At 42.2% G+C, this 512,146-nt stretch overlaps 66 protein-coding genes, 2 long non-coding RNA genes and 14 other non-coding genes across 152 annotated transcripts; 50 read left to right on the top strand and 32 right to left on the bottom strand.

The window, feature by feature from the left end:
• Window positions 1–10,661: 10,661 nt before the first annotated feature.
• Window positions 10,662–20,086, bottom strand: LOC120450007 (protein spaetzle 5). 3 transcript variants are annotated; one of them, XM_039632724.1, is made up of 6 exons: window positions 20,058–20,086; window positions 16,196–16,340; window positions 15,985–16,139; window positions 13,724–13,987; window positions 12,849–13,367; window positions 10,662–11,162 (listed from the first exon to the last, which is right to left on the bottom strand). In XM_039632724.1, the coding sequence occupies exons 2-6, from the start codon at window positions 16,256–16,258 to the stop codon at window positions 10,994–10,996; spliced, it is 1,170 nt and encodes a 389-aa protein (XP_039488658.1). In that variant the 5' UTR covers window positions 16,259–16,340; window positions 20,058–20,086; the 3' UTR covers window positions 10,662–10,993. The 3 variants fall into 3 exon arrangements, with proteins under 3 accessions (XP_039488658.1, XP_039488656.1, XP_039488655.1); XM_039632722.1 differs by having other exon boundaries at window positions 19,941–20,059; XM_039632721.1 differs by lacking the exon at window positions 20,058–20,086 and adding an exon at window positions 18,866–19,158.
• Window positions 20,087–23,263: 3,177 nt separating this feature from the next.
• On the top strand, window positions 23,264–82,099 carry LOC120449557 (potassium voltage-gated channel protein Shab). 18 transcript variants are annotated; one of them, XR_006356484.1, is made up of 14 exons: window positions 23,537–23,555; window positions 25,659–25,844; window positions 52,664–53,045; window positions 53,208–54,654; window positions 61,847–62,690; window positions 69,093–69,304; window positions 69,768–70,196; window positions 70,697–70,720; window positions 74,106–74,219; window positions 76,950–78,111; window positions 78,173–78,366; window positions 78,426–78,696; window positions 78,972–79,122; window positions 79,536–79,648. XR_006356484.1 is itself a non-coding variant. In XM_039632088.1 (13 exons), exons 4-13 carry the CDS (start codon window positions 53,215–53,217, stop codon window positions 79,736–79,738), a joined length of 4,893 nt encoding a protein of 1,630 aa, XP_039488022.1. In that variant the 5' UTR covers window positions 23,264–23,314; window positions 25,659–25,844; window positions 52,664–53,045; window positions 53,208–53,214; the 3' UTR covers window positions 79,739–82,099. The 18 variants fall into 18 exon arrangements, 15 of the variants coding, with proteins under 15 accessions (XP_039488022.1, XP_043862032.1, XP_043862033.1 ...); XM_039632088.1 differs by lacking the exons at window positions 23,537–23,555; window positions 78,972–79,122 and adding an exon at window positions 23,264–23,314 and having other exon boundaries at window positions 79,536–82,099; XM_039632090.2 differs by lacking the exon at window positions 78,972–79,122 and having other exon boundaries at window positions 23,538–23,555; window positions 79,536–82,099.
• On the bottom strand, window positions 43,871–45,436 carry LOC120449558. Its single transcript, XM_039632105.2, has one exon. The coding sequence runs from the start codon at window positions 45,387–45,389 to the stop codon at window positions 43,956–43,958; it is 1,434 nt and encodes a 477-aa protein (XP_039488039.1). The 5' UTR covers window positions 45,390–45,436; the 3' UTR covers window positions 43,871–43,955.
• Window positions 72,274–73,724, bottom strand: LOC120449560. Of its 2 annotated transcripts, none has more exons than XM_039632108.1 (3): window positions 73,554–73,724; window positions 73,316–73,501; window positions 72,274–73,251 (listed from the first exon to the last, which is right to left on the bottom strand). In XM_039632108.1, the coding sequence occupies exons 1-3, from the start codon at window positions 73,579–73,581 to the stop codon at window positions 72,371–72,373; spliced, it is 1,095 nt and encodes a 364-aa protein (XP_039488042.1). In that variant the 5' UTR covers window positions 73,582–73,724; the 3' UTR covers window positions 72,274–72,370. The 2 variants fall into 2 exon arrangements, with proteins under 2 accessions (XP_039488042.1, XP_039488043.1); XM_039632109.2 differs by having other exon boundaries at window positions 73,316–73,498; window positions 73,554–73,722.
• Window positions 81,108–83,318, bottom strand: LOC120449561. The gene is made up of 3 exons (XM_039632110.1): window positions 82,893–83,318; window positions 82,306–82,832; window positions 81,108–82,243 (listed from the first exon to the last, which is right to left on the bottom strand). Exons 1-3 carry the CDS (start codon window positions 83,293–83,295, stop codon window positions 82,196–82,198), a joined length of 978 nt encoding a protein of 325 aa, XP_039488044.1. The 5' UTR covers window positions 83,296–83,318; the 3' UTR covers window positions 81,108–82,195.
• On the top strand, window positions 82,657–86,133 carry LOC120449559 (odorant receptor 63a). Of its 2 annotated transcripts, XM_039632106.1 has the most exons (11): window positions 82,657–82,738; window positions 83,776–84,276; window positions 84,336–84,432; window positions 84,497–84,641; window positions 84,692–84,886; window positions 84,948–85,052; window positions 85,112–85,277; window positions 85,327–85,432; window positions 85,491–85,595; window positions 85,667–85,822; window positions 85,917–86,133. In XM_039632106.1, exons 2-11 carry the CDS (start codon window positions 84,146–84,148, stop codon window positions 85,971–85,973), a joined length of 1,263 nt encoding a protein of 420 aa, XP_039488040.1. In that variant the 5' UTR covers window positions 82,657–82,738; window positions 83,776–84,145; the 3' UTR covers window positions 85,974–86,133. The 2 variants fall into 2 exon arrangements, with proteins under 2 accessions (XP_039488040.1, XP_039488041.1); XM_039632107.1 differs by lacking the exons at window positions 82,657–82,738; window positions 83,776–84,276; window positions 84,336–84,432 and having other exon boundaries at window positions 84,537–84,636.
• Window positions 86,134–97,344: 11,211 nt separating this feature from the next.
• On the top strand, window positions 97,345–100,100 carry LOC120448977 (carnitine O-palmitoyltransferase 2, mitochondrial). Its single transcript, XM_039631237.2, has 3 exons — window positions 97,345–98,520; window positions 98,582–99,376; window positions 99,495–100,100. The coding sequence occupies exons 1-3, from the start codon at window positions 97,457–97,459 to the stop codon at window positions 99,637–99,639; spliced, it is 2,004 nt and encodes a 667-aa protein (XP_039487171.1). The 5' UTR covers window positions 97,345–97,456; the 3' UTR covers window positions 99,640–100,100.
• Window positions 100,101–111,605: 11,505 nt separating this feature from the next.
• LOC120448464 (actin-binding Rho-activating protein) lies at window positions 111,606–112,615 on the top strand. Of its 3 annotated transcripts, none has more exons than XM_039630483.1 (2): window positions 111,606–111,738; window positions 111,792–112,615. In XM_039630483.1, exons 1-2 carry the CDS (start codon window positions 111,724–111,726, stop codon window positions 112,326–112,328), a joined length of 552 nt encoding a protein of 183 aa, XP_039486417.1. In that variant the 5' UTR covers window positions 111,606–111,723; the 3' UTR covers window positions 112,329–112,615. The 3 variants fall into 3 exon arrangements, with proteins under 3 accessions (XP_039486417.1, XP_039486418.1, XP_043861948.1); XM_039630484.1 differs by having other exon boundaries at window positions 111,609–111,738; window positions 111,804–112,615; XM_044006013.1 differs by having other exon boundaries at window positions 111,731–111,745; window positions 111,804–112,615.
• A 6,336-nt stretch (window positions 112,616–118,951) lies between these two features.
• On the top strand, window positions 118,952–127,831 carry LOC120449676 (FMRFamide receptor). Of its 2 annotated transcripts, XM_039632279.2 has the most exons (3): window positions 118,952–119,531; window positions 125,734–126,830; window positions 126,887–127,038. In XM_039632279.2, exons 2-3 carry the CDS (start codon window positions 125,937–125,939, stop codon window positions 126,902–126,904), a joined length of 912 nt encoding a protein of 303 aa, XP_039488213.1. In that variant the 5' UTR covers window positions 118,952–119,531; window positions 125,734–125,936; the 3' UTR covers window positions 126,905–127,038. The 2 variants fall into 2 exon arrangements, with proteins under 2 accessions (XP_039488213.1, XP_039488212.1); XM_039632278.1 differs by having other exon boundaries at window positions 125,734–127,831.
• A 2,433-nt stretch (window positions 127,832–130,264) lies between these two features.
• LOC120449953 lies at window positions 130,265–131,373 on the top strand. Its single transcript, XR_005616231.1, has 3 exons — window positions 130,265–130,930; window positions 130,979–131,048; window positions 131,108–131,373. It is a non-coding gene; the product is annotated as an uncharacterized LOC120449953 (long non-coding RNA).
• Window positions 131,374–132,356: 983 nt separating this feature from the next.
• LOC120449952 (chronophin) lies at window positions 132,357–133,524 on the bottom strand. Its single transcript, XM_039632654.2, has 2 exons — window positions 132,701–133,524; window positions 132,357–132,639 (listed from the first exon to the last, which is right to left on the bottom strand). The coding sequence occupies exons 1-2, from the start codon at window positions 133,441–133,443 to the stop codon at window positions 132,459–132,461; spliced, it is 924 nt and encodes a 307-aa protein (XP_039488588.1). The 5' UTR covers window positions 133,444–133,524; the 3' UTR covers window positions 132,357–132,458.
• On the bottom strand, window positions 133,505–134,664 carry LOC120449951 (glycerol-3-phosphate phosphatase). The gene is made up of 2 exons (XM_039632653.1): window positions 133,823–134,664; window positions 133,505–133,766 (listed from the first exon to the last, which is right to left on the bottom strand). The coding sequence occupies exons 1-2, from the start codon at window positions 134,590–134,592 to the stop codon at window positions 133,574–133,576; spliced, it is 963 nt and encodes a 320-aa protein (XP_039488587.1). The 5' UTR covers window positions 134,593–134,664; the 3' UTR covers window positions 133,505–133,573.
• A 7,311-nt stretch (window positions 134,665–141,975) lies between these two features.
• LOC120448467 (protein lin-9) lies at window positions 141,976–143,925 on the bottom strand. Its single transcript, XM_039630486.2, has 3 exons — window positions 143,763–143,925; window positions 143,434–143,703; window positions 141,976–143,371 (listed from the first exon to the last, which is right to left on the bottom strand). Exons 1-3 carry the CDS (start codon window positions 143,861–143,863, stop codon window positions 142,039–142,041), a joined length of 1,704 nt encoding a protein of 567 aa, XP_039486420.1. The 5' UTR covers window positions 143,864–143,925; the 3' UTR covers window positions 141,976–142,038.
• A 9,539-nt stretch (window positions 143,926–153,464) lies between these two features.
• Window positions 153,465–158,738, top strand: LOC120450161 (coiled-coil domain-containing protein R3HCC1L). The gene is made up of 10 exons (XM_039633005.2): window positions 153,465–153,622; window positions 154,759–154,929; window positions 154,988–155,160; window positions 156,107–156,287; window positions 156,441–156,867; window positions 157,042–157,218; window positions 157,277–157,567; window positions 157,634–157,823; window positions 157,888–158,127; window positions 158,240–158,738. The coding sequence occupies exons 3-10, from the start codon at window positions 155,127–155,129 to the stop codon at window positions 158,287–158,289; spliced, it is 1,590 nt and encodes a 529-aa protein (XP_039488939.1). The 5' UTR covers window positions 153,465–153,622; window positions 154,759–154,929; window positions 154,988–155,126; the 3' UTR covers window positions 158,290–158,738.
• A 192-nt stretch (window positions 158,739–158,930) lies between these two features.
• On the top strand, window positions 158,931–160,776 carry LOC120450163 (peroxiredoxin-2). 3 transcript variants are annotated; one of them, XM_039633009.1, is made up of 5 exons: window positions 158,931–159,019; window positions 159,625–159,785; window positions 159,856–159,973; window positions 160,038–160,443; window positions 160,507–160,776. In XM_039633009.1, the coding sequence occupies exons 2-5, from the start codon at window positions 159,632–159,634 to the stop codon at window positions 160,555–160,557; spliced, it is 729 nt and encodes a 242-aa protein (XP_039488943.1). In that variant the 5' UTR covers window positions 158,931–159,019; window positions 159,625–159,631; the 3' UTR covers window positions 160,558–160,776. The 3 variants fall into 3 exon arrangements, with proteins under 3 accessions (XP_039488943.1, XP_039488944.1, XP_039488942.1); XM_039633010.1 differs by lacking the exon at window positions 158,931–159,019 and adding an exon at window positions 159,175–159,199; XM_039633008.1 differs by lacking the exon at window positions 158,931–159,019 and adding an exon at window positions 159,483–159,551.
• On the bottom strand, window positions 160,710–163,522 carry LOC120450162 (phospholipid scramblase 1). Its single transcript, XM_039633006.1, has 4 exons — window positions 163,338–163,522; window positions 162,363–162,856; window positions 161,614–161,772; window positions 160,710–161,464 (listed from the first exon to the last, which is right to left on the bottom strand). The coding sequence occupies exons 1-4, from the start codon at window positions 163,450–163,452 to the stop codon at window positions 161,441–161,443; spliced, it is 792 nt and encodes a 263-aa protein (XP_039488940.1). The 5' UTR covers window positions 163,453–163,522; the 3' UTR covers window positions 160,710–161,440.
• A 258-nt stretch (window positions 163,523–163,780) lies between these two features.
• LOC120450159 (sphingosine kinase 2) lies at window positions 163,781–166,861 on the top strand. Its single transcript, XM_039633003.2, has 2 exons — window positions 163,781–164,872; window positions 165,439–166,861. The coding sequence occupies exons 1-2, from the start codon at window positions 163,896–163,898 to the stop codon at window positions 166,445–166,447; spliced, it is 1,986 nt and encodes a 661-aa protein (XP_039488937.1). The 5' UTR covers window positions 163,781–163,895; the 3' UTR covers window positions 166,448–166,861.
• A 312-nt stretch (window positions 166,862–167,173) lies between these two features.
• Window positions 167,174–168,539, top strand: LOC120450165 (CRAL-TRIO domain-containing protein C3H8.02). 2 transcript variants are annotated; one of them, XM_039633011.1, is made up of 2 exons: window positions 167,174–167,524; window positions 167,829–168,539. In XM_039633011.1, exons 1-2 carry the CDS (start codon window positions 167,366–167,368, stop codon window positions 168,354–168,356), a joined length of 687 nt encoding a protein of 228 aa, XP_039488945.1. In that variant the 5' UTR covers window positions 167,174–167,365; the 3' UTR covers window positions 168,357–168,539. The 2 variants fall into 2 exon arrangements, with proteins under 2 accessions (XP_039488945.1, XP_039488946.1); XM_039633012.2 differs by having other exon boundaries at window positions 167,175–167,524; window positions 167,847–168,539.
• Window positions 168,540–169,190: 651 nt separating this feature from the next.
• On the top strand, window positions 169,191–171,603 carry LOC120450160 (putative glycerol kinase 5). Its single transcript, XM_039633004.2, has 6 exons — window positions 169,191–169,547; window positions 169,631–169,724; window positions 169,931–170,430; window positions 170,488–170,940; window positions 171,004–171,167; window positions 171,232–171,603. Exons 1-6 carry the CDS (start codon window positions 169,368–169,370, stop codon window positions 171,506–171,508), a joined length of 1,668 nt encoding a protein of 555 aa, XP_039488938.1. The 5' UTR covers window positions 169,191–169,367; the 3' UTR covers window positions 171,509–171,603.
• A 124-nt stretch (window positions 171,604–171,727) lies between these two features.
• LOC120447804 (protein FAM207A) lies at window positions 171,728–172,485 on the top strand. The gene has a single exon (XM_039629375.2). It carries the CDS (start codon window positions 171,798–171,800, stop codon window positions 172,335–172,337), a length of 540 nt encoding a protein of 179 aa, XP_039485309.1. The 5' UTR covers window positions 171,728–171,797; the 3' UTR covers window positions 172,338–172,485.
• A 130-nt stretch (window positions 172,486–172,615) lies between these two features.
• Window positions 172,616–178,820, bottom strand: LOC120447803 (cysteine and histidine-rich protein 1 homolog). Its single transcript, XM_039629374.2, has 8 exons — window positions 178,157–178,820; window positions 174,655–174,713; window positions 174,449–174,563; window positions 174,264–174,387; window positions 174,053–174,205; window positions 173,714–173,991; window positions 173,539–173,642; window positions 172,616–173,479 (listed from the first exon to the last, which is right to left on the bottom strand). The coding sequence occupies exons 1-8, from the start codon at window positions 178,520–178,522 to the stop codon at window positions 173,452–173,454; spliced, it is 1,227 nt and encodes a 408-aa protein (XP_039485308.1). The 5' UTR covers window positions 178,523–178,820; the 3' UTR covers window positions 172,616–173,451.
• A 553-nt stretch (window positions 178,821–179,373) lies between these two features.
• LOC120447724 (PAN2-PAN3 deadenylation complex subunit PAN3) lies at window positions 179,374–197,788 on the top strand. 6 transcript variants are annotated; one of them, XM_039629261.1, is made up of 14 exons: window positions 179,374–179,447; window positions 181,403–181,805; window positions 192,090–192,166; window positions 193,116–193,208; window positions 193,562–194,134; window positions 194,201–194,672; window positions 194,734–194,850; window positions 195,262–195,382; window positions 195,446–195,568; window positions 195,624–195,753; window positions 195,824–195,960; window positions 196,023–196,214; window positions 196,283–196,445; window positions 196,519–197,788. In XM_039629261.1, the coding sequence occupies exons 2-14, from the start codon at window positions 181,772–181,774 to the stop codon at window positions 196,627–196,629; spliced, it is 2,343 nt and encodes a 780-aa protein (XP_039485195.1). In that variant the 5' UTR covers window positions 179,374–179,447; window positions 181,403–181,771; the 3' UTR covers window positions 196,630–197,788. The 6 variants fall into 6 exon arrangements, with proteins under 6 accessions (XP_039485195.1, XP_039485199.1, XP_039485197.1 ...); XM_039629263.1 differs by lacking the exon at window positions 179,374–179,447 and adding an exon at window positions 179,492–179,510; XM_039629262.1 differs by lacking the exon at window positions 179,374–179,447 and adding an exon at window positions 180,870–180,932.
• A 1,262-nt stretch (window positions 197,789–199,050) lies between these two features.
• LOC120450675 lies at window positions 199,051–199,173 on the top strand. Its single transcript, XR_005616322.1, has one exon. It is a non-coding gene; the product is annotated as a U5 spliceosomal RNA (small nuclear RNA).
• A 96-nt stretch (window positions 199,174–199,269) lies between these two features.
• LOC120449063 lies at window positions 199,270–216,567 on the bottom strand. The gene is made up of 8 exons (XM_039631360.2): window positions 216,293–216,567; window positions 206,218–206,299; window positions 202,651–203,159; window positions 201,631–202,587; window positions 201,466–201,577; window positions 200,424–201,394; window positions 200,161–200,362; window positions 199,270–200,100 (listed from the first exon to the last, which is right to left on the bottom strand). The coding sequence occupies exons 1-8, from the start codon at window positions 216,293–216,295 to the stop codon at window positions 199,895–199,897; spliced, it is 3,042 nt and encodes a 1,013-aa protein (XP_039487294.1). The 5' UTR covers window positions 216,296–216,567; the 3' UTR covers window positions 199,270–199,894.
• Window positions 204,037–204,108, top strand: Trnac-gca. Its single transcript has one exon. It is a non-coding gene; the product is annotated as a tRNA-Cys (tRNA).
• On the top strand, window positions 204,297–204,368 carry Trnac-gca. Its single transcript has one exon. It is a non-coding gene; the product is annotated as a tRNA-Cys (tRNA).
• Trnac-gca lies at window positions 204,843–204,914 on the top strand. The gene has a single exon. It is a non-coding gene; the product is annotated as a tRNA-Cys (tRNA).
• On the top strand, window positions 205,077–205,149 carry Trnak-cuu. The gene has a single exon. It is a non-coding gene; the product is annotated as a tRNA-Lys (tRNA).
• Window positions 205,384–205,456, bottom strand: Trnak-cuu. Its single transcript has one exon. It is a non-coding gene; the product is annotated as a tRNA-Lys (tRNA).
• Trnac-gca lies at window positions 206,071–206,142 on the top strand. Its single transcript has one exon. It is a non-coding gene; the product is annotated as a tRNA-Cys (tRNA).
• A 3,269-nt stretch (window positions 216,568–219,836) lies between the features above and the next one.
• Window positions 219,837–220,951, bottom strand: LOC120448019. 2 transcript variants are annotated; one of them, XM_039629756.1, is made up of 2 exons: window positions 220,578–220,934; window positions 219,837–220,526 (listed from the first exon to the last, which is right to left on the bottom strand). In XM_039629756.1, exons 1-2 carry the CDS (start codon window positions 220,826–220,828, stop codon window positions 219,977–219,979), a joined length of 801 nt encoding a protein of 266 aa, XP_039485690.1. In that variant the 5' UTR covers window positions 220,829–220,934; the 3' UTR covers window positions 219,837–219,976. The 2 variants fall into 2 exon arrangements, with proteins under 2 accessions (XP_039485690.1, XP_039485691.1); XM_039629757.1 differs by having other exon boundaries at window positions 220,385–220,526; window positions 220,583–220,951.
• Window positions 220,911–225,000, bottom strand: LOC120448015 (prominin-like protein). 3 transcript variants are annotated; one of them, XM_039629741.2, is made up of 8 exons: window positions 223,743–225,000; window positions 223,580–223,687; window positions 223,163–223,527; window positions 222,981–223,108; window positions 222,756–222,921; window positions 222,331–222,697; window positions 221,452–222,277; window positions 220,911–221,266 (listed from the first exon to the last, which is right to left on the bottom strand). In XM_039629741.2, exons 1-8 carry the CDS (start codon window positions 224,132–224,134, stop codon window positions 220,991–220,993), a joined length of 2,628 nt encoding a protein of 875 aa, XP_039485675.1. In that variant the 5' UTR covers window positions 224,135–225,000; the 3' UTR covers window positions 220,911–220,990. The 3 variants fall into 3 exon arrangements, with proteins under 3 accessions (XP_039485675.1, XP_039485676.1, XP_039485677.1); XM_039629742.2 differs by lacking the exon at window positions 223,743–225,000 and having other exon boundaries at window positions 223,163–223,490; window positions 223,580–223,666; XM_039629743.1 differs by lacking the exons at window positions 222,981–223,108; window positions 223,163–223,527; window positions 223,580–223,687; window positions 223,743–225,000 and having other exon boundaries at window positions 222,331–222,714; window positions 222,756–222,828.
• A 488-nt stretch (window positions 225,001–225,488) lies between these two features.
• LOC120448014 (prominin-like protein) lies at window positions 225,489–237,670 on the bottom strand. 4 transcript variants are annotated; one of them, XM_039629736.2, is made up of 15 exons: window positions 237,578–237,670; window positions 236,753–236,936; window positions 230,456–230,987; window positions 230,247–230,394; window positions 230,058–230,186; window positions 229,813–230,000; window positions 229,586–229,750; window positions 229,390–229,520; window positions 228,999–229,334; window positions 228,831–228,940; window positions 227,821–228,766; window positions 227,621–227,760; window positions 227,113–227,172; window positions 226,846–227,019; window positions 225,489–225,789 (listed from the first exon to the last, which is right to left on the bottom strand). In XM_039629736.2, the coding sequence occupies exons 3-15, from the start codon at window positions 230,856–230,858 to the stop codon at window positions 225,678–225,680; spliced, it is 3,042 nt and encodes a 1,013-aa protein (XP_039485670.1). In that variant the 5' UTR covers window positions 230,859–230,987; window positions 236,753–236,936; window positions 237,578–237,670; the 3' UTR covers window positions 225,489–225,677. The 4 variants fall into 4 exon arrangements, with proteins under 4 accessions (XP_039485670.1, XP_039485669.1, XP_039485673.1 ...); XM_039629735.2 differs by lacking the exon at window positions 237,578–237,670 and having other exon boundaries at window positions 236,753–237,147; XM_039629739.1 differs by lacking the exons at window positions 227,113–227,172; window positions 237,578–237,670 and having other exon boundaries at window positions 236,753–237,147.
• Window positions 231,796–231,868, bottom strand: Trnam-cau. The gene has a single exon. It is a non-coding gene; the product is annotated as a tRNA-Met (tRNA).
• A 351-nt stretch (window positions 237,671–238,021) lies between the features above and the next one.
• On the bottom strand, window positions 238,022–253,722 carry LOC120448017 (hippocampus abundant transcript 1 protein). Of its 8 annotated transcripts, XM_039629752.2 has the most exons (10): window positions 243,979–244,373; window positions 242,660–243,371; window positions 242,324–242,572; window positions 241,135–241,230; window positions 240,544–241,068; window positions 240,273–240,481; window positions 240,126–240,212; window positions 239,962–240,059; window positions 239,623–239,895; window positions 238,022–239,458 (listed from the first exon to the last, which is right to left on the bottom strand). In XM_039629752.2, exons 2-10 carry the CDS (start codon window positions 243,062–243,064, stop codon window positions 239,361–239,363), a joined length of 2,040 nt encoding a protein of 679 aa, XP_039485686.1. In that variant the 5' UTR covers window positions 243,065–243,371; window positions 243,979–244,373; the 3' UTR covers window positions 238,022–239,360. The 8 variants fall into 8 exon arrangements, with proteins under 8 accessions (XP_039485686.1, XP_039485684.1, XP_039485688.1 ...); XM_039629750.2 differs by having other exon boundaries at window positions 242,324–243,371; window positions 243,979–244,383; XM_039629751.2 differs by lacking the exon at window positions 238,022–239,458 and having other exon boundaries at window positions 239,489–239,895; window positions 243,979–244,392.
• A 531-nt stretch (window positions 253,723–254,253) lies between these two features.
• On the top strand, window positions 254,254–255,716 carry LOC120448018 (alpha-1,3/1,6-mannosyltransferase ALG2). Its single transcript, XM_039629755.2, has one exon. The coding sequence runs from the start codon at window positions 254,423–254,425 to the stop codon at window positions 255,695–255,697; it is 1,275 nt and encodes a 424-aa protein (XP_039485689.1). The 5' UTR covers window positions 254,254–254,422; the 3' UTR covers window positions 255,698–255,716.
• A 169-nt stretch (window positions 255,717–255,885) lies between these two features.
• LOC120448016 (ubiquitin carboxyl-terminal hydrolase 5) lies at window positions 255,886–258,857 on the bottom strand. Of its 2 annotated transcripts, none has more exons than XM_039629744.1 (3): window positions 258,741–258,857; window positions 258,021–258,626; window positions 255,886–257,959 (listed from the first exon to the last, which is right to left on the bottom strand). In XM_039629744.1, the coding sequence occupies exons 2-3, from the start codon at window positions 258,535–258,537 to the stop codon at window positions 255,990–255,992; spliced, it is 2,487 nt and encodes an 828-aa protein (XP_039485678.1). In that variant the 5' UTR covers window positions 258,538–258,626; window positions 258,741–258,857; the 3' UTR covers window positions 255,886–255,989. The 2 variants fall into 2 exon arrangements, with proteins under 2 accessions (XP_039485678.1, XP_039485679.1); XM_039629745.1 differs by having other exon boundaries at window positions 258,021–258,553; window positions 258,741–258,856.
• A 236-nt stretch (window positions 258,858–259,093) lies between these two features.
• Window positions 259,094–268,914, top strand: LOC120450260 (G-box-binding factor). 3 transcript variants are annotated; one of them, XM_039633150.1, is made up of 7 exons: window positions 259,094–259,177; window positions 260,099–260,629; window positions 260,697–261,324; window positions 261,410–261,654; window positions 261,746–261,854; window positions 266,401–267,584; window positions 267,646–268,914. In XM_039633150.1, the coding sequence occupies exons 2-7, from the start codon at window positions 260,459–260,461 to the stop codon at window positions 268,030–268,032; spliced, it is 2,724 nt and encodes a 907-aa protein (XP_039489084.1). In that variant the 5' UTR covers window positions 259,094–259,177; window positions 260,099–260,458; the 3' UTR covers window positions 268,033–268,914. The 3 variants fall into 3 exon arrangements, with proteins under 3 accessions (XP_039489084.1, XP_039489085.1, XP_043862165.1); XM_039633151.1 differs by having other exon boundaries at window positions 259,120–259,237; XM_044006230.1 differs by lacking the exons at window positions 266,401–267,584; window positions 267,646–268,914 and adding an exon at window positions 262,940–265,255 and having other exon boundaries at window positions 259,125–259,237.
• A 68-nt stretch (window positions 268,915–268,982) lies between these two features.
• LOC120450263 (NADH dehydrogenase [ubiquinone] iron-sulfur protein 3, mitochondrial) lies at window positions 268,983–270,069 on the bottom strand. Its single transcript, XM_039633154.2, has 3 exons — window positions 269,911–270,069; window positions 269,776–269,850; window positions 268,983–269,717 (listed from the first exon to the last, which is right to left on the bottom strand). Exons 1-3 carry the CDS (start codon window positions 269,972–269,974, stop codon window positions 269,059–269,061), a joined length of 798 nt encoding a protein of 265 aa, XP_039489088.1. The 5' UTR covers window positions 269,975–270,069; the 3' UTR covers window positions 268,983–269,058.
• A 226-nt stretch (window positions 270,070–270,295) lies between these two features.
• Window positions 270,296–272,365, top strand: LOC120450262 (modifier of mdg4). Its single transcript, XM_039633153.2, has 2 exons — window positions 270,296–270,446; window positions 270,518–272,365. Exons 1-2 carry the CDS (start codon window positions 270,444–270,446, stop codon window positions 272,069–272,071), a joined length of 1,557 nt encoding a protein of 518 aa, XP_039489087.1. The 5' UTR covers window positions 270,296–270,443; the 3' UTR covers window positions 272,072–272,365.
• A 117-nt stretch (window positions 272,366–272,482) lies between these two features.
• Window positions 272,483–274,226, top strand: LOC120450075 (protein-cysteine N-palmitoyltransferase Rasp). The gene has a single exon (XM_039632861.1). It carries the CDS (start codon window positions 272,536–272,538, stop codon window positions 274,036–274,038), a length of 1,503 nt encoding a protein of 500 aa, XP_039488795.1. The 5' UTR covers window positions 272,483–272,535; the 3' UTR covers window positions 274,039–274,226.
• LOC120450080 lies at window positions 274,207–275,453 on the bottom strand. Its single transcript, XM_039632872.2, has one exon. It carries the CDS (start codon window positions 275,411–275,413, stop codon window positions 274,223–274,225), a length of 1,191 nt encoding a protein of 396 aa, XP_039488806.1. The 5' UTR covers window positions 275,414–275,453; the 3' UTR covers window positions 274,207–274,222.
• Window positions 275,454–275,483: 30 nt separating this feature from the next.
• On the top strand, window positions 275,484–279,530 carry LOC120450081 (LITAF domain-containing protein). Of its 2 annotated transcripts, XR_005616247.1 has the most exons (4): window positions 275,517–275,611; window positions 278,389–278,712; window positions 278,780–278,943; window positions 279,000–279,530. XR_005616247.1 is itself a non-coding variant. In XM_039632874.1 (3 exons), exons 2-3 carry the CDS (start codon window positions 278,426–278,428, stop codon window positions 278,883–278,885), a joined length of 393 nt encoding a protein of 130 aa, XP_039488808.1. In that variant the 5' UTR covers window positions 275,484–275,578; window positions 278,389–278,425; the 3' UTR covers window positions 278,886–279,530. The 2 variants fall into 2 exon arrangements, 1 of the variants encoding a protein (XP_039488808.1); XM_039632874.1 differs by having other exon boundaries at window positions 275,484–275,578; window positions 278,780–279,530.
• Window positions 279,531–280,244: 714 nt separating this feature from the next.
• Window positions 280,245–283,944, bottom strand: LOC120450077 (WD repeat domain phosphoinositide-interacting protein 2). Of its 7 annotated transcripts, none has more exons than XM_039632866.2 (6): window positions 283,689–283,944; window positions 283,330–283,427; window positions 282,299–283,066; window positions 281,497–281,655; window positions 280,989–281,116; window positions 280,245–280,907 (listed from the first exon to the last, which is right to left on the bottom strand). In XM_039632866.2, the coding sequence occupies exons 2-6, from the start codon at window positions 283,398–283,400 to the stop codon at window positions 280,690–280,692; spliced, it is 1,344 nt and encodes a 447-aa protein (XP_039488800.1). In that variant the 5' UTR covers window positions 283,401–283,427; window positions 283,689–283,944; the 3' UTR covers window positions 280,245–280,689. The 7 variants fall into 7 exon arrangements, with proteins under 7 accessions (XP_039488800.1, XP_043862119.1, XP_039488801.1 ...); XM_044006184.1 differs by having other exon boundaries at window positions 283,330–283,429; window positions 283,715–283,944; XM_039632867.2 differs by having other exon boundaries at window positions 281,497–281,640; window positions 283,714–283,942.
• A 289-nt stretch (window positions 283,945–284,233) lies between these two features.
• LOC120450076 (steroid hormone receptor ERR2) lies at window positions 284,234–287,502 on the top strand. 2 transcript variants are annotated; one of them, XM_039632863.2, is made up of 3 exons: window positions 284,234–284,716; window positions 285,798–286,356; window positions 286,413–287,502. In XM_039632863.2, exons 2-3 carry the CDS (start codon window positions 285,811–285,813, stop codon window positions 287,322–287,324), a joined length of 1,458 nt encoding a protein of 485 aa, XP_039488797.1. In that variant the 5' UTR covers window positions 284,234–284,716; window positions 285,798–285,810; the 3' UTR covers window positions 287,325–287,502. The 2 variants fall into 2 exon arrangements, with proteins under 2 accessions (XP_039488797.1, XP_039488796.1); XM_039632862.2 differs by lacking the exon at window positions 284,234–284,716 and adding an exon at window positions 285,233–285,334.
• Window positions 287,467–289,963, bottom strand: LOC120450079 (UDP-glucuronic acid decarboxylase 1). Its single transcript, XM_039632871.2, has 3 exons — window positions 289,188–289,963; window positions 288,950–289,131; window positions 287,467–288,668 (listed from the first exon to the last, which is right to left on the bottom strand). The coding sequence occupies exons 1-3, from the start codon at window positions 289,828–289,830 to the stop codon at window positions 288,168–288,170; spliced, it is 1,326 nt and encodes a 441-aa protein (XP_039488805.1). The 5' UTR covers window positions 289,831–289,963; the 3' UTR covers window positions 287,467–288,167.
• A 205-nt stretch (window positions 289,964–290,168) lies between these two features.
• LOC120448704 (probable G-protein coupled receptor Mth-like 7) lies at window positions 290,169–292,135 on the top strand. Its single transcript, XM_039630864.2, is given in 4 exon segments — window positions 290,169–291,061; window positions 291,162–291,338; window positions 291,400–291,874; window positions 291,940–292,135. Coding segments are annotated over 4 exon segments (1,527 nt in total). The 5' UTR covers window positions 290,169–290,382.
• On the bottom strand, window positions 290,906–292,232 carry LOC120448705. Its single transcript, XR_005616128.1, has 3 exons — window positions 292,151–292,232; window positions 291,111–292,023; window positions 290,906–291,046 (listed from the first exon to the last, which is right to left on the bottom strand). It is a non-coding gene; the product is annotated as an uncharacterized LOC120448705 (long non-coding RNA).
• A 116-nt stretch (window positions 292,233–292,348) lies between these two features.
• On the top strand, window positions 292,349–294,662 carry LOC120449347 (glycylpeptide N-tetradecanoyltransferase). Its single transcript, XM_039631758.2, has 2 exons — window positions 292,349–292,663; window positions 293,156–294,662. Exons 1-2 carry the CDS (start codon window positions 292,459–292,461, stop codon window positions 294,367–294,369), a joined length of 1,419 nt encoding a protein of 472 aa, XP_039487692.1. The 5' UTR covers window positions 292,349–292,458; the 3' UTR covers window positions 294,370–294,662.
• A 219-nt stretch (window positions 294,663–294,881) lies between these two features.
• LOC120448720 (ATP-dependent DNA helicase Q4) lies at window positions 294,882–300,370 on the top strand. Its single transcript, XM_039630890.1, has 7 exons — window positions 294,882–295,086; window positions 295,140–297,687; window positions 297,752–298,403; window positions 298,451–299,191; window positions 299,288–299,463; window positions 299,524–299,840; window positions 299,902–300,370. Exons 1-7 carry the CDS (start codon window positions 294,985–294,987, stop codon window positions 300,133–300,135), a joined length of 4,770 nt encoding a protein of 1,589 aa, XP_039486824.1. The 5' UTR covers window positions 294,882–294,984; the 3' UTR covers window positions 300,136–300,370.
• Window positions 300,371–306,595: 6,225 nt separating this feature from the next.
• On the top strand, window positions 306,596–310,540 carry LOC120448727 (probable serine/threonine-protein kinase dyrk1). Its single transcript, XM_039630899.1, is given in 3 exon segments — window positions 306,596–306,738; window positions 309,421–309,543; window positions 309,599–310,540. Coding segments are annotated over 3 exon segments (1,068 nt in total). The 5' UTR covers window positions 306,596–306,600; the 3' UTR covers window positions 310,406–310,540.
• Window positions 310,541–311,097: 557 nt separating this feature from the next.
• Window positions 311,098–311,590, top strand: LOC120449215. The gene is made up of 2 exons (XM_039631581.1): window positions 311,098–311,231; window positions 311,291–311,590. The coding sequence occupies exon 2, from the start codon at window positions 311,310–311,312 to the stop codon at window positions 311,529–311,531; it is 222 nt and encodes a 73-aa protein (XP_039487515.1). The 5' UTR covers window positions 311,098–311,231; window positions 311,291–311,309; the 3' UTR covers window positions 311,532–311,590.
• A 429-nt stretch (window positions 311,591–312,019) lies between these two features.
• LOC120449771 lies at window positions 312,020–316,325 on the top strand. The gene is made up of 2 exons (XM_039632410.1): window positions 312,020–312,173; window positions 315,386–316,325. Exon 2 carries the CDS (start codon window positions 315,800–315,802, stop codon window positions 316,061–316,063), a length of 264 nt encoding a protein of 87 aa, XP_039488344.1. The 5' UTR covers window positions 312,020–312,173; window positions 315,386–315,799; the 3' UTR covers window positions 316,064–316,325.
• Window positions 316,326–319,944: 3,619 nt separating this feature from the next.
• On the top strand, window positions 319,945–329,527 carry LOC120448366 (serine/arginine repetitive matrix protein 1). 3 transcript variants are annotated; one of them, XR_005616096.1, is made up of 10 exons: window positions 319,946–320,036; window positions 320,493–320,626; window positions 325,270–325,342; window positions 325,517–325,701; window positions 325,763–325,857; window positions 326,214–326,328; window positions 326,621–326,754; window positions 327,021–328,326; window positions 328,913–329,119; window positions 329,188–329,527. XR_005616096.1 is itself a non-coding variant. In XM_039630334.1 (9 exons), exons 3-8 carry the CDS (start codon window positions 325,303–325,305, stop codon window positions 329,098–329,100), a joined length of 2,649 nt encoding a protein of 882 aa, XP_039486268.1. In that variant the 5' UTR covers window positions 319,945–320,036; window positions 320,493–320,626; window positions 325,270–325,302; the 3' UTR covers window positions 329,101–329,119; window positions 329,188–329,527. The 3 variants fall into 3 exon arrangements, 2 of the variants coding, with proteins under 2 accessions (XP_039486268.1, XP_039486269.1); XM_039630334.1 differs by having other exon boundaries at window positions 319,945–320,036; window positions 327,021–329,119; XM_039630335.2 differs by lacking the exons at window positions 319,946–320,036; window positions 320,493–320,626 and adding an exon at window positions 325,182–325,208 and having other exon boundaries at window positions 327,021–329,119.
• Window positions 329,528–329,689: 162 nt separating this feature from the next.
• Window positions 329,690–333,817, bottom strand: LOC120448365 (helicase POLQ-like). The gene is made up of 7 exons (XM_039630333.1): window positions 332,998–333,817; window positions 332,484–332,936; window positions 332,221–332,426; window positions 331,544–332,146; window positions 330,227–331,105; window positions 330,037–330,171; window positions 329,690–329,977 (listed from the first exon to the last, which is right to left on the bottom strand). The coding sequence occupies exons 1-7, from the start codon at window positions 333,794–333,796 to the stop codon at window positions 329,894–329,896; spliced, it is 3,159 nt and encodes a 1,052-aa protein (XP_039486267.1). The 5' UTR covers window positions 333,797–333,817; the 3' UTR covers window positions 329,690–329,893.
• Window positions 333,818–334,142: 325 nt separating this feature from the next.
• On the top strand, window positions 334,143–340,273 carry LOC120448364. Of its 2 annotated transcripts, none has more exons than XM_039630332.2 (8): window positions 334,143–334,348; window positions 334,435–334,651; window positions 334,710–335,808; window positions 335,883–337,638; window positions 337,698–337,834; window positions 337,891–337,992; window positions 338,066–339,687; window positions 339,751–340,273. In XM_039630332.2, the coding sequence occupies exons 2-8, from the start codon at window positions 334,469–334,471 to the stop codon at window positions 339,886–339,888; spliced, it is 5,037 nt and encodes a 1,678-aa protein (XP_039486266.1). In that variant the 5' UTR covers window positions 334,143–334,348; window positions 334,435–334,468; the 3' UTR covers window positions 339,889–340,273. The 2 variants fall into 2 exon arrangements, with proteins under 2 accessions (XP_039486266.1, XP_039486265.1); XM_039630331.2 differs by having other exon boundaries at window positions 334,143–334,352.
• On the bottom strand, window positions 340,002–343,703 carry LOC120448369 (phosphatidate cytidylyltransferase, photoreceptor-specific). Its single transcript, XM_039630338.2, has 7 exons — window positions 343,334–343,703; window positions 342,487–342,611; window positions 342,133–342,229; window positions 341,891–342,067; window positions 341,333–341,821; window positions 341,131–341,262; window positions 340,002–341,073 (listed from the first exon to the last, which is right to left on the bottom strand). The coding sequence occupies exons 1-7, from the start codon at window positions 343,442–343,444 to the stop codon at window positions 340,861–340,863; spliced, it is 1,344 nt and encodes a 447-aa protein (XP_039486272.1). The 5' UTR covers window positions 343,445–343,703; the 3' UTR covers window positions 340,002–340,860.
• Window positions 343,704–343,913: 210 nt separating this feature from the next.
• Window positions 343,914–346,439, top strand: LOC120448367 (SUMO-activating enzyme subunit 2). The gene is made up of 4 exons (XM_039630336.2): window positions 343,914–344,167; window positions 344,228–344,382; window positions 344,446–344,733; window positions 344,805–346,439. Exons 1-4 carry the CDS (start codon window positions 344,024–344,026, stop codon window positions 346,333–346,335), a joined length of 2,118 nt encoding a protein of 705 aa, XP_039486270.1. The 5' UTR covers window positions 343,914–344,023; the 3' UTR covers window positions 346,336–346,439.
• A 157-nt stretch (window positions 346,440–346,596) lies between these two features.
• Window positions 346,597–347,205, top strand: LOC120448371 (39S ribosomal protein L36, mitochondrial). Its single transcript, XM_039630340.1, has 2 exons — window positions 346,597–346,670; window positions 346,728–347,205. Exon 2 carries the CDS (start codon window positions 346,728–346,730, stop codon window positions 347,112–347,114), a length of 387 nt encoding a protein of 128 aa, XP_039486274.1. The 5' UTR covers window positions 346,597–346,670; the 3' UTR covers window positions 347,115–347,205.
• LOC120448370 (2-aminoethanethiol dioxygenase) lies at window positions 347,205–348,095 on the top strand. Its single transcript, XM_039630339.1, has one exon. It carries the CDS (start codon window positions 347,324–347,326, stop codon window positions 348,044–348,046), a length of 723 nt encoding a protein of 240 aa, XP_039486273.1. The 5' UTR covers window positions 347,205–347,323; the 3' UTR covers window positions 348,047–348,095.
• Window positions 348,096–348,106: 11 nt separating this feature from the next.
• Window positions 348,107–349,909, bottom strand: LOC120448368 (lariat debranching enzyme). The gene is made up of 2 exons (XM_039630337.1): window positions 349,654–349,909; window positions 348,107–349,597 (listed from the first exon to the last, which is right to left on the bottom strand). The coding sequence occupies exons 1-2, from the start codon at window positions 349,848–349,850 to the stop codon at window positions 348,202–348,204; spliced, it is 1,593 nt and encodes a 530-aa protein (XP_039486271.1). The 5' UTR covers window positions 349,851–349,909; the 3' UTR covers window positions 348,107–348,201.
• Window positions 349,910–350,157: 248 nt separating this feature from the next.
• LOC120450245 (importin-7) lies at window positions 350,158–355,543 on the bottom strand. Its single transcript, XM_039633132.2, has 10 exons — window positions 355,189–355,543; window positions 354,175–354,410; window positions 353,622–354,119; window positions 353,383–353,559; window positions 353,042–353,187; window positions 352,186–352,983; window positions 351,897–352,120; window positions 351,515–351,825; window positions 350,982–351,454; window positions 350,158–350,919 (listed from the first exon to the last, which is right to left on the bottom strand). Exons 1-10 carry the CDS (start codon window positions 355,276–355,278, stop codon window positions 350,723–350,725), a joined length of 3,150 nt encoding a protein of 1,049 aa, XP_039489066.1. The 5' UTR covers window positions 355,279–355,543; the 3' UTR covers window positions 350,158–350,722.
• A 636-nt stretch (window positions 355,544–356,179) lies between these two features.
• Window positions 356,180–358,639, top strand: LOC120450247 (actin-related protein 3). Its single transcript, XM_039633135.2, has 6 exons — window positions 356,180–356,409; window positions 356,500–356,680; window positions 356,743–357,057; window positions 357,250–357,786; window positions 357,852–357,935; window positions 357,999–358,639. Exons 1-6 carry the CDS (start codon window positions 356,366–356,368, stop codon window positions 358,092–358,094), a joined length of 1,257 nt encoding a protein of 418 aa, XP_039489069.1. The 5' UTR covers window positions 356,180–356,365; the 3' UTR covers window positions 358,095–358,639.
• Window positions 358,640–358,652: 13 nt separating this feature from the next.
• LOC120450246 (transcription factor 25) lies at window positions 358,653–361,781 on the bottom strand. Of its 2 annotated transcripts, none has more exons than XM_039633133.2 (6): window positions 361,369–361,780; window positions 360,908–361,284; window positions 359,975–360,841; window positions 359,586–359,912; window positions 359,300–359,532; window positions 358,653–359,026 (listed from the first exon to the last, which is right to left on the bottom strand). In XM_039633133.2, exons 1-6 carry the CDS (start codon window positions 361,522–361,524, stop codon window positions 358,866–358,868), a joined length of 2,121 nt encoding a protein of 706 aa, XP_039489067.1. In that variant the 5' UTR covers window positions 361,525–361,780; the 3' UTR covers window positions 358,653–358,865. The 2 variants fall into 2 exon arrangements, with proteins under 2 accessions (XP_039489067.1, XP_039489068.1); XM_039633134.2 differs by having other exon boundaries at window positions 358,884–359,228; window positions 361,369–361,781.
• Window positions 361,782–361,920: 139 nt separating this feature from the next.
• On the bottom strand, window positions 361,921–362,878 carry LOC120450249 (vesicle-associated membrane protein-associated protein A). The gene has a single exon (XM_039633137.2). It carries the CDS (start codon window positions 362,753–362,755, stop codon window positions 362,066–362,068), a length of 690 nt encoding a protein of 229 aa, XP_039489071.1. The 5' UTR covers window positions 362,756–362,878; the 3' UTR covers window positions 361,921–362,065.
• Window positions 362,879–363,199: 321 nt separating this feature from the next.
• LOC120450242 (NAD(+) hydrolase sarm1) lies at window positions 363,200–401,240 on the bottom strand. Of its 7 annotated transcripts, none has more exons than XM_039633123.2 (11): window positions 400,618–401,201; window positions 400,428–400,552; window positions 379,049–379,327; window positions 373,407–373,786; window positions 372,661–373,051; window positions 367,310–369,235; window positions 367,068–367,247; window positions 366,829–366,998; window positions 366,467–366,684; window positions 365,168–366,101; window positions 363,200–363,404 (listed from the first exon to the last, which is right to left on the bottom strand). In XM_039633123.2, exons 1-11 carry the CDS (start codon window positions 401,129–401,131, stop codon window positions 363,320–363,322), a joined length of 5,202 nt encoding a protein of 1,733 aa, XP_039489057.1. In that variant the 5' UTR covers window positions 401,132–401,201; the 3' UTR covers window positions 363,200–363,319. The 7 variants fall into 7 exon arrangements, with proteins under 7 accessions (XP_039489057.1, XP_039489058.1, XP_039489061.1 ...); XM_039633124.2 differs by having other exon boundaries at window positions 363,200–363,775; window positions 400,618–401,200; XM_039633127.2 differs by lacking the exon at window positions 365,168–366,101 and having other exon boundaries at window positions 363,200–363,775; window positions 400,618–401,240.
• LOC120450244 (dyslexia-associated protein KIAA0319) lies at window positions 380,579–384,741 on the top strand. Its single transcript, XM_039633130.2, has 8 exons — window positions 380,579–381,352; window positions 381,417–382,700; window positions 382,757–382,888; window positions 382,949–383,057; window positions 383,120–383,310; window positions 383,370–383,886; window positions 383,945–384,112; window positions 384,177–384,741. Exons 1-8 carry the CDS (start codon window positions 380,741–380,743, stop codon window positions 384,377–384,379), a joined length of 3,216 nt encoding a protein of 1,071 aa, XP_039489064.1. The 5' UTR covers window positions 380,579–380,740; the 3' UTR covers window positions 384,380–384,741.
• A 1,802-nt stretch (window positions 401,241–403,042) lies between the features above and the next one.
• Window positions 403,043–403,561, top strand: LOC120450250. Its single transcript, XM_039633138.2, is given in 2 exon segments — window positions 403,043–403,397; window positions 403,399–403,561. Coding segments are annotated over 2 exon segments (333 nt in total). The 5' UTR covers window positions 403,043–403,091; the 3' UTR covers window positions 403,426–403,561.
• A 26-nt stretch (window positions 403,562–403,587) lies between these two features.
• LOC120450248 lies at window positions 403,588–404,572 on the top strand. The gene has a single exon (XM_039633136.1). The coding sequence runs from the start codon at window positions 403,633–403,635 to the stop codon at window positions 404,491–404,493; it is 861 nt and encodes a 286-aa protein (XP_039489070.1). The 5' UTR covers window positions 403,588–403,632; the 3' UTR covers window positions 404,494–404,572.
• A 73-nt stretch (window positions 404,573–404,645) lies between these two features.
• On the top strand, window positions 404,646–404,728 carry Trnal-cag. Its single transcript has one exon. It is a non-coding gene; the product is annotated as a tRNA-Leu (tRNA).
• A 2,211-nt stretch (window positions 404,729–406,939) lies between these two features.
• Window positions 406,940–407,022, top strand: Trnal-cag. Its single transcript has one exon. It is a non-coding gene; the product is annotated as a tRNA-Leu (tRNA).
• A 245-nt stretch (window positions 407,023–407,267) lies between these two features.
• On the top strand, window positions 407,268–407,350 carry Trnal-cag. The gene has a single exon. It is a non-coding gene; the product is annotated as a tRNA-Leu (tRNA).
• Window positions 407,351–412,176: 4,826 nt separating this feature from the next.
• Window positions 412,177–412,259, top strand: Trnal-cag. Its single transcript has one exon. It is a non-coding gene; the product is annotated as a tRNA-Leu (tRNA).
• A 139-nt stretch (window positions 412,260–412,398) lies between these two features.
• Trnal-cag lies at window positions 412,399–412,481 on the top strand. The gene has a single exon. It is a non-coding gene; the product is annotated as a tRNA-Leu (tRNA).
• A 1,703-nt stretch (window positions 412,482–414,184) lies between these two features.
• Window positions 414,185–418,649, top strand: LOC120449536 (DNA topoisomerase 3-alpha). 2 transcript variants are annotated; one of them, XM_039632057.2, is made up of 4 exons: window positions 414,185–414,426; window positions 414,764–414,930; window positions 416,777–417,119; window positions 417,527–418,649. In XM_039632057.2, the coding sequence occupies exons 2-4, from the start codon at window positions 414,773–414,775 to the stop codon at window positions 418,319–418,321; spliced, it is 1,296 nt and encodes a 431-aa protein (XP_039487991.1). In that variant the 5' UTR covers window positions 414,185–414,426; window positions 414,764–414,772; the 3' UTR covers window positions 418,322–418,649. The 2 variants fall into 2 exon arrangements, with proteins under 2 accessions (XP_039487991.1, XP_039487992.1); XM_039632058.2 differs by lacking the exons at window positions 414,185–414,426; window positions 414,764–414,930 and adding an exon at window positions 416,478–416,621.
• Window positions 418,650–421,411: 2,762 nt separating this feature from the next.
• On the bottom strand, window positions 421,412–488,858 carry LOC120450484 (serine/threonine-protein kinase NLK). Of its 2 annotated transcripts, XR_005616282.2 has the most exons (8): window positions 488,692–488,858; window positions 433,498–433,627; window positions 427,263–427,318; window positions 426,025–426,616; window positions 425,751–425,952; window positions 425,589–425,682; window positions 424,654–425,093; window positions 421,412–423,250 (listed from the first exon to the last, which is right to left on the bottom strand). XR_005616282.2 is itself a non-coding variant. In XM_039633531.2 (7 exons), the coding sequence occupies exons 1-7, from the start codon at window positions 488,853–488,855 to the stop codon at window positions 423,196–423,198; spliced, it is 1,293 nt and encodes a 430-aa protein (XP_039489465.1). In that variant the 5' UTR covers window positions 488,856–488,858; the 3' UTR covers window positions 421,412–423,195. The 2 variants fall into 2 exon arrangements, 1 of the variants encoding a protein (XP_039489465.1); XM_039633531.2 differs by lacking the exon at window positions 424,654–425,093.
• Window positions 445,376–445,448, top strand: Trnaa-agc. Its single transcript has one exon. It is a non-coding gene; the product is annotated as a tRNA-Ala (tRNA).
• Window positions 488,859–489,678: 820 nt separating the features above from the next.
• Window positions 489,679–492,085, top strand: LOC120450487 (ribonuclease P protein subunit p29). Its single transcript, XM_039633533.1, has 2 exons — window positions 489,679–489,828; window positions 491,165–492,085. The coding sequence occupies exon 2, from the start codon at window positions 491,227–491,229 to the stop codon at window positions 491,845–491,847; it is 621 nt and encodes a 206-aa protein (XP_039489467.1). The 5' UTR covers window positions 489,679–489,828; window positions 491,165–491,226; the 3' UTR covers window positions 491,848–492,085.
• LOC120450486 (UBX domain-containing protein 1) lies at window positions 492,044–493,469 on the bottom strand. The gene is made up of 3 exons (XM_039633532.2): window positions 493,312–493,469; window positions 492,616–493,218; window positions 492,044–492,559 (listed from the first exon to the last, which is right to left on the bottom strand). Exons 1-3 carry the CDS (start codon window positions 493,359–493,361, stop codon window positions 492,217–492,219), a joined length of 996 nt encoding a protein of 331 aa, XP_039489466.1. The 5' UTR covers window positions 493,362–493,469; the 3' UTR covers window positions 492,044–492,216.
• Window positions 493,470–493,717: 248 nt separating this feature from the next.
• LOC120450488 lies at window positions 493,718–494,441 on the top strand. Its single transcript, XM_039633535.1, has 2 exons — window positions 493,718–494,102; window positions 494,190–494,441. Exons 1-2 carry the CDS (start codon window positions 493,820–493,822, stop codon window positions 494,225–494,227), a joined length of 321 nt encoding a protein of 106 aa, XP_039489469.1. The 5' UTR covers window positions 493,718–493,819; the 3' UTR covers window positions 494,228–494,441.
• A 461-nt stretch (window positions 494,442–494,902) lies between these two features.
• Window positions 494,903–497,435, top strand: LOC120448425 (UBX domain-containing protein 4). Of its 3 annotated transcripts, none has more exons than XM_039630425.2 (6): window positions 494,905–495,089; window positions 495,161–495,295; window positions 495,360–495,626; window positions 495,701–496,233; window positions 496,300–496,937; window positions 496,997–497,435. In XM_039630425.2, the coding sequence occupies exons 1-6, from the start codon at window positions 495,008–495,010 to the stop codon at window positions 497,319–497,321; spliced, it is 1,980 nt and encodes a 659-aa protein (XP_039486359.1). In that variant the 5' UTR covers window positions 494,905–495,007; the 3' UTR covers window positions 497,322–497,435. The 3 variants fall into 3 exon arrangements, with proteins under 3 accessions (XP_039486361.1, XP_039486359.1, XP_039486360.1); XM_039630426.1 differs by having other exon boundaries at window positions 494,930–495,089; window positions 495,161–495,299; XM_039630427.2 differs by lacking the exon at window positions 495,161–495,295 and having other exon boundaries at window positions 494,903–495,089.
• On the bottom strand, window positions 497,432–499,309 carry LOC120448426 (ribonuclease Oy). Its single transcript, XM_039630428.1, has 2 exons — window positions 499,173–499,309; window positions 497,432–498,964 (listed from the first exon to the last, which is right to left on the bottom strand). The coding sequence occupies exons 1-2, from the start codon at window positions 499,244–499,246 to the stop codon at window positions 498,061–498,063; spliced, it is 978 nt and encodes a 325-aa protein (XP_039486362.1). The 5' UTR covers window positions 499,247–499,309; the 3' UTR covers window positions 497,432–498,060.
• Window positions 499,310–512,146: the final 12,837 nt, after the last annotated feature.

Genomic DNA, 512,146 nt, shown 5'->3' with positions numbered 1-512,146 from the left:
TAATGCATGACTTTTGAGGTGTTAAAGTGAGTGAAGATGGAATACTAATAAAACTAACCTACCATTCAGTTCTGGGTAATGAAAAGGATTGGCTTGGATTAATTTGGTCAGTTAGTTATAGCAACTAACTGAAATCCAAAGCCAACGATTTGGCAACTGTTATACATAGTTATATTATAACATATTATATGACATATCTTCTTGTATCTATAGTGTTACACCAAAAGTATCTGGCATTGTTCGCTGCTACCTAAGATACTTTTCTCAAGATTTCCCACACTGCAAATTAACCATCTTTGCAGCCGTGTGCACATTTCACCCCCAAAGTTTCGAAATGGGTAAACTTTTCGCCTGATTTCGGTTGACAACTGAGTCATCTGCCCCATTGTTCGCGTTCTCCTTAATTTCTTTCGGGTTCCTTCTCGGTTCTCGCTGCCTTGAGTGTGCTGCACATTGTTGCAGAACGACAATTAAAGTCTGATTATTTTGTCGACTGCAATTTGCGTGCTGCAATTGCCCCTGCCCCTGCCCCAGCCCTTTCGCCCCCTCTCGCTTCCTCCCCGCGCGCCGTCTCGCTCACATTATCTTTGTGGCAGTGCCTTCAATAAAAACGGTAAAAGGCCAACGGCCAAGCGCAGCAAACCAACAAAAAAAAGGGAAGGAGGAGGAAAAAGCGAAGAAGAGAACCTGCAGCGAGGAAGAAAAAAAAAAACACAAAATGTTGCAGCTGCCACAATTTGCTGCACTTTCCGTTTTATGCGATTCCGTTTCGCGTTTCCACTTCTGGCCTTTCATCCTGTCCTGTTCTGCAGCTGTAACTTTGGACTCGTCCTCCTCCCTCCCCTCCCCTCCTCCCCTCTCCTTGTCCTTCGTTTCCTGGGAGAATTACGAGCTACGGGTTACGAGTCTTACCGCTCGACATGGCGCGATAAAGATCCCGATGCCAATCCACCGATCGCACCATTGACCACTCGCGATTTGGCCCGAAATTGGGCCAAAGAGTTGGGAAATTGGCAACATGTGCATGTGCTGCCTGCAATTAGCTCTTCTTTTAGCCTTGGCCCAAACCAAAACCCAACTTTGAGGGGAAAGTTATGATCTATTGCTGCCCATATCTTAAGATTCCTAGGATCTTTAGCTTTTAATCCATGTTTAGATAGCTGGTGGCGAACTTATGTGTTTGCATTTCTTGGGGCGAAGCACACTTCCTTTCGCGTTTCCGTTGCCACCGAGTGATATAACACCGAAAGTTATATAAATTGCTTGTAAAAGCCTTATCTGATTCGAGTTTCCAAGCTGCTATCTTATCGCATCGTGTTAAGCTCCCTGGCGAAGTTTCAATGTTATGCATATATGGGATGGTCTATATTAACAGGGATTTCTATTTAGAACTGTGCCAGTATTGGTATATGAAAAAAACTGAACTGAGCAAATAAACCGAAAGCAGAAACAATGACCGCAATTCACTTAAATTTCTTGTTTGCCGCTCACACTTAATGCAGCACATTTTTGCAACATGTATGTACAATGTACGTACAACATTCTTTATTTTCTCGCATTTTGAATTTGCAAATTAAACACGCAGACCAGACGCACACAGAAGCACTATATCTCATATATACATATATATGGTATACATATGTATATGTGACTGAACAATGCGTCATTTGGAAAACAAAGTCGCTGCGGAGTCGTGGAATGAAAATGGCAGAAGGCGGTATAGAATCTAGGTGACTGCGAGGGCTGTTTTTTGGCAGTATATACATATGTGTGTTTTATATAGAGGGGCAGGGAGCCTCGCAGGACGAGGAACTAGGCTACACACACACACACACACATGCACAGGAGCGTTGCATGTGCAGAAGAGAAGAGCACGTGAAGCCACAGGACGAAAACAGGAACGGAAACAGCAACAGAAACAGGAGCAGGAGCAGAATCTGGGGTTTCTGGTGTATCCAGAGGGAAACCATCTACCGGTGCTACCTGTCGTTGTTTGACTTCGCATTTGTTTGAACTCAGCCGAGCCACCAGAAATGGCAGAGAAAGGTGGAAAATATGATGGAAATTCGAGAAGGGCTTGTGGACTTTGCGATGCCCTTAAAGCGTGTATATATATGCACACAAATGCTTAATATTTCAAAACTATTTTATTTGAATTACCTTACATATTTAACAATCTTCACAAGGACTTTGTATGGCCAGGCTGCATTAATTACTAATTCGAGCATTTAGTTTGATTACGAACTGCGCAGATACTATTACAGATACTATCACGATACTATTACAGATACTATCCCGATACTATTACAGATACTCTTACCCACAGCAACCTCGTCTGATAACAAGTGCAACAAACGACAGTTGGGCACTAGCTTGTTCCGCACATCCCATTTTCCAGGATCCTGCAGGACTCGCCCGTCGCCTCCGCAGATCTCCTCAGCACTTTGCCTGTCAAGCTGACGCTCCATTTGTGCAAATGAAGTGCTCCCCTTTCCTTTCCCCCACTAAACCCCACTGAGCCCCACACGTCCTCCAACTCCATAACCAGTTTCCCAGCTCATCCTCTTCAATGTAATATTTTAATATGTTATCCGAACATTGTGCGCTTGTTTACAACTTTTGCTCATATGAGGATTGTTCGCAAGCAGTTGGGCTAAATATTTATTAACATTTTTCCCCAGCACTCAACTATTGCGAAACTATTTTTCGGGCATAATAAGTTTGCATATTTATGCATGTTATACAATTGCCAAATGTGCAGCGCAGCGAGTTAATGAATAAAATTCCATTCCATGTTCGTTGGGGGTGCATCATTTTAGCATTTTGGGTAGCATTTCAAGAAGCCCCACAAACTGGCAAGTGGGTGGGGAAATAATTTCACTTTATGTTAATGATACGAATACGAACTAGACGGCTGAAATTGCATTTCTTGTGAAGGTGGATGTAGTTGATCGAGTTTATATTGCGCGGAAGGAAGTGTTTCAGGGCACACATTGGGCTTGAAATGAAAGTTAAATACTAGGGAAAGTAGGTAAATAAGTAAACGTTGTTAGTCAAAGCATCAAATGCATTGAAGTTGTACTTAGTTGTGAGATTGGTGTGGGTTCCTTTTTTGAATGTCACTAGAATAATACTCCAACTCCCAACTCAATTGAAGTCTGCCATATCACATACATTTCTATTCATGCTCGAATGTTGGAAAATATTTAAAGTTAATGAAACCCCAACTGAAAGATATTTTCTTCGAGTTTCTGCCGCGAGTTAATTCGCCTGCTCCACATCTCGTTCTTCGGTGTGTCACGTGCAAATTGAGTTGTGCCGAAGGTTGGGTGTTTGGGTGTGCGAATGGGTGGTGCGCGGAGTGGTGCGGTGGAGCGGTGGAGAGGTGGTGCAGGTGTGGATGAAATGAAACGTGCTGTGGGGCCCAATGAAGCCATGCAAGGAGTCCATGGACAGGCATACGCGGCTGAGTATTAAGCGCACATGAAGGGAGTAGGGGCACTTATGCCTCGCATTTTCACCCGCATCCCAAAAACAAAAAAAAAAAAACAACACCACCCACTTCCCGTGAGTGTGTTGAGATTTACGAGTTTGTCATTTGCCTTGCATGCTTTCAAAGTCACGCACGTTACCGTTAACGAGTGGGGGCGGTGGGGGAGTGGCAGGTTGAGGGGCAGGGGTTTTATCCTGGGTGTTGTTTATTTTTCTCTAGGTCAAAGCCTTAATTTGCCTGCGTGTCCTTTTGCCAACTTTTATTTTGGGCTGGTGTGTGTTTTATGAATGAATCGTGGGCGGCAAGGAAATTGTAAACAAAATATGGCAGCTATATATAGATTCATTGGGGGTAAGGCAGTAATAAACTTGCAGGCGGCCGACAAATTGCATCCAACAGATACAGATACAGATACTTATACTGATACTGATTCTGACACAGAGATACATGCGCTGAACTTGAACTTCTTTCGCGGCCTGCGCCTCAATTTGTTTGGTTTTATTATTTATCTTTCTTTAAATTCTCTTTATTGCCATGTATCTGTAGCTGTAGCTGTATCTTGTAGGAGCACAAGTATCTCCTTCTGTTTTTTTTAGCTTTTCGCTTTCTGTTGTGCTTCTCTTGTACCCTTGTGCTCTTCTTGTTTTATTTTCTGTTTTTGGCGCTTCTGTTCTGAGCGCGCCAAAAAGTATCTGCAAGATGTACGCACGTTACTGTTAGTTACGAGTATCTGTATCTTTGTATCTCTGTATCTCTGTGTGTCGCTTTCTGGCACGTTTTCACGGCCCAACTCAACTCAGCTCAACTCTTCACAATCAGAAGAACTTCAGAGCCCGCTGCTTTTTAATTTAAGTTGGCACTAAGACAAACGCCAAATGTATCTATCAGAAACAGTTCTTCTTCCAAAAGTCATTACTCATTTCCGAACATGTTAGCGGTGCAAAAGAAAAAGCTTCTGCCTCTACTTTATTATTATTTTATTTTGTTTATTTGACTTGCACAAATAAAGCGCCCAAGCTCACCGAAATTGCCTGCTGAGGTTTAGGTGACTGTGATTTCATTCTATATGGCTCCTTTGAGCTTGCACTTATTGTAATTCGATCCTCGGATGACCAATAACAATTGTTATCTCTTTGTTTACATGTTTACGCTTGGAAAGTATTTCCTGTGCCCCAAAATGCAAATTTCAATTGGAAATTTGTTTTTCTTTGGCTTTCGGTCGAGAGGTGAGTTTAATTGGGGGATTAGGGACAAAAGCGTAGAGTTTTATATTTGATTGGAGCTCAACATTTTTATACATTTGCTCAATTGGCTTCATTAATTGGAGTCGGTTTTTTGAAAGGGATATGGGCATTCTTCTCTGTTTCTTGGAAACACTTTATAAGCTTGTTTTTCAAAGAGTTAATTATGTTCTGTATGCGGCTATTTGTGCTTTTGTTTGATGCTGTGCTTAATTAATAGATCAAAACTAATTTATTTCGTTTTTTGTGCAAATTGTAAGTAAATCTCAAAGAGCAATTATACAAAGATGATATACTAAAGTCAAAAACTCCTGATTGAGGTGAAAATAGCTCTGTAGCTTTAAATTCCTATTACAAACCTTGGTTGTTAATCCATTTCCTTTCTCGAACTTTGCCTTTTCCCTCGGAAAGTGCTGAGTACTTAGAAGCTATTGGAAATCCAAGCCAGTTTCACTATCCATGTGCCGCCCGTCGTTGGACCGTTAGGAAAGCCGCGAAAAACCGCACGAAAACGAAAGTTGATAATAACAAACCGCGACGCGAAAACGGAACGAAGGAAAATAAGGAAGGAAATCGCGGAAATTGCAGGGAAACCCAGAGAACCGAGCGCGAAACTGGAGCTGCAAATGAAACCGGGACTTGGAAGAAAAGCGGAAAAACTTGGAGTTCTTGGAGATTTTGTTATGCTTTTGTATACTCTATTTCACTGGTCACATGGGCAATTTTGTTTTGGGGGCTGCCTGTTTTCAAAACTGGAACAAGTTAGTCGCGAGTCCTTGAACTCGATCACACCGAAGGGATAGTATAATATTCCGAAATTCAAAATCAGTTTGTTAGCTAGTAAGTCTCACACGCACTCGCACTCGTTTCTAGCGCTCGAACGGCGACGGCGGCGGTGCAAAAGTCCGTGTTTAGTAGGAAACTTTTCACCCGAAGGATACACAACAACTGATTGCGCCGTGCAGACGAATGAAAATGAAAATGAAGGAGGCAACATAAAATGTGTCGAACACGTTCGCGTTCGAAGCGAGCTGGTTCATGTTCGCATCGAACCAGCACTGCGTCCCATCGAACTGAAATGAAAAAGAACCAAACGAGCATGACGACCAAATTCTCTTAACTGCCGGTTTTTAAATTGTGTTTTTAATTTCACACTTAGTCATTTAAAAAAATTATTTTTGTGTCTATTACTGTATTGTATTACTGTCCATTAACAGTACGTAAAACTATTTTTATTTAATTTTAAGCAACTTTGAAGGACAAGCTAGTTATTTCCGTTTTCGGCTATGCATTTCTTTCCATGTTCCCTAAAAAGTTGATAAATTCTTAAATATTTAACTTCGAACTGCTGCTTGTTGCTGCTGTTGCGCTTGCAACTTTTGGCTCGAGAGTCCTGGCACACACACACACACACACGCTGCATGTCCTCTCTCTTTCATTAACACACCAGCACACACACACACACACACAACAAGACACGGACACGAACATGCGGCGTTTGAAGTGCGCTTTTGTTGCTGCTGCTGCTGCTGTTGTTGTTGCTGCTGCTGCGCCGCTGTACAGTTGTTGTTCCAATTAAAAATTTTTTCCCTAGTTTCGCGCTCACAATGCGAACTTGCAATCTATGTGCACTACGAGATATTTTCTGCTGCCTTTGTTGTGATACCCTAACAAAAGGTTATATTGCTTGCAAACAATATCTCAAATGCTTAAGTAATGCTTTAAAAGCAATAAACAGAATAAGCAGTTAAATAACACAGACATCAATGATGTTTATAGTATATTTACATATATTACATTTATTCAAAACTATATATTTAAATTGAATATTTTGCAACATATATGTATTTCCATTGCTAAGGACATCTTCAGTATGCAACTAAATTACAAATCTGTATTTTCCAGGGAATCTGCAGTTCGACCAGCCGGGGAAAACTTTCTTTCCCGCTGCGGTGCCGTGAACGTTGCTGCGGTGCTGTTGCTGCTGCTGCTGCTGCGCTGGACGCAGGACACGGAGGCAGGACCTTGTGGGCATGTGCCATATATCCTGGCATTGCACTGGCTGCCGTTGCGGGATTTTGGTACAATTTGCCTGCCATATTTTGCCCCTTTTTTTTTGAGTTTTGCGCAAAAGGCGGGGGCGGTTCTATATGTCAGTTGATTTCATTTCACTTTTTTTTTTTCGTGGCGGTCCTGTTGCAACCTCGTTTCATGCCAACTATTAGTGGAGCTGCCATTTTTTCGCCTTTTCTTACAGAGCAATCCACGGCGGAAAATGGAAACCTTGACAGTTGCATTGTTGCCTGGCGCTGACAGAGAAAATAACAAAACAAAGCGAGTGCGCGCAACGCGGCTGTCTATTTGCATTGCGTAATGGAAAATCATTCAACCCAGGGGCACAACCCCTAACCCTTAACATCGAATCCTTCGAATCCTCCGAATCCGAATCTGAATCTGAAGCCTCCGAACACTGACCTGTCCCATACGCATAGCGCATACCCATAAGATCCATAAAAACCGACGAGGAACCTCGAAGAAACATCTGCACAAACAGCAAATTGCAGCCGGCCTTTTCTCTTCTTAGATGGTTCTTAAGTTCACGATCCGCAGACAAGTTCTTCATAGTTCCTCAGGGTTTTCTGCACTCTAACTCACAAGCTGCTGCAAGTCTCTCTCTTCGCATTTCTGCATTCTGCTCCTTGCCAGTTTGAATATTTTTTTTTTGCGCTCTTATTTGGCTTTTGCGTGTCCTTTGTGAGGACAGCAAAGGACATTCACACTGCAAGCAGCTACAATAAAAAGACGTGCGGCAAAGGAAACCAGAAATGTATCTGACAGTTGGCGCTGCAGAAGTATTTGAAAAATGAATGAAATGTGCGCACAAAACATGAACAGAAAAATAAATAAACATTTTTGGAAAAAATGAAAAATGTAATACACTGGAAAGAGGGTTAAGATTTATTAGCCAACTTGAAGCATGTATGTATATGTTTTAATCAGATATTATGTTTGCAAATATGTTGGAAACCAAATTAAAGGAATACATGTTGAAATATCTTCTGCCAATAAGGTTAAATATAAAAATATTTAAATTATAAATTTAAAACTGCAAGTGCAGCCAACTCTTAGATCGATTCAATGTACCTAGCGAGCATTCAGACTAACTTCTCCAAGGGCAAACACTGAAGTGGAGTGAAAATCACTGGCTGAAGTTGAATGCACCATAAGATGCATGGCACATCCAGCAGGAGCAAAGCATCCTGTGGCTGCATATCCTCGCCACGATTTAATTTATTTCATTCCGTTTAAAATCCGCCAGTTGGCCGCCGCTTCTTATTTTTTCATCAACTCAACTCACAGCTCCAAAGGAGCATTTCCAGCATCCGAGTATCTGGGTATCTCAATGTTTTCTTCTCCTTATTTTTTTTTCTTTGTAGCTCAGAGTGGCAAATGCACACGTAATACGAGTAAAGCAAGCCAAATGCATTAACAGCAACAACAAGCGGCTAGAGAAAGAGACGGGCATACGCGGAGCGAAAGAGAGGGATGCAAACTCGCACAGATGCATACATATATATTTTTATTTGTGCCATTACAGCCCTCGTTGTTGTGCGAGTTTTGAGTTTTCCGAAACTGAAATCATGAAAGGAGCAGATGTTAAATTTTTATACACAACGCACAGCTACAACAACAACAAAGTCGAAGCTGGCAGCGCTGCCGCTGCATTGTTGCTGTTGTTGCTGTTGTTGCTGCTGACTTGTTGTTGCTGTTGCCTTTGATGCCTCATTCTGCACTGCTCGTCATCAGCAGGACATCTCTTTCGCTCCCGTTTCGGTTGCCAGGCAGCCGCCAGTGATGCTCTCTCTTTCTGACTGCTGTTGCTCGACTGCCAGAAACTTCAGCTGCTCACTGCTGTTGCTGTTGTTGTTGGGTTTTCAAGGGATTTGAGGGGGGAAGGGGGAGGGGAAGGATATTGACCGTCCTTAGAGGAGCCTGCAAGCTAAAAAGTTTCACTGGCAAAATCAAATTTGGAGCTGGCACAGCTTATAGAAAATAATAGTTCCATGTGCTCAAAGTTTAAAATAAGATTTTTGTTTTTTCATATATAAATAATATAAATGCAACAATTAGCAAACATACTTCCACATTTATTCTCTGTTTATTTATAGGTGTGCTTATCAAATTGGAACTACAGACCTACAGTTTTACATAATATAGGATTTATTTCAATGAAGATCTGTAGGATTATTTTATCAAAACATTATGTATTCCTGTATTGCAAACTTATTTTTATAATTTTTCCCGTAAACCCTAATTGCAACAGTTTCACCTTTGCATTCCATGTGAGTTGGATATGCTTTGTTTTGTGGCCTTATGCTTACCTGATTTGTCAATGCCTTTTTACCTGGTTTTTCGACTGCGTATTGGAACAATAGTTTTCCATTCCGTGATGCTAATCATTGCTAAAACTCCGCACAATACAAGCAGGCAGGACTCGTTTTCTCTCGCTCGCATACACATCCTTATACAGGACAAATTAACCCTCGGCAGAGTCACGGGGTGTGGAATGGGCCGCAATATGCCGCTCTGTGGGTGGGTTCCGTCCCACTGTGCCAGTTCGAATCGCGCTGCCAGTTCATTTTCAACTGTGTGCAGTAGGTTGGCGAGCAGAGTTTTCCACAACAGGTACAAAACATAAGTGCAACAGTACGAGGCTGTTGCACCTTGGCTTAATTGAGATTTTCGACCAGGCACCGCACTCGAACGCTGACTTATCAGTGGTGCAACTCGAAATATTGCACAACTGGCTGCAAGTAGTCATACTCATAATTGTTCACGGCTATTTATTAAGACACCTGGGATGCTCTATGATACGAGCAAATGGGGTGAAGGACACTCTTGAACTTACCCATAAGAACGTAGATATTAATAGCAAAGGAATTGTTTAAGGGGAAACATGCAGTTAAATATTGAAAACATGCTTCCGCTTTGTCCTAATAAAAAATGAATGTATAGTATGTTTACAGGGAGCCAGGATGCAGGATCCTCAAACTTCAGCTGCTCCCCGTGTAGTCTCCATTCTGTCACCAACTGTGCGCATCTGGAGCACTTTTAGTGCCACAGATGTACGGATACGTGGGCATACATCATCGGGTAATAATGCCGGCCATCAATACAGCCATTGCATATCCTTCGACAAGCCACGTCGCCGTATCCTCGAAGGCCTCCAGTCCTCCAATCCTCAGCCGTAGCCTCATCCCTCGATCCCCAACAAGCCATGCATGACTGACCCCCTTTTTTGAACCGCGTTTCGTGCGCGTGACACCTGATGTTATTTTACGATTATTGTTTCTGGATTTATGGAACGCAATTGCATTGGCAGCACGGCAGGTGTTGTTGCTGGATTGCTGCTGGTTTTGCTGCTGGTTTTGCTGATGGTTTTGCTGCTCTGTCCACTGCGGAAATTCCCATTTCGCATTTCACAATTAAAAGTTGCGAATCCTTTGGGGCTGCGTTGGCTGGCGAAGTTGGCCAAAGGAATAACTATATTAATTAAAAACCACAAAATCCGATTTGCACTATGCCCAGGGCTTAATAAAATTGTTTGTTCAAAATCTACCTGTGTCATTATGTGTTTTGCCCGGAAATGAAATGTGTGCAATGTGCAGTACTTGCTGCTCTCACTCGAAAGTATGAAGCTTACTCGGATTTATGGACTTTTGTTGCACTGACCGGAGTTGAATGAACCTTTTTAATTTCATCTAGCTTTAATGCGTACTTTTTAATTATTGCAGATGAATGGAAATACAGTTAATCCATTTGATTAAATTATATGATGAGTCTAACTTGGTGCATGCTGCATTTATACTTACCCATGAAACTAATTCATGCGAAAATAAAAAGAGTATTTTGCTTAACTTGAAAAAGCATCGCCTTGAATATTTGTTTATTTGATATCCATTAGGTCGCTCACAGGGTACGACTAATGCTACTATGCAAAACTCAAAGGGATTGTGTGGGCATAAATCCAATTTTGCACGCCTCACTCGATGTTTTCGATTTTAAATTACTTTTTTAAGAACTACATTGTGTGTTTGTGTAACTACATGAGACAGATAATTGAGTGTTTTGTGTTTCGTGTGTGGGTGTTGTGTGTGTGTGTGTTTTAGTATCATTTAGTTATCAGATATGAATTTGCCAAAATCGCCGCTGAGAGTATAGTGTCCTTCATCCTTCGTCCTTTGTCCGCTGGACACACTTAATTGGCGGCTATCGTGCAGACACAGCAACTGGGAAACCAGAACGTGTCCGTGTACAGATTCTGCCCGTTGCCCTGGAGCGCAATTAGGCGTTTTTGCACAAACTTCTGCTCGCATCTCGAGTTGTAGCCGTTGGGCAATTCGCACAGGTTCGAGCAGGTGTTCGAGCTGGAAAATAAACGGATTCGGTATAAGTGCCGATGCGAATGCGAAATACCAAATGCTAAAAATCAACAATTGCCCAGAATTTAGTTGTGGGCCGCTGGCCGTAAATAAGGAGCGCCGGCTGCGACTCCTTCGAAGGAGGAAATGCGCGGATCTCCAGTTGCAGGCGGACTAAGGCGGACCAAGGCGGACCAGAGTTGAAAGTTTAACGAACTCGTTAAAACGGGAATCGTACGTAATTGATAAGGAGTCGCAGACTTAGTCGCCGCCTGAGCGGAAGCAGCAACGGTACAATCCCTGCACTGCAAATAAATATTAGCAAGCACGGGAATACCTAACAAAAGATAACCAGTTTTCAAAATATAAGTAACACAACTACAAGAAATGTGCTCTGGTACTCGCACTTACTCCTACTGTTGCTATGAAAACATTTAATATCAAATATACTCGTATTTCTCTGTGTGTAGCTCTGCTCCCAGCTGTTCGTCGGCAAAGATTTATGCGCGCCTGCGTAGGTACTCCATTTCGTTAAACAAATTGCGCCAAGTACCGGGTTCAGTACCAACAACAAGTGGCATTGGCAACGCGGAAGGGGAAGGGGAGCGGGACGAACGGGCAACAATTAGGGCAACGTTGACCCAACCCAAAGAACTAGAACCCAGAACCCAGAGCCCAGAAACCACCTCACCCCAATTGTTGGTCCTGCCATTTGTTTGCGCTTTTTCCGAATGAGTGTGGAAAGGTTTTTCAAGTAGCGCACGCATCAAAAAAAAAAAAAATAATAAAAATAAAAAGGGGAAGAACCAAGCAGAGGGGAATGAAACAAACGGCGGACAAGGACATGGCCTAATGGCAGACGGTGCCCTGCTTTGGTATTTCTCACTCATTTTTCGGGGTGTGATAATTCGTTTAACCGCAATTATGACACCGTATAAACGGTCTTAGTTCGACCTGCACTAACCACGTGCCCGATGCGAAAGGGAGAGCTATAGATGCCAGAAAGAGATGACCGACGAGGGACTTCCCCTAGTCTCAAAAACACACACAAATATGAGAGGGGGAAACCTCGGACGCCCGCTGCGAATTAATAACTTTGAAATGGGGTTGGCATGACACCTAGCCACTGATTACAAGTGCCGAATTCGTTAAGGGGTTACCATAGGATCAGGAGGAATAAATCCGCGTAATGAGCGCAAAAGGCTACTTTAAGTTCGGCTGGCTGGACAAGTCACTCACATTATTTCATAATGCTTTCGAATATTTCAAAAATAACAATTCATAGAGGCCCCTTACCAGTTCTATCGTTTCAATATAGAATTTTTGACTGATTGCAGTGAAGCGAGAAACGATCTTTCAAAGGGTAACAATGTAAATTAATAGTATTATACAAATTTGAATTGAATTGAAATGTATTATATTATGCAAATGAAAATTCAAAATAAGGCATATCATGCCTTCAAACCGTTAACGTTCAAGCAGTGCTCAGGTGCACAGCGCGCTTAGCCGAGACACCACCCATGTGTCAAATGTATGTAGAATATATTCAGATAGATTGAATTATGAATAAGGCTGTTGATATGGAGAGGGCTTAAGTTATATAAAAAAGAAAAACGTACAAGAATAAACTGATTTTTCATCCCATTAAATACGCTTTCATCGATTTCCCAAAAACCCCAAAGTAGTACTTACGCGCAAAGCTCCGCCTTGACCATTTGGCGCGCGGTGTTCTGCTCATTGACCACGAACATCCAGTTGCCGCGACTATTCAGTGCCGCCTGCGGGGTGATGAACTGCGAGGTCGTCTGGCAGAGGGTGGAGCGTCCCGGACTTTGGCGCTTTGTCCTCGAACGCTTTTTCAGCGGATTGGGCGCCTCCACGCCCACAATATCCAAGAGATCCATGTTGAGCGAGACATCGCGCTTGCTTTGTGAGTGATCCTCTGCCGGGTCGTCTTGCTCCTTGGCCGCCTCCGTCTGCTCATCCTCCGGCTGCACCACCTCCTCCTCCTTAACCTCGTCGGCTTGCTTCTGTTTCCTACTGAGATCCCTGACCAAGCGCTTCAGCCAGAGCGTGGCATTGTAGGGAGTCGATTTGCCGCCGTGATTGAAGTACACGTGACCGCCGGAAGATGATGAGGTGCCTCCGCCCTGGGAGTTGTAACGATGGCCCGAGCGATGACCTCCACCGGAGGAGGTGTACAGAAGGTACCTTAAAATTTAAAATGGATATAGAATTATACAAAAATACCATAACAATTATATATTTGATCTAATAAAAGCTTCAAAGCCTCACGCCACCAATTTTAATTTGAAAATCATTGCATTTGTGAGTTGTGTTAAAAGTAATACAATTTTAATTAGGTTCTTAAAAGCCACTGATGAACTCATTGTAGTAATACAACTTTCGAGGTCAAGATCTGCATTGTTGGGCCAAAGTTTTCTCTTTCCTGTGGTGCAAACAAATCGAATCTTAATAAAGACCTCGAACAACATTAAAACCCAGTTAGCGGAACAGGTGAGCTTAAATTGCTGGTCATATTCTTCATATCCCCATCGAGTACTCACGTGGGCGCTTCCGTGGAGGGAGTGCTGGCGAAGAGCGAGTTGCCACCGCCAGTCGGCCTCTGGGCATTACCAGCGAACGGTGTCTGGTAACTATATCCATTAAAGTCCTGGGCATTGGGATCCCGGGGCGGGAAGATGGACTTGGGATCGTAGAAGACGGGAGTATCGTGCCACGCCACAGCCGCAAAATCCTCCCACGTTTCGTCCACCAACAGAGTGGCGGCCTCATAGCCCCACTTTCGAACGAGGCTCTTGATGAGATACCTATAAAATATAGAATAAAATTGCTCATTGTTATTACCATTAAAAAGATGCTCAGTATAAAAATATTACAATATAACATATGTAAGTGCAACGGGTTGCAAAGATTTGTTTTCTGTGTGCTCATAACAAGAGGAAAATGACCTTATTTTTCAGATTTTTTTTTTCCTGCGTGCAGTGGGAAACAATGAGTGATGCAAGCTGCGATGGTTAACAGGCTGGGAAAGCATCGCCACTTGTCGGAGCCAGCACATTATGCAAGTCACAGAGCGGCTGACTGACAAGTGCCAGAAATTGGTATGGAAATGGTAATTGCGGCGTTGCCCAAGCCAAATCAAATATGAGTATCATAATTAATATGCGGCCGCCGGGCAAGCAAAAAAAAAAAACAGAAAAAAATTGGGAGGCGCAGACATCGTAAATAATAAATTGGCAGTGTCTCGGTTTTATGTTTATTTAACTTTTCTTATCAACAGGCATCGCACGCACGTCACGTGCCACAAAAACAGGCAGAGAAAGGTAAGGGTTAAGGGGCGGAAAAGACCCCAGCTATATTTATTTAGTAAAAAACCCGCTTGGGGCTTCCCCATAACTTTAATTTTTTGGAAATTGTGCAACACACAGAAATTCCAATGCAAGCATTGTAATAAAAATGCCTATTTAATTGCCGCGTCGGCGCCGAGGCTTATCAAGCCATTCGCATTACCATTACCAACTAACGCACATTTTATTTAAATGCGAACCAAAGAAATGCTCTAAAAATAGACAAACAAACATGGCCAACCAGTCGCGTGAAGGCGGATGATAAACAAACAGCTAAAACTACAACATTGGAGAGCCAACTTTGAACACGTAAGACACAAGATGCACTTTAAGGGCAATGTGGTGAATAACAGATGCTCTTTCATTGGAATCTGTTTTGCAGCGACTTAAAACTATGACAAGAACTTAAGAATTCGTTTTAAGTAAGTTATTTTGTTCATAATTACAACCAAAATGTAATAAATATTCCTTTTGGTTTTATTTTGCTGAGTATGTGTTTTGGATTCCGAACTTGAATGTTAATATCTTAAAATCCCAAGTCTTATCAGATATATAACACAAATAGTTTTAAAACATCAATATAAGCAGCATGTTTTATTCATTGAAAAAACACGTTGTTCTGCGAGGAAATCTGAAGCACACCCAAAATACCCTGGCTCACGCGCCAAAACGCCGGTCCAAGCAACTTATGATGCCCCGAAGACACTATTATTCATTGGAGGCATTCATAAATATTCGAGAAGCACGCGGCTAGTCGTCGCATAGTCGCCAGATACTACATATGTGCTAGTGCTAGAGTAGGAGCCAAACAAAAAGTGTCTTGAACTGTCAATTCAAGTTTATTGGGTCAAGGCATTCGCCCTGCAGGCTGAGAGCAGAAGCACCCAAACCGCATCACTTCGAGTATCTCACCATCTGAGTATCTCACTATCTTAGTATCTGAGCAGCTGAGAGCTTGTCGCGGAAGCAGCCACAAAAGATACTCACTCGATGCTCCTATGCTAATGCGATGCCAGCGAACAAGTTTCGATTTCTATAGCGAATTAAATTGGAACCGAATTTGTCTCGTGGCCAAACATTTGTTTGAAATGCATTTTAATGACATGAATATTGATGGGAGCCAAGCCTTTTGTTTTATGCATTTTGTGATATTTTTGCTCATATGCTTACGGTAATGACACTGATTGGTTGTGCGGTATTTGATTTAGAAATCAGTACGCTAATTTCAACTTTAATTAGTAGTTTATGGAATGCAGTTTTGGGTGACTCTGAAGATTCTGTCTTAGTTTTCAAGAATACATAATTGTGATTAGTTAACATGTGGTTTGTGTAAGCCTAGTAACTTAGCTATATTCCCTATTTCCTTTTGGAACCCTTAGGGTTTAAGTTGATTCTCCAATGAAGATGAAATAAAATCTCACTTAAACAGTGTTAGTCCCTTGAGATCCTGTACTCACGTGGGATAGTTATCCGCGTGCTCGCAGTACGTCTTTCCTGGACGGGCACAGGTGGGCGTTTGTCCAGGTGGCGCCGGGAGGAACTGGCAAGGCGGGGCTCCATAGAGGCCACATGGCGGGGGCGAGCTGTGGGCGGCTACTGTATAAGCTAGTATCTGTAGAACAAAGACTTTGAGGTATATTAAGATGTTCTGCGATAGGGGATACTCACCACATAGGTAAGGAGAACTTGGTTACAACTAAAGGGGGGCGGACGTCTAATACTTTTTGTCATTGTCAATTCATTCGCCGTCGATGTGCATTTGCATTTGACTCGATTGCGATTCAACAACTGTCTTCAACGCGAATTCGGAAATCTGAAGCGAAAGAGAAACTGCCATAAGTTATTTGGCCAAATATTAGTCGCATAAAATGGCAAATACACGACCATTTTTCACACCATTTCCATTGGGACACACAAAACAGACAGAAACTGATGGTTTTTCCGCAGCGGAAATGCCTCAAAGTGCTTATTTGTTGCCCAGAGTTCACTTGGACTTATTGTTAACTCAAACAATCAACAACTAAAACAATAACCTAAACACGAACTACATCACCGACAGTCTCTTGAGCAAACAAAACCCAAACAACTCGAACAACTGCCGTAAATAGCGAATATAAATTGCCAAAAGTGAAAGTGACGAACAAGCTCAAGACAAAAAGATTAAGTATACGTAGATTAAGTATACGCCGCGGAGATAATGGACTGGTCACGCCCCCATGCATTGTGAGGCGTTCTCAATTGGCAACCCGAGCTGTCAGCTAATGACAATGTTTATAAACTTTAATGATTTATTAGCGCTTCTAAGCGGTATTTTAAAGTGGCGGTAATTCAATTGGAAGAGTTAGAGACAATTTAAGATAAGATCAATGCCAGAAATGTCGCGTTTTTAAAGTGATATATTACCAACTATTAGAGAAAATATATATTTAATATTAAAAGAAGTTTTTGTTGCCGAAACTGAAAGATAACTGAATGGTTTTCAGTACTTAACCACGCTTTTATACGAGTTAGCTTAGTGAAAATCCCAAAGCTATTCACGTATAAAAATCTACTCTTAAAATCTGGAAAAATTCAAAATTCCCTAATTGAACGTAAATTAACAGCTGACATAATTCGAGCTTAAAATAAACTAAAAATGTTATACAAATATTTTAATTACTATTATAGCATGGTAACAAGTGATCAAATCAAGTGCTGTCACAGTCAATGGTAAAAACCGGATTTCGTGTCAAGTTCTGCTATAGTTTCAATAAAATGTGTACCACAATTATTTATAGAACAAATGGCAATTGCCTTTAACACTCAGGCATTGGTTGCCTGTAAAAACAGTGAACATTCTAGTATCAATAGGAATTTCTAACGATACAAAAACACCTGCCACAAGTTGTGATAGGATTTCCGGGATCACAGGCTCTTTTGCACGAGCCAAGCAAAACAAATCAGTCAGCAATCAAGCGCCAATGACAAAGTGTCCGATCAGGTACACAAAAAATAAATATTTGAATAATAATAATAATATATAATGTATGAAAAAAAAAAAGGAAATTATTATATTGGAATAAGTTTAATTCGTGTTTAATTATAAGTTTATAAGTTTCAATATTATTAAGCTAGGCTTATTTACAGTTTTTATTCAAACCTATGTTTCTTGAAGTCCGCTTTGCAGCTTAAAACAGCTTAGATATTTTGAAACTACGTTTCCAACCATGTTTTCTTCTGTGCACCGAAGCCAGATTCAGTGTCTGCGATCTGCTAATGGAGTCTTGCACATGGCTACACCCACGTACGAGTGTTGCTGGTATTTCCCCGATGCCAAAGTTGCGCCAGGCGATCGGCTCATAAATCACAGAGCAGCCAAAAGAAGTTGTTTGGCATTGTTTCCCTTGGCAACTTTAGTGGCTGTGTGTTTTATGGTGTGTTTTGGGCCATTTGCACATCATTAGGCCGACGGGCCAAAAGTTAATGAAATTGTTAAAGATCTCTGACCAAGCTTTAGCGGCTAATCCATTGGTTGCGGCTCCATTTCCGAAATTAAGTGCTCAAAATCGCTGGGCTCTATTCAATTTATTTGAATGATTTGTGCCGCAAAATCATCTATCTATATTTAATTGATTATACCCCGCCTGAGTAATGATCGATTGTCGGATCTTTATCTTTGTCTCGCCCAGACATTCCCACTTATTCACCAGATTGGCACTTTTGCAAGGGATAAGCTATTTTGTTGGCAACTAATTGAAGCATTAGCGGGCTACAAAAAGAGCGGAATGAAATGCTAATTAATAAAAAAGCTATTTAATTATAATAAGTGCTTATTGTCTTCACTTATTCAGTTTTTGGCATAGGAAACTTACTTACTGTCTAGCTTTTTTTTATACCTTAAAATAATAAATCTATGAAATTATTTTCTCTGCATTATTTTCCACCACAAAGAGGCTCGGTTATTTGAAGCTAATTTAGGGACTAAGGCAATGGTTTCGATTGGAGGCAGACAAATAGCTGGGCTTCATTATAATTTTTTAAACATATATTTTATGCCTGCATTTAGCTAAGAAATTAAGCACGACTTTTCAAGGCTGCGGCCAGGTTTTTTCTCCCCACTTGATTATATTTTGTTTGTATTTACCCAAAGTGTTGTCTGCATTTTTTGTGGATTTTGCTTTGTGATCGCTTTGATTTAATTTGTGTTTGCTGGTTTCCTAACATTTTGGTTACAAGTGAATACAAATACAAAAAAAAACAAAAAGCAAAAACAATCTAGCGCTATAATAAATCAGACGAACCAATGAAATTTATTAACTTACGGTGGGAATAAAATTATTTGCTTTATTAATTACTAACCTAGTGAGCAGGTTACTGGTTTGTTTTTTGCAGTTTTAATTGCAGCAGTATTTCGATATTGTTTTTGATCACTTTATGCACTTCTGCTGAGCTTAGCTATGCTCTTTGTATTTCAGTGAATTATTTTCTCTTTTTGCCACCGAACTCACTTGAAAATTCTACTAATTAAAAAACTTAACACGTACCGAAGTGCGCGGATATTTCGGTTTTTGATGTTTTGATGTTTGGATTTTGGGCTTTCGATTTCGTTATCGTTTTTTCCGTTTCACGCGTTTGCCAATGCTCACGGCGGCAGCTCGTAGCCAACTGAGCGGTCTTAGCCAAGTTAACAGCGGCCCAGAGCTGCGAACTCGGAAAAAAGGCAGAGAAAAGCAGAGCTTGGGTCAGAGCAGAGCCATATGCCAAAAGATATGGCCAGCTCTGATCTCCCAGTCTAATCGCTCAATTTAGCCTTTGAACTTTTTGGCCCGTGATTCATGTCGTTGGCCACATAGTATAATATGATATGTGCGGTTTTCTTTTTCTTCATTTTTTTTTTTGGCCCGGTTCAAGACCGGAAGTCCAGTGGTTCGAGCCATTCAATATGACGTGGGCCTTATTTATTGATCACATTTATTGTTTATTTTACATTGTCGCCAATATGCGAGCTGCAATAAAGTGAATTTATTTAAATTGTTAATTTTTCTGCTCGCCAATTGTTGTTCGTCGTTGCCGCCGGTTTTGGCCCATAGATACGGCTCATTGTTCGGCCGATGAATTTGGATTTTTATGGCCAATGAAGGTCATTTAACAGCTTTTATCTGTCGCAGATTTGTGACGGCTGCCGTTGATTTGATTTGGCGCTGCCTCCGGCCCAGACATTGAATGTTGGCAAGAAAAGGCTTTTAATGGCCAAGACCACGCACAATTGTAGGAGTTACCTACGATTTTGTCTCACGGCAAAGGCATTTAAATCAATTTTGTCCATTTCCAAAGCTGAATTTATGGAGAATACCCCAGAATTGGTATATTGGGATATCTGCTTTTGCTAATTTACTTATTTGGTTATTTTTTTTCATTACTAATAATAATTTACTTAGCCTAGTGAAAATAAGAAAGCGCTGAGCAGTAATTTCTCTGTCACTTTATAAAAAAGTATTGAATATTTATAATATGTGTGTACATATATTTTTAGAAAAAAGCACCACTAAACTTTTTATTGGAAAAAGGTTTAAAGATACGAATACTGTATATAACTTAGAATATTCTAGAAATGAATGATTTCAATGATTGATAAAAGTCAATATTTAGTAACAAAAATGAGTAAGCTCACATGACCTACTCACAGGGTATTCCTTAGTCCACTCCCCACAATCTCGAACATTATTTATGTTAACAGCTGATTGCCAATAGGCAATGTCCCATAAAGCACAAGCTTTGCACTCTCAAATCTTCCGAGGCGTTTTTGGAATTTTATCCGTCGCCTTATGGGTTTCATCGTTTAATTTTGGTTTTTTTTTTGGCTCTAATTTTGCACAACTTTCACAAAGACGCGACCTAGACCGAGGGGCAGAAAAGTACGGGAAAACCCTCGCCGAAATCACGATATGGGGAGCTCCGAGCTCTTATCGAAAATGGTATTTAATGCGTTTTTAAGTCAAATTAGTGACTTCATCAGTCTGCCGGCCGAGCAGGCTCAGATTCGATTTGAGATTCACTTAAGCCGCCCATTAATCAAACTCCGAGCCCAAGGTATCGGGACCAAAGATATCATTTGATACCTGAAACTAACGCGGTTACATATGTACGTGTATGTAACGCATGGGGGGACCACACCCCCAACTTCCCACCGCCTTCGCCGTTTTGGGGCTTAGCTGCAATTGCGAAAGGGTTAATTAGGGGCTGGGTCTACCAAGTCAATGCCACCGATTGGCCAACGAAACCATTAAATCCGTCGATTGCTTCGGGCTATTCGAACCTCTGTCGCATTATTTTCGGCCCACTAACTCGCCGAACATTAAATGCTGCCCGTGACGTAATGGTTATTGCATAAAGATCGGCTTATTTTATGAGGTTTCTCCTCCAAAACACGAAACGCATCGAAGCCGCCTCGAAAACGCTAGTAAATCGCGCGCTAATCGCTTCCCTGGTTGTGATCTTCGATTGTTGCCTGTCAAAAGCTGAGTAATATGAAACAAGTTTGTTTGTATTCAATTGAATTTTATTTATTAGCAAGCATAGTTATTAGTTTTGTATGTTCAAAACAAAAACAGCCATTCTTAAGCATATTATAACTATTTATTATGATTTCAGTTCTTATATAATTTGTAGCACCTTTTACAATCCTGTCCATCTGTAAGGCACTTGAAAATCGCATTACTTACGTATCAACGATCTGTTGATTAAACATTTATCTGACATTTAAGGTCTCTTTTATTCTATGACTAAAATATTTCAACAGTTTATAAAATAATGTGCAAATATGTTTTCGCATACATTATCAAACGCCATTCGCTGCGTTGCGCAAAGCAAGACTATTAAAACCTAAAAGCGATTCGCCGGGTGTCTTTTATGATTGTTTTGCCATAACAGCCTCCTCCTGTCACTTAGGGCATAATTTATATTCATGACTGGTCAAGGCAGCAAAAGAAAACCCAAGGTGCGGGGAGAAGCGAAGGGAAGCAGGAACTTTTCACCACATGTCCTTCAGATAAACAGGATAGCACAAAAGAAAACCATATGCATGTGATTTCAGCACGATAAACCGTCTTTATTTCTCCTTCGTCGACGCCTGTCATTTAAACTAAATGGCGAAAACGTCTATTGAAAATATCCAATTTTTTACAACAATTTTTTTTTTTTGATTTTTTGATAAAAAATAATCCGTTTTTTTTCAATAGCAGTAAAAATAGTTGTCCAAATGTGGAATGCCATACCTCATTGAATTCGTAACAAAATTCCCTATCGATCCATGTACATACATAAAATTGCTAATTTTTGTCCAATTTTCGCAAATTTTGATAATGGTACCCCTTATCAAAAATGCGAAAATTTGTCAAATTTTTTTTTTCGAAAATCAAAAAAATTGGCATAGACATAGTTAGATATGTTTATTAGCAGCACAAAACAGTCTTTATTTTAGCTGTGCGTCCATTTTTGGCCAAGTTATAGCGAAAACGCCGATTGAAAATATCCGATTTTAACTAAAATTTTTTTTTTCGATTTTTTAATAAAAAATAATACGTTTTTTTTCGATAGCAGTAAAAATAGTTGTCCAAATGTGGAATGCCATACCTCATTGAATTCGTAACAAAATTCCCTATCGATCCATGTACATACATTGAAATGCTAATTTTTGGACATTTTTCGCAAATTTTGATGATGGTACCCCTTATCGAAAATGCTAAAAATTTGTCAAATTTTTTTTTTCGATAATCAAAAAAGTAGGGATAGACACATTTAGATATGTTAATTAGCAGCACAAAACAGTCTTTATTTTAGCTGTGCTGCCATTTTAAGCCAAGTTATGGCGAAAACGCCGATTAAAAATAATCAATTTTTTACAACAAAATTTTTTTTTGGCTTTTTGATCAAAAATTTTCCGTTTTTTTTTCGATAGCAGTAAAAATAGTTGTCCAAGTGTGGAATGCCATAGGTCGTTGGATTCGTAACAAAATTTCCCATACACATGTGTAAAATAATGAAAAAGTAATTTTGTCAAATTTTTTATTTTTGAAAATCGAAAAAGTAGGGATGTCTTTTATGATTGTTTTGCCTCCTCCTGTCACTTAGGGCATAATTTATATTCATGACTGGTCAAGGCGGCCAAAGAAAACCCAAGGTGCGGGGAAAAGTGAAGGGAAGCAGGAACTTTTCACCACATGTCCTTCAGATAAACAGGATAGCACAAAAGAAAACCATATGCCTCTGATTTCAGCACGATAAACCGTCATATGTTTCTCCTTCGTCGACGCCTGTCATTTAAACTAAACGCCCATAAATAATGCGAACTTAATAAGTTTGAATGGGCTACATGATATTTTATTGCAAAAAAACTCCACACGAATATGACGCAATCATTTGAGAAGATAAATTACGTTGTGAATAGTTTCTGCTTACTTAACATTAGATACTAAGTATACCAGCTTAATCACTAATTTGTTATTCATGTGTTCTTATCAATATAATCTGTATAATAGCGCTGTATTTTGGAGTAAGCTATTTCTCTTTAAAAGTTTAGACCAAACACCTGGCATTCCCCTTTTTAACCCCCGTTTGCTCTAGTGCTTCTCCCAGACCCACCGCCTCTGGTGGCTTTTCGAAACGCCGTGTGCTCATCGGCCATCAGCTGGTCGAGAAACTCACCACGGCGTCGGCGAGGTGTCGGCAGCGCCGGATCCGGCTGCAGTGGCAGTGGCTCCGGCGGAACGCTCTCAAAAGCGCTGGGCCACAGCTGAGAACGGACGTGTGGTGGGTGGCTTTCTGGCGGCTTTCTGGTGCCTGAGGACTCGGTTCGGTCGTGTGTCACACGGCGTATACTTAACATTGGACGCCTCGTTCGGTGGACGTCGTGTGCCTCGTGTTTGGCTGGCTGTTTGGTCGGTTGGTCACTTGGTCAGTTGGGCAGTCAGTCGGCGGCTGGCCAGCAACTGTTACCAATCCGAATGCAACTACTGGCCTGGCGAAAAGGCAAAAAATAAGAAGAAAAAAAGTGTGTGTTTGTGTGTGCGCGGAAAGTCGTGAAAAAATGCCAAGAAGTCAATGAGGAAAAATTAAAAATTTCGAAAATAAATCAAGTGTGACAAGAGAGAGATTTGCGAGGAGAAAGCAAAAGAAAGCACAAATGCCGAAACGTCTAATCCGAAATCTAAAATTTCTAGTGACGCGTTCAAAAGTGCAGAAAATGTGGCCATCGGAGTCAATCAATTGATTTTTCTTTCGAACAGAAGCTGGTGCGGGAAACTCCAAGAATTTGTAGCTATTTTTTTTTTCTTTTGGGGTCACAGGACATTAATAATGCTAAGCCAGCATTTTGGGGGCAGTTGTGTCGCAAAAACTACAAAGACTCATTTGTCGGGGTAACAAAACAAATTGCCAAACGGGAGTCAAAACACCAGATCATCGAAGCACCGAAAAACAGGGTCATATGATTGACAATGGTTAAACGGGGGTTGCTAGTTGGCGTCAGGCGGGAAAAGTCTGCAATGTCTGAATAGACCGAATAGTCTGAATAGTCGAATAGTCTGAATAGGAAAAGCCAGACAACAGACGCGGCGTCGCAATAATCATAAAGGCAATAACAACACGGCCAGCGAAATCATAAATTCATGTGCCAGCGATTGGGGCTTCCTGGGGGGTTAGGGTTTCAGTTTCGGTTTTCCGGGGGGTTCTACTCTGCTCAGCTCTGCACTGTTGTTGTTTTTTGAATTGGGGGCCAAAGTCTCCCCTTGATTATTCATTCATGGCTCGTAATTAGCCGAGTAGTTGCAGTTGCCTGAATTATTTGGCAGCCACAACGCAACTTGGCCAATTAGTCGCTTAAAAGATTACGAACAAACACACACACAAGCAAAGACAGGTGGGCACAGCACACTTTTCGCTTGACTAAGGTCAAAAGTTGTCTTTCTCTCTCCATGAAGACACACCACCACCACCCCCTCCCAAAAAAAAATATAAAAAAGAAAATAGAACCCATCTGAACTTGATGCTGTCGCTGAGGCTGCCGACGCATCGCGAGGCTATGGCGGCTATTTTTAACAAAAAAGCACGCCCGCACGGCCAATAAATTTAGCCAGAAAATGAAAAGCCAGCGAAAAGGAGGAAAATCAAAAAGGAAAACAGAGAGCGAGATCGGAAAACATATAAGTAGGAGGTGGGCCTGCGAGACATTCATATTAATTAAAGTTTGCAAGTGAAAATCTACTTTGAAAACTTCAAAACTTATTTCTTTTGGGGCGGAATGTAGTTGTCAAATCGCACGCACAACAGGGAAAACAAACCAGCGGGAGAGAGGAAAGTCCCAAATAAGAGAGAGCGAATTTTCCGAGCCAGCGGCAGCAGAGAAAGTGAGAGAGAGAGAGCGAGAGAGTGAGAGAGTGAGTGAGAGAGAGGACGCGAGAGCGAGGCTTTTCCAGGAGGTTTGGGCCTTCCAAAATAACACATTCCTCGTACAAAGGATTGGCTTCGCATTGACATTGGAAGCTTCTCGGTTTTCCGCTTTTCCTGCTGCTCGAGTTTGGAGTTTCCCCGACGCTTTCAGTTCGTGGCTAGACTTTGGAGCGTGCTGTGCTTGGAAAAAACTGTGTGCGTGAGCAGCGGAAAATCGGAAAACGCCCCCCATCCTGTCCCCTCTGCCACGCCGAACACACTACACACCGAACACACACCGTACACACACACACATTTACACCGCATTTTCCACAGGCACGCCAAATGTGTAATAAAATCGAAACAATGGAACAGCAAACAAAACAACAGAAAATATAATACCGAATTGAAGTTCATTTGAATTGTGAGTGTCGGGGCCGCAAGAAAAGTGTTTTCCCCTCGGTGAAGTAAGGCGTGTACCACCCAAATACACCAAATACGTACGCATACAAATACAGACGGGGAAAAGGAAAAAAGCTAAAACAAAAAAAAAGCAAAAAAGCAAAAAAGGCCCCAAAGGCAGACAGATAGGCTGGCGGAAAAGAAAAGTCCGCACTAGGACTGGCATTACCATAATGCTAATGCGCCGAGTAAAACAAGTGTACCATTCAAAATTGCAAAACAAAAAAAAAAGTGTAAAATAATGTGAGTTTTCTTTGTTTTCCAGCGCGTGTGTGTCTGTGACAAATATTTTCCCTAAAATACAAATTCTCCTAATACAATTGGAAAATGTAAAGTAAATATATTCCTATGCTATAACAAATAAACACAAATCAAAAACTTAATCAAAGCTTAAGCAAAACCCCTAACAAAACCTTGACAAGACGCGAGTGAAGTTAATACTCTTTAGTTGGTGAGTAAATGTTATGAACTATTTTTAAGTAAAATGCAGTAATTAGAAGGGCTAGGGAATTGTGCAGCAAATTCTCTGGTAAATTCAGTAAATGTTCTATTTCTTTGGGGCATTTATTGCATACTTTCCTTTATGAATTTATGCTAATATAATCAATAACTTGGCTCGTGCCGCACTTTTCGCAACTTTACGAGTCAATTAGCGTTTGTAATTTGACATGCTACTGGCTCAGGTTTTGCACAGTTCCACAGTTGGAGCCCTTTTGCGTTGGGCTTTTAATCGGCCACAATTATTCGAGCTGCGCAAACACATTTCCCAGCTTGTCAAACGGCCTTAATGGCACCTATGCGGTATCCCCCCGCCCCCTTCCACCTAGATAAGGAATAAAAATAATATAATACTCATGCTAGTTGACTGACAAGCCAATAATCAAGCGATGTGGATGTGTCGCAAATATTGTGATAAGGCGGAGCGTGTTCGCCCCTTTTTTTGGGGCCTTTTCACCTGCAGCAGGGAGAAGCGGGGAAAAGTGGGGAGAGGCGGCAATGTTTCGGTACTTTATGGGGAAAATTCTTCTGGGCGAGGCTGGGCCATAAAGTATACTTAGTCCAAACATTGTTCGCAGGTGATAAAATTGCTTTAGATGTGTAAACAACAGCAGTGCACGCTTCTTAATGGTTTGCCAATTTTGTTTCCGTGCTCAGAAGGCGTGGCCCACATCCAGACCAATTTTGGCCAAGTGAAAGCTTTCCAAAGGGATTGACAGGATTGCTGGGATTGTCTGGAGCTAGTGAAGCGGAAAAGCCTGTTAGCTGTGTGGAAAAAGCAGCAGGTGCACTCAAACACTCTCGCATAATCTGCAAATCAGCGTATGCTAAATTCGAAGTAGACAAACATGTTGTTCACTCGTAAGAAATTTAAATCAGTGGCTTGCATATACTAATAAAACGACTTATAAATAAACTGATTTTGATTTGTTCTTAATGCTTACTATGTGATTTCATTGAAAAGTACCAACTCTGAGTTGAAGACAAATTGCAACGCTTTGCGAACCAAAATAGATACAGCACACTTGTACTTATTTGGCTTTGTTATGATCCAGTCAATATCTTTGACTGCCACTCGGCGGAAAGTTGGTCCTGAAGGTTGTCCATAAATTTGGACTTCGGTCTGCGCGCTTGTACTTATTTATCTTTGCACAGTTGCCAGTTAAAAGCTATGAATTGTTCGGACTGTCGAAATAAATACGCGACCGTTGCAGTCTGACATTTTTATGGCAGCAATAGGAGCAGCACGATGCTGAATGAAAAATTCTACGGTGCATTTCTGGCGCATTTACCAGCAGTTTTTCCCAATGTAAATTGCGGCTTTAAATGTATAAATTGTTGTGGCTTTAAATGATTTGTCCAGCCATTGAGCTCTTGGTATTTCACCAAACAATGAAATAGTTGAAGAATGAGTGAAAGTTTGCCTGTAGTTGTTAATGTTCATGGCCCATTAGGTCGACAAGTTGGGCTTTTATCAGCGTTTGCCAAGTGCGGCATCGCTTATTTGGCCCATTAAAGTTGTTAACTGGATTGGAGGCCACCCTACTAATCCGCCATCCATCCGTTCGTTTATAGTTTTGTGCTTGCACATTAGTTATCCCGGATGTGCTTTTTTTTTCGTCCTGATGACGTGCATACGCCAAAGTTCTGGCTTATCTCGCCCCTTTTCCGTACTCCAGACCTCCGGATTGTGTCCCTGTCCCCCGGAATCCACCTCCTTCTCCATCTCCACCTCCACTTGAGCGGAGTCAGCGAAGCGCGCTTCCATTCATGTTTGGGGGCACATAATCAATATTTGGCAAGCAGCCGAATCGCATATGACAAACAGCGACAGGCCCTAGAAATACGCGATATACGAGTATGTACGCTATATCCTGGCTGGTATTAGGGTGTAAGTGGTGGCCCATGGAGGCCCATTGCCAGCCCATCAGCAAAGTGCATCAGCCCATTGAATCCTGCCTGAGTGGGCTTCTGATGATTTACAAAAACGGATTTTGTTTTTGCCAGCGATACCCTTTTGCATAAATAAAGTAGGCAGTGGAGTTGATTTGCTGGTAAGTGCTGCATTGAGTTATGAAATTGTTTGCTGCGGAACTAGGTTAGGAGTAGGATTTTATGTCGCTTTTAAAAGACTTGAAAATGGCTGTATGAGTTAGGGTATCTACGATACCACATACTTTCCAACTTCACTGTTTAAATCCGCTGTGGGCATGGCAAATCAACTTCTTGTCGTAGTCGCGAGTTGAGCTTGTGCTTTGTGCAGCTCCCCGAGGCGATAAAAATCAATGGCAGTGGCAGTCAGCGAGTCGCAGGCTACGGATATTATTGCCCCGTAGTTTTTGGCACACATGCAATGCCACTCCCCCTCCTCCTCCGTCCACTTTCTTCTGCTTTCTCCGTGGAACGGAGTGGCGTGGGAGTTCAAAAGTCGCCGCTCTGCTGACATGGGCCGCAAAGTGCATTCTGCATTCTATATTCCGTATTCCGTATTCCGTATTCTGCATTCTGCAGGTGCAAGATTCTGGCGTGGGCGTTACCCGGCGCTCAGACGACAACACAATTGGATTTAAGGCAAGATGTCAGAGAAAATCGCCGAAAATCGTGGAGCAGTCAAAACTTTGGGGCTTGTTGTCCTCCTTCCTTTTTTTTTTTTTTGGTCTTCCACCGAGCCCTGTTTGTCAAGGCAGAGCTGCCAAGAAAACGGCAGCGAGCCACAAATTTTCCCTTTCAATTGGAGAACTGGAGCGGCAAAGCGGGTCAAGACGGGTAAACACTTGTGCAGTGAGAAAAATTTGTGTTAGAAACAAATATATTTAAAAAATCTGCGCTTGAAAGGCAGGAACTTCGATATCTGGTGGAATATATTATCATTTATAATATATTTGAGATGGGTAACCCTAGATGTCTTATCACTCCTCATATACAACGCCCAGGACTCCAACGTTTAGGGTCACAATTTTTCTCGGTGTATTCAGTTTCCTGCCAGGCTGTCACAGACTTCTGGAGCCTGTTCCGGTTTCCAAGCCGAAGCCTGCTGGCTTATTTATTCATGTGCCTCCAATGGATTGCATTTGCCGCCGAGATGGAGTGCCAATTGCTCACGCCTAAGGAATTACGCATCGATTTCCTGAGCAACGCGACGTATACGCAATGCGATTAATCTTGGCCTCCCAAAACGGAGCTCATTAGCATGGAATCGCTGAGCGGGAAAAGAACGAACTGTGCAAGATTAATTGCGGGTCGTGTTCATCTTGGCTCCACTTTTTTTTTGGCCACTTTGAAGGCGGCCGCCACTCGTTTTGGCCGAAGTGCCAGCGCATTTATGCTAAATGGCCAGCCAAGAAATGTTTGCGGCAACAACTTGAAACTAATTGCCTCTTGACTGTTCCTCTATGTGGGTGGCTCGATTTTACCGCCCACTCAGCCATACCATTTTGTCCTGTCTGCTGGGTAATTGTTCACGGAGAACTGCACTTAAACACACAACATTACCGGGAATGTGTGGCAAAATGCTCAAATGCAATTGCTTTTGCGGCTGTGCCACGATGTGCGATGTGGTACACCTCTAATGACACGGCAATGGACAGAGAAGACTGCAAATGCCACGGGCAAAATAAATATAATGCAGAAAATAGAATGCAAACCGAGAGTAAACTTGGTCAGGGGACGGAAAGTAAAAGGGTAAAACAAAACTTTAATTAGGCTGAGAGCTATACTGAAATTGATTGTTCACGAGTTGAAGCTTTCAGCTTGGAAAAATAGCACAGAAAAACGTACGCAGTTAAATGAGTTTCAACAAGGAAGTCAATTACTAATTACTTGAAAACTAATGATGTTTTTATATTTTATGCGCAGTGGACTTTCATAATGGAACGGTTAATTTATTATTTGCTAATTACTGTTTGTCTTAGCTTATAAAATATCCTGATAATTGCATATAATTGATTTGATGACCCCAATACAAACTCAAAACAATCCTTAAGTAACTTGCCTAAAAATAGGTAATTAAAGGCCAGGCAAGTAATTATCCTGATAATCAATCACTGCCGACTTCAAGCAACTTTCATTACGAAATTAAACTCAGTTTCATGGAGTGTAGTTTCTGGAAATCTTTTGGCTGCATCCGAGCTGCCACCACGACTTTTCCAGTAAAACCACGCTTTTCCGCTTTTCTTGGCGGTTGCTGCTGACTGAGGGGGGGTGGTAATAGGAGGGGCAAATGCCAAGGCTGCTGCAGCCACCATTAGCGTCATCATTATCAACGAAATGGTAATGAAACTTCATGATTGTCTCGGTTTTTTCCCCACCACCCAAGTGATAAGTACCTAAACATGAGTTTTCTGCACTCCACTCACACTGGGGCATATTTCTTTTTTAATGGCGTCGAGATTCAATTAAGTGAACCCCTTTCTCTTGTCATTTCTAGAAATTAAAAAAAAATTCTGCTGGGAAAGTGGGCGTGGCATGGCTGCCTTGCGTATGTTTGTGATATCTTAATAAAGTTAAAAGCGCTGGCGCTTTTTGTTCCAACTTGTTACTGTCATCTGCACACGATTGTGCGAAGACATGGGAAAAAGGCGAGGAAAACGACGGGGAAAACGGCGGGGAAAATGGCGGGCTCTATGGTCGAGAAAACCGGGGCAGAGGCTTCGAGGACTTGGCGCAAAGTTTTCGCTTTTTGCAGGCGACATCCTGGCCTGTGCGCCAGATCAAAGCCGCTCAAGGAAATTGAAAAATACAATTTTGCACTCCTTGGCGAAGCGAAGGCAGGCAAAAAGCACCCAGAAAGAAATTTGGGTGCACAAAAAAGCACAAATCTGTGAGGCTGAAACAAGGCTTAAATTTCGTGTTAAAAATCCACCTTACTCCGTCCCTTCTCGTCCTTCTGGGATAATGGTCACGCTTTGTGTCGCTGCCACTTTTATCTGCACCGCCGTTGTTCACTATTGTTTTACGTCTCACGTCTCCTGCGGCGCAAAAACGGAGGAGTTTCGGAGGAGCTGGTGGAGCTGGTGGAGCTGGAGGGGCTGGTGTAGCTGATGGAGCTGGTAGAGCTGTTAGAGCTGGGAATGGAAATGTCTACGGCAATGGCTTTTACTCCACGGGTTTTTGGTCCTACTGTCTTGGTTTATTTATGGCACATCTGCTGCTGCTTTTCCCTCGACTTCTCCTTCCACAGCAGCGGATGTGCAGCGTCATGTGCTCGATGGGGGGCACAGGTTGGCCCCACTAAGTGGAAAGCTGAAACTTAAAGTTGCCATGTTACAAGCTATTGATATCTAGAGCACCTCCTCACTGGCTTTAATTGAACTTATTAAAAATTAAAGCAATGAAAAACTTCTGGCATTGTATGAACAATTATGTGAAACTATCAGCTATGCATAATGAAAGCATTTCATGTTAAACTTTTCACTAACTTTATTAAATTACCAACTTGGTGGTGAAATCTCTGGTGTGTCTTTCAATTCATGATTATTTGATGAGCTTGGCGGCAAGCAACTATTATTGTAATTACTAATTTAATGTTAAATGAAAGCTACAGAATGGAATGTAGTTCCACCAACTGTTTCATTTGATTAAATATGTTCATTAAAAGTTATTTCCAAGCTCCACTGTACCGGTAGTTACTTTGCATGCATACGAGCATGTTGCAAGTCAGTTCTGCGACAATATATGGTTGCACTTTAACTGAAAGGACGCCGGCGAAAACTAAAAGCGAAATGCGCCATGGGCAGCTCTAGAACACACACACACACACACACAAACACACACAGTAGCACACGGCCGCAGGTGACTGCGAGTATCTGTGTGAGTTGCATGGTGAAGTGACATGAGTATCTTGTATCTGGCCATATTTGCACTCAAGGTGCGGCACCACGGATGCAGATACAGGAGGATACAGGATGCTTCCTGTTGCTGCATGGCCAGGGGTAAAAAGAAGTGAGGCGGTCAGGCTGGCCACGAATAATTAATAGTGTCTGAGCCCGGTCAATGTGTGCTAACGATTCCAGTTGGCTGCCTGCAACGGTAACTCGAGCTTTTCCACCGCACGCTTTCCACCGCTCTGTGTGTCTGTGTGTGTGCGCCTGTGTGTGTGGCAGTATGTCTCTGTATTTGTGTGGGCATGTCCTTTACTATTTAATGAGCACTCAGCCGCAGGTTTCTGTGGGCGTGTAGATACGAATATATTCCCATCCAGCGGAGGATTCTGCCAGTCACCGTTAAAATGGAAAATGCGGGGTTTGTGGAAGAGCGGGAAAATCCTCGCCTATTTTCAGGCACCTTGAGTGGAAAACTTGGCTGCTCTGCGATGCTCCTTCTTCTGTAATTTTCTAAATTTACCTTTTGGGTGCATTTACGGCCGTGTGCTATAAATAACTCGCACAGACGTATCCTTTTTGTTTTCCAAGCTTTCGAATTCATTTCGCTAAGAGCCTCGTCATTTTTTTGGCGTATGCCTCCCGCTGATAGTCCAATTGAATCATATGGATTTCCTGCCAATAAAATTCCAACTAGAATCAACATAAGCACTCGCGGCGATTGCAAACAAATCAATAAAATTTAAATGTTTATTTGAATTATAAATATACAAATCAGTTTTTACGAGCGCTTCCATTGCAGTCAGTACTTATCGTAAAAATTATGAAATTATGTTTACAGGAATGCCAGAAAAGATCGCATTCCCCAGTCGAGTGATTTTTCATGATGAAAAACTTCCGCCCAGAAATTCCCAATTTGTTTGTTTGATCAGTGCGATGAGATACAGCGGCCGAAAGCTACAAACATAAATATTAATATTGCGATTCATAAAACACGGCCAATTGCTCATAAATTGCTTTGATTTTTGTTCGTATTTGTTACGGCTTCATCATCATTAATCGATGTACACATTGCCAATTCCCCAATATGCAAATATATATGTGCTCGAGGGCAAATGGCAAATTACCGCCACTAGACATAAGTTGGCTTAGCCGCAAAACGAGCGGCTTAAAGCCAAATCCCAAAAGGCATTAGGTCTAATAGGCCCACTACTGAAAAACCCAATTGAAATGGCTCAGCGCAGCACTTAAGGCTATTATGTGGAATGTTTATGCGTGGTGCTAGATTATGATCAGTTATTCTAGGCAAAGTACTTAAAGTTAATCGGTCGATATAAACTATTCAATTTACTTTATTTTAAGTTTATTGGTTCAACTTTATTTTCATAATGTTATTAAGAACATTATCGTAAGAACATAGTGTGCTGCGCATAAACGTGCTTTCATTAAGGCATTACCCCTGTATTTGCACATCTACAGACTTGTTTGAGTGTGCAAGTGCCTAAGTGCGCGAGTGTGTGTGTGTGTGTGTGTGTGCTGGCTGTATCTGTGTGCACCGCTCGAGAACACTTGAGGCTTTAAGCTGCTGCCATATACTCACACTCGACGCAGTCATCAACAACATTGACGTACTTATCATTGCCGTCATTCGTGACGCTTGAAAATGTTCTTCAAATTTTTGGTTGATTTTTCCCATATTTTCAGTTTTCCTTCTTTTTCTTTCACTTTTCTCCGAGTGTTTGGCACTCGAGTGAGAGATTATCAAAAACTGTTTACTCGAGTCTCGAGTGCGGAGCTGCCAGTTGGCAGTGGCGAGGTTTTTTCCCCCCGTTTTTTCATCTTTTTCTATTTGCCTGTGGATTTCAGCCACATGTCCTGACACTTTTTTCAGCTCACTTGCCACTGACAGGCGCCGTTCAACGCCCTGCCTCCTCTCTGCCCCCTTTGCACATAATTTCCATGAAATTGATTGACAATTGCCGCATTTTGTGGCACATTTGCAAAACAGGCGACCGCCCGTGGCGCGCTGTATCGATTAGGCCACGGCAGGATGCACGATGTACCACCGGACACGGCGCTGAGTTGAGTCCTGTCAACTGCCCACCCCACGACAGGAGCCTCCGATTTCAAGCCCCCGGGGTCTGGAGTGCCAGCCCCTTCTCTAAACTTTAATTAAATTGCCACGAGCGTTGCGGTGGAGTTTCATTGTTCCTAGAAAACTTCTTTTGAACTGGGTCGTTCTATGATGAAATTCAGCAATACAAAGCGATATTAATAATATGGTTCTTAGACTACTTGGCTTCTTTTAAATATAATTTTAGGAATAAGTCATGGTGAATTCTATTTAGTTATTCTAGCAATTACACAGCATTTGGAACTTCGTGCCCGTCTAGTGACCTACAATTCTTGAAAAGCACAAATTTTGCATTCCCAACAGTTTCATATTGCATTTTATGTGTTTTTTGCACCCCAAGGAATGTCACAAATTTGTGTAATTTGCGCCTGCAAGTAGGCAGCACTTTTTGCGCTGCAGCTGGCTGAAACGCAAGCCAAGGGATGTGCGCCTAGGACCCTCCAGATCCTTCAGTCTCCCGTTTCCAGATTGCTGCAGATTATCTCGTTGTAACCGGGCTGTCAAAGGACTCAGCCAGGCAGAGGCTGAAAAAAAATAGGAGAAACAATTACGTGCAGAGCGCGTGTGTGTTGCTGAGCCTTTTGCCTGGCTGCACTCGCAGCTTGACTTTGGCCATTGTTGTCCTTTGGGGCGCTGGGAATCCAGCGACAAGTTGCATCCTGGGGATCCGGGAGACATCTTGATGCTCGCATGCAAAGCCAACTCCATTGTATTCCGTTTCAGCGCTCTCGACGGCAACAACGGGCATTTAATTGTGCAGTCGCCAGATGACAGATGCACTCCAAAGCAAACTCACAATCAGGCACTCACACACACGCACTCACACAGACGCACTCACACACACTAACACACACACTTTCAAAGGAAATAATCGGAAAATGAAGAGGAGCTGTGGGCAAATGGGTTGCATAAAACTGAAAATTCCTTGGGCATTGTAAACAAACTGCAATTGTTTGCTCTTCCCTCTTTTGGCTGGAAAATTTGTTTCTGGTCCATTGAAGTTGGTTTCATCTGCTTCATTTGGTGTTCCAAACAGGGAGTTCAGTTTTGGAAAGAGCTAGATACAGGGTGTAATACTAGAGGTAACAAAAAAATATTGTATTGTATTTTATTCACAGAACTGTTGCATTTATAAGAGATATTTTCATTTGATAATTTTAATACACATTGCAAATAAGTTGGAAACTCAAACTAAATAACCAATAAATCCCCAGATTATCATCAATGCTCTTCTTATAATTTATACAAAACTACGACCAGGGAAATGTAAATAATGGGAAAGCGAGCTAAGCGCTAAGCACTGGGAATCTAAAACAAACATTTTCGTATCAAGTCGTACTACACAATGCGTTTGTCTTTCGGGGCGTCTGGCGGAGAATTTCCATTTATCAGGTGGTTTCCCAAAGGCCTATAAATAGCGATTGTTTTCAATGAGATTCCGCTGGCGCTCTCCGGCTCTCGGTCGGGGCTATGTGGGCCACATCGGCTATATATATAGATATATAGCCGGCTATTCTGCGTTTACCGAGATGCAGTCACCGCGCTCTTTCTACTTCTCCTTCGCCTTCGTCGCGTGGGTTTTATTTTTGATTTAGCGAAATTGAACAAAACGCTGGCCACCAGAAATAAACTGTTACTCATGTCGCCTTCGGTGCTCGGTGTGTTTTTAATTATTTACAAGACAGATGTATAAATAATTTCGCATATTTAATTCCATGGCTGTCAACGCTGCGTATGCGCAATGCCCAAAGTGCACTTGCTATTCCCATTCCGACTTCGATTTTCTCGCTTTTCCTCGTTTTCCTCTTTGTTGTTATTATTGTTATTGTTCTGGCCATTTACGCTCTACGACTTGAGTGTAAACAATTCGATGAGTTTGTTTATGTACAAACACATCGAAGAAGCCGGGACGTGAGTGTAGATAATTTTCCATAACGCAACGAAAGCTGTTTATAGTTAACATATGCTCCTTCGTTCAATCTTCAATCTCTTCCGATATTTATCCGCACTTGTGTACCTATATTTTTTTGTATAATTGTTTATGGCGATATTTCGCGTCGTTCTTTTTGGCAAACGTTTTTCTAAAACGAAAAAAAAGGAAAAACGTTTATTTTCACAACGAGGAAAAGCTCATTTTCGAACACAGCAACTATGTTAGATGGCGAATGCAATGGTTTGGCCTGCTTCTATTTGATTTTCCTCGCATTTTCATCGGTGGCGTCATCAATTTCGAAATGTGCAGCTGATAAGAGGAAAATGTGTGCCTCGCCAGCGAGTTTTCCTCTCGCGCATTTTCCATTAATTCCCCGGCAGGCGGAGGGAAGGTCATTGTGTCCGCTGGCTGCAACTTATTTTGGTCGACACACCTACTCGTGAGTTTCCACCGCCAGCACACAAAATTTGCACTTTGCCGCATGCGGCGCCGAATTTATTTCCGTTTAGATTGTGTCATTTTGGTAATTTTGGCCCGCGCTGCGTATACGCAATGTGTGCAATTGCGGAGGCGGAAACTAGCACCTCGCTAAGTGTGCACTGTATGCAAGTGTGCACAGAAAGAAATAGGATTGAAATATAACTAATAATAGTTCATGTCGTATATTCATATGTGACTTACAATGCGTTATTATCTAGCAAACCCAATTAGACCCTGACATCGTATAATTTTCATTTTGTGAGCCACCTCCATTTTGCAATACTTATGGGCAGCAATTCCTCTTATTGCGAATGTCGAGAATGATGGAAATGTCGCTGGCTCGGGTGAAAAGCTCATGGAATTCCCCCGTTAATGGCACCTGCCAACAGTCATCTGGCCAAATGACACCTGCTCAATGTTGAGTGTTCTATGCATTGTTGGGGCTTTATTGATTTATGTTGTTCAACCACTAATGACGTCATCGCAGGTGGCAATAAATGACAAATAAATTGAGTGGCAGCAAGGTATTCTTTCACTTCTGCAAGAATTTCAGACTGCAAGTGTAATGAAATGCGAAAGCCATTCAATGTGTATTAAAAACGATCTAAGCTTATAAATGTTGCACAATTAAAAGGTAAAAATGGGTAGAGAAAATATTTTGCTTGCTAGGATAATAAAGATAATATTTTAAATGAAAGCAAAGGATGCTGAGTGCCAAATAAACGAAAAAGTCCAATTACCATTCTTTTGTTTCGCCAAACAGCTTTTCATTTCGGCACCAAGTACCCCAAATGAAAATCTTTTGTTTATTCAAGAGACAAACCTCTTTTTATGCCCCCGAAAATCTCCGAACCCTACTGAAACCATTTACGCTGAATGGAAGCGGACACTGGCCAAAAACGCGTTTAAACATAAAAACTTAATTATGTGTCAAAAATTGTTGCCGCCTCGTTAACGCAGTGTTCAACATCGCGGCCACGGGCGTTTCATGTTTGTGCATACATCAACACCCCCCTCTTTTGCCATTTTCCGCCCAGAATTTCCCGCATGTGAGTGTGAGTGGAAAGCCCTGGCTTGGCAAGCAAAATCGGCAAACGACCGCAAACACAAACAAAATAAAGCGAAAAATACAAAACTTAGCGAGGACAAAAATGAATGGGTGATCGCATGGGTGGCGGGGTAAAAGGGCAAAGGGGAAAAGGGGGGAAAAGTGGGTGGGGCTTAAGGGAGGTGGCGGCCAATAAAAAGTAGCTGTAAAATGGCCTTTACGGCATCCAACTACACGAATTTATGGCCCTGCTTTCGCCGGGTAATGCGCAATTAAAACTGCCAAGTGCATTACATTAAATTAAAATTAAAAATGAAAATGCAATGACAACGCAATCCCGTGTCCATGATACATTACCCGACCATGGCATTTTCAAGTGCCCAGAAAAAAAGGAATATTAAATCGTGTACGAGTATGTGGAAAATCTAAAAAGAAATTTCCCAGTCGCCAATCTGACCAATTTGCGCCACAATTTACAGTAGATTTCGAAATAGCATCAGTAAGTCGCTAGAAGCGCAACTCATAATTAAAACAATGCATTTATAATACAAATTAGCCCGCATTTGTGCAATGCTCAGTAATATTTTAACAGCTCATGAATAGAAAAGTTTACTAAATTGCACGTTTACAAGTTTAATTAACTCTGCAATTATTCCAGGGCTGAAATTTTTAATTGTAAAAAAACTCGTTATGTGAAAAGTTATTAGTTCATTCCAGTTGATGTGAATGCAAGATAATAAAGTAGCAATTATAAGTATTATACTGATAAACGTTTTAATATAAAACCAATTCTAAACAGAATCATTTTCTCCAATGCATTGTAAGTCATGTTCATGGCCACTCTCCATTTCTCGGCGAAAACATTCCTATGGGGCCAACGCTGCGTATGCGTTATTCATGCAATTCATTCATTGCTGGCATCAGCTGTTCCCCCCATCGATTCGCCATAAACAATCGAATCGAGAGGAAAACCAATTAAAATCATGCGTCGAAATGTGCGACCACTTCTTGAGTGGGAGTGGCCAGAGGGGGGGGCGGTGTACGTTGGGTGGAAGGGGCGGTGTAAAAGGGGAGGCAGTGCGACAACACCACAAATAGCTGGCATCGAGCATCGTCAGCTGGTCCATAAAGTATTTTGGCCTGCCTACGCGACCATTAATGCTGTAAAAGCATTGCGACGACGTCTAGATATGCAAAAAAAAAAACAAAAAAAGAAAGAAAACCGAAACGAAAATAAACTGAAATTGGTTCATTACTAAGCGGCTGGTGAGGGGGTGTGGTGAATGGTCGGTGAATGGGTGGTGAATGGGTGGTGAATGGGTGGTGAGGGGCTGGCCACCTTGACGTTGCTGCTTGAACTCGAGCCAAAGAACTATTGAAGGGTGTTGCGAAGGCCTGCGGAACCGGCGGTGATTTGCACTTATTACTAATGGCAATTTTTCCATTTCCATGGAAAACATTTCCTCACGCTGCGGATTACAACAAATTGAGATGCCCTCGAACATGTTTTCTCTATCTGTCTAAGCACACAATCAAGATAAAATGTTTCTATTTTAATATCGTCTTTAATTAGATTTAAATATGTTACTTAGTTTGATTTTGTAAATTTAATTACGAGGTTTGGATGAGTTCATATATAAATTTTCCATATGAATTTCATTTGCGCATAATTTTAGACCGTCAATTTCCCCCTAAACGATGAATAATTTTCCCAAGCGAACTTTATCCATTTGAATTGTTCCATGAACAGTCACTACAAAGTACAGCGAATTATAGTTTTTCTCTGGAATTTTTGTTCTTGCCGCTGTTCGCACGTTTGCGATATGTTATTCCCGTTGTATTTGCCACTCGAGTGTGCCACAAAATGTGATTGATTAGCAACGAATTTGGCCCGAACGGCGTACAGCACACATGAAACATTTTCGAAAGTATTGCTGAGTATTTGCATCTGGCCGAATGGCGAAAAGTTGCGGAAAATGTTTTTCCCCACCCGGGCATGTGACCGCTACGTCATGGGTGGCGGAAAATAAAGATATGCTTACACCCCGGAAAAATATCCCCACTTCTGACGGGACATCAAAAGCCAAAAAGGCAGTTGGCAATGTCGAGGCAACTGGGGGACTTAAACGTTTGGCGCATTCATGTTGTCGGCGCGGACATGTCACATTCAAACAACAATGTGTACATTAGGAACGATTTTCGAATTCGGCATATCTCCTTGGCAATTGGCCCAGTTTCTGTGGGAAACACGGCGACAAGCCAAGGGCCTGGATTTGCGGCACGTGGAGGACGCAGTGGAACATCTTGTCCACAATTAGGTGTGTCATTTGCAATTAGAAGTGATGCCTCAAATAGAAGATTTCTATACGCAGGGCTTTCTCATAGAAAGGAATCTATTTACATATGTATCTATCGTAATATTCTACGAATTCTAGCAGTTGCTTTGTTACTTATATTCTCTTTAATCCAACGAATTTCCATATAAATCTCAATGTATCTCAAACAAAATCTGTTCGCGAATTGCCAGCAAATTGCCATTCAATGCTCTATTTCATTTGGCTGAAAGCCCAAGCCAAAAACTGAAACCCGTCATCTGTCCAAAGATTCAAATACTAAAAGGAAAGTGGGAAAGCGTGCATATAAGCGAAATAGATAAGATTCAGTTTAAAATGGAACTAAATTAAACAACAAAACACGATATTAATAATAAGTTAAGGAATAAATTCTTATTTCAAACATATTAATTTGTTTACCTTAACATTATTTTTCCAACATGAAGACGTATTCTTGTATTGCGCTCACTGAAAATTATTTCTTTTTTCTGCGAGCATTCTTTCTAGACCCCATTTGTTTTCACGTCTTATTAAAATTGATTTAAACCACTCTATGGATTACCAATTTCGACATAAATGTTTGTTAGGCTAATAAAAGAGTGTAATGTTCAGCCACAAAGCTTTTAGATAATTTCTTCACCTATAAATTCGCACGTTGTGTCAGTGATTATTTAGAGCTAAAAATGTGTTTACGGAATTGTTAAATGGGCGTACATTAAGCAAATTTCTATTAGTTTTCCTGAACTGCTTACTTTTATATGGACACTAATGGCCAATGGCTTAATAAATGCTCGTACTGTGGAAAATAAAATTGTATAATAAATTATTTCATTGCTCAAAAAAGAGAAAGACTGCTATTGCCAACTATTATTATATATTTCGTAGAATCACATTTAAATATTTTGCCGCCAGGCATTTAAGTAGATACTTTGGCCATCAAATTGATTGGTTTTCTTCTTGATTAAAAAGCCAAAAGTGCTCTTTACTCCTGTCAACAGCCAGTGACGAAGTTATAGCCCCTCACGAGCGACCTCTGACCCCTGATAATAAATAAGTGTGCCGCAGTTTTTGCCGATCCATCGCCGGCTCCAGTCAGTCCAGTTTTCTGTGCCAAAAATAGCAAAACCATATTAATTTTTGTTTGCTTTGTTTTGGTTTCTGTTTCTGTGTGGCTTTGGCCACCGAAGCCGCCAGCAGGCAGGAAATGAGAATTGAATACAATAAAAATCATTCAATAGTATCACTCGGCCCCATTGTTGTGCCGAATTAATAATGGATAACAATGGATAGCAGTGGAAAGCGGAAGCCCAAAAGAAGAAAAGCCGAAACACACACTCTACACTACACACACAATGGTCGCAATAAAAAGGCAGGAATGTGGAGGAGACAAGTGGATTATGAGGACAGGATGAGGTTGATCCTGCTACCCGAAACCGATCCATCCCTGGTTTAATTAACTCCCGACGTGATTTGCCCTGTTCTCACAGCGCTGAAAAATGGCCAGAAGTAGTAGTGCTGGAATGGGCCATTCAATTCCGGTGGTCAGGGGCTCGTAATTTGAAGTTATGTGCGGTCTGATGTAACCAACAACCCAACAACCCAACAAGCAAACAAGCTTCCTCGAGGTCCTGCGAGAAATTTCCATTTAAGCCAGCAGCAGAACGGCAAGCAGAACGAACTGAGTTTTCCCTTTCCAGCCATAAATCATAAACAAAAGGCAGCATTTCGGATAACAAAAGGCTGGAGGAAAAGTTTAGAAATTTTGGCTTTAAAAATGTTTGCAGTTCGAAAAGAACTTAGTAGAAGGCTGGGGAGAGCTCTGAAAACATTCTACTGCTGCTCAGATGCAAAACAAACTGCCTCGAGAAAATTCATAAACAAGAGGCATTAATTCCCGAGCAAAAAGCTGAAAGAAAAAGTTGGCAGCCAGCTTAAAAAAAGTTGTAGTTTAACAAGACATTTTTATGCAAGAGCTGCGCTTTTTAAACTTCTAAGTTAAACCAATTAACTTAAGACTTAAATAAATAGCAATAGTTTCTTCAAAAATGTGTTATTACAATACAATCCTTTAAGGATAAGTAAGGGATACCCTTAGATAAAAGAAGACAAGGAATAAATGAAGGCGAATTACCTTCTGTCACTGAACAACTCGCTGTCCGTGGCATCAGCAGCACAGAGTATAAATGACAGGTCATAGGTGATAGGTGGGATGCGGAACGAGATTTAAGCCTGGCAATGTGGTGAAATGGGCTTCCTTGCCAGTGTCCTTGAATCAGACACTCGAACTCGACCGCAGGCAACGAGCAACGGGCAACGGGAACGGCAATAACTTCCAGCTGCGAGGTGACCCCAAACGGGTGAGAGGTGGTGGTGGAGATGGTGACCTCGTGGAGTGACTGCACCTTCACCTGTCACACGGGTGGAGAAAGCGCGAACGAGCCTGGGTGCACGCGTACCCAGCTGGGAAAGTGGAAAAGGGGCTCTCAGATTGCCAGCTAGCCAACTTTCGCGGCATTGGTCACAGCAGCAGCGATGGCAGCCGCAGAAGTACAAGTAACATGGCACTAGGGCTACAAAAACTCACTGAGAAAAAACTATTTAGGAAAAGTGTGAAGAAAGGCTTTCAGAACTTAAAAAAATATTCTTGTTTTCTATTGATATATATTTGCAATAATTCTAGCTTATAATTGGGCTTAATTTTAATATTTATGGTTCCAAAATTCCCCAATTCGTGGTCTGAATTACAATTTCCCTGAAGTGTAGCGACTGTGAAAACAGCGAAAACAGCGCTCGTTTAGCAGAGTTGTATCCTGTTTCCAATTTTCATTCAGTATCCCAATTCCACGCGCACTTCGTGTGCCCCCACCACCCACCACCCACTACACACCACCACCCGCTACACACCACACACCACCCACCGAACACCGCCCACCACCCACCAACTTACAACCCAAAGTAGGTCGTGGCGTCTGTCCTTGCCGCGGAGCGAAGGCAGGCACAAAGGCGAGCACGACGAACAAGGAGCTGCAAAAGGACGAAAAACTTCACCTAACCTCATTACGAGTTTCCCTACGCACACACACACACACAGCAGTGATGACGTCATTGGTTGAGCTGTGTGCCTTCGCCTGCTCATTCGTTCATTCGTTTGTAAAGGCTGCGCACGAGGTGGGTGTCCTTTGGTGGGTGGTGCAAATGTCAGAGGTTACCCAGAAGTGGAACTACCTGTAAGCTAATTATGCATTTCATAAATATGCATAATAAATAAATAAGTATATATATATTTTATAATATTGCCAATGAAATGCTCATAAAACAATTCACGGGCGGATCAAAGGATCTAAGCAAATGAATGGAGCAATTTCCCTTTTGGGCTGGAAAGGACCTGCGCACTGAGCAGAATAAGAGAGCGGAGAGAGAGAGAGAGTTATTGGAGTTGTCGGCTTTAGATGTCCTGGAATAACCAAAAGGACAACAACAAATTGCAGTAAACAGTAGAAAAAGTAGCCAAACGTTGGGAGGTGGGCGGGATTACTGGGCGGTATAAAAGGGGTGGCTAAAAGGGGGGGCGGGGTAAAAGGGTATCATGCGTAGCGGCTACTGAGACATTGGAATTATTACTATACCTTACGTGCTTTTATTGCTCTTCAGCTACGCGTACCATTTTCGCCCCAACTTCGAGATAAATGTGTGTATATATGTATAATTTCTGAATTTTATAAATTTTTTTGCAACGAGTGCGTCAGGTGAGATGGAAATTGCGCCAGGATACTGGCCAAAGTGGATGACAAAATCTTCACTAATCCCATTTAAATTTCATTCGTCTGCCAAATGGATTTCATTTTAATTTCGCATTAAGCAAAGACAAATCCCTGCAGCGACTTTCTGCTATCCAATTTAAATGCGTTCGCAGCTGATTTGCATGCAAATAAGCCAGATTTTCCAATCCCGCCACAACCGAAGGACGAATATCCTTCACATGCGAGGTGGCACTGCCAGATTTGGCAAACAAATATGCGGGAGTGTCACGGTGTCACGGTTCATCGCTTCGTCGCTCACATTGTAAAATAGATAATTACCATATCCATGGGTTATGCGGGCATATTTGAGTTTGTCGATTGCGGTTTCTATCTGACTGATCCATGGGCCAATTGAGTCTCCGCTCAACTAGAACCAATTTTAGTTGGTGTTTACTATTGGCAATGTTTTTAACCAAAAGGAGACTAAATCAATTGATTAGGCAACTTCAATTTAAATGGGCTTGGTATCGAAAACAATGGTAGCAAACAGTAAACAAGTATGAAATATACATTGGGGTCATTGGGACCTCGCCCTACCCCTGCTTAGCATTGGATCCAGCTCCAATTCGATGACCAGCGACCTTCCGTGGTCCGCCGGCCCCCCGCCATCCCATTCCTTCTGGATGCTGGCGATGTAGCTTCTAAATTCCGAGGCTGTGAAGCGGTGCTGGTATGGGAAATCAATGCTACGCAGGTGGTACGGGCACTTGATGTGATAGACCCAGCGACGCGGGTAGACCACGTCCATGTGGTGCCTCCCGCAGTCGGCCAGGAACTCCTCGATGTCCTCGTACTGGCTGCGCACACCGATGAAGGATATGGCGCGCTCCAGCGTGACCATTGTCTCCGAGTCCGAATTGAAGGCCAGCAGCACGGGATCTCCACGAAAAAGATCCTTCTTGTCCGGCCGATTGCAGGACTCGCGCAGACTAAACAAAAAAGTCATGGGCATGTGGTGAAAGCGGACGCACTTCATCAGGCGGCCCATGTGCGTCAGTCGATTCAAGTCGTCAGAGTGTCCCAGCCAGCGCAGCACGGCAAAGAAGACCTCCATCTCCGAGTTAACGCCGATTGTGTCCTGGCGCAGTATCATTTCCAGAATCTCCACTTGCAGTTGCAGAAAATGTGGGCTGCCCACCAGGGCCAGAAAGTATCTTCTCAGCCGGCGCACCATCATCTCACAGAGCTCTCCGAGCGCAGGCTGTGGCTTGGCCTCCAGATAGATCAGGAAGGCACTCTTTTCGCGCACCGAGTTACCAGACAACATCCTCCAGATTTCCTTCTCCAGCAGACTTACGCCCAGGTGGCGGGCCACTTGAAGTGCGGGCACCAACAACTCGAAGGCGGGCAGCTTCTCGGTGCGCATCCACTCGTAGGCGACCTCAAAGCCGCGGGCAGGCACCTCCAGCTCCAGGAACGTGAAGCGGGTTACGCGCCAGTCGTGACCACCAAACCACCCCGAGAAGCACTTCAGCAGGCTGGGTATGCACCTGAACCTGTGCTCTCCGATCCGAATGCGGACCAAGGCGCCATGGTTGCCCTTCATCATCTCGGCCACCACTTGTGGTCCCGGTTTCTTGGGCGGCACATTGAGAAGTAAGCCGGGAGAGGGTTTCAACTGCACGTAGGAGAACACCGAGCGCAGCGGCACCTGGTAGTCGTTGTCCCTGAACGTTTCCCAGTCGGAGTACTCCTCATCCGTGAACGTTCTCCACAGGAGCTCCGCCCGCTGCTGCCGTAGTATTTTGGCCCTGCACTGTTCGAAGTCGGTGGTAGTTCCCTTGCCGGTAGATGTGCTCTTTGCCTTACTCTGCCTCGACTTCTTTTGCTGTGCCGGATCCACTTTGATCTTGGAGCTTATATCATTGACTCGGGGCATTGCTTTTCCTTCAGAGACAAGCGTTGTGGTGGAGATCAAGCTGGAGGTGGAAGCGCTAAGTCTGGATTCCATAGTAATACTACAAATGCACCCTAAACTGAGAGATGGATGTTATAGGAATCAAGGCCTACTGATGCTGAACCTAGTGGATGCCTTCCTCTGATTGTTATTTATAAAGAACACGTATTCTTCCCTGACCTCTAATCAAGTTGTGGATATTTTCATTTTTCGAATGAACCAAACAGTGGGCGAATAAATTTGTATTTTTAAATTCTCTTATTGGCTGCGGTTGGGTACAAGTCTGTGAATTGACTTCCGTTTGTGCGATTCAATTTGGCAGCTCCTCGTATTAAGTAGCCGCCACTTTGGCCGCTTGGTTTGGAAAACGTTTCGGCTTCTGCTTTCCAGTCGTTTGGTATTATTTTTATTGTTTTGAATTTCAATTTCGTTGCGCCAAGGACGTTGCACGAAAATTAAAGACCACAAATATGCGCAACACTTTCGCGCCACTTGCGCACGTATACCCGCCATATTAAAGTGTGAGTGGTACGCGGCGTATACGTGATGTGTGTTCCAAGCATTCCCTGCTTTCTGCTTCCCATTTCCCGGACTCTTCCGATTTCAGGGTTTTTCAATTTCCTGTTGCTTTCGTGCATTAAGCCCCTTGGAAGGGCATGTGCCCGAAAACTAATCTGCAAAAGGTACATTTCATATTTGTGAATTAATACTCTTGGTTTTCTCTGAATGGAAACTGCTTTAAAGATGAATCTGTGAAGTGAGCTTGCGCTGCTTTGAGGTCTTCAGTGTCCTTGGCATTATATACAATTCGTACTTGGCTTTATGTATTCGCTGTTGGTTTCTCCTCTTTTTATTTTTATTTTTTGCTTTTATTTTCTTTGGCTTGCTGTTTCCCCGGCGGCGGCGAGATTTTCCCTCTTCACCACGTTGCGTGTTCTGGTTTTTCCAGATCAGTGCCGCGCAGCTTGAGCCATATTTTCCCCTGGCATAATTGCAAGAAGCGAAATCCTCTAAGTGGCAGGATATGGCTGGAGGAGCAAAGGATGTCGCCGTCTGAAAGCAATTTCTTTGGCTTTCAGCTGGCCAAATGCCAGGCTCCATATTTCAAACTGAAACGGTTTGCATTCTGAATTATCCAATGACCTGGTCACACATTGTCAATGGAAAGTGTGACTATTTATTTAAGTTATCAACATAAATTTTACAGCCTAATACTAAAATATAGAGTTCATTATTTATTTCAACCGGCACACAAACATTTATCTTTAATTTAAGAATATGCCAGACAGCTAGAAAGCTTAGATATCAATTCAACTTTCAGCTGGCCATTTCAATTGGGCAGGGCTTAAATTTGCAATTGAGTGGCAAGTCAAAACTGCCAATAACTCAAAGAAAACTAGCCTGCCTTTCCATCAATTTGCTCAGTATTTTGTAAACAAACGATCTGTGTTTCACGACGTCACCTGAATGAGAAAACAAGAAAACCGAACGAAGACGTACAGACTGTTTCGTATCTGTGCATCTGATGGATAAACAAATTGGCTGCGTGCGCTCATCGATTTTTATGAGTTCAAAGATTTACTTTCTGCCGCATTCCAGCACAGAAATCCCTGCACCGAAAATCCAATGTGCATTCGGATGCCAGAAGCCAGAAGTCAGAAGCCGGGGAAACAAAGGCATATACCCATGCGAAAAACAAAGAGCAAAACAAAAATATTAATGGCGTCATTTGTCGAACACAGAAAAAGGCCCCGCCGAACGAAGTGCAGAAGAAAATTTGTTGCTTGCCGGGCAAACGAAATTTGCGGAAAAAATAACAAAAATATTTGCTACAACGAATGGGAAGTGCTTTATCGCCTATGTGTATTTGGGGAATAAAAACAAATTAAACTATAAGGCAAGGTAACATTTTATAGTGTAAAAACATTTTTTGGCAAAATCGAATTACAAACTTTGAATGCCTACACATTGCATACATATAGGAATAAATCAATAGTGGGATTAAAAACTATTCATTACGTATTTCAGAAATTGTGGCATTAAGTAGCAATTATTTCGCTATTAAAAAGCTTTCAGCGAGGAAATCTGCTTTGGTTTCGGCGAATTTTAATTTTCCTCTCAAATGAGCCTTTAAAAACTAGCGCTTTTGGGGTCAAAAGCCAAACACGTGCTTCGCCAAAGCATTTGGCTTTGGATTTAATTGCAAAAAGGCACGCGAATTCGCCAACGATTCCGAAACGCCCCCAGGAACTCAATCTCAGTCCCAGCGGGTTCCGGCCAACTATTTTCGGATGGCCAATTAATCTTTGGGCAGAGAACTCACTGCGTGCGGTGGTGTGGAATTTTAAGCGATTTGCTAGTCATTATTTATTTTCCTTCGAGATCGCCGGGTGAAATAAATCGAGCCAAAAATAGCATCAAAACAAGAACTTGGCCAGCATTGAACTTACATCGCCGACGGAGGTGAGACGCATCGCAATCATTTATCATTATTAGGGGACAGCGGACATTTGAAACATTCATGAGTCGGTTAATGCCACAGACTTGATAAATGCTCCGAGCCTTGGAGTCATCCGAAGTTTCGAATACTCTTACACAAGGTAGAGATCAGAGTACTATAAAAACAAGATTTACACACTTATGTGTATGTTTGTATATTCTCTATTTACACTATGTCATTGGAACTGCATATATTAATCAATATCGATTTTGATAGCTGCGAGTTTAGCAGAATTTCCGAAATCACTAATGTGCCCCTCTGTGGGTGGTAATAGTCTGAAGAAATAATAAACCCCTTTGCAATAGGCCAATCGAAGAGACTATCAATACTCGATTCGAATTGGTATAGCCTGCATTATTTAGCTTCCCACTCCTGCTAACATCTATGACTTACTAGGCCAAACACGCACGACTAACAGGTTGGCAAATGCACAGCGAGAAATAACTGATACTCGCCAGGAAAATTATAAAAAAAAAAACAGAAATAATAAAAATAACAAACCCCTTTAAGGTACAATTGCATGCACTGTCATTGCAAAAAAAATTGTGTATTAAGCTACCTTTATGAGTTGCAATTAAATCATAGAAATTTTCGCTTTGTGCGCCCATTGAAAGGGTGTGTGCTAGGGCCATAATCGAAAATCAATAAGGCGACTGGCACATATGAGGAATATGAGTGGCCGCTGGTAGACCGTTAACGCTAACGGGCAATGGCCCAAAGTTGATTATGAATATTTGATGCGGTCCGTCCAACTGCGCAGTTGACATGGCCAACAGATGAGGGCCGTAAAGGTAACGAACGCAGTGCAGCCATTAACCATGGTGTGCAGCAGACAGCAATTTGGTGCCGGGTTAATGACACCTACTACTGCTACTCGAACAATACGGTGCCTGGCACACCCGGTTGCCATCGATTTTGGCCGAGGGATCCAGATCCGTGGGATCCAGATGACGCCATGTCGGAATGCAGGTCCTCGGGGCCATAAAGCCGCGTAATACCCAATAAAAACAATTAAGTTAATACACGAATGCCCCGGCAAAAGTGTGCTCTCCCAGTTTTGGCCCCTCTAGCAAACAGCCAAGTGCAGCGACGGAGTGAAAGTGAGAACCAGCACCCACCGACACACAGAGACCCCAAATGTTAGCCAAGGCCAAGTCAAGTTGGTCAAGAAGCAGAGTAAGAAGCAGCAGTAGTAGCAGAATCAGCTTGCATGCCAGTGGCCAATAAGTTGCCGTGGCACGCAAAAGAAAGCCCCGAAAAGTGCGGGGCAAAGTCAGAGGAAAGCGGCAAACACAATTAGAGTAACTTGCTTAAATTTACAGAAAATGGAAAGTACGCTACGGAGACGTGAGCGCTGCTTTCACACTAACTTTCTTTGAGCGCCCCTCGCACATTTTTGTTAGCTAAATAAAATTAGAACAAGACACTGAGAGAAATAATACAAAAAACTACCAAGCAGTTTCCTAATTGCAAAGCGTTGGACATAAATAACTTTTAGTGTGACCAACCTTCATAGTTTGCATTCATAAGTCACTGTGTGACCTTGCCTTACTCAGAGCAGCAACTTTTACGTAATTTTCTTAAACTTAGCTAATGCTGCTCTGTGCTCATTTGGGCTATTAAATAAACTGGACATTTTCGCGCCATGCAGGCTGCGGTCAGCTACTGGCGGATGTGGTTGTGGCCGGAAGTCGATGGCGTCGAATTGGGGAAGACCCGCCAGCAAAAGGAAGTCGGCCACACCGACACAGATAGAAAACCAAAACCCAAGTGTTGAGGTTGCCGCTGACGCACTCTGAAGAGACGCCCTTCGCGGCCCTTGTAGAGCATTTAAAAATAAATGCACTTGACTTGCAAAATGCTTGCACCAAACAAAACAAAATGGCACCCATAAATTTAGACAATGGCAATGGCGACGCTGGAGAGTCGGCAATAAATGTTTGCCACTCGCAAGCGGAACAACAATTGGCATTAGAAGAGCTACGGCCTGAGCCACATTGACACGCTTTCTGTACATATTTGCATTGCCTTGTTGTTGCCGCGAGCCTTAAATTTAGTTTTGTTTCAGTTTCAGTTTGAGTTTTGTCTTAGCAATTTTTCACCCTTTTCCCTTGCCGGCGAAAACAGGAAGCATTCCGCCATGCAATATGCAAATGGAAAAGCCTGGACTTCGGCTTGCTTTTAGCACTTAAGTGGATTTTTGGCATTTGAAGCAATGTATCTTGTCAAGTTCGCTAGAAAGGGAAATCCTTAGTGCCTACAGTTCTACATATTCATTCTTGATTAGGTGCATTGAAGTCTGCCGAAGAAGAAACTAATGGACAAGCCCCAATTCGTATTGGGCAGGCTTTTATTAGTATAAAGTTCTTAAAGTACCATTTTTTTTTACATTGTTTTTTAAATTGTTCGAATCTTACTTCATAATTCAGACATTTCACTTAACTTTCTTCCTTCTTGATTACCTCTCCTTTGAATTTTTAATTTTCAATCAGTCAGCCTGCAAAAGGAAAATTTCCCTTAGTAACCAAAGGCTCTAATTATTTTCGCTGATGTTTGCCCAACATTTTTCAATTAGCGTCAACAAAGCAAAGAAATCATTAATCACACATGAGGCTGCTCAGACGTTCAGCCCTGTCATGAAATTCAGCCAGCAAGTTTATAATGTCCCCACGGCTATATGGCTGTTGTTTTAGCCCAGTTTAGTAACCCGAGTAGCCCTCTTCCGTTCCCAAAACGAAAATGTCTGGGAAGAGTCAAGGCTGCTCGGCGATGGACAATGTCAAACCATTTGAGGGCAATTAAGGCCATTTTGTAATGTTCTGCATACGTGTTTAGCAAATTATGTTTGCAGATTTATGGGCTGCACTCAAGTGGGCGAGTGGGCATGTGGGCGTGTGTGTGTGTGTCGCTTAGATGAGTGGGTGCTGCCATAAATTTCAGCAGCCATTATCTGGCCGAGTTTTTATGACAAGGCCAGAAGCAGTCAAAAGAAATGGCTTTCGCCCTCCCGCACACGCTTTTGACCAACTTTCGCTGGAACAACGAAAAGGTCTCACCTCATTAAAATGGGAAATTAATTGCATTCTGCCACGGCCTCAAGGCAATTCAACAGGTTCCAAGGTGAAGTTGCCCACTTCGCACTCACACACACACTTGAGCCCACATTCACAGATACCCACTCACACAATCAAGGAATTAATTGTCGAGCTGCGGGGCTAACATGTTGCATGCATCCTTAGCAAAAAAAAAAAAAACGAAAAAAAAAGCAGCAGAAATATAAAAGCCAGCTGAAACAAGAGCTGAGAGTTTGCATGCAGTTTAGTTTCATTTTGCGCCAGAAATAATTGCAATAAAAATGGAGAAAAACTTTTGCTTTTCGTCTGCACGCGATTAAAATGAATGGAAAATTCAAGCAGTGCCAGCAAAAGCTTTCAATTTAATCAAAAAGTGTGGCTATAAACGCAATTAGTACCCGGTGGATAAAGTAGACTACACTAAACTATGATATTACATTATTGAAATGAGCGAGTTAAAGCATACAGAGATACACATTTATTAAACCAAATAAATTGTTTTCTTATGTACGGCTTTTAGGAATAGCTCTAAAATGTTGTATGTATGCATTCCTGCCGCCAATTCCATCATATCCGGCTGGAAAGCAATACCCTTAAACTGAAACTCGGCAGAAATGTTGTCAAATATGTGACTGCTCAAGCTTTGGCGTTGCCATTCGCAATTACGTAACTCCCAGCACAAGTGGGCACTTGGAGAAGTAGCTAATAAACAACAATTTAGTCGGACTAAAATGCAACAAAACTATATAATTTGCGTCGCAGTCATAACTCGCGAACTCTGACCCCTGGCACGCGAGGTGAAAGGGCAGTGAGAGTGACAGGTGGCGCACAAATCAGCAATCTGCATGCGAATGGGTATTCACGTGGGCCAGAATGTGAATATGTGAATACGAATGCGGGAATGAATACGAAATGAAGACGTTTGCAACGACCGTCGGAGGTCAGTTAACATTTTCCAGGGCACTACGCATGGCAATCCATTTGAAAAAATTCGCGGACCGTTAGGCATATTACTTGCCATTTCCGGCGGGGCGTAAAAATTCAAATTTGATTGCAATGCGGCAGAAACTGAATCATAGGGCTGGAAATCTGGGCAAAGGCCAAATATGCAAAAGGAAACCAAAAATAGGCATTTAAATGCAAAGGCCCAGCCTTTTGGCCATTGTTGCAAATTAAAGCTAATAAATAAGACAGAGCGGCCTCGATTTTTGTGGCGCACTATTTACAAACAATTGCATTCATTTGCATACGCAATTATTCGATAATTGCCACAATGTTTTCCAGCCCCCAAATGTATGCTACAAAAAATGCAGAGTCGGCGTGGAAATGGAAGGAAAAAGGAGGCAAGGGGAAATCTCAATCCAACGATTGGTTTGCTATCTTATCAGTTGTCCGCAACTATTGATTCATTACCCGAAGGCACAGTGGGCGTGGCATTTAAGTTGCCCGATTGAATATGTGCGTTGAACGACAGTGATTCATCATGGGTTAAGCGAATGAGGTGACCTCAGAATGAAAATTTTTAAACAATGAAGTTTTCATAGTTAAAAATAAATATTAAATAGTTTTTATTTAAGTTTTGATAAACATACTGCCCACTGTACTTGATGGTGTTTGAGTACACGGCACGCATAATTAAGGTGCTCGGAATTTACGCGGCTTATCAGCCATCGATATGCGGTTAGATATAATTGCTTTGCAATAAGCCAACTTTACTGATTGCTTTCCCCCTTATCTCTGGTCATAAATTGCAGCTATTGCCCCACAAAATGCTGCCAAACCACGCCTGAGCCTCAATCTCAATCTCAACCTGAACTAGGGCCAGAACCAGAACACAACTGTGATCATAGACATAACAACGATAGTGGCATAGTGGTGCCGTAGGAAAGCCATTGGAGAAACCAGGAGAACCAGCGTCACAGCCAAAGATGAGGGAATCCGGGGACACAGCCAGCAGCCTGCCAGACCGCAATTGAGCGATTTATAGATCCGCAGATAATACACGGGACCGGAAAATCCAAATCAATTACCCCGGCGATAGCAATCGGCAGAGGAAAAGGTGCAGGACATCGGCCAACAGAGCAGCACATTCGCCAAAAAGGAGGCTGTAATGACGACAATTGACGCGATGTAGCGGTGAGTCCCAAAACACTTTACTTTAACAACGACAATAAGCATGGAACTCAAGTATGGCAAAGACATACCTGAAGTACCAAACATTTCATTTAAAGCTCAATGACTTTGCAGATAAATCACCTTCGTATTCGAGAATAATAAATCTCCGTTCTCCCATTGCAGCAGACTTATGGTCGGCGAACGCGACAGGGACCGTGAGGCGGTACGCTGGGCAACGGGTGAATCGACACCGCTTCAAACCAATAATGGAGTATTACAAATGGTCGGGCAATTGCAATGTGGACAGGCTGCTGGCCAGCAACAGCAACAGCAACAAGCGACTCAGCAACAGCAACTCTCGAAGCAGCAGCAGCAGCAGCAGCAACATCAGCAGCAGCAGCAACAGCAGCAACTGCAACTCAAGCAGCAACAGCAACAGCAACAGCAGCAGCAACAGGACATCCTGTATCAGCAACATAACGAGGCAATTGCAATTGCACGCGGACTGCAGGCTGCAACACCTGCCGACATCGGCGATAATCAGCCGTACTACGATACAAGCGGTAATGTCGATTGGGAGCGGGCGATGGGAACCGGTGGAGCTGGTGCATATGGTGGCATCGGCATCGGATCTCTACCAGCAGCTGGCGGTGCTGCTTATCACCTTGGGCCAGCTAATACCGCCGGCCTCGTTTCTCGTCACCTGGATTACGCTGATGGCGGCCACCTTGCTGGCCCATCCGCCGGTCTTCCTGCTGGTGCTGTGGGATCAGGAGCAGGAGCGGGTACGGGTGCGTCAGCGGGAGCATCAGTCACGGGATCAGGAGCAGGAGCAGGATTGGGAGCAGCAGGGACAGGGACAGGAACTGGAGCCGGATCTGGATCAGGCGGTGGAGCAGCAGGCAAGGAAGTTCGCTACGCCCCATTCCCAGTCGCATCACCAACGCACTCGATTCCCACAACTTCCCAGCAGATCGTTGGCAGCGTCGGTGGCGGGGGCGTCGGTGGTGCCAGCAGCCAGTCGATTTCAGGCGGTGTACCAACTCATAGCCAAAGCAACACCACCGGCGCCCTGCAGCGGACACATTCCAGATCCATGTCCTCCATACCGCCGCCCGAGCCGTTCATGATAGCCCAGTCGAAGGCGGTCAACAGCCGCGTGTCCATCAACGTGGGCGGGGTGAGGCACGAGGTACTGTGGAGGACGCTGGAGCGGCTGCCCCACACGCGACTCGGGCGGCTGAGGGAGTGCACCACCCACGAGGCCATCGTGGAGCTGTGCGACGACTACTCGCTGGCGGACAACGAGTACTTCTTCGACCGACATCCGAAGAGCTTCAGCTCCATCCTGAACTTCTATCGCACCGGCAAGCTGCACATCGTCGACGAGATGTGCGTGCTCGCGTTTAGTGATGACCTGGAGTACTGGGGCGTCGACGAACTGTACCTGGAGTCCTGCTGCCAGCACAAGTACCACCAGCGCAAGGAGAACGTCCACGAGGAGATGCGCAAGGAGGCCGAGTCCCTGCGGCAGCGCGACGAGGAGGAGTTCGGCGAAGGTAAATGCGCCGAGTACCAGAAGTATCTGTGGGAGCTCCTGGAGAAGCCCAACACCAGTTTCGCCGCCCGGGTAAGTCCAGTCGGTTGCCCCGACCTTAAGGTAGTCTATAGTGTCCTAACTCCAGAACCCTAATAAAGCACTGAGAACAAAGATATATATGCGCTTGTATTCAAGATTGAAAAGATCTTTTCTGTCAAAGATTGTATCCATAGGTATAACATATCTAATAACATTTTTATAAAAAGATCATCTTTATTCTCAGTGCCCTCCCAAATTCCCCTTAATACCCAAAGATTCTCATAGATGTGTTCGTATTGTGTTTCTAACCGTTGAACTGTGAACCGTGTCAATGTCAAGCGTAAGAAACCTTATTAAGTTCGATAACCAAATCCCAGAAATCCCCACCTCCAACTTCTCTTCAAAACTTTTGAGTTCTTGATTACCTCTTGAGTTACTCTTATGTAGTTGAACTTTGGTTCTGTGCAAAAGTCACTATTATTTTTACACTATCGCCAGCTCTTGCACATTGTAATATATAACTCAGCCGTCGAGCAGATCTGAGTACTATATAGTGTAAGGATAACAGCAACATATCTATCTCTACTCTCTCTCTATCGAATACCCACTCTCAATGCTGTAAAAATCTGCCAATTCATCACTTGCTTTTGCGATTCAAACCGATATGCTTGCACTCCGAAAGGATATATACTCGATACTTTAATCGTTACTCGTTACTGGTTACTCGCTACTCGCTACTCGATCGAATGTCCGCCAGTTATCTGTACCATAAGATATGATATCGCCTAACTACTATATATCCCGCTGCTTGGCGCGCAGATCCTCTGGGATCCACATCGGTGTTGTAAATACGGCTGATCTCATGTGTAAATCCCATACCGAAGTGCTTCAAGCTTTTGTGTCATGCATCGTACAGATCGGACAGGACAGTAGTCTTCCTCCATCGAACGGAACTCGGAAGTCGCCAGAGATCTGCGAGGAGTAACCCCTTGAGAAAAAGGATATAATATATCGGAGGATGAAGAGTTTACGGCACCATTTAAATTGAGTTTCCTTTAGTTAACTCCTTAATTTCTGCTTTCGCCTAATCAATCCCACACCCTCTCTTAGATTAAGATGCATACTATGTTTTAGTTTGAGTTTAAGTTCTAGTTCGTGTCTTAGTAATCGAAACACGCGACGACACCAAGCCAGAGAGTTCAAATTAGCAAAAAGATCAAGCCAGTACTGATCGAGCAATCGAAACTGTCCAAAATTGTTTACTAATCGTTTCTCTAATCCAGTCTTTTTTACATCACACACAGTTTAATTGCGAAATTGACAAGCCCTGTATACATACAACAATATATATAAACTATTTATATTTACTCTGAATATTTTAATAATACGTATATCTCTTAATTGTTGATGATGATGGTGAAGTAATCTCTCTCTGTTTATCTCTAATGTTCTCCCCAAATCCCCCAAACACCCCACTGTAACCATGTTTGGGAATGGGCAATAAGCGATATGACCAGGCGGCAGGTGTGCTGTAGAAATCCTCGAAAATATTGTAACGAGAAAGGACTCTGGGGAGAAGTGGCCAAAAAAGTGTTGTAATGCATTTCCATTTTCCATGTGCTAGGGGGTGAATTCGATTAGGATTCGGATCAGATCAGAATTTTCGTGTGGACCCAGGGTCCCTCATTCTGGCTGGCCTTGTACCATATATATATACGTATACGCCTATATATACCCCTTGATCAGCTTTAAAGACCCGGGCACACAACCACACACATCTATAAATATCACCATTGAAACACTCACTCAAAACGATCTCAGTTTGGCTTCAGCTTGTATTATACAGCCGATTATTGGCCTCGATCTGCTACGTTAGCTTTTGGCTTTAACCAATAATATTGGTGGGAGAATGGAAATAATTACAACATATTTGGGTGCATCTCCTATAATTTTTCATTCGATTATGAGTTCCATTTTTATTTGAATTATGTACTTTTTATTTTAAAACTCATTTAGGTTTAGCATTTTTAATTTGTTTTGATTTGATTTATTATATGGAATGTATTCTCAATGTCTGAAACCTTATTTGGACTTTTGCAAGAATATAAGCATTCCATATAAATTATTATTTAAATTTTAAACTTTTTAGTTTCATTTAAAAGGTAATGAAAAATTTCCAGAGTCCTTTGCAGTTGTACTTTTATCGTATTTTTATTTATGTTTTTTCTTCAATAACTAACTCGATTTTCTGTCAGAGAGAAAATAGAAGAAACTAACAATGTTTTTAGTTCTGTACTTTTTTGGTTTATTTTTAATACCACGCCTAAACACATCCTTTTTTCAACGAAATGATAAATATGAGAACCAACAAATCTAGCTCTTATCTAATAATAGCAGTTAGAAATCTCAGTTGATATCTTCGCCTCGTTGAAAGCGACAAACAACTCAGCAAGAAACCAAAGCGCGCTCACAAGACAAACAAAAAACAGAAAATACCCAAAAAATACTCCAAAAATATTCAAAAACGTTTATTTTATTTCTTATATACACCGAAAAAAAACAACAATAACGAAACTGGAAAAATATGTTATCCAAATTGTTGTTAAGTTGTTTGCCTTTTGTGTTGGTATTTTCCTTTCCATTGGCGATGATACTCGTATATATACGTATCTGTATGTCGTATTTAAACCCTCGTATTCTTTTCCTATATATTTGATGTCATGTTGTAATCTCGTGTGTATTGCATAAGGAAGAAATTTATTTAACTCTCGTTGTTATTGTATTTTAACCTAATTCCTTCGTAAACATTGGACCTTGATTACCTACAATTTCCGACACTCGAACATACACACAAAACACTTACACACACACAAATGTCTACACTTTGAGAAACGTCTACGGTGCCTTCGAAGTTTTAGTCCCCTCTTTAAATTAGCATTAAATCGAATAACTCTATTCCAATATCCCTAAAGGGTAGTACATGTAAAATTCATCGTCTCTATTCGGTTTTGAGTTTTAGTTTAGCCTTTTGATTTCGGTATACGAGACCCGTAACCAAACTATATATCGATCGAACGAAATCTCCTACTTGAAATATTAACCCACCAAATTTGCTGCATTTGAATGCCACTAGTATAGAATTTCGTAGTCGATTCGTACTGAATTCTATAGCCGTTTGTATCGAATTTTGTTTGTTTTTTAGTGAGTCGAACAAAGTATGCGAACCAACTCATGCACCCACCGAAAACCACCCACGCCCACTTCCCACACCCCTGATGAACCCAACAAACCACCGAAAAACCGAAAACCAAAACCACAAAACGTACAACCCGTTCAAAAAAAAAAAAAAAACACTCCACGTGAACCAAATGCTAACCTGATCAAATATTTTAGCCGGAACTGAGTTCCTATCGACACACACAGATACACACACTCACACTACTACACTCGAACACTGAGCAAAAACACCCAAAGTTTTGCACAACCCTATTTTGTATTAAAATTGAATGTGATTTTTAGTTCTGGTATTCAACTGACGTGAAGTTTACCCTTTTTGATCTAGATTTAGTTTTGGATTGTACAGCGATTGCGATGAGTGCCCTATGTAAACCTTTGTATATTTGTATATTATCCTTATATTTCTATATTTAAGTCGAAACTCTTTTGTCCCGATTTTCTTGTCGCATGAATTGTTTTTTGACTGTATATTGTCCTTATTTTCCACAACACCTCAGCTCATCACTTCTCTGTCACTGTTCACCTTTACCTATCTCCTCACTTTGCTTCGACCCTAAGATCTTGCTCTGTAATCCATCGACCTTCCATTACTTGTAATTCAAGTGGATTTCAGCCTGGTTCAGGGAAGTTAATTCAAATTTGTTATCCTTTTTCATGCAGTTGCAAAGGTTTTGTTTTCCTGTAAAGAACAGAGCAATTAAAATATAGCAATATAATTATTTATATCAAATTATTATTAGATATGAATCGACGATAGAAATTCGCCTAAAATTTCTTATTTTTTATAATAACTTACTCGAACTTTGAAACAAATTTTTGGAAAAGTCAGCAGTTTGTCAAGAACATGTACATATGTATATATTACTTAAAGTTTAAACTTTGCAAAGTATCCATAATGCTCGGAACACCGACTTTCAGCTTAATATATTGCTATATATACATCTATTTTCCGTTTTTTTTTTACATATTATGGCTCTGTTGTCAGCGGCTTTATAGACAGAATTTTGATTTTTGTAGGCCTCAAGCAGCAGAAACCGCTTTAGACGACTTGCTACGCTTTGAACTTTGTAGTTGTTGTGAGTTTAGTGCATATTCAGTTACGTTTTCAACCATTTTTTTTTTTCGGAGACTGTGATCAAGTAAGCCAGCTAGGAGTATTGCGACATCATGTTAAGTTTTCAACCCAGCGAAACCTATCCATACCCCAAAAACCCCCCCAAACCACCTTCATGACTGAGCAGCAATGGTAGCAGTTCCAAAATCCAAAACTACAGTATGCCAAAGTGATAATTCGCACACAAACTTTTTTGTTTACGAAACTCAACTCCAATGCATTCTGTTCAATCGAAAGCGAAATAATAATCGAAAGTAAATTAGTTTGTATAGCCTCACCGCCATCTCAAGTAGATTGTTGAAACCCTCGCCCGCCCCGCCCCCGCCCACGCCCTGCCCCAGCCGCTCAATCCCCAAATCCCCCGAAACTATGGAAATTTAATTAACTTTCCCGAAGTTTGACGGTCGAAGAACAAGACCAAGACCAAGACCACTTCAATGCAAGAACATCCCCCTCTAACTCTATGAACCCATCTGTATGTCTAAGCCCTCTTTATTCTCTATTTCTAAGCCCCCTCGCGTGCCCTCTCGCACTTGTATCTATCTATAACTATAGTATCTAGTATCTGTACTTTGACTTTATTCCACTCCTCCTTCTATTACTCATCGTTGCTAACTAGCACCATCCAAATGTTTTCTCTCCTTTTGGTTTTATTTTCGGTTTAGTTGGTTTGTGTATCTATCCTTTAGTGCGTTTTGTTTATCCCTACGTAATGATTCCTTCTTGACTATGTATCTTTTGTCTAATAACTGCATAATCTGTATCTTTAACTTTTGTATCTATACGTAGCAAGCCATAAGCCATTACTAGAGAAGTCAGCTCATCCAACGAAGCAGAACTATGAAATTCAGCTTGCCCCGACCCAGAACCTCAAGTCCAAAGTCCATGATCCATGATCCATGATCCATGATCCATGATCCAAGCTCCATGATCCAAGCTCCTATTCCGAACCCAATCCATTTCCGAAACCAGAACTGCGTGGTTGCGTACAGTGGCCTACTATGGTAGATCTGGACACTCACAGAAGAGTTATCTATGCATTCCACTTTGGGGGCGTGGCATGTCCAAGATGTTCAACCTATCTCTCTCTCTCTTACTCTCTCTCTCTCTCTCTCTCTCTCTGTCTCTTTCTCTCTCTGTATCTCTATCTCTGACCCCCTCTCGACTGTCAGTCACACGCACAGCCAACATTCCACCCAACACTTAGTCCTCCCGTCCTCCCATTCCACATGAACCCCGATTCAGTTTCGGAATAAGCCATGTTCGAAGCCATGTGGCCTAATGCGGCAATGGCAGTCCATCTGGCATTGAAATCGCAATTGAAATTCTGCATTTCTGACAGGCCTCCTGTGCCCCGAAAATCCATTTTCTCCCCCCTTTTCCGAACACTTCAATCTCGGCAATTGGCAGTTTTTGGTAAATTAAATGTATTATTTAGAGACAAGCAATTAAAATGGTTTAAGTGTGTTTGTTTACAAAGAGAAAGCCGTCCAACAGGCCGAAAAATAAATGCATAATTTCACGGCATATTTGTGTGTGTTTTTACCGTGACAGATGCAATTATTTGATGGCCGACGATGGCGGTTTCTAGTTTCTAATTTAATTTCGTTTTGATTTGATTTGGAATCCCTATCTCGTAATTGTAATTCCTAGCTCGTTTGGTACGAAAGTTATGCATTTGAATTTGAATTAGATTTGGATTTCTTCCTTTGTCATTTGCTAGAACAATCATGAATTTGAACTACTTTAGTTTACCAAACATTATTTTCCAAGAGAAAACAAGTCAAAACCAAAACAAATACACAAACAGCAAAGAGCGTAAAAATCGGTGATTTCTGAGGATTATACCATGTAGAATATATTAAAAATAAGGTTATTATATAACAATTGTGTCGACTGCAGACCCCAAGGGTAGCGTCTCTTATTTAACGACGGAGTGCCCCCCCTGGTTCACCCTCATACCATAATAGAACCGATTAGACACACACACGTATAGCTGATAAGTATGTAGGTGTGTTATGTCCTTGTGTTGCGTCATGTGATCTGTCCCCACAACAAGAACTCACACTTACAGTTACCCATACCACAACTATTACCCGAACCACAACCACAACCACACGCACACCACAAACCACAAACCACCAACCACTAGCCACCGAACCTAACTAACCACAGAGCCACCTCAACCACTTACACCCACACCTTCCAGAGAAAGAGTTGATCTAGACTAGAGACCCCGAAAGTTCGAGACCTAGGATCAAAATAAAATACCCAACCCATGTTTTGCGTTTTTCTGTTTTCGTTTGTTGCCAACCTCTTGATTTTGAGTTATCGTTTGAGTTACGAAGAAGGATTCACGACGAATAAATATATACTTCACATATAGTACAGCAGCCTTTGAAAAGTACAAAGAACTGTTTAGGAAAGCCAACCAAAACCCCAAAATGAAGCGTAACCCCTGCCCAATGAAACGATATTAGTTACCAACAAAATTAACAGACCCCGTTTCGACTAACAATCCCGAGAAGAAGCTGAATTCGAGACCAGAACTCTAACAGAATGTCTACTTAACCCAATTAAAATGAAGATAGTCATACAGAATCAAAGTGAACTCTCGTGGAGAGAACTCGCTAAACTTTGCTGATTGTTGTGACCGTGTTTTACAAATTAATTAAAACCCCAAAAACCAAAACTAGATGTGTATAAATGACAGACTTGATATGGAATGAACGTATCGTGTTATGTGCCTACTCAAATATAAAAAACCAAAAACCAAATATCAAATACCTTACAAAATACCTACTATTATCGTTGTGATTTGATTGCATTGAAATTGAATCGTTGCTGAATCATGGTCTCGACAAAGTCTCGATTGTTCTTTACCGTTCGCAGGTTATCGCAGTGATATCCATACTATTCATAGTCCTGTCTACCATAGCCCTGACGTTGAACACCCTACCACAACTACAACACATTGACAACGGTACACCACAGGATAATCCGCAATTGGCAATGGTTGAGGCCGTGTGTATCACGTGGTTCACTCTAGAGTACATACTTAGGTTTAGCGCCTCGCCGGACAAGTGGAAGTTCTTTAAGGGCGGCCTTAACATAATCGATCTATTGGCAATACTCCCATACTTTGTTTCGTTATTTCTATTGGAAACGAATAAGAATGCAACGGACCAGTTCCAGGATGTGCGTCGGGTGGTGCAGGTCTTTCGCATCATGCGCATCCTGCGAATCCTTAAGCTGGCCCGTCACTCAACGGGCCTGCAGTCGTTAGGCTTTACGCTGCGTAACTCGTATAAGGAACTCGGTCTACTAATGCTGTTCCTGGCCATGGGCGTTCTCATATTTTCTTCGCTGGCATATTTTGCCGAAAAGGATGAAAAGGATACAAAATTCGTTTCAATACCGGAAACATTTTGGTGGGCGGGTATTACAATGACAACTGTTGGCTACGGGGACATCTATCCCACAACTGCACTGGGAAAGGTTATTGGTACTGTGTGTTGCATATGCGGTGTTCTGGTAATCGCTTTGCCTATTCCCATCATCGTTAACAATTTTGCTGAATTTTATAAGAATCAGATGCGCCGCGAAAAGGCCCTCAAGCGTCGCGAGGCACTCGATCGTGCCAAGCGCGAGGGCAGCATTGTCTCCTTTCATCATATCAATCTGAAAGATGCCTTCGCCAAGTCCATGGATCTCATCGATGTGATTGTCGACACAGGTAAGATCTACCCCCATACCCACTAGCTATAAGGAATGTGCCTTGCTTACGTATCTACTAACACTCAACTAACTAGCCGACTGAAAGGATCTGCTAACTCGATCCTTACGCCTCATGCTATGCTTATTATCCTACAACTAACTATAGTATCTACACAAAAATATATGATATGCCACAGTTGGTTGTACTTCATCTTGAAAATCCATGCTTACTACCAAAACTATAATGCCATTGTAATGAAAGCTACAAAGGATTTTTAATCGTATCATATATTTAATGTGTACAACCCAAAGTCCCTACAAAATTCCTATCCCTTAAACTTTTGCTTACTCTTGTGTAGTCTTGTGCGTTAGCTGTCTAAGTAATCATTTTAATATTTTTATACTTTTGGCATGGATTTCCGTTCCTGGCTTTTTCACACTATCAGTTCAGATTGGTTTAACTTTCGTTCCGTTACCAAGCTGTATCTAATATCCAGCCTAGAGGCGTGTAAATAGCAATCACAGAAGTCGGACGCAAGTCCTGCGACTGCTGAGCCGTAAGATGATAGAAATTGTTGAACCATTGATTATTCCGAGCTCAGACCTACGTTCGAGTGATCAATTGTAAACTAGTTAAGCGATTTGAGTTACATTTAAGTTCCCTTAAGTAGACCTTTAGACCCACAAAACCCCCTACAATACAGAAACACCCCCAGCGTCACAGAATAATGGTCAATTAGGCAAATGCTTTTGTACTTATCGCATTAAGCGCGAAATTAGTGGGGTTTTCACTTGTACAAAGCACACACACACACCCCGAACCCCCGATACCCTTCCAAAATCGACACCTCTGCTGTATAAAAGCCGCGCGCCTAGAAGTAGGCAATGGAATCTAACGGCCCTTTAAAGCCGTCTAAAGCCCAGCTGAACAAAAAGAAAAAACCCCGCAGCCCTAACCCTCTCAAACCCTCCGAACTGTGTTTTATTTTAGGAAAGCAAACAAATGTCGTGCATCCGAAGGGTAAAAGACAAAGCACCCCCAATATAGGCAGGCAGACCCTCGATGTGCAAAGCGCCCCAGGTGACTACATTGCGTATACGTAGCCTAGCCCACCTTTGCCACCCTACAAATCGTATTATTCAACTCTATTAAATGCCGTAGCCTTTGACAATCGCTTCCAATAATAATAGCCCCTAGACACACGGATACGATACACAGATACACACACTCACACACGCGCCGACTACAGCTACACACTATTGTACCATAAATATTCGCACACACTCTCTCTCTCTCCCTCCCTCTGGAGTTCTCCCTTTTTTCTCTTAGTGTATTCAATAAGTTACAGCAAAGTCATACATATTTAGCTTAGTGCAGGAAGAGACTCCAAACGGCTTCAGCTTTTCTTTTTAGCTTTTGCTAAGTGGAATTCAGGTAGTTGCAGCTGTACTGGGAAAAAAATCAGAAAACATTTTGTATAAATTATTCTACTAGTAACAACTTATCACAAGTTCAAAGCATTGTAGGTGGTTGTATTTCAATTAAAGTTCAAATAATAGCTTAAACATTATACTCATATAGTCACATTTATTTCATCTAAGTAGCATTGCAGTTATCTAGTAGTTTCAAACCATATTTTTACATATTTTCAAGTAATGTAAAGTAGCGAATAAATATAAGATTTGATTTTAACAACGGGTAATCAATCATTAATAGTATATAATAATAATTGCCCCGCACAGCTGCAATCCAAAGTATACTAAAATAATATATAAAGCCCCGAGTCGTCCTGTATATACATATAGCCAAGGATCTAGTGATTAGCTAGGCAATTGCTGTTGCAATTTGTTGCGTTGTTCGGTTTAAGTTTGCCTTCAGTTAAATTGAGTTTGCCTAATTGCTGACTTCAGTTGGACGTTTGCCCAGAATTGCGAATTATGATGATGACATTTTGCTACTCATTGCTTGATTCTTGTTTTGATTCCGCCACAACCATAGCAAATTTGAATGCTCAACATAGAGTTTACCATTTCGAACTTAATTGATAATGTCAAATAGAAAAAAAAGAAATAAAAATTATAAATTATTATAAATACAACAAACATTTTTAGAAAATTTTCAAGTGCTGATTACATACAATTATATATATATAAAGCGAACACAAACACACATGAAACCATATGATGTATATGCTCATTCTCTTAGCCAAACGTAGTTGTAATTTAGCGAATCGAAGTCGTTATGGGGCCTATGCCTAGAACTACTAGCCTCTAAATATCCTACCTACAACGTGTTCTTTTCTCTGCTCTTCTTTTTCTACTTTCTGCTCACGACATTCTTTGAATTTTCCAACCATTTCGAAACCCAAACATTTTACACACACACACACATACGATTATTGAAAAATTGCAAAAAAAAAAAAACACACATACACACGCAAACACCAAATGAATTAAAAACGTTAATTAAATTAAATGCGGCTGATTTTGACCTAGGCGAGAAAAACACGCTGATAGAGGCGCCACCGCCGCCCTCCTTTGGCACGCCCCGTCGCCGCGCCCTCTCCGCCCGAATCCAGGAGCTGAATCGCAGTTTGCTGGAGGAGCGGGACGCCCAGCAGCAGAACAGCTCCAGTGACAACGAAGACAGCCGCTGAAACCGCCCTGAAATCCTGAAATCCTGAAATCACCACAAAATCGCTGGCAAACCGCGGCAACCACAGCAACAACAACCAGACCCCCAAAGAAAAAAAAAATAAAGAAAACAACCTACAACCATCTACACTAAGCGAAATTAGCTAAGAGAATGACAGGCGATTGTTATTGTATATGTAAATTAGTCGAGAGCAAATGCAATTTGTTACAAACACACACCCACAACAAACACACACACGTACACGAATCAATCACACATACACACACAAGAGTCCTAGACTTAAGCGAAAGTACTTCCAAAAACGAACAAAAAATTAAATGAATAACATTTGGTTAGCAGTTAGCCCAAATGCGTAGGCTTGCTTTAAAGCTTCGAATCAATCAGAAATCAAATGAATTGTGTACCTTCATTTTTGATTTATTTTCCAATTGAATGTTGTGATTAAATGTAACTGCTTTTAGGCGCCCCATACCCATACCCACACACACACACACACACGCACACAAGACACCCACACTCATACAGACATGCTGTCACACAGTCGCTGCTGCTAAATAACCGTAATTATGCATTGCGCATACGCCACGTTGTCATAGTTAGTTTTCCTCTTATGTTCAAAACTCTGCATTCGAGTTAGATGCAATGAGGGCCAATTGAATTAATTTCCATTTTTGATGCATTATTTTCTGATTTATGTTAACTAACTCTTACAGCATTCATATGTTTGTATTGTGTGTAAGAGCTAGATGCAAAAACAAAAGGCGTATGCTTCATCGTACTATCGTATATTGAAAGTTTTGCTAATGTCCATCAGCACTTGAAAATGAATCTAAAACAAATTTAAACGAAATGAAGACCCGCTCAAATTTGCTGATGTTCTTGGTTTTGATTTACTTACTTTGATAATCTTGATTGCCTGGCCAGTTTATGCTATATCCATTTGGTTTCAACGCGAATTCGTCTGCAAGCAAAACTTTCAAGTACCCAAATGTGATTTGCAGCAGTAGTGGGTGTGGCAGCATGTGTGTGCCAAATATCTTCCAGGAATTATCATATTCCCCCATGCAACCCAATCCAAAATGATAAATGCTAACACAACACGCCATTCGAGAGCTTCGAGAACTCTGAAAATACAATCCGCGTAAGCACAATTTTGATTTAGTCTAAATCTTAGCGAATAACTAGGCCTAACCTCTTTGTAAACTCCAAGAAGGCATTTATCGAGCGCACTAGTCAAAAATAATTCCCTCCATGGACATAAAACACTACAAGTGGTCACCATGGGGTAAACCAAATCGAAATCGTAATCGATGTCGAAAATGAAATCACCCAAGAGATGTGAATATCCAAAACGAACAACAACAACAGAGCAAGCCTTATTTATGAACTTAGTTGTTGTAGCTGTGAGAGGGTAAGCTTAGTTTTTAATTTAGAGAGCGCATCAGCGATATACTCGTATATACATCAGCGATATATAGCGTGCATTAGGTATACCAAATGAAATATACTCGTTCCAAATGTAGAGACAGAAAACTTAGCAAACGATGGCGATACGTTCCTAAAAACGCATAAGCACAACGGAAAAACAAAAGAACTTGCCTTATTTAAAGCAAATTGCTCCTAGTTTGCAGCCATATATAAATACTTTAAGATACAACATACAGGCCACACAACCGAAAGCTGAAGTTTTGTTAAATTGTGAGCCCAACCATATATAATATATATATCGATATTAATAAGCGAGCTGAGCAGTTCGAACCAAGTTATATACATGTTATATACAGATTTTGAAGCCCTTTTTTGTGTGTGATATTTGAACGATTACCTATGATTTGCCTTAAGTTCCACATAGTTCAAACATTTCTATCATTGCGCTCAAAGAAGCTAGAGTCCTGAAAAAAAAAACAAATTATAAAAACGCAACCGGATTGACTTTGCAAAAGACCTTTACGTGCCTTTTACTTAATATTTTTCCATTTCCTCTTGTTTTCCTACTAATAACCTTATTATATATGTGTGTGTGTCCTCGAACTTTCGTTTTCACATTATTAAATGCCTTTGTTCCAAAATTAAATCCAATCTAACGCGCTGCATGCTCTTATCCTATGAACTAATCTATAGAAACTGTGTACGCTCTATTTATGCTCAAGCCATGTATGATCGATCAAGAACATATAGTGAATATGTGAATATGAATACTCACTTGTACTCGTATTCCTACTCGTACTCGTACTAACCCCAAATGAATAACTGTGTACTGTACTCGTACTTTTGTGTACTACTGTTAAAGCCGTAAACAACTTTGTGTGTCTGTGAAATTAGCAATAAAACCAAAACCCAACTGCGCTGTATTATTTCATTGTACCAGCTAATCCAAATCCAAACATAAAGCCAATCCATGAGTGTCTATATATATTCGGTGTTTGAAGCTTGGCCAAATTTTGAGTTCAAGCCTTGAATGCAGGAAAGGCCACAGTAAGGAGCCAATTTCACACGCTGACTCATCAGGAGATGTTTTTCTTTCCATTTTACTCATTAACATTTCCTTCGTATTTCGGTCTAATTATACAAGATCACACACCTGAACGTGAATGGCGTAAATGACCATGAATCGGAATTTTGTCTATTTGAGAATTGAAACCAAGAGAACAGTGTTTCGCACATTTGTTTTGCCGCGTCCATTCAAAGCACTTGACATTTTAGACACTCACAAAAATCACAAATAGTCACAAGTTTTATAGTAATATACTGATAAATATTTTTCATATAAATATTCAACAGATTTTTAGCAACTTTCTTATGTCCTCTCATACTTCTTGTACAAAACTCAACTTTTAGTAAATAAAATCTCAATGTTTCCACTGGACTTTCTCTCCCATTTTTACTAAATACTGTAAATAGCCAATCAAACTGAAATTTCAATGAAAATATATTGGTTATTTGGACAAAAATAAAGTGAAGTCAAATTTAAATTAAATCAATTTTCCGCAGGATATTCAGTTTTGTTTCTCTTTTGTATCTACTATATTCAATAGAAATGTTACTATTAGCTTAGACTGACTACTAACTTTATAAACTATAATCTAGTGTTATAGTAGTACTTATCAGCCAATAGCATCACCAGTTAAATAAATGTTGTTCTAACCAATTTAATCACACTCAAGAGTAAGCCCCAAATTAAACCTGAACTATAGACGTCGTTCTTCAATGTTGTCCTCACTGTATCCCACTTAACCAAACTTAACTAAATCTAACTTAGCCCCCAAACGTTTTTGTGGTCGCCGTCGTCATCGTCGTCGTAACAAATATCTACCAAAATATAGCGAAAAATAAGAACATTCATGGAACTCATTTTTCTTTCTTTTTCCCCTCTTTTGATTTGAAACGAAAAACCAAACCGAAACCAAACCAAACCGAACCAATACAAATAAAACACCTTCATTTGCGCTCCGAACCGAATTAAAAACCCACTCTAACTCATTTTAAACTATATACGATATATATATATAACCCTGTGTATATACCACCACTGGCGTCTGTCGGCTAAACAAATGCGAAACGAAATGGCGACAAAATGCATTCATGGCTTCTTTGCGTGAACTCCGAACCAAACAAACTGATCGTGAATCTGAAAAATATAACCTGTTAACACCTGATAACCCGACTACACGTTAACACGTTAACATCCACCCACACCGATACACCCACCCAACAACACCAACACCACCACCACCACAACCACACACACACACGAATGCCAAGCAGAAAAGCGCGAGAGTCACACACGTTCACTCAAAAATTGGCACCGTTTAACCCACGCGCTCCGCCGATCGCCCACAGGCCACAATCTCTCGCAAACGGACGGCAACAGCACCGAAGGCGAGTCCACCAGCGGACGCAATCCGGCCACCACCGGAACCGGATGCTATAAGAATTACGACCACGTAGCCAACCTGCGCAACTCCAACCTGCACAACGTAAGTCAGCCCTCAAGGGAACTCGGGGAAGGCATACCTTATAAGGTCTCCTTAATACGGAACTTTAGTTACCAGTTATGTTCGTTTATAAAGTTATAAAATAATATATACTTTTAAGTTATTATGTATGCGTACTTTTGGTTCAACTAACTCTATTCAGTTGCAATTTGAAATAGGTCCTTATAAAGAATTTTATGTATTCTTGCCTTGATAAACCCAACATTAGATTAGATTTAGAAATTTCTCAACTTAAACTTTGGGACTAGTTTTAAGTCCCACCTAATAAGCATTTCGTATAATCATTTTAAGTATAAGTTTCTCATGATTCCCCATTTCAAAGAATTGGAATCATGCCTTGTATAGTAAGTACGAAGTGCCCTAAAATTTTTAATGAAATGCTTCATTCTAAGCGCCTATCACGTCTTTGCCGGAAATAAGACTAACTCCTCATACTCTCGTTTAGCGACGCGGCTCCAGCTCTGAGCAGGATGCAGTGCCGCCGTACAGCTTCGACAATCCCAATGCCCGCCAGACCTCGATGATGGCCATGGAGAGCTATCGCCGCGAGCAGCAGGCATTGCTGCTGCAACAGCAACAGCAGCAACAGCAGCAGCAGCAACAGATGTTGCAGATGCAACAGATTCAGCAAAAAGCGCCAAACGGAAATGGAGGTGCGACCGGAGGAGGAGGAGTGGCCAACAACCTGGCCATGGTGGCCGCATCCAGTGCGGCAACAGCCGTGGCCACAGCCACCAATGCCAGTAATGCCAGTAACACCGCTCCCGGATCAGAGGGCGCCGAGGGAGGCGGCGAAGGGGATGGGGGCGTGGTTGATGACGACAACCTGTCCCAGGCGAAGGGACTGCCCATCCAGATGATGATCACGCCCGGGGTAAGTCTGCGAATTAAGGGGAGATATCCAGTCATTGCCATACTCGCAATCGTATTTCTTGAATATCTTAATGTTTTCAAAGTTCCTAAATCGTAATCCTATGTATTAGTAAATGTGAAGCCGTTGAACTGGATCGAAATATATTCAAATAATAATTCTAATTATATATCCCAATTATTACTCACGTTTGGTTCCTTCTCAGTTGCCAACTGTTAGTGCGGGTAAATTCGTTTTGAGTTTCAGTTCTTGAATACCACAAACTTTGGTGTCCTTTGGTTAAGTATTCCTGAGTTTCCCCCATTGGCGGCCTCTTTATGTAGTCTTAGTATCCCTAGTCTGTTTAGCTTCACGTTCTCTCCTGAGTTTATTCAAACAAATTCCAACCACCACAAATATGTAACCAGAAAAATAACAAAAGATTTAAAAACAAAAAAAAATACTTAAGACTCTTGAGGCGAAAATCAAGTACTTTAACAACATTCACACATTTCAACTTTTAGATTTTACGGGGACGCAGTAAGGAGGTACATTCAAAGTATACACAAAGAACTCAACCTACTCTAATACTCTACTCTACTCAACTCGAATGCATTTGTGCAACAGCTATATATTCTAATATGTATTCGATTTTTTACGAAACGATTATTTTGAATGGATTTGCGGATTGATTGTCTTCTTTTCAGTGGCTGAATCAATGCTACAAAAACTTATTTTTTTGGGCGAACGTGCAATTGCATTTATAGATTTTCCAAATCTAAGTGAATGCCTATCTGATCGAATAAATAATTAAAACTGCATAGAACCGATGATTTTCAACCATATCATTTTATTATCATTAAAAAATTCTTCGCTATTTAGCTTAAATCTGAATTAAAACTATTTGTTTCGGTATTAGTTCATATGTTATAGGTGCTGGTTAATTTACAAATGACCAGGAATGAATTTTGGTTCTATATCCCAGCTTGGAAATATTTATCAGATATAAATGTCCTTCAAACCCATATATTTTTATTGGAAAAAGAGTGTTTTATGTGTATATTGTAGATACTATTTTTATACCCGTTACTCGTAGAGTAAAAGGGTATACTAGATTCGTTGAAAAGTATGTAACAGGCAGAAGGAAGCGTTTCCGACCATATAAAGTATATATATTCTTGATCAGGATCAGTAGCCGAGTCGATCTGGCCATGTCCGTCTGTCCGTCCGTCTGTCTGTCCGTCTGTCCGTCTGTCCGTCTGTCCGTCTGTCCGTCTGTCCGTATGAACGTCGAGATCTCAGGAACTACAAAAGCTAGAAAGTTGAGATTAAGTATACAGACTCCAGGGACATAGACGCAGCGCAAGTTTGTCGATTCATGTTGCCACGCCCACTCTAACGCCCACAAACCGCCCAAAACTGCCACGCCCACACTTTTGAAAAAGGTTTTGATATTTTTTCATTTTTGTATTAGTCTTGTAAATTTCTATCGGTGTGCCAAAAATGTTTTTGCCACGCCCACTCTAACGCCCACAAACCGCCCAAAGCTGCCACGCCCACAGTTTTGAAAAATGTTTTGATATTTTTTCATTTTTGTATCAGTTTTGTAAATTTCTATCGACTTGCAAGAAAACTTTTTGCCACGCCCATTCTAACGCCCACAAACCGCCAAAAACTGTCAGTGTTGAAGACTCTCCTTCGCACTTTCACTAGCTGAGTAACGGGTATCAGATAGTCGGGGAACTCGACTATAGCGTTCTTTCTTGTTTTTAATAAGAGATATTGCTTTTAAGAATATATATAGTCTTAGAACTAATAATTATGGTTCTGCCTTTAACATTTTTCCAGTCTGTAAGCCAATATTTTGCTCTGCTAACTTCATAATCTCGAAAATAAACATTCATCTGAAGAAATGCGAATTGATTTTGTACAATTTATACATTTTTGCTAAAGAAGATTTGTTCTCTAAACCATACACACACATTTCCTAAATATCACACACACAATGCAATATCAAACAATATTTGTTCAAAAATATATACTTTTATCAGACAAAAACCACACAACAATGGGAATAGTTAGCAACGAAAATCACATAGTAATTTAAATAAAATATATGATTTTATGGAACGAAGTAATGCTAAAACAAGCTTATAAAAAATATAGAAAAAATAATTCTTTTGAATAATTAACTGCAGCTAAGTGTAATCCAAGTTGGCATAGTGCTGAACCCTGGGCAAGCTGATGAAATCGTTGGAAGTAGCTCCGTTTGAGGGAATCGCAGGCACCTGGCCCTGGGTTGGACTCTGTCCTTGGCCCTGTTCCTGACCTTGCACCTGCCCCATCTGCTGCTGCTGCTGCAAGAGCAGCTGTTGCTGATGACTTGCCGTTCCCGGCGGGCTAGGTGCAATCATGGGAACGGCTGTGGGCCGATCATAGTGCTGCAGTGGCTGCTTCAGCTTGTCCAGAAGCGCATGCAGATCCACGGTGAGTTTTGGCTGGACGATGCCCTCCGCCGCCTGCAGACCCACCATTTGCGAGGACAGCGCGTCCACATCCTGGCGAGCGGCGAACAACAGCTGATCATGGGCCGCCAGCTGCAGTTGGGCAATCTGAGCCCGAATCGCCGAGGCAGCCACTTCCTGCTGGGCCGTGTGCAAGGAGGCGGTGATGCTGCGCACATGGTTGGCGGACTCCTCTAGCTGCCCCTGCGCCGCTGAGGCCACCGACTGTGCCTTCCTGATCTCGGTGGCCTCCAGTTGGACCCTCGCCTGGGCCACGTACAGATGCTGGACGAGATTGCGCAGCTCCTGGCGTCTCTGCTCCGTTTCATCCTGCTCGAAGTAGGCATTCGGTGTTCCCTGCTGGCTGAACTTGCTTACACCACAACCAAGTGGCTGGTGCTGCTGCTGGTTCTGCAACTCCATCTGTTGCGGTTGCTGCTGCCAGATTGATTGGTACAAGTCGGAAATGGGCGATACAGGCACAGCTGGGGATAGGCTCTGGCCAGCGAGATTGGGGCTCACTTGGCAGGTGTTCATCACACTTTGATCCGCTGGCTGAAAGCCCATGCCAGAAGCTAAAGAGATCAGTGGAGCGAAGGCTTAGAAGGATCTTTTTGCACTTAGAATTAGTCTACCCACCAATTGGACCAGGATCCAGCAGACCTTCAGGATTTGACCGCTGCATTCTTCGCTTTTCAAAAGAATTTACACAGGCATTTGCCTCGAAGTCTCCGTTCTGAAAGGAATGCATCTTTTCGCGACTCTTCATGCCGCTTGGTTGAGCTTCTATGCCGATTGCGCAGATAATTACAGACACTTGAACTGCTGGTACAGCGTATTAAATGCCTAATAATGTGCTAGAAGGATTTGAACTCACCGATCCAATGGAGATTGCTTAGGCGCATTTAGAGCACATTTAGACCAGTTTGAGTCTGCTTTAGCAACCATTGAGTTGCAGTAACTTTCACATAGGTTATTATTTAGTTTTCAGCAGGAATAAATCAAGGGGAATGTGGAAATCAAAAGTTCACCTACTGTGTTCGCATAAGTTTCGGGTGATGTTTAGCTGTAGAAATAGGTTTAAAACATGTAACATACTATTATATTTGTAGTTTTTAAAGTGTGCAAGGATCAGCTCCGTAGAAAAAAAAACACCACCACTAGCAGGCAACAGCAACACCCTCACACAGCTTGAGCCGCATGCAAACCGGGCTGTTATACCCTTTCCTTTTCTTTCTAACCACTTTTCCGAAATACCTAACTATATTCTAACCCCCAAGAGTTACTGCGCATGCGGCATGCCCTGCATTCGGTGATCCTTCTGTACATTTAGATTTATATATATATATATTCCAAATGTTTACGAACGAAGCGAAACGTAACGAAACACTCACGTGATGCCAACATCCCCACACCCAACTATTTATAGGAAGTGGCCGAGCTGCGTCGCCAGGTGGCCCTGGAGAACCTGCAGAACCAGCGGATGGACAACCTGGAGCAGGACGTGCCCGTGGAATTCGAGTGCTGTTTCTGCACGACCAAGGTAACGGGCGGTTTGGCTCCACCACAGCATCCAAAACCCCACCCCAAACCCCAAAAACCCCAAAAAACGTAGCTGTGACCACCACCACCACCACCCAATGTTCCCGTTTGCAATTTTCGAGCCGCTTTTCCGTGTACTGTGCTCTGTGTTTAGTCGCATGTCTGCACCCGATTATCCTTATCATTGCTCCTTGTTTACGATTGCATTTACGTTTACGTTTACGTTTAAGTTTAAGTTACCGACTAATCTCCACTAAACTCCGAACTAACATCATGCTCAGCTTGTACATAGCCATTGGCAGACTGTGAAATTGTTAACCCCAGCGCATTGAACTCCGATCCAGACCAGACTTTCAATTCAGCAGGAGTGTCACAGAAATCACATTTTAGTTGCCTATTTATTCATGTGTTATTTTAGAATTTTAAAAGTATTGATACATTTCTGTGGCACTGCCGTTTACAAAATCAGTAGAGTCCTGAGCTTCTCGCATAGGTCCTGCTAAACAATAGGCCGTACAAATACCCCGTACTCGACCCGAAGTAGTTGGATTGGTAGAGCAGCGATTACGATACCGATACCGAAACCGAAACCGATACGTTGTTGCAGGATCGCATTTGTGTGTTCCACGATAAGGAGTATAGCATCAAGCGGCTGGCCCGACCGCCGCCCTCGCCCAAAAACTATATGGCCCTCAAGCGGATGCTCGAGGAGGGCACTATCGACATATACTATCTATGAGGCATATACTATCTATGAGGCATACTACCATATACTATGGTAGCAACCCAGATGGTAAAACCACAAGGAAACACCATGAATATACAAAGTGTTGTCCCATCCTAATCGATCGTTTTGTTTCACCTATTTGTTTCACTTTTGATTTGATTTTGGTTTTGTTTTGGCTTCCTGTGCGATTGGAATTGGATTGGAAATGGAAATTTTATGTTGACCTTGTTTCTTTTTCGTTTCTTTTCTTAAAGGGTTTGCCGGGATGCCATGGCGAGTGTATTCCATTGCGCGCGAATAGCGTTTAGCCAGACTCTCAAGAAACCCCGACGAGATTCGATATAGAAATCGAGAAATCGAGAAATCGTGAAATCGAGAAATCGAGAAATACTTAGAATGCCGAGCGCATCGAATGCGTGACCGGCACTGCGAATTGCGATTAGACGTTAACTAGCTTTAAACTACCAACAAAACAAATTACAACTAAATGTTATTATTATTGCTACGATTATACAAGTACTGTTATACTGTTATTATTATTATCAACGGGCCTGGCGTGACGTGACGTGAAAGCTAAACAAAGACATAGCGAATTCTAAGAATTTAATTAAATTAACTAAAGCCTAATCTACCATCTAGAAACGCAACCAGGAGTGGAGAGCAAAACAAAGCAAAACAAAGCAGCATGTGTTATTATTTAATTTAATTTAATTAATTTAATTTTAACTCTGTACCAACCAAGTGACCGAAGCTTGAGGGCTTGACGAAAGTTTAAATCGATTCTTTTCATTTACACACTAAGCACGTAATTACAACTAGCCTAATACCTAAATATTTATATCCTAGCAAAATGGCCTAAGCCTTAATTATAGTAGCTGCAATTTGCAAAATGCCAAATACCAGAAACCAGCAAAACAACGAATATACATAACTATGAAAACCAAATCTACAATTGTTTAGTTACTGAAACTACCAATGTTATAGCTCTCTTGATTATTAGTCTTTTATTTCCTGTTATCACTCATCCCAAAACAAATTCAAAGAAAACCACAAACCGAATGAACAAATTATGCAAATAAAAAGAATACATAAACAAACGAATCCATTTCTGTTGAACAACTTTATCTATTCGCACTCGACTTTCTGGCACTCCACTTTCTCTTCTGATTGTTTCCGTATTGCTAGCCTAGAATTTTACTTTTTGGTTTCGGTAACTAACTCGATTAGAGTACTTAACTATATTTAACGTTCGAGTATGGAACCACTTCGAAGGCAACTCCAGCGGTTTGGTAAGTAAGACGATCTCACGTCTGCGTCTGCGTACTGAAAGATTGAACTTCGTGCGTTTGCTCAACTTGGGGATCCTTCAGATCCGAAAGCATGTATTGCATAAATTTTACAAACTATTTATATTAAAGCAATTTAATTCTACTTTATTAAGCACTTTTAATAAGTTTTTTGATTAGCGATATTAGCTATAGCTATAAAATAAAGTAATCATTTCTAACAAGTTGAGAACTCGCACTGCCTTCGTTTTCATTTATTAAATATTACTAAATGTTAACAATAAATAGCGCTGCACGTTTGAGTTTTACTTGGCGCCTCCTAGTTGCATGTTAATTTTTGTTATTCAAGCGAAATAATATAAAATTAAATCGCACACAATAATGAGCTAACTCCAGACAACAGGTACACCAAAATAAATCAGACACTAACAAGCAGCCAGAAAACATCCCAAAACACGCAAATAATGTATGAAATGATGATCCTCCCAAGGATACTTCATGGAAAGATGAAACAGATATGCTAGAGTTTCAGTTAAATATATATTAATATTTTTAAATATACATATGTTAAATGGTCTTATTAACCATAATTTGTTGTTAGAAATATTTGGTGGATATAAGTACCATTCTATCATATCTGTTATATCTTGGGCCTCTGATTTGCTTAGACGACTTCATCTGACACTGTATCCCCTTCCCGAACCCCCACTCGTTGCAGGACTTCAAGGAATTCACCGACGCGGAGGGCGTGATCTCGCTGCCCACCTCCGACTTCCACAAGCCGATCTGTCTGGAGATGCGACTGGCGGCAGCGGGTCGTCAAGCAGGCGCCTATGGACTCCTCTCCCCGCTGCCAGCCCCTCTGCCACCGCTTCATGGTCCGCTCCTGGCCCTGCCCCCGCCACCGCCACTGCCACCAACGTCCTGCGCCGCCGTCCTTTTGCCCGCCATTTCGCAATCCTCGTCCACATCGTCGTCATATGGCACCACCACGTCCACCACCATTGCCCTGCCGCTGGACATGTCCCTGAGATACGGGGCCACCATCTGCAGTTCGTCCAACTTCAACCACAACTACAACAACAACTTCAACACCACCACAGTGGGCGGTGGAGCCAATGGAACGCTCCTCTTCGGTGGCAACTACAATGGCAGCAATAACAACAATGCCGACCTGGCCAGCGTGGATAGCTCGGACACCTATGCCAGCTGCCAGACGCATCCCTTCCTGTCCCAAGGAGATCTCACGGCGGACTTCAATGACGAGGCCTGCGCATTGGACATCGATATGGATAACCTGTACATAAATCCCCTGGAACGGGAGCAGCACCAGGGAATCAGCAGCTCCACGGGCTTCATTGTGGGCCTGCCCAGCACCAATTCATCGGGTGGACTGCGTGCCCAGGTGAAGAAGAGCGCATCGGGGGATACGGCTCTCAGGAACTTGGCCGCCGGAGGCGGAGGAGCCGGCGGCTTGAGTCCCCTGGACGACGTCTACCAGAGCTTCGATGTCCAGGAGCGAGGAAGTCGGGTCAGCTTGAACGAGAACTCAGTGCCAAAGCATCGGAAGACGCGGTTCCAGCAGAGCTTCACCGCCATGCGACCCAGTGGAGCAGCCGGCGTCCTTGGAAGCAGTGTCCTGGGCGGCATGCGTCCTCGTGCCCGCTTCGAGGACACCAAGCTGGACGACGAGACGGGCGGCCGGAGGGAGGGAGAACTGGCCGGAGGTTCCGGCAGTCCGGCGGCCAGCGGATCCGGCGGATTCGGCGGTCAAGGACCCAAGAAGAAGCGCTCGGTATTCATGCCGGGCAAGAGCTTAGCCACTGCCACCAAACTGATCAACCAGCATTTGTTTGGCATACAGAATGTGGGCGCCAAAGGTGCGTAGTTTCTCTAAAGTTAAGAAAAAAGGATATTAGCTAATGATCTATTGACCCACAGCCAAGTTCGAGAGCAAGCATTCCTCATCGATAGACTCGATTGACGCCTCGCCCAATCTGGAGCACCATCGGCGCTCCAAGTCGATCCTGAAAAACAAGTCTGATATCTCGCGCGTCCTGTCCGATCCGGAGAGCGAGCGTCTCCTGGCGGACAACATGTCCGGCTCCGGCGTCTCCGACAACGGCACCGTTATGGTTCGCTATCCCTTATAATAATATATTTAATTTAAATATTAATTGTCTTGTTTTTACAGGGCGAATCCGGCAGCGATTACTCACCGAATAAATTACCTCATTCAGTTTTAGCTAAGTCTATATCCCCACCACCCCTCAGGCACCGCACCCTAATGCACCAGCGCTCAGGACCAGCGACCTTGCAATCGAAGCCCACTAAGTTCCAGACCCCTCGCTATCCCGAGGAGCAGGCACTGCGCCAGGTGAAGCCGCTGCTCTCGCGAGGAACTCCTTCCACATCCGCATCCGCAGGATCGGCGGATGGCCAGCAGACCAGGGACAGCAGTCTGGGTAGGTGCTGGTGCAACTAGGTGGCCAGCTGCCAGTGATGAAGGATATATCATTATATACCTTTAGAATGATTCTATATATCATATGGGTTATACTTTCCATCACTGTCGGCTGGCATACCTCCTCCTTTGTCTCTTTCCCCCTTCTTTTTCTCTCTGTCTCATCCTGTAAGTGCGTCCTGTGGTTTCTTTTGTGCAGAACGAAACCAGTATATCATCTACAACCGTCTTTTTATCTCTCCCGTTTCCCCCCTCCGCTTGCTGGCTGGCTGTCAGTCACCATCTTCGATGACGCCTTCTGAACTCCCGAACTCCACCCATCGCCACCCACATCCGCATGACCACCGCATGATCCCATGAACCCACAGAAACAGACACTGACACACTACAGCTCCACGGAGAATGGAGGCCTTTGGGCGGGCGACCTGTTAGTATTACCGATCCGATCTATAGTGCTTACCATTGGCGATCCGTGCTGCACCAAACTCACCAACCGTTCGATTGTCCAGATTCGTTTAGCACCCAGCTGGGATTATCCACATCCGAGCGCGCGATCGATGTGAACAGCTTTAGAACTTGAGCTCACTCACTTTACACTTTACACTCACACTCTTCACACAAAATCACCCACATGCCGCTTCCTGTTTGGCACTTCGTTAAGAACTAACCCATTTTATGATCGAAAAATGTTTAATTTAATTATATAATATTTAATATTTATTAAACGTATGTTATGCCTCATAAAATGGGTTAGCACTCTTACTCACTCATCCTGTGTAATCGGTTGTGTTGATATATCTGTATAACCAACTGACTAATCCAACCCATCTTGCCACACAGACTCGGAGACGACCTTCACATCGCCAGTGAGCCAACGAGCTGGCGAGGATCCCCCGACTGCTGCTCCGAGCCAAGCTGCAGTGCCTCCTGCCCAGGAGGATCGTGAGGAGGAGGGCGAAGCCGAAGCCAACGACGAGCAGAGGGCTCTTCTCCAAAGAGGCGACGCCGAGGAGGCGAAGAGGGCGAAGAACGAGGGCACGTAGCAATTAGGGACCCACACACAAAACGACACCCAGAAAATGTAAAAAAAAAAGAGTACCTTTTCCAAAGGGAAACCCTCACAACACACAACTCACACGCACACACACAGACACACAACTCACACACACAAAGCATACAAAGGGAAAACTCAAAGTGATAGCAAAGTTAGCAAACATGGAATGTGAATTATATAAAAGCAATGAACAGTATCCTAGTCTAGAGATGGTGGGACGATCCCTAGCAGATCCCCGGAATTCGATCTGCGTATTTTTACAACTAGAAAAGAAAATGAAGCAACCCGAGCAACCCGAACTGCAACATAAGTGTTTCGGAGCCGCGCAAGTCGTACAAAACAGCAAAAAACCGCAAAAAAATAATATTATTAATACCAATACGATAGGTGGAGTAACTATAAACGTGAAGATACCGTGTATATAGCAGAGCCCAATCCACTCGTGTACAGAGCAACCTTTATTTACCGCCTTCAAGACACAGCTAACCGAAAGTATATAGACGAAGTCACCAAAAAGCCTAAATAGCAAACAAATGAAACCGAAATATTCATATTTTGAATGCCACTTATAAGTATATACATATATAGAATATACACGCATCGCAATTGCAGCTCGCATATTTACACATTATATATACATACAAACTAAGCGATATACATATATAAAAATATAGCTCCAACTATTTTTCAAACCGCGCTCTAAAACCCCGCAGATCGGAGGCTTGAGGGGAGTTACAGAAGTGGAGGGGGGATGCTACACCCCAGCCCATCCCATTAGATCCGAATTAGATCAGCATGGCCATGCATATACGAGTATCTGTATGTAAATCGTTCGTTCAAATTCAAATTCATAATGTCAAAAGTAGTTGAAAATCGTTGGTTCGTTTCTATATCTATAAGTACTTGTGCGTGTGTGTAGGGCTTAGGGCTTATCGATAGAGCTTGGCTTGGCTTAGTCCCCTGATATAATCTGAGTTGCCACCTATGAAGTAGAGAGATTGAGGTTGGTTGGGAAAATGCAATATTGCTTGAATGTAGATGTTGTTATTTGTTATGTGGGCAACCGAATGCTTTTCTAGGGTATGTGAATATATCTATCGCAACCCACGGAATCGCATTCTAACCACCCACATACTGTTAGTTAGTTATGAAGCGTGTGTGTGTGTTATGTATGTTAGTTAGTTGAGTTAGTTAGATAGTTGACTTGATGTTTAGTTCCCTAGTCCGTTCTCCGAATACGTAAGCAATAAAATTGGAAATCCTCGCCAAAGGGGGACTTTCCCCGTTCGAGGAGCGTGTTAGTCAATTATTGCAACCCAAGTTGTTTTTTTCCACATTCCATTCAGTGTATGCGTGCGAGAGTGTTTCGGCTTTGGTGTTCTAGTATACCGATTTGGCAGGTTTCCATATCCTCCATGGGTTATCCCGACCGATCTGTCCAACTGGCTTGCGTTTGTCCTGTTTAGTTGCCTCTGCTCGGCCAGCGATGAGCCAGGATGCGAGTTAGCCTCTTAGAAACATATCAGTAAAGGGAATACGAACTCACACACTCACTCACTCACTCACTCACACATCCAAACGTAACACCTCACACAGATACACACGCCCACACCCAAAAGCCACAAACGAACAAACACCAAACACCACACTGTAAGAAAACTACACAAATTTTATTACGAGACGATAATAAAATGTCTCAACGTCCGCTTTTCGAATTGATAAGAACACAAGCATTGACACAACAGAACTAAGCAAAACAAAAAAAAGAGAAAACCAATGCAAGAAAAACCTTATTCGATAACTAATATTAAAGCCAAGAACTCGAGGTAATATAGTTAAACATTTTTAGAAATATGTGTACGTATTAACAAATGCTTGAGGCATCCAAAAATTTTGTAAGCAATTCATTTAGGATTATCTACACGGTTTTTTGGTGAGCACCGGCCACATTCCGCCACTGCATAATATTAATTGTAACTTTTGTAAATATTTATTTCATATACAAGACCCTAAAATCGAATTTTCTGTTATACTTTTGTTTTGTTAATATTTTGTAAAACCATTTACGCCAGCAGCAAACGAATTGAACTTGAATTCAAACTAACGAGATATACTAAGTAAATGACGATGCAGAGACAGAGCAAATACACGTGCAAAAGCAACATGTTATTAATATTTAAATTATTTACCTAACGATACATACATTTTAATGTGTAGTCTGATGGCGACGACGATTGTAAATCAGCTAAATTGAATAACGGAAATCGTTGACAAGCATACAAATTTATTAAAGCGTATTTAAATCTATATGAGCGAAAAGTCATGAAAATATATAAATCATTGAGTAACATTTCAAAGTGGTCCTAATTTCTATAATAATAAAGGAATGGTGAGTATTTGCAATCACAGTTCTTTTGGAACTGAAAACTGAGTATAATATTAAGTATCAAGGCTGCCGGCGGTATTCGAAGTAGGCTTCATCGATTAGTTGTTTCTAAATAAAAATAACAAATAAAATGTAATTTTGAAATCATTAAGGATATTGAGAAAACTTACATTCTCTTCAGACAAAGGTGGATCCAAATACGTGTGCAATTTGAGAGGATTTTGTTGGCTAGGATCTCGAATCGATCTGATGCTCCTGAAGAGATTTGCAATGGAATCGTGTGGCTGTTGTCCATGATTTATGTAGTAGCAGAATAGGAACTCCAACTTCTTACAATGTCTTATGATTTCTATGATTTCCATTGGAGATATGTAGCTGAAGATACTTTCCACATAAAGAGATCGCAGTTCAGTTAAATTTGTCAAAGGCTCTAGACAATTGGGTGCACCAACGTTTATCGACAGTTTCGTCAAAGATTTCATCTGCGATATCAGCTCATAATCAGATTGAAGTCTGAGGCAGGTTCCCCGAATCCAAAGGTCTTCCAACTTGGGAAAGCATTTCAAGATTGTCTTAACACAATCGGAACACTTGGCGAATCCCGTAAGTCGAAGTTCCCGCAAATCGGGAATAAGTTGAAAAAAGTCCTCAAGGTAACAAATGCAAGATGGCACATTTACACTCAAGTAGTCACGAGCTAAAAACAAAATGTAATATAATTATGATATCCGTGGATTTATAAGTTATTAGTTCTTACAGCAAGATGAAAATCGAAACATGTCCTCAAGTCTGGAAACTTCTCCTAGGCAATACCTCAAATCAATTGTATTCCTTCGTTGTGTGAGAATTCTAAAGTCCTTGACTGAGTTGCCAAGATCCTCTTTATCATAACTATGTCCTTGAATAACTCCCAGAGTTTTTACGTTATTTTTTACGATTCTCAACAGCTTGATGGCAACTGTGGAGTAATACAATACTGGTTTCTCGCCATCGGGATCGTTTCCGTGGTGTACTGGGTAAAAGGTTGCCGGTCTATCCAACAGAATCTCTCGAAATCTTGGGAGCGTTTTCGCTAAGTTCACCAGTTCCTTGATGCTTAGATACTTAAAAATGTGGTGAAGACAGTCGTCATTTAAATTTAAAATACTTGTGTCAACCATTTCTTCTCAAAGATGTGTTCAACTACAAGGCCTAAATGCAACTGAATCATTTAAACAATGAAGGGGGATATAAATAAGGAAACTGGTTTGCAATTGACAGAACCAATCGATGTTGAAACTATCTAGGAGAAGAGCTGGGAATGGTTATCAGACACTATTACCTTTGGGGCTTATCTTGGGTATTTAATAAGATATTTAAGTGTTCTGAACAAAGTGCTCTTATCTGTAACTATTGAAAACAATGAATTGAGATACTTGCTAATCTGGAGCGACTTTCTTATCACATTCAAAGACTAGGGATGCGATAGCTGATAGTACCTGTAAGGTACCACTCAAGGGATTACAGAAAATTACAGATTATTACAGAAATCATTTACATATTCCACACATACATACATAAATATTTTACATTATATTTTACAAGCAAATTCAGTTTGTTTCACCACCCTGGCATTTAAAAAGAACACAAAATTTTTGCAGTGTTTCAGCTTAAAGCTTGCAGTCGCGCAGCTTTTGGTGGAAAACCTCTCTCATCAAAAGAATAGAAGAGCTTAATAGACGAGAGTCCTTAAAGCTTTCACAGGATACAAAAACGACCGAACTTGGTGTGGATCTAATAATTGGTCGGACTAATTAACCACAGCACAAGTCGGGAATCACATCACTTACCCTTCTTCGCTTGCCAGCGCAAAGTATTTCAATTATTTAGTGAAACTTTGCCCACGTAATGGGGCGTGGTTTCCTGCCTCGGGCGCTAAACTACCTAATTAAAGCCAACCGTCGAGCCACGCCCCCCTGATTGCCCCTATAAATGGGCGATTAACACAGTTGGGCCGCCAGTTTAGGCGACATGTACTCACCGGAAGAGGAGGCCGAGCTGAAGAGGCGCAACTATCGCAGCATCAGGGAGATGATCCGACTTTCCTACACGGTGGGCTTCAACCTGATGGATCCTTCCCGCTGCGGACAGGTGCTTAGAATGTGGGTAATTCGAGTCTGTGGTAATGTGGATTTATAGATCGACTTTCTTACCCTTTCAGCTGGGCAATTGTGCTTAGCCTGAGCAGCTTGGCCTCGCTCTACGGTCACTGGCAAATGTTAGTCAGGTATATTCATGATATTCCACGCATTGGTGAGGTGGGTCTTAAATATTCTTGAAATCGTACTATAATTATATTAATATGGTTTATTAATCTTGAAGTCCGCTGGCACTGCCCTGCAGTTCCTGACATCGATTGCAAAGATGTGGTACTTTCTGTTTGCCCACAAACAGATATACGATCTGTTACGAAAGGCGCGGTGCCACGAACTACTCCAAAAGTGTGAGCTCTTTGAAAGGATGTCAGGTGAGCTTCGTTTAGGCGCATTAACCTACTAAATATTGCATTCTTTTTAGATCTACCTGTAACCAAAATGATTCGCCAGCAGGTTGAGTCCACGATAAATAGGTACTGGGCCAGCACTCGTCGGCAACTTCTTATCTATTTGTATAGCTGCATTTGCATTACCACAAACTACTTCATCAACTCCTTTGCAATCAATCTCTATCGCTATTTCACTCGTCCCAAAGGATCCTACGACATTATGTTACGTAAGTACATCGCTCATTCAGCTAATAACAAATTAAAAATGTTATAAACTTCAATACTAAGCGCTGCCATCTCTTTATCCTGCCTGGGAGCGCAAGGGATTAGAGTTTCCCTACTATCACATACAGATGTATCTGGAAACCTGTTCGCTGTATATCTGCGGCATGTGTGAGTCAATCCAGCTGAGGTTACTTTTCCGAATATAAGTGATTTATATTATTGCTCAGCCGCCGTTAGCTTTGATGGAATCTTTATTGTTCTCTGCCTTCATAGCGTGGGGCTAATGAAGTCCCTCAACCAGATGGTAGAGCACGCCACATCGGAGCTAGTTCCTCCAGATCGCAGGGTTGAGTACCTGCGATGCTGTATCTATCAGTACCAGCGAGTGGAGAAGTAAGTGACCAAACTAAAAACGGGTTAATCCATTGTAATCTGCTTACAGCTTTGCAGCTGAGGTTAACGACTGCTTTCGGCACATCACTTTCTCGCAGTTCCTGCTCAGCCTTTTCAACTGGGGCCTGGGTTTGTTCCAGATGAGCGTGGGATTGGTGAGTCCTTTATAGCAGGGAGTTCCCAAAATGGAGAACTTAAGGTCTGCATTCGCAGGGCGACAACAGCAGCATCACCATGATCCGGATGACCATGTACCTGGTGGCAGCCGGCTATCAGATAGTTGTCTACTGCTACAATGGCCAGCGATTTGCGACGGCTGTGGGTGACATAACGGGGCAATCCGCGTCCTGATTGATGTGTCTAATTGCGTGACTTATTCCCCATTGCAGAGCGAGGAGATTGGCAACGCCTTCTACCAGGTGCGCTGGTACGGAGAGTCCCGGGAGTTTCGCCATCTCATCCGCATGATGCTGATGCGCACGAACCGGGGATTCCGGCTGGACGTGTCCTGGTTCATGCAAATGTCCTTGCCCACACTGATGGCGGTGAGTAGCGGAGCAGTGCAGAGGTCCTGAAGGTCCTGCAGGTCCACCCGCAAGGACCCCAACCTACAGCTCGTTCCACTTGATTGATTCGCAGATGGTCCGCACAAGTGGACAGTACTTCCTGCTGCTGCAGAACGTCAACCAGAAATAGGGCACAAAGTTGAACAAAATCGCCGTGTGTGCAGTGATGAAAACGCGTATTGGTTTGAGATAGATTCATTTTCACGGCAACATATCAGAGCAGTTGAATAAAATGTATGTGTACACTAAAATGAAAAAATAGAAATATATGTATAATTTATTTCCGCAAAGATTTCTTTGAAATATTAAATATTTAGTGCTGTCCGGTTTTCTGGGAAACAGCAACATGGGAATGCTTTATTTTTCGCTCTGGTTTGTTTGACTGAAACTGTTGACAGGATGCGGAGTCCGGTCAATCAATACTGGAATGTCCGATGTCCTGCGTCCTGCGTCCTGGGCTGTCAGTCAGATTGCTCCGCCCATAAGTTTTGATGGTCGTGCGGCGCATTAAAATAATGAAATTGCCAGCAGATAAGGAGCATGGTGGCTGCCGCTGCCATTGCCGCTTCTAATCAATTTTATTTATTTGGCCTGGCAGCCAACGGATCGGAACAGCGAACTGCCGCGATTGTCTTTATGTGGGCATTGTATATCAGAATCGAAATAAATGCCGCTTTAAATGCCTTCTTAGCAGCAAATCGCTTCTCTAATTGTTAGTTTCAGTGTATTGCCCAGATTCCCAGACTCTCAATACTTTTAATGCACGTTTGCTGTTTGCACATCCTTTGTTTGGTTTTCTTTATTTTCTTCGCCCAGTTTTATCATTTCTCCCCGCTTTAGTGCCTGGCGCAAAAAGGACAGCTTTTCTTTTCGGTTTATTGAGGCACATGAATATTCTTTAGCTGCTTATATCCCGTTTCCTCGCATTTTCAGGCATTTATTTTTCGCATTATGTTTTGTATTTGTCCAAGGACAACGATGCTTTATGCATTGCGGGAAGGCTGTTATCCACTTTGTGTTTCCCTTTCTTTTCGAAAAGCATTAAGAGGGAGTGAAATATTGGAACTCGGTACTGGCCAAATAAAATAACTGAAGTTTTCATATTAAAGGCTTTGCCATGTGCAATTTACAAATTTCTTTAAATAGCCACAAATATTTTATTCATGCAATATCAAACTCTTTTTCCCAGCAGTTAAAGCTTGTATTGTATTTCACAGTGTAAGTGCTTTGAAGTGTCACTTGCAGACTTAAATTAAATTGCGAGCAAGCTGTTTGCTTATTATTATTTTGTTCACACTTCCCGCTCCACTGCAAATTGTCCAATTAGACCGACAAAGAAATAAAAAGTTGTTGACTCACCGACCACTGCTCATTAGGGAGAACTGTACCTTTAATGTTTGCTCTTTTCCTTTGCGCTTTCCCTGGAAAATGTATTCCTACGCGTGGGAAATGGCTAAAAGTCAACACCGAAAGGAGGCGAGTCAAAGACTGGCATGATAAATGAGCTGCACTCGAATGCACATGTGGGAACGCCGGGGCTCCCAAAGACATGGAAGCCCACTTCAACTACCTTCGACTTAAATACCCTTCCTGTAATGCACTACATTTGTTTGTCTAGCACACAATCGAGCGAGTTTCGTATGCTTGTGCCCCACTTGTCAGTCTGTCGAAAGGAGCCACGGGGCGTATGCGCAATGCTAAATGTATTTAATACTGGAATACGGGAACTGCAGAATTTGCTGTAAACGAGACTCTTGTTGAATGATGGTGAAGTATTTTCATTAACATGAAGTGCACAAATATGCAATGTGCTGCGTAATTATATCATACAAAATAAAATAAAGTTAACAAATAGACCAGAAACCTTGAGTAAATGAGTAATTTTTCCATTACATTTGCCATCTTGAGTGTCAAGGGAAAATTCCATTGTTCAGGCGGCAGGAGTATCCCAAAATAAATCAGATATATTTACTTCCGCCAACTGCTGTCGACCCATACCGCATATGGATGTATTTTAGCTGAAAGTTTGCTAGTGTTTGCCCACGTAGCTCGGAGTATCCTGTCTACATATTGACCAATGCCAGGAATGGCAAACAATATTCATGTTTACTGTTTGTCCCACAGGAATTCAGAGTGCCCTGCTCGACATTTTTTTTTACCATTTGTCCACAATTTGCTTATGCCCAGTGTGCTGCTCCCTTTTCCCCATGGCACTTGATGCGTAATCAGTGGGACAAACAGAATTCATCTACGACCATCTGCCCGGACATTGCTGACAAATCCGATTGGGTGTCGCATTAGAAAAACCGGGGGGAAATGTGGGGGAGTAGCCAACCCAGCCCAGTCCCAAGAAGGACCCTTATACCCTCGCTCCGTTTTCGGCTCTATTAGCTGGATTGTCTTGGCCATAATGGAGTTAATACTCGTACATATATATATGTATGCAGGAGCTGCCTTTCATCCCGCCACTCGAAAAGGACCCAAACCGATGAATGTGAGTGCGGGTGAGCACGTGCTTGGGAAATATATGTCGACTTTAGGTCTTCATTCGCCAGTTCCAGGAATATTAGTCAATTGTATGCTACGCCAAAAGTGCACCATAAAAGTTAACAGAACTCTACGAAAAACAAACTGAATAAGATAAGCCTTTAAATGACTTCCACGATGCAATCTGCAATAGCCTTAAAGGCAATCAATATATTTACTCTGGAATGGAATTTGGCCAACGGAGTTGTAATTTTTCTCATCGAATTCGTTTAAGTTATGCGATAAAAAAGAATATTCCGTTTATCAAAAGAGAAGTATTGGCTGTGGAATTTTCGAATTTTGCTCTTCTAGTTGCACTTTTTACATCTGCCTTTTCCAGTTGTGAAAGTTTTTCAGCTCCATTTATGGTCCGGAATTCATTGAGTTATTGTAGCATTTACGTATCTTTTCTAAACGAGTCTCCCACAAAACGAAAAGTGCATATTGGAATTTCCCCAGGCGCAGCACAACCATTTTGGCTAAATGAAATTGAGCAAACGCCGGTGCACAGACAAAAGAAATGCCAAACCGTTCAAGATCTGGGCGCACAAAAGCCAAGATTGGATGGTTGACGTGGCAGGAATTCCCAGAAAATTGCATTGGCTTTTATTTGCAACGTGGAAGGTGTGAAACCGGCCACTTTCGAAGGCCTACAAGCGGAAGTGTCCCTCCGTTGTAAAACAATGTCCTTTGCACCAAGGCTTCGTAGACCTTGTTGACCTATGAAGACAAAAAACACACAGGAAAAATTTTAAATAATCTTAAAAAATTAAATTTAAATTTTACGGAATATACAGGAGTACCTATTTCGAATAGCTATTTATTTAGGTGTCAGTTGTTTTTCATTATAATGAATATTTTTATTATAAATATTTTCAAGATAATTTTTAAATTACAAGATGTTGTGCATTATTTTCTCAATTCAGCATCCTTTCTTTCCACGTTTTCCTTCGAGGTCTGCGGCTGTAGGCACTTTGTGTATGCGGCCGTGGAAAGTGTGGCTTAAGTTTTTCCGGGGAGAAATTTAATTTGCTGCACTTTAAGCTGCAGGCGCCACTTTGGCGCTTCTCTTTTTCCTTTGCAGTTTTCAACATTTTGCCTTCTTCTTTTTTATTTTTTGACTCCTTCGCGGGCAGCATTTCATTTTATTCAGTCGCTGGTGCGGTGCGCGAGTTTTCTTGCAATTTCTTTTTTAATTTCGCTCAAGTTAGTCATGCGAAATGGCACTTGATGCTCCTTGCTTATGCGTGTATATGGGCATCCTTTAGTAAGTGTGTGTGTGTGTGTGTGTGTGTATGCGTGTGCGTGTAGTGTAGCTGTGTGTGCGTGCCACTCCGCACATCCGTTCGAGTTTCAAGGGAATTAACGCTAAGCTGCAGGATCCTCGTTTCCATCTCCTTCGCCATTTTTTCTTCGGCCACCGCAGCTCCCACTTCTGCAGCTCCCGTTTTTCCGCCTCCTTCGACTTTTCCGCTTTTCCTTCTCGCGCATTTGCAGTGCAAATGAAGAGCAAAATGGCAACTACAATAAGGACAAGGACGACGGCAGCAACAGTCAATTGTTGTTCTTAACTCGGTGGCAACAAGAAGGTAATGCAAATACTTTGGCCATCTCCATGCCAGACGCACACAAAAACACTTGCCACTTTATGCGATATGCCACGCCCCCTTGTATAACTTGTGTTTACACGCAGGAAGGGCGCCCTGAATTTAGAGAATATAATTTAAAGTTGTTTGAATACGGCAGCTTTTAAGGGATAATCAAATGTTCGCTGTTGACAAATTGAATCGTCCCTTTTTATAAGCAAGTTGTAAGTCACAATCTCTCGCTAAAATAAACTATTTGGTAATCTTAAATATGCAAAGCCTTTCATATACAGTGTTTTAGTTGAAGCACTTGAATACTAGCAAAAAAATGACCTCCGCAGCCACTTTGATGCCAAAAAGCATTTTCATGTTGCCTCAAAGTGAAGGCTGCAATGGCCAAAAAGTTCCTTTTAAGTTGCGGTTGTTATTTTTTGCCACACATCAGTCACCATTTCTGCCGACCATCAGAATAAGCTACGCGCAAGTACCTCAAACCCCCAAACTTCGCTTTAAAGCCTTCATTCTGAAAGTGTTTTTGAAAGGAAATCAGCTCAAAGCAAAGCAAATTTATTATGTTTCGCAGCTATGGAGCATAATACCATCTGGAATTCAAATCAATGCCTTTGCACACGTTTGACTACACTAAACACTGTTTAACATATTGCACAGCATTCTGTTTAACTAGATTGACTGATGTCTTGCAGGTAAACCTGTATCTATATATACATGTATATAGACCGGACCCAGTTGAGTTGACAACTGCCGGGGCGAAGCAATTTGCATTCTGAGCCCGGCCAAAAGATCCGGCATTCCGACGTGTGTAAGTGGAGGCTGCTGGCCTGCAATCTCGGAGTCAATGGAAATGCAGTGAGTAAATGCAGCAGCGTCTGTCCCAGCGGTAAATATGCAAATAAATGCATGGGACCGGCCAAGTGCAATCACGTGCCCTCGCAAAAATGCAACTGCAGGACAGGGTCCAGAGTCCTGCCATCCTGCCATCCTTGGAATATATAATTCAGTGGCACAGCCACTCGGTTGTCTTCCCTTTTTTGTTTTGTTTGATTGCATTTCAATTTGCTGGGTCTTTCTTTTCGATTTTCCACCCACGCGGAAATTAAGCTGCAATCGAATGCATCCAGAATAAAACAAGTGTTTTTTTTTTATATAAATACCAATTTGCCTCAGTTCGTGCCCAGATCTGATTTACATATATGTATGTATTTTCAATCGGTATTTTCGACATAACTTGGCTAAAAAAGGTGGACGAGCTAAAAAGAAGACCGTTTTGTACTGCCAATAAACATAGCTAACTATCCAAAACACTATTTTTAAAATTTTCAAAAAAAATTTTTTTTTTTAATTTTCATCATCAAAATTTGCGAAAAATGGCCAAAAACTAGAATTTCAAAGTATGTACACGGATCGTTAGGGAATTTTGTTATGAACTCAACGAGGTATAGCATTCTACATTTGGACAACTATTTTTACTGCTATCGAAAAAAAACGGTTTATTTTTTATCAAAAAATGTAAAAAAAAAAAATGTTGTAAAAAATCGATATTTTCAATTGGCGTTTTCGCAATAACTTTGCCAAAAATGGACGCACAGCTAAAACAAAGACTGTTTTGTGTTGATAACAAACATAGCTAACTACGTCTATCCCAACTTTTTCGGTTTTCGAAAAAAAAAAATTTGAAAAATTTTTGCATTTTTAATAAGGGGTACCATCATCAAAATTTGCGAAAAATGTCCAAAAATTAGCATTTCAATGTATGTACACGGATCGATAGGGAATTTGGTTACAAATCCAACGAGGTATGGCATTCCACATTTGGATAATTACTTTTATTGCTATTGAAAAAAAATTGATTTTTTTTTATCAAAAAAATATAAAAACATTTTTTTGCAAAGGTAGTTTAAATACTGAATAATGAAATAGTTGTAATCAAAATATCACAGCCAATGAATATTTTAATGTTACTAAAGGAATATACGGATTATTAAAAATTAACAAAGACGATGGTGTCGTATAAATATTTAAACTAAAGTGTTCTATTGCGCGTTTGACTTCATTTCAATTGAATGGTAAATGCTCTTTTTGCAGCCGTATAAATTCCATTACAACTCGCATTTAAACAAATCGTTCGGCCATTCAAAAACCAGCCACAATAACAATTTTCGAAAATGGCCCGCACAAAAAGAAACAAACTTTGTTGGAACACCCGTAAATCCGTCCTTCTGCCTTTTGGGCTTCCACTCAATTGAATATTTTCGGCACTGGCAAATGAAAATCGCTTCAAAAATGTTCGCATTTGCAATGCCCAATGCCATTGGGATTCGTTTACAAACGGATTCCCCATTCACATGTCCGCTGATATTGCGAAATCCTTACTGCAGGACAAGGTTGACGTCACGTCCATATTTTGCATGAAATTAAGTGCAGATATGGGGAAAAAAATATTGCAAAAATAATTCCAAATATTTTGAGTGATCAACGAAGAACCGCGAATAAATAACAACAGCATGACGCAGGCTTATGGCTATATTTTTTCTTTGTTGGGTGACGCAAATAGTGGTACGTTTTCTGCTATTTTTAGCGAAGGGTCCGGCGCCTGTTTTCATAATTTATGTGAACTTGATTTATTTGTGCGCATTTCCGCTCATTTTGATTCCATTACGATTGGCGGAACGCGCTGCCCCCCGACTATTCCCGCTCCCCTCATAAACTTCCGCCTGATTAATGGCCGTCAGCACGACATGTGAAAAGTGTTGCCTACTTCTAGGGACCTGTTAATTGCCGGCCATAAAATTGGCCAAAACGCGCGGCGACACGCGAACTGCTGCTCCTGCGTCCTTCATCATGCGTCCTGCGGGGGGAAATCAAACAATTCAATCTGCTCGCAATTGTTGAAAGCAGGATGAAGGCCAAGTGTTTTGGACTCTGGACGTGGCCTAACAAGGATCACAAGGAGCATATACAGCCGTTTTCCCAGTCCTTCCACTTTTCGGCTCACTCAGCCAGGGAAAATTAAATTTACAACGAACAACATCAGTTACATGTCGTCATGGCGGGACTGTAGCCCAGGGGCCAGAAGCAGGAATCTGCAGGAATTAGGGGTCACGGGCCAGGGGTCAGGGAATCGGTGACTGAGACTTACACTTTAAAAAACAAATAGCCCCAGCATTTAATGGCATTCAATTATGATGTATGATGCTTTCGAGTAGCATGTAACAATATACATGCATGCTATTTTATAGCTGTCTGAAAATGCGTTGAGTTTTATGTTCTGCATATTTTTAAGGCATATGCATGTATATTTTCCAAGTGCTGAAAATGAGGGTGATAGGCAGGAGTTCACATGTCGGCGCCGTTTCCTTTTGGGAGGTCCTGGGACCTGGCGTTGGCTTTATAGCAATTTAATGTGTTCTTGTAGCCGTTGTTCCACTCTTGTGAAAAATGATTTCGCTTTGCACCACGCCAAAGCCCAAAAAAAAAGCATATCAAGTAGAGAAAAAAGAAAACGAAGCTAGCAATTTGTCTGCCCTTCTAGGAAAATCATCACAATGGCGGTTGTTTAGTGGGCGGAATCGCAGACTTGGCTTTCCCAAAAGTTAAGGAATTTCGCGTGCATTTCCATACAAGCGTGCTATTACACACATTTAGTAATTGGGATAGCCATTATATATATATATACATTTTTTTTTTTGCGGCTTGATTTTGAGAAGGCGTTTCGCCACATGGTGGCAATCATTACTTTATTTTCGTGGCTCCTTAAGCGGCTTGGGTTTATCTTGGCATTGCTTTGCTGAGTGTGTTAAGGTTCTCTTTAAATGGCGGTATAACTATAGTAAGATTTTATACAAGCTGAAAAATAACATACAATATCACACTTTAATAAAGCAACTAAGATTTATAGATGCCCACGTTAACCAACATTTCCCCAGCATTCCAGAGTGCCACCACATACATATATGCATGCCATACGTCGCACCACACCCAAAGATATCAATAAACCTTGTGGCCAGCGGCTATTGATTGCTGGTGACATTGAACCTTGACATTGCTGCCTGGGAAAAGGATTCCCCGGCGATTGTTCCTGTGGCATATTAATTATGCTGCTGGCCATCGCCCGTGGCTGGTCATAAATTAATGGCTCGAGTTCAGTGTCCCCAAAATTGCAGCAATTATCTGCATTATTTTCTTGAGGCATGCCGGGCAATTATGAAAATTAACATGTTTGTGCATAATGGCACACAAGAGCCGCAAACTGTGGCAGCACAATGCTTTTACATATTCATCAGCCTACAAAATGTTCAAGAACTCATAAAGTGGGCGGATTCTTGTGTATTTCCCTGTTATTTGCGTGTGGGCCTTGACTTAATCTGCTTGCCTTATTTGTCATGCACGTCCACGTTGGTAAATTAAATTTGAATTTCCGTCGACTGCCGGCGGGGAAACAACTCGGGAAAAACAAGAGCGAATTTCCCAGACTTTCCACAGCGTGTTGTCCTTGTTTCCCAAGTTCTTTTTTTTGGCTACATTTGATTTAGCTTTTTAATCTGCCTGCATTGTGCACTAGACTACCATCATGTTTATTTAAATCTTTTTAAGGCAACAACCTTGACCAACTCATTCCCTGCCTACTGTGCAGCCTCCTACAGTGAGGCCTGAGTTATTGCCTCCATTTCCTGGGGCTGTCAACGCGGCCATTTGAGAGCCATCTCCGTTTTTCATGACCATGCCAATGATTTGCTCGACTGGAATGCGGCATTTATGCTGAGCCATCTATGCAAATCACTGTCCGCCCGAAGGTCGACCAAACCAAAACCCACTCAAATACTAACCCATTTGCCATTGTCATCATGAGGCAAATGGAATTTGCCAGTTAACTCTTCCATCTGGTAACCTCTTGCTGCTGCCTGATTTTTACGCAGTTGCCAACCCGTCGAAAGCGACTTATTCGCCACACCTTTCAGGTGCAGAGAGTCAGGCAAGAAGGATTCGAATCTGGATTCCCAGTCACGCTGTGCGTGCTGGAATGGTCAACAGTTTTGTTGTACGGCAAAGGACTCTAGAAACAAATGTTGATTTTCAGCGCACAGAAAAAAAAGGATTTTTTAGAGGTTTTTTATGTGCTTTCGCATCTGGTGGCGACAGTTGAAATTTTATGCCACCGTTCGTTGTTAATGAGTGTCGAGATTGTATGCTTTTTAAACTCATTCAATGACTCTTGAATAGATTTCGTTATTAACGGCAAAAACTGTGAAAAATATGTCAACAGTTTGATAAAAGAGTGCTTGTAACGGGTGTTTTTTTTAGAGGTATAGAACTTTAAGTTGGCATTACTGTTCAAGATGGCGACCGATTTAACAGCTGTCAAGTGATTTATTCTCAGTTTGGTTTGGCAATTCGTCATGCGTGCTTACAAAATCCAACTCGTGCAAGAATTGAAACCAAACGATCATCAAGCAAGGCGTAGATTCGTCGAATGGGCCCAAAACGAGATTGCTGTTGTTCCCGATTTTTCATAAGCCTCCAAGATCTTGTGATTTAACACCGCTAGACTACTTTTTGTGGGGCTATGTAAAGTCATTGGTCTATGCGGATAAGCCACAAACGCTAAACCATTTGGAAGACAACATTCGCCGTGTTATTGCCGATATACGGCCAAATGTTGGAAAAAGTCATTGCAAATTGGACGTCCAGATTGGACTACATCCGAGCCAGCCGTGGCGGTCATATGCCAGAAATCATATTTAAAATGTAATGCCACAAGATTATCTTTCATGTCAATAAAATTCATGTCAATCGAATAATCCATCGTTGTTTTATTGCAATTTAAAGTTCTATACCTCTAAAAAAAACACCCTATATATGCAATTGGCGCTAAATCATTCACATCTTATTTATTTATATTTGTGTTATGCTTATATAAAAAGCTTTCACAAATTAATAACTAGTCATAGTGCTTCCCAACAATAGTCTCTTTGAAAAATAATGCGAGACATTAATCACTAGCATAACATGTAACATATTAATTTGAATTAATAATTTAATTAATTTATTTTACTTTCCCATTCTCAGCCATGCTTTTACTTTTTCCAGCAAGTTATTTAAAGTCGCAGTGGGTCTTTAAAATACGGGGAGCAATGGCAAAGCAATTACCCATCGATTTGTTAGATTTGGAGGCGCTCAAGTGCTTAAGCGTCCTTTCACCTTTTTGGCCATGGCATCCTGGCGATTTTGGTCCGTGGATAAACAGCGTTTTTGTTTGCATTTGCGTGGCGTTTATTTGTTTGCCCGCTGTTGATGTCTGCTGGTCGAGGAGTTTTGGGCGAGAATTTTCCGGGGCAGCAAGGGGATCATCGGAGGGGTCAGGACATTCTGCAGACGTGGTGGGTCAAAGGCTCCTGCGGGTATACCAAACGGTCACTGTTCCCAGGTGAGTCGGAGTATGCAAACGGCTTACTTAAATTACGAGGCTAAGAAAGAAATGAAAATGCGCATAAAATTTTTATACTTTGTCGAATTTCACGAGCGTTTCCCACCCCATCGATTCATCTTTGCATTTTGCACTCGACGATTGCGGAGTGAAATTCTCTGGCCCTCAATTCCTCAAATTAAGTAAAGTGGATAGGGGAATCCCCTTTTCCATTTAAATTTGCATAAGAGGCATCGACGGATGCGGATGAGGATGCGGATGGGTTGCAGTGTAATTGGGCGAAGTGAAATTGCGTTAATATTTAACAAGCCAGCGAAAGTGCAAAAGCGAAGCGCATTAAATGGGCAAAAGGGATACGGAAACGTCGTCCTTCGGGGCAAAGTGCGAATTTATGCGGAATTCAGGGCGATCTGCAAAACCCTTTCCTTTGCGAACACTATACCCTCAAATGTTAAATGTTAGCCATAAGGTCAGCCAAATGTGATATTTGAGCCGTGAATGTGAAATGTTTGACCCCAAAGGGCGGCGGTCATTTTAAGTGGTAATTTAATTTCCCATTATTGTCGTTATGGTAATTCCATGAAATCATGACAATTCGACATTTTGTGTTCGACATGTGATTGCAATATAACTATCGAAAATTTAATTAAATGTGTTACATGTGCTGAAAAGTCAAATTTAATATAATCAAATAAAGAAACTGCTTTTAAAATATACTTTAAATAAAAGCAAAATGTATAAATTTAATACATTACATTTTGGCTCATAACATAAAGTTTATAAAAACAAAAATAAGAAAATATCTTTTTATCGTAAATTTCAAACACATACGATATGTGTATATTTTGGCGCTATTACAGATACCGTAAAATACCGAAAAAGTACCGCACTGCAACTATCGATAACGGCGATCAGCTGTGATCATCGATGGCAAACAGCTGATGTGGCTCGCGAATTTTCAACTTGTTGTTGCACTTTCTGTTTTGGACTTTGAAACGTCGCCTCTCGAGTTTAAACAACAATAGTTACCCAACTTGGAAAGCCATCGAGTGGAGAGCCATGTTCCGGACCCGGGTGCACCGCAATCTGTCGTGGATCTCGACAAATTCGTCGAGGACAACGACCACTCATGGCCAGCACTACCAGTACCTGCAGTGTTCCAAGCTGCCCACGCTCTACTTCCAGCGCTCCTTGCCGCGCTTGCCCATACCGCTGCTGGAGAACAGCTGTCGGCGTTTCCTGGAGGCCACCAAACCACTACTTTCGCCGGCGGAGCAGGCGGAGACCCAGCAAACGGTGGAGCAGTTCCGCCAGGGAATCGGCATGGAACTACACGCCAAACTCAAGAGCCAGGATGCGGAGAACAAGCACACCAGCTACATTTCGGAGCCCTGGTTCGACATGTATCTGGCCGATCGCGCACCGCTGCCCCTTAACTATAATCCGCTGCTGGTGATGAAGAGCGACACGCGGCCGGAGTACCAGCAACAGGTGGTGAGGGCCACCAACCTGATTATCAGCTCGCTGCGCTTCTGGCGATCTCTGCAGGCGGATCTGCTGGAGCCGGAGGTGTACCACATGAACGCCAAGAAGAGCGATACGGCCAGCTATCGCCGGTGGATGAAGGTGGCGCCCAAGGCCTTTGCCACCTACGCCTCGTACGCCTTCAAGGCCTTCCCGCTGGACATGAGCCAGTACAACCGGCTGTTTGGCACCTCCAGAATTCCGCGGATTGGCAAGGACGAGCTGGTCCACTCGCCGGACGCCAAGCACATTCTGGTAATGCGTCGCGGCCACATGTACGCCGTGAATGTTCTGGACTCGAGTGGCTACATCGAGAGTCCCAGTGTGATTCTGGGCAGACTAAGGGCTGTGCTCAAGCTGGATGCAGATCGGGAGGCAGCCAGCGTGCCTCTTGGTGTTCTCACCTCCGGACAGCGTGATGAGTGGGCCAAAACCAGACAGCAGTTTGTCAGCAACTCCAAGAATGCTGATCTTCTGGAGAGGGAGGTGGATGCGGCTCTGTTCTGCGTTTGTCTGGATGGCGATGAGGATGGAGTCTTTGACGAAAATCGCCAGGAGCCGCTCCTCAAGCATCTGCTGGCGGGAAAAGCACAGAATCGGTAAGCAGTCGAGGTTAAGTGAAGCCTTCCTGATTCACCAAAGGATTTTGTTTCGTTACAGTTGGTTCGACAAATCCATTTCCCTGCTAATAAGTGCGGATGGCACCACGGCTATAAACTTCGAGCACTCGTGGGGCGACGGAGTGGCTGTGCTTCGCTACTTTAACGAGCTATACAAGGACACTTTGAAGCAGCCGTTTGTATCCACGGAGACAGTGCACACTCCCGCCGAAGGCGATTTCAGCAACGTGCGACCCATCAACTTCGAGATCGACGATGCGACCAAGTCGGCCGTTTCAGAGGCTTATAATAAAAACGCCAGCATTGTGGATAATCTGGACATGAATGTGCTGAAGTATCCACATATCAACAAGCCCACATGCAAACAGTATGGCCTGAGTCCTGACTCCATCATTCAGCTGTCCTTCCAGCTGGCTTATCGCCAAGCGTATCAAGGCTATGTGGGCAGCTACGAGTCCTGCAGCACTTCCGCCTTCCGACACGGACGCACCGAAACGATGCGACCGTGCACAAATGCCACGCGGGACTTTTGCGAGGCTATCCTGCAGCCGGAGAGGAGCAAGCCCAGCGCCGGAGAGCTGCGAACGATGATCGATAACTGCAGCAAGGTGCATGGCCAGTTAACCAAGGAGGCAGCCATGGGCCAGGGCTTCGATCGGCATCTCTTTGCCCTTCGGCACACGGCCCAAAATGAGGGAATACCTGTTCATGATCTCTATGAGACTGAGGCTTACAAGCGCATTAACAACAACATCATTAGTACCTCAACACTGGGATCAGATGCCCTGCTAGCGGGTTCCTTTGGTCCGGTGGTCAAGAATGGCTTCGGAATCGGGTAAGTCGACTGCCTGTCGAGATTGGGTGTTTGGTTATACAAATGCAGCGTCCATTTTTCAAGTCGCCCTCGACAAATTGTTCAATAGCTGACAATTGATAACCCATTATTCTTTCAGTTATTCGATTCAAAACGATTTTGCCGGCGCCATTGTCACCACGTACAAAAACCAGGCCGATGGGAAGGTGTTCATAGACAGTCTGGAATCGGCATTTGATAAAATTTGCGCTGTCATCCAGCAGAGCAGCAGTAGCAAGAAGTAGGAGAAAACCATGAGGAGTCTGCGCCCCGACCCCAATGAATTTGGCTTTAACGTAACAGGGAGATTTATTTTGATGCTTTTACACTGGATCCCATGTGTCTGAATTGCAATATCTTATTCCTAGCTCTACAATTTATAGATTATACACTGAAAACATTCTACCCCATTTAAAGCATCTGTGTCTGTGCTTTTATCCCCGCTGCTTTAATGGTTTTTGCGGCTGATAGGATAATAAATTGGCTAACATATTGTAAGGATGCTGCTCGCTTGACATTTGGAATTGAATAAGAGAAATAATTTACGTTTTAAAACGAAGCTGGAAAAAGTTTTAAAGTAAAGAGATGCTAAATGAGCTATGTAGTTTAAAAAGTTTATATTGAAATAGGATTTCCTTACAAACCCATAAAAATCGAGTAATGATAAACGACCTTAAATAAATTCGAATGAGTGTAGTTCAAAGCATTTAAGATTCTTTAAGCATAAGAAAATATTTTTTTTTCGATCCCTTGTTTTCCTAAGCAAAATCAACACACAGAACCAAATATGGTTCCCTTTTGGTAAACCCTTTTGAGTTGGTTTAACTATTGAGTCTCCTTTTAAGCATGCGTAAACTTTGACCTTTCATTGTCACTTAACTTGAACAAGATGTGTGCCCACGCACACCCTGTTCCCAACTTGTTTATCCCGGAGTAAATAGGAGAAAACCCTTGCATTAAGCAGTTTCTGATTAAAGGTTTCACGCACGCTGACCCAGAAAACTTGGCCAAGTGGTTGCCTTTCGATTTGTATCAGCCGCACACGTCAATCGCGAACTTCGCCTAAACATGGCCAAAACTTTATCAAAACGTTGCCGTTGGGCTGGTTTTGCGGAATGGGTATGTCGCTAAATGTGCTGACATTATCAGTTGATTTATCGTCAAATTTTGTGCCCACCGGCGTGGCGTTGTAAAAATTAATTAACTTGCTCGCAGAGTCTTCCTGATACGCACCCGATTCCGCCTTAATGGGCGGCATTAAAAATTAAAAAGGAGACATTCCCGCAGCGGAGAGGTCATTAAAGCCAAGTAGACTCTTCTGCCACTGGCGGACAATTAAAAACATATTAAACTGACGTGCTGGAAAGGCTGTGCATGTGGATGTGAAAGTGGAAGTGGAAGTGGATGCGCAGTCTGTGTGTGCGAGGATGTGGGTCGATGATAAATGTGCGGTCACCAGGATTTAATATTGCGCATACGCCGCCGACGCCACCGACGCCCGGCAGCTCATTAAATTATTCAAAAATGGGACTCCACTCCGAGCTACGTCCGTCCAGATGGCTACGTAGTTGTGGCATTATATGCATCCTAGTACATCATCCTGTAGGTCCATTGTGCTGCGGCATGCGACATGTGGCTGCGACAAAATGTCCTGACGTGAAACGCCTGCTGATGAGTTCCACGCCCAGAACGCCGTTTAAATTTCCACAAATTTTTTTCTTTTAATCAAAATTGCGTTGAAAGTCTGAGGTCCGAGAAAGGCCACGATGGTAATCAATAATTGTGCTTCTAATTGAATATTAATATTTAATTTTCGCTTTCTCTCTGTGTTAAAGTACGCATCATTAGGCCGGGCATCTGTTGCCAAACTTTCCCTGGGCAAGGGCTATCCGCAAATTGATTTATGGCCGGGTGGTGGAAACCCCGCTGAATTTTAGCACTTGTCTTTTGTTCGTGGCTGGCAGCTTCAATTTGCGGCAGCAACAATATTTGTTCGACCACAGCAACCGCACGACCGCAGGGCTGTTAGCAACTTCTTACTGACCCAAAGCATCGGCCACAGTGCGTATGCGTAATCTTGGTCAACCAATTGCCGCATGTTAATGCACTTGGGCCAAAGACAAGCCGCACTTCCGCACCACGGACTAATGAGCAATTAATATGGAAATCAGTTTTGGCCATTACAAGGTGCCCAACCAATTATGTTGCGAATTGGTCCGAATTAATGGCCAGGACATGTGGGAACGTGTCGGGAAATTACAACCGCCCGCTGGTCATAAAGTCGTCCGGGGTTATCGGGATTTTATGCTCCCATATGTGATGAGTTACTAGAGTGCTTTGACTAATTATGACTAAAATTAAACTAGAAGTCAATTGGTAAAGGTTAACAGGCTAGAATACTTTAATGTACTGTAGGAGACAGTAGTAGTTAATATAAATATTAAAATAATTACCAGCTATTCTTCTCCTTCTTTTCAATAAAGGATTACACGCTGTCGAATATTAAAGTGTCAGCTACTGAAAACGACAGCTTAAGCCCAACCACAATTTTTCAAGGCAAGCGTCCTAGTGTAATTAACACCAAATTTATGAGCAATTCATGGAAAATGTCTGCACAGGTGGCTGGCAAAGTACTTGAAACTCAATTCGAGCAGCTTGTGCTTGTGCTTAGCATTCCATTTAATTGGTTTTGCCGCAGGACTTTTGGTGAGACATGAGCACAAACAATGAGCTGGCCCTATATAAATGCCAAGAGCAAAGCGGAATCATCATTTATAATTGCCGGTATTATTTATAAAATTAACAAATAGTCAATGAGCCAGCAGCGGAAACGAAAGCCAAAGAATAATTAGCACAACAAAATGGGGGAAAATAAATTTCTTTTGAGAAAAACTAAAACAAAAAATGCGCCAACATGAGATAAAAACTATTTGAGTTCGTTTTCTGGCGATTGATTCACTTTCCGATGGTTGGATGCCAGCCAGTTTTTCCGAGAGAGGAAAACAAAAAATACAACTTGAGGTGGTCGGAAATTGGGAACATTTGTTTATAAACATTTTGGTAAACAAAGGCAATTTGAAAAAAGTCGAAAAAAAGATAAAACTAAATAAACGTGGAAAGAAAAACAAGTTTGTAACTATAATTATTATTTTGACCTAGGCAAAGAATAAAATAAAAGCACAACGTATAAACATTCAACCTTTGGCAGCTACTTAGAATATTCATATGTATGTGTGGCAAAAATCAAAAGGAAATTTTAATGTTTATCAAATTAGCAGGTATTTAATAGCATTGAAAAGCAAACACAATTGAAATGGAAATTTGCATAGTAATTAAAAGGAAATTGAATGCATGGGCATTAGGTGAACATGATTATAATTATAATGGGATGTTTGGAATTTATTTAAGAACAATAAAGAACATAACAAATTCACAAAATCGGAAACATTTGTGTATAAACAAGCCGTTTGGCGACATGTGGCCAAGACACTTGTTGTGTGCGCTGTTGCGGGATAAATGCAAATGTTTAGGGACACGGCCAACGGCGCGTATGAGTCATTTTTAATTAAGATGTCAGTCACACAATGGTCCTTAGGCTCGTGCCCTATCTGCCTGGCAACTGGAGCATGTATCTACCGCATCCTGGACGATTAACTCTATGCAGCCACGTGGCAGCCAAAGGGCCAAGTCAATTAACTTGGGCCACAAAGCCGGCCATTGTTGCGCAACTCGAGTCAAGACGTCAGACTCGAGTCAATTGTGCCTCGTCACACATGTGGCATACTTGTTTACATTTCCACATGCCCGATGCCGCAGTTTTATTATCATCGTGGGCTCATCACTCAGTGAAACTTGAATACTCCTCGCTGGAACCAAGGAAGCGGAAGCCACGCACTCAACGATGTGCCCCACCTTCTCTCTCTCTCTCTCCCTCTCTGGCGGAGGTTAATTCAATTTACTGCCTCGTATGCCTCAAATTTTTGTGATTGTCTCGGCACACACACGTCCAATTGGGGCAGCCATTCGGAAATGCAATTTACCACCAAACGCGAAAAAGTTTTGAATACTTCGGCCCACCCCGAAACACTCGCGCATTGGCGCCAAAAAGTTTCACAACTCACTGAGGCGAAAATGCTCAGAGCTCAACGCTCCAGCCGGAAGGATCTGCCTCATAGAGTATTCATGACATTTAAGTTGCCATTTGCGTATGGCCACACCCTGTAATTTAAAGCTTCGCGTGGCATTTCAGACACTTTGGCAATGCCAAAAAAATATTTTATACGAGTTAATTATATATGCTGTTCAATGAAGTGGTTCAAGCTTCATAAATTAAATATATTTAAAAGCTTAATTCATATTTATGAAGTAAAAAGATTAAGCTCTTTAAAAGGTCTGCTTCAATGTGGACAACAAAATAGTTTACGCAATACTACTAACTTGACAACACATCTCGGTTCATCCCAAATTTCCGCTCAAGCTATATATAGTTTCATGTATCTGGGACCACAGCAAACAAGCGCCAACTTCAAAGCAACATTTGATTTATGGACAATGGAAATGTCTGAGCCCGAGAACAGACGACAGCCAAATGGGAGTTGGCTTCGAGCAGAAGTTATGATGGCCCGAAGCGACTCCACCATTTCCCCCTCAAGTGCGTAACTTTCCATTTGGAGACCGGATATGTAGAGAAAAAATGTTGTAATTACATCTAGTAAATTATTAACATTCCAATCATGTCCCTTAATACTGTGCTGAGGAAAGTCAAAATTAGTTTTGTGCAGCTTCATTTTAAAATATAAGGTAAGGTAATGAGATTTCTAGGCTCATCATGGCGATATTTTTCCGCAGTGTATCCTTCTGAGTTGCACGTAGAACGCTCACATTCTCGTTGGCTTGCCAACTTTATGGCCGATGAATGGAAGGGGGCGTGGCCGGGGGGCAGTGGGCACTAGGCCGGCGAATAAACAAAAAACACATTGACCTCGCCCAAGAATATTGCAAGCCATGCAATAATTCTGCTCCTGGCCTTTATGAGGCAGTTGTGTTTCGTCTGGCCGGGATTTCATTACTCCAGCGTATCCTTTACAGAAGGGAAAGCCTGCGAACGGCACCCTCAAAAAACTAACCAAACGTACGGAAGTCACATTTTCTCGAAGGTAGGAGGAGAATGGGTGGGTGGGTGGTTATCTGGGTCAAGTGTCTCGTATTTCATTGTAGTAATTACATTTCGCTTTGCCTCTGGCTGCGTTTTAACCCAGAGTTATGGAATTTCAAACGTTTTGGCCTTGTCAAGCTGGGAAAATGTGATTTTGCCATCGCTCAGCGCAATGGAAATGCAGCTGACGGGGAAAATATCGGTGGCGGTGGCGGTGGCGTGGTTGGGTGCCAATGGGAATTGATTTTACAACCGCGGCGACCGAAATCCGCAAACATTTTCGCATCGAAGTCACAATTGCCACACGCTCGTGCCGCGAGTATATTGACCTTCGGTCCGAAGGACTCTCCTCCTATGGCCACGTCACCATCGACTGGCTTTGCTGGCCAAGAAAATAGGGACTAGCATGTTTTCGCCATAAAGCAGCAAAGCGGTTATTCCTGTTCGCCATCAACAACCCGACCCCCCCGCTTTGCCATCAAGAGTTCTGCCATTGTTGTCGTCTCAACTCGCTGGCAAGTGATGTGTGCAAAGTGGAGATGACGCATACGCCCCGTTCGCCGCTCGCCAAACAAGGCCAGCTGCAGCTAAATGTTGCAGGCAATTAACCGTTTAATTTGAAGGCAGTGTGTAACCCGTTTTGGAAAATGGAAAATTCAATTTAAGGAAAGCTAATCAAGGACTTCAACTTAAATTTGTACACAGTAGGAAAACAGGATCATAAGTTAGGTATTCTTTCGTCAACTTAAAATTAAATTGGTTCATGATGTACAACTACAGTGATACTATGATTATGTTTGTAGTGATTATCGAAATAATAAAATGCCTTTTTTTAAATATTTATGCCTTTATTAACTAATAGATATAAACCTTGTAACTCACATTGCTAAATTCTCTATTTTTCCTTTGTGTAGACTATTTTTAGAAGGCAGTCGGTGTGGAAGAGCCTTATCCTGGCAGCCGGAATACTAGGCAATTTGCATAAATTTAACATGAATCAATGCTGCACGGGGTGGGGGGAAAAGCGGAACGGAGCCGAAGGAAAAGCGGCGGGGAAAGCCAGGCGGGGGAGCCATAAAACAGCGAAAGTAGGGAAATGCGTGAGCGAACAATGAATGAATGATTCAAACACACACAGTGCACAAACATACTCGTCCTATACACTGCCACATAGGCAGTTATGAGAGGGCGTGAATGGCCTACGCCTAAATAAATCAATAGGGAAACCAGCCACAGCGCGTAAATTAAGCCGAGGAAAATTGAAGGAAAATTGCAGTGCGCCACATAAAAGCAGCCAGCCATTTCCAGAGCCATCGAAAATTTATGCAGATGCGATGAGGTATCCCTAATCTCCGTGTAATGCCAGCTAATTTCGAATATGTCTCACTGAATGTGAATTTGTATTACGAAAAAAGCATATTAAATCTAGCAATTGCTGAATTAAGGCTCTATAAATGATGGTTAAATGTTTTATGTTACTGCTGTCAATAAAACAAATTTTAATTAAATGTCAGTAAATTCCAGTATATTAAGCTTATTTAAACGCAAACTTTTATACCTGATTAATTTGAAAGCAGGAATCCAATATTTAATTGAAACAATTTAATATGCACCCACTTATAAATATTAATTACACATCAACATATCAATAATGAGCATATGTAATTGCGACAGCAAAAACTATCATAATGAATTTGAAAAACCAAATCAAAAAAGCTTGCAGCATTAAATATTTAGCAAGGCTTTTTTCTGTTATTTTAATTGCCTAACAGTAATTACATTCTATTTATGATTTATTTGCATTCAATTCAATTACAGCTTTTGCATTTAGCTAGTAAAAAAAACAGAAACTTTGTGAGTGAGAATTCCAGTAACAAACTAGTGCGTCTTTAAAACGTTTTTATGGATAAGTGCTTTATAACTATATGTGATTTTATGTATGTGATATGTTCGTTTTATTCGTTTCTCTAAAAGCAGTTCCAAGTTTATTTCCCGCTAAAAATCTTATGTCATCTTGTTCTAGAATATTACAATGCTGCTTGAAATTCATTTGTGGTTCAGTTACATAACAATAAATTATGATTTTTTTTTATTATTTTGAATGAGACCAGTTGATAGCCACTTAAGAGTTACAGTTGGCATGACCTTGAGCATGATTTTACCCTAACTGAAAGGGTAACATTGAATTTAGTAAAATTTTATAACCAATTGTAGGAGTTTAGCTAATGGAAAAACCAACTTGAAATTATTGATTTCGATTGATAATTGATAACTGAGTTTAAAGACTATTACTATATATTTTTATCATTGTACTTTTTGCACCACCTGTATATTTCTCAGAAATCAGGTCTTAAAGATTTTTATTATACATATATATTTATGAAAATATTAGCATTAAGACAATATTTTTGAAGTTTTCAAGGCTTAAACTTCAAAGGACTCCGTCTGCCAGCTTATTTTGACGTCATGTTGTTTATGGTATCTCATAACTACGGCCTGCAAGTCGGGACCCAGAATATCCATAATATTTTCTGGGCTGTTATTTTTGCTGCTATTTCTTGGCCATTGAGAGGCGGCGCAGTTGGAATTTAAATATGTAATTAAGTCCGCGGAACAAGGGGCTAGGAAAATGGCCAAGGAAAATCGTTGGTTGCTGGGCAACGCATATTAAAATGAGTTTTTATTCCCATTTCCCTTCGCCAAGCCGGGGGGCCAAAAATAATTTGTGGCTCGTCGATGACCGCATGGCACTAGGCTAATGAAAATTAAATTGAATATGCGGCTGCCTGTTATAATGGAATCCAATGGCCACATGATTGGGTCGCAGTTGCGTGCAAATCATGGCCGCGATTAAGTGCAAATGAAGCCTGATTAATTGCCAGCCGATTGCAGCCCCCGCCCTTCAGCCCTGGAATTATAGCCACAAAGATCCGCTGGCCCAGTGCAAACAAAAGGCCAGCAAATGTCATATTTTACGGCCACTTTTGCTGGCCTTGTTAAGCCATTGTTCCGGTGGCACGCATAAAAAGCCAAAGTTGCGACCATGAAAATTCATGGCTAGACCGACATTTTACTTGCTGCTGGTCGGAATATTAGTGCTGTATTGCAGGAATTCAATTTAGCCTGGGGTGGGAGGTTTTTAATAAGCTGAAACAACAATTTCGTGTATACTAAACCATTTAAACTTATCATAAAACAGAGAAATAAAAGGTATCAATAACCCACGATTTCCCGTTGAAACATGATAAAGCTGGCGTTTAAGTTTTAAAACAAATATACGTTATTTTGAAAGGATTTCAACATTATTTATATTTACTGCACATGACCAGCTTTTATCTAAATACAAAACAGTCAAAAAATGTTTAACTAGATTAGTGTTAAGCTAGATGGCCCACTTTACTTACTATATCATAGATTTCCGCTGGTAAAAAAAATATGAAGTACTAAACGGATGAATTACCCTATTTTTGCTTTGGCCATAATATTTTCGTGCAGGTTTTTATTGCCTTTTCCTAATTCGAATTGATGTAAAGTATTAAAAAATCAAGTTGTGATGGCCCATAAAAATATGAAAACGCATATACAAATTTCTGTATGAATGGGTTTACAGCTGAAATGTTTCAAAAGCTGCAAACTACCCGTATATAAGCTCGTTGGATGCTGCCGATTGGCTTAAAGGCTTTCGCGTTCATTGGCAGGTCATAAAACCCTTGGCAACAACAAGGCCAACACTGTGTCAATAAAAGTGTCAATCAAATCAATGAAACAGACTTGCAATTTTTCATGCTCCCTAGCACATACACTATGCAGAGAGAGAAATTTCGACAGTAATTTCGCTTAGTCCTTAAAAGATATCGTACTATCTAGAAAACAGAGTAGAGAAATACGAAATATGTTAGAATAACGAGCTCCCCAATAAGTCAAAGGAAACTATTTGGCATACGTACCCATTAATGTGTTTTTTTTTGCAGTGCATTACCCACACACTCACATTATTCTGGCACCGGCTGTTGCATATTTTCGGCGGAAAAAAAACTAGAGCTATCACAACAAAAGGACATAAAAACATTGTGGCAATGCTTTCCCCTTTTTGCCCCACTTCATGTTGACTTGACTAATTTTTTGTGATCGAAGTTTGGTTTATTTCGATTGGGTTTTTGTTTTTTTTTTTCGAGGTCATCAGCTGTCTGTTGTCGTGGCAAAAGTTGATTTGATTTTCGGCGACCGTTCAGTGCACATCGGTGATATTAAACGCTCTGATTATGACAGACTAGGCCAAGAAGGCCATAAACGAGACCCTGGCAGCTGCCAAATGAAGCTGAAAAAATGCAACTACCAGATGTCCCCTTTGGGTTTTTCGTATGCAAAAGGAAAATTCAAAGCGGAATGCGTTCATTTATCAAACTTTGACTGGAGCCAGACCGAAGGAAAACACAAAATAAATCGCTTTGTCGTTTCGCCCAAAAGTTATAAATGACACAAATTTCGAGGGCCAAGTCGAAAAGCTTTGTCTTCGTTTTGGCGACCAATGAAATGGGTTAGAGAAAGGATACATATATCCTTTCGGAGTTGAGACTTCGAGCGATGATCGAAGGATATTAAACACATTGGGGGTCCCCTGGAATGAAAACAAAAAACAGGTGTTAACCGCAGACCATATAATATTGCCTCTCGCTCAATGAAAACAGCGAATTAGGCAGCAATTTGTAAATCCAATGCTCAACCCCGAAAATTTATTGCCAAACGTGCCACACATAAAATTCACCCAGCCAAGACAGTTTTCATTCATTTCTTTCTTCTCTTCTCTTCTCTTCTTATTTCTTTTTTTTTTATTTTATGTTGCATTTGCGGAAAATTGTTTTACATTACAGGCAGCTCCAAATTGAATAATGCGTCGGGGATTTTCTGGGGGCCAATACAAACAACACATAAATTCTTAGGGGCCATATGCAGACATGGTAGCATCTTAAGTGCCTCTCGACAAAGGGGCGTGGCTTGCCAAACTGCCACTGTCACTCCTTCGGTCGGAAAATGCAACTGAAAATCGGTAGGGAATAGCAAAACATATGGCGAAATGGCAAGTGGCGGAAGTACCAGCATCTTGTCTCTCTGACAGATGGCGAGGCTTAGTAACAACTAGTGATGAGAAAGGGTTTACTTTTAGGGGACAAATATTTTCAGCTTAAGGAAAAATGAAGAAAATCTGAAGAAAAGCCTGTTTTCACTACCGTAGATTTATCCCATCCTAACAAAGTAAAAAATTCATAAAAGGCTAAAAATAAATTTTTCTTAAAATAGTTTAGCTTTATAGGCATGTCTATTACTATAAAAACAATACTAGATATTATCCTTATTTATATTTGTGAATGGTATTGATATTGTGTGTATATAGGTACACACCTCAGCACTAATGAAAAGCTGTCGCCCCTCGAACCTTTGAAAAATACGCAATCATTGGGTGGTAAGCTGCTCTACAAATATTTCCTTTGGTTGCTCCATCATTAAGGAAGTGGTTTGGGATGGGCAAACACAGACTTCAAAGCCGTGGAAAGTTGCTGTTCTGGACTGCCAGAAATAAGCTGCTTTTGCATTAAGTTTGCCCTGTGCCCACTTGATTTCATTTGTCATGCCGAGCCATAAATAACTAAAGGCTAAGAAGAGGCGCCAAACGTTAATCACAGCAAGTGGAGGAAATCAAAAACAGACAACGGACCTGTGTCCAAAGTCAGGGGGGAAATCAAGGGAAAAGCGGGTGGAAAGTCGGGGAAACACCCAGCCAACACCACTAAGCAAAGTCAACGTCTGACACCAGCATTAATTGCGCATTAATGTTTATTGCTTAACGGATGTGGAAGTGGCGCCATTTTGCCATTTGTCTGTTTTGTTTCGTGTCCTCCACGCTTTTCCTCCATCGGAAAGGAAACTGAAACAGAAAAACCGCCGGAAAACTGTTTTGATACCCTTCGAGAAAAGTACACGCTTAAAGCGTGATTTAACTTAATGCTCATTCGACGGAACTATTGGTTCATGCCCTCGGAAAGAAAATAATTGGATTGGCAGATTGTGTGACAGAATTTAATTGGAGGCTCCCGAGGCGAAGGATATTATAGATTTTATTGGTTTTGCTTGGGGCCACAATTTTGCTGGCTTTAACTAATGGTAATCCAAGGCGCTGCTCTTGAACAGCTCCTTAAGTTACCATTTGTATTTTGTATTTCAATTCGAATTTTCTTTAACTTATTTATACGTAAATGACTAAATTTCCTTTATTGAAAGTGAATATAGTGAAATTCGAGTGTAGATGGCATATAGCATTTCGAATTCTGATGGAATTAAAAGCATATTAAGCTCTCGACTTGAGCTATTCCTCGATTAGCTTTTATTATCTCGTAGCTTTCAATTCCTCGTTTTGTTTCATTAATTCCTGCCGTTCCTGTTTTTTCGCTACCACTCGGTCTTTCTGTCTTTCTCTGCGAAATTTGTTTTGTATTTCCGGCTGCACTGAGCTCCAAATACTTCCGGCGACTTGCGCGCCATTCGAGGCTTAAATTTATGGAGCTAGTTTGCGAGCTGTTTCCGCCGCATTTGCCACATGGCTGCCACAGCCTGTGGAGTTGGCTTAAGGCTGCACTAAAATCCACCAAGTGGGTGGACCTGAATGTGGACTCCGATGTGGCTGTGGGTGTGGATCTCCAGGGGGGTAAGTATTTAAGGCGACACTTTGATTGATTATCCCTGGGCAAACTTGCGCCTGAATCTGAATCCTTTGATGCGGCCTGGGATACAAGCGCTCCCTAATGAGATGCATGTGTTTGCATCCATGTGGCACGAACAATCAGTGGTGGAATGATTGAACGCAATAAGTATCCACCAACTGTTTTTACTCCAGTTGCCAATTATCACATTAGGTTAAAGGTTAACAGCAAAAGGAACTACTGTTAAATATAAGAACAGATAAACCACATTAAAAATTATATAGGTAAGTTACCAAAAACAAAAAATAGTTAACTTAAAGTAATATTGTGCAGGGTAATAACATTTTCATAATAACACACTTTTCAAACCTGGCTGACGTGTTTGCTTACCAGCTGAAATCACAGTAGGCTTCACTGTGGTTTGATAGCGACAAACATTTTCGGCAAACAACCGTTCAAATTTCCAGCATAATTATAAAATGGCTGAAAACCAGGTGAGTGGTCGGTCAGCCGAATTGATTGCCAATTACCTTTGAGCCTCAAAAAGGAATCGCTGCAGGACTCGTCGGTCTCGTCACGCATCACGCTCTTTAACCAGCAAGCTGAACAGCATAAAAACTGGATGATGATAAACCCCTTCGCCCACTACAACGTCAGTGAGATGCCGAAAAGGACTTTTACAGAGGAGGAATACGGCAGAGCGCCGACGGGCAGTCTCTCCGAGCAGAGATCCTTGCAGGCCAGTGTTCGTGCTCTGGAGGAGATCCTCCAACTCTGCGATATGATACAGAAATCCGGTCGAGATGATCCTATAGATGGCAGAAAAGTACTTGCTTTCGGTCAGCTATTTGAAACTTACAACGATATATCCGACAAGTTGCTGGCCACGCTGTTGGGTGCTCGAAAGTATGGATTCATAGACTTTAGCGGGGAAACCCTTTTCCAAGGTCGCGATGACACAGAACCCGTCCGCCTGCTGCGCCCCTTCGAGGAGCTCCAAACCGAAATCATTGCCAAGGTCGCTGGTCTGCGGTGCGATTTCACTGAAAAACCGGAGGAATCCACTTTGCTTCGCGAGGATTAGCAAATGTTTTCTGCTTAAAAGTGGGCCAGAAACTGTCACCTACTTTTGACCCGTGTCAAAACCACGGGCACGTCTTCGCCTCTGAGCCCTTTTGCTAATTGAATTAAAGTCTGGTTACCAGGCCAAAAGGCTTTTAACCAACAGCGAAAAACCGGTGCGAAAAACCGCCAATCCCATCACGTATACGACATGAGGGCCCTCTCGCAAACACCTGTCGCTGTGGCTTTTTAATAGCACTTCACCCCTGCGATTGTATTGCCTTCAGGAAATAAACAAATTATAGCCGACTTAGTTGAGTTCCTTCGTTTAGCTGACAAATTATGTTGAATTGTTTGAGTAAATGGGAGACTGTAAGTCATTTGCTTTCTAGGTTGCTCACTTGAAGGTCGAAAAGCGCATTAACACATTGTGAAAAAGTATGAAGGTATGTTTTGCTATATTAGAGAGTATTTCAATTCAATATTTAATATACCTAACGATTCTTTTAATGGTATTCACTGTTGGAAATTCGGCTGAAGCGTGGGCTGTCGTGTAATGTACCACTGATTTAATTTACCGATGAATTGAGCCACCCCCATTGATTCCTCACCTCGATCCCGGCCAGAAAACATCAATTTTCGTGCTCTAAAGCCTCAATAAATTCGCACACAGGCATCAAATGATTGAATAATGAAGAGGGAATGGATGAGTTCCCGCTATTTGTGACACATAATTATGATGGAGCGAATGAATGCGGGCGGAATGGAAGGAAATTATCTAAAATAAACATGTTTCCATGTTTTTGGAGCCTGGCGCAAAAGAAGGAAAATCATGGCGTGGGTTAAATGGAATTTGTTATGCAAATGTCATGACTCGGCTCGTTGCGCACAACATCCGTTTGCCATTTTTCCCACTGCCAGCTCGTGGCGGAAGGCCAAAATGTGGAGCCACAAAAGGGCCAAAAGCCAGAAGCCTCCCACTGGGTGACTCACAGAATTGTGCGATGTAGGTGCTGATTGTTCGGCTCGAAAATTGTTTGGCTTCGGTCCTGCGGGTGAACGTGAACTATGTATATATGTATATGGTTCCGGTTGAGTCCTGCCCGCACACATGCCAAGTTTTTCAAGCCAAAAGGTAAATAAAACTAGACCAAAGAAAAACGTACAACAAAATATTGTGGTCACAGGGTTTAAGATTTTGCTTGAACTCGATATGCAACGGCACTTGTGCCTTATTTATTTATTTATGTGCAAATGTTTTTCGATTGCACAGGGCTTATAAATTATTGATCTGATATTCGCGCTGGGTACACTTTAAATATGATTTTAGAAATCGTTTATGCTGTCTAAGTCTGTCTGTCTTATAAATATTACATATATAGGGTGTTTTTTTTAGAGGTATAGAACTTTAAATTGCAATAAAACAACGATGGATTATTCGATTGACATGAATTTTATTGACATGAAAGATAATCTTGTGGCATTACATTTTAAATATGATTTCTGGCATATGACCGCCACGGCTGGCTCGGATGTAGTCCAATCTGGACGTCCAATTTGCAATGACTTTTTCCAATATTTGGCCGTATATCGGCAATAACACGGCGAATGTTGTCTTCCAAATGGTTTAGCGTTTGTGGCTTATCCGCATAGACCAATGACTTTACATAGCCCCACAAAAAGTAGTCTAGCGGTGTTAAATCACAAGATCTTGGAGGCTTATGAAAAATCGGGAACAACAGCAATCTCGTTTTGGGCCCATTCGACGAATCTACGCCTTGCTTGATGATCGTTTGGTTTCAATTCTTGCACGAGTTGGATTTTGTAAGCACGCATGACGAATTGCCAAACCAAACTGAGAATAAATCACTTGACAGCTGTTAAATCGGTCGCCATCTTGAACAGTAATGCCAACTTAAAGTTCTATACCTCTAAAAAAAACACCCGTTACATATATACTTATTAACTTTAAGTATAATTGTGGCAAAAACTGAACAACTAAATTGAGTAATCCCCACTTAAATTTAACACCACCTCAGAAACTCTTCGCCTTCTTGACGGCGCTCCCTAGACTTAACATTCTTGTAATTGTTATGGGCCACTTCTGGTAATTGCAGTTTTATAAAAATAAATTCCGGATAATTTTTCCCGCCCAACACAGGGATACAGCTTAAGTTTCCCAGCTCATTTGAGGCTTTACTCCCATCAGAAACCCTTTTGAGCTAGTGGCTTACCCGCTGCGCGGCTCCTGACGTCTTGGATTTCCGTCAAAACTTGTGGCTGATTTATGGCCAACTTGGTGGCCGTCAAAGGACACGCCGTTAGCTCGAGTAAGTCGAGCCACATCCGCTTCCGTCGTCGCCACAGGCTCAGTCCCACAGGATTTGCACAGGATTCGCCCACAACCGCAAGGTAGTGAGCCATCCTTGATTAGTCACCAAGGGTCGCAGCGCAGTAATGCAGCGGCTGATAAGAGGTCGCATCATAAAACTGTCATTTGCCGGCTGATAAGAGCGGCGCGTGCGGCACCAGCTGCCCATCAGATGGGAGGTCAATCCGGGTTATTTGTGGGTCAAGTGCCATTTCGACATGCGAATGGCCACGAGCCACTCTCTACTGATTTACCTGTAAAAATGGGGGATACAGCTGGAATAGCAGCTTCCTTTAAAGAAGAAAATTCTATTGCATCTTAATTTAGTATGGAAGTAAGCCACAAGGTGAATGAACTACAAATGTTATCCACTGTTTAGAAAAATTCCACTTTTGAAGTAAAGTAAAATACACTATTACTAAAAATCTGAAAACTACCCAAGCCCCAAGCCAATTGATTTAAATGTAAACGATTTAATTCAATTTTAAAGGTTAACTAAAGCTAAGCTCGTATACTGCATCACCTACTAACTTAATTGGCTAACAAGAATTTAAAGTGCTGAAAGCCAACAGGGTAACTCAAAACCCAGAGCCCGCCCGCATCCTTGTCGTCGCTTGTGTTACATTCAAAATGTCCTGGGGGATGTTATAAACATAAAAATTATACCTACATACCTTGCGCAGACATATTTATGCATATTAGTGCTAATGTCGGGAGTTTGGGCGATGGCGTCGCCGAGATAAAACTAAAATGGGAACCTTCTGTTACATACTTATGTACTCGTGGAGATGGCGAAAACTTTTCAGACGCACTGCAAACAATGACGTAGCTGCTCCTTGCTCCCTCATTTATGCAAATGGCCGCCATTTGCAGCAGCACAAAGGACATGGAGTCGCATGGAGGATTTATAACAGCAAATGCGTTATTTATTTGCTGTGTTATTGTTTATGATAGTCGGCACTTTATGGCAGACCCCATGTATCTGCATTTATAGTTAGACATTTAATTTGGGACTAGTAGTCAGCCAGATGGTTTTTTCATTTTTTAGTCATTATTTTTGCGGCGACAAGTTCGGTTGATGTGCCAAGTTTTTATTGTATTTGATTTCGATTTGAATTTATTACCCCCAGCTTTCAAGTGGTGCCGCCAGACCAGAGGCAGCCATGTGGAAAGGTCACTGCGGATTGGATGAGTCATCCTCGGGCTTGGAGTCCTGCCTCCTGAGCACCGACTATGATGGAGCACTTGGCAAGGCTCAGGTCCTGCGGAAGGATATTTTGGAAAAAACCCCACTGATAACCACGTTGAAACGGGTGCTCAATCAAAAGTGAGTGGACTGACTGCCTTTACCCAGGAGGTCAAAGGTAAACCGCTTAGCAGAGACTACTCTACAGTGTATGTAAATGTCAAGCACCAGAATATTTAAGTGCATTGCAGTTTACTAAGCTTCACTTTGTTAAAAGTCCTTCTTGCCACGTTCATTTAGAAATAATAGACCAAGTCAAACGGTTTTTAAAAGAAAATAGTTTGAATAAGAGCTTTTCTTTTTATATTTAATATAACTTTTCAAGTTAATTAATACCCTGCTTCAGAGAAGAATAGTTTAGAAATTTCAATAAAAGTATTTAGTTGACAAACATTTAGCAACCTTCAACAAAAGCAAACTTTGTTATGCGTGTAACATTTTGTATTCAAATTAAATTGGTAGATGGCCAGCTTGTACAGAATAAATTACGCACAAGTTTCAATTCAATTCCATGTGTATGCACAGCATACATATTCAGCAGGCATATTCATGCCCATCGTCAGTTTTAAAAACAAATTCACTCTTTGTTTTTCAATTTCAGTTGCAAAATATATTAGCTCGCGACTGATTGTCAATTTGAAATCTATTTCCACCTGTCACGAGCCGCAGATGCGGAATCGGAATCCCTACAGTTATCCATCTACATGCCACATGGCTGTGGCAGTTATGGAACTTCTACTCCGTGCTTTATTCTACGGCTCCCAAAACTGCATTGCAAGTGGAATGTGGAAAGTGGAAAGTGCGTTAAGCCAATTTGAATCTGGCACGAGCTGTTGCAAGTGCAGGCATTTCCAAGAACTTCAGTCTTCTTGGTCTACAAAAAATAAAGCAAATAAGCTAAATTCAGATACTCAACAGCTGCCTCTTGTTATGCAATTGCGCCAAAGCAAAGCCGTATGCGAAAATATGTGAATTTTGCCGAAAAGTCAATTTTCCAATTTTCCTTGTCTTGTGGTAAAAACAACTTCGAGCGGAAGTGCAAGCTAAGCAGGAAGTTCAATTTATACACAGAAAAGTTCAAAGCACAATATGAATAAACAACTTTTTCACATATTTAAAAGTGATTGTCTGATAAATATGCAATCACCTTTAACTTATAGTTTACTAAAACATATACATATAATTATAATAGGTATAGTAATTATTACAACTTCTATTATTATGATTTTGTTTTTTGTGTAATTTGCGCAGAGTTATACTATAGAGTCCCCTTTTTTGAGTGCGTGTTACGTGCTTAAATCTGTTACTGAATCCATATAAAGTTTCCTTTTTTTCTGGCCACTGGGCAGCTGCCAATAAATTGGTTGACAGTGGGCGGTCCTTTGGCGTTGGGATTTCTTGTGTAATTGTGCGAATCAAGTGCGACCGCAGTGGGACGGGTCATGAAGGTTAAGCGGAGTGGAAATGTCGTGGTGATTAATCTAAAAGTGCCCCAAAAGGTTACGTTCCGCTGGTCAGCGGCGTTTCCATTAGAAAACTTTTATATCGCCGGGCGGTTAAAGTGTCAAATGGGAGCCAAATAAATGAAAACTCTATGGCGCGTCATCCGCGTCATGATTGGCAAGGCCACCCACGAGAACGCCACCTTCCCTTTGAAATTGTTGTGTTCGTGGGACGGAAAGGAAGGAAACATCATCTGTCAGACGGCCAGGAAGCCAGGAAGCCGTCTTATTGGGAAATGAAAATATTAAAAATATATTTCGACTGTCTTGCCAGTAGAAAGCCTACGTACTGACAGCTGCAGGCGGGGAAAGTGTAGAGAAAAAACCCAAAGGGAAAATAAATCAGCGAGCCGTAATCCGCCGCGTTGTCTCTGAACTGAGCTTTGCAAGTTTCGGCGCCTTTTTCCTGCCCTCCCAACCCAAAAACTCTGGCACATGCCAAGAACGGATCAAGTTTGAGGTCTTCCTCGGAAAGCCAACGAATTATTGTATGGCAAATATTCAAAAGAATAGCTGAAATTTAATTTAGTGCGATCCCGAAGTGCGTAGACATTGACTGAAACCTTACAAAATAAATACATTGAGTGTAGGATGATTATTTATTGTCGAGTCTGACAAACGCATTTCTGACAGCAGATGTTGTCCATCATTCAAGGCAAAAGTTCAAAGTGTCATCCAAGAAACTGGTATAGTTCAATAGGTTTTTGAAGGGCAAATAGTCGATGGTACACAAAGAAATAAATCAGGCACTTGAATAAATATAATATTAAAGAATAATAAAAACATATACAGCAAACAAGTTAAGTTAATACTATTGTCAAGTATGTGCATATATTGTCAACTTGTTATATGACATGTCTCTTGATTGCACAAAGATAAGTTGTTAAATGGAGAAAAGTATCGCACAATAATGCCTTAATGACTAGCAACTGCTGACAGGAAAAACTTAAGTTGTATCTGAAGATAGCGCGTTTCGAAAACCACTTATCCTTCGCCCACTTCCGCGGAAAACAATGCTCCACTCTGCTCATCGGCTGCCCAAACAATAAACATTAAATTAATTTCCTCGAGCGATTTCCACCCACGCAGCGAGTAAATTTTACTTACCACCACCCCCACCACCACTCATCCGAGTTTAGTGCTGCATTTCCGGTGGACATGGGCAGTGTATATGCGGGTGTCTGTGCGTTCCCCAATTGCACAAACACAAACTGGGTCGTTGTGGTCATTATAGAGGGTATAAAACTTGATTGTTCGCCTTACGACATTTGGCTGCCTTATAAATAGACGGACAGACACTTTCACTGGGTGCAGTTGTTACGGCGGTGTTGCAGCAACATGCAACTTGCAGTAATGACGGCGCCAGTTTTTCGTTATGAATGAAAATGCCCGGAAAATCAGCAACATTTCCGCGGCGCATGCCCAGAAACAATATGTTGATGTGCCGGCAACATGCAACATTGTTGCCAGGCGGCAAGCCGGAAAACTTAAGTGGAAAATTCGGCGGCACAGTTGGCAGTCAGCATTCAACGCGTTCGCGGCAGAAAAAGCGTTCGGAAAACGAATTTCGAGATATATTTTAAAAATATCACTCATACGCACACGGGAGAGCGAGTGTCTGAAACGAGAGTGAGAGTGCTGTTCAGAGTGATATTCAGCAAATAAATAACAAGCAAGTATTGCTTATTCGAAATCAAACGGAGAAAGTGTTTTAATAATGTCTTCCGAAGTATATAATCAAGTGAAATCGGCTGCCAGCAGCTCATTAATTTATAAATAAATATATTAAATATATAGTGGCGTGTGTGAGTGAGCAGCATCGATAAAAAGCTCCCCATAGAAATTTCTTTTCGGCGGCGAAACGTGAAAACCCATTGCTAAATTATCTTCACCGCAAGAAAAACCGCCGAGAAAGCCAAGAACTCTCAGCCCAAAATACCAAAAAAAAAAGAGTTGAATCGCAGATCATTCCATTCCGCTTTGATTAACCCCATCGCGCCGACTGTCCCTTGGCATCGATTGTTGACATTCTCGCCGCCAAGATATGCAAATGGGAATATGCGAATATCTTGCACACACACTCGAGTTGTAAATTAAATTCCCAAGGTAAGCAAATTAGTCTTAATAAGCCCATTAAGACAACAGCTAAAGGAAACGAAAACAAAAACAAAACGGAAAACGTGTGTCATAAAACATGCGTTTTCCTTATGAAAGCAAAATGTCAAGTGGCTTTTTTTATTAGCATCCTTGGGTGTGTGGAAAATCCTCATGATTTCCATGTCGATAAGCCGCAGCATGTTGAATATTAAAAAGATTAATTTATTGCGCCGGGAACCTCCCATGTGGTTTGTCAACTGAAAATATTCCACAAAGGCATTTTTATTGTCTGGGGACGACGAGTCACTGAGTGACGACGAGTCATCCGTGAGATGCAATCGCTCCAGCATACTCGATATCCAAAAAAGTTTCATTGAAAGTGGCTTCATCAGTTTCTCGGTTTTATTGTGACACACAAATTCTAAAGAAAAACATCTTGAAAAGAGTTCTTTATTGTATACAAAAAATTACACCGCCACTCATCGAATTCTTTATAATTTTACAACAATACAGAACAAGTAAAATACATTTTACGCACTGCACAACTTGTGTACATGGAGAATATATTTTAATTCAAGTGGGAATAGCGAAATAATGGTAACCAAGAAGCTGAATTTTTGCAACTATATTTCTTATTATAGTTGCAATGCAAATTTAATATTGCTTCATTTGCATTTTAGTTACGAGGAGGCCATATTTGCTTGGAGAATATTTTATTTCTTTTATTCAAATAGTAGTAAAAACACAAATAAAACTGAACCAGCATTCAATCTTATATGTATGCCTTTGGCTTTAATTGCCTTACCAACTACTTAATTATCATTTTGACTTGCTACTTTGTTGCCAAACTTTGTTTGCAGACTCTTTTGAGCAGGTATGCCAGGCACTAAGTTCTAGAGATTTTAATTTTGATTAAATGCAGAAACCTAATAAGAGATGATGGAATGATTGCAGTGAAATGTATTAACAAAGTTTCGGCAGAAGTTTTGGCCTTAAATAAATAGCAGAATGCTCGTACATTTGCATGCATCTTAAGTTTTGCCTAATATATTTGTACAGGTGCTGGCACTCTAATTTATTCACGTGCACTTTCTTTGCACACATAGTGCATATTAATTTACTAAATGTTGCAAAATTGTATCCACACCAGCTGGAAAGTAAAAGCAAAGAGAAAGGTGCAAGAACTCTTGGAGGGCAAATGAATAGCAGCCGCACTGTATTTCATTGGCCTTGGGTTAAATGCTGCAGGCAAATAGATCTTGAGACTTTTTCCTCCTCGCAGCTACTTAATGTCGCAATGATTAAGTATACGCCGCGTGGCACTGTGCAAGTAACAATGCAGCGATTATTTACCTTAAACGCAGCCATTCAGGAAAACAACCGCGTCGGCTATTAAAGAGAAAAATGGGAGATTACACGGGAAGATATTTATGCACCAGTTGCTTAGCACATTACTTTTTCATTACAATAACAGCTAAATATTTTATGTTGGATTTTTTATTGGAAAACATAGACTTTGGAACTATTAATCTTCTCAAGAAAATCACAACATTCATTTTCCAGGTATATTTCTGTTAATTTAAAGTGAAATCTAAATTTTTTTTCCTGTTGTGGAGAGTAACAAAGAAGAAGGCGTTGGGGCATAAATCAGTTGGTCTATGGCGAGCATTCGGCACCTGGCCATTGAGCAATCAAATGGTGCGAGTTCCGGCAATTAGAAGAGCTGGCTGAATGCTTTTTGGAATCCCCAAGAGCCCGAGTAGATGCTCATTAAAACCAAAATTGCAACAAAAATATGCAAACCAAACAAAACCAGGCTGGACATTCGCGGCATCCCTGGTTGCGAGAAAAGTCGCATTTTTGTATTTCTTAGCGCTTTCCTTTTGGTTCCGTCTGCCAGATTGTCGAGAGCAAAAGCCTTGAAACTGTCAACTAAAAATAAATCGCAGAGCTCGCTTTTCTCTCTTTCGCTGCGAAATATAATAATTATAATTTTGTGTGTTTTCATTTCATGCCGCCAGAGAACCAGATTCTTTGACTTTTATATGTTATATTTTTATTTGGCTTTATATGCTCAACATGCGGCTAAGCACTCGCGGTTCTATAAGTTTTGCGTTCAGAAAACACTAAATCCAATGCTAGATGTTTATAAGTATTTCGAACGAATTCCACTGGCACACGGAATCACAATGGAGAAGTGGAAGGCAACCATAAGTTAATATACTTAAGCTGCTTAATTAAATAAATTCGGCAAAAATGCCTGCCGTCGAATGAAATATGGCAAGACTTATGGTGTCGATTTATAGGGGTTTTTTATGAGAGGTTCTTCTCTTATTTCTTATTTTATTGTTAGAATGCTTAGTACACGTTGAAGTAATAAATCTTGTGTATTTTTAGTGAGCATCCCACCACGTGTGTCTTATTTAAAATAACTTAATTAATTGTTATTATTGTAAGCAGTAAGTTATTGGCAAAGAAATTATAATAAATAAAACAGTAAAGCAGCCAAATTAACGTTAATGCTTACAATTTGCTTGATTAATTGCACAGTCAAGATATTTATGCCCGTAATTCGTAACGAGCTTAATTAATAGTTACCACCTGTTAAACTATCAATATCATGTTCGCATCCGTTTCAATCAACCCACTTAAATAGTAAATACAAATCTGCCCAGCACATGCCAAAAATCCCAGCCAAATGAAAATGACACAATCCAGACAATCCGGCGCCCAAACTAAACATGGATTTTCCACACCAAGCCAACTGCACTCATGAAAATCCAACAAAGGAAAACTGGAGAATGGGGAGAACAAAAAGGAAAACGGATGGCCAAGAAGCATTCCACATGCAAATTGCTTTTAGAATAATTAAGCTTAATGTCGTTCACAGAATTCAACATTAATTGAAACTATTTGTCGCTCAACGTGAAAAGTGAAAGGATGCGACGTGTCTGTTCTATTTATCCTGGCATTGATTTGGCCATAACACACGGCTGTAAATAAAATCCCACTCAATTATGCACATTTGATTTAATTGCTTTAGCACTTAAAAATGCAATTAGCATTACGAGCCACACTGCCAGCACTTGAAAGTGAAAATGGAAAAACTGAAAAAACCGATAATACCTTAACTGCAAAAATCGCAAGGCTCAGTCAAAGTTCACACAACTGGGCTTAGTTCTTTTTGTTTTTTTTTTGTTTGAGGCAGCTTAAGGGTTTAAAGTTTTTCGGATGGCTGGCATGTAGATTTCAGTCAGCTTTCAGTGGTTAAGCCGCGTAATCCGAGCTGTATTTATGGTTCTTTCAGCCATTCAGAAGGCTGTAAAAACCGCTTTACCCAAACTGCCGATTGTTCTTTTCAGTGGAATCGAAATTTATTTGCTCTTTTCCATTTAATGTGTGCTGTATTGGAATACATTCGAACCTAATGAAAAACACCACAGAGTAGTACAATTTAATTAACTTAAATAAGTAATAAAGCAGATTTTTCCCGTCTTAAATTATATTGTCAGCGTTTTTAGTTGGCAATTTATGCCTAATTAAGGTATTCCAAAAATATCGACAGGACATTGGATCATCCTCCTAAAAACGCTCTTTGATGTTGTTTGTTTTTCCGGAGAACATGTGAAACAACAAAAGCCGATAAAAAAAACGTCTACCACAGTAACAAAGACCAAATGACAGTGAAACTGAAAAGCATCTGTTTTCCTTTCTCCGTGTGACAAAAAGCAAATGGCCAGGCATTCCGAATACCAAAAATGCCGCCATACAGCCAGCTGTGAGGAAAAATTGCTGGCTAGGATCGACATTTTTTTTCTTTTGGTGAAACTGGGAAAAAGCCATTTCGGTGCTGGTCGTGTGGGCGATTTACCAATGTCGGTGCCGTAAAAAGTAAATGTGTGAGTTACACGGAGGCAGGGCAACTAAAACAGGACACGTGCTGGTCGTCAGAAGCGGCAAAAAGGGTCAGAGGCATTAAAGATAATTGGCCTTATAATTGCCAGGACAGTTGCTGCTACTGCGGCTGCTGGCGGAGGAGAAAGTCAACCGAAAGCACTTCAATTCTCGCCTCTAATTGAGATAATCGCATTAGGAACCAAGGGTCGAAACAATGAAAACCAATGGAGATAGTTGGAGGTGGATGGGTCAGTGCTCAGCGACACCTGCATTCCAGTGACCACAAAACGCTGACCACTTAACATGCAAACAACTGCAGCGGACATTTCAGTTAATCAAAATGCTGCTGCTGCACAGAGATAACAAATGCAAATTCACCAAATATCACGCATACGCAACGTGTGCGCCCTTTGCCCTCTATTCATCCCCAGCACCACAGTCATTATGGTTTTCTGCACTCTGCGGTTAACTGAGCACGACCACAAACATCACAAACACCCAAACACCCAGGGCCACAATTATATGTATCATATAATCACTAACAGCAATTGTTTCACTAACCTGGTCGTAAATTACGTCAGCAGTGATTCACAATCGCTTTCGGCATGTGAATCTATACTGATTTCATTATGCACAGAAGTCCTGCTTATGACCACTAAGGGAAAAAGGAATTTAATATAATAAAAAGAACTTTTTAAAAATGTATTCCATTTAAATTCCTAGGTTGCTCTTTTATTGGCGTAGCATCTATATTTAATCGATATACGTATGTCTTATAATGAATCTACAATATACATCAATGCTGTTTTATAGGATCTACTATACTTTTTATGTCAGTTTCCAGTTAAAGATACAATATTATATGGGCGTGTGGTTTGACTGATTTTCTTGGCCACTGTATGGGCTATCAGTCTTCGCTGGCATTTTGGCCCCATTCTTGGTGTATCTGTGCCTTTGTTTGTTGGCCAAATGGTTACGCGGGTGTGTGGGTGATTTCCGATTTCGGTTTTTGGCCACTTAAGCTTGATTGATGTGTCAAAAATGTGACATTCAATGGGCGCGGCGGTGTGGGAATTCGTGATATTTACACGTGGCAAAGACGTATTTAGTGCGGCCCGAAACCCATAAATGATTTAGTGGACACACTTGTTGCCAGCCAGTTCAATAGGGGCCGAAAACAAATAAAGTGAATTAAATCATTAGAGTGTTACAAACACAGGACCTTCATTAAAGGATAATGGCCAATAGAAAACGACACACTGTATTCAGCAAAAACCAATTTTAGTGGCAATTAGGGGCAATCCTTTTCGGGACACGAAAATAATTCAGACTAATGTGCTGCTGGTTTTTTTTGGCCCTTATAATGAAGATTACGGCCTGTGTTTGTTACATTTAGATATATGTATATGTGGTATCAAAACTGACACACTGATATGATAGCAACAACTTTGTTATATTCATAAGCAGATAATTTTTATATGATCGATAAATGATATAGATGCGTGAATAAACGTATTGTGTTCTTGCAGTATCCAAGAGCTGATAATACTTAGTCCAAACTAAAAATGATAGCATTGAAAGTGGCTGTGTATTTGAATTTCCCTTTAAATGTTCATATTCCTCTCTTAGGAATCTTACCGCGCCCATCCTCTTGCAACTTTGTTTAGTTAATTTTCAGAAAATTAAACTCCAGACGAAGCCAAGAGCACAACCAATGGGCAAATCATCAAATGAAACGTAATAACCTTGTTCTAATTATAGAACTAATTGTTACAAATTTACCTGTAAAAGCAGGCATCAATTAGGCTTCCTTTCAAACAGCAGCAGCAAGAGGCTAGCAATTGACACCAAAGGCATTTATAATGAGCACAGAAAATGTTTTGGGTCTCCGGAAAGAATACATATATCTTACTTAGTTCCTCTCCGACAGCCAAGCAAATAAGTTTGTTTGGGGGGCACAGAGGAAAGGCTTCTTGTTGTTAATCGATATAACCTAAGTTACCTTTCTCAAACACACTGGAAACAAATGTTACTAAAAATATGGCTACTATAATTTCAAATAATTTGAATAACTATAATTTTAAATAATTTTGTTACTGTTAAAAAGTATTATTAGTAATGGAAAAATTACTTTTAGATAATAATATTCTTTATTTATACTTTAATGATACAACTCAAGTGCAAATTACATAGATACAAATGGTGTGCATTTAAGTTTTCATTTCGTAAAATAATAATCATAAGTATTTATTTCAGTGCTCAGCTAGCAACCTTGTTTAAAATGACCTTCCATTTTTCATTTCCTATTTTGCAGCTTAAAGTGCCGACGGCGCCGGGTGGAAGCCAGGACAAAGGACATCGTCATCAGGTGCTCGTGTCCCCTGAACCGTGCCACAATAAGTACCCGACCTGTGGCCGCAGAATTGATGTTCGTGCGAAAGTTGCACGTTGGCTGCCCCAATGCTATGCCCAGGATTCGAGTAGGACACTAAAGTGGGTCACTTGACTCCGGCAGCGATGAGTGGTGCAGCGGTTGCGCGGCTCCTGCTCCGCTTGGAGCTACCATCGCCGGGTGTGATGCCACCACCGCCCACGGACTACGACTACGGTGGGCCCATCAGCGACGATGAGTTCCTGGCCAGTGCGATGGCCACCGAGGGACCAACGGTGCGCTACGATCTGTTCCCGCAAAACCACAGTCAATCCACTCTGCAGATCGTACTCAATCACACGGAGGTGCAAACGGATCTGCAATATCCGCACTACGACGACTTGGGCCTGGATACCGAACCGAATTGGACGCGAATCTGCGAGGATGTGTACAATCCGCTGCTGGAGAACAATCGCATTGAGTTCTGGGTGTGCGGGGTGCTGATAAATATCGTTGGTGTCCTCGGCATCCTGGGCAACATAATCTCCATGATAATCCTCTCCCGGCCGCAGATGAGATCCAGCATTAACTACTTACTCACTGGCTTGGCACGCTGCGATACGGTGCTAATTATCACGTCGATACTGCTGTTTGGCATACCCAGCATATATCCTTACACGGGTCACTTCTTCGGCTACTATAACTACGTATATCCGTTTATATCGCCGGCGGTATTCCCCATAGGCATGATAGCCCAGACAGCTAGTATATATATGACATTTACGGTGACCTTAGAGAGATATGTGGCCGTTTGTCATCCGTTGAAGGCGAGGGCACTCTGCACTTATGGCAGAGCTAAAATATACTTTATAGTGTGTGTGTGCTTCTCGTTGACCTACAATATGCCCAGATTTTGGGAGGTCCTGACTGTCACGTATCCCGAGCCGGGCAAGGATGTAATACTCCACTGCGTGAAACCTTCGAGACTGAGAAGATCGGAGGCGTACATCAACATCTACATACACTGGTGCTACCTGATCGTAAACTATATTATACCCTTTCTCACCCTGGCCATACTAAATTGCCTGATATACAGGCAGGTGAAGCGGGCTAACAGGGAGCGCCAAAGGTTATCCAGATCAGAGAAACGGGAGATCGGCTTGGCCACAATGCTGCTGTGCGTGGTGATAGTGTTCTTTATGCTCAACTTTCTACCGCTGGTGCTCAATATATCCGAGGCCTTCTACAGCACCATCGATCATAAGATAACGAAGATCTCAAATCTACTGATCACCATCAATAGCAGCGTCAACTTTCTCATATACATCATCTTTGGCGAAAAGTTCAAGCGCATTTTTTTACTCATTTTTTTCAAGCGCCGCCTGAGTCGTGACCAACCGGATCTCATCCACTACGAGAGTTCCATATCGAACAACGGCGATGGAACTCTGAACCACCGATCCTCCGGCCGCTTCTCACGGCACGGCACCCAGCGGAGCACCACCACTTACCTGGTGGCCACCGGCGGACCAGGAGTCGGGGGATGCGTTGGTGGCGGTGGCAATAATTCCCTCAACAATGTGCGACTGACTCAGGTCTCTGGCTCACCCGGTCTGGTCAAGATCAAGCGGAATAGAGCTCCCTCGCCTGGTCCAGTGGTCTATTTTCCCGCCCGCGAAATGCAGAGATCCGCATCCACCACCAACTCGACCACCAATAACAATACTTCTATTGGTTACGACTGGACCCTGCCGGACAGCAAAAAACTGGGACACGTCTCCTCCGGATTCTGAGACTGTGTCCGAGTGAATACGATTCGAATGGGTCACTGGGAAGGGGTGGACTTAGTGCACTAGTCATGTAAATATAAATAGACACGGAAATAGGGTGTAACAAACAGCTGTGGTCAAAATACTAGTAAGGATTTCGTTGAATTTAGCTAAGTGTAATATTTGGATTTTAATGGAGATATGATTTCCAATCCTTCTAATTTATGATATAAAAATAACTACGTTTATTTAAATTGTTTAAAATTTAATCTTCTTTACACTTAAAAAGGAATTATAATTGCACTTTTACAAAATAATTATTTTTTCTAAATTTATTGCCAAAGAAATATAAATATTTTGTTGGCTAATTAATTATTCTATTATAAAAGGTGAACATAACTTTCTAAATTTAAAGTAAACAATTTCAAAGAGGCAGAATGCTTATATTTTGACCGTAGTTGTATCTACTAAGTACAAGTTTGTACTACTTAGTACTAGTTTGTTCTACAAAGTACTAGTTTGTACTACTAAGTACTAGTTTGTACAGAACGCATCAACTAAGCGCTTCAAGCGTTGCGTTACTTTGTGATAAGCGTTGAATGTTTCCTTTCCCAATTTCTCTACTGCTCCTCCAGAACTTAACTCGTTGATATAGCTGTTAAGAAAGTTAGTTTCAGTTGCGACCAGGCTGAAGAAAATAGTTTCTTAGACTGAGAGTTTAATATGGTTTTCCTGGCGTTTTACCATCATTTCTCTGGCTCAATTGAATTGAATTTGTATCAATTTCGCACTAAATTAGTCATCGAAACTTTGCCGAACCCAATATCGTTTCACTTTCTACTGGCCTTTGTCCGAAGTTTTATTTATTAGCGTAAACTTTAGCTGCCTTTAATTAAATATCCTTTACGACGCATTTCTCGGCCGAACTTGATGAATGGTTTTCCTTTTCTTTGGCTGATTTGGGTTTTCCGAACTTTTCGATTTGCCTCACACTTTCCCGGAAACTGGTGTTCTTTGGGTCTAAATATACAAAAAAGGCCGGACAATCTGTCAACTTGTCAGAAAGTTTTAAAAATGCCGCTCAAAGTTCAGTCAGCTCAAAAGTTCGCCAGCATTATTTAGTCGCCCGAAAAAAACTCAAGTAGCTCAATTTAACAGCAAATGCAACAATAATAAACAACAAAAGAAAAAGACATTTTCAGGTGTTCACAAAAAATTATTTTTATTGCTCCTTGGCCCCTAAAATATGTAATACCCAATATACTGTGTAAATACTTTTAAGAGTTCTGTATATACTTACGATCTAGTATGCCAAGCATAAACGAATACCAAAGAGATTTCGATTTCAATTGAAGTCCAGGAAAGGGGATACTAAATTATTATCTACGAACAAACAAATAAAATTTAATTTCTTTTAATAATTATAATGTATTATAACAAACTATAAAGCTTCTCGCAGTTTTTAAATCTACTTTACGCTCATTAAAATCAGCAGTTAATATTCACAAAAAGAAATCTGATATAAACCAATGATTTAGTATCTCCCTTGCCTAATAATAATAAAATTCATGTAGACCTAGACTAGCTTTAATATTGTATAGTCTTAGCAAATACGTAATCGAAACTAATTTAAACAAATTCAACGATTGTGCAAATAAATGATGATGAGAAATCCGAAATGCTTTTAGTGTGCGAATATATATATATATATAAGCCCATTTTGCGAGCCTGATTTGCATTGATTTTCAGATTTTGCACCGCAATTACCACGGCCGCCATAATAGCCAAAGTTTACTAGCCAGACGCAGTTTGGAAAATGATAACGAGCACTTAAGACGGCCACTTGCAATTCAATTTGGCCGGGTCCTGTCGGATAATTGCCAACGCAGTGTCAGGCCGATGGGAAAATCTCGGTTCTTGGAAAATCTAAGCCAAGGGGGGAGGGAGATTAGAAACGAGTGGGCGGGCAGTGAAGGAGGTCCTGGCGCATTTGCGTATCTTATGCTAAGCACGTTGGCAGGATGTCGACTTTAGTCAAGACAGTCGGGAAGCCGGTAATAATGCTCGACAGGCTCACAAAGGAATTTAAATAATAATAACCATAACAATAAGATACAAACACACACGCACAGAGGGGGTGGTATAGGGATGGCAAGGTCGACTTGCCCAGGTGCCAACCCGCCGTAGTGAATTACAGTCCGCACGTGAGCCCCAACCTAATAATGGGGATATAAACCGATCCGAGATAGCGGCAAATAATTGGAACACGGGGTGCCAACAAAAGCACAACCCATTTAAAGTGAATATTATTGCATGTTTCCCGGAACTGGCATACACATATTCGTGCTCTGCTGCTAATATATGGTTTTAATATCCCCAAATGATATACAAAGCACTGCACTGGGAGCCAACTAATTGAGAAAAATAATCAGTTGAATTGGCAAATGACTTTAATTGCTCATATCAGTCAGGCACTGTGATTTCATCAACCCAAAGTACTCTTTTTACGAAATATTTACAGAACGCTATGTATTTAAAGCAGAAATTTGAATCAGAGTGGTTAATATTTCAAATCGTTTTTATCTGAGAACTTCCAAGGTAAGCACATAATTAGAGGTATGAGTTTCTGCAGGAGTTGGCAAAACTCATGAAATACTTTAATGCCGCGGGCTTACAGATTTGGATCCTTTTGTGGGTGCCAAAAACAAAGGCGGCGAGGCAACTCTATTGTTTCTGCCAGCACTGAAGTGTCAGCACGCTGGGCGATAATAAATCAGCTGCGGATAATGTCAACACCATGGCCCCGGCGACCCCGAGTAAATATTTCTGCTGATGACTTTGTCGTGTGTCGGTGGCGGTGTCACCCTAACAGTTTGATGCGTTTTTGATGCTGCTTGGGATTATCATTATTCGGGCTTCAAGTGGCAATGGTCCTTGGATTGAGGCTTTGACAAACGACAAACAGTTTTCTGGCGTTTCTGGCTTTTTGCGAGACGAGTGGCATCGATGACAAAGTGTTGACCCTGTCGCGCTGTTTGCTAATTAATTAGCCGTCTTTTGTCCGAAACATCGAAGCTGTGCAGCGTCAAAATTTTAATTAATGTTTGCCATGTGATTCGCCGGAATTCCAAGCTCACAAACTTCGCACTACTTTCTCGCCTGGCGAAAGGACGACATAGACGGCAGGACGAAAGTCGGAGACAATGGCAAACAATGCCAAACATCGAGCATCGTGATGCCGCGTAACAAGGGGCACTTGTTCGCCATCTAATACACAACTAAATTCCCCAGGCCCCACTTTATCCGCCGGAATGACAATGACGTGGGGAGCCGGAGGCGTCCTGACAGCTATCCACACCCGGGATCTGAACGTAAGTGCCAAGTGGAAATTTCGCTTCACTTCTAACTTTTTCACCCAGTCCACGCACACTACACACTACTGAAGAAAACATCCGCCCATACTGTTAACCTAACTTTGGACCTTCTTTAGTAAGCTCCTTAAATGTTTCCAATTTTGCTTTAAATATAAAATATTTCCTTATTCTAAGGCTGTGTTTCTAGCAGTGCATCTGTATGCCTCCATTTCCTGAAACACTCGCATAATTAGCTTTGAACGGCCCTCAATTACTGGGCAACGCAGTGCCATTGCTTCAATGGTTAGTTGACAATTGGATGGGCAGATGTCACAGGCAGAAAGCAAACAGTTCTCTGTAAACAAGGCTCAACCTTTGGAATTGACCATGGCAGCTAGGACAAGGAAAAATCGAATATAAAGTAGTCCCCTATTAAGACTGAATGTTAGAATATATAGGCATCCCCAGGGGAAAATAATGACTTATTTTATATGACAAATATATACTCACTTTAAGTACAATGTTGACTTATTGCTTAATTGTCTTCATTTATAACTAACAATTAAAATAGATTCTCTTCATTTGTGTCCAGCAATAACATTTTGGCAAAACCCCCAGATCGTCCAAATCGTGTTTTTAGTTTCCCTCAGATGCTTAGAAAAATTATTTTAATCTAAATATAGTTTTAATCCAAATAACGAAGCAGTTTCAAGAAAGCCAGCTTAATAATATTATAAAAAACCTAAGCACAGTCGACATGAGCTACACATTATTTCCCCATTGAATCACAAAGAACAGCTGAAAACACACAAATAAAAATAGACAATATTTACCAATTGTGACATTCAATAACTTGGAAACATGCTGAACTGACACCTAACGCTGCCCCGCGCCAAAAGGACGAAGAAAAAAAAGGACAATAGGACACTTTGCGACGCCGCTAAGTATGCCACACGTTTTGTGGCCCATATATTTTATATGTGGCTCCAGCAAATGTCTGGCGACGAAAAGCGTTTTAAACACACCAGAGGGGTCGTGTCCATGGCAGCCATTCAGACTGCCAGCTTCAAAAAGGTGCACTCAAAAAAATAATTAGTCAAATGTAATGCTAAGTAATCTGGTTATTTCTTACTATCGAAGTGTAAAATATTTTAATCGTTATATATTTTAAAACACTTTAGGTGTATAGAACTTGTTTGTAAATTACTTTTTTCCATATAACATAGCGACAAGTGTTTTTTCAAGTGATGAGGAGCAGCAGCACAGACCGCATCTGTCGACCACGTCGACGATGGCTTTGGCGATGGCGATGAAGTGTCGAACACACCGTGGATATATTCAGTTTAGCATTTGTGTTGTTGCTTTTTGGGGACTGCAAGTGTTCGACTTTTGACAAGGGACCGAAATACCCGAAATACCCGAAATACCCGGCCAAAGGAAAGAAAAGGGCCCAGATTTGTGGGTGACATTGAAGACAGGCCGCTTTTGTGGTATTGATTTTATGCAGAATTTGCTAGGCAATGATAATTTACAATTTGTATGCGGTCTAGCAGAGGAACTCCAGCAAGTGGCCCAGGCTGGGAAGGTAGGTATCCGGCACCAGGACCTTCTTTTTGGGGTCACCCTCCTCGATGATCTGCTGCACTTCCTTCGGGGTATTCACACCGCTGCCGACCATCAGGGATTGGAAGCCACAGTTGGCAGAGAAGTGGATATCCGTCTGCAGTCTGAAAAAGAATAAGAATTAAAGAAAGGAAAAAGGAAATTAGTAATTAAATTTACACTTACGTATCGCCCACCATTAGTGTGGTTTCCGGCTTTATGGCACCGGACTGCATGAGCGTAGTGGCCATCCAGGGATTGGGTTTTCCCAGCACCAGCGGCGACCTTCCGGTGAAGGCTTTCATGGCCGCCAAGGTGGCACCGGCGCCCACCATCACCCGGTTGTTGCCGATGGGATAGGCGGCATCCAAACAGGTGCCCAGAAAGATAATATCTGGATTTAGCAGATAACTGCCGGTTCGCACCAGCTTGGCCATGTTGAAGCCCTCATCGCGACCCACAATCACAGCTCCCACATCGGGATCCAGTTCCAACTCGGTGACGAACTCGTGCATGGGCTTCTCCAGTTTTTCGGACACTTTCAGGGAGCAAATGCCAAGTTTCTCCAGCTCAGCATGCACTCCTTTCTCGCCCATGACAAAAGCCTTCTTCTGGAACTTTTTGACGGCCAGGAAATTGGCACACGAGAAGGACGATGTCAGGACACTAGCTTCCTCGATTTCAATGCCAAAACCTTTTGCCTTATCGGCCATCTCTTGCCTTGAAATCTCCGAATTGTTGGAGATGATAAAAGTCTTTCGACCGGAGGTACTCAGGTAATTGAAAGTTTCCACAGCTCCGTCAATTGCCTTCGCGAAGTGCCAAAGGACTCCATCAGCATCGCAGATCACAGTCTCGAACGAGGATAGCCATTGGCGAACCCGTTGCTTCGGCAACTTGGTCAAATCGGTAAAAGTTTGCTTGAACATAGCTTCCCGATCGAATCGAGTATTTCTATATTCTGTGTGTTGAGTAAAAACTAGAAGAAGCTTTGATTGAGTCCTAGTAATGTGTTTAGAAAACCCAACTATTGATTTTATTGCCACTATAACTCACAACTTATCTATTTCGAGAAGATAGAAAGGGCAACAGATTGGATAGTTTTGGCAAATATAGATCAGGAACTTGCTGATAGAGTAATGGAGCCTTAGATGCCTGCGCCTCCATGGCATCCTGATAACTATTAACCCCAGTGCCCACCAACAGAGTTTGAAAACCACACTGGTAGCCCAAAAGGATATCCGTACTCATGCTGTGAAGGAGAAGGCACATCCAATAAATGTATTTCAAAATGTAATAAACACTCACGTGTCCCCTATAATCAAAGTCCTCTCCGGCTGTATAACTCCCTTTCGTATCAGGTCAATGCACATATACGGATTGGGTTTTCCGCAGATGAAGGGCATCCGTTGACTGGCCGCCTGAATGGCAGCCACCATCACTCCGGCAGAGGGAACCATTCGTCCTGGAGCCGCCGGAAGTGCCGCATCGCGATTTGTGGCCACAAACATTACGTCACGATCTTTCAGATAGCAACACGCCTTTGTCAGCTTGATCGTATTGAAATCCTTGTCAGCACCCACCACCACAGCACCCACATTGGGATCCAAGAAGATACTGTGGATGTGATCTGGCATGGAAAATCCCTGCAAGGAGGAATGATCCAGTGGCATCGACTCGATACCCACCAACTTCAGTTCATCGACGATTCCTTGGCCACCCACTACGTAGCACTTTTTGTTGAACTTCTTCTGCTGCATAAATTTTGCTAAAGCCTGGCTCGAAGAAAGGATCTCATCCTTGGCCACCAGAAAACCCATTTCCTGGGCAAATTTACAGATTCCGTCGACCGAAGTCACTGAATTATTGGTGCAGATAAATGCCTTCTTTCCCATGGCACGCAGTGCGTTGAAGGTCTCTGCTGCCTTATCAAGGACCTTGTCGTGGCTCCACAGGACACCATCTTCATCGAATACGATCGTGTCGATTGTCTTCAACCACTGCTGTAAGCCATACCTGTTGAGGCCAAGAACTTGGCATCCACCCTTCTGGATACTCTTATTTAATGCCAAATTCATGTTTAGTTCAGGTGGGATTATGTTTTTGAGTGGAGAAAATGGAAGGAAATTGATTATGTAGACAAAGCATTCACTTTCACTCAGTTACTATGAAGTATATATATGCCACACTAGAGGAACTACAATTACACTTGCTGTTTAGGATCTTTGGTAAGTAGACTTTGACCTTTTGGCCCTAAACTGATGCCCTGTAAGTTGCAGCGAAACCACAGGAGAAACGCTTTCGGGCCCAAAACTAGATTAGTTTTAAGCAGTTTTTGGCTACGAGGCTGTCGCAATCAATTGAAAGTTTCCTTCGGTTGTCTGGGTATCTGGGTGTCTTGGTGTGCCGGCTTTTTAACTTTTCAGCTGTCGGCAACGACTGCCTGGGAAAATGTCATCGGCGACGCATTTAATTCACTAAACTTTTGCACATTTGTTATTTGGAATGTAGGGGAGTGGATGAGTGGATCAGTAGAGGACCAAAGTTGTGGTTCCGTGGCGTGGCCAAAGTCGCGGATAACTTTTAATTGTGCGCAATGAGCGAAGGCCAAGTCAAGCCGTGAATACGAGAAGGGAGTTTCTTGGGGCAGCCACCCAGTGGCGCCACCCACTTTGCCTCCCAGGGGAGCCACTTCCGTTGGTGTCGACGAGTTTTCGCCTTTTCACACGGACACGATATAAAATAATTTATTATCTAGGGAACAAAAGTTTTCTTAAACAGCTATTCTTATACCATATTAAAGTGAAAAGTTCTCAAATTAATAAATTTCACATTATTGTCTAGTGCAGACACAAATTATTAGAAATAAATTGGAATATAATTAAAGATAGATATTTCTTTCAGTGCTTGCCACCGGCTGTCATTTGGCTTGTCCCTCTTCGCCAATTAAAATGGCATTCAGCTTCATTGTTGATAACGCTGTCGCCTTGGAGAAGCGTCTTACAAGCGGCCCCCAAATCCGACACTTGTCGAGCTCCAAAGCCAAGCCAAAGCCAGAATCCCGGATAGCGCCACACCTTGGCATAAATTCATTAAATCTCTTATCCCTGCGGCACTTTCGCCCCGGGACAGCGAGCATTTAACGGATTTCGCTGGCTCTTTGGACGGGTCCGTGTTGAATGGCCGCCGGTCAAAAGTGTGCAGTACCCGCTGCCTTTCTCTTTGCGAACTTTAAAAAAGCAACGCAAATTGGCAAACGAGCTGAATTTGTGGCTGAATTTATGGCTCAGCTGCCTGAGGGGCAAATCAAAAGCTAACGAGCGAGTTTTCTGCTTTACACCAGACCACAAAACGCGATTTTTTCAAATTTCCGCATGTAAATAAGGAAGAGTTTACACGATACTTGTGCCAGCATATTTGCTGGAATTAATTAACATGTCTACGGAAATGAGTGGCTTTTTTGTATTTTTAAAAATTCTGTGCTTAAGCTTGAGTATAATGCTGGTTTTAGGCTTGAGTATAATGCTGGTTTTAAGCTTGTTTATATTACTGGTTTTAAGCTTGAGTATAAATTTAATAAAGAACCAAATAAACAATGGCATTAGGCATAAAATGTAGAAAAGGGTTCTGAAGAATATTTGGAACAGCCTAATAAATCTTAAGTTTAGTTGGCATGTTAAATCCTATTTACAATTCCCCTGAAAACACTTGTCGCCTGTCCGTCTGTCCAAACTGAGTTTACAAAATGTTTATGTTTTTCTGTTTTACCTGGGCAAGAGTTTTTGGTAAGTGGGCAAGTGCACACGAAGCCTTCGCAAATTGTTCAAGTGGAAAGTGCTCTGGATTTTCCATTTGCCTAGATCTCAATTTGTTCAAGTATTGGGCTTAAATGTACATTGATAGATGTGGGTGGATACGAAAAGAATGCATTTTCCGAGTCGAAGGGAAAAGAAAAACAAATGAATTCCAATCGCCAGACCTCGAGAGCAACAGTAACAAATGAAATTTTAAGCACAAAGTTTGCTGAACTCGATGCTGGTATTTTTTCGCCCCTGACCCCAAGCCCTCAAACCAAAGACGAAGAAAAAGAAAACGAGCCAAGTCCGAAACTTTTTTATTAAGTTTACAAGGCCAAGTTAATTCCCCGATCCCTGGGGCCTGCGCCGGTTTTTCCTAATTAATACCTCGAGACGTGGGGCTGGCCAGAAGTGAAGAATGAAACAAATTCACTTGATTTATATGCTAATCAAGCCTGACCTGTGGACACAACTAACACTTCGGGCCATCGACAGTTGCTTAAGCAATATTAAAGCGAAAACCAAGCACCAACTGGCCGCAGACAATGGGGAAACTTTAAATTATCCCCTATCACCGAATAAATCATCCACAGATAGCATCATCATCTGGGTCACAAGGCGCAATTATTTGTCCAGAATGGATGGCTCTCTTCAGGAATTTCTGCCACTTTCCGAATGCCTCTGGTGCTGGAAAATATCCGTGGAAAACTCGATAAGGTTTTACCCTGCTGAACAGGAAGACCTCTTTAAAAGTGATTTGTGTGTAGGAATTAAATATAACAAGTAACCAACCATTTAGTTTACCCATTTTAAATTGCTTTGCCATGATTTGAATATAACAAGTAACCAACCATTTAGCTTACCCATTTTAAAATGCTTTGCCTATTATGTGCTGCTTTTGGCCATTTAGTTTTTAGGTAAATAACCATAAAGTCGATTTTTAAATCGTTTGTAACCGTATTGGGACCGTATTTCAACACATATACCCTTGATGACCCTTGAAGTCGATCCCAGTCTAATCTCCTTTGAGTGGTGAGTGATGGACATGCTGGGAAAAACAACAAGCTTCGTACTGAAAGCTCTCTGTTGCATTTCACCAGCTTATGAATGCTAAGCAGAATTGAAACGTTTTGATGTTTTACAAATAAGACAGTATAACCGGAAGGAAGTAGAAAATCGTAAATACCAGGCAAATTTCTATTGCCATGGCGACATTCACAAGTGGGTCGGACAATTATACGCTCGTGCTACGAGTTGAACGGCTCAGACAAGATTGAAAAACGAGAATGGATGCCAGGATGGTGCAGTGCAATCTAAGAAGTGGAAACACGTGTCGGATGCAGGACAAAAATGTGATCCACATATCTATGTGGATGCTTCAGCGTGTGCTTCATAGTTCTATATACGTTGAATGCGACAAGAGATTTGAACGAGCTAGTTAAAAATACCCAAGTGCTAATCCTAAGAAACTTAATTGAATGGATTCAATTGTATACAGTTTTCATTGACTTAGTCTTACTTATGCATGCGGTATGCATGCACTTAATTTAATTTAAATTCATGTTAACTCGATAATATTTATAGATTCAGTTATCATCAGAATTACATTCGCATAAAGTTAACTGATTTATTAAATGTTTTTAAATTGAGTTAACGTCAAAATTACACTTGAATGCACATAATTGCCCTGTTAATTAGATATTTTAAACTCCATTAGCTTACTGATTTTTGATTCTGGTCCTCAATTGAACCAATCTGTATGCAACTTTAATTGCATTAACTGCAATTGGCTGCTCGAATGCAAAAGTTAACTAAATGCCAATCAGAGCACCTTGTTCGACTGTATAAAATGCAAATACCAAGCTAGTGGCTTAAAGTGTCGTCCGTCCTCTGTCGCCTGTCGAAAATGTCCCTGGCCCACGCTGCGTATGAGCAATGCCAAAGTTTAAGCCTTGAGGGTGGCCATAAAGGACTCTCGTGCTGGGCGGGCACAGTTTCGGTCTCACTGCGCGTGGATTAAACCAAATTGCAACACATTATAATTTGTGACAAAAGTGGCCTCGAAAATTCATTTGTAAGATCTAAGATTTGAGAGCTGGCAAACATGAAAATGTACGAACATATATTTTTATGCACTGCTGATAGCAATGTGCCCAAGGCCAAAACACATTTGGCAGATGAATAAACAAGCTGAGCGAGATTGTGAATCTGTGCGGAACGCTGTTGAAATTGCAGAAGTTGATAGGTGTCCACTTCTTAAATTAATTGAGGTCAGCAAAAGTGTATGGCATTTGATATGTCCCAGGATAGTCAACATGATTTCTATAAATGTTGTTTTAATTATTCTATAAAATACAAATAATAATTTAATAGCACCTTTGAAATACCACTGCTTAGACTGAGAAACTTTAAAAAACTTAAAGTTTAGGAACTTAAAGCTGTTTTCTGCCCTGCTGGTTTCCAATTACGGCCAGCAATATGTGCCACAACCCATTGGCTTTCCACAAAAAAGAAAGGGACCACTCGAGACTGTGGATTTGCAGTGGGCTTGCCATGATGCCTTCTAATTGCTCTCGGTTTTTGTACATCTGTGAAAGGCTGGCTCTGTCAATATGCAATGCACATCATGTGGGCGGCAAGGCTCAGGTCACAGTTTGTCCATAGAAAATCGAAAAATGATCTAGATATGGAATGGTATGCCTCGCTATGCTCGTATTTCGATATCCAATCGAATGGCATTCAAATTTATTTTTTGACCATTTTTGAATAAATTTATAAAATTGAAAAAAAATTTGTTTTCCCAAAGTTTGAAAATTTTCCAATGGGGATAGTTGGTTTAGCTAATTGGCTGTAAAAAAAATTATTTGTCTAAGCGTATGATACATTTTGGCCAAGTTATGACGATGAACGGTTCCATGGCGGATTGAAGCAAAGTGATGATGATGATAATTATTTTGCCGTATCGATTCACGGCTCAACGCTCAAAATAAATAGTATCGCATATTTCAGGCATAATTAAAGCCGTGGAGCCCGCCACACGCGACGTCAATCATTGTAATTTATAACGTAAGCAGAAGCGTAAGCAAACTTAAGCCATTATTTCCGCTTTACGGAATACAAGCCGCAGGCTGTGCTATTGTTTTTGCCATCGCTTTTCCCTTAGTTTTTCCGCTGTTTACTGTTACTTGGACTGTTGTGTTTATTCCCGCTCTCATTTCGTTTTTGCTGCACATTTGCATTTTGTTTCCCGCTGACCTCAGTTTTCCGACTGCCGCCGCAAACTGCCGTCCATTTCATAAATCATTTGTCGCACACACATCTGCACATCTACACTCAGATAAAAATAGAAAATTGAAATAAAATATTCTTCTGTTGGTTTCCCTTCAAAATTTAATTTAATTTTTTTATTTCAGCAAACAAAATATTATTCATTTTGGCTAAATTGCGTTTAGTGTTGTATTATTATTTGGTATTCAATTTCAATTTCAAGTGGAGTTTCAGATTGCCGAGCACTGATTTACGGCACTCGACCGAAACTTACACATGCGCTTACATCTCCCAAGAGAAAGGAATATTAATTTTATATTTATTATGTAACCGACAGCAATTGCCAACCATCAATATCAAATTAACCAATTGCGCAACCAAGCCATTAAGCTGATTAAAATCAGCGCGCCCAAAAAAGTATGCTACACAAATGGTTTTCTTTAAGTTAAACATTAAATATGCACTTGGTTCATACTCACGTAAAGCAGATGTGTATATTGAGCATTTGGGATGCCATTTAAAAGGTCTTTGCGTAATATCTAATGAAAAGCTATAAACTGTAACATGATAAATATTAAATTATATATATCATTACGTTCATGTACTGATACAAAAACATTTTACTTTGAAATACCATTTTACTTTTAAAATGTAGCTGTATTAGTTAACGTGTAGCCCCGCCGAGCGATTCTCATTGCGATAAATGATAAGCGCATGGCAACAAATAACAGTCGGGCCAAGAAGTGTGAGTCCTGCCAACGTGCCACGCCCACTTCCACTTCCGCCCAAGGGCTTTCTATTGCAATTGCTGACCCAAATTTTAGGCTTGGTATGACTTAAGCAATGCCAAAGGCCAGCCACGGATAACAATTTAATAAAGCAAATTGAGCGGCTTGTGGCGAAAGTTTTCTTCGTATTTGGATTAATCCAACCCACATCCGCGTCCACATCCGCACCAGGCCTGCAGAGTCGTTAATCAATTAGGTTGCCGGTCTCAAGCGATTGCTTTGCTGGCATGTGAATGTGCGATTATATATGTGTTGCCACTTAAGCTGTTATGTATTGATTCAATTCCATATAAACGATGCCCCGCCACGCGCAAATATAATTAATGATCAAGTGTCAACGGAACAAAAAACTTTACTCATCTCGAATGCATTATGTAAGGCGGTGTATTGAATTACATTTAGCACTCGTGGCCAACTTTCGCTACTCGAGTTGGTCCACGCGGCCACTTGACCGTATAAACTTGGACTGCCCACATTTATTTGCTGCCATTTGTTACGTTTGTTTATCCTGGCGGCTCTTGGCGGATCCTTGATGTCAAACTACCACGTCTGCTGATTTTTTCAGCGGTCTTCTTTAAGTTTGCCTGGATATTGAAACGTTCAAAATGGAGACATCGAGTTCATTAATCAAGTTAATGTCTAAATACATATTTCATTACGCACATATGTACTGCAGGGCACTGATAAAAATATTACAAACTTGTTGAACAAAAAACTATGTGTTAAGTGATGTTTCTGATTAAAAATACACATACACATATAAAAAGTGCCCCCATTTAATTGTAATAGCACCCACAACTAAAGCATTTACCACATTTGTATCACATAGTGCAAAAAAGGCTGCACCTTTTAAATTTATAGCCCCTGCAGCTTCAACGCATTATAAATATTTACGAGCCGTCCGCTCGGGTGGATTCCATGGAGGATACGCACATCTTGCTCGATGACGACACATCCGGGGGCCAAATGGCCGGAGTCCATTCCCGCAGGACACACGCCATCAGCTCCTCTGCCGATTGTTTCTCTTTCCCGGGGGACAGAGCGACGCAGTGCAGCCAGAGGCATATTAATGATGTCTTTATGGCGGCCACATGGGCGTTGGAAAATGCCTTGGCGGTACTGGCTTACCCACACAATTTACGAGCGTAGTGCATCCATCTGGTAATTAAAAAATAGAAAACACTTTACTCGTAAATGCTGATCTATGTGGTTGCAACATTGCTGCACGAAATTTGGGCTCAAATGGGGTTTCTTAGAACTTTCAGTACTCTTAAATCATCAAACGAAACAGCTAACAAGCCCATTTTAACACATTTGAAGCGCCTTTAGAAAAAGCATTCCCCAGATTATCCTTTTTTTTAGTGCCCTCTCAAAGTTTTCGTTCCCATACGCATTACTTATTTGGTTGCCAATCTGTCAACTATTTTACGGCTGATTTCCTGTGGAACGTGCTTCTGAAAACTAGAAATAAATCCCAGAGCCACGTGCCCTCCCCTCGAATACCCATCCACGTAGATACCAAAGAAGCTCTAGAAGGTTGCAGCTTCTGGGAACTTTGTTAAGCTCCGCTGGTGGAGCTAACTCCTAGTGCACATGACACTCCTCCTAATTGAGCCATAAATAAGAGGGAGGCTTTATTTCCGCATTCCAAAGGTACAGAAGTAAACGCTGTTTAGCAGGAAGAATCCGCTTGGGCCTCGACCACAAAGTTGTAGATGCCATCCTCCGTTTGCATTGGAGACTGTTGGGTGATGTTGAAGCGGTCCGTTTTTTGCACGTCATTGAATATTTTAGCCACCTGCTGACGCAGTGGCATCAGGTCATCCAGGGCCTCCTTGAATTGGCGGCCCAGCGATGGCTGGATATTGTCCACCATATGGGCAATAAGATCCTCGATAATCGTCTCCATATCGGAGCTATTCTCGCGGCCCAGCTTGCCATTGAGATACAGTATGGTGTGCAGGTTGCAGACGAACTCCCGCGTCTGATCCGATTCAATCTTCAGGAATTTCTCATCTCCGGCCGCCTTGAGATCCTGTTCCGCCTGCTTGCGGCACTTCTGATATACTTCGCTGGCGGGACGACCGCGCTTGGCCTCCTGCTCCTCCTCCAGCTTTCGGTACTCGGTCAGGTGGTCATGCAGGATGCGCAGTGGCTCCAGGATATCGGTGTTCAACCGGTGCAGCGTTATCATGCTGGCAGCATAGCGACGCTGCAGATTCTCGCGCTGCGGAGTGATCTTGGCATCGCGACGACAACTTGAAAGACCCGTCTCCTTGCCAGTCTCGAAATCCTCATTCATTTGGGCCAGGTCCATGACGATTTTCTGCTTAACACCCTTTAAATTACTGACTTTCAGCACGGACTCCAGAAGTTCCTTGTTGTACCTCTTGTTTCCGAACTTCTCCCTTTTGGCGGCAGTCTCCGATATAATCGCCGTCGATTTGTGGTCGCGCATTAAAATGGACAGGGGAACAGTCGCGGTTTCCTGATTGGAATAGAGCCGTGAATCGGGCAGACTGAGCACCACGGCATTACCATTTCTAGCGAATCGAACCACGTAGGTGAAGTACTGCGGATCGTAGCCCATGACACTGCCATTGACGATGCCCTTGAGCGAATGTCCGTGCAGAAAGCCACTGACCTTGGCATCCGCCACCAGCGGCAGTGGAATTTGCTTGGGTATCTGGTCAATGTAGGGCATGTTCTCCTTGGAATGGAACTGATTCTGCTGCAACTGGCGGACAAGGCGCCGCTTGCACTCCAGTTCCTTGCGTTCCAGTTCGATGAAGGCGGGCGAAAATCGACGCGACTTTCCCATACTCCGGCGTATCAATTGCCATCCTCGGCGGGGCAAGCAGCGGGACTCCAGGAGCGGACAGTACTCCGCTATAAACCGCTTCATATCGTAGCCCATGCCCAGGGTGGGTTTGTCCAGGAAGGAGTCCATAAACTCACACCAAATCCAACGGTGCGAGCTGAGGTACTTCAGGAAGTTGTACAATCTAAAAGAGAATGAAAAGAGTACACTGTAAGGGATCTGAGGAATATTCTCAACTTTACGAACCTCTTGCCAAGTATAGAATCAGTTGGGTAAGGATCGCCCTGCTCCTTTTCCTTCTCTTCATCGTCCTCCGAGAAGTCTGCAGATATTTTGGAACCTTTTGAAAAGGCCGCTCTCCTTTTGGACGAAACCTTTGGTTTAATCTTCTCCTGGATCGCTGGCTTCTCAGAAATTCTGCTTCGCGCCCCAAAAGCAGGCAGTTTAATAAATAACTCATCATTTTCGCCTTCCGCCACCAGCTTTTTTGCTTTCTTCAACTGACGACGCGTCATTCTATGAAAGGTAGCACAGTTGTAGTTATAAATGTTCAAAGCTAATAAAGAAAGTATTACATTGTCGTAGATAGTAATCCAATATTTGCCAGGAACTCGTTTTCTTCGTAGTTTTCAGATGGGATTGTTAAATTATCGATAGATAGTGGTTCAACTGACATGCTGGTGGAATAGTCTACTAAGTTTTTCTTTAGTAATTTAAGCGAAGTATTGCTGATCCAATTTTTTTTTTTTTTTTGGAAGTCGATTATGTAGTTGACATTTGACATATGCATGGTCTACAAAACTGGGTTCCCGATACATACAAATTTTTTAAGGGTTGCCTGAATTATTATTAGGAAATTTATTAAATTTATTCTGATACATAACATTCAATCACTTTAGGTTTTACAAGCATTTCAATAAATGGTATCATAATGTCATAATACATTCGTATTATGTACATTGTTTTTCTCCCTTCTATAAAAATAGTTATTTAAATGATTTTTTTTTATTTGACTTGTTCAATTCATCGATTCGTTTTTTGTTACTGCCACTTGCCGTGGGTGTTGATTTTCCGAGTGAAATCTGTTGTATTGCATAACAGAACAAAAGCAGGGCGAAACTCAGTTTAGCCCAATATTAAACAAAGTTTCGCTGGACTGCAAGAATAGCCCCAGGGTCAATGGTAGATGGTATAAAGTTAATGGTAGACGGTCGATGGTGGTAATGGTCATCGGGGCGCGTAATTAATAAAGTTTTGCATACGATTGCTGCCGTGGCTAAAACGGCCGCCAGCGAACTTCGAATTACGCCAGTGGATTCCAACATTATTGGCTATGTACTTTTGGCCTAATTTCCATGTCTGTGATGTGGTAAGTACGCCTAAATTCGAGTGTGCACTTGAAGAAATTGTCATAGCAATTCGGATGGTATTTATTTGGAAACAACCTGAACACTGCAACACAAAGGGAAGCGCTTTTTTAAAAGCAAAATGTCACATTTCATTATTTGTAAATACTGGAAATTGACTGTAATCTCCATTCTAAATAACTATTAGTGCCATTTACTTAGGGATCTCAGTGTATGCCAATGGTTTTAGCCCGCAAACTTTCGACACGTGTTGCGGTCGTTTTCTGGGAAAAAGGAAATTGGATATCCAGATATACAGATATCCAGACTTAAAGGAACTTTAAGATTACTTCTGCCATCATGATATCGATTGCTTTCTGCACCTCACTCAATTTGCTGAGCACACAGAACTTCCGGAGAATCGCAAACCGAAGGAAGAGATAGCAATTTTAATTTGCATTCCTTTCGCCTCGAAGGAGCAGCGGGATGTCCTAATGCAGGACACCTGCAGCTTCAACTCACTTAATCAGCAGACAGACATGGATGATGCAGGTGGCTGGAGGGCAGCGGCGACATGCGCTTAAAATTAAAAATCCAGCTCTACAGTACAAGCTCTCCAGGATCAAACAACAAAACATTGACATTGAACTAATGAAAGCTGGAGGCGACACGTGCCACGCCCACCTACCAACCCCAGCGCCCACCCAGGAGACCTTAGCCAGCGAAATGGGCGTTGATACGTCGTGCCAACGGGTTACTCATGTGCACTACTCTATACGAGTATGTACATACATATACATATATGTATGCGTATTCTCATGCGGCTATATTGTTCCCTGTGTGGCGAATGTTGGCTTTTGGTCTGGCGACTTTCAGCCTGCGGGGCGTTTTTGCACTTACCCAAAAAATTGGCTTTTGTTCTGGCCAAATATGGAGAGCGTTTTAATAAAAAGCTTAACTCAGTGAACCTTAAAAAAAAGAGTTCAAAGAGCCAGCGGCAAATTGAATCAGAAGTCAGCTATAAAGGTGAAAACAAGTAAGCAACGATATTGTTAAATCCTAGCAGGGAGATTAATTTCCCACTTTAATTTTAAATAAACAAAATGCATATACCTATTATAATCGAGTGAAAATCGTCTTCAGTGTACGATAGTTTCGCAAGCTTGTCGAACTTAAATTCTTGAGCTGACAGCTTTAGCTTCTTGCCCATCTACACAACAGAATCTGTCGCAGCGTGCCCGCCTTATACTTATGGCACTTACTGTGCATTTACAGTTTATGACAGTTTGAGGACATTAAAATTGAAGCAGTTTGTATCAGCCAGGCCAGCTGCCAGTGGCCACATGGGGTGTAGCTGGCTTATCGCCACTCGCCACTTTCATGGCCATGGAGCGCATTAATTGATTCGAGAGTTTGGTCTTTAAAGCGGGATTTTAGAGCGGACATAACAAAGCCACTTGGGAGTCTGTGAAAGTCATTGACATTCTGGGCCAAGTCACGTATTGGCCGAAAAGAAAAACGCAGACTTTGCAAAAAGTAACAAAGCTTCTTTATATTTTTACCGTATCGTCACATATTTGTCGCATTAATTGAAAGCGCGAAAGCGAGAGTTGAACAAATTTTCCGTTTTTACTCGGTTTTTCATTTATGAAAAGTCAATTGACAAGGGGGCTGCTTTCGACCGTTATCATAAGGCCACAAAAAAGGGTAGAATTGGGCCCTTGAAAATGCCAATAATAATTATAAATATATGCGACTGCTACCCACATCAAAGTAAAACAGCATTTGAGCCCGGGGGGAAATGTAGAACAGCCCGCAATAAAAAGCCGAAAAACTGTGTAAATAAGAAAGTGAATACTATTGAAATATTACCTTGTTTTTGATGATGGAAATAAAAAAACAAACATTTATACATATATATGCCAAAGTGGGCTTAAGTTAAACGCTTTCTTAAAGAAACTTAAATTTCAGCTTAAAGCTTAGCTACTGGGATGACACATTCGGAAATCTCGTACGATTTTCCCCTCAAATGACAATGATGATTTCGTGCAGCGAATTTCCTCTGGTTTTCAATTTCAATTACTATCGCTTTTATTTCAATTCATGTTCAATTTTTCCAGTTATTTTACAACCATTGTCTGCGGCCAGGCGCCTTTGACTTGGACTCCAGCTCCTTCTGCTCCTTTTACTCCTCCTGCTGCTGCTGACATTGGCTTTTTATCGCAGATTTCTTTTGGTTCGCCGGCCCGTAAAATGCTCATGTGATTGCATTGTCTTCGTGATGCACAGGAAACAATGGTGATCCTTTTTAAAAGGCCAAATGATACTTTAAGTTAATTAGATCTCTTGAAAAATATGCAAACATATTACTGATGTGTAGCTTAAAAGTATGCTTACATTGTGGAAATGCTTTTTCTTTTTCTGATAAATATTGACAGTTTTATGATTTTTCTGCCGTGTACCATCGAAATGGCTGATTCAATTGGTGGATCTATTTGGTAGATTCCACGGAGACAACGCGACAGGCGGATGGACAATGCAGCAAATCCTCTTATCAAATTGTCATCGTCATTAAATCGCAATTAGCCAACACCACAGCGATGGCAGTAACAACAATCTGTCGAGGATTTGGGGCGCCTCGATTGCTGACGACAGCAACTGGAAAAACAGAACAGAACAGAAAACTTTTAAGCGGAAACACGCGCCTGGCCAGCTGAACTTTGCTGCTCGGCGCTGTCCTCTTCGGTGATTCTGAGACATCCTGCGATGTCCTGGCTGCCTTCGCTCTCCGAGTCAAACTCAAATTGACTTAAGCGCTTTTCGTCCACTTTCATTAGTGCAATAGGGGGAGGAGCTGATGGTTCAGGACTCAGAACTCAGAACTTAGAACTCAGGACTCAAGACTCTGGATATCAGGACCCAGTCATTGACACCGCCGTTGTTTCTCTTTCCATTTCAGTTTTTGCGTCCGCTCAACTTGGAGTAAATCAGCTTAGTGATTCCACCCGATTTTCGCCTGTCAACCGGATATCCAGATGACGGATGATGGCATCATGTTCCAACCGACTTTATTTTTGGACCAGCAAATGCGGTCAGAAAATTGGAGGTAAACCTAAAGTGGCTGCAACTTACATCACCAAATACTTCTAGAAATCGATCATAATTATTATGATATAATTTGTATGAACTAAATTATAATTTTACTTCTTAAAAGCTACTGGTTATGTCAACTTCCAAATAAGTTTAGTTTAAGGAATTCTTCAATTTTTAAGCTATTTTTGTGACCGCAACTGTAGTTGGGCACAGGCTACCGGATTTATGTCACGGAAGTTAAAAAAGACTCAGGCGCCCACCAAAATGGATTCCACTTCCCATTTGCATGCCCAAGAGGCTCTCATATCGTCGAGCTCCTGATTTTTAAGTGATGTGGGGTCTATTCCTGGCATTCCGCTGCCCTCGGCAGCTTGAAAACTTAAAGCCAATTCTACTTAAGTTTGCTGGGAAAGTGCACAACGGCCATAAGGCATTTGCCATGTTTTTCCAACCGACAAGAAAGCGCAACAATCGCCACCAAACCACACAGGGTGTATATAGCATATATACTCTTACTTACTTGGTGGGTGGTAAGAGGCAACGATTGTTGGTGAATTTTTGTGAGGCTTTCTCGCCGAGCATTTCCGTTGAATTATAAACATTTCTATTGCATCGCAATGCACAAGTGCTGAGCCAGTTGGCCAAAACGCTCGGCTTCTGCGATTTTGATTGCGGAATGTGCTCACATAGAGGCGGGAACGTGACGAACGGAATATTGGCCAATCTCTGGGATACCCGTTTTATTTCTGGGTGTCCAACTTCGCTGCAGAGCCAATTAAACAGAGTGCTTATATGGCTAAAACAGAGGAAACTCCCAAGCGAAATCCTTCCGCATGACTGGTTGTGTTTTTAATTAAAGATTTTAGTTTTTAAAAAGTTAAGCTTCCTAACTTCTTTTATGAACGTAATTTAATAATTAAGCCAAAATAAAAAACTGAGCATGTGATTAAATTAAACGCAAAATACAAAACATTGATTATACTCGTAGTTCTAATATATTTCTCCCAAAATAAAGCAATCAAGATAATTATCCACGTTCTTAGCCCAATTTGCATTATGTTCACCAACTTTTGCGCACTTTTCCCACTTATAATCGGCTTGCCATTTTCCACGACTTTTCAACTACTTGCGGATATAAAGTGTTTACTGCACACAACAGCGTTCGCAAAAGGATAAGTGGAAATTTTCACGCAAAGAACGTGACCATTTTCGTGTCTACAGTTTCTTTAGTTTCGTTTTTCCTGACGGTGGCTTAACATTCAAGTTGGTATTATTCCAAGTTCAGAACAACAACAAATTGTTTCAGAACTTTGCTAAAAAAAAACAGACTATTGTCGTGGAGCAGGAGCAAAACAAGTCAAACAGTGCGAAATACTAGGAAAAAGGCTACTCACTTTAAAATATATTTAAAGTTGTATACTTAAATCGATTATTTCCAGTCTAGTCATCATTTTTTAAAGTGCCTATGCCTTTGGTTCAACCTTTGGTTCATTGCAATAATGCCTGCTAAAGTCACACTGGTTTTTCTCAGTGCACTCGACACAGATGCGGCCAGCATCATCGTGTGCATTTGCCTTTGGTTTTTTGTTGCCTTGTTTTGGAGTTCGCCCAGCTGCACTTTGCAAATGTCAGGCAAAAGGACTTCGGCGTGGGCGGAAGGACGAAGCTCATGCGGCGCCACATGACATTTGGCAATGCATGCGAACGCGTCCTGCGGCTTCCCAAAGATTTGCCCCACTGGAGCAGCCATAAATTATGAGCGGCAGACGAGCTGATAAAAACGAGAGAGTTATTTGCGGAGGCGTCTTTGCGATCAGCTTATTGATTACTTTGCATAAAGTTCAAATTAATGAATCATAGGCCATGTTTACAAATGCTAGTAGTCGTAGGCCCGTGGCAAATCACATTTATCACTGCTAACGAGTTCCCATCGGAAACGATACGCATTTTAATTGCGTTGGACCCTTTAAAGTTTAAGTATTTCTTTCTAATGTGTTTGTACAGAGTTATGTCATTATTATTCATTGTCATTGATGGGCTGCTTTTATAACTACAGTAGAATCCGGTTATAGCGACTTTCCGGCCATTTTACGTCGTTATACCCCGAAGACGCACTGACAGAAAGGAGCAAAAAAAATTTTTTTTATTTTATGATTGCCATCTTCGTAATATGTTTTAACATAAAACAAATTAATTTTTTAATAAAACAAAAAATTTTAATAATTTAATTTAATAACATGGGTTTTTCATAAGAAAAAAGCAGGAGAAACTGGAAATATGGCGAAAACGACGATTGAAAATATCCGATTTTTTACAAAATAAATTTTTTTTCGATTTTTTGATAAAAAATAATCCGTTTTTTTTCGATAGCAGTAAAAATAGCTGTCCAAACGTGAAATGCCATACCTCGTTGAATTCGTAACAAAATTCCCTATCGATCCATGTACATACATTGTAATGCTAATTTTTGGCCATTTTTCGCAAATTTTGATGAGGGTACCCTTATCGAAAATGCGAAAATTTGTTAAATTTTTTTTTTTCGATAATCAAAAAAGTTGGGATAGACTTAGTTAGATATGTTAATTAGCAGCACAAAACAGTCTTTATTTTAGCTGTGTTGCCATTTTTGGCAAATTTATGGCAAAAACGCCGATTGAAAATACATATTTCCATTACATGGTCGTATAAACATTTTATTTCCAGAAATCCTTGAACTGGCCAAAATTGCCACATATGAATGTACGACTATTCTACAGGCCTCTTTAAGATTTAACACCTCTCGCAAGCAAGCGAAACAAATTCAACACATAACTCCACGTTTATTGTCGCACCCACATTTCCGTTTCATGCCCCTTAAATGTCGACCCTAGGCTTTAGCGTCGATTCCATGTTGCTCTTTATGTGGCACAATTTATCAGGCAGGACACAAAAAGGAGAAAGAAACACATTCCTCGGAACTGTAAAAACACAAATCGTTTGTGTGGAATGCAAAAATAATTTGCAAATCAAAGATTGATGCAGAAAATCGGAAAAACACAAAAGGAAAAACAAGTTCCAAGTGACGATGGTCGACCTACGAAAAAAACCCACCAAACATTGCGTATCCGCAACGTTGTCGTCGGCGTAGTCGAGAGTTGATGACATGACCAACAAATCGTAAATTCGATAAAAGGAAATTAGAAGGAAAGGCATCCGTGGCCAGAAAGGGAAAATGAAGAAGTGGATGGGATGGAAAAGGAGTAGCGCGGGATTTTCCAATCGATTGTCTTCGAGTGGAAATTTAATTCAGCTATGAATACGAAATTTTCCACAGCCATATGGAAATTGAAAACCAAATCTGTCGCATCGATATTGGCAAATTACGAGGCGTGTAAAGCCATAAGTTGATTATCTCAAGTGTGCTTATCCTGGCCTTCGATTAAGCTGAATCACGTAGCCCGAATTACTCAAGTTTATCAGTGAATTATGAAAGGAGTCTAGACTCTGCCCTCTGACTTGCATTTTAATTATGGTAATTTACTCTTGATTCTTCCGAATATAATTGGCCCAATCCCTTGACCATTAATTGAAATTGTTGAAATGTGCGAGTTATCTGAAATTATAATCTCCGCTGCCAACATTCCTGTCGATGGGCAATTAAAACTTTATTTATTGCAAAGCCATAAGAAAAATGCAGCCAACAATTTCGCAGTGGTCTTAAAAGACTTGGGCGGCAGCTTTTCAGCTGGCGGAAAATTCTCCGAGCCACAAGGGAGCCTCAAGATAATGGAAGTGGGAAAACAAACAGTGCGAAGGTAAAAGACTGATTTATTTTTCGCCCACCTTCTTTGATGTTTTTAATTCTTACTCAAAATATTTTGCGGCATAATCTTTAGAAACTGCGACCCAATTAATGAAGAATGAGGAAAAAAGCATAGATAAATACACAAAGTTGCCATGAAAAAAGTTTAAATGAAAAGGAAGCGTTTAATGTGGGTTAATTAGTCGTTACATTAACTATGCAGCGAATCTTTAGTTCGGAAATGGATAATTTTTCAAAGAACACTTTTATTGCTAACCCTAACACTCGAGGGCACTCAGCGGGACTCGAATGTAATTAAAAGCAGATGATGTTGTAATCATAAACGAGTGGAAAACTATTTTATTAAACCAGCCAAACAGATTGCGTCCCCAAAAGATAAAAATCAAATTCACAACGACCTTCTATTCGCTTTAAGATCGTAAAAATTTACAGCTTTGGTAATTGCAAAATAGTTTGGCATAACATGGGCAATGTTGTATAGGCACAGGATAGAAATATGTGCAAATATTGCCGATGGCAAACACCTACACCAGATACCCAGTCGAAAAACACCTATCCATAAAAGATGCCGGCCAGATTTTATTGAGGCATTATCAGGCGAAATAAACGGGGACAATTTGCCGAAAATTGGGGACTGGGCCCAAGAGTTGGTTTTATGAATGCCATTTTGACAGGAGACGACAGCAGAAGGCGTTACAAATTGCCGGGCGGGGCGTGGCTGTGGGCAATGGGCATAGTTTTTGGCCAACCTTCAGACCAGTAATGAATGGCAGTGTATGAGCGATAACCAAGCACTCGGAGAAAAGTGACCTGTAGGTTTACTAAAATCCTGAAATTATATTTCCTACAGAATCAGCAGTTAGAATTCCAATCACTTAAATGAATAATGGTTTAAGCTTAAGCCAAGTACTAACATTAATACTTTTCACCATTTCTCATATCTAAAATCAATTTATAATTATACTTATAAGGTCAAATTTCGTTTTTCTAGTTATTTTCTAAGTGTTTCCCCGGTGGCTTTCGAATCGACTTTTATGGCTCATAACCCACTGCACTGAAATCGGTGAATGGCGGCGAATTTGTGCTTCCCGATTTATCATCTGCAAGGACGCAACTTTATTTGCCTCCGTTGACGTTGGCCGCCCAATTAATTGGGCAATAAAATGCAAAAACCAAAACAAATTAAATGATGGTAAAAAGTTGGCACTGCCAAAATATTTGCCGTGGTTAAACCCACTGTCTGGTGACACTTCCATTCGCAGAGAGCATCGCCGAAATGGAAAGAAATTCATAAATAAACATTTGCCCGGTGCAAATAGCGACTTTTTTGAACGGAGCCATTAGAAAGTGGCGCTTGGCGTTTGGTGGAGGGGGTGGGGAGTGTTGCAAGTGGGTGGTTTTTGGGCACCTGGGTGGCGTGGGAGGTGGCGTGGCGATAGCTTTTGACAGCCGGGAAAGCGGATATGGAGTGAACGACAGGTTTTCCCCCAACTCTTCCGCTTGGACGTTCGTGTTTATGCAAAATTTAATTTGAAGCTCTTACTCATATATTAGCAGCGAAAAATGCTGCAGTGTTTTGTAGAAAAAAACGGAGCCACAAAGTCCGTGAAATTAAATACTTTACCTACTGTTAGCAGTCACTTGATGGACTAAGTAAGAACTTATTCTCACGCATTAGCAATGTTTTAAAAAATAAAATGCCCAACTAAAATAATAAACAAAAGCATTGTTAGAAAATCTTTTTTTTTATTAAAAGCTAATATTTTAAAGTCAATGATGGAAAAAAAATTGCCCCTAAGTTGTTATATTATTTCAGCTTAAAAAGTATTTTTACATATAAAGACGTTAACGTTTTTACATCTTTACTTATTTTACATTGTTAACTAAATGTAAAATGACAGATGTTATCGATTACTTAGGAAATTCAAATGTTTAAGCTTAGCGCGGTAAATCGGTATTTTTTAGGCAGTTCGTGTTCCGCCAAAAACATATGGGCTTCACATCGGTTCACCGTCTGGTTACACTGAAAGTTCTAACTGTGCTTGTGTGCGTGCGACGTCGGTTTTTTCGTCGTCGCGACTTTTTTAAATAAACTGGAGGCATTCGCAAATAATTTAAGCCTAATTGATCAGGAATTTGTGCATAATGTCGGTTGTGATATCGAGCTCTTTGTGAAAAAGCGCTTGAATAGTGGGTAAGAATACAATTGCATCAAAAAGAATGAACGTATTAGAACTTTTTGCCACGAGAATATCAAGTGCGTAGGTGTGTTTGTGTGTGCGTTAGCTTGTGCATGTGTGTGTGTGTGTGTCTGTTGTGGCTTTGAATATGCGAGTGAGGGAGTAGGAAGTAGTCCCCCTTCATTGCTCCAAAAACAACAAATACGGGGAATAAGAAGGAGAGAGAGAGATAGAGAATAACTTGTAACAAAGTACCGTTACAACAATGTTAATACGGAAATGTGCAACTGAAAAACAAAAACAACAACAGCAACGAGAAGTAGTACGAGTTTTGTGGGCCTTTCGTGCAGATACTACCAGTTTTTCCCCTCCTCCCCCCTGTTTTCTGCACAATTTCGAGTTTTCCCAGCTGCGCCACAGCAACAACAACCACAACAACGAGAGCAAATGCGATTTTTCCGCATTGCAGTTGCGCCAACTAACACCGATATTTTTTTGGGGCTTCGTGCATTTGCGCTCTTCTTGCATTCAGCCCGCGTTTAATAAACAATTAAGCGTCGAGCAATAAACAACACCGCAAGCCGCGCATAGAAACTTTAGCTTTTTCAAAATATTACACCATCCGCTTATATAATATAGTTTACAAGTCGTGCTTTGCCTTTCCGTTTTGTTTTGCTTGTTCGTCTTCTTCTTGAGGTCGTTTCTTCTGCTTCCTCTTCTACGTGAGAATTCCCAACAACCTGTTAGAAGATTCGGTCCCATTGGGCGCTTTTCTAGTTGCGTTTATGCGGGGCTGTAATCCAGATCAATGTTACTTTAATTAAGCATACGAAATAATAAATTAAGATTTAAGTGTAAAAGGTGAAAAGGGATTTGAAATCAATCAGGATAATAAATGTTTTTTGTATACATTCTGGTAGTAAACAAGTTTACCTTTAAGAAGGTGCTAAGCAATTCGTAAGAGAATATGATTCATTTTTATCGTAACTGCCTACTATCTACACGCAACTGTGTTTGAAGTTCTGTTTTGCTTGGTCTTATCTTGAATTCGCCCAATTAACGTTAATGGAATTCCCGCATAAACGCACACAGTCAGAGAATTAATGTTGATCGATGGTTTATTCACCTTCTTGGTCGCTTTCTTTCGCAGCGTTCTGCTCTTTCCACCTGTGGGCAACTACCGCCGTTATCTCATCCACCAAACATGTGAGACATACCGCCAGCAGTACGATCTGTTCACCTTCTCAGTGGGCCAAGGGGCGCAGCGCCGCACCGTCCTCTGCTTTCGCAACCAGCTTCTGGATCCCAGCGGCTTTGAGAAGTGAGCAACACATATGGTAGATTATCAATAGTTTTAGTAACTAATGCACAATTAACAGTCGCAAGCAGCAGCAGCAGAGGGAGAAGGATAGAGAGCGGGAGGCAGCGAGGAGCTGGCGGAGCAACAACAATTCGCACTATCACACGAACGGCAGAAGCAGCAGCGCCAGCAGAAGAAACGCCACGGAGCTCTGTAAGATGGGCGTTAAGAAGCATATCAGCGAAACTCCATGTGAGTAGGTGGGCCATAGTGAGATGGCCATATAAACAAAGGCAATACTCTGTTGTTTAATGATTTATATTTTGGCGTGAAGCGTTGCGGCTCTTCATTTAGCAAGCAGCCATAAATTTAAGTGTTTGCAAATACGCAAAAAGACGCCAAAGAAAGAAATCAAAAATGTTAATTAAAACCAGGGATCGCGACGAATATGAAAATACCCAGTAATACTTAAAATTAAGTCACATATGTATGTAATTTGCCCAAGATGTTAAATGTTTCTGGTCTATTAATTTAAGATCTACATACTTGATTGAACATTGAAAAGTTTTAATAGATACCCTGCAAATTGGCGCATTAATGAGCTTTCCAATCAGAAGTAATGGCTGATTTCCAGCCAAGTGTATAGATAACACGTATATTAACCAAAAATAACCAGATGTGCCAGCTGAGCGACGCCGACAGCGACGTCGGCAGCGCCGTGGCCGTTCATTCAAGGTCGCCCTCTTTCTCGAGCGGATTTTTTGGTGATGTTGCATCACAGCTCACCTCACTTGGCTTCACGCAGGTAGACGCTCAGCTGGTCGACCGCTGCGCACGCTCACTAGCTCTGGACCGCCCCCACAGCCCCCCTTGCGCCCGGGGATCCACCTGCCAAGTTCGTGTTGACATTCACGAAAATCGAGCATAGAGCGGATCGTGAAAAATTGGGTCGACATAAGTGAATTTTGTTTTTAATTTATTTTATGCCGAATCCGTTGCTTCACCTTAGTCTCTATTTTATTGTTTTGGTTTGTTTTTTGTGCATTTGCCAATTATTGTAGCTAATCGTCTGCCTGCCTCTCTCATTTGGCGATCTATCTGCTTTTCTATACATGAGAAGTATCTTAAACAGATGGTATCTCACGTCTCTTTCTTAAAGTATCTAATGAATGGCATTTTCTGTATCTGTATCTTGCAGTAAGCAAATCGAACTCGGTGGATTTATACAGGCCGCCAGCACTGAGGAACAACAATAGCAATAACAACAACAGCAGCAGCGAGGAAGGAGCTGCAGCAAACGAATCTATAACAACTCCATTAGCTGCAGGAACAGCAACCCCTGCATCTACGAGTCCTACCTCCAAAGAATCCCCGAACAGGTAGGAATAGATCAGGAATCAGGAATAGATCATAAACTGTATATATACCTCTGACGAAGGTGATTCGTTAATATTCTGTCGTGAGCTAATCGGTTACCTCTTTTCTTTCGCCGCCATTTATTGTTACCTCTGTTTTGATCCGCTCCTTCGCAGAGAGCAGCACGCGGACGCCTCAGCAGCAGCAGCGACCCGACGTGAACGTCGTCCCGATCGAGCGGTTTATGTGCCAAGGGCACGTCGCAGTCAAACTACACCACCGACTACAACAACAACGGCGGCAGCGACAGCGGTTGCAACAACACCACCAGCAGCAACAGCAGCCATTACAACAGCGCCGGAATCGCCGCCAGTTGCAGATACACAACCGAGCAAAGCGGACGACGCCAACGGTCAGCCGCCGTCCAAATCGAAGAAAACCAAATCGCATCGGGAGCGCAGAGAACGCGGAAAGAAATCAACAGCTCTATCTGCTCCAACAACGGCCGATAACGCCACTGTGCTCGTTATATCAACATCTGAGAACGATACTCAATCCAACGAAGAAGGCCGACCGGCAAAGCCAGCGGACTGTGATAAGGAGGTGGGTGTACGCAAACGGGACGAGAATTAATCTAAGTGTCACTAACACCTTACGAGTTAGTTCTTGAGCGTGGTGAAAGTGTAGAGCAGTTAGCAATTTGTGAATGGAAAGCCTTCGAAGTGATACTCTATTTTCAACTTATATTAACGCTGACCTTGCCTTTCTAATGCACAGATCATGAGCGGCGCCCAGCGTACAAAGCCAGGCAATGGCAACAAATCAGCCAGCAATGGCAAAAACCAGCCATCGCCTCCACTGCGCATCGAGGATGTGGTGGCGGCCACAAGCACCAATGGCGAGGAGCCAGCCAAATGTGATAACGATGTGCGCGAGTTGCAGCGAGCCTCTAAGGTAAGTGATGCCACAATAAATGCCGGAAAGGATTTAACTTACTTTCAAACGATTGCAGGAAATCAATCGTAGCAATCGCCGCATCATGAAACAAACCTTTAACTCAGATGTGCTGGAGATTCCGGAGAAAATAGAGACATCGGCCACTAAGGCCATCCCATCCCCGCAAGCATCAGCCACAGTGAAACCACCTGCAGATAGCACCACCGAAGACGACGACGAGGAGGACGAGGACGACTGGGAGAAAATGTTTGACGAGAGCGGCGACTGTCTGGATCCCAAGGTACTCCAGGAACTGAGTGAATCTGTGGGAAAGTGCAAAATAGAGCTGCCCAAAATGGACTATACGGTGAGTAGATAATAACTTTTAAACTAGCATCATAACAGCAAACACTGTATTCTGCAATCCACACAGGTCTTTCACATTAAACAGCAACTGCTCAACGAAGAGGAGTTTCCTCACGTTCTGGAGGTGTCCAATTTCCCCGTTGAGTTCAAAACTCCCGACCTGCTCATGCTTTTCGCCCAGTACAGGGGCAGTGGCTTCGACATCAAGTGGGTGGACGATACCCATGCCCTGGCTGTGTTTAGCAGTTCCCGTATTGGTGAGTGGCTATTCAATTCAACCGGAGATTGGTTTTGTAATGAAAATGAACGTCTCTTGCACAGCTGCTGAAGTGCTGACGATGGGGCATCCGTTTGTCAAGTTGAAGCCACTTGCAGAGGCCACTCTGGAGTCACGACTGAAGGCAAAGAAGGCCGGTGCGGTATCGCTGCAGCCGTATCGCCAGCGTCCGGAAACCTGCACGGCCTTGGCCCGGCGACTGGTATCGGGTGCACTGGGAGTCAAACTGCCCACGGCGCCGCAAGAACGGGAGAACGAGAGACGGGTGCTACGTGAAGCCAAAGGTGAGTGCGAGATCTGTTATTAAACTGGGTCAAGGACATTCTTGATTTGTAACCAGTGTGCGGTGGCTTCCCTTGGTCTTATATTAATCTGATGCCTTATCTTCATATTCAGAACGCAAACTGTTAGCTGCCAAACAGCGGGACGAAATCTGGGAGAGCTAGGCCCGGAAGAAGGCCAGGTGCATTTTTCTCACCCCATCTGCAATAAGTGCTGTAGCAATCACAACATGAAGATCAAACAAAAACAACAACTACAAACACTACCATTAACTCCCACAAAAAAAATTCTCAATCAAAGCTAACAAAGTAGATGAGTAATTCGCATGCTAAGCAATGTAATTTTAATGTTCGCTTTTTGTGAAATTAACACAGACTTTTTGCTCAATTTGTTGTAGTTTTTAGAGGATGCATAATACGGATGCAATGCATATTATATCATCTAGACCGTAAGAGAGAAATATCTATATTTATTGGTCGTAGCAATTAAACATGCAGAGAGACATATGTACGTGTTGTTTTAACTCCAGCCGTAAACCTTAATTTTTAAGCGCGAGCAATTTATATATTGATATATATATTTTAATAAAGTTTATAGCGTAAGTAAAAGTTAATCGACAAAGTGGTGTTTTTATTGAAAATGGGATGGAACATATTTTTAGGTACAACTTTTTACTTTGCCAATACAACGCATATAAAAATAATTTTTTTAATTACGATTATAATTCAAATGAAAATTCAAATATTGTTTGAAAAATAAATTCATGTTGGCAATGCTGAACTTTAGCATTGGTGTCAGATCGGCATCGTGGTATTTTTGCGTGCTACGGCCACACTAATGCCGGCAGAACAATTTGTTATTAAAACAAAAAGAGTTAATTATAGCGCTTAAAAGGTATCAGCTGTGCGTGTGTGTGGGTGCTCAGTGCAAGTTTACATGCCCTGCAACTGAAACTGAATATTAAAACCAAAGCTAGACAATCGCATAGGCACTGGAATTCTAGTAGTTCTAAAAACTATTTATTTAAGTCAGTTAAGTTACACGCTGACAACTATAAAATATATTAGCAGTGAAGTAAATGAAATTGATAAGCTTATCTTTTCGGAAGCGCAGCAACAATAAGCGCGTTCTACGCAAATCAATTGAAGTTCTGGCCGTTGAAATAGTTGCTTTTTTGACTGCGTGGCTACAAGTTGTGGGCGTGTTCGAATTTCGGGTTGGTGTGTACAGTGGACACCGGCTTGCACGGACTGAATAGGGATTTAGTGCCTAAAAGAAATACGTTTTTCTAGTAAGCTAGCTAAATTATATATCTCTACTCTTTAAAAATGGTATCGATTGATTGCTGAAATAAAAGATTAGGATTACATAGATTGGTGACCACTGTACTCGGGTTTATTATTAATATAAAGAGGCGGCAATAATTGTAAGGGTTGCGTGTCATAAACACCGTATTAACCGAATCCAATTGCAATATACATACGTGGATTTCGTTTCAGCCCAGTCATGTCCAAGTACTTATCTCTCCTACTGCTCTCCGTGGCACTTGCTGGAGCTGCTAAACCGGAAGATAATGAATCGTGCTATTCCTTCGCCGGCGGCTCCGTTTATCCCGACCAGCCGAAGGGCGACCATCAGCTGCAGTACACCAAGGCACTCAGTAAGTTCCATGGATACGCATACAAACCGGGACTAGCATTACTAAGTCGCTGTTACCTTCATTTACCCAGTCTCCAAGCCAGCTCCCCAGTTCGAGGGCACCGCCGTAGTTAATAAGGAGATTGTGAAGCTATCGCTATCCCAGTATCTGGGAAAGTATGTGGTGCTACTCTTCTACCCGCTAGACTTGTAAGTACATCCATTTAGTATGCAGTTTAATAAGTAAGTTGTACTTATCATTGTATCATTTCAGCACCTTTGTCTGCCCAACGGAGATCATAGCCTTCTCCGATCGCATCGCCGAGTTCAAGAAGATCAAGACCGAAGTGATTGGCGTCAGCGTGGACTCACACTTCACCCACTTGGCATGGATCAACACGCCGCGCAAGGAGGGCGGTCTGGGCAACGTGAAGATCCCATTGCTCTCCGATCTGACGCACAAGATCAGCAAGGACTACGGGGTCTACCTGGAGTCCAGCGGTCATGCCCTGCGTGGCCTCTTCATCATCGATCAAACCGGAGTGCTGCGACAGATCACCATGAATGATCTGCCCGTAGGACGCTCTGTAGATGAGACTATTCGCCTGGTGCAAGCCTTCCAGTACACGGATACCCACGGGGAGGTGTGCCCAGCAGGTTGGCGGCCAGGTGCCGATACGGTTAGTTAGTGAAAGTTGTGCCCAAAGTTAGCGTTACTGAAATTACTCTTCTTACTACTACAGATCGTTCCCAATCCGGAGGAGAAAACGAAGTACTTTGCCAAGAACAACTAGGGAGAGATAGATGCACATTCCTTTAGCAGCCCAGCCCAGTTACATTCCTAATGTTCACGACTGAGTCCACGACCCAAACGAACAATCGCTAGAGTCCTCTGTACAGAAAGTCCATATACGCAATGCCACCGATTGCAAATGGTTCGCATTTGTTTTGTACAAAATATAGTTCGTTTATTTTACAGCATAACTGAGAGATAAATAAATTGATGAAGTACATGTGAAAGTGATGCCAATTGCGCGGCGCCACAGCAGCGGCACCAAAAAGGACAATATTGAATCGATTTCAAAATGCCTTGAAGGCTGGCTCACGAGGCCACAATAATGGGTAACAATTCGATTGCAATTAGTTTCATACAAAAATATATGTTATATGTAATTGGTAATAGGTAATAGTAAATTAGTTAGGTACGCCATGGTTGCAGTTAAGTAATCCTGTGCTCCGACCTCTGGGTACAACAAAGCTAGGTATGTCGAGGTATATAAATCTGGGAAACGGGGCGGGGCGACGACAATAACAACTAGGACGTCATAAGGCACTCGTTCTCGTCTGATTCTTAGTGTGTAGTCTGTTTTCTGGTTTCTGTTTTGTGCGTTGTCAGTATGTGCTACATTGTGGTGTGCTTTAAATGCCAAAAACCGAGGTCCATTAAAAAACGAAGGTGCAACTGCGGTTCACATCGAAATAATGCGTGAGATTCCTTTTGCTTTGGAGATTCCATATCGATCAAAGCGTTGCACTGTTCAGATTCCCGGAAACGTTAATCAAATAAGGGGATACAAAATTCTTATAGCTATGACGATGCAACACGTCGAACCAAAAAGCAGTCGGCGATAATAATGTCTGGGCGTTTGTTCCTTTATAATTCGATCCATCGACGGCTTACTGCTCGTAGTAAACCACGTCCTGGAACAAACAGAGCATAAATCAGCACAGATCAAAGTAGGGCAATGAGTATATTTCAGTGGCAAATGTTATATTTCACTTTATGACGTATGAGCTATCTGCCTTGTGTTGAGTTTGACTGTTGATATACGCAAAATTGATATACTCACAATCAAAAATAGAGCTGCGAATATAAGCGCTTTCATGCGAACATCCAGATTCAGCGGGAAGGTGATGCTGAAATAATCCGCATCGGTGAACAGCTCCCTTCCCAGTCCGGACCATTGTTTGCTGATTTTTCCGATCTCCTCGTTGTTCGCGCTCAATACCTGTACGAGTAAAGGGGTGAGAGATGTTTGCGTTTCGCATTAATCGGTACGCAGTTCGCGGTATCGCAGTTAATTGACTCGCTCTCTGGACAGTCAGGTATGTCGACCCATGACGTCACTGGCTCGGACTACAGTTTCTGTACTTTTATCCGCGCACAGCAGCGGTCAGCAAAAGGGCTGTTGTGTCTACAAATACGCTTGCTTACTCGAGCAATAAAAAGTATAAATGGATTGAGGTTTCAACTATTGTACAAAGCATATCTCTTATATCTATAATTGAAAATGTAAACTGGTGTGGGTGCTATTCATCGCTTTTGTGATTAATAATCTTGAATGAGGCCAGAGCCAAAGATACAGCCACTTATAATTGTTCAATAATTAAGAGCGCAATTAAATGGGTTCCTGTTGCTGTTCATTTAAGAACCGCATAAAACTTCGAGCGAGCTAACAAGTTTACTGATAAAGCCCATCTGCGCTGCAACGACTTTATATGCTAATCCGCTGACCGCTGCTGTGTGTGTATACACTTGTTTGGGCACGGGAATCGAGATCGAGAGCCATGAATAACCACTTGTTGGCTGCGCACTGACCTTGAAGTTGGTATCACTGAAGCACTTGCAGGGACAGAGGGGTCCCTCGATCTGCAGGACGGTGTCGCCGAATGTGTTCTTGATGTTGAACTTGGGCCGCATGAAGGTGCAGACCTGCTCCACGCTTCCGATCACCTGGCCGGGTGGCGCCGACACCTCCACGGCGTTCATGCAGCTGGGAAAGCAGCAGAGGAGGTCGCACTTAAAGGGCCGGTACAGGTGGAGTACCTCGTTCTGGAAATTGTCCAGGATCTTCATCTCGAAGGGACGCGAACGGCCGAGCATGTTGCGGGTACAGCAGTCGCTCTGCTCGAAGGCGAAGTACACATTCTGGCCCAGTGAGTTCTTCACCTTGAAGCGGTTCTCCGTCTCGAAGCCGGTGAGCAGCTCCAGTTTCTCGATCTTCTGCGACACGAGCAGCTGGTCCAGGGCGGTCAGGTATTCCAGTCCCTGCGGGCAGTTGGGCATGCCCACGGGTATCGACATCCAGTTCTCTGCAATGGGGCGTTGTTCCGGATTAGCGCTCTGTGTATTTATATATTTATATATATGCTCGTATGTATATGTAAAATGTGTTTCCTATATCTATGCATCGGAAAGGGAAATTAGCATAGCTACCATGGCGGTCAGTTGATTAGAGGCACTGATAGTAGTTTTCACCTTAGGCATTTATTTATTTTGCTGATTTTAATTTAAAATACTTTTATTTCACAAAACTTTTGTTCCTTCCATTTATTGGTATTATTTGCTTTAAACCACTTGTAAGCCACTTTATGAATGAGTTAACTATTGATGCACAATATCTGCTTGCTATTGCCGTGTCCGCTGCTGTATTCAACGCCAAGAAAGTGGCGACGGCAATTCCGCCTTTTGCACACGCCCACTTGCCCACACAGACGCGCGCATCCCACTACGTCCATTGGAGCGTTGGAATTCAACAGTGGGACTAATCCATATATGTCCATCACTACGCACCAGGTCCGTTGGCATTGATTCCGGCATTCGCCGCCTGCGGCTGAAGGACCACTGCGCCATTCTCGTCCTGCGGTGCATTCTGCGGAAGCACCTTGTACTCGCTCATCTGCATCATTGTTATTCCTAGCAATTATATTCGAATCGGATTCTTGAACAGTTCACAAAACACTGAATGCAGGGTGACCGCGTCGGGAACGCCGAAAAATGCTGTCCAATGCATCTGCGAAAAATACTGCCATCTAACACATGTCGGTATTTATTCGAATACAAAAAGCTTTCCACACTGTGTAAATTTAAATTCTTCTGAATGTTTTTCTGAATTAATTCGTATTTTCTGTAGAATATAATTTATTCCGAATAAATATTCTTTTAACTAACGGTTTACTTTAGATAGCCTCTTTATGTCCACAGAAATTAGAGTTTCTTTGTGCCAGTTGGTATATTTGTGCCTGCCACCTACGGTAACACTGCGGCTATGATTGGATGATAAGGGAGTCATAAAAGCCTGGACACAAAAGCCCCAAAAAATGCTGCTTGGCAGCCGAATCTCCAGTCGAAATGAGCGAATCTCTTGATAAGACCACCAGCCCGAGCTCGGCCAGTTCCAGGGCCACGCCCCCGGGGGCGGAGGATCCGGATGAGGGCCACGACGTGAGCGACACCTTCTACACCAGCCAACGCAAGAAGGGCAGCCACGTATTTCGGGTGCGCCTGGACGCCACGGGATTCACCCTGCAGCGGGAGTCACCGGGCGGCAGCATTGTCAAGGAGCAACATGTCCGGATCTCGGATATTGTGGGTGCTCGCTGTATGCGGCCCAAGAAGAGCCGGCGCCTGGCGATGTCGGGAGCCTGTGCGTGCAGCTCCGGTAACCCCAATTCGCCGGCCATCTCGGCGTCCGGGGATCATCATCGCACTGCCAACACCCCAAGCAAATGCAGCACCAATAGCCGCGAGAATCTACCATCGGATGGCGGCGATGCCAGCGCTTTCCTCTACGTGTTTGCCTACGTTTTGAAGAAAAGGAGCCTGCGGTCGGAGTTGCACAGGGAGCGAACGGTGCTCACGCTCCGATTCAGGTCGTTCGACACCTTCGAGGACAATATGAGGGAGGCGGACCGATGGTACAGGTCCCTCCGTTGGCAGCTGCATCGCACGCTGGAGGAGATCTTTGTGGCACCGACGGCGGATGAGCGACGTCGCCGAGTGCTGGTGCTGCTGAATCCCAAGTCCGGTTCCGGTGATGCGCGTGAAGTCTTCAACATGCACGTTACACCGGTGCTCAACGAGGCCGAGGTGCCCTACGACCTGTATGTAACCAAACATTCCAACTTCGCCATCGAGTTCTTGAGCACCAGATGCCTGGACGCCTGGTGTTGTGTGGTGGCTGTCGGCGGAGACGGTCTCTTTCACGAGATTGTCAATGGATTGCTGCAGCGCCAAGACTGGGCCCACGTCCTGCCTCATCTCGCACTGGGAATCATTCCTTGCGGCTCCGGAAACGGATTGGCCCGGTCCATTGCCCACTGTTACAAGTATGTTACTTTTGTTTGATGTTTCATTTGATATAACCCTATACTTCGTTACTTTCTCAAGTTTATAGACAACTTTTTCAAGTGGCTCATCACATTTCGTGTAAAACAATCCTTTCGTAGTCTAGACTTGCACTTTTCCAGAAAATAGATTTCCTTTATGGTTTTCCCATCATTAAATTACAGTCTGAGCATAGGAAAGAGTAGTAGTCTTATCGTGTCAAATGATTTTATGGTTCTTTAAGTGGGGATATCGCCGAAAAAAAACTTTCCATATCAATTCAGCACAATCTTTAGGTAATTGCCCCAATTTTGTTCAAAATTCACTGGCATATCATTGTAATTAGAAATCTTAATTGTATGGCCATATTTCCGATTTATAGCTTAACATCCATTTATAGCTTAACATCCCGTTGAAAGGGTATTTTTAACCGGTGATTGATAGAAAAGAATGTTTATAAACTTTTAAACAATATTCAGTTGTCTCGTCTATTCTATCCGATCTATTGCTCGTAATCAGATAATCCGGCTTGACTTGAAACCTATTCACTTGAAACCTCTCTCCTCAGCGAACCATACTTCAGCAAGCCAGTGCTAGGAGCTGCTCTGACCGTAATTAGCGGACGCAGCTCACCCATGGACGTGGTCCGCGTGCAGCTGCAGAGTCGCTCCCTCTACTCCTTCCTGTCCATCGGCTGGGGTCTGATCTCGGACGTGGACATCGAGAGCGAGCGCATCCGGCTGCTGGGCTACCAGCGCTTCACCGTGTGGACCCTGTACCGTCTGGTGAATCTGCGCACCTACAATGGCCGGATCAGCTATCTTCTCACGGACCATCAGGTTTCCTCAACCCAGAGCGCTACCGGCTATGCTGCCCAGCGGAGAATGCAGAACAGCCGGAGCTGCAACACGCACATCGACAGGCTAAATGGGCCGGCGCCCAACTATCATTCCAGTGCCGAGTACCTGCCACAGGAGTTTGCGGACGTGATCTCCCTGGAGACGTCCATCAATCAGTCGTTCCGCTCGAGGTGCGACAGCTGGTTGTCCGGGGGATCGCGGCGCAGCTTTTACTATTCCATATCGGAGAGCATCTACCACAGTCTGGCGGATGAGAGCGAGTTCGCTGGCCTGTCGGCCGCCGCGCTAGAGAACAGGCAGCAGAACTACGGACCTGCGAGCGAGCTGCCGGATCTGGACGAGCCCCTGCCCGAGGATCAGGGTTGGCTAGTGGAAGAGGGCGAGTTCGTCATGATGCACGCCGTGTATCAGACCCATTTGGGCATTGACTGTCACTTTGCGCCGAAGGCCCAGCTAAACGACGGCACCATCTACCTGATCCTCATACGCGCCGGCATCAGCCGCCCGCAACTGCTGAGCTTCCTCTACAACATGAGCTCCGGCACCCACCTGCCGGAGACACACAACGACCACGTGAAGGTGCTGCCAGTGCGAGCCTTCCGCCTGGAGCCACACGACAATCACGGCATCATCACGGTCGACGGAGAGCGCGTCGAGTTTGGGCCACTCCAAGCTGAGGTCCTGCCGGGCATAGCTCGCGTCATGGTGCCCAAGTAGGAGTGCAGGCCGCTCTCCCAGAGGCTGGAGCTTACTGAAAAACCATCAAGCAATCAAAATCTCAATTTAGGAATCTCTGCATTTGTAGCTAATACTTAGGGTCCCAGGTGGCCGATATGAGAGAGTTGTGCATTCTTCGTATTTTGTGTTATATGTGGCTTGCTTCTGCCAACCAATCATGTATTGTTAACATTTTGAACACAATTACAGCTATTTACGAAATATTTAACATGTTTGTATATAAAACGTGTGCCATATTAAGTGCACGTGAATCTTTGAATATATTTTTAGCTCGGCTGCTTAAAATAGTGATGCCGTCATATTTATTCTTTTTTTTTTTTAAAATGTAAGGAAATGAAAAATATATTCAAACTGTTTAAAGATGATTACAAATAAATCTATATGAGTTCAGAATTCTTAGAAAGTAAATGTTCAGAGGACTAAATCACTTTTATAGAAGAAAAGTTAAGAAAATAACTTGTTTATAGAATGTCTAAATCAAATCTTTGAGCTTGAAATAAAAAATTTAAGAATCAACCTTAAATGCCTAATGTTTTCTTCTAATGATGAACTAATCTAACGATTTAGTTTAATTTTTCGAAATATAACGTATTATTTAAGTTTTTTTTTAAATGTAACAGTTCTCACCAATAACGGTACCTTTTCGATATTTCATATATGCCACTAGTATTTTTGTGAAACGTGAATAACAGCTTTTAACGAAGTTCAGCCGGTCACACTGGTGAGAAAAAAAGAAAAAACAAATCCGTTCCGTTTGTGGAAAAACATTTCCGAGGAAAAGTAAACAGCACGGCTTGCATTTCGCCCAGTGTCAGCACATTCCGATTGCAGTTCGCGACTCTCCAGCACGGAAACCCACTGTACATTCCGCTCAGGAAACAATTCGAGCTCTGCAATATGTCGTCCGAGGAGCTGGCGCCAATTAACGAGCAGGACTTCAAGGATCTCAAGGAGCGCATGAAATTGATTGTGGACGCGGATCCAAAGCAGTATCATAATGACTTTTCACTGCGCCGCTATCTGCGCGCCTTCAAAACCACAGATGACGCATTTCAGGTGAGCCATTCGCAAATAAAGCCCTATATATCAGTACCATTAGAAAACCTCCCAGGAACCGCAGCTTTGAATACCCTTTTTCACAAGGACTCGAACTAATTTCCACCTTCATTAGCCCTTTGAGCTCTGATTTAATGTGCAATAACAAGCCTAATGCCTTTTATGGTTATAAATCCATGGACAGCTTATGATATCATCATCCATATTCATTTATTCAAAGATTATTTTTAATATTATATGAATAAAACCTGTCAGAGCTCCGGCTTAATGATAGTAACTACGGATCCTTGACTCTTATATGAAGAGCATTTTTCCACTTCAGGCCATTCTGAAGACCAACAAATGGCGCGAAACGTATGGCGTGGACAAGCTGGCCGAGATGGACCGCAGCCAGCTGGAGAAGAAGGCCCGCTTGCTGCGCCACCGCGACTGCGTCGGTCGTCCGGTGATCTACATTCCGGCCAAGAACCACAGCTCGGAGCGGGACATCGACGAGCTGACGCGCTTCATCGTCTACAACCTGGAGGAGGCGTGCAAGAAGTGCTTCGAGGAGGTCACCGACCGCCTGTGCATTGTCTTCGATCTGGCCGAGTTCAGCACCAGTTGCATGGATTACCAGCTGGTGCAGAATCTCATCTGGCTGCTGGGCAAGCACTTTCCGGAGCGCTTGGGCGTTTGTCTGATCATCAACTCGCCCGGACTGTTCTCCACCATTTGGCCGGCAATTCGCGTGCTGTTGGACGACAATACCGCCAAGAAGGTGAAGTTTGTGGCTGACGAGGTCGAGCTGTGCCAGTACCTCATCCCGGACATCCTGCCAACGGACATGTAAGGCTTCCGCCTCGAATTCAGCATGCGACGAAGCTTCTGCTTGGCGTAGACATATCTCCAAAGAGAACCGAAACCAGTACCTAAGTTTGCAAGGAGGCTTCTGAGAGCTTTTATCCAGTACAGTACTCTATCTGTAAATCGATGTGTTTAACAAGTTGATTGTAAAATGTATTCTATTGGACACAACTATTAGTACAATGCTAACTATTTTAGATAAAGGTTTATCTTGTATGTGTAGTATCTATATACCTGAATTCGTACCTATATATATACATAATGTATATGCAAGTGTCTATGTGTACAGCAAATAAAGTTGTTAAAAAAAAAAAGCGTCGCCAAGATAAGATCAGTGTTGGCGGCACACGTGAGTAATCGTGTCGATAGTGCTCTAATTTTAGAGGACTTATCTCCACCAATGATACGAATCATAATCCTGAACGATTCGTGGTGTTTGGCCTTATCAACTGATTGTTTTGGTTTTGATGATTTGAAATTTGCGCCGTCTAGAGTTGCCACTGCGATGGGAGTCAGTAAAGGGATATTTGCGTGTTAATCAACACTCTTACAGGCCACTCTAGCTATTACAGGAAGCTCCAATTAAATCAGCAATAAGCTTACCTATTTAACAGCACTTGTTTACTACATTCTGGTATTTTAATCTTCTTACATGCTTATTTAATATTTGAAATGTGTACCCTGCAATCTGCTTGCTTATTCAGACAAAATTAGCTTGTCCTTTAGCTAGTTTCTAGCTATTTTCGAGCCAGCTTACTTGCAGCTGGCGGGAGCAGGTGGCAACCCTGGATAACCAGTTGTGTTATCATCTGGAGGCGAAACAAAAACAAAAGTCGAGCACTTGATAAGGAAATCTGAATCGCGCACTATGAGACCCCGCCGGAATAACAATAACAATAGCACTAACCAGAGCATTAGCGAAATGGATAAGTCGCCCCGTCAGTTCGGCGCAACAGCGTCCCAAAGCCAGTGATCGAAGAAGCGTGCGCTGGGAAACATGTCAGCGCCTCCAAACGTAGCAGCAAATCCAGCAGAAGCACCCAAGGATCGCCAATCTGCGGAGGACTCGGGACCGGGACAACGTGCCTTCATACTCGCCCTGGACGTGGGCACCACCTGTGTGCGGAGCTTCGTACTGGACGAAGAATGTGTGGTCCGGGGATCGGCGGTGGATGCTGTAAGTGATTCGATCTTCAAGTGATCTTCAACCTCGGTGCAAAGTTAATTAAGCAAAACCTTTACGACCTTTGGCGCAATTAGGTGGAGCTACTGAACCCGCAGCCGGGCTACTTTGAAATCGAGCCCGAGAGCTTGTGGCGCAAAATCGTTAGCGTTATAACGCAGGCGGTGAAAAGTGAGTATCGGGTGTATTAAAAACCACCAACAGGTTTACTGCATGGTTCAATATATTAATAAAAAGCTTACGTGAGAGCCATTTAAAAACTATATAAGGTAAACCTGAATTTGGATACCTTTGGTATTATTTATTTATAATTATTGAATTTCCTAGTGCAGCTCGATTCTGAATATAAAGATGTTTACACTTGATACCAATTGCAGATGCCAAGCTGACACCCACGGACATCACCTGCCTGACCATCTCCACGCAGCGGTGCACCTTCCTCACGTGGGATCATCGCACTGGCGAGTACTACCACAATTTCATCACCTGGAAGGACCTGCGCGCCGACGAGCTGGTCGACCAGTGGAACACCAGCTGGACAAAGAGCTCCATGAACTGGATGTCGTATGCCCTGTTCCTGCTCACCCGCCAGTCACGATTCCTCGCCGGCAGCGTCCTTAAGCTGATGAATGGCCAGGTCACGCCAAGGCTGCTCTTCGAGATAATGCACAACAAGAAGTTAAAGCAGGCGCTGATGCAGAAGAAGGCACGTGTGGAGCTGCTTGACTCGTGGATCCTGCACAAGCTCAGAACTGGCAGTAGTCGCGATAAGGATGTGGAGCACATAACCGATGTAACCTCGAGCACCGCTACGGGATTGTACGATCCCTTTACGCTCAGCTGGTCGCCGCTTATAAGTTGGCTATTCGGCATCAATGTGAGTGGGTTATATCTGCCTAAAAGCTTGGTTTTTACACATTACACTCCATTACAGTCCAAGATCCTGCCGCGTGTGGTGGACAACGGCTACAAGGGCTTTGGGCATGTGCATCCCACTGCCTTTGGTCCGGAGTGGGCCAACACACAGATACCGATTGCTGCCTCCCTGAGTGACCAAACGGCTGCCATTTGGGGCTCCCAGTGTTTCCAGAAGAACGACGTCAAGGTCACTATGGGTACTGGTGCATTTCTTAATTTGGTCACGGGCGATCGCTGTCAAGCTGCCATCTGCGGCATGTATCCACTGGTGGCATGGCAGTTCAAGAATCCAACCAGACAACAGGGAGCCGTCTACTGCATTGAGGGAGCATCGCATGACTTTGGCACCGTGGTCACTTGGGCGCAATCGTGTGAGCTCTTCGACAGTCCAGCGAATACCTCAGATATTGCTCAGTCTGTCCCAGACACGAACGATGTGTTCTTTATGCCCGCCTTTAGTGGCCTGGGGGTATGTTTGTCAAGCACTTGCAACTGTTTCGAGATTAGCTAATCCCCATCTTATCTTTGACAGCCGCCGGTGAACGATTATCGGTCAGCAAGTGGCTTTATTGGCCTCAGTCCGTCCACCACCAAGGCCCACATGGTGCGGGCTCTGCTCGAGAGCATAGTCTTTCGTCTGGTGCAGCTGATAGAGGCCGCTGAAGATGAAACCTCTCAGAAGCTTCATATGATTAGGTATTTCTAAACATCTTTGATATCTTAAGCAATTTTATATTGAGCCTGCATTCACATATTTCAGGGTTGACGGCGGCGTCTCCCGCAACGACTTCGTCTGCCAATTCCTGGCGGATCTCAGTCGACTGAGAGTGGAGCGGGCGGAGAATGCGGAGAGCAGCATCATGGGCGCCACCTTCATGGCGGGCATCAACCACGGAATCTGGCGCGATGTGGAGGATCTCAAACGTTTCCGGCAAGTGGAGCGAGTCTTTGAACCGCGTCCCAAGGAGTACGAAACCATTGCCAGCCGGATGGACAAATGGAGCCGGACAATTGCTCGGTTCAGTGACTGGTATTAGGCTAAACTCTTCTTGTTTGTCTTTGTTTTTGTTATTTATTAGTCACTTAAAAAAATAGGTAGCGGTAAAATAAAATGCTGAATTTTTCATATTTATGCGCTGGAGAATGTAATCTAATTTCAGGAATAATTAATTTCAAACATATATTTACCAATAATCATCTTCCCGCCGATAGCCGATAAGCGTTGTGACGGCTATCGCTAACGATAACAAGTGTGGTGACACTGGTTTTTTGGTTTAGCACGCTGCACGTTTGTTTTGATTTTGTTGCCGCAGAAATTGCAGTAAAATGGCAAAGACCAAGAAAAATGTGAGGGCCAAGGCGAAAAGCGTGGTGGGAGCGGCCAAGCAGAAGGCTCAGGACATGCAGGGAAAGCTGCGCCAGGAACGCCTCCTTCACAAGACACTCACGCCCAAGAAGACGATCACCAAGAAGGAGAAATCTGAGGCGAAGCACAAGAAGCTGCTCAAACGATTCGCCGAAACGCGCAAGGATCGCAAGGAGGAGCAGGCGCGCAAGAATCGCGAGAAGACCAAGGTCATTGGCGATCTAAAACCACTCCGGGATGCCCTGCCCTCGCTGCAGGACATCTATAAACTGGTGAAAAGCAAGCAAAAGGATGGTTCAGAACAGGCAGCGCTCACAGAACCAGAGATTCCACTGAGTGCCAACGAGAAGATTCGGAAAAAGCGCACAGACATGGTCAACAGCGTGAAGTCCTTCGAGAAGCTCATCAAGGACAAGAACTTCAAGAAGAATCCCCGCGAAGTCATTGCCTCCCATGTGCGCAACAAGTACCAGGCGATGGAGGAGGACGACGACGAATAGAAGCCTTCAATCACTTTATTTTAAGTCATAACTTTTAAGTACACAAACAAAACAAAGATTGTAAAGAACTATAGACGAAGAAAATATAATACAAGAAAGTCACCCGTTGAGTGCCTCAAAAAATAAAAACCAAATTTATGCTTCGAAACTATAAGAATTATCATTAATTTCGATACTGAACTTAAAAAACTGTAAATAAACTTTCACAGAATATAAGCCATGTGTATGGTAAATGTATCCAGCTTAAATAGCTTGCCCCCAAAAGAAAACCCGCTCGATTTTGTTTATTAAGAAGTATCTTTATTATATATGCATTAGGTATAGTTATCATTTAACGATGCATATAAATATTACATGTACGAATGTAAGTTTGTAAGCATTAAATCGTAAGATGGTCAACAGAACGAGGATTAGACAAGATTTGAACGTGAGGACTCGACTTTTTTTTTTTTGGCGGGGGGGATTTATGTTTTCTTCGGCACGGGCTATGTGATCGTAGTAATCTATAGCAACGTTATAATCATAGAGCGCTTTATATGCGCCTGCTTAGAGTTCGAATTTCAACTTGGTGTTGTTCTTCTTACAGTGAAAACGGAGCCGTGGACTCTCGGTCCTTGCGTCCAAAAAGTTAATCTACAGCTATTTTATGGTTATTATCGGTATTATCGGGTTAGCGTGGGCTGGCTCCTTCCTGTGAGATCATTAAACGCTAGTCAAACACACATCTGCCGTCTTGTCCATCGATCGTATCCATTTCGCCACCAGCACTAACAGTTAAGTTAACATTGCTATTGAAAAGTGTCTCCATAAAATGGCGCTATCTCATGTACAAAATGTAGGCGAATCTACACTAAACTTAGGTTACAACCTACCGCGTTACGTCTGTGTGATCTTGAACTTGATTGAAATATGTTACGACGTTTCTGTGAACGGGTTGTGGGTTATCGGGAAGCGGTTCTCTGTTAGGCTAGGCTCGTGGTTTCCGTTTCGAAGTTTTACATATACATTGATAGAAAATATAAGTCAACTATGTCTAGGTTTTGCACATTCAAGAGTTTGAAACAACAAACTTAAGCTAATTTGAAAATCTTTATCCGCTGCACAGCGAATGTGTTTACTTGTTCAGCAGAAACATGAGCAGGCTGCAAGAGTATATTATTATTATATTTCAGCTTTCAGAAGACTGTCGATGATTACTCACCGGAAGTTAATGCCTTTGTTGGCCAGCATACGGTTGCATTCACTTGAGCCGCTACCCCCGATTCCATCTGGCAATGGCAAGACATAGTACTCGCTTTCGGTACTCTGAAATTGCAGAAAAAGTATAAACACATGACTAGTCAACAGCTCTTATTATAAATATTTGTTATTCTCACCGTCTCGGTGAATTCGTGTTTGTATATTTGTGTTGAAACTTTCATGTCCGAGAAAGGACCCTTCAGCGCAAAGAAATGTATGCTCATGGGCGTGCTGGTCTTGGTCTTGAGGATCAGCTGATAGGTGATGGTCCGTTCGTTGGACTGATGCGGATCGCGCTGGCTGTTATTAATGCGGGCTTTGACCACCCACTGCTGATTGAAGGCCGAGAAGCGGGCCGTCTCGTAAAAAAGCTTGTGCACGTACTCGTCTGTGCGGTACGGTTTCATTTGCAGATCTAAAAGATAGAATGTGAATACATACAACCAGAAAGTATGAGATTTTTATGCCACACCCACCATTGAATATGATCTTTTCGTAGCTAAGCAAGTCAATAAGGGTGTTGAACATCTTCTTCTCTTCCTTGATCCTTTCATCGTGGGCCTCCAGGGCCGCCATTACTTCGTATCCAGACTTCTGGGGATGCAAGCAGTTGCGCTCGTGCTCGTTGGCTATGAATTAATTGGATTATTAGTATAAAATTTGATGCGGGCTAGTCGATGCACTTACTCTCGTGGAAGGGTCCACGCCACTGGCAGCCAATGCGATGATATTTGCATTTGGTCGGGCGCTCCTGGCACTCGTGTTGTTCATGGCGTTCGAGAGATTTGTATGGGAACTCCTTGTTGCAGAACTATATACGAAAGTAGGCAAATTAAGTAATCAGATACAATAAGTAATATAAAACGGCTCACCTGGCACTCGCTGGGCAATTCTGAGGCAGCCTTCTCCACGGCCAAGTTGCGCGAGGCAGTGCTCTTGGAAATCTCCACACGGCAATTGGGGCAAGTGGCAATCTGATCGCGCAAGCTAGAAAAGGGACAACAACCAGGACTAGTTAGTTGGAGTTAGTTGCAACATTGGCAAGGATTTTAGTTTGGTTTCTAGAGTGGGTTCATACCGTCCATCCGCCAGCAGATGCGTGAAACAGGCGGCGCACATCAGATGGCCCATCTGGCACTGCAAATGAAAAGAGCAGAGGGAAAGAAAAAGGCAGTTTTAGTAAATTCACGACTAAGCAATTGAGTGGTAGATGGATAGAGATTGAGAACTAAAACAAAAGTGGAATGAAAATTAACCTGCAATTAAAGAAAAAAGAAGAAAAGTTTTCTATTAGTCAAAATACGGCCTTGTTGCAGAGAGCTTGTATTGAGTTTTTATGGATGAGTGGGGTGGGTAATGTGGTGTTTCTGGGTGGGTTCTTCGAATGAATGAATCTATTTTGGAGTTCTCTTTGGGGTGGGGAAGATGGCGAGGCGTGGAGTTCTTAGCGGGAGGTGATCTGAGGTGAGGTCTGAAAATGTTTAGCTTTGGGGGCTCCGGGTTGTGTGTGGTTTCATTTTTTTGGTTGAAATAAAAACGCTATTTTGTAGTTTGGTTTTATTTTGCATTCTCAAGTTTGCACTCTCCTTTGCAAATTTATTGAATTCAGTTTCACGTTTCATTTTTTGGGGTTTCTTTTTTGTTTGTTTAGTTTAAGATACATTTCAGGGTTTAACTTTAATGCTATTATGAAATCTGTTCTATGTACTTAGCATTTACGGTTACAATCTTGTTTCTTTTTTTTTTTTTTATGTTTTGTTGCGTGTGCTTACAAAGGTTACGAAATTGGGATTATTCACTTAACTAATATTAATCATTAAGAGAGGTACTTTATCTAAAAAAGGCTGCAGCAAAATCGAAATCATAAATAGTTGATAGTTCTGGGTTAAATTTAGCGTAATCATATAGGTGTGGTTACTTTTCTTTTTTCCGTTCAAAGCCAATTACAACGTAGTGGTGTGTGTTTTCAATTGATTTTCGGACATGAGTTGGTCAAGCAATTGATGAAGGGTCGGGAATAGTGGACCGATAACGGCCAGATAAAGTCGAATACCCCGCAGTGAAGTGAAAACTCAACCCCGCCGCTGTAAGAAGCAGTCATAAAAGTCGCCGCATGCGTTTATTTACAATTCGGTTGTGTGGAATGCGGGCCTGTTTCTCTCATTTTGGAATTTCTATATCTATTTTGGGAAATATTCAGCTCCGAAGGAGGCAAGCGATAGTCCCTGGGCACTATTTTGTGGACGGAGTCGCGAGTTCTGAGAGATAAGCAATGCTTTTCTTGTGTATCTTGTGCACATAACAAAATTTTCATCGTCTCGAGGATCGTCCCGAAAGTTTCGAACAAACAACAATAAATATATACGGGTTTCACTGATATCGTTGTTCTTTTGTCTACCCTGCAGATATGAAACCCTAAACGGAATGCATAAAATGACTCCCCCTTAAAAATATGTGTATTACGTACAAATTTGACCGTCAAAACATTAATGTCATGGGATAGGCATGTTATCACATGTTCGTGCTTGGAAAATTCCAAATGTAGTTTTATGTTAGGTCATTTGGAATCTTTTGACTATCGAATCCAATTTTTCTCTGTGCTCTGTGTGTATCTTGTGAAGCATCTGAGTGTTCAAGTGTTTTACTGTATCTTGGCAGTTGAATGAACCCATGAATTCATGTTCTTTGACTGACAATTTATGACCTAGTCTAACTGCAGGCAGCAGCTGCTGGCAGTTCGATTGTTTAATGGAAAATCCTCGGGATTGACAAAGGAATTTAACTCGTTTAAGCGTTTTCTCCACCGATAACAATAACACAGAAAGCAGAAAGACGCAGACACAACAAAACCCAGCTGATGGTGTTTTTGTAGATAGAGAGTGGAAACAGAAGGAGAACGTCAACAGTGTGTACGAAAGGAAATCGCCCGAAAGATCAACGGCAACGGAAAAAAGAACTCAGGTGTGTTTTCAGGTATACCTTTCCTTCACAAACACACATGCACTTGGAACCCGAACTGGAAAAACGAGTTATGTCCAGATTACAGGTCTTAGAACCTGCAGCACGCTGATTCCACAAATTCATCAGCAATTTCCGAGGCATCACTGCATTTCCAATAACAAATATGCGTAGCACACACTCATTTCTTTTCTTTCCTTTTTTTGCTACGTATTTAAAATCGGCAAAAACGTCGTTTCAATTTTCCCCAGGCCTCGAACAGCTGATTTGGCCACGACATTGGCGAGAGCGAGACAACAGCAGCAACGCAGTGGCAAAAGCAAAACAATAACAGAGAGCAAAAATCCGAAGGTGCGTGTGTGTGAGTGTGCAGGGTGCACATACATACATGCATACGGAGAGGCAGACAGACAGACAAACATGCCAATAAAGAGGAGTGGAAATGAAAAAAAAGAGGAAAACAATCGGAAATTATTTTAGCTAATTAATAGTTTCTACGGGTTTCAGCGAATTCCTTCTGGCCATTTAGTATGAATCAATCCACGGTGGTTAGGTCGCGTTATTTGTGTATAGAATGAAACGTTCATTTGATAGTTCTGTGTGGGTCAGCAGTTCTTTTTCATTGTACCGTAATACAAAACCGATTTCAATGACGCAGTTACGGCTGCCTTGGCACATGTGTGTTAGAGAAAGAGAGCAATGTCAACCTACACATACGCCTTACGTAAAAGATCTTGCACATAGGCGCAGCAGGAGGGGGCTGTAGGTTAGAAGGCCCCGGCTTAGTTTTGTTACTATATTTGTGGCTAGGCAAGGCAGTAAGCAGTTGGTTATCATTATAAGTTTCACCCCTCTTCGTTGCACTTCGGCCTACGCCCCTGCAGCATTTGAGACATTTCTGTATTTGTGCATTAAATTCAATCAACGTCAGTTACGGCAACAATGACGACGCCTGCAAAAGCATAAAATGAAAAGGAATGCGGGAACTGGGCCCAAGAAGCGAATAAATGAATAAACGAACGAGGAAGCACAATTAAGAGAATGAAATGCTGGAATTGCTCCGCTGAATTCTTCCCACTTAAAATAGGCCAATGGGGGAAGACATAATACGGACTTCTATGACGCAATACAGAAAATCTGCAGTAAGTGTTACTGCGCAAAAGAGAGTGAGAAGAAAGGGGGGGATAGAGAGATGGGGGGGTCATAATTCATAGTGTGAAATGCAACGGTTCAATTTGGGGGGTTGTTTTCTAAAACGCAATAAAACTGCATTAGTTGGCCGAGAGTGCGACAGGGTCGGACTGCTTATGCTGCGGTTGCGCCCCCCCTCTCTCCCCCTCGCACTCTTTCAATGTTTTCAAGGCGAATAATGCAAGAGTGCCCCAGCTAGACATCTCGCTCTCGCACAGCTGTGTCTTGCTAGGGTGGAGAGAGGGAGAGAGGTGTTTTACTCTTACAGCTGAGCTGCCACGATTTGTTTGTATACAGAATGAGGCGCACACACACACGCGCACTTGCTGTTTTTCTTTTTTTCGCCTTTTAAGCTCTCACTTCCTTCTTTTTTTTTTTCTAGTTTACAAGGGCTCATAGTTCAAGCCGCTGTAAATACCCCAAAAACTCACCTGGTACATGGCTGTCTTGGGCAAGTCCAGGCAGACGGCGCAGCACAAGGCATTGGAGATGCGGTGGGCCAATTTTTCATGCATTCCCGAAGCGGCTGCGGCACTGGAAAGCAAACTGCTGCCGCTGCTGCTGGTGGCACCCCCGTCCAACAACTGTTTCTTGGCCGGAGGCTCTCCGCTGCTCTGCGTGTCCAGCGGCAAGCCCACCACATTGCCGCCGCCTCCCGAAGAGGAGGACGACGAAGAGGACGAAGAGGCCGAGGAGGCGGAACTGGTAGTGGCCACCACCTGGTTGCCGCCCAGGAGCGGTAAGTTCACGGACAACGGCGGCTGTTGGACCGCCGAGCTGGAGGATTCCACCGACATGACTGGAAATTTCCTTGGAATAATTTTTGTTGTGTTTTTCCTTGACACTCGCTTCGTACACAAACTCCCACACAACACGCACACTAGACCACTACACACACACAGGCAATACCCAGGTTGCTTTCCCTCTCGCTCGCACACTCTGTATGGCACTTTCCTTCAATTGCCACCTTTCCCCGCTGTCCGTAACGTTTCGTTCTCTTCTCTGTTCTTTCGCTCAGTTCTGTTCACAAGCTTTTTGTCCGCTGACACGTCCGCTCGCCAGAAGATTTGTTGTCTTTTTAGAAAGTACTATGCGGTGTGACCGAAGGTTTTGTGAAGCTTAATACCAACAAGACGTATCGATGTTAGTGAAATGCCTATCGATGTTTTTCGATTTTCTGTTTTCTTTCAGCCCTACCTGATCGTTAGCAGAGACACCGTGCCATACAAAAAATCCATTATACATGTTCATAAAATAATAATCATTATTTTACACCTAGAGTTACGGTATCCCTTTCCTAGTACCAAGACCAGCGACACAGTTTCATCACAATGATCACACAATCAATGGTTTTGCTTGGAATTGCATCAAATCATTTCAAATTTAGAATCCCGCGCAGATTGCAAAACAAAGTCAATGCTTAAATTTTTTTGCACGATTCGATTATGCTAAATTCAGTATTTTGCAGATCTTTGTGAGGATTTATATTCTGTTTCATCTATATAACATATAACACCATGATTAATGACCGATTTTTTCGTAATTACTGGCGTGGGGAATTCCGCACCCGCCTGAAATTCGGGTGGGTAACATCACAATGAAACATAGATTATCTAAATTTAAAGAAGTAATCCGTGTTTAGTGTGCTGCCCTGGTCGCCGGCTGTACAGAATTCGTCACTCGCGAGATGCGGTCACACTGCTTGCGGCAAACGAAAAACATGTAAGAAATAAGATAATTTGATTTTGTCATTAAATTGTGCAAGAACTTTACAAAATACAACCGGTAGGTTCTTTATAAAATCCCCTCCCGCTAGCTGAACTGTGACTGGGCGGTGAAAATACGCAAGTCGTGCATTTCCCAGCGAAAAATCGCTGTTTTCTTAGCAGACATTTTTGTATCACCTCTCTGTGTGTGTGTGTTTGGCATTTTTTGTGTTTGTGTGTGTGTGTGCAACAGCGGCAGCAATTCGAAAAATAACAAAAGCAAAATGTTGGCTTGTTGAACAAAAAACTATACGTATTTAATATCTGTTTTGCGTTAATAACGGTCATTTTGACAAATTGCGTCTTAAAAATATGGTGATAAAGATGGCTTAAGCTGGGTGTCGGTGGTGGGTTAAAAACAAAATAAAACAAAAAAATAACGAAAAACGGCGTATTAAACTTAATAAATTGACTTTGAATTCAATGTGCCATTATAATCACAGTTTTCGAAAAATAAAATAAAAGCATTTCGAAACATGGCTTAGAAAAAGTTACAATTATAAATAAGTTGACTTGCCGAGTGAATTTTGTTAATTATTTCCATCTGTTCCCACTTAAAAACAATTTGTATACATATGTGTTCTTATTTCCTTTGCTCCTGCTTTTCCTCTTCCCCTTACCATTTCATTCCCTTCCCCGCTGCGCCCTCTTCCCCTTTTCCTAGCCAGCTGTTTGTCGCGTTCCACAAATATGGCTGGAGTGTGGATCGCGTTTGGAGCCCAGGCTCCCACATTTCTCTATGTGGAACGCAACCTGTGGCCAGCTGTTGGGTCCTGTTGAACTCCCCCAGATATATTTACATATACATATATACATTTATTTTTTGTATATATGCATGTGTGTATAACAACGCCAATTGCTAGGGCTTCTGCAAAATATCCTGGCCACTTAAAGTGTTACAGTGCGTCACAGGGACTTTGCCATTTCTAAAAGTTATTGTAATTATTTAATTATATTATATTTTAATACTCCCTAAAATCAGAATTTATGTAAACTGTGAAAGGATATTCCTTAGGAAGAATGCGCATTTTATATATTTACATATCATTTAAAATAGATGACAACTTTTCTACATTCTTGCCAATTTCATGCTATCTAAAATTATAAACAATATTATACTTTATTGCTTTATGCAAAATGGAGTGGCAAGCATTGAAGTCCATGTAACCCCTTGAGCGCGAATGTTTTCCCAACACTCCTCGAATGGGATCCACATCCACTGTGTTGCACACACAGCTGGCAGTTGTTGTTTTTATCCGAGCTCCTGTTCACATACACACATGCACATACGTACGTGCATGTATACAACACTCGGGGGTCGTTTGTGGACTCCATTTGGCTTGGCTGTTGGATCTTCTTTGCGTTTTCTTCATTCGTGCAGCGCCAATCGCGCGGTGTGTGTGTGTTGCGTTTTTCTTATTTGCGAAATCGCAGGGGAATGGTAATGAAAAAATATACAATATAGCAACAACAAATCCTTTCAAGGAACTATTCAAATTCAAGTAATTGCACGACAAATAACAATCGAAAGAATAGAAACAATGAAACAGGCAATTAAGTTCACAATATGTTGGCTTAGGTTCAGTGTGTATGTATTTAGGATTGTGTTAAATATAAAACTCTAAAAATATGAGTAACCAAGTGCAAAATGTAATGAAAAAAGTGTGGAAATGTTAGCAAATATGCGCGCAATTGTGTCTGTATATGTGCAGGAAAAAGCGTCCCCGTACACCCACACACAATCACTTTGGAAAATTTAATGAAATCCGCGCTATACCGCCCTCTCACTCCCACTCACTGTTGCTTTTCGGGATTTCATTTTGTCGCCCCGTTGTGCAAAAACAAACAACTGTTTTTCGCTTACCGTTACTTATTTTAATCCAATGTTCTTCTCTTTCTCGCATTTTACAGTCGACGCGCCTCAATTGTTAATCATTTGCCCGAAAATGCATTTCAACTGCAAAAAACTTACGTGAAAAACTGAAAAAGAAAAAAATATTTTCCAAACGTACGATGTGAAAATGTGTTATGTGAAACTTAGCAGTTAAGCGCGGATTGTATGTATTATTTAAATTTTTGTTTTAATATTTTCTACAAAATAATTTAAAAGAACTGAAAAAAAATCGAAAAAATAACGAAAAAAAAAACAAGAAAAAGTTTTTAAGTCAGTGCATATTAAAACGAATACGAAAACAAAAACAAAGCGTAACGAAACGAGAAGGACCACAAAAAGAAAGAGAGCGAAAGAGGAATTGGCGAAGGCGGGAGCGAGAGAGAAAAATGTCAACGTTCTTGAACAATTTCTTCCCGGCAGGTAAGCAAAAACAAAGCCAGCCAAAGAAAATCAAACACAATCAAACACAGGGAACGTAAGAGCAGAAACACAGCTGGTGGCATGGGCGTAATGGAGGGGGTTTTGGCAGACCCCCTACCAAACAAGTTGCTTATACAAGTTGGGTTTATTGCGTACCAGTGAATTTAGATTGTGATGATATAAATGGTATGTTTTCATAGCAACTCTGCGATTAGTCTTATTAAAGTATGGATAAGTTTACTTATTCAAATCCTTTGCACGCCTCTGGCCGAGTGGCATTTAATTGAAAGTCACCTTTGGCATATTTCATAAGCGTTCTCACCGGGGTCATCCTGTAATTCAATTCTGCGCCTCTCTCTGGTTTTTTTTTCGCTCCACTGGCGGCATGTAAATTGAATTTTCCAACCGAAGCGCATATTGTGATTATTGGCAATTACATGGACGTGACCGAGGAACAAAGGAGGTACACAGTGGGTAGAAAGGGAGATAAGGACGGAAAGGAGTGGCGACTGGGAAGCGAAAATCTGGGCATAATCAATCTGGACCAGAACAATCTATCCACTTCCCTTTAATTACGTGCATTCCTCGCAGCAATACCATCGATTATCGTTTTCCTTGGCTGCTTGTTATTCCTGGAAACGCTCAGATTCCCACTTTTCTGCTCCTTGCAACCCCTCGGGGATCAGGAACAAGTTCCACACACTCTGCATTCACATTCTCCTGCATTTTCTTTGTCCTGCGAAAGAGATGGGAACACAGAGGCCGAGACAGGGAAACTCATACAGGTACGGCAGGAAAAACCACTTCCTCTGCTCCCTGCCCCCTGCCCTTTGCCAAAACCAAAACAATGAGACCAGCACAATGGCTGCTTTCCCTACGGCCACTGAAGCTTGGGATACTCGTTGGGGTAACTTTTGTATAATGTAACATTACCATATTATCCTATTATACCATAAATATTTGATCGTCAACCGAAGATGGTGCAGGATTCTCCAGTTCATTCAGGGTGTTTTTCATTTTATTCGATTTTGATTCACATATCTAGTCATAAAGGATTTGCAATACTTTCAGTAAGACAATAAATAATCAATTATCCTTGATAGCCTTTAAGCCATCCAAGAGAAAATCCCTGAACTACCTGAAAGGGTATAACAACAGCCAAGCAGCCCAAGTAAATTGGCAATAGGGGACAGAGAGGGTTGGCTGTGCTGAATGAATGCACTCGAAAACCCGTTTGCAGAGCCGAAAATTCAGCCCGATCAAAACAACAGCGAATCAGAACTTCAACGCTATCAACAATAGCAGCTCCTTTCTGGCTTTATGTCTTTTTACCTTTCTGGCTTTCTGAGCTGGAGCCAACGGCAGCTGACGGAAACACATTGACTTTGGTGATACGATGATGGTGATACCATGGACAATGCTACAATATGATGGCGCTGCTAACTTCTGGATGGTGCTGCGTGGTCTGTAGGTGCACTGGGTTACCTGTTGATGGCCCTGCCACTCACTCCTCTTCCTTTTCCGATGGTGTCCGTTCTGGTCGAGTGCAGTGGAAAACTGGTTTACCAACTTGCTCCTTCCCCGCGCCCTTGTCCCTCCGCTCTTTTGGGTCGAATTTAGCGTAAACAAGAGAGGTTCCGACGAAATTGGAGATCTTGAGTCTCTCTGTTTATGTGTATTAATTTTTGGCCAAAAGCGGATGAATACACCTTGCTAGAAACCGGAAAACTCCACACGGCATATGGGAAACATATTAAGTTACCTTTAAATATGATATCAGAATCATGGCGTTGGGGACAGTATTTGCCCTTCTTCTGCACAGTTTAAATGCGGAAATGTGACGTAAAAACAAAATTATTGTGCATTCTCGAAGACGTCCTCATTTCGCGTTTAAGCACCCAAAATCATTTTTTTTGCACATAATACCTCGCAGTTATGGGTATTATGAGTCGTATTACTTCATGATTTGTGACCATCATTTCAGCCAATATTCTGTGCCTTTTCGTGTCGTTAGAACGTTTCGTCGCGACGTGAAAAACTGGCGAGCAACTGGTTCTGTGTATATGGCCATCTTTAATGGGGTCTCCAGAGCAGCTGTTGGCCAGTTCTTGCAGGTCTTCCAGCTCCTTCAGCTCTTCCAGCTCTCTGGTTTTCAATCGCCAAACATTCAATTTGGGCCTTTGTTTATAGCCCATAAAACAGCGAAACAACAAAAGGAAAGCGCCTCATTCGTTCGTCGGCTGAACGCTGTGCAAATATTTTCGCTCAACTTTATTGACGCACCAACTAAAAGCACTAAACTAAAGTCCGTCGATTCATCTGCACAAAAAAAATTAACAGAGAGCCGGGCTTCATTTTATTTCTATCAACTTTTTTACTGCCTAACGATTCGTAAAAGGTTTTTGCTTTTGTTCTTTCGCTTTTTATTGTGCGACAAGTGCTCGCAACATGAAAACTGTGTATCGAAAATATAGGGAAAAATGTGCAGGAGCCTGGCAAACTAAAGAGACTATAGAGGCTGAAAACAAAACATAACTATCGATTGATTACTCTTGAGTTGGCTGTCTGCCGCGACAGGAAGCCCGCTCTTCCCTTATTTGTTTACAACATTTCGCGGAAATTGCCTGCAAATAAGTTTTCCATCAGCGTTCCATTTCGTTCCTTCGGTGTTTTTCTCACAGTCTTTGTTTACGCCGCTAAATTTAGTTGTATCAATTATGGAGGGGCTCCACAGAATGGGGCTTGCCATCTTTTATTATTAACCCATCGGGTTTATTTTTAGTTAGTCAGCTTTTTCTTTCGACATGACTCATTTATCGTGTCATTGTTTTTAAGAACGCTATCAAGTCACGATGGGAAATTCATTGATTCCTAGCTAAAATTTAATTTGCATTGAATGTTTGTGAGAAGTGGGGAAAAGAACAGACTAGTGTGACACTTTTCTGACCTTTCTGACGAAAAGTCCAGACAAAAACTCCTACATTGTTCTGATTTTAGTATCCTTATCAAAAATGTGAAAATTGCCATTTAGTACACATTTAATTAAGAATTATCGCGTTTTAAGCGGGGAAATCGCCTTCCATCTCTTTTGTTTTGTGACCCATAATTTAATTATCGCGCTGCGAGCGACATTGCAGACAAGTTGACGTCGCTAATGTGCCACACTTGCCACTTTTGTTTGAGCAGCAGCTTTGACACTAGTTTTTCGCGTTTATTTTTTGCGAAATTCCAAGGCGTCGCGCTGGAAAGTATGCAACACATTCTTTTGTTGGCACGCACCCGACTTTTGCAAATACATATCTTCGCCTTCCTCCTTTCATTTTGGCACAAACGGCTAATAATGACACCAGCATGGTGTTTCCCACGTCTTTCTACGCCTTTTCCCCATTTTTGTCTATTCGCGCCTTCCTGTGTCTTCTTGGCTATTTAATTTCGCATTCGCTTCTCGGCTTGCACAAAAATCACATTGCGCCCTTGGGCCAAAATGCTGTGCACACACGCATTACTCATACGCCCGGGGTGTTCCGCCCATTTCTCATTGCCCACTTCGCATTTGCCGCCCATTATAATGGGATATATCCCCCAAATATCTCGTAAATACGCCGCTGGGCCTGTGCGCCCGCTGTCCTAGTGGCCATAAAGCAATTTGGCCAAGTGCGTGGCCCAAACACGTGCCAGGCCGCACAATATGGCAATCTCGGAGTGGAGGAGCGAGTGTCCGCCGGTTTTATTGCCTCTGGTCGGTGCCATTATCTCCAGTTTCGTGCTGGCGGGCAACGCGGATATCCGGTGCGTTTTCATGCAAATGTAGAGTTATTAAAAGGACCGGATTCTGCGTAAATTGTTCTTGCACTCTGGTGTTTTACGATCCTTGACGAGAGTTAATGGGGAAAGGTACTCGAAACAATAAAATCCTATTATTTTGTTTAAAGGGATATGCATACAAGTATGATAATAAAAGGAGGCGAATAAGAATTGGTGAACCCGATCAATTAGACTTTGTGCACTTTTCAAGTGATAGACTCCAACTGATAATTATCAACATTAATTATTCCTAACTATAAATAATTTGTTATCTGTCCAGGGTGCTTCACCAATTTCCATTATCAGTTCTCGCCCCATTCTTAAAATATTCGAAATTATCGGTTCGGTTCAGTGACTCTCAAACTGTGTTATCACGCGCTCGTAGCTTTTGCATTTTGTTTTGTTTTCTTCGCTGTTCGCTTTGTTGGGGGATTTCGTTTTGTTATTTCTTCTGGTTTTTTATTGTATAAAAGTGTTTGTTTTTGTTGTTCTCGCATTGTTGCGCTTGGCTGTTTGCTTTTGCACTTCGCTTCGTGTTTTTGTGCTGAGAGGTGTTTGTTTTTTATTTCGATTTCTCGCGTCTCTCTTCAAATCCCCGTTTCTCTCTCTCGCGCTGTCTTTTCCTTTGCGCCGCTTGCTTTTTCTGTGTTTTTTTGTTAGTCACTCTTTGGCAGCGGTCGCGAACGTAAGCAAACGGCGGGCTTTTTTCGAATACGCCTGTTTAACCCACGACCGCCCCCTTCGACACCTACGCCCCTGTCTGTGGAATTATCAAATGCGAGTGTGTGAGGTCTGCTTCTGTCTGCGTGTGCCTGTGCTTTTGCGTCTGTGTGTGGGTCTTAACGGTTAACGCGCTGGAAAAGTGGAGCGATAAAAAAAAACAGTTGTGCTTCGGAATATAATGCGTGACATGTGTTAACCCCCCGAGGTAAAGTGTTGTTGCTTCTGCTGTCAATCAGACAAGGGCATCAATCAAATGGTGACTCCGAAACTGAGACACACAGAGAAGAAGAATCCCGCTGAAGGGCAAGGAAGAGGGGAGGTAGGGAGGATAGAGGGAGTCGCGGAGAACTTTCACAATGTGCTCCATTTCTACAGTCGTTCTTCCTTATATCCGACCTCGGCATATTTCTGTGAATAATATTCTTTAGAATTTATTTAGAATTCAAACTTATTTTGTGATAACAGCATGCTGAGATTAAAATTTATGAATAACAAAGTCTTGAACATTCCACATGGCTATTTTCGTCAAACGTGCCATTTAGTCGTATTATATTAATACTTCAAATATCATTCTTTTTTCTAATAATTCGCATGATACCTGTTCGATTTACCGAAGTTTGACTGTATCGCTCTGCCAGTCTGCATATCATTTTGCGGCCCGCTTCACATTTACAACTTCCGCTACTGTTGTCACCCCCACCCACTCCAGACTCCCCGGCCCCTTTGCCACCCCCCTTGTCAGCCCCCAGACTTTTTCTTTGTCAACTCGATGGCCGCATTTCGAAAATTTAAAACTTCGCGCTGTCGAAATCGCATGCATACGAAAATGAATACGAATGGCGAATAAATAAAAAGCGAGTAGGCTTAATTTCGTGTGTACATATTTACACACAATTTACATTTCGTACGTTTTCGTTTGCGTAGTGCCTGTTGTTGCCATTGCTCGTCAAGTTGGGCTTAAAGTTGTGTGATATATGAATGTATTTCCAGCTAGATATTAACTAGCGTCTAAAAAACCCCCCGACTTGACCTTATCCCCCGCCCGAAGCGATTGCAAACAGCTGTTTGGCTCAAGCGTCGATGATTGAAAGCAGCTGTTGTTGCTCAGCGAAAAATTGGGTCAAACTGTTGCTGTTTCTGTTGCTGTTGCTGTTGCCGTGTCTCTGCCTTTTGCCGCTGGCAGTAAACCAACCAAACTTGTCTGTTGGCCAACAAAAAAAACAGAGCTCAGCTTGGCTCAGTTGGTAGCTCGCTGAGGTTAGCTCTGCTTGATATTAGGCTGGAGATTGAGATCGGCTGTAAAGACGATTGTCAAGCGGTCCACGGTGCTGTTGGCCAAGTTTGGAGAAGCGGCCACTAGAACAAAAGTCGCGCAGAAAAGGCATCTCGATCATGGGTTCCCACCAACAGAACTAATTTATTCCTAAACCGCAGCAAAGGAGATTGGTGGGAAAATATTAAGCTACTTTGTAATTCCTAACTATGAGAGCATGATAACAAATTACTCCGATCTCTATCTAAGTATAGAAGTGAAGGAATCTATGAGCACATTAAATCATAACTAAGTATTTGTAGTAAAACACATTTAGCCTTTACAAACTTCGAGTGCTACATAGACACTTAAAATATTCAGCTGGATCAACATGGAAATACTGTCTTAAAAGCAAAGCAAAGCTCAAAGTTCAAGCGTTTTTAGCACTTTTTACCCGTTTTGTCACATGTCTGTAATGTTTCAAGTTGCTTTATTATTATGAGCAATTAGCTTTAATTTTAAAAGCAATTTGTTTGTCAGTAAGCTTTAATTCACTAATACTGGTTTCCAATTATGTTATCATTGCTTACACGCGCACTGGTTTGCCTTAATTAGTTATTTAATCTAATGTATAGTTTGTGTAATGAATTAGCCAATGTAAAGAACTTTAGTCCATACCTTTTATTTATCTTTCAAAACTAGGCTATCAACACTAGGCTATTATTATTTCAATTACAGAAAATGTGCTTGACTTATGGGTCTCTTATCTTTTGACTTTTCAGGTAAAGTGTCTCCTTATCATTTAACCTCAAATGACACTTTACAGGTTTTGTAGTTCTAACTAGAGTTCTCTTGGTTCTGGGTTTCTATCAGTTTCCTTTGATCTCACTACCATTATGTACACCTTGCAGGTAATGCTCTCTATATACTTATGTATGTATGTTCATATATATAATACTGATCCGATTGTGCCAACCGTTTGACTGCGGTTGGGCTGATAATGAAGGCAAAGCCTTGGCTATAAATATTTCATTTATAATGTACTTACAAATGTGTGCGAGTGAATTATTATTACACCGACAGTTTTGCTAGCCATAAAGCGATGGCCACGTGTGTGCGTGAACCCCGTTCTTCTCCCCGTTCCGCCCCTTCACCCCCAATGCGCCCCATTGGATGGGAACTTATAAGATGATCGCTTACAGCCCCTAGCACGCCCCACGCTCATAATTAGAAACCGCAAAATACTAGTTTTGGCGATGGTGATTGCACCGAAAGAAATCATCATGCTTTGGTTTTTACTTTAGAATATATCCCTGACTTTAATATATCAAGATGATGCAAGTGAGTCGCTTATTAAATATTCATCTGTTCAATATCATATACGAAATGATCCCAATATCTGGCAGCGAGTAATCAGAACGCGATGCCCCGCGATCGAGGTGTGTAGGGGTCATTGCAACCGAGACTGGGGGCCTCTCAAACTGTAAGCACTTTTGTGCTGTAAGAGCAATAAATAAGCAAACAAACAAACAAACAAACAACGCCAATGGATTTTCATTGTTCTTACTGCTGCGCGTGTGCCTGCAGAGCTTGAACTTTCCCAGTACAGTGGTGTTTGGGTAGCCCAAACTACAATCATGGGAATATTTAACTATAAGTTCGATGGAGGGAATTATTAGAAGAATTAAACCATTGGGTAACATTATGGTTAGTTCTCGTGTGGAAGCACATGCTGAATATTAAATACTTTAATGTGATGTGTGTTTGGTAAGAGTTTTGGAGATTTTTCTTTAAGTTCTGCCATCTTTACCCAGTGCAAATTGAAGATAGCGCTGCTTGACTGTATTTGCAGCAATATGCAAGCAACAACAGCACCATCTGCAGCTATGACCACATATTTACAGTTAATCGGACGGACGGGCGAGCGAGCGGCCCCACACCACACGCCCACTTTGTCTTCGCCGCTCGTCTGTCATCGTCACACAGTGAGAGCTCCCGCTCTCTGTTGTCTTGGCTCTCACTCTCTTCTGCCAGCCAATGCACAGTGGGATGAAACTGTAACTTTATAACTGCATACATAAATGGGATATATTCCGTTTGAAATTGGATTAAATAATATTAAATTTAAATAGAGTGAGTTGGAGCACCGAAATTCAAACATATATTTTGGAATGTGGCGAAAAAATCATCTTAACAAAGCACATTTGGTACCCCTGCGACCACTGTGCGCAATCGCTGGCTGCCGCGTTTCTCCAAAGCAAAACAGCGGTTGGGGGTTTCAGTTTAGAGAACGCTGCACTGCCGCTCGGTTCGTGGCGCGATCGATGGTCTTGGTTGGTCTGGTTACCCGATTTGAACCGATCCGATGTGTTATTTTCACCGCTTGCATATTCATTACACTTACACAAAAAACAATTACGCGCCTCTGCTCTTTGAATAATAGCAACAAAGTGAGTTGAGCTGGGCGGTAAATGGTAGACCATCCGTACCGCTCTGCCACATCTACATATTCACTTAACGTGACGTAACAGCGCGGTTTTTTGTTATTGTTTTGCCTGCTCCCCAAACGTGTGACTATCTGACTATCTATCTATATACGAATTCGAAATATATACACATGTATGTATGTATGTATCTGAGTGTGGCGTTTTCATGAACGCGTTCGTGATCTTTGAAGCAAAACAAAGCTAAAGCTGTCCATTTCACCGCGAAACGCAGCATAAGGCAACGGCCCAATAATCATCGGTTTTCTATGTGTGAATATATACTGAATACTTATATACATATATGTATAACTTATAACTGAAGACCAAAATTGCTCACGTAAACCCTAAAGTATAGACGTGCCTACATATACATTATTTTTGTGCCGACGTCATGCCAACAAACAAGCAGTGGCCAGCGTTTTATGTAAACTGAGAAACAACTTTGATTCTGGCCATGTTCAAGTAAGTTTCGACCAGCAACACCTGGTTGGTTGGAGGCTCTCAAACTGTGGCCCAGTCCTAACAGGTTATCGCCCACCTTCTCCTTCTCCGCCCCCTAATTAGCCTGCCCAGTGCACAAAATATAAATAAATTAAGACACACATAATAATTATCATTAACATATGTGGGCATTCAATTAAATCGTGTGTGCTTGTTTCGCTCGTGTGTTTGTTTTTCAATTCGAAGTCAAATAAATAAAATCAGGCTACAAATTATTGCTTATATGGCCACAGCATCATCAACAGCAACAATAATCTCACAATTCATAAACAATAAATGGCCTACGAAGTCTAACTACCCTTTAAAAAGAAATATATGCTTCAGCCTACTGATTGCTGCGCAATTATTTTGAACTAACATTCTAAAATGATTTCAGTGTTGTTTTAGAATTTAAATACTTATTAACAATACTGGTAAACCCATGTATATGCACCATGCTTTTTGATAATAGACTAAATCCCCGCAAAACCTATATCAAAAGTATTATAATCCTGTGTCATATGTATTATATTATATTATATATGAACAGTTCTTTAATGGGGCAAAACCAGCAGTACTTGATAAAATAAAGTCAGTAAATGTATTTTCCGCCGTCGCCTCCCTGTTAAAATTGCACAAATAGTGAATACAACCTGCTCCAAATAAATATAAATATTTTTACGTATTCGTCTATATGCTATATAGCGATTTCAAGGCCAATATCACTTGTTTTCTCTTCATACATTGGCAAGAGGCATTGGCCCCGTACCCCGAATCAAATGCTTTGCTTTTGAAATTGAATTTTTCACTTTCGGTTTGTCGAAGGCAAATTCACTTGCATTCGAATTGAATCTCGAAACGAAACGAAGCGAAACAAGTCTGCTTAGCATTGATTCAGCACTCGAATATCTGATCCGGTGGAGAGGGGGTTCCAAAATCAGAGAACTTTGAAAGCAGACCAAGAATTCAGCATAGCACTCATACGTGGATTAGTCATGACGGCGCTGCTTCCGAGTTGTCTACATAGGAGGAAGGTATAGTGATTAACACCTGAGCAACCTGACCGTAACACGCACATACAGACTACATACTACATGCTACTATAATATATGCTGTTGTATTATTATATTTTCTTTAAAATGTGCAAATTGCCAAGTTCTAAGTTTGGCGGCTCAGTTGTTTACCGCAGAAATTGCGTCTTGGCTTTATTTACTGCGACCTGGAGTCGCAAGAGGAAGCGGGAGCAGCCGAACAACAACCGTATATATTGCGCATACTCCAAAAATGTTGGGGCCTACGCGCGTTATCGTCGTATCGATAACTGTGGAAAATAACAAGAATTTTGGTTTGCTTCGAAAGGGAATAACTGTAGGGGAAGGGTGTATAAAGAAGGGGGAATAGTTTGGTGGAGCAGCCTTATCGCGCCAACAGCACACACAAAGTATTCATGTTGATGTTTGTTTAATTGATTTCAAATCAATTATCGGCTGTAACGCAACTCTCTCTATAGTAATTCCCATTTTTCTGCTCTATTTGTAGATACGGCTGCTATGGATCCAATTTTCTTCTCGCCAACGAATGGTATACCGTCAGAGAGTAAACTCGCCACTTATATGGTAAGCTAACTTCCCCTCCCACCCAATTAGCTCTTATCACATTCCCCCAAAACAAAAATAAACCGATTGAAAACAGGGCGATAAGAGTTAAGAGGAAGATTATGATAACACCACCGCCCACCGAACAACCACCCATTGAAAGCAGCTGTTGGCCCCCAAGTTAACAGCTGGCCACGTTTGCTCGAGTATTTTTAATTATGCTTTATTTGTTTTCACTCAATTTACTCGAACCATTTCAGTTTCAACGCTCTGTCGCACATAATATACACTTGACCGACTTTTTCGGCTTTTTTTCAATTTTATTTTCGGGTCCACTGACACACAAAGTGCCATATAAGTCGTATATGCAAGTTAAATATCAATTTGAGTTTTTGCATGGATTTCGTATTCTTTGTGGGGTGTGTTTTGCGAATCTTGAACAGCTCGGCAATTATTAACTATAAAATATTAATGTGCCAGCCGCATAATTGCCATGGAATCGTGCTAATGGAAAAGTATACGGTATTTAATGGCATTAAGTGCTATATTTGCCGCTCAATTCATTTTTACAATGCGAAGATCAGCAAATCTAATAGAGCAATTCAATGCGAATGTCGTGCAACCATGACAAACTTTAAAAAATTCAATTTACACAATTCGAAGCATTAGTTACTCAAAACGTACTGTCTGATATACGAAATTGTGTTATTCAGATAAGATAATGAATGCATAGACAATACAAACACTGGTCGAATCAGTGGTATTTTGGCAAACGGCACTCAAACAAAAGACCCACTGATTCGATTGCAGCATACCACTCATAACTGTAATTTGTAAGGTCCAATAATTATGCTATCTCTGCTATCTTTAATTTTGAACTTTCACTACAACTGAATTTCTCACTTTTTTCTTTGTATCTCTTCGAATCTCAATCTATCCGTGTACTCCGATTTTTTGTGTCTCATCCCAGAATCGACAGAATGTCGCCACACCGAGCGGTTATGGGCTGAATAACGGGTTCTCACTACTTAATTTGGATTCGCCCCTAAATAAAAAGTCCCAGGTAAAGCCGTATATATCTGGTTCCCCTTCCCAACTCTCCCCAATCGTTCTCTGTGACATCCACGAAACGTGTTAGACTAGTGAATGTTTCCGTAGCGGTTTATACTAGCCCCTTAGCGTAGTAGTTAGTTTAGTTACGATCCTATCCATCAAAGTGTACATTATTGTCCTACTGTGTGTTCTTTACAGGAGTGTTTTCATTTTCGATTCGGCAAGAGAGCATATTGAATTCCATGAAGCTCTGCACTTGAGCAAAGGGTTAAGCCCCTTAAATTGACTCTTGCCGAATAAGAAAATCGAAACAATCGTTTGGGAATCATGGTTAATAACTGTCTTTTAATGGATTTCCCATAGGTCACGCCGCAGTCGCCCGAGTTCATTCCAACGCGCATTAGCTCGACACCCAACTTCTACGCACCATATCATAACGCGCCCATGCAATTGAGTAATGGGCTCAACGGCGTCAATGGGTTAACAGCCGCCGCCGCAGCAGCAGCAGCAGCAGTTCCCTCCTCCGCGTCATCGGCGTCCTCCGCCTCGGTGACCATCAGCAAAACGGCCAACGGCGGCGCCTCCATGCTCGCCCTGCAAAAGACCGCATCCATCGCCACTGTTACCATCGCACAACAGCAGCCACAGCATCCACAGAAACAGCAACAGCATCCGCCGTCGGTGGGCGGAGGAGCTGTGTCCGCCGCCTCCGCCCCCATTGCCATTAGTGGCGCACCACCAAATCCCGCCGCAGCTCCGTTCGTCAGCAGCATGTCTCAAACGCCCCTCAAGGGCAGGGGCGCCATGATGCGCCAGGAATCACCCACGGCAGCCATGATATCGGGCGCAGGACCGGGTGAGAAGTCGCCACCGCACGGAATGACGCCACACGGAGCATCGCCAATACCATCAGCGCTGCCCACCAGTGTTCACCAGGTGCGTTAAAATAAACTGCAAGCCTTAACTACTCCCTATTTATCAAGTAAATTCTTAATTCTGTAGGAGAACGTTGGCGGCACCATATACTTTTATCCGACTGCCAGCGCACAGAACAGCCAGCCCGTCGTCAATTCCATGGTGGTGGACGGAACGCATCCGGCTCTGCATGGCGTGAGTGCTGTAACACCGATGAGTGCGGGCGTTCCGGCGTCCATGATGTACACGGGGCATGTGTATCCGGGACCGTCCTCCAACGTGGTCACCTTGCAGCCAAAGACGCTGCTGGAGTCGGCCTTCTTTATGCCCGACGAGATGCGCACCGAAGTCCTTGCCCGCAACGAGATCTCCAACCTGATTATGGACGCAGCGGAGGCTGCGCAGCACGCCCTGCCGCTGGAGGTGGAGAACTACCATGCGTTATATCCCCTGGAACCGCCGGCGCAGCCGATGCACGCCAAGCTCACGTTTCCCGCCACCACTTATAGGGCCACGCACAACACGACGGGCTACAAGTACTGCCTGCGAAGGATACATGGTGCGTAGATAGTAGTACTACCTCAATTGTGCATTAATTAACATTGTAATTGTGCTTTAAGGCTTCCGCCTGCAGTCAACCAAGTGCATGACGCTGGTGGAGATGTGGAAGAAGCTGCAGCACACGAATGTGGTACAACTGCGTGAGGTGTTCACGACGAAAGCATTTGGTGATAACTGTAAGTGGGGAAAGGTCTTTGGAACCATTAGCTATAAGTGTGTGTTTAATGCTGCTGTCCCTGGGAATTGAGGACGTTGTCATCTCTATAATAATGGGGTAATTAGAGTACATTAAGATAATAAGTTTGCTTTATGCCATAGGATTGCCAAGTTTGCCAGAAAATTATTCTATACGTGTCATGCATGCGATTACTGCTGCTATTTATAATTCAGCAGTTTAAAATGCGTAATCTCAACTGGTCAGGGAGTAATTATCACACATCGTTAATCAATCACTGATATAGAGAGCGTTAAACTTGATTCCTTTATAATATTGTGGCTTCAATTAGACTGAAGATGAAGTGGGGTATTTTAGGTAAATTCAAACCTACCTAGTTACCATGTCATTAATGCTTATCGGGCACCTACAGCTTTAGTATTAGTGTACGACTACCATCCCGGCTCACAAACATTACTGGCCAAATACTTCACTCCGGCGCCAGAGACCAACGGGTACACTGATCCATTCCAAGGCGAGGCCCGCCCCTTCAGGTGCGTTTTTCATTGATCATAATCATGTTGTTCCACGAATTATTAATTAATTGCTTATCGCAGTCATAAGAGTAACATGCAGCGAACGAGCAATGGACCGCTGCTACCGGAGGCCACCATCTGGTCGATCATCATGCAGCTGACCGCCGGCTTAAAAGCCATCCACCATGCCGGTCTTGCATGCAAGTATGTAAACCTCCGTGTGCTAGACAGCCAGAAACTAACTGATCATTCTTTTCAGAGTTCTAGATCCCACAAAGATCATAGTGACGGGCAAGCGTGTACGGTTTAGCTCATGCTGCATCTCGGATATAACGCAATTCGATCCGAATGCGTCCAATCCTTTGGCCCTGGTTAATATGCATCAGCAGGTAAGATGGTCTTTTATTTTCCTGCATAAACTAAAACAGAAACTAATTAAACTTGTACACGTGTCTTTAGGATGATCTGACCGCTCTGGGTCGCTTAGTATTAGCTTTGGCCTGCCGCTGCCTTCAATCCGTGCAACGCGACAACGTCCAGTCGAGCATCGATATGGTCACGCGAAACTACTCCACCGATCTGCGAAACTTCATTGTGTATGTAGTCTATTGTATAACTATAGCCACTAAACTATAGAATTAACACGTGTGATTTTCAGTTACCTCTTCACCACCAATAACCGTCGCTCGGTGACCGACCTAATGCCGATGATCGGTGCCCGTTTCTATACGCAACTGGATGCCCTGCAGAGCAAAATTGATATGCAGGAGGACGAGTTGGCTAAGGAGATGGAGAACGGGCGGCTATATCGCATATTGGTTAAACTTAACAGCATCAACGAGCGACCCGAGTAAGTTCACATACAAATTCGCTTATATTTAAACCACAATCTTTACATCAAATATCCACTTTCTACAGCTTTAATCTGGACTGCACTTGGTCCGAGACTGGTGATAGATACATGTTGAAATTATTCCGTGATTATTTGTTCCATTCCGTCACTGAGGATGGCCGGCCCTGGCTAGATCACGCACACATTGTACAATGCCTCAACAAGCTGGATGCTGGCTCCATAGAGCGCGTAAGTAAAGTCGGAAAAGGTCGGCCAGCGGGTTCAGAGATCTCATAAAGCTAACTTGACCCCCATTTTGCAGGTGCAACTGATGTCCCGCGACGAGCAATCGGTACTCATCGTCTCCTATGCTGAACTCAAGAATTGTCTGGAGAACGCCTTCTCCGAACTGATGTCAAGCGCGGCCAACTGAGCAACTCGAGAAAAAACAAACAGCAAACAAACAGAAAAACACGCGCAGCTCACTTAGCCACCCTCCGCACGACCACAAAACGACTACGATTTAACGGATTAGCTACTAAGTGAAACATTCATTACGACTAAGACATTTTGAGAACCATAAACAAGTAAAATACGAAGGTGTTTATTGTTAAGCCAAACCGAAAAAGAAACGTAAAACAAAAAAAAAAAATGAAAACCGATATCCAATGTTATGTTAGCTTTTAACTAAATTTTAGGCATTTAAAACAATACAAAAGGAAACAACCACAACCACAAAAAATAAACCAACAACTTTTTGAAAACGAAATCTCTCCAAAAGAAAAAGCAAAAACACAAAAAAACGCAAACATTAAAAAAAAAGAAGTAAAACAAACTAAAAGCTAAAAAAATTTGAAAAATTTGTTAAAAAATGCAAAAAATACATAAAAAAAGGAAAAAGAAATAACGGAAAAGAGCCGAAAAAAACATGGATCTATTTTTACAGAGCTAAGAGAGGATGAAAGTATTTATAAATATGTATTAAAAATCGAAAGAAAAAAATTGTAAAATTTTGCAACAATAAATAACTGTAATGACAAACAATTGCAACAGTGCAGCAAATCGTTGAGCAACAACAAAAAAAGATAAATTCAATGCAGAGTAGATGGATAAGGATTATGAGAAACGTAGAGAAACTAAGAAAGTGAACAAGGAACCACATCAAATGTTTATAAAGCATGTCTGACAATGATCGCCTGCCTCTTCTCCCCTACAGTAAACAAAAAATATATGGAAAAGAAGTTACGAAATCGAAAAGAATTGGATAGGAACAGAAAGCGAAAGCGAAAGGCGCAGACGAGCTAGAACGACAGCCGAGAACGTTTTTTATTTTTCAAACTGTATTTTTTATAGCGAAATATTTTAAAATGGAAAAAACACAAATTTTCTAAATGCAATTTAAAATGTTTACAAAAACCAAAAACGAAATGAGATGAGAAACTATGTATTTGTAAAGAAAATGTAAATGTTGGTTCATGGAACATGCAAAGCGACGCACAGCGCGACTCTAGAAAGTAGCTCAACGAGATACTCAAATCTTAATGAAAACTGAAACTGAACTCTAAAAAAAAAAAAAAAAACTGAAACCAAAACCGAAACCGCAACTAAAATCGAAAAGAAATTGTCTAGGCCAATAGCGTGATATGTACATACATCCATTTTGAAAGAGTCTGCGACACGCAATATCTACATTCGAACCATTTGTGTTGGTCCATATTAAGAAACGCTCTCACATGCCGATCAACGATCCAAGTGCATATATGTGTATTGCCACGCACGCGCTGAACATCCGAGTACAATATTTTGCTAATGAAAGTCTGTCTCTAGTTGTAAAACTCCTCCCCGCTATATTCCAATCCACTCCAGAAGTCGCGTTGCGCCTGCGCGGCCGCATATCTCCCAACCGAAGATGGAAAGCCTATCGAGATCGAGTCAAATATCGTTCGAGAGATCGGGGTTACTAAAAGGCTTCAACTACTCCGCACCACCAACAGATACCAAATCTCATGAAAGGGAAAAGCAAGGAACTTTTAAATACATTTAAGTACAATTTGATTTCAAGACTCGTAACAACTGCATATGGATATCATTTTTTGTTGCAACGAAATAACGACGATGAGAGAAAGAAATCTAAAGGATCCAATTTTACAGAGTCCACTCACAATTCCTCTAAGCAAAAGTTTCCAATTTTGGCAATTCTATCCTAAGTGTTATAAAAAATGAAAAAAATATGCAAATCAGTAGATGGTTCGTTTACCAGCTTAGTGTGATTTATAATAATTTTGTACTTGTTTACAACTCGATTTTTATAAGATCTGATCAAATGGTTCATGCACTTCAGTTTAGTTTTAATTTTACAATATTTTTCTTGATTTTGTACACTTTTGTACTTTTATCTCTCTTTCCGTTTGTCAAGATTACTGCGTACTTTATTTTTTAAATTATTGTGTATGTACATCAACGTAAGACTAATTATTTAATTGAAACGAAAAACGAAATGTATAAAACTTTTTCAGAAAACCAATAAAAAAAATAATAAAATTTTTAAATCTTGTGTGTTTGATTATTGTGATCATTAAAATTGGAATATAAGATTTACATATATATATAGAAGTTTGGGATGCATACAATAAACGAAGAAAATTGGGCGCATGCGCACAACCATCGGAAAATTCATATCACCACAGGGCGCATTTCAAACAGCGCGCCCACAAATCCCTTATCAAGGGTGGTTCTGTTTCAGCCCAAAAGAGAGCAATAGTTTTCAGCGCGAGGCGACCGTGCCGGTGTTCGTATAATTCCCAACATGTTAAAGCAGTCGCCACATGGAGTAGCTGGTAAAAATTGTCGTCAAGCACTCTGGTTTCTCTTCAATTGTCGAATAAATCTTTCGCCTTTTACTAAAGATTTCCGTGGAGAGGAACACTCTAATGAGTCTAAAATAATTTTTTAGTAGTGCCCTGTCGCAAGACTGGGGCCATCAAAAATAAATATAAAGTAAATTCTTGTAATTGAAAATACATGCTGTTTTCTTGTTGTCAATAGAATGGAATTAAAACTCCATTTTGTATGTTTTTTAAGTTTGTTTTTATTTTAACTACGTAATTACAACTCTATAATACAAAGTTATTGTTAAAGTTGAAAATGTACAATTTTCTCTGTGCCTGTTTGTATTAGATTGCGAATGACATGGGGAGTTGAGGCAAAAGCATCGGGAAGCTTCGTTTTAAAGGGGAAACTGTTTCGCTTGAATTTCAAATTCGTTCAAATTTCGAATGATAGTGACTTCTTAGGCCGATTTCTTGTTGGTTGGTCTCTTATGATTATCACAGTTTGCTATACGGAAGTTTCGGGCATCTTCCATATAAACCTTTTTGTTACGAGTCATACGGAAATGCGAAAGTTAGTGTGTGTGCGCCTCTCAGAAAGTAGTTCAGGATTTTTGGGTTCATCATTCTCATCTTTGTTGTGGGTGCGAATTGGTAACTAAGACATAAAAACTACTTACAGCACTAGCTAGACCTATATTTAGTGTAAAAAAATTCAGCCGAAATTTAGCAAGTTGTCGAGTATTTTTCGTAGTTAGTTGGGGAATGGGGACGGCGGCAGCAAAAGAGTTTCGTGGCAGTTTCGCATTACAACTAAATCTAGGGCATCGATTCCATAATATTAACAAGTCCATCCGCAGATGGATGGTCTTAGGCTGGCGCCTCCGTGGGCGTGTGGCATCCCTCGACGTTCTCGGGCCAGTCGCAGACGTTCTCCTGGGGATTGAAGACCAGGTTGGCGGGACAGGGCATGTGGTGCTTCCGCTCGCCCTCGCACATGTAGTAGTGGGTGCAGTCGGCCCAATCCTTGTGGTAGCTGATGTGTCCGTCCTCTTCGGCGCAGGTCACGTCATGAGCTGATACAAATGATGGGTATATATTCAAGGTTCCATGGCTAATCCCCGCTAGCAACTTACGATCTTTGGTGGTGTAGGCTCCTCGTGGGCCATGGGATTCATAGGGACCATCGTATTCCAGCTCCACCTTGTAGTCCTTCAGCTCGTCGTTCAAGGCAGTCAGAAGCGGGTACTTACCACTGCCGCAGCGACCGGAGAAGTCGTCCATGTCGATGGACCACACCATGATGCCTCCGAAGCCCTGCTCCTTTAGCCATTCCGTCTGTTGATAAAGAACAAGTTGTGTAAGTAATGCGTTATTCACGATAGTTTTCCCAACTTACCTTGGTCTTGAGAGAACGCTCATCATCGAAGCCTACCCACTGGTTGCCGCGGTAAGCGAAGGGCACCTGCTGCTCCGAATCCCACACAAGGGTGGTGTTGTCTGCCGCCAGGAAGGAGCAGACCTCGTAGTAGCTGAGGAAGCCGGCCTCGTTGGTGAACTTGCCCGCCTTGCCACCGCCGGACGAGGGGGATCCAATGTCGAATTGGGTGTCATTGACAAGCTCGAAACTGCGTCCATACGTGGGCATGCCGATAAGCAGCTTCTCCTTGGGTGCGCCCTGTTTCACCCACTCACGCGCGCTGTAATCAACGGTCAGTTTCTTCTGGTACCCGGTGGCCGATTCCAAAGCAAACAGAGGCGAATTATGGCCCACAGTGCGTTCCCATTGTCCGTGGAAGTCGTAGGTCATGACGTTGATGAAGTCCAGGTACTTGGAGATCTCTGGAACATCGTAGCCAGCGGCGATGGCCTCAAAGGAGGCGGGTACAGCGGCGGTGAGCAGTAGGCGTGGCAGTCCAGAGGACTTGGCCTCACCCTCAAAAGCCACTCGCAGTTCCTTTAGCAGACTAACGTAGGCAACACGATCCTCGGCACCACGGGGATACTCCCAGTCTACGTCCAAGCCATTGAACTTATAGTCGCGCAAAAAGTCGATGGCCTCGTAGACAAACTGATTCATACGGAACACATTCGAAGTGAGCTCTTTGAAGGGAGTGGAACCAAAGGCCCATCCTCCGATGGCCAGAAGGATCTGCAGATCGGGATTGTTGTCACGCAGGGCAATCACACTCTCGTAATTCTCGGGATCATCATCGGTGGCCTCTGTTAGCTTGTAGTCCTGAAGAGTGGCGAAGGCATACACGATGTGGGTGCACAGCTTGGGATCGATGTTCTCCGGCTGGAATTTACCAGCTCCAGGACGCTTGGCCGACCAGCTGGTCAGGTAACAGAACACCTGGGCAGGACGAGCTGAAGGAATGGAATGAATGGGAAGAATTTATGGATTGAACTTTGCACATCGGCATTTTTAAGCTACTCACTGTTTGAGGCGACAGCATTTGCTCCAGATTTGATGCGCTGCTTCTTCTGGGCCTGTGGTTTGCGCACCTTGTTGAGAATCTCATCCACAGAAATTTTGATGGGTTCCGGTTTCTGAGAGGATAGGGATTAGATAAGGTTTAAGATGTCATTTCTGGTAAACAAACCTCTTCGATATCCTCAAATGTGGCAGCAACGGCGGTCCAGTTAACATCCTTGGCCTCCTTTCCACGTGAAATGCCCAGGAGTTCCTCCCGCATGGCGCCAATCAGTGGATACTTGACATTGCCACCGCACACCTCCCCCTTGAAGTCGTCCATGTCAATGGTCCAGACCATGGCACCTCCAAAGCCATTTGACTTGATCCAGTGCATCTTGTTCCTAATGGCGCGCTCATCATCGAAACCAACCCACTGATCTCCATCAACCAGATAGGGAACCTTCATCTCGTCATCCCACACATAAACAGCGCCATTCTGCAGCATTTCGCAGATCTCGTAGTAGGCCAGGAAACCACCTTCCTTGGTATAGACACCTTCGCGTCCACCACCCGATGCGGGAGCATTGGGACCATGCTTATCGGGATTAGCCAAAGTGAAGGAGCGTCCATAGGTCGGCATTCCAATGACCAGCTTCTCCTTAGGAGCGCCCATCTTAACCCACAAACTGGCAGCATTGTCGACGGACAGCTGTTTGCGCCACTCGGAATCGGTGGAGGGAGCATAGAGTGGAGCATTGTGTCCAGTCTCGCGTTCCCACTTTCCGTGGAAATCGTAGGCCATCAGGTTGATGAAATCCAGATAACTGGCGATGGCAGGCACATCATATCCACCACGGATATTGTCGGGACCGACGGGCACGGCGGCGGAAAGCAGGAGACGTGGCTTTTTCAGTTCCTGGGCCTCAGCTTCGAAGGCTTCGCGCAGTTCCTTCAGCAGCAGAACGAAGTTCTTCTTGTCATCGGAACCCTTGGGGTATTCCCAATCCATATCCAGACCATCGAAGCCGCGCTTGCGCAGGAAAGGAATGGCCGAGTAGACAAAGGTCTGGCGGGTGTATCGCGTGGAGGACATGTCCTTGAATTTCTGGGTGCCAAAGGACCAACCTCCGAGTGCAAGAAGGATCTATAAGGTAAGGTTATTGGTCAAGTAAAATTATAACTTTTTGTAGATAATTTTAACACCAACCTTTAGTTTGGGATTGGCCTTCTTAAGGCTCATCATACGTTCGTACAGTCCGGGGACATTGTCCTTGGTCTCATCGTTGGACTCATAAGAACTCAGCTTGTTCTTCTTCAGCCATCCAAAAGCGAAGATAATGTGGGTGCAGAGATCGGCTGGTATGTCCTCCGGCACGAACTTGCCAATCTTGACACGGTACTGCGACCAGTTGGTGTAGTAGCACACGATCTTCGGCGTTCCATCGTCCACCTTTGTCTTCTTGCCCTTCAATGAAGATCCACTGGCCACCAGCGCAGTTGCTCCAGCTGCTACGGCTGCTCCTCCAGCGGCAGCTGCTCCCAACTTCGCCTTGGAACGAAGGCGTGTACGACGAGCACTGGTGGTGGTGGCGGATGTGATCAGGTCAATGCGCTTCTCGGCCTCTGGAGCCTCAGTGGACTTCTTGGTTTCGATGAGGTTGCTTCTCGAGGAGCTGACCGATGTTGTGGGACGCCGCAGACGTCGACGGGTCTTGGCTGAAGTTAAATTGAATGCAAAATATTAATTATATTTTTATGATATTGTTAAGTGCTTAATTATCATCTTTAAATATCTTTATATATAATATTTAATAAGTAATCCCATTCCATTCCATTGAAATCCATAGCTTTAGGTTATTCATTGTTCAACAGCCTCCCATCTGAACATCTGCATGAGTGGTCCGCCCACATCTAGCCCACCACGTGATCGAATTGACCTTGCCCCAATTGCACAATCTGCGATGGAAGCGGCGGCTTCACTGTACAGGTACGGTAGCTGGCACCTGTCATCCGAGTGAGCTCCCCATCAGCCGACAATGTGGCAATGGTAATGACGGGTGGCCGCAATCTCGATCTCAATCGCGATCGTAATGGCAATTGCGATGGATTGTCAACCACTTGCGATCGACGAGTGCCGATAATTTCAAATTAATGTCTCTTCAGCTTGAATCCATCGAAAGTCGTGACGTTGGAATTTACTTAATTCTGTCTTTATAATTAAGATATCGAACGTAGATTACTCTCAAGCCTTTACAGGTAAACATACATTTATAATTATAAATGGTATGACTAAACTGAGACGCTGGCTTGTCGGACCAGGTTTCAGTTGTATTTTTCAGTTTAATTTCGCTAAATGAAGTGGTATTGCAGCAGCAAAAATAACAAAGCGAAATTATTCCTAAACCTGTTTAAATATTTCATTTAATGGCTGTATCTTTTGCATTTTTCCACTGCGCAAGCCCACACACAACACAAAAACCATACTAAATATTGTTAAAAAGGGGATGTGGCTGCAGTAAGAGGTACGCCTTCGCCTTCGGATATTATTAGCTGGCGAGGCATTAGTTGCCGCTTGGCCGCGCGAACTCCAACTGGGGATATAGCTCAGTGGTAGAGCATTCGACTGCAGATCGAGAGGTCCCCGGTTCAAACCCGGGTGTCCCCTTGGTAAACCTTTTTGTTGCTCCCTGCTCCCCAGTTCGAAAATGTATATATTTTTCTCTGATCAGTTCTTATCATTTGTTTTTCTAGGATGTGGGTCTGGTTTATTATCAGGCTCTTCGTGTTCTTACTTTAAGCAGTAACGGAGATAATTAGCTCATGGGGCCTTTGTTGGAGCTCGCAGCCACACTTGGGGATATAGCTCAGTGGTAGAGCATTCGACTGCAGATCGAGAGGTCCCCGGTTCAAACCCGGGTGTCCCCTAGGTAAACTTTTTTGCCTTCATTTCAAATGCAGTATTAAGGTTTTCTTTCAAAGGAATTTTATTTTACTTTAAATGGTGTTCTTTTTGGGTAAAAATATTTAGACTCCGTGTATATATTTGACTGAATACCCCAAAGCCGTATTTCTGTACTAAGATGTAATTTAGTTGGCACTTATAACATTTGCCAAACCTGTTTACCTTTACTCCGCTATAATACGAAATGAAAAGTTTATCAAAATCAAATTCAAATTCCCATAAGATGGTATATTTATGTTTGCACAACGGCAATAAAATACTATTTTTTAATTCTAAGCGTTGTATAATTGATGGTCATTTTATTTATATCTGAGCTACTTAAAACGTATGCCCAGTGGAGGGTTAAATTCTTGTATGCTGCCATCGAACATGTTCGATTGCAACCGCAACAGTGACTTTTACGTTATAATGCTATCTTAGTCTGTGGCAGCCATCGTGGGGATATAGCTCAGTGGTAGAGCATTCGACTGCAGATCGAGAGGTCCCCGGTTCAAACCCGGGTGTCCCCTTGTTTTTTGCAAATTTTCTTATTTCCACAGACTTTTAGTAGTGCTGTCTGTACAATTTTTAAAATGATCTTTTGGACAAAAATATAACAATTTCATGTTATGAAAATGTTTTTGGTACTTTGCTCGAATGGTTTTCTTGAGCTTAGACACTGTTCTTGCACAGCCCGGCTAGCTCAGTCGGTAGAGCATGAGACTCTTAATCTCAGGGTCGTGGGTTCGAGCCCCACGTTGGGCGAGACTTTTTTTTGAATACTTTTTAATTAACGGTTTAAGTTAATTTTTCAGCATTTTTTATTTCTAGTCACCGAAAATAAAACTGACAAATTTTCATAAAATTTTAGATAAACAGCTCCATGTGAAATATGAAGAAGGATTTTAAATATTTACATTTATGAAGAGCAGAGCAACGTGCAACAAAGCCGATACACTTATTTTATAAGGACCTATTTATTAATGCAAAAAAGCAATTCGCCCAACGTGGGGCTCGAACCCACGACCCTGAGATTAAGAGTCTCATGCTCTACCGACTGAGCTAGCCGGGCTGTGTGATTTAGGCCAACCAAATTGGTGGGACAAATTTTTCAAACTTTTTTAGTCTTGTGTCTTTTTACGCCCAATCATTGGGTGATTTGAAGTTCTTTAATAGCATAAATAATGATCCTTTTTATTAATGATGAATTTATCTGCTAACAATGCACCATTTTACAAATTAATCTATTGAGCATAAAAATAGATAATTAATTGCATGATATTGGCTACCACTTTTCGAAACCAATTTAATTTCTTAATTAATTTTAAGATACTAATTTTATAGATAATTTAAGATACTAATTTTATAGATACTTTTTTAAATACTTTCCTTAATTAAGATTTAACGTTGACTTGAAGGGCTTGTCTACCACGCCTTTCTGCCTTTCTCCTAATTAACTTTTTGGGTTAAACAACAACCATTTGTGTGTTGCTATGTGTTAGTGATGCAGATAAACGCAATCACAGTAAAGTAGAAGCAACAATAGAAATGAAAGAAAAATTGGTTATCAATTTCCGGCAAGACCAGCATGGAGAAACTAAAAATAGTATCTAGTTACGCCCACACATCAATATCTGGAGGCTGTTGTTTTGACTTCTTCGGTTAATTCTCAATCTTTATATAAGAGGGGATATAGCTCAGTGGTAGAGCATTCGACTGCAGATCGAGAGGTCCCCGGTTCAAACCCGGGTGTCCCCTTGTTTTTTTTGCCTTCTTTCTCTTTTTGCCCAATTACTTGTTCATGTTCAATTTCTTTTTACATTTTTTACTTACTCTGTGCACTGTCTGCGGAGGGCGAGAGCAAGACAATCAGCAGGCATATCACAAATGCGATTCGCAGCAACCGCGGTGGAAACTGTAGTGGAGAAACAAAAAAAAGGGGCAATTAATCACGGGTTTATGCTCTGATGTACGATTAATAATCTGTGATTTATGTGGGGGGCACGTCGACTTTCAACAAATTACGTGGCACTTGTTGCCTCCCCAATTGGGCCAGAGGGAAGGTCGTCAGGTGACAGACAGAGGTCGGTCGGATGGCCCTTTGGCGCCCACCAGTCATAAGCGGACGAACACGTCTTGACATTGACCCAGTTTTATCAGCAGTGCGACCTGCCTGACCGACGAAAAACAAACAATGCTCCCAGAGTTTCAGCTCGATTGCTCGGCCAACTAATTAACAATTAACCCGATGCTCATAATTATTCAAAGCGACTGCCTAGTGTTCAGATGAGACAGTTTGTCTCATAAAACTGTTAAAACTTGTCAGACATCTTCAGCTGCACTTCGCACACTTATTAGCCGTTTTGAAGAGTCTCTCGACTTTGAAAGTAAGTCCGACCTCCAACCGAAGCCATTCCCCATTCACAAAGGTTCGCTGAAGTGCTGGGAAAAAGGTGGATTGCGGCGAGGCACTTCATTTTCTGGGACACCTGATTACTTTATTTATTGGAATTCAGCTGAGAGGTGTTTTTTGACAGCTCTGATAATGCGCAGACAAAATATTTGGAGTTGTGAATATAAAATTTTGTTTTTTGCTTTTTTGGTAAAAATATATCGTTGAATTCGTAACAAAATTTCCTATCGATCCATGTACATACATTGAAATGCCATTTTTCGCAAATTTTGATGATGGTACCCCTTATCGAAAATGCAAAAATTTGTCAAATTTTTTTTTTTTTAATTATCGAAAAAGGAGCGATTGACATAGTTAGCTATGTTCATTAGCAGCACAAAGCAGTCTTTATTTTAACTGTGTGGCCATTTTTGGCCACGTTATGGGGAAAACGCCGATTGAAAATATCAGATTTTGTACAACAAATTTTTTTTTTAGATTTTTTGATTAAAAATAATCCGTTTTTTTTCGATAGCAGTAAAACTAGTTGTCCAAAAGGGGAATGCCATACCTCGTTGAATTCATAACAAAATTCCCTATCGATCCATGTACATATATAGCAATGCTAATTTTTTACCATTTTTCGCAAATTTTGATGATGGTACGTACCCCTTATCCAAAAACGCGAAAATTTTAAAATTTTTTTTTGTTGAAAATCAAAAAAATTGGGATGAACATAGTTAGCTATGTTTGTTATCAACACAAAACAGTCTTTGTTTTAGCTGTGCGTCCATTTTTTGCCAAGTTATGTCAATTGAAAAAATCAGATTTTTAACCAATAATTTTTTTTTCGATTTTTTGATTACAAATAATCCGTTTTTTTTCGATGCAATTAAAATAAATATGTTAAAGAAATAACGTAAGTATTGATTTATTGCTTATTAACTTAACTGTGACCCTTCATGTAGGTTATGATTATCTTTTTGCTAATATATTGAACGCTACCCGTTTAGCTATAGGTAAACACACTTAACGTTTTTCCATTTACCGGGTTATTTTGGCCATTACCCATTGCCTGTTTAGGTATTCAGGGGGCATCTCCATTAAGAACACCTTACACAACGCCGGGTTATGCAAATCGCCCGTGGGCCACAAACAGTTAGCCGTAATGGAGGTGGTTAAGTTGAGAAATGTAAAAATGGAGAAATGGCCCAAATTGGCACAACCGTGATTCGATTGCTAACGGTTGCGTCTTACAGTTAGAAAGCTGTGGATGTTCTGGCGAGAAATGCTCAAGGTCGTGTTACTAACTCGCCGAGAAGGTTGTCTCATTAATGAACAAACCCCCGCCATTAGTCCGCCCATTAATCTCCTCGGATCTCTCGATCGAGATGGGACGCAGTTGAGCCGTAAAAGTGAAACTGGTTTCCTCTTATTTTGGGCTATTTATTTAAATTTTTTAACAGTCCGCAAACGGTGCATAAATTATTTAGTCTTGAGGCAAAATAACGCGAAAGGTTCCTTATCGCGTGTGGCCAGTTAGTCAGTTAGTCAGTTGTTGAGCCGAACTGGTCTGGACCAACTGGTTTGCTCTCGCTTTGGATCTTTGCATCTTTGGCTCTGGAACTCTGAAACTCTGAAACTGGGCGCGGAAATAAACGGAATGACCGTAAAGAGAAACCTGGCCTCTCAAATGCCTTTCATTTTCCTTGTGCGAAAGCGAAAATCACCGAGAACCGAAAGTCTAACCAAACCGTTTGAATTCAAGCAACAAATCATCTTTCAATTGCATTCTTGCGTAAAATGTGTTGTATGTTTTGGCTGGCTTAACCATTTCGGGCGATTGTCCAAGTCGAATTGCAAACTTTTCTACAAATGTCCATTGTGTTGGCTCGGTTGTGTGGCTGTGTGTCGGTATCATTAGCTGGTGTCCATGTTGACTAACGGCTCGCTGGAGCACAGCCAAGTCGCTGGAACTCGGCACTGGTCAAAACTGGGTGTTTTACCCTCATAATGAGCAGCCTTAATTTCCCAATCAAATTTGCTTTGAATAACACAGAAACTTCGAAAGATTTGCTTGGTTGGCTTGAAAATGGATTGGAAAATTACTTAAGTTCGAGAATTTTCTGGAAGTTTCAACATACGTACTATATTTTCTTTTCTTAAATAGAAACTTGTGTTAATACCATACATATATGCTCAGAAATTCATAGATTTAAGCCCAAACATTTAAATGGGAATATAATTTCTGTGTAACTGGGACTGTCTTTTCTTTCTCGGCTTAAAAGAGCCGCCAAGTCTTCGGTTTCAGTTTTGGCCCCACGTGTGTGTGTTTGAGTTTAACTGAAAGCCGCGCCAAGCTCTATGTCTGCGGTTACGACAGCACCAAATAAAAGTCAATAAATAATAGAAAGAAAGACGGGTGGACCGGTGGATGAGGGGGTGGCTATAGGTAAAGACAAGCCAACTGCATTCCACCAGCAGCATGATTGGATTTGTTCAATTGTCTTGCGCAAAAAAAGAAACAGCATTTCCAAATGGGAAATCAGAGAAAATCGCATTTAACTATTAAACTTCGAATGCGAGACTTTGAACACCCCGAGGTGTTGGGCTTTATTCGATTTTTATGTTTTTCAATCAACCAAACAACTTATTTTAAAGGAAAATCGTTAAATTCCTTCCTTTTGTAAAAGTTAGTTAGCTCATTAATAATTTATGATTATATATGTATATGTTAATAAATCGAACTAAGCAGACCTCACATTCAATTATTTCCAGGGTATTTAAAATATGATCTGTGTGGTGAATGTGGATTTCACTTGCACGAAAGCAAGAAAGCGCTGAAATAGCAATTCATTTGCGTAAATTTTGTGGCTTTTGTTGCCGTTTGCCGAATGCCGAATGGCGAATGCCCATGTCGGCTCAATAACTTCAACGGGCGAGACAAATTGCGCAAATACTGCATTAATCATGCGCCACGGAGGCTGCAACATCTGCCGTTCGCGTTCGTCGCTTAAGTCTTTCGTTTGGGCCGATCGAAATGGAAATGAAAATGGAAATGGCAATGCAGTTGGCGCTCGTTTGAAGTGCGATTTATTTAAATGCGGTCTCGGCTTTCGACCATTTACCACTTTAGCGGCTGTCGAATCGATGTTGTCTGGCCGTTTGTTTGCGGCTCTGTCGCGCCTGCTGTATTTAATTAAATGTTGAACGCCTTTTTGCTTGACCAAAATTAAGCTCAAGGTGAGGCGCAACGCAGCGCAGCGCGTCGCAGCCAAAGCAGCGAAAATAACATCGAAAAATAAACACAAGAAAAAAGTATAAAAGTGTAATGAAAATTTAAGAAAACCAGCGACACGCGTCTTTCGACTGTGTGGGTATACATTAATTGGGGGCTCTAAGCCACACAAGTCATAACTGCTTGGGCAATATTTTGGCTTTGATTTTGCGGCTAACTATTTTGTTTTCTGGGCCCGGTCTCAGACCAGTTGCATACGTCACACAATTAAGCCATGTCGTGAGCACCTGTCCTGACCAGACGACCTTGCGCAATCTGACCAAAAAAGCTGCGCAAACGAGTCCAGAGAGGAAAACGGCTGCTTTGCTTTGACAACGATTGCGGATTAAGAGTGCCTGAGTCAGCGCACTTTAGTACTTAAGCCGAAACTGGTTCACGGATCGATTAGAATAATGGCTGAGCTTTAGCAATTTGTTGGGCGAGAATATGCGACTTCAATTACCCATAAGACGTGAGGGAAGGGCGGGCAGCCACTTCTGGGTGCGGTGCTTAGCCAATCTTCTGGTCTGCCGGTTCTCCTGGTCGGGCAATTACTTCCTGTTGCAGCATAACCCTGAAACGGCCATTGACGTCTCGAAAAACGAGTTGAGGCAGCAGACTCCAACGGCTTTATGATAAGTGTGCTAAAATCTACAGACTGTTCTAGGGCCTCTTACACCGCGAAAATAAGCGAGGATATACAAGGAAAGGAAATGACCTTCATTAAATATAATGTCATTTCTCGGAATACTGTTACTTGTTTACTTATAAAATAAATCTGCTTTTAATTTGAGGTATATTTAGAGATTCAAATTAAACATTATTGTTGGCAACAAAATAAAATACCAAATTTATTAATATTACGCTTTGAGTTTATGGCGAAATTTCATTTCTTTAAACACAAAGTATAATTTTATTTATAAGGTGTTTTATATTAGCTATCCTTTTTGGGTATAAAAAATTCCTATGAACGTGTTAATCGCGTCATCTAAAGATCAATCTATTCCCTTAAGCGTTTCATCTTTTAATGGATTGAGCAACATGGCTGGGATTTCTTGACGCACCCACTGAATTATGGAACTGCATTTTGGTTTGACTTTTTAATGTCCCGAACGTGAGTCAAATAAAATGCCAGCCAGCTGTTGATGCCTTTGCTGCTGAGTCACTATCAGTAACAGAAAAATGAAAAAAATGATAAAACAAAAACATAGAAAACATAAAAAAACCTAAAAAAACACAAACAGAAGTGGCAACAGAGCGAACGAGAACATATAACCATTATTCTTGCGGCTGCAATGCCAAATTTCAACAGTTGAGTGCGCACCACTTCCGTTCCAGTGCCGCCAGATCAAGCATTTCCTACACGCTGCGATCTTGTTCATAATGTCAATAAAATTTATGTCCGTTTGTTTGTTTGTTGGTTTGTCTTGCTTTTTGGCTGGCCTCGTAAAGAATTCGCCATTTGTCAGTGTCGCATTAGACTTAAGCCAACTTCTTTGGCTTTTTGTCAGCCTTCTGGCTGTGGTTTTTCACTGCTTACTCTGGCGAAACCGTAGCTAACGGCCTGGAAAATGCTCGAGACTTGGTGTCTCTCGAATGGTGGGTAAAAATCATATTTTCACTTGCACTTTCTGGGGGAGTGTTTTCAGTTTTCAGTTTTTTTTTTAGCTTTTTCAGCAATAAGGAACTGACTGTGCGGACATTATGTCATCGCCATCAGCAAGTGCAACACGAGGAGAAGCGCCAGCAGCCGCCTCCTTACGTAAGTCCACATGCGCTTTTATAAATAAACAAAGCGTCCCAAAAGACAGAGACAACCAGAAATCATAGGGAAACGAGCAGCGGTGAAATTTGTATTATTAGCAACCTAATACGAGGTTTGCATCTCCAGCGGCCAAAAGCAGGTGGCATTGTGCTCAACTTTAACCTTTTCGCTTAAGCAGCGAAGATGCGACTGCAAAACCCGTTTCGCTTATACGTTTTATAAACAAATGTATTCAAATTAAAAGATGTCCGATCGCCTCGAGGATGGGCCAGTTTGAAGGCCCGATCAGTGTTTATGGCCTAGACTATAAAACGGTTTTGCTTTTAATTTAAGCCACTTTATTGCCTCGTCTGGCCGGATGACGGATGAATTTATTGCCAAATGGCACAGCGACGTCTTCGCTGGATGATAATAATAATTGCCTCGGCCAGCGGAAGGGCCACAAATTACAATTTTCGCCTAATTAGTTTCAATTATGAGTGGCCACGATTGTGCAACCGATCGGCGCGGATCAGTCTATCGCCACCGATAGTGATTTGACATTTCGGTTATGTCGCTGTCCGATTTCGCCGTGGATATACGGCTGATAAATTTAGATACTCCGCCTTTATATAATGACGAGCCAGTGGTGAACCAGTTTGCTTTGGCTTTTATTTCGGTTTGTCACCTCGCCGCAACGACAAATGATTGATACACACGCGTGTACCTCAGATCCCTAAGCATATGGATGTGGATTTGGCCCAAGCATAATTAACATTTGTTTGTCTGCCACTTTGGCTGCCGGTTTGGCATTGGGTGCGGGGTAATTAAGATGGATCTCGTAGCGCGCGGTTGGACAAACAAAGCGCGCTGGCTTTATGTCGCACTTCCTGCTAGACCCTAAAACTGAAACTTGCACTGCTCACTCGCCGAGTTCGTTGCCTCAGTCTTTTGATTTGCCACCGTGCACGGAAAAAATGCGAATCATTAACGACGCATTATTAATAGGTACACGGCGTTAATGTCATTTTGCAAGACCATAACAATTGAACTAGCTTGAGTACCAAGTTTGTTGCCTCAGTCTTTTGATTTTGCTTTGCCACTGCTCACCGGATAAAACCGCTATCAATTTGAACATTTAACATTTGCTTTTGTTCTGGAATACGGATAGTTAGCACGGCACTTGCTATATCTCTAATTCGATTTTATAGTGTGTTTTAAACTGAACTTTTATTATCTTCAGTGCAATGACTTGTTGAACTACTCTCACTCCTATCTCCGTCAGCTGGCTGACTGTTTGTCTATCTGTCTCACTGACTGACTGTCTCAACGAGGAGTTCAATAACCATTTGATGCGTTTCGATTTCAGCCAAACTGTGCACACAAATCAGCATAAAAGTGAGCGAGGCAGCAAACTCGATTTGCATCGCATAAGCTGTTTTTTGTTTTTATATGTACAGTGAATAGAGTGCATAGAGTTTTTTTCACTCAGCCCACACTCCCCCGTTGCAAAACCCAAGCCCAGTTGCAGCTGGCTGTCAGGGCTGGGCAAAAAGTGATTGCCAAGAAGCCGACAGCCAAGAATCGAGAACGTCGTGTTGCCAGGCACTTTTGGCCACGCTTCAGGCCGAGATGTTATTGGCCAAAGTCGGAATGCCTGGCCTGGTTTGCAATTATGAACCAGCTACTTGAGGCTGTTTGAGCCATGAGTCGTGGCTGAGTTGTGAGTGCCTGGCATTTTCTGGCACATTATATTCACGTTTCATAGAAATATCGCAGATTGCTTCATAGAAACGCAAGTTGCATTGTCTAGTCTAACAATAAAACATTTAAATGTCTTTTATTTATGCAAAGTCAAGCTTAAACTGCTCTTAAAGTTATTTAATCGCAGCAAAAGTCACAGTTTCAGGGACAAGTAAAAAAAATGTCAGAACGAGAAAAATATGATTTAATTTGTTTGTAATAAAAATCCGGAGAAAAGCAATTCTTGTTTATTGTTTAATGAGCTTACACTTACCCCGAATCCTTTTATATTTCCCGGTAAAAGGTTAGTTGTTGTTACTTAATTTCCCTACTTGTTTCTTCTTCTATTTGTTACAATCTAATTGCGGGATCGGTTACAAAATCTGGCAAGGCAGGACCCTCGTAATCGTTGGCTGGCACTCGCATTACGTATACGCCCAGTCGCACCGCATTAGCAACTTCCGTCACAATAATAAAAAAATAATACGACAAGAGCGTAGAGAAAAATGCGTTGCTTGTTTTCTGTAAGGGAGAAAGTCTGTCGCTGTGCAATTATATTGTCTGCCCCCCCTCTCCACCCTCCTTTTCCACTAATTCGTATTTTTTTCGTTTCGTATTTACTTTTCTTTGGGGTTTTTCGAATGTAAACACGGCTGAAGCTCGCTGTCTTGCCATTTCAATGGTTTGTTTTGCAAACAAAATTCTCTGCAAGTGTTTCCATTCAATTGTCAGCGCCGGCAGTGGCATTTCAAACGAAAGTGAGAGTTTCAGATACACTCGTAGATACATGAACAGCTACAGATACAGATACAGATACAAGTACAGGTAACGATACGACGGCAGTTTGCAGATACATTTCCAACTTACTGCACATGTCAGTCACGGCTGTCAATAGCGCGTGTCAAGTCGGGGGGCGTGGCAATGGGAAAAGGGGCGGCACTAAAAAGAGTTATTAACTTACGCCAAAATGCCGCGAAAGTGCACAGAGGCAACGAAAACTTTGGCCCGGCTGGCAATTAACATTTCTGAGTTTTCTTTCTTCAAAGCGATTAAGTTTTGACCTGCTCCACATTACATAAATATTTTGGTAATCATAAGAAGGGGAAAACGTGATGTTAATTATAATTAGGAAAATATCTCAAATTAAGCAGCTTAATTTTTACTAAGAAGCTAGTTAGTTTCGGTGACCGTTTGATATGTTTCCATTGGGAAACTTTTATTAGCACATGAAATATATATTTTCAGTGCCATTACAAATGCAATAACCTATCACGGAGACAATGAAAACTTGGGCAATTAGCATTTCTTATTGTTTTGCGTCTCGTTTTCATTTCGACCTGCTCCACATTATACGCTCGTTCACAGAAATATAATGGAGTTCGTATGTCCGATCGGTTGCATTGTGCGGCTAGCGAAAGACCATAAAATCAAATGTTTAATTTATAAAGCCAGCAGAGTTCGCATTTGATTTTGATTCGCCGATTGCCTGTTTTTTTTTTTTGCTTTTCCACTGTTTTCGAGACTCCGCTTCAAACCTAATTTTTGCAGTTTTCCTTTTGGAGACCAGTTTTTTTTTATGTTTCTTTGCTTTGCCAACTATTTGCCAATCGACAGCGGCGAGTTATAGGTATTTTTTCATTTTCTTTTTGCTTTTTTCCTTTTGCAAATATTAATTGTTGTAAAACAAAACTAGTTATTGTTTTTGCTATTGTTGTGCGCCTGTGCAACTTTTACTTGCTGCCCAAGCTGCTGATTTTGCTGGCAAATTGAGGCGTGCCGCCTGCTGCGGCCATAATGGAAATCTTTCGGCTAGCTGGCTTTTCGTTTTTCTCGCATTTTTCGCCTCAAACGGCCGAGGAAGTAAAAGCCGTTGCCAATTGGCCAATTGAAGACGGCGACTACGGACATTTTCCCCTTTTCTCGGATGGGCTTTCAGCTATGAAAGCGAAACTGAAACCCCCTGCCAACTTCTAGCCCCCCACTTTACACTCCTTTTTTTTTTTGTTTTTTGTTTAGCCCCCCAGCGCTCATTTTATTCATTGTCTTTGACAAGTTCGCCTTCAACTTCGGTCGGTCAGTAGCGGTACAGAACCCGTTGTCGTTGTTGCTGTAGCCCCCTCACTCGCGTTGTTGCCTTTTCTCACACTCAGCCATTCAGCCATTCTGCGATAAAGTCTTACACAGGAAAAGAATTTGTGAACGAAACGAACTATTTCCTAGCTTGGTGGCGAACGTGTTGGATAGTTAAATAAAGCAAACCTAGCAATTAGCATAACAAGAATAACACAAAGTGTATCTAACTCAAGCAACTCCAAGATAGATCTTAGATTTTAAAAAGTGTTTTCAACTTCAAGAAGTGGAATGGGTTTCAACAAGTCATCTATGATACATATATTTTAAAAAGTGCTTTTCACCTTAAGAAGTAGAATAGGTTTCAACAAATCATCTATAACACTTTTGTGATTTTTCTTCTGCCTATCATTGTTTTATGTTCTTTATGCTTAATACTCTTGATTAAAATGCGATTTTTTGCTGTGCATTCCATTCTTAGTTTACGTTCTCCAACTGCCATGGAGTTTCTGCTGCTTAACATACGTTTTTCCGTTGCGTCAACGGACTTTCAATATTCTTTGGCATGCTTTTTGTTCTGCCAAGTTGAGGGGGTTGTGTTGAGTTGGGTTTTGATTTTGGTTTTGGTTGTGGATATGATAATTTCCATAGCTCCATGCCTCTGACACACATTTGCACTCACCATGTTTTACAGCTCGACTCCGCGCCGCGTATCCACAAGCTACAAAATCGATTCTCCTTGAGCGGGCAGTCGCTATTAGATTGGATTGGATTGATCTGGACTCGATTCGATGCGATTGGATTGCTTTTTAGGTATGTTGGGGCTGTCGAGACACTGCAAACTGTCGTGGCTAACCGCACATATTTTGCCACTAGTCACTAGTCACTTTCAAAAATCCTGGCCCCCAAAAAGGCGATGTGGACCGCTTGTCGCTTCGAACTCGCACGTTGGACTGAAAAACTGAAACTGATTCGAGCGCTGCCGCCGCCAGCTGCCAAGACAAGGCGACGACAACAACGGCCACGGCAGCGACGTCGGCGTCCACACTGCCAGAAAATATTGGTGTTTTCCAAATCTAACTAGTGCCAAGGGTTGTGTTGAAAAGTAGCAACTTGCAAGCTCGAATGTTGTTTGTTAGCTGAACAGTAGAATACTTTTACATGCAGCAGTACTTTTAAAATTAGTTTTTAGTTCTTCGGTAATACAGTATTTAGCCAAAAGTAAGCGATATTTGCCTCAGTGCATTGAGAGTATAGCTGAGCTTAGTTTGGCCCCCGGATTGAGCAGGGTTTCGGTTTTTGTTGCTTTGGTGTTTGGTGTTTTGTGTTTGACAACGGCTGAGCTTCAGTTTCAGGTCCGCCACGTACGACGCCATATACGAGCAGTCCAACAACAAAGCAATGGAGCAGCAGCAGCAGCGGCAGCAGCGCAGCAGCAGCGGCAGCGGCAACAGCATAAAAACAGTTTTCGGTTTGCAGCCCGCGCTGTGAGCTGCATGGAAAATTAAATTTGCTGCGTTGCCTTTGCTCGGCTCTTTCGTACAGCACTGTTAGCGGGCAACAGAGGGCTAACAGCGGATTTGGTGGACTAGACCATCGATTGCCTTTCAATTTGCGTTCAACTCAGCCACAATCAACCGGTTTTATTTGGGCGACTTGTAACGTCACTGAATCAATCACAGATTTAGGCAATTTCAGTTTCTTTATTAATTTATTTTAGAGCTGCCTCATTTATTGTAGCATTTTATTAAAAAGTATTATAAAGATTTTACTGGATTTGTTTGCGTCACTTTAATAAATCGATTATATGGTCATTAAGAAAGTAAAATTTGTAACTTAAAAGTAAGTTAATAAAAGCTAGTATAAAACATCTTGAAAATGTATGTTCTATGATCTAGAGTTGTGCTCACAGAGAAGAAAAATGTGTCATGAATAACTGGCTACAATTTGTCTTACACATTGAGTAATATCTCTTAAATGTAAACTAATTTAAAGAGGATTAAGGCCGCATAAACGCGATTTTAAATAGTTTAAAAATTAATACTCGCAGCATTGAAAAACCATTTATTTGGTAACTAAGCCGAGTATAACTAGTTGACTCCCCCACCCAACCGTACAGGGGGCGGTTGGTAGCCACCATTTGTTATCCGATTGGGATTTTGTAAACAAACATGTTTGATTAGCATAAAGACAAACGGCCAAGAGCCGTCAGCCAAATGTCTCCGACCTGATCCTCATCCCCATTTCCATCTCCATCTCCATCTGCGACTGCGTTAAATGCAAATTCGAAATATGATTTACAAAATACGCTGCGCATAACACTTGGCTGACGTTTCACACGATAGAAAGCAGGAGGCAGTCGAGGTTAATTAGCATATGGGTTTCTGTGAAGGGGTTTCATAAGCGGAACCCGTCCAATTTCAACTCCAATCCCTGACCTGGCCACACCCCCTGCCACCACCAATCAGCCAGCAAGCGTCGACAAATTGCGCTCCAATGAAAGCGAAAGTTCAGATTAAAGTCGGTTTTTTTCCAAAGTTCTGGTCTTACAGTTCCTGGTGATCTTTTGGATCAGCTGAGGAGTCTTCTCACGCTTTGCATGCCATAAATTTCACCGCCTTTCACTGTAAATCATTTGGCCGACTGAGTTGCGTGCATTTTTATGCCCATTCCGTTCCATTGCGTGCCATTTGCCATTTGATGTTTGCTGCAGCTTTATCGTTTTTGCAATTCTGTGTGCCAGTTTTCCCCCAAAGAAAACTCTTCCATACGATGCTCTGTTTCGCAAGGGGGCCAGGTTTCACATCGGATGCACAAAAGTACATAAAACCGAAAGCCGAATAGGCAAAAAAAAAAAAGCGAGAGCCAGGAAGAAGGAATCTATTCGAATGGCAAATACCTATTATATCTATTATACCTATTATCTATGCGGTTCAGGTGGGACCTTTTCGACGAGTGCATTGGCATGGCTTTCGAATTCGTTATACCGATTGAATATCAAATCGAACGACTTAACCTTCACTCCAGCAAGTTCGTGCCTTAAGTCTTTTGTTTTCGGAAACACAACCACAACACACAGTCGTACAAACTGAAAGTGAAATTTCGTTGTAGGTAATTTCGTTGGCTGCCTGCCTTTATGATTTTGGTAATTGTTGAAAAAGAAAGGCACTCACAATCGCATCACATCGCTGATAAGAAACGTGATTTAATTTTTAGCTACAAATTATGAAAAACATATGCCGTCCACCAGCGGCTTTTCACTTTTCAATGGCCTTGCCTGGGGGGCCTTGTCTCGTTTAATTTTATTTATTTTTTTTTTTTTCACTCTTAGTTACCATCAGATCGACTGCAATCGCACCATCGTGTTGCCCTGGTCATCTCATTCGGCTGCGGAAGAACAAAAACTCGTCTGGGAGTCGTCCGCTCATTTTGCGTTGTAATTTTCGAGGGTGAACTGCCCTTTCCGAAGCTGGTTATTTCCGTCCTGCGAAGATGGTTGTATATTATTCGCTTTATTGTTGTTCACACTGATTTTGTTATAAGAATTCATTTATTTTAAGCAAAATCAATTTGAAGGGTATTTCAAAATGATTTGCAGTCAGTGACAAAGCTTAAAGCAATTTATAGAACTAATCTCTTTATAGATTACTCCTGTTTATAAGAATTAAATTTTTGAAGGTCTGCTCTACCCCTATAAAATGTTTCTAATACCCCCATAACTTAGTTTGAAATAGAAATTCCACGAATACCCAAATTTTAATCCATTTGGGTTTCTGATTACCCAAAACGCCCAACCCAAACATACACCTAAGAATCTTTATGATGTGGCAGAGCATCCGAGTTTCAGTGCTCCACCAAATAGTACCTTGATTTTTCCCGTGCTCTTTGGCTTTTCCTTCCTGCTATTGTGGCCCAGACAATGATGGAGCTGCACTTGGATGCTTGGCTGGTGGAGGAGGAGCTCGAAGTGGAGCTGAAACGGCAGTGATGATAGCGATCTGCTTTCGCTGCCCCTTAATCAGCCAGTCATCGGAAAACGAGCAAGCTCACCGAAGTTGGGCTTATTTGCCTTTTGTTTGTTTAACTTTTTGTTTCGGTGTTTTATCATATTTTTGTTGGTTGCCACCACAAGATTGATGCGAGAACAAGGTTTGTCGCTTAGGTCTTTTGTCGGCTAGCGCTTTGGAACTGCGATGCCGGATATGTTCTAATAAAGCCAACGCGGATTCAAGGCCTTAATGGGCCGGGCCAACAAGGTTGACCTCAGCACGCTTTTAATCGTAACAAAATATAATCGCATAGTTTCACACTGAATGGAGCGCTGATTTCTTGACAGATGTGCCCTAGGTCTTTACCAGACTTTGGTTTAGTAGACATAGAAGGAGCTGCTACCCATGCTGGAGGAATTAGATAGAGAGCTGTTTGCAGAAGTCGTACTTTTCTTTCGGCTGGCATGTGTTTTCCATATCTTCCGAATGGAACTCATGCCTAGATGTTTAAGTATCCCTGACAGCAGCTTAGAGCGTGGCTTTTGGTTCCTTTTCCTGGGGGATTCAGTTGGAGTCAGTGATTCTGGCGGCGTTAGGGGTTCAACTAGAGGAGGAATAAAGATGGGCTGTGGTGGCGGAAGTGGCAAAGGAGTGCGCTGTAAGCCACCTAGCACCATTTTCAGATTCTCCCTGAGGTTTTTGTACTGCTCCTCCTCATCAAACGGATTCTTTGGGCTGAGATGGGCTTTTGGACACCATAGTATCAGACTTGAAGATGGAGACATAGGGACTTTATTCCTGCGAAGACGCGGTGGTGGTCTTGGAGGTGGTGGCGGTGAAGGAGCTCGACGCTTGACAGACCTGGTCCTTTGGATATCCAGCACCAAACGCTCGGCACTGCTGGAAGCACTGCGGTGTAGACGCCATCTGGGAAGGATTCACTTAGATCATTTAATTTTTTAGAAACTAGACACTCACCCCACCACAATCAATATCGCATTATAAACTGGCAGCGCCAACAATCCGAGTATCAGAAGCCTCACCAGCGGACACGAGGACTGTTGGAGTTGCATAAGCCAGTCTATGGAGCAGCATCCAATGGAGACGTCTACCAATTTCTGACTTTCGTTAAGCATACTTAAGGTGGTCACATTCTCTGTCCAGGACAAGGAATTAGGCAGGATGTTGTGCATGGGCCAACCAAACGACTGCCAGCATAGCAACTTCATTTTATATTTCGTTTTCTATTATTACATTGGTAACTAGTAATATTTTGTGTCTAGAAAACATATAAAAAAGAATGACTTTGGATTCTAGGATGTGGTGTTTTAAACTTGAAACATATTTGAAAATTCTACAATAAGTTATTGTCAAATTAGACAGATTGAAAATCACTCCCTCTTGTGCTTCGCTTGATCCACATAGTAGTAGTCATCCCTGCCCTCCAGATAGTCCACATTTGACTCCGTTGAAACGGGAAGGTACTTGTAGCACTGACATTGTGGCAAAGCCATGGGCAGTAAACCAGGGGGCACAAAGTTGCTCTCTCCAAAGGATGCTTCCGAATAATTCTTTAAGGATTTCAGACGACATCTTAAGAAGTGGGTGCAGCAGATGGCGGGCAGGAGAAGCAAGGAAAACAGTAAAAGCCAAAACCAAATGGCATTCTACGGAATGGAGATGAAAAACAAATAAGCAAATACATTTCTATAATAATAGATTTTCATGGGTTTTTTGATCACTTATACGCTACTAAAGTAAATATTGATTCACCATTAAGTTAATACAAACTTGTTTGATTATTTGCTCAATCATAAGTGTGTGGCTATCGGGGAATCACCTCCCTACCTACCATTGGCTTAACAATCCGATTGCAGAGGTCGGCGTACTCCACCATGGCTGCATCCTCCTCTCGGGTGAGGGGCTCACAGCTGTCCATGTTCACTTTGGTGGGCCCGTCGACCATTCGAACGTAATCATTCAGGCCCGATTTCACTAATTTACTGATATTGCGGGCCACTCCATCGCTTAACTTTTTATTATCTCGCCGCAAGAAGTCGTCGCCCAGCTTAATCTTGTCCAGCAGATGTTGGAGGTACCTGGTGAAGCTACCGTAGCCACCTGAAAAGAGGCGATCCATTTGCTTCAGCCGATTTATCAATCGCTGGACAATCGTTTGCAAGGGTGCACCCAGGTGTTTTTGATAGGCTCGCAGATAAGTTGCCTGGTTTTTCAGAGCGACTCCCGGCTTCATCTTGTTCGCCAGGCTTTCCAGTTTTCTGGTCAACACGTTCAAAGGACCTGGCTTGGGTTCTGTCACCAATTGACGGCAAATGTGTCTTGTGTAGTCCTTTATGTCATATGTAGACAGGTTGCCGCTCAATAACTGTTTGGCAGCTTCCTCTGCCTCGGGATGAATATCTTTAAGTCCGCCGGGCCACTCAGTGTTCTCCATTTTCTCAAGTGACTTGACAACATCCTCCATCACATCATCGCGTAAACCATCCGGATTATAGATCTCCTTGAGACCAAGTACATTATACAAGCTTTCGTTGCGAACACAGCTCTGCAGAATATCCGAGGTTCGTAGCATGGGCATGGAGCGAAAGGTGGTTACGTTTTCTGGGAGAAACTCGTTGGGATTAATAGATTTGTTTTCTACCGGCTGTGGCGATTTCCTTTTAATGATATGAAACTTTAGTTTAGTGCTTTGCGAAATGATAAAGCATACTTAGAGCAAAAGGCATGGTGCAGCAAAGCCCCGTGAAGCAGATAGAAGAGCACCAGGATGATTCCAACCGAGAACAGGATGAAAAGAACAACCAGGACGGCACAGAGCAGCCAACTGGCTACTTTCGGACTGGACAAAGCTATCAGAAGACCAAGGAGCAGAATAAGCGGCACCAGCATTAATAACACAATGAAGCCCAACGTGTATCCGAACCACCAGGATCCGAGCTTCCTACGCAAGGCAGCGCCTGGAGTAGATCCAGATCCAGCATTTGACTTGACCACCACCGGCATATCCTTCTTCATCTCCTCAACCACGCGACGCAAGACTTTCAAGGATGCGTCGTGCCTCTCGTTCAGCTCCTTGGCTAATGAGATTATCGGACTAAAATGTTGTGAGCAGTCTTCAAAGGTTCTACAACTTACCTCCTTTGTTCAGGTCCTTTTCAATGGAGTCTAATAGGTCACTCATGCGATCTTTCATCACCCTGGAAACCTGTCGCAACTGCTTAACTGCTAGAATTGGGTAGCTAATAAACTTGCTGTCTATTACTTCCTGAACAGATGCAAGCAGTGATTCAAAGTCTGGTAGCTTAAGGGTGATCCTATATTAAAGTTTTGCTTCTGAAATGCATAAACTGATTCTCTTACACTATCGTAATGCAAACAGCCCATGTCGAGCATCATGATCTCATTCGCACGGTAGAAGTCTTGGCACTCCCTTTGCTTGCATTGGAATGTTAGTAACACCATGAGATCGCGTTTCACGCCACGTAACGCTATTTAGGATTATCAATTAAATAACCAGTTATGAAAGGAATCAAAATCCTCACCATCCCGAAACTGAGTGGCCAAACGTCGCGCATTGAGCAACTCATTCTTGATCCTTTGCACAACTGGCGTGATCCTTCGCATATTCTGCAACACCACACTCAGCCGCTCAATAGCTTTGGCAAGGACTTCCGGCTCCCTATTGGGATTGCTAATAGTGGGTTCGCGGTTGAGAGCACTTTGGATCCTTTTTACTATCCGATCGTAGTTGATGATGTGCTGTTGATGCATACGATCGGATGCTCTTTGGTATATGTAGTCCTCGTTTGATTTGCTGGAGTTACCGGCATGACAACCGATCGCTTTGAGGTGCTTCAAGTTTTTATGCAGCTGAGTTGCCGCCAATATGGCAAAAATTAGAAATAAACTGCGAATAAATCCATAATCCCACTAGGCTGCCACTTTTCCTATATACTCACAGCATCAGCAATGCCAAAAGGGCCAATAGAAGGCCACAGCAGTAGCGCATGCCTTTACTGGACCTCTGGGTGTTCTTACAGCGCGCACAGCAGACGGCATAGATTAGCCTAATGGAAATCAGTTCGCTGACTATAATCTCTCCAAAAATGAAGCAGCTCTCACCCAAAGATGGGCATCAGCAGAAAGAGAAGAACCAGTAGAAGGACTAATATCTTCAGGCCCGTCTGGGATGCCAAATACTCCTTCCAGTCGTCATCCTTTACCTTGTATCCAATGTCATTGCCATCCTGGGATATATATCCTTGGGGAACATTCTCCGAGTCTGAGACCACGAATCCAGTAAAAACATGGGGTAAATATGTGATTGGACGCCAAGAGTCCACATCCCCGTCGTTCTGATTGTCGTTCGATCTGCTTTCTGGTTCTACATACCTATTTTGTATACTAAACTTCCCCATAGAAGAGGAAGTCTGGGACTTAACGATATGGAGCTGAAGGGCTACAATCCAAATAGGGGAATACCATACGTGCCACAGGAACACTTTTAGTTTCATTCTTTTGAACTAGATTGTTTATCAACGGGATTGATTATGAAATTCAAGATTGCTTCGGTAAAAATAGGTAGTACTGTCGGTTTGACCAAGAAGACTTATTAAAAAAACAATTAGTTTTGATACTCGCTTATTCGTACATAAAACCACTTGAAGTTTATTGACAAAATTTTGCAAACGACAGAGACAACCATCAACGGAGCTCGATGATTGACTGGCAACTGGGTTTCTTGTGTTTTTTGTATTTTCCGGGATCTTATTCGATAATCTTTACTTGCGCTGGGCAATATTGATACATGGTTACTTGACTTAAGCGGAAATCATTTAATGTACGTCAAATGTAAAATACAACATACATCTTAATTGTATAATAATACTAAAAATTATGTAATTGTGTAATCCGTACAATATGCTCGTCGCATGTCTGTATATTTTTGTGTGTATGGTGTTTATAGGTTTTGTGGAAACTTACAGCTTGCCCTTAGGTTCTAGACATTACAATTGGGAACGTTTAAATGCTTAGGGGTTTTGTTTTTGTTTTGCTGTTGTTTTGGTTTTCTCTTACTAAACTATGACAACGTGTTAAAATACGTGTTACATTCAAGTATTTGTATTCTCGAATCTGTAGCTGAATAGAGGGTTTTATTTGATTGGTTTATCAGTGTCCGAATGCACAAATTGCCGGTTTTAAGGAAGAGTGTAGTATTGTGTATTGTTTCTAAAATAAATACATTAAATGCATTGAATAACTTCCAACTCTGTGTTCTGCTCTTTTCTAAATTAAAATGGCAGTTTTGGTATTGATCATATTTTCTTTACCGCGATTTTGATTTCCGGGAAGTTTACAGATTCCATAAAGTTTTTGATCGGTTAATATTTACGTAGTTGCTTGCTAGATATTGATTTGTTTTCATTTTCATTATCATCTTCATTATCATTTTCATTTTGTTTTTGTTTTTGGGTATGTCTCGCCTGCTCTGAGTGTGTGCATAATAAAATTATGAGATTCCTTAAAGCTTCTGCGGCCGTGCGACCCGGCGAATGGCCAACTTCTTCAAGGGACTCATCAGATCCGACGCCTGCCGCTCGACCCTCTGGCCCGGACTCCAGAGTTCATTAAATGCTCCCGGTTGGGACAAACCCCACAGGATTCGTCCGCTACATATCATCATATCGAATCGTGCTCGTCTTTTGGCAACATTTTTTAAAGTAACTATAAATGGGTGTTTGAGAATTTTCGCATTTGCTTTCTTGCTTCGGCCCGCACTTAAATATTTAACTATGCGTTCGTTATTCTCCAGCTTCCAGGTCAATGGCTGATCTCCTGGCCGGGCCAAAGTGATAACACACGTGATGCTACGATACTACTTAATTAAAATTATATAATTTCAGTTATTTTCGTTTAGGCCTTTAACTAAAAGTACAGTCTCAGTAGGGGGTATACATGTATGGAGGAAAAGGAGCCGTGGGCGTGGGGCGTGAGGCGTGAGGGTTCAAAATAAAATCATCCATGTTGCCACCTCTCGAACAAACCGCCTCCGTGCGTCTAATCCTGCTCGGAGGCACCCGGATAGTAGTAGGGCGGCGGACGCTCGTACTCCGAGGATGGCGGCGCAGCTGGGGGATTGTGGTATCGTGGTGGCTCGTGGTCCCAGTGCCTGTGGATTGCAGTTAAATCGAATTAGTCCAAGGGAAATATGCAGGGCGTATTAAATATTTATAGTGCGACCACTCACGCACAACACAGAAACAGAAACAAAAACACAGGAGGGCGCAGTAGCTGCGATTAATCAGATTAGTTGGTCAACATAGATCGAAACCCGATATGGAGTTAGTGGCACTTGGTCATGAGAAAGCGGGCATTTACCAGCGGGAGGCCATCGGTGGGCTTACTGGGAGGATAAGCTTTGAGTAATGCGCTGTCTGGGCTTGTCTGTTAAGAGATTGTGTCCAGAAGTGTCTTTAACTTTGGAGCAGCAATGTTCGCAAGCTCATCCAATAAGCAATACAAATTCAATACATAAACATTTAATTGTTCACCGACTTAAGACTGCATTTTTACAGAAGAGAAATAAACGTTTTGGAAAATTAAAATATTTAACAAAGCGCAAATGTTCTTTTACAACATTCACCAAAATTGAACAAATTGAAATTAAATTGGAAATAAAGAGTTCAGATTGCAGAGAAAACAGAGGGAACTAAGCAAATTTTAGGTAGGGGGTTTTTTCCAGTCTTTTCACAAACAGTCGGAAATGTATTCGAATCGAGGCTGTCGGGAAAGCACACCGATCGAGTCTTTCAAAAGGCACTTTACCGAGCAGAAACCAAAACCGCTTAGCATTCGGGCCATGCCTAAAAGAAACCATCTGCCGCCAATGCCTTTGGCCGAGTGCCATAGGTCACACCTTTAGCGCTAAATTAAACAAAATTAAAAATTAGCGTTATAGCGATTTAGCAGCGGTCTAAACGATCAAGGGAAACTGGATATCGATGCGGTCAAGCTAATTAATTCTCAATACAAGGCAGCTGCAAGGCATTCACTATGGTAAGATTCTATGGGGCGATTTGCTAAAAAGACTTTCGTAATAATCAAATATTTCTTTCAATACATTTTACTTAAGAAAGATCATTTCAGCAATTATAATGATAAGAAAGTCTTTTAGTTAGAGCAAAAAAGCAGGAGGAGGATTCGCTGGGTGGTGGAGTACACTTACGTTGGCGCCATGTCGTTGTAACGCATGCTGCTGCTGCCAGGAGCTCCATCGCCTCCGCCGCCACCACGATCGCCGCCAGAGCGGTTGCCCCGCGAGACGCTGGGCGAGGCGTCCTCAAAGTAATCCTGCTGCTCCCGTCGCCGCTCGTAGGCCTTGCGACGTTTCTTGGGAACGCTGGAAGTGGAGATGCAATGGGAGAGTGGGAAACAGGATTAGCGAAAGTGCTAGCCAGCAAAGAGAGAGAGAGGTGACAGGATGATCTCTTACTTAGCCAATGGTACATGTTCACGATCACGTTCGCTATAAGCATCGTACAGATAGTCGCTTCTGTGGGCGGGATGATGCGGGGTTAGCGGTGAAATGAGAAGAATGTGGACGGCTTAGTTATGGTGCAAACGCTGAATTTTTTTTTGTCGGTACATGCATACATTTATAAAACAAATGCTGAAAGTTAATTAGGTAAAATAAAGTCCAACCCAAGGTGTTAGTCTGTCTTGCGTTTGCTGGCGGAGAGATCGCGATCTGATTGCTTTAAGGCCACCTCAATCACATCCCAGGCAACTGCACCTGCTTCATCAGCTTGAATTACTTCCTCGCCACCGCCACCGCGGGTGTTTGAGCCCGCGGGGCAGGCGCAATAAGTCTGCTGTCCGCCGGAGCAGGCAACTACAGGCGGTGGCACATACGGAGCACCCGTGCAAATGGGACAGCTTTGGGTTAGGCGGTTTAGCGGGGATGCCTGAAAGCTAATGGTAGTGCAAGGAAGTCAACTCACCCGCCCTCGACCACTCCAGCGGCTCCTACGGTGGCCAGATAAGGGTAGATCTTCTTGTAGAGGCACATCAGGCGGTGGGCCACGAACAGAATGGGCAGGAAGAGCAGGGCGCACAGCAGTATGCCTACCCAGAATCCATTCTGCAAAAATAGTTGGCATTAAATGTCGAACCTTTTCATTTTAAAGAACTAATAACTCACAATGGGATCCACGATACGGTGACAAATCAAGTCGACGCCACGATAATAAATGTACGACAGGGGTGCACAGTGACCCACACTTTCGTTGGCCTCCTTTATAATCATATCGATGTAGTCGTCTATCATCTGGTCAATGGACTGCGTCAAATTGCTTCCTAGTGTATTGATATAGTCCTTGCCGCGCTTTTGGATGAACTCTTCTGAGTTAATGGCCGTGGCAGTGAGAATTTTAATTGTATTGGTAAAGTCATTGTTTTCGTACGAAATGAGCTCGTCAATCTTCTTTAGATTGGCCTTCATCTTTTCCACGAGGCTCGTAAGCTTCGGTACAAAATTGCGATAGAAGGCTTTGGTGTTGAGGCCCTCATTCCAGAATGACACCTTGGCCCAGCCGTATGCAGGGTATTCCAGATCGTTGGACAACTTGTACAGCTGCTCGGACAGGGCGTTCAGATTCATGGGCGTGAACTGGGTGCACAGACTAGGCAAGTACAGGGAGCTATGGTACTTCGCAAGCTTGCTGTCGCGCGCAGCGTTTAGCTCGTCACGTTCTTCCTGCGTCAGGAGTACCACGGGGGACAGATCCTCGTCGAAAACCTTGATCGAATCTGTATTTTCCTGTGCGTGTGTCATCACTTTTATGCGCGTCAGATCGTTGATATCATATATTTTATGCTGACGCATCATATCGAAAATGGTCTGATTGGCGTGGCAAGCCTTTATCGCACTTGACATTTTTAGTGGATGCATCACCTCCTTGGTAGATTCAGATGCCGGCAAGAAATGATTCAGATCTATGGACGCGTCCAGTTGCCTGAATATCGTGTTGTTCTCCTGATCCCTCAGTGGTGCACAGGCACCCTGGTACGTTACCATGCCCAGCATAAAGTAGAAAAGTCCAACCAGTGCGATGATGGAGAAAACACAGAATATCAGCAGAATGGCTCTGAAAGAAGTAACCATAATATATAAATAAGTCAGCAGAACAGAATAAGGTTTAAGCTACTCACAGAAGCAGGCAGGTGGCACCGGTGGACTTGCTGCAGCATTCATCACCATATCCAGTTCGTCGTCGCCCAAAGCAGCCGCACAGTAGAGCAAAGATCAGTATAAAAAGGACCTAAATGAAAATCCGATAGTTAAGGTTTTTTGGTTGAAATTCTGAAGGTTCGCCTTACCAGAAGAATGAGCAAGCACACAATCAGGCTGACTACGTTCCTATCGTGCCCATACCGATCGTAGACATCCTCAAATGACTTGGTCGAGTGCAGAGTTTTTATATGTATATCACTTAGTACTCCCTCGACAATGTTGCGCACATTTGTCGCCTGCTCTCGGAAGATCGTCCTGCCCTTCGTTAAATCCCGCATCATGGGAGGCACCACAAAGGACAGTTGCGTCTTCACCTTGTCGCTAACCTTCTTCAGACGCTCGAGTCCACGCTGAGGAATAGCGTAATACTTGTTTGCAACTATAGTCTCCATTCCCTCTACAAATTCTTTGGTGTTCGGGAGCTGAAAGACGTTTGGGTTATTATTTATGTTCGTACACATTGAATTCCAGTCATACATTGTCGAAATGCAAGCACTGCGAGGAATCAATGTGCTCGATATTGCTGCTAATCAGGAACTTCTGGCACATCTGCAGTTGGCAAAGATTGGCCACTGCAAAGTTGACATCTCGTTTAATGCCGCGGACGCCTAAAGTTGAATGAATATTTTTGTTATTATACTGCGGCCTTTTTGAGTATTTGACATGTCCTTACCATCTCTTAACTGCGAGCCATAGAAGCGCAGATCCTTCTCCATCTTCTCGACTTGCCTCATCAGCTCCAGAGCCTCGGGCATATTCTCTAATACTCGTTCCATTTCTGCCAGGGAATTACTCTCCGAAGTGTCGGAGAGATCCAAAAATATGTGACGATGGGCATCTAAGAAAAGCCACATATGTTAAATGGATAATCAAAGGAATGCAATCCATCAGTATTATTACGGGTTAATTGATCCAGCACATGAGTCTCCATCTCCTCGTAGTTGTTCATCATCAAATGGTAAACGTGATCAGAAACATCCTTCAAATAAGTGCAAGTGTCCTCGCTGCCGCGCTTCATTGTCTCGGAAGTCTCGGCAAAGCCGCTGTCAATCATTTTGTTGGTCACAAAGGCGATAATGATGCCAAAGCTGAAGAAGAAATATAATTGCAAATAAGGCTTCTCTTGGTTAAGTGCCTCCACTTACATCAGTCCGATGATGAGGATCAACAGACAGATGCCACAGCAGAAGCGCCGCTGAGCGTCTTGTTTACTGGTACATGGAGGACATCCCTGTCGACATCGTCGGCAGCAACAGAAGCAGCAATAGCAAACGCTGTAGATTATAAATATTGGTTATCTATGTTAGCTATGTTACTATGATCTTAACACTCACGCAATGAACGGTATGATAATAATGAGCAGCACGAGAATAAAAACCCAGATGAGAGCCAGCCAATAATGAGCCAGTAGATCCCGCCAGTCGTTCTCCTCCACCTTGGGACCCAGGCTCAAAGTGTCCGAATTCTTTACCACAATGTAACCTGCAATATTGAGAAAAATAAGTACTCCATTCATTACCTATCAAATGTGCGCTTTACTCACCCTCCGGTATGGGTTCCTCCCTATAAAGAATCTTGTCATATAGAAAGTGTGTAAAATTGAAAATGGGATTCATGGCCGACGTGGGTGGAGGTGGTGCCTTGGAGTAGTTGGTCGTCGGCCGGTATACGGTGTACTCGACTGGTGGCCAATGGGGCTGACCAAGCTGTTCGTGCGTGGTGCCATGGCCCACATATCCCTTGCGCCAGCTCCCGGGAGCATCATTATCCTGAGCGGTTGTGGGCCTGATCAGCGTGGCCAATGCGAAGCCGAATATGGCTACACTCAATCCACATATGGCCAGGTAGGCTATCTGTCGCCTACGTCGCTGTCGTCGCTTCCGGGATCGAATGGACTTCGACTTGACCGCGGCCAGAGGCTCCACTGTGGCAGCTACTTCACCCATGGCCGGCTGCTTTTCGTAGGACTTCCTGTTGCGGAGAAGCTTCCTCAAACTGACTAACGTGCTGAGCTGCTGCTCTTAATCGTGTTCTCTTCGGTGTAGTAGCCCACACCCATTTCACACGTCAGTGGCCTGCAATCAGAAGAATGGAATACAGGATTAATCAAGGAATTTGGTTTTAGTGTCTGCCAATAAATATATGATGATCTCAGCCCTAAGAGATATCTTCTATGTGTATCTTCACCGACACCTATCAAATTAATCTTTAATCTAAATTCCTTCCGTTTTTAAATGGAAATAGGTGAGACAAAGAAAATGCTAAATGAATTGGACTATTCGAGGACAGAACAGTGCTCACACCCTAATGCGGCAGTAGCATGTCCTCGTCCAATAAGAAATGCTTGGCCGGGGCAATAAAATATATTTGCTTCTTGGTGTGTCCAGGCAAATGGGGCATAATCCCAATCCAGGCATCGGATAGGATTGGTACCACATCGCAATGCGCACACAAACACACACCCAAAGGCAATCTCACATCCACTTGACATCAATTAAGGTCAATAAAAGCCGAGAAGATGACAATGGGTTGAGGCATTTGCTGCCCGAGAATGCAAACCACTGGCGATACAAAGGACTGAGCTTCGGCTTGGGCTTTGGCTTTGGCTTTGGCACATTGCACACAGTTGGCAGGTGTTATCTCTCCGTCGGGGAGGTGAAAGTCCCTTTGGCGTCGGTTGAATGCACTTGTCCGTAGATCATGAGTCACCAGCTATGCTCCGAAGCATTGCGTGCATGTGTCGCCCTTGCATAATTACCCAAATATCAAATTACTAGCTTAGAGAAATATTCCAAATAGGCAAAGCATTTGCAATAGCAAAAGGCGTTTGCAAAAAATATATATTTTAAAAGCAAAATATAAAAACAAAACAAAAAATGTACATGCCCCGAGTGAGGCTCGAACTCACGACCTTAAGATTATGAGACTTACGCGCTGCCAACTGCGCCATCGAGGCATGAACACGTTGCCGGCAAAAAGCAAGCTTGTGCCAAAGGTTCTTGTATGTACGAATCCTATCCGCATAAATAAATATTCTTACCTATGTTATGCAGGTACTTACATATGTATGTACATATAAACGAAATTATGTGTCTGCGACCTGTTTGTTTAAAATAATCAGATAAGGAACTTTGCGGTCTATTCTTATCGATGTCAAATCAGAAGCGTTATCTTGTTGAGGCCACTCGAAAAGCTGTGTATATCACATTAAAAAGAGACACATTTGATGTTTCAAGCGTTGTAAATCAATCAATATTTGATGTCACTATTAATGTCACTATTAAATGTGCACTTTAAATGTACTTCCACTAAAATGGTATCATAATGGGAAATTTTAAATTATTGTATTACTCCGATTTTGATCCGATTTACAACTATTTACATTATGGAACAGCGAATTGCTCTTTTGATTATACATATTTGAATATATAATATACGAGTGCACAGCATTGGTTGGAAATGGCACTTTTAATTTGCTTTTTATGTGGCTGTCACTAAGATGATTCTCGGAATTGCATTTTCTTTCTTTTATTCTATACCAGCAATTTGCTGATGGAGCCTTGGGTTTTTCCGAGCGCAGTGCCTACTCACTATCAACGTTGCTCATATTTCCAGCATAGATCCAAGAATACGAATGAGTGTGCTCATTTGATACCCGCCACTGGCAACTGTAAATTTATGGCCATCGAGGCGAGCAACAAGCAGCAGTTACATACACTCATCGACTGTCTTTGCACCACAACACAACAGCCATAGACAAAGAAATCGAAAAGTTTATTGAACTCTGTGGGCGAGTGGACAAGGGCTCGACGGCTCGACGGCTTTCCAAGGCATTATGCTTTATAGCCTAGCCCTTGCGCCCTGGCCCCGTCGTGCCCCCAAAAGAGCACAGAATGTAGTGTCGCAACACTATACGTATTTATATATAACACTAAACACATTCGGAGCACTGCAATGCCGCCTGCTTATCTCGAGGTTGCCCCTCTTTCGCTTTGCCCTGCTTACTTTCCGGAAAGAGCTGGATTACCAGACGTGTTGATGGCTGTGTAAAAATAGACGTTTGCTGCGAACTGCACCTGCTGACAGGGCTTAATGGCTGTCCCAAACAAGCAGACGACGAGTGTTTGGTGTCAATTGCGTATACGCCGCGTTGTCTGGCTGGGAGCGAACTAAAGACGCTGGAAAACCGATGCTCCATTTGCTGCTATGCTGCGTTGCCACCGCTACTGTGCAGAAAATTCTCTATACCCCCATGATGGGGCAGCCTTTGAACGGCCTTGACACGCGCTACGCTGCGGACTGCGAACCAGAAGCTGCTCCTGCCCAAAGTTTTCTGCCGTTCCCATACTGTAAACTCACTTGGAAGTGAACTCGCAGGACAATAATCGCAGATACTGGGTACCAAGCATAGCATAGCCAGAGGTCGCGTCTCCTCAGCGAATTAGGGACAACAAAACAATTTGCAGCCTCGGCTTTGCTGTAGGACATCATGGCCATCAGGAACATGCGCAGTACGCGGCTGCAAGGATGCTGCACTCCCTCGAACAGTGGGCGGAACAGGCAAACGCTCGGCAAGGCCACACGCAAAATGCCCTTAATTCCGGTCAGAGTTCAGTTTTACACAGTGGAAAAGGCAAATAATAAACCGCACTTTATAGTATCATTATAAACAAATATCTCCCACAGCTTTAAGAAATATAATCCCAAAACAGTTTGCGATTTTGAGCAACTGTTTCAAGTAAATACGATAGCATTTATATTCGCATATATCTAAACATTTGTTTTTAAGGCAGTTTTTGTATATAAACGATTACTATCAAACATGGAAGAAATTATAGAAACACCTTCTAAATAATTGCTAGGCATATATTGTAATTTTCCCACAAAATCATTTAATATGGAAAACTCAAAACTTTCCGGAAAATAAAAATTTAGCTATGGCATGCAGAAAAGTAAACAACTACAACAAGCTACCAATAACATTTTTATTATTATTTGGAAAATGGCTAGAACGCCAAAGCGAAGTATTGGCAGTAATCAGGTAATAATATGTAAACAATTCTAGGAATTTGAGAATCAAATCTTATAATTTGCCAACACCACGAGTGGTTTTTGAATTATCTAGACTTTTGAAAGTAACCAGATTCAGATACAGCTCTAATAAACTTGCTAGGTTCATCAACTTTACTGTCTATTTACAAACAAACAATACCACCAGAGCGATAAACGACCTACAATTCGCAATCTGTTAATTTGGAGAACAAACTTCGCCACAGAATGAATCAAAATAAACTAGATTATTCAGGCATTAACGAGCTGTTACGAATGCAATATTCCCATTGTCGTCAGTAGGTATCTCTCGTATCGTATCGTAATACAATTTCCCTTTTAGGTAATATGAGTCAACAGCTCGCAACAAAGGCAACAGTCCATTTCTTGCAATTGAATGGCTTTGTCTGTTCCAAAACCAGCTGATTGAATCCAACTGGTTTTTGCGCCAACAAGAGAAAGTTGACAAAGTTAAACAAACTTATTTGGCGATACCCGTATTGGGTCACAGGCACGGACCCATAGAACGGGTGGTCACTGTATCTGCGGAAACACCAAGTGCAAGGTACTTCAAAATCTGCTGGCGGCTAAGTCAGCAAAAAGTGGAATTCGAACACGATAAACTTAATGACGGCACCTGAGCGTCGTTTGCTTATGGCTTGTATAAACAAAAGAATTAAATACAAAGTGAAGGTTGCATTCATAACAACAATTTCCTCATCCATACAGAGCCACAATCAATGCCAGTCCCGAAGAAAAATGGCTGAGTGGTACATAAATATTTGAAAGAATTCCCATGAACGTAAATAATCTGCAGTTATTATTGCAATGTGTACTAGAATAAATAGGTTTTGTAATGACCAAGACAGCAATGACCTTTGCTGATAACTTGCAATAATAAACCATTTGTCAAATTAAAAACATTTCCTAGTAATGTTATAGTTAAACATATTCCTGCAATTATCAACTAATGCCGTTCTTAAGAACTCAGATAGTTCTATAAAATGGCTGCAATTAAGATGCTTTATATATAGACCAAATGAAGTAAATGACAGCAATGAACTTTACTGATTTACGAGACCGGAAAGAGTCAGAATCTGAGATAAAGAACGATGGCACAATGACCGCGAGTCATCTTCAAATTCCAAGTGGGCTATGTGTGAATAATCAGTTTATAAATATAAACTTTTCCCCAGAAAAGTGCAGCCAACTTTTTGACCGAATTAAGAGCACACACACTTTGCAGCATCTACATCTTTTCAATTCAAACCGCCTCCGCCAAGTGACATCCACATCGAATTTGGAACAGCCGGCGGGGAGGTGGAGGTGGAGTCCATGGACGGCGGTTCGAGGCGAAAGATATCGCAAGAGAACAGGTTGCCCTGCCGATGTAGTGATGTAGTGAAGTCGTGCCAAAGCAAAAACTCGTTTCTCGTCACTGACTCACTCCCCGATAAAAAGCGCAGAAAAATGGGCTAATCACACAAGCAGATACAAAGTAAACTTCTTTAGATGAAAACTGAACGAATCCAAACAAAGGAAGTCGGAGAAAAAGGGGCGGAAATGAACTGAAGAGTTACAAAAAAAAAAAAAAAAAAGGTGCAGACGATCGAGAAGTAGTTCGCTTCATTTATAGGAAGAAACGGAAGCCATGTACACTGACAGAAACTGACAGATGCTTACGTGCCCAAAGATGCATTATATCATCTCGATTCTCGGACGTTGAGTCAGCTTATTTGCTTAACGAATCTGATACGAAGGTTGGCTTATCCAATCGCTTATCATATTGCATACCTCTGATGAACTTGGCTCCATTTTCCGTTTGTTTTCGGCTTTCGAAGGCAGACCAGCGTCATAAGTTCTTCATTTGCGTTTTGAGTATTTGATTAATGATTGCAAACTCTGGGCTAATCTCTAAGTTTTCTTATAGATAAATATTGCTGTGTTTGTTACTGGCTTCTTATTATGTTAATACTTTTAGCTTGCATTTAGCATTCTACATATCTTGTTTATTAGTCCTATTTTGAGCAAGTGGCTTCATATTTAATTATTTATAACCGGACTTGTTATCATATTTGCATTTGTATATTTTTGGAATTTGTGAAATGTCATGCAAACCGCTTAGTCGCTTTTGCTTTAAATGTTTTTTCTAGCTTTAATCCTATCATAACTACAATCGCTTAGTGTTGAAAGTCATGTGACACTTTATTTATTTTGACTGTCATATCTTGGTTCTAATTTGGGCTCATATTTTGAATGAAATCAACAAATTCTTTTGCTTTGTCTAAAATGTGGAGCCTATTATTTATATTTTTTTATCGTAATCGCATGGAAAATTGCCTATTCAAGCGAAATCTATCATGTGGGATTTTTTTTAGAGTCTGCTTCCGAGTTCTTGCAAAGTGTGTGGCTGGGAAATGATAGAATAGACCCCGAAACTCTATAAATACACGGATTCCGCTCGGCTGGGTGTCGTTTCCATCACACGCACTTGTATCTTGTATCTCAGGTCAGGGATGTGTGGCACATATATGTATGTACATATAGTGTATATACATCTGCGGGAGTTCCTTTTTTGAGTGTTTTGTTTGGATGGAGCAATTAGTGCAGTGCCGCGTATTAATTATGCACACCACCAGGTGGGAATTCCGGGCGAGAAGGGTGGGTGAAGCATAAATTTGGAGACAGGAAGGGCGCTATAGCCACTAATTCGACACCGCAAATTGAATAACTCGCTTCGCGGGCTGGGTAAATTGAAATAAACAGAATAAATGAGACGACGGACACTCACCAACATCGACAACCGCCGCCTAAGCCAATTAAGCTGGCTGTTGGACTCGTCGGGCTTGTGAAAGATGATGCTGATGCGACGCGGCGTCCAAATCCAATTAGCCGTAGGATCCAGCGATCGGTCGCAGCTACTACAGACGTCCAGGCCCAGGCTCAGGTTCAGGCTCGTTTCCCCCCAACAGATGCTGGGAACAGATGAAGGGAAGCGGAGGATTATGTCGCCGGACTTTCAATAAAACACCCAATTTGGACAGCTATGAGTGCAATTTGTTCAACTTATAAAAATGCAATGCGACTGGACCGAGTAAAGTTGTCTTGGGCTTAACAAAACTAAAGGTCGTTCGTGTTAAATCGTGTAAAATTCCAATCGAATTTGGGTTATTATTAACAGATAAATCAAAACCGATGGGAAAGTTCGTTGAACAAAGAAACAAAAACACAACAAAATTAAGGTCGCTGGCGCAACGAGGATTTCCCACTTTCCCAGCTTCCAGTGGCCCTCTTGGCCCAATTGGAGTATTTCGTTACACGGCAAACATGGATATTTAATAATCCGAAGTTAATCTCTTTAAGCAATTTCAAATCGAGCACACACACACATGTTCTACATTTATATATATATATATAGTTGGCGTTGTTTTTGTATGTATCACAGCACTGCACCGCCCTTTCGAAACATTCTGCTCTTTGTTTGCCAGTTACACCTGGCGTTTGTTGTGATTTTCACTCGCTTTTCATATTTTCCCGTGGCAGTAGGCGTGGCCAATCGGGTTTCAGTCACGCGAAGGCACGCTCCATTCAGACTAGATCCGCCCCGGATGTTCACCTTTTTTATTCCAAATTTATCCGATCGAAAAACTTCGCATTTCAAAGAGTTCTGGACCAGTGTGACCGTGCGCGGAGCTCGTGAATACCCGTTTGTGGCTTAGAAAAATGCGCTAAAATATACCGAAATTAAATACTGAATGCATACCGGAAAAAACAGTCGCAGCCCTGGAAAAATATCTAAATAAACCGTTAACCGGAGACGCAAATCATAACCGGAAATTATTTTAAATTCAAATTTTTACGGAGTTCTATTCTTTTAACCGACACAATACAAAAGGAGTTACGATGATTGGAATAAGGATTCAGCACTTCCTTTAGTCCCCGTTTCAGTTTCCCCTCAAGACAAAAAGCCAACGTTGATCGTCCTGAATTTTTATTTTCCCACAAATTGGTTTCAATACTTAGCCTCTTCTTTGTTGCAGATAAATGAGTCTCGAGTTCATTGTACTAGCGTTTCATTAAACAATTTTGTTTATTTTGGTTTCGTTTAAAACACTATGTTAGACGTTAAATAATTTACAATCAAAATTTGGGTTCAGTTTTCTCGTATATGTTCTGTCTCTCGTAGCCCCCAAAGTTTTCCAAAGGGGCGCTACTCCATTGACCACCAGTCCACTGCTCACACGGGTGGATGTGTATGTACGTAAGTCCTATGTCGGCATGTTTTCATTTGTGGGTGGGTAAGTGGGGGAGTGGAGGAGCAAGTGGGGGAGTTTTACACGATTGTAGCAACATCGAAAAATATAACTTTGATATCTATGGTACTATACTATACATACACATGCACGTGTGCTTCCTATACGTTCAAGCATTGACTTTGTTGAAGGCTCTGCACTTAGTTGCGTTATTATCAAAATAAAAACTACAGCGTTGCACATGATCGGAGGCGCTAACTTCGCATACGGCTAAATTAAAAACATTTCAATTTGTGTCAGTGCCCATACATATATCTCTCTATTTATATATACATATATATGTATATACATATTTCTCTCTTATATACCTTGTGGTTTTTCGGTTAAAGTCGCCTAGTTTATGACCCCATTCATTATAATTTGCAAATTTATTTCTTTAGAGTTTAGACTTTAAATCACTACGATTTTCAAAGTAAAGCTTGGTATTCAGTTTATTTGGATTTTCCTCTTCCTAAGTGTTGTAACTAAACGGCTTTGGGGGTGAACTAAATTAGAAATGCGATCGATATGCGGGATGCAGTATTGTGCTGTGCTGAATTTACGCGGTTTCATTTCATTCGAAGATATCGGATTACACTTACTTGGTTTTTTTTATTATTATTTGGCAGTTATTTTGTTGTTGCAAAACATTATTAGCTCTAACACCTGTCTGCTGTGATGTAATCCCAACCCAAAGAGAACCAACAGTCGCAAAAGCAAAGCAAAAGGAAACGGAAGCCAGAAGCCAAAAGCCAAAAGCCGGAAAAGCGGGCAAGCACACGGGCCAATCGAATCGAATATATGTGACTACGTTACTTAGGCGATAATAAATTAGTTAGGAAATATAATTGGGCTGAGGTGGTTTGTGGTGTGGCAAGGTGCTTTGTGGAAACTATGGTAAAACGAAGATCTAACCATCAAAACAATAACATTATCTCGGCCTGATCTGCGTTATATATGCACCTAATAGACTCGAAAACTAAAGCCAAACTAGTTACAGCATTTGTTACAGTTACAAAATCCTTAACTCCTTAACACTGCTTATACGTATCTATAGCCACCAGCTGCATTCAAGTTGTGTGGATAGGTCGCCTGCGATGGAGCGCACTACAGCTGCGCCAGCGAGTCGGAGCGGATGAGCGGCGCCAGGGAGCTGGGCGCTTTGTGACCCGTCTCAATCTCGTACTGCACGTCTAGCGAGGCACCTGCGAAAGATCGGAACGGAAAGTCATCACTGGGTTTCACAGTACGGGGAATTTTATTCAAGAGTAGGTTGCAAATGGTGCATCTTGCTCTGGGACAATGGATGGGAAAATGGTTAAGTGGGTGGGCGAACTCTTCAACAACGACGGCTGCTCTGGACCCTTACGTTTCTTTTCCAAGTTGGAAGTCTGTCCCTCCGGAATGAACGCTGACACTATTATGGCACAGAAGACGCACAAGGCGCCAAACACGAAGGGCGGACCTGGCACATGCTGTGAGATCTTCTCCACGTTCGTCGCCCTGCTGCCGCTGCTCTTCGCGTGCGAGTCGTGGTCGTCGTTCAGATCCACGTTAAACAGGTAGAAGACGACGCCGAAGACCGCCGGACCCAGGCCATTGCACAGACCCCTCATGCCCGTGATCATGCCCTGAACAGCACCTAAAATACGAATATTTCAATCACTAAATTTCTTTTAAATGGAGCAGTAAAAGTCCTTTTACTTACCCTGACTCTCGGGAGCCGCATAAAGGGATACAAAAGCACTGATGGCGGGATACGTGATGGAGCCCAGGGCAGCCACAACGCCAGCCGACCACATCATCCTGAAAGAAAGGAAGTAGAATATAATTTATATGATCTGCCTGGAAGAAGTGTGAGTTATTACTCACCACTTTTGACTGCCAAAGCCGTACCACAGCAGCTGCACGATTTCCAGGGCTAGGCCCATTATGATCGTGCGCTTGGCTCCAAACACTCTGAGAAAGAAGCATGTAATTAGTCAACAAATAAATGCAGCTGATGAAATTTAAACTCACTGCATGAAGGAGCCGAGTGTGACTTGCACCGTGATGCTGAGGATGCCCACTATGGCTATGAAGACCGAGACCTCGACATAGTTGAAGCCCATCTTCAGCTTCAGATAGACAAACATGCAGGAGTACTCCCCCGCCTCGGGCAGATAGGATAACAGCACGGTGAGGCACAGCATCAGTACGGTCTTATCGGTGCCCACTTTGCGCAGCGCCTAAAAAGAGCAAAGTGTTACAAAACGAATACCAGTACCAAGAGGCTACAGTCTGAGCTTACCAGAAAAGGATCCGCCTGCTCCCAGCTGATAGGCGCCCCCCAGGATGCGGGGCGCATCTTCTCTGACAGACTCTCCGGCACGGCCACCAGTATGAAGAATACATCCAGGAGCGCAATGGCCGTGGAGAGGGCCACGACCAGCGTGTCGCCGTACATCTCCATCAGGGCATTGCCCAGAGCCGGCGAGATGACCAGACTGGCGGCGAACGTGGCCGAGGCCAGGCCATAGGCCTTTGATCGCTCCTCCGGCGTAGTGACGTCCGCCACGTAGGCAAACACCACCGAGAAGGTGACGGCGAAGGCGCCGCTAATTGAGATCATGGCAAAGAACCACCACGTATTGATGGACATCAGCGGTATGGGCAGGCAGGTGAAGAATACTGTGACTAATAGGAAAAACTTTCGGCCCCAGATGTCCGAAAGGGCGCCAATCAGCGGCGCCGACAGGAACGACAGGATGCCCTTGATGCCCATGACCAGGCCGTTCATAAGGAATGTGTGATCCGGGAACGTCTGGTTGAGAGTCTGTTTGCGGAAGAAGCAGTAAAGATTAAGATCTGATACAACAATAGAACATAGAATCGAACTCACCGATATTATGGGCATCGTCAGCAGGCCCCAGGCGAAGAACTCTAGAAATATCACAACCAGCGCATGATGAACACTCGGCTCCCCGATGCCGGAACTCTGTGAAATAAATTAGATGGCTCATTAGTAACAATGCAGTTTTATCTATTGGCAAATTAAAGGGACGTGCCCGCTGCCAATTGGCATAATGGCAGGATGCACTGGCGGCGCACCCAAGCCGAGTGAGTGCGTCATCGTTATGAACGCAGCCAGTTGGTTGATAAGGCGACGAGAATGCCGCGTTAACCCTTTGAGGCCCCCGGCCAATTGGTGGCCGCTTTTATATTTGTAAACATTTGAGTCCCGCGTCAGCTAAATATAAATTGTACTAAATGCGAAACTTTTTGAGCTCGTTAACTGCACCAATGTCATCCGAGGCGGCTGGCAATGGACTCGGAATGCCGGCAACTGATTTGTTTTGTCGCGCATCAATAAATAGGAGACGAAATCCAAATTTCAAATGATCAAAAGAGATCGAATGAGTAATTAAATATATATAATTAAATATAATAGCTAAGACCTTCGCGGGTTAAAGGCGACTCATAATAAGTCTATTGAATTATTAATTACTAACGCTAATTAACTGGAAACTTGAATTGACGAGAACGACATCTAATGAGCCTTAGTGTTTACTACATTCAATTGACTCGAAACCCAAGTTGATAACCGGAGCAATCCGATTTTTTCCTATTTTATAGTTTTCACTACTTTTATGTTCGTTTATATCTAACTTATTCGTTCTAACGTATACTTATAGACATGATTTATGGGAACAGTGCCTAGAAATAACACTTTCTAGTAGTTAGTTTTTTTTTCAATAATATTCTCCATGAAAGCAATAATTTTCCATGTTCCAATTACATGTGGCGAGGTCTGAGATAAGCGTTATCTGTTAGATAAATAAAACTTTATCGCATAAACTGACAGTTTATCTTACATTTGGTACATCTTATCTGCTATTGTGAAAGAAACCCAATTCGATTCTGAATAATTATGTAAAGCCATCAACGTGTTTAAAAATGAGATAATTCATAATAATAAAGCTTCATTCAACATCTAGCTCCATTACCTATAGCGAGTATCATCCGTGTGTGGAATTAGTGGATTCAGTAAAGGGTTATCTTAAATAAAGTCTCTGTTTTTTGGGAAATACCTTGCAGCAGCAGATGTTGCATACAACGCGTATCCACTCGAAGAAGCGGTTCCGCTTTGGTCGCTCCGGAGTCGCCTCCGAGTTGCCGCCCTGCGACCTCATCGAGATGTAGGAAGCGGCCGAGTGGGTGCGCCTGTGGGCGGCTCCTCCGCTTCCGCCGCACACGCGGCCCGCTGCCGAGGACGCGGTGATCGCCGTCTCCGCAAATGCCGCGCTGGGATGTGCCGCTGCAGCTGCATACCGCGATGTCTGCGGGGATATGGAAGTGGAGGTGGAGGACGAGGATGAGGAGGCGGCATTAGAGGGCGAGCTCTGCCGCAGATCGCACCCACTTACCGTGGGCACATCGTCCGCATCGTGCTGCTGACTGCAACTGGAGCTGGAGCTGGAGCTGCTGTCCGCCTGCTGCTGCTGCTGCTGCTGCTTGTCCTTCAGCGGAGAGTGCCGCTTGGCCAGCTGATTGCCACGATCGCCAAAGGCGGGAGGAGAGAGCGGCAGGGAGCTGATGGTCTCCACATCGGCCACGTCCGCCGTTGTTGGTGTCGAACTGCTGCTGCGGGTGCTCAGACTGTCCGTTTGTTCACCCGACTCCTGACGCTCCCGATCTCGATCGCCGGGTGCCGACGGCTCACCCTTGGCTGCCGTCGGTGAATTGACCTGTTCCGCCTCCGAATCCTCCAGCTCGAAGCTGCTCTCCAGCGTGTCGCTCTGCCGCTGGCCATAGCTCCGCCCGCTGCGCATGGTCTTGTGATCCGTTTTAGCTGCGTGCCTCCCTATTGGTTTCTAGTGCTTCTGTGGGTTCGGTTATCGCACTAATTTCCATTGCCACGGGTCCACGAACATGGGCGCTGTGAGTGGTGATGATTTCGTCTATGATTTTGGGATGCTATCCGGATGTCCAATGCTCTTCACTCCGCTCCACACCGCTTATCTCCTCCTCGTTTCTGCGACAATCGAAGCGAAGTTCTATCTTATCATTTGTTTGGCTTAAACACGCTGTTCTTTGCTACCGCTCTTTTTTTCTTTTAGTTTTGAGGCACTTCTCTAGCTGCAATTAAAGTGCCGCTTACTCATTTGAATTCATGCGAAACGCGCGTTTTGCTTTCAGCTGTTCCCAGTGCAAATTCACTAGGAATATTAAGTTGGCGAAACAACATGCTGAACACATCACTCTTGTTTATTGATATTTAATGAAAAACCGATCAAAACTCTGCCCCAACTCGAAAGATGTGCGATTAATCTTTGGAAAATGATGTTAATCCTTAAAGAAGCCGCAAAGTATGCTGTTTTTTTTCGGAATTTAGGTGTGTTATCCACATTTATTTGGCCCAGAAAAAGATAAAGATCGCGCTAAAAGCCACTTAATGCCATTGCTTAGTGGCGATTTTAGCACCCTGGTGTAAATCGCAGTCGCAAGCTTGGATAGGCTCGAAAGTAGATCGATCAACATTAGCAAACGAGTAAACGAGACAACGAAGCCATTTAAATCGAAGCAAAGGCATCAAAGTGAAATAAATGGAAAATCAAGTCGCTGCTGCCTGGCAATTCACAGCAATTCACAATTTTCCGGCAATGTCAGATGGGCAGAGATGAGTGTGTGTGTATTTTTCTGGGAAGTGTCCGGTCCGCAGATCGTGGAATAAACATTCACATACCCGCCGCCTTCCCGACTTCTGGATCCCTGAAACTCACGTCCGCTCACAGCGATTCGCACCACGCGCGCGTATATCGATCTCTGAAATTTTTATTAAATCGACAGACGAAAAAAAGTCACCTAGAATTTTGACAAACATGTGAATCAAAAACATCTCCAACTCTGACGTTGTCGGTATCGAGATCGTTTCTCCCCCCCAAAAAAAAAGAAACCAGCGACGTCTGCTGCGTTCCAAAGTGCGCGACTCACTAAATTGAATCGCTTGGGCACTCGGTTCTCCAGGCCACCGATTCGCCAGTGCTCCAGTTTTTCAGCGAGCGGAAGCTCGGCAGAGCGCCACAATCCCAGAGAGAAACACATGTCCACCTGCTGTGGAGCTTATTTAGAAAAGAGCCACAAGCAGAGGCACTCGATACAGCAAAGAAATTGAGCTTGAAGTAACGAATGTGGGATATCCATTTGCGCTTTTAAATGCAAGTACACGAAATATGATGATGCACAATAAAATACACAATATTTATAGTATGATTAAGCATTAAGTTAGTCACTGGCTTAAAATGTGTTTCCTGTTTTCTATATGCTTATGAAACTACAGATTTGCTTCTAATGTTGATTTTAAACGAGGGTATGATCATGTCAAACATTAGTTGGAAGCACACGTATTTTATAGCCATTGTGACTTGAAAAGTTTCGAATTCTATTAAATCGACAATTTTATTATCCAAACTGGCAGAGATACCCCTCACTCGTACATGGTGCTACGGGGAGCCACAATAAAATGCCCAAAAGCAATTGTCGCACATATCACATGGATGAACTTGACAACGATGATGAAAGTTTCGCGTTAAAAGCAAATGAGCAGTGGTCTCCAGTACAATGGAAATGTTTTTGCTACACGACCACATGAGTTTGATTGCTATCTACATACATAGCTCTCTGGAATTATGCTGGCCACTAGTGTTGGCTCGACAAAGTATCAGGATGACGGAGCCGAAAAGATCTGATGAGTTAGTTTTTGGGATTACATGCCATAAAGCATGTACATATGGATGTGATATTGAAAGGGTATCATAGAAAACAGGCCAGACCAACTGAAGGTTAATGCATAGAACTAATTTGGTCCGTTGTTAAAAGAGATTATATCAACAAATAGTGAAAAATATGTTAAATACATATATTACATGCACTAAACTTTATTGACAATATATATTATGGTATGTAAATATGTAAAATGTTCAGCAGAATGAAATTGGATTAAGTTCGCGAACTTGATGGGCATAATTCTCCTCAACTGTCAGTCAACCGCTGTGCGTGGAATTAGTTAGATGAAACCTATTTAAACCGAGTTCCAAGCGATGATGGTGACCTGAGCGCCGGCCTGGCCAGTCCGTGGGAAACGGCAATCGGGTCAAGTGCAGGCCGTAGAACAGAAGCCGATACAGAAATTCAATTTCCGCGACAGGACAAGGGATTGGACTTGGACTTGGACAGCCTGTTGTCCGAGAGGGAAACGCTAGCTGCCAAGTCAATCATCGGGAGAATGAACCAGAGGATCTCATCCACCAACCCAAGCTCGTTCACATGGGCGGCCTGCATATGTCGCATCAAAAGGCATTAGGAGCGACCTTGACAGGAGCGGCAAGGAAAGTAAAAAAACAAAAACGGGGGAAATGGGGAAAGGCATCCGTTTTGCAGGCACAGCAAAAAACAAAGGGAAAAAGCGGACAGACAACAAGTCAACACGATGGCGTAACGATTTGGCAAGAGACATGCTGGAAAATACATTTCCATGTTTTCCTTACATTAATGTCACAAAAAAGTGAGAGACTAGCGACTAGTTTGTCGCTGGGCTGGGCACTGCCAAATTGAAAAGCCGGCTAAAACGGGATGTGAGCTAACGACTGGCGATGGCGACTGCTAAGCTAAAGGTGCCCTCGAGTGGCATTCGTTGCGAATTTCTGGTTTTCTGGTTTGGTTTGCTAATTAATCTTGCCGGTCATGGGCAATCCATCTGATGGCTTGCCCCCGCAGGACACGCAAAAAATTTAAATGGCCAAAAGGCTGGCGAGGTCAAGTTGGTGGCCACTCAGGTGAAATTCGTGATGCAATCTAAACTCCATTAAAATGCATTTAAACGCACTGAAAAAAAATATCTACAATAAATTGCTATGCATCAATAATGACTGCAAGCTTCTACATTAAATTAGTAGTCAGAGTTTGTTTTAAAACTCCTAGTTTAGAAATCTTAGCTTTAACTTTGTAAAATTTGTTTCAACTTTATTTTAAAGTGTAAGAATACAATAATATGCAAAGAAATGCTTTCATATTTCGATTTTTTTTCCATTTTATGCTAATTTTGTAGATGGTATTTTGGCGAAGCCACAACCCCTTTCTCCACAAAGATATTTTGCGCTCGTGGCGCACTTGATTTCGATTTGGATTTCGCAATAATGCCAAGACCACCAGACAATGGCCAATAACTGGCAACTCCATTGTTGTGGCTTATTGAAAAGTAGGCCAAAGCCCGCGGCACCAAGGACACCGAACACTGGCAGCCCAGAAGTTGCCCCAAAGTCATGAAGTGGAATATTCTGCTCCCCGATACCTTCTGCTTGCCACATGCCCAAGTCAGAGATTATAGCGCGTGGGTGGCTGAGTTGGCAGGTGCTTGAATCCTTAAGCCAAGGACTGTCGCAATTTTAATTAAAAATACTCCAGCAGGCCTGACGGCACACACAAATCAATCAGCGACACTTTTGGCAGGCGTAAGCAACTCAAATGCTGGGCATTAAAAGCAAACAATAAGCGGAATTCCATTCCATTAAATTTCCTTCTTCTATCCGGGCTTTTTGTTTCAAAACTGTGGACTCCAAAATGTACCTTTTCCTGTTGGGGTAACAAAAATAACTCATTTTCTTCACAAAGCATTAATGAAAAAGACATTTTAATGGAAATTATCAAAGAAAGGTATATGCATTAAAATGAAATATGAAGAAATATGAACACCTCGCTAAAAACAATTAAACAACCTATAACTGTAAAATGTACCTACGAATATATATGATTTCCTAATAAAATAGATTTTCTACATACATATATAGATTTTCTTTCCAAATATATTTTCTACTCATATAGATTTTCTTCTCATATAGAAGAGCTTAAATTCCTGTCATTCCTGCCAAGTGAAACTGAAAACGCGCACATGAGCACTTCTATCGACCAGCGAAGCGCTTTCATCTTTCTCCTTAGCTGATGCCAAATGTCAGCCCACATGAACGACGACTGGTGGCTAATGGAGAGCATTCCGTGGCACCAAGGTCATGTGAGTGCACGAGCGGCGGCTAAATGAAAAGGACAAAAAATGCTGAAAGAGACGAGCCTGTGCCAAAGCAGCAGATGCCGTTGAAATTCAATTCAGAGCCTGCAGCGCGCGTGCAACGCTGCGGATACGTAATGTGCCTGCTCACATTAGCCAGCCAACACATGCACACATACGACCTCTCGTGAGAAGCAAACGCTGCCCGCTGCCTTTCAATATTAAAAATAGTTTGTCAACAACGTGGCCAGAAAGTGTCAAGCTGCGACGGGTGCAGCGTCTAAATGGGTTTCAGCCCCATGAGCACCAAGGATCAGCGGGATGAGCAGGAGGAGCAGAAGGAGCCAGATGGGAAGATGATTTGTAGCTCACTGGCTTTCTGGGTTGACATTTTGAACAGCCCACTGCCGCCCGCAAATAATCAATTTAATCGATTGGCTAAAAGATATACATACATACATCGAAAAATGAAATGGAATTTTCAAATTAATTTGACAGCTATCTTTAAACAAAACTCCCTCATTTGTATAATCCCTCAGTTTGCATAAAATTCAATTGTTTGTAATAGTTGTAATCCCCCGGAGTTCTAAATTCAAATATTGACCGATTTCAGGGCATAGGAATAATGAAAAAAGGACACAGGACACCACAGCAGAGCACATGATTTATTGATTTTGTGGTTTCACACAGATTCCGGCAGCTAGATAATGGAAATTGCAGTGCTGGCAGCAAAAACATCCAAATCGCTGCAATCCCAGCCGCAATCATCCAAATGTAGTGACCTGGGATTTCATCAGCCACACGAAATGGATGAAAAAAGCACAGAAGCGAAGCGAATGAATGGCGTCTCTTATTGATTAGCGGCGATGATGCACCCAGACCAATCCAAGCGAACCGAACCCCCTGGCACCACCCAACCACCCAACCACCCATCACACCAGCCGAAAGCTAACCCGATCCGAATCTAAATTCGATGGCGAGCACCCGGCTGACCTTGCATGCCGCACCAAGCACCAAGCACCGTGGACTATTGGCTGCCTGGCTGGCAGACACGGCACACAAGCAGTTTTAATAAATTTATGATTCCCGAACTGTTGCCCAAAAAGTGTTGACACAACCAAAAAAAAAAAGAGGGAAATAAATCCAATGTAAATGCAACAACCGCAAAAGGACAGAATGAAAGCTGCAACACGACAGTTCAACTGCATCAGCGGAAGTCGTGCAGTTAATTTGCATAAGGAGACAACGGAAGCGAGTGCTCCGAGGATTGGCACGTGGCCAAAATGCCACAGCCCCAAAACGAATGGCACTACTAGGCTTAGATAATTTCCTTGGTACTGCATTAGCAACTGGATTAGATTATATGGAAACACAAGAACCAGCGGCCCATATGCACATAAACATATTATTAAACAACCTTTTTGTTCTCTACGAACAGTTGCATTATGTAATTGAATTGGCTAAATAGTTATCACATGTTTGCATATTATTATCGATGTAAGGTACATAAATCAACATAAAGTTCTTAAATATGTTTAAAATGGAAACAACTTTCGGACAAGTCAGATAACTTTGAAGCGTACCTTTTAGTCACTGGGCTATGAAATAAAGTGCTGCACTTGACACTCTACCCATTGCGGCATGTCTATGTGACAATAGGAGCAACCAGCTCCGACAAAAGGGGAGATTCCCATCTCCGAACAAAGCCTCGGAATTGGGGATATAATTTATGGATGCCAACGCGTTATCCAACGGCGTTTTCTGGGACTCGAGCAGCCACTCATGTGGCGAAGCGAAGTTTCGCCATAATTGATTGGCATTCGAGCCCCTGACTGTGCAAATCTTTGTCCTGGCTTCAGGACTCAATCCCAACCTATAACTCGGGTCGAGGATGAGAATGGAAATTTATGCGTGGCAGAGTTTTATTCTTTTCGCTTTCCCAGCAAAAAAATAGAAAAAGAAAAGCACATAAAAAGTGTCATGGAAATTTTGCGGCGAAGGTTTATTGAACTCTAGACATTTGGTTAGCAAAATAAACGTGGAGAGATGATTTCTCGCCAGAATGACTGCATATGAAGTAATCTGTACGCTATAAAACACGCTTAAACCCATATAGAATGCAAATCAGATTGTTGCATGCACCGCAGAAGAGATTATCTCACATTTAATGGGCCCACATTAAATGAGAACCTCTAGAGCCAGAAGCTCATCGGTCATAAAAAATCATTTTACGAGCGCTTAATGCAAACGGAATTATGCGAAGTTCTCGGAACATTAAACAGCAACAGCATACTGGTCAAGGAAATTATAAGGATCGGAAAATGGGCGAAAGGACGACCAGTTTAGGTGACCTTCTTCAAGGAAAGCGGAGGCTTTTTCTTTTCCTTTTCGTTGCGTTTCTTTTCGTTTCTATTCATTTTCATTTTCGTTTCCATTTTTGTTTTTGTGTGCGTCAGGCGGGCAAAGAACAAAGAAAATCAGTAACACGAGAGGCTGAGGAAATTCGGTTTTCAAGGGGAAAATTCTCCGCCACATTTGGTTTTTCCTGCGCCAAAACGAAGATGCGAAGAAAAACCAGAGATACATATTGTCTGATCTTATGAAAAAAAACATAATTGAGCCGAGAATAACAACAAGAGTGGCGGTGGGGGTACAGTTACAGTTTTGCGTAACGGGACGATTTTCCCACTTTTCCGTGGGTGGAAAGCTGAAAAGCGAATTGAGTGGGTCAGCGAATTGAGAAGCATTTCAAGTTCAATCTTCGCTTCGTCCATTTCCCACTTTTCAAACATTAAATTTGCACAAAAACACACATTTTTCACGGAATTTTCCTTTGGGGAAACGAGCTGTTTCAATTTTCTTTGCTGTTCATACAAGGCTCTATTTAATTGCACATGGTACCGATCCGATATAATTAGCAACAAAAGCAGTCACGAAAAGAAAACGCGTGGAAATTGTTTTGGCGAATTTTCCGTTTGGTACACAGCGCGACAGAATGTGCGCTACTTCGATGTGCGCTTTTCCACACGCTGCGCCGTACTCAGCTGGAAAAGCGTCTGGCAGAGCATTTTCTTTCGCTTTCGCTTGCACTTTTCCTCGCGTTTTTCATTTGAAGCTTTGGCCGCGCAAAGCTTTTTGGTATTTTCAGAAAATGCCTCTCACTGCGAACTCATGATTTATTCTAAGGAATGCACATGAGTGAGGTTTACAGACTTGAATAAATTATTTATGTTAAATGTTCCATAAAAAAACGTTGAGAGTATTTCTTTCTTCTTAAGCCTAGTAAATATATTTTATTAAAAATTTAATTTTCCCCTTTGGACTATCACCCACATTTTCCCTGCCCAATTACTTTCGATTCTTTCACTTTCGTCGTCGATTTGCTCCATAAACCTGCTTTCTCGCGTGCTCGAGAATTTCCCACAACAATAACCATCGGACTTTTTGGCCAATGTTTGTTTGTTTGCCTTGTTGCTGTTGTTGCATGCCACATTTTCCCGGCTTCGCATTTTCCGAGCAGAAGCTTTCGCTCAACGGGCCATTTGCCATTTGCTCTCCTGCGACTTCATTCTGTGGTTTTACTTTTACATATCTCTGGCACCTGTTCGCTTCTGCGCCCTATCGCAGTGTTTTATGAATGAAAACAGCTTTTCTGCTTTTCTATTTGACTCACGGCGAAAAGCTACTTTCGGTGAATAAATTTACAAGGGAATTTTGGCAAAAAGTTCAGAGAACCACGAAAAACAATGACTTGTTCTGGGGAAATTATCTAATTGCTTGGGAACGGTAGTACACTGTACACTGAGCGCATTTACTTACGTTGGAAAGTAAATTGAACACAAATTTGTAAATGAAATTAAATTTCTCCTAAGGTTTCAAAGGGAATAATCTTGTGAAATAAAGTGCATAAAGTATTCATGACTTTCTTAACAATTTTCCGCATTTAAAGGGCTTCCTAATGGAAATGAATTTTTATGAAAAATGGCGTCGTCTGAAGTCTCCTGGGTGGCATGAAGTCTAATGACTATCCCGTGCAGGATAATTAGTGGCTAGCCAAGGTCGCTCGGCAACTCCGAAACCCAAATTCTCGTGGCGCGAGCCCCAATTAAGTTTCCCAGCCATTAGACAGGGAAAACAAGTGAAAATCCAATGGGGGAAATGGGCAGGAAAAATAGAGCGTGGCGCAGGCGTCATGAGCTTTTCAGCTGGCCAGCAAATCAAAAACTGTTGCATAGAAATGGGAGCTTGGCGGCAGGCTGGCTACCAAACTCCAGGTGAATCCATTTCCCCAGCGACCAATTCAAATTGGACATGGGCTGCAAATGGGAATGGGGGAGTTCCTCCTCCTCACCTGAGTTGCTCATAATGTCATAGCTGAAACTACCGCCATTACAAAGGCTGTTTTTCGAGGGTGGAAAGTAATGGTGACTAATGTAATATTCACACGCGCAGTGATTTTCCAAAGCAAATGAGCGATCATTAGTGCTGGAAAGCCAAGAACAACACACATAGGTATAGCATTGGAAAAGTAAACAAAAGGCAGTTCAATGGCCCCGAGTAAAAATAAAACCAGAAACCCGAAAAGCACTCAAAGAGCAGAAAGCGAAAGGCCAGAACCCACGGAGCAGCTTCTCCACGAAATCGAAAGCCGACCACCACAAGTGGTTCATCTGGCTGCGGGATGGATGGGGTCACCGATGTTGAATTGATTACGCCATCGCCAGTGACACACTTATAAAACTAAAAGTGGATGTGGAACTTCAGCTGGAGCTGGAGCTGTAGCTGTGGCTGGAGAGGAGTGGAGTGGAGCACTGGCAAATGAGGAGTCACCGTGGGAGTTACCCACTTATCAATCACGTTTTATGCCTTTACTGCACTTCATATCCGAATCCAGTGCAGAGCTTTAAAACAATCGCCCGATTTTTGGGGGAAAAACCTTGTGATATTATCGCTACTATCGTAAATGGATGAAATCGCCTGATGTCTGCCACATTTACCACCCTCTACAGTGGATATCAGCTTTATGGGCTTGCTTCATCATTAGCGATAGGAAAGTGCCACATTTTCACGCAGTAAGGCACACAAATTACGCTCACTGAGGGAAAAATCTGACTAGTTTTACAGCCTATGCTGTGCATTGAGTGTTTTTCTAAGAAATGGCTTGAAAAGTATTGTATTTGCAATACTTATATGTAGTAGTTTTAAGATAATTGCTAGTTATTCAGACTTAAAATACCGCGTGGCTTTTTTTTATCAAATAATTAGCATAACACGATCATAAACAAAGCAAAAGTGAAACGTGTTCAATATGGCAGAATTGCTGATAAGAAAATGGAGAGCCCTAGTAAAGTACTTTGCTTATGGATAAACTTTGTGAGCTTATATTGATTTTATAATTTTAATTTTAATAAATCTTAATCTAACACTTTAAATTTCACACAATCTTTAAAAAACTAAAAAGTTTTGCAATTGAAATTACCGTCCAAACTATACAATTATATTACTAAAAGTAATCACTGTGTATATTTCACATCGAAGCATCTTAATAAACACAAATAGGGCTTTATGCGATAATAAAACACCATAGTTCAGTGGAATGTAGTGCCTTTCACTATGATATCTAGATGACATTTATTTCTGGTTACAGAAAGTGCATATTTCATATCAGAGCGTAATTATAAACATACAGTACTACATGTCCAGTTCGGAATACTACAGTAAGCACTGTTTAAACCCCCGTGCCAACTGAGTAAACATTTCAGTGCTCGAATCGTTCGTTTGATAGACCTCGATTACGTCTAAAAGTAATGCCCAAATCGCGACTGGAGCGTCAAGCACACGCCGTTTGCTGAATCACCTTGGCTCCGTAGATAAGGCCACTTATAGTGATATCGGAACGGTGCTAGTCCGATCCGAAATCCGTGAATATATGCATATGTACTCACCGTGAAGACACTCTTGCTCTTGTGGGCCCGATTCCGTATGACCAATCCCGCCAGCGGCTTCTTCACATGGATTTTGGGCATCTTGGCGGCGCTGGCAACGTTGCGGCTACGTGGCTTTAGCTTTACCGTTAGCTGTGCAGTAGCTGGGGGTGTGCGGTGTGTGCTTGTATTTGTTTTGACAATGGAAACGCCGGAGAGATGCTGGCCCTTTTTTTTGTTCAGTGTTTTTCGCTGTACTGCCTAACAATTTGGCTGCATCGGCTGTGTTTTGCTCGGTGTTTACTACACTGTTCACTTTACTACGCGGCGGCACTTAATTGAGGCGCACACGGCACGGCACACACTCGATTTGCTCGTTCTATTCGCGCTTTAATCACAATTATTAGTTTACCATTAAAGTGACGCCTGGGCAACAAGAAGAACAACAACAACTGCGGCGGCGGTTTAGGCGGCTCGCATGCCTATGGGCTAACTGCCATCGACGACCTCATGTGGCTGGAGCTGGATCACCGGGATCTCTGGGCAGTTTCTGGCAGGGATTTGACTCAACGGAGCTATTTTCACGAAAATTTAATGCGTTCGTTGCAAACACGGGCCGAGAACAAGGTCGATTTGGGGCTAAAAAACGCCAAAAGCGGGCGCTGTCAACATGTGTTCTAGGGTTGCCGCAGCGCGCGCATTTCGTGTGCTAAAAAGTGGACTCTCTTGAATTTCAAATTAGAATCGAATATTTATTTTAGGAGCTCAAATTTTCAAAGTTTTAATTTATATATAATATCAAAATCAAAACACAACTTGGGGAAAATATAATGGTAAAGCTAAATATTACAGGTAATAAAGTAGGTTACAGAACAAATAATCAACCATAAGCATAATAATATATTAATAAAGTAAATAGATATCTTTGGACTTAATTAACAATTCACAAGCAAAAGTATAGTTTTAAATAAAATAAAAAAGAATATATGTTATCTATTTGGTATATTTATTTAGAACCGCTTTAGAACATACATCCATGGTCACACTTACGCAAATCAGCTGAAGAAATATTTAAACGTTTCAAATAATAAAAACAAAGCCCTCTAAAGAATGCAAGAATTCTGACCCCCGTTAGCAAAAGGATATAGTCCTAGTTCGAGCATATTGTTTTTCAATAATTTTACTGCACCTTTCCGATTAAGGCCATGGTTCGAGTTCTGTTCCTCCACCCGGATTTGGGCATCGGAGGAGCCGAGCGACTGGTGGTGGATGCCGCTTTGGCTCTCAAGGAACAAGGACACCAGGTCAGCTTCCTAACAAATCACCACGACAGCACGCATTGCTTCAAGGAGACGGCGGACGGCACCTTTCCGGTTCACGTTGTGGGCGACTGGTTGCCACGCGGGCTCTTTGGAAGATTCTACGCCATCTGTGCCTATCTGCGCATGCTCTATGCGGCGATCTACGCCAGCTTTTTTATGCCCCAGCGCGAGCAGGTGGATGTGGTGGTGTGCGACTTAATCTCTGTATGCATTCCGGTTCTCCGCTTCGCCCCTCATCGTCCAAAAGTTCTATTCTACTGCCACTTCCCGGATCAGCTTCTCAGCAGCCGCGAAGGCCTACTGAAGCGCCTGTACCGCCTGCCCATCAACTGGCTGGAGGAGCACACCATCGGCCTAGCAGATAAGGTGCTGGTCAACTCCAAGTTTACGCTGCGTGTCTTTCAGGACACATTCCGCCGACTGAGCACGGTGCCGGATGTGCTGTATCCTTCCCTGCACACCCAGTACTTTGACCAGATGCAGAAAAAGCTTGAGCAGCGGTCTGCTTTATTGGACGAGCCTGTGCATCCGCGCGTACCACTCAACGCCTTCATCTATCTGGACATCAATCGGTACGAGCGAAAGAAGAACCACGCTCTCGCCTTACATTCCCTGCGTCTCCTGGGCGACATGCTGCCCACCACGGACTTCAAGCGCTGTCGCCTGATCATCGCGGGGGGCTACGACACCCGATGCATGGAAAATGTCGAGCACTTTGCGGAGCTGGAGCAGCTCACGGAGGAGCTTAAGCTGCAGGATCACGTTGTGTTGCTGCGCTCGCCTACCGACGAGGAGAAATGTCGCCTGCTGTTTGCCTCTCATTGTCTGCTGTATACACCCGAGAACGAGCACTTTGGCATCGTGCCGCTGGAGGGCATGTACTGCTCCAAGCCAGTGGTGGCATTGAACAGCGGTGGACCCACTGAAACGGTGGTAAACACTTCAACGGGCTTTCTGTGCGAAAAAACCGAAAAGAGCTTTGGTGAAGCAATGCACCAGCTTTTCCGAGACGAGCAGCTGCGTGTGAAAATGGGTGACCAGGGTCACAAGCGAGTGCAGCAGAAGTTCTCCTTCCAAGCATTCGCAGATCGGCTGAACGGCATCATTAGAGATCTTGTTCCTATTTCCAAGGAGTCGAGTGCTAAGAAAACTGAATAAAATTCCAGTTAAAAACGCACATCTATTGTATTCATTCATGGAATTATTTTTAGCTACAGATGTTCATATGTACGCCAAATATTAGTCATCAGGAATGGATATATCATTCAAGCAAATGACTCATCATTTGGTTGGATTGTGTAGTAGAGTTCGGCGAAAGATAAGTTTTGAAGCCCCAAAAAAACCTATTGCAGCACTGTATATGTAGTTTATTATTAAATTCCATTCTTCAGGGCGCATATTATAAGGTTGTGGGACTGGGGTGATTCGGATTGGACTGAGATCGGGCTGGCTACTGCTCGCGCATGTAGAGATACAGATAGCCGAGGTCCTTGGGTGGGTTCTGTGACTTGGCCACCTTGCTGTCGTTGAAGATCACCCATTCGCCCTTCTTGCGAATGTGACAGACGTAGTGTCCCACCTGGGCAGAGGTGCCCATGTGTGAGATGAATGCCACCAGACGGTACTTGCCGCCTCCATCGCGGTAGTCGGTCTTATTGGGCGCCGAGGAAGCCGCTGCAGCTGATGAATTCGATGCGGGGGCAACTTCCTCAACACCAATGGAATCGGCGTGTGAGAATATCCAGTCAGTGGCACGCTCCACGTTGCCATCGGTCGCCTTCAAAGCAGCCACTGCCTGGCGTTCGTCGAAGCCCATGCTCATGAGCATGGCCAGGCTCTCGGGATTGGCCACAAACTGGTTGGCTGCGCTGTCTCCAATGCTGTTGTTCGGCACCACAAATGGCTCCGAGATATCCTCGTCGGCGATGTGCTCCATCAACCAGTTAGAGGCTGCCTCCAGTCCGCTGTTTTTCGTGTGGAAGCAGGCACGCTTGCAGGCTTCCGGCGGAAAGCCCATGGTCAGCAGCTCGGACATGACCGCCTCGTCAAATGTAAACTTCACCTCCTCTGCGGCGGGCTCAGGAAGAGCCTCCTCTCCGGGCTGCAAGCCACCAGAGGAGCGCCAGTTGCTCAGATGCAGTTCATCGGGCATGTCCACGGAAACGTCCAGTTTCTTGGGCACCCAGTCGTCGCCCAGCGTGAACTTTCCCACGTGAATCATCAGGCAGTCGGGCATGGTTGCCAATCGCGTGATTTTCCTGGCATTCGTCTTGCCATCAATGGCAGTGGAGTAGAATTGCTCGATCAGCTCCGGGCCGAAGAATCTTTCCAGGCAGGCCTGTAGGGGAACCTTGTGCCTCACGATGTCGCGATCCAGAAGCCGTTGTCCGGTCTCGCGGGCCGCCTTCTCACGCTCCTGGAACTCCCGCACCTCATCCAGATTGGTGGCCTTATCCAACGGAACAGGCAGACGGAAACTGTATTCCTCGCGTGTCTTGTACTTCACCTTGCGGCTAGAGAGACACTCAACGCGATCCTCCAGCAGAAACTTTAGAGCATCTGCGGGATTGGTTTGGTTCCGTGAATTCCTGTCCAGCAGGGTGAGCAAATGCAGATAGAAATCGTTGGCATCCTGCTGTTGTTTGGTACTAAAATCTGGGTGATTCTTGCCCACAATGTTCTTAAACATGGCCGGCGAGATTCCGGTGCTGTGATCGGTGTCCAGAGTGTTCTCGGCAATACTGCTGTACTTTCCCGACTGCAGACCGGTTCCAAGCTTGGCCATTTGAATGTTGAAGTCATTGGCCGGGTCGCTGGGGAACTCGCTGAAATAGCGTTCCGCTCCGGTGCCCACGAACCGCTGCTGAAAGTCTGGGATGACGAAGAGCACCTGCATCACGCTGTTGATGTAGCAGGAGTTGCCCAGATTGCGCATGCCTGTGTATCCAGGACCGGCAAGAGGCTGCAGCTCACTTTCGCTCTCGGTAAGCGCCGACCACTCGCCGATCCGCTGGTTAATATCCAACTCAAGCTCCACCATCGACTTCTCGCTCTTCTTCATCGCCGCCATGTTGATGCCAAAGTGGGAGAGATGGCGCTCTAGGTGGGGATCAAGTACCATGTCGTCCTCCGGGTAGGAGAACACATCCGACTTGCCATCAGCGGTGATGGTGCCCAGTTTCACCGCCAGCGGGAAACCCGTCACTCTGTAGTGCTCCACGGCGTGATCGTTGCCTCCACTGCCGTCAAAGAACTTGCGACCGCACATGATCGAACCATCGGTCAGATTAAGCCAGAGGTTGTTGGTCAAATCACACTTCTCGCACTGCCAGCCGGAAGGCGGAATCTTCTTGCCATTGTCCAGCTGCTGCAGGTTCTCTGCGTACTTCGAGGCCTGACGCACTTCACCATCCCAGGTGCCTGTAAAATAATTGATTTTAGGTTAACTTCGGATTCACGAGACAACAATCCTGCAACTAACCCATCAGCGTCGCCTTCTCTAGCTTGGCAATTGCCGAGTCGGCGGCCAGGATCGCCTCCACCGCTTGGGTGACACGCATGGGCAGCTCCGGATCCGGATAGGGCAGCTTCTTGTCCAGCTGGGGGGCCACCACGATGCTGTACGTGTCCTTGATCTCGTACTTCTTGGCCATGTCCGACTCGTTATAGCCACCCTCGACACCGATGGCCAGGCGGGTGATCTTCCGTTCCGGCCCAGCCTCCGACTCTGGATCGCATTCAGCCTCCGTATCGACGCCCTCCTTGGGCGTCTTCACCCGCTGGATGTGAAGGAAGACCCGGTTGCCGGTCTTGTCGGCGTACTCCCGCACGTACGCCTCGCCGAAACCCAAAAAGCTGTGCAGGCACACGTACAGGCCGGTGGGCGTCTCGGGATTGTCGTAGGAGTAGACGCACTCGTCCTTGTAGATTGGAGGACTGCCCGCACCGGATGCGCACGGCACGTTCACTTTAGATAAATGCTTGCGTAGTTCCTCCATGACGCTATCTGGTATCCTGTGAACAGCTCTTTTCTCATAAACTTTACGCACCGAATGTAAAATAGTATAGTTGATTTTTTTTGCAGCTGCTGCTTAGAGATGAACGGGCGAAAATGCATCGATACCGGCGAGCACAGCAATGCGAATATCGATGTCTTCAGATGGTGTTCTGCTGGTTACAATTAACTTTTAACAATTCTTACCACTATTTACATTCCTTATAACGGCTATTAAGTGGTATTTACGTATTTTACCGCCCAATAAGCACAATTACTTCAATTTGGTGGCTGCAGGCTATCGTAGTGTATTCAATACTGCCATCTCTAGCCAAAGCCAACAACAAATTCGCGAGTCACCAAGGGAACTAAACTAGTTCCGTTGGGTGCAAAAACTCAGGGAAAGTGTGGCAACGCCGAATATAATTATTAATATCTATTACTGTATGCAACATTTTAAAAGAACAATATAATTTTGACCATTTAAACACAGTTAAAAAATTAATTTAAAGTTCTGGTGAATTTTTAGCAATTTGGTAACTAGTTTTGTTCTGTGAGTGGTCACACTGTTCAGCGACCTGCCAACTCGTCTTATGCAAAGTTACCATATAGTCACAAAAATCTTTCGCATAAAGAAGTAAAACGTAAGAATTTTCATATGCGTTTTTCGTCTGAAAATCCGCATTAAAATAATGTAAAAAGTGGTAAATATGTTGGCGCAAACAGTGCGGCATCAAAACGCATTGAAATTCAGCTCGTTCGAACGGTTTTCGGTGTTGTTTTGCCCCTCGCATAAATTTGTTGCGCGCCATTTTGTTTTTGGAAAGCAAAAGAAAAAGAAGAAATACAACAGCAAAAACCTACCACAAAAAGTCAAAGTTTGTTAAAGCGATAAAAAGAAAGAACTAATTTTTCTGGGGGCGAAAAGCAAGTGAAAAACATGTGGCGCTCCGCTAGTTTGTGCATCAGCTTTGTGCCCCTAAAAGACATACGAAAATAACGCGCGACATAAATAAATACGACTGAAACACAGAAAACTGAAAATATCGATACGATGAATAAACGAAGAAGCAGCGATTAGTACGTCGTCGTCGGTCGTCTGTGTGGGTGATAGAGTGAGGGAGATGGGCTGGGGTTGGCGATTAAGTGCGAAAGAGAGGTCGGAGCGCGGGGCGCGTATATAATTACGTCATAAGAATTAAAGAAAATTCAAGGTCTACAGCGCTGCGGCTATACAAAAAGCTATACGATTTCGTTACGTTCTCGGTTTTATCAAAAATAAAACTTTGGCCAGCGGGCAGCAACAACAACAAGTATGGCTGCGGTGTGCCAGTATGTGTGTGTTTCATTTTCGCGACTGTATAATTACATACACACGCAGTCCCGCCGTTGCTGTCGTTGTTGTTGTTTCTGTTTTCTTTTTATTGTAAGCGAGGAGAGCGCGCAGCTGTGAAAGGCAAAAGAGATGAAGAGAGCGAGAGAGTGGAATTTGTTGTTGAGCAATTTGTGTAACCATCGATAATGTTTGATTTATTTAAACCCCATTTTTATTACCCCTTTTGCAGTGACTCGCGATGCGTGCGGCATAGAAGTCGGCACCCCCCAAAAACCGAAATCCCGACCCCCCACACGCACACACACATGCACAGACAGCGATTGTTCATAAAATTTAATTGATTAAAAAGGCAGAGTGAAAAACAAAAGCGAACAAAACACCGGAAAGCAAAGGAAAATTAATAAAAATCAATAGAGCGGCGAGCGGGAGGCGATAAAAAGTGTTATCAGTGCGAATTAATTGGCTACAAAAAAGGAAAGGAGAAGGAGGCGGAGAGGAGCGGGAGCAGGAGGAGGAGGTTGCTCCGGAGATTGAGGTTTAGGGAGCTCCAAATCCGCATCCCGGACGCGGATCCGGATCCCTCGCCAGTATGTCCGTGCAGCAGTTCTGCCTGCGGTGGAACAACCACCAGCCGAACTTCATCTCCGTGTGCTCCTCGCTGCTGCACAATGGCACCCTGGTGGACGTCACCCTGGCAGCCGAGGGTCGGCAGCTGCAGGCCCACAAAATCGTGCTGTCCGCCTGCAGTTCGTACTTTCAGGTAAGTGTGAGACCACTGCAGCGCATATTCCTTGAGAACTAAATTAAACATCAAATGTGTTCTATAGGCTTTGTTCACAACAAATCCGTGCCAACATCCCATTGTCATCCTGAAGGACGTGCAGTACGATGACCTAAAGACCATGGTGGACTTCATGTACTACGGCGAGGTCAATGTGTCGCAGGAGCAGCTGCCGCACATCCTCAAGACCGCCGAGATGCTGAAGATCAAAGGTCTAGCGGAGATGCCAACGGATCCGGCCAATCTTACCAAGTCAGACAGCAAGTCCTCGACCGACGGCACCGAATTGGTGGGCGGCGCAGGAGTGGGCACTGGAGCGGGCAACTCGGCTGGAAGCCTTGGGGCTGCCAGTGGAAGCAGCGTGGGGGACTCCCTGTGGAGCAGCAGCGAGGCCCAGCAGTTCCAGCAGCAGCAGCAACAGCAGGCCCAGCAACAGGCACAGCAGCAGCACCATCACCACCAGCAGCAGCAGCAGTTGCAGCAGCAACAGCAACAGGCCCAGCAGCAGCAACAACAGCAGCAGCACCATCACCACCACCATCAGCAACAGCAGGGCGGACAGGCGCAGGCGGCGCAGACGCATCATCACCAGATGCGACGTACGCCGTCACCTTTGAGCGCTGGAACATCGCCGGCCACCAGGCGCAAGCGCTTGCGCAAATCCTCGAATAACGGTGAGTTGGAGTTGGGTAAAGCATCGTCGTGATAGATTCAACATTTTAAGGGTTCAATAATTAATGGTTTTTTACGCCTACGCAGGCTCAGGCGATCGCAACAATGCAGAAGAGCAGCACAACAGCTCCCTGGACGCAGGCAGTGGTGCGGGCAACGCCGGTCTCAGTCTCGCCCAGATGAACCAGATGACATTTGGTGCGGGCGGCGGTTTGGCCGGCCACTCATTGCACGCTGCCAAGCTGCTTAAGGAGTCGGCCAGCGCTGAGCTGGACCAGCAGCCGCAGGACTCGGATCTGGACGATGGACACGGACACTTACACATGCAAATTGTAATGAAATTGGTCACGTTAACCTTGTACCCTCGTCCGCCTAAGCAAACGCACTAATTGTTTTCTTTTTATTCTCGGTGCCCACGTGCAGAAGCCCGAAGTGGACATTGGTGGAGTGAACCAAACGATGCCCTTGGATATCTCTGGCGGCACTACACCATCCGAGCACGACGCGCCGAACTCCCAGTCCTCGCACTCGGGTAAGTCGCAATTGGAAATCAAAAGCCAGCACACTGTTTCATCAAAGCTCATTGTTCATCGGGTAGGGATTTCATTCGCCAGGATGGATTCTATTTATCGTTTCTTAGTTTTGTTTTGCCTTGATTACTTTTAAAAAAACACAAAACACAAAGTACTTAACTGCAATTCGTAGTCAAAAGAAAGCTGAGTCAAGGGGGAAAAGTATGTTAAAATCACTAGACTTTTTTGAAACGAGCATCTACTTGACATGACTGAAAGAATGGATCTTTACACTGTAGGTATCATTTGCGAACTTAGTAAGGGTTTCATTGAACTGATAAGCACTGTCACCTATGTTCTCTTAATCAAAACAATCTTAAGTCCGAACCACTGTGTACTCTCGATTCACCCATCGAAATAATGCCCACAATCATACTTCATCTGCATATCTCACACACGAACGGTGCCATTTCGAAACAATTTCAGTACACAGCGCTTGGAGAAATGAATGCTAAAGCTAAATATGAGATCTAGCATACCGATTATTCATTACCGATTTACCGACTAAGTCCAACGAAATATTTGTGAAATGCCGAAATTTTCTATGTTTAACTATTATTGTGTATTGTATTCCAAAAAAAAAAAAACCGAATCCTGCCTGAACTTGGGAATGGGAGAGAGCTAGCACAGAGTCCAAAACAAAAACCAAAACTTCCAAAAACTAAACCTATGATTTGTTTTTCAATTGTTCATTCTCGATTTGCGTTTACTTGCGTTATTTGATTTTTGTTTTGTGGGAATTTCAAACAGCGGTTTCCGATGATAATAATTTAGCCTTAGCAATCTTTCCTCTACTACCTACCTCTATTGTACCTATTGTACCTCTATGAACTGCCTCAGAACCTATAAGCTGTCTCAGTACCAACACAACCGAACTAAGATCAAACAGGACTGGGACAAACCAGATCAGACCAGACCTAATCCCTATCCATTAGAGCTAGGAGAGAGCGATCTCAACTTCAATTTCGATCGAAATGCCTCAGTACCAGTACCAGTAACAGAAACAATCTTTCATTCGCTGTCTCTCTCTCTCTCCCCTTCCCAGGTCTGCAATGGACAGTTGTCGATTCCAACTATCCGCGCTTCTCCCTGCCCACCTGCCAGTCCAACTTGCTGGGCAACGGCGGTGGCAGCGGTGGTGGTGCCGGTAGCCAGAGCAGTGGTGCGAATAGCGCCGGCGGCGTCAATAGCGATCAGCGGCAGCAGCATGAAGCCCAGCAGCAGGCCACCCAACAGCAGCAGCACCTGCAGCAGCTGCACTACCAGCAGCAGCAACAGCAGGAGCAGGCCTCCGCCTCCGGACAGGCCTACTCGTCGCAGATCATTACCGTGAACAACCTAGTCGGTAGCTATGCGACGGCGGCCCAGAACCTTTCGCCCACCTCACCCAATGAATCAAACATGGTGCAATCGGTCTACAGTCAGGGACCCACGCCCACCCAATCCCCCGTGCACGCGGGAGTTGGTGGAGCCAGTGCTGCTGGCGGAGGAGCGGGCAATGCCAGTGCTGGAAACGGTGGAGCCACTGGAGCGTCCAACCAGGTGGTGAAGCGCAAGAGATCAGTGAATCCGCAGGGAGACGAGAACTTTATCCGAGCCCTGGAGGCGGTACGCACGGGAGGTATCGGATTCTGCAAGGCAGCACGACTTTACGGAGTGAACAACAGGACACTGTGGTTGGAATACAAAAAGCGGGGCTATCCGGTGTCACGGCCCAGCATTAAAGCGCGCGTCGTTAAACAGGAGCCGAATCTGTCACCGTCGCCCACGCCCTCAACCAATCAGGGCGATGACAACACCAACGAAACGCTCGGCATGCAGATACCACCACAGGCGGAGACCCCGACGCCTTCGCTCATGTGCACCCCGCACCACGCTGGCCTGGGAAGCGGAACTGGAAGTCTGCCGGCCGGAGGAAACTCGCACCCAGCGATCGGGGTCATGAGCCTGTTCGATCCGCGTTACATGGATTCGCCTAGCAATGTCCACTCGATGACGCGACAGCGGTATATCGAAGCCACCGGAGGCGGAGCAGGTGCGGGAACGGGCGCAGGCACCGGCACCATCAACGTTAATCCGACCACCGCCATGAATCTACAGAGTATTAACTTCAACTCAATATAGAATACGATTTCGAGCCAGGCGGGGACGGCCACTCTGCTGCAGGCTGCCGCCGTGATGGCCGCCAGCGAGCCAGCGGAATCCCTGAGCATATCAGCCATGCCCGTCTCCGTTCCAATGGGCATGGCCCACAGTTTCCTCATCAACAACTTTGTGACGGTGGCTGCACCGCCGGTGGCTACGGTGACTAACACGGGCCTGCAGTACTTGGACAAATCGTAGTTCTAGTTTCGGACACAGAGCCCCCAAAACGATCGATACAGGTATTAGAGCAACGGCAGCAATCTAGTGTATATAGCGGACCCGCTTGTACGGCAAAGTGGCAATATGATTCGATATGTCGGCCGAGGATGAAGCACAAGTGAAATCGGATCGGATTCCTGCGCTGAGCAGAGCTAAGCGAATCAGGAGGATCGCAAGGAAAAAGGGGGATAGGAGCGAAGCGAATTAAGAGAGCAGGCAAGCCGGCCGCACTTGTAATAATTACATAGAACCTAATTCCTTAAGCTAAACGTTTTGAACCCTACATTTTTACGATTGTTAACTAAGAAATCGGTAGTGCAGATCTTCGATATATATATATATATAGCTATATTACGTGTAAAAGAATAATGTAATTGTACATAAATTATACAATTTTATTAGTGTTAATCGCGAACATAAAATGATTTGTAAGCAATTGCAGCTAAAAAGTGGTGCTGTGTGCCAGCAGCCGATCAAACCTTGCGGAATCCGTTCCATATTCCACTTTCTGTAATGCAAGCAAGCAATGAACTAAACCAAAAATTCTATTTGTAATCGTAATGCTAAACATTAGGGACGAAATGAGATTTATTGGCAATTTCTGGCAAAAAAAATTCCCCACATCCTACGGTTTTCTAGGCTCTGGCGCATCAGAAATATGCTTTCTTCTTCGTTTTGAAAGAGATTTTATTTCTGCACTTGTGTTACAATAGCAAATATCAGTATGTAGGACCTCCCCATGAGCATTATATTTAGCTTCCCTATCAATGTGAAAACATTTTCTGTGTACAGTGACGCAAATCCACTCAATTTGACGCATAGGCGTAATCGTTAGCGACTCCCAACTCCATGCCGAATAAGATCGAGTGTCAAGATCATAGACTAAGCTACTAGATCGGCGGAGGAGGTGGAGGAGGAGCATTTAAGCGAACCGGATATGTATGATAAATATGTACCAATCAATATATATGTATATATATTTATATTTGTGAATGTATCCACACAATTTTTTTCATTTCCTTCTGAGTTACTCAAGGCTGCGCTGGCACATGGTTTTACGGTGATCGACTCTAGGTTATATATATATATTTCCAAATCCGAAAGCAACATATCTAAGAAGGGGGTGTTTTTCAGGGGGACTCGTTTACTTCGGCACTTGTTTTTATCCGATTTCTTTGTACATAGACAATGTACATACAAATAACGATGCGACAACATCGGTGACGGACTACAAGATACAGATACGCAAACAAACGAAACTTAAAGATAACTCGTAACCACCCAAAATCCTAAACGGAGACTGCAGCTAAAGGCAAATAGGAAACCAAAACAGAAACGAAGACGGAAAGCGGAGATACAATTCCGGTTTTGAATAACGATTACGAATAGTGTGTTTTTTAAACGATTCATATAAATATTGTACTAATAGAGAACTTTTTATATTGTGTCAAGGCATACTAAGAACTAAGCGTGATTTGTTAGAAGTCATAGAGTAACGTAAACTTTGATAATGGACTTTTATTACACTCACCCACACGCATGATATACCACGGAGGATCCCTACGATCCCCAAGCCAACCGGATCCGATCCCAGACCACAGAAACACAAAACCCCGGAAACATGCAAATCCGAACAACCAAACATAACAGAACAGAACACGGATGAAACAAAGCGAAAATAGCCGAAACAATAAGCAAATATTACTAACTCTGTTTCCTACAATTGCAAAGTACCAATAACTACGCTAGTTATGTGTGTTAAATATATATATAAATTATTTAAATCAGCGTAAGTGCATAAAGAACCGATTGTATTATAAGTTGCATGTACCATACCAAGTAATGCGCGCCCCAAACGAATATCGCGATGGAACGAACATTCTAGACTGTAGTCGATGTGCAAGAAACGAATAAACTTTCAAAACTACAACATACTCCACCTGCTCCCCTGGCTTCATTTCGCTTTTCCCCATTCAGAAAGACACGGTTGCAGATTGGATGACTTGAAATATACTTACAATTGATTCGAAAATGGTGCCAAAGTATTTAAAATACTTATATTTCATCATGAACCTAAAGCGACCGTGTCCTGGCTTTCTTAACCAGTTCAAAAACTAACCATCTTAACCGCTATCCTTGCAGAACCCAGTCCGGCGCATGCTCCTCATCCGCCACATCCTCCTTTGGCGGCCGCCAGCAGCAGCAGCGGTGGCAGCGGCAGCTTTGAGCGCTCCTTCAGCATCGGAGGCGTGGGATCCGGCGAATGTGATCCAGATGGCACGCCCAGTTCGCCCGCCGTGATGGGCACCAAGCGCAACAGGGTGCTCACCCGCCAGCCGAGGGTGAAGCGGGACAGCGACAGCATCTCGTCCACGAATCAGATATCCCCGGATACGGCTGCCACGACGCTCGACTTTGATCCGTTCAATGCTGCGGGTGCCACGAGTGCTACGGCCAGAGATTACTCTACCACGGGCTCGCATCATCTGCACCACCAGCCAGCTGTGCACCACCATCATCACCTGCTAACCGTTCCACCGCGGATCGAGCGCCATGCCTCTGAACCAGCGCCCAGTTTGGGCCCCTCCACGCCGCACCTGCTCAGCGTGCCGTCCAGCACTCCCTATCTCATCAAGCAGCACTCGGATCCGCTGCTGCCTCGCCAGTCCGCCCTGCACATTGCCGGATCCGGTTCTGGATCCAGTACTGCAATGGCAACTGGCAGCAATCCGTTTGCCCCGCTGCACCGCCAATACTCGCATCCGTTGTCGGGTTCAAATGCCAGCTATGTCACTCCGGCGCCGCTTCACCATCCGCACCACATCTCACTGCCCGAGTCCATCTACGCCTCGGGGTCCCCGCCGCCGGCCGGCTCCTCGCAATACCTGGTGCCCACACGCGTGCTGGCCTGTCCAGTGGTTTCTAGTGAAACAGCGGCCACGCCCACAAATGCCAGTCCCGGCTCCTCGTCGACAGTGTCGGCGGCCGTGTCTGTGGTTACCTCGCCGAATTCGGGGCTCCAGAACAGCGCTAGTAGGCATCCGTTGTCGCCCACGTTCTCCATTGGCTCGGATGTGGCACACGAGCGAAGGTCTCCGCACTCGCCCTCCATCAGCAGATCGCACGTCGTGGAGCGGGCAGTAAAGAATCCAGCAGAGGCCGCCAACGGAGGTGGTTCGAGGCTGCGGACTTCCAAGTCTGCCTCGGGCTCCATCAGTGGCACCCATCTGCATCCCGGCCAGGCCACCATGAGCAGTTCGTTTGAGCATTTGCCAACGCTGCGTGTCAAGAACGAGGAACTGCAGCGATCGGTGTCTTCACCCCAGGTGAGTTGAACATGTACCCAATCTAAGGATCACTCACCTACCTTCCTCTTTTTTTTTGCAGACCCAACGGGAGATCATCACTCTCGAGAATCCGCGTTCTAGTCATTGTCCGGTCATTCGACCGGGTCCGGCGCTGGGCTGCAACTTCTGTTGGAACACCATCGACGGGCATGGACGCATTTTGCGCCGCAAAACGAAATACCATTGCCCGGAGTGCCAGACGAATTTGTGCATTGTGCCCTGCTTCCAGGAGTATCACGAGCGGCTCAACAATGAGGCGGCCGCTGCATCCAGTGGAGCGACAGCGGGCGACAATCAGGCGAGCAGCAGCACGACGGGATCGGGAAGCAGCAGCAGTGGCAAGGCGTCGCCATACGTTTCCTCTGCCGGCAGTAGCAGCAGTGGAGCAGGTGCAGCTCGTCATTATACCAAGACGGAATCGATATAATCTGGAGCTGTCGTGGTCAAGCCCGTATATTTGTATTTGTGACAGGACGGCCGCCGAGAGGATGACCTCCACCAGACTAGAAGCCACGCATTGCACGGCCTTCTTTTTGGAACATGGTCGAAAACGCGGTCGTCTGTCGAATTTGTTTTTTTGTCAGCAGGAAGCGCGAAAAACGCGCGCTCACGACCTGCACCAAAATTTTCATTTGTTGTCCCAGTCCCACTGTGCATCCGGCCCGGAGTCCGGGCACATGGACGGACTGCCGGAGAGGGCGCCATGTGGCGCCGGAGATTTGTTTTTTGAGCCGTGCCCAGATGCACGCAGCCATTGTAAAGTAACGAAAACCTTTTGGACCACTCCGCTGGAATGAATGCGGGGTGAATACTTTTTTAAATCGCTAAATGTAATACTATGTTTATGTGTGTGTACCAATGTACTATATATATATATATATATGTATGTGTATGTTCTTGTACAAAAAAAAAACGAACGAAAAATCTAACAAAAAATAAAACGTTGACGACGGTGCAGCCAGGCAGCCAAGTGTATCAAACTTCTGAAGCTCGAATTACGATTAGGTTTTCAACAAGTACAACTATCAACTATCACTACCCCAATCCGCTCCGGCTTAAACTTAAGTACGTCCTTGCACCTCTACTTTCGCCGGGCACCGCTGCGCAGGCGCACGAATTGTCAAGAGGCCCACACTTGTTTTACTTAACGTTTTATATCTATGTATGTATGTATGTGCACATGGCCTTTAAGAAGGTTTACGGATGTGCTAGATCCGGGAAATTCGTATTCGTTTAACTCTGAGTGTAAACTACCATATATGTAAACAAGACGGATATCAATAAATACTTGTGACCCTCTGGTTTGATACGCATTGCGTTTTTAGTTTTAGTTTTAGAAAAACTGCAACTAAGAAAGCTAAACAACTAAGTCGAGTGTTTCTTTTACGTTTTACACATCTCACAGTGATCTCGTTTTATTGATCTAATTACCATTTAACAAACCGACTTCGGATTACTTCTTGACTGGCGCCTGTGGCGGAACGACCTCGGCGGGGGGATTAGCGTTGCGGAAGTTGGGGAACTGTTCCCAAGGCGCCGACAAGTCAAACTTCCTGAACTCCTGGGCCAACTCCAAGGGCTCACAGACGACGCGCTTCTTCTCATCATCGTAGCGCAGCTCCACGTACCCGGACAGCGGGAAGTCGCGGCGCTGGGGATGTCCCTCAAATCCGTAATCGGTCAGGATGCGGCGCAAGTCGGGATGGTTGGCAAAGAACACACCGTACATGTCCCAGATCTCACGCTCGTACCAGTTGGCCGCCTTGTGAACCTCGCAGGCGGAGTCCAGTGGAGTCAGCTCATCGGTGTAGGTCTTGACGCGGACGCGCGAGTTATAGCGCAGCGAGAGTAGATTGTAGACCACCTCAAATCGGTTCTTGCGACAGGGCACATCCACACCAGCAATGTCGACCAGGTTGGTGAACTGCGCCTGATGGTGATCCTTAAGGAACTGCAGCACGGGCACCACACCCTCTGGGGCAATAAGCACCTCCAACTCATCGCCGGCGGTCAGCTGCACCTTCTGCACGTACTTGGGCAGGCACTCGGCCACATAGCGCCCGAAATCGGAGAGATGCGAGCGAGCAACTGCATCCGGCTGGCGGACAGTGGCTGTGGGTGGAATGCCTTACATGTAATGGGCACTGCGATAAAGTCGACTATTACCTACGCTTATCTGCCTTCTTAGGCTCCACAGGCGCTGTGCTGGCCATCCGGAGAGCAGCCGATCCTGCAGCGGGCACCACTGAATATTTGAGGGTTTTAATATATCAGTTGAAGCTCTGGAGGCGGAATGAATACCCACCATGTTTGGCCGACAGAGCGGCGACTGCGGCCCGGGCACCCAGATTCCTGATTAAGGCCGCCATTCTACAAATTGTTCAATACAAATTCAACAATTTGCTCCGCTTTTAACAATTTATGTAATGCTAAAATGTCAATATAGTTGTTGGAGCTCTAGGGTTGTCAGTGCTCCCAAATTAATCGTATTCGACAACCCTCGTTTGGTATTTTAACAATTGGGGGATAACATAAATATCGCACATACATAATTTTATTTTATCATTTCATTATTCTTAAATTTCACAATAACTCATTTCTAAGATACTTTGTTGACTGTCTTATCAAAAAGAAATATATTTTACTTCTTGATTTGTTGATTAAAAATACCAACGCGTTGCTTGACGTACAGCACATGGAAAACATAACGAAAATACCGAGATCTTCGGCACACTCGACTACCCTGGCTGAAAACTCTGGCATCGCGTTGCGTTTGGAATTGCGAGAATTGAAATTGAAAACTTCTTGGAAATCAATTGGAAATCAAAACACAACAAGATGGTAAGTGAAACGCGTCCTGACAAGGCCCCGGGATAATTGAAATTGTAATCTACATTCGGCACCCTTTGCAGAATCACCTAAAGTGGATGGGCCACTCGTCCACGATAATGGACATTCAACGCTCGCTGCGTAATGATAATCAGCACTGCGAGGTGGTTCTGGCCTCCAGGGACGGGGTTCGAGTGCGCGCCCATCTCTTCGTGCTTAGCACCTGCAGCGAACTGATGCGCAACCTCCTGGTCGACGTTCCGCGCGGCCAGGAGGCAACTATTATGTTGCCCGACATCCGCGGTGATTTGCTGGAGTGCATGCTGTCCTTCATCTACATGGGCGAGACGAGCCTGCCCTCCGCGTCGCTCTCCGAGTTCCTGGAGGCCATTAACCTGCTGGGCATCAAGTCTGCCATCAGTTTCGAGTGCAATCCATCGGCTAGTCCACCCAGCGTCGATTTAGATAACAATTCGTTAGCCGTTGAGTCGGCCAAGTCCATAACTGGCCTTCAGATCGCTGAGGCGGAGCTGTTGGACGACGAGGAGGAGCCACAACCGACGGTGTCTGTGCCAGCCACTGTCCTCGCGGGGTCACAGCATCAGCCCGGCCACTCCAGCCGATCCTTGGAGTACCTGGATGTCTACGAGCCGCCGAAGATCACCTACTCCATAGAGCACATGGACGGAAATTCCAGCGGCAATCAGTTTATACTCACCGAGAACACGGGCACTTTTACTATAACACAGTCAGCTTCGAGTTTATCAAAAATTGAAGCTGATGAAACGGCAACCAGTGGCGCTGAAGTGGACCTCGGAGACGATGACGTGGATGCGGACATTGCTGAGGATTCTGAGGAGCACGAGTCACAAATGATCGAGGAAGAGTTCGTACCAACCGATCCTCTTATGGAACTTGAAGCGGGTACTGAAATGGACGACGATGACGATGTGCACGACCATCTTGTGGACGATGAAATAGACGAAAAGCCTCGAAAGTTGGGCGGGGGAAAGTCTCGAATCCGCCGCTCCATAAGTGCGAAGCCTGTCAAACGATTGCCCGATTGTAAGCCAACGCGACTCCAACAGTTTGTGGCGCTCAAACGGGAGGTAAAAGACGATATCAACGACGCTTTGGATCTGGCGGCTGACGCGGTTATTATCGAGGGCTTAAGCTTACAAAAGGCCGCAGACCGATTTGACATCTCCAAGACAGTCCTGTGGCGCCGCGTCCGCACTAATCCCGCCTACATGCGAAATAACCGGGAACGACCATCGCTGCTAGAGGCCTACGAACGCCTGAAGAATGGAGACTCTTTGAAGAGTATCAGCACGGAGTTGCAAATCCCCATGTCTACATTGCACCGGCACAAGGTTCGTCTGTCCGCCCAGGGACGCTTGCCCAACTTCGTGTCCTGTCGAAAGCGAGACACCACGCCCAAGGATGAGCTGCGCGACAAATTGGCCAAGGCGGTGCATGCGTGCCTACATGAGGGAATGTCGCAAAACCACGCGGCCAATCTGTTCGAGATCCCTAAGAGCACACTATGGAGACACCTGCAGCGACGCTCGACGAGCCAGAACAGAAAGGTTAAGAAGGAATTGAAGGTCGAGTACGGAGAAGATATGCTAAACTAGAAATAAGCCTTGGGAGTTCTGGTGTTAGAGACGTTCAGCTGGAATCAATAAGTTACCATTAAGAAGCCATAAGCATAGCGTTTAACTGCGTGTTGTCCCATCAATGTACATCAACCTTGTCCTAGCTCCTGATAAAACCAAAACTGAATCCGGAAGAGCAGAGAGAGATGCTATACCAGAGGTAGTTCTTTAGACTTAGCTCTATATGTAGATACCATGATCTATTTTAAGTACAGCTGCTCTTTTATTGTTCACTTCATCGTCATTGGTTAATTAAATACAACCAAACATCAACAAAAACTAATTTTAATGGGTACAATTTGGAGCGACATGAGAGAAATCTTATTCAAATGCAGGTACTCTTCTTCAGCAAGGGTATAAAAATATCGATATTTTTGCTGATTCTTCACATCCCTAGCGCAATCTTTTCCCAGGAATGAAGAGTCCAAGTCGGTGGTCTAGTGATGTCCAGGCTACCAGACCGAACTCTGCTCACCCGCTGCGAGATTTTCGTCTACTTCGGCGTTTATATTGCGTACATAGTGGTGGGCTTGTACAAGATCTATGGACTCCGGGATCATATAGCCAATGAGGCAAAGTTCCAGTTTCCGGACGGCTGGAGATTCTATCCTTTATCGCAGCGGCGTCGGGATGACAGCAACGACGAGTTGGAAAACTTTGGAGACTTTATCGCCAGCTTTTGGCCCTTCTACTTGCTACATGCGTGCGTCCAAGGATTCATACGCTGGAAATGCCCCCGCCTTCAGTGTCTGGGATTCATCGGCGTTTGTGCCTTGGCTCTTAGTGTGAACCTGGACTGGTCATCGATGGTACTACTAGTCACATTGATAGCCAGCTACTACCTCGTTTCCCTGCTCTCACTGAAATATCTCGTGTGGCTCTTGTCCGCCGGCTGGATACTGTGCATCAATGTGATGCAAAAGAATGCCTGGTGGACAGATCGCGTCGGTTACACGGAATATGTCCTGGTGATTGTCACCATGTCCTGGAGTGTGCTTCGCGGCTGCAGTTATTCGCTGTCCAAGATGGGAGCTAAACAGGAGGATCTTAGGAGATACAGCCTAATTCAGTATTTGGGCTACGCCATGTACTTTCCCTGTCTGACCTATGGGCCGATTATCAGCTACCAGAGGTTTGCAGCACGACGGGAGGATGAAGTTCAGAACTGGCTGGGATTTTTCGGAGGAGTCCTGCGCAGCGCCATATGGTGGTTGGTAATGCAGTGCGCCCTCCACTATTTCTATATACATTACATGTCGCGGGATGTGCGCATGGTGGAGATGATGGACTCGGTCTTTTGGCAGCACTCCGCCGGCTACTTAATGGGCCAGTTCTTTTTCCTATACTACGTGGTTACATACGGCTTGGGAATAGCTTTTGCTCTGCAGGATGGCATCCCAGCGCCCAATAGACCTCGCTGCATAGGACGCATCCACTTCTACTCGGACATGTGGAAGTACTTCGATGAGGGCCTCTACGAATTCCTTTTTCATCACATTTACGCAGAGCTGTGTGGAAAGCGATCATCGGCAGCGGCCAAGTTCAGCGCCACCGCCTTGACCTTTGCGTTTGTGTTCGTCTGGCATGGATGCTACACATACGTGCTTATCTGGAGCATTCTGAACTTCCTCTGCCTGGCTGCAGAGAAGGTGTTTAAGACGTTTACCTCGATGCCGGAGTACCAGCGATGGACACAGCGTCATCTGGGAGCCGTGGGTGCTCAGCGGTTGTACGCCATGCTGGGCACCCAGCTCTTTATTCCGGCCGCCTTCTCGAATGTCTACTTTATCGGAGGACAAGAGATTGGTGACTTCCTGATGCGCGGCGCCTACCTCAGTGGAGTGGGCAACTACTTGGCCCTGTGCTTTTGTAGCTATTGTTTTTTCCAAAGCTCTGAATTGCTCCTGACCAAGTCGGTTGGTCGCTCCAAGACAAAAACTTATTGACCTCGCCAAAAGGCTGTCTAGACTTACGTTAAAACCGACTACTTATGAACAAACTTGTATTATAACATGGCTTTAGAATTGTATTGTGTTTTTACAAAGCAATTGTTTACTTAATTTTCTCGTCCACAAAAAATAAAATAATATTCATGGAATATATAATAGAGCAGCGCTCTATCTGATCCTTTTAACCGCCGCCTTCGCCTGTATCCTTCCAGTCCAGCCACCTGGTTTGCGTACATGTGGACTGAAAGTTGTCGGGGAAGAGTTCATCCATTATTTCGTCGCAGGTCTGCGTGTGCTGCGTGTTGTACAGACCATCTGGCCAGTGGGTTTGGGTTTGGATGTGGGACAGTCCCAGTTCCTCGAACAAATCGTCGCAGGTCTGGGTGTACATGTGGGCGGAGGTTTGCAAGTCAAACATAGGTTCAGTTCCTGGATACGCGTGGAAATCGTTTTCGACCGGAACTGGCTCCTGTTCCTCTGGGAAAGCATCGGTCATCGTTCCTATGTCGCCTCTGGTGTCAGGTGTTTGAGTTTCTATATCGCGCAACAAGGGCGCCAGCACTTCGTTCCTGATTTCATTCAGATCCTCCTCTGTTTGTGTTTCCATATCCAGCTTCTGGGATGACATCTCTAGCGCATAGGGCACATCCATAATGGGCAGGAAACAAAGAATATGTTCCTCTGGAGCCGGCACATCGGTGGCTAGTTCAAGAGTTGAATGGATATTGGCTTCACGATTGGGTAATTCAGCAGATAGTTCTGTAACCTCAGCCAAGCTGGATGACAAATTGTTTATATACCCCTCTGCAGGAGGTAAATCAATGCCAGCTTTCAAACTGTAGGAGGCGAAGGAATCTGTAGGAACTGGAGTTGGCTCCGGATTCAGCTTCCTCCATGTGGCCAGCGAAGGAATGGGAACCTTGCCGGATTCATGCTGCACCAAGTGGTTCTTGCGCCGCATGTGAGTCCTCAGGCCAGCCTTGCTGTTGTAGGTCAGTTCACACACTGGACACTTGTGTTCTGAGCACTGATGCTTCTTAAGATGGTGTTGCAGCAGGAATTTCTCGCCGCACTCCAGGCACTTGTGGTTCTTGTCTAGGTGGCTCTTCTGGTAGTGCTGTCGCAGCAGCCGTAAGCTGGTAAAGCTGCGGGCTCCCTTGGTAGCCACATGGTAGATGCACTTATCCACGGGGCAATGGAATGCAGTGATTGCTCCGATATGCGAGGGTGGAAGCACTTCCTGGTGCCTCTGGCGCAGGTGCAGTTGATAGTGACTGAGGTTGCCAAAGATAAGGCTGGGACATTTCTCGCATCTGTGCTCCCGCACGGGCATTAACTCGCGAATATCCGGCGTGTGTTTTTCACAGTGCATTTTGATTACACTTCTGTTGTTTTTAAATGGTATGCAATCGATGCAAGATTAATCGAAATCTATCGATTGCCTCACTTCGGTATTTCTGGACAATACTTGTAACGGTCACTCTGCCACGAGAAATTTATTATTATAACGTATCCGCTCTCGGTTGCAAAATACGAGGTAACGATCGCTTTCGAAAGAATATTTGTGCAGGTGCGACAAGCTAATAATAACAGCCTAATATGGGCAGCAAAGAAAAAACGGGCCCAAACTTATTTAGATAAAATTTAAAATCAGATTAGAGTGGGCCCCTGTGTGTGCACTTATACTTATACCGAAATGTACATATAAGCGTGTGCGTGCGAATAAAAGTACATTAAAATTAAGCGCAAATAAAATCGGTATATTTTCCTGTGGTTATATGTGCTATATGGTGTAAGCTGGCGCATGGCGAAGTGTGATAATATCAAGATATTTAATTACCATCGAATGCAACAAGCAGTTTCAACTGAGCAATCCAATCCAATCCACCCACCCACACCAACACACACACCTGTAAACCCATTGGCATTTGCTTTTGTTTTTGCCACGCCCCCCGCGTCCTTGCCGCCCACAGAAGTGACTATTTTTGGCGCGAGTACGTCATCAGTGGCATCGGAATCGGAATCGGCCGAAAACATCTGGCGGTGCGAAAGATAGTGTGCCGAATTCACATCATCCAAAGCAGCTTCATCATCATCACGATCATTAGTGGACTGGGTTTTAAGTTCGGTTCCGTTCCAAAAAGCGATCTTAAAAGGGCGTCCCCAAGGTCGCCCAAACTCAAATCCAGTTCTATCCACAAAGAGTGCCTATATTCCACTGTAATTGTGCGCAATTTCACCACTATTTACCTACAAAATGTCTTCAATTATTCTATTTTCTATCTTACGTACAATCGTAATTTGGTTTCTGTTGTAATTTTGTTGGATAAATACGCCCCGTGGGCCTAAAGTTCGATTCATGATATTGGCATAGGGCAGAGAAATAAACGAAAACACTGCCTGAAATTAACACAAAGGCTAAAATTAAATACATATTAAGGCGTTTTTTAAATCTCTTCTGATCGCTTCGAGTGGCAGACCTTGTACGCACAGACGTACACAGCTGAATATTCTAATTTATTGCATACTCTTTAAAAAAGAAGCATGATTTTGGTAAAAAGGTTGCTCTCTTTATCGAAAAATATTTTACTTGTTATGATCTGCTGCTTAAAAATTTCCAAAATCGTTTTGCACGACAGGATAAAGAGAAATTATCTTATATCTTTATTTATTTATAAAGCCTTTTTAAGTATGTACATTTTTGTTATTAATCTTATTAACTAGCATCTTAGCTGCATTCCTTATAAAGATTTGATAAGATAATCTGGGAAAACAAGTTAGTCTGCCGACCTATATCAAGCATTTTAACTACCAAAGGGAATTAGTTGATGTCAGCACTAAACTCTGTGAGTTAAAGATTGCCTATTCCAAAATCGCAAGACTATCGCATTTTTAAAGCGAAGATTTATACGAGCTGAGAAGATAATGAATGTCTGACAGCATGACGTAATCGCTGCGGTTGCACATAGGATGGATTTCTGGGGAGATGGATTTCTAGTGCCTCAAAGTCTCAATTTATTTTCCAATTAATGCCAGCCGCCGCATTCAACTGGTTTCAATGCCTATGGCAAACTCTGAGAATTGAACTGGTAAATGGAGGGTTTAAGTAGAATCTGGACGACAGTGGACGCTAATTGCATTAACGAATTTGCTTCAATCGAGTGTAAACCAAATCGAAGCTGATTTAGCTGAGATCAATGCATGCATATCGCCCACATACGTCATCGTACTCGTATATCTCATGTATCTGTGCATATTTCCGCCAAGTGCAGCTGGTTTTAGCCGATCGTTGGCGTTCTGGCCAAGACCAAGACATCTGGTTATCTGGCTTGGCCATATCTACTTCCGCCTGGCCTGCAGCTATGTGCTTCAGATATCTATGTATATCTGTGTGCAACAGCTCCCTGAACGAATGGTGAAAGTTGGCGCAGTTTGGATTTGGATGAGGGGCAGGTCATTATACTCCAGTTCCAAAAGTTGAGCGCCTGTCGTCTGAGCGTCAGACATGTAAAAACAATTGCTCAATTGCTTTGGCAGTTGTCGTCATACGAATACAATTGCCATATCTTATACGAGTTTCTACCGAAAACTCCGATTGTTGCTCCCAGTTTTGCATGTGTACAACTTACAATCCCTTGATGGAATTTCAATTGGTAATTGCCTTGTGACCGCCAGCAGATTCTTTAGTTCTGTTGCTACACGGAAAACAAATATTTCCACGGTATTTAAACTATTTTTTCTTTGTTTTAACCAAATCAGTTGGTTTAGTAGGTGTATAGCTTGATTCTGCATAGGGTATATACAACATGTAGAGCATGTTTTGCGATCTCTCTATGCGGATTTGCTCTCCAATAGAATCGAATGCGTGCCAAATGAGCGAAAGTGACTCATGGCGCCGTGGATGGGGTTGAGATGCTGACCATTGGGCTCTGTGCTATTTTCAGCGTCTATTTTCTTAATCAAAGCTGTTCTGGTTGTTTACCTTTCTGAATGTGTAACTTTCAGTTTTATTTTGCACATATTATCACCAATCCGTTAAAAACTGGATTTGATCCCTACACCAAATGTATTTTGATTATATAACATATACAAACTTCTCGTCATATCTACGAACATATACGTCTTGAATTTTGAATGTGGATAAACAAAAAGAAAACCCCATTTTCTGATTGGGCAAATAGCTTTTTAAGTATTTTAAGTCGCGGTACTCCCAATGGACTTGGTGCTGATAAAAACAAAACGACAGAAAGAGTACGAAATTTGATTAAAAAGTAAAATGAAAGTTCAAATTGTAGACATTTTTGTTTTGATTAAACATTAAATTTGCTTAATTGCTTTTCCTTACAGATTCTTAACCGCCAAGTGCATTTACTAGCCTAGCAATATGAGTAAACCCGGCAGTGCTCCTCCGCAGTTCACCTATGTGCCGCCCCCTTCGGCCCCGCCCTCTTACCAGGAGGCGGTGGGCGGGGTGAAGCCCGTGGGTCCATATACGCCCGTGGTAGCGCCCGCAACCACGGCAAATACCACGATTGTGACGACGGTTGTGCCCATTAGTCGCACCTCGACGCACATGATCTGTCCATCGTGCCACGCCGAGATCGAGACGACCACGCGCACCGAGCCCGGAATGATTGCCTACTTGTCCGGATTTTTGATTGCCCTGTTCGGGTAAGTTTTGACTGACTTTCTGCTTTTCCCAAAGACAAAGGAGTTAATGCGCTTTTTCCATTCTAAGGTGCTGGCTGGGATGCTGCCTAATACCTTGCTGCATCGACGACTGCATGGATGTCCATCACTCGTGCCCCAACTGCCGTGCATATTTGGGGCGATACCGTCGATAGAATCGATCGATTGAATGAGCAGGTCCAGCGGTTCCGTGGTGTAGATTGATTACTTTAAGCAAGCGTTTTTGCCTTTATTTATTTAATTGTAGTAATGTCATTTGGATTCCACAGCGAAGGCAGATGGAAAGAGCCAAGGCTTCCCTTAATCTAACGCTAACTCGCTAAATTGCTCCGCCGTTTTATATTTTGGTTCGCCCAATCCATAATTGTTACGTGTATGTTTCTGCCACGCTAAAGATAGTAATACGTATACATTAAAATATCCAGCGCTTCGCGGACAGGACAGCCACTACAGAAACTTAAATAATAAATCCGTCTTTCTACGTACCCACATATGTACTATCCTGATTACGAGCACAAAAGTCGCTTGCGTGTCCATTTTGAGCAACAGGCCCTTAAATATTTGCACAAATTGTAAATCTGTTGAGGCCCATCTTATGTTTTTTGCACATTGTTTGATGAATAAATGGCTTAGAATGTAGTCCCAAAGACAAAATACAACATATTTTTGTAACAAATTGTAAATGTCTTGAGCAAAAGTGCATATTGTATACTGTGAAAGTTAATCTCCCTAATAATTAATCACGAGATCTATATAATTGATTCTTCATTTTTAAATAAACTGGAAAATGTCACCAAAGATTGGATCAAGTGGATTGTTTATAATGCTAATACCTAAAATAATTGGACAGGAGTAGATGAAGTGAAATATTTATTTTGGAATTCACCTCCAAATAACGAAAAACAAATAAATAAGAAACGGCCCTTTTGTTCCAAATTCCACCGTTCCTCTATCGCCGCTAATATGACGCACATCCAGTAGTGTACCATTTCCCCTGCTTCAGTGTTGAAAAACACAGAATTTCAAGTTCATTTACCACTTAAACATTTCGAAAACTTTGTTTGTACAAAGCAGAAAAAAGGTAATAATATTATAATATACTTTTTTGAGCGGAAAATGCACCCACAAACAAATTTTAATTCAAATAATTTATTGAATACAATAAAGTAGCGTATGAGTTTCGTTTGTAAACTGTTTTCATTTTAAATATTATGTTCTAAAATATTTGATTTGTACAAAATATATTCTATTCATATATGCCGAAAATTGTTCCTCCTTTGCACACTCCGATTTTTCGAATTTTTATTTCACTCTTCTTGTCGCTTGCTGAATGTTTAATTTTAAATTGAAGATTTTATATATGTAGGTGTGGTGCATGTGCTTAATCCGAGATATTTCGATATGATTAAACAATATCTAGGCGAGAACTTTACATACAAATCGAGTTCGGTGGATTGTCAAGGGATGAGGGCGCGAGGACTGGTGAAATAAAAGTATATGCGGGGAAATAAAACTAATTTGCAAAGGCCGTTTATTTAATATAAAAAGCTGGCAACTCAAATATCAAAGCGAATCTGTAAATCCGTTTAAATGATTAATTAACAACTAACTTAGAAGTGTATGACAAAAGCATTTCACATTCCAATGGCAGCGCCAGGAACGGGGGCTTAGAACTAAAAAAATGTTTTGGGTAGGGAGAGGCCGTACAAAGGAATATTGGCTGGTATAAAACGAGGAAGAATCATCGCTGACAATAGTAAGAGCTAAATTAAGTCTATGACCTATTTATTTACTTAAATACGCTTGACGCCATAGAGCCACCGTCGTTAAATCATCATCGCCGCCGTCGCCAGCCGCCAAGCATCATTGCAATCACTTTAGCATCATCGTCCTTTTTACTTTGAGGAGTGAGTTTTGTTTACCATCTCTGCATCTCTCGTTTTTGATCATTGTCCTTGTCTAAGCTGAGGAGGGTCCCACAGGATCGTCACCCTTCACGGCCGACGCATATGAGCCACTTGGTTTGTCGCCACCACCGGAAACAGAAACAGCCGATTTGCCATCACTGCCATTTCCACCAGTGCCTGATCCGACTGCACCAGCGCTGCTCGGCGGAATTCCAGCTGCTCCGCCAATGCTCACGCCACTGTTCAGGCCTAGAGTTTGAGGTGAATCAACTAGAGAATTTGTTTCGATTGTGGGTTTGGTTGGGATGTGTGTAAGTGTGAAGTGTGTGCGAGAAGCGAACAGTTAAGCACCTTTGATATCCATGGCATAGTGATCCTCCAGCCGCAGGTCGTGCCTCTTAATCAGCTGACACTCTGCGCCCTCGACGGTGGGAATGGAGTACACGTACAAGTACCCATCCTGCGAGGCGATCAGCAGTCTGCAAAAGCAACAGAATAAAGGTTTATATAGCACTTCATATTAAAGCGAGGATAATCAATTTCCAGTTCAATTTGCATTTCACTTACAATTTAAGTTTTCTTTTAGATTTTAGTACATTTCAACAGGATACAAAAGCGCCTTTTGTTGAACACATAAGCGATCCCAAAAAAGATAAAGTAGGTAGAATAAATGCTTTTGCCGACTGCTATTCGCAGAACAAGGGCATTGGTTTGTAAAAGTCACAAACCCTACCTACAGTTATAACTTATAAGCTTGAATAGAATTGAAATTTTTGGAATTCTTCACAGCTAGGTAGAATTTTATGACAGTTTTTCTTTGCAAATTGAACTGAAGACAGAACGGCGATCCGAGACTCACCTCAGCTGCTTTTGTATCGTCGTAATGGCGCACATCCTGCGCACTCCCGCCTCCGGCAAAGTGACCGAGGCGAAGGCGCGGCCTTGGCTAAACACGTCGGTCACCTGCGTGGGCAGGTAACTGGTGACCGTTTTGCTCAAGAATCTAAAAAACGAGTAACTTGCATGAGAGAGTAGATTTGGTGAGTGGTTGAGTTGTGGTTGTTGTTGTTGAGGTGGTTGGTTGGTACGTGTTTGGTGGATTCGCAAAATGAAAGAAAAGAAAAATAGATAAATGTCAAGTGCCACACGAGAAATAGGAGAAAAATCAAAAATTCATAAGTCCTACGCAAAAAGATACTTTGATCTAGGCCCGTTTTCAAAGTCGCTGGTTAAAATTATGGCGGATTTACTGTATTGGTATTGCTTGACTTTACTATTTAGTTTTGGAGACAAAGCTCTTTGTGTAAAGCGTTTTCTTTTAAATAAGTAAAAAATGAGGGGACTAGTTTACATATGAATGGTGTGGTCAATGAAAATAATAGTTGAAATGGATTTAAAACGATTGCATACCAAATGGGAAAAAAGAGTATTTGAATTAAACAAATGTGACATTCAATATACACAATAACTCGACGAAAGCCATAGATGATAGCGGATGGGTTTGGTTTCAGACATAGGAGTCGGGAGGTAAAAGTGATTATGTACAGAACACCCACACCATAATAGTTGACCAGTAGCCTTAACTGCACCGAGCAGAAAGTACAACAATCTACAAGAGCTACACAACAGAAGTTGGTTTATCCGAATCCAACACCGCTTACCCCATCCAGTCGTCGCTCGACTGTTTTCCGCCATGGCCTTCGGCCGTTTCCGTGGCACTGCGATCGAGCCGGAAGATGTGCACCGTCTCAGTGTTGGAGCTGGACACCAGATATTCGGCGCACGTGCTAAACGACAGCGAAACGATGGACACACAGCGCTTTAGTCCCCGTCGCAGTTCAAACAGCCGACTGCCATCCTGGGAGCTAAATACTCGGATCACCGTGCCGCGCTCACTGGCCGTGGCTATCTCTGTGCCCGAGGGACTAAAGGCCAAAGCCGCCAGAGGTGTGTCGTGTGCGGGAATCATGGTCTTAGCGTGCAAGTTGATGGCATCAAAGATTTGTACCTCTCCAGCAGTAACGCTACCCGGATAGGCCAGATAGCAGTGCTCTGAGGATGAGGAAAGGGCGCAAAGACCCTGCGGATTGCACGGTGTATCGCGTATGGTGTGCACCACCTTCATATCCTGGATGTTGTGGATGTACAATGACTCCTCCAGGCACACAATCAATCGCTCGCGATTGAGCTTCACCGCCAGTATTGTGTTTGCATACGAGTAGTTGCAGATCTCGCTCTGCTTCTTAAAGTGGCACACCTTGAGCTTGCGCGGAGCTCGTTGGGAAACTATAGCCACTAGGGAGCTCTCGAACAGACGCTCGATGAGGAAGAGCTCGTCGCTCTTCGTGTGGTAGATCTTGTCCAGGGTCGAGTCCACGGAGCCCAGGCTGTACAGGCTGTAGCCTCCACTGGTGGCCACGGCCAGCGAACTGAAAAGGGTGGAAAATGTGAATGGGTATGCCAATAATAGTTCGAGTACAAAAATTTAACTCGCTTTGAAGAAACTATGACTCATTCAGTGGAAAGTTTGTAAACTAGTACAAGTCAATATAAATTATAAACTAACATTGCCTGATGCAGAAAAGTATTATTTGTAGAGATAATTATCTAATCAACATGAACAAAAGTAGAACAAATATCACTGTGCGTTTTCGTTTACCGTTCTCTTTAGCGAGTGTGGCCTGTAACTTACGTTATGTTCTGGTTGAAGTTGACGAACACTTCGCCTGCATCCACATCGGTGCGCCCGAGCAGGCTCATCATGGTTTCTGTGTGGGAGGGGCTGGGGTCCTGCAACAGATTGGGCGTAAATCGTTAGCTATCATGGTTGAAAACTCGGCCAGAATAGTGGCCCGATCTCCCGATTTACCGATGGCGCATTACGGAATGGCGAATGGCGCAAACAAAGCGTGGGCCAAAGTAATAAATATACATATGTTAATAAATACAATAACAAACGCTGCACGAGTGTGTGTACACTTTTTGGGGCTGCTGATAAACACAACAACAACAAACAAAACACACACACACTCGCTTGCGAAATGTACATACGTGACTGGGATTCGTTTATTTGTACCTTTTTTTTTAACGGTTACACCTCTGCCTCGGCCGTATCAATATTCGCAGGACACCGCTGTTAACTTGTGGTTGGCTGCAAGGCGTTTATTTAACTGAATCCACGTAATGTTTAATGATATTTGGATTTCTTGTCGCGCAATTGTTTTTGCTCTGTTTTGCACACACACGCACACACACCAGCTCCCACACAAAGACAAGTTGGACAGCAACAGAGCAGAGCGCACCAGGGAGTGCGAGTCGAAGGCAGAGTTGCATCGGCCAGTGCTGGAAAGGGCTGAGCCTGTGCCTTAGCTGGTTACACTGAGGAAATCATTCACTCCCGTTTAAAATTAGCATATACCATAGACCTACAAAATAAAGACACTAAACGGCATATCCGTAGTGTGACTAATGTTGGAACTCGAAATAACAATAGAAATTATTTTAAAGATATCAGATAGTGGCACGCTTATTAGTTCTTAAAAGAGAACCACCGAGTCGTAAGCACGAACCAGCATCGTCTGCATCCCTGGCTAGGTGTTCAGTGCTTTCCAGCCCTGGTCAGGTCTGGTTCACCAAAAAAGAAAATAAAATTACATTTTAGTCTTTCCAATATGCAAATATCTGCGCGCAAACCAGCGAGAATCGAATGCACACACTAAAGAACCCCAGCATAATGTGACTTGTGTTCGCGCAAAGAGACGTTTCGTGCCTTGCCCGAGTGCCAAAACAAAATCCAAATCCAGACGCACAAAATCGATGCAGATGCTGTCTGCATCGCTCGCACATTCTCATAGAAAGTGCAACTGAATTTGAATAATTGAATAAAAGCCGTGTAAATGACCAATGAATAAACAATAAAGTCTCGAACATCGAAAAATGCAGACAAACGATAATCGAAGCAATAACAAGGTGCTCAAATCAGACCAAAACAAGTACATGCAAACGGTCGAGGAGGCCGATTTGTATTGACGTTGTTAAAGTGAAGCTGATTACACAAAAGATCCTCAGAACGATTTTATGTAAGTATGTAAACAGAGGCGGACAGGCCCACCTTGGGCCCCAATCACAATCTCCTGGCTTCGGCTTCCCTTGGGCTGATAAGAGCTGAGTGCTTAGCGCTGCTTATCTTTCATCTGCAACCTGGCTGATGTCGCCCGCCGTCTTCTTACTACACCACTACTGCCCCCCATTGTCTTTGCCAGCGCGCGTTTTATACCCTTTCAAGGGGTCGTCCGTCTGCAGTACCCCACTAGTGGTTGGAATTGTACGATATGTAGGGATATATGACCATTTGATCCTGCCCTGAAAGATGATGTGCACATATGCCACCATAGACTAAATATAGACTCGTGTTCAGTGACTAGCTGATAATGCGGTCAAAGTGCTGTCATTCCAATTGGCTGCCAATGAGAAGGGTATTTAAGCTTCGCTCTCACCACTGTCCCTTTCCGATTTTAATTTACTTTGCTTCTGCCTAATCAATGTCAGCACTGTGCGTCGTGATTTGTAGTACCTTTAGCTGGAAGGTACTCCACGCACAGTACTCTTATCGCACTCCGGGTGCTCGGTTTGGTTCTACGCTCATTTCTGTCCCGTACTTTTCCACGACCACCGATGAAGTTCTACGCGGAAGAAGGGTACGCTACACATACATATGTGGATCGGGGATTGCAGTCAATTGCAATGGGCGGACCTCAGTTTTTGGTTTTTGCGCGGCTTAATTACAATTACATTTTGCATTCATTAAGAATTCCGTGACTAGATTTCGTGCGACTAGCCAGCACTGTGGGCTCCACTTGGAATGCTCATTCATAAGTTCAGATAACAATGATGGCATGCCAAAGTACTTATTTTTAGAGGCAATACTTACCACTGTGCAGTGCGTTCTTTTTGACATTAAACTAAAGCGATCTTTATCGCGGTGATTTTGCAAAATTGAACTTTTTTCCCACATTTCAACTCTTTACTTCTTCAGCCTCCATCGCTTTCTACTGAATTAAAGGTTTTCTTCAACTTCCAAACCTTCATCTATATAAAAAACGGTTTAACATGAATGTATCAATTCATTTATCTTATTCGCAACTTTTTTTCCTCTCTCAGCCAAGGCCCGAATATGTCCGACGGCGTCAGCATCTTGCACATCAAACAGGAGGTGGACACTCCATCGGCGTCCTGCTTCAGTCCCAGCTCCAAGTCAACGGCCACGCAGAGTGGCACAAACGGCCTGAAGTCCTCGCCATCGGTTTCGCCGGAAAGGCAGCTCTGCAGTTCGACGACCTCCCTATCCTGCGATTTGCACAATGTATCCCTTAGCAATGATGGCGATAGTCTAAAGGGAAGTGGTACAAGTGGAGGCAATGGCGGAGGAGGAGGTGGTGGTACGAGTGCGGGAAATGCAAGCAACGCGAGTGCCGGAACAGGATCGGGATCTGTCAGGGATGAGCTTCGTCGATTGTGTTTGGTTTGTGGCGATGTGGCCAGTGGCTTTCACTATGGTGTGGCGAGCTGCGAGGCTTGCAAAGCGTTCTTTAAACGCACCATCCAAGGCAACATCGAATACACGTGTCCGGCGAACAACGAGTGCGAGATTAATAAACGGAGACGCAAGGCCTGCCAAGCGTGCCGATTCCAGAAGTGTCTACTAATGGGCATGCTTAAGGTAATTCCTTAGTCCAGAGTTGAAGTTCCTAAGAGCTAATGGCTTTGCCTTTTCAGGAGGGTGTGCGGTTGGATCGAGTTCGTGGAGGACGGCAAAAGTACAGGAGGAACCCTGTTTCAAACTCTTATCAGACTATGCAGCTGCTCTACCAGTCCAACACCACCTCGTTGTGCGATGTCAAGATCCTGGAGGTGCTCAACTCCTACGAGCCGGATGCTTTAAGCGTCCAAACGCCGTCGCCGCAAGTGCATACGACTAGCATTGCTAATGATGAGGCCTCGTCCTCCTCGGGCAGCATAAAGCTAGAGTCCAGCGTTGGAGTCACGCCCAATGGGACTTGCATTTTCCAGAACAACAATAACAATGATCCCAATGAGATACTAAGCGTCCTAAGTGATATTTACGATAAGGAACTAGTCAGCGTTATTGGATGGGCCAAGCAGATACCTGGATTTATAGATCTGCCTCTTAACGACCAGATGAAGCTGCTCCAGGTGTCGTGGGCAGAGATCCTAACTCTCCAACTGACCTTCCGGTCCCTGCCGTTCAATGGCAAGCTATGCTTCGCCACGGATGTCTGGATGGATGAGCATTTGGCCAAGGAGTGCGGTTACACGGAGTTCTACTACCACTGCGTCCAGATTGCACAGCGCATGGAGAGAATATCGCCACGGAGGGAGGAGTACTACTTATTAAAGGCGCTCCTGCTGGCCAACTGCGACATCCTGCTGGATGATCAGAGTTCCCTGCGCGCATTTCGGGATACGATTCTCAATTCTCTAAACGATGTAGTCTACTTGCTGCGTCACTCGTCAGCTGTGTCACATCAGCAACAATTGCTGCTCCTGCTACCTTCGCTGCGGCAGGCGGATGATATCCTGCGAAGATTTTGGCGGGGAATCGCACGCGATGAAGTCATTACCATGAAGAAACTGTTCCTCGAGATGCTCGAGCCGCTGGCCAGGTGAAAAGGATTATGCGGGCGCCCAATCTAGTTGATCTAGCTGATAAGCACAGGTGCAAATATAGTCGTAGGTTGGATGTATACTTGAGTAGATTAAGCGTAGGATAAGCCATGTATATAGATAGTAAAATACTTGTCGGGTAAGATTAGTTCGCAGAGAAAAATATCTTTTTAATGATCTACCAACTACAGCAACTGGAAAATCCTACTTATGTCTAGAATCGGGGACTGCTTACACTGGTTAAAGGCGCAGATAGGTGTTATGTGTCTAATGTTTTGAGTCACAGTTCTTCAATAGTTTGTTCAATTCTCACAATTCTTAAACGTGGGAATTTGTAGGCTCTTGTTAAATACGAAAGTGGTTATAATACAATGAATTATACTGTTTCTTAGTGTCACGTAACCCTTTCTGTTTCTATGTGGTACATTTGTGGTCAGAAAAATAGCACTTTACGTCTTTAAACCATACAAATTTCGTAACTGATGTTTCCATACTCCCTAACCTTCTATATTTGTTTGGGCTTTCCCCGTAAAATCCTGCTTAGCTCAAGAATAAGTTGTGAATTGATGTGTTAAATGTGTTTGTAACATATTTGGATTTTCTATTAACTAAACAGTTTCAAATTAGATTACCAAAATTTAGTGCTATACCGTTGATCGCATTTGTATTCCCCTTATCCCAGTTCCCTACATAGGTTGATATTTCGCAAAACTTCAAAAAAATGAACCATGATAAAAGGTATACCGTGGTCCTAAGAGCTTACAATTAGTGCTAACGATGGTCATATTTACATTTGCAGACTAGAGACGTTCCATCATCACCAATAAGAGCTAGACCCACTTAATGCTACGGTGTATGTGTATCAAAGTACTTGTTGGAGCTTTCCTGAAAGCGATCGCTACGCGCCAATTCGTTGCGGAAGTAGGAGATGGTCCGCTGGAGTCCAGTTTCTAGGGGAACCTTTGGCTCCCAGTGGAGGAACTGCCGGGCACGAGTTATGTCAGGTTTTCTGCGCTGCGGATCATCCTCCATGGCCTTCGATTGTTTTATCACACTTGGCCCGCCGACCAGTTGCTTTATGATTTCGGCAAATTCGCCGATTGTCTGCTCCACGGGATTACCCAAATTCACCGGCTGTGTGTAGTTGGATGCCATTAGGGCTATCATTCCATCCACCAGATCGGAAACATACTGAAATGAGCGCGTTTGTTTGCCATTCCCATATACGGTAATGGTTTCATTCCTCAGCGCCTGGAGTATAAAGTTTGAGACTACTCGTCCATCGTTCATGTGCATCCTGGGTCCATATGTGTTGAAGATACGCGCCACTCGCACTTGCACCTTTTCCTGCCGATACAGATACAATTAGAGAGCAATCAGTTTGAGTGCCATATTGCTGGCAAAGATCGAAAAATGTGATCAGTGTTCGCGCTTGATATCTCGAGATAGCCATTCGAGCGGAACATCAATTAGTGGCATTCCAATTGATTTAAATTAATGCTCAACTAGCCATCGAAACAGGAAAGTTTTGCCACATATCTGGATGCCAACTAGTTATTCTTTTTTTTTTTTAATCTGACTTAGGAATGGTATTTATTCATATATATATATATATATAAGGGTATTACCTGTTTAGAATACGCATAGCTCAGCGTCTCCGACACACGCTTTCCCTCGTCGTAACAGGCCCTTGGCCCAATAGGGTTTACATGGCCCCAGTACGTTTCCGGCTGCGGATGTACCGTGGGATCGCCGTACACTTCCGACGTGCTGGCTATCAGAACCTTGGCCATCACGCGCTTGGCCAAGCCTTTAAAAGATATACACTTTACGTATAGTCCTTGATTAAGTTTATAAAGTATTTACCCAGCACATTGATGGTGCCCATGGTGTTGGTCTTGATGGTCTTCACCGGATTGTACATGTAGTGCGGGGGCGAGGCAGGCGAAGCCAAGTGATAGATCTCATCGATCTCGATGAAAAGCGGATTCACGATGTCGTGGTGGATGAGCTCGAAGTTCTCGTGGCCCAGCCAGTGTTCGACATTTCGCTTGCGTCCCGTAAAGAAATTGTCCACCACGATGACCTCATGCCCCTGGACCATAAGATCGTCGACCAGGTGGGAGCCCACGAAGCCCGCTCCTCCGGTAATTAATATGCGCTTGCGATTCTTGTAGTTCAGGTATTTAACCTTCGGATACTTGCGCGGAGTACTGCTCTGAAGGCTATGAATTTGCTCCTCTAATCTGGCCAAATGCTCCCTTGTGCGCTGCAATTCGGCCTTTTGCTCTCGGATAAGAGAGCTCTGCTCCTCGTAGGCCATCTGAAGGCTCCTTTGCAGTGGACTCTCCGTGGGCGGAAACTTGGCCTGCACCTCCTCGCCGCCAGGAACGGAAACGGGCGGCTTGCCGCTTGGGGAATGGCTGGCCATTCGGTACAGGTAGACCAGGAGCAGAAGGACCAGCGAGATGGCTGCTACGATCTTCAGGCGCTTCTTGGTGGCGGTCATCGTCGTTTGTGGATTGTGTGTTGCGGGGTTTCAGTGCTTATCAGCAACTGATATCGCCACATTGCATTCTCGTTCGGCTTTGGAAACTATATAAACAATACAATTGCGTTATCAGGAGGTGTCAGAGTGACCAGGTGGCTCGAGCTGAATCCCTAAATATAATAAAAGCCTAACGCCAGGGAAAAGCTCCCGCCTTAATTTAAAATTTACTACAAATGCAACGACTACAGAACATTTCGAGTTTGGATTACTTAATAATTCAATTTATTTTTATCTTGATGTAAAATATGTATTCAAGTGAACTTCATGGTTTTTTTGAGTATATAACATATTCGAACTGCGGTCATATCCTTAATTGGCAAGTTCATTTTATGAGTAAATTTCTTTGTAACGATAAACAAGGGAATTTTGGCGGGTCAGCAGGGAATACTGTTTGATGAATGTGATTGTTTGCCCAAGCCCCAGTAAGGCTATTTAATTCGCCAACCAAGAACATCGATCAACAGTCGAGCAAAATTCGTAGTTGCAAATGTTGTAGGACTTAAACTCAACATGCGACTTCCTTCAGAGATTTTCTGTACAGTTCTGCTTTTCATTTTTGCGAGGAACTCAAAGGCAGATATTCCAGACTGCAACTACTTCGACACGGTCGATATTTCAAACGTTGAAAGACAAAACGATTCGTATTTATACGATAACATCCCAATTCCTGCCAGCCTCACTGGAGACTACGACTACAAGATGTTTGACCGACTAAGGATGCCGGCTGAAAAGCATTTAAGGGCCTGCGTTTGCAAACTGCGGCCTTGCATTCGAATCTGCTGCCCAATCAAGTACACTTTGGCCAACGGAAAGTGCGTTGATGGTCTCCAGGAGGAGCTCGCCCGGTTAAAGTCCTATATATACCTGACATCAGCCACGAACCTTTCGACGAAGACACGAGTACCATTAACCGAGATGGCTATTATCAGAGATCAGTTCTTAGCTTGTGATGAAATGGTGCAGCTCAAGGATGAGTTTGCCTACGTAGAGGTTTGTCATCCAGTACTTTAATAACTGGGCCTAACAGTTTGGTTTTAGAATGGAACGCTTTTAATCCCCGATGGCCAGTTGTCCATTGAAAAGCAATACTACTGCCTGTATCCGTATCAGTTTAATTCGGACTTTCCAAACTCCATGTGGATAGTGAAGCACAGCTGCATAACTTACATGTATCCTGGATATAAAGAGAGTAATGAAATTTATTATTATTTATGACGATTATAGGCCGTCGAAAATACCTTTTTTGGTTTGCCAATCTGCTGTTACATTATTGATATTTTCTGTTGCAGTCATAACAATATCAATGATATGCTTTATTCTGACAATCGCCGTATATCTATACATCAAGGATCTGCGCAATGTGACTGGCAAGTGCATTATAAGCTGCATGGTCTCTAGGTTAACCCAGTATTTGATCATTATACTAATTAATATGAAGGTATTGAACAGTGTCTGCTCTCCAGCTGGTTAGTTAATGAATTCGTCTACTGGGTAAAAGATATCCCTGGTAATATATACGTCTCGCAGGTTACAGCTTGCACTTCTTGTGGAGAGCTTCCAATCTCTGGCTCTCCGTCATCAGCTACCAATTATGGAAACTCTTGACGTCGCTCAATCGAACCGAACCTACTTATAGGTTCCAGCTGTACAACGCCTTCGTCTGGACTACAGCCGCCGTCATGACAGGAAGTATTTATATGGTTAATCGGATGTGGGAAAACGATCTCAATAAGTGGAACTGGTTGCCTTTGGTCGGTTTTATTAAGTGCGGTGTCAAATGTAAGCTTTCAATCGTTACCAAGGTATTGCTTTACTATATTGAACCAGTTTCGAGCACATTCTCCTGGATCTACGTATCTGGGCCGTCGCTGATCCTAAGCACTTTCAATATCGTCATGTTCACCCTGACAGCCATTTACATACGAAAAGTAAAGGGGGAAATAAAGAGGTTCGCACATGAGGAGGAGGGAAGGATGGGCTGCATCCACATCGACAGCGAGACGTGAGTCATGCGTGATAAGTTTGGACCTTGGTAACCTAGTTATCCTCGCCGTTTTATCAACACAGCTACATGCAGTTTCTTCGACTTTCCGTCGTGGGCCTGACTTGGATCGTAGATGTCATTCCGTTTTCTGCGAGGTTCGAGTTCGTCTGGAAACAGATCATTATGATAACCGACTATTATCACTACGCGTTTGGAATAGTAATTTTCACTCTGCTTGTGCTGAAGCGCAGTACATTAACTTTACTGATTAAGTCTTAAGTGTTTTGGCAATACCCTCGTAAACTCTATAATTTTAATACATTTTTGGAAAAAAAAACTTATTTCAACTCAAGTATACGTATTAATTGCCTTGACAAAAATATATTGTTTAAAAAGCAACGTAGTTCAAACTGCCAATCTGTTATCGCTACAAGCTCTTCATTTCGCGAGCCTTTGGTCACACTGATGCTCGAGCAAGTTTCGATTCGCTGAAAAACATCGATAGGTATCGCCAAAAACAATCAGCTGCTCCGCTTGTAGTTTTGCGATTTCATTGCAATTTTAATTTGCTAAACTATTCAAAGAGAAATACGTTGGAAAACATGCCGAACGAAAAAGCAGAGGACCAATCAGGTCAAGAGCTGAAGCAGAAGGCCAAAGAGGTGGCCGTCGCATCGGAGGCAATGCTCGAGAAGGTTGTTGCCGGCTTAAAGATCCAGGACACGGCATCGACGAATACAGCCGGAAACGAGGATGCGGAGCAGACTGATGGTGCCAAGAATGAGGCTTCAGTGTCCGCGGATGCAAGTAAGTTTTCGATATGCCAGTGAAAACCCAGTTGAAGGCTCCTCCTTCGGCTGAAAAAATGAGGTTAGGTTTTGTCGCGAACTACAGTCCAGCTTCTCTAAATCGAACTTGCAAATGCTTTATGTGTCTATGTGGACTCAACTCTTTCTAAATTCCAAGTCCGTTTTGTGTGCAATTTTAAAGATAACAACAATCTAAAAAATTAGCAACTCATGAATAACCATAAATATGAATATGTATACTTGGATAAGGTAGCTCTATATTACAATATTACAAAATATATGACATAAATATTTCTACTTCGTTGATTTCATTGACTGATGCTTGATTAAAATACCAAATTTGGCATCTCGCTGTCAATTCTTAAGCATTCGAAACTAGCTCACTGCCAGATTGCCTTAATCTTTTTTTGAGACAAATTTGTCATTTTAACAGTGTTATGCTGCTAGCTAATTTATGCTGCCAATTACATCGACAATTTGTTTCTTTTAGGCAAACAGGCCTTGCTACAAGCCGTTTCCGATGCGATGGCCAGCACCCGCCAGATGGCCAAGAAGTTCGCATTTTGGTCCACACAACCAGTTACCAAGCTGGACGAGCAGGTGACCACTAACGAATGCATTGAACCGAACAAGGAAGTTAGTGAGATTAGAGCGGAGCCTTACACTCTGCCAGGCGGCTTCAAGTGGGTGACACTGGACCTGAACGACGCCAATGATCTCAAGGAGCTGTACACGCTGCTCAACGAGAATTACGTGGAGGACGATGATGCCATGTTCCGGTTCGATTACCAGCCCGAGTTTCTGAAGTGGTCGCTGCAGCCACCTGGCTGGAAACGCGATTGGCATGTGGGCGTTCGTGTTGAGAAGTCCGGCAAACTGGTTGGCTTCATCTCGGCCATTCCCAGCAAGCTCAAGTCGTACGACAAGGTGCTGAAGGTAGTGGACATCAATTTCCTATGCGTCCACAAGAAGTTGCGAAGCAAACGGGTAGCTCCAGTCCTGATTCGAGAGATAACGCGTCGCGTCAATCTGACGGGAATATTCCAGGCGGCCTATACAGCAGGAGTAGTGTTGCCCACGCCGGTAGCCACCTGTCGCTATTGGCATCGATCTCTCAATCCCAAAAAGCTTGTAGACGTGCGCTTCTCGCATCTCGCACGTAACATGACCATGCAGAGGACAATGAAACTGTACAAACTGCCCGATCAGCCAAAGACAAAGGGCTATCGCCGGATCACGGCGAAGGACATGGATAAGGCCCACAAGCTGCTGGAGGACTACCTAAAGCGTTTTCAGCTAAGCCCGGTGTTCAGCAAGGAGGAGTTTCGTCATTGGTTTACGCCCAAGGAAGGTATTATCGACTGCTTCGTGGTAGCCGACGAGAAGGGCAACATCACTGATCTGACCAGCTACTACTGCCTGCCATCGTCTGTGATGCACCATCCGGTGCATAAGACCGTTCGTGCCGCCTATTCGTTCTATAATGTGTCTACAAAGACTCCGTGGCTGGACTTGATGAACGACGCACTGATCTCGGCACGAAATGTCCAGATGGACGTGTACAATGCCCTTGATCTCATGGAGAACAAGAAGTACTTTGCGCCGCTAAAGTTTGGCGCCGGGGATGGAAACCTGCAGTACTATCTTTACAATTGGCGTTGTCCATCAATGCAGCCGGAGGAGATTGCCCTGATACTCATGTAGTCACCTCATTACCTAGGCTCACATTATCGCCCTGCCTTTCACAGCTAACCTCCTCCGCTTTCTTCACCCTACTGGAAGTGTCGTGCGGCTGCTTTGCTTGGCTCCTATTTACGTAGCTATTACCTGTAATCTTCAGTTATTCCAGCGAGGAAAGCCCTTTGCGAGTCATACACCCAAATAGCATCATTGTGAAAATTGCATTTTGCAACGGCCAAGCTTCGATATTTTTTACCACACAAACGAACACAAACTGTATAAAATGCGCAGCAATATCAATAAATATCTAATGTTTATTTGTACCTTGTTTGCCTATAACTGACAAACTATTTTTCGGCTCTTTTCAATATAAAAAGATTTTTAAAATATTGTAATTTTAACAAAAAGAAAAAATAAATAAATATTATAATTTTTTTAAAACGGATTGGCGAGTTTTTGCCCACTGTCTTAGCTGGCGATAGTCTGGCAACTCTGCCACATAGCCATTGGTCTGGCAGGGCTGGTAAAAAAGCGCGCGCTAAGCGAAAACAGCTGCACTTGTATTGGTTTGTTAGTTAACGAAATCTGGTTGAAATGTTTGTTTCCTCATATTACTAACAATTAAACCAACACGTCGACATGGACGACTCGGTGTTCAAGCTGAAATACCAAAAATACAAGCTGCGCGTCAAGTTGTGGGAGAAAGATTTCAAGAAGAAGAATGGCCGTGTTCCATCAAAGGTGAGATTGGGAAGCGAATGTGACAAGTTTGCTAACTGGTTGACCTGTTGCAGTATGATATTAGGGAGGCTAGTCAGGAGATTCGCGACTCCTACAAAATGTACTACAAGCTGAAGACATCCTTTCTGGAGGAGACGCTAAACGATGTGCTCAGCGAAGATGGATACGATATCCTGGAGATGTCACAGGCCAGTGATTTGGGTGTGAGCATGCTGGACCAGGACCTCAGTCTTAATGGAGGTCCCCAGCTGCCTCTGGATATATCTGCGCTGGTGGAGCCACAGAGCTCTGCTAATCTGGAGAAGATTCCACAGTCGGCGGAGGGCTCGTTCTCTAATCTCGACGATCTGCCCAATCGTCAAGTACTCACCAATCTGGTCAATCGCGATGAAAACCATGTCATTCGCAAATTTGAGGCGGTGGAGGAGCTGGCAATCAACCAAAATGCCTGGGGCATTAATGTGAGTAAGAAGCCAGCAGCTCCACCACAGCCTTTAGAGTCCTCCAAATCAGCTCCAATGCAGGGAAAGCAACCTAAAGCGGCCGCTAGTCTTAAGCCCAGCTTGAGTGCCAAGTTATTCCAGTCCACACGCGGATTTGCTAAACGAAATCCTCGGAAGCCGCTGTCACGTAGTGTCAGTTCCTCTAGTTCCACTACTTTACTTAGCTCAGTTCCCACTGATAATCAGGAGGAACTGCCCGACTTTGAGACCATACTCATACGCAAAGCACAGGAGTACAAAGAGAAGGAGCAGGCCTTAGCTATCAATCCAATGCTGTCCGGTGATCACAGTAAGGACAGTATCAAAACCGTTGTGGACGACGGCTGGCTGCAGCGGAATACCAAGGAGAACACTCTTGAGGAAGAGAAGCCCTTTGCAGAAGCAAATAATATCAGTGGTCTGCCCAAGAAAACAAACTTTGGCCTGGCCAATCTTGATTTAAGTAAACTTAAGCCCACCGTTAAGGAGGAACAGGTGGTGCTGGCCAAGCCCGAACAGGTGCCAAGCACGCAGGAGCTGCAAACAGATAAGAGTGCTACCATGAACCAGAAACCAGCTCATCCCAGTCACACACCACCTGCATCCAGCCAACAATTAGCTGCTCCTAAAAGTAAACCTCGACAAAGTGAGCAGGAAACCGAATCGGACTCTGACTCTGTTGTGGCTGAGAGTGAAGAAGAGCCGGAGCCACAGGAGTATCGGCAGCTGGCAAAGCGTCGCAAAATTGTTTCAACAGTATCAGGAGCAGTGGAAGTAGCCGCCTCAGTTGAAATTCCCAAAGAAGTCGAACCAGAGACAGAAACATTTACTTCAGAAAACCCAGACGATGAATATGGTATGGATTTCTCTGCCGATGAAGATCAGGATGCCACATATGTACCAGAGAAAGAAAAGAAGGATAAGGCAAAGCGCAAACAAGCCGCAAAACAAGCCGGAAAACAAAAGACCACTAAGCCTAAAGCGGAACCAAAGCCGAAAGCTGAGAAGAAACCCAAAGTCAAAGGTGAAAAGAAACCCAAGGTGGAGAAGAAGCCCAAAAACTCTAAAAAAGTCATTGCTGCCGAACCGGCTCCTGATCCAGAAGAGGATGAGAGCCAGCCATTGAATCCGGAAGACCTGAAGTACGTGCTGGCCTTGGAGGCGGGAGATCTTACCTCCGTTCCTCGCATAAATGTGCAGGACTTAGAAGAAGCTGATGCTACCGCTCAGCGCTATATTAGAACTTTTGCCGCTGGATCCAACACGGGATTATCGGAAGGTTCCAACATCCGAGTGGATGAAAAGAGAGCCGCAGCACGAAAGAAACTTGAGGAACGCATAGCAGCTGGTAAATTAAACGAGAACTTTGTGACCATAAACATTCAAAAGAAAAAGTTCGTCCGTGGCAAAAAGTCCGTAAACTTCAGCAAGTACAAGAAGCAACAGTGGCGGAATAAGAAACGAGTGGCGGCCTTGAGTGGGCCCGACATGGATATGGGTGGCTGTGATGGCGGAGTGCTCACCTGCTTCCAGTGCGGCGGAGTCGGACATTTCGCCCAGCAGTGCAAGGTGAAGGGAGATAGCCTATTGCCTCTTTCGGCACAGCTGGAAGAGGATCCCTCGCCGTTTCCCACACTTGCCGAGGCCCAGGAGATGGCCAGCCAAGGAGCATTGGTGGCTCACAGTCGCAACATCTCAAGGCTGCCACAGGCGGCCAATGCAGCCATCCTGCAAGGCGATGAGTTCAATAAGTCAGAGGAAGAGAACCAAGAAAGCAGCAGCACTGATGAGGAGGGACAGCATCATCCAGAGCCGGATTGGTCTAGCGATGAAATGGACGTCGATTTCGAGGCCCTGGATGCGGCCGTGGAAGCTTCCCTAAGTCAGCCGGACTCGCAAGAGAAAGCCGCTTCACCTATTAAGACATACGTCGGCCACAAGATTCCCGAGCAGTTTCTTAAGGAGGCTGGCCTGGACCCCAACGCATCCAGTTCGAATCGCAGCCAGCACGGTGGGGTGAAGCCACTATATGATCTCCTTCCGGATGGCAGTGTCCAGGAGACGACACCGGAGGTTCTGGAGGCACTACACATGTTCGGTCACACCAACTTCAGGAAAGGTATGAGGAACCTTTCCCAATGGCATAATTTCATTGTAATCTGTTAAAATCATTTCCCTCTTAGGTCAGGATCGCGCCATTATGCGTACTCTTTCCGGACTCTCATCTCTAGTTACACTTAGCACGGGCAGCGGCAAGTCCTTGTGCTACCAACTGCCCGCCTATCTGTATAGCCGTAAGGTGGGAGCTATTACGCTAGTCATCTCGCCATTGGTGTCGCTTATGGAGGATCAGGTGACCGGAGTGCCGCACTTTCTGCGAGCTCACTGCCTGCACACCAATCAGACGGCGCCGCAGCGTATGAAGATTCAGCAGATGATTGCCAATGGGGAGATTGACATTCTTCTTGTCTCTCCGGAGGCGGTAGTTGCCGGGGAAAGAGCCACGGGATTTGGAGCTATTCTTCGCCAGCTGCCGCCCATTGCTTTCGCTTGTATAGACGAGGCGCATTGTGTGTCTCAGTGGAGTCACAACTTTCGTCCCAGCTACCTGATGATCTGCAAGGTGCTGAGAAAGAATCTCGGTGTACGCACAGTGCTTGGGCTAACGGCCACAGCCACATTGCCAACGCGTGTGAGCATTATAAATCACCTTGGCATAACGGATGGAGAACGTGGTGTTATTAGCGATATCCCACTGCCTGACAATCTAGTGCTGTCCGTCTCCAAGGACGATAACCGAGATGCGGCGTTGCTTCAACTGCTCAATAGCGAACGGTAAGACTTTGCCCACCGCCAGCTCAAATACATTTTGATCATTCTAGTTTCGAGCCCTGCCAATCCATCATCATCTATTGTACGCGTCGTGATGAGTGTGAGCGAATCGCTGGGCTTATTAGAACGTGCGTGCAGGATCGCAGGGAACCAGCTCAGGATCAGACAAAGAAACGCAAACGTGTGAACTGGCAAGCAGAGCCCTATCACGCAGGAATGCCCGCTTCCAGACGGCGAACCGTTCAGAAGGCCTTCATGGGTAATGAGCTGCGCATTGTGGTGGCAACCATCGCCTTTGGCATGGGCATTAACAAGCCGGATATACGCGCCGTAATTCACTATAATATGCCAAGAAACTTTGAGAGCTATGTGCAGGAAATTGGTCGAGCAGGTCGCGACGGGCTGCCATCACACTGTCACCTCTTCTTGGATGCAAAGGGTGGCGACCAGAGTGAGCTGCGTCGTCATGTGTACTCCAACTCTATTGATCGGCATGTTATCCGTAAGCTGCTGCATAAGATTTTCGTGCCATGTAGCTGTGACAAGGATGCTGTCAAGGGGACAGCTCCCCCGGTCGCCCTCGAAGGTGATGGTCCCAGGGTGCATGTGTGTCCGGGGCACGAGATTGGCTTCTCCGTGGAGAAAACCGTTGAGATGCTGGACATCCCGGCGGAGAACATATCCACGTTGCTCTGCTACATGGAGCTCGACCCCCGGTGGTGCATCAGTGTGCTCAGCTCAGCATATGTGATGGTCAAGATAATCTCCTATGGTGGGCCCAAGTACCTGAAGTAAGTTCTTTACAAATTGTCGACATATAGTATGTATGTCTTTTAAAAACAGTTAATGTTAATGTAAATTAATGTATTCGGTTTTCCCACACACAGGCATGCTGCAAAGGAATGTCCACCATTAGCCATGGCCATTGCTTTGCAGATAAGGGACAAGACTTTTAAAGAGGACTCGAACATCATTGAATTCTCGGTCACCGATATCGCGGCAGGAATTGGCTGGAATAGTGGTGTGGTCAAGTACCAACTGAAGGATCTGGAGTGGGTGAAAGGTGAGATTCTACTTCGTTCAAATATAGTTCCCTTCAAATTATTAACTAATCTTTCGATAGTAAATGGATATCCCAAGCGATCACCAATCACAGTGAGCTTCTATGATTTGGGATTCCGCATCAAGGTGCCGGGCGACTTTACCGAATCAGAAATCGACAACGCTCTGGACACTCTCTATACGCGATCCGTAAAACAGGAGCGTACGCAGCTCATCCAGCTGCAATATGTGGCCCATGGACTGGCTGCTGTGGCCTATAGCTCTTGCGGCCAGTGCTGCAGTGCGGATTTTCCGCAGGATCGGGGCGAGCAGCTAAAGGCTATCGTGCGCAACTACTTTGCCAATGACTACCCACAGGATCTGGAGCTGGAAATAGAGGTAATTCTTTTGCAACATACTTTCATTTCTTTGTTTCATCGCCTTCCGCTCTGTTCTCTAGCCCAGTAACGTGCCGGATGAGAACATCATAGACGACGTTCATGCCCTTATAAACATGTACCCGGACAATACATTTAGCGGACGGAATATTGCGCGCATCTTTCACGGCATCACGAGCCCTAACTATCCGGCTGTCATCTGGGGACGCTGCAAGTTCTGGCGCGCCCACGTCAAAGTCGATTTCAATCGCATCCTGCAACTGGCCAACATGGCTATCATCAAGAGGCGTACGTGACCGTGATATTAAGATGAAACGCCAGGGGGATTCTCTTATGTATTCGGTGCCGTGGTTAACTTAAATTAATAGCTTCATGAATTTAAAAATATGTGATGCCAGTCAATAACATTTTATTCGTATAAGTCTGATAATAGAAACATAAATTACAATTTTCTTACACTATGCTTACAAACTATAAAAGGAATGTTTCTGTTTAAAAACTCTAAAATAAAAAGGTTTAGTTAAATATGAAGGAGAATGTATAACCTCCGATGCAAGGGTCAATTAGCGCCACTTAGATAAAGTAAACAAATGCCAAGCTCGTTTAGAGGCAAATTGCAGCCAGGGCTTTAAATAATTCAGCTGAAATCAATTCGTTTCAGCCCGTAAAGAAACAAAGATTCGGCTGAGTCATTCCCAATAACATCACGATATGGATAACTCCGGTCGAAGGTGTCATCTTCAAATCGGAGTCTAGCCAAAGGTCGTCCTTCCTCAGTTCACACGAACGCGATGCGAACAACCCAACCAATGGGGGAATCCAACAACAACAACCCAGCGCACAGACAACTGGAAACAGAGAAACATCATTGAAGTTGTCGGATCAGCGAAGCGTTTGATAAAGGTTTTTTATGACTTGGCCACTTTGTAAGGCCTTTGGCTTCTCGTGCCGATGTTGTTTATAATCATAAACGAGACTCGAGTACACAAAAGTCGACCCAATTACAACTTGTTTGTTCTGAGAGTGAGACATCAACGTCATCATCCTCGCTCCATGATCATCCATATTGTGCAGATGGCCAGCAAAGCCATCGAGCAGCGAGCTGACCTTGCCTCCAATCTTACTCCAGTTTCGAGGCATAAAGGCGAAAATCAATTGAAGTGGTAGCAGGCAAATACCACAAAGCAACCTAAGAAATAAAAAGAATACAAAAGTAAAGGAAAAGCAGCGAACAGCTTGACTTGCAAGCTGAGGCAATGGACAACATGACGTATGCGGAATATTAAACAATTGCTGGCAGTCCAAAGAAAATGCCTTGAAATGGGGACTTTGAAAATATATTCTGATTGTTAAAATGGTAAGGAATCGTTGTAAAAAAAAAATGCCTGTGAAATCTTTACATTGCTATCATATATCCAAAGGCTCACTAGCCAACTTTAGCACTTCGCTGACAATTTACGTACCTGCTTCAGGCCACATTCTGTTGGCCAACTGGCCGTTCGATTGAGTTCAACTACGACTATGGCTAAAGGCTACCAGAGCTGACCCTGTTCGCACCTCGTTATGCTTCCACTGGCATTTGGCCGTGCTCCTTCATAAGTACTCCAGTATCTGGGCAATGTGATCACCTCTCGTTTTACTTATGCCATTTTCTGCATGAAATTTCCCCCAAAGCGCTGTCTATCAGCATCATCATCATCCACTGTGAACTTTGCAATCCGATCAAGCTGGGTTCAGATGGTTTTGGCCTTCTAGTCAGTTTCTTTTATATTTTTGAACGGATCTTCCATTGGCTTCAATCATCTCCAGCAGCAATTGCTAACGTTGTGGTAATTGGTTTTCCTATTTCAGCTTCTCTTCGCTTGGCTGCGAACCGAAATTTGAGTATTTCTTGTCACTTTGCTGGTGAATAATTTTGATCAACATCAAATGGTAATTCAATCATTAGTTCTTGGCATTCTCCTAGCAAATTTTTTTCGAATTGACTAATGGTAGTTGTAAATAATAATAGTACTGAAAGGCGCTGAAATTGATGGGCCAACTAAAGAACCGACGGAAATGTCTAGGATTCATAAAAATCATAAGGACTAAGATTTATGTCTGTCAGTCACTCATCAAACGTTTATTCAACTTAATCTTCTTGGCCCTATTTTGTACTAAGTTATGCTATATCTCATTTTGGAAATCTTATTCACTTTGTATTTAACAATTTCTGAACTACGACAAGTACAACGCAGTGAATAATAAACAAAAACTGGGTAATTTTTCATCTTTCTAAAATCACCTAAAGTTTTTATTGAAACCGCTTTGTAGCCTAGTTTCAATGTATTTACCCATTTCGCAAATGCAAATTTGTCACGTGGAATTTGAAAAAAAAGCAAATTTATTAAAATCAAGTCACTTGAACGAATGACTGGCAAATAACAGGAAAAAATATCAGAAAACATTGGGTAACTCAAATGCGGCCAAATGCACTCAACTAATCTGCAAGTGACAAAACAATTTCGCAAAACAAAGGCAAAATTCGATTTTGACCCATATGCGGCAGATTCTGCACTCCGTTAAGCAAAACAATTCAATGGCTTGATTACAAAACCCATCGACAATTTGCCACAATTTGTGGTGGAGTGAAACCTTTTAGCTTTCAGCTTTTTGCTTTCGGCTTAGATGATGTATGGTATTTGGGTATTTGGCTATTTGGGTATTTGGAGAGTGCCGCCAAGGAAGGAAGGGGTGGAGTTGCGCAAATCCGAGACAAAGACTGGCCCGGTAATGATGATAGATCATGGCGGTGCTCTTCTTTAATTTTTTTTCGTTGTAATTTTTCTGTTTATTTCGGCTTCTGACGGAAGCCACATGGCATGTGCCATGTGGGATGTGCGATGTGGAATGGCTCCATAGGATGTTCTCCTCCGTTCGACTTGAAACTTGGACTGTTTAGCATATTCATTGTTGATTGCAGCGCCGTGATAATTATCATTCCTCAGACTTCTGCCGCTTTTGCTGTTCTGCCTTTAATTACCTTCCTCTTCTGGCTTTGCATAATTGCATTGTTGTTGCCGAAATCGTCATTAGAATTTTTATTTGCACAATAATCAAGTCGGTCCAAAGTCATAAAAAAGGAGAACAACCCGAAACCGAACTGTATTGTTTTTGTGCAATGGCAGAGAATTCAGTTATTCTTTTTTCAGTTTTTCAGTTTTTTTTTTGGTGTGGAACAGCGAACTCCAAACCAGAACAATGAGAACTTAATGCGTTTATCCAAATGTTTGCGGTCTGTTTGCCAGTATTTTTACATTGGTTGTTGGAAGGCGGGGTATGTTTCGTTACCGCCAGAGAACTGCAATTGACAAATGATGCTGAGGAGGAACGAGGTGATGAATGAACTGGCCGGGAGGATGCAGTCTTACACAGCCTTGAACTACTTCAACTGGCTAACTCGGATAAAGTTGGTTGATGGATGTGCCCCCCATGAATGGAAATAATTTCCTAATAAGTATGTTCAATATGCTCGATATACAATTTTTAGACCTTTTTAATGAATTCCCATAAATCAATGCCCTTTAAAGACTATTAAAGTGCACAGAACTTAACATGTTAAGGCTAGCAGAATATATTACCAAGTTAATGGAAGGCATATTACTTATCAATCACTGATCAATAGGTAAAATTGAATGACCCCAAAATTCAAAAATTGAGAGTACTTATCCAATGCACCATTGATTTAAACCACATGCTATAAAACACTTGTGGTTAAAAACCGATCAGTTAGAGGTCAGCCCACGCTGACCCTGATGTAATGCCATCAAAGGTAATCCAATTCTCCACACAAAAGATGCCCCTTCGCAGGCGCATTAAAAAACATTTCTAAACTAATTTAATAAATTACCGCATTAGGCCCATTAAAACCGACAACAGAATGAAAACGGAAAAGCTAAGAGAAAAATGCGTTTACTGTCATATCATTACATTTACGGGGACGGGAAGCCGACATTTATAAGGCACATAACTACTCGATCATTGTTTTCGTCGCGTATTAAAACAATTTTCAAATGAAGAAGCTTTACCGCCACCGCTGATGATGATGACTACAATGGACCTTCAAATGGGTAAAAGTCAAGGTCGCCAGCTCGGCGTGTGAAATCATTGGAAATTAATTGTGGGTGCTAGGAAAACACTTCTGCTCCGATCTATTAACTCTCAATTATCCGAAAATCAATTGGGAAACGAAACCTGCTTTGCAGGTTAATAAGATATGTTCAAGAAATCCATTGGACAACTTGGACTCTTGTCCATTTTTAGTGGTCCGGTGCAGTGCAACTGGCGCTGATTAAGGGAATTTCTCACACAATCCAAACGCTGAAACGCCGAAACTCGCTCACAAAACCAAAAACTAAGCCACGAAAGACGTTTGGCAATGCCTGACGTCTGCAAATGCCTTGCTTTTCTCGAAGGTGAACCAGAATGCAGCAGCCACATCTCGGGGTCCCAGGTCTTGAGACTCCGTCGATGTCTCAGCAATTGAAGCGCACTCAATGAACCGGATTGCCACCGTGCACATCTTTTGAAAGTGAGCGGCTCGGCTCAGCGGCTGGGACGGCATCAATTCTAGAGCAAATGGATGTGTCTTGCTGGCGCAGCGATGGAAATTTATTGCAGCATTTTATTTTAATTAGTCTAATGTATGATCATTTTTCGCAAATCGAAATTAAATGCTGTCAGTTGACGGGAAAATGGGCCGTAATCTCTTAGGCAACATCCCCATGAGATTACAAGTTCTAGACATTGTGTAATTTATAACTAGTCAACTAAGAAACAGCAAGATGTTTCTAGTACTTGAATGGAAATTATAGCATAAGGAAAGATAAAATAAAATACAAGCGAAATTATGTACAAATTATGATACTACCATTTTACTGTGTTTAATATTACAAAAAATATGTTCTTAATACCAATACTTGCAAAATATATATAAATATTACAAAATTTCAATATTAACTACATGATTACGACGTTTATTGTTATGATAAAATATGTTACAATTTTTGTTATTTGGCATCGGTCAATTAGGCATTTTTTCTCAACGAAGCCAATCGAGTTTGTTGCCTAAGTCTTTCGATTATCGGCCGCTAATGAGCGAAAATTTCGCACTAAGCGTGACAATTAAATGGAGTCGCTATGGAGATGGCCAAGTGACATCACAATCACAAATAAGCCGAAATTTGCACTAATTTTTCGCTGCTTTGCAACAGAGCCAGGCAAACGTCAACAAACCGCGAAAGCAAAACAAAAGCCGACCGCGCTTTTTTTGTGTATGGCATCCAAAAAAAATCCCCCGCACTCATGAATGAGAGAATAACTGCGATTTGAAGAGCCGACCAGCCGAGCGAGGCATCAATAGACACGATGATTTAGTTTTTCCAGCCTCGTCTCTGCGATGATGTTGCTCTTTGGCAATTCCAGCGATGACGAGGTGGATTTAGCCGCTGGCAGTCTCGCTCATCTGCAGAGAGTCCACGGAGCCAGCGCTCTGCTCTTGAGTATAAAACTAAAATTGATGCGAATTTTTTTACAACTTTTGCATCAACTTCAAACGCGGCAACACGTGCAGAGCAACAGCGCTTGCTCCTCCGTTCGAAACGAAGTGAGTCCGATTCCATACGATACGATACGGCTCGATCGGATCTGTAATAAATTGCGGCGTGTGTTTTATTAGCGCGGCAAAGTGCGTGGCATTCAAATAGTGTTGGGAGTTGAGCAATCGATTGCGCAAATTAGTTTCCAAGAGGGGCCGGAAATGAGAAAACGTCCTTAAGAACGGATAAACATGATTTAGCCCTTGCAGCACTCGGTTTCTGTATAAAACTATTGTAGTTCTAAAGGATAAGGCGCCTTAATTAAAAACTGTTTGAATATGGTGTTATTTTTTTATAAGGAAGTGACTTAAGAAGACTAAGCATAAAGAAGGAAGCATATGAGGAATGACATTCAAATAAAGTGTTTATAGGTCTAGAAATGTGCAAGTTATAATAGGTTTTAAAAAACTGCACCTTGACTATCGCATCTAGTGGATTACTGACCTGAAAGCTTTAACTGCTATACTTTTTAACTACAGATAAATGTTGATAACTAACTAATAGTTACCTAAATGTTAGATACTTTTCAATTAAAAGTACATCTCTTTAACAACTAAAACCTAAGTTTTTATTAATTTTTAATGCGTTTTAATGGCGATGAGATTAAAAAGACAGCCCCTTTATGTTCTTCTATAAAAAGCGTGTACTGAAATAAGCAAATTACGACGAACAATGTGTTAAACAAGAATCCAACGCAATATCGTTAACCCCGACTTAACCGACTCGAGTTACTATCAATTAAGATCCATTAGAAGCACACAATCCGCGGGCACAAAAAGTGAATGCAACCGGCAGCAGCTGCAACATCGCCGTCAGCAATACTTGATTGTCCATTAGCTATTGCGGTTGCCTCCTCTCGTCCGACTATAGAAAACATTTAGATATAAAATCTAATTATATGCCGCATAAGCCAAGAAGGAGAAGATGTTTCCTTTCTAAAAAATTCCGACAAAAATTATGCTGCGCGCACAAAATAAATAACATCAACCCACTCGACTCGTTTTGTATCGATTTTCGTTTTGTATCTTTTAGATAGGAAAAAATCACATTTAAATTACGGATTACCAAAAGAAAAATTTACAAAAAAAAAACAAAACACCAAAAGCCAAAAAAGCAACAGACATCATGGCAGCCACAACAACAGCAGCGAACAAATTACCGCAGCAGCAACACAGACGGCAGCAGCATCTTCAGTGGAGCGCCTGTATTATGATAGTCGTGTTCGGACTGTTTTCAATGCTGGCAGGGAACTGTGTCAATGGGGTAAGTGGAGTCGTCTTCTTCCCTATCCCCATCCTGATCCCGAACTCTGAAATCGAAAAACCTAAAAGAGCAAAACGCCACAAAACTTCACAATACCCCTTTGCCTTTTGAATCGCTATTATGGACCGCAATCATCGAAAATAGCTATTTTTCCATGGTTCTTTTATGAGCTTGGGAAATGGCTTATTGAATAATTTGGCCAACATTGATTTGACAACTTCATTGGCCGCGTCTGTTCCCATTCGTCTGCATCGTTGCTGTATCTACATGAGCAACAGCAACAGCAGCAACACACAAAAAAGTGTCATCTGAGATAATTTCCTACATTCATTTCGAGTAAAAAGATTGCGCACACCATTTGTCTCTTGTTTGATAGGGATCTTAACCAGCAACAACAACGGCACGCCAGCAACAACAAACTCCCACGCAAAGTTGCAGCCACGGCAACAGCAGCAACACCAGCAACAACAGCAACACTAGCAACAATTACAATTGTTGCCTCTAAAAAAAAACAGCCCAAAAAAGCGCCTGTGGCCCCCTTTCACCCTTCTGGCCATCTTCTTTTCATGCAGCATGCCATTTTGCAAGAAGAGGCCAAAAAGCCAGAAGAAGTGGCAGTAGATTCGGGGCTCCCAAGGGGAAGAGCGGCTAGCACACGATGCAGACAACCTGTCTGCCAAAGTGTTAGACAACTTCTCACGTCTTAGCCAGAAACACACAGAGAAAGGTGAACCCAAAGCTGCCTCAAAATAGGGGCCGCCTCTTCCTAAAAAGGTGTCGTCGTGGGTTTTGGCTTCCCTAATTTAAATACACTAACTATGCAGCGATACTTTAATACATTCACTGATCTTTTAGAAGGAATTGACTGTTTACTAAGTCAGTCTAACAAGTATTTTCTTGTTAGAACAACTATTATCCAACATACATACTTGTCTTCAGCACTAATATTTACTCACTTAAAAAGCTAAAACAGCATTTTTCAGGAAGCTCAAAAAAAAAGGGGAAACAACATTCGCTTTCCACCATTTGAGGCACTCTCCGCTGTGTTGCATTATCAATTAGCCTTGGTGGCCCCTCAGCCGCGCGCTCACCAAACAGAAATAAAGGGAAAATGCAGGGAAAATTAACCATTTTCCAGCTGTAACTGCCGTGGCCCATCTCGGCTGGCTTAGCGGGTTGGTATTTAAAGGAAAACGGTCTGGTTTGGTCTGCTCTGCACTGGGCAAAGGTTGAGAGTGGAGGGTAATAATTGATGGTGTGCGGGGCTTTTGTCGAGAGTGGCATCATGTCCGCTTTTTGGGTTAGTAAGGCAATGGGCGGTCCATATAGTTTGTTGTTTAAGTCTTTTGTTGCCGCTGAAAATGCTAAAAGCCCCTGGAAAGTTATTAGCGTGAAAATTGCAAGTGATTGAGAAAAGTTGAAGCGAAAAACGAGGCAGCTCGAATTTGCAATGCAATCGAAATGGGACTGGAGTGGAAGGTGCATACTTGTTGCAATTGCACTTCGGGAAATAAGTGTATATTTGTTCAATATGCTGTTTGTGTATGTAAAAGATACTAAAACTGGGATTGATTTCATTTGGTATTTGGTAACCTGTATCTGAAGTAATAACTTTATGCTTAAAGCTCCATAAAATCCTTGATTGAGATGTTTTTGAATTGCCCATAAACTCCCAAACTTTTCCCATGAAGAAACCCCCTGCTGCTCAGCCTTTTTCCCACCCCATCAATGTGCTGCACATTGCCAATCACTTTGCCCTGTCCCAACGTATTCAATTAGCATAAACTCAGCATTAACCCAAATAGACAAGCGCCAACGGCGGCAACTTTAACCCCCTGAAAAAGGGAGAGAGATTTATTCGAGCGTAACAGCGGCAACAATGGATAATGGGATAAGAAATCGAGGCAAGATCAAGATAGACAGCAAACGAAGATGCAACACACTGGCGCCCAAATGAGGCTGGAACCAATGGATACGATGCTTGGCCCAGATGGATGGTTCCCCAGTGAGATCGACACAAAAGAATCACACATCTCCTCCAGCTTCGATACGTGGTGTGTTGTGATCCGTGCTGTAGCCGCCGGAGTTTTATTGTTTTATTTTGCACTTTTCGGCTTTTCATGGTTTCCTACGCATGAGATTGACAGTCGGTTGTCACATGGCACCCCCCCTCCCCAACACCTCTGTTTGCGCCCCCAATTACATGCAACTGTTGCAAGTGCACAATTTTCAACACTCGCTGGTTCTTTTGTTGGTTTTTTTCGACAGCCTTTTTTTCGGCTATAGCATTTGCATTTTAAATTTCGGTTTGTGTGGCAATTGTTTTAAATTGTAATTTGTTATTGTTTAGAGTTCATTTTGTTGCTGCGCTTGGGCAATGTTTGCCAGCCACATGTGCCACCACCACCACCACCCATGTTGCCACCCACAACTGAAGGTCGCTGAAGCGCTGCCTTCGCTGAGATAATTCACACGAACGATCCACAAAGTCATAATTTTATATGGCGTATATCTGGTGTGCGAGGGAATCACTCTTAACTGCATTATTACTTATTCTATTTACTGCGTTTTAAGTGTTTCGAAATGGGGCCAAAGGTGTGAAGAGTTGAATTTCACTGATTACCTAGATGTTATTGCTTTCAAAAGAGCCCCTGTATAAATACTTGATTTCATGTTTCTTAGCAAATCGATGGCTACACTGCTGGCGAGGATTACCCCGCCTACGACTCCGTGCCAAAGGGTCTAGCATTCAATTGCCAGGGTCGCCAGCCGGGTTACTATGCGGATACAGAGACGCGTTGTCAGGTGAGGTGCAATAAAACATAGTAAATGTATAAAGACTATATGAAAGTGATCTTAGGTCTGGCACTGGTGCCTTCACTCGGGCCATCAGTACTCCTTCCTCTGTCCCAATGGAACCGTATTCAACCAGGCGGTCAGGGTCTGCGACTGGTGGTCAAATGTGAACTGCGAGGGATCGGAGCAGCTCTACCAGAACAACGACGAACTGTATCGCATCCCAGAGCGCCAGCAGCAGCAGAATGAAGTATGATATGAGGCGGATGATGAGTATAAGATTGGGACAGCAAACGGAACCAGACAGCACGGCGGAAGACAGCGGCAATTTCAAAAGCAACAGCAACAGCAGCAGCAACTGCAACAGCAGCAACATCAAGCAATCAACAGCAACACGGCAATCGGCGGAATCAACAGCAGCAATAGAATCGTAGATAGCAGCAACTACAGTAAAATGACCAAAAATAGCTTTAGAGGTAGCATGAGATTTACCACACCAAGTACCAATCCTCAATCGTCATACTCATCATCACAGCAGCAGCAGCAACAGCAACAGCAACACAAGCAACATCAGAAGCAACACAATTCTAGTAAAAATAGCGAAAGAAAATCAAAGCCTAGTAGCGTAAACCATAGAGATAGGGATAGCAACCAAACTAGATCTAGAAACCGCACTCACAATACCCCTCAATCCGGCAAGAAGAACAACAGCAACAGCAACAGCTCAAGAGGCAAACCGCGATATAATACGAATAAGTTCGAAAACGACGCGGAGCTCAAGGATTACAAGAGCAAGATCAAGAACAAATACAATATCGATTATGATCATTCTTTGGATGAAGAATATGAAATAATCGAGGCCATCGAATGAGTGAACATAGCTTTATACTCGTTGTTCTCGATGTTGTTGTCACACAAATGTGACCCCAAATTGGCGAACTTCCATCTGAATGTTTTGAATGTTACCCAAAATTTACCCGTTGTATATATGTTAAAGCATAATCACATACCCTTCATTGTTAAATACACACAACCCCTTTCATTTAAATTTGTAAAGAAAAGTATTGCTTGTGATGTGCACAAAAGCAAAATAAAAATACAAATTAAAAAGTTACTGATTTTTGTTCAGTGGTTTTCAATCAAGTTGAAAGGTTTGGTGTAAAGCAGTTCAGGTGAGTGGAAAATCGTTCAGCTTTTGAATGAGAGCGCTTAAGATTTTGAATTTGAAGAGAAATTCGTTGAGAACGAAGACGGTTTTTACTTAAGTTTAACCTTCCACGAAACAGCACAAAAATATTGTAATAATTCCGATTATAAATATAATAATGATCTTCATCTTGCTGCGGGCATTATCAGTTTTCTTAAAAAAAAAAAAATCGTTCTAAGTCAACTTCGGTCAGCTTAAGCAGTGGAGTAGAATAAAATTTCAAAATAAATTTACAAACAAATAAGTTAATGGAAACACCTTAAATGTATGTTGTTACAGAAATGTAGGACATTTGAATATGTTTACATTGTATTTCAATTCCCATCTTTAACTTCATGCTTCATTCATTGGCTGATCTGCATAGCAACTTTTTCGGTCACTTGCACCAAGCTTCTCAGATTTTTGAGCTTTCGATACCGATTACAAAGGCAATTTTCAAAGTAATCCACTCGTTCTGAGCCGCATCGTATTGTTTATTTCACTTTTAGCGGTATGTACAAATAGCACACTTCAAGCTCTATTTTTTAAAATCAAGTTTCATTCTTTCAGTGGTCCGTTAGTTATCAAAATGATGCTATATATGCTGGCTATAGATGTCATTCTATATTTCCTGCTCTTCCCCGATTTTCCTTTATGGGCATTCTTGCTTTTCAAGTTGGTGTTTATCAATAGACCCCTGGAGAGGATTGGAGTTGTTTTGTTGAATGCCGTAGCCAAGTGGTATATATATCCATTACTGGAGAAATGGGTTGCCTTAGAGGAAGCAAAATTGAACTCGGAACACCTTTAATTTCTTTATAGTGCAAAAATGAAGTAAAGAAAGTGAAGTAAAGAAAGTTTTAGTGACAATTGTTCCATGAGATGTTTTATATCATTGGTAAATTCTTAGATTAAGAACGTAAAAAACATAAATAAACATTAACATAAATTGCTGACTAAGATCAAAACGAAATGCTATACGGACTTAAAGAGCTTTAGGGCAGAAAAGAGCTGCTTGCTACAAGATTTCAGTAGAGCTTTTAGCAACTTAAAATTAGTTCGTTAAAATAAAAAACAAGCAAGCAGTCAAGGAACTGGGAAAACGGATTTGAAATATTTCAATACATAAAGAGAAATTATTAATAATGAAAATGTGTACGTATTGTGCTGAATTTATTGATTTCAATCTAGCATCCAAGCTTCAAAAGAAAGCTTTTTGCGATCTCTTTCTGCGATAGGAGCGCCAGTTGTCCCACTCGCACATCAAATCTTCTTAAAGCTCAACTTGACAGCAATCAGCTGGAAGCCATATGGTATATAGCTTTCGATCCGTCTAAAAAGAAGAAGCTCGAAAATTGTCCAAAAATATTTGTATGTGCTGGCGTCCGTTTGTGTTTTATATTGTTTACTGACTTGATAAAGCGATGATACCGAGCAATGGATAAATAATGCGGTGAGTTTGCCGCACCACAAATGATCTTATGATAAAGCCTTTGTCCGCCTTTCAACCACAATGGGAGTACAAACAGCAGCAAATTGGGGAAATGCACACAAACGCGGCCTAAATGGCTGGTGAATGTTCACTGTGTCGTTGAAATGGGAAAAGGAAGCAGACAGTGGTTAGTAGACATTCGTAATGAGTTAGCTAATCGCCCTTCACCGGATTAGCATCCCCAGCAGAGGTCTCATAGAAAATGTGGGTGTTGGGATCATAACAGATCATCGGAGATATGTGGGTATTTATAGGCTTTATAGGGCGAAAGTAAAACATAACTTATTGCTTATCATATTTTGTAAGGTTTTGAAAGGTATACATATGTATATTTTAAAAACAAGGTGGGCTAGAATAAAACTACACTTTAAAAAAATGCGTTAGTTTTCAAAATAGCAAAACACACATTATATTGCTATCAAAATACCAAGCTGACAACGATTGTTTATCTGCACAAATATAATAATAATTACTAAAAAACAGAAAAATCTAAAAATATTATTCCAAGCTTATATCCAAAAAAAAATACAAAAAGGTGTTGAAAACTGGAGTAATGCACTGCGCACTGTAACACTTCGTTCAAACATAATAGTTATCCATTCCATGATCGCCAGCCGAATTTGAATAAGTCGAAAAGAGTGAGCTCGAATCGAAGAAGTAGTTCAAGTTTTCAGTTTGAGTGCCACAACGGGGGATTGAGGCTTCATTTCCGCGTACAGAGAGGCAAAATAATCGCGGTAATTATATATGTTATATATTTATATATAGGTAGATATACATATATAGGTACATATGGTACACCTACGCAATGGCAGTCGTACGTGCATAAGAAATAGGCCGCTTCCAACTGATGCGGAAATAACGCGTCTACAGGCAAATGAAAACCAATTCAAAAACGCCGATTCCAAAACAGAGCCCAATCCAAAACAATGCAATCCAAAGCGAAACGAAATGAAACCGAGAAGCCTAATTAAAAGTCTATTTCAATTTCAGTCATTAACCGAAAGAGGGACAAAGTGCGACACCGATTTCGGTGCGCCCCTCGTTTGCTGGGAATTATAAATCACAAAATGTTACTTTTCTTGACCATTCACCCACATTTGTTTTTCCCCACATTTCGGTTCACGTTTTTTAATGGCCAAAAAAAAAATACAAAAAACAACGAAGAAAAAAGGCAACGATGAACTGGTAACTGGAGTCAAGTTAACACCATTTGCATTATGCAAGTGGCTTAAACAATATTTGGCTTTTCTTGCCGTTTCTTTGTTACGCTTTGCTGGAAGTGTCCACTAATTAATATGCAACTAAATAATTTACAGTGTGACGCGAATTTCATGCAAAATCTACGAAGGCGGTGCCAAACGAGAAATTATTTAATTAACTCGACTTCATGATGTTGAAAATGTCTTCAATAAATTGCGCAAATTCAATTAATTTGCCCACAAGGGATGCTGTATTTTGATCACGAAACTTTAATGCTCTTCAAAAAATATATTTTTTCAAAATAGGGAAAACTATTGAATAAGCATTAAAAAACTATGTTTTTACTTCAGATAGTACCAAATTGTATTGAATTATAAAAAAAGCAACTTTTAAACTTACCAGAAAGTGTGATGTTACCTGTAAAGGGCATTTCCGAGTGACCAGTGTCCAAAGAGAGACGCGTACACAATTCGCAAATGTCAGAAGGTCTTTCAAGGTGTCTGGGTCTGATCTCGAAAAACCGGTAGATCCACGCAGCAGCCAACTCATCGTCTCCATAGTGGTGGTGATGTGGAGAGGTGGCTTCTGCGAAATCTTCTTGCCCACTTTGGGCGGCGAATCTTCTCGAGACTCTGCCGATGCGACAGGTCAGTTTGGACAGTTGCCAATCGGCTGGGAAGATCGAAATCCTTCCCAGAAACGAAGGCTATCCACTCTGTATGCCATATTTGCAACTGGTTTTCGTTTTTTTCTGCCCAATGCAGTTTGCGTTTTTTTTCCTGTCTTATAAATATGTTGCGTCTGTTTCGCATGCGTTTTGAAATTAATGCAAAACATTTCGTTGCGGCTCGTTTTCCGAGTGCTCCAGCAGCGAGGCGTCTTTCGAACGGCTCTCCTCCAAGTTGAAGTTGATTTGTGTGCTTAGTATAATGGCTGCGATTATCGAGTTGCCGAAGAGGAGACTGCTCCTCCGACTCCTCACCCCACTGGGTTTTTTAAACATCTCGTCTTGGCTAAGGTTAAGTCGGTTTGCGTTAAGCGATTGTCAAGTGTATTCAAATCCAAGAGATGCAATCTCCGGCCAGTTTTGACTTGGCTCCGTCTCGAAATTGTCGATCTGCCCGCTGACGAATGGCAGCTGGCAGGGGCGTAGTCTTCAAAGGGGGTCATCTTACTCTAATAATAAACAGCAGATCCTTAATCTCGGCTTGTCTTCCATTTAGGTTTATAAGCCGTTTTAAAACATACAAACAGGGTCAATTAGGTTTTAAGTGGCTGCCATTTTTGAGCGATCTTTGAACTATTCGAAATTAATCTCCCAATGATTTAAAGCACGATAATTGGTTCATTATCAGGGCCAAAACGGAGGTGAAGTGAATTGAACTTGATTATTATTTCTTTGGCTTTGATTATTTTCAAAATTTGATTGATTTCTTTTTGTGAGGCGAACGCTTTGGCAAACATGTTTTATATGTTTATTTTGGGAGATTGCCATTTCGATCATTTTGTTAATGGTTGTTTGTTTTTTCTGCGTGAAATATGTTAAGGAGGCTTTCTTATTTACTACACTATTTTCCATTTCATGCTGGCTCTCCATTTGTAACTTGTTTTATTCATAAAATCGACTACTTTTCCTATTATTCTGTTTTGCATTATAATTTATAGCTTATTACAACATCTCTGCCCAAAATCCAAGGCCCAACCTGACAAATTCGATCTGGTTTCCCAGCCAACACACACTTATCTATCTCCATCTAATATTCAATCTAACCAAAAAATCATTTTCCATGCTAATTAAGTAATCCGACCTGCCCCAAGCATGAAATCTCCATGAGATCCCATGCCGATCACACCTAGTGCTCCCATTTTCGGACCACTTTTTCGCAATCTAATTTGTTTACCCCCCGCTCGGCTTTGTGTGTGTATCAAATTAATTTCCAATCAAATTAAAACGAAATTTGTATTTACAGGAAGCCATTTTAGGGGTCTGAGACAACGGCGAAGAAAGGAGAAAGAAAGGCCGACCGCAGCGATAATACCCAATGACCCAAAACAAATTAGCATAATCAAGGCGCCCAATGCCCAATGCCCAATGGCCAATGGCTGAACATTGAGAGATACATCTATAGAGAAAATACACGCACTTTTGTGCCGCGATCATTAACGCGATCAAATGCAAATGAGGCGACATCAGTCAAGCGGCCGAAAGCGAAATGTGCATCATCAACTCGATAAGTTTGGACTAGCAGCTGGGATTGCATAATAGAGCCAACATCAAACAACAAACCACAAACGACCTCATTTCGGAAATCGCAAAACACGCTGAACACGCCGAAGATAGAGCCAAAGTTTTGCATTAAGTATACGCAACGTGGGCCGCTATAATGGATCTAATGGAGCTGCTGCATCAGCTGTTCCTTCACATACTCGACATATTCAAGATCTACGTCAAGTTTGCACTGATCACGCTGGTCATCTACTTCCTGGCCGAGTGGTACATACTGCGATATGGAGCAGAATTGGAGGCCGAACTGGACGCCCATCTGGTGGAAGGTGCCGAACTGAGAGAGGAGTCCCCCGAGCGACCCGAATCGAATAGCACGCTGAGCAAGGTGTTTCGCTTTGTGGTGAACTTTTTCATCCTCTAAGCGACTGGAAGTCGACTTGAACCCACTTGTCAAGGTCAATCGCACAGCTGAATCGCTGGCTTTTTCGCGGAATTGCAATTCAATTCAGGCAGCCACAACTCAAGGCTCCCGTCAAGAGAATGTAAAAATCGAACCAGTTGCATTTAACAACAGAAAATACAAAACAAAACTAAGGAAAAAAAAAAATAAAAGCAAAAGCTGCAGGGTAAACACAATCTTTATATGTAATAAACAATAACAATAAGGAGCTGTAAAAAAACAAGTTGAACTGCTTTTTTTTTGTGTTGTTGTGAGCGAGCACAATAAGGTATCAAAATCGTTCATTACATTCGATTCTGTTGGGCGAGCAAATGAGAATGACTCAAACTCGGTTTTGGGGTTGGGTTTTCATGAATTTGGGCTAATTACAAACAGAACCGCAAGAAGTTGCCACAATATATTTCCATTGCAGAAGAGGCACTTAAGGAAGTGCCATATAAACTGAAATCTTAATGGCCTTTTAAAAAGTTCTTCAGAGTGCTCATGGATTCATAATTGAAGTTAAACAACAAAGCAGAAGAGTTGCATTTAAAGCCTTAATGTAAGTCTTTTTCCTTAGTGTGTGTTTATTTATTTTAATTGCTTCTTTATTCAGTTTTTCCACTTCTGGATTTTTATTGCTCCGTGAATTATAATTGCAAATTTCCGGAGGTATAGCGCGGTTACTGGTAATGGATTATAATGCATTCGATTTAATTAATTCAATTTTTTGATAAAAAATAATCCGTTTTTTTTCGATAGCAGTCAAAATAGTTGTCCAAATGTGGAATGCCATACACGGTTAAATTCGTGACAAAATTCCCTATCGATCCATGTACATACATTGAAATGCTAATTTTTGTCCATTTTTCGCAAATTTTGATGTTGGTACCCCTTATCGAAAATGCAAAAATTTGTCAAATATTTTTTTTTCGAAAACCGAAAAAGTAGGGATAGACATAGTTTGCTATGTTTATTAGCAGCACAAAACAGTCTTTATTTTAGCTGTGCTGCCATTTTTGGCAAAGTTATGGCGAAAACGGCGATTGAAAATATCCGATTTTTTACACAACATTTTTTTTTCGATTTTTTGATGAAAAATAATCTGTTTTTTTCGATAGCAGTAAAAATAGTTGTCCAAATGTGGAATGCCATACCTCGTTGAATTCGCAACAAAATTCCCTATCGATCCATGTCCATACATTGAAATGCTAATTTTTGGCCATTTTTCGCAAATTTTGATGATGGTACCCCTTATCAAAAATGCGAAAATTTGTCAAATTTCTTTTTTTCGATAGTCAAAAAATTTATGATAGACATAGTTAGATATGTTAATTAGCAGCACAAAACAGTCTTTATTTTAGCTGTGCTGCCAATTTTGGCCAAGTTATGGGGAAACATTTTTATCCATGAATGTGTAATTAAAAGTTAATAGTTTATTGTTATCGCGGACCACCCCTTTGAAACAAGTGCAATTGTCACGAAATGTAATTGTTATCAGCTACATCCTAAGTACCTGGCAATAGTGGGCTATGGATCTATTGATCGATGGCTTGTTGTCGGTGGTTTTTGTAGACCAGTTAAGTAGTAGTTACAACACGTCGTGATATCGTTGTTGCTAGTGAGTGCTACCTGCAACAAATGTGGAATACCGGTTCAACAAACCGTTCGGTTCGACCCACACAGCTCAACACATACATACAAACAGCCGGGCGACACGGTGCTCCCATTCTCACACAGATACAGGGACATGGACACAGATACAAATACAGATACAAATGCAGATACTTTGAACGTAACTAGCTGTGAGATGTGAGCCACAAGGCACACGCCGCTGGCGATAAAGCACTCGACAATTCCGCGTGCTACAGATACACTCACCGATTCCGATACAGATACAGATACAGATACTTACTCCAGACCGAGTTGAGCCTGGCTCTATTCCAATTTGAATACCCAGACGGGCCAAGTGGAGTTCAGTTGGCTTGAGCCGGGCTCAGTGCTCAAATTCAACTTTCACATGCGGAACGAGCGCAGATGCAGTGCAGCATTATTGCTATTAAGGCTGCTGCTACTGCCACTGCACAGGGAAAAAATATATTTTTCCTTTGAAAATATTTTTAGAAGCCTTAAGTATGTAAAAGTACCAGTATTAGGAAAAAGATGTCATTTAGAAAACAGTCCAGGGATTAATAAGATTAATTAAGTAAGAAAGATTCCAAGGGCACCATGCAGCATAACTTCACTTGGCTTGAGCATTCTATAAACTCGTATTAACACTCGCAATTGTTCGCAGTGTACTCTAAGCCAAAGCTGCAGTACTTAGTGACGTAACAAAGCGGCTCAGAGATACACATACCATGCGCCACAGTGAACGGAGCTTGATTGATTCCATTATGAGGAGATGAAAAGTGTTTTGCATTATTTTGCATTCGAGGCGAATATTGAATTTTGATCTGTGCTTTTCTTTTCGGTCAATGAAAACACACATCCAGCCCAAAGTGCAGTCTTGACCAAGTGCCGCGGCCAGCGTTTAATTGCCAAACGAAGCGAGGCACTCGAACGAGCGGACCACGCGGCGTATGCGCAATAATTCATGAGGCGTTTAAACAATTTTTGTTTATTTACTATTGTGGGTCTGAGCCGAGTCTGAGGAGGGTCCGCATTTTGTGACTAATGCGTTGGCATCTGCCAACGGCTTCAGCTCGTTTGGGCCAACGCGGTTCATTAATTGAACCGTAACCGTAATTTGGCCGTATTATTGTTACCATTATGTCATTGCGGTCACCACGGTAGTTGAGGAAATGAAAGAAAGCAAAGCATTTAGGGCACTGAAAATAAGTAATGCACACAGGCATATTAGTTGGCAAATCGATAATGGATTACGATCGATGTATTAAGTAATCTCCGGCGGTCTAAAAATATATCAAAAAATTGTAAAAGTGCAAAAGTTTGGTAAATATCCAAAACAAAAGTTGTTTGTTAAAACGTTGTAAATATTGTGTATTAAAATTATATAACTATACTATTAATAGAAATGAATAGAATCAATGTAAGATTATAATATATTAATATGGTATTTTCAGCAAAATTTATTCATTGCGATTAACATTCCTTGCGAATCTAATATGAATTTTATATTGGACTAAATGACTTTTCTACGATGCATACATGTAAATCCCTTTGGTCTTATAAGTTATTGCATTAAATATAGCATTAAATATCTCAGCCAACTGCTCCCATAGACCCGTATTAATTTCTGTTACATTTTTTCAACATTTTGCAAGAAATTAAATCGAGAAAAAGGTCTGAGCAATCTTAATCAATAAACCTGTTGAGCCCGATTATCGGGCAACCGCCAAGTGAGCAGCACGCTCCAAAAGCAGAGCAAAGACAGCAAAGTCAAAGGCAAAGCCAAAAGCAAAGACAAAGACACAGGCAAATGCAAAGCATTGAGGTAAATACAAATGCAAAGACAATCCGATTGCAGAATGTTGGGCCGAGGAAAATGGACAAAGTCAGAGACGGAGGCGAGCAAAGCTCTGCCTGGAGAGCCAGCCAGCCAGTACGGCTCTCCAATGCTCCAATCGGCTCCAATCCGCTCCGGATTTCTTGTGTGGCCTCTGGGCTCTCGAATCCGAATACGAATCTCCGCTGTGGACTGTCGGCTCTCCAACATTCGGGGACAACGTGCTGCGCATGCGCAAAGTCGGCATCGAAGCGGCAATAAACCCGTTTTCAGAGGCGCAGACGGACCAAAATTAGCGAGCGATGAGCTTTCGACGGAAAAGCAAAGGCAATGGCAACGGCAACGGCAAAGGCAATGGCAAACGCAAACGCAAAAGCCAGCCGAATTCCCATTTTTATGCCAACTCCGAGTTGGCCAATACGATCTGCAATTTCAGTCTGCAAGCGGTCAGCCAGGTGAACGGCAGCCAGCACAGCTGGTCTCTAAGTAAGTGGGCGTGACCAGTCGTCTAGCCATATAAACACACTATATACACACGGGTGTCGTTGTGCGTGAGAGAGCTGGCAAAATTATATAAATTAAAGTGAACGAATCCTATGGATTATGCCCAAATAAAGCTACAAAATAGCTCTAGTGTTTAACCAAAAAAAAATAGTGCATAAAATCACTAAAAATCAGTAATCGCTTTTGGCTGGACTCAAACAGCGATAGCCGCAAAGGCAGTTACAAAATCAGGCAAAAAACAATAAAAATTTCCACAAGTGCACCAACACAAGCACAGGCTCAATCACACACACAGGGAAAAGTGCAGCACTAATACCAACAGTGCACAAGTGCATAGGAAAAACATAAATGCATTTTGCCTTTGTGTGATTTTGCGTGCGTTTGCGTTTGTGTGTGTGCCAACATTTATGGGATTACAATTTTTATTGTTCATTTAAGAAACGCGTTAAATTCACACAAATCAGCTGCAAACATTCGGAAAACAATCAACAGAACCATTGAAAACCAATGCAATAACATAAAAACCTTTTTCGGATTACAAACAAAACACAATTTGGATCGACTGAAAAGAGGTGAGTTGGAAAATTTGCATTCGCTTGTTAGAGGGCTCCGCGGAGCTTATCTACAAGTCAAACACCTCGAGGGCCCCCAAACACCCATTTGAACACCCTTCCTGCTACACCGAAAGAAAACATTGCCTAGTTCACTATAGAAAAATATTTGAATTAACTAGATTTAATAGGTAAACTTTCTTGTAGAATTGAATCTGAACTGTGAATGTTGATTATATACCTCAAAAGTGGCAAATAAACGTCCTAATATATTTATGAAAAATCAACTTACTTTGCTTACAACAATCATATTTCTTGCTGTGCTGCAAATTCACCAACTCTCAGGGCCAAAAAGGCGTTTTGCCAACACAAAAGTACAAAAATGATCTCAGGCGTTGCTAATTATTTCTCTGCGCCTTGTACACTGTTAGATGTTCACCCCCCCACCCCACTGCCACCCCACAACCACCTACTCTTTTGGCCACAAAAGATACACGTATAAGCCCCCTGAAATTTGCAGTTACCATTTTTATTGGTCTTTGTGTGAGTGAGGAGGCGCTCAAATGGTTTGCGCATCTTCGCCGAACAACAACAACCACAGCAGCAACATCGAATATGGCCAACATAACTGAGCCAAGATTTTACTTTCATCATCGGCAGCAGCAGCAGCAACAACAACACACACAAGCAGCAAATGAAATTTTGAAATTTTACTTTCATCCAGTTATTTGGCGCTTTTCACTCTCCATTTCTTCGCATCGCAGTCTTCTACCCGCTCACAGTTTTCCACAATTAAGAAACTCAACAATTAGCATTGCCTAATTGCCGCCGCCGAGTAGAAGTTAAATAATACTTGGCTAGTGCGTCTGGGAACTGAACTGGGAACTCTTGGTCATGTTCAGGTCAGAGTGAAAAGTTGGCCAACCGGAATGGGCGATTAAACCCATTTGACGAAGAGCTTTACTAAATGCACACCAAAACAACACTCAGCTGAAAAACTAAAACAAACACAAATTGATTTTGATTTGTGTGTGGCAGAAAAAAAAAAAGGAAAATCAGTTTTCACTTGCGGCCAACAAATCTGCGGCATGAAGATGCTGTGCAATGCAAAAAGGCGAGGAAAAGCCGAGAAAAGCTCCTAATGGCGCCCATGTACATCACAGATTTGGGTTATAGATAAAAGAAATATTAGTAATTAGCTGCGGCGGAAATTTCCTCAGAGAATATCTAGCAAATTGTCAAAGCGGCAACATAAAAAAGACATATACATCTAATGAGCTGAAATGCACAAAAAATTATTAATACAAGCAAAGTCATGATTTCATTAGTTTTCGTTAGTGACTCAGTTCTAGGAACTGCTTGAACTTTAATCGATTCAGATCTTTTTAAACAAAACACAACATTTCTCAGAATTGTTTTTATACTATTTAGTTATACACTGATATTAGTTGAGCGCCATGAATATAAATTGCTTAAAAAGCCTTCTTAGGAATACAATGCAAATATTTCCGTTAGTCACAAACGAAACTAATTATAATTAACACAATTTATGCTCCGTTGATTCGAATTAACTCATCAAGAATAAGCTTCCCCTTCCTGTGAACTAGTAACCCACACCATTCGATTAATAATTCATAAAACTAAACGACGATTAAAGGCATTGCAGCCGTAAAACCAAGTGAGCCGTAAAATGATTCACACATATTCGAAATTTGGAAAAACCTTTACCTTTTTCGTGCCATTCAGAGCCGTGAAAAGCGATCGACTTGTGAAGTCTGCACTGCACCGAAAAGCCACAGAAAAAAGAGGCGACCTTGAAAGTGCCCAAAAGCGAAGCTCTCATAACATCCTATAAAGATGCTAATTTCTTATGACAGCCAGCAACTTGTATTGGCCAGCTGGCAACTGGCTAAGAGAGATGATGGCAGACTGAGACTGAAAACAAAAAAAAATAAAAACCAGCGACTTCTGTTTCTATCGTGCAACCGGATTGCGACCACTTTGGTTATAAATTTCGGTCCACAAAACTCGTTGTTGACGTCGAAGAAATTTATTAGCGAAATACGAGTATGCACGCATTGAGATGTAAACGAAAACGAGAGTTTGCCTCCAGACGATTTTGCTTACGGCCATGATGCATCTAACAACAAGGCAATAAAATGATAAAAAAAGTTATAAAACTTAAATTTAATTGGTCATTGTGTCTGCGTGTAGCGAAACCTTCAGTGCTTTTGGTTCTAGGCGCCTTTTATTGTTAAAAAAAACAATTCAAAGTCAGAGAATCTCCAAACAGATGGAAAAATGTGCAAAGTTTCAAGGAAAAGTTTGGCCATTATGATGGGTATTTCATGCAAATGTTCTATTAAAAATCGAATACATTGTTTGAAAAGCCTTTTCGGCAAATTAAAAATAAATTTCATAAACCAGATCTCGATTTTTTTATTGTTTCCGTTTAAGCTTGTTATTTTTGTGCAGTCGAACATAAGACACAAAGATTCATCAATTAGTTCCGAAACAAAGGCAGCTACAAAAATAATAACAACTCACCGGCATTTGTCATCGTGCTTAGCCTTGAATTTGAACTTGGCCAAGACAATCAGACCAGCTAGGCATCGACTTTTCGAGACATCATTTATTGTCTCGCCTCTCCGATTTCTCCGTGGGCTGTAAAAGCTTAGACGTCTGAAATTAATAAGTTAATATTCCATTAACGAACAATGCGCTGTACTAAATGCGAATTATGTCAACTAGGTGGCTACACAGAAACAGAGCCATAAAATCATTTCGTTTAGCACAGGGCAATTTATCACCGAAACCCAAAGACACCTGTTCACCAATCTGACCTTTACCTCTGGGCTATAAATGAAACAAATGGGAAAAGGTGTACCGAAGTTGATGGCTGTGTAGGCCTGGTTCATGTGTTTTCATATTTTGGTCAGATTAAGAAATTAGCAGAGATTTGACACAGGCACAGCTTCTAAGGCACAAAAAAGGCTGGAGCAATAAAATTCGAACACTGCTAGCCACTTTAAATTCATGTTTCCAATAAAAAAACCAGGTTAAAACAAAGCCCCAAGGCGAAAATCAACAATTAAACAAAGCACATAACGCCCACCAAAAAGATCTGAAAGTACAATCCAAATCATTTGTGCGCTTTTCAAGAACCCTTTGACATTTCGACTGAGGCATTCGTTGACGCATTCGCTTCCATCGACATCAAAGTTGTTATCTGTGTAAAAAGTTAAACCATTATCATATTTAGTCAGATATTTATCTGCGCACTCGGCCCACACAGTCGGGTAAAATGTCAAAAAGTGCAAACCAGCTGAGAGACACAAACAGACTGGCAAACAGTCAATAAGCCAGGCCGTAAGACATCAAATCCAATCAAATCTCCACTTAAAATGCACGACACACTTTTTGGTTAAACAACAGCACCAAAACAGGGTGTGATCGGCGAATCTTTGAGCTTATGGCCACTAAAATTGAGCACCAAAATTGTGCCATGCACAAGCAGAAAGGCACTGAAGGAGGAGAATGCCCATCCGTAATGCCCATCAAGTATACGCCCCGTGTGCGAGTCCAAGGAGATTCCGGCGAACAATGCACAATAAAAATGCTTTTTGGGCGAAACAAATTGCATTCAACTGCCAAATTACAATGCTCCAATGATCTTTTCCCCAAGTCTACGTTTTGCATTTAATTTGTCGGAGAAAAAACGCATTGGAAATGAAAGTATTTTTTCCCCTCGCTCGCTTTTTAATTTGGTATAGTTATGCTTTGTGTTTATTATGTGGTCGAGGTATTTACTTATTTATTTGCCAGTGCGCTGACCACCACCCTTCCAATTTCGCCCCACCAACCAATCGCTCTCCTTACGTAAGCCAAAGCCCAGCGAAGTGACATTGAAGGCGTCCGAACCTAATTATGCAACGACATTCGACACCCGAGACGGAAATCGGAAAGTGAAGCTGATCAAAGTGTGCACAATTAGTGTGTGCGCGAAATTCGCACAGATGGCATTAGTTAATTGATCGATTTGTGGAGAAAAGAAGCCGCACTAAGACGGTGAATCATGGGTTTTGTAATAACTTTTTCTTAGGAACCTAAGTTTCATAGGGTTCAGTTGAATTGGGATTCATAGAATACATGCAACTTAATCTCATCTGATATTTGTTAAAGCTCATCCGCTGTTTAACAAGCCTGAAGCCACATTATTAAAAACTTCTTTAAAAGCGTTTAATATTCTTTCTTCGCGTGAAATTTCACTACTTTTCTTTGGCCAAAACTGGTAGAGAAGAAAATCGAAAAGCTGACCAAATACAAAAGTTCAGCCAGGAACACTTTCTACAACCATAGAATGCATTTCTGCATGAGGTGATGGTTCCCTGCTTAATATAGAATCAAACCCTTCCCGACTTGAATGACAAGCACGGAAAGTAGCGTTAATCATGGCACGTGATTCGAATGCCAAGATGATATTCAAGATAATATTCAATCCAGAACCCTCGAGCTTACAACTCAATTGGATTTCTTTTGTTTTCTGTTAGCTTTAGAACGACTTCGTTCAACGACTTCGAGAGAACATTAATCTTCCGCAAAGGTGCGTGGGTGTGTCCGAAACTCAGAAATATACATAATATGTTGTACTTTTTTCTTTTCAGTTACCAAACCAGCAGAGAACTGAAGTCTTCAAGATGGAAAAAGCCAAAGGCTGGCTGTTAATGACAGCAACAGGTGAGCAAAATTGATTTGGATCGAATCGAAGGACACTTAACTCGATTCAAAAAACCACTTGCCGTTCGAACCGGACCATGACATAATACCCCAATCCTTGATGTGTTATGTAACATAATTGGGGGCAACTGTGAAGTTTTAATTAATTTAAATTTCGCTTCCCTTTCGATGCAGTGCTGCTGCTGAGCCTGCTGGCCTCCACAGATGCCGCCCTGCCCTTCAAGAAGGTGTCCATTGCCAAGACACCCGCCTCCACGAGCAGCACCACCAGCACGACGACGGAAGCGACAGCCGTCGAGGAGGAGGAAGTGGAGGAGGAGCAGCCAGTGCCCACCGGAGATGGTGGCGACAGTAGCAAGGTGAGACGGTGTCTTCTGGAAAGGATTGCCTCAGCCACTGACTTTTAACGCATTTTTGCAGTCGGACAATGGCACTCTGTCGAAGAACTCCAAGCTGACTGGCATTCCGCAGATCGATTATATCTGGGATCCGAATCTGCCCAGGGAACTGAGAGGGTAAGAAAGGTTTTCAAGTCCTTCAGGAATATTTTATTTAAAAACTAAGGGTGAACAGGTAAAAATCGTTATTAGGTGTTAAGTATTACCACTCTACCTGACTTTTATGATCATCCAAGTTAATGATGGGCGTCTTAGACCCTTTTTCAGCATATTAATTATTATGGTACCCCATAAAGGCAAACATGTTTTTGGTGTTAACTTCTTTTAAGCAATAAAGAACGGAATAACTTTTTCATTGGAAATTGTTATTGTTTCCAAGTCATTTAATCCTACGCGATTGTCTTAGCTTAAGTATTTTCTTTGTACAAATCAACGTACTTAGAGTATCCTATCCTTCCTATCCTCTTGCACAGCTACAACCTGTCGACCTATCCATTCCTGTCCACCGTGCCGCCCATGGACGAGATCCACTTCAAGTGCGAGGGGCTGCACGACGGCTTCTATGCCTCCATCGAGTACAAGTGTCAGGTGAGCGAGCCGGCGTGACCTTGTCTGGGCAGCAACGACGTAACTTAATTGGTCATCATGCCTAGACAAACCAAGCGCAACCCAACCCAACCGAACCCAATCCAAGCCAATCCCTCTGCGCCTGGCCAGCAATTTCTCTTTTTCAACTGGCGACGTGACGCCGAAAACTGAAACTTGTTTGCACCTCGATCTTGACCTCAAAAGCGGGCAAGAAGAAGAAGCGCTAAACGATGGCTAACAGGGCGGATTAGTTATGGCCAAATGTGATTAACCAGAGTTGGACTCGTTGCAGATCTACCACCACTGCGTCTATGGCATAAGGCACGACTTTCTGTGCGCCAACTTCACGGCCTTTGACCAGCGCACCTTCATCTGCCACTTTGCATCCGACGTGGACTGCGAGGGATCCCAGAAATACTGGAACAGGTGAGACTTCCTCCGGGGGAACACTCCTTATCGAGTCAAAACGAGCCACACTTTTGCAGCTTTGGATATCTAAATATCATATCTTAATTATGACAAATCATGGATGATTAAATATATGTTAAATTATTGCATTAATTCAGTAATCTTAAATGGCAATCTCTTAATAGCCACGATTATTAGTTTCTGTACAAGCTTATATGAATAATTTGAACCTCTACTTGAATGTTTAGCAATATTTAATGCTACCTATTCCCATCTTTCTGCAGGAACGATGAGCTCTATATGGCCACCACCACCACGTCGACGAGTACCACAACCACACCAGCGCCACCCACTCAACCTCCAGCACCTCGTCGTCGCCCGCAGAGACCACAGCGTCCGCTGAGAAGACCCTACAATCGCAGACCCATCGATGACTACTACTATGAGGATCAGGAGCAGTACGAGGATGATTACTACGAGGAGCGACCCGTACGTCGGCCCAAGCCAAGACCACGCCAAAGGAAGCCCCAAGTGGAGCCGGAGTACGACGATGAGTACGAGGACAAGCGGACGGAGCCCAAGAAACCCATCAGGCGCAATAGGAATCGCTACCGCGATGAGGAGGAGGCCCTGGAGGAGGACTATGACGAGCGGCCGAGTAAGAGACCAAGAGGCAAACCCACTGCAGGAACGGCGGGTCGCAAGATATCGCCGAGGAAACCAGGTCGCGTGGAGGAACGACGCAGCTTCAACGAAGATCGTCCGTTGGGAAGGAGGCGTATTGAAAAGGAAAGGACAACTCCATCAGCCGCTTTGGATGACCTGGATGAATATGAAAAACCCTACAACGGTGCGGATCAAGAAGAGGCCGCCGAAGAGCAAACGCCCCAAAAAGTGAAGACTACCCCAAAGCCATTAACGGAATTCATCACTCCAAAGGCGGCAGCCGCTTCCGTTTATGCTCGTCCTCGAGCTCCACCGCGGATTGCTCGCCCGGTTCCCATCAATGAAAAGAAGAAGTTCTCCTATCCAGTGCAAAAAATCACGGCCACCACACATGCACCATCCAACAGCGCCCAGGAGGAGGAGGAGGACTACCCTGAGGAGAAGGTGGAGGAGGACTACGAACAACCTCCAGTTCGAAACACTCCTCGAAGACGTACGCCAGCATCTCGCGCAGAGCAGAAGCCCACCAGAACCACGTTGCGGAAACCAGTAACAGATAAGAAGCCTGCCGATGAGGAGTACGACGAGCCGGCGGAGCCAGAACCTCCGAGGAAGCGCAAGCGTCCCTTGGCTCCCAGGTCTCGTGCCCCAGCAGCAGATGTCGACTTTGAGGATGAGGAGTACGAGGAGAGTCCAGCGCCCGTTTCGACAGCGGCTCCTTTGAGAAACCAGAGACTGAGGACCAAAGCAACTACCCGGAAGCCAACAGTGCCACCACGACCTCGCAAGCCAATCGTGGAGGATGAAGAGGAACTCGATCATCCAGTGGAGCCCGTCGAGGAGGAAGCACCAGCACCCAGATCGCGGGCCAATTCATTGAGCGGCCGAAACGCTGGCGCTGGTTTCTCCCAGCGACCTTCATCGGTACGTGTGGTCAAGAGACCTTTCCTGCCCTCCAGGGGCGGCAGTCCATATCTGCCCCGAGGTCTTCAACCGGTGGGCGTGGCCCTAAAACCACTGCCAACCACCGATAGCACGCCCATTGACATGGGTTCCACCATTTCGGGAGTGCGTCTGCTCGAGCATGGGGCTCCTCTGTTGCGAGGAAATCCCGATAGCGATGAAGATGACGAGGCGGAGGCTCCTCCATCGCCCAGTCCACCCAGAACGACTCTTCCACCTCGCAGCGCGCTGCCCGCCACGCCCAAGCGTGTGGAACCGCAGCGACCAAAACTGAATCTCGACGAGCTCTACGAGAACGACTATGATGTGACATTGAACGATGCGCTCGATCCCACGCTGAAACCGCTCTCGCCCCAGCATCCGCATCCCCATTCGCATCAGCTTCCATACCAGCAGCAGCAGCAATCGCAGCGGCAATATGCCAACGCCTATAATCCATTCGCCTATCAGCCAGCGTATCAATCACCAACATCCGCTTCAGCATCCGCACCTGCATCCGCATCGCAACCAGCGAGCTATCATAGTGATTCCTATTTCTCGTCGACAGATATACGCAGGCGGGCTATTGTCCCGGCGCAAACCACGCGTCCACATCGACTCGAATACGCTGCTGCCGGAGGAGCAGCCGGCGGACCTTCCAGCGGAGGAGCCGTCTCCGGGTCGGGAGTGAGCCGGAGCCACCAGCCGCTGGGCGGACGGATTGCCCAGCATTTCTACGACGACTTTGCCTACTGAAAAGTTCGCTTGTAATAAGGTGCGTTTTTAGTCTTCGATGTCTTTGTATCTGACATATTAATATGGTGTCATATCTTTGGATTTCAGTTTCTTCAGCTGTAAATAAGTTTCCCCCACACAAGGAGAGTTCCAATTTGGTGCACGGCTCCAACTTCTTAAACAAATCTGTCTCTACCTTAGTCGTTTAGCCGCACAAAACGTACTCGTAATTCGCAATGGTTCGGGACATATGAAGCAATAGCCGCCGAAAAGCAACATAACCGATGATAACCTACAGCTAACTTTTATCAGACAAATTTTTGGGTTCGTTCTGCGAAAAGCCTTTTCAAATTTTACCCTCGATCGCTTGTGCTATTTTTGCAGTATGAGCTATATATGTCCTGAACCCACCACTTATATATACGTTGTATAATACTCAAATGTCGTGATAGTAGCAGCTTGCGAATTTGTCTGCTAGCTCGTATCTAGTAGTTTATAAAAATAACTCTCTCCTAGTTGATTATCTTCGAATAATCAAATAGCATTGCATAAAATATCCAGCAGAACAGAACAACAAGGAAAATATGAATTGATGTCCTTGATTTACATATAGAATGAAAAATACCTAATGTGTTAATTTAAAACGGCGATTTGCATACAAATTGTCCATAATATTTAAGCTTCGTCGGAGATCGTGTTCGTTGTGGAGAACCCAGATGCAAGACTTAAGTCGGAGTGCATAACAATCGAAACAAAAACTGAAATAAATTTAAAACCCACTAAAGCTACTGTTTTTACTTGTCTTTTCATCCTGCTAATTTTGATCAGACGTTTTTAAACAGTGCTTGAGGTTCTCTGTTTCCTCTTCCAGGTGGTCAAGCTTTTTCATCAGAATGATCTACAAAACATTCGATATTAGCTAATCAAATGGGTTTCAGAATCAAAAACAATGTATACCTTTGCTGCCGAGACAATTTCCGTGGCAACTCTGAGAGGCATGTGCTCTAAGGATTGCACTAAGTGCGTCGGTCTGACTCTGGCTATATCCTCAATGGTTTGAAAACCCGCAGCATACAGCTGTCTGGCGCGATTCTAGGAGAGTAGTTTAATTAATTACAATATGTTTTCTATATACTTTGCTACTCACAATCTTAACCGCCGGCAGTTCCATTAGCGGCTCCAGCTCAAAAGTGCCGCATCGATCCATTTTGTTCAGGATCCGCTCAAACAATGGTTTATAGCACCAGAACTCCTCCAGCTCCTCGCACAGGCGGACAATGGCACTCGCGGCCGCAGTAGATTGGCTGATTAGATGCTGCAAAGTACCCCGCTCCACGTTGTACTTGCTGGCCACAGAGGGAAGCGGCAGGAGGTTTAGGATGTCCGCCAGAATAAGTACCTTATAGAGGCGATTCAGCTGCAGGGACAATGGACCCTGCACCGACTGCGTCTTAAAAAGACGAGCTGCATGGGCCTCTGTAAACCCAAGTTGCTGGAACAATGCCTGCGAGTCCTGTGGCAGCGAGGTGTAAACTCCAAAGAGTATGCTGGCATCTGCCGGAAACAACTCGTCGCCCCTTTCGTTCGAGTTAAAGCACACGACCAGGTACAGCAAGTGCATGTAGTGGGTCAGGATGAGCTGCTGCTGGGCCTGCTTGAGCTCCTTGTGAATGGCGTTCGCCCGCTTGTAGTCAATGCCCGCCTTGAAGGCAGCTCTTCCAATATTGGTCAGCTTGAATGGGGTCGACTGTCCAATGAGCAAACGTCGCTCGCCGGCGGGCCTATTGGTCTGACTCACATCCTGCGAGGTTATAATATCCGAAGAATTGATCTTGGATTTGGCTGTCGGCTCGGTTAGCTGCAGCACTTTATTCTTAAACATCCCTCGAAGAATACGGAGCACAATCTCGTCCACGGCCACATCCAGGGATTTGGCCTGCACAGACAACAGGGTGCTGTTAACCAGACGATTCAAATCCCGACGACATTCTGCTAAATTTAAACCAACCACGCTGAGGATAAGCGACTAGAAAAAAAAAAGGTATTTCGTTTATTTAAGGAAAATATTTGTCAATAAATAAAATTAAATCATATCCTACTTATTAATTTCATCGAATGAAAATAGTTTTACCATAATTTCACAAATCGTTGACAGGTAAGATAATTTAGTTGTTACGAGGCGGTCACTTTGGTCAGGTAAATTTAAAGGCCATACTTTCTCGTTTGTGTTCTTCAGTCTTCAAAAATCTTTCAAGTCAGTCACAGCAAGAACACAGACTGCATACAAATCGGCTAATTTCAAAAAATCTTCGCAATTTAAGGAAACTTTATCATTATAAGGAAGTAATTGTAAGTAGTAAAACTAGAATAGTAAATAATATAAGAAAGAAGCTCTAGGGTTGTAGTTTTCCAGATTTCAAAGTCCATCAGGACGATATATACTAGGTGAATTTCGTAAACTTACTTGCAGTCCAACTGCCTCCTGTTGATCCAATGAACTTAGAGCCTTGTCCATGGGCGAGAAAAGCATTTGACCGACCAGCAAGTTGTCTTTGCTCTGTGCTATCAGGATACTCTCGCCAGCTTCGCCCAATCCGGCGCGACCTGCTCGTCCAACCATTTGCTTATACTTGCACAAAGTCATAAATTCCTGGCCCACATACGGGGCTCGTATGATTACCCGCTTGGCTGGAAGGTTGACCCCAGCAGCCAAAGTGGAGGTGCAACAAATGACTGTGACAACTCCAAATCTATAGGCAGTCTCAATGTACTTCCTCTCATCGGTTGTTAAGCCCGAATGATGATAGGCAATGCCATAGGGTAGGGTTTTCGCCAACACCGGGCTGAGTATGCCGCACATCTTGTCCAGAGCATCCATTAGATCCAGCTTCTCGCTACGGCGATGCTCAAAAAATTTTTGCTTGGGCACAATACGACTGAGAAGTAGCGCCACGTTCTCACAGTTCTTCCGACTGGGACAGAAAACCAGGCAGCAGTGTTCCGGTGCACATTCACTGATTAAACCAGCCAAATGATCGGGATCGGCGCGTTTGACGGCTTCACTGTACTGCAAATAGAAAAAAAGGAAAATCTTGTAGTTTCTCCAACTACTTCAAAACGACATATGCGAGTATTTCTTACATTGTAGTCAACACTGCGGCTAGGAACAAATATCTCCTCCAACGTTTGACCAGACGAGTTAATCTCCATCAAGTCAGGGCCACATTTAATGTACTCCTTAAGCTCTACAGGGCGAAAGCCCCTTGTATAGACATCAGCATTCAAAAAGGAGGATATTTCGCTGAGGTTTCCTATTGTGGCACTCATGCCAACAATTTGAATATTAGCTAAAAGCAGAAATTCTATTAATCTGTACAAAAAAATACCACAAAAGATCCACTTACCATTTAGAAACATAACTTTGGTAAGGAAAGCCTCCAAGGTGGCCCCTCTACCTCTTTCGCCTATCAAATGCAGCTCATCCACCACCACCAGTCCTATCTCATGGGGACGTTGTACGTCTATCAAGCTGTCCATTAGAACAGCTCCCTTTTCGATGGAGGCAATGAAGAGACTACGTCTTTTACGACGCGGCTGAGGCGGACACTTGCCCTTGCCGGCCGTGTACTCCTCCACAATGAAGTCCAGGTCGATTGCAAATGGTGACATGGCGCTGACCTTCTCCTGGACAATTGACACATATGGCAGGATGAACAACACATTGCGTTCGCGGCAAAGTAATTCACGCAGCATAAGGATTTCAGCCACTAGGGTTTTTCCACCACTTGTGGGCAGAGCATAGATAAGATTTTTGCGCTGCCTGATCGCAGGTAGATTCAGGCACTCGTCCTGCCATTCTGCGGGATTAATAGGTAAAAGTCGTGTGTACTTATATTGTTTTTCCGTTGTCAGTCATACCATAAAGACTATTGATGCCTTTGTGTTCCAGAATCATCTTCTTCACCTTATCCGGCAGGCCATAGAATTCGCCCTTGCTAGGAAATTTGTCCACAATTTGGTTATTTTTCTCGAAGTCAGCAAAAGCCTGCGTTTCCCAATTAACTGGATCTAGGATGGATTGGTTCTTTAGCTCCTCGCTGGTCACATACTGCGTGCCCTGCACTATGCCCTCTAGCACAGATTTGGAAATGAAAGACATGGAATCATCTTTAACGGGAGGCAGTAGCTTCTCCGGAGTCTTGGGCCTCTTAAAGGTCATCGCGTCCAAGAAGAGTTGTGTGTTTTGAACCATGGGTTCACTAAAATCTTCAGCGCCATGGAATATATCCTCCATTTCGGCTATGCTCAGATCATTGAGGTTGATTTTCTTAAACACCTCGTCGGCATTATCCTCGTCCGCCAGATCAATTTGATGGTTATCAGTTGGTGGCACACTGGTTTTATTAGGCTTAGGGGCACTGTTCGATGGAACCTTCTGTGTGCTTGGAAATGATGTGTCCGCGAAGAGTCCCAGGCCATCATCCGATCCACTTTGAGTAATCTTGCAACTACTTGTTGTCGGCTGCGTCCCAAAGAGCTCCTCGTTTCGTCCGTCCAGCAAATCCGCCAGTTGGGCATTGGAAAAGAAGCTGTCGTTGTCGTCGCCCTCCGGCCAAAACAGATTTTCGGTGCACTGACGCTTGGCATGACTTTCGCTTGTTGGTTCGTCGCTCAAATCTAAATTTCTTTTATTGCACAATTTTTGTTTATTTGCCATTTGGCGCGTAATAGTGTAACCGTCGCGGGGAAATGATAGAAAACGTAGACCAGGGCTGCAGAAAGTAAGCCAAGTTTATGACAGGGATCGAGTCTCAACTTAAGTGTTTGTAAAGCCATTACCCATAACGGTCGTTAATTTAATATTATTATTAAATTTGTAAATATAGCATACTCGGTAAACATAATTCTTCACATCATGTCCTAATTATATATCGAAGTTTTGCCAAATGCTAACAGCTGTGCTACCAAAATAATCCCAACCGGCTGAAATGAACTTACTTGTCATTGCACTACCAAAACTCGCTTTACAGCACTGCCAATTACTGTTTACCGCTGACCAAAACAGTGCCTCTTGTATCGTAGTTTTGAAAACGTTTAACACTATTGTTGACCACCAGAACAGCTTCTTGTTTTAACAACTACATATAAATATTAATATTTCTAAAGTGATAAGGTCTTATAAAAGAAATTGCGCATTTGCATAGAGAACACAGTCCGAAATGCAGCTGTCAATGCAGTATTCACAACGACTGGCTAGATAAGTTCTAGGGTTCGTAAGTGCATGCAGCGTCGCGCACATTCAATGTTCAATTTTTACTCAAAGTCAGCAATTTTTATTTCCTTAATTTTATTTAGTTAAGTACGAAGAGTGACGGCACGGTTGGCCAGGATGAGCAGCGTGTGGTACCTGGAACATGTGACCACTGGCGCCAGGCTTATTCTGCACAATGGGACTAACTTGGTGGGTCGCCACTCGCGATGCAGGATAATCTTGGGAGGACAGTACCAATTTGTGTCCCGGGAGCACGCCAATATCATCGTCAGCGAAAAGGGCGTAGAAGTGCAGTCTCTGGTAGGTTATCGCAGCTCGCCCACTCACATGCATCACATCCTCTATGCCTTTATTACAGCACCCCCTGAATGGGCTGTTCATCAATGGAGGAAAGTTGGGCGACAAGATCAATCGTTTGGCAGTGGCAGAGGGCTCAACAATCAGCCTCGGAGTCACGGGAATCAACCTCAATGAAATTACAGGCATTCATGCTATTTTCAGCCTAAAGAAAAAGGAGCCGGTAGTTGAAGAAATCGTTCTGTCCTCCGACGATGACGATACAACACCACTGCCCGCCGTGCGATCTCCTAGTGGCAATCAGCCCACCGAGTTCAATCTCAAACAGCAAATACCAAACTTCGCCATCGAAAAGGACACCGGCAAGGAGGAGGCGGAAGAACTACCATCGAGTACCAGTCTGCATCTACCAAAACTTACAGAAGTTAAGCAGGAGATCGTAATGCATACTTCAGAAGAGATACAAAACATTTTTGGGGATCCAAACCAAGCTATTCTCGACTCTGTATTGGAACTAAATCCATATCTTTATAACAAGCTCAGCAACAAGGCTGCGAGCAATGTTATAACTCACAAAAAAATACACGACGGCGACTGTATAGAACTGGACACGGATGCGGATAAGAGGAACATTTCGGAGCCACAAGAAAACATAGACCCTGCTCAGTCGGATATGCAAGCAGCGCAGGAAGTAGACGATGAAGAAGAGTATGATGAGAGTTTCGCCATGTCTCAGGCAGTGCTCAGGGAAATGAAGGCCGAAATGGCCGTAAGCGATGGAGAAGAGGACTTCTTTTTGCAGACCAATGACCTGGGGAACTTGGCTGAAGGTTCGCCATCGAAGCAAGCTTACGACGACATTGTCTACATTAGCGATTCCGATGATGAGGAGCTATATGATAAGGTTGCGGATTGGTCAAAGCTGCTTAGCCAAAAGGTGGTACCAGACGTCATCGAAATGTCGCAAACCTATCCGGTGGAGGATGAAGAGGAAATTGCTGACTCAGAGCTAGACATTGGAGCAAAACACCCAAAGAAGGCAATGCGCATCTCATCCTCCAGTGACGACGATACAGCCGATGAAGGGATTGCACCACAAACAGAACAAAAGGGATGCCACTCCAAAACAAGATCCTTAAACGATCATGTTGTGGGCCAGGGTAAGTATGCAAATAAATTAACTATCATCAATATGATATATTACAATGTACATATTGCTTTGTCTTCAACACAGCCGACAGCACGACTCTGGATCCTGTTCGTAAATTATCAGTTCTATTAAAAAACCATAAAACTACCGGCAGTATCAGCTCCACCGCCGATGTTGAAAAGCAAGATAATGCTAATGATGCTGTAAATGACAATAAAGAGGTCAAACTCAACTCCAATCTTAAGTCCTGCCTAAAAATCCCGACCATGATATCAGTAGATAATAAGGAAAAGTTGGCAGAAACCAAAAAAGGCTCAATTCGCCAGCGTAGGCAAACAGTTTCATCCCGAAACGAAATACCAGATATCAGCGCGCCAAAAATGGAGACTAACAAGTCCTCTACTCGTAAACGAATCGTGTCGTTCACTTCTCGGGATGAGTTAGCTACCACTTCAAAAGATTTCAAAAAAGATCTTAATAACAAGGTGGAACCACCTAAAAAACAACTTCGCAGCCGTTCAAAATCCTGTTACATGGATCGGCCTGCGGAATTGGATGAAACGCTTCTTAAGAAGAACAATGAAGGCGTCGATAATAATCTCGAAGAACTTATAGTAACACTAGAGGCTCCAGAAAAGTTAACAACACCTACTAAAACCAAAAGTGAAAGAAAAACAACGCAGATTCGCGGCCGACGCAAGACAATACACAGCCGCGAAGAAATCATAGCTGAGGCTGAGGAAAATAAGCCAATACTGCCAACTAAAGAGTCCATTGAGGAAAGGAGTCCACGTCTGCTTAACCGATCCAAATCCTGTTACACGGATCGTCCTGTGATCACGGAATCTGACGATCCCACCAAGAAGGGGATCAAGGGTATTTCTCCAACTAAAGGCGACACGACTGGAAAAGTTCAAAACTCCAATGAGACGAGACTGACACGCGGCCCATCTGTGATTGAGGCTCCATCCTTGCCAAAGAATCGCGGCAAGCTGCGAGGGGTTTCGGCAGAGGTGAAAAGTAAAGATAAGGTAATAGATCGCCAGCGTTTCATTGACTATCAAGCTGAAATGAACGCTAAGTGGAAGCAAAAACCCAAAGACAAGAAAAAAGAAGACGAAAAGGTAAAGGAGTGCCGCCGCGAAGCCCTTAAGAAGCTGAATGACAAACCAAAGAAAAATAATCATAGCTCAAGCACCAATAAGAGAAAGCATTCCACAAGTGTTCCAACCGTTCAAAATACCAATCGTGGCGGATTTCTAACCAAAGGAGTGGAGGGCCCAGCTCCAAAACTATCAAAGACGGATAACGCTAAACCACCGGAAAAGAAACCTAAACCACCACCCATTACCGAAACATTCTCGCAGCAGCTCCAAGCAGCTGATAAAGCAGTTAATTATCCGCAGCCACATTGCTCTCGTCCAGTGGAACGTAAGGCAGCGGAGCGGGCGAGGAATCAGCGCACCTGCAACAAAGTCACCTTTGCCGAAATGGAGCTTTACCATCAAAAAGCCGAAGAATCAAAGAAGATGAAAAAGAAACTCTGTAAGGTGCGCTTCAATGATGATGTCAAAGTACACTACATCGAAAGGGTCAAGGGAGCCAGCTCTCAGGTCCAGGGACGCAAGGAGTGTATAAAGCTCTTCCTCAGCTCCTACCGCGATCGCCGCGAATGGATTCGAAAAAAGAATAAACCGGTGAATGACATACGGCAGCACTCGCGGAGCATTCTCAAGTGGGCTAACCAATGGCTAAAGCATGGCACCGTAGATGCGGTTGCGGAGCAGGATGTCCTAATGCCAATTCCGCCTGAATTTGATAGTTTCAAGAACTACAGAGAGTGAGTTTGATGGAAGTTTTAAATTTCTACACTTCTTACTCTTAAATACGTTTTTGCAGGATATTTGTGCCCTTAATGAAGCTGGAGCTGCTTTCCACCATCGAAAGAGACTACAAAATTAACAACCAAAACTCTTTCTCGGTCAGCTTAAAAAACGTTTATCTGCAGGGTGGCTGCTACCGTTTGGTTACCAGAGGTAAGTACATTCAATATTTGGTATCAATCTTACTAATTCTCGTACTTATTATTTAGTCAATAGCAAACCCATTGGAAAATTCGTCCTTTATACCCTCTACAGTCGTGGCTTACTCGAAGAGACCTTTGCCAATCTATTGGAGCTAAAGTGTGTCTCAGGTAAATCATTACCATATATTAAGATAAGTGTAGACATCCATTACATAAGAGCATTCCTTCTCTGACCTTTCAGGCAACGTTTTTGACTTAACATTTGAGATCCTTAAACAAGATATATCCGAGGAGATGATGAAAAGCGTTAAGCAGTTGACGGCACGGCCAGTAGTGGACAGCTTACGGGTGGAGCTTGGGGCTCTGAGTGCCGTTCATCAGCTCCCTAGCTCGCCGCTATGCCGGCGCATCTTGAAGCCTACGCAAGCAGTCAATGAGGTTTCACTGCCAAAGCAACCGTTTACCTTCAAGGGGTGCCACAAGATGAACGAACACCAGGAGAACATTATCCTGCGCACCTACCAACGGATCATTGACGATTTACAACCTAGTCTCACACTGATCCAGGGCCCCCCCGGGACCGGAAAGTCAAAGGTTATTTCCGAACTATGTCTGCAGACCTTGTACGGAAATGCTGCCAAAACTCTGGACCGCAAAATCCTGATTTGTGCTCATTCTAATACAGCCGTAGATCATATTGTTGGGCTGCTAGGCGGAGTTTTGCGTGTGATGAGCCGCGACCGATTTCAGCTACTGCGTTTTGGAATGCACGAGAAAATGAGCCCCTACTCGCGTCCATTTTCACTGGAGGCGCATTTCAAAAAAGCCAAGGATCAGAAGTTGCACCGCCTTAGCCCGGAGAACACTGAAATCTTAAAAAAGCAACATAATGATCTTAAGGCTGAGATTCAACAGCTGAAGCAGAAGGCGAATCTCACATCAACATATCTTTTGCAACAGTTGCAACAGAAGGAACGACAACTACAGCTGATAACCGACCAACTGAATCCGCCGCTAACGCAGCGCGAGGAATTCGAGATCTCTCAGATTTGTGTGGCCAGAGCCAATATCATCTGCACAACGCTTTCGTCCTGTGTAAAATTGGCCAACTATGTGGATTTCTTTGACATTTGCATCGTCGACGAGGCCACACAGTGCACAGAGCCGTGGACTCTATTGCCAATGCGATTTGGTTTAACGCATATGGTTTTGGTTGGCGACACACAGCAACTTCCGGCTGTGGTGTTGTCCAAGAAAGCCATAGATTTTGGCCTTTCTAATTCCATGTTTGATCGCATTCAGCGAAGCCTTCAGACACAGCTTGATAAGCCGGGAAGTAATCAGTTAATGCATACGAAACTTTTTAAGCTTAGCATGCAATACCGCATGCACCCAGAGATCTGTCGATGGCCTAACCAGTATTTCTACGAAGACCAGTTGATAAACGCCGAGTGTACTGCTCGTTTCGCCTCACCGCTCATTCCATACTGCGTGATTAATTTAAAGTACACCCAAGACAGCAGTGGCGCCCAAAACAAGAGTATTAGCAATGACGAGGAGGCTCGTTTTGTAGCCAAACTTCTGACAGAAATGGACAAACATATGCCCAGCAAGCGATTTAGCTACGGATTAATTTCGCCGTACCAAAACCAATGTTACGCCCTTAGCCAGGTGATTCCCAGTCACATGAATCTCACTCCTCAGACTGTGGACTCGTATCAAGGATTGGAAAAGGATGTAATCATTATTTCAAATGCAAGGACGCGCGGTTGCGGCTTCCTCACAAACTATCAGCGACTAAATGTGGCACTGACTAGACCGCGTCGTTGCCTAGTCATCTGTGGTAATTTTGAAGATCTAAAGGTCAGTATACAGATTAAAATTAATTAAAACATATATTTTAATGAACTTTTAAATGTGTTACAGTCCGTTGAAATGTGGCGCAACCTTCTCGACGATGCTCGCAGTCGGAAAGTATACTTCGATATGGAACGCGAAGATGTGGACGACCTACAGTGGTCCCTAATGAAAAAGATGATGGTAAATACTACCCACCTGATTTAGGGGACACAACGCTCAACTATTAATTGAAAAGATTAAAATGGATTTTTAGATTTTATGAATACCCCAAGTGCCATGGAAGATAAGCGCTTCCCTTATTTTTTTAAAAATGATTGTTAATTTTTATGTTTTATTTTTTTTATATATTTAACATAGAGACTGTAAGATTTAATATTGAAATCTTTGTACACTTAGTTCTTTCAAACGCCGACGAATTGCATTTTCTTTCTTAAATGCCGTACAGTATAACAGGATTTATAAGTAACCGATTATATATCATCTATGTACTTTTTGAGAAAGTTTCACGGGTTGAGGATGATGCACGATGCATAATGGGTATTGTAAGAGCGAAGGAACGTTAAGAAATAAATATTGAAATGGTTAAGTCCATGGTTTACCGTCTGCATATTGCACTATATAGAATTACAGCATTACAGGAGTTTCCCTAGTAACTTGATCTCATAATTTCGTCCCTCAGGTATTTAACTAAAATGCGCTTTAATTATGCTAATCTCCAGATTCCGGCGTTGCCCGCCTGATCATCTCTAAGCTACAGTTATCGTAATTAAATTCACTAACAACACGCACACACACATAGTCGATATTAAATTCATAGTTATTCTGTTTGCTTTGCCTTGACGCCTTGTCACATGGGCATTAAAATTAATGGAATCGCTTAACAATACGATTGCACTGTGTAGAGTTTTGCCAAATAAAACAATCGCAATAACTTAATGCAAGAAAAGGAAAAACTAACTTAGGAAATTAACTAAAATGTAGCAACAAAATCTAACTAAGGACTAAAAACATAACAAAAATTATGCCCGTAATTAACTTATTTTATGTGGCTGCTTAAAGTGCTGGCCCGTTCGCTTACAGATATATATCAATGTATATATAGAAATTTCTGCATTACATATAGAACGTACGACTAAGCAAACGTCTTGTCCGAATCTTACTGGTAACCGTTTAAGTTTAGGTTAGCATGTCGCCCAAGTTGTCCTTAAGCGACTGATAAATTTGGTATTGTTGATCTGGTTTAAGGTTGTAAATCTGTGTCAGCAGCTTAGCCGGCGAAGGAGTTCTGATGAAACTGGATATATAAACATTTACGAAGGTGGCCATAAGGAACTGGCAATCGAAGCGATCCATAATGCCGCCATGTCCGGGAATCATGTCGCCAAAGTCCTGCAAATTAAATGGCTTTACAATTGAAAAACATTTAAACCCAAATAGATTCTTTACCTTGATTTTAAAAGCTCTCTTAAACCCAGAGGCAAAGAAGCCGCCAAAGGGTCCAATAATGGAACTAAACAGGCTCAGGGAGATCGAGTGCCAAATGAAGGGGTAAAGATTGAGAGTCTTGCCAATGCCAAACTGGAAATGAATACAATTATCAATGTAGCCATATAACATCTTCCTAAGGTAGAAATGCATCATCACTTACCAATTTAAGGCTGTATTCCTGCGGCGTGAACAAATAGCTTGGCACACAGGACATTGTCATGCGTCCCAGTTCCTCCGAGTACTGGATGGGGCAGATAAAGTACTGGTAGTTGCACAGCACATAGGAGAACAGAATGCCAAAGAGGACGGTGGCGAAGCCACCCCCGATGAAGCCCTCCCAGGTCTTCTTGGGACTGAGCTTGATGAGGGGAGTGCGCCCAAAGAAGAAACCGAACACGTACGCCATGACATCATTGCACACAATCATCGAGACAGGTACGATGAACCAAATGAGGCCTTCAAATATATTCTGGATGATTAGGTAACTCTGGGTGACGACAATCAGCAGAGATACATGGGTCCAGGCAAACAGGCTGAATTGTTTGATGTAGTACTTCTTCACCAGTGAAAGGACGAACCAAACGAAACCGATGATGTACAGGGCGAAGGACAGGAAGCGGTGATAGGTCACCAGGAACTTTAGATATTCCTGTAAATCGAATTGCATGTTAACATGTACATAGATATAAAAGGGTGAAATATAATATTATTTACTAACCACTCGATTAATTACAACGCCAAAGTAGTCAACCAGATTCTCCCCGTAAAAGAAGTAATTGGAGGTGAGCAGAAAATACCAGGAAAGACTTCGGAACCAGGGCAAGCCATGAATTCGATAAACCTGGTAGCCGATCGAGATGATCTCCTGGAAGCACTTCACCTGCACCAGCAAAGTCTGCAAAGAGAAAGTAGGACGATAATTAATTGAAGACTCGTTTAAACGAATTCCATTAAACTTACCGTGATCATTAAGGCCAGCGGTCCACCATAGATGATCAGTGCGAAGCCGCATATCATAATCCATGTGAAGATGCCGCGAATCACCCAATTCTTCCATCTGTGGAATGCGCAACAAAATAATTGTTTGTATATGTGCATATTTACTTAGAGTATTTGCTCGCCAACTGTAGACAGCTGTGGATATGGATTATTTTTGGAACGCACTCATACTGTCGGATTTATAAAATTCGCACTTCTATAAATTATGACAGTACTTTTTCAAAATTTGAATCACCACTAAAATATTGGGGCTTTGGGTAATCAGACATGATCTTCAAAAGTTTTCAACTGTGCATATGAATTTGGTTCACATACCTATCTGGCAGATCCTTGAGGGCCGAGTCCAATATCTCAGGGGTTTTGTCAGTTCCTTGCGGCAGATTCTTGGCCAGTTCGTCGACGAACTTTTCCTCGGGGATCTTCTCTTCCTCGGAGTCCACCTAGCAGAAGGAGAAGAAGAAACGATTCGTTTATTGATTGCTTGCACTGGCTGGGACTGCAAAATTGGTTTCCTATCAGATTCGATACGACCGGAGTGCAGGGTTTAAACACTTTCTATTGGACGACACCGAGCAAAGTCCATGATACGTGTATGTATGTGCCTATATACCCATAATCAGAATCACTCGTTTATCCAATACAAAGGCACACAGAAGAGAGAGGGGGCCAAAGTGGGGAGACAAATTGCGGGCTTTTTTTTTTTGGGTGGCGTGTTTTGTTTGTTGCCAAATTGCTCGGTTGATAAGAAGACATTTGGATTGCTTATCACCAAGCACAGACAAAAAAGGGAGAAAGGGAGGAGGATGTCTGGTCATAATAATAGGTCCGGCTCTGGGTTCTTGGCCCAGTGCTTCCCTAATTGGCGTCGTCCATCTAATTGGATTTGCTGGTAATGATGGCACTATATTGCAACACAGCAGGTGGGTGGGTGGATGGTCGGCTGGCTGGTGGTGTGTTTTGTGTTTGTTGTTGGATTTTCTCCAGGAGAGAGCTCTCTCTTCTTTCTCCCACCTGCTTGTGCGTCAGAGAATAACAAAAACACACACCCACACACATTTGTTGGTATACACACATTGGGTTTTCTATGCTCCAAGAATTATGCAAATTGGAATCCGGAACAGCTGCCGCTCGGCTGCTCCACATGCAAGTCATTGCTACTTACATGGTCCGAAGAGTCGGCGGCGGAATTGCGTTTATTGGCTCCGTCGGATCCGGAGATGGCGGTGTCCTCCAGTGGCTCATCCTCGCCCTTTCTGCGTCGCACTTCGGCCATTATTCGATTATCGCCAGATTTATTCCCAATGTATTGATTCCTATTGATTCCGCTTGAGCAGTTCTCGTCCGTGTTTCGCTCTCCGCGTTTGCTGTGATCCGTGCTCCGTGATCCGTATGTCCACTTCGTCCAAATTAAAATGCTTTTCTCTATTTCTGATTAGCGCAGTATGTAGTGTGACCAGCTTGCGCTAAGAGTGCTGGTTGAAACGAAGTGTTGGCAAATGTTCTCATTTATGTTTTACAAGTGATTTCTGTTGACTTTTTGCACAAATGATATTTGATGTATTTCAAAGGTTCCTTTATTTTTTCTGTAATCTCCATTGCGATTTTCATAAAATCTAATATTAAAATAGAAATGCAATAATACTACAAAAGGTCTGTTATATTTATAATTAGCATTTAAGTGATAAGTAACAGTCACCAAAATATTATTTATCTGGCCATCCCTGGTAGGGAAATACCTTCTTACGTTTTCCAACACATGCACCGGCGGCGTCACTTTTTCGGCTTTTGCATATAATCAATTTGCAATTTTGTTGCCAAAAATAAGAAAAAAAGGAAAGCGTAAATACGAAAAATGGCAGCAGCTATCGATGGTGTTTTCCCGGCCACATTGCAGGAGCTGGTGAAGAAGTCCAAGGTGCTGGTCGTGGGCGCCGGCGGAATCGGCTGCGAGGTGCTCAAAAACCTTGTGCTCAGCGGCTTTACAGATATCGAAATTGTAAGTTACTTCGAAAAAGTATTGCACTTTAATGTGTATTAATATATTAACATTACCCAGATTGATCTGGACACCATTGATCTGAGCAACTTGAACCGACAGTTCCTTTTCCATCGCGAGCACGTTGGAAAATCTAAGGCGCGGGTGGCCAGGGAGAGCGCACTGAGTTTCAATCCGGATGCCAAGATAACCGCTTACCATGACAGTGTTACCTCGTAAGTTGGTATAGCTTCGCCTTGGCTTCTTGATATCATAAAACAACAACAACACCTTTTCAGTACTGACTATGGTGTCAACTTCTTTAAGAAGTTCGATTTGGTGCTCAGCGCCTTGGACAACAGGGCCGCTAGGAACCATGTTAATCGCATGTGTCTGAATGCGGATGTACCGCTAATTGAGAGCGGCACCGCCGGCTACAATGGCCAAGTGGAACTGATCAAGCGTGGCCTCACCCAGTGCTACGAGTGCACGCCGAAGGACAAACAGCGAAGCTTTCCTGGCTGCACCATACGCAATACGCCCTCCGAACCGATTCACTGCATTGTCTGGGCCAAACATCTCTTTAAGTGAGTTTTCCTAATACATAGGTTTATTAAACCGATTCAAACTTCAATTTAATATTGTTTTTGATTTACAGTCAACTATTTGGTGAGTCCTTGGAAGATGAGGATATTTCTCCCGATGCTGCTGATCCCGATGCGAAGGAAAAAGACGGCGCCGATGGAGACGGTGAGCCCAAAGACGATGAGAAGGAAAATGAGAAAGGCGAAGAGTCCAAGGAAGAAAAGGAGGCAAAGGAGGATACTGCCAATGGCAACGTTGTGCGGATAAACACCCGCCAGTGGGCTAAGGACTGCAACTACGATGCAGGCAAGCTGTTCAACAAGTTCTTTAACGAGGACATTACCTACTTGTTGCGCATGTCAAACTTGTGGAAGACCCGCAAGGCACCAGTTCCAGTGCAGTGGGATACCCTGCTGCCTGAAGGTTCCTCCGGCGATCAGAAGGATGTGGCGAAGCAGCACCACAAGGTGTGGTCCATCGAGGAGTGCGCTCAGGTCTTTGCCAATTCTTTAAAAGAGTTGAGCGCTACCTTCCTCAAACTGGAAGGCGACGATACTCTGGCTTGGGACAAGGACGATCAGCCGGCCATGGATTTCGTGGCGGCCTGCGCCAACGTGCGATCCCACATCTTCGACATTGAGCGGAAATCAAGGTTCGAGATAAAGTCGATGGCGGGTAACATCATTCCTGCTATTGCCACAACAAATGCGATTACGGCGGGTATTTCCGTGATGCGGGCTTTTAAAGTGCTAGAGGCCAAGTGGGAGCAGTGCAAAGCTGTCTATGCTCGACTTAGACCAAATGCACGAAATCACTTCCTTGTCCCGGATGCCTCTCTGCCAGGTCCCAATCCCAACTGCTATGTATGCGCCAGTGATCCGGCCATTACTCTCAAGATCGATACGAAGCGCATGCATATAAAGGAGCTGCGTGACGAGGTCCTAGTTAAAACACTCAACATGTTGAATCCGGATGTGACTGTGCAGAGCACTGGCTCCATTCTAATATCCTCAGAGGAGGGAGAGACGGAATGCAACGAGGGCAAGCTCCTAAGTGAATTAAACATTGTTGATGGTGTGATTCTCAAGTGCGACGACTTCTTCCAGAACTACGAATTGAGTATTATCATTTCCCACTTTGATGCGGAGCGTGATGAAAACTTGTTTGAAGTCGTGGCCGATGCCTCACAGCTGAAGCCAAAGGATGAGGAGCAGAAGAAGGACACAGTCGAATCCAAGGAGGATGAACAAAAAACGGCTGTGAAGCGTTCGGCCAACGGTGAAGGAGACTCAAAAGACGATGGTCCCTCTACCTCGAAGCGCAGCCGACCCACCGAAGTGGTCGAGGAGGATGACGATGACTGTCTGGTAATCGAGGAAGACGAAGACCAAGCAGACGTTGTTGTCGTGGCCACGGACAAGCTCTCAGTACAGAGTCCGCCAAAGTCGGGCGCTAAGCGCAAGCCAAGTGAAGTAATCGAGGATGAGGATATCACCGAGATTTTGGATTCATCTGATGACGAACCTGCGGGACCAACCAAATGCAAACGTTCCCGCCTGGACGAGTCATCATCGAATCCTGTGGAAGTCATCAGCATCGATTAATCAAAAAAAAAGTCTATTCGAATAAGTTCTCAACTGCGCACTAAAATATGCTCTGGATTCCTTTAATTGCATTCTGATTAAAAAACACATTCTTTTGAATCATATAATATTGAATTGTTTAATGGAGGGGTTATTTTGCACCACTCGATAAGATATAAAAATGTTTTTTAGTTTGCTAAATTAGAAATTAAGTAGGAATATTGCATGAAATAAATTCCTATTAATTTAGTTAATTTTTTAATTCGATACGTTTATAGCGCCAACTAGTGTTGCATAGCAAGTAAAGTCATCGGTTGTAATCGATTTCTTACCAGTTGAAACCAAAACAATAGGAGGTGGTGCGCTTTTCTTATAATTTTCTTTTTAAATATTAATGAAAATGTAAATTTTAGATGTCCCTGGCTAGTAGAATACTGCAACAAGGCTCCCGCTTGTGGAACGGCCTTAGTGCCGCGCGTGGTTTCCACCTTCTCATTCAGCCGGCGGCTCCTGCAAGTGTATCGATGAAAAACACGCAACTTGTGGCCGCCACAACTGGGATCAGTCAGGCGTCGGGACTGCTGACACCTGGCTCCACTTTGGTTCAGCAGGTGGCTGGATTCAAGGTCAAGGGCCGCCTGAAGCGACGCTGCAAGGACTGCTACATCGTGGTGCGCCAGGAGCGCGGTTATGTCATCTGTCCCACACATCCACGCCACAAGCAGATGTCGATGAAGAAGCGCGACTACAAGTCCTGGATCCTGACGCACGCCACACAGTCCAAGGAGCGCGGTTACTAGACCTAATTAGGCATTAATCAAAGCATTTGTTTCAATATGTTATTTAATACAAAAATAATTAAATGAATAAAAACATCCAAGTAGTCCGTGATACGCTTTCCAACACTGGGTCAGCTGATTGTTTATCTTGACTCTGGAAAAGATTTGCAGTCGCTTCTTGCCGTTTGTTACTGTAACTGACCGGAGTTCAGTACACCTGGCCGGGAAAGATGACGACACACTTCAGCAATGTACTGCGGCAGGCATTCAAAACGTTCGACCGGGCAAATCACGCCAGCTTCAATGCGAACTTGCAACACCTGCGTCAATTGACGGATGAGCTGACCTACCGGGATCTGCACCTCCGCGACGAGCTCTTTCGCAACGGGGGAAGCCATCGGGCACCGTGCAGCTACATGCATATCTTCGAGGATGACCGCTTTTCCATGAGCCTGTTCATAGTGCGCGGAGCGAGCACTATTCCCTTGCATGACCACCCCATGATGTTCGGTCTGCTACGCTGCATCTGGGGCCAGCTAAGGGTGGACAGCTTTTCGCAACAGATGGGCCCGGATGAGCCGCTCACCTATGATCCCCATCCGACAGTAGTGAAGGTAAATGCCGAGGAACCCACCTTGGTCACGCCGGCTGGTCCGTGTGCCACATTGACGCCTAGAAAGAGAAATTACCACCAGATTGCCCAAATTGGTAATGACGTAGCCGCATTCTTTGACATTCTTAGTCCGCCATACGACGCGGATATTCCCACATATGGACCGCGACAGTGCCGCTTCTATCGCGCCAAGGCGGATGGCAGCCAGGTGCAGCTGCACTGCATCCCATCACCGGATACGTACTACTGCGATGTTGTGGACACGCCCGAGTCAGTGGTGCAGGCCGCTTTTCAGTGCGCCGACGAGGTCTATGCCGAAAATGCCAGCGGGACACAGTGAGTCGTTATCTCTCTTCCCAGCAGCTAACACCCTCCTATTTATTTGCCCATCATCACCCGTTGGCTGCTCGTATCAGCCAAGTATCTTCTGTGTTATTTAAATAAAATTGCCTTTTTTTGTATAAATCGCTCCGCTCTCACGGAATTTGTTTGGGTTTAATCTTCTTGCGCTTGGTAAATGTCTTGGTTGCGTCGCTTCAGTTTCTTTACATTGGGACTGGCGGGCACTGATGCAGGCTCCTCAACTTGAGGAGCTTCCGTTGCTATAGTGGCATCTTCTGGTTCCTCCTCAGGCAGGTCTATCACGTTTTTATCGGTGGTATCTGCTGCTGCCGATATAGGAGCTGGCAGGGATAAGTTAAGTTTCCTCTTAGTTGGCGTAACCAAAGGTTCAATAACATCTTCTTCTACAGGCCCCAGCTTAGAACTTTCTGTATCCCTATCCTTGAATTCGGTAGCTCCCACCGCAGGCAGTTCCTGTCCATTCGCCAATAAAACTAAACACAGTGGATCGTCTATACCCAGAGTGGCACAGAACGTATTGCTCTGGGGGTTCAGTTGAACCTTTGGTTGACCCACAAACATGTGCTTATAATCAGACTGCTCGGCGGGATCGAAGGCTGGCACTGTGCGCTCAAAGTTCTCGGGGACTTGAAGGTTCTGAAACTTTGCAGTCACACCTTCTAGTTCCTCTTCAGTGGGAGTAAACTTAAATCGCTCTGTGATCTCTCCCGCCTTTTTGCCTGGCAGGTAATAATAATTCTCTTTCACAGAAATCAAGTGATTTGTGCTGTGCAAGATGGCTAGCCACTCTGCGTCGTATTCCAGACGGGGAGCGCCTTCGACAGGATCACTGGGTATCTCTACCACTTGCAGGAAAGCTCGACGGGGCAGGCATTTGTCGAGAGCCAGGAACTTCGTCACGGGAACCGATTTGGATGGTGTAGGAGCAGTCTTCTTTTCATTATCATCGTCCTCATCTTCGCTGCTGCTGCTGGAAGAGCCAGATTCCTCATCTCCCAGTTTCTGGCTCTGATTGTGCGGCACCAAGGCGGCAAACTTGCAATGCAAATGGGCAGCGAACCAATAAGCCGGCTGAACCGCTTTTAGTAATTCCTCCAATGGCTGGCTACCCAGCTTCCCGCTCTCCATGTCTGCCGCAAAAAAGGGTTTCTTGCGGAGCAGTTGCGCCTTGTTTCCGTACTCATAGATCCCGGTGGGCCAGTCGTGTGACAGGAAAATATCCACTCGCCCGGATAATTGCTTCAGCCGGAAGACTTCTAACTGCCGCACATGGTAGACACTGCGGCACGTGGACTCCGTATAGGGAGGGAATTCATGATGACCGCGCAAAAAGTCGTGACCCTTGAAGATTCCACTTATTCCAGCGATCCGAACTCCATTTACATTGACAACGCCGGCATAACCAAGGTAGTAGATATTTGGAGCCACCCAACCGCCGTAAGGGAGCTCCTGCAGGTAATTGGACGCCTCGTGGTTGCCGCCAATAAATATGGTCAGAACTGGCGCCACCAGCTCACCACTGTAGTACCTTCAATAAGAAAGGGATTACCTCCTGATCTGAAAATGTGTAGAAACTCTACTCACTTGTAAAAGGAGCACATATCCAGGTACTTCTTTGGAACAGCCATCGTCTGTAAATCCTCCAGATTCCGGGTGGACTGAAAATCGCCACAGCACAAGAGCAAGTCGATCTTGGTGCCGCCATCCTTTTCGATGCCCGCTATGGTGTCGTATATTCGTTCTAGTTCGCCATGCGCGCATCCTTCCACAGCTACTTTCATGGTTATTCCCGGTAAATAAAATTCGGTTGTAAACAAATGCGGCCTGTTGTCGTATATCGATAGGCATAAACAAATAATTATTTTTATCGCCATTAAGTGTGAGAAAACGTGTTCAGGGAATGGTCGTTCTTATCGATAACTCTAGTTAGTGCGCCCGCCCAGATTAAAATTATAGAAATCCCTGATACTAAACCGTACATGAATTATTCTTTAAAATTAAAAAAGAATAATTTATGAAATCCAACAATACTAAATCTTTATATTCACCGAACAAAAAGATACCCAATTAACAAATAGCTTTGTCCAGTTCAAACGTTAAAAATGTTTTTTTGTTTATTTTTCAAAAATATCGCTTCATTTAGTACAGAATATACGTGTATGTGTGTATAAAGAAAAAGTATGTGAAATGCTCTGCGTTGAATTCTCATTTTTTTTCCCTAGATGCCATCTTTTTTGGAGTTCTACGGGGGCGTGCTGGTGGGCACAATCTCATTTTATGAGACCTTTTCGTCCTCGACGTGTTTGTTTTTCGTTTTGTTTCGTTTACATACAAAGATTTACAATGGACTTTCGACTTAAGTTATCATAATTTAGTTGGCCGCCATGGCCGAGAAATAGGAAATAAAATATAAATCTACAATAAATATAGTGCGGTCTCGACGCCGCTCGACCGATCGATCTGATCAATCGACCGATCGCCGCAGCATACATTGGTACACGGAGTGTACGAAAACCAGGAGAATGCCTTTAAAGCCATCATCAGCATGCCAGATGTATTTTGTTTGATGTTTTTGTTATTTTTGGAAAGAATATGAGAAACAATCAAGTCAGATATTGAACCAAGTCTCTGGTCATCTGGTCAATTCAGTTTCTTAGGAGCCGAACTTAAAGGAAGTGGGCACGGCGGTCTGCGGAAAGGCGAAGCCACCTTGCTTCTCGATCAGCTTCGATTCCTTGGCGGCTTTGCGTTGGTCGGCGGTCACCACCACCTCTTGCAGCGCTTTGGCTTGCTCAGGTGTGAGGTTGGAGGTCAACAGCGCATACCAGGCTTGGTCTTGGGCAGAAAGTGCTGATGGGGTAAATGTAGATTGTTTAGTTTCCTAATGTTGGAGAAATAACAAGAAAACTTACCAGTAATAACTTCCTTAAACGTCCAGTACTCATCGATGGCGCTTTCGTTCTCCTCATCGTCAATGGGCGTGGTAAATGACTCCAGTCCAGTCTCATTTAGATCACCAACAGACTCCTCCGCATCACCGTCCGAGTCAGCATCATCGTCCTTAATTTCGGCTTTCACTTCGAAACCTGACTCATTGCCCTTCGTTTTGGCAAATTCAGCCAATTTATCCAGATAATCGGGCGCCATTTCGTCCATATCATCCTCGTCACTGGACAACGCCTCTTCGCAGTCGTCACCATCCTCCTCCTCCTCTTCTTCCTCTTCCTCCTGAGCACGAGACTCGTAGGCGCGTTTTAGTCCATCGAAAAGCAAAATAAGTGCAGGCACAATCTTTCCAGCCACTTCACTCAGAACCTGGGGCTTTGCTTCGCCCAGAGAGATGAGGGTGCACAGACCCAAGACGCAAAGTTTGCGATCGTGGATGCTATAAAACGAATTAAAAAAATAAGCTATCTAGTTCACGAAGAAGTTTGTGCATTCTTACCCTAGGAAACAGTCCGTGTCGTGGAGCCACTGCTTGATGAAGTGCGCGCTAATAGACTCATTATTTTGCTGGGACATTTTGTCCAAAATGGAAAGCAGCAACTGGGGATTATAGTAGAGTGCCGCGATCACCACTTGCAAGCACATAGTGCGCAGCTCTGAGGACTGAACCTCGCGAGTTAGACGGGAAAGAGCCAGCTCCACGAACATGTGTATCACTGAGTCGATTTGACCCTTGCACTGCAAGATGATCACTTCCATCAGTTTGGCGGCATGGCACTCTGGATCCTCGCCAGGGCTACCAGTAAGCATCTAAAAGAAATAATGTGATAATTGAGAAATCAAGATTCTGACACATTTCATTATTAAGAATAGAAGCTTACCGTTTTGCACATGTCAAGAATGGCCAACAGCCTGTTGGGATTGGAGAGGAAAGCGGGCGTGTCGACTGTCACATAGTTATGCAGAGCAGGCATAATGTCGATGAAGTAGTCGATACCGTCCTTCTTGAACACCTGGTAGATGAGCTCGAGCATCTGCCACATTTCGGGGGAAATGGCCTTGGCTGTCAGGTCGTAGACCAGCGAGAAGGTTTCCTCATAGAAGTCTAAAAAGATGACCAGATATTTACAAACGGTATTAACGATTGGGGGCCACCCACAGCCAACTCACCAGTGATGTTGTGCTGGAAAATGTGTCCGACCACATTAATAACGATCGGGTGCAGGTTGAGCAGGACATCGGGGTGCTCTTCCATCACACTGAGCAGAGTTTCGATGGTGTTAAGCAGGCTCATGGCCGTGATGGCCTTCTCGTCGGATCCCTCCTCAGATTCCAGGACCTGGCTGAAAGTAGTAGCCAGGTGCTGGCAGATCTCGGTGGCCACCGGCAGCAATTGCTCGGTAAAGGTGCACACGATTTTTTGCATAACATTTGTTAGATCTTCGTTCTCCGTCTCTCGAATGATGGTAAGCAGCTCCTTGGTGATCTCCTTGATCTGCGCCTCCACGTATTGCGGCGCTTCGTCCTGGGACGATAGGAACATCTGCAAACCGATGGCTGCCTCTACTTTGACGGGCAGCTCCTTGTCGGTTAGCAAGGCGTTTGTGGTCAGACGCATAATCTCGGCTAGCACTTGGGGATTCTTGATCTGGACGTCACAGAAATAGTGCAGTACCCAGCAGGCACGCGCCCTCATGTGTCCTGCGGGATTTTGGAATTCTGGGAACACGTAGGTGGTCAGCATGGACTCCACTTGGTCGCGGTACAAAGCCTTTTTCAGCAGTACATCGGCAAGCGTTCCAATCATGTGCAGTGCACCATCCTTCTGTTTGTTGTCCGCATTCGGAGATGTAATTATCTGCATAATTGTGGCCATGGCCTTGGGCAAGATGCCCTTGCGCTTCTTGCACATAGAATGCAGCAGGGATTGGGCAGCCGGCACAGGTGTGGCATAATCTTCAAAGATATCTATTTGAAAGCGGTTAGTATTGTAGTTTAATAGATGTGGTTTTATTAGATCACTTACCAAACTTAAGGCGAATGTACTCGTAGGGATCGCTTTCCCAGAGCTCCTGATCGGAGTCAGTAAACGACATGATGGGGAAGATGACATCCTGGATGACAGCCACCATGTGAGGCTTGATAAGCTTCCAGGTGTATGCGTGGCTTACACTGAGAGAAATAAATTGCATTTAATTAAACAATAATTCGCATATAAATTTTAATTGACTAAAAAGCCAGTCAGACTGACTATCAAAGATTAGGTATGACCTACAGGGTAGGTTTTTAGAAAGTACTAAGCTACCTTTAACGAACAACTAATTTCTGAATGTTACAGGAATGTTTATTTAATACTGAGTTACTTACGCATTCTTCAGATAGTTCAGCACATCGGTGAGAACGCGAGGAGAGACGTAGACTCTGTTGCGGTACTGGTCGAGGATCTTGAGGAGCACCTCTAGGACGCCCTGACTGAACGTGGGCAGATACCACTCTGCGAATTTTTGGTACTTTTCACTAACCACATTGCTGGGACTGCCATAACTGAATATATAAATGCAATTTTAGTTAATTAGACTATCAACATAATAAAGCCGTCAACGTACCGCTCGAACATGCGAACCATAATGTGCAGGGCCCACTTCTTGGTCTTCCAGTAGGGGAACTCCGTTCGCTCGTCATCGTCCAGGTGCGAGCTATCGGGCACTGTGCGATCAGCCACCTGACGACAGATCTCCATCCACTGCGAGAAGATCTCCTTAGTAATGAGGTCCAGTGGGAGCGTGTATTGCGTGAGAGCATAATAGATCTTGAGAATCTGCTTTTGCAGCAGCACCGATTGTTCGGACTGCTCTGCCAGCAGTCGCACCATCAGCTGGTAGATCATGGGCAGCAGTAGGTTCATTGCCTCATTTAGTGGCGTCCTCTCCTCGTGCCGCTTGTACTCGTAGGTCTTGACCAGCTGGTACATGGTAACCAGAGCTCCGTTCCAGCCGTTGACATCTTGGTTTTGCAGATAGATGCTGATGTTGTCCACCACCTGTGGCCAGCGGCCAGGGAAATCGCTCTTAATGATGTGGTTTACGCAAACAGACAACTGGATCCTGTGCACAGAAGAAAATTAGCTCCCTTGAGAGGATTTTCGATGATTGTACTCACCTGATCAGCTCGGGGGCGTGCACAATAGCATCTACAATAGCGCCACGAATCATGGCCCTATCCTGTTCGTGTATGGAGAAGGGTATCGGCTCCCCGGGCTTTGCCTCGTGGTCCGACCAGCTGCTGTTGATCAGATTCTTGAGGTAGACAGCTCCGGCCTGGCGCACCGGCTGCTCCACTGTCGTCTGCATGACGATCTGCAGTATTGTGGGCACAAATCCGATGATTTTGTGTATCTGTGATGGGTAATAACGTATAGAAATGAAATAGAATGTATAGATTTGTTTATACAGCTGTTGCTGTGGGTGGGGTTCAATTTGAATTGGTCAAAGAATCGATGGCAGACGCACTTTAAATTCCGTTCACAGAGCTCAATTAATATGGAGAAGCCAAGAACAACTGCTGGCCATAAACGCTGATAAAGTTAATTGGCAAGGGGAGGGTTTGTGGGAGGTGATTGGGAGGGGCATGCAAATCGTTAGATGCTGACTCAGTCGTAATGAGCATGCCTCTACAGTGGGGCCAAATCCATTGGTCAGTGGGGTGGGGTCTAATTAGGCTGGCCGCTTTGATTGCACACATTTAATTCCAAGGAGATTGCGTAAGCTTTACTTAAAGGGCAATCCGGAGATATTTCGAGAGTCGTAATTAATTATTTATTAACAATTCAATTGATTTCTTAAGAACCAAGTAAAGACCGCTGTGAAGCGGTATATAAATATATATCTGGCCATATATAGCATACATATGTGTGTGCCCCATAGATATCGACTTGTTGCCTGTGGGGCAACAACGTAGAAGTCGGGATAATGGTTAACACATAAAGGGCAAACTTTTTGACCGATATCGGTTTACAGTATCCACACCCACACACTTGCACTGTGACAAGAGAAAGAGGGAGCGGAGGAGGTTAAAAGCGAACAATTAAAAAAGCACATGGTTTTCAGTCGATGGCGCCACCTCGAAGACCATTCGAATTCAAGTGGGGGTGTTTATTTTTGGGGCTAAGCTCACCTGGGCCAGTTGATCCTCGGCCGCCTTGCGCTGCTCCGGATTCGGATCAATAGTTGCGCGCAACAGTTCCGTGAGTTTTTGTGCCTCCATTTTTGCTACTTTTGCCTGATTCCACGTTTCGCCGGTCAATCTGCTGCACGTCGTCGTTTGGCGGTCACCTTGTGCCCACTGTGCACCCGCTGCTCTTGCCTTTATGTAGACCTTGGGTTTATGCTAGCCGCACAAGTGGCTCCAATGTGGGGGCCAAATTGCAAATCTCTTTTCCGGAGGAAAAAAACGTGGAAAAGGCTCCACACACGCACACACACACCGCCGAAATTCGCGAGACGAACGAAGCGTAGAAGAAGAGGAAACAGCGCCAGGCAGTGTTGAACAACGCCGCAGTGTATTGCGCCCTACAGGGCTGCAACAAGTACGCCGGTAACAGTGTAGCGGAAAATTCTAGCCATACTATAGCTATTTACAAATAAGCTTTCGGCACTGAAAAACGATCCACAATTCTCAGATAGAGTCGAATTAATGGGAGAAGGAATACACTAGAAATGGGTGGGTAGAATGTGTGTAGGTGAATGTTTGGGGCAGCTGCATAAATATGCTAGCAGACTGCAAGGTCGGGTAAGGATGAGCATGTGGCCTCCAGTACACCAAGAGTGCCCACAGGAGTCAGATAAGATAATGTAATGTCGACAAACTCATAGATGTTGCCGTTTAATTTGTATTTGAATTTGAATGTAAACGTGCAGATTAAAGTGTTGTACAACGTAGACTTCAAGTTTTTGAATTCTATGTTTATTGTTATGACGTGAGCGGGCAGGGTTAGGGGAACCACGGCCCTGGAAAGTGAGCTAGCTTGGGAAGCCCGAAATCTCACGCAAGACCAAGTAGGTCCATAACAAACGGATTTTTTCTTATTTGGTTCCAACACAATTCCCGATTAATTGCCATTCAAGTTGCATTGCCAATCGATGGTTGCAGCCCTGGCAGCTGCTCGTACGTGAACACGCGAATGTGTGTGTGACGAAGAGCAAAGTGACACATAGTTGGAGGTGTGGTTGAAAATATATAGAAATTGGGGCTTATCTGCGGCTGAAACGAACGGAAATTGGTGTCAAAGGCGAGCGAGGATCGCAACTGAAGAGCTTTACCAGGCAGCAAGGCAAAAGGACGAGCAGCGACCATGGCAGGCAGGCTACCGGCATGCGTAATCGATGTGGGCACCGGGTGAGTTTTTAGCTTCGATTGCCCGTGGGGGTCTCCAATTGGACGGAAAGGAGGTCGTCTGACTAACACTCTGTTCGTCTGCACATTCAGCTACTCCAAACTGGGCTTTGCCGGGAATAAGGAGCCCCAGTTCATTATTCCCTCGGCGATTGCCATCAAGGAGTCGGCCCGAGTGGGAGACACCAACACACGTCGCATCACAAAGGGCATCGAAGACCTGGACTTCTTCATTGGCGATGAGGCCTTTGATGCCACCGGCTACTCCATCAAGGTATGCTCTTTTATTTATTGTTGTTAAGCAACCGCATCACATTTATCATCGCAACCCAACAGTACCCGGTGCGTCATGGTCTGGTGGAGGACTGGGATTTGATGGAGCGCTTTCTGGAGCAGTGCGTCTTCAAGTATCTGCGCGCCGAGCCTGAGGATCACTACTTCCTGCTGACTGAGCCGCCGCTAAATACACCCGAAAATCGGGAGTACACGGCGGAGATAATGTTTGAGACGTTCAACGTTCCTGGTCTGTACATCGCCGTCCAGGCGGTGCTTGCCTTGGCTGCCAGTTGGGCCTCTCGGTCTGCCGAGGAGCGCACTCTCACAGGCATCGTGGTGGACAGCGGCGATGGAGTGACGCACGTCATACCCGTGGTAAGTAGCACAGCTCTTATCTTATCAGCAGAGTTGGGTTTGATTTGGATACGGTAAAAACTGTTTGGAAAGTAGAGAATCCAAAACCGAAACAGACGTTGTTTCAATGTTAATTTTTCTGTTCTTACTTATTAAGTTAAAATACCGTATTGGTTACAACCATTTAACATATTAACCTGATTTCATTTCTAGGCCGAGGGCTACGTTATCGGCTCCTGTATCAAGCACATTCCCATTGCGGGCCGTAACATCACCTCGTTCATCCAGAGCTTGCTGCGCGAACGAGAGGTGGGCATTCCGCCGGAACAGAGCCTCGAGACTGCCAAAGCGATCAAGGAGAAGCACTGCTACATCTGTCCCGATATCGCCAAAGAATTTGCCAAGTACGACACGGAGCCGGGCAAGTGGATACGCAACTTTACAGGCGTGAACACGGTTACCAAGGCGCCGTTCAATGTGGACGTGGGCTACGAGCGATTCCTTGGACCCGAGATCTTCTTCCATCCCGAGTTCTCAAACCCCGACTTCACCATTCCACTGTCGGAAATAGTGGACAATGTCATTCAAAACTGCCCAATCGATGTGCGGCGCCCCCTATACAATAACATTGTGTTGAGCGGTGGATCCACGATGTTCAAGGACTTCGGCAGGAGGTTGCAGCGAGATATCAAGCGATCGGTGGACACACGTCTACGGATCAGCGAGAATTTGTCCGAGGGACGCATTAAGGTGGGTGATATCACAGCTGCTTATGAGTCATACTTCTAACGTTGATTATTATGTTTTCGTAACAGCCAAAACCCATTGATGTTCAGGTGATTACGCATCACATGCAGAGGTACGCCGTATGGTTTGGAGGCAGCATGCTGGCCTCAACGGTAAGTTGCAGTAGCTTAAAATCTGAAAAATCTTGTATACCTCAATATTCTTACCGTTTCTAGCCCGAGTTCTATCAGGTGTGTCACACGAAGGCTGCCTACGAGGAGTATGGCCCCAGCATTTGCCGTCACAATCCTGTCTTTGGCACCATGACATAATTGATCCGATCCAATCGGCTTGCAGCAGTTATTTTTGATATAATTTTCCATTTGAAATTTAATTTGTTCTCCAACCGTATATATATATATTGCGTCTCGGTATTCCACGCTAAAGTATTAGTAATTATTCATTTCTATATGTGTTTAGCTAATAACTCTGTGTAAATCAGTTTCGTTCTGTTCATTTTCGTGTGATTTTGTTAGGCTAACTATAAAGCAACAACTCCGATGTCTGCCAGTTTAACCCCTCTACTTAAGGTGCATTATTTCTAGAAGTCGACTTTTATACCATACTCAAACACGATCACACACAGTCACACCGATCTAAACTCTTGGAGAAATCCCAGCTCTATACACAATTAAATACGAAAACGCTCTACTTGTCATAGAAATATTTATAATTGCAATAGCTGCAACAAATACAAAAACTGAATGAACAAAAAAGGAAAAACGAAAAGAAATATTGATGAGAAATCTGTTTGTTATATTGATAAGCGTAATTAAAAAGGCATTAAATAAATCAATAAAACATTCTTTAAGCTCAACACCTTTGCCGCATTTGATCTAAAGCTTGTACTGGAAAATTTTATTCAATGCATAAGTTACATATATGTTTTGTATGTGTTCAAATTGCTCTATGTCTTGTATATATAGTAATTTTGTGACGGTGTCGCTTAGCTGGGAAAATAGCAAAAGGTGGTTTCCAAACAACACGTTACATGCTACAAATCCGAAAAAACATTGTTACGCCTCACGTAATTGACAAGCCGACTAGTCTATGTAGTCACTGGAGCCCTCCTCCTCGTCGTTGCTGCTCGTGGATTGTGCCGCCGCCGTTTCCGGCGAACGCAAATGCTCTGCAATCCGGAAGTTCTGCAGAAAGTCTCGCATCGCGTCCATCATTAGAGTCAATGATTGCTGCAAGCCAGCTTCTGCAATATTTTTGAAGAAGAAGTGTAACTAGGATATCCGACAGCGATTCTTTTGGAATTTCGGGAAAATTTTAATTTAGATGTTTGTCAATTTCAAGAGAAGTTATTAAACGAAAACTAATGTTCAATACAATTTAGGGAAACAAACGAAATGAAGCAAAGCCCAAACATAACCAGCGAATCATATTCTATGATCCATGCTCTGTGACGACACGGAGGCGACAAAATGGTTTAATATCAAGATATTTGTAATAAATAAAATCTTATACGAACCTTCTCCTTCACGAATGGCTCCAGCTACGCCGGCAGCTCCTTGTTCAATGCCCCCTTCAATGTTACCATCGGCTGCAGCTGCTCCTGCACCTGCTGCTGCTGCTCCTCCTCCTTCTTGAGGCTGAGCATTTGCTGCCAGGTTGTTGATGTTAAACGAAGGCAATAGCGATTGAAAAAACATTGATACGGAATTATTCGTGTTCGTTGTGGGGCTGCTGCTTGACGAGGATTTTCTGCAAGTGTTGCGTGTTATAGTTTACTGACTTTGGGAACTTGATTGACCTACCGCTGGTAGCAGTTAACGCTGTTTGGTGGCGGCAGTGGATCGTAGGTCATGATGGCTTGCTTCTCCTTGGACACGAATACCGCCAGTGGAACTTTCTCCTTGTAATCGGAGAGTATGACATGCCGCAGAATGGGCCTTGGTGGCGTTCCACTATACCGCAGTGATCGCTTCTCCTTGTACTCATTGACCAGGGGATCCTTACTCTCAATGCGATCTAACACTATGTTAACGTTGGACTCCAACCAGGGTAGCACTTCGTTCTGACGCCAAACGACTCGTGCACGGCACACATACAGGCACACCAGTTGGTGCAGGGCTGGCGATTGACTGACGAACAAGATAAGGCATTAAATTCCACTAATCATTCAAGGAGATAAGACTCCACTTACTTGCCCGACACATCCGCAAAGAAGTATGATGAGGCCAGCACCCTCTTGTCCGTTTGAACCGACATCTCGTCCAAAAGAGGACGCAGAACACCCGGGAACATTAGCAGGGCGTATTGCAGAGCCTGGTTAGAGCGTTCACAAGCGCCATGGAGCGTGTGCAGGGCCAAGGCATACGAGTAGGCCATGTTGGGCAGCTGATTGAGGTTCCTCGCTGCATTATACTCTTCATAGAACTCCACCAACCATCCAAACTGCTTGCTGCGCAAGGCATAGTAGTCAATGACTAGAATCATGGCAAGGGGATCGGTGTCGGGCTGGAGACTTAGGAGCAGTTTGGAGATCTCGAAGGCAGTGCGGCTGCAAGCACGTTCCTCCAGGTACTGGGCGTGCTTAAACAGCACAATGTAGAAGGAGCGGTTTTCCTGTCTTCGATAGTCCAGTCGGCAGTTGCCAGAAGTCAAACTGAAGTTCATGTGCAGCGACGATTCCAGAAGGAGAAGGGCGCGCTCAAGAAGCTCGGATGCCAAGGCAAAGTCTTCGGTCATCTTACATACTTCGCTGAGTTGGACCAAGGAGTCAACATGATAAGGACAGCGTTTGATAAGTGTGATTAGGAATTCCGAGTCAATGCGCTCCAGAGCAGAAAGGAACATTTGCTGCACTCCTTGATAGTATTGGCTGTGCTCGAAGGCGAACCACTGAACTTCCGCTTCACTACCTGTTATGGATTTGGAAGACACCGATGGAGAGTCGGGGGCGGGCAGCAGCTTCATCGTGATGGTGTTTTTGGTCAGTGCCGGCCACGAATCCTTCGCGGAAACCATGTAGGTGGACTTCAGTGTGGGCTTCTGCCTGCCGCGCTTTGTTCTGAAAGAATGTTTGATTGTAAGAAAATATGCCGAGATATAAAAGGAACATAAGTTGCAAACTTACTCCACTTTTACCACGCGCTTCCCAAAGGTGCGACGCATCTCGTTCTGTGGATTCAGGTGCCGCAGCTCCACGGCCAGCAGTTTCTTGGTGGCGGACGTGCCGGTGGCAGCCGATACCACCTGCTTCGCCGACTGTCTGGGCACCGCATCGTAGACCTTGCCAAGGAGCGGATCCACCTTCTCGAAGTACTTGTCGTGACGCTCGTTATCCTCGCTGCTGATGTGATTCCCACTGGACTTGGCCTTCTTCTTGCGCTTCTTTTTTTTCTTCTTGGCCGCGCTGGCAGTTGCATTGGGCAGGGCAGCAGATGGGTGCTCCGTTTCGTTGTCATCTTCCTTGAACTCACTCTCCGAGAGACTCAAACCCGCTTGATTGAGCTGAAAAAATTTAGGTGGGAACAGAGGATGGTGATTACGTAGTTGAAGAGGTGATGAGCTGGCTATTTTTAAATAGCGGCCTACCAAATCGAACGGATTAAGGTGCGATTTTCGATCGCGTCGCATATCGCTGTCCTCCAGTTCATCATTGTCGCTCAGCTCCTCGCAGTCCTCGTCATCGGGCGGTGGCGCCAGCTTGTCAGCGTCGCCCTGCAGCTTCTTCAGCATTCGCGCAGACATCCTTCAAGTGTCCTTATACCCCTAAGCCGGAATTATATTCAATTTCGTCGCAAAATACGTGTGTATTTCGCTGTTTTTTTTTTCTTCACCACATTCCCATTCGCACGGCTGCAGGGTTGCCGAGCACTGCGGCCACACGCGCTTAACAACACTGGCCAAGACAGGTGGTCACTTCTTGGCGGAAATCGAAAAAGCTATTCAAAATTTTAGCAAGTGCTTTGCACGATTTCTAAATTACACTAGCTTAAACGGCTTACGTTCCGACTTGCCAATGGAAATCGGAATAATTTTGACGTGTAATTCACAGATATGTTAAGTAAATACAGGTTTAAGTTTCAAAATAAAATGAAATTGAAAATATTTAAAGTTGAATTTCAAAAGAATGCATAGAACAAATTAATGGAATGTTTTAGTAGTTTATTGGTAGCATTGTCTCAAAACAAAAGTTAGGCAAGGTAAATTGTTTAATTGACAACTAATTTTCGTACAATTTGGGTGCAATTTACTGGCCTACGTTCTGAAAACTGCCATGATAAAGAATTCACAAATAATTCTTGCCATAAAAGGCGCCTAGCAAAGCACCCAATATAGTGAGAATAATGGCGGCCATGTAGAAGAAATTGATGCGTCCTTGGCGTGGACGACGCATCATCGCTTGGTCAGGATTGGTTCCAATCGTCTGGTCACGCAAATCGTCGATCTGGTCTCTAAGTGCCATACGCTCGTCCTCCAGCATGCTGATTTGCTTGAGCAACTTGGCCATCGGCTCACTGACCTCCAGGGCATCGAAATGGACCTCGCCGTCCTTGTTGTCTGTAGAACCACCCGCCTGACGGAACTCCTCCTCCTTCGAAGGGATCACCTCACATTTGATCTTGGTGTCCCAGATATCCTCCGGCCTCTGCTGCTTCCAGAACTCCAGCATATCGGTTATGTCACCAGTCGCCTCGGCGGCCAGGAGAAGGAACTTGTGACGCTTCTGAATTTGCTCCTGCAGAATTGGCTGCATGAAGATGTCGATGGTGACCTTTTCCTCGGGCCCCAAAACTCCGATGTTGGGACGCACGTAAAAAAGTTTCGGAGTGGTGGTCTTCATCTTGAAGGCCATTCGCTGGGTCTTGCTGGTGTTACTGATGACCAGCTTGCGGTTCACCGAGCGGCTGAATGGACCATTGAAGACGATCCCATCGCTCGGCTCTAGCAAAAGTTTGCTCTCGGTATTGTTAGACATATTGCAGTATTTATACTTTTTTTTTTTGTCAAAAAATCGAAAGCGATTTGAACTGGAACCGATTATGCCCAATATATGAAAAAGAAATGTAGCAAATGAACACGTCTCCTGACAATGACGTAGCGGAAGTGACAAAAAAAGAATGTGATACTTACTTGACTTCCCTTTTCAGGGCTGAGTTAAAATCACAGATTGTTTGATTACCTTTTTTTAGTGTGGACACACTGAACCCTTTTTAAAAGTCTTATGGGCAGCATAACTCTTACACATTGAAACATTTGACTTAATTCGTTAAAAAAATGCCTTAAAACCTAAATTTTAGGCTAATTACAAAAATTATATACAAAAATTAATTACAAAAATTATATACAAACCCTTTTATCACCAATTTTTTAACAATTGCTTTTGCTTTTAAGACCTCTAGATGCTTCGATATCAACATGATTTTTAATGTCAGTTCGTTCGTTTTATTGTGTTTTTATTTGTTTGTTTTTTTAATAATTTACAAAAATTCGATACGTTTGTGTGGCTGAGTGTGTGTCAGGTGGGTGGGTGGTCCATCATTTACCAAAAGATCATGCGCCCGGCATTGGGGGAGGTGGCCTTGGACAGAATGATGCCCGAGAGTTCCTCGTCCTCCATTTCGTTGCTGTTTCAAGATGGAAGGAGCGATGGGTAAGATACAAATTAAAAAATGTTCGGGAGGGGACTCTTTCGGTTTATGCAATTGTATACACGTTTATTGGTATCGCTATTTGCTTTGATTGATTATTTTCTTTTTTTTTGTGTTGCTTGCTTGGTAATAAATAACAATGAATGTTGGTTGTCGAGACGGCGGATGCTGAGTGGGCGTCGTTATTGATCTCACAGGTGCGATGATGGGTTTTTTTCCCGAATGGAAATCGAAGTAGATTTGGTGGGTGGGTGCTTTTGTGGGCGGGTGCAGTACAACAGGCACAACAGGCACAACGATAACAACAGTTACAACGGATTGCGGTTAGCCAATTTCGCATTTATGGTCTACAAAAAAGTCCGGATATAGAGATAGAAAAAGAAAGAGGAAAGAAAATAAAGTGATAAGATATTTACAAATAAAACATTTCGAATTCCATTAGAGGCGGAGGCACAAACACAAATTCAAATGCGTAACGCAATACAAACATAGAACAAAACATATAATTTATAATATCGGTATGCAGACATGCAATTGATGATATAGTATGGACTGATTGACTGATTAAGCAGGGGAGCAGGGCTAAATAGGGCCAATAATACACAGTTCGTTTGAATTAGGTCACATTTTATTTCTGTTTTTTTTCTTTGTATTTCGTATTTTTTTCGGTTTTTGTATTCAACTTTAGGCACTATTTAAATATTAAATATATATTGCAAAAATCAATAAAAATATGCCTTAAGAACTCCTGCGCTAAAAATTAGGTTTGTACAGCATGTTTTGTTGTAAAAATTTTGCATTAAGTAAATTTCGATTATATGTACGTAGTTTAAATATCACTTAAATATTTTCGTTTTAAGCCACACGGATTAATTTAAAATTTAGCAAATTCTAATTTACGTTTTGCGGACGGTTACAAGAACAAGTTGCATTCGCGAGAAATGTACAAATTTTTAAACATATTATTTATAAATAGCATTTTAAATATAGTGTTTTCGTTTTCCAATGTATTTTTGTTTCTTGCAGTGTTTAGAATTAGTTGGTTTCTGTTTTGTGTTTTATAAATTAGGTTTCGTATTTATGCAGTCGTTAATTGTGTTTTTTTTTCCATAAATTAGTTTTCGCAATGTAAATTCGCTTACTTATTTTTCAATAAAAAAATAATTATCAAAATCAACAACTAATCACAAGGCAAATAGAGTTTGAAGATAGAGAAATTGGCGGGGGTGGAGTTCGTATAGTATTTTTTTTTCTTTTTTTTGGGCAACGCAGGCGAGTTTTAGTGGATGCTTAGCGACACGAGTCAACGAGTGGCTAGTAAAAATAGCGAACGAGTACCAACACCAGAGAAAAAGAAGTAGAGCCAGCAAGTGGAGGTAGAGAGGTTGTAGGGGTCCCCAGGGGATGGATGAATGCATGATTGGATGAGATTCTTTTTAAATGGCACAAATGCAGCGAGTGGCGAGAAACGGGTTAACAGGCACTTAGTGGGCGAGTGGCGAGTAACTAAGAGCATCTTTTCACGATCTGATTTCTTTCGAAGTAAACAACTCAAAAGCTATTATCCTAAGCGATATCATATTAGGCAGTTAAATTTACATGGAACAACTGCTGCGTGAAATCAGTTCGTGAAATGATGGATTATAGTGATATGGAGCAGATAGCGAGTGACGAGCGACAAGTGAGGAGACATCAAGTCCCGGTCCTTCTCGTCTCTCCGCCTCCTCGTTATGGCTTACTTTTTTATCAGCGAGCGGACCTTCTTCATCGTTCGATTAAATATCGTCTTGTTGTTTCCTCCGGCACTAAAGTTGGAGCCCAGAGACGAGTTGGAGGTCTTGTTGCTGGTCAAGCTGGCTCCCCGATGCACCGAGGCCGATGCCCTCTGTTGATTGCCATGTCGCAGACATTCATCCGGCTGATCCTCCCGCTCGCTCTCCGTCGCACTCACACCCTCGGGACTCTGGCGTTCCCTCACCCGTTCCTTGGCGGGTTGTGGTGGTCTTTCGGGCGTGGGGGATTTCGAGGAGGAGCTGGTGTCCCTTCGTTGGGGTTGCGGGGTCATTGGAATGGCCAGGTTTTGCATACTCTGCGTTTCATTTGCGAGGTCGCTACTCGGCGGTAGCAGCTCTGCCAAAGTCTGTTTGCTGAGAATATGGTCCAGACTTCGGGACTTTCTATGCTGCTGGACATTTCCCGGTGGAGTTAAAGTATGCTTATCACGCCGGGTCACCGATTCACTGAGCGGCGCTTCCGTCACCTCTTCTTCGGGTTGCAGTGTGCTGGTGGAACTGGCGTTGGTTAGAGCTGTACTTCCCGCCGTCACCTTGGCCGCAGCGGCTGCTATTCTCTGCTCAGGAGTTGAGCCCGCCTGATCTAGAAGCCCATCCACACTGTGCGATCGATAGCCACTGCCCATGCCGGAACCAGATCCATGTCCCAATCCAGCGGCGGAACTTCTCCGCGGAGGCAGATACGCCAACGGCATCATATTCTGCATGGACGCGGAACCCGCTCCGGTTTTGTGGAGCAGGGCTGCCTGCTGGGTGCGATAGGGGGTGAGGATCTGGGAGCGTTTCGAGGGCGCACGGGAATAGCCACTCAGCTGCGAGGTGCTGCCCCTTTGGCGGGCCGGTGAGGGGGATTGGCGGTACCTATTTGCCTGGTGATTAGCTGCGCGTGAGACGGCGTTTCAAGCGATTTTGAGTGTGTGGCAATCAGAATTAAATCAATTATTAATTGGTAAGAGTAAAGAGTAATGGGTAAGTGGAGTTGTAATGGGTTGCTTGAGTAGTTGAGTTGTGAGAGAGTAGTGGGTAGTGTATGGGGTAGAAAGTGAGAGAGAGAGTTGTACTAGAGAGTGTGACTTGAGGATCTCTGCTTAAGCCTAAAACATATTCGAGTTGGCTAGCTCTGTAAATCGTTAGCTTAACTGGGCTCACTCTACGCTGGAGCCGCTGGGGGACTCTGGTTAGAGCTTGAGCTTGAATTTGAGTTGGGAGTAGAAGTAGTAGTAGATGTAGTACTCGTTGGCCCACCTTGTCCGCTGCCATTGGCCGTCACCATCAGGCCATCCACCACACTGCCCGTAACGCCGCCACCACCTCCTCCTCCAGTTCCTGCTCCTGATCCTCCGCCTGCGCCTCCGCTCTGGTAGTCGGAGTCGTTGCTGTGCATTCTTTGGTATGAGACCGAACCGGGGGTGCCGGGCACCATCGCCGCAATGCGATCGATATTCTTTTCGCCGCGCAAAAATCTGCCGCATCAGAAGAATGGGAATCGTTTAAGTGTTTTAGTTTTGAAGTTTTCTGGGTTATTCAGGCTTAAGGTAATCGGTAATGGAGTTATCCATCGTCCTAGTCCCGGGCTAATCCAGATCTAAATGCGTCGCTTAATGTACCTTTCGAGCTTATCGATGCATGCGTCCTGGTAGTCGTGGATCCAATTAACACCGTTAAAATGGGCCACACTGCGCATATCCTCGGGAAGTCGCTCCACCTCGGGCCAATCGAATTGCTGATCTATGATGGGTATAATGTTGCAGTTCGAGTTGAGGGCAGCCACAATTTCCTGTAGAACAAGTATTCCTTTATGAGTATCTATTTGTTAAAGGGATCCAGACGCAAATGAGATACTCACGCGATGCACCCAATCCTTGCAGTCCTCGTCGTTAATGCAGCGGTGCAGGGCATCGGGCGTTAATACTAAGACAAAGTTCTTTGCCTGCCGAATACTGTTCAATAGGCCGTTGTCGAATTTGCCCGCCTCCAGGCGCTCCACGTCGATGAAGACGGAGAAGCCACGCAGTTGCAGGTGAACCTGTAGCGAATGGTGATCTTGTAAGTGAGAACCCGATTCCAAAGCACATTAAGTATACGCACCTTGAGAAGACTGGCCAGTTGGGAGCCATTGGACCGCCTATAGCTAACGAAAACGTCCAGCGTCTTGGCCATATTCTCCTCCGACGAGCTGGGCAGCGAATTCTCCAGGTTTTTGACCGCATTAAGAATGCGCAGACGATGGATCGAGTTGTGGATGCCGCACTCCGTCATCAGCATATCCTCGTTAACGTGCGGCAGTGCACACTTGTCGATGCCAGCATTCAGCATGGCATACGTGTAGGTGCAGTAGTCAGTACCGATCTCCGAGAGAAATTGGTGCATCTTGGCCGTGTCCTTGGATGAGTAGTCAGCCATCCGCTTGAGATTTTGCAACTCGCGTTCAAAACGCTTCAGCAGGATTCCATTACCGATTCCAATATCAGCCCGCAGGTTATCCTGGTTGAGCTTCAGCAGGAGATCCCCATCCACCTGGGACTCGTTGAACTTGTCGATGTAGTCGTTGAAACCGATTTGCTTCACCCACTCCTGCACATCCTCCACTGACCACAGAGGAACCTGTTGGGACAGCTTATGCGGCACTGTCTCTCCAATCAATCTCAAAGCCTGAGCGGCGAACTTGGATGCAATGGCATTGGGACAGCTGGCCACGTTTTTCAAAGCTTCGATAGCGTTGATCTCCCGGAAGATGTCGGTGTTACCCTGCTCCCTCTTGATACCCGCCTCCATGCAGAAATGGAAGGCAGCCAGATTGCGGGCCTCCTCGCGATTGGAACTCAAAACCGGAACCAATCGCTTGAGCCAATGTTTGCTTTGCCCATGGGCATGTGCCAGATTGGATCTCGCAAAAGCCGAGGGATCGTGGGAGGTGACAAAGGGCTCCACCAAATCCAGGCATCCAGACTTCAGCACCTCGGCTTCAATCTCCTTGTTGGCTACCAGCACGGCAATGGCCAAGCAGGCATAGTACTTGATGTTGTCATCGTTGTGGAAGGCCAATGGGAACAGCCACATGGGCACCTTGCGTAGGATCATCTCCTCCTGGTTCTCGGCTCCACCGTAGAGTGATAAATTCGCCAGTGCACTGGCGCAATGACGCAGTGTCTCCAAATCACTGGTGCGGCACTCGAAGAGCACGGCATCCAGTCCACCCAATCTTATCACATCCGAACAGGTGCCCTCCGAGTGCTTGAACAGATGCTCCAGGATGCCAGTGCCCACGCGGGAGTGCTCCATATTGGAGTTCTTTGTGCAGACACAGGCCACGTTGACCACCTTATCCAGGCCATTATCCACCACATGTTTGCGATTCTCGGTGGTTAGGCACTGCTCGAGAAGCTGTGCGGAGGAAAACTGGAGATCGGGCTTAACGCAGTTCTTCATGAGAAGATCGAGACCGCCACTTTGGCGCAGGGAATTGCACAATGAGTAGCCCAGCTCGTGGCCATGTGTGGGCACTGCCCAGGCGCGCCGTATGACTTCGTTGATCTTCTCCAGGTACTGGGACTTCTTGCCACCAACATCGTGGACGGTTATGGCACTACCACCTCGCTCATCCTCCTGCAGCGAGCTCACTATTGAGGTCAGCATGTTGGAATACTTGTTGATGGTCTGCTCGATCTCCTGCTGTCCACTTCCCGCTGTCAGCGACTTGAGGTCATCCAACTTGAGATCGGCGAGCTTCAGCATCTGTCCATTCATCGCGGACATTTGAGAGGAGCTGGTGATCATGCTACTGCCGCTGCTGGAAACGCCCTTGTGCGACATCGAGTAGTTGGCCTGCGATGCGGAGGACACATGTTTTTCCTGACTTATTATCCCATTGGAGGTCATCGTCTGGGATTGCTGCGACTGTGATATCGCCTTCTTGTCCGCCGAGAAATTCTCACTTTGCACCGTAATACTGGAGGCCGCCACATTGTTGCTCGCCTGCTGTGTGATGTCGCCGGTGCGGAGGGAGAGGGCTTCCTGGATATTGTGTGGAGGTGTTGTTGGGAAAAAGGGTAAAGCAATTAGTAAGGTTGGATAAATTAGTTATAGCAATTACAAACATAAAACTGTTATACGAATGTGTGTACACTTAATACTCATATCATGGTTGTGGATTAAAAAAGCTGACATACTTTTATTCTTAAAAGTCATCATTTGAATTGGGAACTTAAGTACCGCATGTATAACATGTTTCTAAACTGTTATATAAACTGTTATACAAACTGTTATACACCTGTTATACCTCGCTAGAAACCTTTTCTCAACATCGTATTGCCTCAATAGGTCACTAAATCTAAACTAGAGCTTAACAAACTCGCCCCCATCCCTGTTATACCTTGCTCTGCTCCACCTCAATGGGAATTTCGCGTACATTTCGCATTTGATTGCAGTTGTGGTTATTGTTGTGATTGGGTGTTGTAATTGCTGAGTGGTTGTTGGTGTTGTTGATGTGCGTTGGTGGTGGCGGTTGTTGTGGTAGTTGTTGTTGTTGTTGTTGGGGTGTTGGTGGTGGTGGCGACAGTGGACAACTGCTAATTGGCTGTGGGGGCGGGTTAGAACTTTTACGTACTCTGGTGTGCGAACTAGAACTCGACGAGGATTGCGACGAGCACTGCGACGACGAAGAGGAGGAGGAGGACGAGGACGAAGTGGAGGCAGCTGCTCCAGACATTCTGGCAGCGGACGCAGTGGACATGGTAGTGGCTGTCGTTGAACCCGCCACCACCTGAATGGGCTGTGGCGGCGGGGAGAGCGGTGATGAGATTCCAAATCTATTCGAGGGCGTGGCCACCGGCGGCGGCGATAATGGCATCTCCACAATGGGACTGGGCGACCGGGTGGGCGTGAAATCCGACTGACCACTCGAACGGAAGATGCCCTTGCGAACGGGCCAGGGTGCCTGATTGGACATTGTTTTGCTTGTATCGCAAAGAGGTGGCAGCAGGTATTTCAATGCCAAAGTCGGCTCGGTAGTTGGTGATTATTTCGTTCCGTATATAACTTGTGTATGTACTTCTATATATGCTATAATGCTGCTGTTTCGTTTGCGTATTTTTTTCCCCAGCTATATACTTTGAATTTTATTTATTTTCATTCACATAAAAATAGCGCACAAATTGGCTACGTCGACGTCGCCGTCACCGTCACTTTCTCTGTGTGTGTTGTTTTCTTTTTGTTTCAGTGTATTCGGGTGATGTTTTTTTTGTATACAAAGTATGTGTGTGTGACACTGACCGACAAATAGAACTTGTAATAATTCTACAGCTTAATGGCAATTAACAAGGCACTTGACACAGCTTCACTGTACACAAAACGATGAGTCTATTCACATTGCAGGGCATGAAATGACCGAATCGAACACTTGTTGACTTGCTGAGCCAATTTTGCATATGGAAATGGGGAAAACTTAACGAAGGCATTGGTAAAAGCTCACATAGTGTCGAAAGCGGTAGGCCATCTGTCTCTAGGTTCTCGATTATCCGCTTTTGATAGATATTTCTTTTACTTTTCAAACGGATTTCACAAAATTGTAATTCATTCGTTTTATGACATTTTAATGCGTTGATTTTATTTCAATACACTTTTCTTTGTAACCACTTGTTTCTTTACATTGAATTTCACCACTGAGTGTATTCAGTTTGTAGGATCGGTAAGGTCGGTTTCTATATTTTCGCAGAGCGTTCCACCTGCGACAATATTCTTATTCGTAAACAGAATCGCTATTTTGTGCTTTAATTAGGAAGTCTTTGTCACTTGCGCTTTATTTGTATTTAGTACGATCTAGCCATAGACACACATCGGTTTCTTATATATGCAAATGATTATACGTTCCGTTCTATTGTATAATCCAACATTCGATTCGCTGAAACGCTCACGACGCTCGTCTGTCTGCTACTGAGGTCCGCGTATTGCTCTGAGGCGTTTTATTCTAAATAATTTCGAAAATAAAATAAAGAGAGCACGGCGATTTTGTTTTTGCCATAGAACATACGAAAATTCGGAGCGTTAACTCGTGGCAAATAAATCAAAAATAGGAAGAAGACTGGCGATGCGGGTGTACGACTTCTATATTGTTCTCCCATTTATCCATTTACTTCTCGGAAATAATTTAATGCGTGCGCTCCATGCGATTCATGCAATTGACGCAAATGTCCTAAGACTATTTTGATTACCCGCCAATCCATAAAAATGGTATCAAAGTATTTTCATTGGATTCCTTATGAATCTTTGAACCCAGGCACTTGTTGGCGGCACATGGAGCGTGGCTGTCTGTCTGATTGCCTCATATTTTGGCGGAGGGCCAAGCAAAAGTAGCCCATCTTGTTGATGCCCTCGTGTGAGATTTCTTATATCTGTCTATGGATTGAGATGGCATGTGCCTAATAAGAGGATCTTTAATGGAATGCATGCTGATGGTTTTTGGGGATGACCTTTGGAAGTGGATTGTTTCAGTGGACGAGTATTGCTGTTGTGATATACGATGTTTATACTATAGATGCTATAGATATGATGCTATAGATATGAATTAATCTAAAACATTTAATTTGCATCTCTTTGTGAATGTTTTAGTGCACTAGAGACCTATTTTTCTCCCAATATATATACGTTTGCCCAGATCCAATTGAAAAACTAACGACCATCGTTGACATTTGCCATTTATGCCCCAGCCAGGAATTTCATTATCCCATCATAAAATAATTAAACCCAATATACGTATGCAAATCAACAATGATGTAATGCAGCCGCCCCCAAAAGCTGATTAGATTAAATCTACTGTTGGAACTTTGTTTTTCCCCTACTTTGCCGATTCCAGGTAACCCTGGGTAACAGGTGTAATGGCGAAAAACGACAAACACAATTACATCCATTTGGGTTCAATGGTACCTGAACTTTTCGGAACATTCCGGTTGGTTTGTCCCGTTTGGATTTGCAGTAGTTACGGATGAATTTGGTGCTCTTGAGGAGCAGGCACTTGTTAAGGAGCATTTCACATCACTTTCACATCGAATGTTGCCCGCTTTTCGGCGCCAGACAATCGATTTTCTTTGCTGCGCGAGTAAGTGGCAGTAGTTTTCGACTTGACGACTTTCACTTTGGGACAGTTTTCACCCAGAACTGGGGTATGTTAACGCCTTGGCGCTGGTGTCCCTTATGCGACCTTAACATGCACGCGATGAACTCCCAACTGAAAGGAGTGTCATGGTCTAACAGTTAGCGAAAGCTTCCAAAGGGGCTGACCACCCTTCGGTGGGCATAACTCCCCTTTTGGGGGTGCCAAAAAGCTCCTAACAAAAGCTCTTTTGTTCTTTAATTTAGGGGGTGAGTTCAATGGCTTGTTTTAGCAGGTTATTAACTCTGATTTCCCTGCTGACTAAAACATAACATACTTTACAAGAACTCACCTTAATGACGGCTGCATTCTCCTCCGTTTTGACACCATCCACCTCCAATCGATTCCGCATCGCGGAGGCACCCTTGCTTTCTTGGTAGTCTATATCTCCGGTCTGCAAACGCTTCATCTCCGCCGAGTTGCTGGTGGCCTGCTCGGAACTGAAGCCATCGGTGACCACCTTGGTCTTGGACTCGGTCTTCATGCTCTTCTCCTGGAACTTGATCGTGTCGATTGTCTTGCTCGACCCGCTCAGCCCACTGGCACTCAGCTGGGCGGCGGTGGGATGGGTGAGGTTGAGTCCGCTGCCAAAGTGGTTATGCGGGCAGTCGTCGTCATCCGGCAGGGTCACGATCACATTGCTGTCATCGTCGTCCACCAGGTTCTCGAACGAGGCGCGAAGTCTGGCGAAACAAAAAAAATATTTGAGAAATGCTTTAACAAGTTACAGAAATAAACAGACGAATGTCCAATTAACGTCTAAATGTTATACAATATAGGAATGCCTAAGGTAATAGTAAATATAACTTTCGTTGCACTTAATTGATAACAATTAGACACGTTTGATTTTGCATATAAAATAAGTTCCAGTTACCAACTACTGACAACATCATAAGAATTTCCACAGCATGTGTCACTATCGCCGATGAATGACTATCTGATAGATAGGCACAATTGAAGTTCTTTTTTTGCGACTAGTCACTAGTTAATTGTGGAAAATTCCCACTTCCCAGAGAGACCAAAACGATGATCACTTACTTCTTTTGCAGCTGGGTGATTTTGTCCTGGCTGCTCAGACCCCTGAGATCGTCGATAGACGGATGGGCGGATGTGAGTTTGGGTGCCAGCCGGCTGGTCGTCGTTTGGGACATTGTGCCGGGTGCTGTGATCGCCGAGGCTGAGGTGGTGCTAATGGAACCGGGTCCGCCGGTGATTCGCTCCTTGGCCAGATCGTTGATTTCCGACATGGACTTCTGGATGTTTGTGAGATCGCGCTTGATTTCCGCCGCCTTCATCTCCGATGAGGTGGACAGAGCCTGGGTGGTTGAGGAGCTGGAGGATGAGGAGGTTATGTGGTGGTGCAGGCGCTGAGACTTCTTCTCCACCCGCGTCGTTGTGCTGCTGCTGCTGTTGACAACCTGCAGTAAAAAAAAAAAAAACAAACGGATACAATTATAGAAAGTTGAGTTATTTTCTGGCACAGAGACTCATAGGCGAAAAAATGCGAGGAATTTGTGGCGTACAGAGGACATATTTTCCCCTCAGCTCTGTGCAAACATTATATATTTGTATATATATATTTTTGTGAATATGCTTTAACGTCTGGCGCTATCTGCACTGGCATTTTATGGGCCCGGTCGCTTAACTTGGTCTTTATAAATCAAATGAGCCATTTGTTTTGGGATCGACATTTGCTTGGGCCGCCATACAATATGTGACTTTCATGGAGCTTACCCCTAAAAAATAGATGGATGGGCCTCACTATCTAAATTCCTCAATTGTGATAACTAACCAAATGCTTTATGGCACATGAAAACAAATCTATTTGAATAGGGATTTGCCTCTAAAAAGGTTCAGTAAACATTACTTCATTGATCAGTCCTAAAAATGGTTATGAAAAGCCATTGACCGTAGGTCAGTAAACTTGGCGATGTGCTCATCAAGATTTAATTAGCTAAACATCTCTTTCTATGTATTATTATTTATAATATATATTGATTTTATTCGCAAACTCTGACACTCATAACTTTCTGGGAAAAACCCAAGGAAGCCGATTTTCTATTTATGGTTTTGTTTGCTGAAAAGCCGCAGCTCGAAACGTTTTGACAAATGTTCGCGTATTATGAATCAAATCTAATTTTGGCCAGGTTTCTGGCGTCTGCCATCAAGAAGAAATGAGCGAAGAAGAAGCCCCAATAGTCAAACAAGTTGAACAGTTGAACGTTGATATATGCGAGTGAGTGGGCAGCGATCGGTTTTATAAGGCGTTCTTCTGGTTGGGCAATAAAACATGTGCACACACATAAATCGAGAGCGATTTGAATTGGCGTTACGCATACGACATGTTGGCCACAGCAAATAGCAAACAGCAAACATTTCGCACCCCAAGTCGCTCACTTTCCGGCTGACATAAACTTATCGGTAAGGTAACACTTTCAAGTACCCCTGATCAATAAATATTTTTCCCTTACAAGTGCGGAGGGTGAAGGAGTTTTGCTTGGACACGAAATCAAAAGATTAGATATCACTTGTGTTTCATTTTTCTTTTTTTGTTTTTCATTCCCCCCTTGATTTCTGCGTCATTTACTAAATTATCACAATGATGTTTTGTTCGAGAATCGTTCGGACTAACCTTCGTAGATCGCTGGTTTTTAGATCAGAGTGGGCAACTTCTTTTGAAACTTCCTCGATTTCAATTGAATTTCATATTACGTATACGCCTCCGTTTTGATAAAGCACTTAACTCGGGCATATATAAACGTATGCGCTCGTTTCTATCACTGAATAATAATCAGGTTGGGATGAGGGCAGCTTATCAGAGGCTGACACACACTATTGTAGACTATATATGTATATATGAATATTTTCATATAGATTTTACTTTCGGCCCTGCACAATTTTCTTCTTGCAGGACTTTTACTTTTCTCACTCACTGACTTTTTCACTTTTCGTTGGTATTCTCTTTACTACGTTCGTTGTTCGTGGTATGATTGGGTTTTATTTATTTGTGCAATACTGATAACAAAGAGAGTTCGTTTAATTGTTCGTTAATGGGCAAAAAAGAAAAGCCACGATTTTTTGCTCATTGATTTCGTTTCGGTACTCGCATAGGAGAAAATTATTATAAAGGTGATTTGTATTATTTCTTGTTTTTTTTTTTGGATTTTTTTTCAACGGCACACACGCTAGCAAAAAAGAACTACAGCAAAATTATTTCCGCCTCGGCTGAGTGTTTTTGCTATAGTATTTCTTGGATTTCTTAGCGCGTCGCTGGTTCGTTCGTTTCGTTAACTAAAATAAAAATGAGCGCCGAGCACGAAATTTCTAGCTCCACAGCCAGCGCCACAGACAGCGGCAGCGTGGGAGCTTGGCGCTCGAGAGCTTTTTCAGCGCGTTTCAGTCGCGTCGCTGCCGGCGTCACTTTAAAGTGCGATCAACAAAATGCATTGAGAGAAAATAGTAGCGAATAATAGGTAAATCGAGTATTTATTCGGCAATACTTGGATACAAACTGGGGATCCCTTTTATACAAGCAATTAGGCATAACAACTCTAATTAAGCAATGTTCATAAGATCAGTAGAACAATTATATAAGAAACAAAGTTCTTAAATAATGAGAAATTCAAAAGAGAGTAATGTAATTTTTTATATAATAAAAGATATTAAAATTGTATTTATTCAGCCAATGTTGGATTTTGCAGCTAAGCACATATCATCATCAAAGTTATACGTTAAGTGTGTAAGCCTTATTTTCTGGCAAGTTTCAAATCTCTTGTTCTGTGAATTTGAATCAATTGTTTTAATACTATGCACAAAATCTAGCAATTTTCGTGCCGTGTAAGAAGAGAGACAGCGAGTGAGGAACAGAGACAAACGAGCAGCTAAATGGCAACACATGGTTTAGCTTTTTAGCGTATGAGTTTTTGCGGCAGAGGAATTCTAGGAAATCAAATTGTAAATACAAGTCTGGGCGGCTCTCCCCCAGCTTTTATGTGGGGTTACTGTTGTGTGTGTTTATTTTCGCCGTGTTTCCCTTCGCTTAATCTTTAATTTATGCCGTGAATAATTTGCATTTCCATAATTCAGGCTGCCAAGTCGGGTGCTCGATCCACGTTTATGTGTGAATGTCTAAGCTTTTCAAACTTAAGCTTCTCTAATTAACGAGTTCTCGGCTTGAGGTCGATTTGTAGTTCGTTCTTTCTGATTTTCGGATTTTCTGACTCGAGATACTTTGAGATTGTATCTCGTTCTAGTCATTTCAATTTGCGATGTTTACTTTTCTGATTACCACGGGACTTTTTATTGGGAGAGCGAGCTAAAGAGCTTTGTTTAGCTTTTATTTAGTATTTGAATAATTGGGTGCTAATACATGCATAATTATTCAGCAAATTTGCTTAGCCTTTATAATATTTTAATTATTGTTCAGAGCGTTGAGCTTGCCTAATAGAAATAAATGTATTTAAACATTAATAAGGCACTGGTTTTATTGTTTGTTTACATATTTCTTATGTGTTTATGCTCTTTACTGTTTATACTATTATTTGTTTTTGCTTTCATGTATTTCTTTTTCACATCTTAATGTTAAGTTAAGGATCTTAATCAACTTATTATCATATCCCGCGTCATAGCCGTCTATTCATTTCGCTTAACTCAACAATTTCTTCGAAAGTCAAATCATATCGCAAAATTGGCTCGCTAACCATCTAAAATAAAGCTTATTTCCGTGGAAAACTTAAATTGTCATGCTGCTCGAAGAAAAGCAATTCGCCGAAGCAGTGTGTAATTTGTGTTCTATTCTATTGAATGAATGAATGAATTTGACGATTATTGTTCTGAATATATATTGAGAATATATATATTTATTTATGAGACTCCCTATATACATACATACAATGAACTCTTGATCACAGCAAACCAAAAGCAATCACATCGCAGTAATGATGCTTGTTGAACTTGGACCACAAACACACAATCTCAGTCACAACCAGGATGTACACAGATAAGCAAGTGAGCTTCACGAATGTCAAATGAAGATCCGGGGAAGTGGGCACTACGGGGGCCAATGAAACCGGACGGAATCGGAGGCACTCTGCTCTGCTGACGTAGAATTCGATGGCGACGAAGTGTGCCGGCTGCCGGCAAGTGACTCAGCCTCCATTTAAAGCGAGTCAATAAGAGACGCCAAGAAGAAGACTGCGGAGAATGTGGTTTTGTTTGGATACCCTTGACAATGTGGGGTACACTCATTTTGGGGAATCGTTTTGAAAGTGTTCGAATTCAAAAAGATTTCTAAAATATTTAGTATGATGGTAGATATGTAGAATAAGCCATTTCATATTAGTTGCACACATTTTACTATAATAATAGTATACTTATTGGAATCAGCTTTACTCTGTTATATAAAAGGTAGTTACAAACATTTTAAATTTTTATTGAAAATAATTTGAGGCAACTGAAGAAGTTGTAGAGTATCATTTTTGATACATTGCGAGTATGTCGAGATCGAAACCCACGACAGTGGCAATCTTTCTCATTCGCTTGTGCAAGGGATGTTCAAACATTTGCGAAAGTCATTGCAGCGCTTAACTAGCGGGCAAAATGTGTCATAAAATTATTACAAAAGCAAATGATTTTCCTGTTTACCTCATTTATAAACTGTCAAGTTCTAATTTAGTAAATTAAATAAAGTGGGCATAGAACTCGTGCAGATCAGGGCCTATTTTTGGGTTATGAATGGTCAACAGCATAGGCACTTTACTATCAAAATCGATTTCCAACAGGTCAAAACTATTTATACGTGTGTTCAGTTTGATAAGAAACAGATCAGATAATACACGAAATCAGAAATGTAAAATGTTGATGGACAGTCCCTATGACAAACTTCAAATGGGTCAGTATCTATTTTTAGCGGATAAAAAGTGTCGCCTATTAGATTGCCAGTTTTCTTATCGAAATGAAAGCGAAGAAAATGCAAAGATAAAAACGTGTGCTGGCTATGCAAATTCTAGTGAAACCCCAATTCGTATCTAATCTATTTGAATCGTAAAACCAAAGCATAAACAACTTGTTAAAAGGTCATTAAAACGTTTAAACAATTTTGCGGCACGTTTCGCCCTGCCTTTTTGCTCTTCACACCCCTTCCCCTTACTAAAGTGTTCAATAATTGTTCAAATGCTTATTTATGTATATAGTGTATAACTCAATCAAGACGGGATTAATAAAACCGACTTTGTTTGCCCAGCAGCCACAACGTCGCCAGTGCGGCAATGAAAGACCAAAGGGTAATCTTATCAGGCCGAATGGTTTCCAATGGAAGGGCGTTGAGTTCATCATAGAACTGGGGAACTGAGGAACTGAGGATCGGTTATCAAGTGTTAACCTCTAGACTTATCGATGGAGCCAACACCACCGAAAGGTACTGCAGATTAGGGGGTTCCTTAAGTAATGCGTTAAAAATAGCGGCATTATGCGAGCTCTGTTTGATTTGAAAACGGTTCGCTTTAGATATCTGAACTGATGACCACGGCTGCGTCAGATTCTATTTTGTCTAATCGGGCACTTGAGTGGATGGAGTTCTTGGTAAATATACATTATTAACAGGTAAAAACCAGGCAGAACAGAGAAGAAAGTGATCCTCGCATTTCTCGTTGATATAGTATTAAATAGTTATCGAATCTTACCTGTTGCGATGTGGATGTGGACTGGTGTGAGGTTTCCTTAAGACTACTGCATGAACTAGAGCTGGTGTTGATTTGCCTGCCATTCGCGATGCTGTGGTGTCCAGCACCACCCACTCCACCACCCACCACAGCTCCATTCAAGGTCGTTGGAGTTAGTGTGCTTATTGTGCTGCTACTGCCAATTGGCTGCGGTGAGCTGTTCTTCTTGTGGAAATTCTCGATCAGCGAGGATGGTGGACTCAACACCCCACTTGGCGAGCTATCCGAGAAGTCTGTCATCTGTGGAGTAAGCAAAAAAAAAACGAGTGGAAAAAACGAGTTAGACGTGAATAGTCGGTTCACAATGCAAGCTTATCAGCTTATGTTTGAGTAATGGCGCAACATTTTCCTAGTATGGAAATGAGTAAAATACAACGACTTAGCTCACAAATAGGACAGCTTTATATTAAATGGCTTGGTGATAAACAGAAATTGTGGATTCCCCATAGGCTAATCCAAAATTCAAACAATTTTTGAGCCATTAAAACACTTTGTATGCTTAACGCGTGCCGTGCATTGAGATTTATGTGTTGTATTTCTTGATTGACTGTTCAAATGGGAATTCTTCAAAAAGCAGGCATAATTAAGTATTTACTTAAGAAACATTTCTTTTTTGAGTAAAATACATTTCTTAGAACAATTAATTCCCCGATCTGCACAATCAGGTGGGCCTACAATCAATTTTTTCCACAGTTTTCCTTCCTTTTGTTGCTTAATGCAGCAGCTTTAGATAAAACTAGGACTGGCCATGAAAAACCCCAACAAGGCCGTGAATATTATATGCCTAGATAAATAGACTTTAAACGGATTTCAGGGGGTCCAACAAGAAACGACACAAACCGACAAAGCGCAGCATAAGTTCTGGTTTAATTCGATAAATTCAGGTTGATTTATATTCTCTGGCTTGCATTTGCGTGTTTTGCAATTACAAATTTGCATAAATACAATGCGGTGATTTATCTGCGTTTGCTTGAAACGTAATTAATTTTTCTGCAATGCGATTTGTGAAATTCGATTGGCGCGTGGGTTGTGTTTATAACCATTTAAATCATACGACGGGTGTGTTTTGTAGTGTTTTTTGCGTGTGGGCAGCACGAGACCATTTTAAGTAAATACAGCAGCGGATATAATAATAGCGGAGCCATCCGAAAACGATGTGTGAGTCATATCTTAATAACTAATGGTTTATGGCATTTAATATTAATCAATATACATATATAGTATTTTTATTTATATTTAAAGTTTAAAGAGCTTCTATGTGTGCATAAATTATAACTCCAATCAATAATTGCGCAATTTGTTCGAAATAGTGAAAACCGTTACCAAGCCACCGAGAGAGAAAGCTCTCTCCAAGCTTTTCCATGCTCCATGTTCGCCGCTCAGCGGTAACTGGCCTGTCTAACGCTCTATTCCGCTGGAAACCTCCCAACACTCATTCCACTCTCTCTGGAACGCGATATGCCACGCCACTTACAACACTGACTGCTGCGCAGGGCTGGCATAATAAATCAGCCATCAGCTGGAGTAATTCGTTATTTTTTTGTTGTGCGCTGTGGCTGAAAGAAAAAAACGAAAAGCCAGTGTTTCACTGGTGATATCAACTCGGAAACACCAGCAAATAGTCGGGCACTTGCGGAGTAACCCACGCTGAAGATGGTACAAGTGGGCAACTGGATTTGCAGCCTGCTTTTGCTGGCCACTTCGATGGCGTCAGCATATGCCGACGTCACAACGCAAAACGCTCTGTTGGGTGGTGGTACCAAGAAGCACAAGGAGACTAGTCCGGATAATTCTGCTGGCGGTGGAGCTATATCGCCGACTCTGGTGTGCCACAAGATGCTGAGGCACGTGTTCGAGAATGCCACGCCGCGGGACGAACAGCAGGCGGGAGTGTTCGAGGAGTACAAGCCTCCGGCGGATGCAGCGGAGCCCCTGGAGGAGGAGGCCTATCTGTGGAACTGCCTGCAGGCGTGCTGCGAAAAGCCCCGCAATGGCAGCAGTGCCTGCAATGTGGTCCTCGTCTTTAAGGCCAAATGCTATCACATTCGATGCCACAGCAACGAGGGCTGCTTGCCCAAACTGCGAGTTCGTATGCCCAACGAGAAGGTTCAGATGGTACTGGTCAATCCACTGGGCGACGCCACCTGGCCGCAGCTCCTCAAGGCTGAGGCAGCCAAGCAGAATGCTGAGATCCTGCCTTACGATGAAGCCGCACTTAATTTCTGGAAGCAGCCAAGACGGTTGAGCTACCTGGCTCGTAATCAGGTAAGATTACGATATTGGTTTCTTCCTATAGATCTATCAGTAATCTCATAACCTCTCGTCGCAGGAAGCCCCTGTTTATGAGGACGAAGACTTTCCATTGGCCGACAAGCGGATGAATCAAATGATCTTCCAGCCCGACGAAAACGATGTACTGGCCAACGAAGAGCTGGGCTACTATGATTCGAATTCAAAATTTACCACCTGCGACATGGAGACACCTTGTCCACCGCCGCAACAATGTGTACCATTGCAGCCGAATGCCGTGAGGGGAGTATGCACCTGTCCGGAGGGCTTTGTGTGGAACAAGCAGAGGAAGTGCGTTATGGCAGCGGTTCCATATAGCTCATATCTCACCAGCAATGAGGCGGGACAGCAAGAAGCGGCTGCTAGCGAGAACTCACCGGAGGTATCAGCGCCGCCATTGAAGGCTGAGCAGAACAAGGATATTGTCGTCTCTGTAATGTCCAAGGAAGTGCGTTTGCCGGAGCAGGAGGTGACCCTTGCAGCGTTTACGGTGCCCGATGAGCAAACCAGTGATACCAAGTACAAATATCTTTGGACTCTGATTTCACAACCCAAGGGTCCCATGAATGGCACCATTTCGGATCAGAGCAAGTCCAAGGTGAAGCTATCGAATCTCTCGGAGGGACTGTACACTTTTAAGGTTACCGTAACTGGAGACAATGGAACCTTTGGCGAGGCCACGGCCAATGTTACAGTGCTTCCAGAGAACCGAATCAATCAGCCACCACAAGTCATTATCTCGCCCAGGGAGCAGATCATCCGTCAGCCGACCACCAATGCCATACTTGATGGCAGCACCAGCACGGATGATGATAAGATCACCAATTGGCACTGGGAGGTGATCTCGGGACCGATTGGTTACCAACCAGTATTGCCAGAGGTTAACACACTCCAGTTGGATCTCACTTCGCCGGGAAACTACACATTCAAGCTAACCGTAACCGATTCCAATAACGTGACCAATTCAACCACTGCCACGATAGCAGTTCTCAAGGAAACCGATTATGCTCCAGTTGCAAATGCCGGAGATGCCGTGATCCTGTATTTGCCGAACAATAATGTCACTCTGAATGGAACAGCCAGTTCGGATGATCACGAGATCGTTGCGTGGGAGTGGACCAAGGATGCCAGTGACGAGGCCAAGGCTGTGGATATGCAGAACACAAGGACTCCCTATGTTCAGCTGTCCAATCTGGAGGAGGGCATGTACACATTCGTACTGAAAGTCACCGATGGTAGCGGGCAATCTAGCACAGCTAAAGTCCATGTGTTTGTGAAGCCTCCCACGAATTCTCCACCAGTTGCCGAGGCAGGAACAAATACGGTAGGTTTGGAGTAAAAGAATTATCTTTCATTCGAGTAAATAACATAAATTTGCAGACCACAAGCTTGCCCATTAACTGGGTGCTTTTGAATGGCTCCGATTCCAAAGACGACATTGGCATCAAGAGTTATTCATGGAAGCAGCTGAGCGGTCCCAATAATGCTGTCATTTTGAAGTCCAACTCATCAGTAAGTAAATATTTATATCGTTATGTTGGCCCTCTCATGTAATCTCATTTAACTCTGCAGATTGCCAATGCCACCTCCCTTACATTGGGACTCTACGAGTTCGAGTTAACCGTAGCTGATGAAAATAATAACACCGCTATGGACACCACTTGGGTGAAGATTGTCCAAGGTAATCGTCTCTTTAATCCTTCACAGTTTATAGTTGCTAATTACATTACATACCGTCACTAGAACGCAACGCAGCTCCAATAGCCAACGCCGGTGGAGATCACACCGTCACCCTGCCGGCCACCGCCATCTATTTCAATGGCTCCAAGTCCTGGGATGACCTGGCTGTGGTCAAGTATCTTTGGACACGCGACGAGCACAGTTTGGCAGCGGGCGTCATTGTGGCAGATACCGACAAAGAACCCGTGATGATTGTGAGTAAAGATTTAACTCTAATCCCACTGCGACTTATATTATTTATACAATTTTCCAGCTAACCAATTTAGTACAAGGCCGCTATGTATTTACACTGACTGTGAGCGACGATCAGGGTTTGACCAGTTCCGATACTGTCAGCGTGAATGTCCGTCGAGATCCCAAGCTGTTGAACTTGGTTCAAATGACCCTGCCCATGGGCATCTCTGTGCTCGCACAATCCGAACTGGATTCGGTGGTGCAAAAACTGCAGTTGTTGCTGGGAGATGAGAACAAGATACAGGTCAGGGAGCTAAAATATGATTTGCATACGGATGCAACTGTCCTCGTCTTCTATGTGAACGATGGTCAGGGAAAGGCATTGGATGGCTTGCAAGTGGAGCGGCAGTTGCGAACCCAACTGCAGAAGGATGCATCTATACTGGGGCCATTCGCCGTGGATATTCGCACCTCCGTTTGCCAAAATGATTGCTCCGGTCATGGCTCCTGTAATCCTATCACCAGAGCTTGCATATGCGAGGCGTTCTGGATGCCATCGGCTGGGTATTTCTTTAATAACCAGGAGGCCAACTGCGGTAAGTTTTGTAATGCCTTCCATGGCATTCAATGCTGATTTCTTTGTACATTTTCCAGATTGGTCCATATTATATGTGTTTGTTGGGGTGATTGTGGGCTGCCTCTTGCTATCTGGAGTATTTTGGGGCATAGCCTGTGCCTGCAGACAATCGAAAAAGCCGCGTCTTCGTCAGAAAGTGCAAAAATATTCATTGATTGGTAATAAGGACGAAGAAGCAGCCAATTGTAAGTACCAAAGCCACATGCTTCTCGTCGCAAAATATTTATTTATCAATATTTGCACTCACAGATTCTCGAAACACATCGCTGACCGAATCAGAGACGGATTCCGATGTCCTCTTTGAGACCCGCACCAAGTCCAATGGCCTGGGCAAACACAAGTCGCACAACTCTCACAGCCATGGACATGGAAGTAGTGGAGGCAGTGGCTCTTCCGGCCGCGATGGTCATAAGTACGGAACACAAAAGCTGGGCCGCAAGATCAAGGCATAAGTATATATGCATCAGGATTAGGAGATCTATATGTGTGTGTTAGTCGATCTACTATACCGTGTGTGTGATATCTATTTGTATTTCTATAATGTACTCGGATCTTTTGTACTTTCTGCAAACTCGTCTGAAGTCAAGTTGTCTATAAGTTCCTTTACGTGCAATTATGTTAAGTTAAGAGTCATTGTTTATATTATTATTTTAAGCTGCTGCTGTGCAACAAATATTATTTTTAATTTGTATTTCTACTGCGATACTTTTTATGTGTGTATATAGACATAGCTGTTCACAATCAATGTAACAAACGACATGTAACTGCTTAAAAGTGCATTATTACCCACATTAAACGAAACTAATAGATGAAATATGTATTTCTTCGTAACCGTCGGGAAAAACCAATGTCGTTGATTTAATTTATGAGCGCTTAATCAAGGCTAATGTCATTTAATTCATTTGATCAATCATTCATCACATTTGGCACAGCGCTGGGATAATTTGTATGCAGAGGCCATATCAGCAAATCGCATGCTGTATGCATTCGAAAACATTTCTCTTTGGCGGCAACAGTTTGACGTTCCCCTGTTGATATTTACACGACTTGTTGACTTATCACTGCTGTTTCTGCTGGCAGCTTCTTTACTTTGATCAGATTTTAATTCAAACATTGACGCATTTCAAGCCCACACACAAAAGACAACACCAAAGTAGGCTCGAATGCGGATTTCTTGCCAATTTGTACACAGCAAACAATTCGTTACTTCTGCCACAAAAATTATTGTATTATTTAAGTTTTTGCTTCTATCTTATCGTTTTAAATGGGTTCAAATGGTATTTACATATTGATGTGATAAATATGTTTTGATGAGTTTAAAAAATCAATTTGACGTACTAACATCTAGATAAAAACTGTCATTATGTTAATATTTTTGTATATTGGTAATTCTTCTAAGTGTGGCTGTCTGTTACGCTTTTTGGCGAAATAACTTTAAGAGCGCGGATTCGCTGATTCAGTCCGCGCAGGAGCTTAAGTATTTGCGTGTTTATTATTGATTTTAGCCGGATTTGACCGGCTCCGCGTGGACCTGACCCCCGTCTCCACCGTCTCCACCGTGACACCCACACTTTTGGCTGCCTGTCACGCGCGACCCATTTTTCACAGCTGGGAGCGGCCAAAAACACGCGATTTACCCATATCCATGTGGCGCCCGTCGTCCGTCGCCTGTCGACTGCCACATGTCATGACCATTGTGGCAAGTCCTTTGACTCTAATTAGCCCAGGGCTCAGTCGAAACCAAATCGACCTTCGCCGTCTTTTTGCATGCCCTAAACTGAAGGTGAGGTTTTTGAACTCTTCGCCCAACCCCACCCACTGCGATTTTCTCGGTATTTAAAGCTCGCTTATTTGTTTGTTATCCCCTTGTATGAACATAAGTCTCAATTAAACGCCTCTCGTATTCGAAGAATGCCTCTGAATTCTTTTCCACGAACTCCAACGAAATTATGAATTTTTAATTTCTTAATATGTGATGGCAAACTAATTTGCATGACCTGCGATCTCATCTCAGATCTCAGAAACCGCAGATGCCGTCGACAGTTTACAGCTGTCGGAGATGTTCACATTTCACATTGGCACTGGGCAATAATAATAACGTCTATAGTATTATTCACCGAATCCCTGCAGCAGGTGGCTACTGGTATTATCATTATTTTTGTCATTTGTCAAATCAGCCAAAGCAAAAGAGCGAAAAAAAAAACGAAAGAAAAACGACAACTTTTTGCTGTTTGTTTTGTTTTAAAGGTGAATTCCTCTGTCGCTTTGAGTTATGACCATTTTGCATAAATTAAGCGAGGGCTTTATTTTGTTAAAAAAAAAATTATAAAACGAAGAAAAAATGTTCTCACTCCAATCAGACAGTATTTCATAATGGTTTTTTGACAGTGGATGATTTATGTGGAACACGGAAAGATAAATAACAATTTAGACTTGAGATGAATTTGCAATTAAATAATTAAGTTGTTATTTAAATTTTTCATCGAAGAAGGCACTTCCAAACTAAAAGTTTTTGAGATGTTTTAAGATCTGTTTTAAGATCTCAATTATCCAAGAACTTAATTTACAAATCCAAATCAATTTATTAGTTCAGAATTGTACTTTAGTTTTATTGTCAAAAGAAAAACATCACAATTTTGTTGAAGGGAATTCATTAGTCATTTTAATGCCCCAAAGACGCAAATTATCTTCAAATTTAAACTTGATGATTAGCAAAGTTTTATTGATTTATCAAAGCATTAGTTTTGTAGGCATGTCACAAATTCCGAAACTAAACCGTTTCAAGGTAGGGATTTTTTCATCATTGTGGATTTGCATATAATTTGCGGTTCACTTTGGTTCAGTTTCGTTTGGCTGTTTCATTAAAAAGTTATAAAACTTTATCAATTAACATATAAAAAAAAGCAGAGACAAAAAAAAAACCAGAGAACCCGTAATAGAACATGGAATAATAAAACTGGCTTTTATGTGGGTTTTTTTGTTTGATTTTTATGTGATTTAAATGAACACCACATTGAATTTGGGCAGTGGTGGGGGTCGGAATTTTAGTAAAATTATATACCAACAAAAAAATTGGCACACGAGACAACGGTTGAGTGATTTTTAATGTATTCGTGACAATAATTTTGGGTGCTGCTGATATGGGGTATACGTATTCAGTATGGAGGGGTATGAAGTCTTTTTTGGGTGAATGAGTTGGTGGGTGGCCGGCAAAAGGGGTGCCAGAAGCACCATAAAACGTATTATACGCTCGTTGTATTTGCGTTTTATTATTGTTTAATTAGTCCCTGGCATTCAACTATGAATACCAAACTTTGTTTGTTTGCTTTTGAACAGTAGTATCCAGTCCCCATCCCATTTTCTAGCACCCCACTACCCGTTTTCCCACCGAAATTCCCCTCTTCAGAGAGAATCCCCACACACAGAGAGAATTACTTTCATGAAGCCCGTTTATTGTTCTAGGGCGGCAAATTTCAAATGCAAACTGGCGGTGGATAAAAAGAAAAAAAAAGGAAGAAATTGCGAAAAGAAGAAAATATGAAGCGAGCTATAGTGTGGGCTGTGACATTTCATGGAAAACGAAAACAAAAACCGAGACTGTTTCCAATGGGTCGTAGGTTGAGGTTGTCGTGTGGGCGAGGGCGATAAACAAACTGGAAGTGCAAACACCGACTGCGAAAAGTTGATGAATAGTCTCTAGTCCAAGTGTGAGCAAAGGAAAAAGCAAATACCGAGATATAAAAGTGTTCATAGGTTTTTTCAAAAATGCACCATTTTAACTTCAAGAGATAATGGCGTCGTAAAAAGTGATTTTTATTGATCGCCTTAACAAACATTTGCCTAAAGGTTTTAAGTGAAACTATTTCTGTATACACTATATTTCTGTTTTCTGCCTAATAGATACTTTTAAAAATAGTTTAAAAAAATGTGTTGAAACATAATCTTAGCTTTTGAAACATCAATGCAACCTCATTTCAAAGGAGAACTCCAATAAATCAGCTTCGAAAGGGCGTGAAAAATGTCACTATTTTTTCACTCACTGTCTCCTTGGCGACTGGCACCTTCAAGTGCACTTATTTTAGCCAACTTTCAATGATTCCATTTTAGCACTTTCGCCAACGACTCGGCTTTTAGTTTCCCACTTCGGGAGCTCTCTGCTCCCGAGACATATATTTTGTACCTGATGCACCTGCCATTCCACCTGCCAAGCGAATGACGCGCTTTGCAATTTGAGCACTCAAAGGTAGCAAATTGAATGAAAAACATGAGAGAATGCTACACTCGAGTTACCCGACTATCAGATACCCATTACTAAGCGTATAGGATAAAGGGATATGGCTAAATCAACTCCGCTAGTAATTCTGATCAGGAATATTTATACTTTATTGCGTCGCAAACACTTTCATATATCTGTTACATACTTTTCAAAGAATCTATTATACCCTTTTACACTACAAGTATCGGGTATATTAAAGCGGGGAAATATTTACGATGACATGACAGGCAGAGGTATTTCCGCTCAGCTCCACCTGCACCTCCAAACTCAATTTTCTATTCAAATTGCCCCGTTGCGATAGATAATGCAAGTCGCTAAGCAAAGGAAAATCGGCAAAAAGGCAAGGCAAACGGGAAAAATCGCACAAGTTCAAGGTCAATGCCATTGGCATTGTCGTGCTCTGTGATTATATTTGTATCTGTATCTGCATCTGCATCAGGCTTCTACGTTTTGTATCTGCATCTTTTGTGTGGCAACGATTGCAGCTGAAACAGCTGCGATTGCGACTGCCATTGCCAATTAGATCTGTCTAAAATTTGTCTCATTAGCCAGAGATTAATCTAATGCATTCGAATTTGACGTTACATTTGGCAAACTGCGTGGGCGGTTGGCTCACCTGAGAATATTGCCAAAAGTTAACCACAGGAACGGTGAAAAGCGAAGGGGTTAAGGGGTCTAAAAACAAGGGATTCTGGGAATCAATTGTTTCTGAATTATCACAATGAAATACTTTTAAACTAATCTATCATATTTTACTCCTAGTGGAATGTTGTTACCCGAATCCGAATCTCGAATGTGGTTTATTATCTTGTTGTTTTTAAATGTAAATTGTATTTCTGCGATCGTACAACTAATTTGCATGACTTTTAGGTTATCTCAGTCGGTTCCAAAGCCCCCTCAAAATGAGTCAAGACAGCTCTTAATCATACGACTTAAACTATAATTTCACCAGTGAATGAAAATAAATTATTAAGAAATTCATCGATAACATTTAAATTAAGACCCATTTTTAGTATGAATATGAAAATGATGGAAAGCTTTAATTTTCTGTAAATCAAGGTAAAAAGTCTACATCCTTAGGGCCTTCTATTGTAAAACCATTGCTGTTTACCAAGTTTTTAGACAATATGTCGCATTTAATAAACTATTTAACCTATAGGGATGGGGGTCTGATATTTTCAGAGGTCGGAGGTCAGATTGCAATCCCTGCAATTGGAACAAGGGTGTGTTTACTTTCGGCTACCCCTTTGATTGCCCGATTGCGTGGGTCGGGCCAATGTCTTTTGGACATGTTTGTCGCGACCGCGATTCGATATCAGTTGTACTGTCGGAGATAAGCCATAAATAAACGGAGGGAAAGAAAACATTTCACAGAAACGTACAAAAAAAAAAAAAATTGTATTCATATCTATGTGGTTTACCTGTACAACGAAAAACCGGTTCGCAGATTCTTTTCACCTGGGCGAACTGCCAATCTGGGAGACGAGGTAAAAGTGCCAAATTGTATATCTTTTTAATGGGTTCTCTATATGAGAGCCGAGACTGTGTGTAGTGCAATCAGAAAGCATAATCGAGGCAATCGACCATGAAACTGAGCAACAACTACGCAAACTATCTATAAGATACATTTCCCATCGCACAGCCAATTGTGGCCAGGAAGGGGTGAGGTGGCTTATTATACCCCTACTATAAACAATAACAACTTTTTTATGTTTTTCGGGGGAAAAGTTTATACAAAACTTCCTGTTGCTAAAATGTACAACGAAACGTTTTCTACATTCAATTCCAAATATTGGCAATATTGGTGGAAAATCCAATTTTAGATATCGAATTTTTTCGACCTTAAAATGGCTTTTCCTTTAAATAATTAAATTTTATGCAATTATTACCTTATGGTTAAATTTAAGGGCTTTATACAATGAATTTTAATCAAAGAAAATTTGCGAAAGTTGCAATCTGTATGTTCACTGCATTTTTAAGCACAGTTTTTACGTTTTTTTATTCACCATAAACATTTTAAAAACTTATTTTGATGTTTAATGTTTAATATATATTATTATGTTTCCGTTTTATTTGCAAACACCTTAAATAAATTAACATACTTTTTAATTCATTATTGGAGATAGTATTAACAGGGCAATAATCACGTTATTTTTGTAATTTATTATTGCGCTGCGATTTTATATAGTTTAGCACTGGTATTTTGATTTCAGCTTTTGAACGCGCGACGGCGACGAACACAACTGAGTTATGAAAACTGAATGAAAAGCACAAAAGCAGAGCAAAGTAAACTTGTTTGCCGCCCGCCCACCCCAAACAACAGGGAGGGAAAGAGCGAGCACAATTAAGAGAGAGAGAGAAACAACAATATTGACGCTTTTTAGCATTTTCACAACACTGGCAGTGAGAAGCAGGCATTGCCATGCAGTAAAAAGCTTTTGAAACTTGTTGCTCTTGTATCTTTGCTTTTTCTCTTTCTTTAAAACGTAAGATACCGGACACTTGAAACATACACAACATATATCGAGTATAATTGACGTTTTAAATTGCTTGAACTCCCATTATATATCTCTTAGATATCAGAGTAAGCTAACAGTTTTAGACTTTAACCCTCTCTTTTTCTCTCCCCTCTTTCACGCACACCAAACCGTTGCAAATTTGAATTAAGGTTTCACCCTGTTGCTTTTTATCTTTTAATTGAGCTGAGCTGCAATTCAAGTGGACCGTGTGAGATCTACGAGGCGCTCTGGGGTTTTCCCCGCTGCTGGGAGGAAAATCATCTTAATTGAATTCATTCATAAATTGCAGCTTTGAACTGGACCAGCAAGTCTCTATCTGGCAAAGATCTACGAAAGTGGTCCATAATTCAGCAAATTAAATGAAAGGTTGTTTGGAAAATGGCTTTTTATTGATGTCATTTCAGTTGAGATACAAATGTAATCACTGAGGGATGGATTTTAAATGGATTAATCTCAGCAAATATATCTATATAAGCTATTGAAATGGAATTTGTAGAATGTATTTTAATCCTTGTTTACTCCTTCCATTCTCATATCTTCTCTAAATGAAATACCAAATTCTCCAACCCAATTTTGAGTCATTTTCCAACTGTAATAACAAATTTCTCAATAATGGAAATCCTAAATCAAGTGAAAGAATTATAATTTAGTTACAGCAACGCCACGGCACTGATCCTATAAACAGAGCGAAGGGGCGCCGAAAGATATCTTAACATTGCCCCAAGTTGAGGAGTAGACTGAGCAAAAGTAAATCCCCAGAACCACGGCATGATTGCCTTGCTACACCACAGTCCGTCCGTTTGTCCGCTCATCTGTCCGTCCGTCCGTCTGTCCGTCCGTCGGATAGTCCGTTCCCCCAATTGACGTCAACGGCGCCGACTAAAGTCAGTGAGGCAGGCCGTAAGAGGCACGTACTGGAAATCAAATGATGTAGTTTCTACATTATATAGACAAAGGCGACGTCGGCAATGGAAAGCAGGGTACAGAAATAAAACATTCGGTTCCACTTTAGAACGAGACGAAGACCAACACAACAAAAAATCCCAAAGATCCAAATCTTGGCTATATAAGCGTATACAATTATATTTTTAGAGGAGATACAAGAAATCTTTAATCAATTTAAGAGAATAATACACAAAGACTTTCTTGGCCCAGGTCGAGAGTGCAAATTGGCAGATGTTTCGTTGCTTCTGGAATCGTTCAATATCAATAGATACATATATGTATATGTACATATGTATCTGGGCTAACCACTTTAAATGGCCAACTGGAAATCCCCGGTCCAACTGCAGTTGACGCATTTCCAGTCGACGCATTTGGCTCTTAATAAACAAAAGCCGCATGGAATTAATTATAAACAAAGAGCTTGCTTTCGTTCGATTTATGTGCCGGCAATTTTAATGGTTTGTGTTGTTATGTTCTCTGAATTTGCCAACGCTGCGCCACAAAACATAGAAGAAAACGTGTTTGAAAAGTGGAAAATTAATGTTTATTTTTAATAGACTACTGGCGCTATTCAAAGTGTGGTACTACGCACCAAAATGCTTTTTAATTTTCAGTTTGAGTTCGTTTTATGACCACTCATTTAATGTTTAAAATGACATTTACAGCCTGCGCTGGCTTTTAAAAATGGTTTTAAATGCATTCAGTTTTTTTTTTAAAGCTAAGAACATATTATTCCATAGGAAACGTACATTTGTCAAATACTGTAGAAATCAACAAATTGAGACTTCCTGTTTTTATCAATGGGGTTGCAATTTGTATCAGTGAGACGTGATTTTTTAAAAATAATAAAATTTCCAGACTTCATATCCGTAGGTTTCGTTATAGTTTTGTATATTTTATAGACACATAATACCACTGCACTTTCTAGGAATCCCAGTGCATTCGAAGTCATTAACGCGTTTAGACGTGCTGTTTTCGTGCCCTGTCTTTCAAACAAAAAAAGAGAAGCAGGTCCCAATGCCATTGCGTCAGAGGAGGAATCATAAAATCTTGTTTTTATATAGGTAGTAAAGGTGCCTTTCACTGACCCATTAGGAGATCGCTCTCGCCGTCGTCTGGTTGGTGGTTGGTCATTTTCTACCGGCGACGGCGCCTCGGGGTTAATGTACCCTGTGACCCAAGCACTTAACACGAAACCCTTGACTCTGCGCCACAATTGGGAATCGATTGAGGCAGTTTTGGGCGGAATTGATTGACAATTACCTGATAATGCTGCCGGGGAAATATGAGACGCGATCGCAGGGCGGCCGAAGTGTGAGTGCCACTGGCGGTGGCATTTGCCGGTTGGGTTTGCGCCAGAAGCGGACTTCTTGTCGATGTGACAACCATTGTTTATTAATAATCTTTCACTTGGATTCACCGCACTTTGATATTGAGTATACAATTTATTCAAATTCAATCACTTGTACTCGCACACACTATGAATTATGAGGGGTTTTCCCTGTGCACTCGCTGTTTGTTTACCCTTTTATTTATGGTGGGTTCGTTGGCATTTTTCCTAGGAATTCTTAGCAACAGAAACAAAAGAAGCAAAACAAAAACATTTTTCATTTATATAATTATTAACAAGGCAGACGATTAGCATTCCTTGGGGTTAACAGCAGAAGAAGACCGAGTAAATTATCCGCATTATCGCATTCAGAAAGTGTTTCTCTGGCCAAAAGTATTTTACCGTTTTTAGTATTGTTGCGCATAAACAATTATCAAGCATCTGGTTTTTGTGCTCGTGCTTTATTGTGATTATCTGTATATTTTTTGTTTATTTTTATTTCGTATTTTGTATTTTGTCTGCTTTTGGCAACCGTTAACCGAAAGATCCAAAAGAGCCACAAAAGATCGCACTCAGAAAGGCTTACACAAGAAATGCCACAGAACTGGTTTTCGTGCCTGGCCGTGCCTGTGACAAATGTATCTGCAAGATACACAATACGCGTAACTGATTATGGATTCCTTCTATGGATAGTTCTCTGAGTATTCTCCAGATACCATGCCCAATGGTGGAGTTGCTCTGTGCTTCCCCAGCTGATTTGTACTTCGTTTGAAAATAGCTAACCCATCGTTTTTCTAGCTGCTAATTGAGAGGTTAAAAACAGCTTGAATTGTCTTAAAAAATAAAAAACAACAAATAAAAGTATCTCTCGAAGCTGAAGAATGCGCATAAATTTCTAGAACTTAACCCTTTACTTTACGATCTTTTTATGCTCCATAAAAGTAAACCCTTTGGTTGCCCCAACTTATAAATTCCAAACCTTTCCACTGGCTTGAGCATTACATGCAAGAGATGCACATAAGATACGTTTGACATTTACAGCTTCTTTCGGATCAGACCTTGACTCGATTCGACTTTGGTCTGGTTTTTCACACTTCTGGGCGTGGAACAAGTTCAAAGCCCACATGGAAACTCGAATGAAACATTTGAAAAGCCCACGTGCAGGGGTTTTCCCCACTTCCGTTTGCCAGTGTTTTTCGCTGGCTCTTCATGTAACTGGCTAATGAGTTTCCGCTTGGTTAATACAGCTAATGCCAATGGGCGACAAAAGGCGTTAACCGCTTTTTCCTGTTGCACTTTTGGCCCGATGAGTGTTTTTTTTGTATTTATTTATTTACTGTGGGCGTTTGTCTGATTGATTTTAAGTCTGCCAAAGCGACGAAAAGCCTACGCAATAATTTGAGTTTGCGCCTTTTGAGTTTTTCCAAGCACATTTAAGACCGGTTTTCTGCTGTTAACTCGTTTTATTAGCCCACTTAATTTTTGTTTCAACAATTTATGTAAATTTATTCTTGAATTTTCTATGAACTGTGCACTCATTTACAAATGTTGATTCTATTTAATATATATTGCCATTTTATGTATAGAGTATGTTTAAACGTTTGTACGTTTGATATTTAGATTGCAAATTAATTTTTAGCATTGATATTGCACGAATCTTTCATTTTATTTCATTGCTAATTTGTGTATATTTTTCTCAGATTTTTGGGAATGTGTCAAAACTGAATAATATTTTTCCGTAGTAATTGCACACAAAGTGTTTGCAGTTTCAAGTATGCAATAAATTATCCAGACTTTTTGCACATGTTTCTCTGTGTCTCAAACGTCACATGTGTGATTGTTTTATTTTTATTCACATTTGTGTTTTTATTTTTAGCTCTCATTTTTATTTATGATTACAGATCGATGGAAATATTTTTCTTTACGCACTTTTCACTACGATTTATAGCGATCCGTAGGCATTTTCGCTATTTCACAACAATACGTTTATACAATAAATCTATTGTATTATTTTTAAGTAGCCTTATTCTTGGATTTTCTCTATATTTGTCGTTGTCTTCGATTCCGCTCCACGAACTCGACGTTCGAGTGTTCGACACAAGACTGAGGCCTGAAATTTTATTTTGTGACTGCCTGGCTGGCTGATTGCCTCGAAAAAAGAGAAAAATTCAAACGAAAGAGACGGAGTGGTGCAGTCAGAAAGAGACAGAAACAGAAAAAGAGCTAAGAGTGGGTGATCGTTGAACAAGTTGTTTTTACTTGGCTTTTGGGTGCGAACTATAAACTTTTTTGATTTCTTGTTATTTATACTTTTACATCTTTTTCTTTTCGCATTTTGGCAATGATTTGCTGGGAATTTTTCGAGGAAATCTCGGTTGATTTTCACCTCTCGATCAGTCGCCTTATTGTTTATATTTATCATGTATTTATTTGTACGTCTATTTTGCTTTATTTACTCGATATCAGAGCAAACAGAAATCATCTCAAATTCGAAATCCGAAATCGACACGTGCGTTTAAATGGGAAAAATCTATTAACATCTTTTGCTGTTTTTTTAATATTCTTTTCTTTCTTTCAATCTAATTGACTTGCGTATTTGTTTATCAGATGGTTTTTCGTACGCTTTCGCATTTGCAGGAAATGCCAAAGTGGAGCGAAAATAAGCAAAAGTCTTCAGGAAATTTTGGTATAAAAATGCCTTGAACTGATGTAAAAAGTTCGCCACACCTACATAGTTTACTTGTATCTGTATTTATTGGATACCCTGAGCAAGTTGGCCAGAAGAAGGTCGTTCATTATTTAACTGGTTATGCAATTTATCTCAGCTAATTCATCATCCATTCATTCACATAAATCTGTCGCATCCTTCAGATACTTTCGCTATTCAGGTCACAAAATTACTCACTAAAGTGTGCCAGTTTCTTTTGATCGTATTGAAAGAAATGTTTAAGTTAATCACAAATTTGTCAGGTGTCAGGTCCTTCAAGTGAGTCATGTCCATTCAGCAAAACCAAAACATGAGCACATGAGCTTTTCAATCTTTCACAACTAAAGTGAGCGCTCGAGGTAATGGACACTGTGTTGTGTAGACTTGTTGACATGAACAAAGCCAGTAGGAAAAAAATATTGGTATAATAAATCAATAAACAAGCAGTAGGAAAATAAATAAATTGAAACCCGAAACTGGTAATGGAAATGAAAGAAAATATCATTGAAAACACAGCAATTCAGCAGTTACCATTTTAAGACAAATCATCTTCAAAAATTGGAAGAAAAGTGAAAATAAATAAAATTTTTTTTTTTAACAAAGTTCGATTGGAAATTTAATTACCAGCTCAACGAGGTATGCCATTCCATATTCGGACCAATATTTCGAATGTTCTGATCAAAATACTGATATTTATAGTCGCAGAAACACAGAAAATCGATTTTCTGCAAAAATCCCAAATCATCATCAAAAATTCGAAGAAAAATGAAAAAAAATATAATTTTCTTTTTGAAAACACAGTTTGATTGGAAATTGAATTACCAGCTCAACGAGGTATGCCATTCCATATTCGGACCAATATTTCGAATGTTCTGATGAAAATACTGATATTTAGGGTCGCAGATTACCAGAAAAAGTGAAAAAAAAAATTGGCTTTTTAGCTACCATAAGGAATCCCCACTGTACTCTTATTTCCTTCGCCACGTACTTATTTGTATCTACTCGTGTATCTACGTATGAATGAATGGGCTTTCGCCTAAAACATCTCTGAGTCATCCGAAAGCCGTGGTTGGGTATCCAATAGCAACTTGCGTCGATCGAGTTGCAATGAAGAAGTTTTAAGCTGTGAGTCATCACCGTGGAAGCTTAATACATTTTACTGCATCCGCACCAAAGACGTAACTTCCAAGCCTAGAGCTATAACTTTTCCCAAAAAATGAGATACCACGCCCAAGTTTTCAAGACTTCAGCTTCAGGCCACGCATGCGCCTTGATTTGTTTTGATTATCGTTGAATTTTTCTCAATTGGAATTTTCATGCGTAATTGATTTTTATGCATCCGAGAGATTGTTTATTTATTTGTATGCAAAGCGTGCTTAACACGTTTTTCTCCTTACCCTTGGTTGCACTCGACTTGTGTGATTTATTTGTGACTGGGAATTGGGTCACTTGGAATCGAATGAGGGCTTCAATTCCCTGGAATAACACACTTAATCGAACGCGAGCCTTTGGGAGTGAGGTAATTTATGCGTCAGACTGGGGTTTTCACTGATTAAAAGGATGCTTTTGGGACAGATTAAATGTATGTTAAGTAGTTGAATGCGTTTTAATAGTTTCCCACAACTCTCGGAAATATTGAATGTGCGCACATCCAGTAATCCTCCTACCAAACATAAAATCACCCAACCTGTCACATATCTTCCACATATTTTAAATTTTGTGAGATTTTCAAAATATTTGATATTCCAAACTCTGTGGTAATAAGCTATTTACGGGTATTATTGAACATTATTTGCCTGAATACTGACTAGAGTCAATAAACAGTATCTATTTGCCGATGCGCTTGCGTCATTTACATTATCCACTTGTTATCAAACAAGCTCCAAAGACCCTTGGCCAATTGCCTTTCCTAATGCCCTCATCAGAGCCTCAGACTCACAGACTCACATTATTGTTTACAATTTCAATTAGATGTTGGTCATAAATTATGGCAGCTAATCCCGATCGCGACACCTAACAAGCATCCGCATTTTCACACACCTGAAATGCTAATGACACACCATCTGAAGCCAAAAGCCGAAAACTGAAACCAAAACCGAAACCAAAAACTACAACGAAACCATTTGGACAATTTGTTTTGATTTTGGCCGTGAACTGAGTAGCATATCGGAATAATTCAAGTTTGTCTTTTGTTTTTACTCTAGCGCCCATATCTATTTCCATTGCTATTCAAATGCGAGTGATACAAGCCCAAAAACAAATGACATAATTGAGGTATTTGAGTTGTTTGAGTGGAACTAACCTTGACAGTGGGCATTAGTTGTGCATTAACTTTCATGCTGGAATCGAGATCAGCTCGCTTCGTTAGCTCCCGAAAAGTTTGCTCTACGGTGGCAATGCTGGGGTTATCCAAAGTTGTTTTATTGGTCTTTTTGGGGTTATCTCTCAGTGATAAACGGCGTGGTACGTTTGCGAGGCGAAAAGTGCCTCTACCATCACCGGAACCACTCGATTTGGTTCGAATTCGATTTGATTTACGGCCACTACGCGGTGGGCTCTTATCGTTCCGTGTTTCCCGGTTATGTTGCTGCTCGTCTTGGTGGGTAATACTCAATGTTGTTTTCTTGCACCACAAGCCGCTCAAACGATTGCCCATGCTACACGGTTTTCACATCAACTTTCCGCGGATGTTCAGCACGATCTAACGTTCTAATGTTCCAACGTTCTAATGCTCTAACGTTTGAGCAATTAATCTCGTGAATTTACAAAGATTCTCGCGTAGAACTCGGATACGAACGGGGAATAGGAATCGGGAATCGGAGACGAACCGGTGCGCATCTCAATTCGACAAACACTGAAAATGGAATTCTTGCCGAAAACCACAAAATGCCAGACCCAAAACACAGTTGTCCGTCCGTCAGTTTATATGTAGCTTTTGTGCCCCTCTCTCTTTTTGCCTTTATTTTTTCCCGCCAGTGTTTGCCGCTTTTTGGGGAGCTTTATAATGCGAACACAGAACGAACAGAACGCAAGTTGACTTTGTTTGTATTTCGACTGGCACTATATGTGCTCCTCGGTTCCCCCAAAAACTTGGCGTCTCCCAGTACTAATCGATTTTTTCTCTCAACAACAGAATACTACACTCTCACTGGGGCTCTCTGCTTGGGAAGAAGATTCCCCGACAAACCCAAACTCAAACCCAAGCAACTAATTAATATGCTCGGGCGCTGTCATACACCCAACTTCATATAATACTAACAACAATCTTCTGCGACTCACGTTGCCAGTGTGTTTGAAGAGCTTGAAGAGCTTGTCAAATAGTTGAGAACGAAGGGGAGAAAGAAATTAATTGATCTGGCGATGGGAATACCCTAACAGTTCGTGGAAGGTATCTTATCAATAGAAAGTATGATATAGAAATTATGAAATTATTGTTGGTGTCAAAATATCTTTTTGTTTATATTGATAAGTACTGATTAGGTTAATGAATACTTTGTTTTAACTCATGTGAGTTACTATCATAACATTAAACTCAGCTGGTCATCTTATCTGCTAAGGTGTATTGCCCTAAGCTATATGGGTCATCTTTTCTTAATTAAAAGGTTGTCGGCCCATCTAATCACACGATCATTGAACACGAATAGTTCTTTGTTCCCCCTTGATTACAACTACGATTACTCGACTTAATCAGTTGCTCACCCTAAAGGGTGATAGTGCCACAAAGTAAGCAAGCAACAAAACGACCAAGTAATTCAGTATACCTTCGGAAAGGGCATTCGCAAACGAGAAATTTGCTTAACGACGCACGGGCCATGCTAAAAATCAACGCCAAATGCCGATTATTCATACCCGGTATAGCCATCCAATATTGTGGTTATAGCGCTATATACTGAGTGGGCTCGTTGGCCACGATTCTTTCCCCCCATTTCCGTGGAGCCCCCCCCCCTTTCTAGTTGTGTGTTTGAAAACGTGCTAAATGTTATTTATTAATTAAGTTGACGCTATTTTCTACCCATTTACGTAAAGCAACGCCAAGCGGGAGAGAGTTATTTCTGCTCAAAGCCGGTTTTAGGAAAGTCGCCAACTCAGGGAGTGGTTCATATCCCAATCCCCAAGAGCTCCCCAATCCAGACGAAGTCGCGTGTGAGGTGTGAGTTATGTATTTGCTTAAATATGGCACTGTAAAGCTCATCGTGGTTTATAGTTACTTATGGAGTGCACTCAAACAAGTAATACTAATTGAATAATATTAGTTTGTATAAATAATAATATCCTGGATTGTAGCTCTACAAGCGAAGAGTCCCAGGAACACCGTGTCAATAATTCCCAACTAGTTCTGGCAACTAATTTTGACAAGATAATAATATATATTGAAGATTGCTTATTACTTTGCAGTATTCTATTTCTCAGCTACAGAGCAGCACTTTTGTTTTTTTTAAGTGTATGCAAAACAATAATCAAAATGAGCCTAAAAAGCGGCTCAGGGGTTGTAAAAGGTAACGAATGAGGGATAACAAAAGCTTGAGTGAGAGTTTATGGACACCATAAAACCAGAGAACAGCTCCAAGTGAGTCATGACCTTTGCTCCCACTGTGTGTTTATAAATAGCCATCGGCAATTATTACGAGTGGGAATTTGTAAAGTCAAAGGGCCGACTAAAGTCAGGCACTTTTGTTACCCTATATGTATCTTATTAATCTAGAAAACTTTCATATCTACTTACATTGCCGTAACTTCTGATGCTCGAAGGACTGAGGCTAAATAGCCTGCCCAGCTGGTGGTGATGTGTTGGTGAACCATTGCTGTTCGCCGATGATATGTCGGTGAACATGGGCGAGTGGCTGTGTTCTATTAAAAAACGAATTTAATTTAAATTATTTTACAACTAGCTTACGAGGAAACGCATTACTCACCACTCATCACAGGCGACATGTCCTTGGGAAAGGCGAACAGATCGTTGTTGTTCCGGATGTCCGATGAGTTCAAGGTCAGGCTGGGCTTGCGCACGCCCAGAAAATTGGATGCTGACGAGGCACTGGAGCAGCCACTGCCGCCTCCCCCCGCGCCCTGCATGCCGTACGCCAGTCGCGAGTGGGCGGTGGCGGTGGTGGGCGTGACATTGGGCAGGTGATGCGATTCCAGTGGCGAGGCGGACTTCGGTATGCCACTGCAGGCGGCGCTGACCGCTGGAATGCGCTTCAAAATCGGCGCAGGTGGCAGTTGCGAGGGGGAGGGGCGAAAGAGGCCCACACCCGTTGGATGGTTCAGTGGGTCACCGGGTTGCGCCTTCGGGATGGCCAAGCGAAGTGTTTGCCGCGCAGCTAGCCTTCTTCCAGGCGCATATTTATTTCCAGGCGTCGCTGTTTGGTCGCCGCTCTCAGCGTGGTGAGATTGCGCCGTGGTGGGCGCCAGCTGTGGTGAGTTCATTATTTGATTTGCTTTCTGTTTTTATCGCTGCTTTTATTTCTATAGACACTTGTTTTTGTTTATAGCTCTTGAATATTTCGTTGCAATATATTTTTTTTGTTGCGAGTGGCATAGATTATTGCTGAGATTACGTTTTCATAAAATTTAATTTTGTGCAAATTAGTATTTAGTACAAATTAGTATTTTTAGAGTTGTACACGTTTGTTTGTACAGTTTATTACAATTATTTTGGTTTATTTGTTGTTGAACTTCTGTGTGTTTAATTTTTTTTTTTTTTTACTCCTCTTTAGGCACTTGTTAATTTATTGCCCTTGTTGTCAACGTTTTTTATCAATGAATTTGCCCGCTGATATTGCTATGTGCGTTCACGGGAACTGCAGCGATTGCATAATTATATATGCACAAGCGTAGGTAAATAAAGTAAAAAGGCTAAGCAGTACTATAAATTAAGTTACAATGGTCGTAGTTGTTGATATTGCATTTTCTTGGAACGTGCCAATGTTGGTTTAATTTACACTATTTTCCACTTGACCCACTTGCAGGCAATATATACTATTTATATATATATAATTTCTTAGAGATGCTACAAGTCCAAAGGATGGTTTTACGCGGAAATGGTTATCTGCCCAGTTTTCAGTTGTGTCACACACTTTTCCACTGCACTTTAACAAAGCATTTTAATTTTCTACAGCTGAACTTGAGAATTGCTACGTGGTAGTGGGGCAAATGTGAAATCTCCGACAATGAGAAATCTCCGTCCAATTTTCGTGACTTTGCGTGGGACCGGCGACCATAAAAGCCACACGCCATTTAATTCTCGGGTTAATCTGTAATAAATATATACACACATATGGTCATCAGTAAGTATATAGACAAAGCGAAATTCGTTTTAGTTAAATTACTTGGAAACGTGAATGAATTCTAGACTTTATTTGTCTAGCATATTGTGGGTTGAAAGATCGTCTGAATTGAAATTGCCCTTGAACTCGGTAAAGAGAACATGAGAACACAGTCGAATATGATGTAGAAAAATTCATGTTGTAGATTTGATTATGGTTACACTGCCATTATAATCACATAACAGATTTGGAAGCTATCAAAGGTAATTAAAGCCAAAGAACAGCTGGTATAAAATATCTGGTACTTCTCTGTCACCTTATTAAATAACATTTAAATTATTGTTTTAATAGGTGCAACCTATGTTGGCAACCCATAAATTGCAATCTATAGAACACATTCATCCCTGAGATTTATTGGCAATTTATCAATTACTGTATCGTTAACAACATGTAACAGGCAATTGCAGTCGGCAAGTGCAGTGTTAAGGCCCATCTGACAACTAATTAGCAACAATGTCAGATGGAGTGCACACACTGATTGATTGCCAAACGATTGGCACGAAGTAATAAAGAGTTTCGTTGGGTTTCAGTTTCGGTCTCGGGGGTTGCCAACCATTAGTGGCATTTAAAAACCAAATTCAGAGTCGCCGAGCGATTTGCATATGACAGCGGGATATTTGAAAACCAACCAAAGACAGATTGAACAAATACAAAATTCAAATTGTGAAAAGCCGTTGGCCTCTGGTTTGCCATAAAGAGCTGCTGCAAATTTCTTGCATATTTGCACACGGATTTACAATAAATTGCAATTATGCAAATTGAGCGAGTCGAATGTTTTCGGAGCCGTAGCTCTTCAAACGAACTCGAAAAGATGCCAGACATTAATCATGGCCAGCAATTAGCAATTATTTATATTGACGGGGCGTGTCAATATCTGGGCAATGATAAATGATTTTCAAATGTTTTGTTACTACACACATCAACTCTGGAAAAAGTTCTCGTACTTACTTGCTTTCGATTAAATTCTAAGCCATTAATCGTGGGGTCAAGTTCAGTTCTAAGTTGGCCTTGCTTTTAAGTGCCAAAAGGAAATTAAATTGTATTTAATATTAACTACAAGCATGTACATTCAGAGTGAGCTAATGGAGTCATCATCCAAGGATTCGTCTAATTCCCATGATGCCAAGCGCGAGTCCTTAAAAATCGCACCATTACTAAAGCCAGTGTCCATGAGTATTTCCAACATATTCGGATTGAAGTGGTATCTGATCAACGTGGACAACTTCAAACCTCGGCGGAAGAGGAGGTACTTCATCAACCTGTCGCGCTTCTCCACTCAACTGCCCAGTGTCATCTCAAGCACTATGCACCTCCTAAAGTATCCAAACTGGAGTGCCATCTTCCTGGCCACAACGCCTCATAGCTTCATGTACTATCAAGCCCATTTCCCAATGACATCCATCGTGAAATTTTCACCCATGAAAAAGGCGAGTTCCAAACCGGAATCATCGAGGAAAAAGCTGAGAGGATTACTTCCGTCCAAGACAAAGAAAGTCAAGGACGAAAAGGCAACAAAGCTAAAAAGCAACGATTTAAATGTATAATTTCTTCCTTCAAATCAGAAATAAATCAAGTAGGCTTTGACCTTTCATTAAACATCAAATGTTAAAACTTATAATAATGAAAGAGCTATTCATCAATACTCTACAATCCTTCAACGAGTTGACAGAAGATGATCAGGAAAAGAGCAAGGAGCTGTACGAAAGACCTCTCCATCCCAAAATGCAAGAAAACAAATACATAAAGTTTACGCAGGAAATTCTCAAAAACTTCCAAAATGAAAGTCACGAAAAGCCGTTTTTCATGACATTTCAGACAATAAATTTGCATATCAGCTACAGTGCTTTAATATTTAGTATGTGTGGCATTTTCGAAAGTTTCCATTTAGTCATTTACGTTGGAGTTTTGGAAGATGAAAAAGTTCAAGAAAAGGAGGTATTTATCAGTGAGATTCTGAACAACTTAATAAGAAACGAGCTGCCCAAATTAAAAATGTTCACTATGAAATTTGTTCTACTTCACAATAATTTGATCAATAGAAATGTGGTCAAGATTTTGTCAGACATGGAGCCCAGCATCTGCAGTCAGTTTCTATTCATTGCTGATCCGGGATATTGGAGATATTTAAATATGCATAATCCCTATGCTCAAAATACTTGTTTTGAAATATTAAACACTTCAATATCCGCAGAAAATATAGAAGAAATATTCAACAAACATAGGAAGATAGCTAGCACAAAGAAGCTTCAATATCTGGAACAGTTTGTAACCGACTTCTATAACCTTTCCCGAGTACTACTGATCGACAATGTGTCCATAACACTGCACCTTTGCACCTTGGAACGAGTGGATAATTTTGAAATTATAATCCGCAGCCACATGAAGGCCTTTAAAAAGAAAATAATAACCCGAAAATTGATCTTTCAACTCTTGAGGGCATTGATCATAATCTATGACCGCTGAAGCAGCCAGGGCATCGAACTAAAAATGATATTTATTTGACAGCCAGATTATACAAACATGGGAATACAAATTGCGTTTATTTTTTATTTTATTTATTTGTGGTAAAAGATTTCCGTTTCGTGCGAAGATGTTTTGACAAGCGATTTTTATAAGTCAGGATGGCCGAGTGGTCTAAGGCGCTGCGTTCAGGTCGCAGTCTACTCTGTAGGCGTGGGTTCGAATCCCACTTCTGACAAATATTTTTTAGAATTTCAAAGAATTCAATTCACTTGGAATTTATTTTTTCGTTGTATGAAGCATGTGCGAACACATGTTTCACTTTTACTTTATATTTGGATGGGGTAAAAAGCCGCTTAATGCACTCACAAGTAATTTCTCACGCCCTGCTGACAATTGGTCTTCAATAAAAAGTTGAAGCCACTATCTTGTTGTTGTATAGTGGTGCTCCATTCACATGATATTGGCTAATCAAAAGCGGGGCATTAAAGTGCATTAGGCGTGCCGCAAGCCAGCTTATCACGGCCTGAACATGACTGCGCTGCAAAGTCATTCATCAAACATTTGACCGTGAGCAAATGGTTTGTTTGGCTATTAATGAAAGAGCGCCAGCTTCATGTTAACGACCACAGGAATCCCCACCCATTTCAGATAAGCACTCAAAAGCACTGCGATGTAAGCCAACCCGTCCAGACCTTGTACGACAAATGGTGCTGATTCCCGTTTTGAATTTTTGTTGACGCAGTGGGTTTCGCGATATTGTCTTGCATATATGTACATACATAGTAACCACAGAACTGACCCAGCCAAATGGCATTGAGCTCCTGCCCTGGAAATCAGACTCAGAATCGATATCAGAATCCAATCCAATCCAACTGTGTCAGCTTCGACTTGCTTTGTTTACAAACAAATAAGGCAAAGAGAAATGCAAACTTAACAGCACTTCGCTTACTAAATGGTGTCAGTTTTATATTACCCCCAGCCAATTCGTATGCCCCCACCTTTCTACAATGCTGTCATGCCTGTGGGTATATATTTTTGCGCAGCTTAATGGTTTTTTGATGCATTCTAAATTAATAAAAATTGCGTGCGCAATTGTTGCTCGACTTGAGCAGTGCTGCTGACCCATTTCGATGATTATAAATGAGTATAACTTATCAAGCGAGACTTGCCTTGGAACTAAACTGGGTTTTAGCTGTCTGTTTGCTTCTTTTTCACTTTTTTTGTCGGGCACTAGCACTTTGAGTGCACTATAGTTTGTTTATTTTAACTATATCAGCAAGGAAAAGGCAACAAGTTCAATGGCAAAAATCTTTTATCGACGCTTGTCAAAACATTTTTCGATTTGATTTTGCATTTTTCGTTTCGATTTGGTTGTTTTCCTGCGATAAACAAATAATTAGCGGAAAAATGAGCAAATGCAAATTACGTCTATTCGCAAACTCAGACATCTGTCTATGGCCATATCTATCTGTACTATATGCGTATATACTATATACTATATGCGTATGAAGATGTCGGCATCGAGTCAAAGGAAAGCCATAAACAATGCCCGCCCATTCTTCGAATGCAAATCTATTTTTCCGAGCAGTGTCAAAATCTAATTGGAAATTTTTCACTATGAACATCGAGCGGCGGAAAAACTGTCGTCGAGTGCTGGTACCAAACTCATTAAAAATATCCATTTCCCCAAAGAAAACGCGAACTACCGCGGCGTTCAGCTTTCAGCAGTCGCAATAAATAATATAAAATATTAAAAGAAAACAAAAGACAACAAAAGACGAACGCCGCTTAATGAGAAGGGTTCGGGCTCTCTTTTTTTTACCCCCAGTTCCGTTCCCAAGACCCGCCACGCCCCCTTGAACCGGATTATTATTAGCCAGTTCGCTTTTGGCTTGAATCGAGGAATGCTACGGGTCTTGACCTCTTTTCCAGTTACGCTTTTTGGGAAATCCGCAGAGATATAGGTATTCTGAAAGGCCTTGTTTTCTTTTGTTCGTTGGCGGCGATTGTCTGCGATTTGTACGCCAGCCCAACCCCGAAAGCCAGAGATAAGATATATCTGTACGCAAGCAACTTTGTAAACAGTTGTCGGCATTTGTACAAAGTGCAACCGCAAAGCAGCTGATCGAATCGATTTAATTTGCAATTACTCCGTCACAAAATTGCACAGTTCTTGTTATTTAACTCGCGATTGGTTGTGTAATTCCAGCAAATTAACGTCCACAATTATTAGCGGCGAATACAAGCAAGATGTTGATATATTTCCATGTTCCTCGGTGTTATTTCTCGTGAGAAAGTTGGTTAATTTGCATAAAAACTCGCACAGTTAAATCAGCCAGAGTTATAGCAGTTTTATGTAAACAACTTTTTATAGCAGAACCATATGAAGGGCAAACGAATGAGCGGACGCTATGGAAAACGCGCATTTGGTATGCTCATCTCATGTGTCAGGATGGCCGAGTGGTCTAAGGCGCTGCGTTCAGGTCGCAGTCTACTCTGTAGGCGTGGGTTCGAATCCCACTTCTGACAAGAACTTTTTTGAAAAACTGTTCTTGTTCAAAAGTACTAATTATATATTTAATAAACTAATTATTGTTAACGACAAATTAACTAACGTTTCGACTAAGACAATGCAGTATAAACATCCTTTTTTATTATTGCTTCCTTAAATTTAGTTCCGTTAAGAAATATGTTTTTAATTTACATAATTAAGGGTATGCGCTCGAAATTTCGAAATTTCTACACGACATTTTCGGGTTCTCGTTACTTTCATAGTCAGGATGGCCGAGTGGTCTAAGGCGCTGCGTTCAGGTCGCAGTCTACTCTGTAGGCGTGGGTTCGAATCCCACTTCTGACAAATCCTTTTTTTTCTACTTTTTATATTTATCTGTCTAATCAAATTGCTTATTTATTCAAGTTATTTTGGTCGGTTTTTAGTTGCCCCCGCCAAGAATAACAATTCGATTGCTTGAATCTAAATAAATGTGCGCGTGTTGGTGTACTGCTTAAGGCGTAAACAAAAACATGTGCAAAAGGCCAAAACTTCAATCAAGTGAAATGGAAATTGAAAATGTATAACGGAAAAACATGCGGGAATACGCAAATCAAATTGTTTGGCCAAGAGAGAAAGATCGCAGGCGGCGGGTCAGGCGGATAGACCATATGTATGCTTCCCGGAATTGCCAAAATTCCGCATATGCGGCTCCATTGGGGCTCGTTGTATTCAGACTATGTGGGTGTCATCTGTTTAGTTTTGGGGGAAAACTAATTCGATTTTAATAAACTTTTTGCTTGAATTAATTGCAGCCTTTTCTCCAAAATGGAGGGCGATAATTCATGGCGCCTTCGCCTCGTCTGTGTTTAATGCTTAAATTACTTGTTGTTTTACTCTTTTGTGGGTAATTTATTTGGCTGCCCTTTCATTGATTGACTTGACTTTTATGTGAGGTTTTTATAGGCGTTGCACTGACGTGTGTATGAGCAGAAAAGCCGAAAATTCCCAAAAATGTATACGGTTTCGGAGTTTATGACTCTGCAGAAAAACGCCTTTATGTTCACTCAATTACATACATACAAACACAGAATCATAAATGCACAGAAACAATTTTGTGTTGTTGGAAATGGTCTCATTAGTTTATATTAAACAAAAATAAAGTTCCCTTAGTTTTTGTATTTTAAAATTTATTAAAAAGATTTAATTTAGAAGTGTTGACCATTTTGTTTTAATTCTATAAAGATTTGTAATAGTTTTAAAATCAGCGAATGACTAACATCTTTATGATTTTGTTTGCGGTCATAGAAAAGTCCAATTTAGGAAAAAATTTGACAGCCTACAGAAATGTATACAAAATCGCGAGGGCGTACTAAGAAATTATTAATCAAAATAAACTGAAACATATGGGGAATATACATATATGTAGGAGAAACATTTTGCTTAGGAAAATAGTAACTTAGGTTTACTAAAAACTTCTTATAGAAACTAACATAGATCAGAATAAATCACTTTACAATCGGATGTTCAACTTACAGAGAATGCAACTTGTGGACGATTCTAGTGCGTTTCTCCAGCGATTTGTTGGCGTTTCTTGCTAAACAACGGAAGCTGTAGCTTCTGGATTCGCGATAAGCGGAGGATGAGCACTATGTACGCTTACCCGAAAATGTGAGATTTTCTTGTTTTTTTTGTTTTTAAAATTCCTGCAAGTCAATCAACCCGTCATTTTATGCTGTTGATATTTCATTTTTAGCGTTTTCGCTTCTTTGGTTTTTTGCCTTTTGTTGCTGCTTCTCTTGTGGTTCTTGCTGTTGTTGTTATATCTGTTATTTCTGTTATTTATAGACGCACACATGGAAGCGCAGCCAAAATAAAAGCGCACGCACCGAACACAAACACACACGCACACACACACACACTTGTCACAGACTGAATTTCGTAATTGCACGTCGCCGGTTGCCTGGCTGTTTCCTTCGAAACTAAAAATCTTCCTGCATAACTAAACACATTTTATAGCCCGCATTTCGTTTTATTATTATAATCCGCAGCAGAAAGTATGGAAAACACAAAGGCACACACCGCGACCTCCGTTTTTACCGCTCTTAAGACGCGCGATGTTTACTGCGACGCTGCCGCCAGCCGAATGCAGGCGGAATGAAGCAGAAATGAGCTTAAAGAGGCGAGCGAAGATCGTGGGCAGTGCTGGCGACCTAGCTTTTTTCCCGTCAGAAATGACTATGTTCGCAAATGGGATCTCTTGAAAACAGCAGCCACTTGCAGCGCAAATGTTTGGTTTAAAAATGTAAAAATATAATAAATAAATAATTAAAAATGTAATAAGCAACTATTCTTATATAAAACAAAGAGTATAAATATATCATAGGCCATAAAAACAGATATTATATCCGACAACATTGGCAGCACTGATCGCAGAAAAGCTCTCAGAGAAACCAAAAGAGAGAGAAATCATTTGTTCGCGTGTGTTTGCTGTAATTTCTTAATTTTTATGCGTGGGCGAGAGCTCTCTGGTTCTCCGTCTCTTTCTCTCTAATTTTAAGCCGCTGCACGTGCAATACAAAACGTCAAAATTAATAAAAAACAAAAATGACAAATATTTAAACATTTAATGGAAAGGGATAAACTTAAAAAGTTGTAATATTTTCTTGATTTTTTAATGTGTTCAATTATCCAGAGATGTTTAATTAAGTAATCAATTTTACATAAATAAATACCATGTCTTAAAAGATCGGCAATTTTCATAGATTATAATAATGCCCCTAAACAAACTCCCATTTAATGAGCCATAGCTGCGTGGGTAATTGTTGGAACTTAAGTGTTTAAGAACCACAAATTGCATCTTTAATTAAGTGTGTTTAGGACAAGCAGCTGGAACCGGCTTTTTCTACAACTTGTTTGCAGGTGCTTTCTTTGGACTTCACCCCCTGCAACTCCCCCACCCAACTCGACATATGTACTATATGCAAATTCGTATGTTTTTTACCCTCCCACAACAAACACGCCCCCACAATAATTTGTTTTATTGCGATCGTAAAAAAACTGAGCAACAGAATGGGAAAAATACAAAATACAAAAAATATGGTATTCGCCTGAGCCGCCAAAAGTCGAGACAATGAAACCTGTTAATTAACTTTGCTCAAATTTGGCAGAAAAGTATCGCGACAAAATAGCCAGGGCAAAAAGAGGAGTGAGCCACAATTGATTAATGCTCCACAGAGTCTTCAGTTTGTTTAGACCCCTCCTTCAGTTTATATGTGTATTATTTATTTATTTGTTGGTGTTTTCTACCCGAATTGACTTTGAACTTGAAAAGGAGCATTGACTTTGTCAGCACGGAGTTTGAATCTATAGAACTCTAATTGAAATATTATGGGCAGTTTTTGTTGGGGATTCGGGTATTAATTGAAGCATACTGAAAAGATCAGTCGATAAAATGGGGCATGTTTCATACAGTAAAGCATTTTGAATTATTAATCATTTTAGTTTAGATCTTTATTAAAATTGATTTATAAATCATGTATGTAGTTTTTCAAAGCGAGAACCTTAATAATTTTTTTCCATAAAACTTAAATTCAGAACTGATCAGATTAGTATGCTTTTCAACTCGAAGCCCCCATTTAAATATGAATGCAATTATATTAAAGAACCCAATAAATCAAGGCAGCCATAAACGCGTGTCGTTTGGCTGTCCACTGTTGTGGAATAGCCATTTATCACTTGGTATCACAGTGAATTAAACACTTTTCCCCGCCCACAAAACGGCTGGTGTTAAGGCAGATTAAATCTTTGGAAACTACACAATATCTTCATTAAATGATTTGCTCTAAAGAACTTATAGAAAGACGGCCGAAGGTAATCAGGTATTAGCTTAATCCAAACTCCATTTGCATCAGCTCGAAGCTGGAAAACCATTCAATGCCTCGGTTTAACCTTTGTGCGGCTGTGCTAACAACTCTGCTGACATATCATGAGGTTTTGGCCGGGAGGGGATTTTCCACTGTTGACCCACATACGCAGCTCCCCAGAATTCCAAATTCAGAATTCAGAATTGTTATGGTAATTTATAACCTCCAGTTAAATATTTCAGCTGCACCCTACTGTTGCAGCCCGCTGGGCTGCGCTTATTTATACTTGAATTGGTATTTGTATTGGTATTGTGATCGAGTTGACAGTAGCACAAATTTTGATTGATGACGCTTGATTGACATTCGGGCAATTTGCTAATACTATTTCGAGTTGGCCAAAGGAAAATGTGTCGCCTTTTGTGGGTCACCACGTTCCTCAAACAATTCTTGTACGCTGCGATCATTAATCATAATGAGTCGAGTGCAATTGAGGTGATCTTAGCAGTGGCTGCGTTGCTAACTAGCAAATTAATGGGAATTATGTACGCTGGGTGGCTCGGTGGCTGTGTGGCTGGGTTGGGAGCGAATACTTTAATTAACTTGGGCTGTCAGGTCGAGTCGGCCGATTAACATACGCTCAGGCCTATCAAGTGTCTGCCATCAGTCTGTAAAAATGGAAAATATCCAGTCCGGTACGGCCACTCAAAGTCAAAGTGGAGCGGCTGCGCTCCAACTAATTGAAATGCATTGAAAGTGCGTGCGACCAGTAAATGCTGCATAAAAAAAAACAAAACAAAAACAGCAACAACAACAGCAACAGCAACTGCAGCTGCGTGTGAAATGTCAAGCGGTCCGCACTTTGGGCTAGTTGACATTTTGCCAGTTTGGCTAACCGAAAAACTACAACTTAATTACTCCTGTTTCGATCGTCAGCTCCCCCTCGATGAATATCGCCATTTTGTTGAGGGTCATTTGTTGTGCAACAAATCGAAATATATAAAAAAAGTGACACTTGCCAATCTGCACAGTGTGATGTATGACGTTGACCCGATTTCGCTTGCTTTTTATTATCATTTCCATCGCTTGCATGTTGATTTCGTGTCTTGACTGTCTGTACACACCTTTCCATGCCGCGACGAGCGGCAATTTGTCTTTGCCTCAGGGGTGCCGATTATAATAATTCATCGGGAGCGCATTCAAGCGTGGGCAGCAAGTTCAAGTGTTAAGTGTGATTTTCAAACATTCGTAATACGAGGCGTATACTTAATGTTGCGGCAGCACAATGCCAGCGAATTGGATTGGCCTTCTGACACTCAAACAACAACTGTCAGGATGGCCGAGTGGTCTAAGGCGCTGCGTTCAGGTCGCAGTCTACTCTGTAGGCGTGGGTTCGAATCCCACTTCTGACAAGAATTTTTTGCCGCCTTTTTCATTTCTTTTAATACAAAAACAATTTTGAAAATTCTAATATTGAAATTATTAATTTTATAAAATCAAAAACAAACCGGCCCATGATGAAACTGGAAATTAGCACTCGCTGGTTGAACAGTCAGGATGGCCGAGTGGTCTAAGGCGCTGCGTTCAGGTCGCAGTCTACTCTGTAGGCGTGGGTTCGAATCCCACTTCTGACAAGACTTTTTTTAAATTCTATTTTACAAAATCACAAAATACATTTTTTTTCTAATGCTAAGTAACCTTTTTTTTCTTGTGCCTAACATTCATTACGTCAGTCTCGAGGATAAACTGTTTCAGCAAGTGGTCCCAACCAAAACGAAATTTGACCTTGGCCGAGTGGTCTAAGGCGCTGCAGTCGCGGTCTACTCTGTAGGCGTGGGTTCGAATCCCACTTCTGACGAAGATATTTTGATTTAATTTCATCTAGAAAAACGATCCCTTTTTTTAGCTTAAACTTTTTCGAACGCCTTATAATGATCTCCATTTGTCTGGAGCATCCATTAGCAATGTAGTTTTAACGAGGCAGCGTCCCCCTCAGGGGCGCCATAAAAATTACAAGTAAATCAATTTGTAAACGCCTAATTGTCAATATTCCAATCACATAATCGGCTGCCAGTTAACGATTGCCCCCGGCTGTCGGGCAGACAGACATAGCGATATAGCGAGACCACACACAGGCGATGGCGATGAAGCCTGGCCCCTTGGGAATTATCGCCGTCTGGCATCGCCGGCAAACACTTGGACTTCTACATCGCCAGCTCGACTCATTCGGCTCAATCAGACAGAAATTAAAATGCTGACTGAGCGCGTTTTTCGAATGCGGCCCACTCAGTAGCAGTTCGTGTAGTAGTTTTCACAATTGTTCTTGGGAAAAAACAGATCAGGTCCATCTGTAATTATGCGACTATTGTCGTATTCTCGGTCGTAAAACGCAATCAACAGGCCACGACAATTGACAATTTGGCTAGTGTAAAACAAGCCGTTAAAATTTTATTTGCTTTAGCACTTGAGAAACACTAGAAATTGAGGCTGGCCTGGCCATAACAGGCGAATGGGTCAATTGCCATGTGACAGCAAGAAGCTGCAAGATGCAAGTTGCAAGTTGCTGCAGGCTGCAATTTTCACAGACAATGCAAATTGACGGCTTGGAAATATGAGTGATGTGACAAGTGGATGCTTATCTGCGGCTCGACGCCCCTGTTTTTTTCGAGGGGCTTGCCTCCTTCGGCTGATGAGCACCCATTGAAATTTATGACTTCGTCGAACCGCCAATTGATTGGCTTTTAAATATCCAAATGAAGGCTGCCAATCGCGAGTTGTGCGGCCGTAATTAATGTACAAAAATCGTTTGAACGCACGCCCCTAAGCAACACCTGCAGCAATTGGTATCTTTATTTATGGAAAGCTCTTAACACTTTTAATTAATTATGGGATGGAAATGTTGGCGGCTTAGCTATGTCGCAAATTTATGACACTAACAATTGATAAGCGCAGATTCTATATAAATGCTAATTTCTGTAAACGCATTTAAAACTAGAGTTAAATGGCCTTTGGGTATTGCATTCTAAATATATTATTTACAATTCATTAATTGAAAGGTGAGTTAACAGTACTTGCTTCATTAAATACACAATTATTTCAAATACACTTCTCTAAAATTAAGGCGTAGTATGAAAAATGTTTTATAATGTCTCTGTGTGCCAGTTTTTACTGTACTCGATTGAAAGCTCAGCCTGACTCCCAATGGCCCAGAGCTTTCCGGCGAAGATCTCATACGCATGGGCATAAAGCTCGCCAAAGGTGGAGAGACGCTCTCCAAACCGAGCTTCGCGCGATGCCTTCGCGTGACACTGCCGGAGCTTTCGACAGTCGGCGCCCACAAGTGACGTAGCGCAGTATACATAGAATGCAGAACGTATTATAACCATAATCGGAGCCGCATGGCAGACCGCTAATTAGAAGATAGAAGCCCTTTTCATTTAATCGTAGCTAGTTGAGATCGCTTACATTGGCGCGAACTGTATTCAAAGTTCCCCGAACCGAAAGCTTTCACCTAGAGTTCTTACAGTGGGGTTATTCAACTCACAACTGCCGGTCAGAGGAAAGGAGACTTTGTGACAGGTGAGTTCAATTTGTACATATCTGTTTGCCTAAGATAAGCATAGGTAAATAATGGTGAAGAGGAGTAAATATTTATTTAATTTCACGATATTTTGTAAAGGTAAGACCACGCGTGTCCGTAAGGCAAGCTCCAGTTATCCAAAAAGCTTTTCCGTGAATGTGCATCTTATTGGTGCTTTTCAACGTGCAGCAAAGCAAGCTTTTATTCGCAAGAGCAAAAGTTCTTCAGGTTATTCTAGGTTTTCTTTCATACTTAAGTATGGTAAATAAGACACATGTACATAACTTCATTGTTTCTTAAAATGGTCTAATCTTGAATAAACATTATCTTTAATAGATTACCAACATGATGACCACACTTCGCATTTGCCAGGCCGTGTCCCTGAATCCTAGAGCCAACGGGTCGGAACCAGTATTGCCATCGTCCTCCAGGATTTGCCTGATGGGCTGCCAGGATGTGAAGCCCAATGAGTTGCGTCGTTTCCCAGTCCACGATACCGATCGGTGAGTATTACATGTCCACGCTCCTTCCAAGAACCACAACCAAACCTGTTTTTAGAGCCTACGAAGAGCTTTCCGATCAATTCGATTCGATCATCTGAAGCTTGTTTTTGTTGCGAATCACAAGTGCTCATTTTTAATTTTAAACACCACATCCCATGCCATACCATATACCATTTCCATTAAAGCCAAAACAATCCAAAGCTTTGGACCCCGCTCGGCGCTCCTCTTCTTCTTCGTCGTCTGATACCGATACCGATACTCGCAGTCAAAGGTCATTGAACTTTCCGCCTCTCCCTCTCTGTCTCTCTCTCTTTCTTCTCGATTCGCATAGAAGTGCATCGTTTTCATAGGAAAATTTCAATGCCATAGCGGCCCAGAATCAGAAATGCAATAATGTCGATGTGGGCGGGGCAGTGGGTGGGCGGGGGATAGGTCCCAGATTCCGACTGCCATTTATTTTTAGCTCTCACGCTCTCCTGTAAATGCAACAAATGCGCGTGGGGCTCTGCTCTGCTGGCCGTGAAGTGAAGTTATTTTGCGTTTCTTTGCCGCTTCTTCATCATCTCCAGTTTCTGCAGTTGGTGCACAAAGTAAAAACCAAAAAAAACATTGAGTTCCGTCTGCCAAAGTTAATTGGCATTGGCCATGGTGTTTAGAGTGGGCCAGTGCTAACTGTATTCTTCCGCTCTTATTATTCCCCTAATTCATTTTGGAAAACCCCAGAAAGTTTGGGTTTATTTATTATTAAGGAAAGCTCATCGCTTACCTTTCAGTGGTATTATCTTCGAATGAACTTTGAGACCAAAAAAGTCAAAGTCACTTTTATAAACGAAATCAGAATAAAGCTTGGTTATTTTTTTTTAGAAGAAAAACAATTGAAAGAATGTACTGGACTTTTGTTAAGTTTTATTATAACAGCTTGTTATCTAACTGTAGTTGATGAGTTCCGTCTAAGAAACGATAAGAAATTTTTAAGCGAATTATGACAATAATGTTAATTTCACACATATGTGTCATAAATTAAGACGAAACCATTGTGAAACTACGGACTTATTAAGTCTATTGTATTTTATATTTAAATAGTAAAGCTATTGAATAAGTTTTTAAACTTCTGACTTCAGTCAGATGGTTTAGCAAATGATTTGGCTGTTCCTGACCTGCGCAATAATTTCGAATTCGGTCCACCCTGAAGGCCCTACTTGTTGTTAATGTTGTTGTTTCGCCTAGCCATAAACATAAAGGAAAAAAGAAAATAAGCGGCATTTCGACTTTTCCCCCATCTTCCACAAACGGCAGCAACAACAACAAAAATAGGGGGAAGTTGAGCAGAAGCTGCAGCAAAAGCAACAGCGAGAACCACAACAACAAACAATAACAATGCCCCGCAAAACTTCCGCTGAGCGAGAAAGAGCGTGCGAAAGCACAGCCTCTCTCGTTCGCACTCGCAAAAGAAGCATAAAAAGAGCTTAAGTGCAGCGAAAACTTTTTCAAGAACTTTTCCAGAGAGTCAGCAAGAGAGAGAGAGCGAGAGATAAAGAGAGTGGAGAGCGAAAGTCGGATCTAATTTGAAAGCGTCGCAAGAACCAGAACAAAACTCCAATGCAGTTTCATTTTGTCAGTTTAATCATTAAACAAAGAACCGCGCAACCGATCGCAACTAGCTCGTCGTCTCTTTTTTCCCTCAGTAATTGGTATGTTTTCCATTTGGCGATAACTTGGGAAATTGTGCGAAAAGCTTTTTGCCCCCCCCCCCTCCCCCTCGAAAAGAAAAAGAAGCATTCTAAACTGAGCTTTTGGTGGTTAGTAATAGTAGTCGTTATTGCTTGCTTTTCTTATTTACGTGCAGCTGCAATCATTGGCTGCGTCACTTTGGAGTCAGTTATAAACTGGTGGATCAACTCGGCGGCCTCCAAAAGCTGCGCATCTGCTCGAGACACTTCAGCCAACGTCAGGAGATGGCCAAAACCCGCATCAAGATGACGCCGCTGCGCAAGTCGTCGTCCTCCAAGGGCACAGTGCTACCCATTAATGGTGCAGGAGGGTCGGTCATTGCAGGAGGAGGAGGAAAAGTAGGAGGAGGAGGAGGAGGAGGAGGAGGAGTCGGAGTCAACGGAGGAGGAGGTGCAGGAACTGGGAGCGGTGCTGTCAAGTCGGCGCTGGCCGGCAGCACCACCATTGAACTTGTTGAGGTGAGTGCCAGCACAAAGGAACACAAAAGTTCAGCTTTCATAGGGGTTGGTAATTGAGTCAAGCTAAAATTCAGCTGCGACAGAAATTATGTTCTAGACTTCATAACGCAATTTGCATTAATTATTAATCAATTGAAAAAATTATACATGTATGTATATATACACTAAAGCGTGCTCTAAAGAAATGTCACGCTATTAGTGTCCATTTAAGAACAAGAAATACAAATTAGTACCTAAAATAAATAATTTAAAACATATGTAATTTTCTGCAAAGCTTTATTCTTCAAACGAATACTGATCTTGTAAAAGCTTAGGACATTTTATTTGAATATTCCAAGGAGAGTGTAAATCCCTTTCTTATGTTCAGCATATGCAAATTTATTTTAATAAACACCCTTCTCTTGCAGAGTCCCCATAGACATCAGGCCAAGAAGCCCCACACCAACGTCATGCCCATGCCACAGCGTTCCCACTCCATTAGCTCCTCGGCCTCCAGCGATGTACAGTCCATAAACTCCGACTACGAAGCCTCGCTGCCACTGTCAGCCCTGGAGGATTCCCAGAATGGACTCAACCGCTTGGAGAACGGACAAGCCAAGAAGAGGAAACTGTATGTGATCACCGAGAAGTCGGATGAGACCAAGGGTCAGACTCTGGAGACAAATGGACAGGCCAAGAAGCGGAAGATGTTCGTAGTCGTGGAGCAGGATAAGGATGTGGCGGGCAAGAAACTGATGATTATGGCCGACAAGCCGCAGGCCAATCTCACCCAGCATTTGGAGAAACTACTGCCCGAGTTACTGAATCGCATACAGGACAAGGAACAGAAGCAGATCAAGCCAACTCCAGTGGTGGCTAAAGCCAAGCCGGTGGTCAACAATCCCAGGCCACATATCACATTGCCGCCCAAAAAGAATCCAACTAACTTTGTGAAGATCCCGTCCACGCCAAGTTCAGTGCCTTCATCCATCCAGATGCCACTTCCCATTCAGAATGCCAAGATCCCTAAGTCCGAGCATTCGGAGGTGACAATGAATTCGGAGGAGATTGAGACGAACATAAATCTATCGCCCGACTTCCGCTTCCTAATGAAAATCCTACCCAAGTTGGAGCAGCTGCCCGAGCCCCACAAGCAGAATGTGAAGCGTTCCATCCAGATCTTCGTGGAGAAGAGCTACAGTATTTACGGCAACAAGGATTAGTTGTCAGTACTTTGGGCACACCAATTCAATTCCCAATTCATGTGAAGCAGTTCCCATTATTTTTCGAAAGAATCGTACATATATTTACATCAAAGGCATTTCATAACTTTGTCTAAGACTGAAGCAGAACCAATTTAATTTGTAAGCCAATTGTAAGAGCTGAAGCAGCTCCCCCTTTAGACACGTAAGCTTACTGGAATTTGATATTACCCACCTGAACCTGGAGTTGGGTACATTTTGTAAAAGTCGAGCCATAAAACGAATTAAGATTGAATTCCTTTCTATATTGAATATATGAAAGCTTGATTTAAGCCAGACACTGATACAACCCTCCAAGAGTTTTGTTTTTGGGAATTGAAGGTATATAACTAGAGGATATTACCATCACCCGCAATAAATAACACTTGCGTTTTTTCGTATCTTTTTTGGTTTTTTTTTTTTTGCATTGTAATTCCAAAGAACTTTATTTAGTTTGAAAGCATTTGTTTACGGTTTCGTCTTCCAAATTTCCTTCTTTTTCAGTTACGTTATAATAATATTTAGTAAGTCTAATGCGGTTTTATTTAGTGTGGTTTAGTTGAGTTAATACAATGGTTAGTGTGTCTTTACGATTTCCATGTAAATTATGCAGAGTTCGTTAGCTCGACTGCATTTCGTCCTGGAGAAAGGATGGCATTTGGTAATTTACATTTCTTGACGGCCCATTTACCACTACACAGGTATGTTTTGCGGGCTTAGTTTCGGTTCAGTTAGTATATTCGGTTAATGTGGTTAATACATTACATATATACAGTTAAACACTTCATGTTTAATTTAGCTTGCGGGTCAAGGAAACCAAATTATGTGTAAAGTATTAGGGAACTTTGTTGCGTGCTTTTACTGGATGAGGATTTCTACATGATTGGAGAGACTCCATTTCGAGTGCTACATTATAATCGAGTAATATACTTTTTACAACATTTAGCAAATTTCCCATACACATACAATAACTCGTATATCATTTTTGTTTTTTTTTTGGTTAAGCATTTGCCATCGATTTTTAGGGTTTATTGGGGAGAGTGTTTTATATGGGCTTAAATCGTGTTTGTTAACTACGTTTGGTGTGTCCTACAAATAGCGTTTGCTTTGCGTTTTGCGGTTAGCGTTTCAAGTGTTTTTACATGCTGCTTATAAGAAAAAATATTTTCCTTAAGGTTGCCCTACAAAACAGTTATGTCATTATCATCAATGAGAAGCAATCACAAAGTTTTCTCTAAATTTATGCACGACGATTACTATCATTTACCATTTATCATATATCATTTGCTTTAGTATTTACATAATTTCTCGGAGTGCACAAAGCAGCCAGTTTTGTTTCTGGTTAGTGTAAGCAACTAGAACTACATTCACTGTGGAGTCGAAGATGCCTAATTATCCTTTTTGCATTTACACATCGAGTTGGTTAATCGTCGGTTAGTTGTGGGTTTAGTGGGTTCGGGTTAAAAAAACTGTGTCACAATTTCTACAAACAGCCTTTTGTTAAACTTGTTAAACGTACATATATGTGGTTATTTATATGTAATGCGAATTTGGGATTATTTCATATATGTATATAGGAGTATTTTGTAATTTTTACATTTAATAACCTGAGCGCAATCATTTTTATGTTTTAATCTACCAATCTTGACAAATTCTAGTTTCAAAGGACTTCTCTCAGAGTCTCATCATTTGATCATCATATATATTTGGTTCATATTCAAAGTTTATAATGTACGTGTCATCCTTAGGTGTCCTTTTCAATGGAATGCTGTCTTTGCTGTTTTCCTGCATTCTAATACAAACTTGAAGAATTGTGGTGGTGTGGTGTGTTGTGTTGTGTGTGGGCTTTAATCTCAAATATTGTCCATAAATATACATACACATATATCGTATATAGTGGGTGCTAGTTGTGTGGCTTGGAGTGTTACATGGCTATAAATTCTAATTAGCAAATGCATTGGGTTGGGTTGGATCCACTTTAGGTAATGCGATAAATAAAACAAAATGGATTCGTTTTCTTCTTTTTTTTGTTTTGTTCTTATTTTTTATACAAACAGTTTACACAGTTTTTTTTTCGTATTATTCTCATTTAACGTAAATTAATGCGTAATTCGTATCTAATATATATAGTTAAGAATGATCCTTAAAATCGGTTTACAAGTCAAATACTAATGCAGTTTACAGTTACAGTTACAGTTGATCTTAACTTATGAACTCATATCAAACAGGCGGCAGAGTCGCCCCCAAAATCAAACATACACCCTAATATATATGGGCCCATATCTTGTGTGAATTACATTATGTTTTATTTCAGACCTGCTCCAATTATGGGGAGGGGGGTTGTGCTATTCGTGTAGTATAATGTACATGTCCATTACTTATCGTACTCGTATCGTATCGTACCTCATAGCTAACCGTCTTACTGCGCTAAGGAGAGAGATGTGGGCTAATTATTGGTGGGGGCGTGGAGATAATGCTATGTACACGGTGCCTAAACCGAACGAAAACTAACTATCGGTCGTAACTATAGTCGTATTTGTTATTTGTTATTTGTTATTTTGTATATGTACCACTACGGGGAGTACGAGTATGTGCTTAGAGAAGTAAATGATGTGGATGTTGTTGTTGATGTCGATGTCGATGCTGATGTCAATTTAATTCGAGCGATTTTCTCTGTGGTCAAATGAGGGGAAAACAATCTGTACTCTATGCGTTTACGGTTAAGAAAAAACTTTAGTTATAAACAAAAGTTTAAAAGAAATTCTACTTTGCTGCACGATGCCTTTTTGCATTTTGGTGCCACTATGCTTTTCTTTTCTTTCATTTCGTTTTGTTTTTGCTATGAGATCTCCGTGAAAGTTTTGAATTCATATTGGTTTTTGTTTTGTTTTTGTTTGTTTTTATGCTAATCCATACATGTATATATATTGGATAATATATATAATGCTATAATTAATAACTACATACATAAGAAAGCAGCACAGTTAAGAGAATCGAAGACGAGAAAATTTTAAGTTTAGCTTCAGTTTAAATTTCATCAAGAGTTTCTTCTAATCCATCGTCGTTTTTCGATTAAATATTCATGCGTTTGTTTTGCTCTAAACATTGAAGACAAAAGACATTCAAATACACATACACGGTATACGCTTTTTAATTTCGTTTAAGTGCTTAATCTACATCAAAATGTTCATTTTTGTTCTTTCAAATAAGTGAAGTGCGAATTATAATATTGCATATCCTCAATCAATCAATCGTCGTCGTCAAATGAGAAAACTCAGTCTTAAACATATTTAATGTTCTGGTCAGCCGAGGCCTTAGCAATTGATCCTCTATAACCGATCCTGTCCTGCACCTTAGCTATAGTCTATAGCGATGAGCATTGAGAGAGTCAGAGGTGTAGTTAGTCGAAAATTAAACTATATTACATTGTAATCAACTAAAAGCAAATTAAACATAACTAAAATCGAATTGGTTCGGGCGGCGCCTTGAGACTCCAAGAGGATCCCTCCAATGGGATGCCTCCTTTCCGTCCAGATGGGTTTGATCCGCTCGAACCATTCACTGGGGGCAGTGCGTCGTCCACTTGTTGGTTTTTCATTTGTTGTTTTGTTTATTGTGTAGTTTACATTTATGAAACTAATGGTTAAGAAGCTTAACAAACTATTATTAAAGCGAAAATTGTCGTAACTAAATTAGATTGAAATTGTTTAATTTATATTTATATATTAATTTATATTGTATTTTTGTTCAGTCGACAGTTGAAACTTTGAACTAATTTCATCGAATATTTTTCCTTTTTTCCTAATGAGTTAGGGCTGACCATTTTTTTTGTTACAGTCAGTTACATTTAGAGTATATTTCTAGAAACCAGTTTCAAATTTGAAGCTTCAAACGTTGGTGTAAATAAAAATAGTTGCAAATTTCAAAAGAATTTTTGTTTTTCTTTTAGCGCCTAGTACACATTTAACTGTAGCTACACATTGCATTATTAAATGTTTTTGTCGTAAGCTAACAGAAAATGAATCGATCCTTTTTGCGTTTGCGGACGAAAAGGACTATCGCTTGAGGTAAATTTTGGCAAACAAATGTTGGATTTGTGTGCATTTTGTAACTATTTTACTTTAAATATATATATCGATATATTTAAGATTTAAGCATACTTGTATATAATGAATACGATGTCTGTGTGTGTGTGTTGCTAATTAATTTACATATACATAGTTTTAATAGGAGCTTAACATAAAACGATAAAACGATTCTCTTGTTTTTCATTTTAATTGAATTTTCATTTCCAATTCATGTCAAGCACAACAAAATGTCTGCTTTGTTGCCAAAAAATTATAGTTACTTGTTAAATACGCTTTGTTTTTAGTGCGTAGATTCTACTGCTGCTGCTCCCTCTCTCTCTCATTAATTTTCATTTTTTTTTTTTAACATTTTCGTTTTCTTTAAACTTGCTTGTTTTGCGTCGATGCTGCCTGCTGTTTTAACTACAGTTTTGTTGTTTAGACTAGTTTCCGTTGAGTTACGTTACATATTTGTTTGTCTATAGTATTATTAAATAATTGTTTGTTTTTGTTTTAGTTAATTTCGGTGGTGGAATGCTTTAACTTTCAAACAGACAAACGCCCACTTAAAAGCCGTTTGGCGCTTAAAAATTATTCAATAGTTGTTCCTGGCTGAGTTGAGTTATCTCTGGATTTGATTGGGTTGGTTGGTTTTGGATGGGGTTGGTTTTCGAGGGGTTTTTGGACTGGGAATCGACTCCTCTCCTCCTTCTTCTCGGCGGCAAGGGTCTATCGTTTGGCTGTGTTGCTTTTGTTTCGATTTTAGGCAGCAATCGCCTCATTTTGCCGTCATTCCCATTGATGAGGCGAGGGCGGTAGCTCCGAAGGATGTGCCACAGTCGAACTAAATTGCAGGTGGGGAAAAATGATAAAATAAACGAATTTTAATATTGAATTTTAATAGGTGGTTTTTTGGTTAAACATCTAGATTAGTTTGCTCATGCCATGTACAACGAAAAGTTTACAGAAAACATTTAAAGCTTTAATTTAAGACAAATTACTAACTAAATACAGAAATAGCTCCCATTGAAAACAATCTTAAAACGAAACGTGAAATGAAAATGTACAAGGTAGAACTACAAAAAAGAGTTTCGGGTTGGAGGGGGATTTATAAAATACAAAGTTAAAGTTTTGGTTTTGGTTTTGGTTTTGTTTTGGTTAATCATAATTATTTCAAGTCATTGAAAATGGTAGTTGTTCAAGCGTTCAAATCTACTTCAGTTCTTTCTTTGTCACTGCTGCTCAGCTGCACTGCAAATTGTACAAATATATATTTTGCATGATTTTCTGTGCAGTTTTCAAATTTATATAAACTTATCCAAGCATATGGTGGGTATTTTCAAGGCTTATGATGTAAACCTGCATGGATAACGAGATGTTTTAAGGATTAGGCAGGACAATGACTGAGCTAAATGATGGGCGTAAGCTACTCACAAGTTGAAAACAAATTTTGTTTAATTTCATGACACTTGAATTTGATATTAAATAGGTAAGTAGTTTTTCTCAAAAGATAACATCTTTGGCATGGATATATTCAAAGCATTTTCAATAGGTCCTTGTGTATTGTTTAATGATAGGTGTGCATAACATTTGATATGGGAATGATTGCTTATTCGAGACATGGAGGGAATTATGGTCTGTAGGTGCGTATGGGCTTTTGTTTACTGGATGAAATCTGCTGTACACGATAACGGATATAAGTATATATAGTTTATAGATATATGAGTTGAATGCGAACACAAAACATAAACACAAAATTGATTATGGAGCTGGTTATATGCATTATATTCATATTTATTCGATTTTAATCGACTTAATATCTTTATAAAATAGTTGAAAATGTCTCTGCATATTTTTCGTTTTCCATTCTTAACAGATATGTAATTGCCTTGCCAATTTTGTTCTCAATTTTCATTGCGACATTTGTAAACAATTTTATAATGTTCTTGGTTAGACTGCCGTATTCTTGTTGGCTTTTTAAAAAACATGTATGTACACAAAAATGTTACGCAAGAATACCCATTTAAAAGAAATGAACGAAGAATTATAACTAAAAGTTAAAAAGTTAATCATAAGGAAATGGTTAAAACTAAATAGGTTGTTGTTCTTTTTTTGTTTCCTTATTTCATTTTGGTTCTATACACATTTGCAATAGGTAGGAAAGTAGATAAAAAAAGAAATATGAACAAATAAGGTGATAAACTAAATAAATAAATATTTAGTAAGTTTTTCGCTTTATCAACAGACCTAAGAAGGAGTAGAGAGACAGTTGCCGCCCCGAGGCCTCATTTTCTGTATCTGTATCTGTATTATTGTATCTTTATCTTGGCTGTGCTTTCGTATTCGTATTCGTTTACGTTTTCATTATCGATTTCATTTTCATTTTCAATATCAATATCAATATCATTTTCAGTTTCATTTTCATTTTCATTCGTCAATCAATAGGCAGAGATTGCGGATAGTATCTTGTGACTTCTGCGTGTCTATATCGATTCGTTCTAGTGAGAGGAGATCGCGCGCCTAGTATAATCTCGATCTGTATCTGGATCTGGATCTGGATCGATCGGTTCTTGAGGAGAGCGCAGCAGTAGGCGGCGGCGGATTGGAGCAGCGGCAGGAGCAGCAGTGCAAGTTGTAGTGGTAGTAGTGGTAGTGGTAGTAGTAGTAGATTTTCTCATTCTCATTGGCTTAACAACGCAAATATAACGATTCGATTTAATAGAAATTTCAAGATTAATATCCATGTTGAACAACAAAAATAAAAGAACAAACGAAAAAAGATCATTTAAAAATAAGGTTACAAATTATAATAGTAGTTCGGTAGTTCAATTGGCAGATAGAGAGTTAAATAGATATATAGTTTTGGATATAGTTGGGACAGGTACGACAATTAGCGGAATAGGTTTAGGTTTAGAGAGACAGAGAGAGTGAGAGCATTACACGGAAGCCATGGTCAATTAATTTAAACAATAAATCAAAATCAAAATCAAAATCAAAATCATAAATAAACGAAACGAAAGAGTGTATCAAGAAAAGAGGTATACAATTTTGACTAAAGGTGTTAAATTTGTAAAATGTTTTTTTGGGGGGTAAAGACAGGACGGCGTGCAGAGGTGGGAAAAGTTTAAAGGGTGGTCGGTGGAGGAGGGGAAAACTTAATTGGCAAGGAACTGCTCACTCACCTGGCGAAACTCTTGAAGGCTGCACTCTGTGGATTGATGCACAGCGGCACACGACCCGTTTGCAGCTGCTCGGCAATGAACTTGTGCATCTCCTCTGCAAGTTATAAAACATATGATTAATATAGCTATTAAAAAAATGGTATAAATATGATTAGCACTAACCTTTGACCTGCTGCACGGATGTGAGTTTGCGTTCCCACAGATCGTCAAAGGGCTGGCCGGCGGAAGGCTCGAAATCAGCCGTATACTGACGCATTCCGGCTGAGGTAGTGAAGCAGCACTTGCACATGCACGAGTGGTACCGCAGACGTCCCTCATCCAGATACGGATGCGCCAGGGCATCTGTCACCGAGATACGCTTATCCTGCACGGAAATGGGGGGGAGGAATATTAGTTAAACTGTGCCCCCATGGAGTGTGTAATGAATGCAATGTACCGGATCGAAGACGAGCATCTGGCAGAGCAGGTGCACCGCCTCGTGCGTGGCATGTGAGCTGAGTGTGTAGAGCACCGAGAAGGAGGGCGGCTTGGGCGCCCGGCGCAACATGTGAGTGCGTGCTCCCTCGCAGGCGTGACGCATATCCTCCATGGTTGGTGTGCCCAGCAGCTCCGTAATCAGCTCCAGCTGCTGCACGGGATTCTGTGCCTGAAAGAGGATGCGACGGCCCAAGAGTTCGCCGAAAATGCAGCCCACCGACCACACATCCACCGCCGACGAGTAGTGGCGTGCGCCCATCAGGATCTCCGGTGCGCGATAGTACTGGGTGACCACCTCCTGGGTCATGTGCTTGGCCTGATCCGGCTCCTCGACGCGGGCCAATCCAAAGTCACAGATCTTGAGCACACAATTCGAGTTCACGAGCAGATTGCCCGGCTTGATGTCGCGATGCAGGATGCGGGCCGAGTGCAGATACTTGAGGCCGCGCAGGATCTGGTAGAGGAACACCTTAATGTGGTCGGCGGACAGGTGCTGCGGCGACACGATTATCTTGTGCAGATCCGATTGCAGCAGCTCCGTTATCACATAGCTATTGATCGATTCAAAAAAGGGGAGTTAAGGTGGAAACCAATTTCATAGCGACATGCGAAAGGAGCAAACAAAAGTTTTGGAACTCCCTTCAACACATCTTTTATTTTTTGCGTTTTTGCCTTGTTTGTTTGTGCTTAAAAACTTTTTCAATTAGTAACATTTGCTTTTAGCCCAAAAGTTTCGGCTGCGACGCCCAAAAAGCAGCAACTCACTTTGCAAAATCGAATTTTTATAGTTTCTATGGGTGAAGGATTAATAAAATATTTGCTGGTGGTTTATAGTTTGGATATTTTTGAAAGTTCATTCATTGTCCGAAAGTTCGGAGTTCATTAAAGGGTAAAAAACTGGATGGTGAAAGTAAGAAGGCGTCTTTAAGTTTGAACATTTAAATTATACATATTGAAAGGTTTTTTGGTATAAATGCTTGCAAAGTAAATAATTGAAGCATAAAAATATCAAAAAGAAAGATTAATTTTTAAATGCTAAACTGGGGGAGATGTGAAACCACAAAAAACAAATTATGAAATTATAATGGTTCCTGGAAAACCACAAAATTTTACATAAGCCCAATTTTCACACTTCAGAGTCGAAAAGTTTAAACTTTTCTTTGAGTTGTTCATGTTTTAAAATTGTAAAAAGGATACATTTCTTGAAAGAAATCCAAATGCGGTGGCTGTAGAATGTCCAGAGCTGAAAGAACCTGCAAAATAATAAAACAAAAAACATCATTACGTAAACACGCTCGCATTCAATAAGTAAATATATTGGAAAATATTACAAAGTCATTGAACTGGCAGTCAAAATTTAAATCCCTAGACAATCCAGTCAACAATTTACACCTCATTTCAGAGGGATTACGTGGGGTTGGTCATAAATTATGGAGTTGCAATAAAAATCAAGTTGCATGTTAAGTGTCCCGGCTGCCGGGGCATTAAATGCCGCAAGTAAAGAAACAAAAAACAAAAAAGGCAGCAAGCAAAAAATCACCAAGGAAATTGTTGAACCCTTGATGATTTTTTATACACTACTAACCGCTGACGAAGGAGATACAAAACACGCCACATTTTGTGCGAGGGTCTTTTCTTCTTTTTTATATGGGGGAGGAGGCCAAGTCGACGGTCGACTGATGGACAGGAGAATACAAAGAAAATAAAAAATACATCTATGTGGAAAAAGCCAAGGCGAAAAAAAGCAAGCCACAGACAGACAAGCGCTGATTTATTTTCGCTTGCGGTGAAGAGATGATGAAGGAACTTGCAGTGCGGGGCAATCACATCGCAAAATCTAACAGGAGGCGAACTCCGCCACCACCGCCCATTTAAAATCAATTTACAATATTTATACAACTTCAGTTGCTGGGCCGCCAAGTGCGTATGGTGAACAAAACAGCAACAACAAAAGTTGCCTGCCACAATGTTGCACATTTAACCCCCCTGCATTTCCCCACTTCCCATTTTGTTCGTCGGCAGTTGGCAAAGCCAAAAGCAGTTCAACAATTTTGAGCACTTTTCGCGGGGCATTGCGAACGCAACAACAAAAAGTGCCGACAACTTTGGTTACTGGTTTTTATTTTGTTGTATTTTATATATATATGTATATATATATATTGGTTTTTTGTTGGCCAGCTAAGCCGCTGCCGTCTTGAGGTCTGAATCTGCGTCGCCGTCTTAAGTGGCAAAGTTTTTTTTTTTTATTTTTTCTTTACACTCCACAGGAGCAACGCGAAATTCCCCCTCGTTTCATTTCGGTTGCGCTCCTTTGAAAGCCTTTGTCTTATATTTATTTCCCCGGCCACTTGAGCTGCCTGCAAATTCTGTAATTTAGCGACTGCATTTGTTGCGTTTGCGGTTTGCAACATTAAATGCGAGCAGCTGAGGGTAACCGACACAAGCGATACACTCACTTCATTTTTTTGTTTTCGATTTTTTGATAAAAAATAATTTGTTTTTTTTCGATAACAGTAAATATAGTTGTCCAAATGTGGAATGCCATACCTCGTTGAATTCGTAACAAAATTCCCTATCGATCCATGTACATACATTGAAATGCTAATTTTTGGCCATTTTTCGCAAATTTTGATGATGGTACCCCTTATAAAAATGCAAAAATTTGTCAATTTTTTTTTTTCGAAAACCGAAAAAGTAGGTATGAAAATAGTTAGCTATGTTTATTAGAAGCACAAAACAGTCTTTATTTTAACTGTGCGGCCATTTCTGGCCAAGCTATGACGAAAACGACGAATAAAAATATCCGATTTTTTACAAAAAATATTTCTTTCGATTTTTTGATAAAAAACAATCCTTTTTTTTCTATAGCAGTAAAAATAGTTGACCAAAAGTGAAATACAAGTCAGTTTTTTATATTCAATAGTTGTGCAATCTTAGTATTCTACATGATTAGCTGCTCGCTTGCAATCGCTATTTCAAACCCTATAGATATTCTGCTCTCATCGTGACCAAAATCGCATCTGCATTCCCTCAATATCTTGGATTTTAGTTAGAGTAAACAATGAGTAAAAAACATGCCGAATTTCAAGTGTTTCTGAATGGTTTCCGTAGTTTCTTCTTCGGTCCACCTCATCTGCTGCACTTCACTGAACTTCAGAGCGCAGGCGCGTAATTTGGGTTGTTATTGTTATTACTCGACTTGAGCTGCATTTTTGGTTTTTCTCGTATTTTTTTTTATTATTTTGGGGTCTCACGTGCGGCGCACGGCTTGCAGCTAATTAACATTTTGGCTTGGGCTTGCAATCAGAAACCAAATTTATGCATTGTGCACCGCCGAAGGCAGCTTCAAGTGTCCTTGAGGTGGTGCATGAAAATGCGAGGGGAGGGTGGTGGTTGTTGGAAAACCAGAAGGGGGAAATTAGCTAGCTAACCAACTCGGCAGTCAACAACAATAACAAGAACAGCTAACTGGGTTGCGTTAAACAATGTTGCACAGCGAGAAAAAGTTGCTGTAAAAATTTAGTAATATAGCTGAGTCTCGAGCACATTATATTATACTTATGGATTATTACAAATTTTCATTAAAATTAAAATAATTTTAATCTTTAAATTGACTAAATAATCAGAAAATATATTGCCGTGTATATCTGCGAATTTCTAGTTAGGTAAGGATAGAGAGATACAAGTGAAACTTGTGTTCTACTTGCAACCAGCAGCTGTGGCAACCCACCTCAAAACCCACACAACACAACACCAACACCACCTCACCCCTTTAACCCACTGAGCGCCAGGTCTTGGAAACAACTTCCTCTTGGGCAGCAGAACTTGAAGCATTCAGCAGCTTTCAGCTTCCAGTGAATTTTCCCCCAAGCCCCATGTGGCTGGGAAAACAAAAGCAAAAGTGTCGCCGCTTCGACTTCACAAGTATTTTCATTGCAAGCTGAGGGACAAATTTCTAGCTAAAAGATTGTCAAGCAGCAGCTGTCAACACATATTTGTGGGCTAATTAAATGAGAGGGGGACCAACTTCACCGAAATTGACTATTACAACTCGAAGGGCTTACGAATATATACTACATATATAAACAGAAGAAAACCTTGAGAAGCAACAATATAAATTTTCTTTGATTACGCTTTGCTAGTTTAAGTTTACAAGAAACTTTTTAAGAAACTCGCTTTTTATTTGGTGCTACATTTCCTGTTAGATATGTATCTTTATGATTAGGAATTAGCGGGAAATATTGTATATCTGTGTATACTCGATGAGGATTTGGCTTCTTATACAATCAACATATTTATTGCCCTCCAGCAAAATGTCTACCGAAAGTGGCATTTCAATTGCCGGAGAGCCAAAGCAATGCGAATTATAACAAAATTTGCATGCAATTGATGCTGCCAGCGCGTCAAACTCAATCATTTTGGCCGGAAAATGGAGTGAGATTCCCGCATAGAGATGGATTTTGGTAAGGGGAAGTCGAGAGGAAGTTGACAGTCAGCTTCGAGGCTGCGTAGAAATGCTTGAAAAGAAAAAAATCTACAAAAAATAAAAAATGGGCAAAAAACTCCTGCCTCGCCCGAGTTGCAAGTGAGAAATGCTTTTGAAATGTGCGCCACGTACGTTGCAATAAGAAATAAAATACAACAAAACGAATTCAGCCAACAGCAAATCGTTTTATTGGTTTTCCATTTTTATTTTTTTTTATTTTTGGCTTTGCAATTGAAATGGGCAACCGATAATGGGGCGAAAACATTTTGCTGCGATTTACAAAAACTGCAATGCATAAAGCATGAGAGCAGTCACTTGTGGATGTGAAAAGCAATTGAAAGCGCAAAAAGATTCAAGAAGTTGATTGATTGAAAGGGTCAGGGAGTTGGTGCCAACTAAAGAAAATTTATTATTTTATACAAACTACAAACGTTTACAACACTTTACTTATTATTACTTATTATTTAAACTTTAAATCAAATTCTCAACTTAAATACGTCTACGCAAATTGTGTGCACAATTCTAGCACCTTCTCAATCATTCAATCAATGCTGACCCCAAAATAATTTGCCGAAAAATCAATTCTAAAATGAATACCTCACCATTCACCATTCTCCCCTCACTGAACTCACAACATGCGAATGGAGGTCTTTCATTGATTGAGTTATAAATAGTTGAGCCGCTCAGCCCATATGAAAACTGTATGGAGCACCCAATTTGCAATAAAATGCAAGGTAGCCACGTGCCAAGCCCAGTGTTTTTCCAATCCCCTTTGCCCCGGCTACCCCCACGTTGTCAACAACTTGTCTGGGGCTCCAATGCCTCTCGCTGACTCTTTCTTGCTTGTCGCTCCCTCTCTTTCTGGCCAACCGTTTGGAGTTGATTGCACTTGTTTGCCATTCCCTGAATGATGTCTGTCATGTAGGAAATGAAACAGGAAACACAGGCAGATGTAAACGCATTCAAAAAAAATATACAAACTGTATTTTCTAAAAAAAAAAAACTTCTTTGGAATGTACTGAATTTATTTTCTGAATATGTTTTTTTTTTCAATTATTTTTTTTTTTTGGTAATCAAATATGCTGTTTTATATAGAAGATATTGATTCAAATATTATCAATTACAGTTTTTCATATTATTTCTCTGTTTTGTAAGTGCTTTTAAGTGGATTTACATTTGTGTGCTAGCTTTAAAATACCTTTTCATAATTAACCAGAATATAATATTATTTCTCTCAGTGCAAAGGTACCATATACCTCAAGCGTTGACAACAAAGTCGCGCCTCTACTGCGCTTCTTTGATTTCCCCCAACCGCCATTCATACACCCACCTATAGCCATTTATGCATATTAATAGAAAATTTGCATATTGGGCAAGGTGTTACAGCAAATGCTGCCTTTTGTTCTTCTTGTTGCTGTTGCTGCCAACATATGGAATCGAGATTGGGGATGGGGTGGGGAAATCTATGTAGCTGTCTGCTCCATAACGCCCACTTTTCCTATACCTCTTCATTATTGCATAAGGAAATTCACACGCAGCCAAGCGCGAGTTGGAAAAAAAAGAAGATAGAAATCATGTAGGATGATGGAAATGATGATGAGCGATAAACAGAGATGGCAGATGTATAGATATAATATATGCTGTCCATCTCTTTCAGACAGCCCACGGCCTATTTGATGTCTAATGAAGTTGAACCAATCTGGAAATGATTTAGCAAATATAAACTATTAGAGGGGAGAGACCGTGACATTTAAGAGTGCGGCAAATCGCATGTGACAGTTTCTCATAGTAATAGCAAGTTTCGCAATAGCCTCTTCGTTGACTTTTAACTTTAAATGCAAATGCCAAATATACCAAATATGGACCACAACAAAAGGTTCTTGATAAAACATGAAATAAGAAACATAAAAAAACCATGCAAATGTTTCAAAAGCCTGCGGCACGTGCAGCGCAATTGCAATGAATATGTAAATAAATTATAAGCGCTGACAATCCAGAGAGAATAAATTTATAGGAAATGTCCCATTGAATCGCATAAAACATTTGACCCTCAACAGTTGGCCGCTTTTTTTGTGTGTGTATATGCTAATATATTTTGGCCCAAATTGCAACATGCATTTATGCATTTATTGCCATCGCCTCTGGCTGCCACAAAATGTTGTACAATTCACAAGCATTTTTTTGGGATTGCAAACAAATTTGTTTGTCGTAAATTTGCTGCATTTATTTTATGCTGACATATCGATCATAAGTGGGGTAAATTTTTTTAAGCAATTTCATGCTGAACAAATTGTTTTCTTAAAGCAGTTCCATTTTATTTGTTCGCTTATTGAGTTGCCATCGTTTTTTTGTTATATTTCAATACATAATTCTCTTTTTTTCCAGCCCTGTGATTTATTGTAGTTGCAGAATCACTACGAATCCAAACTGAAACGGAGCTTAACCCTTTAAGAAGTGAACTGTTGGAATTCAATGAATTCACATGCCCACATCAAACATTTAATTAATGACAATAATTTCAGCGCACAATAATTCCACTTGAGCAGAGAACAACGGATATTAAATGGAGGGCATAAAAATGGAAAAGTTTCTGCCAAAGGATATATTTTTCAGAGGCATACAATCCACAAAAAAAAATGCATCCCCTGGCAGTTGTATGTACTATATGTCATGCAATAAAGAGTCCAGCGCTAAAGTGGAAAATATAATTGTTAATAAATTTACGGCACCAATAAGGGCAAAACAAGGCAAAGGCAGCCGGACTGGCACGCACAAAGATTTAAAGGATAAATATCCTGTGCAGTTAAAGACCCACTGCAGTATGACCATAATCAAAGTGGCGTGTATGTAAATATTTTAATTAAATTTTTATGTCATCAGCGATGGCATAAAAGTTCTCGATAATGATAAAAGAAAAGCAAGAAAGCATTTGCAATTTCCACTTACATTCTCATGCTTGAAGAAGCACAGCATTTTCAGCTCGCGGAAAACGCGCTTCGATGAGACCAACGATTGGAACACATTTGGCAGCTTCTTCAAGGCCACTCGTCGTCCATCCCGCGGATCTGTGACGGCCCTGCAAAATGCAAAATATTTATTATGAATATAAACGAATATAAATAAAATAATATATAAGTCTAAGATAAGTCCGCTTTATTCCTCTGTCGACATAATTCAGCTTGCTGTTATGAAAATACTTCTGTTTTTCAACGCCGACAAAGTTAATCTTCAACTTCTTGTTCACCGCTCAACTTCAACTTCAAGTGTCGCATTATAAACAGACCTCAATGGAGAATTCTTTAGCACCATCAACCCCCTTGGCATGAATGTCATTTTATCCTTTTGGCCAGACAAAGCACAGTGAAAATCAGACAGACACCCGGCGAAAGCAAACAAACATTCGATGGAGTTTAAAAAGTTCGTTCAACTTTTTGCCTTGACAATGCCGCCTGAGTTATTTTGCCTTTGTTTTGTTTTTCAGTCCACCAGGACGACTGTCCTACCACATAAAAACAAAAATAGCTTTTCTATTCGAGCCTACAAAATGGCGCCTAGAAGTAGGCAAATATGTATTGTCTCGCAATTGATAAGCGCGCACACAGACATGGCCACAAAATTAGCAATACGAACATTTGCGAAAAAAGGTCAAACAACAGACATGTGGGTTGGGTTTCATTTGGTGCTGAAATTAAGGAGAATGAATCAAGTTGGTGGTGGTGTCGAACACCGACGACACAGAGGCGACGGGCCGGCTTATGGAGAACTTTTATGATGCCATTGGCCATGGCTGTTGGCTGTTGGCTGTTTGGTGTTGGCTGGTGTTGGGTATTGGATGTTGGATGTTGGATGTTAGTCAGCGCGTCCTGTTCTGTCTGGGGCCAAGTCCTTGTCCCCCGTCTGCCCAACTCCTTTGCGAGGTATTATACACAGCCAGAAAACGTATGCAATTAAGGTTTTGTTCTTAAGGCAAGCTCATGTTGTTTAAGCCCTTTTAGCATGATATATAACTACCACCTTGTTTGTATTCAATAGTTGGTAAATATATTTTTTCTGTGTGCTAATATTATGCCAAGTTTTCTACTTCACCCACGTATCTTTCAGCCTGGCCCTGTACGTGGTGGAAAATATTTTTGTTATGGTCATTGCGCAGCATCTTTCACTTCTCCGGTTACTGAAAGTCCTTTTTTATTGGCCCTGTTTTCGAGAATCTGGTTGTGCTGCGTGATAAGTTGGGGGCCGTAAATCTTTTAGCCCTGTTAGTTCGTTCGGCCGACGACATTTAAGCGTTCAAAATTATGGCAAATTGCTGCAGATTGAATTGGTTTGTCTGTGTGTGTTTGTGTCTGTGTTTTCGTTTCTTGCTGGATGAGTCAGCATCCAATTTGAGCGTAGCATACATTAGGGCGCTTTTCTTGGAGGCAGAAAAGCGATTTGCATGTCTGAGTTGCGAAAACGAATAAAATCGTCTAGGCACAATGTCAGCAGTGTTAATGATAATGAGAAACGATTATGCAAAAATACAAAACAACAGGCGCAATAATGCAGACAAATGAGATGAGATTAAATTGTTTTGCTTTTATCAAAAACAACTTGTACTGCTTACAATCAAGAAAGCAGGAGCAAGCTATTAAAAACTATTTTCTTGAAAAACCTTTATCTCTCAACTGACCCCAAGAAATAACGCATCGCCAGTGGAAAAAGAGTCGCACCCATTAAAATTTTATGGTCATCTATCAAAGTCGCCGGCGCGCAGGAATCTCAAAATCAAGAATTCACTTTGTTTGCGATGAATTGGGTTAAAATCAAAAATTGTTTACAGCTAGCACAGTGGAACCACAGTGAGTGAACCGATAAGACCACATACATGGACAAATGAGCCGAATGATGCGGAATGATAAAAGGGGCCAGACAGAGACGGCAAGAGTTGAGAACGGAAAGAGAGCGCACGATAATGATGATGATGGATGACAAAATGCAGGCACTTCTTCAGTGCGAGGAAGCGCGCTATGTGTGTCCATGCCCCTCTGATCTTAGCATTTGATTGGCCCCACCCACAACATTTTCCCCGCCCTAGGTTTTTCCATTTTCTTAGCTGCAATTTCTGATGTTGTTTCATTTCGTTTTTCCCCTCTCTTTCAATGTCAGTTAATGGGAAATCATTTATCATGTGCGTGTCCCTTTAAGAAAATAAAGAGAAGAAAAAAAGGGGAGAACCCAGTTTTATGTAGAAAATAAGTCTTAAAGCAGGGCCAATGGCAATGGCAATATATAATATACTCGAGGCGAAACAAAAAGTGCCAGAACTAAATGATAATTACCCGAGACAACAAAGAGATCAATAATTTATCATCTCTGACCCCGTGGTCTGTCCTTCAATTTGTGCTGGTCTCCGTGGCACCGTGACTCCATAACTCCATAACTCCCATGTCTCCACTCAACTTGAAAATTTGTTATAGTTTCCCCCTACCCTTCAGATTGATCGAAACCGGCGAACTAGAGGGAATAGAACCCATCTTCAATTGTCTTGCCTCATTTTCAGGTGTGTGTGCGTGCGTTTCGTGTTCAAGTGTCCGGAATTGAATCAAAAAAGGGTTTACGGATTGTGGACAATAGGGGTTAAGCACTGCAGAAAAAAGTTGGGGAGTAGTCGATGGCCCCAAAGGGTGGAAAACTTCAAATTGTCATTTCGATGGTCCGAGAAAGTTTTGTCACATTCCTTTTTTATTTTTGCCATATTTTCATTCCTGTTTTTATTCCAGGCCGCAAAGGAATTCAAATAACCTTTTTATTCACTGGAAAAATTATATTTTCTTTCGGGCATACTGTTTGTTAGGCATTTCCAATTTGAGAAATTTATTTATTTATTTTCTTTAAATATTACTTGTAGGGCATTTCCCATTCGAATATCCAGCTGCAAGCACATTCTTTTCGGATGCTTTAGCAGCTTAAGCCGAAAAATAACTTTTCAATGACTTTTCGGGTTCGGACCTCGCCTGCGGGTCACATCTGCCTCAACTTTACATTATTATTTCATTCCTTTTCCATTTTTTTGTTGCTCTCCTTTGCATTCCCTGTATTCCATACATACTTTTTGTATTACACAAAACGATGTTATGGACCCTTCCTCATTCTTTTTCGAGAGAGGAGCATCAGCAGCCTTCGCCCTCATCTGCTTGCATAATTTCATTTTTGATTTCTTCTGACACTTTGCACATGCTTTTTGAATAACTCATCACCTTGTGCACTCATCATCAAACATTCTTGGCTCAGCCACACCCCCTTCTGCTTCTTTGCGAGCCACTCCCCCTTCTCGGCCAGCTCCTTAAAAGCTGATCCATCCAAGTGAGCATTTGTTGCCTTTGGGCCTTTAACTTCCTGCTGCCGCAGTCGTCGTCGTCGTCTGACTGCCCCTTTTTCCCCTTTCCCTTTTTCCCATCTACCAGATCCAGTCGTTCATTGAACCCTCGGCATTCTGGATCTCATTCCTCTCGATTATTTTCACTCGATTCAAACAATTTTAAAAGCCATTTTGTTTGAAGGCTGGCCAAAGTGCCACCGTTTTAAAAGCAATCTGCCATCTTGGTCTATTGGTTAAGGTTGGGTATATATGAAATATATAATAAAAACCACTTAAACAAATGCACAAAATCCACGTTTTTCTAGTCGTATATTATAAGCACGTTTAAAATTTAAAGTGCATCGAAACTGCGCGCTCGCATATCGCTGTTCGTAGTCCTCAATTACTAATTGCAGTTTTGCTGTAATTATAGGCCCATTATATATGCCACATGTGGCAGTCGACGGGGTGGCATTTCGCATTTGGCCTGCGTGTAAATTACTAATTTGTGCCGTTGTCCTGACGGCGCTTTGATTGTCTCTGTCACTCCCCCAGCACCTCCATCTGTCCATCTCTCTGTCCCTCGCTATCTGTTTATCCTGTGATGTGCTGATCCATCCAATTGTTGTCCTTCTGCTGATGTAAGCATTTCGCAGTGTACATTATTTTGGTCAGCCACCGGCGGCGAATACGTGGGATAAAGTGAAAATTCATGGTGGTGTACACTGTGTGCAGGTGTTGAAACTTTCGGGCAACCTCTTTTAACTATTATAACATTAATAAAATATATATCAGCTAATCCAGATTAACCCTTAAATCATTAGTGCTAGTTTTCGTAACAATTCCTTCAATATAATACAAATTTAAGCATTGTTTTTGATTAAAACTTGTATGTATCACTAGTTGTTTCGCCTGTAGCATATGCATGCATACATTGCGTATGCGTCATGTTTAGACCAGGTTTTCCCTCGACGCCACCGACAGCAACTAATTCGCATGTTTCAACCATTTCACACTGTTATAATTATGGCCATGTATGCCAATACCAGCTGGGAATTCTAACGCCCAACCCCCAACTCTCTTCTCTCTTTCACTCTGTCATCTGACTGTCTCTTTCGCGCGCAGTTATTCTGTGACTACGCAACATTAATTGCAACATATTCGCTTTTGTTAATTGACTAATAACTTTGGGGTTTATTCACCCCAGGGAGCGGGTGAAAAATGGGGCACAAACAGGAAGGGAATTGGGGAAAAGTGCACACTCATATAGGCGAAAACAATTAGGCTTAATTGAATTTGATTATATAAACAAAATAACGAATATTCCACATACTGTCATGAATGCCTTCAAAACATTCAATTTAAAACTAGCTCAGTTAGCTGTGTGTGTGTGTGGTGTGTTTGTGAAAATATCTGTGGAAAGCTAGTAAAATCCAATCTCCGCTCATCCGCTCCATCATCTCCTGTCTCGCTCTCTCCGCCCACTTCCTGCCCACCTTGCTGTGCCACCCTTTCTCCCAATTTCCCGCCCATTTCATCGTCGTCGTCTGCTTCAATTTATGCGCGTAATCAATTTTACAAATGGCCTGCAGGCGGCAAAGGCAGGCACAGGTAGGCGTGGCATTTTCCGTCCGCAGAGCGAGAGAGTAACAGAAAGAGAGAGAGAGAGAGAAAAATAAATTTATGCAATTTAGAATTTTCCAGGGGTTTGGGAATGTCGTCTAGTGCTAGTATGTGCAGTCAATGACTTTCACAGCCGAACGAAGCTAAAATCAATTAAAATCCATTTTGATTGCATACTTCATTCGAAATCCTGCCAACATAATTTCGCCCCCTTCGAGTTTCGCACTTAAGTATACTACGAAAAATGTGAACACATTAAAAATGTTTTCAAGGCAAAAGCAAAACAATAGAGTCATTGTCAATGTCGTTAGCTCGATTGCTTGCCGCTTTTCTTCGTTTCGTCGTTTCTTCGTTGTTGCCTTTGAGCTCTTGGCCATATTTCACTTTAATGCCCAAGAAACTGCTGCTTTGCGCAGACTTTTTGGGGCGGAATGGCATGAAAAACGACAACAGTCTACAACAACAGAGCTCCAAATTGCCAACGACATTTAATGAAATATTCTCGTACATATATATACGAAAGTTAGGCGGAGGAGTTGGCCACAGTCACTGTCATAATTTTATAATTTTGTAAGTAATTGTTTTGAACTTGTGCCTCAGTTGCTGGATAAGGATTTCGACCTAATTGATGACATAAAAACTCTTAGATTTTAATTATTACTTATCCCTTTTTGTTTGTTAAAATTATTTATCCCTCATGCTGTTGCTAATGGCTTACCTAAAATGAGAAGAACAAATAGATGAAAATTAGTGTTGCTTTTAATCTTTAATTTCATATTATAAGGTGTTAATTTGACTTTAGAGTTTGCTTTTTAATATTATATTAACAGGTGTTAATTTGACTTTAGAGTTTGCTTTTTAATATTATATTAACAGGTGTTAATTTGACTAAAATTTACTTTATAGTTGATAAACTGAAGCATAAATTATATTTTTATTAAGCTTTCCACAATAATCCTGTATTTATTCAGAGATCGCAAAATGCCAAAAACCAAACTTAAACTTGTCATAACCAATTATGTAAAAATCTGTTGGAAATTGAAATTCAATGTTGGCTTTTCCGCGCTGCCATCCTCCCTCCATCTCTCCTTCAGCCAGATTGATTATGACATTTTCCTTCAGCCACGTTCAGCCAGCTTCTGACGCAAATGCGCCTCAACATATGCAACGAGTGTTTTATGTAATGGAAAATTACCAAAGTGCCAGAGACAAACAAAAAAGCGAACCAAATCGGCGCCAGATAGAAGAAACAAGTTTGCGGCACATGCATTTGACACATGGCGATGGGTGGGGCGGGCGTAAAGGCAAAACTTTCATCGCCACCCTCTCCCTCTGGTGGGTGGTTACAAAAATAACAATAATAATGATGATGATGATGCTCTGCTGATACTGATGATGATGATGATGACGACGTTGTGCCCTTGAATCAGCACAGCAGCCGAAATGTTGAACAAACTCGTGTGGCCGCCCAGGCAAAATCGCTACGTTTCATTTCATTTCGTTACGTTACGTTTTTGTGCGGATTTGTACGCAAACAATGGAGCGTTTGTGGTTCTGCTCCTGAAATGCCCAAAAATAGCCGAGAAGGAGCCCAAAGGCAAAACAGTAGCCGCAAGTCCGTGCAGCCCCATCTGCCACGCCCACAACTCTACCATATTTGGGCTGATTGGACGGCTAATGGGTAACAATGGGTGGCTTGGACATTCAACGGCAGAACTTGAAATTATATGAACAATTTACCCTAACTCTAAATATTTTTACAGATTTTTTTAGTTACATAAGCGCAATGTTTCTTGCCTTTTTATTAATTTATATTTTGATTTAGACAACTTAAATATTTTCCAGGGTAATTTCGATGTGCAGAAAGCATTTGTTCCTAATGACATTGCCTTCTTCCTTTGTTGTCGCTTCATACTTAAGACCGTCATCAGCATTTCTCATGGATTTTCCACTCGACCCGCGCCTCCTGCCCACTAATTTTGCCTGGTCGAGCGATTTCTTGTTGTGCTTCGCATGTTTAATTTAGCCCGGCTCCACTTTCTCCCAGCCAAATTCTCAATTTCTCGCATTTAGAGCAGAGCCCACAGTTTCCTGGCTGCTCAAACACACTTGCATGTTCGTTTGTTTAGCCTGCCCGTGGGGCCAAGGCCGAAAAAGGTCCGTCGTCCGGACAACTGAGCTGGCGTTTCTGGATTCAGCTCCAACGAGGACTGACCGCCCACGGGGCTCTTCGGGTTACTTTTAAATTAATTATGCGCTTAATTGTCTAATTATTGCACAGCAACAAATAGAAATAGGGTCCCAAGATAGAGGGGGGAAGCGATAGTTTGCCTCGGGAACTCAGGCTGTTCATTTTGGGCCGACAAAGTAAGGACTGTAGTTTTTTAGAAGAACTTTTTGTGTTTCCGGGAAACAACATGTAAGTTAAATGAGATTAACCCTGTTTTTACAATTATTCTAAAGTTAATATTATTCTATAAAGCTTTATTCATTCTAGTAATCTCATTATCACCCTCTCCTTAAAATATTTAATTTATGAAATACACCCTTTGACTTTATCCAATTTAATAGAATAAAACAAGACCCATTTAAGGGAATAAAACAAGACTTATACTATAGGATAAACATATAATTTCAGGCTATTTATACTTAGCGCCTGGCTAAGCTTTTAATGCAACTCATTTGGCCTTTTCACCTGCACAAAAAAAAACCTTTGCTTTGCATTATTTTCATTTTGGCTCTCAGAAAGGCACGCATGAAAGTTGAGGCAAAGGATTTTTCAAACAAAAGTTCAAGGTAATGTCGTTTATTATTCTTTTTATGCTTGGCAGGAAAATGTATAAATTTCCACCGCCGACCGCTCATTAAAAAGGGTGGAAAAATGTAATAAAAGATGAAAAAGCAAACAAAAAGAGAACTTTGCAAGAATAGTAGGAAAAAATTCTTGTGGCGTCTGTGAATAATTTGTTAAAATTAAGCCCAGCCCAAGGGCGTGGCGAACACTCTCTAATGATATATACCGTTGCAACAGTGGGCGCCTTTTGAGGTGAGGGGGTGGTTGGGAAATGAGCCTTGCCGTGGGTGACATAAAAATATTATAAATGTAAATGGCGAACGTCGTCGTCTCCGTTGTCGGGCACATTTCTCATGTGAGCGAAGGAAAACAAAGGACTCTTGGCCAGGTTGGGGGAGTTGGTAACGTGTGCGATGTAGTTACTCCAAGGCTGGCAGACAAAGCGACGTCGTGGCAAAGGGAATTGCAAGTACGGCAGCACTTGGATTATGCGAAACGGGTCCAAACGGATTATGTACTCGAGCGTGCAGCATAAAAGTAGTAATTTTACAAAAGTTTTTTAATTTGGAAAAAATTATATTTGTTGACTAAAAATTAGGCATCTGAACATACATATCTCCTTGAATATATTACAAGGAACACTTGCAATTTGTTTGTATAATTTGCGTGCATATTTTACTAGCAAGCAATCTTAACAATGATTTGTGTGTACAGCAACACAAAGTCGTATAAATTTATATACCGCATATACGCATTAAAACAAATATTTCACGCGCTATCAAAACACGGCACAAATTCAATATTCCCTTTACCATTTTTCGTTCATGATATGAAACAGAAAAGGAAAAAATATGTAGCCGACTTTTTCGCGTCACGTTGTATAAGGTTGTGTGGGTGCATGCGAGAGTATGAGTATGAGTGTGCCTGTGTGTGTGTGTGGTGTGCGTTTCAGGTGGAGCGTGTGCCATAAGCATGACAAGCTGTCATTGTTTTTTGTGCCACGTCCTTGTTTTCAGAGGCCCCTGCCACTGCACCATACACTCCCCCCTATTTTTTTTTTTTTGATCCTTTCTCTCACGACTTTATTCCTCTCAACAAGTTGCTCATACGCCACGTTGTACTAATAAGTTAATAGCTCCACTCGCGCGTTTCTTTCACTCCTTCCTTCGCCTTCTCCACTCTTGACAAAGTGGCAGAAAGCCCCGAAATAAAATAGGATTTTGTACGTGTCGGAGAAAGTTATAACAATGGGGCAGGTTCAAGTGTGGAACAAAATATATTGCATGAATTGCTGAATAGCTGAAGTCATGGAAAGTGAGATATGGTGGGTGGAAAATCGGAGCCAAGATGGCTGGTAATAATCAAAAGATTTTCCAAAGCCAGCGCAACCGACAGCTCAAGGTCTCGGGTTCCTTTGTTTGGGCTCTCTGTCAGTATCCTTTGCATCCTCTGCCCTAATCCAACCCTATCATTGATGGGCGACGCTCTAATAAATTTCAATACTCGACGGACAAACAATGCCAAACGAACGATTTGAATGAAGTTGCCACTTTATCGCAAGACGCATACATAATACACATAAGAGTATATATATTATATAGCCATTGCATAGGCATTATACCAATAGCAAGTCCACAAGGACCATCGGGCTGAAAGGCCGTTCGCTGTTGATAAGCCACGTTACGACTTATCCTTTATCTTTTTGACTTGAGGTAGGTCTTACGTAACTCGTTACAATATGGCACGCTTCGCTATTCCTCTCGTTTGTATCTTCTATCAATAATTTATGGAACGCTTTTCATATTTATGACAGACACGCGTGCAAATGTGAGAATTTCAAACGAAAAAGGATGTTCAACGTGCCCGACTTAAATCTACCAAAACCCCTTCATTTCGCTCTTCCTAGAATTAATTCAGTCATTTATCAAAGTCCCGCTTTAATGCATTAGAAGCAAGGACACGCTTGGATTTTATTATGAATTTAGCACGCTATTTGCGCTGTTTTAATAGACAAATGATGGCCATTTAATGGTAATTGCCAGTTATAATAATGTCCCTTCTTTAAAAAGAGTATGCTGTGTTTCAATCACGGTTCCAACTATTTTTGATTAAAACAAAAGTGAATAACTCACTAAAGTCGCCATCCCATAAGTATTTGATATATTTTTGGAAAAAAAAATTTTCACCTTTTTTTCTATTCGCAGGAACGCGTTTCCTGTAAACTGAACCGTTGTGCTGACCATTTTACTCACCCTATTAACCCCTAACTGACCTTATTACACATATTTGTAGGGCTAAAAATATATAAATATTTTTTCCCATTTCTCATTGTTACTGACGACATTCATTCTGGCACGCGATGTCAATTAGCATTCCCAGTTGAAATATGCCTGATAGTCGGAAAAACAAAGTTGGAAAAATGACGGTTGATAAACCGCAAAGTCGTGTGAACTCATAGAGTTGGAATTCTGTGAAACATGTGAGAAATATTTCCCCAGTACCTTTGCATTTTTGGTGTTGCACCACCAACACCACCACCTGCATGACATGTCCGAAAAGTTGGAAAATTTACGCGCCCGGTAATTGACATAGGCTGGTGGGTTTGCAAATGGCGAGACTTACTTGCTTCGTTGGGCGCCATCTGGGACTACTGTGCGTATGCGTAATATGAGCCACAAAGGGGACACAAAGGAGGAAAATGGGAACACAGGAGCGATAGACCACAAATCTTAAATGTCAAATGGCTTGAGTGACATTTGTATTGATTAGTAAATGCGATTAATCATGACTTTTGTGTATGCGGTGTGTGTTGTGTGTATGTTGGGATTAGCATGTGGCATGTCGCATACGAGCCGAGGCACAAAAATAATGTTACACAAGATAAATCCCCCCATTCGATCCCCTGTAATTCCTTTAGGTCACATCTGTTGATGTTGCCTTAATCAAGCAAATGTTTTCATCAAAAACCGCATAAAGCCAATTTGCCTTCGGGATATTAAGCTACAGTATACATTCTGAAGAGTGAACACTTTGCTTGAAGAGTAGAATGTAAACTTTATAATTTTAAAAAAATTGGAATCAGCCCACTGAAACAAATACCTTATTAAAATGACCATAAATTTTATTAAGTTGACTCTGTTTTATTCAAACTATTATACATTTCATTAAGTTGAGCGCGCACTGTAACTAGTCGCCTCCTGTTGTTTTTCATTGGTTATTCCTGCAACACCATCTTGATTAGCCATCGATAATGACGTCAAAGTGACCCATATAGAGCGCGGAGACTAAAAAGTTTCATTCCAATATTGAAAGTAAATATCCAACAGCTGCTGCCCATAGTTAACTATACACACAACAGCTGGCAGACAGTGGGAAAGTGGAGTGAGGTAGCGAGATATGCAAAGAAAGAGATGGAATTATGCGGAGAAAAGGAGACAGCAGTAACAAAAACACGTTCGACACGTTCAGCGAAACTGAAACTGAAACTAAGCAGCAAGTAGTGACCCAAATTCGCTCAACAAATATTATAATAGGCCCACACTCATCTTTAGATCAATTTCGCTATCTCTTTTCCGTCTTATATGATTTTCCGGCTCATGCGCTTCCATACCTAATTAGCCTGTAATAGAGCACTTTCGAAATGACGCAATAAATTTGCTTTTCTTTTTGGCCAATTAATTAGCTAATCATAAATGTAAGGCAAGACTGTGGCCCAACTAATCAATTCACGCAAGTAGAGCGAGATTAAATACATAGTTATACACCACCAAGGGAAATTGACGATTGACGAGTTACAAAAATATGTGTAATGGGGCACCAAAATCAGTGCTAACGAGTTGGTTGAGTGAAAAATGCCCAAGAGTGTCAAGTTCAGAAAGCTTTTGTCATCAGCTGACTGAGCATTTTCTTGCTTATTTATAGATAAGCCCGCAAAGTAAAGCCAACCAAACTATGGAAATGAAATCGAAATCAACCGAGCGATTGCCACAACAACAACTTCTTGTATAGCTTCTGCACACGCCATAGTTTCCGTTCGCTTTTGAATTGGCTAAGCACGTGTGCCGTTATACGGGGATGTAGCTCAGATGGTAGAGCGCTCGCTTAGCATGTGAGAGGTACGGGGATCGATGCCCCGCATCTCCAGGTGAAAACTTTTTTTTATGCATTTTTTATTGAATTTGTTTTCTTAATCCAATGAAATGCTGTAGTGCAATTTTATTAATTCAATGCAAATAATAATCACCGATATGTAATACAATTAAGAGTTAAATAACACGTTTAATGAATGTAAAATTGGTTAGTTTCAAATTACTTCGGTAATTGCCTTAAATTTGAATGAATTGCAATGTTTAAATGCATTTTCAGAAAACTGTGCTGTTCCGTGAAAATCAAGAAAACCGCATTTCATTGAAGAGTTCTCAGTATTCCCAGCACTTGAGTCAAGGACAAAAGGCCTTAAAATGGACGCACTGCAGCATTAAAAACAAGAAAAATAAAAGAAATAAAATGAAATTGAACGGCGAAAAAAAAATGTCGAGATAAAAAGCAGTGGAAAAAGCAACGGAAAAGGAGAAATCACGAATGCGTCATAAAAACTTTGCACATCAATGCGCTGCGCGGAAAAGGGCGGCGGCAGGGGGGCGTGGCAGGCCCATAGATAGCGGATGGGGGCCATCAGCAGCCACTTTTGAGCCAAGCATCTAGCCAACAAAGTCCTGGGCAAAAAAATGGGCGATTACAAACAGTGGCGGTAAAATGAATAGCATAAAAGTTTCAAATACCAAATCATTTGAAAAGTACGTAGTACTGGTTTAGCTTGGGCATTAAAAACAGATCTTATTTTCATATCATGTTTTCTAAAATATTTTCCATTAACCCGCATTTGTTAACAATATACAATATTATGCACATCTGATTAAGAAAACATCCAGCATATATTATATTGCGAAACAATGCAGAAACATGATTTTACAGCCTATAATTACGACCTCAATTGTATAAGTGTGTTATATAAATAAAAAAGAATTCGCTGCTGCTGTTTGGACCAAGATGCGAGGAGCGCAAGCACTTGAAAATCCAGCAAAAAGTGAGCAAGAGGAGAGGAGCTGAAGTGAAGTGAAGAGGAGTGAAGTGGGCACGGATCCGTTCTGAAGGGTAACTGACCAAAATGGTTTGGGTCAGGCCGAGGAGAGAACGTTTTTATTGCAATTTCTGGCTGGCTGGCTGGCTGGCAGGAAGGTAGGCCGGCTTGTTCAACAGCCGCTATATGCGTGCTGTATGGCCGGCAGCCTCATTTGTTGATGGATTAGTCAAAGAGCAGCCACAGGGAAAATGTGACGGGCAGAGGGAAGGGAGCCTGGCTGCACAGGGCAAGGGGAAGGGAAAGGGGAAGGGAGCAGGAGCATTTCCTCATTTGCCTGTGGCAATGCAATTTTACTGCTGCAGTTTTGCGGCTCCTGCAGTGCATTTTGGCCCCGGCAAACGGGCAAGGAGCCTGGCCACATTTTTGCTGCTCATTTTGGCATCATTAAAGCCTTCAGTTACCGCATTTTTCTCCTGCAGCTCCTTCTTTTTGTCTCCTTTTTCCCGGCACGCACAGCACAAAATTTTGATTGATGATTGAATGCAACAGCAGCAGCAGCAGCAGCAGCTACAACATCTGATGAGCAACAGCTGCTTAATGATTGAGCGAACGGCACAGAGGAAGCCAACTTCAAATTGTTGTAAAACATCTTGCAATACGCTTTAAGCTCATTACACGTAAGTTATCAAACTTTAATCAAGGTTGAGTCATGCCTAAAAAACTTTTTGAGTCATTCATGACTCACAGTACTACAACTTTTGGGAACAGAAGTTTGAAATAATTAATTTAGGTCAGCTAAATTAGGAATTAAACACACACTCATTAAAACTTTATGGACTTTAAATGTCGATCACAATGGAAAATGCGCGTTGAGCTACACGGATGTATACTTTTCAGTTTATATTTTTAAAGCTACATAGAAAATGAGTTAGATAATAACAATTCACCAGAAATTTCACCAAAAACCTCGTTCTTTATTTTAACATTTATCAGGAAAAAATGATCACAATTAAAAAACCTTGAGGCGTAACAACCCACGCATCCATGTTTATACTCTTGAATATTTTTAAAGGTATTTATTTTTTTTGTGTCCGTACCGTTGGCATTGTTTTGATGTAATTTTTTTTTCCAAAAATGTATTTTGATTTTCATATGCTCCGGGTGAATTTCATTGTTTTAGTCAGCATTTAACCTTAGGGCGTTTTCGTATTTGCATTGGCAGCATACAAAAAGATTTTATCAAAATGTTTTTGGAATTCAGAACACAACAACTATTCAGGTATTTTATTAGCTTTTGATTTTTAATTTATTAGCTGCAGATATTTTTACCTATGGCACAATGGACGATATCTCTTTGGCTCTTTAAATTGAACTCCCTTTAGGGGAATTAACCTTTTTGACATTCATCGCTGACGTTAATTACTTTGGATGCCTTCACCTGGCTTAACGTGTTTTATTTATTTAATTTTCTCATTGGCATTTCCCTTTATTTGACACACACAATTTCAATGAATTTTTAATGATAATTTATATGGTTTATTTTAAATGTATAAATTTTTAAGCAAATGAATTTGGTCTTGCTGTTTAGTACGGCACTGCTGCACTTTGCTTTCCACATTTGTGTGGAAATTTTTGTGTAACTTTTCTTTCGGGTTTTTCTTTTCAAGTTTTCGGCATTTAACAACCAAAATGTTGCCTTTTGTGGTTGTTGTTTGGCAACACACAACAAAATTTGGTAATCGGTTTAGGCTGAAAGCAATTTGGCAACTGCATTTCGAAGCGATTTGTGTGGGTTTCTTGGTTTAGAAAAAATCTGTATTAGCATATGTTTTGAGCAAACATTTGTTGAACAAATGCTACCTATCTCTATTCAAATGAAGGAAAAACAATTTGTCTTGATTAATCACTCGATTTGGGCGTGTTATGAATGTGAGTCAGCTCATGTTGCAGGTGACGTAATTATTAGCGCATTCCTCTTGGCTATTTGAACTTGGCCCTATCAGATTAAGCTGATATTGATGTTCGATTAAGTTTCCCATTTTAGTTTCTCACATAAATTGCAATTAAATACGACTGTCCTATCAGAAATTCAGTTCCATCTGTGAGTTCATCGATACCTCAATAATTTATCCGCAAATCCATAATGGAGAATACAAAATAAGCTCGATCTGCTATCACTAACCATTTAGGTGCCATCAGTTTTGGCCAAATATTATTGTTGCTTTAACCTCAGTGTGTGTTTAAAAAATAGTCATCGCAGGGACAGTTGACCACTTTCCCACACGAAAATAAGAAAAAAACTGGAAAAGATGTCACAACAAAATCAACTAAAAACGAGGAAGCGCCGCGCGGCAGACACAAAACATGTTTAAAAATGCATAAATTAAGGAGGGCGGGCAATAAAGAAAAAAAAGAAGAAAAAAACAATGAAAAAGCGGCAGCAAAGCCAAATGCAAATCAGCATTGAGGCCAAAGCAAAAAAAGGAGGGCAGCCATGGGAGCTGGTGGGCGTGTTAATTACACACACTGGGACACACTGCACTGCCTGCAAGAAGTTTTCCGACACGAAAATTATACTCCCTAGAATTTTATTTATAAAACTTAAATTGGATATAGTAGTTTTTAAAAATTCGAACCATTTTTAGATACATTTAAACAAAAGAAATATTAATAAAATAGCAAGAACATAGAGAAGAATACAGTTTGCCTACGCTTTTGCGTAACTTTTAATTATAACCCACTGTGCATTAGCATAAAAAAATAGCGCAAATTGGCAAAGCCGTAGAATTTGTATTGGATTTTCTTTTGGACCCAGTTTACGCCGTTTTCTGCTATAAAGTTAAAAACCAGGTGCGTTATTACCAAGGTGTGTGTGTTTGTGTGCGAATTTGGAAATGCATTGGCAAGCGGAAATGTAAAGCACAACACAAAATGCAAATGCAGAAAAAAGTCAGCAAAGCAACACACACAAAACAAAAAAGAAAAAAAACCCAAGAAAATGAGAAACAAAACCTCAAACAGCTGATGGTGACGATTCAAAAGGCATCGTTGCTTTTGTGTGGTTTAATGACCTTGCCCAAGTTGCTCGCCCCTCTCGCTCGCACCCGTTGTAAGCGAAAGGGGGGACTTTGGGGGCTGGGGGCCATTGGTATTTGCTCCCCTGCCAAGCTGACGCCATGTGGTCGCTAATGCGTGAGGGAGCGGGGTGCACGAGCGGGAAAGAGACAGCGTTCGTGCCTAATTTTAATTTTATGCACACTTCGCACGCCTCACACTCCCATTCCCATACCCATTCCCCTTCTCTTTCCGCCCCTTTTATAGCCCCCTCCCTCTCGCTCGCTTTATTGGCAGAACGCAGCGAATTTTATTTTTAAACTATTAAAAACTGTATCGGCCAGAGAATTGTGTCAAGTGTAAATTGAATACATTGTCGGTCGCCTCTTTTATTTAAAGATATGATAAAATTAAACAACAAAATTTCGAGACGAAAAAAAATCGCATGTAGGCGTCAACTCGTCTTCTCTCGGTTTTATTTTTTTTGGCCGTTGTTTATAGAAAAGCATAAAATTCGCATTAAATCGATATCATAAAAAAAGCTAATTTAAAAATCGGTAAAAACAGGGTGACTAGAACTCGCCATGTTATGCGAAATATCTATATGTTTCCAGGCCTTATTGCTAATTTATGACCCTAAAAACATACAAATCTACACACACACACAGTCCCAAGAAAGTCAATGACATGTGAGGGGATGGCAGGTATTATATCTTTTGGTGTGGGAAACTGGGAAACGACTTAAATGAAAGGAAATGAAATGGCACTGGCACTGGCGAAATGTGTGGAAAATGTGACGCTGAAAGTGGATTCATTATGTCGCAACCTGGCAACAGAAATTTGAAGAGGAAACTTGGCGATAGCAAGGCCTTCACTAATTATGATGTACGGAAAAGAGATTAAAAGCTATAGAATGCTAGCACATTTTGTGTGTAGACTTTAAGACTAAACATGTCAAAAACTAGACAAATTACTTATGGAAAATTTGATTAAGATATTGTACAATGTATGGCCCAAAACGAATGGAATACAGAATGGTAAGTTTCCAATATTTTTAAAGCCCCAATAAGCGAATCAGTCGGAATTAAATTTAAAATTGGCACACAACTGATTTTATGACATCAAATGCGGCGCTAATTGATAAGAAACCTTTCAAGTTCAATGGCTTTTCGGCCAGCAAGTTCTTATCACAAGTTTCTTTATTTCGTTTTTTTCCCCCCAATACAATACAATGTTATCAACAAATCAAAAAACCTTTTAGACTCATAAGCAATTGCGTGAAATTGAAGTGAAGTTAATCAGTGGCAATTCCAGTGGCAATTACAATTCTATCTATTCCTCCTTAAAATCTTTGGCGATCAACGTGATCAGCATTTAACGTATATAAAACTTCAAGCTTTTGTACTTTTTTTGTAATGTTTTATTGCCTATTTAATGAATCTATCTTATCTGCAGCACGATGTTACGTTTACTTTATTCCCTTCCTAGTCAGAATCTAGGGCAAACAAACAATTGACTGACTGACAGCATTACGTTTATTTGTCCAACGAATGTCGGAGTGACTAATTTCATTTTGATTATTTTGTTTCAAGTGTGGATAAAGAACTTTCCGTGCAATGAACTTTGTTTTTATTGTGTATCATTTGGTTTTATCTCGAAAAATGGGTGGGGAAAACCAGCGTGGAAAATCTCGAAAAGTGCTGCTAATGGTTTTTGGTGGGAAGGCGGGATTTGGATAAATAGATACGATAGTTTGATTTTCTGCTTGAAGAACCCACGCAGAGTCATAAATCAGCGGAAAATCAATAGAATGAAACTTGGAAATCCATCAATGGTCACACAAATTAGAAACGTGATTTTCGTAGGGTCGAAAAGTGGCATGTGGAATTTTTTTCATTAAATGGTTCTTTTTGTTACCGAAGGCATTTAACACCACTTCTCTAATCTAAACTAAAAGTTGGGAATGAAGCAAATATAAATGGACATTGTATGGGGGTAAAAAAGAACGCAAATTGTGAGATTTAAATGCTAACTTGACAAAGGAATCTGCAGAATAAGAAATAAAATCTTTCTTCATGTCCCGGGTTTTTTTTGCCATTTCCCAGTGCGGCTTTTGTCACTTATTTCTTTTTTCTAGATTCTTGTATACTTTTATCGTCATCTACTCTATCTCATTGCCCAACATGGCAGAAAATCGACCTTAATGCTTCGATTTTTCTAGAACGTAACTCCATTTTCTTTTGGCCTAGTTTGTGCTGCGTTTACTTATATAATTACTCAATGGTTCTTGTCTCTCTAAAATATTACTTAGGTCCTAAGTATTATAAAATACAAATTATGGCCCACCGTTTCTCCGAATAATTATTGCCGTCCAATTATCAAAGCCAATTAAACAAAGGAGTGCTGTTTGGCTGCCTGAAAGGGCTTGAATACTTGCGTCTGTAATCAAAAGTTACGTGCAGCTGTTTCCATTCTCATACAAATTATTTTCAATGAAACCGTTCCACATGAAAACTCGTACCAACCAAATTTTCCAATTGAAATTTTCCCGTTGAGCCCAAAAATAAACTTACCCCAGGGGAAGGAAATGAAAAAGAGCGACAGATAACACGTATTTTTGCTTACCTGCAATGAAAATGAAAGAGGGGGGAGAATTAATCAATAAATATATATCTTTCATGGACGTTTATTACTAAAGTAGAGCTAAGTAAAGCCGACAACATTTTCAGCATTTTATTTGGCAACAAATCATTTTGCAAGTGTCATAAATAATCCACATACTCGATTCGAAGCGAGAGCCGAGTGAGTTTGAGTTTTAAGACTATCTTAAAGACCGAGACAGACAAGTGCAGGTTGGTTCATAATTTATGCAACTATATTATGATTTTTTCTTCCTTTTTTTGTTGGTTTAAAAGCAAGAGAAACCAGTTCTTCAAAAAGAAGTTCATTAAATATTGGAAAATATAGTTGCGTTTTATCCTGAGTTATATGGAAATTTAAGAAGATAAAGTCGGTTGAAATGCGGTGTTTTTAATTTAGTTAAAAAACAATAATTGCCTGATTTCAATGTACCAATCTATTAAAAGGTATATGGGAGGCCTGATGACATTATTTCCCAGCTCAGTAGAGTGTAAAATTAAGTTATCCACTCCCACGCAACATGCTACTCGTATGGCAAAACTCATCAATTAAGCCGCGAAAAGCATTCAAGTGACAGCTAACAAATAAAATGCATTTACCAAATCAACTTTTGCAGCCACAGCAGCAGCGACGACAATCAAAAAAAAACAAAAAAAAAAAAAAACTGAATGAAGTGAATTAAGAAATCGATAAAAATACTGCTTCATTTTCGTTCTCATACTGGCGTGCAAAGCTTTCCTCATATCCCGGCGAATTACGTTGATTAATTGCAAGCTAGATATTTTGAGAGCAATGGACAATCATCATCAAATCAAACTGATTGCAATTTGCATGCCAAATGGTCCAACTAATTAAGCTCCAATTTTACTCAATTTGATTGGATTTCAACGGAGGCGAAAACAACAAACCAAATCGAAAGGTGGATTGACCCCGAACAAACATCAACAGGCCGCAATCAAATTTATTGCTCTTGCTGACTGTTGATTAGTTTTGATTAGGCTATGTGAAATTTTCCCACATCCAAAGCAATGACTCTATTCACAGATTATTTTCAACATGCACTATTTAATGTGGTTTCACTTTAATAAATCTGTTTCGCAATTTGACTAAGGCACACGAACTGACGTAATCAATAAACTTATTTTGAAGTAAAGTAAGCGATACAAAAACGGAAGTTTATTATTCACATTTAAACTGGTAGAAAATATAACTTCAATGTTTGCACAAGCTGAATGCCCTGGGCGGAGCGTATCAAAAATAAATAAGTTTGCCGTTGAGAAGTTGGAAAAGCTGGAAAACAGGTATTCTACACAGTACAGCACAGCACACACCTGCTTGCCACCTCCACCTTCCCCCAGTTCACTCCACCTAACTGTTGATAAAAATGTTTATTACGTTTCCTGCTCCAACTATTGCGAACGCAAATGACACAAAAAACACTCTCTTGACAAACTTCGAGTCACTCGAAAAAGGGAAATTAAAGGAAACGGATGTATGCCAAAGGGTTGGAGGATTACAAACAACAATTAGACGATAAGGAAACATAATTGTAGCCAGGGGCTTAAGAAACTTCCTCTAGATAGTTGCAAAGGGCAATGAGAACGCTTAGTTGATGAAAAGGAAATGAAGGATTTCATTAAAAGAAATGTGCACAAAATGTAAATAAAACGGGAGATCTGCAAAGGCTGCAAGATAGTTGTAGCAAGTAATAAACTAATTGAAATGTTCTCTATTGAATGGGATAAATGTAAATAATTTTTAAGACCAGCTTTGGGTTCTATGAAAATAAAGGTGTTTTACAATGGGAAAATATGTCCTTTTTGTGGTATCAAAACGAGACGAGGGTTTCCACTAGTTTTCCATTATGTTTTTCCGAGAAAACTGTGTCCAAACGTGCTTGGCAGCACAAAAACTATGTTTCCCAACAAATAACTTTATACCCATTTCAAAGTTTTCGCTTTGCATTTACATAGAACAGGAAATCACCTGCTTAAGGTTTTTCGTTATTTCAACTTGTCAGTTTTTCCCATTCGTTTCTTTATTTTTTTTTTCTACATTTTCGTGGCCAAACCGCAAACGTGTTTGGCATTTAAAATCGATGCAAGAAAATGCAGCCGCAAAAGGGCGGGGAAGCGGGGAAAAATGTCCGGGGTGAGGAAGAGTAAATGCAGAAAAGAGTTGAGCAGTCGTCAGTCAACATAACTGACACGCAATAGTTACACTGGAGATAGATGGGAAAAAGGTGGAGGGTTTGGTGGCAAGTGGCCGGAAAATAGGGAAATGCAGGGGGCACTGAGACGAGCAGCCAACTGAGTTGTGTGTGATTCCTTCAGTTGTTATTGCTAGCCATGTAATTAGGTTGTTGAGCAGGCGCTTTTTCTCTTTTTCCTTTTTTGTGCTTTTAATGTTTTTTTGGCTACTCACATGTGGAACAATAATTGTGTAATTTCACTTACTCCATTTGGTTGTCTACCCCAGCACATTTTCTTTTTCAATAGAATAAATTTCCATTTCTCCCCCATTCGTATCTAAACCGCCGAGTTATAAATGTGGCGAAAATTTTGATAAATTCCAGTAATAAAAGAAAAAAACAAAAATACAATTTAATGGGCGGCCTTAAATCAAATGAAAACTCGTCCGAATGTGAAAAAGAACCACTGAACCACTGAGCGCGGGGAGAATAAAACATAAATTGCCTCGGCCACAGCAAATAAAACACATGTGGCCCCAGATAAGTGAGAAATGAGGGGAGAATATGTAACGCGGCTCTGACGCAGAGATATCAATAAGTTGCCTTTGGGGGCGACGCAACAGGGCGTATGCGTAATGTAATTTAAATTTGTACAAGCTAAAAAGTGTTCGCAGTCAAAAAAATATAAACAAATAAAACGAATAAAATGAGAATCGAATGGAGAATTTAATGATTAAGCCCATCAAAAACAATCAGTATGGAAAACAAAACAAGTGCACTAATATAGATTTTAAAGGGGAAACTTAATCATTGTAGAATCTGTATTAAATAATTTTTGAAGAATGCAGAGATTGAGTGTAATAAAGAAATTATAATAATTATTTCAGTGAGTAATAAACTGCAAACTTTAAGCATGCAATTTAACTAGCAAAGTGTGAAACAAATAAATATTTTATTAACCAAGTTAATAAGGTGAAATAATAACGTGAAATGACTTCAATTTTTATGGCAACTAAATAAACGCCTAACATAACAACTGACCAACCTCTGCAAATATTATCACACCTTAACCCACAACGAAGCCCAGTCAGAGCCATTAAAAATACATATAGCCAACAAATTAAGGAACAATAAAAACGCATAACCACATGCCCGAAAGGGGGCGTGTCCGCGGGCCAGTCAAGGCCAAGGGGGCGGTGGGTAGAGGCCACAGGTGGCACAGGGGCAAAGCCACAGAATCGCGACTCCGATACGAGTTGAATAAACCCCGACTAAAGTCAACAGCTAACCATAGAGAACTTGTTGGAGTTTATTTTTCTTTTTTTTTTTTTTTTGTATATTTTCTTCTCTGTTTAGTTTTTTTTTTTTGTGTCGTAAACGGATCGGAATCGGACTGGCAACAGTTGGACTGGACAGGCCTAAAGTTGATAACCTTGAGAGCATTTTCATGCGAAAGTTCAATGAATTTTTAGTTTCTACTTCCATGCTTAGGGAGGGAGAGGGAGGGAGGTTGAAACTCACATGTGACTCCGAAGAAGTAGCCAACAAAAGCGACTTGCCGGGGGAAAAGTGAAACAAAAACCAGACTAAACATTGTCGAATGATGCAGCACGAAACGGGGCCGGAAAGAGGCAGAAGAATGAGGCAGAAGCTGAGAACCAGTTCAGCAAACGGACTAAAGACAACAAAGATCGACGATCTGTGAAAAGTTTTGACTGCATGATACCTAGTAGTACTAGTACCTAGTAAAAATAATCAATAAATAATACTATACTCAACGGAGAAAGCAAAGCGCAATTTAACCATGCTTCAAGTATGACGAGTGTGACTGTGGTTTTATTAGTCAGCGAACAGTGTGGCCTTGCTGTTTTATGTTAGGTTTTAATTTAAGCTTTCATTACAAAGGGGAACCTAAGATTTCCTAAGACGTCTATGATTACAGGGTATTAGAACTCCACGCAGGATAAAGCATGAGTGTTAGAGGGAGAAAGCAAAGCGGAGAACGTAGAAGCGAGATAGGGAGGTGTGTGAAATCGATGCGTCGTCGAAGTCTTCGTTTTCTCCATGGTCTGTCTTCGCTTTTAGTCGAAGCTCATGAAATGCACAGGAAATCAATGATTCGCTTCGGTTTCGATTACACACACACACATACATACACACACAGAAACTGGCCACACACACTCGCGCATATGATAGCTATTTGCAACATGTTGCCGCAACACGCACAGCATGTTGCTGAAAGCATTTGCAATAAATTAACTAAAATTACAGACAATTATTAAGCATTGATCAAGCGTATAACTTGAGCGATGATCGCTCTCTGAGTTTTGGTTTTGGATTTTTTCTTTCTCCTTTTCTCCCTTTACCTTATTTCTTGTTGCATGTTTACATTTTCCTTTTGCCTTACTTGCATATTTATTGGGGCGTTTGTGCATTTTAATTAAGCGATTTGTCAATTGCAGAAGACTACGTGCAGTTGAGAAATGCTTCAGGGAGTCCGCAGAGAAGGAGAATTATTGATTGCGATTGGCTGGGCAAAGAGAAAATTATATAGGAGGAGCAGGATGAACAGAAGAAGATACATGCATGCTGAAGTTGGTAGGCGGCATGCAATTAGTCAATCATAGGGCTGGAATCCGAGGCCAAGTCGACTGAAGGTAATTGAAATGGAAGCCAGATTGAGGCTTGGGTGTTAATCAAATCACGAGAATAGGGTTTAGAGGCCAGCTCTACTTCCAAGTGCCCCATAAAGAGCTTATAAATATAGGGTGTTTTTTTTAGAGGTATAGAACTTTAAATTGCAATAAAACAACGATGGATTATTCGATTGACATGAATTTTATTGACATGAAAGATAATCTTGTGGCATTACATTTTAAATATGATTTCTGGCATATGACCGCCACGGCTGGCTCGGATGTAGTCCAATCTGGACGTCCAATTTGCAATGACTTTTTCCAACATTTGGCCGTATATCGGCAATAACACGGCGAATGTTGTCTTCCAAATGGTTTAGCGTTTGTGGCTTATCCGCATAGACCAATGACTTTACATAGCCCCACAAAAAGTAGTCTAGCGGTGTTAAATCACAAGATCTTGGAGGCTTATGAAAAATCGGGAACAACAGCAATCTCGTTTTGGGCCCATTCGACGAATCTACGCCTTGCTTGATGATCGTTTGGTTTCAATTCTTGCACGAGTTGGATTTTGTAAGCACGCATGACGAATTGCCAAACCAAACTGAGAATAAATCACTTGACAGCTGTTAAATCGGTCGCCATCTTGAACAGTAATGCCAACTTAAAGTTCTATACCTCTAAAAAAAACACCCGTTAGAAAACAGTCAGTGTGACAAACCTTCATTTAAAGCTGACAGTGTGACCACGCTAATTCTGAAATGATTTCTTAAAATCTAGTTCGTATGATACTAGTTCTACATAAATTATATCACGTGTATCTTTGAAGTGTTCCTCTTGGTTTCCCAATACCCTCCTTTCCTAAAAATCTCTTCCTGTGTCATCCCAGTTTCCTTCTTCGTTCTCAAGTTCCCTGCTCCCTTCTGGTGTAATTTGAGAGTCGTGAAAGCCGCAGACATTATACATAATTTAATATGAATATTATGATCCAAAAAGGGAGACAGGGGATTTCCCCTTGCTCCTTGGCTCTTAATGACAAACCCGAGTGCTGCACTTCAACACTTTTAGTGGCAATTTACAGGAGCTGACCACAAAGGAGAAGGAGTAAAAGCTGAAAAAACAACAACTCAAACTTCGGAAGACGGCAACCATAATTGACCACAACAAAAATTTGTGTTTCTGATTATGACAACAGATGGGAAAAAATGAGCGTAAAAAATTGACGAGCTTGGTGGTACAGTGAAAAAAGTGTAATTCAGCTGTAAGGATATTTTGTGTAATGCATTTCTTTTACATCGAGAAAATATTTAAAAATGTAATCCCTTTTTCTGTTGTATTAGTGCCTTCACGTTATCTTCCCTGTTCGCTTGCTGATGATGTGAAGTGCAAATAATTATGACAGCCAGGCAAGCGTGGAAGTGCCAGCGGGATAATGTTTATAAAAAAAATGCTGAACGGAAGCAGCTAAAGTAAAAAAAAATACAAATACTCACACCGTTAAAAAAGAGGGAGGTGCAACAAAAAAAAAACGCACAACAAATCTTAGCACACCTGCAAATGACAACAACAGCAATGCCGAGTTGGAGCCAGAGAAAAAAAAAAGTGCAACACTTGAACTTTGGAGCAGCTGCAGCAGAAACTCGATGCAAGAGGATCTGCAAAAGGGAAGAAAGGAGGCTGGGGGCGTTGAGTCAGCAAAAGGCAACAAATTTAACGGCCACACCTCCAAGTAGCAACCACACTTCCATAAAAATATATCTTTGCTGGGGATCGAAGGCGCCAACACCCTTTCTTAATTCTATACATACAGATAAAGTCAAGCGTGCTCGCAATTATCTTTTTCAATATTTCGTGCTATTAATTCATGAGGAAAAGTATTACTATCTCTATGTAAAAAGGAACCCCAATTCGGAAACAAAGAACCCAGCTGCAAAATTATCGAGTGTAGCAGATCCAACCGATTTTAGCTATAAGCCACGTTTTTACTATCCTCAGAACTTGAAGCCAAAGCTGTAATTATATAATCTAGTAAATTCTTATAGGCCAACTCGACCGATTTTTGCATAATTCGACTGCGAACAAGAGTAACAAAAGTTCGTATCTCGGCCAACTGGCCACCAAGCGCATAACGACGATTATGAAAGACAATCAGCTGAGTTAGCCGAGTTGTTGCTGTTTATGTTGATGTTGCTATCGTTGAAGTATTTTTTTTTTTTTTTTTTTTTTTTTTGCTGCTGCTGCAGTTGCTATTGTAGTTATGGGTATTGCTGCTTGGAGGTTTGTAGGGTAATTGACAAACGGCGAGCCGACTGAGATACTCAGAAGACTGGGCCCGAAGACCGAGAGCCGCGTCCGTCTGGCTGCACTCGTCACAAATAAAAATGTGGCCAGTGGAGCAGCCAAGCGGCAAAGCTGAATGCCTCACTTATTGCTTCTGTTGCAAAAACAATATGCAGAAAAAAAAAATGAAAAAAAAGGCAAAATGTAGTTACCTCCAGGGGGTTAATGCTATCTGTTTGTGGCCGAGCTTTTGCTCTGATTACTGATAAATGTGTTAAAACGAAATGAAAGGGTCTCCCTGCTCGTTAGACTGAAAATGCCTTTCTGCAGTGCACATGGCGAGGGGTTAAGTGTGCGAAATGGATTGGCCTGGGGGCAATTGTAGGGTTAACGTCATCACAATGAACAAAGTGTGGAAATGGAACACTCCTAGAGGGTGTTCAAATCGATGGAAAAGGGAAAGAATTCAGGTAGATGACGCACGATTTACATTACATGTATAAACTACAAAGCCCCATGCACATGTTGAGTAACCTTGTTTCCATGCCACAATGGTGGGGCCATTTCTGTAAACCATTAAAACACATGAACTATGTTGATATACATATATGTATATTTATATCCCCACTGACGCAAAACACACATTGAGGACCTCAAAGGATTTGTACTCACAGAAAAAGTTTGCTGGCATCTTTATGCTTTCTTTCGCCTTCAGTTTCAGTTTGTCAGCCTGCTAAGCCGTAAGCAAATCCGCCGCCTCTATTTATAACCCAGCAGAACGTCAAGAAAAACGCTTTTCCACATCTAACCAGAATGCATAACTGCGAAGCTGCGTCAAAAACTATTCCCCAGTTAAGTCAGCGACAGAGCCAATAATGTAAAATCGCATAACACTTCACAAGCAGCAGACACAGCAGCAGCAGCAGCAAAATCAGCAGCAGAATATATGTAAATATAGCATAGGGTTGTGTGGCATGCAACTTGGAACCGGGGGAAACGTACGAGATGGCGACACAGTCTGAAGTTGAGCTGATGCTAGTCGAAGCATAAGCCACTCAAAATGCTGGCATGGCCCGCGCTTTCACACAAAAGCCAAGCTGACACATCGAGATGCGGAGAGGAACATGAAGGGGCAGGGGGTTTAGGCCATGGCTTAGCCAAGAGTCCTGTGTGATGGCGGCAATGCAGCTGTAGTAGTTGCCAAGTGTTCGGACAATGAGGAAGTCACTTGATATAATGACACTTGTCGTTGCTTCACTCCCAATTTCAGCCAAGTTGCTGGAGTTGTTCGTGTTGATCTGTGTACAGAATGCAGATTCTTCTTGGCGAAGATTGTAAAAGTTATAAATTTATATTATTGCAGTAGTTGGTGTAATTAGTTGTTGTAAACGTTGGTGTAGTTTGTTATAGTTATTGTGCGAATTACCTAGCGTTTACTTACTTTTATTTGTGATATAAAATAAAAAACTTTCAAGATTATTGTTGTCTTTAAAAACTTCTGTTGTTAAATTGGTTTTAATGCACATATGTTACTTTTTATCTAGATATATCTGCTTTGGTGTTGGTAACTTAATCAGGGTTTTTAATTCACATGGAAATACGAAGCTGCCACGCAAATAAGTTCGAGGGAAAACTATCTCACAGATGCTAACAATCTTTGAAGAACGCTCAAGTCTTTCAGTATAAACAATCGACTGTCGTCAATCAATTTAATGATTAAACTATAGCAATCTAGTGTATTTAAATATATTGCTTGGGGTTTCTACTTGAACCTGTTTAATTGGCAGAAACTTATAGTTAGAAATCACTTTGATGGGAACATTTGTGCAAACAAACATCAAATGTTACTTTTCCCAATCAGAATATTTTTAAAATGTACAATTTATTGCATTTAAACCCGATTTTCCAGTCACTTTTCCATGAACACGCACATTTAAATGTTCACCTCAATGATTGTTCACATCTGACTGTGACTGTCATTTCCTTCACTTCACTTTATGTCAAATAGACGCCCACACAATCGTTTATGGGCCCACATGAAAAGTCCGATACTGTGGAAGATTGGTGAGAATAAAGTGTTGAAGGCAACAGAGATTTGCATTTTCCCAGAGGCAGAATCAGCAGGAGCAGCTTTTCCCCATCAACATTAACTTTAACTGCTAATTGAAAGTTTGATTGAACTTTAATACTTTTGCGCGCCAGCTTTGGATTTTTGTTGTTGGTGCCAACTGGAAATGTAAACATTATAAAAGTATATAGATTTCAAGATGCCCGCGGCGAAATCGTGTCTTAATGACAAAACCCATCATATTATTATTAATAGTTAATTGATTTCCATTCAAACTTTGTGTATAATTTATCAAAAAAGGTTAGTAGCTGCTTTTGGAATGACTTTTTTGGTCTGGCGGCAAAGATCAGCGGGTAGTTGATTCTCTTCTCAGGCCCTTAAAGGTTAATTCTGCTGGTTTTTCTTTATCTCTGGCGTATTCTCGTTCTCTGAAGGGCAATCATAATTAACGATGGAAATGACTGAGAAGCTTGAAGAGTTCTCAAAGTTTAATTCGCGTTGACCTTTCAGTTTGCTTGGGGTTTTTTTTTTGTTAACCACTTTATGATGGCCCCTTAGGAATGAAGAACAGAAACTGACTTTTTGGTCAGAGATTTTATCAGGAAATAATTATAAAAGATTCGTTTACCATTTGTTAATTATCTTGGGGCAAATAGAACGATTTCTTAGATATATGTAAATTCATTGTCATTAGTAAAGTGATTTCCTTTACTTTTCATTTCCATTACACTCGATTTAATTGGCTTTTCCTCCTACTTTCTTCTGGCGACTTCCTGCACTACTTATTGCAAAACAGGCAGCCAATTAACGTTGATTCTTTTTTATATATTCTTAAATTACCATAACTAGTTCAAGAAGTTATTAATTTTGCTGTAAGCTGCACTTAAGTGGCTACATTATTAGCTATCATGTTCTCGGTCTTATATTCCATTATGGCATAACTCTTTAATAAACATTAATGGCTGCTGGAATGGCAAAAGGAATTACTTGAGGAAAATCTCTAGCTTTCCGAACTAATCCACATTTAATGCACTTTTCCATATTTCCCCCGCCATTTCCCTTTTCTTCTTCATCTTAACCAAGTGGTTTTCTTGTTCTTAGGGCCAATCACACCCAATTTCTCTATGTAGAAATAAATCCTAATATTTGTTGAAATCAATTATTTATTATCCAATTAAATGTATAAATCAAATTTGATAGCCAGGAAGGCACAAAGTGCCAAAGGTTGTAGATAAATGCAATATGAACACCAGTGGCTACAACATTATACGACATTCAATTCGAATTTTTCGCAATGTATAAAAATATATTTGAGCGTCACAGCTGACGCAGTTTTGTCTGTGTCCCCCCTCACAAAGTTTCAACCTTCTTTTTTTATAATATTTATGCACATGACACAAAAACGTGAGCCGCTTGCTGTTGCCATTATTTATATGCACAAATTTGCTGTATTTTATTTGTTTCTTTTGCGCCTTGCTAGAATTTATTGAAATAAATTGTGGCCGTTTTTTCAGTTTTTCAGGCAATTCCATTCCGCTCCAATTTGAATTAAAGTTGTGTAAAGTTCTTAAAGAACGTTCTCCAGAGGCGCGCGGTGCAGAGGGGTTCGCAGGTGGGCGGTGGGCTTTTTGGGGGGTTTGAGGGGTCGGGGGGCATTCCCGACTGTCTGGCGCATGAAGAGGAAAAAACTGGGTCAAAAGTTGGAAAAATTATAAAGTAAAGCAAAGAAAGAAAAGCGTAGCAAAAGTTCAGCATGGGGAAAGGGGAGAAAGAGGTGAAAGGGGCAAGGGGGTAGGGAGGGTTTACTAACGCGAATGTTTATGCACAAATACACATGCACTCTCTTTATCTCACAGCCTGCATTTTTGTTTATTACTGCTCCTTTGCTATTTGTTTGTTTTTCGACTTTATTGCAGCCAACAAGAAATCGAAATAAAGAAGTCTCTGAAGATATTTCAGGAAATTAAAATGGGCAAAAGGTCGGAAAAAAACAAAAGAGGAGCAGGTTGATATGACATATACATTATACTTGAATGCATTTCTATTGCAATGAGAAAGAAGCTGGCCAAAACAACAAGATTTCAACGAGATATGGTATCTCCTTTAAAAACACTTTAATATTAGTCGATTATTCTCTCTTCGGGAATTTTGGAATGATTAATGCAGTAAGCTTCGTTAACAAACTAACATAAATAGCTACCATCAATTATTCGAAGTGTCAGCAGAGAATAAAAATATTTTATATCCCAATTAGTGGCAAGTATTCTTCCAATTACAACCATTTATAATGAAATTAAATACGAATTGCAATTGTTTTTCGACCAGCATCCGCTTGTCTAATGCCCACAAAATACCAAGGCCCAATATCCACGCCCACTCCGCCCACTTAAACACACCTCAAAAGAGGTGTTAACTGCAATTTTATGCAAATTAGTTGCAAGCAAAACTCAATTCGTTTGAGTTAAGTTCGTTGATGCGATGGCTATCAATCGTAGACAAATAGCTAATTGCATTGTTTGTAGTTTAATTAACCAAAATGTTTAAGCCGCACCTTCGAGTCAGAGAACAGATATCGCGCATATATACTATATACAGATATATATGCGACACCTACTCTGTGAGTAAAACGGAAATCTGATTTGGCAATCTAAAAGAATAACAAATGAACCTGAGCACAACTAGAAAAACAAAACCAAAACAAAAACAAGACAAACTTCCAGTCATAAATATTGGCTAATTATGTATAAAAAAGTAAACAGCCTTCAAGACCAACAGTAAGTAAACAAAGCCAAAAAACTAGGTACAAAAAAAAATATACTACAAAATGTCAAAGCAGAAATATTTGCTGTTAAAATTGTTAAACTTTTTTTTGTGTGGCGTACTGCGTTCTGTCAGCTGCAGATGCAGAAAATGTTAACTGCACAAAATGTAAATAAATTTTCCTCGTCGGCAGAGGCAGCGCTGCAAAGTCACGTTGCGGCAGCAGTCAACAGACAGCGCGATTTGTGCCACTAACCTACTTCAAGACAGCCGACAACTGAACCGACTAGCAAGCTCAACAAGCCAGCAGCTCCACGTCTCTTTCCCGCCCCGTATGTGCCTCTCTTTCTACTGCTGCACCTCGCTTTGTAAATGCAATCTGAAGCGTTGACAAAATTGTACAAAACAAAAAAAAAAAAAAAAAAGAATAAAATACACAACAAATAAGTAGGAAAATATATTTTAAAATCAATTAAACATTTAATTAAATGAAATCAAATTTTATAAAAACCTATAACTGATGTGCAGTGTGACCATGCAAACGTGCAAAGGTGTAACCATGCCACAAAATTGCAGGGCAAAATAAGGGCATTTCGATTCTAACTACAATGCCACAATGTCTCCAGTGTGAAATCATCGTTAGGGTGCCCCAACTTCTATCTGCATTCATTTTCTTAATCCTCCCACATACTATTATTCAAGTTCCTTCGACCGAGTCGTGAACTTTTCCCCCCAGCTCCAACAAATTAGGCAGCTTAAAAGCCAAAAAGGCGTTGATTGATTTGAAAAAGGCTTCGCAAAGGCCCAAGAAAAGGTGCGATTGATGGAAAAGGTGAGCCAAAGGTTTTTTAATCTCGAAGCATGTGTCCACGGCTAAGTGATTTGGTCAATGGTCAGCAGCTGTCGCAACTGAAAGCCGAGAACAGCTCAATTGAAATATTTCCAAAACTTGTTTATGGGCCAAGTGACAGATATATGCAGAAGGCAAAGGGATATAGGCTGGAGACAGATGTAGACACTTTTCTGGTTTTTGTTCGTTGACCCATAAAAATTATCAGGCTGTCAATGCGACTCAGTGACACGAGACAGACGTGCGGACCTAAGCCACAAACCGACCAAACCAAACCTCAGTCCAAAAAGAAACCACTCACAGATATCAAACCATTATGTGTCTATCCATTTGGGGGCATTATCAAAGCTCTCAGTGGCAATTATGTGGGCATTGTTGCTGGGGTCTCGACTCTATGACTCTATGATTCATCAACATCATCAGCTGTTGCCGCTGCACTGCTGGCTATAATAAACATAATTCTGTTTCATTATTATTTTTTACTTTGCTTGCTTGTCTATTTGCCTATTGTTGCACAGCTGCACTGGACCGCAGTTAGGAAATTTGCTGCCTTTTGTTGCACTCCCTCAAAAGTTAATCAAGATCTAAATGGTTTTCAGCTGTTGAGTTCGCTTTGTAAAAAGGTTTGTTTGGCGGTACTTCTAAGATATGGTTCTGAGAAACACGTATTTGCCAAATCCTATGTGCTTATGTTTTGTATTATGTTGCTTTAAATAACATATATCATTCCTTTTCCAGCTGATTTCTTTTCACTTATCTCTTTTCTGATAAGAATGTACACGACGATACCATATGATACGATATGATCAATATAATTTGGCACTCATTAAGCGTGTTTAGTTCAACGAACCTCTGTCGTTTGCCGTTTAATTCATTTCCATTTTTAGCCAATTAACTTGACCAGTTACTAATTAAATTTACAATGACTAAAACCAACAAACGGTGGAGAGGAAAAGGGGTAGGTCACTGCCATACGATATTGTCATAAAATATGTTTAATAAACACACGCATAGAGGCACAGCTGGCAGAGGGAGAAGGAGAGAGCCTAGACAGAGACGGACACCTTCATCTAATTAAAAATATAATTTATGTTGACTCTCTTTTTGTGCTGATACCAAAATGGCACTAAAAGTTGGCCCAAAGAGCCAGGGCGAGGGGCGTCTGTTGTCAAGGCAATTAAACTTGTGTGTGCCTCTCCTCTCCTCCGCTGCCTGCTTGTACATACATATTGTATATAACCCCTCGATCCTAACTCTTTACAAACTGAGTTGACCCCACCAGCAGGAAAAAAAAGAAGCAAAAATTCAAATTATAAAGCTAAAGACGAACGACCTCCCGCTTTTCCCTGCTTTTTCCTGCATTTTGCATGCGTTTACTCGCAGCTAGAAAAACGCACCGAAGCATTAAGAAGCATTTGCTGGCTGCGTTTGTGGGAGAAACATTTTTGCATTTGCCATTAAAAATATACACTTTTAAAGCCAACTTTTTTCCACCTTTCGTTTTTCTTTTTTGTAATTTCCCATTTTGCATAGATAAAAGATACAAAAATTTAAAGCCACTTTGTTGTTTCTGCTTTGATGGTTGAGCTGCTGGCTTGGGTTTGGGTATAGGTTTGAGTTTTGGTTTTGGTTTGGGTTTGGGTTTGTTGGTGGCTCAACAGCGCGTAAAAGTCAACGACAGCTAAATGTGGCGCTCGAAATTAATTTCCAACTTTTATTGTGGTTATACCCCATCGCCCAGTATACCAGTATCCCATTCCCTGACTAGCTGACTATATAATTTTAATGAGACACACACGCATCTGCGCAGTGTATTCAACTTTAACTTACGATCTTTTTGGTACAGCAAAATAACTGGGCACTGTTCCATGACTCAACTCACTTTGAATTGTTTGGGGTTAAGTGCGGGCTCCACGTAATGTGAGACCCGCAATTATGTAGTTTTGTAGTTTTGCAAAACTTACCTAGAATGAGAACAATAATGAGAGATTGTTAGAACAGTTGTTTTATCGAAATGTGAAGGAGTTATTAAAGTATTTCAAACTTCTACAAATTGCTGCGAAAACTGTGAATAATGCAGTACTTTCCACAACTATATTTTATTTATACCTATAAGATGTGAGGTTGATTTCTTTGATAACCTAGCTTTATTTGTTCGCGGCGCACAAAATAAATTAAAGACTCTAAAGACTTGTTCCCCTACTCATTGTTTAACATCTGGCTTGTATCAAACGATCTGAAAACATAAAAACTTCAAGTGACTGCGGCATATACTGAATTATCAAAACCAAAAAAAGAAAAAAACAGAAAAAATCGAAATGCATGCAAGAAATTGTCAAAAGCAAATTCAGCAAACACTTAAAATGGTCTCAAGTGAGTAGACGACGGCAATGGCAAGGAAAACCAAAACAAATACAAAAACCCATGGTCGAAACAAAACTCAATTCAATCAAATAAATACAACAAAGCGGGATTTTTGAAAGGGGGGAGGTGGAAAATGCGCGACAGAAACCAGCAAAGTTTTTCGTGGTCCCCAAAGCTGCAGAAAAGTCAGCAACAGAAATTTGTCAAGCAAATAAAAAGGGGTTGGAGTTGGGGAAAATGCGCTGAAAATTTATGCAGCTCCCGCCGGAGGAAAAAGACAAGAGCAAGAGCAAATCCCTGCAGGGGGGCGGCCTCTCATCGTCGCCTCGGTGGGCGTGGCACACGCTGCCTCAAAGCGCCGACATTCGTGTGCTTTTTTCTCTATATCTATCTTTTTTAGTTTTTTGTAAATATGCATGGGCACGTTGGCAAACGCTGAAGGACATTGGACCAACTGACTCAATGGCGAACTGACTGAATGCCTAACTGGCTGAATGACTGAATGACTGATGGCAGCACTGCTGGTTGAATGAATGAGCTAGTGACTGACTTGCGGCCACGCCCTAAATGCCGCCCCCTGACGCTTTGTTGATTTGAACTAAACTTTATGAGTCTATGAGTACAGAGAAAACATAGAATTGGAAACCATTCTTAAAATGGAATATAGAATTTTCAAATTTAAGTGTTACATCTGGTTCTCTTGGGTTTTCTGCACCCTAATGTTGTGTATACATTTTTAGTTTTTACTAGTTCGTGTTTGCTTTTGGAATTATCTGGGTAAAGTGGAAGTGTGGGGGTGGGCAGAATATAGGTGAGCCTTCTGTAAACAATTTAGAATAGGGCTGCGAGCAGGCTGATAAGGGGTTTACAGAAAAGTGGGAGTTTTGGGGGGAGACAAGAGTCCGACAGACAGTTAAGTTGCTGACTTTTCCCCAAAGGAAACTAGTTTAATTTAACTGTGGTTTGCGGTTAATCAAACTAAAGTTTCCAGCAGCCAGACGAGAAAGGAATGTTTATTTGAGTGACTTCAAAAAGTTAAATACGAACCTAAATAATAAACGCTTAGTAGTTTTATTCATGGATAACGTTAAACTTGCCAAATACAATCAGTTTATAGTTAAGAAATAATTCCAAAATTCATTCGTTTCAATGGAAATGTTGCCACTTAAGTTAAATAAACAAAGTAAAATATTAATTGGATAAATGTTGTAGCAGCTTTTGCCATATCTTCTGCCACATTTCGAGCAATAAAAATCGCTTTTCTTTTGGCGAGCTGAAGGCATTTAAATCAAAAACACCATGGCGAGACACGTAACAATGGGAGGAAAAATCATGGACCATGGAACTCGAAGAAAAATGGCAAGCAAGAAGAAAATTCGCTGCCCAGACTTTTGGATTCTTTTTGGTTCTGGTTCTTCTTTTTGTTTTGTTGCCCGGGAATTTTCACCGCGCAAACATACACACACACACACAAACACACACGCTAAAACTTTTCCACAGACATGAAAATCTACTCAGCAATGGGAGTTTGGGTGGGTGGATGTGGGTCGAAGGACGTCGGGGTGTTATAAGCGGTTAAATTTGAGGAAGCTACTACTCCCGATCCCATTGGAGGTTCCACCTTTCCACGTCCACGTACACGTGGATGCCTCTGGCTGCGTCATCCTCTTCTCGCCCTTCTTGTCCTCCTTGCTGCCCACCAATTGCCATCGCACCGAACCACCACCCACCACCCCCCTTTTAACCACCATTCGTTTGTCCTTTGTGCGACCCCCAGGTTCAGCGTCCGCCTACCAGCCACGCCCCCTACCCATTTTTGGCAACTGTTTGGCAACCATTTTCGTGTGTGGATGACGCGCAGTTTTTCCAGCAGCAGCGGAAAATAGCTAGGGCAAATTTTGGGTGGGAAAATGGGAGAATGGGTAAAACGGCGAGGGGCAGGACATAGATGCCCTGCAAAATCCTGTGGCTAATTTTATGTTACGCATACGCCGCGTGTGATGTTTCTGTTTTGTGTTTTTCGCTCGTTTTTACCACCCCTCCTGCAAAACTATGTTGCCTACTCTTAAGCGTTTTAGAATGGCTTTTTGGTATGGGGATTGAGACTCTAAACGGAAAATCAGGATGGCCAAAAGGGGCTTGTAGATGTGGGGAGATGAAAGGATAGTGAAATATATGGTAGTGGTTTTTTAGCAGCAGCAGTTGTAGTTAGTGGAAGAGATTATCATTAAGCGTATAAATTTGTCAGATCGTAAAAGTTTCGCTTCAATTTTCGGTTCTAGACAAACAAAAAAAAAAGGTAAATGAAAATTGGTTTTATGAAAGGGGCACTAAAAGTGATTGGCAGCAAGAACAAACTGAATCTTATATATGAACTTGATAAAATATTCAACTATAATACATACATATTTTCAATCGGCGTTTTTGTCATAACTTGTTCAAAAATAGCCGCACAGCTAAAATAAAGACTGTTTTGTGCTGCTAATAAACATACCTAACTATTTCTATCCCCACTTTTTTGTTTTTCGAAAAAAAAAAATTTTTCCAAATTTTCGCGGTTTTTGATAAGGGGTACCATCATCAAAATTTGCGAAAAATGGCCAAAAATTAGCATATCAAAGTATGTACATGGATCGATAGGGAATTTTGTTACGAATTCAACGAGGTATGGCATTCCACATTTGGACAACTATTTTTACTGCTATCGAAAAAAAAACGGAATATTTTTTATAAAAAAATTGAATTTTTTTTTTTTTTTTAAATCGTATATTTTTAATCGGCGTTTTCGCCATAACTTGGCCAAAAATGAACGCACAGCTAAAATAAATACTGTTTTGTGATGCTAATAAACATAGCTAACTATAATTTGCAAAAAATACGCTCTTACATTTCCAAGACCATCGCACATTTTCTCAGATATTGTCATACTGTTGTGCTGAAAATTAAACCAGGATCAGCGTCACAAAAATATGACTGGAGGCTAAATCCGGAGAAAAGGACTTGGCTACGCAAAAGCCGTCTGCTAACCCAAAAGTTTTACTAACTTGATTAAGATCATAATCGTTAAAATTACTTGAGCACAACTATTTTACGAGCAAATTACAATATTCTTTTTTTTTTGCTTGAGTATTTTTATTTTTATTACTACGACGACACAAGCTCACTGGCTTGAACAAAATAATTTATGCCAAAGTCGCTCCAGCACACCCGCTCCTTTTTGCCCTTTTTCCCGCCCTCACCGATTTTCCCATCGATGCTCCGATGGTCCGAGTTTTCCCTCACCAACGCAGTGATGTAACTTTTACGATGTTGCACAAGTTGCCTTCTGTATGGATGGCCCTGCTCTTTTCACTGCGAGCAAAAATTTCCACCGTTCGTAGAAGTAGTAGTTCCAACTCTCTACGGGGGCGGTATTTCCGTCTTGACTTCCACCGAGATTGCTACGTTCTCTATCTCGCTCGTCCTCTCACTGGATTTTCGGCCAGGGAAATAATGTCCTTCGTCTGGCATTTTTGCGTTGGGGAAAATTCTACCATCGAAACTTTGTTTTGTTTAATTTTAAGCGACGCTTTTCGGCTGCTCGGCAAAGGCACAACTTTCTGCCACATTCAATCTCCTGCAACCCAGTGCTCGTGGATTATTTTTCGTAATTCGCATTTGGTGCAAAATTCTGTGGCACCAGATAACACGCACCTCAGCAAAATTGTGGAGTTGGCACGGTGGCGTTGGAAAATTCTGTGCTGGTGGAATGGAAGCTGGTTGGTTGAAAGTGGCAAAATGTTTATTTCGGTGAAATATGTTTTCAGATTTTGCGACGGGGAGGCGAAAGGAAGTAGAAGGTGTTATGTAAAACTTGCTGTTATTGTTGTTTGCATGACAGTATGGCCTTAGGCAAAAACTTGTGGTTTTTCGTTTTATATTATAAACCACAAAAACCTTTGCGGCTAGACAGAAACTCATAAAATTGGAATGAAAATAAAATCAAGTGATTTCCAAACTAATGCTTAATTCAGCATGTTTCTTTAAATTATCCGCACATTTTTTCACCACTTTACAATACCCATAGGATCAACCACCTACAAAAACAAACAAGAAAATGTTCACGGAATTCGGTAAACGCCCCGGGAAAAAGCGTGACACGCCCACTGCCAAAACAGCAGAAAGTTTAAATTTTAGACGCAAGTACAAAGTTGAAGCAATTTATGTTTGCTCCAAATGCTAAACAAAAACGTTAGAAATGGTAAAGCTTACAGAAGAGAAAAGTATAATAAAAACATGAGTAGACCGTTTGGAAATCCAACAAAGGCTAAAATAGAGAAAAAAAAAAAACAAAATAAGCATCGGAAGGAAAAATTGCAAGGAAAATTGCCAGAGGAAAATTCTAAGAATGCTTTTTTGGCAACATACAAAAAAGTGAGCAAAAAATGGCGCCGAAAAAGAAGAACTACATGGTCCAATGTTTACGACTGCGAAGCGTCTGAATTTATGTGCATAATTTTTTATTTCGCTTGCTAGACAGCCCACAAATGGGGGCGTGGCGCAAATTTATGCAAAACAATAAAAGGCAGCAAAGCGAAGGGCAAGCCAATCAAAAAATAAAAACGAATAGAAGAACATTCAAACTTTTAATCTGCAAAATTTCTACGAAATTCAGGGGAATCTATACAGTAATAACTAAAATGAAATAACTTTCGAAAGACAAGCAAATTTTGTTTCGTCTAAAATGCAATGCTTAAAGAAATAACTTTAAACCAATTTTAATAGATTCAATGCATACTAATTGAAGTAGTTGTAGTAATTTAAAATTCTCAAGCGCAAAAGGAACAAACCAACATTGATTCGGTCACAACGCCCAGTTGTATGCTACAAAAGGTTGATCGCTTTATAGTAACGCCAAAGTAAACTTAACCCATTACAATGAAGGTGGCTTCAGGGTGCGGTTTTTAATCAAACAAAAATGAAACCGCATTCGAGGAGGATATAAAATGCCGTTGGGCGTAACAGAGATGTACATTTAAAAGAACTGCCACACAGGAAGAGAACAAAAAAAAATTACAATCGTAGTAGTAAAATCAGTAGTTACATGCAACTTCAACTGCAGCAACATCCTCTCTAAAATACGCAGCAACTTCTAGAATCATAAAAATAGTAGCCAAACCCACGTATTAGCCACTTTTACGGCCGCAATCAACGCATTAAAAGCCATCTTCGCATCAGTACGTTCAGGTACTGCAATCTTACAGGAGATGCAACATCAAGACAACTTCGAACCGACTGATGAGCGGCAATAAACGTGGCTAAAATCCAGAGAGCAAAGACAAAGCGATATCAACAAAATTGCAGCCCAGCTAGAACTTAAAAACTGAAATATTAAACAAAGCTTTTTTAAATTTGTATTTAAAAAATGTAAATTTATGCAGGATACAATGCGCAACATCGAATGTTTATGCAAAGAGAATAAAGCAAGAAAAATAATATTTTTCATTGCAAAAATATTTTATACACCATACATTGGCCTGGCAAAAAAAAGCATAAAAAACGTAATAATATTAAAGAACATTCTGCTGCACTCGAAGCAACGTTTGATGATCGCATTGTTTATTTTTCGGCATTTTTTCCACTCCATTGAAACGCTTAAAAGTGTGCTATAGTTCCTTGCTCTATTTTTCAATGCTTTTCACTGCCCGCGCAATTAAAGCCATCACAAAAAAGGTGCACCTGTGTTTGTGTGCGGCAAACATGTTTGTGTTTGTTAAGCACTTTCACAACAGTTTGTAAAATTTCATTCTGAAATGTTTATAGCACGTAAAGCGAAAAAGGGAGAATAAACAGCGAAAAACGAGGTGTGCAAGAAGAGCCAATCAACAAACAGTAGTAGCAAAAAAACAAACTCTAAAGCTTCATCATTTTGTTAAAAAAAAAACTGAAGAAATTACTGGCGGTACAAAGGGAAAAGGAGAAACTAATATGTATGAAGAGCCATAAAGGGTTAAGGGGAAGGAAAAGTTTAGCTCTGGAAAAGTGCAGACGGGGAAAGCAATGGAAGTGATGGGGCGAGATGGGTCATGAGGCGTTCGAGTGTACTTTGTTTAATGAGTTTTTCCTGTGATGAGAGTTCCCCTGCTGCTTTTCCCGGCAGTCAAAACAAATCCAGCCACGCCTCCAGATAAAAGGCGTCGGCGGTAAAAGCAGTTAGCAATTCAAATATTAAATATTTATTTTAATCAACGCTTTAATACAACATTTTGCAAGAACAAATAGAAATGCGAATTTAAATTAAAATAGACGAAAGTATCTTCCATCAACCAACTTAATGTAATGGATTTAAAACATGGTTCTTCATATCAAGTAAAATAGTTTTGTGCATTAAGAGCATATGCACTTTCATAAAATATTTAGTACAAAAGGCTGTGTTGAATTCAGTTAATAATCTTAGCCAAAAAAACCTGTTTCCTATCCAATTTAGCCAGAGAAAACCACACCCGACTGAAAAACCAGACTAGACCATGCCGAATTGCCTTCCTGGAAAAGGAATTCAATTCAGGAAAACTGCCGAGAGGTAAAAACATGAGAATAATTCCGGCACAGACTTTGTGAAAATACGCTCCCAGCGGGTTGTCCTGGTGATAAGAGATTTCCACAGCATTGTTCGGTTAAAGGTGTATGTAGGTAGCATGAAATCGAAATTCTCTATCTATTTTCGACTGAAATTTAATATGAAAATCAGGGCTGATCGATTTTGCGTGAAAAATTCATAAGCGAGATAGATAGATATTTCTGAAATGCGTAACCACCGAAAACCGAATTTGTTTACACAAATCGAAATCAAAAGCAAACAGAAATGAGGGGACAGCAAAAGAGCAAAGAAAACACATAGTTTTCCACCGCTGAAGGTCATCAAACTTTGTTGAGGGGCAAATGGATGGTACCACAAAATGGTACGACGAAAGAGGGGGCTTCTTAATGTCTCAAGAAAATCAAACATATGCTGGGGGCCCCAACGCCGCGAAAGATATAAAAATAGTTAAGAGAAATTGTTCAACATGTTTGGCTTGTTCCTCAAGATCACACACAATTAACAGCTGGATAAATACCAGACAGCACTACCAGAATGGAAAGATAGGAACTGAATATGGGGGGCTATAGGAAGAATATCTTATATCTTGTATATAGGGAGCAAAAGTGTCGGTTGTCTCATTCAGTATTTGTGACTCAAGCCGAGGCGCTGACAAATCAATGTTGCTGGGGTCACAATTTAAATTTAGCCAATATCAATGGGAACGGCAAGTGTAAACAAAAACCATCGGCTACACTTGGGGGTGGAAGTAGAAAAGCAGCGGGTTTCTTTTAATTAAAATGTTCTGCGATTCCCTCCTTTACTTTGCATTAAATGAAAGGGAAATGTGAAAATTCCTGGTAGGGATTGCCATCTGATATGGCTGATTTTCAAACAGCGCAAAGATGGGCGAAACAATAGTAATCGATGAGGTGAGCTAGCTAATAATAGTAAAGTAGTCTAATTGAAAGAGGTATATAAATTTAAGATCATTTTCTACCCTTAACTATGTGAGTAACAAGCCTTTTAGGTTTATGAAGCTATGATGAATTCATTTCTAAATGCTATGTTAATGGTATTAATGCCCTGTCAGTCAGAATATCTTCTATAAAACTCCTTGATTAAGACAAAGACACCCCCCAACTGGCAGTATTAATAAAGGAGCAAAAGTAATTACGCAGTGTGCATTATGGCAACTAAAATTCCGCAGCTCGCCTGGAAAACTAAGGGCGTGGAAAATAGTTGTCTGGATACTTGGCGTTGTCCGGCATTTTCCGCCTCGACCACAGCTGACTCGCCTTTTGCCAATATTGTTTTATAGCCATACAATATTACCATTAGATAAATTGCCTTCAGTTGGGGGGAGAAGGAGGATAGACTACAAATGGGGACCCACAGAGAGGACACTCTTGTCTGCCCACGTTTCAAATTACTTTCTTTATTGATTTCTTTCGATGACTTCGGTATTGTGTCCGATAGTTTTAGTGCTCTACATGCATTCCAATGTTTTTCAACTCGACGATGCTGCTGCAGCAGCAGCATTTATTAGAGTTTTCCCCACTCGATTTTCCCATCCCCGCATATGTGTGTGTGTGCGTGAAATTCGATGCCGCACTCTTTGACCCTCAAACCGTGAGATATACAGAGAATGGCAGAGGAGCAAACACTTTGTCGACACTTCCATCCACCCCAAAGCATTCTCTATAAAATGATGCATCTCGCCCCCGCACTCCCCATCCCTATATATATATATCTATCTATCTATCTATCTACAAGTATTTCCCTACACTTTGGCATGTTGAATTTCACTGCCAGCTTCAATTTTATGACGCATTTTTATGATTGGTAAGAAAAAATTTAATGCATTCTGTTGTCGAGTGAGTTTTATGGTAGTTTTTCCTATTTTCTCCCACTTTTGTCCATTCGCTGGACAGCTCATTAAAAGGTTTTAAAATAAAGAAACCCACTCGAACTTTGAACTTCTATTCCCGGTAAACGCACCCACATATCAGTTAATTATTTTTAACTATATAATAAACTTGTTTTTATGCCCAATGCAACATGATTCACCCGTGTTAATTGGGCAGGGAATTTATTAACTTACGTGGCTGATTAGTTGCCAATGTATTTCTTTGAAGTTAATATCGAACTTACCTAAAAAGAGAAAAAATACAATATTCGTTAGTTAAATTGAAAAAATTCATAGTTAAACTATTTTTAGGATTAGTAGCTTTATTTGGTTTAATGACTTTGCTTAATACTAGAAACTAACTAACTAATAAACTAAAATCATACCAAAATCTATAAGTATCATAGCTCATTAAACATTTATGCAATGCATATCCATGTCTATCAGTAACATGAACAATAACATTAATAGAGACCCCCATAATCAATAGGATCCTAATAAATTTGACCCTGTTCAGTGTCGGCAATTGGTGGACTGCGTAAATTATATAGTTATAACTTTTTATCATGGTTGAGGCCAGCGATACGACCGCATGTTTTTGTATCTAACTGATCAATAACCGCAAAAATAATACCCAATTACCCCTCTTTGTTTTACGACTGGAGGCAAGAGTTCAATTAAAAATATTTAAACTCCTCTTCTTCTCCACATTTTACATGCAAACACACACACACAAATGCGTGTCAAAATAAAAAATAAAATACAGGAAAAAAACTTGGGATAGGTTGGAGAACTGTGCCCCCAAGGCATATTGCAACATACTGCACATACAATAATGCAGGCAAAGGCAATGAACGCGGTCTTGGACTTTTGGCTTACTACACAGGGCAATATTTCTATATTTCCAACATTTATATTATAATTAAAATAATATTTAATGGAGTTACGATAGCGATTTATTTATAATTGTTTTTAGCTCTGCTATAAATAATACTCCATTTTTAAATCAACTTTAGATACAAGTGTTTCCTGCTTCGACATTTCTTGAGTTACCTAATTCTCTTACTAAAGGGGAACCCATTTAATTTCTGTGTACGTTATGGGGTCGAAGGGGGGGGTTTTCCGAGGGGCTTTTTGGGAAGGGGTCTTTGGGGTCTGGGTCGGTCAGCTTGGCTCGACGTATAGACGCACCGACCATCCGGTTCTGCAGAGCCCCCATTCGCCATCTCTGTCGCTCGTTCTTGGCCTCTCGCTTGCTCAGTCATCGTAAAAATCCCCAAACGAAAATTTCATTCTTCTTTTCTTAACTTTCCGTTGTTGTAGCTGGTTGTTTTTTATTTTTTTTTTTGTTTTTGTTGTTAGGGTGCAATGAACGTTGCGTTGCTGCTCCTTTTGAGCGCATGCGTGCCAGCAGCAGGAGAAGAGCCACAAAAATAACAACATTGTCGGCTATTGGAGATGGGCAAACATTTCGAAATGTTTTGGAAATTCTGTCACAGTTGTATGACAAATTCGGTGTTCAGAACGTGATGGAATACGAATGAGATTAATTATGATATATTCTCTGAAAAGCAAGGAATCAGAACGTACTATACAATACAACTCTCGTTTAAAGATGATATATTAAGAACTAAAAGAAGCTAAACGATCAGTTTATTTTATTATTTGGAATGCCAAAATTGTTACAACTTCCTGGTGGCCCAAATACATTTCAATCACAGCGTTCGATGGCCAGCAATTTAGCACACTTTGTACGTAATTTTTGATACTCTATAAATATGAATGAGCGCCATAAAAATCAAAGTAGCAGTATAAATCACTCTGTCACGATCACGGCACTAACAGTAATTTTCCCCTCACTTTCCTCGTCCGTCCCTCAAAAATAAGTCCGCCAACAAAGACCGACAAACTTCGTTAATAAATTGGCTAACCAATGTTGCAGCTTCGTCGTGGAGCACCCGAATGAAACTGCAAACTCCACCTTGCGTCAATATTAACATTCATGCTCATCCTTTAGGTGGCACCCCTTCTTCCCCTACTGCCCCCTCCTAACCCCCTGGCAGGGTCAACGGCCCCCACCCCGTGCTCCAATGCTATTATATCTGACCATCTGCCGTTTGTGTTGCAGTCGCCTGCCTTGTCGTCGTACTCGTACTCGTTTTTCGGTTTGTATTTTGTATTTTTCGTTTTTGTTAATGACAGAACCGGGCTCCCAATAGTCGAGGCTCCAAGGTTTCTGACACACAAGCAGGGAAATCAATATGAAATGGAGTCTAAATAAGGACTACAACACAAAAACCGAAGAAAGACAGCTGCAAAGGACATCGGAGCGAAACAGGGTCAGGTACTTGGCCAGACCTGCTGGTATCCTGCCATTGTGTGAGCGATGCTCAACGATCCTCGGCAAGGATCCTCAAACGCGATCCGCCCGAGGTTTGCCCCCTTTGTTATCCTTACATTTGGCTGCCGTAATTCGAGCTCAACGTTTTTGTCCTCGCAAATGCAGGATCTTTGCTTGTGAGAGAATCTGTGACATGAAAATATCCCAAAATAACAGGAAAATACAAAGTGCGGGATGCACCTGCCTGCAATGGAGGAGAAATCCGTTTCCAAGGAGCAATGATGCCTCATATAGGGCGTATATTAGGTAAAAATAACAATTACAGATAATCTCGTACTTTGAATGAGCATCTGCAATTATATTACATTTTGAAGTGAACAACAGGAAAAATTGTATTAAGACAATACAATCCCTATGTATACGGATGTATTTTACAGCCTGACATTGAATTGATTCCATATTGTTGGAAAATAGACGAATAAAGGTGCAGCTTCTGCTACTTATATTTACGAGCCCCTATTATATTTAAAGCGACTTGATATGATATCGTATTCATTATCATTCAGTTTGAACTTCGCACTGTGCAACGCTGACGCATCGAGTGGCGCCAAGGAAACGACACAAAGCTTTTGTTGCATTAGTATCTGGATACAAAAAAAAAAGAAGGGGAAATGAGCAGATGGCAGGAGTAACAACCTTTTGTTGTTGTTCATGTGTTTTGCGAGCAGCTATCAAGATCGTACATCAATGAATGACAGTTGACAACAAAGCCGTCTCGAAAGAAATATGCATACAAAAATAAATCGCAAATTCAGTTCTTTTTAAATTCTCAGTGGGCGGTACGCGAAGAATAAATCTGGTTGAAGTCACCTTACACGGAATTATATATGGGTAATTGCATGGCAACAGCATTCCAGCCAACTGCGGCTTATTTGTCATTGGAGCTTAGAAAGAGGCGGCTAGCTGCTGAAGTGAAAGAGACGCACAGCTGAATTCTGCAGCAAGTGCAGCAATAAAGAATAGGAAAACATTTCCCTGCCACAATTAACGCATCTGTCTAATTATCTTGCTGACAGTAAATGGAGAAAATAAAAAGAGAGAGGGTCTCGTCTCAGGCACTGGTGCAACTCCGGCTTTTGGCGCCAGGCGGCGAACCATTTTCAAATACTCTTCTCTTGCTGGTAAATATTTAACAATGACGCTGCAGTGGCGCAAAGGCATTTCCAGCAATTACCGCCATAGACTTTTTCCAGAATTTTAATTGAAATGTCAAAAGCGTTTAGTGGCAAGCACACACAGCGTTTCGACCATGGCGATAATAATAATCATCGCGATGAAGATGATGATGATGATGTTGATAATGATGATGATGTAGCCAAAAAGCAGTTCCCCATTTTAAGAGTCTAGAGTCGAGTATTCTCAGATTCGTTGGTTCGGACCGGCATTGCGGCAAAATCCGTCCCTGATTGTGTGGCATTATTGGGGTTACGAAAATATGTATGTTAAGCTGCTAGTTAAGAGAGGCCGGAAAGAGGAAAATTTGTACGATTGTGGGGCTTTGTTGATTTTCTTATCGCAGAGGCACCGTTGTCGAAATTCATTTGGCAGCCAAAATTCGGTACAAAAAATATTTAAAGTAGTCACTAAGAGATTAATAATAGAGCTACTCTTAACCGACAAGAAATCTACTCAATTAGAAAGAATTTTCCTTATCAGTTCTGCTAAATCCCACAAAACAATTCAAGTGTAAGTCATGCGTTGTTTTAAAGCTTGTAATTCAAGCGCCGAACAGTTGTTAATTAACACCTACGAAAAAATGTTGTAAGCATTGCCGAAACTTGTAGACAAATTTGCCAACTCAAAATGGAAATTCAAAAGGGGGCAAACGTGAAAATCTGCAGCTCAAAGGGAAACCAAAGTCGGGTAGTTTAAAAGAGAAAAAAAAAGAAGGGTGGAAAAAGTGTTGTCAAAACGTTGCAACCAAAGATTGCGAACTATTCAATATTTTAAAGCCGAGAGTCCACAGGCATTTTACAGTTGCAGCTTTAAATGCACAGAAAACAATTACATTGATATACTGGTGATAATAAAAAAAACAATTCCAAATCATGTACAATTCTTGCTGTTATAAATTATAGTAAGAACTTAAATATTGGAGCTATAAATGTGAATAGCGGTGATAAAATCGTTAAAGAAAATGTTTTCAAGTGCCGAAGATAAAGCCCATTTCGCAAATATCTTTTTTCGCCTCTGCTCTTTAAGTTTTGCGTTAACCCTCATTTAGCATAAACAGCGTCAGACGCCGAGGAGGATGCAGTCGAGGGAATCCAGACAATGGCAGTAAGTTTACTGCCGTTGCTGCGGACTTGCAGTTGCAAGAGTTGCTGCTGCTGCAGTTGCAATTTCTGTTGCTGTTGCAGCTGCGACGAGCATTGCAAGCAAGCTTGCCAGCCACATTAAACGCTCGCACGATTTTCTCGTTGCGGCTGAGTGACTTGTGCCGTCGTGCCAGCGGCAAAAAGAGTTTTCCATTGTGCTAAATATGCGAGATTTTCCAAAGAGTCGCCGCACCACACTACACCACAACAATGGACCGAAGGTGGGAAATCGATGTTGGGCGGTAGTGTGGCAGCTCATCAGATCCTGTCGATCGGAAATATGGTGTCGCATCGAGTAATTAGCAGGAATCGTGCATATGACTTTAAATTTGGTAAAGAAATTCTTTATTTAATTAGTAAGAGCGAAACTATTAACTATTGTACATCATTGTTATGCACACTTTACTACTTCTACTACTTCTACTACTATTTACGTTCAGAACACCTATTTTGGCTCCTTTTCCGCAAACCTAAATTACATAAATGCATAAATTTCCCAACACTTCTCGAATAGTTTTTCCATTTGGCCCCTGGAGGCGAATAGTTTGACGCAAAACTTAATTAGTTTCCCCCTTCTTCTAGGAGCTGCTCTTCCAGCCCGATGGGTTTTACTTTATTTGCTGCCCCCCAAACTTGCCGTATCTTCACCCGGAGTGGCTTCATTAGGTTCGGGTTCAAGTAGAGTTGACCGCCCCAGGGCTGCCCCCCATTCGGCCCCCCAATCGCCATCCATTTCAGTGTTCGGTGTGTCCAACTGTCTCGACTTGTCTATTTCAGTTTTCCAATGCACTTTACGAGCAGCTCTAAGGTAGGAGCAGCAGCTCACCAGAACAGTTGAACTCCACTCAATGGACGGGGAAACTGGGTATACTGGGGAAAACTGGGGAAATGGGGGGCCATGCAGGGGGCAGAAGGAGTGGCGTTCAACGTTCGTTCTGTTGTCCAACACACGATGATTTATTTGGCACACACGCACCAAGAGAGGGTTAGTTAGCGGGGCGCTACCTGCTTGAGGTGGTATCTGCACAGCGAGAAAATAGTCGAACTGAGTTAAGAATCAATTTTAATGCCAGCCAGTACATTTGAATTTGAAGATTCTAAGTATCGCTTCTTGAAATAGTCGAAGTAGCAAATTTAATGGGAAGTCCTTGCTTCTTTAATTCTAGCAAATTTGTTAGCTAAATCAAACCAACAATCAAAACAACTTAAAGACACTCACAATATAAAGAAAACCTTTTTTCCCAGTTCACCAATCCCAACATACAACCCATGGAAGCTTTTTACGTTTTGGTGGCACTTGGTTGACTATTATTTTTCATTTGGGCCGCTCGCCGCTCGCAGGCGGTCCAGTGAAAATTATTTCAAGATACTGGTGAAACGCAAAGGCACACGCATAGAGATACAGATACAAAATACGGAATACACAGATACTGATACAGACACAAATGCCGATACAGATACAGATACATATACAGATAGACGCACCGCACATGTGCTGCAACGTTATTTCTTGCGCTCCCTTTTGCCACACTTTGTTACACGATACCTAAAAGCCGGGGTTCCGAAGAGGTAGGTGCCAAGAGGGAGCAAATAGGGCCGGGTATATGGTACAAAATAAACTTCAAAGATACATTTGCGCTTCACTTGAACCGTAGAGAACGCCGTTCGAGTGAACTAAGCTGGCCACCAGAGAACTGCAAGAGTGGCATTTTTTGCCACCCTGATCACACTCAACAATTTTGAGTGCGGGTGCCACTCACACCGGTTCTCGCGGGTACATACAAACACCCGGTCAAAATATTCGGGTGTCTGCAAACACCCTGGTGCCTGCGCACCCGAATCAATGCGGCACCCTACGTCGCGGGTACCGATCACACTTGCCACTCATAACGAAGGGTAGAGAAGGCAAACATGCAGAAAAAGGCAAGTGCCTTTTTCTCGGAAACACCCGGGTGTCTGGCAAAACACCCGGGTGTTTTGGTAAACACCCGGGTGTTTTGGTGAACACCCGGGTGTCTGGTAGACATTCGAGTGCCTGTGGTAGGTAACATACGAAAAAGAAAAGTACAGTAAGTACTGAAAAACGAAATATATTACGCCCAAAATCTGTAGATTTATGCATTCTTTTTACAGAAATTTCACCAACACGAAATAGACATTTCTTTTTTATATCTTATATTACTTGCTTTGTTAAAATTTTTAATATTTAATTCCCATATTTAATTTTGTATGTATAATTTTTCTTTTTAAAGTGATAAAAAAAAGCAATAGAAATAGAATTGTCTTAATTAAGTATAAATATTATTTAATAATATATATAATATATTATAATATATATATATATATATAATATATATAATATATTATTATATATATATTATATTATTTAATAATACATAAGTTTGTTTTCTGTTAAGACATTAGATACATCAAAACGCAAAAACATGTGCACGACCTTTTCCTTGGGTATTTCCATTCACCCTAAATTTTTTGGACCGTGTCTCGCTTCCACCCATACAATTTTTATGCATACAGAAAAGTACCTGCGGCCGATCCTTGCTTGCGCGTCACCCACCCTAAACTTCTTTGCACAGCAGACACCCGGGTGTTTTTGTGCAAGTACAAAAAACACCCTGGTGGCAAAACACCCGGGTGTTTGTCATTGCTAAATTTAGGGTGTCTCCAAACACCCGGGTGCGGAGACTCCCGGTGTTTAGCGGGTACACTTAGGGTGCCGGTGGCTTGCTGCAGTTCTCTGCTGGCCACAGCAAGTGAGCTGCAAACACACATGTGTATCTGTATCTGTATCTGTATCTGTATCTCCATCTGTATCTGCGTATCTGTAGCCGAGTAGTATCCGTATCTTCTTTGCGAGGACTAAAATGAAGCTGTGGACAAAATTGCGTGCGTAAATCCCTTTTGTCTCCCACTCCAACTCTCTACGTTATATTCGTTGTGCAAATGCTTCACCCGAAAACTAGAAAAATGAGTATAGGAATTTACTGTACTCTACCTGAAATCCAGGACCTGTTCGTTTCCTTAGGCTATGTTGCCAAACTTCTCCTATCCATCAACTGATGGTAGATAGAGTACAATAGATCGAGATTTCAGAAAGGAATTAGGAAAAAAATGTCTTAAAGCGGTTCTATTTCAGATATCTCAAAAAACCCAGATTAAATCAAGACAAACTAAACAAATTAAGAAGTATGTTTACCCTTCTTCATTAGTAAGTCATACATATCAATCAACTTGAGGCAGCCAACCCCAAAAACCATGGCAATTTGAAGAATAAATTATAATTGGACCAACCCTTTACAAATTTAATCAGCTAAAACTAGTTCGCTAAACCCGGAAAACAAAATCAATACCACAGCCAAAACAAAACGAACCCAATTAATGTGTGAAGCTCAAGAAAAACTTGATGAAAAACTCATAAACCAATTCAGCGCCCTTTTTGGCCGAAGCTGCAAAAAGCAATCAAAAGGAGGGGAAATGCAAAGAAATCGCATCCAGGGAGAGAGAACCAGGATAGCTAGGAAAAACAGGATAATTATTCAAACACTTTCAAAGTCAATCATACACTGCCACACACACACACACACGAGGGCAGAAGTGAAAAGTGTTCCCCTAACGGAAAACGTGGAATTGAAAATGTTTTTGGAAAAACTTTGTCGTTGCAACAGACGGAAAATAATACACATTACATATACATATATATGCAGGGATGGTGGTTCATCGTGATGATGGTTGAAATTCGGTTCTATTCGGGATGTTGCATTCGCAGGGAAGCGAATCGAAACGAGTGTGGAAAAAAAACATATGCGGGACCTCACGACACAACCATATCCTGTAAACGTCTGGCTGTGTGCACATGTGTGTGTTTGCCAGACAAAATAACTGAAAAACGGGCGAAGGTTGTTCAACCAAACGGGCAAGCAAGCAACCAACCACCGCAGCAGCAGCAGCAGCAAAAGACCAAAAACAGGATAGGGAATTCGGAAGGGGGATTCAGCATCAGGAGCAACATCGAAGCATCAAAATCAGCCGAGAGCAGCTGTTCCAAAAAGTGGATGGCATACCATATTACCCAGTCCAGGATTGTGTGAGTTTGGAATGAGTGCTGTAGTGTAGTAGTAAATAAAACTATGCATGTGCACCGCTTTCCTTTTTGGCCCTTCAAACACACAATCACACACACACATATTTTTCGGTGGTTGGACGCGGCCCAAAAGCAAAAGATCCCATGGTATTCCATGCGGGAACTGAACTCCCCGACTGAGATTAGCACAGGATTTGCGACCCGATAAAAGTCGAATGGGGGTTTCTGCAGGGGGAAGGGTCCAGACTTTACAAAAGGTCGAGGCCTAACATACCCTTGAATATTCATTAGGCATTCAGCATAGGGGAAACAACTTTCAGAAAAGGCTAATTCAATTGTTTATTACTTTTTTTAGTAAGAGCTTGTTGGGTAGCATATTTATGTTAAGAAATCTCTTTGCGTATTTCGACAAATTGCTTTCACAATGTAAGATTATGCTCGTTGACATCTATCATTTATATATTTTAAGTCGTTTAATTAACATTTTACTACAGTTTTCCCCATTTCAACATTGCGTTCAAAGTAACCACAATGTACACATTATGTGTACCAATAAAACATAAAGGCCATTAAAAGGCTCTAAATTGTTCTTGGCCAAATGAGCCTGTTACCAGGGAAGGGAACAAGGTAGCAAGGGAACTCGGGTAACTGGCCAAAACAAAGGCAAAGGCCGTGCTGGTGCTGGTGATGGTGATGGTGATGGGTGAGGTGATGTTGCTGGTACAGAGCCTAAAAATAACAGGAACTGGCTAAGCCGAGCCGAATCAGTTGTTGGTGAGTTAGTGACTGAGTGAGCCTAGACCAAAGACACCTTGCCAAGCGGCCAAGACACTGGGATGCCAGGCTGACGTCCAGGTCCGAATGGAGTCGAATGGAGACGACTGGAGACGACTGGAGACGACTGGAGTCGGTGGTACGAGTTGAATCGCGCATCGGCGAGTGGAGAAGTCCACCACCACCACCACCGGCCACAATTCGTGCAGGAAGCGGGTTTCGTCGAGATGCAAGCAAAAGGTTTACACTGTCTTTTTCCTACCTTCCGTCGCACTGTCCAGGTCCAGTTGTCCGTCGTCCGCCGTCCAATGGTTCGTCGTCTGCCTGCTCACCGCTTACCGCTTACCGCTCACCTCCCAAAACCAGTTGCAGGTAGTTTAAAGTAAAGCCCAAAGATCTTCGCTCATTCGCTCGTCTTTTGGGATACCTTATAGCATATTTCTTATGCGACTGCTGCGCAACCTGAGTCGCCCGCCGTCTGTCCCGTCCATCCGTACATACATACCTACGTTTCGGATACAAATATATAAAACTATATACGTATATACTACATATATATATATGTATAAAACTCAGTTGCTTCTTGACTCTTTCGAGTCGGTTGCATTGGGGAAATTTCGTAGAACTATGCCTAGGATTAATTGGTTAAATGTTTGTTGTTCTTGTTACTCTTGCCTCGGATTTCGTTCTTATCCACAGTGCCACTTCTGGGAAACAAATTATAAATTGAGTAATCTAGCACTAAGCATCGAATTCGTTTTTTATTTCAGCCATTTGTGTTTATCGTCCTGGGGGCGTGGCAGTTCAATTAAAGGGGTTTAACAGCATTTGGACGCAGTTTTATTGCATAATTTATGCAAATTAATAACGCACTCTATTGCCATTTTATTAATTAAAAACAGCAACTAGAAATAAAACGTTTTCACAGCTAAATTCACGCAAAAGCTTGACTAATCGAAAAGTTCTTCAAGAGACTTGAATAACTAAGGTTGCCTGAAACTTTTATAAGCGGATTTTATTAAGGTATCTATTCTGGCTTGGCCACGTTGTCGAAGTTCACTTAAAACAAGAACTACTTAACAACTTGGACCCCACTCCATTTGCGGAGCACTTCCTTCCGCCTTGTTCCACCTGAAAATCCACGGTTCACCTGCTTTTGGGCTTTCCGCACCGGCTCTCTGAAAACAGGCACCACCTTTAACCAAGAAGCCGTAAACAAAAATACAAAAAATACGAAATAAAACCCATTTCCTAGTCTAGGCTGACCGGCTGCATCTAACAAGTTCGACATTTGGCACTTGAATTTAACGCTTGATTGCATTCCCGCCCAAGTTCTAGTCGCACTCCACTCCATTCACTTCCCCACTTTGCTGGACAGGATCTGCTGATACATGCAGTCCAACTTCCATAAGTTCAACTGCCATAACTTTCATGTTTTGGGAGAGCAAAAATATGTGTTCATAACTTTAGCATTTTACGCAATATATTCGAGCTGAGTGAAACGTTGCAAGATTAAATCATGGAATTAAACTATGACCCAGATATCCAGATTTGGGCAGCTTTTTTATATGCCACCTAAAAATGAGATTAGTTTACTTATTATCAGTAAAATATAAAAGCAATAGTTTAGCATTGGTCTAGCTTTAAGACTTGAGGCATTGACTCACAATGTGTAACTTTGAAAGTAAATGAGCATTTTTGCAAGTTAGCAACTGGTAGACCCGCAAACAGTAAAGCCTGCTATGTAAAGCCAATCCAAACGTCAACGACTTCATTCTGCGGGCTCCACTTTCAGTTGTCCAAAGGGAATCATGGATTGGGGTTCGGAAGGGGGGTGCTGCTTCAAAGGGAAGGTGCATGGTGCATTGTGGGATATACTTGAGCCTCTTCTTGGGCCGCCTCTAGCCGCCTTTCATAGTTCGCAGGGTTCTCCACGCTTTGTGTGTGTGTGTGTTTCACTGGGCTCCTCCACTTCTCCACTTGTGGCTCGTCTTCGGACTTCCACTTCCTTGTGCCTAAACCATCGGTGCCCCCTTGTGTGTGCCAGTTTTTAACTGGCTTCCCTGCGGACGACCAGCGAACGACCAACGAACGACCACTCCCCCACCGCCAGCACTCCTCAAAAGACCCGCCCGATAGAACTGGGCTCACTTTGCGTTTTGATTATAGCCGGAAATGCCGTTTTACACGTGAATGAAATTTGTAAATGCAGCGTTGCCAAACTTCTGGCTACACCACGAATAAATTGATAGGAAGTCGAGTTAAATAATAAATAGATGGGATTTATCGCAGTGATCTCTGGTTCAACAATTTAAAGCTCTTTTATATTCATATATTGCAGCAATGCATAAAAAAGTTCTATTACTAGTAAGGGAACCTTGATTTACTTGATAGATTTGCAGCTTTTCGGTTGCATTGATAGCAGAAAGTTGCTAATCCATATTAGGTATTTTACTTTCCCCAGTAAACAAACAAAAATATTCAATGCTCACCCCATTTAAGCAACCATTAATGTAAAATTTTGCACTGAAATGTAAATCAAAAGAGTCGAGGGGATAGAAAAAAGGCAGAGAGGCCGAGCAATGAGGAGATGGGCAAATAGAAAAGGCCAAATTGATGGCAGGAGGGGGGAGGCCAAAACAAGGAGAGCCAGCCAGCCAGCAAGCACGCTTAGGGTAAGAAAAATATATTATAGGAAAAATCCACCCTCGGGGGGCCAACAGCAACGTTGAAAACTGCACAAAGGCACAAAACCATGAAGGACAGCTAGCTGAGACCCGGGGACCGAGGTTCTGAATCGAAATGAGTACGAGGATGTTGACGTTGCCTGCTGCACAAAACATCAACATCACCATCAGCAGCAGCAGCAGCAGCAACACAATCAAAAGGGTTACAGAATCAAAGGCCTAAGCAGAAGGTTGCTGAACCCACGGCGGGCGAGACCGTGACAAAAAGGCACACAGCAGAGTAACGATGCATCAGATACCCTTTCCTCGCAAAAATCACTTTGCTGTTAACACAACTTTGTCAAGTCAAGTCGAAGGAGAGTACAAGAGTGCATCAACATTTGTAATCAAAGCCTGTTTCTCAACTTTTGTTTATAATAAAATCATCTGCCAATCATGAATTCTTAAAGTTGCACCAAGATATGAAACAAACCACATGTATATAAAGTTTATAGAACCATTTCTGCACTCTATACTATCTATTGTATTATAATTCCCAAATGTATTTGCCAATTTCAGCGGGATGTCTTTGGACAAGCTACCAAAACAACCCGAAAATAACCATGCTTTTGCCAGCGAATACAACATTTGATTGTGCCAATGCTATGGCAACACCCTCTGCCCATAATCTGGATTATGGTGTGGTGCTAATATATGTATAGAATCATTCCACTCACCAGACAACTCCGAATGCTCCGTAGCCGATGGGACGATCCGGCTGGACATCCTGGGGAACAGCCGGCGGTTGATAGTAGGGAGCCGCTGCGGCCAAGATTGCGCTGGCGCCCTGTGGCGCACCACCGGCAGCACCACCCTGTACCAGTGACATCGAAACGCTCATTGATGGACTACGCGGCAAGTTTTCCAAATAATTCGAGCAGCTGCACCCGGCTCTGGTATTTGTTGTTGCCGATGGAGCTCAGTGGTTGTGGTTCTGCTGGGCTGTGGCTGGTGGCGATGGCGATGGCGATGGCGATGTTGGCGATGGTGGTGGTTTGGACTGGGTCTTGGACTGTGGTTCTGGTTCCCAAAGCGGTGACGTCGGTGGTGGCTAAAGTGGCGGCTGAGGTGGCAGTGGCGATGGTGGTGGTGTTGGTGTTGGTGTTAGTGCTGCTGGTAGTGGTGCTTGATTTGATGTGGGAGAAATGGTGTTGATTGCTCAATGGATGCCGCTGGGGCCAACTGATGGCCGCCATTCAATTGTTGGCCATTTGTTGCTGTTTGGCTTGGCGTGCTTCTATTCAGCGCTATTTGTTTCGCTGCGTGTGGCTTATTACACTTCTTACTTATTTAAATTAGATTTGAGGACATTGTGAAGAAACTGCAGAGTGGAGAGAAGAAGAATACCTCATTATTTTGCAGGCTGTTTTTGTGGAATGTAATATTCGAAATCATTTAAACGCTGCTAAGGGATTTTACAATACTCATTTACAGTCTCATTGCGAAACAATTTATAAAGGATTGATTCTTATTTGAAATGTTTATGTCGCAGACTTATAAATTCAGATTTATTATTTAACAACTATGTATTTTGGGGACTCTATATATGAGTAAAATCGCTTTTATCGTGTTTATTTCAAATATTCATCGTTACGGTTACATGTTTTTTTGAAATCCCCTCTTTCGATTGTTCACTGTACTTTAATTGACATTACTTTTGTTTGCTTTTCAAATTTTTGGTGGCAAATGAAGCTGCACACGAATCAAAAAAAAAAAAAAAAAATCCCAAAAGGAGAGAGACTGAGAGAGAGCGCGAGAGGACATGAAAAGTGCCGTTAGCTGTCGCGACCGGGGCGCGTCCGTGTATTACAGTTGTAAGTGTGTGCGCATGTGAGTGCGATTCTGAGTGATTTTTGGACTGCGCTGCCTGCGCAAAAAGCCGCTCAAAAGACACAAAAATCACTTAAAAATCAGACTTTTCATGCTAATTTACAAATGTTGAAACCAAACAATGACGACCACCCCCAAGTCGCCAGCAAGCAACAAACAAACGAATTCAACAAACGCTCGCATGAAAATCAAAAAGCAACGGGACAAAAGGAAATTTGCCCGGGGATAAGTAATATTTCCCAGGGTTTCGCTTAGCTTTTTCCGGACTAATTAAACCTAAGCTATGCAAACATGACATTTCACATTGAATTACCTTAAAAAATGCACAAATTATTGAGCAGCGGCGGTGGCAGTTTTTCGTTTATAATTTCTTTTCTACTTTTTATTTTTTCTTTTTTGTTTAACTCTTCCGCCTTTGTGGGAGCGAGACGGAAGAACAACGCGCCGGGGGTAATATTCGTGCGTGTGTGTGAGAGTGAGAGAGAGCGAGCGAGCGAACGAGAGGGAAACAATTTTGTAATTTTGTTTAATTAATATTGTAAAAAACGCGAGATGAATTTTTTGTTGTTGTTTGGCGTGTTACTACTACTAACGCGACGGCTGCTCACACACACGCGCATACACAATCTCACGCACGTTTATACTATGTACATGTATATGCAGAGCCAGACAAACAAACAAAATTTTGCCTGGGTCACGTTTCTTGGCTCTCTCGCAGCTTTTTCTTATGCCTGCGCTTTATTGCATTATCTTTGTTATCACACGGCCGCGGAGCTTGGCTAAGAGAGGGGGCGGATGGCGTTTGATAACCTCGCAGCTTCCCTACGACTGTGCTTAACTTGAATTTTCGATCACACGCGGCGACGTTTGTTCCAGCGATAATTCCGATTTCATGCGCTCGACGTTCCGCTGCGTTCGAAAGTTGAGAGAGACTTGAAACATATGTTCGGCGTTGCTAGAGCTGGACACACTCCGATAGAAACATCGATGTGTCCGATGTATCTTACTCGTATATCGATTGGGACTTGCTAATCGATGTTTTTAGTGTGACCGCAGAATATTACTCTCCATCCCTGTGGTAGTTTTGGTATATAAATGTACTTATCGATTACTCCACCTTGGAAAGCAGGATGGCAGCGCCAGAATCCCGCAAAAATACGTTACTTTTAAATATCGGTTTTGTAAAATATTGCAGACACGTACAGTTTCAAATAAATAAAAGCAATAATAATTGTTTAGCTTTTACCTAACAAAATCAAAATCACAGCTATGCACTAGAATTATTATTTAGCAATACATCTCCATTTATCCCATCGATAGTCTTGTGCATATCGATACATCATCGGCTGTTCGTCAAATAAACAAAGCGCAATAACAAGGAAATGGACCACGCGACAAGTGATTTAAAGGAATTCATAACAGACCTGGTGATTCCGCACCAGCGCTGCAATGTGAACATTATTCCCGACCACATCACCATGCTGGAGGGCACCAAGATCAAGAAGCAGCTCTCCCGAAAACGCCGCGCCCACAAATCCAGTACACTGAATCGCCGGGAATATGCGGCACTGGGCTTGAATACTCTTCCGACCAAGCAGATGAAATACGAGGAGGCACTGCCACTTCATCAACTCTGGAAGGGCTATGTGCGCGAGCATCTGAGGCTACGGGAAGGTGCGCAGGTGCCTCAGGTGCACGATGCTCGCTACGAGGAGTTCAGCCGGAAATTGGTCAAACTGGACTTGCACGGCGCCAAACTGAAGGTGCTGCAGTCCAAGTGCTCAACGCTGGAGGGTTTAGCTGGCATCTGTGTGATGGACACTAAGAACGTTCTGAAGCTACTCGGCAAGGATCATCGACTGCGCACGATCCCCAAGAGCGAGTGCGTCTTTGGGCTGAAAGTGGGCAACATGGAATTCACCATATTTGGGCAGCATCTTAACATTCGACCCGCAGAGCGAAGCGTCAAAAAGATCAAGAGCTTTGTGCAGCCCTTCATGTAAAAAATTTAGTGATCATTAGCTTTTGAAATGGAATCCTACTGTAATTTAAGAAAAATACAAGAAGCGCTACCTTTTGAAAAGGAAATTATGTATAAATTATATGATTTCCTAAATGAAATTAACTTATCGGGAAGTTTCATAACCCTTTCTTAATATTAATTTAAAAATAGCCCTCAAAGATCCTCTAATATATAGGTATTTTTAGATTTTGTGTTTAATATATATATATAAAATCGTACATTAAATGTTTTTCTTTTTTTTTTTTTTGGGAATATCGCGCCGCGTTACTTGTATATTTAGGTTCTAGACATTTTGTGTAGTTTGTGGGAGAGATTCCCAGACTTCCAAATCCCAGTTTGAAGGACAGATTTATGCGGGCGTCTTGGTCATGGTGATGACGGCGGATGGAACCAAGCCGAGCACTTCCAGCGGCTTCTCGTAATCGTCCTCGGCGAACAGTTTGCGCGGAAAGGTGGTCATCAGGGAGAAGGGCGACTCGATGCCGGTCTTCATCTGGATGAACACACGTACCGCGGACAGCTGCTCCTTGACATTGAAAGTTTCCTGGAGCGTTGAACCGTCCTGCAGGCGCACCTGGATGCGTGTTTCAGTGTAGTCTCGCGGTGGAGATTTTACGCCAGCGGGTGGCGACGAGACTGTGGTGGAGCTCACGGATGGAGCTGGCTCTGTGTTGCCCAATTCCTTTTGTTCTCTGCGGGGCATGAATTATAGTCAAATATAAAGTGTAAGGATGGGGGTAATCCTCACCTAGCCTTTCGTGCTGCCTTGTCGGCCTCGATTTGAGCCCTCACCCGATCGCGGGCCGCCTTTTCCTCGTCCTTTTCGCGCTTGCGCTGCTCAACGATCTTCTTCATCTCCAGCTCCTCCATGCGTCGCTTGGCCTCGGTCATGTCCTTGCCGGACTTGATGCGATTCTTCTCCCGCTGCAGTGCTTCGGTTTTTTCGCGCTCCTCGCGTTCGATGCGCTTCTGCTTGAGCTTCTCCTCGATGAGGGCCAACTGGGCCTTCTTCTCTTCCTCGGTGAGCGCCTTCTTTTCCTCCTCCGATTCGGAGAACTTACTGTGACCGGTTCTGGCGGCATGGTACTCCACTTCGGTGTGATCTCGAAGCACTTTGCCACATTCGTCGCATTTCAGGGACTTGGCTACCGGAGCAGAAGTTTCACCGGCGCCACTGGTGCTACTGGAAGCTGCTCCGGCTGAGGAATCCACAGCTGCAGCTGGTTGAGCTCCAGGACTAGGGGATTCCCCAGCACCTTGTCGGGATGGTATTGGATCATCCACGTGGGCCAGTAGCCACTCCATTGCCGGTTCTACACCCTTGTTACTGGTCACCTCCAGTGCATACTCTCTGTGAAATAAATTTCAGGATTAAATCAAATTTGATTGTTGCAGTGTAACTTATTTTGCCGGCGACAAGTTGTCCATGGTCATGGATACTTACACACGTTCCCGAGGGAAACCCATATCCATCAGGGTCTGTACTTCACTCATAGCGTTGGATTGCTGATTACCAGTTTAGTTTTCGTATATTTATGAAAACGAAAAATCTACAATGACACACAAAAACAATGCTAGGCGATAAAGAACTATCGATAGTTCGACCCTTGGTATATATCGCTACTAAGCAATAGATGCAGTTATAGTACAAACAAATTTGAAGTTAATATTAAATAAATAAATTAAAACAAAACAACGGATTATCAATTTTTCCCTTAATTCTTTTCGTAATTGGTTCCCAAGCAATATTTATACATTACACATATTTTGAAATTTCCCTTCGACATGATCTCAAACCTCGCAACATTTTCGAGTAGTGTAGTGCCCATAATCGATAGTTCGAGGTTGTCTGCGACGTTTGACATCACTGCCAGTTTGGCGTCTACGAGGATTACTGCATTCCTTTTTTTCGACTTTGAAAGCGAATTATCAACGATTTTATACTCAAAGCCATGTTGCCGAAGACTAAGAAAATGGTCGTCAAGATCCCGCGTCATCCCTACTTCAATGTGCAAGGCGAACGGAGCGTGGAGCGCGAGGTGGAGTACCAGGTACGAAAGTGTCGCGTGAACCTGGAGCGCATCAAGTCGTCCACCACTCCGAGTTCTCGTCCATTCCCGCTGAAACCAAAGCCCAAGAGATGCATTGTACGTGTGGCCCGACTTCCGGACGTAGAGCGCAGCGAGATTTCCGTGACCCCGGCCAGTTCCATCATGAATTCCGACATTGACGAGGGTAAGTGCGACGGTCTAGCGAGGTCTGCTTAGGAACCTATGCCCTAGGCTATCTTGAAGCCATCTTTAACCCACGTTTTCCTTGCAGGTAGTTCCAGCGAACAGGAGTCTAATCTGACAATCTAGTGTTCACATATTATAAGATCAAACAACGCATCCTGCTGACAAACTTCAAATCACACTGGGAGTCATTCAAAGTACACAGAAGAGTACCATGTCCAATATACAACAAATAGATATGCGGCTACTCATTCCCTGAATATTTTTATAAGATCTTCATCTAAGACTGTATGCAAATGAAATTCGATTCATTAATACAAACTCGTGCGCCTAACATGCATTTTCTTTTGTTTTTTTTTTAGTTATACCTGAATACCTTATCAATCGAACTAACTTGATTAAACGTTTATTTTATATACCAAAAATTAGGAGATTAATAATATATGTATTGGAATATTTTATCCAGATAGATCTCTATGTATGTATTTTATTACAAAAATTGGTTTATTTTATGCCCTAAACCTAAACTCATTGGTTTTATTTAATTCGAGGCATTTTTGGTGTCGCTAGTTTGAACTTCTAGAAAATTCATAATAAAATTTCAAAATATGAATTTAAAAAATGGCGGCAATACGATTTTATCGACTGTGTTATCGACCTTTTGATATCAGGTTTAAAGTTAAAGCATTGCTAAAAAAAAGTGATAAAAAGCCCCATACTAAGAAAATGAAATAAAAGAAAACGAAATATTGTTTTTTCGCATTTAAAGCACTATCTTTAGACTACTTATCGATAAATGGATACATCGATACCCGGGAGTCAGCTGTCAGCAGAAAAATATTTCTGGAATAACAAAAACAGGCAAAATTACCCGTATCCGAACCGAGTTGTAATTCAAACCCAAACATGAACTGGCACACGGGCAACATTGCGGAGGCCGTGGCGGAATCCAAGGCCAAGGACGCCGTATTCGTCGTCTTCATCGAAGGTAATTAGTAACTCCTTCGCATTTGCAAATTTTCACCACGTCATTCTGGTGAAATTTCACCTGATTTTCAGGCCAGGACGAGATGTCCCACAAACTGGAGCGCTTCGTGGATGATAATCGGGTGCGATCCCGGCTGGAAACCTCCGACTTTGTGGCCATCAAAGTCCAGGGAAATAGCTCCGCCTACGGACAGTTCATGTCGTTGTGTGGGTAACATTCTGACTAGCAATCCTGATATAAAATCACTTATAAATCTTATTTGATTTTCAGACAAAGTCGTGCCCATTCCCTCGCTCTTCTTTATTGGCAAAACGGGTACACCTCTGGAGATAGCCACTGGGATTACTGCCAGCGTGGAGGAACTCACGGAAAAGATCGATAAGGTTCTGATCCTAGCGGGAAAACGAACCGAGCCAGTGGTTGTCGCCAGCGACTCTTCATCTGTGAATGCATTGGAGGCCAATACAGTCAGAAGCTTCGCCGGGGCAGATAACTCAAGCAGCTCAAGCACTGGAGAGTCCCAATCAATTCAAACAGGTAGTCTAAAGTTCATTTTAGCAATCGGAAATGGAACGAACAAGATATTCACAATGAAATTCTCGATATTACAGCACCAGAAAAGTTGGGAGAACCTGAAACCACATCAGATTCAAACTCGGCAACTGATGGTGTGGAGGAAGCCAAGGCCAATCCTCCAAATTCCCCAGTAGCAGCTAGCTTAGCTTCTATTCCTGCTGCCGTATCAACCTCCAGTTTAGATGTAAAATCGGGATCAGAGTCAGAGGCTGCTTCTCCCGCCGCTTTGGCGGCTGAGAAGAGAGCAGCAGCCAGCAAAGTGGAGGCTTCAGCTACCACATCCGGGGCAGCTGCCCGGAACTTTGCCACCAATAATCTTATACCGGCTGTGCCGTTAATAACACCTGCTGTTCCAGTCGCAACACAGCGACCGCTCGAAGGCCAGGCAAACACCGAATCCGAGGAAAGGTTGGCTGAAGTCAGAAATATTTTGGAGCAGAAGCGAAGGGAGCGTGTGGAGGAGGAAAAGCGTAGGGAGAAGGAAAACGAGCTGAGGCGTCGTCGGGACGGAAAGGAGGCACAGAGCCAGCAGGCAAGAACCAAGGAGCAGGAACTCAAGAACATGCAGGTAAATAACTACAAGTAAATATATAGAGCTAATTTATGATTTGACACGTTTTTATGAATCCATTAGGAGCAGATAAAACGTGAGCGTCAGGAGGAGCTGGCGGCCAGGGAGCGCATACGTGCCCAGATTGCCGCCGATCGGGCGGAGCAGGCACAACGTTTTAATACACCGGACATCAGTAGCACGACCAATTCGGTGGCGGCCACCGCTGCCTCCAATGTCATCACAACAGATGCCTCTATGAGTTCGGTGGACGAAACGAGGCTGCAGATCCGATTACCCGGTGGCATTCAGCGCACCAAATCCTTTCCTGCCGGCGAGGTGCTGGCCACCGTTCGTGTCTACGTGCGAAACGAGTTGCTGGCGGCGAGCGATGGGCGCGATTTTACCCTGGCTACCAGTTACCCTCGCAGGGAGTTCCAAACGGAGGATGAGGTCAAGACCCTGAGCGAGCTAAATCTAGTGCCCAATGCAGTGGTTCTGGTGCTGACCAAGGAGCAAGTGAATCGTGTGGTGCAAAGCGGTGGCTCTCTAATGACCATGCTGGCCACCGTAATTTGGGCTATGCTCACACCGGCGGCCAAGGCTTTCGACTACATTCACAAGATGGGCCTCCGACCGCTCACTCAGAAACTGAGCGTGCTTATGGCTAACATTCGGTGGCCAGGACAGCAGGCAAACCTGGATGTTTACCAGGGCGATGCGTGAGTACTACTTCTTCACTTGGTTTTCTTATTTTGATAACAACACCTTGCTGGTTTAGTGCTGCCCGTCGCAACATGGATATGTTCTCCCTGCGACCTACACCAGCTCCAGGCTACGAATACGACGAGGCTTCAACGTCACAGGCTGGCGGAGCAGCGGACAGGCCCACTCCTCAAAATCAACCTGGACCGGGAAGTACTCCGCCGGCTCATAATACCAGCCAAGCCTCCTCCTCCAAGTCACAGGAATTCCAACAGCGACCCGGTGGCTATCAGCCGCCGAAATATGGGGACTCGAACATTCGACGACTGCAGGATACGAAGAAGGATGAAAAGGATAAGGACAAGGCCACTTACAATGGAAACTCCACGCAGCAGCAATAGAACATCACTATTCCTTTACAGTAATCTGTTTGACAACAGTCTTTAGCTATCCATCTATGCAATAACCAGTTATGCTAAATTTAATTATATCAATTCAATATTCCAAAATATCAATTCGGTGTGTTTTAATTAAACAAATGTGATCTTAGCAACTAGTAAGAGATACAGGATGATTGGACAGCTTGGTCAGTTTTATGCAGTAGATTAAACTCATTAATCTTCAAAAACAAAGTTCACATCTGTTAATAGTCTCAAAAATAATATCTATAAATTTGAAATACACTTTGATTAATCAAATAAATTCACAATGAGTGTCTTTTAATGGGAGTATATGCTTTTAACCTTTGATTAGAAACAAAACAAAGTTTAAGTTAACAAAAGAGAGCCTATAAACTAATAAGTGTGAAATCAAATACAGCTTGATTTACATCGTAGGATGTTTACAATTTTGTACAATTTAAATAATTCTTTCGAATTACGGGTGGATAACCAAACAATAAATTGTATAAATTGGTAAATCCTTTTAAGTATATAATATAAAATATGACATCTTTTGTTTATAATTTACTAGACTTGCAGCTATTTAAAAACGAGTGTTCTCTCTTCGTTTATGATTGTTAAGCTCCGAATCTCCAGCACACCAGATCAGTGGAAGTATAAAATAATATTGGAGTTAACGATGAGTCCTCCTAAGGCGCGCCTCTAAATACATTCCAGATTGGGTTGCACAACGACCTGTTTACAAGGTGAACCACATGAGGAATTGCAGCAACTTGTAGACGTTCACGAGAGGTAACTTCCAATGGCTTTTCCTTTGCAGCGGTGGCACCAAGCTGGGATAATGCACAAGGCTACCGATATGGCAATTGGTAATGATAGTGCCACCAGGAACACCAACGGGCACTGCATCGCCCTGCTTGACACCATCGCAATCAATGAGCTCCAGGGATTTGCTGAAGCAAATGCGAATCTCCGAAAGATAGCTGATGCTGTTCTTGCCATCGTATAGGCAATGGATGGATGGATTCTTGCCCAGAGCCTTGACTATCGCATTATTGATGGCCGCCACCGTGTTGTTGGAATCGGGGTGGATGTCAGAGGCGTCTAGGACTCGCGACATGATATACTCTTCACGCCAAGTGAGTCCCTGCTCAAAGTACTTCAGTTCGTTATCCAGTTCCTCCACCAGCATGGCGCAAGTTCCGTGCTTCTGCCACTCATGTTTCCAAAGCCACTCCGTGGAGTCCTTTCCCTTGAGGTCTGGCCAAAAGGTCTCCAGTCGATCCTCAATGGGATTAAGCTTGTCTGGATCAAAGTTGGCCGAGTTATTGCAGAAATTGGGACCCATTTGGTGCAGTTTCGTTGGCCAGATGCCGTGGATGGTCCAGAACTCCTTCTTTTGGGGCAGACTGCACTCCTGGTCGGGATTCTCCTCGCGCCAATGATAGCATGTGGTCACCGGCCATTGTTGCGTGAAAATCAGTACATCCCAGTTGTGATCCTGGACAGACAGCTCCCTCGACGAATCCAGCAGGGATTCATCATCGTCCCGAAAGGGGAAACCATCGAATTCACTGTCATCGTCTGGACGTTTCTGTGCCTTCTCATCCACCGAAGTCGATTCATCCGAATCCGATATGTCGCTGCAATGGAGAACATGATACCATGAATAATTTGCCTAACTCAGCTGCAGCCTTTGTTTATTGTTAGAAACAAAATAGATTACTGGGTCAACCTTGAACTTGAATATATATCCCGGATCACCGAGATATAAAGTTTAGTTGGTTTGTTAGTTGGCAAAAATCCAGGAATGATTCCAATATGATCTTAGTTTGCGACGTTTGTACTCACCTAAGGGGCGTGGATTTGATGGTCACCAGAAAACAGGCCAAAATGGCCACAATTAGAAACCGCTGGCTCCGCATTTTGCTGTAAGATAATAATAATAATAACTGCGATGCAAAAACCGTAGGTGATATCGATATATCGATTTTGTCTTTTCATGTATCGAATAGTCGACAGTAAATTTTAGTATTTTTAGTCGATTTCCTAATCGATTTTAGTAACTTTTGGCGCCTTTAGTTCAATTTAAAAGATGAACATAACTTCTGATTAATTATAATTCTTTTCATTAAATTAAACTATCCTAAAGTTTAAAGTGTTACTTTAAATTTAATTATAAATGCAATAAAGTGTTAAGATATTGTTAAACATTATTTCCAAGATTAATTTAGATAAATGTAAAACCAATTCTTCGCAGTTGTAACAAGATGATTTTTAAAATGTGAGTATTGTCTAACCATTAACCTTTAATTTTTACTTGAAACTTTTCAGTATCACGTTGTTAGTTGTAGCCATTTTTCCATCTATCAAGATTGAAAATATCCGATTTTTTAAAATTTTGTTTTTTTTATTTTTTGATACAAAAAAATACGTTTTTTTTCGATAGCAGTAAAAATAGTTGTCCAAATGTGGAATGCCATACCTTGTTGAATTCGTAACAAAATTCCCTATCGATCCATGTACATACATTGAAATGCTAATTTTTGGCCATTTTTCGCAAATTTTGATGATGGTAAAATGCGAAAATTTGAAAAAATTTTTTTTTCGAAAATCCAAAATGTTGGGGCAGACATATTTAGCTATGTTCATTAGCAGCACAAAACAGTCTTTATTTTAGATGTGCGGCCATTTTTTGTCAAGTTATGGCGAAAACGCCTATTGAAAATATCAGATTTTTAACAAAATATTTTTTTTTCGATTTTTTTATAAAAACTAATCCGTTTTTTTTCGATAGCAGTAAAAATAGATGTCCAAATGTGGAATGCCATACCTTGTTGAATTCGTAACAAAATTCCCTATCGATCCATGTACATACATTGAAATGCTAATTTTTGGGCATTTTTCGCAAATTTTGATGATGTACCCCTTTTCAAAAATGCGAAAATTTGAAAAAATTTTTTTTTCGAAAATCAAAAATGTTGGGACAGACATATTTAGCTATGTTCATTAGCAGCACAAAACAGTCTTTATTTTAGCGTCTATTTTTGGCCAAGTTATGGCGAAAGCACCGATTGAAAATATCCGATTTTTTATTTCTATCTATCAAGAGCCAGTCTAGTTAATAAGTTACGACGGACTTATCGCTTACCTAAAAAAAATTAAACAATTATTTCAGCTGATTAGGATTTATTAAACACTTCGCCAGGTTGTCTGCTCTGGCTTTCCGTCGAGTCTGTGTCTTGAAAATCCCCTAGTGATAAGACTCGAAATTGTGTGGTTCGCCTCTGTTTTCCTTTTTAGTCATCCCACTTTAATTAGTGACAACGATAATTACACATTGCAATGCTGCTGTTGTCTTTTATCTTTTCTGGTGTTGACTTCTGTTGAAAACCCAATGACTAGAACTACAACAGCGGCAGCAACAAATCAAGTGACAACTTCGAATCGCTCCGCAACAACAAAACGATGGCAGCAATTGCTTAGCAATTGGTTATTGCTTAACTGTACTTTGTACTTTTGATGATCCAACATTTTATTTTTTTTTTTATGTCCCCAATTTTAGGGGGGGTGCTGGAACATACGACATGGTGGGTGGTTGAGTGGCCAGCTGTCGAAATTCCGGACAAAAGTGGTGTTAAACTGTCACACTTAATGCCCCATAATTGTAAGGGATATGAGTGGAGCAGCTAGGGTATAAGCAATCTGGGAGAAGTTGGCATAAACTGTCCGATGAGCTAAGGATATATAAACAAATACTTGTAACCAATAATATGCTTTAACATACGTAAATAACATTAAATATTATTTCGGGTGTGGCTGATTGCTTTTATCAAAAAACCAAATAAAAGGAAATAAAAGAAAAGGGAATGCTGAAATATGTTAGCCAATCCAAGCCAATCAAAAAGTTGTCTATTTCATATCTTGAATTATTATCTTAATTATTAGTTTTACAGGGTAAGCCTGCAGTTCATTACCATCCAACAGTTCGAGCCGCATGGCTCATATTTTATCTATTTATTAAATTCAATTAGTGCGATTGCAAGCGATAAGACTCATTTACATGACGAACGAACTTCTAATCTATGACCCCCAAGCCCCCACGATTTTCGTGGAGCGTATTCAAACAAATTCCCGCTCACGTCTGGGGATTTATCAACAACATTTGTGATTATTTTCGTGTCATGTTTTTGTAAGCCCGACGTTGGATAGCGAGCTTTTATGCAGATTTCTGTGTGTGGGGACTTTTGTTTGATGACAAATTAATTTAATAATAACAGCTGCAGAAACATTTTGTAATCAATTGCTGGGGCCCCACAAAAACTTAACAATTATCCTCGATGTACAATCAATTAATGTAGTTGTTGCTGTTGGTTTTTTTAGATAGCGACCATGGGCTTAATGAGATATGTCCTTTGAAAAATGGTTTTCCCTTTCATTAGAAATAACTTTCCTTTGGGTTGGTCATAAATTTTAAAAAATGTACTCACTTTTTGGTCCTTTTTTTATTATAATCATCATCATCATCGTTGTGGGGATTCAACTCAAGACACATTTTTTTTTTGGGAGAAGCCATCTCTCTTTTTCTCTTTCCCTTTCTACTTTCTCCCCTTCTCACTTCCCCTTTCTCCGTTCACTTGGCGCCTGCGCAAGCGAGAAAGAGAGCTCGCGCTTGTGGGAGGAGTCTAGGCTCGGCTTTATATAGAGTTTTCCGGCTGGGGACTCCCGGTAATTGCTTCAATTTGGCGTACATATCCGGATCCGCTTTCCACCCTCCCTTTGCGCTTTTCACTGCTCTTTTGTCGACTTCCTTCGCTGGTTGTTTTTGTGCAATTGCTGTGTAAATGGCATGAGAATGATAATTGTAGCAATTATAATATTAAATTGGGAGATCATGGCTCACAGCGTTTTCCCTCCCAATTTCCACCGACTTCTCTCCTCTTCCCTTTCTACTTTCCCCCTTTTTTTATGTAGCATACTTTTTTGCTGTCATCGCTGCTGCTGCTTTTCCTTGTCCTCCCCCCAATTTCCTTGGGGGATTTTTTACTCTCGACTGCTGTGTATTCTACCGGATTTGTTTGTTAATTAGAATTCTAGCGTTGAAATTAAAATGCTCACTCCACTGGGGGTAGGAAAATGGCTTGCAAACGGGGGAAAGCGGAAAAACTTCAACTAGTTGGCTGCCTGGTTGATTTTTCCACTGGCGTTTTTTATTTGTCTGCCTCTGCTCTTAATTACTGCAGTTTATTTTCTAAGTGCGACTAATTAACAGGCAATTCGCAGCATTGCGGCACATTTTACTCTTTTTCGGCCAAAGATTTCCACTTCCTGTGTGTGCTGGCGAATGGTCAACATTTTTGGGGGCTAGTTAGTCGGTTGTGATAGCTCTGGACTTGAAAGTTTTCGAGGACACTGGCTAACTTTTCACATGTGTAGCTGGGTACTCAAAAGTTGGGTGAGTCCAATTAGTTGCAGTCATACGAGTAACTGGGGCAAAGACAGCACATTTTTCAGCATAGATTTCATTTCGCTTTGGGTGAGTTTGTATCTTAATCAGGCTTGTGTTCTTTTAAAGTTAATATATTATATACTTTACAATTCATTTTAATTAGAAAATTAAAGAAATTAAAAGAAGTTATTTAAAGAAAATTAGGTTTGTTCAAAACTAACGCTGCAGAAGGAATATATAATTGCTGAAAAATCTTATTTATTAGTTTCTAGTCAAAATACTAATAATAATATTATTATTAATATTAAATATTCGTCAGTTATATTATATTATTACTTAATCGATTCGTTGCGCTGAATAAATATATATTTTACATTAAGTATATATTATTAATGAATTAATTATATATTGCTTAGTTAAACGACTGTCCGTCAAATTTGTGGCGAGCTAAACTAGACATTGATTTGCCACCTCGGATCGCACAATTTTACCTTGGTCGCAACCCCGCCGATCCCCGCCGTTAACTGTGCCACAAATTTACGTTATTAGTGCAGCATTAGACGCTCGGCTAATTATCAACACTGTCTGAGGCGCAAAAAGCCCGCTTAACCTCCACTTATCCGCCTATCCTGTAGTCCGCCATCGGCAACAGTCCACCACCATTTACCATTTACCATTGGAATGGCGCCCATTTGTGCAGCATCTCGCTACACAGAACCACTCCACCCACGGGCCGTAAAACATGGCTCGCAAAACCACCCACTTGTACCCAACCCCACCCACTTTCATTTCCACCCACTCACGCACACACGTAGAGCACAACCCTCGCACGTTAATGAACGTAAAATTCACTTAATTCCAACTTTAGCCATGAATTAAGCACGACAAATGGACGCTAAGAGGATGGCAAAGTGGGTGGCGCAAAGTACTGGGTGGCATGGGGCATTATACCGAAGGGATCCCAGGGATAAATAATCAAAAAGACGTGCCACGAGACGTGGAAAAAGCTGTAGAGAGCGAGATGGAAAGAGGAGAAGGGAGCGAGACAGAGTCGAACAATAAGTAAATGTGCTTTTATGGCTCTTAATTAAGGCAATGATGGGGTGTTTTAATACGTTTGCCAAATGTTAAACGACAAACTGGCAGTGGAGTCGTCGTTATGGCCCCAGCTACCGATCTACCCACTCTCAACTACACTGGAACCAATGCTTTTGTATAAAGTTTATATAAATATACAAGGAATGCCCTGTTTGATTTCCCATTTTAACTTATTCTTACAGAGTTAATTCATTGGTTTTTGCAATGGCTATTTATTGCATTTAACAATTATTTATGCTTCAATAGTGTTTCATAAGACTGTTTCATAAATGTTTTTTCCAGTGTAAGCCCTCTTACCCACACACATGTGCGTTAATGAAGCTGCTACGAAAGCGGTTTGCAAGCATTTCCTTTCCATTTTCCCTCGTCCTTTTTTTATAATTTTCCAGCATGTCTGCAGGCATTTTCTTTTGCCACTGCTGTAATTTGTGTCCCACACCACAGCACACCACACTTTGACTAATTGCTCGGACTGGTCCATAGATTTATGACGCGCACTGTGCACTTGGCATGCCTAATGAGCAATTGCGTCGACACTTTTCGTCCACTTTGACTTGTACTCAAGGAAATCATCGCAAATTTTATGGCTGATCGAACAAATAGAAAATTTGGGCTCGCAGTAGATTTTATGCTTTGTAAATGTTAGTCTCGACAAGTTTATGGCTACATTTGGGCTGGGATGGCCAAAAATGGCATCAATTTGTGGCTTTTTGTGATGTGTGCCTGTGTGCATATCGTAAAAATCAGTGTGGCACATAAAAATCCAAATGCGCCATTTGCCAGGCTGGCAAAATAACATTTTCAACACTTTTTGTTTGATTAATCAAATGTATGCGATGCCTAGGGCCTGGCTGTGCCTAGTCCTGTGCCTAGTATCTATTTTTCCTCGCTCCATTTTCTACCCGCACTCCGACCATTTAGTCCCTATTAGTATGCCACGCACGTTCTTTAGGGCACAAAAAAAAACAAAAAAGGACAACGAGCGGAAACAAAATAAAGGCAGCAAGGAAGCGGAAACGGAAGCGAGTCCAACAAAACAATCATCTAACAAAAAATGGCGTAACCTTTGTTCTTTTTTATGATTTATTTATATATTCAAAACAAATGCAATTGGGTTTATTACACATCAATAAGCCCCAACGACCACCAAAGCAAAAATTTGCGGTGCGTGTAGAAAAAAAAAATGGCCGATGAATTGATTTACATGGAATATAGTATAAATATCCATGGCAGCCGCAAACGTGATCAAATTATGGATGATTGAGGATATGTTTAGAATGGCAAATAAATTGGGAGATTTAGGCAGCATGAATTCATTTCTAGATATTGAAACATACTATTCAATAGATATTCCTGTCTAAAATATTAAAAAGCATGTTATTTCAGTAAAATTAGAACTTGGATTGTGAATAATGTGGGAAGCACCTATGCTATCAACTCAAGGGACTTACGAACTTCTCGGCATTTTTCAGCAAATGTGAAAATATTATTGTAGATCTGTCAAGTGCCAAGAAGTTGTTCAAACAAGCAAATCGCAGCCCCACACATGCGTAAGGATTTCCCTTCATATGCTCCAGGGAGCAGCTTCGCATAAGACGATGAGAAATGGAGGGGTGTGTCTTGGAGCTGGGGGAAGAGTAAGGGGGGTTGGGGCTATAAAGAAAAGTATCCTTACGACCGCAAGGAGGCAATTCGGGATGTGTGTAAACAGTAAAATGGCACGCGTTGTCATATTTCAAGAACCAGCAGCGAAAAGGAAGAACCAGCACTTCTTGAAGGACTCAAAGATTATGATTTGTTTTGCTTGACGCTTAACGAGCCCATGATATAACACATCTCGTTCTATAAGTATGCTAAGCATGTCCTTTACCCCACTTCCCACACTTTGAGTAATTTCCACTTGACAGCAGACAAATTTTTACAGATTTGTTAGAATTTGTCAAGTGCTTGTGTGCCTATGTGTGCGTATGCAAATAAACATTTGCACTTCAAATATATATACATTTATATCCTAAGATGCTTATTGGGGGGTGCCCAAGAAATTGCTGACATCATGTAAGCAAATTGCGTAAGGAGGCTCTGACATTGATTTGACATGAACCCTGAACGCCGAGCCCCGAGTCCTTAACCCCAACCATTATAAATCTGTTTGTTTTTTGCCCTTTGGCTGCACAAAGAACAAAATAAAGACTCAAAATAAAAAGGCTTTCAAGGATAAATTACACGAATTTTATAGAAATATTTAGGGACGAAAGAAAAATATGAAAACCTTTTTCAACAACTAACAGTTATTACTTAAGTGAATAGATGGTTATTACGTGCAACATTTCATGCGGTGTTTTTTCCCAGTGTGTCTTTAATCCTTTTGCCTCAATCAACCCTCCGAAAGATGTAACAAAAACTTTCTTTGCCTAACCCCTTTTTTTCTTACGACTGAGTAAATTGATTGGACAAATCCATAGGAGCCAGAAGTTTAATGAAGTGAAAAATTGCCAAATAACCAAAAATTAAATGAAACAATGGACAGTCGGACTTGGAAATGTATCTACATACAAATCTCTATATATCTATATGGTTAGTATATATATATATATATATATATATATATGTTTTTTATTTTGTTGTGGCTTTTCAGGCCGTCTCCTTGGGTTGTGTAAACAAAAATTGAACAAATTTCCAGTTCAGTGGCTTTGTGGCCGTTTGGCCATTTATAAAAGTTCCATAAGTCAGTCCCGGAGTGGGGGCGTGGCTAGCCCCCGGAGGCAATTTGTATTTATTTGCTGGATTTCCATGTTGAAATTGCTTTCGTGTCTTTTATTTGTATAAATATTTGCAGGACACTCGCAGCCCCTAAAAGCAGGCAACACTTTTCGCCTGCAATTGGTACAATTTTCCGTATTGTTGTGGGTAGCAAAAATCATACACAAATTTGCGGTGGAAAATTCTCCGACTACCCCAAATTGCCACTGAGAAATGTATGCTTCGTTAAACACATACGCAAATTGTAGCCAGTAAATGTCAAGAAAATGTGAAATTTCATAACCAAAGCCATGCCGAAAACTTCATGCACGAGTTGATAGCATTCTCCATTTTCCAGTTTCCACATTTGCCGCCCCCTTACCACGCCCACGCCCACACATGGCTAAGCTAACAAAGCTGGGGACGCAAATCAGTTTCTGAATCCGAAACCGAATCCGAATCCGAATCAGAGTTTCCCGCTGCAATCGAGAGCCCCGAAAAGGCCAAGATCATGGGAGCCATGACACCAAACTGTTTGCCCAGCCAAACAGCAACAGACCAACTTGCCTCTTGGCACCCACAGTCCTTCGAATTGCTGGCAAATTTGCGTGCGGATAAATTGCAATCTACCCTGAGGTCGAATATGGAACAGTGGGATGATAGGGGTGCACTGAAAAAAAAACAGTTTAAACATGCCCTTCATAGGTAGAGCTCCAAGTATCTGAAAGTTACAAGGTATCTTAGTAAAAGACCTACAAAACTAGTGAGTGTGTTATAAATGTGTTTTCTCTAATTTGTGAGTTCTAAGAGCATAAAAATATATGTAGTTTTTTTTCAGTGTAAGGACTTTGTTTGAGTGTTTGGACTCCCAGAGTTTTGCGGTCGACTTGCGAGGCAGTTGACGTCGTTGCATTTGTTGTCTTTTAATCACCAGCTAACTAGGAGTTGACTTCATAATTCTAATTGTGTCTCTGATCCGATGGTACAACTCTCACCGCCTTTCACTCGCCCCAAGGAAAATGAGAAAGTACGTGACTTGGTCTTGGAATATCGACAATTTGATGTTCTCCGATGGGCAAACAATAAATTGCAACTGCAGGCTGTGTTTGCAGAGGGCCTGGCCTTATCCAAACGATAAGTGACCTGTTGAGAGGCATTAAATTGATTGAGGGGGCACATCGGAGGTGGGCTAATCTCAATTGAAAGTGTTGGACCCCGACTAGATAAGCTAATGATGTCTAAATATTTGCCTGTAGTTGGCCAAGTGAGTTATGAAAACGCTGGGAATTGCTTGATTGATCGGAATGCGTTGGATTGGGAAATCACCTTTTGGGTTGTGACTGACACTTTCGGGGGTTTTCTTATCACGCGACTTTACTTGGACTTTAGTTGATATGGCGGATGAATAGTGGCTTAATCTGCCTGGGATTTCTTTGATTAAAGTGCCATAGGGAATCGAAGGCTAATGTGCAGATTATGATTATCACTTCAATGCCCCCTATAACTACTCTATGCCTTTATCAGTGTTTTGCTGTATAAAAGACACAAATCCGTGCTATTCTATTCTATGATATATTTTATGAAGTGTGCATATGGTGTATCCCTCACCACTTTTCCCACCTTTGAGTTGGCTTGTTTATATAGCTTCATAGGAAACTACTGCCTTGAGTTCGCTTCTTGCACTCCATTATCAATCAATGCCCACACAGCTGCTACTGCTACTGTAGTTTGTGGCCAAAGCCCCTTTCATGCCTCCACTTTCGTGCTCCTTTATCACCTTTCTGCCAGCTCCCCGAATTCTCCTCAATCCCAATCAACTTGAACTTCGTTCTCTGGGGGAAACGTCAGAGGAGGTGGCTCAAAGTCATAGCGAGTCAATCATAAATATCCAGTGCCCGATATCTTATCAGCTGCGGAAAGCACTTTACTAATAATTAAAATGTCATCATTAAGAAATATGAAAAAGTCAACAGAGCCCCCTTCACTTCTCTACCCGCCTTCAAGCTCTGCACTATCCATCTATAACCGATCTGAACTGCAGTTGAAGAATTTATTGTTTCGCTATTGCCTATTTAAACTTGATGGAGACATGTGGCTTGTGTATGTGGGGGCTTTCCAAATGATTTTCCTGCTTTTATCGGCGCTGAGAATTCGTATTTACCTTTAAACTGGACTAGCCTGAAGTTCGAATTAACCCATTGGTGGCGGAAATATTAACTTCATAATTAAAGAAGACTTTGTAGGTGATAGTTGCACTACTAAACTGAGTTCAAGGTTTTTCCAATTACTTTAAAATTAAATATTCAATATAAAAGTGTACTTATTAAAATGAATATTTGTAAGCAGGAATTCTGATTATCATAAATTCAAATGCCATTCATCCATACTTCAGAAGCCATACTTCCAGCTTTGAAATATTTTTTTAAAATATTATTTACCCTTAAAAAATTCTGCCCACATGGGTTAAGCAGATAGTCGCTTGGGTTTCACTGTGGTTCCGAGTCTGTTGACACTAATGACAGACTATTGGCGTCAATTTTCGTGTCACATTTTCCCGGTGCCAACCGGCGACACAGTAGCTGCATTTTCAATTATAAACAGATGTAAAGGTCTGATAGAGCTGCATGGGCATACAAAGATAGACACTGGGAGCCTGAGCTAGATATATACATATATATATATAGTTGCTAGATATATGGCCATCCATAGCCACTACGCGTATCATCTTATCGGCAGTGCAGTGAGCATTGCTCGATTCCCGGGCCCTGGTACTTGAGCCTGTAATGAGTCGTGTCGTTGTCTCTCCGCTGAGGTTCCTCTGCGCGCTGTTTGCTCAGATGGGTTTTTAATTAAATGCTATCGGTTTGCGCCTTAAATAAATTGAAATAATCAATTTATATTACGTATACGACCCGTGTGGCTCAGGGCTCGGGCTCGGGCTCCCGAACTCCGAGTCAACAAATTTAATTGAAAATCTAAACAGAGAGTCAACATGACGGAAAGTCAAATGACGAACGTGCCCCATGGCTGTTGTTTCCTCTTGGCTTGTTTGTGTGCATAATTGTTAAATCAATACAAATATATCCGTGCCGTGCCTGGTCCAGGTCTGATTCCCCCAATCTCCGCCAGCACTCACTCACTCACTCATCATCATCGTCATCATTGGAGGTGAACCTTATCTTCTGCACTCTTGTCTGGCTGGTATTTATTTTCCACTTTTTTTATTTAGGGTTTTCCTGATTTGGCTGATTGAAAATTATTCGCTTTGCTTTCAATTAAAGCTGTCGTTGATATGAACGATGATCGTAAATCTTGGGCGATTCACTCTCCCCACCTTCTTATAATGGTATGGTATGGTATGGTGTGGTATGGTATTATGGATTTATGGGCTACCGTATCTGTATCTTTATGGGGACGGTAGTCTTATCGTCTTCATTAACCAAACAAATGTGTTTATTGGCTGGGATGTGTCGTAAAAAACAGCGAATACGCTTAGCCTAGATAAATAAACAAATTAAATAAAATTATAGCACTAAAAATATATTATTAATATTATTAACTCCGCGACTTAATCGCAACGGAAGTCGCCACGTTTTTATTTTATGACCACTGGGTGCTGTGGGAATCGGAATTATTGAATATTATCATTGATTAGGTGGCTATTATTGCTATTGACTCGTAAGTTCAGGCGGGTGTAGCAACTGGAAAGGATATAACTTCTCAGAAATATCTATCATTAGTATGGGTTTCATCATTAGGGATTTGTTTAGTAATAGGAAAATTCCTTTAAAATTCGAAATTTAAATTTAATTTCCTAATTTCCTAGGCCCCAATTTAAGCCCCCCTTTTTCGCTGCGCCCCTGTGCAGCACCTCGGATTAGGCCATTTATATGCAGGGCCCAAAATGCAAGGCACAAACGCCATTTGCACACAATTAGTGACATTGGACCCCCAAATTGCCGCCTCATTCGGGGAATGAGTATTGATTGCATCCAATTGGAGCAGGAGGTGATTAGCATGGCGAGTTGGGGGAGCACTTCTATCTGGCTACTGTTTCCTGTATGGGGATTATCTGCCGATAAGCCTGGATAGCCGGGAAATTAGGTTGGGTCGGCTTACCGAAGCTCATATCAAATTTATTGTGTGATAATGGCCATAAAATAAATGGTTGAGTGCAACCCTTTTGAGGCCCGGCATTGCCAAAATTACTCCTTTTAAAGCATTTCGCATTTGCATAATCGCAATCAATCACTTTGGGATTGAAGGGGAAACAAGACCAAGGAACACAATTTGAAAAATCAAGCTACACTTGTTAAACCAATTTCGTGAAAAGCTAAAGCTATTCGTCGATTTCTTTTACTTTAATGGCCGTTTTCCCTAAGTACTTGGTGGAAAAATGGCTTTTCCCGACTGCTTCTTGGGTGGAGCCAATCGAAATGATAAATGCTAATTTGAGGCAAGATCACGCATAAACCAACAATAAATAAATCAAATGGCAGGTCACACAAAAAAGTTGCCCCTGCTCGATGGAAATGTAGAAATCTGTGGAGGGGTTGCCTCATATGAATGCGATTTTGGGCCACTTATGCAGGGCCATGTAAAAAAGCTGGAAAATCCGGAAACCTTGGCACGAATTTCACTTACGTTTTTTGTTCGCAAATTGTTAAGTGATTTACGAGACAGGAGGCGAAGCCATTTATTAGATGAGATTAAGTAAAGGGAGCAAAGGCCATTGAACAGTAGCATAACCAAGTACAAGTACAAGTCCATCGCCATTCCGCTGGAAAAACGCCACTTTCTAAGCTTTGTTTGCCTGCAGAAAAGTTTCCAAATGGCAAAAAGTTTCTCTTTCAACATTTTTCCTCTGTGCTCAATTGGAATTTCAGCTACATTATGGCAAATTATGTAGTCATAGTGTGGGGATTGCGATGACAGGGTTTCAAATTGAATAAAAGTTGAACGAAACTTTTATTTTTATGGCAGCAGATTATATCAGTTCGATCAAGCCAAACTTTTCCTTACTTTCAATACACACAACGTTCTTGTTAATTAGAAAATTACTATTTAAATATGTAGGTTTACTTAGAGAAGGCATTATAAGTAATAAGCTAAATTTTTAGCATATCCTATCCAGTGGTTTAATATAACTTTCTTAAAAATGCATATAAAAAATAACATACTTACTATTTAACCATAGTAAAAACTATATTAATTTAGTGTATATATCTATTACCAAAATCAGTATGAACAGGATAATCGCTGTGAATAACACACTCGCATATAATGCTCCATTTACAGCTCTTACAATAGACCCATCCAATTGCTTCAGCTAGCAAATCGAACAAAAACACAATCAATCCACCCATTTTGGCATACCCCCAACTCACAATCCTAACCATCTCGATAAGTCCCCCACCCCGCTTCCATCCGTTGGCAGTCTTTTGCAGCCAAGCCATACCATTTGAACCCGTAAAATACACATTTTCTGGTGGTAGAAAATCCAGCAAATTGATTTTAGTGGGTGTTTACACAGAGCTTT

The sequence above is a fragment of the Drosophila santomea genome, chromosome 3L, assembly GCF_016746245.2.
Source record: "Drosophila santomea strain STO CAGO 1482 chromosome 3L, Prin_Dsan_1.1, whole genome shotgun sequence".
In the NCBI taxonomy this organism is placed as follows: Eukaryota; Metazoa; Arthropoda; class Insecta; order Diptera; family Drosophilidae; genus Drosophila; species Drosophila santomea.
This window is presented reverse-complemented; position numbering and strand designations above follow the sequence as displayed.

Coding starts and splice junctions, on each gene's coding strand:
- LOC120450007 (XM_039632724.1), bottom strand. CDS start 16,258: ATGACAAAAAGTATTAGACGTCCGCCCCCCTTTAGTTGTAACCAAGTT. Junction 13,368..13,723: donor CCCTCCACGGAAGCGCCCAC/GTGAGTACTCGA, acceptor TTAAATTTTAAG/GTACCTTCTGTACACCTCCT. Junction 11,163..12,848: donor GTCAAGGCGGAGCTTTGCGC/GTAAGTACTACT, acceptor TTTATTTTCCAG/CTCGAACACCTGCTCGAACC.
- LOC120449558 (XM_039632105.2), bottom strand. CDS start 45,389: ATGGAATCCAGACTTAGCGCTTCCACCTCCAGCTTGATCTCCACCACA.
- LOC120449557 (XM_039632088.1), top strand. CDS start 53,215: ATGGTCGGCGAACGCGACAGGGACCGTGAGGCGGTACGCTGGGCAACG. Junction 69,305..69,767: donor GCAACTCCAACCTGCACAAC/GTAAGTCAGCCC, acceptor ACTCTCGTTTAG/CGACGCGGCTCCAGCTCTGA. Junction 78,367..78,425: donor CCGACAACGGCACCGTTATG/GTTCGCTATCCC, acceptor TTGTTTTTACAG/GGCGAATCCGGCAGCGATTA.
- LOC120449560 (XM_039632108.1), bottom strand. CDS start 73,581: ATGCGCCTAAGCAATCTCCATTGGATCG. Junction 73,502..73,553: donor AAGCAATCTCCATTGGATCG/GTGAGTTCAAAT, acceptor ACGCTGTACCAG/CAGTTCAAGTGTCTGTAATT. Junction 73,252..73,315: donor GCTGGATCCTGGTCCAATTG/GTGGGTAGACTA, acceptor TGATCTCTTTAG/CTTCTGGCATGGGCTTTCAG.
- LOC120449561 (XM_039632110.1), bottom strand. CDS start 83,295: ATGGTTGACACAAGTATTTTAAATTTAAATGACGACTGTCTTCACCAC. Junction 82,833..82,892: donor GTTTCGATTTTCATCTTGCT/GTAAGAACTAAT, acceptor TTTTGTTTTTAG/CTCGTGACTACTTGAGTGTA. Junction 82,244..82,305: donor CACCTTTGTCTGAAGAGAAT/GTAAGTTTTCTC, acceptor ATTTTTATTTAG/AAACAACTAATCGATGAAGC.
- LOC120449559 (XM_039632106.1), top strand. CDS start 84,146: ATGTACTCACCGGAAGAGGAGGCCGAGCTGAAGAGGCGCAACTATCGC. Junction 84,642..84,691: donor GCTCTTTGAAAGGATGTCAG/GTGAGCTTCGTT, acceptor CATTCTTTTTAG/ATCTACCTGTAACCAAAATG. Junction 85,433..85,490: donor TCCAGATGAGCGTGGGATTG/GTGAGTCCTTTA, acceptor CTGCATTCGCAG/GGCGACAACAGCAGCATCAC.
- LOC120448977 (XM_039631237.2), top strand. CDS start 97,457: ATGTTCCGGACCCGGGTGCACCGCAATCTGTCGTGGATCTCGACAAAT. Junction 98,521..98,581: donor GCGGGAAAAGCACAGAATCG/GTAAGCAGTCGA, acceptor GTTTCGTTACAG/TTGGTTCGACAAATCCATTT. Junction 99,377..99,494: donor AAGAATGGCTTCGGAATCGG/GTAAGTCGACTG, acceptor TTATTCTTTCAG/TTATTCGATTCAAAACGATT.
- LOC120449676 (XM_039632278.1), top strand. CDS start 125,937: ATGAGTGGTGCAGCGGTTGCGCGGCTCCTGCTCCGCTTGGAGCTACCA.
- LOC120449952 (XM_039632654.2), bottom strand. CDS start 133,443: ATGTTCAAGCAAACTTTTACCGATTTGACCAAGTTGCCGAAGCAACGG. Junction 132,640..132,700: donor ACACTAATGGTGGGCGATAC/GTAAGTGTAAAT, acceptor ATTCTTTTTCAG/ACTGCAGACGGATATCCACT.
- LOC120449951 (XM_039632653.1), bottom strand. CDS start 134,592: ATGAATTTGGCATTAAATAAGAGTATCCAGAAGGGTGGATGCCAAGTT. Junction 133,767..133,822: donor ACTTTGATTATAGGGGACAC/GTGAGTGTTTAT, acceptor TCTCCTTCACAG/CATGAGTACGGATATCCTTT.
- LOC120448467 (XM_039630486.2), bottom strand. CDS start 143,863: ATGTCAGTTGAACCACTATCTATCGATAATTTAACAATCCCATCTGAA. Junction 143,704..143,762: donor GGATTACTATCTACGACAAT/GTAATACTTTCT, acceptor TACCTTTCATAG/AATGACGCGTCGTCAGTTGA. Junction 143,372..143,433: donor GATTCTATACTTGGCAAGAG/GTTCGTAAAGTT, acceptor ATTCTCTTTTAG/ATTGTACAACTTCCTGAAGT.
- LOC120450161 (XM_039633005.2), top strand. CDS start 155,127: ATGGGCGTTAAGAAGCATATCAGCGAAACTCCAT. Junction 156,868..157,041: donor CAGCGGACTGTGATAAGGAG/GTGGGTGTACGC, acceptor TCTAATGCACAG/ATCATGAGCGGCGCCCAGCG. Junction 157,219..157,276: donor AGTTGCAGCGAGCCTCTAAG/GTAAGTGATGCC, acceptor AAACGATTGCAG/GAAATCAATCGTAGCAATCG.
- LOC120450163 (XM_039633009.1), top strand. CDS start 159,632: ATGTCCAAGTACTTATCTCTCCTACTGCTCTCCGTGGCACTTGCTGGA. Junction 159,786..159,855: donor GCAGTACACCAAGGCACTCA/GTAAGTTCCATG, acceptor TCATTTACCCAG/TCTCCAAGCCAGCTCCCCAG. Junction 160,444..160,506: donor GGCGGCCAGGTGCCGATACG/GTTAGTTAGTGA, acceptor TTACTACTACAG/ATCGTTCCCAATCCGGAGGA.
- LOC120450162 (XM_039633006.1), bottom strand. CDS start 163,452: ATGATGCAGATGAGCGAGTACAAGGTGCTTCCGCAGAATGCACCGCAG. Junction 162,857..163,337: donor AATCAATGCCAACGGACCTG/GTGCGTAGTGAT, acceptor GCCCCATTGCAG/AGAACTGGATGTCGATACCC. Junction 161,773..162,362: donor TCAGTGATACCAACTTCAAG/GTCAGTGCGCAG, acceptor TTACTCGTACAG/GTATTGAGCGCGAACAACGA.
- LOC120450159 (XM_039633003.2), top strand. CDS start 163,896: ATGAGCGAATCTCTTGATAAGACCACCAGCCCGAGCTCGGCCAGTTCC. Junction 164,873..165,438: donor TCCATTGCCCACTGTTACAA/GTATGTTACTTT, acceptor CTCTCTCCTCAG/CGAACCATACTTCAGCAAGC.
- LOC120450165 (XM_039633011.1), top strand. CDS start 167,366: ATGTCGTCCGAGGAGCTGGCGCCAATTAACGAGCAGGACTTCAAGGAT. Junction 167,525..167,828: donor CCACAGATGACGCATTTCAG/GTGAGCCATTCG, acceptor TCTTATATGAAG/AGCATTTTTCCACTTCAGGC.
- LOC120450160 (XM_039633004.2), top strand. CDS start 169,368: ATGTCAGCGCCTCCAAACGTAGCAGCAAATCCAGCAGAAGCACCCAAG. Junction 169,548..169,630: donor GGGGATCGGCGGTGGATGCT/GTAAGTGATTCG, acceptor TGGCGCAATTAG/GTGGAGCTACTGAACCCGCA. Junction 171,168..171,231: donor CAGAAGCTTCATATGATTAG/GTATTTCTAAAC, acceptor CACATATTTCAG/GGTTGACGGCGGCGTCTCCC.
- LOC120447804 (XM_039629375.2), top strand. CDS start 171,798: ATGGCAAAGACCAAGAAAAATGTGAGGGCCAAGGCGAAAAGCGTGGTG.
- LOC120447803 (XM_039629374.2), bottom strand. CDS start 178,522: ATGTCGGTGGAATCCTCCAGCTCGGCGGTCCAACAGCCGCCGTTGTCC. Junction 174,388..174,448: donor AATTGCCCAGCGAGTGCCAG/GTGAGCCGTTTT, acceptor TTTCGTATATAG/TTCTGCAACAAGGAGTTCCC. Junction 173,992..174,052: donor CGAAAAGATCATATTCAATG/GTGGGTGTGGCA, acceptor TCTATCTTTTAG/ATCTGCAAATGAAACCGTAC.
- LOC120447724 (XM_039629261.1), top strand. CDS start 181,772: ATGTCAACGTTCTTGAACAATTTCTTCCCGGCAG. Junction 194,851..195,261: donor GAAAGCATTTGGTGATAACT/GTAAGTGGGGAA, acceptor GGGCACCTACAG/CTTTAGTATTAGTGTACGAC. Junction 195,569..195,623: donor CATGCCGGTCTTGCATGCAA/GTATGTAAACCT, acceptor CATTCTTTTCAG/AGTTCTAGATCCCACAAAGA.
- LOC120449063 (XM_039631360.2), bottom strand. Junction 201,395..201,465: donor AAATGCTGTCGCCTCAAACA/GTGAGTAGCTTA, acceptor CCATTCCTTCAG/CTCGTCCTGCCCAGGTGTTC. Junction 200,363..200,423: donor AGCGTTCTCTCAAGACCAAG/GTAAGTTGGGAA, acceptor CTTTATCAACAG/ACGGAATGGCTAAAGGAGCA.
- LOC120448019 (XM_039629756.1), bottom strand. CDS start 220,828: ATGAAGTTGCTATGCTGGCAGTCGTTTGGTTGGCCCATGCACAACATC. Junction 220,527..220,577: donor GCGATATTGATTGTGGTGGG/GTGAGTGTCTAG, acceptor AATCCTTCCCAG/ATGGCGTCTACACCGCAGTG.
- LOC120448015 (XM_039629741.2), bottom strand. CDS start 224,134: ATGAAACTAAAAGTGTTCCTGTGGCACGTATGGTATTCCCCTATTTGG. Junction 223,688..223,742: donor CTGCTGATGCCCATCTTTGG/GTGAGAGCTGCT, acceptor GATTTCCATTAG/GCTAATCTATGCCGTCTGCT. Junction 221,267..221,451: donor ATCGGATTGTTAAGCCAATG/GTAGGTAGGGAG, acceptor TCCATTCCGTAG/AATGCCATTTGGTTTTGGCT.
- LOC120448014 (XM_039629736.2), bottom strand. CDS start 230,858: ATGGGTGAAGTAGCTGCCACAGTGGAGCCTCTGGCCGCGGTCAAGTCG. Junction 229,751..229,812: donor TGTGCTGGATCAATTAACCC/GTAATAATACTG, acceptor GGCTTTTCTTAG/ATGCCCATCGTCACATATTT. Junction 227,761..227,820: donor ACCGTATCGTGGATCCCATT/GTGAGTTATTAG, acceptor CTATTTTTGCAG/AATGGATTCTGGGTAGGCAT.
- LOC120448017 (XM_039629748.1), bottom strand. CDS start 243,064: ATGCGCAGCGGGCGGAGCTATGGCCAGCGGCAGAGCGACACGCTGGAG. Junction 240,213..240,272: donor ACACTCGGCTCCTTCATGCA/GTGAGTTTAAAT, acceptor CTTCTTTCTCAG/AGTGTTTGGAGCCAAGCGCA. Junction 240,060..240,125: donor GGCTTTGGCAGTCAAAAGTG/GTGAGTAATAAC, acceptor CCTTTCTTTCAG/GATGATGTGGTCGGCTGGCG.
- LOC120448018 (XM_039629755.2), top strand. CDS start 254,423: ATGGTTCGAGTTCTGTTCCTCCACCCGGATTTGGGCATCGGAGGAGCC.
- LOC120448016 (XM_039629744.1), bottom strand. CDS start 258,537: ATGGAGGAACTACGCAAGCATTTATCTAAAGTGAACGTGCCGTGCGCA. Junction 257,960..258,020: donor AGAGAAGGCGACGCTGATGG/GTTAGTTGCAGG, acceptor ATTATTTTACAG/GCACCTGGGATGGTGAAGTG.
- LOC120450260 (XM_039633150.1), top strand. CDS start 260,459: ATGTCCGTGCAGCAGTTCTGCCTGCGGTGGAACAACCACCAGCCGAAC. Junction 260,630..260,696: donor CCTGCAGTTCGTACTTTCAG/GTAAGTGTGAGA, acceptor TGTGTTCTATAG/GCTTTGTTCACAACAAATCC. Junction 261,855..266,400: donor CTCCCAGTCCTCGCACTCGG/GTAAGTCGCAAT, acceptor CTATCCTTGCAG/AACCCAGTCCGGCGCATGCT.
- LOC120450263 (XM_039633154.2), bottom strand. CDS start 269,974: ATGGCGGCCTTAATCAGGAATCTGGGTGCCCGGGCCGCAGTCGCCGCT. Junction 269,851..269,910: donor CGCTCTGTCGGCCAAACATG/GTGGGTATTCAT, acceptor TCAAATATTCAG/TGGTGCCCGCTGCAGGATCG. Junction 269,718..269,775: donor GCCTAAGAAGGCAGATAAGC/GTAGGTAATAGT, acceptor TTCCACCCACAG/CCACTGTCCGCCAGCCGGAT.
- LOC120450075 (XM_039632861.1), top strand. CDS start 272,536: ATGTCCAGGCTACCAGACCGAACTCTGCTCACCCGCTGCGAGATTTTC.
- LOC120450080 (XM_039632872.2), bottom strand. CDS start 275,413: ATGCACTGTGAAAAACACACGCCGGATATTCGCGAGTTAATGCCCGTG.
- LOC120450081 (XM_039632874.1), top strand. CDS start 278,426: ATGAGTAAACCCGGCAGTGCTCCTCCGCAGTTCACCTATGTGCCGCCC. Junction 278,713..278,779: donor TTTTTGATTGCCCTGTTCGG/GTAAGTTTTGAC, acceptor TTCCATTCTAAG/GTGCTGGCTGGGATGCTGCC.
- LOC120450077 (XM_039632866.2), bottom strand. CDS start 283,400: ATGATGAGCCTGCTCGGGCGCACCGATGTGGATGCAGGCGAAGTGTTC. Junction 281,656..282,298: donor TCGAGCGACGACTGGATGGG/GTAAGCGGTGTT, acceptor CTCTCATGCAAG/TTACTCGTTTTTTAGATTCT. Junction 280,908..280,988: donor CTATGCCATGGATATCAAAG/GTGCTTAACTGT, acceptor CAAATTCTCTAG/TTGATTCACCTCAAACTCTA.
- LOC120450076 (XM_039632862.2), top strand. CDS start 285,312: ATGAAGTTCTACGCGGAAGAAGG. Junction 285,335..285,797: donor AAGTTCTACGCGGAAGAAGG/GTACGCTACACA, acceptor TTCCTCTCTCAG/CCAAGGCCCGAATATGTCCG. Junction 286,357..286,412: donor TACTAATGGGCATGCTTAAG/GTAATTCCTTAG, acceptor TTGCCTTTTCAG/GAGGGTGTGCGGTTGGATCG.
- LOC120450079 (XM_039632871.2), bottom strand. CDS start 289,830: ATGACCGCCACCAAGAAGCGCCTGAAGATCGTAGCAGCCATCTCGCTG. Junction 289,132..289,187: donor GGGCACCATCAATGTGCTGG/GTAAATACTTTA, acceptor TATCTTTTAAAG/GCTTGGCCAAGCGCGTGATG. Junction 288,669..288,949: donor GCTATGCGTATTCTAAACAG/GTAATACCCTTA, acceptor CTGTATCGGCAG/GAAAAGGTGCAAGTGCGAGT.
- LOC120449347 (XM_039631758.2), top strand. CDS start 292,459: ATGCCGAACGAAAAAGCAGAGGACCAATCAGGTCAAGAGCTGAAGCAG. Junction 292,664..293,155: donor TTCAGTGTCCGCGGATGCAA/GTAAGTTTTCGA, acceptor TGTTTCTTTTAG/GCAAACAGGCCTTGCTACAA.
- LOC120448720 (XM_039630890.1), top strand. CDS start 294,985: ATGGACGACTCGGTGTTCAAGCTGAAATACCAAAAATACAAGCTGCGC. Junction 295,087..295,139: donor ATGGCCGTGTTCCATCAAAG/GTGAGATTGGGA, acceptor GACCTGTTGCAG/TATGATATTAGGGAGGCTAG. Junction 299,192..299,287: donor GGTGGGCCCAAGTACCTGAA/GTAAGTTCTTTA, acceptor TCCCACACACAG/GCATGCTGCAAAGGAATGTC.
- LOC120449215 (XM_039631581.1), top strand. CDS start 311,310: ATGATGCTATATATGCTGGCTATAGATGTCATTCTATATTTCCTGCTC.
- LOC120449771 (XM_039632410.1), top strand. CDS start 315,800: ATGGATCTAATGGAGCTGCTGCATCAGCTGTTCCTTCACATACTCGAC.
- LOC120448366 (XM_039630334.1), top strand. CDS start 325,303: ATGGAAAAAGCCAAAGGCTGGCTGTTAATGACAGCAACAG. Junction 325,343..325,516: donor GCTGTTAATGACAGCAACAG/GTGAGCAAAATT, acceptor CTTTCGATGCAG/TGCTGCTGCTGAGCCTGCTG. Junction 325,858..326,213: donor CTGCCCAGGGAACTGAGAGG/GTAAGAAAGGTT, acceptor CCTCTTGCACAG/CTACAACCTGTCGACCTATC.
- LOC120448365 (XM_039630333.1), bottom strand. CDS start 333,796: ATGGCAAATAAACAAAAATTGTGCAATAAAAGAAATTTAGATTTGAGC. Junction 332,937..332,997: donor AGGCATCAATAGTCTTTATG/GTATGACTGACA, acceptor TTAATCCCGCAG/AATGGCAGGACGAGTGCCTG. Junction 332,147..332,220: donor GCCGCAGTGTTGACTACAAT/GTAAGAAATACT, acceptor TTCTATTTGCAG/TACAGTGAAGCCGTCAAACG.
- LOC120448364 (XM_039630332.2), top strand. CDS start 334,469: ATGAGCAGCGTGTGGTACCTGGAACATGTGACCACTGGCGCCAGGCTT. Junction 335,809..335,882: donor CGATCATGTTGTGGGCCAGG/GTAAGTATGCAA, acceptor TCTTCAACACAG/CCGACAGCACGACTCTGGAT. Junction 337,993..338,065: donor GGAGCTAAAGTGTGTCTCAG/GTAAATCATTAC, acceptor CTGACCTTTCAG/GCAACGTTTTTGACTTAACA.
- LOC120448369 (XM_039630338.2), bottom strand. CDS start 343,444: ATGGCCGAAGTGCGACGCAGAAAGGGCGAGGATGAGCCACTGGAGGAC. Junction 342,068..342,132: donor CGCTGGCCTTAATGATCACG/GTAAGTTTAATG, acceptor TTCTCTTTGCAG/ACTTTGCTGGTGCAGGTGAA. Junction 341,822..341,890: donor GCGTTGTAATTAATCGAGTG/GTTAGTAAATAA, acceptor TTCGATTTACAG/GAATATCTAAAGTTCCTGGT.
- LOC120448367 (XM_039630336.2), top strand. CDS start 344,024: ATGGCAGCAGCTATCGATGGTGTTTTCCCGGCCACATTGCAGGAGCTG. Junction 344,383..344,445: donor TACCATGACAGTGTTACCTC/GTAAGTTGGTAT, acceptor ACACCTTTTCAG/TACTGACTATGGTGTCAACT. Junction 344,734..344,804: donor TGGGCCAAACATCTCTTTAA/GTGAGTTTTCCT, acceptor TTTGATTTACAG/TCAACTATTTGGTGAGTCCT.
- LOC120448371 (XM_039630340.1), top strand. CDS start 346,728: ATGTCCCTGGCTAGTAGAATACTGCAACAAGGCTCCCGCTTGTGGAAC.
- LOC120448370 (XM_039630339.1), top strand. CDS start 347,324: ATGACGACACACTTCAGCAATGTACTGCGGCAGGCATTCAAAACGTTC.
- LOC120448368 (XM_039630337.1), bottom strand. CDS start 349,850: ATGAAAGTAGCTGTGGAAGGATGCGCGCATGGCGAACTAGAACGAATA. Junction 349,598..349,653: donor GATATGTGCTCCTTTTACAA/GTGAGTAGAGTT, acceptor TTCTTATTGAAG/GTACTACAGTGGTGAGCTGG.
- LOC120450245 (XM_039633132.2), bottom strand. CDS start 355,278: ATGGAGGCACAAAAACTCACGGAACTGTTGCGCGCAACTATTGATCCG. Junction 354,411..355,188: donor CCGAGGATCAACTGGCCCAG/GTGAGCTTAGCC, acceptor TACCCATCACAG/ATACACAAAATCATCGGATT. Junction 354,120..354,174: donor CACGCCCCCGAGCTGATCAG/GTGAGTACAATC, acceptor TTCTGTGCACAG/GATCCAGTTGTCTGTTTGCG.
- LOC120450247 (XM_039633135.2), top strand. CDS start 356,366: ATGGCAGGCAGGCTACCGGCATGCGTAATCGATGTGGGCACCGG. Junction 356,681..356,742: donor CCACCGGCTACTCCATCAAG/GTATGCTCTTTT, acceptor GCAACCCAACAG/TACCCGGTGCGTCATGGTCT. Junction 357,936..357,998: donor GCAGCATGCTGGCCTCAACG/GTAAGTTGCAGT, acceptor TACCGTTTCTAG/CCCGAGTTCTATCAGGTGTG.
- LOC120450246 (XM_039633133.2), bottom strand. CDS start 361,524: ATGTCTGCGCGAATGCTGAAGAAGCTGCAGGGCGACGCTGACAAGCTG. Junction 360,842..360,907: donor AAGCGCGTGGTAAAAGTGGA/GTAAGTTTGCAA, acceptor ACATTCTTTCAG/AACAAAGCGCGGCAGGCAGA. Junction 359,913..359,974: donor TTTGCGGATGTGTCGGGCAA/GTAAGTGGAGTC, acceptor CTTGTTCGTCAG/TCAATCGCCAGCCCTGCACC.
- LOC120450249 (XM_039633137.2), bottom strand. CDS start 362,755: ATGTCTAACAATACCGAGAGCAAACTTTTGCTAGAGCCGAGCGATGGG.
- LOC120450244 (XM_039633130.2), top strand. CDS start 380,741: ATGGTACAAGTGGGCAACTGGATTTGCAGCCTGCTTTTGCTGGCCACT. Junction 382,701..382,756: donor CCGAGGCAGGAACAAATACG/GTAGGTTTGGAG, acceptor ATAAATTTGCAG/ACCACAAGCTTGCCCATTAA. Junction 384,113..384,176: donor GGACGAAGAAGCAGCCAATT/GTAAGTACCAAA, acceptor TTGCACTCACAG/ATTCTCGAAACACATCGCTG.
- LOC120450242 (XM_039633123.2), bottom strand. CDS start 401,131: ATGAACTCACCACAGCTGGCGCCCACCACGGCGCAATCTCACCACGCT. Junction 400,553..400,617: donor CATGTCGCCTGTGATGAGTG/GTGAGTAATGCG, acceptor GTTTTTTAATAG/AACACAGCCACTCGCCCATG. Junction 369,236..372,660: donor AGAATGCAGCCGTCATTAAG/GTGAGTTCTTGT, acceptor CACAATATCCAG/GAAGCCCTCTCCCTCCGCAC.
- LOC120450248 (XM_039633136.1), top strand. CDS start 403,633: ATGTTAAAACTTATAATAATGAAAGAGCTATTCATCAATACTCTACAA.
- LOC120449536 (XM_039632057.2), top strand. CDS start 414,773: ATGATGACCACACTTCGCATTTGCCAGGCCGTGTCCCTGAATCCTAGA. Junction 414,931..416,776: donor CCAGTCCACGATACCGATCG/GTGAGTATTACA, acceptor ATTTACGTGCAG/CTGCAATCATTGGCTGCGTC. Junction 417,120..417,526: donor CCACCATTGAACTTGTTGAG/GTGAGTGCCAGC, acceptor CTTCTCTTGCAG/AGTCCCCATAGACATCAGGC.
- LOC120450484 (XM_039633531.2), bottom strand. CDS start 488,855: ATGAGCGTTTCGATGTCACTGGTACAGGGTGGTGCTGCCGGTGGTGCG. Junction 425,953..426,024: donor AGATGCTCGTCTTCGATCCG/GTACATTGCATT, acceptor ATTTCCGTGCAG/GATAAGCGTATCTCGGTGAC. Junction 425,683..425,750: donor ATCCGTGCAGCAGGTCAAAG/GTTAGTGCTAAT, acceptor TATAACTTGCAG/AGGAGATGCACAAGTTCATT.
- LOC120450487 (XM_039633533.1), top strand. CDS start 491,227: ATGGACCACGCGACAAGTGATTTAAAGGAATTCATAACAGACCTGGTG.
- LOC120450486 (XM_039633532.2), bottom strand. CDS start 493,361: ATGAGTGAAGTACAGACCCTGATGGATATGGGTTTCCCTCGGGAACGT. Junction 493,219..493,311: donor GGTTTCCCTCGGGAACGTGT/GTAAGTATCCAT, acceptor TTTATTTCACAG/AGAGTATGCACTGGAGGTGA. Junction 492,560..492,615: donor AAGGCAGCACGAAAGGCTAG/GTGAGGATTACC, acceptor CATGCCCCGCAG/AGAACAAAAGGAATTGGGCA.
- LOC120450488 (XM_039633535.1), top strand. CDS start 493,820: ATGTTGCCGAAGACTAAGAAAATGGTCGTCAAGATCCCGCGTCATCCC. Junction 494,103..494,189: donor GAATTCCGACATTGACGAGG/GTAAGTGCGACG, acceptor TTTTCCTTGCAG/GTAGTTCCAGCGAACAGGAG.
- LOC120448425 (XM_039630425.2), top strand. CDS start 495,008: ATGAACTGGCACACGGGCAACATTGCGGAGGCCGTGGCGGAATCCAAG. Junction 495,090..495,160: donor ATTCGTCGTCTTCATCGAAG/GTAATTAGTAAC, acceptor CCTGATTTTCAG/GCCAGGACGAGATGTCCCAC. Junction 496,938..496,996: donor GATGTTTACCAGGGCGATGC/GTGAGTACTACT, acceptor TTGCTGGTTTAG/TGCTGCCCGTCGCAACATGG.
- LOC120448426 (XM_039630428.1), bottom strand. CDS start 499,246: ATGCGGAGCCAGCGGTTTCTAATTGTGGCCATTTTGGCCTGTTTTCTG. Junction 498,965..499,172: donor ATCAAATCCACGCCCCTTAG/GTGAGTACAAAC, acceptor TCTCCATTGCAG/CGACATATCGGATTCGGATG.